Genomic DNA, 415,353 nt, shown 5'->3' on the forward strand with positions numbered 1-415,353 from the left:
TGATCAAAACGCTACTATTTAGTGCCTGATCCCAAATAGTTCCCATATTCCATTGGGATTTTTTTACATTCCTGAACAACCAAGCTTATAACTTAAGTAAAAAAATATTCGGAACTTAGTCATAGTCATACTTTATTGATCCCAAGGGGAAATTGGTTTTCATTACAGTTGCACCATAAATAATAAATAGGAATAGAACCATAAATAGTTAAATAGTAATATGTAAATTATGCCAGTAAATTATGAAGTAAGTCCAGGACCAGCCTATCAGCACAGGGTGTCTGACCCTCAAGGGAGGAGTTGTAAAGTTTGATGGCCACAGGCAGGAATGACTTCCTATGACGCTCTGTGCTGCATCTCGGTGGAATGAGTCTCTGGCTGAATGTACTCCTGTGCCCACCCAGTACATTATGTAGTGGTTGGGAGACATTGACCAAGATGGCATGCAACTTAGACAGCATCCTCTTTTCAGACACCACAGTGAGAGAGTCCAGTTCCATCCCCACAACATCACTGGCCTTTTGAATAAGTTTGTTGATTCTGTTCGTGTCTGCCACCCTCAGCCTGCTGCCCCAACACACAACAGCAAACATGATAGCACTGACCACCACAGACTCGTAGAACATCCTCAGCATCGTCCGGCAGATGTTAAAGGACCTCAGTCTCCTCAGGAAATAGAGATGGCTCTGACCCTTCTTGTAGACAGCCTTCGTGTTCTTTGACCAGTCCAGTTTATCATCAATACGTATCCCCAGGTATTTGTAATCCTCCACCATGTCCACACCGACCCCCTGGATGAAAACAGGGGTCACCGGTACCTTAGCTCTCCTCAGGTCTATCACCAGCTCCTTAGTCTTTTTCACATCAAGCTGCAGATAATTCTGCTCACACCATGTGACAAAGTTTCCTACAGTAGCCCTGTACTCGACCTCATCTCCGTTGCTGATACATCCAACTATGGCAGAGTCATCCGAAAACTTCTGAAGATGACAAGACTCTGTGCAGTAGTTGAAGTCCAAGGTGTAAATGGTGAAGAGAAAGGGAGACAAGACAGTTCCCTGTGGAGCCCCAGTGCTGCTGATCACTCTGTCGGACACACAGTGTTGCAAGCACACGTACTGTGGTCTGCCAGTCAGGTAATCAAGAATCCATGATACCAGGGAAGCATCCACCTGCATCACTGTCAGCTTCTCCCCCAGCAGAGCAGGGCGAATGGTGTTGAACGCACTGGAGAAGTCAAAAAACATGACCCTGACAGTGCTCGCTGGCTTGTCCAGGTGGGCGTAGACACGGTTCAGCAGGTAGATGATGGCATCCTCAACTCCTAGTCGGGGCTGGTAGGCGAACTGGAGGGGATCTAAATGTGGGCTAACCATTGGCCGGAGCAGCTCCAGACCAAGTCTTTTCAGGGTCTTCATGATGTGGGAGGTCAATGCCACCGGTCTGTAGTCATTGAGGCCGCTGGGGCGTGGCGTCTTCGGCACAGGGACGAGGCAGGACGTTTTGCACAGTACAGGAACCCTCCGGAGCCTCAGGCTCAGGTTGAATACATGGTGAAGTACTCCACATAGCTTAGCATTATTCAAGCAAGAAATAAAACTGAGAATTCTAGAAATGCATTAAGGTTTGTGTTTTGAATTTGTTAAAACTATACAATGACAGGATCAGTGTTGTAATACCAGAACAGAAATATCATGCTTAATGTTTTGGAACAAAGTATTATTTTGCTGACAAATTTTCCAACTTTGCATTGCCATTACCAACCAAGATGAAAGAAAGCAAAGTCCAGCAAAAACAAACTTTGCTTAGTTCCACCCACTGAGAAGTGATAAAGTTTCGGACAATTCTTTAGAACAATTGATTATTTTTTCCGTTTCTTTGGAATTTTAATTTAAAAGCAAGGTGCAATAGGCAATTACAGCAACAGCTGAAGTTTCCAGGTTCGAGCCTAGGAATTGAGACAGGTGTACATGAGCGCTTGGTAAAATGGATTCAGGCACGAGTGGCCACGCATAACATGGGTTGTGTACGCTGTACAAGATCCCTCAATAGCTTTCAAGCACATTGGGATGTTGTTCTTTGTTAAAAGGCTATGTAATCCAAGCTACTGCAATATTCAGACCTGACACATCCATTTATTTTCCCACTAAAAGAGCAAAGGAATCTACTGTTAAGAGTGCATAGAATGTAGAACAGGTCCTTCACTCACAAAGTTTCATCAAAGTTTCATCAAACCGACTCCAAAATCAGTATAACACTTCTTTCCTACATAGCCCTCAATTTTTTCTTTCATCCATGTGCCTATCGAAGAGTCTCTTAAATGTCCCCAATGCATCTGCCTCTACCACCACCTCCTGTAGTGTTTTCCATGCACTCACCACTCTCTATGTAAAAGTCCTTCCCCTGACATCCCTCTGTACTTACCTCCAATCATTATAAAATTATGCCCTCTCATATAAACCATTTCCACCTGGGAAAAAAGTCACTGGCTGTCCACTCTGTCTATGCTTCTCATCATCTCACACATCTCTATTAAGTCACCTCTCATCCTCCTTTGCTCCAAACAGGAAAGTCCCTAGCTTGCTTAATAAGATTTCTCATAAGATATGCTCTCTAATCTGGGCAACATCCTGGTAAATTTCCTTTGCACCCCCTCTAAAGTATCCACATTCTTCCTATAATGAGGTGATAAGAACTGAACACAATACTCCAAGGGTGGACTGATCAGTGATTATAAAATTTTATAGGCATCCGTTAGTCTCGTGAGACCATGGATTTGCGCCTTGGAAGGTTTCCAGGGCGCAGGCCTGGGCAAGGTTGTATGGAAGACTGACAGCTGCAAGTCTCCCTTCTCCACACTACCGATGTTGTCCAAGAGAAGGGCATTAGGACCTATGTAGCTTGGCACCAGTGTCGTCGCAGAGCAATGTGTGGTTAAGTGCCTTGCTCAAGGACACGACACGCTGCCTCAGCCAAGGCTCGAACTAGCGACCTCCAGATCACTAGACGAATGCCTTGACCACTTGGCCACGTGCCAACACTATAGTGCTTATAGAACTGCAACATTATCTCGTTTCTCTTGAACTCAATCCCCAACCGATGAATGCCAACACACCACACACCTGCTTAACCAACCTATCAATTTGTGCAGTAACTTAGAGGGATATATAGACATGGACCCCATGATCCCTTTGTTCTCTCGCACTGCTAAGAAACCTGCCATTAGCCCTGTACTCTGCTTTCAAGAAGCTTTTATAGAAATAGTGATGTTGACTTTTTCCCTTGAGGATGCATGAGTTCATTTTGAAATTTAAATGATGTTACAAAGTTTTCGACTTAAATAAGTTTGAGTAATTATATTTAATCAATATATGAGAGACTGAAGTTACAAAAGCATTTTGATGACATGCATAACTATCCTGTTACCTGGACCCGCACAAGTGAATGGAAGCCAATCTTTGTATTGAGACCATGGTGCAGACTCCATAGATTGTACCATCCATTGTAAATGACCTGCATTCGTTATCCAAATGACAATTGCTTCCATTGTAGTGAAGGTCAGTATGAAATGATGGCAAGAGACGCCATCCATATCAATTAATCTGCTGTTTACTCCTGTAAATCAAAGGGATAGTTATAATATTTACAAACAAAACTCTGGTCAGTTTTCACATGGAAAGACAATATTAGCAAAATATGACATTCCTCCAGCCTTTTAACTCTCTGCCAAAATCCTCCATTCCTCCGACATTGGTCAACATGTAGGCCCCTTTTCTCAGACAATTGATAATTTTTCTTAAGATTTGTCCCCCACCCCCACCCCAACAATAATATTGACAGAGGAAATAGCAGCAAATCCCTACAATATTACTATAAACAGGTATTCTAAAGAACAAACTATATTTAACTAGAATTCTTTGGAAAAATAACTACTAGGGAAGATAAAATAAAGTCAGTAATAAAGTCTATTTGAATTTCTAAAATGCATTTCATCAGTTTTCAGAGTTGGACTGTGCCCAATCAGTGAATGGGATTCATTAGAAAGGGTGAATAAAAATAAGGTGGGGCAAGTTGAGCGGTTATTGTGTGAGTGGGCTAGTGTTGGATTGGTTTTGGCTTATCAGATTGGCGGGATCAGGCTTGGATGAGGTAAGTATCTGGTAAGTTTCTTCTTCTTTACTCTTCATTCCTCATCTGGTAGGGCACTGTTAGTGCAGTGAGAATGGCACTGGGGCTTTGTTTTGTTCTCTGTGTGAGATGTGGGAATTCCAGGAGAGCTCCAGGCTCCCAGATATCCACATCTGCACCAGGAGTACCAAGCTGCAGCTCTTCAGAGAACATGTTAAGGAAATGGAACTGCAGCTCAATGACCTTTGACTCATACGGAAGACTGAGGAAGTGATAGATAGGAGCCACAGGGGGGTAATTACCCCAAGGCTGCAGGAGGCAGGAAACCGGCTGACCGTCAGGAGAAAAGGGTAAAGGACGGCCAGTACAGAGTACTTCTGTGGTCGTTACCCTTAATAATAAGCGTACCACTACAGATAGCATTGAGGGGAACGGCCTGCCAGGGGAGTCACAGTGACTGAGTCTCTGGCATTGTGGCTCAGAAGAGAAGAGAGGTGAAGAGGTGTTAGGGTATTTCATAGTTAGAGACGAGATTCTGTGGATGCAATAGAAACACCCAAATGGTATGTTGCCTCCTAGGTTCCAGGATCAGCGATGTCTCGGATTAGGTTCACGGCATTCTAAAGGGGGAAGGTGAGCAGCCAGAAGTCTCAGCACATAATAGGCACCAATGACATTGGTAGGAAAGGTGAGGAGGTCCTGAAGAGAGATTTTAGGGAGCTAGGTAAAAAGCTGAAAAGCAGAAACACCAGGGTAGTAACCTCTGTATTGCTGCCAGGGCCACGCACCAGTGAGGGTAAGAATAGGATGATTTGGCAGATGAGTGTGTGGCTGAGGAACTGGTGCAGGGAGCAGGGGTTCAGATTTCTGGATCATTGGGATGTTTTCTGGGGAAGGTATGACCTGTACAAAAAGGGACAGGTTACACCTGAACCTGGGGGGGACCAATATCCTTGCAGGCAAGTTTGCTGGAGCTGCACAGGAGGGTTCGAACAAATTTGGCAGTGTGATGGACACGAGCGTGATAGGGCTGAGGATGGGGTAGTGAGACTGCGAGCAAGGAGAGGCTGATGAAAGGGCAGAAGTATAGTCAACAGGATGAGTTGCAATGTAAGAGGGGGAGAAAGTCAAAAAAAGGGTGATGAATACAGGACTGAAGGTGTTATATTTGAATGCACACAGTATACATAATAAGGTAGATGAACTTGTAGCACAGTTACAGACTGGCATGCATGAGGTTGTGGACATCACTGAATCGTAGCTGAAAGACTAAACGTCCAAGGATACACATTGTATCAAAAGGACAGGCAGGTAGGCAGAGGGGGTGGGGCAGCTCTGTTGGTAAAAAAAAATGAAATCAAATCATTAGAAAGAAGTGACGTAGGAGTGGAAAGTGTAAAATTGTTGATGGTAGAGCTGATAAACTGAAAGGATGAAAAGACCGTGATGGGAGTTATATACAGACCTCTGAACAGTAGCAAAGGTGTGGTCTCCAAAATACAAATGGAGAAAGAAAATGCATGTTAAAAGAGCAATGTTACGATAGTCATGGGGGATTGGGGGAAATCAAGTTAATAGAATATAGAACATAGAAATTTACAGCACATTACAGGCCCTTCGGCCCACAATGTTGTTCCGGCCATGTAACCTACGCTAGGAACTGCCCAGAATTTCCCTAGTGCATAGCCCTCTATTTTTCTAAGCTCCATGTACCTCTCTGAGAGACTCTTAAAAGACCCTATTGTATCAGTTTCCACCACCGCTGCTGGCAGTGCATTCCACACACTCACCACTCTCCATGTGAAAAACTTACCCCTGACATCCCTTCGGTACCTATTTCCAAGCACCTTAAAACTATGCCCCCTTGTGTTAGCCATTTCAGCCCTGGGAAAAAAGCCTCTGGCTATCCACATGATCAATGTTCCTTATCATCTTAAACACCTCTATCAGGTCACCTCTCATCCTCCGTCGCTCCAAGGAGAAAAGGCAAAGTGCACTCAAACTATTCTCATAAGATACTCCCTCCAATCCAGGCAACATCCTTGTAAATCTCCTCTGCACTCTCTCTATAGTATCCACTTCCTTCCTGTAGTGAGGTGACCAGAAATGAACACAGTACTCCAAAGTCTTATATAGCTGTAACATTATCTCACAGCTCTTGAACTCAATCCCATGGTTGATGAATGCCAACACACCATATGCCTTAACAACACTGTCAACCTGCGCAGCAGCTTTGAGTGTCCCATTGACACAGACCCCAAGATCTCTCTGATCCTCCACACTGCCAAGAGTCTCACCATTTATATTATATTCTGTCTTCAAATTGGACCCACCAAAATAAACGACTTCACGCTTATCTGGGTTGAAGTCCATCTGCCACTTCTCAGACCAGTTCTACATCCTGTCCATGTCCCACTATAACCTCTGACAACCCTCCAGATATCCACAGCACCCCCAACCTTTGTGTTAACAGCAAACTTACTCACCCAGCCTTCTACTTCTTCATCCAGGTCATTTATAAAATCACAAAGAAGAGGGGTCCCAGAACAGATCCCTGCAGAATACCACTGGTCACCGACCTGCATGTAGAATATGAACCATCTACAACCACCCTTTGCCTTCTGTGGCCAAGCCAATTCGGGATCCACAAAGCAAGGTCTTCTTGTTTCCCATGCCTGCTTACCTTCTGAAGGAGCCTTGCATGGGGAACCTTATAAGTTGGTGCTGGATCCCAAGAGGGGGAATTTATAGAATGCCTTCAAGATGTTTTTCCTCATGGTTGAATCCTCTAGGGGATCAGCTATTCTGGATTGAGTGTTGTGCAATGAACTGGAATTGATTAGATAACTAAAGGTAAAGGAACCTTCCAGGGCCAGTGATCATAATATGATAGCATTCACCCTGCAATTTGAAAAGGAGAAGCAAATGTCAGATGTATCACTATTACAGAGGAGTAAAGGAAATTACAGAGGCATGAGAGAGAGGAGCTGACCAAAATTGATTGGAAGGGGACACTAGCAGGGATGATGGCTGGAATTTGTGGGAGCTATTTGGAAGGCACAGGATAGATACATCCCAAAAAAGTAGTAGTATTCTAAAGCAGGATGACGCAACCATGATTGACAAGAGAAGTCAAAGACAACCTAAAAGCAAAAGAGAGGGCATATAATAGAGAAAGAATTAGTACAAAGTCAGAGGATTGGGAAGCTTTGAAAAACCAATAGGAGGCAATTAAATAAGTCATAAAGAAGAAAAAAATAGAATGTGAAAGATCAAAGATGTACCAGTAAGTAGGTTAACTAGTCATTGTAAATTATTCTATGATTAGGATAGGGTTGAAATTGATATGTGAATTTACAGGTTGAGTCAGTGGTGAGGATAAATGCAATGTTAGCATTTATTTCGAAAGGACTAGAATATAACAGCAAGAATGTAATGTTGAGGCTTTATAAGGCACTAGTGAAGCCTCACTTGGAGTATTATGAGCAGCTTTGGGCCTCTTATTCAAGAAGGGATGTATTGACATTGGAGAGGGTTCAAAGGAGGTTCATGAAGATTTTTCCAGGATTGAAAGGCTTCTTGTATGAAGAGCATTGGATGGTTTGGGCCTGTACTCACTGGAATCGAGAAGAATAAGTGGGGATCTCATTGATACTTATCGAATGTTGAAAGGACATGATAGAATGTTGTGGTGACCAAGTCATTGGGTACATTTAAGGCAGAGATTGATAGATTCTTGATTGGTCAGGGCATGAAGGGATATGGGGAGAAGGCAGGAGATTGAGGTTGAGCGGAAAGTGACGGGCCGTAGTAGGGAGGAGCAGCGGACTCGATGGGCCGAGTGGCTTGGTTTTGCTCGTATATCTTCTAGTCTTATGGTTTCCTTATAACATGTTGATCCACAAGACAGCAGCACATGGGACAATAAGTAATGTAGTTACAGAAAAAGAGGACAGAAGAGTTAGTAAGATGATATGAGAATTCCTTTGCAGCCTCACCTATGTACATGTAATTTGAAGTTTTCTAAAAATCAAAGCTAAGTGTTGTGTATTTAATATTTCAATAATTTTTGAGAAATCTTGTATTTATATATTGCTTGTTTAAGCATTCCTATTATAATTGTTTATGGGTTATATGTAAAAATACGTTAATTGCATACGTCATCATGCTACAACTTGATACATGTGCACATCGCTTAAAGCAAACATGAAGTTAGAGCCACATTTCAGACTCCTGTGTCTTTCTTTAAGATTAATATAACACGCTGTAGAGTTTTGTTTCTTCTTCTTTAAGGAATTATATACTTGGAAATGATGTAGCAAGAGTTCACTGATTTTTTTCTTGGAATGAAAGGATTGCCTCATGAATAAAGGTGGAGCAGAAGAACGCTAGAAATGAAAGACAATCAAAATGAAACACATCAGGTTCCAAAGATGCTTGACAAGGTAGATGCTGTGAAAATGTTTCCTCTCTGAGCAAGTTTACAATCAGGGTCCGATGGCACAAGGTATGATGTCATACCAACAAATGGTCACACAGCATAGAAACAGTCCCCTTGACCTACTGAGTCTGTACTGAGCATCGGGTACTAACTGTGTTATTCTCATCATATTCCAGTCAACACTGACCAAATTCTCCTAACTACCTAAACATTAGAGGAAATTCAATCAATTAACCTACCAACCTTCAAACCTTTTTAGGATGTCACAGGGAGGATGTGTGAACTCCACATGGACAGCACTGCAGGCCAGGATTGAACATGGCTCACTAGAGATGAGAAGCAGGGGCTCCACAGGCTATGCCACTCTGCTGCCCTCCACCACTTGAGGCTGAGATTAGGTGGCCCTCTCGAGGAGACTTACTCTTTGCAAATTCTGTACCTCACAGGGATGTGGATGTTGAAGAACAACATATATACGAGACTGAGTTAGATAGATTACTCAGCTAATGAGGGGAAATGGAGATCAGACAGGAGAGAAGAGTTGAGACTAAAGTGTACATCAGTCATGATCTCATTGAAAGGTAGTGAAGGCTCGAGTGGATGTGTGGTCTACTCCAGCATCCGATTTTTATGTTCAAAAATGACGCACCAGGATAGAAAAATCTCAGAACAGATGTTGCAAAAAACCCCAAGATCTGACTTCTAGATAAAGTGAGACAAAAACTTCTTAATCTCTCTTTACACTCTGACTAGAAAAGTTGGGCAATAAGTATTAAATCACTAATACAGATTGCAATCTACTCCAAATAACAGGGAACAGAATCGAGGTGCAATGACAGCAATTGTAAAAGGAGAGTCAAACACTCTTCAGGAAATATTATTACAATGTCACTGTCTTGCTGGCTGCCTCCTCTCCCATGCAGTTTGGTTACAAAAAAAAAGAGAATGTATCTTTGTACTTTATTAATACATCAATACTTCAAATCAATGTATTGAAATTTGTTGTTTTGTGACATGGCAATACATAAAAACTATAAATTAGAAGACATATTTTTAAAAAATAAATTAAGTAAATAGCGCAAAAAGAAAACAAAAACAATTGAAGTAGTGAAACAAGAGAAAATTTGCAGATGTTGGAAATCCAAGCAACACCCACAAGATGCCCCAACACACACCATTCAAAGTCCTAAACAGTCTTTCCAGGTGATGCAACACTTCACCTGTGAGCCTGTTGGGGTTGTCTACTGTATCTGGTACTTCTGTATATTGGTGAGACCCGATGCCGATTGGGAGGCTGCTTTGCCGGGCACTTCCCAGTGGCCACTCACTACTTCCCATTCCCATGAGGCCAAACTCAGGCTGGAGGAGCAATATGTTATATTCCATTTGGGTAGCCTCCAATGTGATGGCATGAACATCCATTTCTCAAACTTCCGGTAATTGCCACCTTCACTATTCTTATTCTTGTTTCCCTCTCTTACCTCATCTCCTTACCCGCCCTTCATCTCCCTCTGATGCTTCTCACCCTTTCCTTTATTCCATGGTTATCTACTCTCTCCTATCAGATTCTCCCTTCTCCAGCCCTTTACCTCTTTCACTAATCAGCTTCCCAGCTCTTTACTTCACCCCACCTGATTTCACTTATCACCTACCACCTTGTACTTCTTCCTCCTCTCCCCTCACTTTCTTACTCTAAATTCTCATCTTTTTTCCAGTACTGATGAAGGGTCTCAGCCCAAAATATCGACAGTTTACTCTTTTTCATAGATGCTGCCTGGCCTACTAAGTTCCTCCAGCATTTTGTGTGTGTAGCTTGAGGTCGTGTACGTGGGTTCATTGTCCTTCAGAAATCTGATATTAGAAGGGAAGAAGCTGTTCCTGAAGCATTGAGTGTGTCTTCAGGCTCCTGTACCTCCTGCTTGACGGTAGCAATGAGAAGAGGGCACGAGCTGGGTGATGACAGTCCTTAATGATTGATGCTGCTTTTTTTAAAGCATTGCCTTTTGAAGATGTCCTCAGAGCTGAAGAGGCTAGTGCTCTGATGGAACTGGCTAAGTTTGCATCTTGCTACAGCTTGTTCTGATCCTGTGCAGTGTCCCCTCCGTATCAGGTGGTGATGCAACCAGTTAGAATGCTCTCCATGGCACATCTGTAGAAATTTGTTAGCGTCTTTGGTGACATACCAAGTTCCCTCAAACTCCTAATGAAGTACATCTGCTGTTGTGCTTTCTTTATAATTGCATCAATATGTTGGGCCCAGGATAGATCTAATTCTCACCCTTTCCACTGCTGATCCCTTGATGAGGACTGGTGTATGTTCCCTCGACCTCCCCTTCCTCAAGTCCACATTCAATCCCTTGGTCTTACTGATGAGTGCAAGGTTGCTGTTACAACACCACTCAACCAGGTGATTTATCTCACTCCTGCACAGTTCCTCACCACTATCTGAAATTCTGCCAACAGTAGTTGTGTCATCAGCAAATTTACAGATGGCATTTGAGCTATGCCTAGCCACACAGTTGTGGGTGTGGAGAAAGTAGAGCAATGGGCTAAGCACACATCCTTGAGGTGTGCCAGGGTTGATTGTCAGGAGGAGGAGATGTTATTTCCAGTCTGCACAGACTTTGTTTGCTGGTGAGAAAGTCAGGGATCCAGATGTAGGGTGAGGTACAGCGGCCCACGTTTTAAGACCATAAGATACAGAAGCAGAATTAGGCTATTTGGCCTATCCAGTCAACTCTGTCATTTCATCATGGCTGATCCAATTTTCCTCTCAGCCCCAATCTCCTGCCTTCTCACTGTATCCCTTCATGCCCTGACCAATCCATAATCTATCAACCTCTGCCTTAAATGTACATGAAGACTTGACCTCCACAGATGTCTGAGGCAAAGAATTCCACAGATTCACCACTCTCTGAGAAATTCCTTCTCATCTCTATTCTAAAAGGACACCTCTCTATTCTGAGGCTGTGTCCTCTGGTCTTAGACTCTCCGACCACAGGAAACATCCTATTTTGGAAACATTTTGGAGCTCTTTGATTAGAACTAAGGATACTGTATTATTGTGTTGAATGCTGAGCTATAATCCATAAGCAACAGCCTGATATAAGTATTACTATTGTCCAGGTGATCGAAGGCTGAGTGGAAAAGCCAGTGAAACTGCATCCACTGTAGACCTATTGTGGCAATAGGCAAATTGCAATGGGTCCAGGTCCTTGCTTAGGCAGGAGTTGATTCTGGCCTTGACCAACCTCTCAAATCATTTTATCACAGTAGATGTGAGTGCCATTGGGTAATAGTTGTTGAGGCAGATCACCCTGCTCTTCTTGGGCACTGAAAAGATTGTCACCCTTTTGAAGCAGGTGGGAAACTCCAACTGCAGCAGTGAGAGATTGAAGATGTCTTTAAACACTCCCGCCAACTGGTTAGCATGGGTTATCAGTGCCATACCAGGTGCACTGCCAGGGCTTGATGCCTTGTTAGGGTTCACCCTCTCGAAAGTTGTCGTGAAATCAGCCTCTGAGACAAAGATCACAGGCTGCAGAGATTTGCACAGGTCTAGTTTTATTATTCCTTTCAAAGCATGCATAAAGGCTTTGTACTCATCTGGAAGTGAAGCACAACAGCCATTCATAATGTTAGGTTTTGCCTTGTAGGAAGTTCTGGCCTGCAAACCCTGCCAGAGGTTACATGCATCCGATTCAGTCTCTAAAGTCAATCAGAATTATCCTTATGCTCTTAAAACAGCCATCTGCAGGTTGTACCTGGACCTCTTGTATAGATCTGTATCAGCAATCCTGAATACCACAGATGTAGCCCTCAGAAGATTACAAATCTCCTAGTTCATCCACTGCTTCTAGTTTGGGTATGTCCAGTATGTTCTCGAAGGTACACATTCATCCACACAGACCTTGATGAATTCAGTGACATCTGTGGTGTATTCACTCAGATCCGAAGATGAATCCCAGAATATCGTCCAGTCTATTAACTCACAGCAGTTCTGTAAGTGCTCCTCCAACTCCCTTGACCATACGTTCTTTGTCTTCAACACTGGTGCTGCAGTCTTTAATCTCTGGTTGTACACCAGGAGTAGAAGTACAGCCAGGTGATCAGACTTTTCAAAGTGGGGGCATGGTAATTGTTCTTGATGGTGGTATAACAGTGGTCAAGTGTGTTCGCACCTCTGGTTCCACAGGTGATATGTTGATGGTAGTTGCTCTGGTCTGGTTGAAATCCCCTGTAATAATTGGGAAGGGTCCAGGATGCATTGTTTAACGATTGCTGATCACAGTGCTCAGCTCTTCCAGTGCCTGCCTGACATTGGCCTGAGGAAGAATGAATACTGCTGCCAGGATGATGGTGGAAAATTCCCTTGGCAGATAAAATGGATGACACATTACTGCTTGGAGTTCTAGATCAGGTGAGCAGGATTGAGGCAGAATTGCCATGTCTGTGCACCACAATGAGTTAATTGTGAAACATATTCCACCTCTTCCACCTTCAAAAGTGGCACCTATCCTATCTTTTTGGTCAATGGTGAAGCCTTCGGGCTGCAGTGCACCATTGTAAATAGCAGAGGTGAGCCATGTTTCTATTAAGCAAAGTACAAAGCAGTCCCTGTTGTCCATCTGACACTGCAATCTTGCTCTGAGGTCTTCAGTTTTGTTTTCCAGAGTCTGTACATTCGCCAGCAGGATAGACAGGAGTAGTCTAAGGCTACAGCATTTCAATTGTACCTGTAGACCAGTGCATTGTTCCCACTTCCGTTTTCTTAAAGGGGAACTGCTCTCGTGAGTCTGCTGACTGGAATCAATCGAGAAAGATCAATATATTTTTTAAATGTCTTAATATGATGTTGCTTCCTGTGGTACCCATGGCTGTGACTATGAATTTCAATGGTAGTAGACCTATAGTAGTAATCATCTATTCTGTGGTGTGCTGGGAAAATGGCATCAACATGGGTGATGCCAACAGGCTCAATCTGATTAGAAAAGATTGGGTCTGTTATAGGAGTCAAACTGGACACACTGAAGGCTATGGTAGAACAAGGACCCTACGGAAAATCCTGGCAATTCTGGACAATGTTTCTCACCCTCTGTATGCCACCTTGGCTGAACAGAGGAGCACTTTCAGTAATAGACCAAGACAACTGCGCTGCTCCAAAGAGCGCTATGAGGTCATTCTTACCCTTGGCCACTGGGCTGTATAATGAATTAACCTATAGTCGAGGAAGGGATGACCCACTCCTGTTAGACTGTTATTAACTTCTGTTTGCCAGAGCTCTGTTTAAGCTCTGTTTACTACAGCCTGCTATCGTGGAAAATTTAAGAAGAATATACATTTTAACAACATTAATTCGACCTATCAGAGACATAGACAGGGGTGACCACTGTACTAGACTCTGTTTTGTAAGGTTTAAAAGATTAGTGAAATTTTCTCCAAAAAGACGCTTATAATTCCTTGTTACTGTAATGCCAAGGTAAGTAAATTGATTATCTACTACTATAAAAGGGAGGTTATGAAATTCTAATATTTGTGCTTCTCTGTTTATTGGAAAGAGTTCACATTACCACCATCACTTCTTATTTGGAGGGTGCGAATGTGCATAATGTGCATACGGTATAATATTATGATCATTCTTGCACTGCCATCTTATCAGTGTGAACTTGTAAATCTTGTAATCATTGACTTGAAAATCTTATACATCTTATTTTTAAGATAACTTACTTTTTATTCTTTTTTACTTCTCTTTTAATATTTGTGTATCTGTGCACTTGTAATGCTACCCTGACACTGTAATTTCCTTTGGAATCAATGAAGTATTTATCTATCTATCTAAACAGAAATATTTGATGTTTGCCATTGGAGATGTTCGCAAAGCGTCACCAGTTTTTGGCACCATCTTAAAAAATGCCCTCGAAAGGGGAAGTTGATGTTGATTGTAAATGATATTCGTGATTTGTCTGTAGGGTTGTTCGCTGCGCCTGAAGGTTAGGTTGCAAATGTTTCATTATCGGTGCGTGTTGTTTCTATCCAGTGCTCGTGCTTAGACTTATACTAGTCCAGCTTGTTCTGATTGGTTGGCTGTCGAGCTGGCCCGTAGTCTCTACTAGGATCTCCAGGGATACTGGCCAGTGGAGATCTCTCAACTATCCAGCTCACCAAGACCCAGCAGAGACTAATGGACAGTGCAACAGCCAACCAATCAGAACGAGTTGGACCAGTATAAACACAAACACTCAGCAGAAACAATGTCTTGTTACGTACTGATGATGTCATCTTGACTGGTGATGAAACATTTGTGACCTAACCTCCAGGCTCGGCAAACAGCCCTACAAGCAAACAACCCAATTTGAGCTTGTAATCTTCTCTTTCATATCGATATACATGACTTTCTATTCAGGTGCTGAACCGAATGTAAGAGGAAAAAAAATTATAATGATGTACCATTGGCAGTTTGTCAATTGCATTACTTCTTCAACAATTTTTAAGGACTAGTTTTCATTATATAATGAGATCAACACCACATCAAATTTAAGTCAATGACATTTGAATAGCATTCACATTATTTTGATTTTCACACCATTACCTGGGTACATGAAAATAAGAAGTTGAATATGTTACTAAGAATCTACAAGAGAAAAAGGTTTCCATCTTTGGGGTACTAGTGACCTCTTGGACAATAAAAACAATACCACTCTTTACATTCATTCTCACCTTTCCCATCTCTGTAACCCCGTTATATATCTGCCCTCCTTCAATTTTAGCCTTCTGTTCATGAATTCAAACACTCAGCTTTGAGCGGAATATAATACTTTCATCTGCCTTTGCCCTTTGCTCTGGAATTCCCACTCTGAACTTCGCCATTTTTATCTCTCTATCCACCTCAGCAAACACCTTAAATCAATGGTTTCACTCATTTCAGGATCATTTGTCCACATATTTCGTTTGGTGGCCCATGTTAAATTTTGATTTAAAATACTCACCTTGAAACTTCTTGTGATATTTTGCTACATTTAAGGCGTTAAACATTTTTTTACAAGTCATATTACAAATAGAGCAGACACTTCTTGATGTGAAGATGCATTGGTTATTAAAGGCAATAAATACAGGAAGGAGGCAGAAGAATGAAAATTATAGTCCAGTTAGTCTGACCTCAGTAGTGGGATGATTTTCGAGTCCATTATTAAGGATGAGGTTTCAGGGTACTTGGAGGCACATGATAAAATAGGCCAAAGTCAGCATGGTTTCCTTAAGGGAAAATCTTGCCTGACAAATCTATTGAAAATTTTTGAGGAAATAACAAGCAGGATAGACACAGAACAATTGGTGGAGCTTGTGAACTTGGATATTCAGAGGCCTTTGACAAAGTGCACATATGAGGTTGCTTAACAAGGTAAACCCATGGTAATACAGGAAAGATACTAGCATGGATAGAGTATTGGCTGATTGGCAGGAGACAAAGAGTGGGAACAAAGGGCATCTAGTCTGATTGACTGTTCAAAGGAACTCGGGAGTCTTATGCAAGATTCCCTAAAGGTTTTTTGTAGATTGAGTCAGTGGTAAGGAAGGCAAATGCAATGTTAGCATTTATTTCGATAGGACTAAACTATAAAAGCAAGCATATAATATCGAGGCTTTATAAGGGAATGGTGAGGCCACACTTGGAGTATTGTAAGCAGTTTTGGGCTCCTTATTTAAGAGGGGTTGTGCTGACATTGGAGAGGATTTGGAGGACATTTGATTCTGGAAATGAAAGGCTTGTTGTATCTGGCCCTTTACTCGCTGGAATTTAGAAGAATGAGGGAGGATCCCATTGAAACCTATTGAATGTTGAAAGGACTAGATTGTGGAGATGTTTCCTATGGTGAGAGAGTCTATGACCAGAGGATGTAGCCTTAGAATAGAGGGATGTCCATTTAGAATGCAGATGAGAAGGAATTTCTTCAGCTAAAGGGTGGTGAATCAGTGGAATTTGTGCCATAGGCAGCTGTGGAGGGCAGGTCATTGGATATTTTAAGGTGGACATTCTTGATCAGTCAGGGTGTGAAAGGTTATGGGGAGAAGGGAGGAAAATGGTGTTGAGAGGGAAATGGATCAGCCATGATGATATGGTGGATTAGACTCAATGGGCCAAATGGCCTAATTCTGCTTCTATTTCCTATGATCTCAATTAAGTAGTGATGGCAATTACAAACACAATGTAAAATCAAGATGATAGCATTGAATTTCTGCAAGACATTAGGAACAAGCCTTGCCACCTTCAAGGATATCTTCAAAAGGTGGTATGTCAAGAAGGCAGCATTAATTGTTAAAGACCCTCACAAGCTGCAACATGCTCTCTTCTCATTATTACCATCAGGGAGGAGGTTCAGGGGCCTAAAGTCCCACACTCAACGTTTTTGGAACAACTTCTTCAACTTTGCCATCATTTTTCTGAATGGTCCATGAACACTACCTCACTATTCCTCTTTTGCACTATTTCTTCTTTAATTGTAACTTATAGTCATTTTTTGTCTTGTAAGGTACTGCTACCACAAAACTAATTTCATGACATAATGTCAGTATTACTAAACCTGATTCTGAGTCAGGTAAGAATTATTATTTCATCTTTTTCACTCTATCATAGAAAAAAATTAGAAATAACAATTGTTGCAGTACAAGTTTTTAACTGCATTAAAACATGGATTTTGTGTCTGGTATTCAAAACATTGAACTTCCTTATGAACATCAGAATAATAACAGCAGAAAATGTTGTAAATATTCTGCAGTTTAGGTGAAAGAACCAGAAATAACATTGCACTCAAAGATCTTGCATCCAAATAGAGGAGTGCTGTAAAGAACAAAGATAACATTTATGATAGTGTGGGAAGCAGGAGATTAAATGACATGAAGGACGATGGTACAGGACAAAAAGGGGCGGGGAGCTATGTAGTAAGGAGAATGAAATATAGGAATAGAGGAGGAGTATATGAAAGCACTTCTTTGGTAGAATTTTCTAGGATTTCAAGGGTGAGGTTGAACGTGACAGACAACTGAAATCAAGTGCTTGGAAGCTACGGTTGACAGTTGCAGATGACTGAATACCTCTAGGATTTTCAGTTTTCCTGTGATGTCTTCATTCCTACATAATTTCTCATTGTGTAAAATCCTGCAGAAGGTTCTTTCAGAGTACCTCCAAACAGTTAAGCTAGGTTATGCCAATGTCATATTACCCTTCAGACAGAAAGGAGAAACATCTGCAATCTCAGTGGATGTGTTGCAAAAGACTAAGGTTTTGGTAACCTCCTTCACTAATTAGGTGATGCTACTGGCAAATAACATTATAATTGCATATTAATATTTCAATATGCAAAAGGACATCCAGGTGTATTTGTTCCACAGTAAAATTAAATGAATGTTTCTGCATGGTCTGGATGATATGAGCACTTTATTTATGAACAATATTACACCCTGTAAAATCTGTACATTGTCTTGTACAACTCTGGAATTTATAATGGCATTATTACTTCCTTCTTAAGATGTCAGATGTCTTAGCCTCAGAAGATAAGATATTATTCAACAGAATAACCAGCATTTGTTTTTGGCACTAAGCATAAATATTTATTTATTTACCAGTGTGTCTGGTGTGGTAATTTCCACAGGTCAGAATATTACTTCCGACATTTAATTATGATAGCATAATGACATCACTCTTAAAAAGGCAGATACCTTGTTTATTGCAGATACAGAAATTTGTATGGATGATGCTCTAATCATGCATCACTACCTTCACAAATGCATCTTTATTCAAACCTTATCAAGCAGATAATGGAGTTCACTTTATGATCTTTAAATATTAGAGGTCATGAGGAAATGCATAACTTGCAATAGTGTTTAAAGGGACTTCATTAGGGTTGATCTCTAGCACAAGAAGCCAACATTGCAAGATTATAACTAACTTTTAATAAAAAATATTATGGTAACATTAAAGGACGAATATTCTTTTACTTTAGATAATGTCTAGTCTCTTGGTCGAGAATCTATTTTCATTCTCATGAGATTCAGATGTCACTCACATGACTGTCATTTAACACTTTTTCCATCCTTGTGCTTTGCTTTCCTTCCACACCTCAAAGACAAGATGGTTAATAGGTTAATTGGCTTGCTGAGCTGGGTAGTGAGAGAATCAGAGGGGAGTCAATGGATACCTGATAAAGTCGACGTTTCGGGCCGAGACCCTTCATCAGGACTAACTGAAAGAAGAGATGCTAAAAGATTTGAAAGTGGGAGGGGGAGGGGAAGATCCGAAATGATAGGAGAAGACAGGAGGGGGAGGGATGGAGCCAAGAGCTGGACAGTTGATTGGCAAAAGGGATACAAGGCTGGAGAAGGGAGCGGATCATGGGATGGGAGGCCTAGGGAGAAAGAAAGGGGGAGGGGAGCGCTAGAGGTTGGGCTAGGAGTTACAGTGAGAGGGACAGAGGGAGAAAAGAGAGGGAGAGAGAAAAGAAGGGGAAATAAACAAACAAATAAATAAATAAGGGATGGGGTACAAAGGGAAGGTGGGGCATTAACGGAAGTTAGGTAAGTCAATGTTCATGCCATCAGGTTGGAGGCTGCCCAGATGGAATATAAGGTGCTGTTCCTCCAACCTGAGTGTGGCTTCATCTCGACAGTAGAGGAGGCCATGGATAGACATATTAGAATGGGAATAGGATGTGGAATTAAAATGTGTGGCCACTGGAGATCCTGCTTTCTCTGGCGGACAGAGCGTAGGTGTTTAGCGATACGGTCTCCCAGCCTGCGTCGGGTCTCGCCATTATATAGAAGACCATATCGGGAGCACCGGACACAGTATATCACCCCAGCCGACTCACAGGTGAAGTGTTGCCTCACCTGGACGGACTGTCTGGGGCCCTGAATGGTGGTGAGGGAGGAAGTATAAGGGCATGTGTAGCACTTGTTCCGCTTACAAGGATAAATTGATAACTGCACCAAAAAATACAGCCAGAGGAAATAAGTGGGTTAAGCAGCATGCATGGAGGCAAAGGGATGGGTTGACGTTTTGTGAAACGGGGCAAATTTTGGAGTGTGTTACCAGACAGAGTTTGTAACAAAGACTGTTCCACATTGGCAATGAAAAGACAGGAATAATTAGGACCTAAGTGAGTGCCAATAGCTACACCTTTGATTTGTAGGAAATGAGAGGAGTCAAAAAGCAATTTGTTCAGGGTAGGAACAAGTTCTTCCAGGCAGATGACAGAGTTAGTGGAGGGGTACTGGTTGGAACTTTGTTGGAGAAGGAACTGGAGAGCTCTGAGACCTTTTGATGGGGATGGGAGGTGTATAAAGACCGGACACTCAGTGAAGATGAGGTAGTGGGGATCAGGAAATTGGAAATTGTCAAAATTGTGGATGGGATGTAATATGTCCTTGATGTACATGGGAAGGGACTGGCTAAATAGGATTGAGTCAAGGTATGAGGAGATATGATCAGCAAGACAAAAATGGGCAGAAACAATAGGTTTAATGGAATAGTCCTGCTTGTAGGTCATAGGTATAAGCGAGAAGTGGGAAGTACATAGCTGGGGCACTATTAGCCTGGAGGCTGTGAAGGAGAGATCTGCTGATGTGATGAAATCTATGACAGTATTGGAAACGATAGCTTGGTGTTTGTTGATGGGGTCATAGTCCAGGGTTAGGTATGACGAGGTATCCGAGAGCTGATGTCTGGCTTTTCAAGGTAGAGACTATTCTGCCAGACTACAATGGCACCACTCTTGTCTAGTTAAGTAAGCAGAGTGTTGCACATTCAAACAGGGTATTTTTGGAGTGGGTGAGAGGAATGGAGGGGCTGAGGCAGTTTATACTGCAATGATAATGTCAACAATCTTTGTGTGCATCTCCACACATCTGAAATTCAGTAAATTTTACTAATAGGTTCAACATCCTAATTTTAAACAATTGCTTTTTGGGTGGGGCTAAAAGCTCAAAATGCTAAAAGCTGACCTTTGCTCCTCGAAACTGATAATCTATCTGACTTGCAATCATTGTTGGATATTATTCATTAATCCATTATTGCAAATACACCACCTGAACTTAGAAATAGTAATGCATCCATTTATTAGAAAATGCTTTATTCAAATTTGCAGTTGAATAGAACAGAGGTGCAGTTTATTTTGTTTTTAAATTGCATATTACTTCTAATTGTGAGAATAAGATATTTTTGATTTAATATGATTTATAAGGCATTCATGGAAATGTCTGCAGCTATTTTGAATAAAACTAGACCATTTAAAAAAATCACAAAATGTCATAGCACTTAGAAGAGGTTTACAATTAACTGAGATTTAAATGTCTGTTGCTGACTAACCTGCAATGCATTTCTGTTGTTTACAGTATCTTACATGGTAGCATTCAGGGACTTCACCTTCCTTTAATGTGGTTCATTCAATTTCACTATAAACAGATGGATGTAAAATGCACAGCTTCCTTTGTCCTACAATAGAGGCAAAAGCACAACATTGATTGAACATTAAATCAAAAATTCATGTTAAATTTGTGTAACAAATCAGACTGGGTCTCAAAATTCACTTTTTAAAACTTAGCCTCCAAAGACTATAATATGCTTGCATCAACACACTGCATTCTGGATTTCCATTAGTTTTTAAAGGATAAATACCCAATTATGCTTAACTTTATATTTTATCCAGTTTGTAGTTTATGTAAAGAAATAATAAAGGCTGCAGTAATTTACAGAGGAAATTAGAATAAATTCATAATAAGACTAGCAGGTTTAAAGGAAGAATGGCAAAATCTTCTAAGGAATGTAATAAAGTATAAAAATGAAAAATAAAAGCACAAATAGAAAACCAGTGATTGTTGTCAGTGACAGAATGTATATAAACTGTTACAAAGCATGAAGGAAAAAAATCAGGAATCAATAGACACATATTTGAATAGAAGGGTTTGATGTCATACCCTTGGTGAGAGTGACCTTATAATAAAGGACACAATTAATGACATAAAAATGAATGCTTTATTTGCAAATTTTTTGCTTCAGTTAAAAAGTTAAACATGGAGCTTGGTAATATAGCCACTGGAACCATGCGTTCAGAAACAGAGTATTTTTAAAAACAGCTTTTCAAATAGTAATGCAGATAAAAAATATTTCTAGAGTCACCCTACATTCACCCTTTTGACAGATTATGATGATCTTGAATTAAATATTTTCTGACCTCATTATTCAATAGATTGAAAGCATGGAGTCCTATTTATTTTAATAATGTGCAATGAGTTTTTTTGGCAAATGTATTCATTGTTCCTTTTCTGTTGCATTAATTTATAAATGTAAAAACAGCCTAATATTTATGAAAATTGGCTAAAGGACAGTAGCTGGCTGTTATAAACTTAAAAGCAAGTCTGTTTCATGAGACTAAGAAAAACTGGAATTGTATTTTTTTTAAGCTTAGAAGGATGAATAGAGATGAACAAAATTCTCAAGGGACTCAATGCAGTAAAATTGCTTTCCTGATTAAGATGTCCAGCTCCACGGTACTGTTTCCAAGTAAGTGGGACACAGATGAGGAGAAATTTCTTCACTCATTGTAGGCTGTCATGGTGCTCATTCAGAATAGATTTTTAGATTTCATTAGGTGTTTGGGCAGATTTGATTTGTCACCTTAAACTCTCAAACTTCTACAGATGTATGGTGGAGAGCATTCTGACTGGCTGCATTACTATCTGGAATGAGGGGGCCACAGCACAGGTTCATAAGAAGCTACAGAAAACTGTTAAATTATTCAGTTCCATCATGGGTACTAGTCTCTGTAATATCCAAGACATCTTCAGGAGTAGTGCCTCAGAAAGGTAGCATCCATTATTGAGGACCCACATCACTCAGGACGTGCCCTCTGCTCATTGTTACTGTCAGGAAGGAAGTACTAAAGCCTGAAGACACACATCAGCAATTCAGAAATTGCTTCTTCCCTCCTGCTATCCAAATTCTGAATGGATGTTGAACTGAACCCCTGAACACTACCTCACATTTTTCCCTCTGTTTTTGCACTATTTTAAATTTATTGTTACTTATTTTTTATATATTTATCATGTGTTACATTTACTGCTGCTGCTAAGTTAACAAATTTCTCGACATATGCCAGTGATATTAAACCTGATTCTGATTAACGGAATCAAAGAATATGGGGATAGAGGCTGGAATAAAGCACTGAGATCTGCCATGACCTTAATGAATGGCAGTCATGGCTCGGAAAGGCTGCATGGCTGCCTCCTGCTACTATTTCTTATATTCATAAATTAGTGCACACAACATAACCCACAGAGTTAATGAGAAATAAAACACCATTACCTTTAAGATCTTTAATTAACAGAGAAATGTTGACCAGGAGACAGGCAGAACAACACCTTGGAACATTACATGAAACCCAAGTCCACTTTGGTTAAATGACAATTTAAAATATTTCAAGATTGTTTAATGTCATTTCTTCTACACACGTGCAAAGAAAAATAAAATGATGGTTATTTTAGATCTGATGCAGCTCAAAAACAGGAAAAATAAAAGAACACAATAATAATTAAAAACACAATGAATATAAACATGCAAGATAGCTTTTATAAATAGATTGATATGTCCGTAAATTGATTATATGTCCGAGGCAGTACATAAGGTAACTAACAGGAAATAAAGTAGTTAGTGGGTGGAGGTGTTGTTCAGCCTTACTGCTTCAGGAAAGTAACTGTTTTGAGTCTGGTGGTCCTGGTGTGGATGCTAAGTAGCCTCCAACAGCCCATGAGCAGGGTGGGTGGGATCCTTCGTGATTGTACTGGACCTTTTCCAGCACCTTGCAGTATACATGTCCTTGACTCCAGGCAGACTATTGGCGGTGAGGCATTAGGCAGTTTTGACTACCTGTTGTAGAGCCTTCCCGTCCACTTTAGTACAGTTTTCACCAAGCAGTGATGCAGCTTTTATTATACTTTTTAAATAAACTTGCGTTTAAGTCAGAGCAGATACACGAAAATTAAAATGTATAGAGTTTTGAAAATCTGTTCCTGAAATTACAAACAATCCAGCTGACATTTTGTATAACTTTGTTGAAATATTTATTTTTGGTAACTACTAAACTGCAATGGTTGAGGGAAGCAATAACAAATATTCAACAAACTCACCTATTTACATTAATTCGTATCAATCATTTCCCCCCAAATACAAGAAAAACATGCTACCATAATATATATTCTAAAATTCACGGTCCATCTAAACATGGTGCTATTCTGCCACCTACTGTTAAATTATCTTACTCTAACCAATCACCATTGAGTTCCAACAAGAAAACTCCAAATGAAATTTGACACATTCAAAATATACTGTGTACAGTACTAACCAAATTTCATTGAAAGTTCTTATTCATTTGCCAAGGAAATTTGAAACATTTCAGAACATGGTAGTGTAGTGTTCAGCGCAATGCTATTATAGCTCAGGGCTGTTAGTTCAATTCCGGCACTGTCCGTAAGGAGGTTGTACATTCTTCCTGTGAGCTGCACGAGTTTCCTTTGATTTGCTCCTACAGTCCAACGACATAACACTTAGTAGGTTAATTGGTTATTGTGAAAAACTGTCCTGTGAGTAGGCTACTGTTAAAATAGGTGGGTTGCTGGGCATTGTGGGTCGTTGGGGCCGTTCCTTGCTAAATAGGAAAAATAAAAATAAATTAAAATATATCCTGAATGACAATGTAAAGGAGAAATGAGTGTGCAGATTATTAGTACCCAGAACATAATTTAACTGAGAGATCAAGTTTCAGAGGTATTGTATTTATGCATAAGCTTGGCAAGAATCATGTTGCATAATTTGCTGCATTGGGAACCATTCACCATTTTCTGAGAGTTCCAAACTTTTCTTAAAATTTGAATTCTCAGTGAATCTAAAATTCCCTAGTATTAATTCTTACTACGCTTAAAATGTTAAAAACTTCTATAAATCTTTGAGTTATAGTTTGCCACTTGATTCAAATTGTCACTAAATACAGAAATGCCCCCAATGACCATCATTTTAAATGATTCCACCCTTCATCACCAGCACACCATAATTATAGTTCGTATCATCTACAAAGTGTACTCCTGCAACTCATCCAAACTACAACTTCCCAAGAACATTTGCCACAAATCCATAAACTTTGGAGTAAAACTTTTGTAAATCATACAGATTCAAATAGTCGTGAAATCCAAATTAACAGATTAACCGTGTAACTTTTCACATTCACCATAAATAGACGGCAGTTTCAACAAATAATAGTTCTCTCCTTCCTCCTATTCCACCACCGGCACACCAGACTCTCAGTGTGCTCCACTTTGAAACTCCAACAAAAATACATAGGTAATCAACTCTATGAAACATCTTCCATGCTTGATGTGTTCTCAGAAACAATACTGGAGTTGCTATTGAGAACAATATTTATTCCCCAGGCTGATTCATTTAGATTCAACTCCAGTCCTCAGTGACATCCTCAGGTGTGAAATGCAGAAACCATTTTTAAAACCTTGCCATTTAAATGTAACACTTCAACATAATCACATCCAGTAGACTGTGGGATTTAACTAAGTCATAGATTTATTAGAATCTCAAAGGTGTTGGAGCCTTTGGAGAGAACTCAGCTGAAAAACCTATTCCTCAGACTTATGCTTGATGACTGCACATATCTAGTTGGAGCTTGTGGCTTAAGTTCTCTACTGCAGTTAAGTATTGTTTCTTAATAATTTTAAAAGTTTCATATTCAGTCCTGTATTATATCCTGGATTCATCTGGGTTTTACTAAAGAGCATTTTCCCAGGGCTGAAATGGCTAGCACGAGAGGGCTCAGTTTTAAAGTGCTTGGAAGTAGATACAGAGGAGATGTCAGGGGTAAGTTGTTTATTTTTTTTTAAAACACAGAGTGGTGAGAGCATGGAATGGGCTGCTGGCAATGGTGATGGAGGCCGAAACGATAGGGCCTTTTAGGAGACTCCTGGATAGGTACATGGAGCTTAGAAAAATAGAGGGCCATGGGTAACCCGAGGTAACTTCTAAGGACAGGACATGTTTGGCACAGCTTTGTGGGCTGAAGGGCCTGTATTGTGCTGTACGTTTTCTATGTTTCTATATTATGCAGAACTTTGAGAGTTTCAATTTAAACAACCTATTTTAGGACATCTGTTTCTGGATAGGCTCATAAAACAAGTAAACTTGGTGTCAGGTCCTAATAGTTGTTTCATACTTGTACAAATATTCTTCCACATTAGATTTCACTATTATAGCTGACCAAATGCACTTTGTAAGTGTTGCCGAACCTTTTCCAGTAGGTCTGCTTCCAGTATTGAAAATCTTCATCAGTGCCCGCCAAATTTTCATCCCATAAATGTTCATTTTCTTCAGCACCACAAATGTCAGTATATGCATTAACCTTCAATCCTCACAATTTAAGTACATTTTCTGTGCTATTTCAGTTGAAGATGAAAAAATAATGAGTAATATCTTCCACAGTCCTTTATCCTGCTTATTGTTCTTTGAGAAAACTTTGTTAGATTTCAGTTACTTTGATTGCTTTAACATGGCTTCCTTCTCGTCTGCTCTTTTGGAGTTTGTTATGCAGAAACTTTCCGGGGAATTTTTTTCATATTTAGAACTTAAACTTCTTTTTAAAATTTTTAATTGGGGAAGGGCAAATTATGAGGCTATAAGGCTAGAACTTGCGGGTGTGAATTGGGATGATGTTTTTGCAGGGAAATGTACTCTGGACATGTGGTCAATATTTAGAGATCTCTTACAGGATGTTAGGGATAAATTTGTCCTGGTGAGGAAGATAAAGAATGGTAGGGTGAAGGAACCATGGGTGACAAGTGAGGTGGAAAATCTAGTCAGGTGGAAGAAGGCAGCATACATGAGGTTTAGGAAGCAAGGAATAGACGGGTCTATTGAGGAATATAGGGTAGCAGGAAAGGAGCTTAAGAAGGGGGCATGAGAAGGCCTTGGCGAGAAGAGTAAAGGAAAACCCCAAAGCATTCTTCAATTATGTGAAGAACAAAAGGACGACAGGAGTGAAGGTAGGACCAATTAGAGATAAAGGTGGGAAGATGTGCCTGGAGACTGTGGAATTGAGCGAGGTCCTCAATGAATACTTCTCTTTGGTACTCACCAATGAGAGGGAACTTGATGACTGTGAGGACAATATGAGTGAGGTTGATGTTCTGGAGCATGTGGATATTAAGGGAGAGGAGGTGTTGGAGTTGTTAAAATACATTAGAACAGATAAGTCCCCGGGGCCTGACGGAATATTCCCCAGGTTGCTCCACGAGGCGAGAGAAGAGATTGCTGAGCCTCTGGCTAGGATCTTTATGTCCTCGTTGTCTACGAGGATGGTACCAGAGGATTGGAGGGAGGCAAATGTTGTCCCCTTGTTCAAAAAAGGTAGTAGGTATAGTCTGGGTAATTATAGACCAGTAAGCCTTACGTCTGTGGTGGGAAAGCTGTTGGAAAAGATTCTTAGAGATAGGATCTATGGGCATTTAGAGAATCATGGTCTGATCAGGGACAGTCAGCATGGCTTTGTGAAGGGCAGATCGTGTCTGACAAGCCTGACAGAGTTCTTTGAGGTGGTGACCAGGCATATAGATGAGGGTAGTGCAGTGGATGTGATCTATATGGATTTTAGGAAGGTATTTGACAAGGTTCCATGCTTAGGCTTATTCAGAAAGTCAGAAGGCATGGGATCCAGGGAAGTTTGGCCAGGTGGATTCAGAATTGGCTTGCCTGCAGAAGGCAGAGGGTCGTGGTGGAGGGAGTACATTCAGATTGGAGGGTTGTGACTAGTGGTGTCCCACAAGGATCGGTTCTGGGACCTCTACTTTTCGTGATTTTTAATTAACGACCTGGATGTGGGGGTGGAAGGGTGGGTTGGCAAGTTTGCAGATGACACAAAGATTGGTGGTGTTGTAGATAGTGTAGAGGATTATCAAAGATTGCAGAGAGACATTGATAGGTTGCAGAAGTGGGCTGAGAAGTGGCAGATGGAGTTCAACCCGGAAAGTGTGAGGTGGTACACTTTGGAAGGACAAACTCCAAGGCAGAGTACAAAGTAAATGGCAGGATATTTGGTAGTGTGGAGGAGCAGAGGGATCTGGGTGTGCATGTCCATAGATCCCTGAAAGTTGCATCACAGGTAGATAGGGTAGTTAAGAAAGCTTAAGGGGTGTTAGCTTTCATAAGTCGAGGGATAGAGTTTAAGAGTCGCGAGGTAATGATGCAGCTCTCTAAAACTCTGGTTAGGCCGCACTTGGCGGACTGTGTCCAGTTCTGGTCGCCTCACTATAGGAAGGATGTGGAAGCATTGGAAAGGGTACATAGGAGATTTACCAGGATGCTGCCTGGTTTAGAGAGCATGGATTATGATCAGAGATTAAGGGAGCTAGGGCTTTACTCTCTGGAGAGAAGGGGGATGAGAGGAGACATGATGGAGGTATACAAGATATTAAGAGGAATATATAGAGTGGATAGCCAGCGCCTCTTCCCCAGGGCACCACTACTCAATACAAGAGGACATAGTTTTAAGGTAAGGGGTGGGAAGTTCAAGGAGGATATTAGAGGAAGGTTTTTACTCAGAGAGTGCTTGGTGCATGGAATGCACTGCCTGAGTCCGTGGGAGAGGCAGATACACTAGTGAAATTTAAGAGACTACTGGACAGGTATATGGAAGAATTTAAGGGGGGGGGGTTATATGGGAGGCAGGGTTTGAGGGTCAGCACAACATTGTGGGCCAAAGGGCCTGTACTGTTCTATGTTCTCTCTAATCAGCAAAGTTCATTCACCTTCTGTAAACATTAATTTGCATAAAGTCAATGTGAACACATATTTAAAGTCCAACATTGAAAGAAAATTAATGAACCACATGGCATTTGCTCTGTTAAGGCTATATGGAAGTTAAATCCCAGTGTCCTTTGCATCTCATTCTCAGGGACACGGACGGACAGACGGACACACGGACACACACACATTTCCTTCAGCTTCAACAATTACTGGTATTGCATTGGAAGTAGTTGTGCTTAGTAAGCAATAGTCATTACAGATGAAAGGGATTTTCATTCCATTAGGAGAGTTAGGTTCATTCTAGACTCCCTGGAAACAAAAAAGTGCACTAACAATCTCAGCCAGTGTTCACTTTCACAATAATTTATAACAAATCTAATCAACACTCTTCAATGTGAATACTGATTATGAGTTAACAATTTTTTCTGACAATCTGGAAGGAGTTATGCTACAAGAAATACAACAGCATTACAAAATTTGCTTGAAGCACTATGGCTATGCTACATTTGACCAAAGATGATTTTATCTTGACAGCAAGAAAATAAATAGACATTTGTGATTTAAGATACTCAATAATTAGATTGAAACCTACAGATCTTGGACAGCAGTGATAATTAAGATAACTAGAAGACCACAAAAATCATCATTGGAACATTTATTGACAATCGGACATGTTATAAAATAGCAAAAAAACTCTGCATTGTTCACTTTATCATTTAGACTTCAAGGCAGGCAAAATTATATTTACATAAATATATCAAGGCATTAGGAAACCATATTTTACTTCAATCGCTGTTTTCAGTCTTGATCAGTTTCACGATTAATTGTATTATCTCATCATCTGAAAAGAAAAAGAGCAATACCATCAGAAGTTAATTCTTTTCAGTTATTTGCTTATCAATATACATACCTATTATTAAAAATATACATATTTATATTTCCCCAAACAGCAAGTCTGTGTACAGGTATTGGCTGGAATGTTTCTTACATTAAAACAGAGATAATACTTCAGATGTTCTTAATTGGCTTTAAAATGCTTTGAGATAATTCGTTATCATGAAAAGGAGCTATATGTATATATATTTTTTTAAATGGCCTCAAATTTCAATATTCATTTGAATAATTTTCCTATAATTTACTAAGGCTACCCTCAAGACTATAATAATAGATTATATTGAGCTTTACAAATGATCTATTGTGAGAACTATTAATTTATATTAGTGTTGTATACAATTTTGTAAATGTATATGAAAGCATTGATAGTTTATATGAAGTCATGTCATTATTGCCTTTGATGAAATATATAGCCCTACTCTTTTCTCCTACATCTTTCTCCCTTACAAAATGGGTATTCACATCCAGCAAGTGAAATTGGTGTACGTTTACGCAAAAGAGTTCACACTCACTGGGGATGATCACAAAATTCCAAAGCAAATTGCTAAAGTTATATCCAAATTGAGTTAGTCAATCAATACTGTGTTGCCATTTTTCATGCAGTACTAGCAACAAGCTGCAGATGATATTCTGACCTTAAAGTCAGGTAAAGAGAGGAGAGGGAGAGATGCGTTATCAATGCCTATATTCATATTCATCCAAAAGAGAGAAAACCCAGCAGAAATTGTTTCAATAAATACATGTTACCCATGGCACCTATTAAACGTTCAAAGACATGATATAAACTGTGTACAGCATAGAATAAGGAGAGTGAAATTACTTTCAATTGACATCTTAGGATCTTCAAGTTTCTCCAGCAGCACTGAATCAATTAAGGCTCGCAGCTCTTTAAAAATGATCCCTGTCCTTACGGGAGCCTGAAAAATAATTCATTGACATGTGAACCTTGCAATTTCAGTTTAAAATACACATCTTTATAAAGACTTGAATCTTGTCCCTGATCTTAATCGTGTCTTGAAAAAGCATTCAACCTTCACAAATATTTTCACATTTTATTCTCATTTTCTAAATTTAAAATATATTGAAGAACTTTTGACCTAATATACAAAACTTTGTGCATCATGTCGAATCAAGAGATATTCTAAAACCTATCAACAACTTACTAAAATTTAAAAACCAAAATTAAGACAAAAAAAATTCACCACCTTTTGTAATTACTATGCTAACTTTCAGTGCAATACTATAGATTACCTTACCAACTCACGCAACTTGTTGATATAGAAAATTAGAGGATCACCCGTTTTCAATGAATTTATAAGGATAAATACCCCCTTCTCTCTGTAAGGTCCAACAGTCTGGTAGATTTCCAACAGACCAAACCAAAATGCAGACAACAGCATTCAAGGCAAGTCTGGGAAATGATAATAGAGAAGAGAAGCACAAATCTCAAAGGACTGAACATACCTCAGAGCCCAGAGCAGTCCATCAAGTAAAAATGGAAAAAATACAAAACCATAGCCACACTGCCTTGGTCAGGCCACCTCTCTAAACGTATTCACCGGAAGAGTGGCAAGGAAGAAGTCCTGGCTTAAAAAAAGCATATCCCTGTCTGTATACACTTTATGAAGTGCCACTTAGAAGATGCTGTAAAGATGTGGAAGAAGGTCTTGTGGATGGATGAGACAAATGTGGAACATTTTGGCCTCAGCAGTAAGTGGTATGTGTGGTATGAATCTAATACTGCACATCAGCCAGGTATCACCACCCCTATTGTAAAGTATGGTGGAGGTAGCATTGGCAATGCTTCCCAGCAACAGGGACTGCTCCTGAAACAGCCAAGCCTTGGCCAGAAAGATTAAACTGATGAGGAAATTCATCTTTCAACGGGACAACGACCCAAAATACACTGCTAGAGCAACCACGGGTGGCTTCAAATGAAGAAAATAGATGTCCTTCTGTGACCCAAAGTCTTGACATTAACCCCATCGACTACTTCTGGCAAGACCTCAAGATTGCTGACCACTGCCACTCACCAACTAACCTGGCATAGCTTGAGCAATTTTGCAAGGAGGAATAAGCAAATCTTACTCCAACACATTGTGCAAAGCTAACTGAGACTATCGAAAAAGACTACTGGCTGTAATAGCTATGAGGAAGTTCAGTTAAGTACTGAGCAAAGGGGGATGAATACTTTTGAACTGCTGACATTTCAGTTTTTGAATTTTTAGTTTTTTATGTTTTACAATTTTCCCTGTTTTTGGGGCTTTTCTGTGAAAAAGAAGCATGTAATTCACAAATAAAAATTCTCTCAGTTCAATTGTTCAAAATCCCTAATTGTAATACACATTTATGTGAAAAAGAATTGGGGACTGAATATTTATACAAGACACTGTATATGAGCAAGATCCTCTCTTTAAAAACCTACGTTAGCAAGGTGGTAGGAATGGAATTATTATGGAGAAAATTCCAGAGTATTGGCCCATATGGGCACAGCCATCAAGATTCATTTGCAAGGATACCTAGGTCCCTTCAAACACCAAAACCTTTATTATCTCAGCATTTAAATAATAAGACTATAAGACACAGGAGCAGAGTTAGGCCATTCAGCTCATCGAGTCTGCTCTGACATTCCATCATGCCTGATTTATTATCCCTCTGAACCACATTCTCCAATCTTCACACCGTATGCTTTGATGCCTTGATTAATCAACAATCTATCAACCCCCACATTAAATATACTCAATGACTTAAACCTGCTTATCCATCTGTGGCAATGAATTCCACAGATTCACCACCCTCTGGCTAAAGGAATGTTTCCTCATCTCATCTGTCTATTCTGAGGGTGTGTCCCCTGGTCCTAGACTCCTCCACGGTAGGAAACATCATCTCCACACCCATTTTATACAAATATTCGATAGGTTATAATGAGATCCACTTTCATTTACTTAAACTCTAACAAGTACAGGCCCAGAGCTATCAAATGCTGCTCGTATGTCAATCTTTCCATTCCTGGGATCATTCTCGTGAACCTCCTCTGGACCCTCTCCAATGCCAGCACATCTTTTCTTAGATAAAGGGCATAAAACTGCTCACAATACTCCAAGTACGGCCTGACCAATGCCTCATAAAGCCTCAGCATTACATTCTTGCTGTTGTATTCTAGTCTTCTCGAAATGAATACTAACATTGCATTTGCCTTCCTTACCACTCACTCAACCTGCAAGTTAACCTTTAGGATATCACAAGTCCCTCTGACTTTTGAATTTTCTCCCCAGTTAGTCTTTATTCCTTATGCCAAGTGCATAACCATGCATTTCCCTACATTATATCTCATCTGCCACTTCTCTGCCTATTCCCCCAATCTGTCCAAGTCCTTCTGCACACACCCTGCTTCCTCCACACTACCTACCCCTCCACCACCTATCTTCGTATCATCCTGTCATCTCCTCAAAGAATTTCAACAGATTTGTCAGGCAAGATTTCCCCTTAAGGAAACCATGATGACTATGGTCCATTTTATTATGTGCTTCCAAGTTCCCTGAAACTTCATCCTTAATAATGGACCCCAATATCCTCCCAGCCACCAAGTCAGGCTAACTGGCCTATAGTTTCCTTTCTTCTGCCTCTCTCTCTTCCTGAAGAGCGGAGTGACACTTGCAATTTTCCAGTCCTCCAGAATTGAGTGATTCTTGAAAGATCGTTACTAATGCCTCCACAATCTCTTTCAGAACCCTGGGGTGTAGTCCATCTGGACCAGGTGACTTTACAGCTTCTCAAGCACCTTTTTTTTTAGTAATAGAAACAATACTCACTTCAGCCCCGACACTCTCGTATTTCTGGCATTCTGCTAGTGTCTTCCACAGTGAAGACTGACACAAAATACTAAGTTCCTCCGCTGTTTCTTTGTACTCCTGTGCTACTTCTCCAGTGTCATTTTCCAGCAGTCGATATCTACTCTTGTCTCTCTTTTACTCTTTATACTGTACATCTGAAAATACTTTTTCATATCATTGTCTAGCTTACCTTCATATTTCACCTTTTCTCTCTATCGCTTTAATTGCCTTTTGTTGGTTTTTAAAGCTTCCCAATACGCCACCTTCCCTTTAATTTTTGCTATATGCTCTGTCTTTTGCTTTTATGCTGTCTTTGACTTCCCCTGTCAGCCACGGTTACCTTATTTTTTCTTTAGAGTACTACTTCATCTTTAGGATGCATCTTTTCTGCACTTCTGAATTTCCCCCATAAACACCAGGCATTCCTGTTCTGTCGTCATCCCTGCTCGTGTCCCCTTCCAATCAACTTTGGCCAGCTCCTTTCTCGTGCCTCTCTAATTCCATTAACTCTACTGTAATACTGATGGGTCTGACTTTTTCTTCTCCAACTCAAACTACAGGGTAAGTTCTATCATATTATGATCAATGCCTCGTAAAGGTTCCTTTACCTTAATCTTCTGAATCCAATCTGGGTCATTACATAACAACCCAATCCAGAATTACTGTTCCCCTAGTTTGCTCAACTACAACCTGCTCTAAAAAGCCATCTTGTAGACATTCTACAAATTCTCTCCCTTGGGATCCAGCACCACCTAGATTTTCCCAATCTATCTGCATATTAGAAATCCCTAATGATTATTGCAACATTGCTCTTTTTACATGCCCTTTCCATTTCCCGTTGTAATATGTAGCCCCACATCCTTGCCACTGTTTGGAGGCCTGTATATAACTCGTGTCAGGGATTTTATACCCTTAATGTTTTTTTAACTCTACCCACAATGATACATCTTCTGATAATATGCCAGCTCTTTTCAAGGATTTGATTTCATTTTTCCATTAATAAAAGCATGCCTCCTCTTCTACCTGACTGTCCTTTTGATACAATGCATATCCTTGGATGTTAAGCCTCCCAACCATGATCTTTCAGCCATGGCTCAGATGCCCACATCATACCTGCTAATCTCTAACTGCGCCACAAGATCATCTACCTTATTCCGTATACTGTGTGCATACAAATTTAACACCTTCAGTCCTGTATTCATTACTCTTTTTGATTTTGGCCTCCTGTTACACTTTAATTCATCCCACTGACTGCAATTTTGCTCAATTATCTGCCTGTACTTACTCACAGCTTCACTACACAGCATCTAATTTGTACATCAACTGCCCCATCCACAACCCTATCACTCTGGTTCCTATCCCCCTGACAAATTAGTTTAAACCCTACTCAACAGCCCTAGCAAACCTGTCTGCAAGGATATTGGCCCTCTCCAGTTCAGGTGTAACCCATTTTTTTTGTACAGGTCATATCTTCCCCAGAAGTCATCCCAATGATCCAGAAATCTGAAATCCTGCTCCCCGCACCAATTCCTCAATCACACATTCATCTGCCAAATCATCCTTTTCTTACCCTCACTAGTACGTGGCACAGGCAGCAATCCAGACATTACTACCCTGGAGGTCCTACTTTTCAACTTTCTGCCTAACTCCCGGTATTCCCTTCTCAGGACCTCTTCTCCTTTCCTACCCATGTTGTTGGTACTTACACGTACCATGACTGCTGGCTGTTCACCCTCCCCCTTTAGTATGCTGTGGACCCAATCTGAGACATCCACAATCCTGGCACCTGGGATGCAACATACCATCCAGGTCTGCCTTTCATGTCCACAGAACCTGCTTTCTGCTCCTCTAGCTATGGAATCTCCTGTCACTACTGCACTCCTCTTCTCCCCCTTCCCCTTTGGAGCCACAGAGCCAGAGACCTGGTCCTGGGCTTTCCCCGGTAGGTCACCCACCCCAACCGTATCCAAAGCGGTATACTTATTATTGAGGGGAAAGCCCACACGGGTACTCCGCAGTAAGTTAAAGCATTGAAATCAGGGATGTACATGAGGGAATGCTGGCGGAATCCCTATATGAATGAAAAGGTAGAGGAGGTTACTATGACAAGAAAAAGGATATTTGAAAATAAGAAAGAAAATTTAATAGTCAAGGTTCTGCTAGACCAAATAGCACAGAAAGTGTTTGTACAAATATAAGGAGCAGTGTGGTAGAGGCAGCGGAGAAGAGCAATAAGACACTGCAAATAGTAAATGAATGGGTGAATTAAAATGTAGAAAAATAATTAAATATTTCTCACCTGGAAATGTATCCAGCCATCAACTGAAAGTAACCTTTCACGATGCATCACCTCAATCTCACCACCAAAAAGTAAGATTGGAAAAGGTGAAATCAGGGTGGTCTCTCGCACATAGATCTTGCTGTACTTCACCTTGTATGGAAAACAAAAGTGGAATGATCCATTGGAAAACAAGTTTGTCAACAAAACTCAACAATATACATATAGCTCCTCAACTATGACCATATACTTGACTACTGTATAAAATTATAAGACCATAAGACATAGGAGCAGAATTTGGCCATTCACCCCACTAAGTCTGCTCTGCCATTCTATCATGGCTGATCCCGGATCCCACTCAACCCCATACACCTGCCTCCTCGCCATATCCTTCGGTGCTCTGACCAATCAGGAAGCTATCAATTTTTGCTTTAAATATACCCACGGTCTTGGACTCCACAGCTGTCTGTGGCAGAGTATTCCACAGATTCGCTACTCTCTGGCTAAAAAAATCCTCCTTATCTCTGTTCTAAAAGGTCACCCCTCAATTTTGAGGCTGTGCCCTCTAGTTCTGGATGTCCCTACCATAGGAAGCATCCTCTCCGTCTCTACTTTATCTCGTCTTTTCAGCATTCAGTAGGTTTCAATGAGATCCCCCTGCATTCTTCTAAATTCCATCAAGTATACGTTAACCCCTTCATTCCCGGAATCATCCTTGTGACCTCCTCTGGACCAATTCCAATGACAACACATCCTTTCTGAGATATGGGGCCCAAAACTATCGACAATACTCCAAGTGCAGCCTGACTAGTGTCTGATAAAGGCTCAGCATTACCTCCTTGTTTCTATATTCTATTCCCCTTGTAATGAATGCCTATGTTGCATTTGCCTTCTTCACCACAGACTCAACCTATAAATTAATCTTCAGGTAGTCTTACACGAGGACTCCTACGTCCCTCTGCGCCTCTGATGGTTGAACTTTCTTCCTATTTACATAACAGCCTGCACTATTAATCCTTTTACCAAAATGTATTATCATACATTTCCCACCACTGTATTCCACCTCACTTTTTTTGCCCATTCTTCCAATTTGTCCAAGTCCTGCTGCAATCACATTTGTTCTACCCCTCCACCTATCTTCGTATCATCCACAAACCTTGCCCCAAAGCCATCAATTCCGTTATACAAATCATTAACAAACAATGTGAAGAGTAGTGGTCCCAATGCTGACCCCTGAGGAACACTACCAGCCACTGGCAGTCAACCAGAAAAAAAAATCCCTTTATTTCCATTCACTGCCTCCTGCCTGTCAGCCATTCCTCTATCCATGCCAGTATCTTCCCTGTAACACAATAGGATTTTATCTTGTTAAGCAGCCTCATGTGTGGCACCTTATCAAATGCCTTCTGAAAATCCAAGTAAATGACATCCACTGCCTCTCCTTTGTCCACCTTGCTAGTTACTTCCTCAAACTAACAGATTTGTCAGGCAAGATTTCCCTTTACAGAAACCGTGCTGATTGACTTATTTTATCGTTAATCTTCAAGCATCCTGAAACCTCATCCTTAATAACAGACTCCCCAACACCTACCCAACCACTGAGGTTATGCTAACTAGCCTATAATTTCCTTTCTTTTGCCTTCCTCCCTTCTTAAAGACTGCAGTGACATTTGCAATTTTTCAGTCCTCCTGAACCATGCCAGAATCAAGTGATTCTTGAAAGATCATTACTAATGCATCTATCTCTTCAGCAACTTTATGTAGTTATTCTGCTTACGAGTGATTTTTATATGCAGAATTGTATGAGACTCCATTTTGTACATAGCATTTATCAAAGAAAGGATATAGCATTTAAGTACAACATTGCCGGAAGTTACAGTACAGATTCATAACAGTGAGAGAACAATCTTCTGCGGGATTTCTTAGCTGAAGGTGCAGTTCAATTCACGTAGAAAGCAGTACCTTTAATAAATTAGAGAGGGAACATTAATTGGCCAGTTCCACAATAACCAAAAAGTGACTTGATCAGCTACTTTAAAAATTTCTGACATGCCAGCGCTGGAAGGAAAAGAAATCTTGTTCAGTCAAAGAAATCCAGGAAAAGAATGCAAGAGACAGAGATGGACCATGTGGAAGTCAGAGCATGTTGCAAACTGGCAGCAAAAGTAATGAAATTTAAATCCTGTATGTACGCAGGAAACAGAATCAATGTAGTTCAGAAAAAGAGTTGAGGGAGTGGAGCTTGAGTAGGACTAAAACAAATACTGTTCCACACATCCCACAGTGAGTGCCTAATGCTGCACCTTTTAGGTGACAGAAGTGAAGGAAGCTGAAAAAAAATTCAATGCGAAGGTGAGTTCAATCTGGCAAATGAGCTTATTGGAGTGGATTGGGTCACTAGTCAGATAACTAGATAGCCCCATAATATGGAGACAGCCCCTTCAGCCCAACTGGTCCATGTTAACCAAGATTCATAGTAGTCCAATTTGCCTGCATTTAGCCCACATTTTCGTATCTTATTCATGTTCCTGTCCAAGTATCTTTTTATGTTGTTAATGTAACTGCTTTAAACACTTCTTCTGGCAGCTCTTTCCATACATTGATCACCTTCTGGATAAAAAAATTGCAACATCCCCTCCACCACCGGGGTTCGTATTAAATCTCTTCCCTCTCTCCTTCAAGGAAGAGCAGATTTTGGATTGAGCTTTACAGGGACTATACACCTATAAGGAAGATGAACTAGTTAGTTCTAGGGAATTTGAAACAGTAGATGGCAGAGGACACCTTAAATGTCATGGACTTATGTGGATAGGATAAAGCTGAGATCTCTTATGATAAGACTGTTTGGGAATCAAAGAGATGAGCAGAAAGGATAGTGAAAATAAAGCAGGGGTTATAACTGCAGGAAAGCAATGAGGTCAGAGGAAAGTGAAGGGTGAGAAAGGCCCGGAGAGATATTGGAATTCAAGATTTTGTTCTGTCTTCTCCTCCAAGAGGACCACAACCTTGTTGTCGTTTGGAGGCTTGCGTGCCTCAATTACCTGGAGAGCAAAGTTGGCTGGAGTCAGGGCTTTATACTTCGGCTCTTGGTAGGGTCACCCATGCCAAACAGGTCAAAAGGTAGAGGCCAGACTAAGAGTGGTCCACCAGTCCTCCAGGTTCAGGGGTTCAGCTCATGGCTAACAACCGTGACTGGTAAAACCAAATTGTTATGGAAACAGCAATGAAGAATCCTTCGACATCTGAGTGTGATGGTATTCTTGAGTTTCCACCAGGAAGTAACAACCAGGCTACTGATATGATGAGGGAGCCCTGAACACCGCCAGAGATGGAGAACGTTCATTGCTGCCCTAAACACCAGTGACGTTATGGGCAGTAATAAAAAACCTCTTCAGGAAAGAAAACAGAAAAGTGAAAGAAAAGTTGTTGCAACTCTTCTTGCAGATGCATTGGAATATCATATTCTCCAACTTAATACAATTCATTCACTCTGTCCATTTCAGGACTATCCATCTTTGTTATATTTGTTTGCGACATTGGCTTATTTTATTTTTCTGCATTAGCACTGCCTGAACTAATATCTGCAACACATCAATATTTCTTCAACACCTTTTGCAACAGATTACACTTCTTTTCAGGTGACAAGAAAGTACCAAATACAAGCTGGACAAAATCTTTAAATAATCCTATAAAGATCACACCAAAATGAGTACAAAAACTATTGATCAGTTACCTTTTCCTGGTACAAAATCCAGCCATTGGTCTGAAGATCCCTGTTGATAGATGAAGGATGTGGTTGTGCTTTACCTTGTGCAGTTTCTATGGAACAAATCACCTTGTCAGCGATGTCTACTGATGGAGTATAAATAATCTTCCCAATATTGTCATAGAGTCCTGCTGTTAATACAGCTTTAAGAAGGGGCACTTCCTGATTTGATAAGCTCTGTTTATTGTATTCTGGCAAGGACCCTGAATTGCAGCTTTGATTCTTAGTTCTTCTGGATCTTGGTGACACAAAACCCACTGCCTCCATCAGCTTGATGAGTTCTTGTTTAACATCCTGCAAGGTTATTTTCCAGAAACATATCATGAACAACCATTCTGCTTGTGGGTTTTTTTTTACAATTATAATTTCATTATAAAAAATATGTAGAACTTTATCCTTTAAATACAAATTATTTTATGCTAAAAGCTCAACATAACTATCCATTCATTCTCTAAACTTCTTTTCATTATAAGAATATGTATAATATTAAACCTCTGGGAAGACATCAGCACAAAAATCTTGAACGAAAGGCACAAACTACAATATTAAAATAAAAGCATAAAATTACAGTGTTTATTAGAATCAAAGTACAGACCTCCATTGTTAGAAGCGCAGTCCTGCTCAAGAAGTGTTTCTTGCAATAAGCCATTTCAGCTCGATATCCATCACTCCGCACATTCTTCCATCTTAGCATTGAAACAAAACATCAAATTTAGATACAATGGAATCACTAATTGAAGTGTGCCTGATGCATATAACCATGTTTAAGAAATCCAGAAACATTTCTTTCAAGTTTAATTAATAACAGACAACACAATGACAAAGGTTGAGGCATACCCCAAATATGCATTGTAAATAGTCAGATGATCTGAATTAGACAATGACATGGCTGCTTTTGCAAGGTTTGCTTCATCTTTTCCATTCACTGGAGTAACAAAGGGAGATTTTTCAGTCATGGCAGCAGCAATGATTGCCTGTAAACAAATCATATGTTTAACTCAGTATTTGACATAAATTATAAACGTTTAGCAGAGATTTTCATCCCCCATGAGGCACAGTATCTTGAAAACTGCTAGCACTCCTTCACAGAGAGCATTATGTCTACTGTTTCCTGATGTGCACTGTTGCCACGTTAACTTGTACCTCTATCATGCATTTTAAAAATTAGCTCCTGAAGTCCAATGAGAAAATGCATGTCAACCTGAAAAATTCCAGAAGAGTTCACCAAAATCTTAAAACTAATGAAGTTTATTTTATGGGAGGATAAGAAAATAGAGAACTTTACATAAAAGTTTTAGTCAGAATTGTATATACACTTATCAATCAAACGTAGGGAGGACGTATAAGCAATTTTATGTTATTTGACATATCAGCCCAAGTCCAAGTACTGCCCGTTACCTAAAGAGCTGTGAATGGAAGGGAAAGAAACAATATACTTTTATGCTAGATGTTGCTCCAACCAATTCAAACTTCTCAGATTCTGACTGCATTTAATTTACTAGGTTTTCTTAATGCCAACCTCAGCACCAATCGGTGCTGATCAATAGTCATCAAGGATATTGGCGAGTACACACCACAAAATTTTCATGAGTTTCTTTTGCTTTCCTTGTGATTGAAAGTAAACTAGCAATTTGGTAACTAATCAAATGGGATTTATCGTTCTTTATTGTTTTCTAACATGAGAGCTATTTATTCACATGATTTAATAAATATAACTACCACCTTGCTGGTTAGTGGTGTGCCAACCTTTAAGCTCTGCAGTTGGGCTGTTAAACCTTTGTTGCATCCAGTGTATTCAGCAGATTACTGCAATCACATGAAGGGAATTAAATTGCCTTAAAAGAAGCTTTTGTGATAGCGGAAATTCTGAGCAGGTTTTGTTGGATTATTTACTCGCACTTCTGTAAATAGCTCATCCTTGTCTTATTTCTGCTATCATTAAGTGTTCATGGGACTTTCTCCATGATCATAATTGTTAACCAATACTACAGCTTTACATGTTTACATGATGCTGGGTCCTGCCATGCTCTTCTGCATTCAGCATGGAGCCTAGATTCAAATACTCATTTGGCAGAGGTTTAGGCATGGTGATGAGCATATAAGGGTAAATAAATCTAGTCTGAATTTAGGTTGCATTACTGATAAATCAGTTTGATTGCTCAGAAACAATACTAAGAGAAAGTGGCTTACAACAACTAAATGGATAATTAACCAAGTTAATGATTCCAGATTTAAAAGGTTCAGCAAATTACTTGTAGCTATTTTATTTTACCTTAGGACATAATGAGCAGAGATTTTTTAAATGCCAAACTACACAAATTGAAATCTTAATTTGTATTTCCACTTTACTTACCACAGGTTCTAAACAGCTAAAAATTGCTCCAAAAATTAACATTTTCCCAATTTTCACATTTACTGGAAGGGCAGCAAGATGTTGCCCTAATGGAGTCAATTCAGGTTTGTTGATTTCACAAGCTCCAATTTTCCTCAGCAAGTTTATAGCATTACTAATGACTTGGATTTGTGGTGGATCCAAAGCTCGGGCAAGAAAATCTTCCGGAGATCCATGATTGCATTTCTAAAATACAAAATAAATAAGAAAAATCATAGCACATAGGAAAACGATGTATGGGTATCAACCAATTTGACAACAAAAACAGTGTTAACTTCTACTGTCATGGAACTGTCCCTATGCAACTGAAGATATAAGCATTAACAAGAGCAGATGGAGCATGAGATGATTCTGTAAGAGACTAAGGTCAAAGGAAATTGAATAAATATATATTTTTTAAAACACGTGTGCAAGAGTTTTACATTTCCAGTTCTTTGAGATTGTAAGCTACACTGGGTCAACAAAAACCTCTTTATTAACAATAACTAACAAATATTTTACCAAAGTAGATGGCTGAAATAAAAACCTTAATGTACTGTTCATAGTTTTCTTTCACTGTTCCAAGCCATTTGAGTTTCAATGAACTCAGTCTGGATTGTTAAGATTAAGAAATTTACAGTAAATTATCTTGATAATAATCTGCCAAGGGAATAATGAATAATACAGCAAGGCAAATCTTCTTCTGATTGATTGCATTTTCTTGTCCCCAAATCAAAAGGCTGATTGAGCCAGAGAGTCTGCTCCTGCTTCACTCAGCCTGATGACTCTCTTCAGGGTTATCACTCCAGATGCGCAAAAAACGTCTTGGCAGAATATGGACACTGGAAGAGAAAGCTGCCCACTGACACAAAAGTCAGGCAACTCAGCTCCCAGAGACGTTGTGACAGGAATGATGATTGCAAGAATAGTTATAAGATACCAAATGATATTGATCAGTTGGTACAATAGATAGAACACCGGCAGATGGAACAATCCTGATAATTCTGAGGTGATACATTCTGTGAGGACTAATAAAAGGTAGAACATTCACAATGAATACTGGGCTCTAAGAAGCACAGAGGGACCTCAGTGTACAAATTCAAGGATCCCTAAATATGATAGCACAGGTAGACAAGGTGATGGAGAAGGCCAAGGGATACTTGCTTTCAATAAACAGCAAGAGTGTTATGAAACAACTTCAAATATCATGGGTTGGTGGACAATTAGAGTACTGTGTACAGTTCTGGTCACCCTACACAAAGGAACTGTCATGGTCTGGTCCATGAAGTCTGTATTCTGGTTCACGGTCCGGTCCATCGACCCTTGCTCCAGGTTTTCCTATCTACTCTGTTTCTGTCCTTGTTGAGCTAATTGAGGTAGCTGATGCTAGTTGGGGCTGGCTGCATAAATATCTCCAGAGACCAGTGCGTGGTTGCTGGATTGTTTTTGTCCTTACTCCTTGTATCCCTTCCCCTGCCTTCTGTTTCCTCGCCTGAAGCCTTGCCTTGTCTTGCCGGTAACTCTCGTCTCACCTGAAGTTCTGTCTCGTCTTGCTTTGCCAGAAGCCCTGCCTTGTATTGCCGGTAACTCTCACCTCACCTGAAGTTCTCGTCTTGCCTTGCTTTGCCAGTAGCCTTGCCTTGTCTTGCTGTCTGGTCCTGGAGCCACCCTGTACCTAGCTCCTTTCCTGTCCCTTGCCTCCGCCCAGGTAAGCCAGGCCGTCTTGCCGTTACCTGGGGTTGGTTCTGTCCCTTGCCTCTGCCCAGGTAAGCCAGGCCGTCTTGCCGTTACCTGGGGTTGGTTCTGTCCCTTGCCTCTGCCCAGGTAAGCCAGGCCGTCTTGCCGTTACCTGGGGTTGGTTCTGTCCCTTCCTGTCCCTTGCCTCTGTCGGGTGGTGATCCGCGCCCTGCCCAGGAGGAGCCTGCAAAGCCTCGCCTCTAGTCTCCAGCCTCCTGCCACGCCTCACCTCGTCTCTTGCCTAGCCTCGAGCCTGTAGACTCCAGCCTCGAGCCTCTTGCCAAGCCAAGTCTCTAGCCTCGAGCCTCTTGCCAAGCCAAGTCTCTAGCCTCGAGCCTCTTGCCAAGCCAAGTCTCTAGCCTCGAGCCTCTTGCCAAGCCAAGCCAAGCCAAGCCTCTAGCTTCTAGCCTGAAGACTCCAGCCTCCTCCTACCTGCCTGCCAAGCCTTGTCCTTGCCTAGTCTGGGGTCCGAGCCAGAGGCAAGACCCAGGTACTGGGTCCTTGTCCAGTCTCTGGCTCGGAGTCCAAGCCTGGGCTCCTAGCTCTCTTGTTCAGTCCTGTCCAGGTTCCTGGTTTTCCTGTCCATGTCCTTGCCATCGCCCTGTATCCTAGTCCTGTCCCTAGTACTTGAATGTCTGTGTCTTGCACTTGGGTCTGTTCCCAGCCATGCCCTTATGACAGGAACAATGTTAATGTCCTGAAGCGGGTACAGAGGAGATTCACTAGGATGCTGCCTGGGATTGAGTATTAGAGTTATGAGAAAATACTGGATAGACTAGCTTTGTTTTCATTGAAATAGTGAGCTGACAAAATCTAACAGAAGTATATACAACTGTGACAGATTAGATACGTTACATAGTAGGAGACTTTTCCCAATAACATAGATGTCAATAGCTGGAGGGCATAGGTTTAGGATAGGGGTAAGGGAAAGGGATGAGAGGTTCACAGGGAATCTGAGAAAGAATTTTTTCCTTGTAGGAGGTGGTCAGAATCTGGAACGTACTGCATTGAGTGGCTGGTGGAGTCAATACTCTCAAACTACTCTTATAATGAAGTATCTAGACACGTATATGAATTATCAAAGGCTTGGATAATGGATGGTAAATTGAATGAGTATTGATAGGAACTCAATAATCGCCTGGAAAAGATGAGCTGATGGGCCTATTTCTGTGTTGTATGACACTATCACTAGTAAGTATTCAGAAAGTCAGCATTCAATGAGCCAATCCCCCAAATCATATAATAGCAAGTACTACAATTAAGATGGTAACCACCTGCAAGTGGTTTGGATGTTCAGGCCCCAATGGATAATCCTGGCGATGCTGGACAATGTTTCACACTGTCTGCATGCCACCTTGGCTGAACAGAGGAGCATTTTCATAATAGACAAAGACAAATGCACTGCTCCAAAGAGCACTATAAGAGGTCATTCTTACCCTCGGCCATTAGTATAACGCGACAACCTGTAGCTGGGGAAGTGTTAGATTTATTTTTTTATTCTTTCTTTCCTCTCTTCTAATATTTGTATATCTGTGCACTTATAATGCTGCTGTGACACTAATTTCTTTTGAGATCAATAAAGTATCTATCTACTTTGATTAATTTAACTTTAAAAACTGTACCCCTGGGCTAGAATTGAGGCAGCACAGTGGCATGATTTGTACAGTTGCTGTCTCAATTCCAGTGATTCAGGTTCAGTCCTGGCCTCCTATGCTGTCTTTGGAGATATCTGCATGTTTTCTTTATGAGTGAATGGGGTTTCTCTGGATTTTCCAGTTTCCCTTTGAATCATATCAAATCAATTGCAAGAATGTAGTAAGCTCGCATGCTTTTTGTCTCAGCGGACCCATTTGGTCACTCCTGTACTATAAGTTGTTTAGTGTGTACTGCAGCTAACATGACTCAGTAAAAGTGTTTAATCCTACTACTCCATTGTTGTTCTTGCTCCGCATATACCCAACACCACTCACATTCCTAGTAGTACTGACACATCATTTAACACTGTTGCTTCCTCTATTACTTTAAACCATATTAATAATTAAATGAGAACACCATAATAAACACATCAGAATGTAGATTTGCACTAGAGAATAACATATTACATCAGCATATAATAGATTTAAATATTTTTTGGAAATAGTCATTGAATATATTAATATTCAATGACACACAACGATGCCCTAACGGGCAATCTTAGCATCATTTAAAGTCTGAAATTCGAAGTAAACATTACCATGATATGAAGGCAAAGCTCTTCCAAGGGTACTCGTAAAATTTCTGGGACAGAGTAATCTATGAAACTGTCATACCTAGATAAATAAAGCAAATTACATTATTTCTTTAAAATAAGGGCCCCATTTGAAAATAACCATTCATAATGGAAATATAATAGCAAAAATTACAAGGTTTCAAAGCAAACCTTTCTACACAATTCAAAGTTTTTTTTTAAAGCGTAAATAAGCACTCGCAAATGAGACTAGCTTAGGTGGGGCATCCTGGATGGCATGGACTAGGTGGGCTGAAGGGCCTGTTCCTGTGCGTTATAATTCTAAATAAGTGCCCATTGCCTTAAAAAAATGAAAAAATAAAATTTAAAAATATTTGCCAATTGACTAACACTAATTCTGTGCAACAAAACACATTTGTCAGACTTTAGAAAAGTTATACGAACAAGCAAACCCAAAACATTGTTTAAAATGCAATAAATTTATGGTTGACTTGGTCTTTGATCTACTAATTTAACAAAACTATAAACACATTCTTACGCATGCAACTGCTTCATTCTCAGCTAATATTGTGAGCCTGCCAGTTCCTGAATGAGGAGTTCAACCCAAGGGTCAACTTCCAAAATATGTGTACGAGGTGCTCTGGGAATACTTCACTGAATACAACACCCATAATGTAACAGTCTCACTCTATTAACTGGAATATTTTGAACATGAATAATGGCGATCAGTAATTGAATCTACAGGTCCTTCCAGGTTATAGCAGGACCTGTGGACTGTTGAACCTGGAAAACTTGGTGCTTTGAAAATAATATGTGACATGATAAGCAAATGAAGTACGTATTTCTATGCACAAGGATTTAATATATATTTAGAGTTAATGTACGTTATGGTTGCATTGAAGTGTTGCTGAACAAGTCACTAACAGTCTCAAAGACAAGCCTCCACTTCTAATATTGCATAACCCTCCAAGTAAAACCTCTTAAATACTCCAGTAAAAGGGAGATAGGGGGTTTGTTTATCACAGGTTTAATATGGGCTTCTTGTCATCTTCTGATCTATACCACTGGCCTTGTAATGCTTTTTCCCCTCCTTCCCAATAAATATTCTGCTGCTGTTTGCCCACTTGCTCTGTATCATTATTATAGAAGACAAGTTATTTTGCTAAAATATCACATTTCAAAAGATAGAATAGAAAACTCTCATTGAAGCAATTGCAGACAATAATGTCACTCTTTCAGATTTTCTGAGTATTCACCTTGCTTTTGTGTACAAACGAAAACAGAATCCCTCTCGGACACGACCAGCTCGACCCTGTCTCTGAAGTGCATTGGCTTTGCTGATAAATGTCTCCACCAATGAGCTCATTTGGCTACTTTCACGATACCTACAAACAACATAAACTAGATTATCATGTAGTCTACAAATTTACAAGATGTTGAAAAAAATCTGTGTTAGCAAATAATATTTCATTCAGATGAATGTTACAAAACAGATTTAATGACAAAAATTGTTAGTTATATGCAGTAGTATAGATTTATAATAGTAACTAAAATATTTTAAGTATCATTCAGTTACAAAATCAGAAAAACAGCTGCAATATATATATAGCAATTAAGATAATTCAGACTACATAATACATGCTAAACAAACCTGTTTTCTTTAGTCTTTCCAGCATCAATGACAAAGACAACATCAGGAATTGTGATTCCTGTTTCTGCAATATTTGTTGCCAAAACAATCTGAAAAATTACACAATTAAATAATTAGGTGCAAAGAATTCCAATCTTTCCTGCTTTAGGTTTTAATCGATACCACCATACCTCTCTCATTATTTGTGATGAAAAAATCTTAACTGGCCATGATAGCATATTATTTATTCCATACAATTTTACAATGCAGAAAAAAGATGACCCATAACTCTAATTGTATGCATCAATTCCATTCCTGCTTTATCATTCATCCCGGCTATGTTATATGTTACAGGTGGAAAAACGGTTATTTTTATTTCAACATATTACAAACTGATGAACAAAAATCAAAGCAAATAATATTTTGTAGACAATGATCAGCAAAAGAAACAGGGTTGCCTTTCATCCTTCTGGTTTCAATTGCCAATGAAGCCTTTAGAGTCATTGGATAACGATTGTGATTAATTAGTTCTATTCTGTGGAGTGACCATTGTCACACACAGGACTGAATCAGCTTTGCATAAGAAAATGTATCTGGAGCACTTATGAGAAAGCCTTAGGAAGAGGGCATTGCCGCTAATGAATATGGTGAGAATCGTGAATATAAAAAGTGTCAATGGGGAGCGGGGGAGGGAATTCTTGAGCAAGACAAATCACAATATTATAAAGTTTATTAGTAATGGAGAAGAGCAATGAAAAATCTAAAGTACAACTTCTACATTCAGAGAGCCACTTAATGAGAGGACAGGTGATCTACCCAAGATAGAATGGAACCAAGGATTGATAGAAATAAACTGTAATGGAACAATGACTGACCATTATGGAAAATGTACTTCAGTTCTGACTCCTTGCATTGAGAAGGACACCGAATGAGGAAACTAACAGAATACATGATACGTGCCAATTGATATTTTTTTCCCCCATACAAGAACCAGATCAAGTACATTGAGAGTGGAAAAGAAAAAAAAAGTAATAGGGAATATGAATGTAGAATAAAAACCAATATAAAAATGGAAACCAAAATTTTTCTCCCAGAATGGAAAAAATACAGCAGTGTGGGTCACATTAGAATTAAAGAAGATAATACTTGCTTCAAGATGGATGGCAAGGTACAGGTCGGCCTTCACTAATCCAGCACCATTGGGACCTGAGGAGTGCCGGATTATTGAAGGAACGGGATTACAGGTAGTCGGATTAGTGAAGGTCGACCGTATAAGCATTCTGTATGAGCTTTTACTCAAAAAAGATGCTGAGAAAATATCATTTGTGTGGAGATGATAAGGATGATGAATGGACTGGAAAGGCTGATAATGCCTCAGGGTGTGATATAACCTTAGGGTTGATTAACCTTCAAAATTAGGGTTTGATATAACTTTCCAATCATCACTAGATATAGGGGAGTGCCAAAGAATTGTAAAGCAGGAAACCTGACATCTCATTCAAGAAAGGATGCAATGACACTCCTGGAAATTACAGGGTGGTCAATTTAATAAGAACTATAGATAAAGTTTTAGAAACAATAATCAAGGGAAAAATTAACAAGTACTTGAAGAGGTTTGAATTAGTTAAGGTGAGGCAGCACAAATCTGTAAAAGCAGAATGTGTTAAATTGAATTTTAAAAAAATTATTTAGGCATACAGCATGGTAACACGACCTTCCGGCCCAATAAGCCTCTGCCACCCAATTACCCCCATGTGACCAATTAACCTACTAACCTGTATGTCTTTGGAATGTGGGAGGAAACCAGGGAAAACACACACAGTTGCAAGGAGATAATAATTCCTTACAGACAGAGGACGAATTCAACATGGATTGCTGGAGCTGTAATAGTGTTATGCTAACCATTACACTACCACACCACCCTGAACTTTAAGACTGGTAAACTAAATGAGACAGGACTCGAACCTGCATTCCTCTGATAACTCTGCATCACACACCGAAGTTTGATGCTCTATCCATCAGACCTTACAGTTTCATTCTTAACTGTATTTATTTTGATAATAGACAAAAAAGTTGCTGAAAGTAATATAGTGGATGTTGTCTTTGGTGGTTTTAAGAAAGCCTTTGATAACATACCATGTAAAGGATTGGTTAACAAAATTGAGGCTCACGTATTTTGAAGATGTGGTGAGCAATTAAAATTGTACCAATCATCCACAACAAAGTGCAAGTTAGCCCAATAGAATTAGCCCAACTGTTGCTGGATTAAAATAATTAAGAGTGGATATAGGCAAGTTTGCAGAATTTAGGAAGATAACTAACCATGCCATTTTTTCCAGTCTTATTCTTTATATATTTACAGATTATCAGATTTTACACAAGCATACTCCATCCTCCCCTCTTAATCAAACTTTTTCTTCTGCTCTGTGTAATCCAAACTGCTTCTAAACTTCTGACTTAATGCTTTCCTGACAATTTTATGTGCCTTATCTTTGAATATAATTCTATCCTAAATTTCCTTTGTAAGCCATAGCTGAGTCCTTTTCCCATTCAAAAAGTCATCTGGGAATGAATAATTGTTTTAATTCATGTAACATATTCGTGGACTTGATGTTAAGTTGGAGAATATGTAGAGCAAAAGAAGCTGGGAGTTGATTTCATAGATGTGAATAAGGTTTAGGTAGTGTCGACAAAGAAAACTCTTAAATCCTAAAAGCTGATGGTATGGGACTAAGGGACACAGATTTAAGATTCTGCACAAAAGAACTTACTTATGCAGAGATTAGCAATGAGATGGAACTCACTACCTACAAGTGGTGGAAGCAGAGATAATCAGTGATCTTAAAAGAGCATTGGAAAAATGCCAGTGCGAAATACATTTGCAAGGCAATAGGGATAAAACAAGGGAATAGAGCTGACTGGGTCATTTCACACAATGCGGGTTTGGAACTGATATCAGGGATGGCCTCTTTATGACATTGTGGTAAACATTTTTATTGAATCAGCCTACACAAGTGGAATATTGATGAGAATATTCTCCCGGGAGGGGGGAGAAGATGGTGGTGCGACGGCAGCGCGCACGGCCACTTCGGCGATGAATATCTGTTATCTGTCAAGTAGGGGACCGTGCACAATCCTGATTTGATGGCAACAGACGTGAGAGCACAGTGGAACATCAGGAAAACTTCTGAAAAGCCGCTTCGCTGCCACTGCTACTGTGTGGTAACCAGAATCTCCGGAGCTGAAAGCCCTGAAATCCTCGGCTTTGCGTGCTTCAGCAGCCGGGGAAAGATCGAAGATGCTCAGCAGAGGATGGCGCTCAGGAGGTGGTATTGGAGAGGCTGCTCGGAAGCTCGGAGTTTTCAGACGGATGGACTCAGGGTTGGCTGCTTCCAAGGTATTGGCAAGTTGACGGTGCCTGGAGGTTTATGGCAGGGAGTTTCTCCCTTTTGCTGCCGCTATCGGGGACTCGGGAGTCGATCGACTAGGGACTTTTGAGACTTTTTTTTTTACTGTGCCCATGGTCTGTTCTTTATCAAATTATGGTATTGCTTTGCACTGCTGTAACTATAGGTTATAATTATGTGGTTCTGTCAGTGTTAGTCCTTGGTCTGTCCTGTTTTCTGTGATATCACTCCGGAGAAACATTGTATCATTTCTTAATGTACGTATGTATTTCTAAATGACAATAAAAGAGGACTGAGTGTTCTCATAATCTAATCTAATCCTCAACATTTGAGGGTATTACTATTTCTTAATGATTTTTTCTATACCTAACTCCCAAGGCATGAGACGTATACAGTACATTGGGTTAATGTTTAATAGTAAGTGTTGAATTTTGCCTTTGCTTAAGTTGCAGTTGATTTATTTATTTATTTTTACAAAGAATCATCACATTCATAAGAAGTGAACATAGCCACTGATAACCTTCAAAGTATCTACGTACAGGTACATGTTATTACAATCTCCATTTCCACACATCATTTAAAAGATGAACAGAAACCAGTCTGATTGAGTGACTATTCCAATTACCTTCCGAACTCCGGGTGGTGGGACTGTGAAGGCTGCAGCTTGATCTTGTGATGAAAGGATAGAGTGCAAAGCAATCACTTTGTACCTACAAATTTAGCAACATAAAACTTAAATTACTTGTTGGTATCATCTAAAAATAAACAAAAATGAGATAAGCAAAAATAGCATCGTTTATTCAAGGGAAGGGAATGAATAAGGAAAGATAATGATAATCAATGATAACCCATCAAGTTCACCCTAAAAACCAACATCTGTTCATTTTCTCTAAAGACCACCCATTCTTCCAAATTCCACACAGCCTTGCCACACTAGAAATTATATACTACTCACACTCATTACTTGTATTCTGCCAAATTAAAATCACATAGCAACGCAAAATGCTTGGAGATACACGAAACTACAGATGCTGAAATCCAAAGCAAAGAACAAAATGTTGCACAGCAGGTGAGCAGCATCCTTGTGGAGGGGAGGGTTGCTGATAGGTTCTTGTGCATCATTTCTCCCAGCCCACTCCACAAATGCTGCTCACCCACGACTTCCTCCTGCAGTTTGCATTTTTTTTGCTTAAAATGCATGAAGCTTTGCAATAACTTGCAGTGAAGGAACATACAATAACTTGCAAAAAGGAATCTAGAAAATAACTGCAGGGTGTTGCATATCAACTGGAAAATTGAAAACCTAATTGTCAACAGAAATCAAAACCTTGAAAGACAACATGCAAAAAAGCATCCTTGGTTGTAAATCCAAAGCAAATACAGAAAGTGCTGGAAGGACTCTGAGTTATTTGACTCGTTGGGTACTTCCAGCATTTTCTATTTGTTTCTTTCTTCCCCATCACCTGCAGTTATTTTCTTCAAGATAATGAAGCCAACTTTATTAGCCTAGTGAAACCCAGAAGGTAATCTTAGAACCTAGAAACTGTATAATTAACTAGTTGATGTGATTAAGTACTTTTATAAAAATGCACAGATGTAGAGCAAGAAGGTTGGAAGTAGATAGTTAAGGTTGTGCTAATGCTTTTGGTAAAATAATCAGAACAAAAATTAGAACATCATGTTCAATTTCAGTCATAATGACAAAAAGAAAGCAACAAAAATCTGTAAAACTATATGTTGAATGCCCTTTCCAATGTTCTCAACAAATAATGCAGAAAGAACTCCAGCATAGTACTGAGGATGTACAGCAATATCACTTGATCAAACTTTCCTTTAAAATGAACAAAAATTGTCCTATAGCACTCGTTAAATAATAGAATGGAACTTCTCTCAAGAACCTGTAAAATACTGTAAGTTATTTTGCAAGGAATATTTTGAAAGATCCAAGGTGTGACTCATATACATGTGTATATTGGTAAATCTTCCCAGACTGTATGTCATTTCAACTAACATGTTGCCTGGAATGCTGGATTCTTAACCACCCCATTAGATGGAGAACTTCTTGAGGTAGGGTTCAACCCTCAGGCCTCTCCCACCATTACTGTGCCTGAATTTCTTTTGGCTCTACTGAAATCAGGATTTTAAATAAGGACTTCTACTGATGCTGTGACATTATTTGAGCGGCACCAGAACAAGAGAGTGAGTAATCTAGAGCAAATTAGGAGCTAAGGGGAATAGGAGAGTGACCCAGTGAGCTCTGGCATCCCTTTCTGTAACACACCCACTTTTCTTTCTTTTTTTTTCTCTCTCTCTCTCACTCACTCCAATTTCTCTTCTCTTAATTGTGGTCTGGTCTGCCCATCTGGAACAGCACAGCAGTGCAGCTAGTAGAGCCACTACCTCATAGTGCTAGAGATCTGGGTTCAGTCCTGTCCTTGGACGCTGTCTAGGTGGAGTTTGAACATCCCCTAGTTTCCTCTCATATTTTAAGGACTTGCTAGATTGGTAGGCTATTTGATCACTATAAATTGATTCTATTGTAGGTGACTGGCAATATCTAGGGTGAGCTGAAAAGACTGTGTGAGGAATTTTTAAAAATGTGATTAATGTAAATAAGCAGTTGATGGTCAGTGTGGTCTCTGTGACATGATAGGCTTGCTTCCATGCTGTATGTCTGATTCCTTTCTGTTCTCCCCTTGCAGCTTTTCAGCACACAATGCCCCTGGGGATCTACCCAGGGCCTGTGGTGCTTACCTATCCTACTTGTTGAAAAAGCACACAAGCATTCAAGTTTCAAGCTTTTCAAATCTGAACACAAAAATTTAAACTGAACTGTGTATATCCACAAAGTCAGCAGCTTTCAGTCAAGTGGGCGAAAAAAAAAGTATCAGCAAAGATGCTGTCAATTTTCTCTAAAATTAAAGTTCCTAAGAGAAAACTGCTGTAACCATTTGAAAGTGATATACTGGGATTTTACTGCATTTTTTTCTTAATCAACACATTACAATCATTACAGAAGCAGGATGCTAGAATCACTCAGCAAATTAAGCAGTATTAATGGGGAGAAAAACAAACTATATGTTTTTGGTCAAGGACCTTTCATTACAAATAGAAAACATAGAGTACGGGAGCATTTTACATTATAAGGAGGGGAAGTGAAGAGAAAGAAGGGACTTTTTGTGATAGGGTGCAGGGCAAAGATGTCAAGTAATACTTTAATTACTCCAATTAATAATGGCTGGTCACCTAACACATCCAATAAAGGCATATATTCCGATGGTCTGCCACTGCTAAAGAGAATTTATTTTAAATAGCAATTATCATGTTAAGCAACCAGATGAGACACAAGTAGACCTCAAGTGGCAGTGGGCTGGCAAACGCTTATATCCCTAACATATATATGCACAGACCAATGTGTTGTATATTGTGCCTGGCAACTATTATTATGGATATAAAGTCAGAAAACCATTTGCAAGGTGGGAATTTCATGAAGAGTCAGATTTTCTCGTCCTGTCTGAAGAAGGGCCTCGGCCCGAAACGTCGCCGGTTTTCTCTTTCCATAGATATTGCCTGATCTACTGAGTTCCTCCAGCATTTTGTGTGTTGCTTTGGATTTCAAGTATCTGCAGATTTTCTTGTATCATGGAAATAACCCCAGTTGGACATTTGAATAACAAGAAGCACAAACCATCTTTATGCAGTTCTAGCTAATAAAAACTTCTGTGACCAAAAAAATGGGTATTTCCCCAGATATTGAATACAAACAGACAATAGAAAAAAACTTTACCTTTTCCTATCTTGAAACATTTTGTCTGTAGTTAAAAGGTCAAAAAGATGTTGAATGTGAGCCAGACCGGGTAAGAATACTAATACCGCACCATCAATTGCTCTGTACTGGCTACTTCTTTCTGAAAAGGGAATATCAATCAGTTAACTTCAGTCTTGCATAGCAATTTCCCCCTGCTTTTCTTGCTTTCATTTTCAACATCCCCATTCGGTCAACATTCATCCCCCTTTTTTCATGGTGTGTCATGATACATCTTGTACACAAAGCTTTCACCTACGTAACCAAGCTCTTTCAAAACATCCCCACTGTCTCAATCTACTTGCCCAGAATCTTCCCTTTTGATAAATGCTAACTTCTTCCAGGTCAACATACAGAAGATCAAAAACACTTCACCTTCACAATATCCTTACTACCTAGCTAAGGATTTCTTCCCCTCCTTCAAAAGGAAACATCACCACTTTGATTTGAAAGACTTCAGACAACAACTTTGATCTTTTGAATAAAGCTGTGTGGTTATGGGATCCATCTCCCCACTAGACTACTCCAGATGCTTTCTTTCCTAGCCTTTCAATGAGTTGTGCAAAATTATGCAAGGTGTTCCAGAAAAGCTAGATGGACAATTCAGTAGTTTTCTGTATGTTTTGATAGTTTTATTTCTTGCTATAACCAAATAATTTATTGAGACACTTTAAAGAAAGTTCCATAATACTCCAGCTAAGATTTGTCACATGCAACCATGCTCTATGGTACATTTTATGTGCTTTTACATACAGTGGCAAGCAATTTATACCCACTTACTAGCATATTGTCTGCAAAATGAATTTAGCATAATTATCAAGTTTATGATGCTAGGTAAGCCCATACAACTGCTTCCAAATGTTCTTGCCACCGCAACAAAGGAATCATGAATTATTTGATCAACTCTATCTGCACTTAACAGTAACTTTCAACTCAGATTTTTGCAGTAGTTTGAGATTTTTATTGGAGTACCAAATATTAAAATGAATTAGAATGTGTCAGATGTAACCATAACATAAAATGAAAACATTTAAACCTGCACTTGTTTTTTGAACAAAACCAACAATGTTTCACTTCAGGTCAATGTTTTCAGAAATAAAACAAAATGCCGTGCTTGTTCGAGACAAATTGCACAAGAATTGCTTGACCAGTAACATAGATAATAGAAAACATCCAGGTTCAGCAGAAGTAGTTGTTATTTTAGAGGACACAAAATATTTTTTCACTTACCCAAGTGGCTAATCAGCTCCAAGATGAGATCCACATTTATTTTAGTTGGATGCATGCATTGAATAGCATGACGGGTACGAACACTGTACTGTTCAAGCTCAGGTGTCAAATTTTGGCTGGGTATGAGCCCTTTAACAAAATATTCCTGAAAAGGATATTAACAAGGACCAATTAAAAATGCACTGACATTTGAAGGGGAAAGAGAAAACATTTCAGTATTTACAGATACCAAAATTGAAAACTTCATAATTGTGATTTTACATTATATTGTATTTACTTTAAACATTATACACATACATGAACATTTTTCTTACGTCAAAACATCAGATAGCCATCTTAATCAAATAAACTAGTCCAGTTGTCCACCTTCTCGATTTGATTTCCATTTGATGCTCAAGCAATCAATGAAGTGGCTGGATCTGACTTAACTTTGCAGGCTTGTTTTCAACAATGCACATCATTGCAGCTTTCCTCATTCATTCAGTTTCAAAAACTGCCCGAACATACACTGGAGCGAAATTAAAGAATTCTAAACTTTCTAGTAACCAGTAAAAACTCAAGCTGACAGGTTATTAGTACCCTGCATTCTGAGCATCATCTTGACAAATATAGTTAACTTGCCCAAACTATTCATCTTCTACTACTGTGCATCCAGTAATGTTAAATCAATCATAAATACGACCTGCTTAATTACCCCTCAAAAACAGGAAGATCGTAGCTGATTATTTGTTTGCAAAGAAACTGATTTACACAGGTCAGTATCATCTTTCAAAGTTATTCATGTTTGAAAAGCGATTGTCAACCAGAACAAAAAAATTACTGATAATTTCTCCATTCTGTGGGAAGATTCACAAGATAAATGGCAAGGTACTATTTTCTCCAGTTAAAATCTAGAACAAGAAGATAGCCACATGGCTGAACAAAGTTCTGTTCTGCACTCATTTTCAGATTTCTATCAGCATTCAGCAAAATGAATAAAATATATAACTGACATGGAAATAATTCCCTATATGTAATCATCTTCAAGAAAGGAAACATGGTGAACTGCTATAACTGGAGAGTGGTTACCTTGCCATCCACCACTGTAAAAGTAATTGTCAGGGTCCACTTCAACCAAACCTATTCAAGGACTTATTCAACTTTATTCAAGTCCTCGACTCCAACAATTACTAAGGACTGTAGAGCATTTTCTTTAAGTTTCACTACCAACAGAAATGATCTCCTTGTATTTTCTCCATGACAGCATTTAACCATGATGCTTGTGTATTTAATATTTCAGTAATATTCAAGTGAAATTGTAAAGATTATTTGATTAAGCATTCTGTTGGTTAAATAATTCATTATGGGCTTTATATAAAAGTACGTAAATGGCATATGTCATCACGCCACAATGTAAGATGCGCGCATCTCACTAAAAGTAAAACAAAGAAAGTACAGTTATTCCTGACTCGAGTAAATTTTAGCAAAGACTACTGTCAAACAAAGTCATACCCAACATTCTTCTCGATCAATCTCACTACAATATTGCTCTTCACATCAAACAAAACTTCTCTGAGAATGGTTCTACTCCAGATTTAACCTGCCAGCAACTACAATCCAAAACCAAGATCTGCAGATCCTTAGCAGTCAGACTGCAGTAAGCAAACAATCAGCCCTGATGAAGGGTCTTGGACCAAATCATAACTGTTCATTTGCCTCTATAAATGCTGCCTGACCAGCTGAGTTCCTCCAGCATTGTGTGGGTGTCTGTGTGGGTCTGGTAAGCAAATGATGCTTGTGCTGTAAACACAGAGGGAGAATCCCAAAACATAATCAACTCATTCTTTGAGAGGAAGGGTATTACACTCAACATCTGCAAGATCAAGGTCCTCTACCAATCTCAAGAAAGAAAAAATCAGCAGATGCTGTAAAGCCAAGCAACACACACAAAATGCTGGAGGAACTCAGAGGCCAGGCAGCATCTATAGGAAAAAAACTACAGTCAATGTTTTGGGCTGAGACACTTCAGCAGAACTGGAGAAAAAAAGATGAGAAATAGATTTAAAAGGTGGGGGATGGGAGAGAGAAACAAGGTGATAGGTGAAATCAGGAGGGGTGAAGTAAAGAGCTGCGAAGTTGTCCAGTGAAAGAGTTACAGGGCTTCAGAAGGGGGAGTCCGATAGGAAAGCACAGAAGGCCATGGAAGAAAGGTGGCGGGGGGGGGTAAAAGGAGCACCAGAGGGAGGCAATGGGCAGACAAAGATAAGGTGAGAGAGGGAAAAGGGGATGGAGAATGGTGAAGGGTGGGGGACCATTACTGGAAATTCGAGAAATCAATGTTCATGCCATCAGGTTGGAGGCTACCCAGATGGAATAAAGGGTGGTGTTCCTCCAATGTGAGTGTGGCCTTATTGTGACAGTAGAGGAGGCCACAGATTGACATATTGGAATGGAATGGGAATTAAAATGGGTGGCCACTGAGAGATCCTGCTTCTTCCAGTGGACGGAGTGTAGGTGCTCGGCAAAAAGATTTCCCAATCTATGTTGGGTCTCACCGATATACAGGAGGCCACGCTGGGAGCACCAGACACAGTACATGACCCCAACAGACTCATAAGTGAAGTGCTGCCTCACCTGGAAGGACTGTTTTGGGCACTGAATGGCAGTGAGGGAGGTGATGTAGGGGCAGATGTAGCACTTGTTCCACTTGCAAGGATAAGAAGGATAAGTGCGAGGAGGGAGATCAGTGGGGAGGGACGAATGGGAAAGGGAGTCACGTAGAGAGCGATCCCTGCGGAAAGCAGAAAGTGAGCGGAGGTAGGGGAGAGGGGAAGGCAGATATTGATGATAAAATTCACATTCTTTCAATGTGCCAGCACCACCTTTGCCAATTGAGGAAGACTACTGAAGACCTGGCACAGAACTCATGATCCCTACCCTTGTTGGAAAAAAAGGTAGTAGGGATAGTCCGGGTAACTACAGACCAGTGAGTCTTATGTCTGTGGAGGGAAAGCTGTTAGAAAAGATTCTTAGAGATAGGATCTATGGGCATTTAGAGAATCATGGTCTGATCAGGGACAGTCAGCATGGCTTTGTGAAGGGCAGATCGTGTCTGACAAGCCTGATAGAGTTCTTTGAGGAGGTGACCAGGCATATAGATGAGGGTAGTGCAGTGGATGTGACCTACATAGATTTTAGTAAGGCATCTGACAAGGTTCCACATGGTAGGCTTATTCAGAAAGTCAGAAGGCACAGGATCCAGGGAAGTTTGGCCAGGTGGATTCAGAATTGGCTTGCCTGCAGAAGGCAGAGGGTCGTGGTGGAGGGAGTACATTCCGATTGGAGGGTTGTGACTAGTGGTGTCCCACAAGCATCGGTTCTGGGGCCTCTACTTTTCATGATTTTTATTAACGACCTGGATGTGGGGTAGAAGGGTGGGTTGGCAAGTTTGCAGACGATGTTTGTGGATAGTGTAGAGGATTGTCGAAGATTGCAGAGAGACATTGATAGGATGCAAAAGTGGGCTGAGAAGTGGCAGATGGAGTTCAACCTGGAGAAGTGTGAGGTGGTACACTTTGGAAGGACAAACTCCAAGGCAGAGTACAAAGTAAATGGCAGGATACTTGGTAGTGTGGAGGAGCAGAGGGATCTGGGGGTACATGTCCACAGATCCCTGAAAGTTGCCTCACAGGTAGATAGGGTAGTTAAGAAAGCTTATGGAGTGTTAGCTTTCATAAGTCAAGGGATAGAGTTTAAGAGTTGCGAGGTAATGATGCAGCTCTATAAAACTCTGGTTAGGCCACACTTGGAGGACTGTGTCCAGTTCTGGTCGCCTCACTATAGGAAGGATGTGGAAGCATTGGAAAGGGTACAGAGGAGATTTACCAGGATGCTCACACTCACAACACGCTGGAGAAACTCAGCAGATCGGGCAGCATCCGTGGAAATAAGCAGTCGACGTTCCGGGCCAGAACCCTTCATCAGGACTGTAGGGGGAAGGGGCAGAGGCTCTATAAAGAAGGTGGGGGGGAGGTCATTCAGGGCCCCAAACAGTACTTCTAAGTGAGGCAACACTTCACTTGTGAGTCTGTTGGGGTCATCTATTGCATCCGGTGCTCCCGGTGCGGCCTCCTCTACATCGGTGAAACCCGACGCAGATTGGGGGACCGCTTCGTTGAGCACCTCCGCTCCGTCCGCCGAAACATACAGGATCTCCCAGTAGCCACCCACTTCAACTCTGCTTCCCACTCCCATTCAGATATGTCCATACATGGCCTCCTCTACTGCCATGATGAGGCTAAACTCAGGTTGGAGGAGCAACACCTCATATACTGTCTCGGTAGTCTCCAGCCCCTTGGTATGAACATAGAATTCTCCAACTTCTGGTAATTCCCTCCCCCTCCTTTCCCCTATCCCTATGCCACTCTGCCCCTCCCCAGTTGCCTACCACCTCCCTCACGGTTCCGTCTCCTTCTACTACCCATTGTGTTTTCCCCTATTCTTTCTTCACCTTTCCTGCCTATCACCTCCCTGCTTCCCTCCCCCCCTTTATCTTTCCCCTTACTGGTTTTTCACCTGGAATCTACCAGCCTTCTCCTTCCCACCCTCCCCCCACCTTCTTTATAGGGCCTCTGCCTCTTCCCTCTTCAGTCCTGACGAAGGGTTCCAGCTCGAAACGTCGACTGCTTGTTTCCACGGATGCTGCCCGACCTGCTGAGTTCCTCCAGCGTGTTGTGAGTGTTGCTTTGACCCCAGCATCTGCAGATTATTTTGTGTTTACCAGGATGCTGCCTGGTTAGAGAGTATGCATTATGATCAGAGATTAAGGGAGCTAGGGCTTTACTCTTTGGAGAGAAGGAGGGTGAGAGGAGACATGATAGAGGTATACAAGATATTAACAGGAATAGATAGAGTGGACAGCCAGCGCCTCTTCCCCAGGGCACCACTGCTCAATACAAGAGGACATGGTTTTAAGGTAAGGGGTGGGAAGTTCAAGGGGGATATTAGAGGAAGGTTTTTTACTCAGAGAGTGGTTGGTACGTGGAATGCACTGCCTGAGTCAGTGGTGGAGGCAGATACACTAGTGAAGTTTAAGAGACCACTAGACAGGTATATGGAGGAATTTAAGGTGGGGGGTTATACGGGAGGTAGGGTTTAAGGGTCAGCACAACATTGTGGGCCAAAGGGCCTGTACTGTGCTGTACTATTCTATATACCCTTCTACATGTTTTTGAAACTTGGACTACAATTCCACAAGCACCACAAGCCAATAGCAGTCTCCCCTTCCTCACTATAACCCTCTGTACTGAGTCCCTACTTATTCTTAATGCTTCAGTTGGATGGGTCATTTTGTTCATATGCCTGGCTACCAAAACAGTCACTTTATTCCAAGCTTAATAGTGGAAGGAGATGGCTGGGGGTGGGGGGAACGTCAGAGAAAATGATTCAGAGCTTCTTTGAAAAAGTGCAACATTCGCACTGATACCTGTGAACCTTGATGTATTCTAGATTTTAATGTGATCCTTGTTGTCAAGCAGAAAGGGGATATTCTTTCAGGGGCTCGTAGCAGTCAGTTTTCTGGCACTGTAACGAGCTCTGAGAATCAGAGGGAAATGGTGTACTCAGACAGGGCAATAGTGATAGGAGCCTCAGTAGTGACAGAGGCAGACAAGAGACCATATGGCTCAGAAGAGTTGCCAGGATTGTGTATTTATCACTTGGGTGCCTGGGTCAAGGATGTCTCCAAGCAGTGCAGCAAATTCTTAAGGACAGTAAACAACTAGAGGTCATTGTACACATTAGTACGAACAACGCAAGTAGAACAAGGGATGAAGTCCTACAGAATGAGTATAGGGAGATAGGTAAAAAATTAAAATGCAGGGCCGGGAGTAGTGATCTCCTGATCACCCCAGTGCCACAGGCTAGTGAGCCAGGGAACAGGAAGATAGGCCAGGCCGAAGAACTGGCAGGTTCTTGGATCATTGGGATCTCTTTTGGGGTAGAGGTGACCTGTACAAGAGGGACAGTTGCATTTGAACTAGAGGGTACCAATATCCTAGCAGGGAAATTTGCTTTTGCCATCTGGGAGGGTTTAAACTATATTGCTAGGTTGTGGGACTTGACTGCTTCATTCTTACTAGCCTCTTCCATGCTGTATTATTCTAAGACTTTGTAAAAGGCAGAAGAAATTCACCATGTCAAAAACGACACACTTGTCTGTCCAATTAGCCTCTTCCTGTCTCATCTGAGGAAGTAGTAAAGAGTTCCAATGTTCACCACATTAACGTGTCAGAACGTGGACGCACAGTGCTGCCTAAGAAGAAGATAACTCTGTATCATTAACTATTTCAAGTTTTAGAATACAGCTTCGGGCGATAATGAACACCATATACTCCAACAGTTATAAGTAATTTAAGAATAACCTGATGCTGATATGTTCTTCCTCCTTTGTCAGTAACAGTCAAATTAATTTCTTCCTCCTCCTCAGAAAATGGCTGATAATATTCAGAATCCTTTTCCAAAACATAGCCAGTCGCTTCTATCACATCTTCCAAATGTAAAACCTGTATACAATTGTGGACGAAAATTTAAAGTTTATCTAAATTTAAAGAGCAGTAAATTTTCTTAAGGAGTCTACTGTTCTCAATATTTATTGCTTATTTAATTATTATTACAGGTCGACCTTCACTAATCCAACTACCTGTAATCCAGTTCCTTCGATAATCCGGCACTGATTATGCTTAATGTGATCCTTATGTAATTCGGCATTTTCACTAATCCGGCACTCTTCAGGTCCCAATGGTGCCGGATTAGTGAAGGCCGACCTGTATTTTTTTTCTTTCTTTTGTATTTGAAGTTTGTTGTGTTTTGTACATTGGTTGTTTATCATCCTGTTGAGTGCAGTCTTTTATGGATTCTATATTTCTTGGATTTACTATGTATGCCCACAAGAAAATGAATCCCAGGGGTATATATATAGTAAATTTATTATCAAAGAGTGTGTGTGTCTGTCTGTCTGTCTGTCTGTCTGTCTGTCTGTCTGTCTGTCTATATATATATATATGTGTGTGTGTGTGTGTGTGTGTGTGTGTGTGTATGTATATATATATATATATATATATATATACACACACACACATATATATATATATATATATATACACACACAAACACACTTTGATAATAAATTTACTATGAAATTCAAAATGAAATTTAAAACATAATTTAATATATAACAGTTTGTCAAGATAAAAAAATTCACATGGTAAAATAAAGCACCAAATATTCCTCATTCTTACCTGCACTGGATAAATTCTTCCAGGAATATTGATAACAGGGCAATGTCCAAAGTAATTAGCAAATTTATCACTATCGACAGTTGCACTCATCAAAATCAGGTTCAGATTTGAGCGTTTTTGCATTATCTCCTTCAAGATGATCAACAGGAAATCAGACTGAACGCTTCTCTCATGAACCTATAACATATAATAGGATCATCAGGAAATCTGTGGACAGCAGCTGTTTTTGTTTACCAAAAGCCAATTGTAGAAATACACATGACATGACAATACTTTGCAACAAAGCGTCCACAAAAAAAATCAATGAACAAAAATTATTAAATGGGAGTACAATACTTATACTATAGACAAAGTATTTGATTCTTTAAATTGTTAAATTGCTCTTTTATCTCAGGCAAAATGACATAGTTTCTTAAAACATTAAATACAATGGAAAACTCCAGTACAATTCCCCAAGAATTTGCAGATTTCCAATTATGGAAATATTTGGATTACAGTTACTGCTCGCTGGCAATATTTAACAGTGTTGCTCCTACACATCCAAAAATTTTAATGCTATATAAAGAAAAATTAAGAAACCAGATTTGCATTTGCAAATATTTCTTTGGGCTGTTTGCTTACTGAAGTTCAGTTGTCCAGACACATGAATTTTGGCTTGATTATGAATCATTCCTGCAATAAGAATCCCATGTACTTAACTCCCATTTTAATCTGATTAAGGCAATCTACGCATTTTGTCCTTTACAACATCTCAATAAAGACAGGTTACCAGAGGCTTCACCTTCACAATTTAATTGTTACATAATGTCAATTTTATGTAGATCCATTGCCAATTCAATGTGTAAACCATTTGGGTACTTATCAAATTCACCGCTTCTCACTTCTCAAATAAATATTTTAAAGCCTTGAGTAATTTTCATTTTCAGAGCCAAATATGGTACATGCCTATAAATCATAAGACCATAAGATACAGAACCAGAATTAGGCCATTTGGCCCATCAAGACTGTTCCACCATTTCATCGTGGCTGATTCATTTTCCCTCTCAGCCCCATCTCCTGCCTTCTTCCCATATCTCATCACGACCTGACCAATCAAGAATCTATCAACCTCTGCCTTAAACATACCCAAATGACTTGGGCTCCTGTCGCAACAAATTCCACAGATGCACCACTCTCTGGCTAAAAAGATTCCTCCACATCTCCGCTCTATAAAGATGCTCATCTGAGGCTGTGTCCTCTGGTCCAGGACTCTCCCACCATTGGAAACATCACCTCTCCATATCCACTCTAATGAGGCCTTTCAACATTCGACAGGTCTCAATTAGGTCACCACTCATTCTTCTGAACTCCAGTGAATACAGATTCAGACCTATCAAACAAGCCATTCAATCCTGGAATAATTTTTGTGAACTTCCTCTGAAACCTCTCCAGTGTCAGCACATTCTTTCTGAGATAAGGGGACCAAAACTGTTCACAATACTCTAAGTGAGGCCTCACCAGTGCCTTACACAGCCTCAACATTACATCCTTGCTTTTATATTATACTAACATTGCATTGGCCCTCCTCACAACTGACTCAACCTGCAAATTAACCTTTAGGGGATCCTGTACAAGGACTCCCAAGACCCTTTGCACCTCAGATGTGTGAATTTTCTCTCCATTTAGAAAACAGTCTACCCTTTCAGTTCTTCCGCATGACCATACACTTCCCAACACTGCATTCCATCTGGCACTTCTTTGCCCATTCTCCTAATCTGTCCAAGTCTTTCTGTAGCCTCTCTACTTCCTCAAAACTACCTGCCCCTCCACCTATCTTCATATTGTTTGCAAGCTCTGCAACAAAGTCTTCAATTCCATCATCCAAGTCATTGACATTTAACAGTCCCAACACAGACCCCTGTGAAATAACACTAGTCACCAGTGGCCAAACAGAAAAGGCTCCCTTTATTCCTACTCTTCGCCTCCTGCCAGTCAGCCACCACTTTAACCAGGTTTATATCTCACATGTAATAGCATGGGCTTTTAACTTGTTAAGCAGCCTCACGTGTGGCACCTTGCCAAAGACCTTCTGAAAATCCAAGCACACAACATCCACTGATTCTCTTGTTTATCCTGCTTGTTATTTCTTCAAAGAATTCCAACAGATTTCTCAGGCAAGATTTTCACTTCAGGAAACCATGCTGACTACGGTCTAATTTATCATGTGCCTCCAAGAACCCCGAAACCACATCCTTAACAATCGACTCCACCATTTTCCCAATCACTGTCAGGCAATCTGGCCTATAATTTTCTTTCTTCTGCCTCTCTCCCTTCTTGAAGAGTGGAATGACATTTGCAATTTTCCAGTCCCAGGGAACTATGCCAGAATCCAGTGATTCTTGAAAGATTATTACTAATGCCTCCACAATCTCTTCAGCCTCCTCTTTCAGAATCCCAGGGTGTATACCATCTGACGTAGGTGACATCTACCTTTGGATCTTTCAGTTTCCCAAGGCCCTTTGATCTAGTAATAACAATTTCACACACTTCTGACCCCTGATCTACATTATGCTGAACATTATTCAATGTTGCTGATGTTGTCATAAATATTCACTGTTCAGGGGCTGGGAGGGATCTTTTTGCCAAACTCAGTTTTCTATGGAGATCAAAAAGTTGTATTTGAGTAAGTTACACTTCCAACCAATATTCTTTGTTCAGCTTCTTATCATAAACAGGAGCCAGTCTTCACTTCAGTAATCAGTCTGAAGTTAAAAGGACAGTTTTGCAAACAGCACTGTCTATAGAGTACAAATTGCTGGCCCACAGCACAGGGGTGATTGCTCAAGAGATGCAGTATTAGACAATAAGGTTAGGTTAATTAGCTTGTATCAAACCAGCCAACACAGGCCAAGTTATTTAGTTCAAGAAAGCTTGCTGATCAGATTGATAATAGCACATCAAATAACTCATTTGTTAATAGTTGTAAGTTTGTGTACTCAAGAAGTCAGCATTGACAGCATTATTTATTGGTTTCTGCGAACTCAGTCTACAGAAGCTTTTAGAGCATTTGTGTGAAAAGGTATCTGAAAAAATATGTATGTGAAGTCATCCAAGTGGCAAAAACAGTATAAATGTGAGAGAGCAGTCAGGCACATTAAAAATGGTCTGGAAACAGCAAGAATGACAGAAAGAAAACTACCTTTGAGCTCTGTGAGGCAGACACTCATACAAAATTTAAGTAGTATCTAAACAAACACTTAACTCACCGAAGTGGGAAGGCTACAAACCAGGTGCCACTAATGCAATCAGTACACATAGGTACTTGACGGTCAGCATACAGTGGGCCAAAAAGGTCATTTCTAATCTGTATTGCACTACAATTCTTAATTACTTTGAAAACTAGTAAATCCCATGGAGCTGATGAACACCACTCTGAGTTTTGAAAGAAGTGGCTGTACAGACAGTGAATAATCTCGGTATTATTCAGCACCATTCTCTAAATTCTGAGAAAGTGGCCACAGATTGGTTAAGTATGAATGAAACCATGAATGAAAAAAAGGAATAAAGTGGTGGGAGATGGGAGAACACCTGCAGGAGGGATAATGCTTGAATCTATTACAAGGATGTACTGTTAAGGTATAGAAACAATTACTGAGCAAAGTCCACATGGATTTATCAAAGGAAAATCACATTGAACTAATGAATTAGAGCTTACTGAGGATGTTGACTATTAGAGTTATTAACAATCAATTGATGTGGTATAGGTAGATTTTCAGACTGTTAGTAGGTTCACACAGAACAATAATGAAGAAGAGAACACATGGAATTTGGGAGTAATATATTCCTGTGAATTGCATGTTGCCCCTAAACAGTTGGATATAGTACCTTGAGATTTATTTTCCTGCAGGCATTTACAGGAAAAAAAATACAATAGGATTTTATGAAAACATGGACAGACGAAGACTGATAAACACTAAAGTACAAAAGACAAACTGTGCAAATAAGAACAATACTGAGAATACAAGTTGTAAAGAGTCCTTGAAAGTGACCCTGGAGGTCATAAAATCAGTTTAGAGTAATGGTGAATGACGCTAGTTCCGTAGCCTGGTGGTGTGGGAATCAAGGCTTCTGTACTTCCTGCCTAATGGTAGCATGGGCATGGGCTGGATGGAGGGGGCATTAGATGATGGATATTTGATACTACTTTGTGGCAGTGCTTCATGTAAATATAATGAATTGCAGAAAGGGCTTTGCCTGTGATGGACTGGGTTATATCCACAACTTTCTGTAGCCTTTTCCGGTCCTGGGCATTGGTGTTTCCATACCAGGCTGTACTGCAAACAGCATAATCTCCACTATACATCTATAGAAGTTGGTCAAAGATTTTGGTAACATTATGGATCTACATCTAAGAAAGTAGAGGCACTGATGTGTCTTCCTTGTGATGACACTTACATGTTGGTTCCAGAAAGATCCTGATATATTGACATCAAGGAATCTCCACCTCTGTTCCTCCAATGAGGACTAGCTCATGGATTTCCAGCTTCTTCCTTCTGCAGTAGATAATCAGTTCTTTGGTTTGATGACATTGAGTAAGAGGTTATTGTTGTGGCACCACTCAACCAGATTTTCAATCTCCCTCTGAATAAGGGTCTCCAAAAGATTGGGAGGCTATGACTCATGGGGTATTGCAAATTATTTCATGTGATTTTCCCAAATTTGCTGATGGCGCAAAAGTGGGAATGTGACTGAATATAAAGAGAGTAAAGAGAATTTCAGCAAGCTGAATGAGTGGTCAACAACATGGTACACAACATGGAAAAATATGAAGTTATTCACTTCAGTAGCAAAAACAGAAATACTGAGTACTTTTTAATTAAAGAGAAATTAGGAAATGTTGATGTACAAAATGACCTTGGTATCCTTGTACACAAGCCATTGAATGTTTCCCTGCAAAACGTAATTAGGAAGGTCAATGGCATGTTGGTCTTTACTGCAAAAGGATTTCAATATATGACCAAAAATGTCTTTATACATCTGCTCAAGATCTTGGTGAAATTCCAGCTGTGGTATTATATACAAGTTTTGTCACCTTACCTAAATATGATTCACAATGAAACTCATTTTATTTAATATTTAAGTGTTCAAAAATGATAGTTCAGCACCTGGCTCACCCATCAATCTGAAATGTGAACGGGGTACAAACTGTGGACAAGGTGTGTGTCCAGTGATGGAGTTGTCATCACATATCCAATACAGTCCAGACTCCAGTAGTGAATCTTTGGAATTCTCTACCAAAGAATAACTTGGAGACTCTGACATTGATTCCAACTAAAATAGAGACCAGTAGAGCTTACGTGAATCACAGAATATGTCAGGAAAATTATGAGAAAGTAGAAGATCAGTCAATGTTTTGCTGAGTGGCTGAGCAAACTTGAAGGACCAGAAGGTCTATTCCTGCTACTATCTACGATGTTCTGTGATTTATCTGGACATGAAAATTTGCATCTAAGCTACATCAAAACATACCATAGTACACTTTTATAACCTAGGAACAAGTAAAAAGTTTCAATTGAATTTTTCTAACCTCATCCACAATTACATGGGTCACACTGGTAAGAAGTCCATCTTGTTGTAGTTTCCGCAGCAAGACACCTGTGGTGCAGTATAGAAGTCGACATGATTCTCCAACTTTTGTTTCCAGTCTGATTTGATAACCACAAAGAGAGTTCTACAAATTAAGATAAAGCATATTTTATAAATTGCTTCTTTGTAAGTGTTTGAAATTTATGAATCAACCTCAGAAACTATAAACTCTTTTGAATGCAATTAATTACCATTTCCTACAAAATAACAACCTTCTCTTGATATTCAATACCATTACTGAGTTCCCTCCTATAAAATTCTACTCATAATTTATAAGAACTAAACGAGACCAGTCACGTAAATACTGTGGCTGCAAGAATACATCTGAAGTTGATGACCTGTCTTACTCCTCAAAACTTATTTGCAATACAGAGAAATTAAGCCTGGATAAGTGGAACTCTGAACATTCACTTTCAGTACATTGGTGCTTGCGTGGATTTTCTACAAAATGAACTCACCCACATTATTTTTACAATACCACCCTTATCTGGGAATGAGAGGCAGGCACATGTAAATATTGCCACCAGCAGGTTTCCCTCTCCACTGTACTCTGAAGATCTCAGTTGCCTCTTCAGGATCTATAACTCATTTCAATAAACTGAACATCCACAAATAAAGGTTATAAAGCCATATCTCCCCACAATTATCTCAGAGTCTCAAACTTAATATGATGCCCCGTCATTTTGTCATTGTTCTGCTTTGACTCTTGTTTGATCAGCAATGCATTCACATCCATCTTTGATCTTCATAAATTAACATTTCAAAGGGAGCCTCATTTTCTCTGCTAATTTGAGATAATGCATTCTTCAACGAATAGTGCTGGGCCAACAAGATTAAGCCCTCTGAATTTAGAGTTTATGATATTTCCCATGTTTAACTCTTCTATTTTGCTTCTGATTGTTGATTTTATTTTGAAATTCTCTTGTTTCTAGGTACCTGTTTCACCACCAGTCCACATACTGCAGTTAGCTTACTTGTCAAGACTTAATATGAAAAATGTATGTGATGCCTAAAATCAACTTAAGAGTTAGAAACACTAAGAGTCACTTGGCCTATATATCCATATTGAGTCTACTAACCAGTACTGAAGGCCAATTAGATTAGATTTTTCATCCAGCTGTCATCCCAAACCAAACAATCTGAAAATTAATCATTAATTTATTGACCTTATTGTTAGTTCCTTCAGTGATGGCATAATCACAAAAGAAGGGCTTAAGGCTAGTTTTTAAAACGATGCCTCTATTCCTCTCCAAACTATATATCTTACTTTTCCTCCAGGGCCATCTTCACAACCAAGCTCCTCGCAAACTCTTGTTGCCAAACTCACTGCTGAAATCCTTCGAGGCTGAGTACAAACAATATTGCATTTAGGATTTGCACTTGACAGTAAATCTTCCAACAGGAACTGAGGTATTTGAGTGCTTTTTCCACTGCCAGTTTCACCTGCCACAACTACTACTCTATGTTTTCGCAGGGTTTCAATAATTTGCATTTTGTGTTGAAATACAGGTAGGAACTGTCTATCTTTTAAATGTTTTTGAAACTTGCTGGAACTCTGCAAATTTTTAAAAATAGTCTTCGCCGAATCTAAATTATCTGGCTTCTGTTTATCAAAAGATAAGCTTTGGAAGTCATCTTCAGTTATCAAATTCTCCCAGGAGTCTTCTGGATCCTCTGCTGTCATAGAAACACAAGTGGTTGGCTGCTGTTTTAATGTGTTTAACAGTCTGCTGATAAATTGTTCACGTGGCTTATTTTTTTCTATCCTTTTTTTCTCAGTTTTCTGCTTTTCAGCTTCACTCCATTCAATCCACACATCCCGATATGTAGGTGGAAGCAACTGATGTACAGCCTAAAATATTTAAATAAATATTGTTAAATTTGAAGCATAAATACATGCAAAAATTATCTTACTTAGGCATGAATGACATCCTCTGAAGTTCTTGACAATCAGTATATGATGTCATTTCCTTCGTGATTATTCAGTTAAAATTCTGAACTGCCATGCATAAATTCACAATGGACACATTAAAAATATAAGGGACTAGAAAGTTCCTTCACTTCTTTTCTAAAAAAAACAAATGTAATCTGATCAACACCACTCACTTGTTAATTATTAACTGTCGCAATGTTTAATTAAGAGCCATAATCTGTGAGCAGCGTTTAAATAAATAATTCTGAAGTTAGTTCAGTGAAAAGAATTGATGTGTTTACAGGAGGCAGTGACTATAAAATCTATAAATAAAGAAGTTAAGCAATTAAGTTGAAGTCTAACTGAAAAAAGCACAGGGAAGTGCATTCATGATTCACTATAGTCAGTTTAATTTTTGGATAAAGATTTTTCTCCTTAATACTCCTGATGATTGGTCATTGTAAATGCCTATTTTGTGCTGTTTCTCAATAAATAAAGCATAAATAAGTCATTGCTTTATCAAACATCCACGTACATCTTTCAAAATGTTATTACAGAAATCACAGGAGATAACATTTTGATTATCTCTGTTTTTACAACTTCATGTCTCAAAGGTGCCAATGCTATTGGTGCTGCAAGTTGTAATCCTTCTTAAAGCATAAAAATATGCTGCTTTCTGAATTAATTCAGTATCAGATACATAATTAATGCACATTTAATATTTGATCTTACCTGTCCTCTTACTAAATGCCAAAGAGCCAATGTAGATGCCAGATGTTGGGCTTGCATGCTATCTTCTGTGAGAATTGTGGGACATACTTCTAGTATCCCATCTTTCTGTCTGTTTACTCTTACACTGAATAAAAACAACACGTAACAGCAGGTTAATGCCAGAGCATTCTAATGTTAAACTTTTAGCTCATCACTGAAAAACATTTGCAAAGAATAATTCTGAGAAAGGATTTCAAAGGATATGACCACATTAATGGAATTAGCCAATAGATATACCAAGCAACAAACAGCAGGCTTGCATTTCCAACCAGGCTCATACTCCACAGAAACACTTCTGTTCTTTTTTCATCATGAAGCAACTTAGGCAGATTTTTCTAAAGATAACTCAGGCTAAACAGCTTGGTAAAGCAATGGCCTCTAATGGATTGAGGCCATTGATGGAATTTCAAATTAACAGTCCCACCATTTTACACTTAAACTTCAAAATTATACACAAATTATTTTCAAAATAGCAAATACTACAGCATCAAATTTGAGCACAGCTCAAATCTTATCTATATGTTTAATTATAAAATAGAAAACCTAATAAACACCTTCATCTTATCAAAAAAAGGCAGACCAAGCCCCACAAGGATTTATAAGCATCATTAAATAGAATTTAAATTAAAAACTAATACAATATTAATACTTGCATTTAGAGGCAATGTATTAACAGACATATCTGTTGTAAAATAGAGCTATTCATTATGATAATTGAACCCACATCAACAGGTCTGCCATCAATACAGATAAACTTGCACTTCAAAATTAAAAGAAATCAAATAAAGGCTTTATATCAGCAATACTATCAAGCAATGAAATTAACATAAATTCTACACTCTGGAAACTAATTTTCATCCCCAGATACAAGGAACATGCACAAAGAATACCAAAAACAACACTCGACACTAAGGAGACAGAGGATAAGGAATAACTGGAAAAAATTAAAGGTAAAGAAAACAAGGAAAACAGAGGGTAAAAGTTGTTTAAAATAAAAGCTGTAATTGCAACTAGATTGCAATAATTTCTTGAATAAATAAAGAAAACATGCATTGGATGAGTAAAACAGAAATTGTCTTTGAACAAACGTTATAATGATGGGTGGAGGTTTGGTAAGATTTTCTTGTATAATTTCTCACAAGTAGTACAACAAAACGCACAAACCTACACTTCCAGAATCTACCCACAGGGATTTTACGATAGTTCGGAGCTGGACCAGTGGGGATGTTTTTCCGACACCAGTCAATCAGAAACTGCTTGGGAGATTTACCAGTCCAACTTCGCGATGAGTAGTCAAAGTTCCGCACATCCTTTGGCTCATGTTTTGCTGTAACAATTAACAGGGCAAAATAATTTAAGAATCCCTATTATTTTCAAAATATGTTCTGAAATACAGTATTAAATTGGAGATATCACACTACTCGCATACTTACTTTCTTCTTTTACTTTCTGTGCAGATTCTTCTAGAAAATTTAAATTAAGGGCACCATCATGTGCTTCATCAAGAGGTTTGGTAGAGCTTTTGTCAGTCTTTTTAAAATCTGCCATCTTTATTGAAGGATCAAAAGCAGGATGTTTTTCCAACTCTTTAATCTCTACAATAAATTTTAAAAATAGACCATTTTATTGGAAATGCAAGAACAAGGTCAAACTACTGTGTGCTAATGTCAAAAATTCAGTTCTATTGATATACAGTACAGAAAAATTCAGCAAGAACAATTCAAAAGTTGCAAACTGTTTTGATATTATGGAATCATTTACAACCTACATTCACCATTTTTATGCCTTTCAAGTATTTACTTATAATTTAACAGTTTACTTTTTTTCAAACCAGCTTAATCCAATTTGTTGCTGGACTATTGACTTACACAAGGTTATTCTCCTCACTTTCCACAAAACCAGAAAATGGTCACAGGCTACAGGAAGTTATTGATCAGCTGGTAAAATGCAATTTAATCCTGATAAAAGCAAAGTGATGTGTTTGAGAGGCCAATCACTGTCGGTTAATAATGATTGTTAGCTTTGCTTTCCTCAATATTATCACAGTTAAACATAAGGATGATGTATTTTCTGACTTTGTATGAATAATGCTGTAGGATTTATGATGTTCATACAAATCAAGAAAACTAACTCCCAATAGGGAGAGCATCTCATTTAAAAAGTACACACATATACAAAGACATTACTTTCAAACAAAGTACATTTTGGAGAAGAATCATAGCAGGACTATTTTGATGGAGCATTTAGGATCTATTTGGGTTCACAGAGAATCTTCGACAAAATTATTTCATAAACCTTACCCTGCTGGAGATCCTTAATTCTTTCACCTGCTTCTCTTTGAGCATGTTTGTTATTATTTTGCTTAAATAACAGTGCCCGGTCTTTGGTATCAAGTAGTTTTGCTGTCAGCTCCAAGTAAAGAGTATTCTGTTTAATAATAGAAGCGAAAATCCATTAAAATGCTACCAAAGTCAGTGTCCTTAAATACTTAAAACACTTTATGCCAAGTATGTTTTGACTGAGTTCTGAAATTCTGGTAAGAAACAAAAAGTACCATCCAACCCTTCTAACTAATGAGTGTAACTTTTTTGTGTTTCATTTTTCAAGGTGGAATTGACTTATTGTCATATATACTGATGGACTATATAATAAATTGATCTATATGCACAGTGTGCAAGACAAAAGGCTCACTCAGAAAGCCAGGAGGTATGGGATCTAAGGAAACATAGCCATTTGGACTCAGAATTGGCTTGCCTACAGATGGTAGACGGTATTAGTAGATGGGACATCTTCTGCCTAGAGGTTGGTGACCAGGGATATGTTCTAGGTCCTCTGCTCTTTGTGATTTTTAGAAGTGATTTGGATGAGGAAGTGGATGGGAGATTAGTAAATTTGCAGATGACAGAAAAATGGGTGGCATTGCGTACAGTGCAGAAGGTTGTTGTACATTACAATGGGACACTGATAGGATGCAGAGCTAGGCTGAGAGGTGGCAGATGGAGTTCAAACCGGAAAACTGAAGGCAGAGTAAGGGTTAAGGGGAGGATTCCTAGCAGTGTGAAAGAACAGAGGGACCTTGGGGTCCATGCAAATTGATAGGATGGTTAAGAAGGAGATTGAAGTGTTGGCCTTCATTAGTCAGGGTATAGAGCTCAGAGCCACAAGGTAATGTTGAACAAGCTAGGGTTTTGCCTTTGGAGTGAAAGAGGAGGAGTGGCTTGATTGAGGTTTCAGGAACAGCTTCTTCCCCTCCACCATCAGATTTCTGAATGGTCAATGGACCTGAACACGTACTCAGTATTTTTTCCTCTCGTTTGCACTACCTATTTTTATACATGCTGTACTTATTGTAATTTATGGTTTTTATTACTATCTATCACAATGTATCACTGCCACAAACCAATGAATTTCATGACATATGCCAGTGATATTAAACCTAATTCTGATAAGCTGATAAGGCATAGATAGAGTGGGCAGCCTTTTGTCCAGGGCAGAAATGGCTAATACAAGTGGGCATAATTTTCAGGTAACTGGAGGTGGTAGTTTTTTTTTTAAGTGACTGGAGGAACATAGATGTTAAGAGGTTGTTTTTTTTTAAATACTACCTTTGCTCATTGTGGCCAAAAAGTTCTATCTTAGCTTCATCAGTCCACAGAACTTGTTTCCAAAATGCATCAGGCTTGTTTAGACTTTAACTGATGAAGTTAAAATAGAACTTTTTGGTCGCAATGAGCAAAGGTATGTTTGGAGAAAAGAGGGTGCAGAATTTCATGAAAAGAACACCTCTCCAACGGTTAAGCGCGGGGGTGGATCGATCATGCTTTGGGCTTGTGTTGCAGCCAGTGGCACGGGAATATTTACTGGTAGAGGGAAAAATGAATTCAATTAAATACCAGCAAATTTTGGAAGCAAACATCACACCGTCTGTAAAAAAGCCGAAGATGAAAAGAGGATGGCTTCTACAACAGGATAATGATCCTAAACACACCTCAAAATCCACAATGGACTACCTCAAGAGGCGCAAGCTGAAGGTTTTACCATGGCCCTCACAGTCCCCTGACCTGTGGATCTGTGAATCTGTGGATAGACCTCAACAGAGCAGTGCATGCAAGACGGCCCAAGAATCTCACAGAACTAGAAGCCTTTTGCAAGGAAGAATGGGTGAAAATCCCCCAAGCAAGAATTGAAAGACTCTTAGCAGGCTACAAAAAGCATTTGCAAGCTGTGATACTTGCCAAAGGGGGTGTTACTAAGTACTGCCATGCAGGGTGCCCAAACTTTTGCTTTGGGCCCTTTTCCTTTTTTGTTATTTTGAAACTGTGAAAGATGGAAATAAAAAAGTTTTCCTGCTTAAAATATTAAAGAAATGTGTCATCTTTAACATTATGCCTTTTGGAAATCAGTTCATCTTTTACTCGCTTAGCTATTCACAGTAACAGAAATTTTGACCGGGATGCCCAAACTTTTGCATGCCACTGTATATGACATATCGAAAATAATTTGCTTAGATGTATGAAAGTCTTGAGAATTCCAGCAAATGTTTGAGTCAAAAAATAGAAGGCACACTTATTAAAAAGAATTTTTACAAAAAAAGTGCTGGAAAGTGTGGAATTAATTTACTTAAGATTTTCTGAGATTTCAATTATTACATAGAAACACAGAAATTATAAACAATAGTATTATTGTAATACTAGCTTGCATGCAAATGTTTAACAATTTATAATTAAAGAAAAACAAGAACACGCCATCCACCTCCTTTGCATTTCATAATAACATCTGTGCTCAATGTCAGCAAAGCCAAGGAACTGATTGTGAACTTCAGCATGGGAAAGTTAGGCAAACACACACTAAATGAAGAATCTGCAATGCAAAGGTTGAGCAGCTAGCTACACATTCCTGGATGACAATGTCTCAAGGGTATCTACTCTGGGCTGAGCACATAGATGCAAGAATGAAAACAGTGCACCAGTGTCTCTGCTTTCTTAGAAGTTTAAGAAGATTTAGCATTACATTAAAGATGTCAAACTTCTATAGACATTGGAAAACATTCTGACCAGTTGTATCACAGCCAGGAACGGAAACTCAAACAACACACAGCAGAAATGTAAGAGACTACAGAGTAGTGGACTCAGCCAGTTCCATCATGGGTACAACTCTCCCCACCAATGACATTTACAAGAGGTGACATCTCAGAAAGACGACTACATCATTAATGACCCCCACCATGCCCTTTTCCGTGATGCTCCTGTTAGATATAGGACCCCAAGGACCTACACATCAAAGTTTAATAGCCTCTTCCCGTTTGGTTCTTGAAGCAACCTGAAACACCCCAACACTACCTTGGACTACATTCTTTTTTTGCTTCTTGAACTTGCACTAATGTTTTTATTGTTCAAGTTATGTATAATTTATATCATTTTAAGTTTATGTTAACTTATGTCTGTAATTTATTGTACAATGGTTGCAAAAAATTATTTTTATGCCACCTATACCTGAGCATGTATGCCTATGATAAAAAACTTGAACCTGAAATCATAATCCATGGATGGTATTTCATTTTCCAATGAACTACAGTACTATGTTACTTCTAAGTTATAAAGACACTAACAATTTTGGCACATTGTTCAAAATAATTTTCATACTCACTGGATCAAAGTGTTCTTCCTTTTCAGGTACTTTGTTATCCTGATCGATTTCTTCATCGTCACTCCCACTGCCTGCTGCTTCAGCGTATTGTAAAATCCAATCCTTCATGCTCACTCGGGAGCTTTGACTTTCCGCTGTCTATCATCAAAGCAATATATAGCAACTTAAAATTCTTCATCTTCAAATTGGGTATACAGTGAATTTCAGTTAATTGGGACAAGTTGGGACCAGTACATTTTGGCCCAATTAAGTGGTTGCCGCAAATAGTTATAAAAAGACAAACTACCATCTGATTACGTATTTAACTGAAATACAGAACAAATTAAAATACCATTACTACTACAGTAATATAAATCTGTTTTAGTTCCTAATAATTATCGAAGGAATTAAGTCGTTGTATGCTGCTGTGTTCTTTTGATTGACTGCAAATAATATTGGCATTTCATTATCTAGTGTAGATAATGGACTACTTTCATACAATCCTTTCGACAATTACATCCTCCAAATCCACATTTTCATTGCAACCTTCAAGATGATTGTTGATACCTTCAAATTCTTTATAGCTCCTAACTTGAAGTATTGTCTTACTCCTTATTTCTCACCATCTATCAGTGACAGAAATCACGGCTTTTTGAATACAAACACACGCAAATGATGCTGTTTAAAATCTGTTTGCTCCAAGCATGGTGTAGTGTCTAATGGCCACACAAGCACACACAACTGATGCTAGTTAGGAACCATTCGACAAGTTTGCCCCAGTGAAGTGGCAAAGCGTCCCAAATAAACGAAGGGAATCCCTCAAACACGAGAAAATCTGCAGATGCTGCAATTTCAAGCAACACACATAAAAGTTGCTGGTGAACGCAGCAGGCCAGGCAGCATCTCTGGACGAAGGGTCTCAGCCTAAAACGTGGACTCCTAGAGATGTTGCCTGACCTGCTGCGTTCACCAGCAACTTTTAAGTGTGTTGGTTGAAGGGAATTCCTGCTATTTTCTTGATTAGTTTTTGTTCTTTAAGAGTTGGCCCAAATAAGTGGCTACCCTGATTGATCGGAATCGACCATATTTAAACCAGAAGTTGATAAGATTTTCAATTAGTAAGGGCATCAAAGGTTACAGGGAGAAGGCAGAAGAATGGGGTTGAGATTAAAAACTACCATGATTGAGTGGAGGAGCAGACTCAATGGGCTGAATGGTCTAATTCTGCTCCGTAGGTTATGGTCTTATATAGACCTAATTTAGAATCCTAATTCTGTCCCTTACAAAAGGAATCAGTCACCTCTCTCTGCATAAATTGTTGAAATATAAGAGTACACCTAAAAGGAAAGGTTGAGCAGATGGGACTAATCTGTTGAAAACTAAAATTTGAAGCAAAGACTAAAATTACAAGTATGAAAAAATGCTAAAAGTAGAAACATACAAGCTATCAATTTGACTCCAAGATATCAACACAAGGAATTCATAAGATACAATTCATGGTGGGTTTGGAAACAATGGGGATCTTCCTACTGTAGGGAATAGTAGAGGAAAATAGTACAGAGCCACTTAATGAGAAACTGGCAGAATATTTGATAAAGGAGGAAAGGTAGAAGTCCAAGTACAACATAAACACTATCATGGAGTACAGTGTCATGGTACAGGAAGCAACAAGCGTAACTCATTTTTTTAAAATTTAGCCTCTTTTCTAGAAAAATGAAATAGAAAGAGGTTTAGTATTCTCACCTTTGGCTGAGGATTGTCACTGCACTTCTTTTTCTCAGATACTTCATGGTTTGTTGCACACTTTACAGGCATTTGAAATTTGGGCTTGCTCTTAATCTCTTCTTCCTGCAGTTTCTGACTGAATCCATCAGGTAACGACTCTTGTAAAAAGAAATATTATGTTGCTCTGAATTAACTTCTCTCCTAATTCAATTAAATCATTCCAATTTAAAATCACTTGAATAAAAACCCAATTCTTTGTGAAATCCACTAAATATATAGAGCTGACAAGGTTGCATGTGATTATAGTTAGGATGTGGGTAAACGTCTACAATACCTACATGCAAAGATCCTGAATTCTGTTGCCCCAAATGCAGACCCTTTTCTTTTTCATGTATAGTGGATTCCAGTTAATTGGGACACATTGGTCCAGTACATTTTGGCCCAATTAAGCAGCTGTCTCAATTAGCCAAAGTTTCATGGAAATTGTTAAAAAGGTATCAAAAAAAAGCAAACTTAACTGAGTAACAAATCATGTATGTAAGTGCAATACAGAACAAATGAACTATCAATACTACTGGTGGTTGTCTGTCATATCCCATGATGACAGGAAACTCGTGCAGGAGAGTTTTTAAAATGGAAAAGCTAAGGTCGTTCCACACTCTCGACCTTGGATGTCTGGGTCCAGCGGGATAAGTAAACATCACAACTGAGGTCTTCCCAGGGTGCAGTGGATGAATATGACTTCTGTGCCTTGTCATGCCCTTCGATCTCCATGTAGCATTGCAGAAACCCCTGCCTGGCTGTTGGATCTCACCGCAGATCTGATCTGCCAAAGCTAAGTTCGCATGCTAGGACACGCATGTCCCAATCTCACTGGTGTATGAGACCTGCTGGCTACGCTCACCTGGTTTACCTTGCCTGTCAAAATGCTGTACTGGTGTCTGGCCACTGTTGCATGTAAACAGCTACTTGGAGCCACAAGTGAGAGCTGAGTGTCCGGTGGGGACCAAAGATAACATTCAAGATGACTGTCAATACCTTCAAATTCTCTGTAATTCCTAACTTCTTGAAGTAATGAAATCATCTGATTTTCACTCCTCACGGTTTCTGGCATTTCCAAGACTGAATGCTTGAAACAGCGTTAAACAGAACAGATCTAAATTGTCTTACTGCTTATTTTCACCAATCATCAGTGACAAAACACACTGCTTTTTGAACACAAACATGCAACAAGCTGTTTGGTGTAAGCTTGGTGTAGTGTCTAACAACTACATGACGTGCACGCAAGTGACGCTAATTAGAAATTGCTTGGCAACAGTCTCCTGTCCCAATTAAGTGGCATATTTGTCCCAAATAAGCAGCTGCCCTGATTAACCAATGACCCAATTAACTGGAATCCACTGTACTATGTTTTGAACCTTCAGTAAAATTAACAGAATTCTAAACAATATTCCAAATATTGCCCAAGCAAGGATCTATATAACTGCAACAAGACTTTTCTACTCTTGTAAATCAATTGCTTTGTAAAAAGCCAATGACATTTATCTCTAAACTAATTGCTGCACCTGCAAGTTAGCTTTCCAGGACTCATGCATAGACCGCTAGATCCTTCTGAATAACATTTCTCAGACTCACACCATTAAAAAAAATTTCTTTTTCCCTGACCCAAATGAACTTGCATGTTCTCAAATTATATTCCAAATGACATTTTTCAGTCATCTGGAATATAATGAAAATAATGAATATGGAATATGTCCAATTTCCTTTATATCCTCATTGGACCATCCTGTAACATAAGTGAACATAAATAATATTCCCTTTCAAAGTCCTTGTTAAATATTATAAACAACACAAGTTTGAGATCTGTATTGAATACACTACTTAAAACTCAATAAAAATGTGAAATATGATTATACCTGACCACTTAAGACTGTGAAGAACTACCAGCAATTTCCAGCGATGGCACAGTATCCACTTATTTGATTTTTACTGCAAATAAATCCTTAGGAATTTAACTGTAAATTCTTATACAATTAACCTACCATTAGGAAGATTCAAACACAACCAATCCAAAGCAGAATGCAGGTCTCCACCATAAACAACAGTATTTTTCATAGCTTCTTCAATGTCTTGTGTCCGAAATGAAAACTCTTCCAAAGCCGTATATAAATCCTGAACAAATAAGATTCAGTTCAGAGGTCCACCTTAACACACAACTACTCTTTACATTTTCAACCAGCATTCAAATTAAAAACCTAATTAAATTTCAAGACTCAAAATATCTTCAAAGTTATAACCTTGAAAGAATGTTTACAGTGGTAACAGACAATGCCAATGAAAATGATTACGTAACAGCAACCCCCCCCCCCAATCCCGTCAAACACATCCTAACTTGGAACCATGCAGTTAATCTCAATATGCGGACTTGGGCAGTGTCAGAGTAGCTGTGAGTTTAAAGGGAGCAAGAAGTGTTCAAGCACTCCAGACTGTAACTCTATCCACAAATTCATACATGATCCTGATACCTGGTGTTCCAGAGTTCAACCCTGGCCTCAGCAGCATTCCTGGGCCAAATCTGGAAACCGGCGAGCAAGGAGAGACAGTGGGCAGATGGAATCAGTTGGAGAAGGGAAAAAGGGACCTGGTAGATTAAAGGTATGGGTGATAGAAAGATGGAATAAATTGGTGGCAGGGATGGAAAAAAGGGAAGTGAGAAAAGCTGGGTGGATCAGAATGAGAGAGAGAAAGGAAGATGGTATGAGGGCTATTTGAAATTGGAAAACACAATTTTCACAATAGGCTTCCAGGTGGAATATGATGTGTTGTTCTTCCAGTTTGCACTTGGCCTCACTCTGGCAGTGGAGAAGGATGGGGACGGATAGACAAGTGTGGCAATAGGAAGGGGAGCTGAAATGGCATCTGAGTAGGGGTTTGCTGATCATCTTCCAGCATCTGTAGCCTCTCGCGTCTCCACTTATCACTTTACAACCTTTTGCTCCCGACATTTGATTCTGTCTGCCCTCCCCCACACTTCCTGTCTCTGCTTATCCTTCTCACCCATCATCCACCAGCCGCCGTTTCTCAACATCGCCTCTCCCCCTCCAACATCAGGCTCCATCTGCTTATCATCCTTGTTCTCACCTGCTTCTACCCATCACCTGTCAGACAATGTGTCAGCCTACCACCTCCCCACTGTACTCTAAGTCCTGATGCAGGATATTGAATATGCTATTTTAATATAGTAGCATATTTTTCCAGTGAACCCATTGACTTGTTGGGTGTAGGAAACAGAGATCTGATATACTTAAAGGGAGCCTAGGGAAACAAAAGTGGGTGAGTTTCAAAGTGCAAGTTTCAGCTCATCTAATAAGCTTTCTCCAACTCTTAACCACCGCACATTTTTGGGCCACATTCCCAGTAATACAGTCCACCTCACAGATACAAGGATCCACTGATAGTTAGTTCACAGACAACTAATGAGCAGATTGAATGAAGAACCATTGAGATTTCTGAACAAGTGGATAGTACTTTATTGGAGCTCACTGAATCTGGTCAAGATGGCGCCAGTGAATAATGATTCTTTGGGCAATATCTTCCAGATTAGCGAATCATTTCAGTTTTTCTATGTCTTCTATTTATTCTTTTTAGCTTAATTTTGTTTTTTGAAACTGTTGGAGCCTTGGACTTACAGTCTGTAGTTTGATCAAGTGAGCAAGTGCTTTGGTGTCCCTGAGAAAATGCTAGGAGAGAAATGAGATCTTGAGCTACAAGGAGAAGCTCAGAAATGAGATGAGGGGACATGACTGACTATATTTCTCATCAATTAGAGCATTGAGGTAGACTGAAACATCGAGGGAAATGTGGAGGAGAGTAAGCGGTTTTCGGAGCTGGGTCCCAATGCTCTCTTGAAATTCTAAGATTTATGGATTGGTCTGTAGTTCATATTGGCCTCTTTCAGTTCAAATTTTTTTGTGCCCTCAGCCATTCTTTCTCGTTGTCGATTGGCAGGCTGGGGATTTGGGTGATCTGTTAGTCTTTATGCGAGGGAGGGGTTGGTGGTGTTTGGGGTTAGTGAGTTTTTCTTTTTATGCAGTGGGGATTGATGTCTTTCTTCAACCACTTCTATGGCTTTCTGAATTCTATGGCTATCTGGAGAAGGCAAATTTCAGAGTTGTATTCTGCATACATACTTTGATAATAAAATGAGTTTTTAAATCTTTTACTGTATCTTACTAACAATTCAAAAACAAATGGGTACTATTTTGCATGATATATTTACAAACCTTAAAATTATCTTGCAAGTTATTTTAAGAAAGCTGCTTGTGCCAAAATAGGCACTATTAAAATGAAACCTGCAATGTATTATAAAACCCAGACATCCCACCTCTCCCGGGAGTTCCTGGAGTCTCCCGCATATCAACAGCGGCTCCCTGATGCCCGCAAATTATATACAATATCCCGGAAATCGATTTTTTAAGAGAAGGAGAGGGGACAAAAAAAAAGAAAGAAAGAAAATGAATGAATCCTGCTTGAATTCTCTTTGTGCTAAGTAGACCTATCAGTTTTCTCTGTGGGCGGGCTTTACAGTCGACCTCTCTCTCTCTCTCCCATAGTCCATCCGTTCAGTTACTGCCATCTGTAATGACGCTGAAATGATTCGGACAACTGTCGGTGATGAAGTACAAAAGCGTGGCGAAGAAATTCCCAAGGCTGGCGGTGACAACCTGACTACTCCAGGCTGTCCTATATGGGCGGGGCACGTTGGCATCTTAAAGGGGATTAGAGCGGGGTTTAAATTGGAACAAAATTCCAAAATCGTCCGCTAAGACATCTTTAAAAACACGCTCGCAGCAAGCAAGTTCTTTGGGTTTTTTTTCCTGAAACACTTCCACATACAGGTACATCGAAGCCCGCGATGGGCTGGGTTTAAGTGCAACCGTTTTCAGAAGAAAAACCAACTTTAATAAATACCCGGCCCCCACCGAGGTCTCATCATTAGGACAGTGAACTGCTTACCTGTTCAACGCACTTTATATGCATTTTGAATTATACTTTATTAAATAATATGGTAATATATTGTTTTATGTGGTGTGCGTGATATATGTATTGTGGCTACACAGTGGTCCGGACAGAGGTTGTTTCATTTGTGGACAATCAGCCAGATGAGAATAAACTTGAACTTGAAGATACAGAACTTCTAAATCACTCATTTAAAATCCTCCATCTCGAAGTAAAAAAGTTCTGATCCCGACTATTGCTGGCTGGCTGGGTGTGGGTGTGTATAGGAGAAGGTAAGGGTCTTGTTTTGCTGTTGTTGTTTGTTGCTTGTGTTCTGTGTAGGCATGTCATGTTGGTGTCAGAATGTGTGACAACACTCATGGGCTGCCCCCAGCACACCCTGGAGTTGTGTTGGTTGTTTTTGCAAATGGCACATTTCACTGTATGTTTTGATGTACGCATGATAAATAAGTTAAACTGAATTTAAATCTGAATCATACTTGCAGCGTGTAAATTATGCCAAACAGCTAAATTATGTAAACAGTTATTTAACTTTGATACCATTTTAAGTTGATAATATTAATGAAATTCATGACTTCTATTTTGAGGTTATGCTTCTCCTGTGTAGGCTGAGGTTATTCTATTTGACATACAAGATCCAAGTGTCTTCCAGTAGAATGGAATGTTACCTGAGCACTTTGTTTTTGAGCTCCATACACAGATTTCTAGTTGCTCTTAAATAATACTATTGTCGGAAAACTAATCTGATATATAATATACAGATATGTATAAAATATATTATGTTTGAATATAATACTTTGTTACCTCTGTGAAAATATGAAGGAGGCTGGTAATGCTGACAATCACTTAGTCTTTTTCAGAGGTACAGTCGACGTTTCGGGCCGGGACACTTCGGCAGGACTAACTGAAAGAAGAGATAGTAAGAGATTTGAAAGTGGGAGGGGGAGGGGGAGATCCAAAATGATAGGAGAAGACAGGAGGGGAGGGGTGGATCTAAGAACTAGAGAAGGGAGAGGATCATGGAACGGGAAGCCTGAGGAGAAACAGAAGGAGGGAGGGGAGCCTGGAGGGTGGAGAGAAGGCAAGGGGTTATAGTGAGAGGGACAGAGGGAGAAAAAAGAGAGAAAAAAGGGGGGGAAATAAATAAGAGGTGGGGTATGAAGGGGAGGAGGGGCATTAACGGAAGTTAGAGAAGTCAATATTCAAGCCATCAGGTTGGAGGCTACCCAGACGGAATATAAGGTGTTGTTCCTCCAACCTGAGTGTGGCTTCGTCTTGACAGCAGAGGAGGCCGTGGATAGACTTATCAGAATGGGAATGGGATGTGGAATTAAAATGTGTGGCCACCGGGAGATCTTGCTTTCTCTGGTCAGAATTGGAATGGGACGTGAAAGCAAGATCTCCCAGTGGCCACGTATTTTAATTCCACGTCCCATTCCCATTCTGATAAGTCTATCCACGGCCTCCTCTGCTGTCAAGACGAAGCCACACTCATGTTGGAGGAACAACACCTTATATTCCGTCTGGGTAGCCTCCAATCTGATGGCATGAATATTGACTCCTCTAACTTCCGTTAATGCCCCTCCTCCCCTTCATACCCCATCCCTTATTTACTTAATATGTTTTATATTCCCCCCCTTTTTCCCTTCTCTCTCTTTTTTCTCCCTCTGTCCCTCTGACTATAACTCCTTGCCTTCTCTCCACCCTTGGGGCTCCCCTCCCCCCTTCTCTTTCTCCCCAGGCTTCCCATATCATGATCCTCTCCCTTCTCCAGCTCTTAGATCCACCCCTCCCCTCATGTCTTCTCCTATCATTTTGGATCTCCCCCTCCCACTTTCAAATCTCTTACTATCTCTTCTTTGTTAGTCCTGACAAAGGGTCCCGGCCTGAAACGTCAACTGTACCTCTTCCTATAGATGCTGCCTGGCCTGCTGCGTTCACCAGTATTTTTGTGTGTGTTAATAAATATGTGATTTTTTTTTCTTCCAAGTGCTTGATAGGAAAATTTCACAGTGATTTCCATGATCAGTAGCCCAAAATTCCGAAAAGATGCACCCAAAAGTATTCAGGAAGCAAAATCTTTGTTGTCCAGTGTAATTTGACCTGGAATAACTAGTTACTTTCTAAAGATTCCTAAAACCATTGAAATACCACTCAGCACAAGATCAAATATCATTACCTGTAGCTTCTTAGCTGTGAGTCTCCCAGATATGGTTCCTGATTTGCTGTGCTGTGTTTTGAATTGGTTGATCAATCCAATAACTTTTTTTTCCAAATCAGGTTTAATGACCACCTAAAAAGTTATAAATGATCTTTAAAAAGTTCCAATTAACACTGATAATGCATCATTACTTTCTTTCTTCCCAACATGGGTAATTAAATGCCAAATATTTAAATACCATTAACCACCACACATTGTATACTCTCACTGTTATGAATAAGAATACACAATGCAGTTACATGAAAGATCAAATAATGAAAGATCAAACAAATTAAAAAGAATTTGACTGAAAATAATATAAAATGTGCTTTTACTCCACTAGAAATTAATAATGTACAAGTGATTTTATCATGCTAAATTTTAAATCCAATTTTCATTTATTACAGAGTACATTCATTTCTTGTGGCAACTGCTAATAATAATTATATTGAAAAAGGATCTAGTGCTTTCTCGGTGTATTTGACAAATAAACTGCTCTTGGGCTTCCAGCTAGGTGCAGATATCGATTTTAACCAATGTTTCGATGACAAACTCTGCCATCTTGATCAGGGATGACGTCTAGTCTGGTGGTATTTATTCCCCCAACTGTCCGTCCCTCCTGATTGGTTAGTCCTCATCTAATCAGGTTTCCGCTGTCACACCTTGTTAACAATCACATTCCAGTTCTTATTTAAAGCAAGACCTTTGTCTTTGTTAACATTCTTTTCCTCTAGTTTTATTTCAAAGCTTTCTTCACCAGGAGGTCCCAAAAGCCTTTGACGTGGTACAATAGCTTTGTGCCGAAGTCACTCCTATGGCCATTGCAATATAGCAATTTAAACAAAGATGAAGGTCTCACTCTAAGAACTAGAATTTAATTATAGACATGGTGGGACAGCAGAAACCTGATCGGCTGAGGATTAACCAATCAGGAGGGACAGATTATGGGGGTATAAACACCACCGGACTAGACATGCCCAGGCATCATCCCTGATGAAGATGGCAGAGTTTGTCATCGAAACTTTTGTTAAAAATCGATACCTGAAACTGGCTGGAAGCCCAAGTTTATTTGTAATAATTATATTAGCATGCTTGTATCACAAGTGAGATATCACTGAAACACAGGAAATGAATAAATCACAACACCATGGATGTTTATACCATCATTTATGAATTTATGAATGCAAATTTTATCCATTCTGGAATGAATATAAGCTATTTACATTTTCCCACTTTAGAAGAATGTTCAAAGGAAACAGCATAGAAGCAGGGTTTATTCTGTAATTCTATTTCAGATCTAGAGGAATTTATTCTACTCAAGCAGTAAAAACATTTTTTGTCTTGCGAACATGTAATAAATGAGTAAAAAACAGCATGGTACTTCATTTCAGAAACTTGGTTCCGTCGAAGCACATCAAGAAGTATATTCCATGCAACCAAGGAAAACATTTCTACATTATTTTCAAAAATATTACTATTGTCACCTTAAGGATGGATCTGTCCAAATTTCCAGCAGCACTAAGTTCATTTAAGGAGGATGCACCAAAACTATATGTTTTCGGACCTAAGGAAAAGAAGATTAAAAATTAAGAGTCATTGAGTAATACACCATAGAAACAGGCTCTTTGGCCTATCCAGCCCGAGCCAAACTATTATTCTGCCCAGTCCCATTGGCCCGCACGCGGATCATTGCTCTCCATAGTGCTCCAATCCATGTACCTATCCAAAATGTCTCTTAAATGTTGAAATCAAACCCACATACACCACTTCTGGCAGCTTGTTCCACATTTTCACCATCCTCTGAGTGAAGAAGTTCCACCTCATGTTCCCCTTAAACATTTCACCTTTTACCCTTAACCCATGACCCCAGTGGAAAATGCCTGCTTGCATTAACTCTATCTATACCTCTCATAATTTTGTATACCTCTACCAAATCCCCCACTCATTCTCCTACTCTCTAAGTCCTAACCTATTATTTCCTTATAACACATATCCTAAAGTCCATGCAACATCCTTGTAAATTTCTCTGAACTCTTTCAATTTTATTGATATCCTTCCTGTAGGTAGGTGACCAGAACTGGGCACAATACTGCAAATTAACCCTCACCAACACTTTATACAACTTCAACAACCCAGCACCTGTACTCAATACTTTACTTTATGAAGTCCAATGTGCCGAAAGCTCTTTACAGCCCTATCGGCGGCATCATTTAAAAATAATTATGGATCCGCATCTTCAAATCCCTCTGTTCCACGGCACTCCTCAGTGTCCTACTCACAAATTCATGTCCTACCCTCAATGGTCCTCTCTAAGTGCAACACCTCGCACTTGTCTGCATTAAATTCCGTATGCCATTCTTCAGCCCATGTTTTCAGCTGGTCCAGGTCCCACTGTGAACTCTGATAGCCTTCCTTGCTGTCTACTACATGTCCAACCCTGGTGTCATCTGCAAATTTGCTGAACCAGTTTACTACATCATCTAGAACGAATTCACAAACAATAATAGATCCAACACCAAACCCTGCAGCACCCCACTAGTCACTACTAGTCTACTACCACTCTCTGGCTTCTCCCGTAAAGCAGATGTCTAATTTAATTTACTATCTCATCCTGAATGCTAAGCGACTGAACCTCCTTGACCAATCTCCATGTGGGACTTTGTCAAAGGCCTTGCTAAAGTCTATGTAGACAACATCGACTGCCTTGTCCTCATCAACTTTCCTAGTAACTTCCTTGAAAAATTCTATAAGGTTGGTTAGATATGACCTACCATGTACAAAGCCACATTGACCATCCCTAATCAGTCCCTGTCTATCTGAATACTTATAAATCTAGTCCCTTGGAATACCTTCCAATAATAACTTACCCACTATTAATCTCAGGCTCACCGGCATACAATTTTCCAGCTTATTTTTAGAACCTTTCTTAAATAGCTATCCTCCAATCCTCCAGCACTTCATCAACGACTAAATTTACTTAAAAATCTCTGCTAGGGCCGCTGCAATTTTTGCACTCACCTTCCACAAGGTCCGAAGGAACACTTTGTCACCCCTAGAGGATTTATCCACCCTAATTTTCCTCAAGGCAGCAAACACCCCCTCCATAATCTGTATACGGTCCATGACCTCGCTTCTATAGACTTTGTCTACTTCCTGAGTGTACGGGGTATCCAGGGAGGGGTAGCACCTCTGGTGGCAGATTAGTTGTGCTCCGCCCAGGGGTAGCTCATCCACCTGCCACCCAGCTCTCACCTGTGGCTCCAAGTAACTGTTTGCATGCAACAGCGGCCACACCACAGTACACCACTTCAATAGGTGGGCTAAACCAGGTAATGGTAGCCAGGAACCTCCAAACCCAGTGAGATAGGGATGTGCCTATCCCAGCATGCAAAGCCACTTCCAACGGACTAGGCGGATAAAATCAACTACAAGATCCAACGGCCAAGGTGGTGCTACAATGCTTCATAGAGAGCAAATGGCATGACTAGGCACAGAAGGCGTCATGGCTATCCACTGCAGCCAAGGTAATTTCCAGTCATGGTGATTTTTCGTATCCTTGGACCAAGATTTTTGAGGTCTGGAGAGTGGAACTACCCTAGTGCAATGGATTTTTCCACTATAAAGCTCCTCCCACACAGGTTACGTCATTTTTGGAAACGATGGACAGCCAACACATCTCCCGAGCAAAATACAGATACAAAAAAAAATCCATTTAAGATCTCTCCCATCTCTTTTGCCCTTCTGTATAGATGTCCAATATGATCTTCAAAAGGATCAATTTTATCCCTAGCTGTGCTTTTTCTCTTAAAGTATCTGTAGAACTCTTTGGAGTTCTCCTTCACCTTGATGCTCCAGTAACCACATGCCTTCTTTTCGCCCTCCTGATTTAATTCTTAAATTAAGTCTGCAAAGACTGGTCAGATGCCAAGTAAATAACTACTTAGGATGCACCATTGTAGAACGTTCTCCACTAACAGGTCAAAGGTGAAAAGTTAAAGATAGAAACATCTTCCATCAGTCAGCTGTGGGAACGCTCACTAAAGATTGGCTAATGTGCAGTCCTATTCTTTGCTTCTCAAATATGAGGGGTCCTGTGCTGTAAAGCTGGACAGCATTTAGTCTGCAACTTGTACATTATATTACAGAAATTCCTGACAATGACCACTGCAAACAGGGGATTATAACCCCACCTGCAGGGATTAGTTATCACAGCCAAACATCACCTAAATCTGGGTATGGAGTGGGGGATGACTATTATGAGAAATTTAATTACTTAGCACAACCATGTAAAAGTTTAGGTTAGAGGCTGAAGTATTTCATCATGGATGATTCACAACCTGACTCCAAAACCTTTCTGCCACCATGGCACAACTTAAAAGACAATTTAGTATTCTTCACTCTCCCGGATGAGTACAGCTCCAACATTCAACATATTATTAAGAAAACCACATTCACTGACATTATTAAAAGAGCTGCTAACTCACTAGCAACCTTGTAGTCTCTATTATCCAGAAGGATAAGGGGTAGAAGGCTTATGAGAACACCAAAAATGGCAAGTTTTCCTTCAAGTAGTACACCTTTCTCAATTTTGCATTGCATGCTATAAAGTTCCAACCCCCATAAAAAGATTCATCACAAGAGCTTGGTTAATTATCAAATTAACTACAGTAAGCTCTTATGGTGATACCAAGATGTTTCTCTTTCTAAGCTACTGCCCTCACTCAATCTTCGCGCCACCATAACCGGGACAGAGTTCCCCTCATCCTCACCTACCACCCATGGTGGTAGGTGTGTTTTCCCCAGTGGCAACTCATTTTAATTCTTCTTTCTATTCCCATTTCAACATGTCATTCCATGGCCTCCCCTGCTGCCACGATGAGGCCATCACAGGTTGGAGGAGCAACAACTCACATTCCATCTAGGTAGCTTCCAATATGACAAAAGAACATCGATTTCTCCAAATTCTGGCTATTTCTCCCATCTCCCAATTCTCTCTTTTTCTATTCCCCATTCTGGCTCCCTTCTCATCACTTCACCTCTCACCTGCCTATCACCTCCTTCTGTGACCCTCCTCTTTCCCTTTGTCTCATGGTCTACTCAAGTCTATCACATTTCCTCTTCAGCCCTTTACCTCGACTGCCTATCACCTCTCAGCTTCTCACTTCATCTCCCCTCCCCTAGCCACCCACACCCCCCTTTAACTGGTTTCACCTATCACTGCCAGCTTGTACTTCTCCTTGTCCCCACTTTCTTACACTAGCTTCTTCCCTCTTCCTTTCCAGACTGATGAAAGGTCCCAGCCTGAAACAGCGACTGGGTTCATTCCTCTCCCTATATCAGGGGTTCCCAACCTGGGGTCCACAGACCCCCTCAGATTACTAGCAGGAGTCCATGGCATAAAAAAGGGTAGGGAACCCCTGCCCTAGATGCTGCCTAACCTGCTGAGTCCTCCAGCATTTGGTGAGTGTTGCTCAGTATTTCCAACATTTGCAGAATCTCCTGTTCATATTTTACATCTTCATGCTGCTAACCATTGGTTTTCTCTACTCCTGGTGAGATCTCAAAACCCTATTTCATTGACTTTTTTGTAGGGGTTGTGTGCACATAGAGGATATGGGAAGGACATACATAGACAGCATTTTCAAGGTAATATAACTATTAACAAGGTTATGCTCATTAACCCAATCTAGCAGGCTGTGAATCAGAAAGAGCAGCATACTCCCTTGTGGTGGTGATTTGCAATACTTTCAAGGTAGTAGACCCAATTAATAGACTTTATGATGCTGTTGTCAAATACAGCCTACTTACCACCAACAGCAATTAAACTTCTTTAAACGGTTTGTCTGATTAATGGCTTATGATATTGATAGAGCACCATACTGCTCTCCCGTTGCAAGATTTCCTTACGTTTATATCCCAATCTCTCGGCCATAAAAATCATTCACCATTTGCTTCCTTCACAACGATCCTAGGTGAGGAGACAGCCTCACCAGTTACTTCACAGGAAGCCGGCGAAACGCCTGCTGCACTGGCAGGCATTTCCCACTCTTCAAGCTGAGCAAGATTTCCCGACTGGGCCTGTTCCATCATTAGCCCCGGGCACTTCAGCAACCAACGATCTCTAACGCGCTGTCCCAAGGACGGTGCCCGCTCCTTCGCTGTATGTACCGTACCTGCTTTAACTTTATTCTCCTTGGTAGCCGGCTTGGCGACAGTTGGCCGAGAGTTCTGGGTTTTCCCATTAGTAACTGGCTGAGCCGTCTCCGGCCGCTGGACCCGAGCAGCCGCCGACACCACCGCCTCATTTCGCCTCTTCTTCTTCCCCCCCATTCGCCGCCTTCCCTCCGTCAGCCGCGACCGCCGGCGCCCGCCCCGCACTCTCCGTGGCACCAACACCGAACAAAGCCTGCGGCCGCCGTACGCATGCGCAGGTGCCGACGTCACGGGTCCGGTCCGCTCCGCTCCGCAACACGCGCCGGACCGCAGCGTCCCCGGATTGATCACGCGCGGTGTCAATTATTTCCTACACCCCTGCCAATTAACGTGATGGACTAATGCCTTCTGGTCGCTGGATTGCAAGCTTGGAAATATGCCGGGTCACTGGAAAAGCCTTTGCTTCCAGAATGTGTACAACATAGTAATTATATTTAAAACGAGAAAACCTGCGGATGCTGATACTCCAAGCAACACGCACAAAATGCTGGAGGAACTCAGCAGGCCAGATAACATCTGTGGGAAAGAATATGGAAAAGTCGACGTTTCGGGCTGAGATTACATTTTAGAATATGGATGACATTCTGCCCTTACTAGTCTCAACCATACAGACCCAAGTAAACACACACTGAATATAACAGAATCACATAAAGATTATAGCATAATAAAATTACAGACCTTGCAACAATGGGATATTACAAGCAAAAATTTAATAATGCTAACAATTAAATAATAGAGCAACACACACAAAATGCTGGAGAAATTCAGCAGGCCAGGCAGCATCTAGGAAAAGACTACAGTTGACCTATTAGGGCAGAAACCCTTCGGTGGACCAGAGGACAAAAAAAGCTAGGGAGTAGATTTAAAAGGAAGGGGGAGGGAAAAGCGAAACACAAGGTGATAGGTGAAACCTGGAGGGGGAAGGATGGAGTAAAGAGCTGGGAAATTGATTGGTGAAAGAGACAGAAAGCCATGGAAGGAAAAAAAGGGGGATTACCAGATTTTCTCTTGTTTGTAATTAATTAAATACCAGACACACATTCTTTTATTTTTTTCCTTTAAAAGGAAATCACAAAAGTCTTTAGTGGCATGTAAATAATAAACAGCTTAGAGATGACATATGCTTAGAAAGGAATACAAGAATGGGGAATAAGGTACTTTAAATTGGGAAAAAAAACATTTTGAGAAGTTTGGGTGAATCAAGAAAGGTCAGAATGTAAAAGACATTGTGTTGATGAATGTAATAAACTTCTTGATGAAGTATTAGAGATGGCAGGAGAGAATGCAATGAGTGTACATTTGACAAATATCACATTAGAGATAGCTTAACAAAAAAGAGGCCGAGGCCTGAAGAAGGAATCTTCTCATTTCAATCTGTCTTTCCATTCCCATGTTGACATGTCTGTCCATGCTCTCCCCTACTTTCAAGATGATGCCAAACTCATATTCTGTCTTGGTAGCGTCCAACCTGATGGCATGAACATGAATTTCTCTGACTTGTGTAATTACTCCCCTGAATCCCTTTCTCTGTTCTATCTTTTTCCATTCCCCGTTCAGGTAACCCTCTCATCTCTTCTCACCAGTCCATTGCCTTCCTCTACTTCCCCTCCTGCTTTTTTTCATTCCATAATTCACTGTCCTCTCCTACTAGATCCCTTCTTCCAACTATAATTTCCCAACTGCATCCCACCCACCTTCCTCCTCCTCTGATCTTACATGTCACCTGCCAGCTGGTACTCCTTCCCATTCCTCCAAATTCCTATTCAGACTTTTAACCCCTTCCTTTTCAGTTCTTATGAAGGGTCTCAGCTAAAAACAACAACCCTTTACTCCTCTCTATAGATGCTATCTGACCTGCTGAGTTCCCCCAGCATGTTGTGTGTTGAAGTTGAGGCTTCAGATATGAAGATCATAGGCATTGTTGTTCTTCAGTGGTCAGTGCTTTTCAAAAATTATGTATTTCTATATATGAAGTAAACTAGCAGGTAGAATTTAATAGATTATTTCAGGTGGCAAAATTTAAGAAAGGGCAATTTGCAGGTATAACATGAGGCTTCAGTAATGGGTATAAAAGCAGGAAGGTTATGCCAAACCAGTATAAATCTCTGGTTTACAGATTGGATTTCCAACATCTGCAGATCTTCTTTTGTTCGTAAATCTTTGGTTAGATGGGGATCATAATGGATTCAATAGACCGAATGGTCTTCTGCGCCTTAACATGTACGGCTCTTTATTTCATTGAAAGATTTCAGCATCTGTACAACTGGCTTCGAGGAATAGTTTGGTCACTGAATTTTCAGCCGGAAGTCAGAATGCGCAGTTTATTTTGTTTCTTCTCAGCCACCATTCTGGCCTCAAAGGATTGTGGGACTTGTGGGTCTACCGGGAGAGATGGCGGATGCATTTGGGGATGATCTGTTCAGCGTGTTCGAGGAAGATTCGTCGAAAAAAAACAAAGGAGGGGATGGTGGTGGAGGGAACCCCAGGTAAGTAAGACTCGCTGCTGGTATTGATGTTGCCACAGGTGTTGCAGCGCGTGTGAAGTCAGTTGTAAACCTGGGTCGTGATTAGTAGTTGGATGACGGCAGCAGGGTCACCATGTGATTAAGGTTTCTGGTGGAATGTGGAGGAATAAACATGCTAGATGCTGCATTGCAATCGGTCTTTTATAGTGCATGCGTCCTATATGCTCACATGTTTTCTTTTCAATTGCATGTATAACAAGCGAGGGCGTTGAATAATGAGGGTGTGAGACAGTAACTAAGAAGGAAACCAGGGTTGTATATAGTGACCATGAGTTATCTATGGCAGGTTAGATTGAGGGGAATCTTACATAATTATGTTAATATATTAACAAGGAAAGCCCTGATGAAGATTTTTACATAGCTCTTAGCTGCAGACACGGTACCAGATTACTGGAGGAGAGCTTGTTTAAGAAAGGCAGTGAATATACGCCAGATTTCTAGAAACTGATGACCCCTGCATCCGTGGGAAGGACATTATTGCAGAAGAGTAAAGACAACAACGTGTGTTTTTGAAAAGGCAAGGACTAATTCGGGAAACTTAATGTGGTTGTGTGTGTGGGGTGGGGGTAAATCTTGGCTTACGAATTGCAAATTTGAGGAGGTAACTAAGGCAATCGATGAAGGCACAGCAGTCAGTGTTTCACTGTTAACTGCAGCTTGCATTTGACAACGCCCTGTGTGATTGGCTTCTTGAGAGTTAACCCACATGGAGTCCAGGGTGAGCTGGTTATTTGGATCCAACATTGTCTTGGTGATAGGAAGTAGAGAGTAATAGTTGAAGATTTTTTTTGGTCGGATGTCTGTGACTAGTGGTATATCATGAAGACTGCTGTTGTGACCTTCAATGTTTGTGTTTTATGTTAGCAGCTTGGTACTGAATGTAGGAAGAATAATTTGTAAGTCTGATAATCATCCATATATTGGCAGTCTTGTGTATAGCGAGAAAGGTTGTCTCAGTTTACAGCAGGATACAGATCAGTTAAAAAGCTTGGCTAAGAATTGGCAGATGTAATTTATACCTTGCAGGTGTGATGTGATGTAATTTCACAATAAACAATAGACAATAGGTGCAGGAGTAGGCCATTCGGCCCTTCGAGCCAGCAACACCATTCACTGTGATCATGGCTGATCATCCACAATCAGTACCCCGTTCCTGCCTTCTCCCCATATCCCTTGAATCCGCTATCTTTAAGAGCTCTATCTAACTCTTTCTTGAAAGCATCCAGGGAACTGGCCTCCACTGCCTTCTGGGGCAGAGCATTCCACAGATCCACAACTCTCTGGGTGAAAAAGTTTTTCCTCAACTCCGTTCTAAATGGCCTACCCCTTATTCTCAAATTGTGGCCTCTGGTTCTGGACTCCCCCAACATCGGAAACATGTTTCCTGCCTCTAGCATGTCCAATCCCTTAATAATCTTACATGTTTCAATCAGATCCCCTCTCATCCTTCTAAATTCCAGTGTATACAAGCCCAGTCGCTCCAATCTTTCAACATATGACAGTCCTGCCATCCCAGGAATTAACCTCGTGAACCTCTGCTGCACTCCCTCAATAACAAGAATGTCCTTCCTCAAATTTGGAGACCAAAACTGTATACAATACTCCAGGTGTGGTCTCACCAGGGCCCTGTACAGCTGCAGAAGGACCTCTTTGCTCCTATACTCAGTTCCCCTTGTTATGAAGGCCAGCGTGCCATTAGCTTTCTTCACTACCTGCTGTACCTGCATGCTTACTTTCGGTGACTAGATCTAGGACACCTAGATCTCGTTGTACTTCCCCTTTTCCTAACTTGACACCGTTCAAATAGTAATCTGCCTTCCTGTTCTTGCCACCAAAGTGGATAACCTCGCATTTATCCACATTAAACTGCATCTGCCATGCATCTGTCCACTCACCCAGCCTGTCCAAGTCACCCTGCATTATCTCAACATCCTCCTCACATTTCACACTGCCACCCAGCTTTGTGTCATTTGCAAATTTGCTAATGTTACTTTTAATCCCTTCATCTAAATCATTAATATAGATTGTAAATAGCTGCGATCCCAGCACCAAGCCTTGCGGTACCCCACTAGTCACCACCTGCCATTCTGAAAGGGACCCATTAATCCCTACTCTTTGTTTCCTGTCTGCCAGCCAATTTTCTATCCATGTCAGTACCCTATCCCAAATACCATGTGCTCTAATTTTGCCCACTAATCTCCTATGTGGGACCCTATCAAAGGCTTTCTGAAAGTCCAGGTACACTACATCCACTGGCTCTCCCTTGTCCATTTTCATAGTTACATCCTCAAAAAATTCCAGAAGATTAGTCAAGCCTGATTTCCCTTCGTAAATCCATGCTGACTTGCAGCGATTCTGTTACTGCTATCCAAATGTGCCACTATTTCATCCTTTATAATTTTATAATTGACTCCAGCATCTTCCCCACCACTGATGTCAGGCTAACTAGTCCCTGTTTTCTCTCTCCTCCTTTCTTAGGTACCCTCTAGTCCTCAGGAACTGATCCTGAATCTATAGAACATTGGAAAATAATTACCAATGCATCCACGATTTCTAGAGCCACCTCCTTAAGTACCCTGGGATGCAGACCATCAGGCCCTGGGGATTTATCAGCCTTCAGTCCCATCAGTCTATCCAACACCATTTTCTGCCTAATGTGAATCTCTTTCAGTTCATCTGTTACCCTAGGTCCTCCGGCCACTATCACATCTGGGAGATTATTTGTGTCTTCCCTAGTGAAGACAGATCCAAAGTACCTGTTCAACTCGTCTGCCATTTCCTTGTTCCCCATAATAAATTCACCTGTTTCTGTCTTCAAGGGCCCAACTTTGGTCTTAACTAATTTTTTCCTCTTCACATACCTAAAGAAGCTTTTACTATCCTCCTTTATATTCTTGGCTAGCTTGCCTTCATATCTCATCTTTTCACCCCGTATTGCCTTTTTAGTTATCCTCTGTTGCTCTTTAAAAGTTTCCCAATCCTCTGGCTTCCCACTCATCTTTGCTATGTTAAACTTCTTCTCTTCTATTTTTATACTGTCCTTGACTTCCCTTGTCAGCCACAGTTGCCCCTTACTCCCCTTAGAATCTTTCTTCCTCTTTGGAATGAACTGATCATGCACCTTCTGTATTATTCCCAGAAATACCTGACATTGTTGTTCGACTGTCATCCCTGCTAGGGTATCTTTCCAGTCAACTTTGGCCAGCTCCTCCCTCATCGCTCCATAGTCCCCTTTGTTCAACTGCAATACTGACACTTCCGATTTTCCCTTCTCCCTCTCAAATTGTAGATTAAAACTTATCATATTATGGTCACTACCTCCTACTGGCTCCTTTACCTCGAGTTCCCTTATCAAATCTGGCTCATTACACAACAGTGAATCTAGAATTGCCTTCCCCCTGGTAGGCTCCAGTGCAAGCTGCGCTAAGAATCCATCTCGGAAGCACTCCACAAACTTCCTTTCTTGGGATCCAGTACCAACCTGATTTTCCCAGTCTACCGGCATGTTAAAATCCCCCATAACAACTGTAGCACTACCTTTGCAACATGCCAACTCTTGATTCAACTTGCACCCTATATCCAGGCTACTGTTTGGTAGCCTGTAGATACTTTATACTTATACTCCTATTAGGGTCTTTTTGCCCTTACAATTTCTCAGTTCTATCCATACTGACTCTACATCTCCTGATTGTATATCGCCCCTTGCAAGGGACTGAATATCATTCCTCACCAACAGAGCCACCCCACCCTCTCTGCCCATCAGTCTGTCCTTTCGATAGGACGTATACCCTTGAATATTCATTTCCCAGGCCCTGTCCACTTGAAGCCATGTCTCTGTTATTCCCACATCATACTTGCCAATTTCCAACTGAGCCTCAAGCTCATCCACTTTATTTCTTATACTTCGTGCATTCATATACAATACTTTTAATCCATTACTCCCCTCACCTTTCACATCGATTCCTATTGCAGTTGGCCAGACTCTCCGATCCTTCCTGAGCTTTCTGCCCCGTTAAGTCTGTTGTCTTTCTTAACTTTCCTTATTCTCTCTTCCCCTTTAACTCCATTCTTATATTTCCAGTTCATCCCCTCCCCCCCACTACTTAGTTTAAACACACCCGTGTAGCAGTGGCAAACCTGCCTGCCAGAATGCTGGTCCCCCGTCTGTTAAGGTGCAACCCGTCCCTTTTGTACAATTCACCCTTACCCCAAAACAGATCCCAGTGGTCTAGAATCTAAGTCCCTGCTTCCTGCATCAGCTCCTCAGCCACACATTCAGATCCCCTATCTCTCTGCTCCTGCCCTCACCAGCACGAAGAACTGGAAGCAAACCGGAGATAACCACCCTGGAGGTCCTGCTTTTCTGCCTTTTTTCGAGTTCTCTGAAGTCACGCTGCAGAATTTCTTTCCTCCTCTTCTCGACGTCAGTTTGTGCTGATGTGCACCACCACTTCCAGCTGTTCTCCTTCACCCTTGAGGATGCCCTGCAATCGGTCCGTGACGTCCTAGATCCTGGCACCAGGGAGGCAACACACCATCCTTAAATCCCACCTGTTGCCGCAGAATCCCCTTTCAGTACCTCTCACTGTGGAGTCCCCTACTACCACGGCTCTGCCTGACGTCTGTCTCCTCGGCTTTGCTTTGGGAAGTGATGTAGGGGTAGCACATATCCAGTAAATGGTACGGCCTGAAGGAATGTCGATGTATAAAGCTTGGGGTCCAAATCAATAGAAAGTAGTGGCAAAGCTGGACAGGATGGTGAAGAAGGCATATGGCATTCTCGCCTATAGAATATAAGAGTAGTGACATTATATTGCAACTTTACAAAACATGAGTTAGGCCATTGTACAGATTTACAGATGTGTGTTTTACCTGGAGTGAAGGAGGCGGAGGGGTGATCTGTGAGAAGATTATGTTTATTAGAATGCTCAAATCTTTTTCCTCATGGTAGGGTTATCAAAGACAAGAGGGCTCAGGGTAATAAGATATAGCAGTTTTAAAGGTATGTGAAAGGTAAGTATGGTTTACAGTTATCTGGAACATGCTGCCAAAGGAGATGGTGGAATTGATATAGCTATTACCTTAGATGCACTTGCACAGATACTTAAATAGCCCAGGTCGCTATGTGACTAAACAGGTTAGTTCGCTGGGCAAAAAGATTGGCAAGGATGTGATGGGCTGAAAGACCCAGTTTTGTGCTTTGAAACTGACTTATAGAAGAATGTTCTATATTCTGTTAAGAGATGTCATATTTAGCCTTCATTCACGATTATCTTACAATCAAAATCCTATTTCATCCACTCCTGAGCCCTGATGAGGGGTCATGGCCTGAAACGTTGACTGTTTATTCATTTCCATAGATGCTGCTTTACCTGCTGAGTTCTTCCAGCAGTTTGTGTGTGTTTTTCTGGATTTCCAGTATCTGCAGAATCTTTTGTGTTCATACTTCATCCTATGCTTTGTCAACCTCCACATGAAAGGAAGGTGGTGTTGGTTTACTCACTTTTATAGTCATTAATTATAATTCCTTAATTGCCATCCGATTTTCAAGCTGAAAGCAGGATTGGATTGGTACAGTGTTGTGGCGTATAGTACTATCAATAGACCACTATGGAAAACAATGTCAGCTGACAAATTTGAGGCGAAAAAGTAAAAATTATTAAGAAAATCTATTTTCCACCTTCATGGCATTATGGACACCAAAATGTTTTACTTCAGTGATGCTGCCTGACCTGCTGAGTTCCTCCAGCATTTTGCGAGTGTGGCATGGATATCCAGCATCTGCAGGTTTTCTTTTGTTTGTTGTTACGGATACCAAACTTGATTACTGCATGCTCTAGTCATCTCCGCAGCTGGCCAGGTGTAACCAGACCTCTTAAAAAGCAGTTTTACTTCAGTGATCTGAAGGCAGATTTTCATTAACGTGGAATTATTAGTATATTCATGCAAAAATAGGATTATAGGTTTGTGCAGGAGTCAGATGTCTCGTTAGAGTATAGAGAAATTGAAATGTTTATGGATGGAAATGCAGTGTAAAATTATGTTATGGTGGTCTTGTGGTAGAAGTTGTGAAAATGAGTCTATTACCAAAATGATTTAGAGTCTAACCAAGAGAGAATGGTGGTGTGAACTTGGAGCTATAGAGAAATGATAAAAATTAAAGGCAAAAAGGCACAACAAAACCTTGTAGAAGTTCACACTAGATTTTGACAGCAAAAGAATTTTACAGAGATCAGTTAAAAAGGAAATGATAAAACTGATATTTGATTTACTCTGTATGTTTGTGGATGTGTAACATTTAGTAAACAAGGTCAGTGAGCAACAAGCACAGATAGTCATCTGGGAATATGATGTGACAAGAACACAAACGTGCTTCAAAAAGGAGCTGATGGAGCTTTGATTTTTCCTGTTTTCAAAGTGCTCACGAAAAACAGGTAAGTAAAGGTAACAATATTGATTAATGAGAATATTACAGTTCTGAATTGAATTGACTGAGTTGACAAACATGAGTAAAATTCTCTACATTATGTTTCCGTCTAAATGTACAATAATAAATAGAACAGTCAATGTAACATAGAAATATACTTAAATCAGCATTAGTTAATCAGTCTGATGGCCTGGTGGAAGAAGCTGTCCCGGAGCCTGTTGGTCCTGGCTTTTATGCTGCAGTACCACTTCCCAGATGGTAGCAGCTGGAATAGATGGTGGTTGGGGTGACTCGGTCCCCAAAGATCCTTTGGGCCCCTTTTTCACACCTGTCTTTGTAAATGTCCTGAATCATGGAAAGTTCACAACTACAGATGCGCTGGGTTGCCCACTCCACGCTCTGCAGAGTCCTGCGATTAAGAGAGGTATAGTTCCCATACCATGCAGTGATGCAGCCAATCAGGATGCTTTCAATTATGCCCCTGTAGATAGTTCTTATGATTTAAGGGCCCATACCAAACTTCCTCTGCCGTCTGGAAGTGAAAGAGGCTCTGTTGTGCCTTTTTCACCACACAGCTGGTGTGTACAGACCACGTGAGGTCCTCGGTGATGTGGATGCCAAGGAACTTAAAGCTGTTTACCCTTTTAACCCCAGATCCATTGATGTCAATAGGGGTTAGCCTGTCTCCATTCCTCTTGTAGTCCATAACCAACTCCTTTGTTTTTGCGACATTGAAGGAGAGGTTGTTTTCTTGACACCACTGTGTCAGAGAGATAACTTCTTCCCTGGAGGCCACCTCGTTATTGTTTGAGATTAGGTCAATATAGTATCGGCAAATTTAATTAGCAGATTGGAGCTGTGGGTAGCGACACAGTCATGGGTATATAGGGAGTAAAGAGGGGACTTAGTATGCAGACCTGAGGGGCTCCTGTGTTGAGAGTCAGAGGGTTGGAGGTGAGGGAGCCCACTCTTACCACCTGCCGGCGATCTGACAGGAAGTCCAGGATCCAACTGCACAAGGCAGGGTGAAGGCCGAGGTCTCTCAGCTTCTTGTTGAGCCTAGATGGAATTATGGTGTTGAATGCTGAACTGTAGTCCAAGAACAGCATTCTCACTTGAGCATCCTGAGGTAAAAGTGGGTGGCATAGACAGTTTGAAGATAAAATACGATTAAGCTAAGAAACGCTAGTAGGAATGTTACACTGCTGGGTAATTTATTTGTATCACCAATGAGAGGGGGATATAATGAAACAGGTTTCTTATAATAGGTGACTTTAGTTATTCCTAATGTAAACTCAGGTATCAATAATGTTAAAGACAAGCAGGTTGAAGCATTTGTAAAAGCATAACTTTTAGGGCAGTGTGTTTCTGGTCTGACAAGGAATGAGGCATTCAAGATCTGATTTTGGGTAATGAGATAGGTAAAGTGTAGCAAGTTTTAGATGGAGATCATTTGGAAGAAAGGGATCAAAACATTACCAGATTTAGGTTACGAGGAGCATTCCAAAGTAAAAAATAATTAATTGAGGTAAAGCAAATTTCATTGGGATAAAAGTAGGTTTGGCCCAGGTAAAATGTTGACAAGGGGGAAAAGTAGCAGAACTGTAGGCTAATTTGAGGAATACAGTGTCTTGAAAACGTATTCCCCTCCAAATAATTTTACATTTTATTGTCTCACTTTCTAAATTTTAAATATATTAAAGTAGGATTTTTTGAGCTAATCTACAACGCATTCTGCATCATGTCAAATCAAATAAAAAAAATTCCAAACCGTGTCAACAATTCACTGAAAATTAAAAACAAAAATTATGAGGCGAGCTTTCCTTGGGTGCAATACTGTATACTACCTTACCAATTCACCCAATTTGTGGATGTAGAAATTTAATGAATTCATAAGAACAAATATCGACCCCCCCCCCCGCCCTTTACGGTCCAACAGTATGGTAGATTTTCAATAGACCAAACCTAAATGAGGACAAAAGACAAGTCAGTGACACCAACCGTCATTGAGTGAGCTGCAGAGGTCTGTGACCACAACTGGAGATGAAATTCATGTCTCCGCAATCTCTTAAGGCCTTGCACAAAAGGGGTATTTATGGAAGAATGGTAAGGAAGAAGCCCTGGCTTAAAAAAAAGAAGTGTTGCTTAGAAGATACTGTAAAGATTTGGAAGAAGATCTTGTGGTCAGATGAAACTAAAGTGAACTTTTTGGCCTCAGCATTAAACGGTATGTGTGGTGTAAATCTAATACTACACATCAGCCAGGTAACACCATCCCTACTATAAAGTATAGTTTGGGTAGCATCATGCTATGGAGATGCTTTTCAGCAGCAGGGACTGGAAATCTGGCCAGGCTTGATGGGAAGATAAATGCTGCTAAATACAGAGAAATTCTGAATAAAAACCTGCCAATCTCCACCACCAGAAAGCTTAAACTGGGGAGGAAGTTCGTCTTTCTCAGGACAATGACCCAAAGAACACTGCCAGAGAGCAACCATGGAGTGGCTTCAAATGAAGAAAATTGATATCCTTGAGTAGCTCAGTCAGAGACCTGACCTTGACCTGATCCAAACATCTCTGGTAGGACCTCAAGATTGTTGTGCACTACCACTCCCCAACTAACCTGGCATAGCATGAGCAATTTTGCAATGGGTAAAATCTGTCTCCATTGCATTGTGCAAAGCTAATAGAGACTTATCCAAAAAGACTGCTTGATGTAATAGCTGCGATGATTCAACTAAGCATTGAGCAAAGGGGCTGAATAATTTTGAACTGCTGACATTTCAAGTTTTAAATTTTTAGTTTTTCATGCTTTACGGTTTTCCCTATTTTTTGGGCTCAGTTGTGAAAAAAGGAGCATGTGATTCACAAATAAAAATTTTCAGTTAAATTGAACAAAATCCCTGGCTGTAATACTCAAAAGCTCTGGGTGCTGAATACTTTTACAAAGTACTGTAGATGGTTCAGATACAATTGATGCACATTCTCATGTGGTGCAAAGGAAGTGCAAAGTCCAGAGTTCCTTGGATGACAAAATAATAGAGGATGATAAAGGAAAGAAAGTTGTTTGACAATAGTCTATGGCAATGTAATGATTGTAAATACCATTGAGACCCAGTTTGAGTACAAACGAATCAGAGGAAATTGAAAATCTAAAATAAGAGTCTCAGAAAAAGTTATCATATGAATGGAAATCCAGTGGTGCAGGATGGACATATATGTAGTATTTGAAGAAGAAGTGTGTAGAGGGATTGAAAGAATAGAATATAGAACAGTACAGAACAGCAGCATGTGCTTTGGTCCACAATGTCCATATCCTTCCATTTTCCTCACATTTTCCTCACGCCTTCCTAAACGTCTCTTTAAAGTACCTAATGTTTCTGCCTGTACCATCACACTAAGGAGTGCATTCCAGGCACCCACCACTTTCAGTGTGTGTGTAGAAAAAAACTTGCCCCTCACATCTTCGAAATTACTCTTTCTGACTGTAAATGCATGCCCTCTGGTATTGGACATTTCAATCCTGTTAAAAAGGTACTGTTGGTCTACTCTATCGATGCCATCCAAAAAATGTAGTTTACATCTTTTGTCTTCACTAGGGAGGAGGGTGCTTCCAAATAGCGAACAAGGAGACAGTTGAGATACTGGGCACATTAAAAATTGACAGCACAGAGCTGAACTCAGAATAGGTAAATAAGCAGGCCTAATTGGATTCTGAGAGTATTGCAGGTGCACTGACCATAATTTTCCAAAGCTCTTTGGATATGGAGTTGGTGGCAGAGGACTGAAGAGTTGCTAGTCCTTATTGAAATGGGGGAATAAGGATAAGCCAGTCAATTTAACCTTGGTGGAAGGAAAGCTTTCGGAGACATTGATCTGGGACAAAACCAATAGTCACCTGGTGGAAACTTGATTAAATAAGTCAAGACAGCATTGATTTAAGAGAAAGTTGTGACAGAATGAAATGATATTGTTACGGTTAATACAGTTAATGTACATGTGTACTTTGCTAAAGTGTTGCATAACAAGTTTAATAGCAAAATTGAAGGACTTCGACATTGATGTGAATATGAAGTTGACTGAGTGACAGTCAACAGAGGGTTGTATTGATTGGTGGTTGGAAGGAAGGTGATTAGTGATACTCCCCAGAGATCTATATCAGGGCCATTTTAGATCTAGAATAAATTTCAAAAATGCTAGAAAGAACATCTGTGGAAAGAGAAGCACTTGAGATATTAATTCTTCTTCTCTTTCCTTTGCTGCAATATAATAGTGAGATTTTCCATCATTTTTTGTTTATATTTCAGAATTTCTATCTTTGAAGCTTTGACTTTTCATTTCATAAACTGGACTTGGGGTTGCAAGGTACAATTTCTAAATTTGCAGGTGGCAGAAATGTTCAAAACATAAACATCAGGAGAAAAAAACAAGGAGCAGGAGTAGGTCACTTGCCCCCTCAAGCCTGACACCCCCCCCATTGAAAGTAATTGTGACCAGTCAGCCCCAAATCGCGTCTCTTGTATGCCATTTTCCTATTGTCTTAATTCCTTGACCTTTCCAAAGTTATCTACTTTCTCTTTAAATTTTCCTAATGATCTAGCCTTAATAACCCTTCGGAGTAGAAAGAATAGGACCCATCAAGTGTGACAGTGGGAAAGTTTGTATGGAACTGGAGGAAATAGCAAAGGTATTTAATGAATACTTTACTTCAGTATTCACTATGGAAAAGGATCTTGGTGATTGTAGTGATGACTTGCAACAGATTGAAAAGCTTGAGCATGTAGATATTAAGAAAGAGGATGTGCTGGAGCTTTTGGAAAGCATCAAGTTGGATAAGTCGCCGGGACCGGATGAGGTGTACCCCAGGCTACTGTGGTAGGCGAGGGAGGAGATTGCTGAGCCTCTGGCGATGATCTTTGCATCATCAATGAGGACAGGAGAGATTCCGGAGGACTGGAGGGTTGTGGATGTTGTTCCTTTATTCAAAAAAGGGAGTAGAGATAGCCCAGGAAATTATAGATCAGTGAGTCTTACCTCAGTGGTTGGTAAGTTGATGGAGGAGATCCTGAGAGGCAGGATTTATGAACATTTGGAGAGGTATAATATGATTAGGAATAGTCAGCATGGCTTTGTCAAGGGCAGGTCCTGCCTTACGAGCCTGATTGAATTTTTTGAGGATGTGACTAAACACATTGATGAAGGAAGAGCAGTAGATGTAGTGTATATGGATTTCAGCAAGGCATTTGAAAAGGTACCCCATACAAGGCTTATTGAGAAAGTAAGGAGGCATGGGATCCAAGGGGACTTTGCTTTGTGGATCCAGAACTGGCTTGCCCACAGAGGGCAAAGAGTGGTTGTAGACGGGTCATATTCTGCATGAAGGTCGGTGACCAGTGGTGTGCTTCAGGGATCTGTTCTGGGACCCTTGCTCTCTGTGATTTTTATAAGTGACCTGGATGAGGAAGTGGAGAGATGGGTGAGTAAGTTTACTGATGACACAAAGGTTGGAGGTGTTGTGGATAGTCTGGAGGGCTGTCAGAGGTTACAGCCGGATGTTGATAGGATGCAAAACTGGGCTGAGAAGTGGCAGATGGAGTTCAACCCAGATAAGTGTGAGGTGGTTTATTTTGGTAGGTCAACTATGATGGCAGAATATAGTATTAATGGTAAGACCCTTGGCAGTGTGGAGGATCAGAGGGATCTTGGGGTCCGAGTCCATAGGACGCTCAGAGCAGCTGAACAGGTTGACTCTGTGGTTAAGGCGCATGGTGTATTGGCCTTCATCAATCGTGGAATTGAACTTAGGAGCTGAGAGGTAATGTTGCAGCTACATAGGACCCTAGTCAGACCCCACTTGGAGTACTGTGCTCAGTTCTGGTCGCCTCACTACAGGAAGGGTGTGGAAACCATAGAAAGGGTGCAGAGGAGATTTACAAGGATGTTGCCTGGATTGGGGAGCATGCCTTATGAGAATAGATTGAGTGAACTTGGCCTTTTCTCCTTGGAGCGACGGAGGATGAGAGGTGACCTGACAGAAGTGTATAAGATGATGAGAGGCATTCAACATGTGGATAGTCAGAGGCTTTTTCCCACAGCTGAAATGGTTGCCACAAGAGGACACAGGTTTAAGGTGCTGGGGAGTAGGTACAGAGGAGATGTCAGGGCTAAGTTTTTTACTCAGAGATTGGTGAGTGCGTGGCATTGGCTGCTGGCAACGGTGGTGGAGGCGGATACGATAGGGTCTTTAAAGAGACTTTTGGATAGGTACATGGAGCTTAGAAAAGTAGAGGGCTATAGGTAAGCCTAGTAATTTTTTTTTTGGCATGCGCCTGCGTGCGTGCGAGTCTGTGCATGCATCTGTGATGATGTCTTTTTCATGGCTTTTTACAAGGCGCGGAACGAGAGAGAGAGAGAGACACTGGCGCGCCACTCTCCACACAGACATTTTCACAGCATTTTCCCCTTATTTTACGAGGTCGAGTTGTGATCTCGACACTCATCCCGGCACGGATGGAAAGTGTACTCGGGAGCGGACCCGACTGGTTTCGAACCCGGGAACCTCCGCTCCCGGGTCCGGCGCTGATGTCATTGCGCCACCAGCCGGCCCAAGCCTAGTAATTTCTAAGGTCGGGGCATGGTTTTGCACAACTTTGTGGGCCGAAGGGCCTGTATTGTGCTGTAGATTTTCTATGTTTTATAATGTCCAGAGATTCACAACCCCTGAAATGAAGCTGTTCCCATGCACCTCAGTTTTAAAATGACTGGTTGTGATATTCTAACAATGTTCATTCATTGGAGATTAGAATTGTACAGTGTGGCATCAAGCCCTTAAATCCGCTGTGTCTGTGCCTACCATCATGCCCATTTGTTGTAATGACAGCTCAGGTTGAAGTTCGATTGTCATTCAACCATTCACATAAATACTGCCAACCGAAACAGCGTTCCTCTGGGGCCAGGGTGCAAATCACAGTACCAACAGTCAAATACAGCACATATAATTACCATAGCAGTAAAAGATACAGTCACAGAAATATGTAGCCCACGTCCCTGAGTGTCATGGCGTCTGGATTGATGGTGCATGGGATGTTGTCCTGGAGCCAGGTTTCTGCGAGAACACGCAGCAGTCCTTATCACATGCTGGTGCAAACGAACGCAGTCCAGCTTGTCTTCCACTGAGGGAACAATGGAGGGTAGTACCAGTGGGAAGATGCTGCCCTCTCCAACCCAGCATGGCTACCCACTGCTACACCACTTCCGGCATCTCCTCCCCTGGGCAGCTAAAACAGGGACCCCCCGCTCCCCCCACCGCCGGCATCAGTTCCTGTCTACACTGTAACCAAGGCCACCCACGCAGCTCCCCCGCCGTTGGTCTGGCTAGATCCATATTCCACAATGCTCTGCTCATTCAGTTACCACATATGTTGCTCTTAAATGTTATTACTGTTCCTGCTTCCAACTCCTTCCCTGGCAGCTCATTCCAGTATGATTCCAAGTGAACTATGCTGGAACCAATCCCCTAGCAAATCACATAAATAAGGCAGAAAAAATAAATTAAAGTAATTGGTCGTAAAATATGCTAAATCATTAAAAAGTGGAGCGTATGGGTCAGAGCAGTGAGGGTATAATGAAAATCAGAACATATCAGGTATGTGGCAGAAAATAAACCCAGAGTTAGTCAGAGTTTAAGGGTGCTTACAAATAGAACATAGAACATGAACATAGAACAATAGTACAGCACAGTACAGGCCCTTCAGCCCACAATGTTGTGCCGACCCTCAAACCCCGCCTCCCATATAAGCCCCCACCTTAAGTTCCTCCATATACCTGTCTAGTAGTCTCTTAAACTTCACTAGTGTATCTGCCTCCACCACTGACTCAGGCAGTGCATTCCACGCACCACCACTCTCTGAGTAAAAAACCTTCCTCTAATATCCTCCTTGAACTTCCCACCCCTTACCTTAAAGCCATGTCCTCTTGTATTGAGCAGTGGTGCCCTGGGGAAGAGGCGCTGGCTATCCACTCTATCTATTCCTCTTGTTATCTTGTACACCTCTATCATGTCTCCTCTCATCCTCCTTCTCTCCAAAGAGTAAAGCCCGAGCTCCTTTAATCTCTGATCATAATCCGTACTCTCTAAACCAGGCAGCATTCAGATAACTAGGTAAATGAGATGACTATACAACTAATATAATATGAATATTAGAGAGATAGGGCTAGAATGCAGGTTCACGAGTAGTTAAGGGAGCTAACAATGTTGTTTATTCATAGATGAACTGAATACAAGAATAGGTTATGCTTCATATATACAGCATAGCGCATTGGTGAGACTGTTTTGAGTCAGTCCCTTATTTAAGGAAGGATGCTAATGTGAAAACAATCAGAGAAGGTTTACAAGGTGAACATCTGGAATGAGCAGGTTGTGTTAGGAGGAAAAGTTTGACAGGTTAAGTTTGTATCTGCTGGAGCTTAGAAGAATGAGAATGGACTTGATTGAAACATAGGCCCCTGGGATTCTTGATGGGGTGGATGTCGAGGAGGATGTTTCATCACGGTGGGAATCTAGAACTAGGGGCTACTGACCGGTTAAGTATAAGATGGAAGTGACATGACATTTTTTCTTCAATGGTGTACCATTGGAACTCTCTTCCTCAATGAACAGTGATATCAGAGGTTTGTTTATTTATTTATTAGTTATTGAGATACAGCACGGAGTAGACCCTTCTGCCCCATTGAGCCACCCCGCCCAGCAACCCCTGATTTAACCCTAGCCTAATCACAGGGCAATTTACAATGACTAATTAACCTACCAACCAGTATGTCTTTGGACTGTGGAAGGAAACTGGAGCACCCAGAGGAAACCCACGCTGTCACGGGGAGAACATACTTGCACCTTACAGGCAGCAGCGTGAATTGAACCAGGAGCGCTGGTACTGTATAACATTGTGCTAACCACTACACTACTATGCCACCCAGTTGGTAAGCAAGGTGTTGAAAGTTACCAGAGAAAGGGGAGAATGTGAAGATAGGGTTACATTTGGATGAGCCATGTTCTTAACAAATGAAAGAGCAGGTTCAAGGGACCTAATGGCATACTCCTCTTGATTTGTATTCATCTTCACTACTTACGGTACTAGAAAGTTACTGACCAGCTGCATAAATATTGCAGCTACCAGAACAGGAGAAAAGTCTGAATATTCTGCAACAAGAGTCTCCATTGGCTGGTTTAGAGCTGCTCTGACAGTGTTCAAGAAGCACAGAGCACTTACAAGAATTGATTGTTTCCCGACCCTTTGCCAAATGTTTATTCCCTGAACCACTGGCACATGGTATCATCTACGAAATGTGCTGCATTTACTCACCTGGGTTACTACCAGGTGGAGGTTCTTCTCCAGATTGCATGCCATTCTGACCTAGAAGAATAATGCCTGAAATTTTCTGTCGAGCATTATTGTGTAAGTACTGTGGAATGCAAAAGTTTGGGCACCCCTGGTCAAAATTTCTGTTACTGTGAATAGACAATAGACAATAGTTGCAGGAGTAGGCCATTCGGCCCTTCAAGCCAGCACCACCATTCACTGTGATCATGGCTGATCATCCACAATCAGTATCCAGTTCCTGCCTTATCCCCATAACCTTTGATTCCGCTATCTTTAAGAGCTCTATCCATCTCTTTCTTGAAAGCATCCAGAGACTTGGCCTTCACAGCCTTCTGGGGCAGAGCATTCCATATATCCACCACTCACTGGGTGAAAAAGTTTTTCCTCAACTCCGTTCTAAATGGCCTACCCCTTATTCTTAAACTGTGGCCTCTGGTTCTGGACTCACCCATCAACGGGAACATGCTTCCTGCCTGCAGCGTGTCCAATCCCTTAATAATCTTATATATTTCAATAAGATCTCCTCTCAGCCTTCTAAATTCCAGAGTATACAAGCCCAGTCGCTCTAATCTTTTGACATATGACAGTCCCGCCATCCCGGGAATTAACCTTGTGAACCTACGCTGCACTCCCTCAATAGCAAGAATGTCCTTCCTCAAATTTGGAGACCAAAACTGCACACAGTACTCCAGGTGTGGTCTCACCAGGGCCCTGTACAGCTGCAGAAGGACCTCTTTGCTCTTATACTCAGTTCCCCTTGTTATGAAGGCCAGCATGCCATTAGCTTTCTTCACTGCCTGCTGTACCTGCATGCTTGCTTTCAGTGACTGATATACAAGAACACCTAGCTAAGTGACCTGATTTCCAAAAGGCATAAAGTTAAAAGATGACACATTTCTTTAATATTTTAAGGAAGATTACTTTTCTTATTTTCAACTTTTACAGTTTCAAAATAACAAAAAAGGAAAAGGGACCAAAGCAAAAGTTTGGGCACCCTGTATGGTCAGTACTTAGTAACACCCCCTTTGGCAAGTATCACAGCTTGTAAACGCTTTCTGTAGCCAGCTAAGAGTCTTTCAATTCTTGTTTGGGGGATTTTCGCCCATTCTTCCTTGCAGAAGGCTTCTAGTTCTTTGAGATTCTTGGGCCGTCTTGCATGAACTGCTCTTTTGTGGTCTATCCACTGATTTTCAATGATATTTAGGTCGGGGGACTGTGAGGGCCATGGCAAAACCTTCAGCTTGCGCTTCTTGAGGTAGTCCATTGTGGATTTTGAGGTGTGTTTAGGATCATCATCCGGTTGTAGAAGCCATTCTCTTTTCATCTCCAGCTTTTTTACAGACGGTGTGATGTTTGCTTCCAGAATTCGCTGGTATTTAATTGAATTAATTCTTCCCTCTACCAGTGAAATGTTCCCTGTGCTTAACAGTTGGAGAGGTGTTCTCTTCATGAAATTCTACACCCTTTTTTCTCCAAACATCCCTTTGCTCATTGCGGTCAAGAAGTTCTATTTTAACTTCATCAGTCCACAGGACTTTTTTCCAAAATGCATCAGGCTTGTTTAAATGTTCCTTTGCAAACTTCTGACGCTGAATTTTGTGGTGAGAACGCAGGAAAGGTTTTCTTCTGACTCTTCCATGAAGGTCATATTTGTGCAGGTGACGCTGCACAGTAGAACTCACCACCACTCCAGAGTCTGCTAAATCTTCCTGAAGGTCTTTTGCAGTCAAACAGGGGTTTTGATTTGCCTTTCTAGCAATCCTACGAGCAGTTCTCTCGGAAAGTTTTCTTGGTCTTCCAGACCTCAACTTGACCTCCACTGTTCCTGTTAACTGCCATTTCTTAATTACATTACGAACTGAGGAAACGGCTAGCGGAAAACGCTTTGCTATCTTCTTGTAGCCTTCTCCTGCTTTGTGGGCATCAATTATTTTAATTTTCAGAGTGCTAGGCAGCTGCTTAGAGGAGCCCATGGCTGCTGATTGTTGGGACAAGGTTTGAGGAGTCAGGATATTTATAAAGCTTTGAAATTTGCATAACCTGGCCTTCCCTAACGATGATTGTGAACAAGCCATAGTCCTAACAAGCTAATTAAGGTCTGAGAGCTCAAATCTCTTGGGGTGCCCTAACTTTTGCATGGTGCTCCTTTCCTTTTTTTCCACTCTAAAATTGTACAGAACAAAAATAATACACTAATCTTGCTTAAAATGTTGAAAAGAATGTTTCATCTTGAACTTTATGACTTTTGGAGATCAGATCATCTTCTACTCACTTAACTATTCACAGTAACAGAAATTTTGACCAGGGGTGCCCAAACTTTTCATGCCACTGTATCTTCACTAGAACTGGAACTGTTCAAGAAGAAAATTCACCACCAACTTCATGGGAGACATGGAAATGGGCAATAAATGCTAGCTTTCTTAGTGATGCCAGTATCACTAAGAGGGAATTTTAAGCTATCAGTGTCCAATGTCAGTTTTCTTGTATCCAGAGATTAATGGAGGTTTTTTGTTTGTTTCTTCCAAGCTTGTCAGGTGCTAACATTCAGAATGGTTGCTCCCATCTGTACAGTAAGAAAATTATGTGGCCAATGCCGTAGGAATTCATTTATAATTCTCTCAAGATTAAAACAAGCTACTTTAAAAACTTATGTCTGTTTTAATTTGTGTTTTACAGGAAAGGCATTGATGGAACTCTTCAAGATGCAAGTACAATACCTTCAGTGAAGAATAAGCGTGAGCTCGATACAGATAATCCAGATGATGCAATATTTGGGAAGAAGCCTAAACTTGAAGCCATATCCACAGATGAAATTAAGTAATTTTAAAAATGAGTATTTTTAAAATGTAACTTCAAATATCTGCAGTTAAAACATTCAAGCTAAAATATTTTGAAAATTATACATAACATTTATTAAGTTAATCCACAAAAGTAAACCTTGATAATTATGTAATTAAATTGTTTTTCTTTGAAAACTGAAATTCAATGGCTTCAATCATTCTAATTTAGATGAGTCCTTTTTTGTTTACCCTATCCATAATTCTAGAAAATTTTAATTTGATTTCCCCTCAGTCTACATTCCACCAAATAATCCCCATCCTAAGTTTGGCATGACAATAACTGTCTAGCCTTGGCAGCATGGTCTAGCACCGTAACATTTCTTCATTTGGGCAGTGGCCAAAAATGTACATAATAATGCAGTAACAGCTAATATTTCATGCAATATTGTCGCGACCTCCTTGATCAGTAAAGACAAATATTCTGTTAGCTTGCTTGACCATCTTATTTCCTATCTTTAGACATAATATATAATACTGCAAGATCCCTCTGATTTCCATATACTTTCATTTATTGCACACTGCTTTGCTGTGCTGGCACTCTGCACACCTGTACGGATTGAATGAAAGTTGCCACATGTGTTCTCCTAACAAGAAATTGTACCTTGAAACTTTGTTCCTTACTATCACTCACTATGTCACTTTTGGTATCATCTTTTCATGGTTGTTTGTTACAGCTTCTTACTATCTAGGCAATACTGTACCAGATTACTGACGCAGCTGTGATGAGACAGGCAATTTGGGTGAAGGAAGGTCATGGGCTGGGCGATGCATGTTGCACTGTGTGTTTTTCTATTTTGTCTAATGGAGAAAATGTTTTGCAAAAACTTCTAGTTAGAAACTAGGTAAAAATAGCTTTCAGATAACTTATCATGTATTTCTCTGGCAAGAACCTTTCACTTCTAAAGTTTTGATTTCTAAGAGCGGAAATTGAGGTATCACTAACAAGCCTGTTCACGGGCATGAGATGAGGGAAATGGTTTGTCCAAGTTTGTTTAACCTTGTTTTGTTTAGTGAGAGTTTAGAATACAGGTAGAAGGGGAATCTCTCTACAGTACACGATAAATTCATTCAGTCCAGTTAAGTCTCTTTTGACAGACTTCCTTCAAAAGCAGAAAAATTGGTCATTCATTCCCAAAACTTATAAGTAGATATAATGAAATTATTAATGCTGTGTTGTAAATTTACTGTATATAACCAAGGATTTACTGATGATTGATTCATCATGGTACTGATATGTTTTATATGTTACAACAAGCACTGAGTGCTAATTGAATTTGATTATTTAGCCTTGCAGACTTGATGCCCAAGGTGAAAGTGGAACAAGTTGAAACAGTAGAGGGATGTACTCATGAGGTAAGTGCCTTACAGCAACATTTTTTTCCATCATTCTGAACTTTATGATGAAATATACTTTTTAAAAAAGTCATTATTAATGTCAAATCTCTGAAAATTGTATGGGTGGTTCTCTTATGTGCCTAATTAAAATTGACTTGCTGAATTGCAAGTTACACACATCATCTCTGTACAGCCTTCTTTGTAGCACTGTTGAGTCCAAACTGGATTGCATTACAGTAGATCATGGGAAAATTTGAATAGCTTTGCTCCTTTGTTTTCTACCTTAGTTAATAATACAGTTTATTTAAAAAGGTCTATGGGGATCTTTTTAATGACTGAAACATAAATAAGTGTTCAGCCTATTGAGTTTGTTTTGAACTTGCATTGAGAGAATAGATGCAAAAATGCTAGAGTAATATTAGGGGAATAGGGAGAGGGAAATTCATAGAAACATAGAAAACCTACAGCACAATACAGGCCCTTCAGCCCACAAAGCTGTGCCGAACATATCCTTACCTTAGAAATTACCTAGGGTTACCCATAGCCCTCTATTTTTCTAAGCTTGGTGTACCTACCAAGGAGTCTCTTAAAAGACCCTGTCATATCAATTTCCACCACCGTTGCCAGCAGCCCATTCCATGCACTCACCACTCTCTGCATAAAAAAACTTACCCCTGACATCTCCTCTGTACAAGCACCTTAAAACTGTGCCCTCTCCTGCTAGCCATTTCAGCCCTGGGAAAAAGCCTCTGACTATCCACACGATCAGTGTCTCTCATCATCTTATGCACAGAGATTCGTAGGATCTCTGCGGACAATGGAACAGTTCAGTGAAGTTGAGCAGTTTTTAGAGATGATTGTAATTGTTGATGCAGGTGACGTAGAAGATCTTTGGACTGTGACTTAAGGTGTAAGTAAACAACAGTGGTAGGGCAGAATCCTAGCAGATACCAAGGAAAGCACATGGTCAGTCAGTAGCACTTTAGATGGTGTTGTTTTTGAGACAACTGCACATCTGTCTATTATTCCTTTTTAAGTATTGGGTAGTGCACGAATTGTGTTTTTATTACTCAAGTAGTATTTTGGGTTGTGTTAAATTGGTAAGTAAATATCTGGATCAAACAAACTGGGCAGATGTCTTCATTCTGAGTCTCTTCATATTTTTTTTAAGGTGTATTGCTTATTATTTACTACATGTAAACTTTGAAGTAAGCCTAAATCATTCAAATTCTAAAAGAATTATTACTGTAATTTTTTTCAGGTGGCTATTCCAATGCACGATGAATATCAACAACTAAAACCTCGTGTCGGAAAAGCAGCAAAGGTACTGTTGGTTTGAACTTTCGAGATAGATAACTGTTTGCTGATTTTTGTGGAGCTGTTAAAGCTCCAGGCTGAAAGCTATCAGGCTAGAAAGCTTCTTGGACTTGACCAAATGAGCAGTGGCCAGTAGCTATTGTAATATATTGAAACAACACACATAAAAGTTGCTGCGTTCACCAGCAACTTTTATGTGTGTTGCTCGAATTTCCAGCATCTGCAGAATTCCTGTTGTTTTGGTAATATATTGAAAGATTATTTTGTACAAAATAGTCAGGCAATACTTTCAAATAGATCTCGGCACAGGTGATGTCGTTTTCAGCCTGCTCTTGTTTCTGTCTTACATGCTGACTTTATCTCTGTGAATCTTTCTTCTACCTGCTAAGCTTTATCCCTCCATTTTCAAAGAAAGGTCACTCATTAATCATTGAAGTCCATACCTCTTGGCAGTTTGGTCATTGCTGTGATCATTCACAATTCTTCCTTTCAGACTGTTATTCTCGAGCAATTGCTCATAACCCTTGTCTCAATCAATGTAGCTATGATACACCTCTTTGTTAAATGTCTTTTCAATTGATTACGTCTGTGGCCACTGTGTAGTAAATAAAAAGACATATACACTTGGTCTCAGTTCTGCATCATCTTTGGTAATTATAGAACCAAAGATCCTTATTTAATGGAAATATCAATGCTTGTACCATTAACTTGTCAAACAGAACAGTTACATTTTTAGCTCTTAACTTGGGCTTTTAAGCTTCTCTTAATATTTCGTGCTTTAGAATTTTACACCCATTAATAAGCTAAAGTTCATTCTAACAAAATCCACTATGCTGCTACTATTCTGTCTTGTGATTAAGCTACACATATTTAACTTACAGTAAAATTGTTTACCTTTGTCTTCAGTATATTAACTAGCCTTGCAGTAGAGGTCAAAGTAGGACATGTTTGATGAAATCATCCAATAAACCTAAAAAAATGTGTGAATAGACTTGAAAATAATCTAGATTTGAGTTTAAATTTGGGTTGTTAACTATTTCAAAAACTAATGAGAAACCTGGTATTTCAGTGACTAATTGGAAATAGCTCTTCCACCTATATCACCTCTTAACTTATCACATTCTTAACTTTCACTTCACTCCCACCTCCCTCACCAACCTACATTCCCCCTCACCTGGACTCCCCATTTTCTACCAGCTTGTGTTTCTCCCCTACCTTTTTATTCTGGCCCTTTCTATCCCTTTCTAGTCCAAGCAAATGATCTTGGCCTAACACATCAACATTTTCCTCCATAATTGCTGTTGAGTTCCTCCAGCATTTCCTCCAGTATATGTTGCTCTGGAATTTTGTCCTGAATGGCATTGACTTTGTAATGGTTTTCCTGCCCTGAAAGGCACTGAGCATAGTGTTCCAGTGCCTTGTCAACTCTGATTGCAATATTTGGTATTGGCCACAGGATGGTGGTATGCTAGTGCATTTCCTTCAGGGTAACAGTCATTACGCAAAACAATGACTGTTGTACAATTGAATCATTATGGAATAAGTTCTTTTCCTTAATATTTTGTTCATCTTATTTTCAATAAATATGTCAATTTCTATGCATTTTTGACATTGCAGGGACCAAAGTAGATGTCACATTCTATTGTCATTTGTCATTTCACCAGCTTAACTTAAATCCCACTATCAGTTGCCATTGATTATTTTGTTGGATTCTGTCCTATTTACTACTTACACATTCTGATATATAAACATAATGAATGAATATATTGCTTTGAAGTGCTACATCTGGTATGATTATCCCACTGCCTTCTGCAAAGCCTGCATTTTCTCTTGACTGGTGCAATAGTCTTGGCAGTTAAAGTGCATGTATTGTATATTAATATATAACATTTTGAAACTCTGATTTTCTCTGCACTTTTTCATGCATACATAGTTTGATTTTTATTTATTCCAGCTGCTTTTTATTGACTTGTTTCTCTTTAGTCATTTACATTAACCTACTTGATTACGAGAGATGTAGATTGAGTGATTGCAGTCAATTATAGTGCACTGTACCTCTTCTGTGATTTTGCAACTGGGTCTGCAGAAGAGACACAGTTATAAAATCAGTTATGCAGCACAGAAATAGGCTTTTCAGTACAACTCATTCATGTTGACCAAGGTGCCTACTTGAGCGAGTCCCACATGCCTATGTTTGGCCCATATCCCTTTAAATTTTTCATACCTCTAAATCTTTCCTGTCCATGTATCTGTCCAAATCGCTTTTCAGTGTTGTAATTGTACCTCACTTTGCCAATTCCTCTAGCAGTTTGTTTTGTATATCCACCACATTATGGAGAAAACTGCCATTCTGCTCCTCTTTAAATCTTTCTTCTTTCACCTTTAACTGGTGCCCAAAATGCTTAACTTTGCTTTCTCAGTTGATTTGGATCTTGTAATGTTAGACAGCCTTCTTCACTGTCCAGTGCACCACCAATTTTACTCATGCCACCTTGTGTTCTCAGCCAAAATTGTGCTAATTGTTTATCACATTTATTTAAATTCATATTTTTAAATGTATTTTTGCATTTCACTTTTCACATTTGCTTGTTTGAAATGATGGGGTTGGTGATTATTCTGTAAGTCCCTGTAATTGCCACATGCAACTTAATTTCAGATTTTTGTTAGCTACTGTCATATTATCCCCAGTGCCCAGAGACCACGGTTTTTTTAATTATGTAATTAGTAATTGAACATGATTTAATTGAAACTTGATTAAATAAGAATTTATCTGGAGTTTTCACTTTGGACGATCATCAGCGTTCTCGGAAAATTGAATTGGTTTTGAAGTTTTCCCTTCCAAATGTTTGTTATTCATCTGCACATTCCTGAATGCAAAGTTTGCAATGGCTGAGTGCCATTGGGCCATGATTTATAAATGTAACCAAAGAAAATTGATTTAAAAGGATATTATTTACTTCAGGATGGTTGTAATGTATATTGCTTAACACAAGTAGAACTAATTTATGCTCCTTTGTTCATAATTTGAAATTAAATAATAAAAATTAATTATATACGATCTCTCTACGCTATTTGTTAGAATGTTGGCAGGTAGTAGTTAGCTGCATAGTATCAAAAAATGCTTTAAATTCAGAACTTCCTACAGGGCCTGCAGAAAGTTCCATGTTCTTTGGCATAGCCACTTTTCTGGGCAGGCAGATATCAAGTGCAATGTTTCTTCAAAACAAGACAAAAGATTTTGAAAGCTTAATTCATTCCAGATGTGTTTTGTGGTTGAGGTTGAATGATCTGTTGCATAAGTCTGGCAGATTTGGAATTTTGGTTAATGAAATCTTATTGCAAACAGGGCTCAAGAAAAAAAAACAATTTTTTTTGGAATCTTGCTGATTTGGTCTTACTTGCCCATAGTACAGAGCAGGCAGGATGGCAGATTTGACAGTGGAATGCTCCTCCTGTAGGATGTCATGGAACCTGATGGTCTCCCTGATAACTACACCTGCGGGAAGTGCAGCCAACTCCAGCTCCTGAAAGACTGCATTAAAGAGCTGGAGTTGAATGAACTAAGGATCATTCAGGAGGCAAAGCAATTGATAGATAAGACTTTTGAGCAGGTGGTTACACCCAGAATGCAGAATTCAGGGAGTAGATAGGTGAACACCGAGAGAGGTAAAGGGAGAAAGAAGTCAGTGCAGGGTCCCCCTGTGGCCATTCTCCTTAGCAACAGGTATACTGCTGAGGGGATGACCTATCTGGGCAAGGCATCAGCAGCCAGACCAGTAGCACTGTGGTTGGCTCTGAGCCTCAGAAGGGTAGGGTGAAGTCAGGCAGAGCAATAGTCATAGGCAACTCAATAGTTAGGGGGACAGATAGGAGATTCTGCGGCAGCAAAAGAGACACCAGGATAATGTGTTGCCTCCCAGGTGTTAGGGTCCATGATGTCTGAGCGGTTGCAGAATATTCTTGACGGGAAGGTGAGCAGCCATAGGTCCTGGTGTATGTTGGTAACAGTGACGTAGGCAGGAGAGGGGCAGAGGTCCTGTGCAGTAACTTTTAGGGAGTTAGGAAGGAGGCTGAAGAACAGGACCCCAAGGTGGTCATCTCCAGATTACTCCCGATGCAATAAGCTAGGGAAGGTCAGAACAGGAAGATAGCGTAGATGAATGAGTGGCTGAGGAGATGATGCAGGGGTGGGTTTCAAGTTCTTGGATCATTGGAACCTTTTCTGGGGAAGTGGTGACAAGTGGGACTGGTTGCACCTGAACTGGAGGGGACCCAATATCCTGGGAAGGGGGTTGCTAATTTATTGAGGAGGGTTTAAACTAAATTTGCAGGGGGGTGGGAGCCAAAGTGAAGGGGCAGAGGATGGGGTGGTTGGCACACAAGTAGAGACAGCTTGTAGGGGGCTTGTGAGGAAGGATAAGCAGATGGTAGAGCAAAGATGCACTCAACCAGATGATTTGAGAGGTGTCTATTTTAATGCGAGGAGTATCATAAATAAGGCAGGTGAACTTAGAGTATGGATCAATACGTGGAACTATGACGTTGTGGCCATTACAGAGACTTGGATGTCTCAGGGGCAGGAATGGCTGCTGAGTGTGCCAGGCTTTAGATGTTTCAAAAAGGACAGGGAGGGGGAAAAAGAGGTGGGGTAGTGGCACTGCTAATCAGGGATAGTGTCACGGCTGCAGAAAAGGAGAAAGTCATGGAGGGATTGTCCACTGAGTCAGTGTGGGAAGAAGTCAGAAACAGGATCAGGGACAATAACTCTACTGGGGGATAGTAACAGAGGCATCAAGGAGCAGATAAGAAGGCAGATTCTGGAACGGTGTAACAATAATAGGGTTGTTGTGATGTATGATTTTAACTTTCCTAGTTTTGATTGGCATCTCCTTAGAGCAAGTGGTTTGGATGGGGCAGAGTTTAAGTGTGTTCAGGAAGCTTTCCTGACGCAATATGTAGATAAGTCAACTAGAGGAGAGACTGTACTTGATCTGGTATTGGGAAATGAACCTGGTCAGGTGTCACATCTCTAGGTGGGAGAGCATTTTGGAAGTAGTGATCACAACTCTTATCTCCTTTACCATAGCACTGGAGAGGAATAGGAGCAGACATTTTGGGAAAGCATTTAATTGGGGTTGAGGAAATATGATGCTATTAGGCAGGCACTTGGGAACATAAATTGGGGGCAGATGTTCTCGGGGAAATGCATGGCAGAAATGTGGCAAATGTTTAGGGAACATTTGCATGGCATTCTGCAGAGATATGTTCCATTGAGGCAGGGAAAGGATGGTAGGGTAAAAGAACCATGGTGTACAAAGGATGTAGAAAATCTACTTAAGAAGAAAAGAAAAGCTTACGTAAGGTTCAAGGAACTAGGTACTGTTAGAGCTCTAGAAAATTACAAGATTGCCAGGAAGCAGCTTAAGAATGAAATTAGGAGAGTTGGAAGGGTCATGAGAAAGCCTAGGCGAGCAGGATTAAGGAAAACCCAAGGCATTCTACAAGTATGTGAAAAGTAAGAGGATGAGCCGTGTGAGAATAGGACCAATTAGATGTGATAGTGGAAATGTGTGCATGTACTTGTAGGAGGCAGTGAAGGTACTTAATGAATACTTTGCTTCAATATTCACCAGGGAAAAGGACCCGGGCATTTGTGCAGATGAATTACAGTGGACTGAAATGCTTGAGCATATAGACATTGAGAAGGGATATGCTGGAGCTTTTGAAAAGCATTAAGTTAGATAAGTCGCAGGCTGAGGGTCCAGATAAGATATACCCCAGACTACTCTGGGAAGCGAGGGAGGAGATTGCTGAGCTTCTGGTGATGACCTTTACATCATCAATAGGGACGGGAAAAATACCAGAGGATTGGAGGGTTGCAAATGTTGTTACCTTGTTCAAGAAAGGGAGTAGAGATAACCCAGGAAATTATAGACCAATGAGTCTTACTTCAGGAGTAGGCAGGTTGTTGGAGAAGATCCCGAGAGGCAGGATTTATGAGCATTTGGAGAGACATAATCTGATTAGGGATAGTCAGCATGGCTTTGTCAAGGGTAGGTCATGCCTTACGAACGTGATTGAATTCTTTGAGGATGTAACAAAACACATTGATAAATAGATAGATATACTTTATTGATCCAGAGGGAAATTGGGTTTCGTTACAGCCGCACCAATCAAGAATAGAGCGTAAATATAGCAATACAAAAACCACAAACAATCAAACAACAAAACGCAAACAATGCCAGATGGAAAATAAGTCCAGGACCAAGGTAGAGTAGTGGAGGTAGTGTAGGCATTTGCTAAGGTTCCCCATGTAAGGCTCATTCAGAAAGTAAGGAGGCATGGAATCCAAGGAGACCTTGCTTTGTAGATCCAGAATTGGCGTGCCCACAGGTGGTCGTAGGTGGTTCGTATTCTACATGGATGTCGATGACCAGTGGTGTTCCACAGGGTTCTGTTCTGGGACCCCTCCTCTTTGTAATTTTTATAAATGACATGGATGAAGAAGTAGAAGAATGGGTTAGTAAGTTTGCTGATGACACAAAAGTTGGGGGTGTTGTGGATAGTCTGGAGGGTTGTCAGAGGTTACAACGAGTCATCGATAGGATCCAGAACTGGTCTGAGAAGTGGCAGATGGAGTTCAACCCACATAAGTGTGAAGTGGTTCATTTGATAGGTCAAATTTGAAGACAGAATATAATATTAATGCTAAGACTTTTGGCAGTGTGGAGGATCTGAGAGATCTTGGGGTCCGTGTCCATAGGACACTCAAAGCTGCTGTGCAGGTTGACAGTGTTGTTAAGGCATATGGTGTGTTGGCCTTCATGAACCATGGGATTAAGTTCAAGAGCTGTGAGGTAATGTTGCAGCTATATAAAACCTTAGTTAAACCCCACTTGGAGTACTGTGTTCAGTTCAGGTCACCTCACTACAGGAAGGATGTGGATACTATAGAGAGAGTGCAGAGGAGATTTACAAGGATGTTGCCTGGATTGGAGAGAATGCATTATGGGAATAGGTTGAGTGAATTTGGCCTTTTTTCCTTGAAGTGACGGAGGATGAGAGGTGACCTGATAGAGGTGTATAAGGTGGTGACAGGCATTGATCGTGTGGATAGCCAGAAGCTTTTTCCCAGGGCTGAAATGGCTAACACGAAGGGGCATAGTTTTAAGGTGCTTGGAAGTAGGTACAGGGTGGGGGGGGTGTGGTGTCAGAGGGAAGTTTTTCACACAGTGAGTGGTGGATGCATGGAATCCACTGCCAGCGACAGTAGTCAAGGCGGATACAATAGAGTCTTTTAAGAGACTCTTAGATGAGTACATGGAACTTAGAAAAATAGAGGGCTATGCAGTAGGGAAATGCTAGGCAGTTTCGTACGTTACGTGGTCAGCACAACATTGTGGGCCAAAGGGCCTGTAATGGATGTTCGATTGTGTTCATTTTGCCCCTTGCTCCTGCATGTGATCGTTCTTGAATATCCAAAAACCATTTGAATAGAAAATTTCAAAAGTTCAAAACCTCTTGGTGAACATATTTATTCTAGTGTCTGGCTTCGCTGGCTAACCACTCAAAGTTTTACCTTTTTGTCAGCTCCATCAAATAGCTGTGCAACTTTTGCCAAAAATTAATCACTTGAAATACATGAAAAGTCAGCCAGAACTAAGTGATTATGATTACTTTCTTCAATTACAGGAATACCCTTTTATCCTGGATGCTTTTCAAAGAGAAGCCATTGCTTGTATTGACAACAACCAATCTGTATTGGTGTCTGCACATACATCTGCTGGCAAAACAGTTTGCGCTGAGTAAGTTCTCATCAAGCTACTTACCTGAACCTTTATGTTTATCAAGGGAGTAATTTTGATTGTTTTCTAATCTTTTTCTTTCAATAAATAGTCTCAAGAACTGCATGTGAATGTTTAAATGCCTTGTCATTAAAATAAAAATAATTTATCTTAAAAGGAATTTGAAATAAAAGTATAATACATTATGAATTTAAGCAGGCAGGTGGTGTAGTGACATCAGCACCAGACTTTGAGGCAAATGGTCCTGAGTCTGAATCCAGCCAGCTCCTTGCACGCTGTCCATCCTTGCTGCTTTGAGCATTGAGCTAGCATCTCGGCCTTGTAAAAAAAAACAAATGCTACAGAAAGCGCAAAAATTCTGCTCAATGCGCCACAACAACAATATTATGAAGTACACTTTGGCAATCTCATGCAAAATGAAGATGTGTCGTCAGAACATGTGCCTTTATAATCAGTCATTTTGTTCAGATTTCTAGCATTTGAAAATTTTTCATTCTCTGAAACATCTATGGATTTATTTCTGTTAATGCATCTAGTATGCAAAACAGCAGGGATGCTTTAAAAATAATCTCAGCTAAAAATTTTCTCATCCTATAGGTATGCAATAGCTCTTGCTTTACGTGATAAGCAAAGAGTTATCTTTACCAGTCCGATCAAGGCATTGAGCAATCAGAAGTATCGTGAAATGTATGAGGAATTCCAGGATGTGGGATTAATGACTGGTGATGTCACGATCAATCCAACAGCCTCTTGCTTAGTTATGACAACTGAGGTAAATTTCATCTATGTATTGACATTTATCCCTATTCCCTCGGGGTCTGAGGAAGACTAAACATTGTGCAGTCATCTGTGGATACGTGTGTGGCTTCGGTTGCCAAAGGCCGAAGCGCACACGCGGTTGCAGGTTGGACATGGAGTGGCGGTTGTTAGAACAGGTGCATACACAGCTTTGTGGCGTCGGCCTTGTGCTGCTGCGAGGTGCTGATTTCGATCATCCTCAAAGTCAGATACAGCTTTTCTGGTCAGGGCACGCCACGCAGCCCTGTCGGCTGCGGACTCCTCAAGTTGTCGAGGCTGGTGGTCTGCCCATTTGATGTAGGATTTCAGATTGTCTTTGAATCTTTTTTTGGGGCGGCCCTGATTGCGACTGCCATGCCTAAGCTCACCGTAGAGCAGCTGCCTGGGGATTCATGTTTCACCTGTGCGGATTACATGGCCAGTCCAGCGTAGACATTTATCCCTATTCTTCTATCAAATAATTTAGAAACATAATGGCCAAGAATTGGGGCTCACCAGCAAAAGAACTGTTCATTTTATTTATACCTACCTGAAGATTTTTAATGAGTTTTTTCCATGATTACCTCGGTTAGTTAGACTGCTATTTCAGCTATTTACGTTGTGGATCTGGGATATAAGACCATGAGATATAGGGGCAGAATTAGGCCATTTGGCCCATTGTCTTCTCTGTTATTTAATCTTGGCTGGTCCATTTTCCCTCTCAGCCCCAATCTCCTGCCTTCTCCCCATATCCGTTCACACTCTCACTAATCAAGGATCTATCGATCTCTGCCTTAAATATACCCAGTGACTTGGCTTCCACAGCCATCTGTGGTAACGAATTCCATAGATTCACCACTCTCTGGCTAAAAAAATTCCTCTTCATCTCTGTTCTAATTGGATTTCCCTCTATTCTGAGGCTGTATCCTTTTGTCTTAGACTCCCCTCCGTAGGAAACCTCTGCAAACCCACTCTATCGAGGACTTTCGGTATTTGATAGGTTTCAGTGAGGTCACTCCTTATTCTTCTAAATTCCAGTGAGCAGAAGCCCAGAGCCATGAAACACTCATCATATGACAAGTATTTCAATCCCGAAATCATTTTCATGAGCCTCCTTTGAACCTTCTCCAATGTTATCACATCCTTTCTTGGATAAGGGGCCCAGAACTACTCACAATACACCAGTGCTTATAAATCCTCAACACTGCATCCTTGCTTTTATATTCTACTCCTTTCAAAATGAATGCTAACATCACATTTGCCTTCCTCGCCACTGACTCAACCTGCATATTCATGACAACTAAATCAAAAATAGAAAATGCCGAGATGCACAGCAGGGCAAGCAGTATTTATATCAAGGGAAATAGAAATGGTGTTCCGGGGTTAAGATTCTTCGTGAAAACTAGGAAAGGAGGAGAAGAAGGTGGTAGTCTCACGTTTCAAAGAAGATGGATGGAGGAAGATGGATAGGACAAAGGCCACATTAATGATTGAATGAGGATGGTGTTGCATTTGGGGTAAGTTGTCAGGTCAGATGTGTTAATTAGAGCAATTGGAGGCCAATGACACTTTCAGCAAATGTATTCAGACAAGCTCGGTGCATCAAGCTTACTAATGTTCTCGAATAGTTCCAGTCTTTTTTCTTTAATGTTTTTTGGGCAGATTTTAAGGAGTATGCTGTATCGAGGATCAGAGGTTATGAGAGAAGTAGCCTGGGTAATTTTCGATGAAATCCATTATATGAGAGATGCAGGTAAGAAAACACTTGATTATGAATCCAAGATAGCAGTTTGTAGTGTCATTGGGAAAGTACTAAACAAGGGTTTAAATAATTGACCAACACTGTATCCATGTGTACCTTCTGCCAATTCTGTATACACAGGTGCTGATATGATAGTAACATTGAAAGACTAGAATCTTCAGTTGCAATCAGACATCCTCATTTCAAAATTGACATCAGAAGTTCAGTAATTTTCCAAAAAGGAACAAAAATGTTTGTAGAGTTTTTAATAGAAGAAACATGCATCTTTGTTGATGAAGTCATAACAGATTTAGTTTTTTACCTACGTATGCTGAGATTAGTGCCAAAGTAGCTGCAAGATTGGATCTTGGTGCTTCATTTAATGAAAAAGTGGTCATCTTGAATTACGGTATTTGTTATGTTACATCAGATGCAACGATAGTTGGTTTTGTCTGGTTGCAAAGTGAAAATTTTTGAAATGGCACTATATTTCCAATAGACCATGTCTTATTTTCTTGTTGTTTACTTATTTTGTTACATCATGTTGCCGAGCACCATATAATAGTTTTCACAGAAATATAAAAAGTTCATTTTATTCTGTTTTACTTTCAGAACGAGGTGTTGTATGGGAGGAAACAATTATACTTCTCCCGGACAATGTTCATTACGTGTTCCTTTCTGCAACTATTCCCAATGCACGCCAGTTTGCTGAGTGGATTTGCCATCTTCACAAACAGGTAATTGAGTATAATTTTATATACTTTGATAAGTAAATAGTAAACAAGAATCTGGAGTTGACTTGCATAATTTGTATTATTTAAACTACTGTCATAATTCGGCCCCATTTTGAGAGTTCTATTAGATGTTCTTTGGTGTATTCTAATTAGTTGGAAAGGAAGAGGCCAAGGGTAAGGAGAATATATGCTGCATCTTGGAATGTGGCAAATGATGCAGAGAACCATTAATGTTTGATACCAGGTAATCAATGATTTGGATGCAAGAATAGACGCTAGAAGGTTGTACAGAAGACAGTATTTTATATCGATAGCAGTTAGAGTTTAATTAGGGGTATGGATTAAGTGAAAGAAGTATTATCCAAAACAACGGGCCTGGTCATTCTAGGATGAAATTCAAAAGAACTTCATGAGAGACTGTAAGTATTTTGGTTAGTTTGCACATTTCAAGATTACATTTTTGAAGAACATTAAGAGATGCAATTGAAAGCCAGCCAAAGGGATTAATGACATGGATCAGCAATGGTCCCAACATAGGTGAAGGTTTTTCTTTAGATGTGCAGTCAGCAACAGTAATTGGCTGTTCATTTCCTTAGTGGACATATAATCATTGATGCAACATCCTGTAGCTTTCACATATTTACTAGCACACACACTGTGAGGAGAATTGTTGATGCATTAGGAATGGTTCTGAATTGAAGCAGTTTGAATTTAGCATAAAAAGTCATTAAGGTGCTTTGTTTGCTATATTTTAGTGAGTACAATCAAAATACGAGGTACTTTTCCCTAAAATTGTATCTTTAGTTATTTTTTTAAGGGAGACAGCACTGAATACTGCCCACAGTGGCAGTTAATTCATAGTCATAGTCATACTTTATTGATCCCGGGGGAAATTGGTTTTCGTTACAGTTGCACCATGAATAATTAAATAGTAATAAAACCATAAATAGTTAAATAGTAATATGTAAATTATGCCAGGAAATAAGTCCAGGACCAGCCTATTGGCTCAGGGTGTCTGACCCTCCAAGAGAGGAGTTGTAAAGTTTGATGGCCACAGGCAGGAATGACTTCCTATGATGCTCTGTGTTGCATCTCGGTGGAATGAGTCTCTGGCTGAATGTACTCCTGTGCCCAACCAGTATATTATGTAGTGGATGGGAGACATTGTCCAAGATGGCATGCAACTTGGACAGCATCCTCTTTTCAGACACCAGCGTCAGAGAGGTCAATTCCATTGACCTACAGTATAATTAATTCGCTTCATTGCTTAATTTAAAACCCATGCATTCTAGTAGAACAAATCAAAAAAAAGAGTGCTTATAACAGATTATTTCAACGGAGATTGAGGAGATCAGTGTTCTACTTGAAAACTGGATTAGCACATGGATCTTTTACATTGAATGTAACTCATTTGACTTGAGTGATTGGAATGTCTCTCCATTTTCTTCATTCTTTCCCAGGTCTTTCAACTATTTCTACTTCACTAATTTGTGCAGTTCTGGAAGCAAAATTAATATAGCTTCTATAATGTTATTATTTAGCAATATAAGTACGTGCTATAATAAGAAATAGCTACTTTCTTGTAACTTTGTATTCAGTTTCTTGATTATAATTTATTTCAGCCTTGTCATGTGATCTACACAGACTACAGACCAACACCTCTACAACACTATATTTTTCCAGCCGGTGGTGATGGATTGCACTTAGTTGTTGATGAAAATGTAAGTGAAGCTCATCAGTAAGAAGCACTACATTTCTTTAATAAAATGTATTCATGATTAATGTGCTTAAAATGAGAAGTAAATGAGCTGGCAGCAAAGAGTTGTGGAGAGCTTATGAAAAATTGGAGCTGTAGGGTGGAACAGGGGTCGTCTTCTTGACCCTGAGCAGGCAGCCGTTTGTTTCTAGAAAAATTAGCATACTGCTTGGTACAGAGAAAAACTATGCTGTTACAGGTACAGCCCTTTGAATGTGGTATTACAATGAACCCAATTCACGCTTTTCAGATGTGAGTAAAAGATCCCACTACTGTTTTGAAGAAGAGCTTGGGAATTATCACTCAGGAATTTATTTATCACTGAAGTCTGTATCACAAAAGCAGATTACTTGGTCATAATCACATAGCTGCTTTTGGGTTTGCTGAGTGCAGATTGCTGCTATGCTACAGCTAATCAGATGAAAATTTTGCAGTCATGTGTATTCATAATTGGTGGATGTTTTAAGTGAGGAGAGTAGTGGCTGTGAAATCCCCATTTTTGAAGACAGAGTGCAGAATGAGAGTATGAGAGTGCTGTAAACTAGATTGAAGCTTTAACTGCCTTCAACCAAGAGTACTAGATAAATGATTCATCCAGAGTCCTGCCAAAGACTGGGCTTCATTAGGGGTCATTCATGAGACAACGCTGTTTACTGTGTTCTAAAAAAACAGGAAATACCCAAGCTTGCTTGATGTAGCAAAGACTGTAATTCCTAGCAGCTCCTAATTTGGTGTTGAAAGTTTAACCTTCAAAACCGGATATGGTTTTGGTCAAATACTTCTTGCCAGGAATGTGGGAAAAGTCCGCAATGTTGTAAATTCAAACTAGTCTTTGGGTTGTCTGTAGCATGGAAATTCCTGTTTCAAAGGCCACCTTACTCATTTTCTAGTATTTGCAATTTAGGAAAAGAATAAACCTGTGTATGTTTTTGCTGGGTGTTGAAACTGGAACAGATTAATTTTTGTTCGTTGGTTTTGATCTGAGGGTTATTTTGAGGATGCATTTCAAAATATTATTTGTACTATCATAAATATGTAAAGATCACCAATCTTCCCATCAGTTCTACAGACAGTTGTCATGTTATTAACGTGAATTGTAAAATAATCTTTTGGATTCTATCTTTACACATTAGGGGGATTTTCGAGAAGATAACTTCAATACAGCTATGCAGGTGCTGAGAGATGCTGGTGATCTTGCAAAAGTTGATTCAAAGGGGCGGAAAGGAGGAACTAAAGGTACAGAGAAGGAACCTAGAATGTCTTACTTTGCCTGTAGCTAAATTCAATATAGTCTTTTCACTGGTTTAGAAAAGGGAAGCAAATGCAACATTTCAAAGCCAGTACCATTTTGGTTAGAGTCTAAGTGCTAAAGAAATTACAATGTATGTATAAAAGGGTATACACCCTTTAAGTTATAAAGGTACACTGCATGATCAGTGTCCCCTGAGTCGGCACCGATCATTAAGCACCCATTTGCATTATTCTTACTTTATTCATCCCATATTCCCATTAACTCCTCCCAGATTCTGCCATTCACATATACCCTAGGGCAGTTTCGAGTGGCAAATAAACTCATCAAATGACGTCTTTTGGATGTGGGAGGAAACTGGTGCATCTAGAGGAAACCTGTTGTGTATTTAATATTTCAGTAGTATTGAGTAATATTATAACTATTATGTTTGAGTAAACATTTTTGTTGTGCTTACAAAAAAGTATTCAAAATGGTTTCTAACTGAAGAAGAACTTCCACTGAAGAGATAAGTTGTAAAAGCTGTTTCAATGGAAACAGCAGGCAGTGACACAATTGAGCTGCAGTCTGAAATGAAAGTAAGCATGAACAAAATAGTAATATCTTAACAGAAACTGGCCTGGCCAAACAAATCGTGTTACTATTGTGGCAGGGGCTCACATACAGCAAATCAATGCAGATTTAAAGGTGCAACTTGCAGAAAATGTAACAAAGTAGGACACATACAAAGAGTATGTCAGGCAGACAAAAATAAATGGACCGCACAGGGAAGGGAAAAAGATTAAAAAGTGAAGTTGCAGTTTCAAAAAGTGCCCTAATCTGGCTTCTGTTGATGAAAAATCTGATAATGATGAGTGTGATACAGGACTGGGTAGTCTTGAGATTTACAATGTGAAAACTAACAGGAGACAAGCAATATGGCTTACTCCAGAGTGAATAGCAAATTAATTAAAATGGAATTGGACGTTGGCTCAGCTGTTTCATTCGTTCCACAAAATGAGTTTGAATGGCATTTCAACAATATTGAACTAAAGCCCACAGATATCCAGTAAGCATTTATACTGCAGAAAAGGTGACTTCTGTGGGAATGACATTTGAAACAGCGAAATACAACAACCATCAAGTGACATTTGTCTTGCATGTGGTAAAACCAGGAGAGTCAGTATCGTGGGCTGTGATTGGCTGAGATGACTATAACTTGATGGGAGATCCATCCACATGCCACATTCCCTGTAATAGAGTCAACTGAAAGCGAATTTTAAAAAGTGCAGGCTGGTGGGGTGGAAATGTGCCTCTACCAAAGGAGGTGTACGTTACTTCTTCCCAATGCTAGCCTACAAGTCACTCCTGGGCAAGGTGTAGACCTGCTAAGCCCACCAATCACGATCACATAAAGCCATGAGAGCAGCTGGTGCATTTCACAAGTCCTGGTTATGCCACCAGTGACACCGGGCAGACAGTCTCTGAAGAGTATTGATAATGTCTAGGGTCACCCATCTTGTAAAGACTCTGCTCAGAAGAAGGCCATGGCAAACCATGGCCAAGAAAAAGTTGCCAAGAATAATAATGGGCAAAAACTATAATTGCCTGCGTCAATTGACACGACACATAACGATGATGACTGGATGATGCCACAACTGCCCCCATACTGCACACCATGAGTGGTTGCCTAACAGGGCAAACAGGTGTTGGTGCCAACCTCTGGTTGGAAAGCATATTGGATCGAGGAAGGACCATGCTGTTCAGAGGAAGCATAAAATTGACAAAAGCAGTGGCCCAACTACAGTAGTTTCTGTAGGCAACGTATCTGAGAAAGCTTCTGATATGTTAATCAAGCAGTTACTTGTGAAATATGGTTTGGCTTTAAGCTGGAAGAGAGTTCAAGGAACTTCAGGAAACTTCAAGCATTCGGCTTTTGTGAGTATAAAGAACCAGAATCTACCCTGAGTGCATTAATGTAATTGCATGAACTTAAAATGGGAGTCAACAAGCTGTTTGTAAAATTAGATGCAAAGACCAAAGCCCAGCTGGTTGAATGGAAGGCCAAAAAGAAAGGAGTCAGTGGAGATACAAAAACAGAGGATTTGTCAGATGATGATGTGGTTGAGGAAACCAAGAGTAGTGATCGGATTAAAGGGAGCAGTAGAAGGATTAATAAAAGAATACTCTAGTGAATTAAATACACCTTTCAAAGATCATTTGCACGCAATAGAAGAAAAAGGAAGGAGAAGAAAGGTGTCCAGAGCTGTCAAAACGACTTCCTGCCGTCTCAGAGTCAACTCCTTCAACCACCAGAGAGGATGCCCCACAACCTGAAATTGTTTTCACGGCCATGAGTCTCACCTGCTGAGCAGAGTGACCTCCCTTGTCAGGAATGAGTAAGAAATCATTCACAGTGATTAAATCTTTAGGCCTGAATGGGATAATCTAAATTTTACTATGTTGTGAATATCTGTATGTAGTAGTTGTATTATATAGAATACAGTGTATATAGTTGAGATACATTCTCTGTTGAGTTGGAGTTTCTGGCTAACCGGGGAGGAGTATTATGTATTAGTATTTCAGTAGTATTTGTGTATTATTGTAAATATATTTGATTAAGCATTCTTGTTCATTTATTATGGGTTATATGTAAAAATAAGTGAATTGCATACTTCATGACGCTACCACATGATTCATGCGTACCTTGCTAAAATAAAGGCTAAACTATGATTCGCATCTCTTGCGTTCCTGGCTTTTTCTTGCCATTGGATTTATTTTTTGGAGTTACAAAACATAACAAAAAGCATACAGTCACAGGAAGCACATACAGACCCCACATAGCACTGGATATCACGATTGAACTTTGATCACCAGAGCTGCAGTGCAGCAATTTTACTGACTGTCCCATTAGCCACTAAAACAGAATAACTGATAGGTAAGAGATTGGTTAAGAATATAATAAAGGCAAGTGTGAAAATGGCCAGGTTTCATTGGAATAGTAAAACAAATTAATATTACAATATGAGGGAGAAATATGTTTCTTGCTGAGGGTCTCGGCCCAAAACAGAGACTCTTTATTTATTTATATAGGTGCTGCCTGACCTGCTGAGTTCCTACAGCATTTTGTGCTTGTTTATGAGTAAGACATTCCACATAAGTGTTATATACAAGTCCAGCAAAAACATAATTAATTCCGTATGGTAAAGTCATGGGAATTTTCAGCTGGAGTTCAGTGTGCTGTCTAGACTTCCTTACTAATGGAAGGGCAAACTGGTCTTTGAATGGCTGTAACACACATAAAAGTTGCTGGTGAACGCAGCAGGCCAGGCAGCATCTCTAGGAAGAGGTACAGTTGACATTTCGGGCCGAGACCCTTCGTCAGGACTAACTGAAAGAAGAAATAGTAAGAGATTTGAAAGTGGGAGAGGGAGGGGGAGATCCGAGATGAGGGGGAAGGATGGAGCCAAGAGCTGGACAGTTGATTGGCAAAAGGGATATGAGAGGATCATGGGACAGGAGGTCTAGGGAGAAAGAAAAGGGGGAGGGGGGAAAACCCAGAGGATGGGCAAGGGGTATAGTGAGAGGGACAGAGGGAGAAAAGGGAGAGAGAGAAAAAGAATGTGTATATAAATAAATAACGGATGGACTACGAGGGGGAGGTGGGGCATTAACAGAAGTTTGAGAAGTCAATGTTCATGCCATCAAGTTGGAGGCTACCCAGATGGAATATAAGGTGTTGTTCCTCCAACCTGAGTGTGGCTTCATCTTTACAGTAGAGGAGGCCGTGGATAGACCAGAATGGGAATGGGACGTGGAATTAAAATGTGTGGCCACTGGGAGATCCTGCTTTCTCTGATGGACAGAGCGTAGGTCTTCAGCGAAACAATCTCCCAGTCTGCGTCGGGTCTCGCCAATATATAGAAGGCCACATCAGGAGCACCTCATCCTGGAATGAAAAGCCTCATCCTGAGAGCAGATGCGGCGGAGACGGAGGGATTGTGAGAAGGGGATGGCATTTTTGCAAGAGACAGGGTGAGAAGAGGAATAGTCCAGATAGCTGTGAGAGTCAGTAGGCTTATAGTAGACATCAGTAGATAAGCTGTCTCCAGAGAGCTTATCTACTGATGTCTACTATAAGCCACTCTGGAGACAGCTTATCTACTGATGTCTACTATAAGCCTACTGACTCTCACAGCTATCTGGACTATTCCTCTTCTCACCCTGTCTCTTGCAAAAATGCCATCCCCTTCTCACAATCCCTCCGTCTCCGCCGCATCTGCTCTCAGGATGAGGCTTTTCATTCCAGAACAAGGAAGATGTCCTTTTTTAAAGAAAGGGGCTTCCCTTCCTCCACCATCAACTCTGCTCTCAAACGCATCTCCCCCATTTCACGCACATCTGCTCTCACTCCATCCTCCCGCCACCCCACTAGGAATAGGGTTCCCCTTGTCCTCACCTACCACCCCACCAGCCTCCGGGTCCAACATTTTATTCTCCGTAACTTCCACCACCTCCAACGGAATCCCACCACTAAGCACATCTTTCCCTCTCCCCCCCCCCCGCTTTCCGCAGGGATTGCTCCCTACGCGACTCACTTGTCCATTCGCATCCCTCCCCACCAATCTCCCTCCTGGCACTTATCCTTGTAAGCAGGACAAGTGCTACACATGCCCTTACACTTCCTCCCTCACCACCATTCAGGGGCCCAGACAGTCCTTCCAGGTGAGGCGACACGTCACCTGTGAGTCGGCTGGGGTGGTATACTGCGTCCGGTGCTCCCGATGTGGCCTTCTATATATTGGCGAGACCCGACGCAGACTGGGAGATCGTTTCGCTGAACACCTACGCTCTGTCTGCCAGAGAAAGCAGGATCTCCCAGTGGCCACGCATTTTAATTCCACGTCCCATTCCCATTTTGATATTTCTATCCACGGCCTCCTCTACTGTAAAGATGAAGCCACACTCAGATTGGAGGAACAACACCTTCAGATTGGAGGAACAACACCTTATATTCCGTCTGGGTAGCCTCCAAAGCCTCCAACCTGATGGCATGAACATTGACTTCTCAAACTTCCACTAATGCCCCACCTCCCCCTCGTACCCCATCCGTTATTTATTTATATACAGCCATTCTTTTTCTCTCTCTCCTTTTTCTCCCTTTGTCCCTCTCACTATACCCCTTGCCCATTCTCTGGGATTTTTCCCCCCTCCCCCTTTTCTTTTTCCCCCCTTCCCCTTTTCTTTTTCCCTAGGCCTCCTGTCCCATGATCCTCTCATATCCCTTTTGCCAATCACCTGTCCAGCTCTTGGCTATCATTTCGGATCTCCCCTCCCCCTCCCCCTTTCAAATCTCTTACTATCTCTTCTTTCAGTTAGTCCTGACGAAAGGTCTCGGCCCAAAACATCGACTGTACCTCTTCCTAGAGATGCTGCCTGGCCTGCTGCGTTCACCAGCAACTTTTATGTGTGTGGCTTGAAATTTCAGCATCTGCAGATATCCTCGTGTTTGCGCTTTGAACGGCTGTAATTGGAATTCACTAGACTGATTTTTAGAGGGCTATCTTGTGAAGAGGTTTGGAGTTACGAGTTTGTATTCTCAGTAGCATTCAGTTATTTGGAGCCTTGAAAAAGGAAGACATTTGGAGGTTGTTTCCTGCAGATAGAGAGGTTTCTGAATGAAGGGATAACCATTCAGCACACGGATAAGTTCCTGCACATGGAGTTGGGAATCTTTTGAATTCTTCAGTGTATAATGAAGAATGAGATAAATAGATTATTAAGCAATATATTTAATGTGGAAAAGTGAGTTATTGGAGCAGTACAGTTTTAGTTTTACTGAACACTAGAGCAGATTCTAGGGGCTAAATAAGATGTTTATATTCTGATTGCTTTCGTTCCTGATTCAATCATCGTTGTGCAATTCTCAGAAGGTTTCAATGTCATTACAAGATTAAGGAATTGGAACTAATATATGTAATAACATCTTTATTCTATAATGAATTAATTGCAGGAAGTCTTTGAACAGACGTCATTGCTTTCTTCCCAGTGTTAGAACTAGAATACAACTGATGTTAATTATTGGTGTGGGCTATTTAGCAGATTGAACAAGCTCTCTAACTTCCGTTGATGGTTTGTATCTTAGTGCTTTGCTTTTTCAGTTTTTACCTCGATAATTTTTGAGATTTATTTTGAGCATTCAGTTAAATTTGTGCTCAGTTAAAACATAACTACATTGAGGTTTGTATATTGTCTCCGTTGCATATAATCACGTCTACATTTTTCAGAGAATCTCTATAAAGTGTTATGTAGCTAGATACTTGTTGTATTCTTCCTCTGACATCTTTCCCTTTTCGGGTTACTTCTACCAGAGCTGGGCCTCTGGAATCTTGACCCACCAGCTCATATTCACAACCCAGAAGCAGATGATGTAGTTGAATCTGAGGCTTTCATTGCTGTCCTGCTAGGGGTCGGGGCCAGGGTTCACTACCCGTGTCTATTCTCGTTCTGGTTTTGAAGATTAAAGATCTGTAAAGATCAGCTTTATTTGTCATATGTACATTAAAATATGCAGTGAAATGCATTGTTTTGAGTTATGTCAGTGGGGATTGTGATGAGGGCAACCTGCAAGTGTTGCCACTCTTCTGGTGCTAGCAGAAGCATGCACACACTAACTGAATTGAACTGACTTAATTACATAAAACATCCTTCATAAACATGAGTAAAAATCTTGATGTTATGTCTCCATCTAAATGTGCAATTTATAGTAATTTATAATAGTATGTACAACAGGATAGTCAATATAACACAGAAATACAGTTGTGTCAGCATGAGTTAAAAAGTCTGATGGTCTGGTGAAGAAGCCGTCCCAGAGCCTGTTAGCCTTGGCTTTTTTGCTGCGGTACCATTTCCTGGATGGTGGCATCTGGAACAATCTGTGGTTGGGGTGACTCAGGTCCCCAGTGATCCTTGGACCCTTTTTACACAGCTGTCTTTGTAAATGTCCTGAATAGTGTGAAGTTCACATCTACAGATGCACTGAGCTGTCCGCACCACTCTCTGCAGAGTCCTGCAATTGAGGGAAGTACAGTTCCCATACCAGGCAGAGATGCAGCCAGTTAGGATGCTCTCAGTTGTGTCCCTTTACTTTATTGTTGCCACACATTTGATACTAGAACGTACAATCATCACAGCGATATTTGATTCTGCGCTTCGTGCTCCCTGGAGTACAAATCAATAGTAAATAGTAAAAATTTAAATTATAAATCATAAATAGAAAAGGGAAAGTAAGGTAGTGCAAAAAACCGAGAGGCAGGTCCGGATATTTGGAGGGTACAGCCCAGATCCGGGTCAGGATCCGTTCAGCAGTCTTATCACAGTTGGAAAGAAGCTGTTCCCAAATCTGGCCGTACGAGTCTTCAAGCTCCTGAGCCTTCTCCCGGAGGGAAGAGGGACGAAAAGTATGTTGGCTGGGTGGGTCATGTCCTTGATTATCCTGGCAGCACTGCTCCGACAGTGTGCAGTGTAAAGTGAGTCCAAGGACGGAAGATTGGTTTGTGTGATGTGCTGCGCCGTGTTCATGATCTTCTGCAGCTTCTTCCGGTCTTGGACAGGACAACTTCCATACCAGGTTGTGATACACCCTGGAAGAATGCTTTTTACGGTGCATCTATAAAAATTCGTGAGGGTTTTAGGAGACAGGCTAAATTTCTTCAGCTTTCTCAGGAAGTAAAGGCGCTGGTGAGCCTTCTTGGTTGGTCCAAGTCAGGTCATTTGTGATATTGACCCTGAGGAACTTAAAACCTTTGACCTGTTCCACTTGCGCACCACCGATGTAAATTGGGTCGTGCGGTCTGCTACCCCTTCTGAAGTCAACAACCAATTCCTTCGTCTTGCTGACGTTGAAGGATAGATTATTGTTTTTGCACCATGCCACCAGGTTCTTAATTTTCTCTCTGTACTCAAACTCATCATTACCCGAGATACGGCCTACAATTGTGATGTCATCAGCAAACTTATATATTGAGTTTGAAGGAAACTTGGCTACACAATCATGGGTGTATAGTGAGTACAGCCGGGGGCTGAGTACACAGCCTTGTGGGGCACCGGTGCTCAGAGTGATTGTAGAGGAGAGCTTGTCCCCTATTTTTACAGCCTGGGTCCTGTCTGTGAGGAATTTGAAGATCCAGCTGCAGATCTGAGTGCTAAGGCCCAGGTTCCGGAGCTTAGGAATCAGCTTATTTGGAATGATGGTATTAAAGGCAGAGCTGTAGTCAATGAAAAGGAGCGTTACATATGCATCTTTATTCTCCAGGTGTTCTAAGGAGGAACGTAGGGTGAGAGAGATGGCATCTGCCGTTGACCTGTTGCTCCGGTAGGCAAATTGCAAAGCGTCGAGGTTGACCGGTAGGCTGTGGTTGATGTGTGCCATAACCAATCGCTCGAAGCACTTCATAGCTATTGATGTCAGAGCCACAGGTCGATAGTCGTTCAGGCATGCCACTTTGCTCTTCTTCGGCACCCTGTAGAAAGTTCTTAGGATTTGGGGGCCCATACCAAACTTCTTCAGCATCTGAGGTGAAAGAGGCGCTGTTGTGCCTTTTTCACCACACAGCTGGTATGTACAAACCACGTGAGATTCTTGGTAATGTTTATGCCAAGGAACTTAAAGCTGTTAACCCTCTCAACCCCAGGTCCATTGATGGCAATAAGCTGTCTCCGTTCTTCCTGTAACCCTAACTGTACATCCTTAGAACGTGGGAGGAAATTAGGGCACCAGGCGGAAATCCACATGATCACAGGGAGAACATACAGGTAGCGATGGGAATCGAACCCTGATCGGTAATTGCTGGTGCTGTAAAGCGACTATGCTAACCACTATGCTACAATGCTGCTCCTTCCCCTCTCATTACAGTTGCATTTCCCTGCATTGTTGCCTTCTGCTACCAACTAGGCCTGTGTTTGTTATGCTTTTGTAACTTGCTGTTCTTATCTGCAGGGCCCTCAAATGTATTCAAGATTGTAAAGATGATCATGGAAAGGAACTTTCAGCCTGTTATCATCTTTAGCTTTAGCAAGAAGGACTGTGAAGCATATGCTCTGCAGATGACCAAACTTGACTTCAATACTGGTAAGAATTTATACAACCAAGTACTTTAAATTTTGCTACAATGCTAAATATCTCTATGCTTAAAAATATCTTACAAGTTTTTTTCTATGACCTTATCATTAATTAGAAAAATTGTTAGTAAGCAGTGTTCAAAATATCTTGTTTCTTTCATCCAAATCAATAATATTGATGTTTATTACATCAATATAGCAGCATCCATAGCAAAGTGTAAGCATTTTTGTAACTATAATAATGTATTTAGGAAAGTTGAGATAATATATTGTGCCTTCAACTGGTGTTTTAAATGGATAGAAATTTATGTGAATATAGTTTAATTAACTTCAGTTGAAATTTGGATTTTGAACACATTTCATTGCCAAGATATGCCTTCAGTAGGGTGTCAGTCTTATCTGATTTCTGATTCCTTATTTCAGATTTGTAGAGTTTCTCAGAGTTTTGGATTAATATAATCCTACAACTTTTACTTTGCTTTGCTAGTGATATCTGAGTGAATGTTCTTAGTTTTTTTAAGACAAGTTTTATCTAATCTATTTAATCTATCTGTCTATCTATCCAAGTGACCTTAATGAATGTGATAGTTTTGTAGGCTCCTATCCACAATATTTAAGTGAATTAATCAACAAAGAACTTGAACCTAGCCTCCAAATGTCCATACAAACAGGCATGATTTATTTACTATAGTTCTGTTTTGGTGTTATTAGTGACCTTGGGTTCTGTTTTAATGCAACATTTGTTTTCCATTTATACTTCACTTTAAATTAGCTGTACTCCATTGGGAACTCTTTGGAGTTGAGGTGCATTATTTCTGTGAGGGAAAATTATTGGGGATTACTTGATGCTATTCTGCACTGATTAGGTCTGTTGTGGACTGTAGATTAAGGCAGTAGCTTGCCTTCATGTAGCAGCTGTAGGTTGGAGAAATAAATTGTGATTAAGGCCTAATGTTGGATTATTACCTCATTGCCCTTTTTCAATTAATGGACTCACATACATTTGTGGTAAATAAATTTTTTTCTCTTTATACTGAGGCCACATGCTGCATTCCTCAGTGGAATTAACTTTCACTTTGTCAAGCGATGCACATGGTGAGGTTCATGTCCCTTGTGCCACTCAATAGGTGGATTCATATTTCATTTGGGGAGCAACTCATGGATCACTGGAAAAACCATAAGACCATAAGACAAAGGAGCAGAAGTCGGCCATTCGGCCTATCGAGTCTGCTCCACCATTTTATCATGAGCTGATCCATTCTCCCATTTAGTCCCACTCTCCCACCTTCTCACCATAACCTTTGATGCCCTGGCTACTCAGATACCTATCAATCTCTGCCTTAAATACACCCAATGACTTGGCCTCCACTGCTGCCCGTAGCAACAAATTCCATAGATCGATAACAAATCGATAACAAGGACCCTTTTCAGTTACTGCAGTTGGATTTGTCTTCTTTCTTGAGGAAAGGTGTGTGAAGATCAAGATCTCAGACCCAATGTAAAACTCATGGCCCAACGGGTAACCAGCGAGCCTGGTCCTTCGGTATTATTTTGCAAACACTAATCCAAGTTTAGTCATTCACCTGCATTGGAGAAATAGTTATAGTTAATTTAATGCAGTATGTCAAATTAATTTTCCACTTGTTTGTAGATCATAAATGTTGGTTTGGAAACATGGCTGAAAGTGTCAATCTTTTACTGTCAATATTATTTGCTTCTTGTTACATCAGCTTGTTAATGCGGTATAAATGTGCAAAAAGAAATTTTATTAAGGTTTTCATTTTCTCGCAATTCAATTTCATATTAGATTGTTACTGACCGAAATGGTTGAATGTCCCATTAAAATTTTTGAATGGCTCAGTAGTGACAGATACTCTAAAGCCCAAGGTATTATCTTTCCATTATTGAATTACCTTTCTAAAAATTTACTTAAATAATGTATTGCCAACTGTATTTCACAATTCTTTTTACCAATCTGTAGCAGTCTGCATTGCATTTTACTAAATCAAAGTTCAAAGTAAAAATTATTATCAGAGTACATACAAGTCACCACATACAACCCTGAGATTCTTTTTCTGTGGGCATACTTAGCAAATGTATAGAAGAGTAACTGTAAACGGTATATATAAGCTGTAAATAAACTGTGGAAATGCAGATAATAAATAACAATATATAGCGAGCATGAAATAACGAGATAAGAGTCCTTAAATAAGTGTAACTATCAACTTTTGTTAAAGATCTTGATGGTTGAGGGGTAGTAATTGTTCCCGAACTTGGTGGTGTGAACCCTGAGGCGTCTGTATCTTCTATCTGATGTCAGCAGCGAGAAAAGAACATGGGTGGCGAGGATCTATGATGGTGGATGCTGCTTCTCTATGGCATCCTTTCATCTACATATGCTCAATGGTTGGGAGGGTTTTACCCATGATGTACTGGGCCAAACCCAGTACCTTTTGTAGGATTTTCTGCTCAAAGGCATTGGTGTTCCTGTACCAGGCCATACTGCAGCTAGTCAGCACAATTTCCACCACACATTTAAGGAAGTTTGCCAAGGTTTTTGATGACATTCCGAATCTCCACAGTCTCCTGAAGAAGTAGAGGTGCTGTTGTGCTTTCTTTGCAATTATACTTATATGATGAGTCCAAGACAGGTCCTCTGAGATAGTGATCTTTAGGAATTTAAAGTTACTGACTCTCTCCACTTCTGATCCTCTGATGAGTACTGGCTCATGGACCTTCAGTTTCCCTCTCCTGATGTTTACTTTTAGTTCCTTGGTCTTACTGACAATGAGTGAGGGGTTGTTGTTATTATACCACTCAGCCAAATTTTCAGTCTCCTTCCTATATGCTGATTCATCACCACCTTTGATATGGCTCACAACAGTGGTATCATCAGCAACCTTATATATGGTGTTGGAGCTGTAGTTAGCCACAAAGTCACAGGTGTAAAGTGAGTAGAGCAGGGGACTAAGTACATATCCCTGTGCCGATGGATATTGTGGAAGAGATGTTTTTGCCAATCCAAACTGACTGGGGTCTACAAGTGAGGAAATCGAGGATCCAATTGCACAAGGTGGTATTTAGGCCCAGGTCTTGGAGTTTACTGATTAGTTTTGAGGGGATGATGGTGTTAAAATCCGAACTGTAATCGATAAAAAAAAATCCTGATGTATGCATCTTTGCTGACCAGATGTTCCAGTGTTGTGTGAAGAGCCAATGAGATGACATCTGCTGTAGACCTGTTGTTTCAGTAGGCAATTGGAGTGGATCCACGTTGCCGCTCAGACGAGCTGATAAATTTCAACACCAGCCTCTGAAAACACCATCACTATGGATGTAAATGCCACTGGGTGATGGTCATGTAGACAGTTTACCACACTCTTCTTGGACACCGGTACAACTGAGGCCTGCTCGAAGCAGGTGGGTACCACACACTGCCAGAGCAAGAGGTTGAAGATATCCATGAATACACCAGCCAATTGGTCAGGACAGGTCTTCAGTATTCGATCAGGTACTCCATCCAGACCGGATGCTTTCCTTGGATTCATTCTCTTGAAAGCAGACCACACGCCATCTCCAGATATTCCGACCAAAGGATCCATCGGGAGACTTGGGGGTGCACGATGATTCCTCCCTGTTCTGGTAATCAAAATGAACATAGAAGGCATTGAGTTCATCTGGAAGCGAAGCTCTGCTCTCCCCTGTTGCAAGATTTAGCAAACCCTGCCACAGCTGTCGAGCATCCCTAGTTGATTCCGGTCTAGTCCAAGTTCTCCACTTGGTCCGAGAGCTGTCTTTCCAGAGATCATACCTGCACCTCTTGGAGCATTCTTGATCTCCAGACTTGAATGCCTCTGATCTGGCTCTCAGCAGATTCTGGATTTCATTGAACGATTTTGTGGGGGCACACTCATCTGCAGCTGTTTTAATAAAATCTGTAACGACCCTGATGTAGTCAATCAGGTCCTCGGGTGAGTTCTTGAAAGCGGCCCAGTCCACTGACTCAAGGCAATCCTGTAAGTGTTCCCTCTGCTACCCATGACAACCTCTTAGTGTTAAATCAGTTAACAGGAAGCTTTTACAAAGCTATTGACAAGTTCTACAAAGGATGCACATTTGAATTATATTAAAGCAACAGCTATATTCATTTCACAAATAGGAAAATTAACATTGAAAAATTACTTTTAATAGTTGTGGTTTTATGTGCTTAAAACATTTTATTTGCTGTGTAAAGATTTGGTGCATTTAGTCTAAGGATGTATGTTTCCCCCTCAGATGATGAGAAGAAGCTGGTTGAAGAGGTATTTAACAATGCTATTGACTGCTTGTCCAATGAAGATAAAAAACTTCCTCAGGTAAATATTTACAGATCTGGTACATTGTCGAAATCAGAGTAACTCCCTTCTAAATGTTATTGAAGTGGCATCCCAAGGGAAATAGAAAATGTGCTTGCCTGGTTCTTGATTATAGTAATATTAGGAAGCTGCTTTTGCAAGAAGAGGTCAACATTAAGTGATGCTGCTCAAATCTGCTGAATGTCTGATTCATGTCAGATTTGTCAATCGGACTGTGAATAGTCAACATTGCCGGTAGAATCTCAAGTTTTGGTTAATGCTGGAATATTTACTGTGTCAAAATTTCCTTTTGTTAGTACATCGAACAGGTCATTGATTATCCATATCCATTTATGCCCTCCTCGACCGATGTTTTGTGTTGTTCCATGTTCTGATCATTTGACGCTGAAGCTGACTCCAGTATGACACTACTCATGCACCTTTTCTTCCTTTACATTTGTTTTATGTCACCTACTCAAAGTTCAATTATTATCGAGGCATGTATAAATTATACAACCTTGAGATTCGTCTCCTAACAGGCAGCCACAAAGCAAGAAATCTGAAAGAACCCAATTTTAAAAAAAGATCAACGCCCAATGCACAGGGAAAGAGGGGGAGAAAACAGAAATCCTGCAAACAATAAAAGCAAGCAACAGCATTCCAAACCAAACTGAGTCCATGGATCCGAATACCAGAGCAGCTGGAGTAGGCCCATAGTCTTGGTCTCAGTTCATCATATAGCAGGGCAAATTGCCGCGAAGCTCACACTCGCGAAGCGCAAAGCAACTGGACCAGTCTTGTGGCCTCAAATGTCATAGAGCAGAACCGACTCAATCCTCGCCTTCGGCCCTGACACCCAGCCTTTCCAGTCTATCTTGCCCGTCGTTTAAATTGTCCAAGCACTGGGTCAACCCCTGCACTCGGACCCTGGCCCCACCGCAGCTACAGTGGCATGCAAAAGTTTGGGCACCCTGGTCAAAATTTTTGTGATTGTGGGGCTCAGCTAACAGAGGTCTTAATGGACATCTTTAATATCCCTATGAACTAGTCATAGTCATACTTTTTTGATCCCGGGGGAAATTGGTTTTCGTTACAGTTGCACCATAAGTAATAAATAGTAATAGAACCATAAATAGTTAAATAGTAATATGTAAATTATGCCAGTAAATTATGAAATAAGTCCAGGACCAGCCTATCGGCTCAGGGTGTCTGATTCTCCAAAGGAGGAGTTGTAAAGTTTGATGGCCACAGGCAGGAATGACTTCCTATGACGCTCTGTGCTGCATCTCGGAGGAATGAGTCTCTGGCTGAATGTACTCCTGTACCCACCCAGTACATTATGTAGTGGTTGGGAGACATTGACCAAGATGGCATGCAACTTGGACAGCATCCTCTTTTCAGACACCGCCGTGAGAGAGTCCAGTTCCATCCCCACAACATCACTGGCCTTACAAATGAGTTTGTTGATTCTGTTGGTGTCTGCTACGCTCAGCCTGCTGCCCCAGCACACAACAGCAAACATGATAGCACTGACCACCACAGCCTCGTAGAACATCCTCAGCATTGTCAGGCAGATGTTAAAGGATCTCAGTCTCCTCAGGAAATAGAGATGACTCTGACCCTTCTTGTAGACAGCCTCAGTGTTCTTTGACCAGTCCAGTTTATTGTCAATTTGTATCCCCAGGTATTTGTAATCCTCCACCATGTCCACATTGACCCCCTGGATGGAATCAGGGCTCACCAGTGCCTTAGCTCTCCTCAGGTCTACCACCAGCTCCTTATTCTTTTTCACATGAAGCTGCAGATATTCTGCTCACACCATGTGACAAAGTTTCCTCCTCTGTCTGTGCAGGCTTCAGAGCAGCCACCATCATTCTGATGCCTAAGGGAGTGACGGTAACTAGCCTAAACAATTACCGTCTAGTGGCACTGACTTGAACAAACATTATTCACTTTGAGCAGCTGGTAATAGATCCTATAAAATCCAACCTTCCAGCTACATTGGACCCTTTCCAGTTAGCCTGCTGCTCAAACCAGTCTACAGATGATGCCTTAGCCTCAGCCCTCCACTCTGTTCTGTCCCACCTGGAAAATGAAGTCTCATATATCAGGATGTTATTTATCGATTTCAGCTCAGCATTTAGCACGATCATCCCTCAGAGCCTAGTGGTTAAACTGTCCTCATTGGGACATAACACCCCTTTCTGTAACTGATTCTTGGACTCCTTGACAGAAAGGTGCCAGTTATCCTTGAGTTGGCAGCAACACCTCATGCTCCATCACGCTGAGCACTGGAGCCTCCCAGGGCTGTGTCCCCAGCCCACTGCTGTTCACACTGCAGACTCACGACTACACTGCCAGATCCAGCTCAAACCACATCATCAAGTTCACTGATGATACAACAGTGGTTGGTCTCATCAGAAACCATGATGAGTTAGCATACAGAGAGGAGATTGAGAGGCTTGTCAAATGGTGTGAGAACAACAACTTGAGTCTTAATGTGGACAAGACAGAAGAGATGATTGTGAACTTCAGGAAGGTGCAGATCGACCTCTCTCTATTGCATTCCAATGGTTCTGCTGTGGAGAACGTGAAGAGTACAAAGTTCTTTGGTATGCACATAAGGGGTGATCTAACCTGGACCTACAGCACCTCCTCAATAGTCAAGATGGTCTGCACTTTCTAAGGAAATTGAGGCAAATAAGGATCCCTGCCCCCATTCTAATGACTTTCTATAGGTGCACCAACAAGAGTGTCCTTTCTGGCTGCATCATTGTGCGGTATGGAATTTGCAGGGCATTGGACAGCAAGACGCTACAGAGGATAGTAAAAACCGCAGAGATGATCACTGCGGTCTTCTCCCTATTTGCAACTTCTGCAGGGAATGCTGTAGATGGAAGGCCGGAAGCATTGTGGAGGACCCCTACCACCCATCCCACAATATCTTTGACCCACTACCATCAGGAATGAGGTACAAGAGCATCAGGTCTAGGACTGCCACACCGCGTAACAGCTTTTTCCCTCGGGCTATGAGACCAACAGTGAGCTATTTACTGTCTCCTGTTTAGAGCTGTGCACTACATGCATCTTGAATTGTATTTTATTAACTTATGGTAATACTTTGTTTTACGTGTTGTGTGTGATATGTTTTGTGGGTACACCATGGTCTGGAGGAATATTGCTTCCTTTGGTTGTGTACATGTACAGCCCACTGACAATGAACAAAAGTGTTATCGGCTGTCAGTGGAAGGCACTTGATCATAAAGGCTTGGAGCACATATGACAATTGTACACTAGCAAAGATTTTGTGAATTGACTTGTTCTTGTACCTAACATCAGAGCTTTACCTTGTAATTTATATTTAATGTTTTTAATGGAACTGAATGTAGAAATTCTGAGTACTGTTGGATGCTTGTTGCCAATTGCATTTCACTTGAAGAGTCATTGCAAGGGTTGAGCAGATAAAAGACTTCAAAATGTGAAATGATATTAGTATTGTCTTGAGGATATGGGAGCAAAAGGAAGAAGGAAACGGTTTTCTCGATTTCAAATTAGCATCATTTATTGCTGTCCTAACATAATCCGTTGCAGTGCTGTTGTTGATCTGTCATTGTTTATTTAACTAGGTTGAACATGTTTTGCCTCTTTTAAAAAGGGGAATTGGAATTCACCATGGAGGATTACTTCCGATACTGAAAGAAACCATTGAGATTCTTTTCTCTGAAGGACTTCTGAAGGTATTTCTCTGAAATGCAGTTGATTTAAGATGCATTTGTATGGCATGTAGGCCAATATATTAGGTGAAAATAAAACATTAAGTGAACAGGACTTTAGTAGGAATTGTACATGCAGAAGAGGTCTGAATGAACTCAGGTTTATGTTGAGGCAGGATTAGGATTTGGACATGTGACTGAACAGTGATGAATTTTAAAGATCCTGGTGAAGAATATTTGTTGGATTTGATAAATACAATAAATGAGATTTGCTCAGAGTATCAGAATTTGAGTTCAGCTTTACCTGAATGATAATTGTTAATGGATTGAAATAACTGCCTAGAAAGCAGAGTTTTTGATCAAAAGGGAACCATTTTAAAACTTTTTCAATGTTTAGGTGGAGGGTTTTCTCACTCGGCTGCAAATGAGTGAGAAAACAACTGAGTAATAAACCAACCTGTTAAAAGGACTCGCAGCTAATATTAGGACTATGCCATTAACATTTTATCCACACATACTAATCATGGATTTCTGTCCTCGAAAGAGAAGGTTCTGGGTCAATTGAAATTTTCATAACTATGTTTAATAGATAGGTATATAAAGTAATATGAAGCAAAGACTGGTGAGTAGAGTTCTGATGTAAATCAGCCTTACTACAATGGAGCTATCAAACAGATTCAAAAGGCTAGGTAGCAGAATTAGTACCACATCCACATAATTCTATTTATGTTTAGTAAATGTTTGTTCGAGTTTAATGAAGTACTTCAGAAAGCAGAGTTTGCCTATTTACCTAAATCTGATGCAGTTAAAACAACATGAGCTATAACTTCAAAAACAATCTTTGGAATTATGTTGGCAAGATGAACATCATCCCCTCAGGGTGAATCAGTTTGTGTGGTGAAGATGTCTTTATTTTAAATTAGTTTGTCATTATTAAGGATTGATAGGATCTACTGAGAACTCTTAACTCCCATTTAACATAATTTATGCTTGTCTTCCAATGTATGTATTTGAATCTTTTTTTTCTTTCATAGGCGTTGTTTGCTACAGAGACCTTTGCTATGGGTATCAACATGCCAGCAAGGACAGTTCTGTTTACAAGTGCACGCAAATTTGATGGGAAAGATTTCCGCTGGGTACAGACAGTTTTTACTTTGCTTGTATATACTGAGAAGCCTATATCTTTTAGAGTCATCCTTTCTAGTAAAGGATCAAATGATCAATTTCTGTTTTTGAATTGTTGGGTGATGCATAAAAGAGTCATGAGAGTAAGATGTATTCCTTGCTGCAATTTGCCCCTTTCAGACTAAATGGAATAAAACTCATTGTCTGATTTGTGCAAGTTATAAATTTTATAAATGGAACTCTTATTCCATTTGATAAATTAACTTTTAATGGTTTTGTGGTTCACATGAGTTGTGCGGAATAGATAAAACTTTTATTTATTGAAAATCCCCTCAGTCTCATCTTCCTGTAACTTATTCTCCATTATGTGCCCTGCAACTCCATAATTGTACTTCCACCCACCTGTACATGCAATTTACAGCAGCCATTTAACATTCCAGTGCATCTTTAAAATGTGGGAGGAAGCATGTGCACAACATGGGAACCCAGTTGCTCCTGGAGAGGACAAACCATCTCCACACACAGCACTGAACTGCAGTCGTTGGAACTCTGAGGCAGTGACACTAGTCAGCCAACGTGCTCTGTTTTTGTTTTTGTCAAATTATGTTTGTTCAAATGTTTACCCATCTTTCAGCAGTAGTTTCCTTTGAAAATCAGTGTCCAATAATTACTTTCTTTTTCAAATTTCAGATTTCTTCAGGAGAATATATTCAGATGTCTGGTCGAGCTGGTAGGCGTGGCATGGATGAAAGAGGGATTGTTATTCTCATGGTAGATGAAAAGATGAGTCCAACAGTAGGAAAACAGCTTTTAAAGGTAACAAATTATGCTTACTTATATTTTTGAATTAATGTAATGGTTTGGGTTAATATTTGTAAAGACTTTATTTAATATTTGAATTATTGTCTAATTCTTCATTGAAGGAGTGATGTACGGTAAGTTCTTTTTTTCCCTATTAGGTTTTTTAAGGTCTTCTCACTTTAAGGTGTAAATTGTGCGGTGAATGCACAAATGTGGGAAAATAAGCCTTCAAACGGCTGTGGTTTTATTTGAAACATGTTATGGCTGTCATGACAAAAATAAATTATTTATTGTAAAGTTATAATAATCAATATCTTTATTAAAGTAAAAGGAAAAATTATTTTTTTTTACAGTGACTTACAGATGAAATAAAGTAATGCAATCAACTAAAGATTTTCAGGGGAAGTAGACTTATACTCTGCCTTCATTTGGTTGGTTTTCCATGACAGTGCCGTTTTCCCGCACGTATCTGTATCCCTTGATTTCCTTCATATCATTTGGTTTCTGTTTCGGATGAATAGTGGCTGAACCTCCATAGCCCTCCAGGATAGGGAGTTCTCTGCATGAGGAAAAATCTCATCTCAGTCCTTAATGGCTTACTATTTATTCGTGAGATTGTGATCCCTGGTTCTAGTCTCCTCTCCAAGAGAAATACCCTCCCTACAAAAAGCCTGTTGAGCAGTGAATAAATTTTGTAAGTTTTGATGAGATCTCATTCTTCTGAACACAAGAGAATGCAGGCCATATCTATTCAGTCTCTCCTTTTATAACAAACTTGTAATTCCTGGAACTAGTCTAATGAATCTTAGCTACTCTCTTGCTGTGCTGAATATATATTTTTGTTAAATAAAATGACTAAGCTATACACAATTTCCTCATCGTGATCTCACCAAGAAATCATGACAGTTGTAATTCCTGAATTTATTTGACTTAATTGCCTGCTGTATTTGCATTAAGCGTTCAGAGACTTGTAGCCACTAAATTTTCAGTAGATTAAATGCAGAGAATAAAATCAGGACCTATACATAGCCTTCACTGATTTGACCAAAACTTTTGACTTCATTAATTGTGAAGCCTTATGGAAGGTGCTGTCTGCCTTTTTTCATCAACCAAAGGCTGCCATTATTTTCTGTAATAACATGGAAATGGGTCAGTTTATTATCCAAACTGAAGTTAAGTATGTTAATGTTATTTCCTCATCTCTCTCCATCTAATGGATGATTATTTTCTTACTGTTCAATTTCTCTGCCCGTAGACAAGGCATTAATGATTGCCATTAATTATGCCATCTACACACATACTGAATACTGTATTCAATCTAGACTGGATTTTTTTTAATGTAAACTTGCCAAAATCTAGGATTCTTTTGTAACACTGGAAAAAAAAAACATATGTCTGCATTAGGCCTTGAATGTTGTTCACTTCTCTAACCCCAGTAACCAAATGCACTTTGTTTCTTTGGGGAGATTACTTTGACAATTCTTCAGTAAATGGGACTGATGGAGTGACATTAAAGTCGAGATTAGCAATGCCCTTGTCATCCCTACGCTCTCCTAAGGATACGAAACATGGGTGAACTACCACATCTGTAGTGACTGAAGTAATGTTCTCACATTTATCCATAGAAGATTCTTCCCATTAAGTGGGAAGATTGCCATGTTAATGCTACATGCATGATTTTGTTACCAAAATTTTCCATTGATTTAATGACAAACAGAGTTCTGACTAAAGCCAATCTCAATCTTGTTTATGCACCAGCTGGTCTCAATTGTATGTGCAAATGCTGAATTCTCATTTCATCAAACAAGCCTACTGTCAGCTTACCCTGACTGGTAGAAATGCCACAAAGTCGTATTCTTCTAAAAAAAAGGAAGTTTAACCATCACAGTCTTGAGGGTAGCAGGCTATCAATGGGCCTCAATGGCATATCCTTCATCAGGGAGTGGTCCACTTTGATGAATAACAATGTGCAATCAGAGAAAAAGAGGATGGGAAGAAGCCTGGGGCATTTGGCAATTGACCTGAAAGGAAGCATCTGTACCATCCACGCATTGTTTTATTGCAGGATTGAACATCTGGCTTATCTCTGGATTTGTAAGTAAATGTATGATGGAGATCATCCTTGAGCTGGTGGAAAATACTTTATGCACACACACCTGACATATAATATTCTGTTTAATCTTGCACACCTGAACATTTGAAGGACTGTGTAGTCTGAAGGACAAAACATAAGATGGTCTTTCATTTAGACAGATTTATATACAATTTGTGTTCTATTTCTATTATACCCATGAGTTAGATTCTGAAACTTCAACTGAATTTTGCAATTTTGCCTTCTGCAAAAACAGGAATATTTATTCAAGTAGTTTCAGCAATTAACTGTTTTCTAATTTGTGAGCCAACAATAGCATTAAACTAACTAACTCTTTAGTTCACTTGTGCATATTAACTATAAAGTTAATTGGAGCATGAGAACAGTTTGCATATTTGTACTGACAAAGCAATTATTTGTTTTTGCCTTCTTCTCCCAGGGACAGTCTTTAACGGTTCACACTGATTTCTTGGAATAAACTTTTCATGAAATAGTCTGGAAGTCTTTGGAATTTTTTTGACATTATATATAAGCTATCCACTATGCTTATTATTGTTGGTCTCTAGAGCGAGCAGCTCATATTTTGGCTTTGAAATCAAAAATTGTCATGATTGTATCGCTAAAGAACAATTTGGAAAATAGAACAGCTTGTATGCATGCCAAAACTTGATCCCTACTGTATTATATAATAGCTTTTTTGGTGAACTGCATGGAACCTATGCAAAAGTCATCTGTAGGTTTTCATTGTGTTAAATTTGCACTGTACCTGATTTGAAGTACAGCCTAAAGCTGGTATTAATTCTAAGTATCCCTAGAATGTATGCATTTAAAGATCTTTACCTTTATAGCAACCTTTTTAAAATTGCTGCAGTACACTGAATCTTTATTTCCTTGCTCTGATAACAATTTGAGAGCTAAAGATACAGTCTTTGGAGATGGTCTCCAGGCATGTTTATAAAATGATTCCTTTAAACTTCCACCTGGATAATGACCACACCTCCTCCAGGCCAGACCAGTGTCATGTAGAGAGTCCACATTTTCCTCAGAAGATCTAATGTACACAGCATCCATCATTTACACCCCAGCTTTAGATAACCTACTTGTACCTCCTCCACAAGGGCCACAGGCGGGACTGCCTGCCACTTTAATGTTTCTTCCTGCTCTTGTCTCATGGATCATATTTCTCTCTTCCTTAACCATGTGCTTTCTCCTTCTTCAGACACTTCTTATTTGCATCAGTGACATCGTTGCCCTGTGCCGGTTTGACTGTTGTTTATATCTTGGACCTAACAATTCATCTTCACAAACTGAGAATTTAAAAAACTACACATGTTGCAGTAAAAATTGGATTATTTTTTCAGGCATTGCATCATAATTATAATCCTCTAAATCCTGACAGTTTGTACTGAATTTGTTACTCCTAATCCATTGTTCCAACACTCATAATTGGGAATTACACACAGTGTCCCTGTCCACAGTTCAACCAGTGTACAGTTTTGTTATGAACTATACTTATATTATTCTTAAACTCAGAACCTATGGAAAATCGAATAAATGGAGAAACTAAAAATCCATAATAAAAATAGAAAATGCTGAATTCTCAATTTGTCAGATAGCATCTGTGGAAGGAGGAATAGAGTTAAAGATTTGGGTTTGTTACCTTTGTCATAACACCTTGGATGTACAAACCATACACCGCCTGAGGATCTTTCTTCCTCAGAGGGGTCCAACTATGTTCTTCTCCACCACACTTATTCACTTGACTCAACTCATTCTCACAGTCTTCCACTCCACCAGCTTCTGTGTAGGGATCAGCCTGTATCGATTTCAACAGAAGTCTTCCACAAGAGAAAATTTGCCCTCCCGTCTTTCAGCATTTTATAAGGGACTATTTAGGATTCCCTGGTTTGCACTTCCATTTCCACCAACCATTCCTTTTTCATGGCACTTCCCCGTGCAACCTAAGAAGAGATCATATTTACTCTGTAACCTCTGCCCATCCAACCATCCAGACTTGTTTTTCAATTGTGGGTTGCATATAGTCATGAAGTAGTTTCATCTACATTTGAGAAACCAAATATCCATTGTTTAACTTTTTTTTTGTAAAGCATTCATTCTACGAGGTAGGAGTTGAAGCTAAGCTGTAAGATAGCACATTTCTAAAGATAGCTTCAAATGTGAAGGTGACAACCCTAATTTAAAAGTAAAAACCTATCTCTTTGTGGGTTAACGTAATTAAATAAAAAATCCCTGATAAGTTGAAGTAGAATATTCTTTCAGATGTTTGTACTGATTTTTATTTGTAAATCTGAATTGGGAGAATATAAGTAATCTTTCATCACTTTCTTGTTTGAACAGTTTAATTTTTTATTTTGCAGGGTTCAGCTGATCCTCTAAACAGTGCTTTTCATCTGACCTACAACATGGTTTTGAATTTGCTTCGTGTTGAAGAAATCAATCCTGAATACATGTTGGAAAAGTCCTTCTACCAATTCCAGAACTACAAGGCAATCCCTGGAGTGGTGGAAAGTGAGGGCATCATTATTTTAATTCTTTGCTTATATTATTGAATTATTAATTTCTTTTGCAAAAGGGTAAAGCATATATTTTAGTGTTGCACAACCTCTTCTTTTTGTGTCCAGTTGACATTTTTTAACACTATTTAAAGGCCACTCATGACCAGAATGCCTTGGGCTTCCTGAGAAGTCTTTGCTAGTGTCATAATAACTAAATTCTGAGGCTGGGTGCTACCGTTTGCCAGCAGTTGCACTGGCAATTCTAGATGCTTGTAAATCTGGTACAGATTCAGTGATACCATTCATTTCAATGCATGGTATTGACTCTGAACAAGGGAAATCTCAGGCCACGTCACAAAAAATCTCAACGAGTTTCAATGATAATAAACCTGATTCAGATTTTGATTCTAGATTTATACGTTTGAATTAATTTAAGAAAAGTACTTTTGTACATTTTGTTTTCTATTGTGTGAATTAGTTTGAATTTTCTTTTTTTTCTTTAATATTATGATTCTTTTTATGTTTGGTTATTTTTGAATTTTAATCTCAGCAAAATTCAAAGGTTCTGACAACTACTTATGTTTGGGGTTGATAGTTTCCCACTAATTAGAATCTGCCAATAAAAGGAGCCTTGCCTAGAGTGTTAGAATTAATTTTATGCAAACGGCACTGCCAACCTGTGGCAATCCTTCTGAGACCTTCCCTTCCATGCACTGCTCCTGGTAAGGGTAAGGATTGACGGCGCATTGTTTAATGAGGTGAGATGCACAAAACTTAAGGCATTAATCTATGTGTTGTGCATCATACAAAGATTTACAGTTACAGTTCTGCTTTATTTCAACAGATTTGCTCATTTCTAATAATCAAAATAACATTCAAACTTCTGGATCACATCCACAAAATAAGCTGTTAATATCTCCTCATGGTAGAACCTGCCCATGGTGCAATCACATAGAATCATAGAATTGTACGGCACAGAAACGGGGCCCTCTCAGCCCACTTTGTCCGTGCCGATTGTGATGTCTTTGTGCACTGTCTGTTTACCTACGAATGTTTGTACACATCACATGGCCACAGAAATAGCTGTATGGCTCCCTTATTACTCCTGCTCAATCTTGACTTTTCCCATCCTAGCTATACATTAGGGCTAGTCATGGTGCCATCAGATTTATTGAAGATTTCTGTCAGATTAATTAGTCTGATCAAAATATTATTCCATCGATCAGCACCCAGACCATAGCCCTCCATACCCCTACCATCCATGTACCTTTCCAAACTTCTCTTTAACATCGAAATCAAAATTTCATCCACCACTTCCACTGGTGGCTTGTTCCACACACTCACCACACTCTGAGTGAAGAAGTTTCCTCTCATGTTCCCCTTAAACATTTCACCTTTCACCCTTAACCCATGACCTCTAGTTACAGTCTCACCCAACCTCAATGGGAAAAGCCTCGCATCTTTCCTGTAGTTAGGTGACCAAAACTGCACAGAATACTCCAGATTAGGCCTCACCAATATCTTATACAACTTCAACATTAACTCCCAATTCCTGTACTCAGTACTTTGACCTATGCAGGCCAAAGTGCCAAAATCTTTTGTAATGACCCTATCTACCTGTGATGCCACTTTCAATGAATTATGAACCTGTATTCCCTGATCCCTTTGCCCTACCGCTGACTGTGTAAGACCTACCCCGCTTGGTTCTCCCCAAGTGCAACACCTCACACTTGTCTACATTAAATTCCATCTGCCATTTTTCCAGCTGGTTCAGATCCTGCTGCCAGCTTTGCTAGTCTTCCTTGCTGTCTACTACACCCCAATCTAGGTGACATCCACACATTTGCTATCATCCAGATCATTGATATAGATGACAAATGGCAACAGACCCAGCACCAATCACTGGCAATCCAAACGTCAGAGGCCTCCAGCCAGAGGCAACCATTTACTACCTCAACACACTCTAAATGCTGGAGGAATTCAGCAGGCCAGGCAGCATCTATGGAAAAAAGTACAATCGATGTTTCAGGCAGAAACCTTTTGGAAAGACTGGAGGAATAAAAAGCTGAGTAGATTTAAAAGCTGGGGGGAGGGGAGAGGGAAACACTAGGTGATAGGTGAAACCTACAGGGGGAGAAATGAAGCAAAGAGCTGGGAAGGTAATTGATGAAAGAGACAGAAGGGCATGGAAGAAAGAAAAAGATGTTGCCTGGCCTGCTGAGTTCCTCCAGCATTTTGTGTGTGTTGCACGGATTATCGACATCTGCAGATTTTCCATTGTTTGTCATTTAATACCTCAATTTGAATGCTGAGCGACTGAACCTTCTTGACCAACCTCCTACGTGGGACCTTGTCAAATGCTTTGCTGAGGTCCACGTAGACAACAGCCACTGCTTTAGCTTTATCAGCTCCGCCGGTGACATCCTGTTAAAAACTCTATAAGATTGGTTAGACGCAGAAAGCCATGCTGACTATGTCTATTCAATTCCTGTTTATATCCCTATTCAGTCCCTGGCTATCTAAATACTCATATATCCAGTCTCTTAAAATACCTTCCAATAACTTACCCCACTACTGATGCCTGGCTCACTGGCCTATAATTTCCTGGTTTATTCTATATGCCTTTCTTAAATAATGGAATAACATTAGTTATCCTCCAATCCTCTGGTTCCTCAGCTGTCGCTAAGGATGATTTAAATATCTCTGCTAGGGCCCCTATAGTTTCTGCATTTGCATCCCACGGGTCTGAGGGAACACCTTGTCAGGCGCTGGGGATTTGTCCGCCCTGATTTGACTCACTCCTATAGATTCTGTGTCTGTCTCCTAAGTAAATACAGATGCAAAAAATCCATTTGAGATATTCCCCATTTCTTTTGGTTCCATGCATAGACTACCATTGTGATTTTTCCAGAGGATCAATTTTGTCCCTTGCATTCCGTTTTGTTCTTACCCTGTAGAAGCCCTTGGTATTCTCCTTCTCCTTGTCTGCTAGGACAACCTCATGCCTTGTTTTAGCCCTCCTGATCTCTTTCTTAAGTGTTCTCTTGTATTTCTTATACTCCTCAAGTACCTCATTTGTTCCTACCTACCTGTACCTGCTATGTACCTTTCTTTTTCTTATCCGGGGCTACACTCTCTTAAAAAAGCAGGACATTGAGGTCCTGGTGAAGAAAACCACATGAGGCAACTTAGTGACCACTAGAAGCAAATTTATTTTATTTAAAAAGTTTTACATAGATTTATTTGGATGATCACTTTCAAAATTCTTTGCACAATGTTTTTTTACACAAAAGTTACGTTTGAGTGTCACACATGCGACTACTTAATAAGCTAAGAACCCATAGTATGACAGGAAAGATACCAGCATGGATAGAGCATTGGCTGATTGGCAGGAGGGAAAGAGTGGTAATAAATGGAGCCTTTTCTGGTTGGCTGCCGGTGACTAGTGGTGTTCCACGTGTATGTGCTGGGACCGCTTCTTTTTACATTACATTATATGTCGGTGATTTGGACGATGGAACATGGCTTTGTGGCCCTGTTTGTGAACGATATGAAAATAGGTGGAAAGGGGAGGATTGCTGAGGAAGCAGAGAGGCTATAGAAGGACTTAGATTAGGAGAATGAGCAGAGAGGTGGCAGATGCAATATAGTGCTCATGCATTTCGGTAGAAGAAATAAAAGCATAGACTATTTTCTAAATGGAGAGAAAATTTTTTAAAAACTGAGGTGCAGAGGGGCTTGGGAGTACTCATGCAGGATTCCCAAAAGGTTAATTTATAGGTTGAGTCTGTAGTGAGGAAGGCAAATGCAATGTTAGCATTCATTTCAAAAGGACTAGAATATAAAAGCAAGGATGTAACGTTGAGGCTTTATAAGGCACTGGTGTGAGGCATCACTTGGAGTATTGTGAGCTGTTTTGAGTTTCTTATCTAAGAGTAGATATGCTGACATTGGAGGGGGTTCAAAGGAGGTTGACAAAAATGATTCCTGGATTGGAAGGTTTATCATATGAGGAGCATTTGATGGCTTGGGGCCTGTACTCACTGGAATTCAGAAGACTTTGAGGGGGGGGAGCTCATTGAAATGTATTGAATGTTGAAAGGCCTCGATAGAGTGGATGTGGAGAAGATGTTTCCTATGGTGGGCAAGTCTAAGACCAGAGGATACAGCCTTAGAGGGATGTCCATTTGGAATGGAAATGAAGAGGAATTTCTTCACCCAGAGAGTGATGGATCTGTGGAATTTGTTACTCCAGGCAGCTGTGGAAGCCAAGTCATTTGGGTATATTTAAGGCAGAGGTTGATAGATTCTTGATTAATGAGTGCATGAAGGGATATGGGAAGAAGGCAGGACATTGGGGCTGAGAGGGAAGTGGAACAATCACAATGAAATGGTAGAGCAGACTCGATGGGCCAGATGGCCTAATTCTGCCCCTATATATTATGGTCTTAATGGAATGTGGAGTGAACTACTTGAAGAGGTTGGGGCAAGTGCAATAAGACTGTTGGACAGGTATCTGGATTGCATTTGTTTAAAAGGTTATGAGCCAGACACTCAAATGGTACTAACGTGGGTGTGGCATCTTGGTTGTTATAGACCAGTTGAGCCAAAGGGCAGATGTAATATTTTGTTCTTATAGTAATCATAATACAAATTGCTGCTAAAAGAGATGCTTAAGATCTTATCTATTAAGGTTTAGGGTGTGTAAGAAATTTACTGAAACTTAACAGTCTCATAATGTTGTGCATTTTTGTAAAAAGCTAGTAAAGCATTATTTAAGTGAATAATTTATTTCATGCATCATCGTTCTGTTTCTGGACAAATCATGTCAAGCTAATATCTGAATTGGAGCCCTAGGGACCATGAACAATAGCTCATAATATAATACTACCCAGGGAGCATAATGTAATCATTGGAGATAAATTATGAAATAATAGAAAACAGAAAGCCAGTACATTCTAATTATGCTCATAGCATATGCGGAAAATAAAAATACTCAAAATTGATTTCAATATTGAATTGCTTTCAGTTATTAATGCAAGTTGTCAATATGAGAAAAATGGCATTTTCCTGATCTACTTGAGGGGTAGTGAAGTGCATTCTTTATCCCAGCAGCTTGCTTTTAGGCAGAGCATTACCTCTTCCCATTTAAAATCTCAAAATAATTTAATTCTATTACATTATGTTTATTATTTTAAACTCAGTCTTCCTACTAAGTTACTGCCTTACTTGTTTGACCTTTTTTGCCTTAAGAGATACAAGTAGTCATCTCTTGAATCGCAGCAGTCTATCTTTGTTATTTTTAACAGTTTGATAAAGTTGAGTGACTTACTAGGCATTTCTGAAGACTAGAGAATGTCAGCCAATGTTGCACAGCTATCTGCTGATGTAAGTTTGTTGATTGGCTTTAGCCTCCATCTTCATGTCAAGAGAATGAATTATTAATAATTTTGTTATCTAGTTTATGGAATCCTTTGGGTTCAAATGCGGTAACGTAATTGTTGATTTAACCATAAGTGTTAACATAGTTTTTAGACATTTTATGCTGCCAGCAAAAATCCCAGCCAGATTCTTGTAATGTTTGCTCTGAAGACATTTACATTCTGTATATACTACAGATTATTACACATATGAACACTATTGGAAGAAAGTTTGAGAATATGTTTGTTTGGCAAGGGTTAGCTTACATCAAGATCATAATGCAAAGGTGTTTGGAAAGTAAAAAAGCTACATCCATATTCATGGATTTCATGTAATCACTGAGGTTAGCTGGATACATTTTTGATATTACATACTGTGGTTTGTGAGCAAATGTTTTAGTCAGGAGAATTCCATGCCACTCTAGGCTTGTCCAAAAGGAGAATCTTGTTGTCACTTGAGACATATCCATGCAATTTCCTATCACAGATCAAAGCTCGGCACACACTGGAATCTTTGTGTTTGTTCAAGATTTGTTAGCTTAAATTTTAAGGTAATAGAATTGGAATTGGTTTAATAATGTGTGAGATACATTGATAGGCTTTCATTTGCTTGCCATGCAGACAAATCATTCCATTAATAGCATGGTGAGGATCTTGCTAAGAACACGGGATGCTGCTTTTAAATCTGGGGATCTACAGGCCTATGGGCAGGCAAGAAGAGCCCTGAAAAGCGGCATCAGAGAGGCCAAGCGCAGATGTAAACAGCGTATAGAGGAGCACTTTACCAATAACAACTCCAGATGTATGTGGCAGGGGATAAAGACTATTACTGGCTACAAGGGCAGCTATACAGTCACAAACTCCTCAGATAGGACACTGCCAGACACTCTGAACCAGTTCTTTTCTCGCTTTGACAGTCAGAATGGAGAAGTTGGCATCCAGTCAGCACTAACAGAGGAGGATGACCCTATACAATTACATCAACTCCAGGTCAGATCCGCCCTGCGTGGAGTCAATGCGAGGAAAGCAGCTGGCCCAGATGGAGTCACCAGAAGGATTCTTAAGGACTGCGCAGATCAACTAGCGGGAGTATTTACTACCACCTTCAACCTCTCGCTACTACAGTCTGTAGTCCCCACCTGCCTTACGTCAGCCACAATAATACCCATACCAAAGAAAAGTACAGTGAACTGCCTTAATGACTATCGCCCAGTTGCTCTAACTCCTATCATCATGAAATGTTTTGAGAGACTCATACTGTCTTATATTAAGTCTGCCATACCTGCTGACCTTGATAAGTACCAGTTTGCGTATCGTGCAAACAGATTGACAGAGGATGCAGTCATCACAGCTCTCCACACAGCCCTTACAAACCTGGATCAGGATAACACCTATGTAAGAATGCTGTTTGTGGACTACAGCTCAGCTTTTAATACAGTCATCCCCTACAAACTGGTGCGGAAATTGAGCAACCTGGGCCTTGACAGTTCACTGTGCTCATGGATACTGGATTTTCTGAGTAACAGACCCCAAAGTGTCAGGATGGGAGAACACACATCATCTACTCTCATCCTGAACACCGGTACACCACAGGGGTGTGTTCTCAGCCCCATCCTCTATTCTCTTTTCACCCATGACTGCTCTACCGTTCACTCCACCAACACCATTGTCAAATTTGCTGACGATACCACCCTAATAGATACCATATCAGACTGTGATGAGACAGCCTATAGGGAGGAGGTACAGCATTTGACAGAATGGTGTTGTCATAATAACCTGGACTTGAACATCACAAAAACCAAGGAGCTGATAGTAGACTTCAGGAAATCAAAGCGCGTCGAGCACTATGCTCTGCACGTATACGGGAAAGAAGTGGAGAGAGTAGAGAGTTTCAGGTTCCTCGGCGTCCACATCTCGGCTGACCTCACCTGGACTGTCCATATCTCTTATCAGGTGGGGAAGGCCCAACAGAGGCTCTACTTCCTAAGGAAGCTAAAGCACGCTCTCCTCCCTCATCATCCGCTGATCAATTTCTATCAGACAACTATAGAGAGCCTCCTGACGTATTGCTGTGCAGTGTGGTTTGCCAGCTGCACAGAACAGAACAGGAAGGACTTGCAGCAGGTGGTGAGGGTAGCAGAGCGGGTTATTGGCACAACATTACCCTCCCTCAGAGACATTTATACTGGCAGACTTCAAAAGAAGGCTACTTGCATTTCAAAGGATCCCACTCATCCTGGACATCACCTGTTTTCCCCTCTACCTTCTGGGAAGAGATACAGAGCATTAAGGACGAAAACAAAGAGACTTCTTAACAGCTTCTACCCACAAGCAGTGAAATGTATAACACCCCCTTCCCTTCTCCTGCCCCCCTCCTAAGACAGCGGCAGCTAAATGCATCACACTTCCAGGAATGGCAGGTGTGCAATAGTCCTCCCCCCCCCATCCATATATTATTAATTTTGGACTGCACTCCTGAGGTTTTAGAGTTTATTTTATGTATATATTCTTTGTCATGCTGCAAAACGTTGAGCTGCTAAACTGTGTTTCATTGCTCCACAACAATGACAATAAAGATATTCTAAATTTAATTCTAAATCTAAAATTTCTAATAAGTAATTGAAATAATAAAAATGAAAAGCAGAGTACAGGAAGTAGTGTTACAGTTACAGAAAGGAGCAGTGTAGATAGAAAATGTGCAAGGGCCGTGATGAAGTAGTTTGGGAGATCGAGTTATCTTTTAGCGTATGTGAGATCTGTTCAAGAATCTAATAACAGCAGAATAGAAGCTGTTATTGAATCTGGTGTATGTGTTCTTAAGCTTTTGTATCTTCTGCCCAGTGGGATGAGGCAGAAAAGAGAATAACTCGGATCTGAGTGGTCCTTGATTATATTGGCTGCTTTTGTGGTGCAGCAGAAAGTGTAGATGATGTAAGTAATGGGGAGGTTGGTTTGCTTGATGGACTAGTTTGCATTCACAATTCTCTGCAATTTTTATGACTTTGGGAAGAGCATTTACCATGCCAAGCTGTGATTCATCCGAATAAAATGCTTTCTGTGGTGTATTTGCAGAAATTGGTGAGGGTCATTGGAAACATGACAAATTTCCTTAGACTTCTGAAGAAGGAAGGACATTATTTTGCTTTCTTGGTTGTAGCACCCATGTGGCTGGACCAGGACAAGTTGGTGATATTTACTACTGGGACTCTGAAGCTCTCAGCTATCTCCACCTCAACATAATTGACACATCAATGATGGACTGAGTTTATACTATGTGAGCTCTCATGTTCTGGGGCTAGCTGGTTCTATATATTGCAGGTGGAAAGCAATCCAACCAGCCATCAATGAGACTTGCAAATATGATTAGGGCTCAGCTGCAGGTGAACTGCTAATGAGTTCCTTAATGGATATAGTGGAACTGGTTGAACAAGTGTTTAAAAAGTTTCCCACTGGTTGCTCCTTGTTGGTAGTGGAGTATTAACCTTTTGACTTGAGCAAAAGCTCTACACCCAATGATTTCCAGAGTTAGGTATGTAAATAGTTCTATAAGTTTTCTGATTTGGATTTTCTCTGTGGCCCATTTTGAAATTATTAAGCTTACAATAGATGTGACCTATGCTGACTGGAAGAGAGGTTGTGTTACTGGCAGTGGTATTGGGCTGGGAACCTGATATGAACTCTTACCCTTCTTGCTGCTGCACGCTGATGTGCTGGAAACTAAGTGATTGGGAGACTGGCATTGAATCCCTGCTTCACTGTTGCAACACGTTGCTGTGTTTGGAACTTTTCTTGAATCTACAGCTCAATGTGGTGAAGCTGTCTGTGAAACCTAACGTTGTGCAGGTGAGTGGATCAGCTACTATATTTGAGCATGTTAGCACAGAGAAATTTCTGGGACTTAGTCAGGTAGGGATGGGGGAAGCAGGGTGCTATGCAGCCAAACAAAGAAAGGAGAGATGGTGCTTTGGAAAGTGTGGGGAGAGAGTTAAGGATGTAGAAGTATATAGATTATACTTATACTTTATTGTCACCAAACAATTGATACTAGAATGTACAATCATCACAGCGATATTTGATTCTGCGCTTCCCACTCCCTGGATTACAAATATTAAATATTAAAAATATTAAAACATAGTAAAAATTAGTAAATATTAATTTTAAAATTATAAATCATAAATAGAAAATACATTTGTAAAAAAATGGAAAGTAAGGTAGTGCAAAAAAAAAACGAGAGGCAGGTCCAGATATTAGGAGGGTACAGCCCAGATCCGGGTCGGGATCCGTTAAGCAGTCTTATCACAGTTGGAAAGAAGCTGTTCCCGAATCTGGGCGTACGAGTCTTCAAGCTCCTGAGCCTTCTCCCGGAGGGAAGTGGGACGAAAAGTGTGTTGGGCTGGGTGGGTCATATCCTTGATTATCGTGGCAGCACTGCTCCGACAGTGTGCGGTGTAAAGTGAGTCCAAGGACGGAAGATTGGTTTGTGTGATGTGCTGTGCCGTGTTCACGATCTTCTGCAGCTTCTTTCGGTCTTGGACAGGACAACTTCCATACCAGGTTGTGATGCACCCTAGAAGAATGCTTTCTACGGTACATATATAAAAATTAGTGAGGGTTTTAGGGGACAGGCTAAATTTCTTCAGTTTTCTCAGGCGCTGGTGGGCCTTCTTGGCAGTGAACTGTGTGCTGCCAGTCCCCAGTGATGGCATGGGTTCACTCTGCTGGCCAGAGTGTAGCCCTGATTTGCATATCTCAGCACTCACTAGGTTGCCACACCATTCAGTCATTGCACCCAAGACTAGCCCTCACAAACAGCCTCTCCACATCATGACATTGGGTGATTCACAACTGGATGAAGCCACTGTACAGGAGACATGTTCCTAACAAAGCAATGTGTTTTAAAGTAAGTTATGGTACACACCTAGATGTGCTCAGAATAGAGTATCAGGTGCAATGTCATAAACCAGCATTGGGCAGCTTAGTACCAGGTAACGTAACAGTGTTTTACAGCTCATCATAACTTTTGTGTGTGCAGGTGGTTGTGATAATTCTGCTGGTGTGTACTTTTCCCGAGGGCATTAAGGTATGATATGTATGTTGAGTAGGAGTATTCAATAAATGCTGCTAGAATTTTAGGGTATTCACTGACACAGCTTTCTACATAATTTCTTTGAAGTAGCCTGTTTGGGATAAGTGTTTGGGGAAATGCAAGAAGATGAAAATTTGATGCTCACAGGTCCCTGTGGTTTGAATTATTTGATATAATGGTTGAGTTTATTTTGCCATTTTTTAATACTTGGATGTTTTGATTCAAAGTAATTATATTTGTGGAGTCAGCTGTAATTTTGGCCTTGGTATGTATTTGAAGAATCACTTTTGCTGGTATACTATTTGCTAATGTAACTCAGAACATTAGCAATGGTCTGGGAAGTGAAAATGTTCACTTTCATGCAATAATTTTAATCTGATGTGTCTTTGGTGTGGCAGAATAATAGGAATTTAGGCAAGCTTCATTTGATTTTCAGGAGTGCATTTCTGACAGTGGGGGATTAGATAGTCATTCTTGCTGATGGTGTAAAATTGTGAATTACAGATAAATTCCATCTGTTTTCAATTGTGATAGATTGAATAAAAGAAAAAGGACTAAAGTCTTGAAAATTTTCTAACACATTTTAAACTCTTAGAGAAGGCCATATTTATATAGTGTACACGACAGAATATGTTTCAATTATGGACATTAAGCAGTTTGAAGTGTTACCAGTTTTAATAACAAATGTTAGTCAGTTTGAAGCAGGATGATATTCTTGTAAAATAATGATGTGCAACCCTGGAAGGCTGTACTGCTATACTTTGTTTGCTATAACCTTAAAGGTTGCATTGAATTTTAAGAAAGAAGGCCTTTGCTTCTCCCCAACTTAGTACAGATTAAATTAGATTCATTTATTAATCACATGTACATCAAAACACATCATTTGCATGAACAATTGATGCAACCTGAGCATGCCTGCAATGTTCACTGGAACAGCATGCAGCTAACATACAACAAGAAACAACAGCAGAACGAACCCCTTTTCTACACCCCGCACTGATGCACACAGATGGCTTCCAACCTCAGGACAGACTGCCTCTAGGCCTCTGACTTCCAGACCCACGGACCCATAATTGCACTGTCTCCCTTCACCCATGTTTTGGAGTTTCCACGGACAAGAATGTTAACAATTGTACTTTTTCAATTGCTTGGATATTGGGCATGGGCTTTTATAGCATGTCTTATCTTGCTCCTTCAAGCAGAAGTTAGGGGTGTCATGGACTAATTCACCACTCAGCTGTAAGAGTGAAGCTGTAAAAATATTTTTGTAACTTCACCCTACAGAACAGAAAAGGATGTTTAATTTTTGCATTAACAATTTTTATACTATTGATATACTATAGCTGCTGTATGAAAGTTTTATCTTTGTTTCCCAAATCTTTAAAAATAGGCTCACCCTCACTCTCCCAACTTCCAAGTATCAGATGGCTAAGTGGAATTATGATGCCACATGATACCAACCATTTTATGGCAGAATAAATGTATTCATTTAATTGTTTTATGATTAATGCTTAATGTATCAATGTATTGTATTTGTATAAAATGTATTGTATTTGTATATGATATTTTTACAGAGGTCAAGGTACTGGAAGGGCAGTATAATGAAATTGAAATTCCCAATGAAGAAAATGTTGTTGCTTACTACAAAATACGGCAGCAGCTGGCTAAACTGGGTAAAGAAATTGAAGAGTATTTACACAAACCAAAGTACTGCTTACCTTTTCTCCAGCCAGGCAGGCTTGTTAAGGTATTAAAACCTCATTACTAATTTCATGTAATTTCAGTGCACTGATACAATCCACATCATTGAACTAAGAACCAGATTTGAGTAAGACTTGGAATCCAAAAACAGCTTGTGGGATCCTGGGCTTTTTAAACAGAGATTCCGGGTACAAGCAGAGGTGACTGTGATGTGGTGCACTCTTGTAAAATATTGGTTTAGCAATAACTTGAATATTGTGTTGAGTTTCCTATACTTCAGAAAAGATACAAATGTTTCAAAAAACATTGTGTTTGAGATTTACTAATGGACTTAAACTGTGTAAAAGCATTGAAGAAATTGAAGAATAATAGTTGATATGGGATCCAAAAATTTTATTTAAAATCAAGGTGAAAGATGAGTAGAAGAGAAAGAAGAAACTGTTTACGTTGGCAGAAGGATCATGATTAAAGAAACATAAAATGAAGGCAGTTGGCAAAAGAACCACAAGTGATATGAGGAAAATCATTATACAGGAAGAGGTTGAGGTCTGGAATACTTTGCCAGAGATAGGAGTCAAGGCAGATTCAATTGAAGCATTCAGAAGTGAACTGAACAAGTATCTTAAAGGAAAGAATTTACAGGCCTATTAGGAAGAAAGTAGGGGAGTGAGACTTGGCAGATTGCTCTTATGTAGAACTGTACAGACTCAAAGCTGAATAATACTTCATGCTCTAACCGTTCACTGATTCGATAACTCCTGAACTAGCAGTTTCTAATTAAATTACTCCCATTAGGTAGGTGCTATGTAGCTTGATCCAGGGTTCAGTTTGTTCAAAGAAGGCACTACAATTTTTCTATGTCAGGTTTTTGTATATCTTGAAGGATCATGGAGGTGCAGGAGCTTCTTATCACCCATTGTCCTGGTGATGTGGTTCTTGTTTTAGGAAATGTCATAGATGCCTCAGTGAATTACCATAGTGCATCCTGTAGACATTCCACTTTGCAGTAATTTTGTGTCAGCATGGAGTCATTAAAACTATTAATATTGTGTACAGGATGTAATTGGACAGCTTGACCTCATCCTCATAAATGTTTACAGTGCTCACCTGCGTTTGAATATTGCTACAATGTTTCTCTCTTTTGTAAACAATACTTAATTAAATTGAACTGAAATACAAAAATTAAAATATTATGCAGAAAAGATATTCCATGATGTTTAATGTAAAAGAGTAGCCTTTTTAAAATAAAAACTTCGTAACAGTGCTTTTGCTCATGATATTTCTCAAATAAAAATATTTCTACAGATGTAGAATTAGTAGTAATTGTGTGTTTTTCAATTTTGTTTGTAAATTCCTTTGCTTTTGATTTTATAGGTGTCTTAAGATATTTGGAATCATGGTTTTGATTAAATGAATGTACTTTTTGTCTTCCAGGTGAAAAATGAAGATGATGATTTTGGTTGGGGAGTTGTCATAAATTTCAATAAAAAGTCTAACGTTAAGGTAAATAATTTGCATTGATGTTAGTGTATAAGATCGTATTTTATGAAACAGATGTGTGGTTGTTAAGAACCCTGACTATCTGAGTTTGTGTAGGTACAAATCTGAAAAACATGTTAATTCATTATAGGCAAATGTATGTGATTATCAGTAATTATTTTTTGGCACTTAAAGCCAAGTACCACAAAGTTGAGATCATATGTTTGGTGATTGTCACCTTTTCACTCACTGGGGCCTTGTTTCCTGGGTTCACAGGAAAATTTATTACAATACTATGTAATAACTTAAAAAATGAGTTTAGGGTCTGGAAAGCTGCCTATCCGGTGTCACCAAAGTCTGGCATGTACTGAACTTATCAAACTTTTATGGTATATATGCTTTGATTTGACCAGTGAGCATCTGTTCAATAGTTGCTTTTTAATTGGGTTCAATTTAATACATATAAAGGCCACCCAGAAGGATTCCCTCATATGTTTGTTTAAATTTGGCCACATCCAGCTGAAAGATTTGCCAGATCAGTTTTTACATCTTTTGCTGTGGGCTTTCTTTCTCCTACAATGATTGATTGTCTGCTATTGTGCATGAAATGGGGGAAAAAACAAACCACCTTTGTACTTGGATATTGCACATCAGCACAACTTGTACAACAGACACACTCTGGGAAAATTGTACTTAATTGTTTAATTCAGCATTTTCTAACAATGATGAAGGAAGTATTTAGCATGCTGGCCTTTATCAGAAATGACATCGAATTTAGGAGTGCATTATGTTGCAGTTATGAGTTATTGGTGAGGCCACACTAGGTTGTAGGAAAGACATTGTCAAGATAGAGAGGGTACAGAAGAGATTACGATAGTGCTGCCTGGACTAAAGATCTTGAGCTATAGGGAGGGGTTGGGCATGCTGGATCTTTATTCCTTAGAATGTGGGTGAATGAGGGATGACCTCATAGAAGTTTGTTATAAATCATGAGGGGTATGTATGAGCAGGGTGATGATAGTCTTTCCCCTGAGGTTGGGGAGTCTTAAACTAGAGTGAACAGGTACAAGATAAGAAAGAAGAGATTTAAAAGAGACGTGAGAGGTAACCTCTTTACACAGTTACTGAGTACCTGACGTGAGTTGCCAGAGGCAGTGGTTGAGGCAGATACAATGGCAACATTTAAGAAGCACTTGGATAGGCACATAGAGAGGAGGAACTTTGAGGGTTATGGACTGAACTCAAACAACTGGAACTAGCAGGAGGTTGCTGTGGTTGGAATGGACCATTTGGGCTGAAAGGACTGTTTCTGTGCTGTATTATTCTGTGACTTTATGACTAATTGTGAAGCCCGTACTTGACTTATTCAGTGATTTCCTGGCAGGCTGTCCATCCAGATATGCCAACTCGTTTAGTATCCTGCATACAAATCACTTCTGTCCTTAATGGTCTTTTGTTTTGTTCCTGCACCAAATTTATGATCTTATGACTGAATCCAGTCATAAGACCATAAGATTTAGGAGCAGACTTTGGCTCATCGACACTGCTTCATCATTTCATCATGGCTGATTAATTTTCCTCTTTTGCCTTTTGCCCCGTAACCCTTCATACCCTGACTAATCAAGAATCTATCAACCTCTTTTAAATATACCCGAACATGTTCTCACTGCTCCTAGTCTTCGTCATCTACCTCAGTCCTGCACACAGGCTTCACTCACTTGTAGTTCCCTCTCGGTATCTCCATTCTTCTGAATGTGTTTCCTTGTGCATTTTACCTTTCACTTTTTAGTGGCAGTAACTGAGTCCCTGCTTTGGAATTGAGTCCACCCAATCACGTCTGTACCTTTTTTAAAAAAAAAATGGAAGAGGGGACTCTGCACCGGTTTACGAGTTCACAAAAAAAACAGAGGCTTCAGACTTTTACTCCTGACTATCCCCTGGCGGATGTACAGCCTCTGGAAAATAAAATTGAAGATCTCAACAAGATTGAAGGCAAGGCAATGGATGTTGTCTACATGGACTTCGGCAAGGCATTTGACAATGTCCTGCATGGGAAGTTGGTCAAGAAGGTTCAGCCACCTGAATGAATTGACTTTATTTCTTATATCCTTCACATACTGTACATGAGGAGTAAAAATCTTCATGTTGCATCTCCATGTAAATGCTCAATGTGCAATAAATAGAATAGTCAATGTAACATAGAGTACGCTCAAATCAGTGTGAGTTAATCAGTCTGATGACCTGGTGAAAGAAGCTGACCTGGAGCCTGTTGGTCCTGGCTTTTATGCTGTGGTACCATTTCCTGGATGGTAGCAGCTGGAATAGATTGTGGTTGGGGTGACTCGAGTCCCCAATGATCCTACAGGCCCTTTCTGCACACCTGTCTTTGTACACGTCCTGAATCATAGGAAGTTCACAACTACAGATACACTGGGCTGTCTGCACCACTCTCTGCAGAATCCTGCAATTGAGGGAGGTTCAGTTCCCATACCAGCCAGTGATACGGCCAGTCAGGATGCTCTCAATAGTGCCCCTGTAGAAAGTTCTTAGGATTTGGGGACCCATACCAAACTTCCTCAACCGTCTGAGGTGAAAGAGGCGCTGTTGTGCCTTTTTCACACACAGCTGGTGTGTACGGACCATGTGAGGTCCTCGGTGATGTGGATGCCGAGGAACTTAAAACTGTTTACTCTCTCAACCCCAGATCCATTGATGTCAATAGGGGTTAGCCTGTCTCCATTCCTCCTATAATCCACAAGCAGCTCCTTTATTTTTGCGACATTGAGGGCGAGGTTGTTTTCTTGACACCACTGTGTCAGAGAGATGACTTCTTGCCTGTAGACCACCTTGTAATTCTTTGAGATAAGGCCGATCAATGTAGTGTCGTCGGCAAATTAAATTAGCAGATTGGAGCTGTGGTTGGCAACACAGTCATGGGTATACAGGGAGTAAAGAGGGGACTTAGTACACAGCCCTGAGGAGCTCCTGTGTTGAGAGTCAGAGGGGTGGTGGTGAGGGAGCCCACTCTTACCATCTGCCGGCAATCTGACAGGAAGTCCAGGATCCAGCTGCACAAGGTAGGGTCAAGGCCCAGGTCACTGAGCTTCTCGTCAAGACTGGATGGAATTATGGTGTTGAATGCTGAACTCTAGCCCAAGAACAGCATTCTCACACAAGCATCCTTCTTCTCCAGATGTGTAAGGACGATATGTAGAGCAGTGACTTAATGTGTCGTATATCATTCAAGTTGAGGTAGTAAATTGGTTTAGACATTGGCTTTGTGGGAGAAGCTAGAGAATGGTAGTAGATGGCTGTCTGTCTGTCTGGAGGCCTGTGGCTAGTGGAGTGTCACAGGGATTGGTGCTGGGTCCATTGTTGTTTGTCATCTATATCAGTGATCTGGATGATAATGTGATTAATTGGATCAGCAAAGTTGCAGGTGACACCAAGATTCGGGGTGTAGTGGAAAACTATCACAGCTTGCAGCAGGATTTGGATCAGCTGGAAAAATGGGCTAAAAAGTGACAGATGGAATGAATGCAGAAGCATGAGGTGTTGCATTTCGGTCAGACCAACCAGAGCAGGTCTTGTACAGTGAATGGTAAGGCACTGAGGAGTACGGTCGAACAAAGGGATCGGGAAATACACGTCCACAATTCATTGCAAGTGACATCTCAGTAGATAGGTTGTACGGGATATTATGTTGAAGTTGTATATTACATTAGTGAAGCCTAATTTGGAGTGATGTGTGCAGTTTTGGTCACCTATCTGCGGGAAAGATGTAAGTTTGGTTGAAAGAGTACAGAGAAAATTTACAAGAATGTTGCTGGGACTAGAGGACCTGAGTTATGAGGAAAAATTGAATAGGTAAGGACCTTACTCCTTAGAACATAGAAGATTGAGGGGAGATTTGATAGAGGCGAAACAAAATTATGAGTGGTATAAATAGGGTAAATGCAAGCAGGTTGTTTCCACAAAGGTTGGGTTGAACTACAACTAGAGGTCATGGGTTAAGGGTGAAATGTAAAATGCTTAAGGGGAACATGAGGGGAAATTCTTCACTCAGAGGGTCGTGAGAGTGTGGAATGAGCTGCCAGCACAACTGGTGCACGCAAGGCCGAATTTCAATGTGCCTGTGGAAAGCGGCCAGTGAGTGAGTGGGCCCGTGAAGGAGTGGAGCGTTAAGGCTTCAACGAGAAGAGGCGGAGGACAAGCTTGCTCGCAGTTGGTCTTTGCAATGTCTCCTGAGATGGTGATGTGCCACTCATGTGAGATGTGGCATTCTTGGGGGAATGCCCCTCTCCCGCAGAGTCACATCTGCCAGAAATGCATACTGCTGGGCGATCTGGAAGACCGTGTAAGGAATCTGGAGCAGCAGCTGGATGACCTTCGACTCATAAGGAGAATGAGGCAGTCATAGATAGGAGCTACAGGGAGGTAGTCACACCTAGGCTGTCGGAAGCAGGTCGTTGGGTGACAGTCAGAGGGGGGAAAGCGAAGGTGAGCAGACAAGTAGTGCAGAGCACCCCTGTAGCCATTCCCCTGAATAATAAGTTTACTGTCCTGGATACTGTTGGCGGGGACGACCGACCAGGTGTGAGCCACGGTAGCAGGGCCTCCGGCACTGATTCTGTGGTGCAGAAGGGTGGGACGGAGAAGAGGAGAGCTGTCGTCATTGGAGACTCTATAGTCAGGGGACCAGACAGGAGTTTTTGTGGATGTGAGAAGGACACCCGCATGGTTTGTTGCCTCCCGGGTGCCAGGGTCCGGGATGTCTCTGACCAGGTGCACGACATCCTGGTATGAGAGGGAAAGCAAACCAGATGTCGTGATACATGTTGGGATCAACGACATAGGCAGGAAGAGGGATGAGGTCCTGAAGTGAGTTTTGGGAACTAGGCAGAAGGCTGAAGAACAGGACCTCAAGGGTGGCGTTCTCAGGATTGCTGCCAGTGCTACGTGACAGAGATGGTAAGAATTGGAGGAGATGGCAGTTGAATGCATGCCTGAGGAGTTGGTGCAGAGAGCAGGGTTTTAGATTTTTGGACCATTGGGATCTCTTCTGGGGAAGGTGGGACCGGTACAGATTGGATGGGTTGCACCTGAACTCGAGGGGGAGCAATATCCTTGCAGGTAGGTTTGCTAGCATGGTTCGGGAGGGTTTAAACTAATTTGCAAGGGGGATGGGACCTGGAGCGATAGAGCAGTGAAGGAAGTGCATGGAGTAAAGCCAGATCTAACATACAGAGAGGCTTTGAGGAAAGAGAAGCAGAATAAATGGTGTAAAGACAGTAAGGTAGAAGGGCTGAAGTGTGTGTACCTCAATGCAAGAAGCATTAGGAACAAAGGTGATGAACTGAGAGCTTGGATACATACATGGAATTATTATGTAGTGGCCATTACAGAGACTTGGCTGGTACCAGGGCAGGACTGAATTCTCAATATTCCTGGATTTCAGTGCTTTAAAAGGGATAGAGGGGGGGAAAAGGGGAGGAGGGGTGGCATTACTGGTCAGGGATACTATTACAGCTACAGAAAGGGTGGGTAATGTAGCAGGGTCCTCTTTTGAGTCAGTCTGGGTGGAAGTCAGGAACAGGAAGGGAGCAGTTACTCTATTGGGGGTACTCTATAGGCCCCCTGGTAGCAGCAGAGATACAGAGGAGCAGATTGGGAGGCAGATTTTGGAAAGGTGCAAAAATAACAGGGTTGTTATCATGGGTGACTTTAACTTCCCTAATATTGATTGGCACCTGATTAGTTCCAAGGGTTTAGATGGGGCAGAGTTTGTTAAGTGTGTCCAGGACAGATTCCTGTCACAGTATGTGGACAGGCCGATTAGGGGGAATGCCATACTAGATCTAGTACTAGGTAATGAACCAGGTCAGATCAAAGATCTCTCAGTGGGTGAGCATCTGGGGGACAGTGACCACCGCTCCCTGGCCTGTAGCATTATCATGGAAAAGAATAGAATCAGAGAGGACAGGAAAATTTTTAATTGGGGAAGGGCAAATTATGAGGCTATAAGGCTAGAGCTTGCGGGTGTGAATTGGGATGATGTTTTTGCAGGGAAATGTACTATGGACATGTGGTCGATGTTTAGAGATCTCTTGCAGGATGTTAGGGATAAATTTGTCCCAGTGAGGAAGATAAAGAATGGTAGGGTGAAGGAACCATGGGTGACAAGTGAGGTGGAAAATCTAGTCAGGTGGAAGAAGGCAGCATAAATGAGGTTTAGGAAGCAGGGATCAGACGGGTCTATTGAGGATGTGACGAGAATACACATAAATTAAGATGTTTGCTGGCCTGGGCTAGCACCAGTGGCATCAGCAGTTGGTCTGCCACCTGTCCTCAGGGGAGGGAGAGATAAGGAACACAATGAAGCAGCATTTGGAGATGTTAATGAAGGAGCCATCAGTCTGGGTATTGTCAAGATCGGCTCCCCCTTTGAACCCTGAACTGTTTGAAGTGATGGACAGGCGATCTGGAGAAGTGTAATGAAGGGACGGAAGAGAGAGCTGTCCAGAGCGGCTCCCCCTTTGAACCCTGAACTGTTTGAAGTGATGGACAGGCGATACCCCAGCAGGGGGATAAAAAGGGACAGGTTCGCTAAGGCAGGACACACGACACCACGAGGTAATGAGACCCTGGAAGCGGTGCGCCTCTCACAAGTCGGTGGGAAGCTCTTGGACGACTGATCGCGGGATCAGCCTTAGACGCACAGGGTGGAAAGGTACGATCAGCAGGAACCCGGTGTGTGTCCGCCCTTGCTTGGGTGCCGGGTTCACTGCAGAGGATCGACCGCATCTGGAGGAGGGGTCACAGTCGGTGACCTCAGGTGACATCACAAAGGACTCGCCCGAAAGCTGCTTGTGAGCAATATCGCAGGTCTGTGTGTGGAAGCCGTTTTGAATGATCATTTGTTCTCATTCTCTCTCTCCTTCCCCCCACATTGTCCATCGCCATGGCAACGATTACTGCGAACTGAACTAAATTGAACTGGACTTTGTGTCACTTTGAAATTGGTCATTTACCCCTAGACAACGATAGAGATTGATTGATCCTGTTATCTTAATTCTGTGCACGTGTGTTTATCATTGCTGAACTGTTGCATTTATTATCCTTTCGATTACTATGTTGCCTGTTTCTTTAAGAAAACTTTCTTAGATCTAGTAATCCAGACTCCAACTGAGTGATCCATGTCTGCTGGTTTGGCAACCCAGTTACGGGGTACGTAACAAGGAATATAGGGAAGCAAGAAAGGAGCTTAAGAAGGGGCTGAGTAGACCAAGAAGGGGGCATGAGAAGGCCTTGGCAAGTAGGGTAAAGGAAAACCCCAAGGCATTCTTCAATTATGTGAAGAAAAAAAGGATGACAGGAGTGAAGGTAGGACCGATTAGAGATAAAGGTGGGAAGATGTGCCTGGAGGCTATGGAAGTGAGCGAGGTCCTCAATTAATACTTCTCCTCGGTATTCACCAATGAGAGGGAACTTGATGATGGTGAGGACAATTTGAGTGAGGTTGATGTTCTGGAGCATGTTGATATTAAGGGAGAGGAGGTGTTGGAGTTGTTAAAATACATTAGGATGGATAAGTCCCCAGGGGCTGATGGAATATTCCCCAGGCTGCTCCACGAGGCGAGAGAAGAGATTGCTGAGCCTCTGGCTAGGATCTTTATGTCCTCGTTGTCCACGGGAATGGTACCAGAGGATTGGAGGGAGGAGAATGTTGTCTCCTTGTTCAAAAAAGGTAGCAGGGATAGTCCAGGTAATTATAGACCAGTGAGCCTTATGTCTGTGGTGGGAAAGCTGTTGGAAAAGATTCTTAGAGATCGGATCTCTGGGCATTTAGAGAATCATGGTCTGATCAGGGACAGTCAGCATGGCTTTGTGAAGGGCAGATCATGTCTAACAAGCCTGATAGAGTTCTTTGAGGAGGTGACCAGGCATATAGATGAGGGTAGTGCAGTGGATGTGATCTGCATGGATTTTAGTAAGGCATTTGACAAGGTTCCACACGGTAGGCTTATTCAGAAAGTCAGAAGGCATGGGATCCAGGGAAGTTTGGCCAGGGTGATTCAGAATTGGCTTGCCTGCAGAAGGCAGAGGGTCGTGGTGGAGGGAGTATATTCAGATTGGAGGATTGTGACTAGTGGTGTCCCACAAGGATCTGTTCTGGGACCTCTACTTTTCATGATTTTTATTAACGACCTGGATGTGGGGGTGGAAGGGTGGGTTGGTAAGTTTGCAGACGACACAAAGGTTGGTGGTGTTGTAGATAGTGTAGAGGATTGTCAAAGATTGCAGAGAGACATTGATAGGATGCAGAAGTGGGCTGAGAAGTGGCAGATGGAGTTCAACCCGGAGAAGTGTGAGGTGATACACTTTGGAAGGACAAACTCCAAGGCAGAGTACAAAGTAAATGGCAGGATGCTTGGTAGTGTGGAGGAGCAGAGGGATCTGGGGGTACATGTCCACAGATCCCTGAAAGTTGCCTCACAGGTGGATAGGGTAGTTAAGAAAGCTTATGGGGTGTTAGCTTTCATAAGTCGAGGGATAGAGTTTAAGAGTCGCGATGTAATGATGCAGCTCTATAAAACTCTGGTTAGGCCACACTTGGAGTACTGTGTCCAGTTCTGGTCGCCTCATTATAGGAAGGATGTGGAGCATTGGAAAGGGTACAGAGGAGGTTTATCAGGATGCTGCCTGGTTTAGAGAGTATGGATTATGATCAGAGATTAAGGGAGCTAGCTCTTTGGAGAGAAGGAGGATGAGAGGAGACATGATAGAGGTGTGCAAGATAATAAGAGGAATAGATAGAGTGGATAGTCAGCACCTCTTCCCCAGGGCACCACTGCTCAATACAAGAGGACATGGCTTTAAGGTAAGGAGTAGGAAGTGCAAGGGGATTGTTAGAGGCTGGTTTTTTACTCAGAGAGTGGTTGGTGCGTGGAATGCACTGCCTGAATCAGTGGTGGAGGCAGGTACACTAGTGAAGTTTAAGAGACTACTAGACAGGTATATGGAGGAATTTAAGGTGGGGGCTTATATGGGAGGCAGGGTTTGAGGATCAGCACAACATTGTGGGCCGAAGGGCCTGTACTGTGCTGTACTTTTCTATGTTTTATGTTAAAAGCAGTTTGTATAGGTACATGGATGGTGGGGGTATGGAGAGCTATGGTCCCAGTGCAAGTTCAATGGGAGTAGGCAGTTTAAATGTATCATTACAGACTAGATGGGCCAAAGGGCCTGTTTCTGTGCTGTACTATTCTAGGACTATGACTCTAAGATTGCTGTATCAGAGGGACATTTTGCTTCATGGAAACATAGCTCACACCCGCTATTTCTGACGCAGTGCTGATGGCATCTTCACTTTCCGCAAAGATAAGACAACTCAATCTCCTCAAGGCAGAGGAGGTGGAGTATGCTTTATGATTGACTCATCATGGTTCACAAATGTAACAGTTCTGTTTCAGTCCTGCTCATTTGAGCTGGGACATCAAGCAGTCAAAAGTCGTTCATTTTATCTACTGAGGGAGTTTTTCTGGTTGTGGTGTGCATTCCACTCAGCGTAACGTCAGGCAGGTATGTATCAGCAGGCATGAAACTGTGCACCCTGATACCTTCCCTATCAGTGCAGGAGAATTGGAAAGGGTGAGCTCCGTCATAGCCTCCCCAGCATCCAGAACCCATTCAAAAGGCGATGCCTCAAAATGGCGACATCCATCATTCAGGACCATCATCAGAGGTGCTAAAAGAACCTGAAGACGCACGCTCAACAATTCAGGAACAACTTCTTTCCCTCCACCATCAGGTTTCAGGTTTCTGAATGGACAATGAACCCATGAGCACTTCTTCAGTATTTTTTCCCTTTTTGCACTGCTTATTTAATTTGTGTGTGTGTGTGTATATACATACACAAACGTTTGTGTCTATATATATATATATATAGCAATTTATAGTTTTATTACTTTGTATTGCAATGTACTGTTGCTGCAAAAGAACAAATATTAAAATCTGATTCTGATTTCTGTCTTTCCTTTAAGGACTTCTGAAAGTCCATATATTTTACCAAGCTTTTTTGCTTCCCTCTTAATAACTTTTTTATTTCAGTATATTTTTTTTTACCATAAGCATCCATTGAGCAAGGTAAATTTTAGCAGACTGAGCTCCAATGCTGAGCTTATAGAATTTTGTGAGGGAGCAGAAACTTGGGCTAATTATTTAACTCTTACAATATCATAACTTCAGCAAATTTTGCCCTGGAGCATGGGAGGCTCAGGTAGTCTGCTGCTGCTCTTAGTGAGACTGATAATGTAGGATTTTCAAGTAGGTTATTTATTTTGAAATATTCAGAAAACTTTCTAAGAATTCTAGAAAAAGTATGATTTTATATTTTTAAAGTCCATGAGTGTGAAGTCAAGTGTTTTTGTGAAAGATTTTGAACTTTGAAAACACTGAACTCTTGGCCTGTCCTCTTAAATCTTAGAGTATAACTTCTCTGAATGTCATTTTCTTTGCTAATTCTGTGACAAGGTTAGTTGGTCAACCCACTTAGTGTGTTTTCTTTTAAAAATCACCATCTGGTTCTAACACTATGACGGTCTGGCCACAAGCAGTTCTCTTTCTCCACTTGGTTTCACTGTAAAAGAAGGCTTTTGTTAAAATCAAGGAGCTTTCTGCTCTACTGACTTAAACACAAAATAATCTGCAGATGCTGGGGTCAAAGCAGCACTCACAACACGCTGGAGGAACTCAGCAGGTCAGGCAGCATCCAGGGAAGCGATCAGTCCAAAGGGTTCCGGCGCGAAACGTCGACTGATCGTTTCCACGGATGCTGCCCGACCTGCTGAGTTCCTCCAGCGTGTTGTGAGTGTAGCTCTACTGACTTGCTGTTTCCTCCAAATATACCCACAGTATTTCACAACTTGGTTGTGACACATGAAAGGAGCCTTAATCCAAGACATGGGCAGAATCAGTATCTAAATTTATTAAAGGATATTGGTAATCTTTAAATACTTTTCATTAATTGTACAAAAAGTGTTATTGTGAACTGAGCTAAGACCTCATGATTCAGGAAAACTGAGCCACCAGTTGACTGTGTCTGGTGGATGGTTTTTTTTTAATATAATTTTTATTGAGTTTTCAAAAAGAATACATGAAAGATAATATCTACCCTCCCCCCTCCCCTTAACCCTCCCCCCCCCCATATAAAGTCCTACCTAAAAAAGAAAAGAAGAAAAAAAAAGAAGAGCCGTCTGGGTATTGGTAGGTTTCTACATGCTCCATGGAATTCAAAATAAATTTGGTATACTTATTCGTTACTTTCCCCAAGGGACCAAGATCTTTATCGGAGCACTTAAATATGTCATCCTATCTTTTGTAAATAAGGGCGCCAAATATTCTAAAATGTTACATATTTATCTCTTAAATTATAAGTAATTTTTTCGAGTGGGATAGAACTAGCCATTTCATTATTCCAACGATTCATACTTAAATACGAATCAGATTTCCAAGTAACTGCTATAATCTTCTTAGCTACTGCCAACGCAATTTTTATAAATTCTTTCTGATATTTATTCAATTTAAGTTTCAACTTTATCCCTTCAATATCACCTAATAGAAATAATACAGGGTTATGTGGAAGTTGAGTTCCAGTAATTTGTTCCAATAAGACTCTTAAATTTATCCAAAAGGGTTGAACTTTAAAACAAGACCAAGTAGAGTGTAAGAAAGTACCAATTTCTTGATTACACCGAAAGCATTTATCGGATAGATTTGAATTTAATCTATTTATTTTTTGTGGTGTAATATATAATTGGTGTAAAAAATTATATTGTACTAATCTAAGTCGAACATTTATTGTATTTGTCATACTGTCAAGACAGAGTCTTGACCAATTTGTTTCATCAATATTAATATTCAGATCTGTTTCCCATTTTTGTTTTGACTTATGGGTTCCTTGTTTAATTGTCTGTTTTTGAATCAAATTATACATACAAGAAATAAATTTTTAAATTTTCCCTTTTTGAATTAAAGTTTCAATTTCATTAGGTTTTGGCAAAAACATTGTTTGACCCAGCTTACCCTTTAAGTAAGCCCTTAATTGAAGGTAACAAAAGAAAGTGTTATTTGATATTTTATATTTATCCTTTAGTTGTTCAAATGACATCAATATACCTCGTTCATAACAATCTCCTATAAATTTAATCCCTTTTTGGTACCAATTATATAAAAGTTGATTGTCCATTGTAAAAGGAATAAGTCTGTTTTGGAACAAAGGTCTCCTTGCTAATAAAGATTTCTGTATTTCATTATCAACATTTATCTTATTCCATAGATCAATCAAATGTATTAATATAGGAGATTCTTTCTTTTCCCGTATCCATTTAGATTCCCATTTATATATAAAATCTTCAGGTCTATTTTCTCCTATCTTGTCTAATTCTATTTTAATCCATGCTGGTTTTCGATCATCGAAGAAAGATGCAATAAATCTAAGTTGATTTGCTTTATAATAATTCTTAAGGTTTGGAAGTTGTAACCCTTCTAACTCAAATTTACATGTCAATTTTTCCAATGATATTCTTGACGCTTTACCTTTCCAAAGAAATTTTCTCACACATTTATTTAACTCTTGAAAAAATTTCTGTGGCAATTGTATTGGTAATGTTTGAAACAAATACTGTAATCTCGGAAATATATTCATTTTTACAACATTGACTCTACCTACTAATGTTATTGGTAGTATCATCCATTTGTCAAGATCTTCTTGAATTTTTTTCAATAGTGGTAAATAATTAAATTTATATAAATTCTTTACATCATTATCAAGTCTTATACCTAAATACTTTATACCATTTACCGGCCATCTAAATTGGATTGCTAACCGACATTGACTATAGGCTCCTTTAGTAAGAGGTAAAATTTCACTTTTATCCCAATTTATTTTATAACCTGATACCTTCCCATATTCATCCAATCTAGAAGATAATTTATGTAACGAATGTTGTGGGTTTGTTAAGTAAATCAAAACATCATCGGCAAAAAGATTAATTTTATATTCCTCCTGATTAACTCTAAAACCCATAATATCTGGATCAATTCTGATTAGTTCTGCTAATGGCTCTATCACCAGTACAAATAAAGCAGGTGATAATGGACAACCTTGTCTAGTTGACCTTTTTAACTGGAATGGTGTTGAAATCTGAGAGTTTGTCACTACTTTAGCCTTAGGGTTAGAATTTAAAATTTTAATCCAATTTATAAAAGATGTTCCGAACCCATATTTTTCTAATACTTTAAATAAAAAATCCCATTCTAATCTATCAAATGCTTTTTCTGCATCCAAGGCTACTACTATACTCTTCTCGTCCCTTTTTTGTGCCAAATGAATTATACTGAGTAGCCGAGTTACATTATCTGCCAATTGTCTATTTTTAATAAATCCTGTTTGATCCATATGTATTAATTTTGGTAAGTATTTAGATAATCTATTCGATAAAATTTTTGCTATTATTTTATAATCAGTATTCAATAAAGAAATAGGCCTGTATGATGTTGGTTTCATGGGGTCTCTGTCTTTTTTTGGCAATACTATTACAATCGCTGTTGAAAAAGATTCTGGGAGTTTGTGTTTTTTCTGCTTGACGTATTAACTCCATAAAGAGAGGAAATAATAAATCTTTAAACTTTTTATAAAATTCAGGTGGAAAACCATCTTCTCCTGGAGATTTATTACTTTGAAGTGATCCTAAAGCTGCTTCAACTTCTTTTAAAGTAAAAGGCATATCTAATCCCTTCTGTTCTTCCGAGTTCAATTTTGGAAGAGTTACTTGTGATAAAAACCTTTCTATCTCATTAACATCATTTTGTGATTCTGATTGATATAATTCAGAATAGAAACTTTTAAAAGTTTCATTTATTTCAAGAGGTTTATAAGATATTTTATTTGCACTTGTTCTAATTGCATTTATTGTTTTGGAAGCTTGTTCTGTTTTCAACTGCCAGGCAAGAATTTTATGTGCTCTCTCACCTAACTCATAATACCTTTGCTTAGTTCTTATAATTGCTTCTTCCATTCTGTATGTCTGAAGCGTATTATATTGTAACTTATTGACAAGTTGCCTTCGTTTTTCTTCCGACATATATCTTTGAGATTCTTTTTCTAATTTTGTAATCTCTTTTTCCAATTGATCTAGTTCTGCCATATATTCTTTCTTAATCCCTTCTGTATAACGTATAACTTATTATCTGGCCCCTCAGATATGCTTTCATCGCATCCCATAATATAAATTTATTATCCACTGAATGAAAATTTGTATCCAAAAAAAATTGGATCTGCTTTTTCATAAAATCACAAAAATCTTGACGTTTTAATAATGTTGAATTAAATCTCCATCTATAAGCCACTTCTTCCTTTTCAGTCATTATTATTGTCATTAATAAAGGAGAATGATCTGACAATATTCTTGCTTTATATTCCATATTTTTCACTCTGTGTTGAATATGCATTGATAATAGGAAAAAATCTATCCTTGAATAAGTTTTATGTCTATGAGAATAGAACGAATAGTCTCTTTCTTTAGGATTGATTCTTCTCCATATATCAATCAAATTTAAATCTTTCATCAATGATAAAGTTAGATTTACTACCTTCGATTTTATAACAGCCTTAGTTGATCTATCTAAGATTGGGTCTAAGCAAAAATTAAAGTCTCCTCCAATTAATATTTTTTCATGTGCATCCACCAAATTCAAAAAAGCTTCTTGTATGAATTTTGCATCGTTTTCATTTGGTGCATAAATATTCATAAATGTCCATAATTCAGAGAAAAGTTGACAATGTATAATCATGTATCTCCCCGCAGAATCGGTTATTACATTTTGTATTCTAATTGGTAACTTTTTATTGATCAAAATTGCTACTCCCCTCGCTTTTGAATTAAATGAAGCCGCAACAACACTATCCACCCAATCTCTCTTTAGTTTCTGATGTTCTGTTTCTGTTAAATGTGTTTCCTGTAAAAAGACTAAATCTATCTTCATTTTCTTAATATGTGTTAAGATTCTTTTTCTTTTCACTGGTCCATTAAGCCCATTAACATTAAAACTCAAAAAATTCAATAAATTAGTCATTATTCTTAACAAAGTTACTCCAATCTAAAACATTACTTATCTTCTCAACTCTCATAGTTCATTGGGGAATCTCTTTGAACTTCACCATGTTGCTATGTGTTCCCCTCCCAACCCTCCAGGCAAAAAGAAAGAAAAAGATAGAAAAGATACAGAAAAAAAAACAAAATACCCCCCCACTAATGTTGTGAATGAAAAGATACACAACACTACCCTCCTCCATTTTGCGGGTCGTGGCTAAAGCCACGCTTGCACACATGATTAATGTAGCAATTGGTCAGTGCTTCTTCCAGCTCCCCTGCAACAAAAAAAAATTTGTATATATATATAAAAACAAACAAAATTAATGTTACTATTCCCAACTAGTATTCTTCAAATTTTAATCTTTCTTCCCCCCCATATAATTAATAATATATTTATATATTCATCCACCCAAAAATCCAACAAGTCCATTCTTGACCCAGTCTTCATCTTCAATCTATCTCGCTCCCCTGGATTTGTTCTTGTATCTGGTGAATATTCAGAGAATCTTGCACAAACTGCTCCGCTTTCCGGTTGTCATCAAAAAATCTTTTTTCTCCACCAGGCAAAAAAATCTTCAAGGTTGCAGGATAACGCAATATAAGTTGATAACCGTGATCCCATAGGATTTTTTTTCACTGGATTAAATTTCTTCCTTCTCTTCAAAAGTTCATAACTTATATCAGGGTAGAAAAAAACTTTGTACCCTTGAATCATCAATGGCCCTTTTCTATTCTTGGCAGCTTGGGCAGCTGCCTGTAGAATCCTTTCCTTGTCTTGAAATCTTAAGAATTTTATTAAGATCGATCATGGATATTGGTCATCTTGTGGTTTTGGTCTTAGAGCTCTATGTGCCCGCTCAATTTCAATTGATCGAATCTCCTCTTTCATTTGCAAAACTTCCGGGATCCATGTTTGAAAAAATTCTATTGGATTTTCTCCCTCCATACCTTCTTTAAGACCAACAATTTTGATATTATTACGTCTACTGAAATTTTCCAACATGTCCACTTTCTCCAAGAGTCAATTTCTTTCTGAGTTCCAGACAAGCAGATCATTTTCTGATTTTTCCACTCTATCATTCATATGTCCCATTGCTCTTTCCATCTTCTGAAGCTTCTTATCCATTTTATCCTGTCTTTTCATAGCTTTATTATAGCACATCTTCATATCTCTAAGCTCTGCTCTTACTTTTCTTAGTTCAGCCGCTAGTTGCAATAAAGCATCTTTTATGTCTCCATCATCTCCTTTACTTCCAATCTCTTCCAGTTCTTCCTCCTCCTCTTCATCTGTGTTCTCTGCAGAATCCATTTCTGACTCTGAGTCACTTTCAGTTGCAGTGGCTGTCGGTTCTTGTAGTTTGAGTTGTGTCGATTTGCGCATGCGCATTTCCGGCATCTTCTTCCGAGAGACCGCTACCGCCGCCATTGCTCCCTGTTCTACGCCGGAGATAGAATGCATCTCCTCCGAAGGAGATCCAACCTGAGTCCGAGGCTCCATCGTTGCAGTAGGCCCTTTTTCCTTCCCATCTCACGGCGGCTTCGCAACAACGGACTTCTTCTGTTGCGGTTTACGAGGCATATCGTAAAGTAGTCTTGCAAAGTTTATAAATAGTTTTCGGAAAGTATTTATTAACTTTGTTTTGTTTAACCGGTACTTTGCTGATTTTTTTACGGGAGAGCTGGATTTACACGTCTCAATCCCACGTCATCACGTGACACCCCCCCCCCCCCCCCCGGTAGATGGTTTGTCACTGGATTACATGCAGATTTGAGTAAGGGGGAGAGCTGGCCAAATGTTATAATTTATTTTTAGGGGGAATTAAGTACAAAAGATCAAGCTTATACTTATGGTACTGTGCAAAAATATGAGGCACATGTATATAGTTAGGGTGCCTAAGATTTTTGCACAGTACTGTATTTGTTAACATGGAGAGGAGAGCGAGTTTGTAAATCTGGTAGAAGCGAAGGATGCTGAGGGTGGATGGCTGTGGGACAAGTAGCAGAGGAAGAGTGCCAGGGATTGGTGGTGACATGAGTGTAAATGCACCATCCCTGCAACACCAGGCAAGGTGATTTGATTCCAAGGAATTGGTTTATTGATCACTATAGAATACCTCTAGTGCTTTCTGCTCCCTTCCTTCTCCCTTCCCCTTTTCCCAACCATGATTCCCTCTTCTTGCCCTTTCCCACTGTCAGTCCACAAAAGACACCCATATCAGAATCAGGTCAAATGTCATCACTGACATGTCATGAAATTTGTAACACACACAAAATGCTAGAGGAACTCAGCAGGCCAGGTAGCATGTGCAAAAGTCTGACTATGTATATGTGCCTAAGAATTTTGCACAGTACTGTATATTGGGTTTTAGGTGGGAGCACATTTCTGTATTATATTCTCCTTGGTGGTATATTAATGCATGGAAGCAGTTCAGACAAGATTTACTTAGACTAATACTGGAAGTGGGCAGTGATTTTATGATGGTTCTCTATCTAAAATCAGTAGAGGGAAACTTGGTTGAACAGACAAGATCTTGAAAGGTCTTCATTGGTGGGCATTTCCTGTTGTGGAATCAATGGGAGCAAGGGATCACTGTTTATGGCAGAGATGAGGCAAAGCTTTTATTTTCTCTTAAATGGTTGTGAGTTCTTGGAAGACTCTTCCTCCAAGGGCAGTGGAAGTAAAGTCTATAAATACCTTTAAGTTGAGGTAGATAGTTAGAAGGTAAACAAAGGACTGAAACAGGGCTGAGGTTAGATGGGAATGTTTTTTATTTTGAGATACAACACAGTAACATGCCCTTCTGGCCTAATGAGCCCACAGCGACCAATACACCCATCTGACTAATTAACCTTCTAACCCATATACCTTTGGAATGTGGGAAGAAATGGCAGGATCTGGAGAAAACCCACACAGTAACATGGAGAATGTGCAGAGTCCTTACAGAGAGGTGGGAATTGAACCTTGTGCTGTTATGGCAATGCACCAACCGTTACACTACTGTGCCCCCAAAAGTAGAGTCGAGATTACATACAGTCAGATCCATTTTGAAATTATTAAATTATAGCAGGGCTGAGGAATGAAGTGACAAATTCCTGCTCCTAGTTTGTTTGTTCATATGCAATATCTGTCTATATCAATGAATTACATGGCAAAAATATTGAAAGCCATCATAGATTTCTAATCTTTCCAAGTAAAAGATTAACTGCATTTTGCCAAACCACTCATCTTGAGCTGCAAAGATTGAATTTTATTGGGTTGCAATAGTTACATATTTTAATTCAAATTTTTAGTTGTTATTAAACGCAGAACGGGTTCCTTAGGATCTCCAGTAGAAGTGCTCCAAATTGAATTATTTTCATTTAAGTTTCAAAAATTGTGTGATTTACTTAATAATAGTCATATAATTTCACAAGCCAATATGTTGGTTCTAAAATTTGTTTTTAAGAAAAAAGATTGTCTTGTCAGATGTTTAATTTATTTTAGATGTCTATGATAGAAAATATATACAAACAAAACATAATAATTTATGTATTTTTAACTTTATTTTCACAGCCTAATACTGGGGAGCTTGATCCGTTGTATGTGGTAGAAGCTTTATTGCACTGCAGCAAGGACAGCGTGAAGCTCGCAGCTTCAGAAGCAGCTAAGCCAGCAAAAGCAGGAGAAAAAGGAGAGATGCAAGTGTGTGGATTGCAGTTAATTTCAAAATTTAGTCTCTATAACATACAGTAGTACTGAAAAAACTCCGGACCTCTGTAAGGTCTTTGTCAACTCATCAGCAAAAAGATGATTATGATGTATAAATACCCAAAATGTTTCCCAATGAGGTCAAAATATAAATTCTGAATGATGTAGGTATTTTTAAAGACACACATGAGAAAAAGGTTTGGAAGATATTAAGCTTCCTAAGTGCACACTAGCTTTGTGGGCAGAAGGCAGAGGAATGAAGTTGAGAAGGAAATGGATCAGCTATGATCAAATAGCAGAGCAGACTCGATGGGCCAAATAGCCTAATTCTGCTGCAGTGTTTTATGGTCATTTTCATTTTTAATGTCTTATTCTTCCTTCAAAGACTTAAATTGACAGTGAATGTGAAATAATATGCTTACATTCATAAGTACACTATTGTGACATAATTTATGTTTATTAATCATTTTGGCAGTGAATAATGTATAATTCCAGAATATTGATTGAATCTGAACTTGTTTTTAATTTAAAGGGCAGATTTTAATCAGCTTAATCTTGTCCTAAAGAGATTGTTATAATAGTCATTGCTGCTCAGTGAAGGATCCTCCATTTTCAAATGTTGCATAAGTGGCTTGCACTCTATTTTAACCTTGGGAGTGAAATTATTCACTGATTCCATGGTGACTGGATTCATTCATGAATGATCTATGCACTAGGACACAAAATCAAGACTGTCTCAAAAAATAATTATTCCTACATCCTGCTGAATCTATGCAGAAACAGCTTTCTGAACCTGGTTAATTGGGCCATCGGTTAATCGGGCAGCTGTCTATTTGAGACAACTCCTAAAAGAACAAGTATTAATCTAGAAGGTAGCAAGGATTCCTTTTGTTTATTTATTACACTATGCCTCTAAATTGGGACAGAAGAATGTTGCCAAACAGTTTCTTACGTCAGTAATGTGCACCTGTGTGACTGTTAGACACTACTCTGTACTTTGAGTGACCAGTTTGTAAATAGTGTCAGTTGTGTATGTTTGTATTCAAAAAGCAGTGATTTTTGTCACCGATAATTGGTGAGAAATAAGCAATAAGACAATTCAGAACTGTTTTGCTCACTGTGGCTTCAAGCATTGAGGCTTGCAGATGCCAGAAACAGCTGGAAGTGAAAATGAAATTTCACAACTTCAACAAATTAGGAACCACAAAGAATCTGAAGGTATCATCAGTCATCTTGAATGTTACGATGAAGATTTGAAAATTTGGAGGGTGCAATCATGGAAAGAATTTTATAAAAGCAGTCCATTATCTGCTCTAGGTGTCTGTGCTAATTTTGTTCATTTACAGTCAATCACTAGTACATGGCAGCATATTGCTGATAACTATTAGGAACTAATACATTGTTTTATGGTGATGGTTGTCTGTCATATGCAATGATGACAGGAAGTTTTTAAAGTGGAAAAGCCATTGGTTGGGACAGTTCCACTTTCTTTACCTCAGAAGTCTAGGTCCAGTGGTCTGAGTAGTCATCACAGTCGGGGTATTCCTTGGTTGCATTGGATAACCATGACTTCTGTGCCTCGTCATACCCTTTGATCTCCATGGAGTGTTGTAAAACAGCTTTCCTGGCCACTAGATCTCATCACCTAGTCCGTGGGAGCTGACTTTGCATGCTAGGCCAATCAGACCCCTATCTCACAAGGGTATGAGGCCTTCTGGCTACTCTCACCTGTCAAAACTGCGTACCGGGATGTGGCTGCTGTCACATTCAAGCAGCTACTTGGAGCCACAGGTGAGAGCTCAGTGTCCAGTGGGGACCAAAGATGAGTGATTTAAACATGACAAGCTCCTTCACCAGAGGCGCTACCCCTCCACGGACACTCCATGTACACCCAACTGTTTTATAGTACTGCAACACACATAAAAGTTGCTGGTGAACGCTGCAGGCCAGGCAGCATCTCTAGGAAGAGGTACAGTCGTCGTTTCGGGCCGAGACCCTTCATCAGGACTAACTGAAAGAAGAGCTAGTAAGAGATTTGAAAGTGGAAGGGGGAGGGGAGATCCGAAATGATAGGAGAAGACAGGAGGGGGAAGAATTTCTCTCTCTCCTTTTTCTCCCTCTGTTCCTCTCACTATACTTCTTGCCTGTCCTCTGGGTTTCCCCCCTCCCCCTTTCTTTCTCCCTCATATCCCTTTTGCCAATCAACTGACCAGCTCTTAGCTCCATCCCTCCCCCTCCTGTCTTCTCCTATCATTTTGGATCTCCCCCTCCCCCTCCCACTTTCAAATCCCAGTGTGGCCTCCTGTACATCAGTGAGACCCAACGTAGATTGGGAGACCACTTTACCGAGCATCTACACTCTCTCCACCAGAACAAGCGGGATCTCCCAGTGGTCACCCATTTTAATTATGTTTCCCATTCCCCTTCCGATACATCCATCCATGGCCTCCTCCACTGTCATGAGGCCACACTTAGGTTGGAGGAACAACACCCTGTATTCCGTTTAGGTAGCCTCCAACCTGATGGCATGAACATCTATTTCTCAAACTTACAGTAATGCCCACCCCCCACACCCATTCTCCATTTCCCATCCCCTTTTCACTCTCTCTCTCTCTCTCTCTCTCTCTCTCTCTCAGCTCATCTCACTAATCAACTTCCCAGCTCTTTACTTCATCCCTCCCCCGACCTTTTAAATCTACTCCTTGGCATTTTTTCTCCAGTCCTGCTGAAGGGCTTCAGCCAGAAACGTTGACTGTACTTTTTTCCATAGATGCTGCCTGCCTGCTGAGTTCTTCCAGCATTTTGTATATGTTGCTTGGATTTCCAGCATCTGCAGATTTTTTTTCTTGTTTGTCACATCAAGAGCTTATCTGTATTATCAGTATGGAATTGTTTGCTCTTTCCTTATTAGGTCTTGTCCCCGTGACTATGTTCACAGACTTGAGTTAACTCTCTCAGACTTGATTCACTAATTCTGGGTCAGTTGTCACCTGTTTTTAGCTTCATATAAATATATGGCCACATTGTTTTACCTACTTCTTAATTGGATTAGATTTCATTCATATTATTAATGTATCTGAAGCAGTTGAAATATGAGTGATCAATTAATCCATGGAACAGTGTGCGGACAGTGAGGAACATTTTGTAACTACTGATTAGATCGGATTTTTACTGAGAGATGAAGCAATTGTCTTTGCCTTATTTTGGCATAGTGTTGGATAATCCCAGCACGATGCAGCTACAATGATCTACTGTGAGTTTCTGTGCAGATTGAACAAGATTTAAATTCGATGTGTTTTTTATTCAACAGGTTGTTCCTATCTTGCTTCACTTGATAACTGCAATCAGTAGTGTACGCCTATATATTCCAAAAGACCTGAGACCACTGGACAACAGGCAAAGTGTTTTGAAATCAATACAGGTAAATTACTTCATTTGTGAGTATAGATTCTAATTTTAGGCCTAGCCCCAGTTATATCACATTCATATTAGCCATATTCAAATTTCGTGATTGCAGTGGCAAAAATGGAGGAAAGAAAATCATTTGATTGAAATGTATTTTAATTTATTCTTTTTAAGATTGCTGCAGAACAGCTTGCATGTGGTTTACTTTTATTATTCCTTGTATATTAGGAAGTACAGAAGAGATTTCCTGATGGTGTACCTTTGTTGGATCCAGTCGATGATATGGGAATCAAGGATCAGGGACTGAAGAAAGTAATCCAGAAAATTGAGGCTTTTGAACACAGAATGTATTCACATTCCATGCACAATGACTCAAATTTGGAAACTGTCTATGGACTTTGTGAAAGGAAAGCACAGGTAATGAATGCAGCTTGATTACAGCTTTTTAAGATTTTTTAAAAATATGCATGTATGAAAGTGTTGTGGAACATATTGCATTACCAAGGGGTGTTGGCACTTTAATGCATATTAAGGATGTGTTAAGATCCTTTATGTCTATCTGTTTCCTTCGGCAATGGTATTATTTCCAAAGTTGATTTTATTCAGACTCTCTAATGGTAAGTGTAATTACAATGTCAGTTGATAAACGTGTTGTTTCATATCTTACAAATTCAGAAAAAAAATCAAGATAAAAGAGTTGCCGAAAATTAGAAATGGCAACACAAATTGTTTGGCTTGCTGAAAAAATGATCACTATTCACCAGTTGGTGAAAAGTTGAAATGTGAAAGGTAAGCAAGAGTTAATATTCCACAAGTTGATGAAGAGTTATCATTGTAACTCCAGTTCAATGTTCCCGTCTCTGTATAGATTGCAGCAGATATCAAAGCAGCAAAACGAGAATTAAAGAAAGCTCGAACAGTTTTGCAGATGGATGAATTGAAATGCCGTAAACGTGTGATCAGACGATTAGGTTTTGCTACTTCGTCCGATGTCATTGAAATGAAAGGACGAGTTGCTTGTGAAATAAGCAGGTAAGGGTTACTAAACTGGCAGTCTCAATTAATACTATCCATATTCTCTGAAAATGTTAGAATATCAATAATTTCCTGATAATTCATAAACATTTTAAAAATCAGTTGCAAATGTACATTGTAAAGCTTCTGTAGAGACCTGGATGTTTATTATTTCCTTATGATGTATTCAGAATGAGCTTTGATACCAGTGCCCAGCAATTTGATTTTATTACAACACTGCAGTTGATGCCTGAATCAAGTTCTTGCTATGTTCCACAGGCAGTTTTTAAAGCCTGATATATGTTTCAATATTTAACATTATGCAACCATAACTAAGTTCATTGTTTAATTGAGTTGATAATCTACTTAATGAATTGATAATGAATATGCATTGTTGCATTCGGCATTGAAACTGGAACTTGGAGAGATTGCACTGAAATAACTTAAGGCTAAGGGCGTTATAGTCCTTGAAGTTGTCTTTGGCATAATGTAATGTTGCCTGGTATCAATCAGTTTAAATCAACAAATCATCCTAGTGACTCATTTTTCAAAAAAAATCTTAGGACATTAAACTCTCCAAGGTTTTCTACAAGCTTCTGCTTTTGTAGACTTCTTTAAGAACCGGAGGGAACTTGATTTAGACAGTTAATTTTGGTTTTGCTGTATCTGTAAACTTACAATGCTGCACCCTTCCATTGTCTTAACTTTGGTTTCAGTGCATCTCCATTTAAAATTAATTCATGCAGCTATTTTTTAAAATTGCTATTAAACAAATCAAAGTTCAAAGTAAAACTTATTATCTAAGGACATGCACATCACCACACACAGTCCTAAGGTTCTTTTTCTGCGGGCAATCTTTGCAAATCTATAAAACAGTAATTGAAAGCAGGATCTGTAAACTGTAAACAAATGGTGCAAATGCAGATAATAAATAACGAGAATGGAATAACAAGAGTCCTTCAGTGAGTGTTGCTATCCCCTTTTGTTGAAGAACCTGATGTTTTGTTTTTTAGTGCAGATGAGCTTCTTCTGACTGAAATGATGTTTAATGGCATCTTTAATGATTTGACTGCTGAGCAGGCAACAGCTTTACTTAGCTGTTTTGTGTTTCAGGAGAAGGTAAGTACTCTTCAAAGAAAGTTACGTAATAAATTCATTTTTCCTGATGACATAGGATGAAAATTAAGAACTATATAAGACCATAAGATACAGGAGCAGAAGTAGGCCATTTGACCCATTGAGTCTGCTTTGCCATTTCATCATGGCTGATCTATTTTTCCCCTCATTCCAACCTCCTGCCTTCCCCCCGTATCCCTTAATGCCCTAACCCTGAGGTGTATTCCAGTTCATTACACAACACCCCGTCCAGAATTGCTTTTTCCCAAGTTGGCTCAACCATAAGCTGCTCTAAAAAGCCATCTCATAGGCATTCTACAAATTCCTTGATGATCCAATATCAACCTGACTTTCCCAATTTACCTGAATAGTGAAATTCCCCATTGTAATTTGTACCCCACATGCTGGCTACTGTTCGTAGGTCTGTATATGACTCTCATCAGGAACTTTTTACTCTTACAGTTTCTTAACTCTACCCACATGTATTCTACATCTTCTGATAATATATCATTTCTTTTTAAGGATTTGTTTTCAGTTTTTTAACCAACAGAGCCACCCTACCCCCTCTGCCCACCTGCCTTTCCTTGCGATAAGATGTGTATCTTTGGATGTTAAGCTCCCAAATGTGATTTTTTTTTTTCAGCCATGATTCAATGATGCCCAGAATGTCATACCTGCAAATTTCTTACTGCGCTACAAGATCATCTATCTTATTTTGTATACTGTGTGTATTCAAATATAGCACCTTCATCACCCTTTTCAATAATGCCTCCAGTTAGCAGTAGTTAAAATTCTTATCCCTTTCTAAACTACTTGTGTTTTTTTTTATTCTGGAGAGTTCTATAACCTCTCCTTCACTCTCCTTCCCATTTACTTTATCCTTACTTTTCCAAGTTGTTGAACTCTTTCCCCACCCCCACAAAGCCCTACCCACAACCCTAATTATGTGATTTGCCAGGACCCTGGTCCCAGCATGCTTCGCATAGAGCCCAGCCCAACTGAGCAGCTCCCTCTTTACCCAGTACTGCGTAAATGTCCCATGAATTCAAACCTACTTCTCTGATTAAACACCAATCTTTGAGCCACATATTTAGTTCTCCGATTTTATTAACCCTTTGTCATTTTGGACATGGCTCAGCTAACAATCCAGAGATTATTAACTTTTTGGTTCTTTGTTTTAATTTGGTCCCTAGCTGTTCAAGTTTCCTGAGCAGAACCTCTTTCCTCCTTCTTCCAACATCATTGTTACCCACATGGACCACGTCAACTGGATCTTTCCCCTCTTTCCAAATTCCTCTGTAGGTCCGATGAGATGACCTGAACTCGTGTATCAGGCAGGTAGCACAACTTTCAGGACCCTTGATCCTTGCAACAGAGAATTGTGTCTATTCCCCTGACTATACTATCCCCAATTACAATTACATTCCTCTTTTCTCACCCCTCTTAAATGCCTCCCTGAGCCACAGTGCCACAGTTTGGTTGCTCATGCTTCCTACAGTGCCTCTCATCCTCACAGGGAGCAGCAGTCTTTGAAATGTCGGGCAAGCTCAAGGGATAAGGCTCCTCCAACACTACCTCTTGGTTTCCCCTACCTGCCTCACTCACAGTTACACCCTGTTGTCCCTCGCCACAGAATGAATTTAAAGTAGTTAATCTAATGGGCCTGATGGCCTCCTGAAACACGTGTCCAGGTAATTTTTCCCCTCCCTGATGCATCGCAGTGTTTGAAGTTCAGATTCAAGGTCATCACTTTGAGCCTGATTTCCTCAAGCAGCCAGTGCTTGTGGCAGGTGTGATCACCAGGATCCACAATGGGAACCACCAACTTCATTATGCAACTGCAACACATTACCTGATCCTGCATCCCTATTTAATTTATTGTAGATAGTTTGTTTATTTAATTATACAAAACTAATTTTTTTTAAAAACCCTTGCCTGTTCTTACCTGCTACCCACCTGTGCCTTCTCACCGAACCCTGTCGAGCCAAAGCCTCTTGACATTATCAGGCCATGGTGTCAAAGTTGGGGATGCCCAGATTCACTCTTTCTTGTCTGAGGCTCTTGAAGTGTTTGAGAAAGACAATGAGGAAAAGTTGAATGCAGTTAATTTAAAAAAAAACAAAGAGATTAGAGTTGTACTGCCCTTGCATAGGTGTTGTAACATCAGTTAGACCGTCAGCCAAACTTCATTCAAAAATGATTTGAGAATCAAGCTATAGCATCCAAGCCCCTTGGTTTTATTGCAGACTCAGTGGCATGACATAGTGAAGAAAGAGTGAAAAAGCAATGCTTCTGCTGGGGAAACAACAGGATGGCTTTGAACAAAAATTTCTTTTGCTCCTAACATAAACCACTGACCTTCTGCCAGCCGATGTGCCTTCCGACTTTCTACCTCCTGACTGCTCAGAAAGTGAACTAATACAGATGTGAAACTGCTCCTTAAAATAAAAGCTGAATGTACTTAGGCACATAAAAAAACATAAGTGAATTGCCTGAAAGGCAGTACAAGAGTAAAGAAATCTTCCAAACATTGCTGGGAAGATGAACAGGTAAAGCTGCAAAATGCTTAGTTGAGAAATTATAAAGCAAGGATGTGATGCTAATCTAAGTAATTAAATTGACTGTTCCTATTGTTCTGTTGAATTTTAAGAGGCTTTACTTTGGGAAGAAAGTTAAGACTGTGTAGGATGCAATGGTGAATCATCAAATTCATCTTAAGAACTGGAAGTTCTATTTGTGGGGAAAGACTAGGGAAGCAAATTTCACTGTCAATTACTTTTTTTAAAACAATGTTAAGTACATTTAAGGGAAAAACAGTATCTCTTCACTGACCACCTGGGCCTATGACTCACATAACGGGCTGTTGTCATCCTTTTTGCATGTCATATTCATAACAGGACATGTAGCTTCCATTTTAGTGATTCAGCATACAATCTTTTAAAGAAATATTTGAGGATTCAAAGATTCATTTATTATCGAGGTATACAATTCTGAAATACTTCAATTCTCTGGGTAGCTATGAAACCAAGAAAGAAAAGATCATCAACCCCCAAATCCTACCACCCCAATACCACAAAAAAGAAACAAACAAAAAAAACGGAATAGGCATATCAACCCTCAGGTCCCTCCTCCAGCACAAAAACTGGGCAAAATGAATCCGGCACATTGACCCCCAGATTTCCTCCTCTCACACAAAAAAAGGAAAACGGATCAGGCACATTGACCCTGAAATCCCTCTTCCTGCACAAAAAAAAACAAACAAAATGGAAACCTAAGAAGATTGAGCGAAAAAAGCACAGAATTTAAGAACTATAAGACTTTTAAAAAAGAGTCCAAAGTCGAAATCCAAAACGCAGAAAAACCTGGGGAACACTCTACGGGCCCAGCGGAAGACTTTTCACTGATCAAAAGACAGGCAGCCAGCGCTCGTCCCTCCACACTCGCTTCAGTGCTTCAGTCTACCTCGTTACTTTAATGGGTGATCAATGAGAGCTTTAATGAGTGGAATGGAGCCCAACATCAGATTGCACCCCGTCCTGCAGCCTGCCCACCGAAAGGGGGCACTTAAATAAAAGTTGTGTGTTTAAGGTCTGTTAGTGAACACTTCCTCAGTGGAGTATTTTTTGTTTTCCTCCTGTGTATCATTATGTGTATCATTAATGGTGCTTTCATATGTATTGAAAACTAGATTTGAATCCTCAGCTAAGAGGGCAGCACTTATTAATCATTATTTTGATTAAGTTGATTAAGAATTGTATTCATATAAGAGAATTGCAGATACCTGGCACTTGTTTCATTTCCACATGCCACGACACTTGAAAATCGGGCCGAGGTATAGAGAAATTTCTATAAGTTCAACTCCCAATAACTTTCAGAAAAGTGGAAACAAATATTTTTGAATTGTAATACTTAGCAATTTTTAATAACTTTAACTCTTTTTCATTTTCAGTCCTACCTGAAACAGTTTAATTCAACCCTTCACAACTTTACCCTGACCAAAAATGGCCTAGAGGCTTTCATGCCCCAATGAAACTTGCCACAACATATTTTGTCTAAGGATGCTGTCTAAGTTGCATGCCATCTTGGTCAATGTCTCCCATCCACTACATAATGTACTGGGTGGGCACAGGAGTACATTCAGCCAGAGACTCATTCCACTGAGATGCAACACAGAGCGTCATAGGAAGTCATTCCTGCTTATGGCCATCAAACTTTACAACTCCTCCCTTGGAGGGACAGACACCCTGAGCCAATAGGCTGATCTTGGACTTATTTCATAATTTACTGGCATAATTTACATATTACTATTTAACTATTTATGGTTCTATTACTATTTATTATTTATGGTGCAACTGTAACGAAAACCAATTTCCCCCGGGATCCATAAAGTATGACTATGTTTTCATTTATATTTTTTTTAACCTCACTATGTTGTCTTTTTAGAAGGCTAAAATTTTAAAAGCAAACAACAGGAATTCTGCAGATGCTGGAAATTCAAGCAACACACATCAAAGTTGCTGGTGAACGCAGCAGGCCAAATTTTAAAAGCATTTGTTCTGTGGTGATCTTTCATTCACAGTATATTTCTCAATCTGAGCATCAAAATCTCTTTTTACCCTCTACTTGAGATGTGTCCAAAAAAACTAGAAATATCAATGTTATGTGATCTGTGAAGCTCTGTTTTATGCAATTAAATCAATAAAGGCTCTAAACTGTGACATTCCTAATCCACTATGTCATTAGTTCTGTGAATTATTCATTGAGTTATAGTAGTTATTCAATAATAATGTAATTTGGATTGTTGTTTTCTAATTTATAGGCAAATGAAATGCCTAAACTGACAGAACAACTTGCAGGTCCTTTACGCCAGATGCAGGTAAGGCCTTTCTTAGTCTAAGCTCAAAATAGTTCAGGTGCTAGAAAGGTAAACTAGAAAATGGAGATTGCTAGAAAACTGAGTGGACAGGGCAGGATCTTTGGATTGAGGAGTGGAGTTAATAGATGGATAATCTTTCACCAGAATTAGGAAAAATTAGAAAAAAAGACAAATTTAAGTTGTGGAGGCAAGAGAAAAAGAGGAAGCAAAATAGGTCTATATTAGGTGACCCCCACTCCCTGCTATTGCTATTACTATTACTAAAGCAATAGTATCTTCCCGGTTGGTTCTTGTTTTCAGCTATTTCTCTTACATAAAAAGCCTAAATTTAATCTTGTTTCTATATCTTTTAATCTGGATCCCACACTGGAAACCAACACCATTTAAGTATAAGCAGACTTCCAGAAGAGCTGCCTGCTGTTATTTCTTGGTTAATTCTGCTGGATTGCAGTTGTTTTGACTCTTATTTAAATTGTTGCTGCTCGTCCTGCATTGCAGCAATGACTGCATGTCAAAAGTTTAAAAAGAACAAAATGCAGGAAGTATTTAGCAGACCAGACAGCATCTGCAGCAAAAGAAGCAAAGTATCATTTCAGATTGATGACCTTGCATTATTTATTTATTTATTATATTATCTCTTTCCTGATTTGAATCACCTTAGATTTATTTCCTTTCCAATGTAATCATACTTTGTAAACACTGATGCAGATATTAATGCATTCCATTACTTTCTATTTATCCTGAAACTCAGTATAGAGTTTTTCAAAGCCCTAACTCACATTTGCCAAATTTCTTTTTTTGACTATTATATTTGTAGACTCTATAATTTTCTATTTTTATCAATTTCATTTTCTTTCCTGTACTCTTTCATCATATTTGTCATATTCACATCCCCAGATCTTCCAATTTTAGTTATTTTATCTTTATAGCATTTTGAAACTTGAAGAAATCACTCTTTAAATATACATTAAACTCTAAGTGTCTTTTACTAAAAAGAGAAACTGAAGCACCTTCAATAACTCCAAAAGACTGAGGTTGGGTAAAATACTAAAATATTCGCTGTACAATACGATCTACATGGTGAGTGTCTGCCCCCAGACTGAGGGGGAGGGGCAAGGCAAAACTCCTTTATACAGGAATCTGTGGGAGGAGCCACGGGGGCAGTCAGCAGAGGAGCGTGTCCAGACAGTTAACCCAGTTACAACATATATATGGTTTACCACAGAAACATTGTTCATCTGAGTACTCTACACCATTTTATTTTTCCATCTCGTTTCACTCTCAATCTTACCTTTGAAAATAACTGTCAAGAAAATAAAAGCTAAACAGTTATTTAAGTTCTAGATAAGGGTATGTTATTGTCACTAATCATCAAGTTTTGCAACATTTAAGCTTGTTCAGGTTTAATTGTCATTCAGCCATACATGAATACCCATGAATACAGCCAAACGAAACAGCATTAATCTGGGGCCAAGGTGCAAAACACAGTATCACCAGTCACACACAGCACTGGGCACATACAAGATATCAGTAAAATATAATCATACAAAAAAATACAGTCTAGGACCCTGAATCCATTAATATTGCAGCAGCCTGTAGTCAACACAACACAAGTTACTTAATTGTTTTACACAAACCTGGATCAAACAGCAACTGTCTAATGTGCAAAGAAACCTACCATTTGAGGTTTCACCAGCATATTTAGCAATGTGAATGACAAGAAAGACCAAAGCTTCTTTATAAATAATTTATCCAATGTTAAGCCATTTGTATTTTCCTAATGATAACATTTTCTCATGTCTGACTTCAGGAATGTGCCAGGAGAATAGCCAAAGTGTCAGCAGAAGCCAAACTGGAGGTTGATGAAGAAATGTATCTGGACTCCTTCCGTCCCCATTTAATGGATGTTGTATTTACATGGGCAAATGGATCTACTTTTGCTCAAATATGCAAAATGACAGAGGTCTTTGAAGGTAATATTAGTATACTGTCATGTATTTTCATATTCCTTTGAATTTTAAATTCAACAATAAAATTGTACTTTGCAATGTTTTTCTACTACATTTGACTTAAAAATTGTAACTTACAAAGATTCAAAAACATTGGTGTACATAAACACCAATGCCCTTCCATTCTGTTCCCCAGAAAAGCCTTGTAAATAGTACATCCATCACAGATAAAGCCCTCCTCACCATTGAGGACATATGCAAGGAGCACTCTCGTAGCACAGCCGCATCCATCATCAAGCAACCCCACCAACCAGGCCATACTCTCTTCTCAGTGCTGCCATCAGGAAGGAGGTACAGGAGCCTTGGCTATCACACTACCAGGTTCAGGAGCTGTAATTACCTCGCAACCATCAGGCTGAATAACTTCTTTCACCCCAGCACTAAACTGATTCCACAACCTATGGACACACTTTCAAGGACTCTACAATTCATGTTCTCATATACTTATTAAAGTTCAAAGTAAATTTATTATCAAAGTACATGTATGTCACTATATACAACCCTGAGATTCATTTTCATTTATTTATTTATTTTTTTCCTTTTTAATATTTGCACAACTTGTCTTTTGTCATTGGTTGTTTGTCCGTCTTGTTTTTGTCTACAGTTCTTCATTGATTCTGTTATGTTTCTTTGTATTTATTGTGAATGCCTGCAAGAAAATGAATTTCAGAGTAGTATATGCTGACATATAATATGAACTTCGATAATAAATTTTGTTTGAACTTTGAATTTTACTAACGCTGCAACAGTGTCATCTTAGCACATTACTTTTCAAATAGGAAGCAAAAATGTTTTAATGTAACTGCCATTGAAAGTCTGCACCTTTTCTCAGCTTTCCGATCTTTATTAACTGTCTCTTTTCTTGTAGCCTCACAGTTGATAACAGGCTGAGCGTTTCCAGGATTATTTTTATTTACAATTTCTAGTTTCAACGGTATAATGATTTCCCTGGATTGTCCTGCCAAAACACACCTATACTTCCGCCTTTGCTGCACTTGATATGATTCCCTGATTTTAGCCTCCCCAGTATTCTGACTAAAGGTCCAGTCTGATTTGTAATCTCTCCTCATGCACAAAAAAATTGACTTATTTATTTGAACATCTGTCTAGTTATTGTACTGAAATTCTAATTTTGAGAGGGCATTTTGATTAATTTTCTACATACTGTTGATTGACCAGTGCCTTTATACAATCACCTCTCGCACATCTGTGGATTCCATCCTGAAAAGCATAAGCTTCTTTGACTTTTCTCTAACACGAACCCCAGAGGCAAGCAATTTGCCTCTCAAATCCTTGCATAGCCTCTAGTGCCTGCATTTTCTCATTTGTATCACAACTATCAGTTGAATATAGTTCTCAACATATGGTCTGACCAAAGAACTGAATAGTTAGCCACAGTTTCCTGTCAATTGGACTGCTTTGGCTGCAGTTCAATATTGGTTTTTGTTGATTGCTACTCTGCCTCTAGGACATACAGTTCTTTTCAAGAGCCATAAAATCTGGTGTACAAGTTGCTTCCCTCATGAATTTTTAAAAGCTTCAGGGAGAAACCTTTCCTTAAAAAAAAATCCTCAGCATCTTTTCATGAACATTTCTGTAGTTCATTGGAGTTAGAGCTGTACAATTTGCAGACACTGTATTGTTAGGGAAAACTTGCTTTCCCGATCATAAACTTTTAAAGTCTGAAAAGCATGATATTTACTTTTGGTGTCAAAGCAAAGGGATAGAAAAGTCAGTCTAACAGCAGTTGGGTCAGTGATGTTTATTTCTAATATCAAGCATGTCAACTGAATGCAACTCCAGCTTATGTCATAGGCCACAGCTTGTGTAATTTACCAATGTATACACTGGAGCACGAGTTGTATTATTGTATAAGTTGCACCTTTCATTGCACTCTTCAAAAATCCCTAGAAAATAGGCTATTACAGCCTGTACATTTTAATGGCTGCCGTTGTTGTTTCTATTGATCTTCCACATTTGGTATCATTGGCAAATATAACATGTTTTATTAAATTTGAGTTTAGATAATTGATATAAATTAATATAAATGAGGAACTTCTTTAGCCAGAGAGTGGTGAATCTATGGAATTTGTTAGCTATGGAGCTCAAGTCTTTGGGTATATCTAAGGCAGAGGTTGATAGATTCCTCATTAGTCAGGGCATGAAGGGATGTGGGGAGAAGGCAAGAGATTGGGGCTGAGAGGGAAATTGATCAGCCATGATGAAATAGCAGAGCAGATCTGATGGATCAAATGGCCTAATTCTGCTCCTATATCTTATGGTCTTATGGTACGAATGCTAAATAATTGATCTTCATCTAGGTCTTGCATACCTCAATTGCATCCTCCACCAACCCAGTATTCTTCCAGAGTGTGAGGCAGTAATTAGAATTGAGTGATCAGATGCTAGCTGGATGTTAGACCAAGCACTAGAGTCAGAAATTTACAGGCAATTTGTCTTGCAGTTGAATAATGCCTTTGACATGGTCAGCATCTAAAGACTCTTCATTAGAGATGTTATGTTGAAAGTGATATTTCATTCACTAGTGTTTAAATGTTTGGATTAATATTACATAGTCAGTGACAATCTTAGACCATATAATATATGGTTAATGTTTAGTTTAGAAATGAAATCTGAACTGTGTGAAAGTGCAGCATGGCTCTGATTTTGGAATCCGCAACAGCTTTGCTTGTGTTGTGTTGTGTTCCTGCCCTGCTATGGTAATTCTTTCCAGATGGGCTTGGAGCTTGTTGGAACCTTTGGGATTCATGGATCCATTTGCAGTTGTGGAGTCCTGCTCTTCCAGGAGTCCCAGCACAATTACAAATCAGCAGAAGGTGACAGTTGTCGTTCATAAATTTTGAAAAATTCTAATGAATTGGGCAGTTAATACTGAATGTAAATCAGTAACATTACTTGTCATGTTTTCAAGTCCTGAACAAATAGTTGTGTTTTTTTTTTCTCAAGAGAATGGATATATTTATAAATCAGTTGGAGTCCAAATTGGTGGTTTGTGTTTTATGGGCTACACTGACTTTAGTAACCATCAAAATTATGTACTCAGCAAAGCACATTGCTCCAAAATACATTGAACTGGTCAGTGTTTAGCCATTGCTGTGAGCTTGCACATGTGTCAATCACCCTGCCTTTATTTTAAAAAAAAGATTAAAAATTGTGATAAAACTAACAATTTTTAAGCTTGTTAAGTGTAACTGTTTGTCTTCAGTAGAATATGTATTTTTGTACCAATCAAAATTAGGTTTATTATCTGTGACATGTTGTTTTGTAGCAGCAGCCATTTAAACAAAAACACTGTTACAATAATAAATAAATAGCATGGAAGAGGAACAGCAAGATAGTGTTTATGGTTTCATGGACCGTTCAGAAACTGATGGCAAAGGGAAAGAAGTTGTTCCGAAAACCTTGAGTGAGATTCTTCAGGCTCCTGTACTTCCTCCATGGTGATAGTAATAAGAAGAGGGCATGTCCCTGGTGGTGAGGGTCCTTAATGATGGGTTCCTTCCTTGAGGCACCACATTTTTAGTATCTCCTCAATGGTAGGAGGTTTGTACCCATTAAGTTTTATTCATTGTTTTGCACTTGCCTTTCAGTCTATAAATTAACCAACCCTAATGATCTTTTAACTTTATCCTTCTAGGACAAGAAGCTAGGGCTTAAAGAAGCTAATATATATTGATTGTTCCCTTAAGAAAATGTAATGAAAGCAACTTTAATTATTAATTCATAATAAATGCCATCCTGCATTGGCCAAGATTTATGGTCAGCAACAAAGGTACAGTCATCACTGACCTTGAACTGATCCCAGAGGTTAGCAAGTATGATGTTAAACCTGTTTAAAATTTTGAAGAGGAGAATACAGTTACTTTTCAGAGAGCAAAATAAAGATTGCGGCCTAATTATGGAACTTGAAATATCAGCATGTAAAAATGGTTCATTCTTTTAAAAACCTGTGCAATTTGAAAATAATTGCCCATGAGTGAATTACAGTTGGACCCCACTCAGTGCTACTAACAGGAAAAATATTTTTACTAAAAATCACTGGGAGACAAAATCTTTTTACCAGCTAGAAGTATCTTACCAAAAGCAGTCATGTTGTTCACATTTGGTCTGCCAGTAAGAATGCATTTTCTAATGTTCCCTCTGAGAGCTAATTCATTTAGTGTTCTCATTTCTAGGAAGTCATTCTGAGTAGTAAGTTAAGTACCAGTGTAAATCTCATATAGGCAAAATCTGTTTTATCCGATTCAACAAGATATTACATTTTAAACAATGTTTAAGCTGCATTGCATTTCAAGAAATTGAAGTTCATGCTTATTTATTACCATGCTGTTTATTACCCATGTTTACCTTGTGGTATAGACGGCAACAATGCTTCCTGTGAAGATGCAGCCAGTCACTAACAACAACTTTGGATTTTCATGTTCAGTTCGACTATCCATGGCATTTTTCAAGATTGGATAGGCCATTTGCAAACTATTTGACTGGGCCCAGGCTTTGCACCGTCATTTGCACCTGTTGCCAGCTTGTAATATGTATCACTGACGTTGCATTTGTCAGTTTGCTACTTCTAAACATCACTATCCCAGTGCACCCCAGAATGCTTTCTCTTCTTTCCACTGTAAACTTCAAACCATCAAAACTTAATTCTGCATATCTGAAGCACCTTCAATTACTCCAAAAGACTGAGGTTTGGTAAAAATACTGAAAGGCTTTTATTCGCTGTACAATACGACCTCCACAGTGAGTGTCTGCCCCCGGACTGAGGGGGAGGGGCAAGGCGAACACCTTTATACAGGACTGTGGGAGGAGCCACAGGGGCAGACAGCAGAGGGGTGTGTCCAGACAGGTAACCGAGTTATAACATGTATACATGGTTTACCACAATATCCTAACTCCCAAACTCCAATAATGGAAATATCTCAACATCCTGTTATGCCTCCTTAGAATCTAAAATATTTCAGTAAGGTCACCATTCATTCTTCTAAATTCCAACAAATATAAATCTTAACTTTATTTAGCTGTTATAATATGACAGCCCTCTTATCCCCAAGAATTAACCTGGTGAATCTCTTAAGGGGAACAAACTGTACCCCATGAACAGTCTCACCGACCAACATCCTGTACAACTTAATTATTTTTAAATTCAAACCCCCCTGCACAGAAGCCCAATAATTCATTTCCTTTTATTACTTGCTGTACATGCAGGCCAATCTTTTGTGTTTCATGCATAAGAATGACTAGATCCATCAGCACTCCACAGCTTTTGCATAATAGTCTGCCTTTTGATTCCTATTGCTGCAAGCCCTGTTTTGAAATCTCTCTCTGCTCTTGCTGTTCCTCAGCTTTGCAATGAGGGATACTCTGGAAATTATAATCACTTCAGCAAACTTTTAAGGCTTTTTAAGGTAATAGCGCCTTAAATTCTGAAATTCCTTCCCTAAACTCCAGAGATTCTGCAGATGCTGGAAATCCAGGCTGAGCACCTTCACTCTGTTCATAACAAGAAGGATTTCCTGGTGGCCCACCATTTTAATTCCACCGCCCATTCCTTTGTCGGTCCATGACCACTTCTATTGCCGTGATTAGTCCACTCTTAGGTTGGAGGAGTACCATCTCTTATTCCATATGGGTAGCCTCCAACCTGACAAAGTGAGCATCATTTTCTCTAACTTCTGGTAATTTTCTTCTCTTCTGCTCATTTGCCTGTCATCTCCCGTGGTCCACTCTCCTCTCCTATTAGATTCTTCCTTCAGCCCTTTACCTTTCCGCCTATCACCTTCCAGCTTCTCACTTCATTCCCCCCCACCCCCAACCTGCCTTCACCTATCACCTAGCTTGTACTCCTTCCCCTCCCCCAGCTTATTTTGGCTACTTTCCTCTTCCTTTCCAGTCCTGATGAAGGGTCTTGGCCTGAAACGTCAACTTTTTGTTCCTTTCCAGTTAAGTTCCTTCAGCATTTTATTTCGTTCTCTCTAAACTCTTCTTCCTTTAAGACATTCCTTAAAGTTTATGTCATTTACAAAGTCATCCAACTTAACTGTCTAAATTCTGGACATAATTGTTAACATAGTTCTCAGTAGGCTACTTTAAATTCTCCTCCTTGACCTCATTTCTACCAATCACAATCGACAGTTCTTGCAGAATGACAAACATTAAGATGTTTTTTACTCTCTTCTCATCAAGTTCCATCTCCAGTGATATCAGAAACAAGAGGGTGCAGGTGTAATGTGAGAGAAAGGAGTTTTAAAGGAGATCTGAGGGGGAAATATTTCACACAGACTGGTTGACATCTGGAATTCACTGCCAGAGAGACTGTTGAAATCAGATTCTATCACACAGGTTTGAGACAATTAGACAGGTATTCGAATAAGCAAGGCATTGAGAGATGGAGACCTAGTGTGGACAAATAGGATATCATGTTGATGCTTTATAAAGAACTAGTGAGGCCTCACTTGGAGTATTGTCAGCAGTTTTGGGCCCCTTATCTAAGAAAGGATGTGCTGACATTGGAGAGGGTTTAAAGGAGATTCACAGAAATGATTCCAGGATTGAAAGGCTTGTCAGATGAAGAGCAAACAACAGGAATTCTGCAGATGCTGGAAATTCAAGCAACACACATCAAAGTTGCTGATGAATGCAGCAGGCCAGGAAGCATCTGTAGGAAGAGGTACAGTCGACGTTTCAGGCTGAGACCCTTCGTCAGGACTAACTGAAGGAAGACTCAAAGGTGAAGTGTCAAAGTGTGAGTCGGCTGGGGTGATATACTGCATCCGGTGCTCCCGATGTGGCCTTCTATATATTGGTGAGACCCGACGCAGACTGGGAGATCGCTTTGCTGAACACCTATGCTCTGTCCGCCAGAGAAAGCAGGATCTCCCAGTTGACACACATTTTAATTCCACATCCCATTCCCATTCTGACATGTCTATCCACGGCCTCCTCTACTGTAAAGATGAAGCCACACTCAGGTTGGAGGAACAACAACTTATATTCCGTCTGGGTAGCCTCCAACCTGATGGCATGAACATTGACTTCTCTAACTTCCGCTAATGCCCCACCTCCCCCTCATACCCCATCGTTATTTATTTTTATACACACATTCTTTCTCTCTCTCTCTCCTTTTTCTCCCTCTGACTATACCCCTTGCTCATCCTCTGGGTTCCCCCCCCCCCCCCGTCTTTCTCCCTGGGCCTCCTGTCGCATGATCCTCTCATATCCCCTTTGCCAATCAACTGTCCAGCTCTTGACTCCATCCCTCCCCCTCCTGTCTTCTCCTATCATTTTGGATCTCCCCCTCCCCTTCCCACTTTCAAATCTCTTACTAACTCTTCCTTCAGTTAGTCCTGACAAAGGGTCTCGGCCTGAAACGTCAACTGTACCTCTTCCTAGAGATGCTGCCTGGCCTGCTGTGTTCACCAGCAACTTTGATGTGTGTCACATGAAGAGTGTTTGATGGCTCTGGGCCTGTACTCACTGGAATTCAGAAGAATGATGGGTGACTTCATTGAAACCTATTGAATGTTGAAGGGCCTCAATAGGGTGGGTGTGGAGAGGATGTTTCCTATGGTGGTGTAGTCTATGACTAGAGGATACAGCCTGAAAATAGAGGAGCATCCTTTTAGAAAGGAGATGAAGAACTTCTTTAGCCAGAGAATGGTGAATCTGTGGACTTCGTTGCCACAGGAGGCTGCAGATGCCCAATTTTTACAAGTCTTAGTGCCATTGCTATTACAAAGGAAAAAGTGCTAGGCAGACTCAAAGTTCTTAAGGTGGATAAGTCACCTAGACCAGATGGACTACATCCCAGAGTCCTGAAAGTGACTGCCGAAGATATAACAGATGCATTGGTCATGATCTTTCAAGAATCTTGATTCTGGCATGGTCCCAAAGGATTGGAAAATTGCAAATGTCACTCCACTCCTTAAGAAGGGAGGAAGACAAAAGAGAAGAAATTATAGGCCTGTTAGCCTAACCTCAGTGGTTGGGGAAAGTGTTGCAGTCTATTAAGGATGAGGTTTCAGGGTACTTGGAGACAATGATAAAATAAGTCAAAGTCAGCATGGTTTCTGTAAAGGGATATCTTGCCTGACAAATCTGTTAGAGTTGTTCAAGGAAGTAATAAGCAGGGTGGACAAAGAAGAGGCCTTGGATAAGGTGTCATTTACTTCGATAAGGTGCCACACATGAGCTGCTTAACAAGATAAGATCCTATGGCATTACAGGAAAGATACTGACATGGATAGCAGAATAGCTGGCAGGCAGGAGGCAGCAAGTAGGAATAGAAGGGGCCTTTTCTGGTTGACTGCCGGTGACTAGTGGGGTTCTTCAGGGGTCGGTAGTGGGACTGCTACTTTTCACATTGTTTATTAATGATTTAGATAATGGAATAGATGGCTTTGTGGCAAAGTTTGCAGATGGTACGAAGATAGGTGGAGGGGTAGGTAGTGTTGAAGAATTACAGCGCTTACAGCAGGACTTAGACAAATTGGAAGAATGGGCAAAAAAGTGGCAGATAGAATTTGGTGCTGGGAAATGTATGATAATGAATTTTGGTGAAAGGAACAATAGATAATAATCTAAATGGGGAGAGGGTTCAAACATCAGAGGTGCAGAGGGACCGAATTCATTGTGCATGCCTCCCAGAAGGTTAATTTACAGGTTGGGTCAATGGTAAAGAAGGCAGATGCGATGTTGGCATTTATTTCAAGGGGAATAGAATATAAAAGCAAGGAGATAATTATAAGACACTAGTCAGGCTGCACTTGGAGTATTGTCGATAGTTTTAGGCCCCATATCTCAGAAAGGATGTGTTGTCATTGGAGAGAGTCCAGAGGAGGTCACGAGGATGGTCTGGGAATGAAGGGGTTAACATATGAGGAGCGTTTGGCACCTCTGGGCCTGTGTTCACTGGAATTTAGAAGAATGTGGGGGGATCTCATTGAAACCTACCAAATGCTGAAAGGACTAAATAAGGTGGATGTGGAGAGGATGTTTCGTCTGGTTGGGTACCCAGAACTAGAGGGCACAGCCACAGAATTGAGGGGCGACCTTTTAGAACGGAGGTAAGGAGGAATTTTTTTAGCCAGAGATTGGTGAATCTGTGGAATGCTCTGCCACAGACTGCAGTAGAGGAAAGTCTGCGGGTGTATTTAAGGCATAAGTTGATAGATTACTGATCAGTCAAGGCATCAAAGGATATGACAAAAAGTCAGGTGTTTGGGTTTGGTTGGGATCTGGGATCAGCTATGATGGAATGGCAGAGCAGACTCGATGGGCTGAATGGCCTATTTGGCTCCTATGCCTTATGATCTTGTATATATTTAAGGCAAAGGTTGATAGATTCTTGATTAGTCAAGGCATAAAGGGATTTGGGGAGAAGGCAGGAGATTGAGGGTGAAAAGAAAAATGGATCAGCCTTGATGAAATGGCAGAACAGATTTAATTGTCCAAGTGGCCTAAATTTGCTCCTATGACTTATGGACTCGTATAGATGGGCAGAAAGGTCAGCATACATGTAGTGGGTCAAAGTGCCCTTTTCTGTGTTGCACGACTCTGTGGCTTGTCATGTCTTCAAGTTAACTATAATTTTTTTCCCTCGTGTTCAAATAATTTCACAGCTGTTTCTTGCAAGCTTTCCAGCTTCTAGTCCACCAGCATCAACTTTCTATTTGTTCTATAATGGATAGCTGGCTGCTACTTACCTCTTGGAACTGCCTCCTTCAGCATCTCAAATGACCCATATTGCTGCCTGACCTCAGAACTTGCATCATAGAGTTACCTAAGTATTGAGAGTTATGTACAATCATGAGTGCTTGAGTTCTTTTGCAGCCTAAGACCCAAAAGGTAAATACACAATTGACATTATTGGGTAACTCTCAAGGACAAACTTGTCATCAGAACATCCTTTCAGTCACAAATTTTGAAAGACTTTTGTTTTAAAGATTAAACTGATAATTCATTTGCACATTGTAGGAGTTGACAAAGTGCGCCATAAACAAAAACGATTTTTGGGCTTTCCTATTTATTAGCTACACAGCAGTTTATGATACTGAAAATCAAATTCTGCAGCCTGTTATTGGATTTCTTGTGCGTGATTTAGTACTTTTTAATCGAAATTAGCAAATTTTGTTGTTGTCATAGAGAAAGATGTGCAAAATTGTTTATTTTGGAGCACTGAACTAATTTGGGTGTTTTGGAGATTGCTGTGTTGTATCTTCCTGTAATTTTAATAGTTAAATTTATATTTGCTGCAAAGATTCTCTTGTCAACTAACATTAAATTTTAAACAGGAAGTATAATTCGTTGTATGAGGCGACTGGAAGAACTCCTTCGACAGATGTGTCAAGCAGCAAAGGCCATTGGAAACACAGAGCTAGAAAACAAATTTGCAGAAGGTTTGTGTATAAATAACTATTACAGTAAGGAGAGATCAGTCATGTTTGTTATTCTGCAGTCATACATTAACAGACTACAGAGCGTTAGGAAGGAAGTTGAGAAGCAGGACCTCAAAGGTAGAAATCTCGGGATTACTGCCTGTGCCACATGACAGTTAGTATAGGAATAGAATGAGGTGGAGGATGAATGCGTGGCTGAGGGATTGGAGTAGGGGGCAGGGATACCGATTTCTGGATCATTGGGACAGGTGTAACCTGTGCAAAAAGAATGGGTTGCATTTGAATCCCAGGAGGACCAATATCCTGGTGGGGACGTTTGCTAAGGCTGTTGGGGAGAGTTGAAACTAGAATTGCTGGGGGGTGGGAACTGAACTGAAGTGACGGAGGAAAGGGAGGTTGGCTCACAAATAGAGAAAGCTTGGAGACAGTGCGAAAGGGAGGATAGACAGGTGATAGAGAAGGGGCAAGTTTGAGATGTGTCTATTTTAATGCGAGGAGTATTATGAATAAAGCGGATGAGCTTTGAGTGTGGATCAGCACTTGGAGCTATGATGTTGTGGCCATTACAAAAACTTGGATGGTCCAGCGGCAGAAATGGCTATTTCAAGTGCCAGGCTTTGGATGTTTCAGAAAGGACAGGGAAGGAGGCAAAAGAGGTGGGGGTGTGGCACTGTTGATCGGAGATAGTGTCACGGCTGCAGAAAAGGAGGAATTCATGGAGGGGTTGTCTACAGAGTCTCTTTGGGTGGAAGTTAGGAATAGGAAGGGGCCAATAACTCTACTGGGTGTTTTTTTATAGACCACCCAATAGTAACAGAGACATCAAGGAGCAGAAAGGGAGACAGATTCTGGAAAGGAGCAATAATAACAGGGTTGTTGTGGTGGGAGATTTTAATTTCCCAAATATTGATTGGCATCTCCCTAGAGTGAGGGGTTTAGATGGGGTGGAGTTTGTTAGATGTGTTCAGGAAGGTTTCTTGACACAATATGTAGATAAGCCTACAAGAGGAGAGGCTGTACTTGATCTGGTATTGGGAAATGAACCTGGTCAGGTGTCAGGTCTGTCAGTGGGAGAGCATTTTGGAGATGGTGATCATAATTCTATCTCCTTTACCATAGCATTGAAGAGGGAAAGGAACAGACAAGTTAGGGAAATGTTTAATTGGAGAAAGGGGAAATATGAGGCTATCAGGCAGGAACTTGGAGGCATAAATTGGAAACAGATGTTCTCAGGGAAACATTCGGAAGAAATGTGGCAGGGGATATTTGTTCAGGGGATATTTGCGTGGGGTTCTGCATGGGTACATTCCAATGAGGCAGGGAAAGGATGGTAGGGTATAGGAACCGTGGTGTACAAAGGCTGTTGTAAATGTAGTCAAGAAGAAAAGAAAAGCTTACGAAAGGTTCAAAAAAACTAGGTAATGATAGAAATCTAGAAGATTATAAGGCTAGCAGGAAGGAGCTTAAGAATGAAATTAGGAGAGCCAGAAAAGACCATGAGAAGGCTTTGGCAGACAGGATTAAGGAAAACCCCAAGGCATTCTACAAGTATGTGAAGAGAAAGAGGATAAGATGCAAGAGAATAGGACCAATCAAGTGTGAGAGTGGAAATGTGTGTATGAAACCAGAAGAGATAGCAGAGGTACTTAATGAATACTTTGCTTCAGTATTCACTATGGAAAAGGATCTTGGCGATTGTAGGGATGACTTGCAGCGGACTGAAAAGCTTGAGCAGGTAGATATTAAGGAAGAGTATGTGCAGGAGCTTTTGGAAAGCGTCAAGTTGGATAAGTCACTGGGACCGGACGGGATGTACCCCAGGCGACTGTGGGAAGCAAGGGAGAAGATTGCTGAGCCTCTGGCGATGATCTTTGCATCATCAATGAGGACAGGAGAGGTTCCGGAGGATTGGAGGGTTGCGGACATGGTAACCTTATTCAAGAAAGGGAGTAGGGATAGCCCAGGAAATTATGGACCAGTGTCCCTTAATTCAGTGGATTGCCAGTTGATGGAGAAGATCCTAAGAGGCAGGATTTATGAACATTTGGAGAGGTATAATATGATTAGGAATAGTCAGCATGGCTTTGTCAAAGGCAGGTCGTGCCTTACGAGCATGATTGAATTTTTTTGAGGATGTGACTAAACACATTGATGAAAGTAGAGCCGTTGATGTAGTGTATATGAATTTCAGCAAGGCATTTGGTAAGGTACCCCATGCAAGGCTTATTGAGAAAGTAAGGAGGCATGGGATCAAAGGGGACATTGCTTTGTGGATCCAGAACTAACTTGCCCACAGAAGACAGAGAGTGGTTGTAGCCGGTCATATTCTGCATGGAGGTCGGTGACCAGTGGTGTGCCTCAGGGATCTGTTCAGCAACCCCTACTCTTTGTGATTTTTATAAATGACCTGGACGAGGAAGTGGAGGGATGGGTTAGTAAATTTGCTGATGACACAAAGGTTGGAGGTGTTGTGGATAGTGTGGAGGGCTATCAGCAGTTACAGTGGGACATTGATAGGATGCAAAACTGGGCTGAGAAGTGGCAGATTGAGTTCAACCTAGGTAAGTGTGAGGTAGCTCATTTTGGTAGGTCAAATATGATGGCAGAATATAGCATTAATAGTAAGACTCTTGGCAGTGTGGAGGATCAGAGGGATCTTGGGGTCCGAGTCCATAGGACACTCAAAGCTGATACGCAGGTTGACTCTGTGGTTAAGAAGGCATATAGTGCATTGGCCTTCATTAATCGTGGGATTGAATTTAGGAGCTGAGAGGTAATGTTGCAGCTATGTAGGACCCTGGTCAGACCTCACTTGGAGTACTGTGCTCAATTCTTGTCGCCTCACTTCAGGAAGGACGTGGAAACCATAGAAAGTATGCAGAGGAGATTTATAAGGATGTTGCCTGGATTGGGGAGCGTGCCTTATAAGAATAGGTTGAGTGAGCTTGGCCTTTTCTCCTTGGAGCAACGGAGGATGAGAGGTGACCTGATAGAGGTGTACAAAATAATGAGAGGCATTGAGCATGTGAATAGTCAGAGGCTTTTTCCCAGGGCTGAAATGGCTAGCACGAGAAGGCACGGTTTTCTGGTGCTTGGAAGTAGGTATAGAGGAGATGTTGAGGGCAAGTTTTTTTACGTAGAGAGTGGTTGGTGAGTGCATGGAATGGGCTGCTGGCAACAGTAGTGGAGGTGGAAACAATGAGGTCTTTTAAGAGACTCCTGGACAGGGACATGGAGCTTAGAAAAATAGAGGGCTATGGGTAAGCCGGGGTATTTCTAAGGTAAGGACATATTCAGCACAGTTTTGTGGGCTGAAGGGCCTGTATCGTGCTGCAGGTTTTCTATGTTTCTATAGTAATTTCATTTGCACTGGTAAATGACTCGGCGTGTTTTTGACCACTGTATATATTTACCTTCCATGTAAAAGTGGTATACCCTCAAAGGAAATAAGGTTATCTCCTCTCCCCAGGTTTGTCTATAATATAGCTTAAGGTATATTTGGACATTAGGCAGATTGAGTGAGGGTGAGGAAAATTCATAAACTTCAAAATGAAACCCTAGCTCTCAGAAATCTGTCCATGACTGAAGGAAATTTGGAAATGATAGGTAAGTGAGGGATGGAGCATCTAAAATGCTTACTTCAGGTAAATTAGAGAAATGATTTTTCTAAATCCCAGTTTGTTTAAGTATAGGAGGAGTTCATGCAGTAGTATGAGTTTTCTTCTTGCTCTGAATTAACGTAGCTTGTTTTGAGATTGAGGTCTTGATTGATCATTAGTTAATAAATGCTTCAAACTTGAGCTGTGGTGATCTGTAGCTTAGACTTGTTCAACCTTTGAAGGTTGTTTCTCATAATTACTGGATTGCATTGCTAGAGCCTGCAGGACAGCAAAAATGGCATCTTTCCAATTGCCTTGCCCAACTTGTTAGTTAACTGTAATACAACTTTGATTGGACACAATGAATATTAACAACTCTTAATCCTACAAAATTTGGGTACTTTGTCACAAAGACAGTAAGATCAAGGTTCCAGAATTAATTCTTTTTGGACTGGAATCTTTTGCATTTATAATACCCTGTCTTGTTACCTCAGAATTCTTGATCTGAAGAATAAAATAAACCAGTGATCTACAACTAGATTACAACTGAATGAAATGTGGTGGAAAGATGTTCAAAATCAGAATCAGGTTTACTTTCACTGATGTACGGGTTGTTAAGAAATTTTTTTTTGCAGCAGTACAGCGCAAAACATAATTACTATTAGTTACAATAATAAGTAAATAGTGAAAAAGGAATAGTGCGATAGTGTTCGTAGGTTTGTAGAGCCATGCACTAAGATTGAGTGGCCTGACACTTATTAGATAGGGTGCAGAAAGAAATTTAAATGTCATGTATTGCTTCTTGCTTAACATATCCACGGAGCCATAAGATCATGTTGGAGCTGTCAGGAAGAGAGATGCTCCTTTACAGGGAGGGTTTTTTTCTCTATTGCTTTATCTTGCAAATTTCTGCTGGCTGGTAGAGGGTGCAAAGAATGCAGAAAGGAACACACAAAAAGGACAGCTGTTAGAGCACAGTAATTCTTCTCACTTAATTACTTATGTATTAATTCTTTAATTTTTTTTCAGGCATATCCAAGATCAAAAGAGATATTGTATTTGCTGCAAGTCTTTACTTATAATTTTTTTTAAAAAAGGCACTGTCAATAACACTTACATTTGGGCTGAGACAGACATTAAATCACAACGTTTGCAAGGACCCACGAAAAGACCAGTCTTGAATAAACAGTCAACAACTGAGCATTGTCAGAATTTTGAAAGATGTTTTATTTTCCATTGAATTTATATATAGTGTGGTCCTCAAGGACCGAAAAGCAAACTTCAGTATTGAAACTGCACATGGGAAAACATTGCTGTTATTTTAATAAACATTTTTACATCTTGAACTACTGTGTGACAATTTATTTCAATGATAAAAGCTTTTTATAAGGAAAGGCACAGTATTAATTAAAATACCTGTATTCATAAACAAAATGTAAATTGTTATATAGGTGTATGTTTATAACATGGGGTGGATTCCAAGAGTATATAGCAGGTGTCTATTCATAAAGATAGTTATCTACTTAAGTGACTAGGTGTTTTACTCTGGAAATATGCTTTAAGTTTCATAACACGTACATTCATTGACACCTGCAACAATTCTTTACTGTTGATTATTCCTGGCATAATGGTTTCCTTGTGTTTCATGCAAAGCTGCGTGTGAACTTTCCTCATCTTTTGGTAAAATGCTGCGGTGTTTCTTTTTGAAAAAATCTGACACAAACAGCACCTAGTTGAAAAAATATATAGTATTAGATCACAAACGAGAAAATCTGGAGATGCTATTAATTCAAGCAACACACACAAAATGCTGGAGGAACTCAGCAGGTCAGGTGCCATCTACGGGAAACGTTCCAGCCTGAGACCCTTCAGCAGGACAGGAGAAAGAAAGAGTAGATTTAAAAGGTGAGGGAGAAACACAAGGTGATGCATAGAATTAATTATTATTTTCATCTCTCCTAAACTACATTCAAACATACAGTCAGAGTCACTGAAATAGGTTCATTCAGCCCAACACATCTCCATGCTAACCAAGAAGCTATTTGCCTGCATTTAGCCCACATCCCTGTGAATTTTTCACTATCAGAACTGGCCATGTATGTTTAGTGAAATATATGTGGTATGAAAACTGCAGAAGATACATAGGCAGAAGCAGAGAAGTGGAAAATGGGATTCAGAACGTGTGTGAGGTAGTACATTTGGAGAAGGAAGAACAAGGAAATAATGGAATGAAAAGCAGTTCATAAAGTGTAGTGTGAAGTAGGAGGGCTTTGTGGGTGAACACAGATCTTTAGATTTAGCAGGATGTAGAAAATGTTAAGGTAGCATATGGAATGCGTGTCCTTTTTGATGTTGGTATGTAAGTTACAACAGAACAATATGACACGGTTAGTTAAAAGGGATTTAAGGAGTTCTTTTAAATGTTTGACAAAGTGTGAGGTAATGCATTTTGGGAAGATGGATTCCTTGTAAGACACAGGAAATGGCTGGGTCCTTTAGGAGCACTGATGTGCAGAGAGGTCTTGGGATGCCAGTCCATAGCAGGTGGAAAGGGTAGTGCATAAGGTACACCTGGCTTCATTGGCTGAAGGATTGGGAATTCACTTAGCTGTATAAAATTGGTTAGGCCAGACTTTTTTGTGTATTGTTCTGGTTGCTACATTGTAAGAAGGATGTGGTAGCAACAGAGGCAGAGGAGATTCACCAGGATGGTGCCTGCAAGTTATAAAGAGAGATTGGAAAGGCTGGAATGAAGGTGACCTTACTTCAGTTCATTAAATTACGGACAGGATAGATGGTCAATTTTTTCCATGGGAATTGAGTCCAGAAATAGCACAAATTTTAGGTGAGAGGAAAAAGAAACAGGGGGGCACAGGTTAAAAGTGAAACTAAAGTTTAAAGGAGATTTCAGGATTAAGATTTTCCACACACTTAAAAATTTACATATTATTTAACTATTTATGATTTTATATTGCTATATTTATACTCTGTCCTTGGTGCAACTGTAACGAAACCAAATTTCCCTCGGAATCAATAAAGTATGACTATAACATTGACAAAGTGTGGTTATCTAGAGGAGGATACAATTACAACATTTAAAAGGTTTTTGATAGGAAAACTGTAGAAACATAGAGGTTTAATACAGGGATTAACATAGACATTGCAACCAGCATGGACGGGGTGGACAGTAAGACCCCATTTCTGTGCTGCGATTCTAGCATTCAATGTTTACACAAAATGCCAACATTTGTAATTTCTCCTTGAACTGAATGGCTTGTCAAGACAATTTAGCTGGAGATTGTTAGGACTAGAAGCTGATGAAGGACTAAGCAGGTGGGGATTGGCAGGCTTCCATCCCGGAAGGACACTCGTGAACCAGATTATAACAATCTGGTTTTGTTACCAAGGCCATCTCATTCTTAATTCTAAAGTTGTTCTAAGTAAATGAATTTTCAATCAGAGGTGGGGTTTAGGTGTGTGAAGTTGAGAAGTGTACGTGGGGTGAATATTTCCCCCAGCAGAGAGACCATGAGGCGTAAAAACAATATTCAGAGTCATAGAGCACCACAGCACAGTAACAGACCCTTCAACCCAACTAATCTGCACCAAACTATTTTTCTGCCTAGTCCCATCAACCCATCCCTGGACCATAGCCCTCCATGCCCCTCCCATCCATGTACATGTCCAAACCTCTCCTAAATGCTGTAATTGAACCAGTTTGCACCACCTGGAAAGACCAGGAAGATGGTAGGGATCTAAGGTACACTGTTTGAAAAAGGATGATGGAGGCAATTATCCTCATCGCATGAATCTGAGCACTGGCCAGTAGAGATACTAACTGCTGAGAAATAGCACAAGGGGCCAAATGACCATCTCCTGCACCATAAATTTCTACCACTCAGTGTGTTTAGATTTTGAATTACGTTATTTAAAACAGAATTCAGGAATAAACCATCACAGAGAAGTCTATGAACTGACAGAATACACAGTCCCTGGACATATTCACTGTACTGTTCAAAAGAAAGATAAATCAATTAAACAATTGGCTGGCCCTGCAAGTATCCAGCTTGCTGACAGTAACACTACCCACCTCCACTGGTCCAGATGCAAAGGACATCGTACTGGCCTTCTGTGTCCAGGGGCAACCTCCCCCAAATACCCAGATGGCCTTTGACAGACGAAGCAGTAAAGCAGTTTTAAGTTCCTAAATTTCTCTAATATTCACAAGCAATTCTGAACATGGTCAGATCAAATCATTAGAATGCTAAAGCACTGGCTGAGAACCACCACTGGAAAGAACGGAGTCCCTACCCTAATGCAGCTCCAGTTCTAGTATCAATCTCTGCCCGTGGTCCACAATAACAGGTGGGGATAACTCAGTCACCAAGTCCAATGCTTACAGTCAGTCCCATATCCATGATTTGCTTACTATGGATGGGGATCCATCAATATCTTCTTTTCAGATATTGCCAAACGTTTTGAACATTTTCAGCATTTTTATTATTTCTGAATTTCCAGAAAATTATGTATATTTACTTTAATGGTAAACCATTTTATTGAAGACAATGCAATAAAGGAGGAACTTGTTTCTACTTACAACTAGTATTGCTGCAATCGCTCCCTCTATGAGTCCAGTTAACACATCACTCCAGTGATGTTTATAATCAGACACACGTGAAAATCCCACATAAACTGAAGCTGCGATTAAACCAAACTGAAGTGTTGGACGCAGCAGTCTGGACCAGTCACCCACCATCCGTGCCTGCAGGTAAAGCTGATGAAAAAAAGTAAACTTTGGTTAAATCTAGAATATGTTTTACTAAGTTATTAACATGAGTTTTTTTAGTAACTAAAACAAACCCTCTCACTGATTGATCATTATACTTTAATCGATCTGGTCTGGAATGTCCACCTCTACTTAATAATTTACTTTGCACTACTATTCTCAAACTCAAAGGTCTTGTTCTCACTTATGGTGAAAACCCTTTGAGGAAAGTTCTTTTATTTCAACGTCCAAGGCAAGCTGTATTTAGGATTAAAATATGAAAAATAATTATATAATACTGTAAACAACAGGAATTCTGCAGATGCTGGAAATTCAAGCAACACACATCAAAGTTGCTGGTGAATGCAGCAGGCCAGGCAGCATCTGTAGGAAGAGGTGCAGTCGACGTTTCGGGCCGAGACCCTTCGTCAGGACTAACTGAAGAAAGAGTTAGTAAGAGATTTGAAAGTTGGAAGGGGAGGGGGAGATCCAAAATGATAGGAGAAGACAGGAGGGGGAGGGATGGAGCCAAGAGCTGGACAGGTGACTAGTAAAGGGGATATGAGAGGATCATGGGACAGGAGGTCCCGGAAGAAAGACAAGGGGGGGGGGGAACCCAGAGGATAGGTAAGGGGTATATTCAGAGGGACAGAGGGAGAAAAAGGAGAGTGAGAGAAAGAATGTGTGTATAAAAATAAGTAACAGATGGGGTACGAGGGGGAGGTGGGGCATTAGCGGAAGTTAGAGAAGTCGATGTTCATGCCATCAGGTTGGAGGCGACCCAGGAATATAGAAACATAGAAAATAGGTGCAGGAGTAGGCCATTCGGCCCTTCAAGCCTGCACCGCCATTTATTATGATCATGGCTGATCATCCAACTCAGAACCCAGCCTTCCCTCCATATCCCCTGACCCCTGTAGCCACATGGGCCATATCTAACTCCCTCTTAAACATAGCCAATGAACTGGCCTCAACAGTTTGCTGTGGCAGAGAATTCCACAGATTCACCACTCTCTGTGTGAAGAAGTTTTTCCTAATCTCGGTCCTAAAAGGCTTCCCCTCTATCCTCAAACTGTGACCCCTCGTTCTGGACTTCCCCAACATCGGGAACAATCTTCCCGCATCTAGCCTGTCCAATCCCTTTAGGATCTTATACGTTTCAATCAGATCCCCCCTCAATCTTCTAAATTCCAACGAGTACAAGCCCAGTTCATCCAGTCTTTCTTCATATGAAAGACCTGCCATCCCAGGAATCAATCTGGTGAACCTTCTTTGTACTCCCTCTATGGCAAAGATGTCTTTCCTCAGATTAGGGGACCAAAACTGCACACAATACTCCAGGTGTGGTCTCACCAAGGCCTTGTACAACTGCTGGACCCGGAGGCTGGTGGGACCCGGAGGCTGGTGGGGTGTTAGGTGAGGACCAGGGGAACCCTATTCCTTGGGGGGGGGGGCTTCCCTTCCTCCACTATCAACTCTGCTCTTAAACGCATCTCCCCCATTTCACGTACATCTGCTCTCACTCCATCCTCCCGCCACCCCACTAGGAATAGGGTTCCCCTGGTCCTCACCTACCACCCCACCAGCCTCCAGGTCCAACATATTATTATCCGTAACTTCCGCCACCTCCAACGGGATCCCACCACTAAGCACATCTTTCCCTCCCCCCCCCCGCCTTCTGCAGGGATCACTCCCTACGCGACTCCCTTGTCCATTCGTTCCCGCCCCATCCCTCCCCACTGATCTCCCTCCTGGCACTTATCCGTGTAAGCGGAACAAGTGCTACACATGCCCTTACACTTCCTCCCTCACCACCATTCAGGGCCCCAAACAGTCCTTCCAGGTGAGGCAACACTTCACCTGTGAGTCGGCTGGGGTGATATACTGCGTCCGGTGCTCCCGATGTGGCCTTTTATATATTGGCGAGACCTGACGCAGACTGGGAGACCGCTTTGCTGAACGCCTACGCTCTGTCCGCCAGAGAAAGCAGGATCTCCCAGTGGCCACACATTTTAACTCCACATCCCATTCCCATTCTGACATGTCTATCCACGGCCTCCTCTACTGTAAAGATGAAGCCACACTCAGGTTGGAGGAACAACACCTTATATTCCGTCTGGGTAGCCTCCAACCTGATGGCATGAACATCGACTGCTCTAATTTCTGCTAATGCCCCACCTCCACCTCGTACCCCATCTGTGACTTATTTTTATACACACATTCTTTCTCTCACTCTCCTTTTTCTCCCTCTGTCCCTCTGAATATACCCTTTACCCATCCTCTGGGTTCCCCCCCCCTTTGTCTTTCTTCCGGGACCTCCTGTCCCATGATCCTCTCGTATCCCTTTTGCCAATCACCTGTCCAGCTCTTGGCTCCATCCCTCCCCCTCCTGTCTTCTCCTATCATTTTGGATCTCCCCCTCCCCCTCCAACTTTCAAATCTCTTACTCACTCTTCCTTCAGTTAGTCCTGACGAAGGGTCGGCCCGAAACATCAACGGCACCTCTTCCTAGAGATGCTGCCTGGCCTGCTGCGTTCACCAGCAACTTTGATCTGTGTTGCTTATATAATACTGTAACTGGCTTTTCATTAAATGAATTAAATCTTTGTGACTGGTTTCAGGATTATGCACATTATTAAAATAAATATTACCATTACAGAGAATCTTGTGTATTGTTATGGTGTGATAAATCTCACCTTTCTATAACCTATAGCTGTGCAAAAATTAATGACACAGGTCTGGGTATTATGAGCCACTACTAAGGGGCTGCGATGGCTGGGTCTCGAGGAGGAACCAAGATCCTTTTAGAATCAAGAGAGATTTTATCTTCTCTATATTATATTTCTAATTTCACCACAAAGGCCTTTAACTATTAAGCACATCCTTGATACTTACACAGGTCTATAAATTGAACTCTACTTCATTAAGGAAAGCTTAAATAACAGTGGACTAGTGAATAGCATCTTGCTCCTGTTCACTCTGCCTTAAAATGTATTCCCTTCTTCCCTGAAGACTTGTACAGAAAGATGATTTCACAGGTACCAGCCAACAAACCAGAGTGAAACTCAGGTTCACACATGCACCGTGAAAGGAAATCAGTCGGGAGCCACAGGTTGCAGCTCTAAATATCCCATCCAATTCACCTTGTATGTGGTATTCCACTAGAAAATGTCATGGTATTTGTGCTTCAAAATAACCTTCAGCACACTGTTAAACCAAGAAGGGAAGTCCGCTCTCCATTCATTTGGAGAAGTGTGAATGTTCTTCCTTTAATCGGCTTTTAGCACATTTGGCACACAAAATACAGAATAAACCAAATCGAAATTTCTTTTTTTTTAAAACAGTAAATGGTTTACTTCAAATGAAAGGCAAGGAAGAGAAAACTAAAGTTCCGGGATTGATCTGAATTAAGAAAATTTTATTCCCTTTAATGTATTGCTTTTATGTGTTTTGAGGGCTTTTTCCTGGTTTTTGGCTTATTAATGATAGAAAGTTAAACAGAAGTCACTCCCTTTGCCACTTCTACTGCATTATAGTAAAAATGAAAGGAGCCTCGATTAGAGGATATAAGCAACATTCCAGAAATGGTTGTAGAACAAGATTGGAAGGTGTTAAGAATGTTTTTGGGGTTAGTAGGTATAGCAAATAAATTCAGCAAATGATCAGTTTTCTGATGTGAATATGAAATGTGGATTAAATCTAAAATGCAGCTCTGAACAATGGTTCCACAGAACCATGAACCACAGTTAATTGGAAGACCAGACAATACTGATTAAATTTGTTATCTGGACGTCTATCATGTAGGTGTGAAGAGGGAGGTGTGCAATTCAAAAGAAACTTTGTAACTGTGGAATTGTCATTGGATCTGTAGCATATAAAATGTTGTGCAGTGTTGGGTCAGGCTAGCCTTTGAGTCTCAATATGATGCCTGCTTCATAACAACCTGTACTTCTCTCCGGTGACTTTCTTCATGTGACAACAGAAGGAACTTGGAGAAATTACATTCACCAGAACAATGTTACTGAGCAAACTATTGGAGCAGTAGCTGACAAGCCCATGCCCTGATGGACTTCACCTGATGGTCTTAAAAGAAGTGGTTGCTTAGATGGTTGATGACTTGGTTTCAATTTCCAAAATTCCTTGGTCTAGGGAAAGATTTCATTAGATTGAGAGGTGTCCTAGTTCATGCACGAAGCAAATATCAGAACGTAGCTTCAGCGAGTTCTCGGGAAAGCCAGCAGAATGTTATCGTTTTATTGCTACGGAAATTGTATACACAAGTAGGGACAATGCACCCTAGTGCATCAGTATGTTCGTGAGCAACAACTGCAGTATTTTGTACAATGTTGGCCCAAGCTCCCAAACTTGGGCCTCTAAACCTCCTTCTGCAACCGGGTCCTTGACTTCCTCACCAGGAGACCACAGTCTGTGAGGATGGGAAGTAACATCTCCTGCTCGCTGACAATCAATACTGGTGCACCAGTATTGCAACAACAGCCTTGTACTCAACATCAGTAAGACAAAGGAATTGATTGTGGATTTCAAGAAGGTGAAGTCGAGGGAACACACCACATTCCTCATCAAGGGGTCAGCAGTGGAAAGGGTAAGCAGTTTCAAGTTCCTAGGTGTCAACATCTCTGAAGATCTATCCTGGGCCCAACGTATTGATGCAATTACAAAGAATGCATGACAGTGGCTATATTTCATTAGGAACTTGAGGAGACTTGGTATGTCACGAAAGATACTCACAAATGCAGAGAGTATTCTAACCGTTTGCATCACTGCCTGGTACAGAGGGGCCACTGCACAGGATCGGAAAAAGCTGCAGAAAGTTGTAGTCTCAGTCAGCTCCATCATGGGTGCCAGCCTCCCCAGCAGCGAGGCCACCTTCAAGAGATGTCTCAAAAAGATGGCATCTATCATTAAAGATCCCCATCAGCCAGGACGTGCTTTCGTCTCACTGCTACGATCAAGGAGGAGGTACAGGAGCCTGAAGACACACATTCAATGTTTCAGGAACAGCTTCTTCCCCTCCACCATCAGATTTCTGAATGGACAATGAACCCATGAACACTATCTCACTATTTTTTCCTCTATTTTTGACCTACTTATTTACTTTTTATGTATATATATTTATTATTGTAATTGATAGTTTTTATTATGTATTGCAATGTACTGTTGTTGCAAGACATCAAGTTTCACGACATAAGACAAAGGACCAGAAGTAGGCCATTCGGCCCATCGAGTCTGCTCCGCCATTTTATCATGAGCTGATCCATTTTATCCTATTTAGTCCCACTGCCCCGCCTTCTCACCATAACCTTTGATGCCCTGGCTACTCAGATACCTATCAATCTCTGCCTTAAATACACCCAATGACTTGGCCTCCACTGCTGCCCGTGGCAACAAATTCCATAGATTCACCACCCTCTGACTAAAAAAATTTTTTCGCATTTCTGTTTTGACATGCCAGTGATATTAAACCTGATTTTGATTCTGATTCTAATTCTTTTAATCGAGGTAGCTTACATTATCTGGAGTGGCCAGGTTACCTTATGAGAAATGGTTGGATGGGCTAGGCTTGCACCTGCTAGAGTTTAAAAGAGCGAGAAGTGAGCTGTTTGGAACACACAAGATCCCAAAGAGTCCAAACAGGAAGAGGGCTGGGAAGAACAAAGATGAGGCAATTTTCTTCTCTCAACGGATGCATTGTTTGAAATCCTACCCTAAAAAGATAGCGGAAGCAGAGTTGCTGAATATGTTTAAGGCAAAGCCAGATAAATGTTTGCTTATCAAGGGGGTGAAATGGGGAGACAGGAAAACAGAGGTAAGGTTACAATGAGGTCAGTCACAATTTTATTAAATGGCAGAGCAGACTGAGTAGCCTATCCCTTGCTCATAATTCATGTTTGCATATTCAAATAACTGCTACAAGGGAGTAAGATTACAGTATCTTGAATTATAATTTGCATTTTTGAAAGTAATTCTTGGAAGTTTAACTTAATTTAATAATGTACTTAAACATAGCAATTTCCTTTCAACAAATTCATCTTAGCAAGTCAATGCTGTCTCAAAGTGCAATCCCGTTTTTACACTAATTTTCTCTGTAACCATTCTTTCTATATGAATTACCGAGGAGAATTTTACATTGAAACTACGACCACTTTGCCCTCAGGCTCAGCAGCAAAATTCAGCTGGATGACACCAACTGACATTCTGAGCAGGAACCACCAGGGGGCGATAGTTGAATCAATACAGTGTAAAAAGTCACTCCTTCACCAAGTACAGCTGGACAAAGTACCTCTGGACAAACTGCAAGAACTAAATGCTGTCATTGTTGAACTAGGGCCAAACAATATTGTTTTTAACATTGCAAAAATGAAATACAATTTTAAAATATTTGGAAAATTCAACTTAGCGTGCAACTTCCCGAGGTTAGTGGAAAGCTCCATAAGAACAGCAAACATCTGGGTACTTACAAATTCTCTAAATATAATAAAATGTCAGAGTGCTGACCAACAAACTATTGAGTAATAATGAGAGAGGCTAGGCACAGTCCCTGATTGAAAACCTGGGGAAGAATACTGCAGTGAATGCACGCTGTCACATAAGGTTGAATGTAGTTGTGGAGGCAGACTAGGCAGAAGCAATTAACTGATTAGTAGATGACACCAGGATTTGAATTTAGGGGTACACAGAAACTCTTGAGCATGGAATCGGAATTAAGCTTAATACCACTGACGTACATCATGAAATTTGTTGTTTTGCAGCACAGCAGCAGAACAGGGCAATACATAAAAATATTATGAATTACAAACCAAGTAACAAATTACCTATTTAATTGAAATACAGAACAAATTAGACCACAATCAATAGCACTGCAGTACAATAAATCTGTGTATTATTTCCCGATAGTTATCGACGGTAGAGTTCATTCAGGGTATTCAATGAACAAGACCAGCGCAGGGACCCAGTGCAGATAATGGACTGCCATCATACAGTGCTGTTGGTATAGGGGTACAGATAAACTGTTTAGTATGTTGTAGTTGTGAAATCATTTCATTTTCATTCCTGGCCGTTTCTGTCACTTCCAAGCCTCAATGCTTGAAACCATAGTGAGAAAAAAAGTTCTGAAATGTCTTACTGCGTATTTCTCACCAGCAATCAGTGACAAAAATCACTGCTTTTTGAACAGAAACAGAAGCAACTGACGCTATTTAAAGATTTCACTCTAAGCACGGTGCAGTGTCTAACAGCTACACAATTGCACACGACTGATGCTAGTTAGAAACTTTTTGGCAACAGTCTCATGTCCCAATTAAGCAGCACTTTATTCCAAATAAGCAAGGGAATCCTGCCAATTTTCTTGATCAGTTTTCCTTCTTTACGAGTTGTCCTGAAGAAGCAGCTGTCCCGATTAACCAATGGCCCAATTAACTGGAAACCACTCTCTGCCATTTCATCATCGTAGATCTATTTCCCTTTCAACCCATTCTCCTGCCTTCTCCCCATAATGGTTCATGCCCTGACTGATCAAGAATCTATCAACCTCCTCCTTAAATACACCCAGTGAACTGGCCACCACACGCGGCTGTGGCAACAAAATCCACAGATTCACCACCCTCTGGCTAAAGGAATTCCTCACCTCCATTCTAAATGGAGGACTCTCTATTCTGAAGCTGTGCCCTCTGGTCTCAGACTCCCCCACCATAGGAAACGTCCTCTCCACATACACACTATCTGGACCTTTCAACAATCAATAGTTTTCAATGAGACTTCCCCCTCCACCTCATTCTAAAAGCACAGAGTAATCAATTGCTCCTGAAACGACAAGCCCTTCATTCCCAGAATCATTCTCGTGAACTTCCTCTAAACCCTCTCCAATGCCAGCACTTTCTTTCTTAAATTAAGGGCCCAAAACTGCTCACGATACTCCAAGTGAGGTCTCACCAGTGCCTTATAAACCCTCAGCATCACATCCTTACTCTTATATTCTAGTCCTCTCAAAATGAATGCTAACATTTCATTTACCCTCCTCATGGCCGACTCAACCTGCAAATTAACCTTTAAGGAATCCTGCAAGTGGACTCCCAAATCCTTTTGCACCTAGGACTTTCTCCACATTAGAAATATAGTCTACGCTTTTATCCCTTCTACCAAACTGCATGACCATACACTTCCTGACACTGTATTCCCTCTGCCACTCCTTTGCCCAGTCTCCTAATCTGTCTAAACCCTTCTGCTGCTTCCATTTCCTCAACCCTACCTGCCCCTCCACCTACCTTCATATTGTCCACAAACTTGGCCACAAAGCCATCAACACCATCATCCAAATCATTGACATAAAAAGAAGCGGTTCCAAACCCAATCCCACTACTCACTGGCAGCCAACCAGTAAAGGCCTCCTTTGTTCCTACTCTTTGTCTCCTGCCAATCAGCCAATGCTCTACCCATGCTAGAATCTTTCCTGTCATACCATGGGCTCTTATCGTGTTAAGCAGCCTCATGTGCAGCAGCTTACCAAAGGCCTTCTGAAAATCCGAGTACACAACATCGACCCATTCTCCTTTGTCTATCCTCCTTGTTATTTTCTTAGTGTCAACAGATTTGTCAGGCAAGATTTTCCATTGAGAAAACCATGCTGACTATTTTATCAGATAGATTAAATAAACAGTGCAAAAAGAGAGCAAAAATAGCGAGGTAGTGTACATAGATTGGTTCATTGTTCATTCAGAAATCTGATAGCAAAGGGGAAGAAGCTGTTCCTAAAACATTGTATGTTTTCATAGGACAGCGGAACTGGATGGTAGTGTTTGAGCATGTAAGGTTGGATATTATGGTATTATTACAGCTGTGAGGCTAACACTGGAGTAAGTCTGCCTTGTGGTAACTTTAACACCAAGAGTGTGAGATAATGGCAGAGGCAGATAGACAACTGCACCAAAGTCAATTGAAAAAGACTTCCTTAAAGAGTTTCAAGGTTATAATAATTTCCATCAGCTTGCTTGCAAACCAGATGCAGATTTCTCAATGCACTGCATATGTTTCAGATTAATTGGGTAGAGTTCCAAAACCCAAATATTGTGCTCCAAAGCTGTTTCTAGCTCTCATTCTATCAAATTGTGCTGGCTTGTCAAAGAAGACACGAAAATCATGGTTTAGTTATCCAGTTTCAAACAAAAATAGCTGAGACTTGCCCTTAGGAAAATCCACGTTATCAGATCAATGGAATTGAACTGAATTGGGCACAAGAAATTCATTCTGAATGTTGCTGTTAACCGTATAAAGTTTTGAAATTAAACAATTAAGTATTTGCCATATAAATGGTCTATAAAAGATAAATTTCTCTTAATAGCATCTTAATGTGCTTTTTGTTTAGTTCTAATCAACTCCCCCTTCTATGGAATCTTTTTGAAAATTCAGGGCAGCTCACGCAAACTAACATTCAGCTTCAATTATACTTGCACGGAACACATAATGACATGCAGCTATTAAAACCTCACCAACAAACTTTACAAGTTTTAAATTCTAACATTTTGGTGGGGGAGGGGTGGCATTTCAACTTTTTTTTTCAAAACTACAGGTCCAAAGAAATATACATTTTTGAGTCCAAATATAGTAATTTATATTCATGCTACACAATCCTGAAAATTCAGGAATATGCTAAGCAGTACTTTCCTTAATTCACACTGCTTCCTGTTCAACTATTCATGAAAACCATGCTTTACGTTACTGGGAGAAAGTTGTTTAGAGATAGAGAGTATAGCCTACAAACCGGACCCACTTGGACATAATTTTCAATGCTTAAAGTACACATATTAACTTTTGAGGACGTTTTGAATCATGTCCATCAGAAATTTGACCAGTTGCAATTCTCCTAGCTCAGGGTGTTATTTGCACATGTGACATCATCAGACAGAGCAACACTCATTTCTTAATGTCTTATATTGCAGACATCCCACCTTGCTCCTGAGTCCTGGCCCAAGACAATCATGGGTAGTAATCTGCCTCAACACTATTTTCCTGCCGTTTGTGTATATCTCTTGATTCCTTGAATATTCAGAAATCCATTACTCTGTTTAGAATGAACTTCGGGACAAAGCTTCCACAGACTGAAGGTTTAACACCTTCTCAATGAAATAAAAGTGCTTGGTTAGGGGCAAAATGCAATAATTTGGAAATGTTGCTAGTATGGCACCAGCAAGGTCAAAGGGTTTCAAGATTAATGACTTCAGGAGAACTCATTTCACTGACACCCCTCTTTACACTGGTACCACAGCAGTGGAAACTGAGAGCAGTTCCAACCAACTCTTGGGAGTGCACATCTCCAACAACCTCTCACGGTCCCAGAACACATCCTACACAGCCAGGAAAGCTCACCAACACCTCTACTTTCTGAGGAGGCTAAAGAGAGCTGGACTATACACATCTATACTCATATCCTCCTACAGGTGCTCCACAGTGAGCATCCTAATATACTCAAGCAACACACATCAAAGTTGCTGGTGAACGCAGCAGGCCAGGCAGCATCTGTAGGAAGAGGTGCAGTCGACGTTTCAGGCCGAGACCCTGAAACGTCGACTGCACCTCTTCCTACAGATGCTGCCTGGCCTGCTGCGTTCACCAGCAACTTTGATGTGTGTTGCTTGAATTTCCAGCATCTGCAGAATTCCTGTTGTTTGCATCCTAATATACTGCATCACTGTACAGAGACAGCACAGTGGCAGACAGAAAGACTCTACACCAGGTAGTCATATCTGCCCAATACCTCCGTGGCACCAGCCTTCCCACCATCAACATACATAGAGAAAGATGACGGAACAGGGTCAGCAACATCATGAAGGATTTCATCCACCTTGCCTAAGGACTGTTTGTCCCAATCCCATCAGGGAGGAGACTATATAGCAACCAGGCCAGGAGCACAGACTCAAAAACTTTCCCTAAGCAGTAAGGCTAATCAACATCTCTACCTACTAACCCACCCTTCCACACTTCTCAACCACGACTACTTTATCATTTCAAGTCAGAGTCACCCGATGTACAGACACTTCAGTGCGTAGCGTCATTCTGGCATGATTTGGTAGTGAGGGAAGGGGCTTGGGGGAGTTGGAGGTTTGGGGTTTGGTGTTCTCGTTGCTCCTTGGCAGTATTTGTTAATTTTTTTTCTCGTGTGGGGGGCTTGATTGTTTTGCCACTTGCAAGATTTGGGATTTTTTGCGCGCGGGAGATCGATGTTTTTCTTTGAATGACTTCCATGGTTGTTTTTGTTTCATGGCTGTCTGGAGAAGATGAATCTCAGAGTTGTATACTGCATTCATACTTTGATAATAAATGAACCTTTGAACCTTTATGGACATAACAATCAATCTATGTAAGCTATCTTATGTATTTATATTTATTGTATTTTTATTATTTTGTTCTTTATATTCCTGTGCTGCAGTGGATCTGGAGTAACAATTATTTTGCTCTTCTTTATACTTGTGTACTGGAAATGACGGCAGTGTGGTGTTAAGATACAGAAACAAGATTGCTAATTTATGGATCAAATGTAGACACTGATATAGCAAGCAAATGCCTGAAGCACAGGAAGTAGGCACAAGAATAAGATAAACAGTCAATGCAAAACAGCACTGTCAGCACAGAGCTAACTGGAGAAAGACCAGCAGAACTGGAAGGCAGAATGGCCCCTCACGCCTGCTCTTCTACTCAGTAAGATCACTGTTCATCCTAACTTGGCCACAGTTCCACATCCTTGCACATTCTCATAACCCTCAATTCCCCTAGAAACCAAAAATCTGTCTTCTTGCCCTTCAGTGTTTACTACAACTCAGTCTCCTCAGTCCCATGGGGCAGAAAACAAATAATTCACATCCCCAAGAGAGGAAATGTATCTCACCTCTGCCTTAGATGGGCACCCCCTTAATCTGAAACTATGCCCCAACCAGACATTCATCCTCCTGGCAGCCACCCGGCTAAGCCCCCTCAGAATGTGAAGTTTCAGTGAGCTCACCTCTCCTTCTTCCAACTGCAAAGAGTACAAGCATAATCTTTCCTTGTGAAACAGCCGCTTCATCCAGAGAATTATCTGAGTGAAATGACCCCACTGCAAATACACCACTGCTTGAATGAGATCACAACTAAACATAGTCCCCTCTACAAACGTCATGGCGTCTTCTGTTTTTCAATGAACGAATGACACCTGTTAAACTCACCTCAACATGTCTCTTACAGTCTTAACCCACCATGGGCAATAGAAAAGTCACTGTTGCAAACAGTGCAGCGAGCAACACTGTCATTATTTTTGAGGTCGACTGTAAAGCCTGCCCACAGAGAAAACTAATAGGTCTACATAGCAGGGGTCCACAACCGTTTTTGCACCGCAGACAGGTTTAATACTGACAATATTCTTGCGGACCGGCCGATGGGGGGTGGGGGTGTTAATCACAACCGGAATATAGGTGATAAGTCAATCACATCATAACATTTTAAGTAACTTTTGGATATTAAACACACAGTGCATATTTTCCCCGTATGAACATATAAAATCATTGCAACACACCAATATCGCTGAATCAGTGGGAGCCCTGGGCTTGTTTCCCTGCAACAAGACGGTCCTATCGAGGGGCGATGGGAGACAGCAATACTCGAAGGAGGTTCCTTATGTCCAGTCTATTCCACAATTTAGTTTTCATTGCATTCATTGCAGAAAACCCTGCTTCACAGAAATATGTTGGAAATGGAAGCAACGTTTTCAGTGCTTTCGTGGCTATCTCAGGATATTCAGCCTTGACATTAATCCAGAATGCCGGCAGAGATGTTATGTCAAACATACCTTTCAGCCCGCTGTCATTTGCAAGGTCAAGGAGTTGATCTTCTTCCCGCGCTGACATGGATGATTCACCAGGGACATTCACTAATGGGTCACGGACCCATTCCTTTGCTCGTCTCGGGTCACTAATGACCTCGCGTGTGTTAAAATTCAACAGTGCATGACAGGTAATGAGGAAAGGTGCAGCTGACTCATATTGTTTCATATCGCCAAATCACATTCTTTCCTCATGGACCGGTGGTTGGGACCACTCTTAGCATGAAGAGAGACCAATCAGGATGCTCGCTCTCCCTCTCCCTCTAAACAAAAATCTATTTCCGGGATATTGTATATAATTTCCGGGCGTCAGGGAGCCAATACTGAAATGCGGGAGACTCCCGGAACTTCCGGGAAAGGTGGGATGTCTGTATACTGTATTGTGGCAAAATGTCCAACCTACTCACAGCAATCATCAAATGGAGTTTAGTGAAGGACCGTTACCAGGATGTCGCTTTTGATTTGGTTTCTGACTGTGCCGGCTTGACCAAACTACTCATTACGATGCTGGAGACTGTTCATGGCAGCAGACAATTTACGGAAAATGGGATGTTGGTCTAAGAAAGAGCATCTGAGTACAAGAATAAAGATGTTTTTCTACAATTACATAGGGGCTGGAGAACCAAGTACAGTTTGGTCTTTTTTCCTCAGAGAAACTTGTTCTAAAGGAAGTGCAAGGAAAATTCATCAGACAGGTTCCTGCAATAGTAGGCTCGTCATATGAGGAGAGACTAAGAAGGCTAGGTGTCTCCTCAAGATTTTAGATAGATGAAAGATGAATTCGTTGAAATGCTCTACATTCCTAGAGAGATAATTAACAGGGTGGATATCAGGAGGCTACTTCCCTAGCTGAGGTCATGAAAGTATGGGATTACCATGCAGACTCTAGTGAGGAATTTCTTCATTGAAAGGGTCCAGTGTAGGTAGGCTCCTGAGTCCTGGCCCAAGACAATCATGGGTAGTAATCTGCCTCAACACTATTTTCCTGCTGTTTGTGTATATCTCTTGATACCTTAAATATTCAGAAATCCATTACTCTGTTTAGAATGAACTTCGGGACAAAGCTTCCACAGACTGAAGGTTTAACACCTTCTCAATGAAATAAAAGTGCTTGGTTAGGGGCAAAATGCAATAATTTGGAAATGTTGCTAGTATGGCACCAGCAAGGTCAAAGGGTTTCAAGATTAATGACTTCAGGAGAACTCATTTCACTGACACCCCTCTTTACACTGGTACCACAGCAGTGGAAACTGAGAGCAGTTCCAACCAACTCTTGGGAGTGCACATCTCCAACAACCTCTCACGGTCCCAGAACACATCCTACACAGCCAGGAAAGCTCACCAACACCTCTACTTTCTGAGGAGGCTAAAGAGAGCTGGACTATACACATCTATACTCATATCCTCCTACAGGTGCTCCACAGTGAGCATCCTAATATACTCAAGCAACACACATCAAAGTTGCTGGTGAACGCAGCAGGCCAGGCAGCATCTGTAGGAAGAGGTGCAGTCGACGTTTCAGGCCGAGACCCTGAAACGTCGACTGCACCTCTTCCTACAGATGCTGCCTGGCCTGCTGCGTTCACCAGCAACTTTGATGTGTGTTGCTTGAATTTCCAGCATCTGCAGAATTCCTGTTGTTTGCATCCTAATATACTGCATCACTGTACAGAGACAGCACAGTGGCAGACAGAAAGACTCTACACCAGGTAGTCATATCTGCCCAATACCTCCGTGGCACCAGCCTTCCCACCATCAACATACATAGAGAAAGATGACGGAACAGGGTCAGCAACATCATGAAGGATTTCATCCACCTTGCCTAAGGACTGTTTGTCCCAATCCCATCAGGGAGGAGACTATATAGCAACCAGGCCAGGAGCACAGACTCAAAAACTTTCCCTAAGCAGTAAGGCTAATCAACATCTCTACCTACTAACCCACCCTTCCACACTTCTCAACCACGACTACTTTATCATTTCAAGTCAGAGTCACCCGATGTACAGACACTTCAGTGCGTAGCGTCATTCTGGCATGATTTGGTAGTGAGGGAAGGGGCTTGGGGGAGTTGGAGGTTTGGGGTTTGGTGTTCTCGTTGCTCCTTGGCAGTATTTGTTAATTTTTTTTCTCGTGTGGGGGGCTTGATTGTTTTGCCACTTGCAAGATTTGGGATTTTTTGCGCGCGGGAGATCGATGTTTTTCTTTGAATGACTTCCATGGTTGTTTTTGTTTCATGGCTGTCTGGAGAAGATGAATCTCAGAGTTGTATACTGCATTCATACTTTGATAATAAATGAACCTTTGAACCTTTATGGATATAACAATCAAACTATGTAAGCTATGTTACATATTTATATTTATTGTATTTTTATTATTTTGTTCTTTATATTCCTGTGCTGCAGTGGATCTGGAGTAACAATTATCTTGCTCTTCTTTATACTTGTGTACTGGAAATGACGGCAGTGTGGTGTTAAGATACAGAAACAAGATTGCTAATTTATGGATCAAATGTAGACACTGATATAGCAAGCAAATGCCTGAAGCACAGGAAGTAGGCACAAGAATATAATAAAACAGTCAATGCAAAACAGCACTGTCAGCACAGAGCTAACTGGAGAAAGACCAGCAGAACTGGAAGGCAGAGTGGCCCCTCACGCCTGCTCTTCTACTCAGTAAGATCACTGTTCATCCTAACTGGGCCACAGTTCCACATCCTTGCACATTCTCATAACCCTCAATTCCCCTAGAAACCAAAAATCTGTCTTCTTGCCCTTCAGTGTTTACTACAACTCAGTCTCCTCAGTCCCATGGGGCAGAAAACAAATAATTCACATCCCCAAGAGAGGAAATGTATCTCACCTCTGCCTTAGATGGGCACCCCCTTAATCTGAAACTATGCCCCAACCAGACATTCATCCTCCTGGCAGCCACTCTGCTAAGCCCCCTCAGAATGTGAAGTTTCAGTGAGGTCACCTCTCCTTCTTCCAACTGCAAAGAGTACAAGCATAATCTTTCCTTGTGAAACAGCCGCTTCATCCAGAGAATTATCTGAGTGAAATGACCCCACTGCAAATACATCTCTGCTTGAATGAGATCACAACTAAACATAGTTCCTTCTACAAACGTCATGGCGTCTTCTGTTTTTTCCACTCTTATTACTTCTATCCAGAGAGGAGGAGAAAGGCAACACCAAAATTCCATACATTCATCATACAGTTTTATTAATAGAATGCATTGTCGCAGAAAACAGAGAAAGAGAATGATAACATAATATGGAGGTCTGGTTTAGTAGATAAATATATATGGTTACAAATGAGATTGAGAAATGACAGAGTTGGCTGGTAAAATAAATTCTATGTGTGTTTTTATATTTAGATTCTGGCAATGCCAAAGGGATATGGAATAGAAGAATCACGTTTGTTCTGATTGAACTCAGTGAAGGCAGTGACAGTGCGTAAAGCAATTTCATGGCAAAAGAGTTACAATGATGTCGTGATTATCAGAGCAGCATATCAGTAGAAAGAATCATCTGTCCAGACAAGGCATTAAATTGGTGCAAAAAAGGAACTGTTAGAAGAACTCAGTAGGTCTCTGAAGGCAAAGGGATGGTTGATGTTTCAGGTCAAGATCCTGTATCAGGACTGAGAGTGTAGGGGGAAGGTTGCCAGTATGTGAGGAGTTAAAGAGGTGGCAGGTGATAGGGTGAGGATGGTGGGGTTGATGCAACCAGGTGGGGCAGGAGACAAGTAAGGTGAACCAAAGGATAAATGTGGGTGGTGGGCAGATGAAACCAGGTAGGGATGTTAATGAGTCAAGGTGAAACAGTGGGGGCTGGGATCGAAAAGTAGAGAGTGAAGCTGGGTGAACCAGTGAGAGTTGGGGGGGGGGGGAATTGCATGTGGTGTGGGTTACCTGAAATTGGAAAATTTAGTGCGTTGTAAACTACCCAAGTAATAAAAGTTATTGTTCTTCTAATTTGCATTTGACCTTATTGTGACAGAGGAGGTAGAGTGAGGACAGGCAGGTCATTATGGGGAGTCGAAATGGCTTGCAGCCTGAAGTTCACAGTGGTGCTGGGGAGGGGCACAGGCTCGCTGAAACAAACACATAGTTTATGCTTGGTCGCAACTGAGACCATTTCATCAGCACCAAATACAACAGACCATGCTGGAAGAGGTCTATCGATCTGCCAGTGAGGAAACAAAGGGGTGTTTAGACCATGGAGCGGGGGGTGGGGGGGAAGCTATATAGAGTAGGAGCATAAACCAATTATCTGTCGATTACAGGATACAGTAACAAAATAACAGACTATCTTGTTCCGGTATCACTTCTGTAAGTGTTGCTTTTCTCCCTCAGCTTGAAGCCATTGTTTTTAAAAAGTAAGTGACGGAAAGCAGCATGCATAATCAGGGATCCCACTGCACAAGTCATGCTCTCTTCTTGCTGCTGCCATCAGGAAGGTGGTACAGGAGTCTTGAGACTCACACCACCAGGTTCAGGGACAGTAATTAACCCTCAATCATCAGATACTTGAACTTGAAGGAATAACTTCACTCACCCCACCACTGAACTGTTCCCACAACCCATGAACTCATTTTCAAGGACTCTTCGTCTCAGGTTCTTGATATTGTTTGCTTATTTATTATTTTTTTTCCTTTGTATTTGCACAGTTTGTTGTCTTTTGCACAATTAGTTGTTTGTCTGTCCTGCTGAGTCTAAAACGGTTCTTTGATTTACTGAATATGCCCGCAAGGAAACAAATCTCAGGAACTGCTGGAGGAGCTGAACAGGTCATGCAGCGTCTAGGGTACTACCTGGTGACATATATATACTTCGATAATAAATTTACTTTGAACTTCAATCAGAATTCTAGACAAAGTTTGACACAAGAGGCTGCACATGCAGGAAATCTAGAGCAACACACAAGGGCTAGAGGAATTCAATAGGTTGGGCAGCATCTATGGAGGGAAATGATCAGTCAAGATTTCAAGTTGAGACACTTCATTTGGGGTCTTGATCTAAAACACCAACTGTCCATTTCCCTCCCTAGATGCTGCAGTTTGTGTGTTGCCACTAAGTGTGTTTGTTCTCCAGTTCAGGTTGACCTTGTTTACTCTGATGGCGGTGAATATGTGGAATATACTAACCAAAGGTGTCATGAAAGCAGATGGGTGAATGGTCAATTGGATTACGCCAATACGATTTATTGCAATCATGCAGGTAGGCAATTTCTTCCAGTCTCTACTTTCCTATAAAAATTGATTCTAAACTCAGGAGTATTTGGAGAGTATACAAGGTTTCTCCTCACCTGGTTTAAAAGCAAAGTTGTGTAATTATTATTGCAAACAAACTCATGTCTCTTAATTATAAATAATTAACTGGAGAGACACAGCTACAGAAAGTGCAGACATTAACGTGAGTCACTGGTTCATGATACCAAAGGTACATCATTCAATGAATAGTTTTCTTGCCATGATCTGCTTGTACTACTTGTTATTTTTAATTACTGACTGTCTGGGCATTGCTGGGAAGGCCAGCATTTGCTGCGTGCCCCCAGCTGTCTTTGTGGTGTGAAGATCTTCCCACAGTGCTGTGCTTGAGTGCTTGAGGAGTTCCTGGATTTAGCCTCAGCAGAAATGAAAGAACAGCAATGTAATCCCTAGTTAAGACAGTGCGGGATTTGGAGAGGATCCTGCAGGTGGTCCTGTCCCATGTGATTGCTGCTCTTGCCGCTGGGACAGTAGATTGATGGCAGATGCTGCTGGAGTAACCCAACCAAATAAGTGCAATGCATTCTAAATACTGCAGCCACTGTGCACCGACAGTGGATGAAATGAATGCTGAGGGTGATGGGCTGCTTTGTCTTGGACTGTGTAAGATTCTTGAGAGTTGTTGCAACTCCACGCTCAAACAAGTGGAGAGAACACCATCATGCTCCTTTGACGTGCCTTGTAGATGATGGACAAGCTGTGGGATTCAGCGTAGTACACCCAGCATCTGATTAGCAGCAGTAGCCACACTGTTCAGTAGTCACAGATCCAGTTGAGCTCCTGCTATAATATAATGAGCAAGTCCATTTTTGTTTCCCCCTTGGGTTAACCAAGACAACTACTTTTTTTAATTCTGAAAATCATTATTATACATATAATTGTAAGCAGCAGTCGTCGTAATTGAAGTGGGATTAGGCTGTCATGATAAACTACGGCAGATGTGGTTACATTCCAAATTTATCCTGCGTTCCTTTGATCCTTGCATTCCCATGATGCTGTAAGTGACACAACAAACATGATTTTCAAGAAATGTCCACTACTCTATTTAAAAAGTACACTTTGGTGTAGTTCAAGTTTCCTGATATAGAATAGCTACAAACTGCTGTTATTGAAACAGGGTAGAACTTTCACAATAAGACTCACAGTAATGGATAATGATCTAGCACATGAAGCGATCTCAACAGTTCTAATTTCAGTTTGCTTCGTTCCTCTAGCAGAGTGAGGCACAGGCTCCCTAAGGGAAGTGGGTCGGGGCAATGACAGCTTGTGCTCCGTGGAGACTGGACTTCGGGTGTCCTTTACAGCTTCCACCTCGTGGCCTGAGTCTAGGGCTGTGAAGGCAGCCAAGTCAACAGGACCTGATGAGAGCAAGGTTCACGGTCAGGTTCCGTGAACTGGGGTTCGCTTTACTATGGGTTGGAAGAAAACTCCATTCAGTAGTAACTTCTACAGTAAGCAGTGAAGAAATGAGACTCTGTAGTTAGCAAATGGTTTGAATACAAAGGGGGAGACACACTCTTTTAGAGACACATATCTGGGAACTTCAGTACATTACTCACAATTCACTCATGGCTCTGTTCTAATGAAAGACTATTGAAACATTAACACTTGAAGCTCCTGGGTAAGCTGCTGAATTATCCCACCATTTCATGTTTTTAAGTAACTGTCCACAACCAATGCAACAATGACGATGGTTTAGAAGATGTGGCCCTCAGTATGGTGTGATAGGTTGTGTAAGTTCCAGCTCATGAATTGGTTTGAATCAGGCAGCTGGGCCTGAGGGAGGGAGATCCACAATGGCTCCGGTGTTGATAGGACCAACCGGAGAGGTTACAGATCTCAGAAACAGTGGGGGAGTTCTTGGAATTTGAAACAACGTCAAGGGAGCGCAGACAGGCAGAAACCAGGAGGAAAATTCTTATTAATCCTTTTTTCAAAATATGGTAGTGGATTTTCCCAAAGGCAATCAGCTATGACCCCTCAGGAATGAGAAGCTGTCATTAGTTCCTCTGATTGAACCCGGCCTCTCATTAGTCTTTCAAAATTATGATGGTGTAATGAAGTTTGTTTGCACACACCTTAACTGCCTAAAAAAAAAATCACCTTAGTTGTCTAAAAACAGATACTACAAGTCACAAATTAAAAAGAAACAGGAAATGATGGAAATACTCAGCAGGCCAGGCTGCATCTGTGGGGGGAGATCAGGTCACACCATCTTTGTAAAACAGGCTCCAATTCCAACATGGGTTCTTCAACCTGAAACACAGACTGCATTTCTTTCCTCGACACCTGACCTGGTGAGTATTGCCAGCACTTCCTGTCTTCATTCTAGATTTCCAGCATCAGATCTCTTTTCTACTACAAATCCCATCCCCAAACCTGAAATTTTCTGCACTGGCTCTGATGCCCGAGAGACAATGGCAGAGGTTTTGATTTGTTTAAGCATTCTTTGTGGTGATTTGTCATGCTGAGATCATAGAGGAAAAGAAACTGCAAATTGCCTTCTTATAGCACTGAACAGGCAACTAGCATATTGCCACCTCCTTACTGTAAAAAGTATCAGCTGACTAAAAATATTTGCTGTTTGAGGCTTTTTCTGATAATGTTGCTGCAGCTTACTCCTCTGAATAAGCAATGTCATTTAGCTACTTAACATTTGGATGCAGGGTTTGACTCAAGTAATTAGCTTTAACAGCAGAACTCAGGCTTGAATAAATCTAATTACTGTCATCTTCCTCAATGCTCTTTTTTTCCCTGCAGAAAATGGAACTCTGGTGTCTGAAGGAGTTGATTTCCTTCTGGCCAACATTCAGCAATGTTGATTAGTTACATCTGTCTCTTCCAAATACTTGAGAAGTTGCAGAGGTTAGTCAAATGCTATTTGTTATTGAAAGCTGAATTGCTGTCAGAATATATACTTTTTAAATCCACTAGAAAGCGAACTTCCCCATTACATTCTTTCTGTGCCTCTAATGGGGCAGGGATGAATGTTAGTGGCAGAATTTAAAACACACCTTCGTTAAGTCTTTGTACAACTTGATTATTACTTCTACCAAGCTGTTAAGTCGTTTACATGCTAACATCAGCGATTTCTATTAGCTGAACTGACACAGGAATTTATACCACAAAGAAGTTTATGTAGACTAAATTTTTAATTTATATAAGGTATTACCTACTGAGCCTGTTCAGCATCAGTTCAGTGGCCACTCATCTGAATGTTATTTGTTTTCAAACTGAACTCTGCTTGGATCTTAGACATTAAGAGCTGCTTGCTGTAGGTTGTTGTCTAAGCTCTGTTAGCATTCTTGTCTGTCTCAGTTTCAGATGAGTAGGTAAAGGAGAAAGAAATCACAGGGCTCATCTGTTGGAGGAGTAAATGACTGGGTGTTGCCTTGATTCCCTCAAAAATCAACTAGTCTCTAGGGAATAACTCCTACAAAGTTACTAAAAAGGTAGAAGAGGTGAAGAGTTAATTTATTTCCAAGATTGCTAGACAGAGCAATTTTCTCTTATTTTCCAAATTTGTAATCATCTGTCCCACTTGCAAAAAGAATACTGCCTTGTGCTGGCGTATAGACATACTAGTGTTGAAATTTATACCACTGCGAAATTAAAATTGTCTGGTGGGTGAATCAGGTATGATTTATCAATGGCTTTGCAATTTAATGTTACAAAAATTTAGATGGTGAACTGCTTAATCAAAATGATGCAATTTGACAATCTGTAAAATTACAAAGAATAAAATCATTGACAATATGTGTAATATGTAAACACCAGATATTATGTCTACATATTCTTACCCAAGATAAATACCGCAGTACAGAAGCCTGACTAACATTGGCTGCTGTATAATTAAGTTAATACTGCGGAATTTAAAAGAAGACACCGACAAAATGACTGGTGTGTCCATAGTTGACTGCCAATCAAACCCACTTAGTTCCATAATGTCTGGCTCAGTTGCAACATCAGAACTGGCTCTTGCTAAATTCTAACCCCACCCCCCACCTGAAATGGTCAAGCTACCCCTTCAGTCCAACAGATGATAGGGATAATCATCAGATGCCTTGAATAAATACAGCGTATGGCTTAAACGCTTGGTAACTGACTCTATCATGGCTCACACACAAAAGTTTGGGCACTTGGGTAAACTGCCAGAGTGACTGGTGACTATGTAACTAAATCCAAACAGAGGACTTGCCCCAAGCACCACTGGGGGATAACTGTAAAATAAAAAATAGGATGCCATCTAATATTTCAAAATGTCAGGTGGTGAACTGGTTAATCAAAATGAACCAATTTAACAATCTGAAAAATTACTATGACATATAAATCAACTACAGCAGTAGCACTCAGTTGGGGGGGGGAGAGGGGGGAGAGGGGGAGAGGGGGGAGAGGGGGAGAGGGGGAGAGGGGTGGAGGGTGAAGGGGAGGTAGGAAGGGGAAGTGGGAGAAGGAGAATCGCCATGGTGATCTGTTGTTATTTCTTTCACCAATCAGCTTCCCAGTTCTTTACTTCCCCTCTCCCACTTTCACCTATCACCTTGTACTTCTTCCTTCCCTCCCCCTCCTTCTTGTTCTGACTCATTTTTTTTTCCCAGTCTTGATGAAGGGTCTCAGCCCAAGACGTAGACTGTTTACTCTTTTGCTTCTTGGCCTGCTGAGTTCCTCCAGTATTTTGTGTGTGTGTTGCTTGGACTTCCAGCATCTGCAGATTTTCTCATGTTTATAACATTCTGCCCTTCCATCTAGCCCACCAAAATTGGTAATCTCACACTTCTCCATGCTGAAGGGCATCTGCTGTGTATTTGTCCAACTCAACCTGCCTATGCCACATTGAAACTCCACTGCATCCTCCTCATGCTGTAGACTTCCACACAGCTTTATGCTGTCCACAGACTTGGATAGATTACACTTAATCCCTCATCTGAATGATTAATAGATATTATGAGCAGTTGTCAGGAAAGCTGCTAGAATTGATCGTCACTGGGACATAGGGATTGGATAAAAGATTAACCTGCATGGATTTGCTAAAAGTAAATTGTTGTTAATTATTAGTTGATTTGATTGAAGAACACAGGGATTATGAGGTTCATATTGAGTGCACCTGACTTAATGACATGCAACATAAAAGCTATTCAGTTAAACTAAAGCCACTAAACAAAAGAGACATTTAGCATGGATTTGAAGTTGGCTTTAGGACAGGGAATAGACTGGATTTCTCATGCAATAAAAAAGCTGAGAAATGCCGGACTGAATAACCACTTGTGTTGTAACTATTCTACGACCCAAAAAGGCCATGTTTTAATTCAAGATTCAATGGATTTTGTCACCCGATGGCTCAATTGGAAATAAGCTGATTTGGGTGGGTGACAGATTTCTCACTGCACATTTCATAAGACCATAAGACAAAGGAGCAGAAGTAGGCCATTCAGCCCATCGAGTCTGTTCCACCATTTTATCATGAGCTGATCCATTCTCCTATTTAGTCCCACTCCCCTGCCTTCTCACCATATCCTTTGATGCCCTGGCTACTCAGATACCTATCAATCTCTGCCTTAAATACACCCAATGACTTGGCCTCCACTGCTGCCCGTGGCAACAAATTCCTTAGATTCACCACCCTCTGACTAAAAAAATTTCTTCGCATTTCTGTTCTGAATGGGCGCCCTTCAATCCTTAAGTCATGCCCTCTCGTACTAGACTCCCCAGTGAAGCATTAAAGGAAGAGTCGTACACATTGAGCTAAAGGAGGAAGCATTGATGTAAAATGGTCAATGGCAACAAGGAGAAAAACTTAGTAAAAATAACTACGTCAATAGTGACACACACTATGGAAATGAATAAACAGTCGACGTTTCAAGCTGAGACCATTCAAGACTGAAGAAGTGTCTCAACCCCAAACAGCAACCATTAAATCATTTCCATAGATGCTGTCTGACGTGCTGAGTTCCTCCCGCGTTTTGTGTGTGTTACTCTGGGTTTTCGTAATCTCCACCATCAAGGAGTGTTTATATCAGGGAGTATTTTGCCATAGTGAAGAGCAAGAGGATAAGATGAGAGAGAATAGGACCAATCAAGTGTGACAGTGGAAATGTGTGTCAAAAACCAGAAGAGATAGCAGAGGTACTTAATGAATACTTTGCTTCAGTATTCATTACAGAAAAGAATCTTGGCGAATGTAGGGATGACTTGCAGTGGACTGAAAAGCTTGAGCAGATAGATATTAAGGAAGAGGATGTGCAGGAGCTTTTGGAAAGCATCAAGTTGAATAAGTCACCAGGAATAGGCAGGATGTACCCCAGGCTACTGTGGGAAGCAAGGAAGGAGATTGCTAAGCCTCTTGTGATGATCAATGAGGACGGGAGAGGTTCCAGAGGATTGGAGGGTTGTGGATGTGGTAACCTTATTCAAGAAAGGGAGTAGGGATAGCCCAGGAAATTATAGACCAGTGAGCCTTAATTCAGTGGTTGGCCAGTTGATGGAGAAGATCCTGAGAGGCAGGATTTATGAACATTTGGAGAGGCATAATATGGTCAGGAAAAGTCAGCATGGCTTTGTCAAAAGCAGGTCATGCCTTACGAGCCTGAATGAATTTTTTGAGGATATGATTAAACACATTGATGAAGGTAGAGCTGTAGATGTAGTGTATATGGATTTCAGCAAGGCATTTGATAAGGTACCACATGTAAGGCTTATTGAGAAAGTAAGGAGGCATGGGATCCAAGGGGACATTGCTTTGTGGAACCAGAACTGGCTTGCCCACAGAAGACAGGGAGTGGTTGTAGACGGGTCATATTCTGCATGGAGGTCGGTGACCAGTGGTGTGCCTCAGGGATCTGTTCTGCCTCTTGGATAGGTATATGGAGCTTAGAAAAATAGAGGGCTATGGGTAAGTCTAGGTAGTGCTAGGGTAAGGACATGTTTGGCACAGCTTTGTGGGCCAAATGGCCTATATTATGCTGTAGGTTTTCTATGTTTCTATGTTCTACGTTTCTATAGTGTGTGCCTACTTGGGTGACCACTGCATCTAAGGGAAATATTTCAGTCAGTGTCACACTGCAAATGAACAGCTGCTCCTGAGGGCTTCCAACATTTTCTGCTTTAATTTCAGATTTCCAGCAACTGCAGATCTTTTAAACTTTCAATTCTTGGTGATAACTGCACTCTATATTCACCAACTTCCTTCAGATCTCATTGCCCTAAACTTCTAATTTTCTTAGAAAAAAGTGGTTGAACAGCTGCATCAATTCTTCTCAAAAGAGCTTCCTGCACCCCGTTCCTTGGACATACATTACAAGGTACATGAGCTGGAGACATGTTAAATGTTTATCAGAAACTCCTGGGTCAATCAAAACTCCACCAGCAAACACGACCACAAACCAATGGAATTAAACTTATGAAGAGCTGTAACAATCAAATTATTTCTTCATGTCCTGCAATTTCTAACAGAATTGATAATTTACCTTCCCAATACTAAACTTGGTACCAGCTGATTCAGTTTGTGTTTCTATCAACAACTCCCATTTTTATAAAGCTAAAATTCCCCTTTGCCCCATCCCCAGGTCTAATGCCATGCTTGGCAAATTCCTCCATCTCACCCATCTTACTCGCGAACATTAGAAAAACATAGATTGGACTGGCAACCCATTTTTCTCAGCTTTAAGCTACAAGCTCTCCCTGTTACAATTCTTTTTTGTTTATTTCATTAGATTTGCTTTGCGTAGCAATTGCCAGAATTTATTTATTTATTTTAAACTATCTGGTTGAGCACCATCCTTCAAGTTATTTCTCCCCTATGGCCCCCACACTAGTGAAGTGAAGGCGTGTTCCATTCTCCTGCTGTAAATGAGAAAAGTGGAATTCATTCCCACTTGTGCTTCCCCCTTGTAAAATGATTATAATTTTCAAACTGGTTCCTTTTACCACTCCTACCATTCACACTGATGTACTTGGACAGTGATCTTCACCTGATATACCATTTCCAAACAGCAACTTAAATTTTACATTGGAGCATGTGTTGAGTGAGCATAATTTTATCCTAATATTACACATGCATCTTTCTCTCAGATTTTTTAGTGGTTCCAGTGCAGCAGAATATCAAGTAATATCATAGTGCTCGGGTGTGCTAGTAACTTCCCTTCTCTTTCATTTGTGGTAGTGGAAGTAAACGTTTTGCAGATCCAACAACAACATTGTAAAACCATTACTAGCACTGGCATTTCGATTTATTACTGCAAAACTACTGAGGTGCCACTGAAGTTTTTCAGCTATCTAAATGGAAAAAGGTCAAGAAGTTATTTTAGACATTGATTGTTTGATCAGAAGTCAAATCAAAGCTTGAAAAATACAAGGTAGAAAATTAGCTTAATATGGAGGTCACATATCTTGTGGCGAATTCAAATGTTTAAAATTCCTCTGTTGCCCAGAGAGGGCTGTCCACCCCTTCCTGCAATGTTTGTGGATTTTGGAAGAAGTTTCCGTGTCCACAATGTGCAATTCAAACCTTAGGCAAGCTAAAAATGTCAAAGATTATGAAAATACATCCAAATGAGTAGACATCCAGCTTAATCTATCACACAGACCTTACTTGAAATGACAGATTCCTCTCTCAGCAATTCTGTTTCGTCCCCCTTGACACTTTTCATGTTCTATCACAGCTCCAAACAAAACCCTCGCTAGCATTGGCATTCAGCTGCCAAATTACTCATCGCCCCAACTCTCAATCATAAACCTGAAGTGCATTGCTGATGAAGCAAATAGCTGAGCCATAGGCTGTGTAATGCATAGCAAACGGGCAGCCATGAAAATAGCAAAATACTCACTGCGAGGAACATCATGCAGTACATGGAGAAGGAAGAATGGCCAGAGAAAAAGGACAGCCTGGAGGGACAAGAAAATACAATGTCATTACTGTCTTCAGACAAAAAACACGGGACCTTTTGAGCACATCCACTCACTTCATAAAACCAGACATTGCTACAATACCTGAAAATATAAGAGGATTTTCCTTTTAAATGTCAACACTATCAATTTAAAGTGCCAATCACAAGGTGATTGACTGTTATCATTACACTTTTTTTTCTGCCCTCATTAGAGCCTTTGGGCAGGATCATACAAATCTCTGGATTTCCACAGGTGCCTGGGAATTGCAGAACTTCAGGACACATGGAGAAACTTGGTAGGCCATTCCTACCACTTTATTCCACTGCTGACAACTGATCAGAACCGCAATAATTCCAGTTGAGACTGCAAGACTGTATATTGGGAGACACAGGGCAAAGTTAATAGTTTCAAAAAGTAATGCAAACAAAATAGTTAAAACTCAGATATCATTTAAAATTAACTATTGTTTATTTACAAACAAAAGAAAATCTGCAGACGCTGAAAATCCGAGCAACACACACAAAGTGCTGGAGGAACTCAGCAGGCCAGGCAGCATCTATGGAAAAGAGTAAACAGTCAACGTTTCGGGCCGAGACCCTTCAGCAGGACTGAAGAAAAAAAGCTAGGGAGTAGATTTTAAAGGGCCGGGGGAGGAGAGAGTGAAACACAAGATGATAGGTGAAACCTGGAGGGGGAGAGATGAGGTGAAGAGCTGGGAAGTTGATTGGTAAAAGAGATAGAAGGCCATGGAAGAAAGAAATGGGGGGAGGAGCACCAGAGGAAGGCAATGGGTGGGCAAGGAGGCAAGGAGATAAGGTGAGAGAGGGAAAAGGGGATGGGAAATGGTGAAGGCAGGCGGGGGGAGCATTACCAGAAGTTTGAGAAATCGATGTTCATGCCGTCAGGTTGGAGGCTACCCAAACGAAATAAAAGGTGTTGTTCCTCCAACCTAGGTGTGGCTTCATCACAACAGTGGAGGAGGCCATGGATGGACATATCGGAATGCGAATGGGAAGTGGAATTAAAATGAGTGACCACTAGGAGTTCCCACTTCTTCTGGTGGACATAGGTGCTCGACAAAGCAGTCTCCCAATCTACATCAGGTCTCACCGATACACAGGAGGCCACACCGGGAGCGCTGAACACAGTGTATGACCCCAACAGACTCACGGATGAAATGTCACCTCACCTGGAAGGACTGTTTTGGTCCCTGAATGGTAGTGAGGGAGGAGGCGTAGGGACAGATGTAGCACTTATTCTGCTTGCAAGGATAAGTGCCAGGAGGAAGATCAGTGGGAAGGAATGAATGGACAAGGGAGTCGTGTCGGGAGTGATCCCGGCAGAAAGCAGAAAGTGGGGAGGAGGGAAAGATGTGCTCAGTGGTTGGACCCCATTGGAGGTGGCGGAAGTTTCAGAGGATTATGTGCTGGACACATAGGCTGGTGGGGTGGTAGGTAAGGACAAGAGGAACCCTATCCCTGGTACGGTGACAGGAGGATGGGGTAAGAGCAGACATGTGTGAAATGGAAGAGATGCGGTTGACAGCAGCGTTATTTAATTACCTTCCGCAGTTTCAGAAGGGCTGAGTCAATTTTTTAAAAAACAAACTTCCAGACTTCATAGAAACAGAAACACCAGCTGTTGGGGACCACATTTCAAGTAGAACTTTTATGCAATGCCTGAGGACATTTCCAGTGCATGCCTTGTGCTGCCCAACTTCAGTGGGTGGTAATCAGCAAGTAGAACCTCCACATCCAAGCAAATAGGAGGGGGTCGGACTGCCATCTATCATTCAAGGCAGCTTCCCCACTAGAACAATTTAACTAGCTCATTTGAACACTGCTACCACCCAAATCAATCATTTAAAGCATGATAAATAACTTACAATAGCTGGCAGGTTCATCCCAGTACAGGTTTTAAGTGAGAGCTCCACAGTGCATCCTTTTACCCTCAACATATTCCTCCGACTGAAATTCATTCTGATAAGTAACCTTTTCAATGGGAGCCCACTGGAAGAAATACAAACCCAGAAGCAAGGTAGAAGTCTGTATATGTGTCGTGGGAAAGTGAGGGATTGATCTCTGAGGTTCTGATTTCAAGGCTTCTGTTCATTGGAAGTCTTAGCAGGATTCTGAGGTAAGGCTCCATGACAGACAAGAAAGGAAGTTACTAGTAGGTATAACTCCTGCTTTTCCAGGCCAGGCAAAAGTTGTTCTTGCTTTCCTTGATCTGACAAGCTTGTCATGCTAGTAGAGATCCAGCTAAGGAAGAGTTAAACTCATAAAAGATTAAATAGGACCCACATCCTACTTCATTAAAAAGTTAACTAACTTCCTTGAAACATGCTAGCTGCCTGATCACCCCTTTACTTAAGACTCCATTGTTGGCATTAAAACAAGAAGTGGAAAATTTGGATCAAGTTTGAGACTTTTTGAACCCCTTATCTGTTCCCAGTCATCTGGATTGTGGATTGCAGTTACTTCCATTTTTGATGAAGTTTGAATCCTTAATAGATTACAGGCACTAAAACAAAGGAACGATATCCCTGAATATTGAGAGTGAAATTTTGTGCATTACATTGGGCAACAGAGCAAAACTCGAGCCCACAGGAAGATGTTGACCCTTCTCCCAAAAACCATCCCAGGGACGACTGTTTGCCAGGAGCCTTAAAGCAACTCACACCATTTGTTATTTTTCTTTTTTCGATACAGCACCAGTTACAGGCCCTTCTGGTCCAAGAGCTAAAGCCACCCAATTACACCCGTGACCGATTAACCTATTACGCCTCACGTCTCTGAGATGTGGAATGAAGCTGGAGCAACTGGAGGAACCCCACACGGTCATGGGGAGAACATACGAACTCCACGTGGGCAGTGGCAGGAATTGAACCCTAGTCACTAGCACGGTAATCGTGTTACACTGCGCTGCAGTGCCACCCCTATCCTATCCTATGAGATCTTTGGCAAGGGCTGAAACGGCATTACAGGCAGGAAATTCATATTCTGATCCTGCCTCCATACATCTTCAGAAACAAGCCTTCGTTATACTCGTATCGATTTTTCCCTGTACATTCCTGGCTGACCTCTCGCATCGCACCTGGAGGTCATCTAAAACTCTACTGCCTCAGTCCTAACTCACACCATCCTATTCATCAACAACCCTATCCGTAATGCTGGACGATAATTACATTAATCCCTCTGCAACCTCAGTCCTTCCTAATTCTAATTATCTACAGCCACGCAAGCCCTATTCAACTCTTCTCTGGGAGACAGTCAGTATCAGTGACTGGAGCCAAAGGATTTAGGCCTCTCAGATAGCCTTCCCTGATACTATAAAAACCTCCAACATCTCTTCCTTCCTTTAAATTGGGAGATGAGCTGGTTTTGTCACAGCAAGGAAATTCAAAACCAAGGCTAGAAAAAACTTCTTCCCAGAGGAGATAGAAATCCAGTTTCAAAACACATGGGGGTAAAATTATTTTTTACATTGTCAAGAGCAGAACAGTGCATTCCATTGAGTGAAGCTCATTAAAATACTTCTTTGTTCCAATCTCTCAGTTACAGTATTTTTTAAATGTTACTACAGGCTCTGGGTGCTATGAGCGAAAGTCGTAATAGATATTCTGCATACACTTACATATTTTCATAAATCTTTGCTTCCAACACACAGCTTTAGTAAGCTGAGATACAAACTGGAAACATAGGTGCAGTCTGTGTTTAACGGTGATTTGTTTCCAATAGCTGTGCACGCTGGGAGGTTAAATCAAAATGTCCGTACTACAAGGTATTTACATTGGATTGCTATTAAGAGTAGCATTAGCGCCAGGTTTCATGAAACTGAGTGTCTGATCACTTTGAAGAAAGGCAAATTAGGAATGGTATTCAAAGGGAGCTGCTATGGTATCTGTTGGTGGGTAGCACACAGTCTGCTTTCTATTCGTCCAATTTCTCATCTCCACTTCTGCAACTATACAGGCATCTTCTCAAAGGCAGAAGTTAGCCAGAGAACATAGAACTTTCAATTCATTTGCCATTAGTCAGTCTCACCAAGCCATTGGCCATGAGGTGGAATTAAGAGGACCAAAGAAAATCATTATTAGTCCATTGAAATGTTAACAATAACATTCTCCCTCGTGTGCTAGTCATTATTTCCATTGAACCAATGCCCATTCTGCAGTCAGAATATATACTGCACAGTTTTATTTTCTAAAATATATTCTCGTATTTGGCAAAGATAGATAAAAGCTCCAGTCTGCTCAGGGTTTGACTTCAGAACATAAGCATGCAACTAACAACTCATCAAAAGAACGCAGATGAGTTGGCAAGTCTTAGTTGAAAGGGAATGTAGCTCTAAGGCACAATTATAAAAAGGCAAGCAGGGACTGCTGTTGTAGCTGACTTCTGCAATCTGGTGTGGGTAAAGGATTAAAGTACCATTAGTCATAGCAAATTTTAAAGTCAAGCTCCATAAATCAGGTAACACAAATGTCTAAAACTCATAACTTCAAGAATTCTACCTAAAACAAAGATCTAGTTTTCTTCTAGCTCTTGTGGGGAAATAATTTAATAGAATAAAAACTCAATTAATAGAAGTAATGACTGGTAGACGAGGTGGAATATTTCATGTCAGTAATTTAGCATTGATTTTCTTGGTCTTTTAACTTTCATTTTCTCCTCCACATTACTGTCACCACTGTGGTGTAACTCACTGACGAACTATGAATTGAAAGCTCTGTGGCTTTTCTTGGCAACTTCCTCCTTTGAGAAGATGCTTGCGAAATCACTGAATCACTGGAACGGAGATGTGAAGGGACATAAGGAAAGCAGATCAGGTATAGTCTGCTACCACCCCAACAGACACTGTAACAGCATCCTTTGAATACCATTCTCAGTGTGCCTTTCTTTCTAAAATTACTAGACACTTCAATTTTCATGAAATCCAACACCAGTGTTATTCCTAATAAGACAGAGGAGCAGAATTGTGCTATTCCTCCCATCGAATCTACTCCCCATTGAGTCATTGTGGCCGATTTATCATCCCTCTCCTGTTGTCTCCAGCTAACCACTGAAGCCCCTACTAATCAAGAACCTATCAACCTCCACTTTAAAAATACCCAGTGATTTGCTTCCACAGCCATCTGTGGCAATGAATTCCACATACTCACCACCCTCTGGCTAAAGATTTCTTTTCCTCAACTCTGTTCTAAAAGGACATCCTTCTATTCTGAGGCTTTGCTCCTGGACTCACCCACCATAAGAAACATCCTCTTCACTCTATCCAGGCCTCTCAATAGCTTTTAAGAAGACCTGTCCCTCATTCTTCTAAACTCCAGCAAGTACAAGCCCAGAGCCATCAAATGCTCATCATGTTAGCCCTTGCATTCCTGGGATAATTCTCATGAACCTCATCTTGACCCACTCTAATGCCAGCATATCCTTTCAGGGCTAAATTCTTGCTTTTATATTAGTCAGAGTCATACTTTATTGATCCCGGGGGAAATTGGTTTTCGTTACAGTTGCACCATAAATAATTAAATAGTAATAAAACCATAAATAATTAAATAGTAAAATGTAAATTATGCCAGGAAATAAGTCCAGGACCAGCCTATTGGCTTAGGGTGTCTGACCCTCCAAGGGAGGAGTTGTAAAGTTTGATGGCCACAGGCAGGAATGACTTCCTATAACGCTCTGTGTTGCATCTCGGTGGAATGAGTCTCTGGCTGAATGTAATCCTGTGCCCAACTAGTACATTATGTAGTGGATGGGAGACATTGTCTAAGATGGCATGCAACTTGGACAGAATCCTCGTTTCAGACACCATCGTCAGAGAGTCCAGTTCCATTCCCACAACATCACTGGCCTTACGAATGAGTTTGTTGATTCTGTTGGTGTCTGCTACCCTCAGCCTGCTACCCCAGCACACAACAGCAAACATGATCGCACTGGCCACCACAGACTCGTAGAACATCCTCAGCATCGTCCGACAGATGGTAAAGGACCTCAGTCTCCTCAGGAAATAGAAACAGCTCTGACCCTTCTTGTAGACAGCCTCAGTGTTCTTTGACCAGTCCAGTTTATTGTCAACTCATATCCCCAGGTATTTGTAATCCTCCACCATGTCCACACTGACCCCCTGGATGGAAACAGAGGTCACCGGTGCCTTAGCTCTCCTCAGGTCTACCACCAGCTCCTTAGTCTTTTTCACATCAAGCTGCAGATAATTCTACTCACACCATGTGACAAAGTTTCCTACCGTAGCCCTGTACTCAGCCTCATCTCCCTTGCTGATGCATCCAACTATGGCAGAGTCATCCGAAAACTTCTGAAGATGACAAGACTCTGTGCAGTAGTTGAAGTCCGAGATGTAAATAGTGGAAGAGAAAGGGAGACAAGACAGTTCCCTGTGGAGCCCCAGTGCTGCTGATCACTCTGTCGGACACACAGTGTTGCAAGCGCACGTACTGTGGTCTGCCAGTCAGGTAATCAAGAATCCATGACACCAGGGAAGCATCCACCTGCATCGCTGTCAGCTTCTCCCCCAGCAGAGCAGGGAGGATGGTGTTGAACACACTGGAGAAGTCAAAAAACATGACCCTCACAGTGCTCGCTGGCTTGTCCAGGTGGGCGTAGACACGGTTCAGCAGGTAGACGATGGCATCCTCAACTCCTAGTCAGGGCTGGTAGGCGAACTGGAGGGGATCTAAGTGTGGCCTAACCATTGGCCGGAGCAGCTCCAGAATAAGTCTCTCTAGGGTAATCCCCTTCAGATTACTGCTAACATTGCATTTGCCTTCCTTACCACCAACTCAACTCACAGGTTGAGTTTTTGGGAATCCTGTATGAGGACTCCCAAGTCCCTTTGTACCTCTGATTTATGAAACGGCACCCCAGACAGAAAATAGTCTACACATTTATTCCATCTACCAAAGTGCATCACCATACACTTCCCTACACTGTATTCCATCAGCCACTTCTTTGCCCATTCTCCTAATCGCTGCTCTCTTGAAGAAGGGAAGGAGGCAGAAGAAAGGAAATTATAGGCCAGTTAGCCTGATTCCAGAGGTTCAAATGATGTTGGAGTCTATTATTAAGGATGAGATTTCAGGGTATTTGGAGGCACATAATAAAATAGGCCAAAATCAGCATGGTTTTCTAAAAGGTATTTTAGTTGGGATTTAGTTCTGTTGGGATTTTTTTTTTGAGGAATTAATAGGATAGACAAAGAAGTCAGTGGATGTTATTTATTTGGATTTTCAGGTCTTTGACATGGTGCCACACATGAGGCTGCTTTAACAAAATAAGAGAGCATGGTATTTCCAGAAAGGTACGAGCATGGATAGAGGATTGACTGACTGACTGGAGGCGAAGAGTGGGAATAAAGGAGGCCTTTCTGGTTGGGAACCAGTAACTACGAGTCAGTGTTGGGATTACTTCTTTTCACATTGTATGTCAAATGCCTTGGATGAAGGAACTGATGGGTTTGTGGGTTTGTGAATCACGCAGGATTCCCTAAGGGTTAACTTGCAGGTTGAAAGTTCAATGTAAATTGATTGAGAACCTGAGAGCAAGATTGCTGTATTGAAAGGGAAATGAGAAATTGTGTTCTGTGTTCTTACTGAGTTTGAGTCGGTAGTAAAGGCGGCAAATGCAATGTTAGCATTCATTCTGAGAGGGCTAGAATATGAAAACATGCATGTAATGCTGAGGCTTTATGAGGCATTGGTCAGACTGCACAGAGTATTGTGAACAGTTTTGGGCCCTTGCTCTAAGAAAAGATGTGCTGGCATTGGAGAGGGTCCAGAGGAGGTTCACGAGAATGATTCCAGGAATGAAAAGGTTAATATATGAGGAGCATTTGATCACTCTGGGCCTTTTCTCAATAGAGTTCAGAACAATGAGGAGGGCTCTTGTTTCAATCTATCAAATATTGAAAGGCCTGGTTAAAGTGGACGTGGAGAGGATGTTTCCTATAGAGGGGGAGTCCAAGATCAGAGGGCACAGTGTCAGAATAGAGAGGCATCCATTTAGAACGGAGATGAGGAAAAATTTCTTTAGCCAGAGTGTGCTCCAGACTGTTGCGTAGAACAAGTCATTGGGTATATTTAAGGCAGAGGTTGATAGGTTCTTGATTAATCAGGTTGCCAAAGGTTATGGAAAGAAGGCTGGAGAATGGGGTTGAGAGGGATAACCAATCAGCCATGATGGAATGGCAGAGCAGACTCAATGAGCTAAGCGGCTAATTCTGCTCCTAGGTCTTATCATCTAATCTCTTAGATCCTTCTGCAGACTCCCCGCTTCCTCAGCACTATCTGCCCCTCCATCTGTCTTTGCATTGTCCACAAACTTGGTCACAATGCCATCTGTCCTGTCATCCAAATCACTGAGATATAACATGAAAAGAAGCAGTCTCAACGCTAACACCCAAAGAACATCACTAGTCACTGGCAGCCAACCAGATAAAGCTCCCTTTATTCCCACTCTGTTTCCTGCCATCAGCCAATCCTTGATCCATGCAGGTACTGTAACACCATGGGCTCTATCTTGTTTAGTAGTCTCATAAGTGGTACCTCATCAAATGCCTTCTGAAAATCCAAGTGAACAATATTCATTGACAGTCCTTTGTCTGTCCTGCCTGTTATTTACTTCAAGGATTCTAACATCTTACCAACCACTGGTCAGGTTAACTGGCCCATAATTTCCTACCTTTTGCCTCCCTCGCTTCTTAGAGTGTGGAAAGACATTTGCAATTTTCTAGTCCTCTGGAACCATTCCAGAATCTAGTGATTATTGAAAGATCACTATTAATGCCTCCACGATCTCTTCAGCTACCTCTTTCAGAACTCTGGGATGTGGTCCATCTCGTCCAGGTGACTTATCTGCCTGCAGATCTTTCAGGTTCCCAAGTATCTTCTCTTTAGTAATAGAGACTACACTCACTTCTGCCCCGACACTCTTGACTTTCTTGTATCTGTGTTGTTTTCTACAGTGAAGACTGACACAAAATACTTATTGAGTTTATCCATTTTTTGTCCCCTATTACTACCTCTCCAGTGTAATTTTCCTTATTGCTTTTTTCAGTAGACTACTGTAGGTTTTTAAAAACTTCCCAATCAATCCTCGCTTACCACTAATTTTTGCTTTTATGCTGTCTTTAACTTTCCTTGTCCGACATAGTTGCCTCATCCTCCCTTTAAAATACTTCTTCTTTCAGATGAATCTATCCCTTGCCTTCCAAATTGCTCCCAGAAATTCCAGCTACTGTTGTTCTACCATCCCTGATAGTTTTCCCTTCCAATCAATTTCGACCAGGTCCTCTCTCATGCTTCTGTAGTTCCTTTTACTCTGCTTTAATACTGATACATCTTATTTTAGCTTCTCCTTTTCAAACAGTAGGGTGAATTCTATCATATTAAGATCACTGACACCTAAAGGTTCCATTACCTTCTCTCTAAACAAATCTGGTTCATTACATAGCACCCAATCCAGAATTGCCCTTCCCCTTGTGGGCTCAACCATAAGCTACTCTAAAAAGCCATCCTGAAGGGATTCTACAAATTCCTTTACTTGGGATCTAGCACCACCTGATTTTCCCAAACTACCTAAATATCGAAATCCCCCATGAATATCGTAACATTGCCCTTTTATATGCCTTTTCTATCTCCCTTTGTAATTTGTTCTCTGCATCCTGCCTACTGTTCGGAGCCCACGTATAATTCAGATAACTATCCAATGTAAATACCTCGTAATGTTGACATTATGAATTTTGTCTTCCAGCACATAATTAATGGAAGGAAATCACTATGAAATATAAAAACTACACCTATATTTTCAGTTTCTTCCTCAGTTAGCCAAAGACGTGTGCTGGGAGCAAGGATTTATATTTTTAAAAAAACTATGTAATAGCAAGCACAATCTTGGTAAAAATTCTCACCCGTAGCACCTAGAATCTGCAGTAACATTTTATAAAATGTAAGTAGGAAGCTGGAACCGATGACAGTATTTGAATCAGCTTCAATCAAAGGAATGCAGTATCCAGCTCTTGATATTTAAAATAAAATTAACTCAATGTGTTTTGAAGTTGGATTCCTATCTCATCTTTTTGCTAGGACTGCTTTGAAAATTTCTGATTTTTAAGTCTTCTGCTATGGCCTTTTTTAAATTGCATTTGATCAGGTTCTTTCTGCCTTACAGTGTTTCATACTACATATGCACAAAATAGAAACGTGGCTGTTGGTTTCAACTATTAATGCTTTTCTTTCAAAGAAGTATTGCTAACTGGAAACACAGTAATGCATCACAGTCAATGCTATTTATTACAATAAGAACGTGTCCACTAATATTCTACTAAACTCTTCAGAAATGAAAACCCAAACTGAGCTGGCAGCAATCATACCCAGTTCTGTAGACTTCGAATACGTGGTTTAACCTGCATCTGGTGCCTCAAAAGTCTTGGACTGGCAGTTCATGCCCTATCACTACAAAATCTTCCAAACCAATAACAGGATAAACCAGCCATCAACATTGTTCTCTTCTAGGTCAACAAAAGGTTTTAATTATAGTTATGCACGCATTACTCTCAGACAGCTGACTCCCAAGGTATGCTCTAGTTCTACCACAGCACAAGACACCCAGGAGGCTTTAAAAGAATGCTTCCAGGATATTCTCAAAGTCTTCTTGGTATAGTCTTCACTGATCCATGGAAATTTCTAGCTAGTAATCAAACGAATTCAGAAGAGCATCAGAGATGGAATTCAGAATTTGTTCTTCACTCAATGGGCCTGGGCCCTTCACACAGGGCCCTGGTGTGATTGGTAAAAGCACAGCATCACCTGGTAAGCTCTCAGCCAACCAGGGCTGAGCTTGCAGGCCTTCCTGGCCACCTTCTCTTCCTGCTTCACACCCCCCCCCCAATCTATATCATTGACCACCTCCAAGCTGGAGTGGAAACAAGTTGTCCTCGACCCCAAAGGATTGCTTGAGAAGAAAGGAAAATGTTTACTATTTTCTTTTCTCTCATTAAAAAAAAATGCTATGGAGTCATGTCATCCTGAATTCCTAACAAAACAAATACGTTGTAATGGAAAATTAATGTTCCCTTGTAACAGAGAACTAGGAGCTTTTACCGTAATGACTACTTAACAAAGACAACTATTAGCTTTGTAGGCAGTGGACCAGTCTGTTGTAAACACACTGACCAGCCTTTCCTTTCACTGATGACATTGCTCATTTTGGCCATGTTTTTTGAAAGGCAAAACAAAATTTCGGGCTTGGGATATTTTTTAAAAATTGCCATGATGTGTCTTCATATGGCTTCAACGAAGTCAAACAGAAGATCTAGGGATATGGTTGAAGATGGTTTAAAAACATCCCGTGCTCCTGCTTGATTTGTGTAAAATGAGTTTCAAGTTTGAAAGAACTTCCCCCACCCCCATGGAAAAGGATTATCATCAATTCAATGTGCGCATACACGTCATCATAAATGCTAGGGCTAAGACTACTGAGATTTTCATCCAAAGAGTTTAACACCAGCATTATAGAGAATATTAACCAAGCAGAAGAAATCAGTTGTAACATTGGGAATATGCATTGCAGACTCTCATCTAATCACAAAGAAATCTAACTGCCTTACTCCTCTGTTGCGGCAGACAAACCTGGAAAACATCAAGTAATTTAGACAGATTCAAACTCTTTCCATTGTGCTGGTGACTTCATTCTGGCTCAATGAGTTCCAATTCCACCAGTTTGACAAGCTAACTTTGTAGAGAACAGACGTTGTAATGACATCAAATTCCCTAAACCCCATAGTAAAAAAAAAACAGCTGTTGCTGGATTACAATGTTCAGAAATAGGTTTGGGAAGGTTGTATTTTAAACTGCTTTTACTCACAAGCTTGAATCATTCCCTCTTGTAGCTCAAGTGTGGGAAAGTTGCACATTCATTGTTGGCTCTTCAAATATGTGATCATTGCTCATCACCGATGTCTGCTGGTGCATGTTTCCCATAGTATTTGTGGAAATGAATTAGGAATGGCAATTTCCCTATGCAATCTCTCCTTTCTCAGAGACAATTACTGGGGTTAGCACTTGGAACTAAAGGTTATATTCCTATCCCATTCAGCTCATGATCTCCCAGCTGCGTCAGACATGGATCCTTAAGATATGCTGGCCCACTCTATATTCTCCAAGATCTAATCCTTACCCAGTTTCCTTCTCCCCAATCCTCAGCTGCTCCTAATACATTCTGCCCCACCACAAATCTCAGAAGCTGAACCTCACACTCACTCATCTGCCAATATACCTCATAAAACACAATCTCATGTCTTTCTCTCATTCTCTCCAAGATTTTTTAGATTATCTTAAACACCAATCCAAAATGCCCTTCAAAGCAATTTCCAACTCAATCACCTGATCTGTGTGATGCAGTCCCAACTCCAGCTCCACAATCTGTCATTATAATCTCTGCTTCAACACACAGCCTCAGTCACAATACTTGTTGAACCAGAACTTGCTGACCCACTAATTGTCTACTTGTCCCATTTTCAGGCACACCTGCCCAGCAAACCCTAACCCTCAAGCTGCCTATTTCACAATGTGCCTTGCCTTTACAAAAGACATGCTCAGGTCTGTCACTCCAACCCAACACCCAACCACAAGCCTCCTTTCCTACTATATTTCAATGTTATCAGTCCAACTAACTCCTCCTCCTCCACATCCGAACCCACTTCCTCCATATTCGGTCGATCGCAGCTTTGCAGTCCAAGGCTCCCCACACGTCCACTGGTGGTTCACTCAATCCCTAGACCTGCTTCTTGCCTCAATACATACAAGACCCTTTCATCAACCACAGAAAGCAAGCTTCTTACGTTGTTAAAGGTATTAATTTACACTGCAATCATCCAGCAAATTGCAATGACTGCAATTCATGCCACCTCTATTCAATGGAGTAAATTACTGATGATTTTGTTTAGCATCTTAACAACGGCATCTGCTGTGGCCCTACCCTGAGCCATTATTTGGATGCCACAGTTGTTAGAACATATTAAGGACTTGGGGTGTATAGCGAAACATTGCCTTCAGCAACTAACCAGCCACCAATGTTCAGATCTGAATATAGACTGTACATTCCACTTGAAATGCAGCCCTGGACAATAACTTCCTGAGAGCTGCGAACCATAGTTAATTGGTATTTGTAGAGTGGGTGCGAGGAAGAGGGCGTGAAAGTTAAATGTACTTCAAAAGAAGCATCATAGATATATTGTAAATATAGAATTGTCCTTTGATCTTTAGCATATAAAAAATAATGTAATGTTGGGTCGAACAGGCCTCTTCCAAAAGGGTCTGCTGTGTTTCATTTTGTCGAATAACAAGACTACTTTATGCCTACCAGCTGCGTCTCTCCGGTGACTTTAACAGGCTACTTTAAATTACCTCCAGTATAAGTGAGTGGGAGGGGGTCGTGGCATGGGGGTGTCTCTGAACGTAGCTGTGAGAGGGGGAGCTAGATCTGCAGTTTACAGGAAATAGATGGGGAGGGAAAATTAAATTGTGCTAATGGACTCTGAGAACCAATTCAGATCTAAAAGGATGTCCTTTATGTTTAACAAAATATAAGACATATTAATGCACAAAGAAAGTGATTCAATCCAAAAGATGAATGCACATATGACGAGAAAAATTTGAGGATGAAAGAGACATCCAGTAATGTGATAACTTTCCTCACTATAAATCTACCCCACTCTGTCACAATTGTAGCTCAGAGCAACTCATAGCCAGCTACACTGGGGAAGAGTAAACTGTTGTACAGACATGTCAACTGTTTCTGTCCCTCCTCAGAAGCTACCTGATTTGCTGAGCTCCTCCAGCATGTTGTATGCATTGCAGTAATCTATTGCCTTCTTTTTTACATTGTATGGTGCATCATGCCAACTGGCAAAATGCCTCATTGCCAGAATCACCAATGAGTACCAAGATCTTGCCTGGCTGGCAGTGAAAGGGGTGCTCTAGTCAGATCGTTCCCGTCAGGTTGAATACTAGCCTGCACCCACCCTGCCTTCCAGGTGACTTCATTGAAGATGACTGTACGGTGGCTCCAGGGTACGGGCTCACAAGAGGCTTCAGAGGGTTTCAGACACAGCTAGCTCCTTTTTTGGGCACAATCTCCCCTTCCATCAAGGACATCTTCAAGAGGCGATACCCACAAGAAGATGCTATCCATCATTAGGGACCCTCATCATCCAGGACATGTCCCCTTTCTCATTACTACCACTGGGGAGGTACAGAAGTCTGAAACACCACATTCAGTGATTCAGGAACAGCCTTCTTCCACTTTGCCATCATTTCTGAATGGTCCATGCACCTGTTGTAACTACTTTGTTGCACCTTTTTGATTTGTATTATTTATTCCTGTAATTATATGTCCTGTAATTGTATGTCCTTGCTCTGTACTGCTGCTGCAAAACAACAAAACTTCATGTCATATAAATCACCGATGATAAACCTGACTGATTCTGATTCTGAGGAGGGTGCTGTCACCATCTCTACTGCAGATTGCGGATTTGCTAAGAAGGTGTGGAGAAGCACGCAAGGGTCCTTGTCACATTTCATCTGAGCAGCTAAGTAACGATAGACTCTCTGATCTATGGCCTACTTCTAAGAGCACACAGAGAGACGGACATCTCATGCAGCTGGAAGATCAGCAACTCGGTGAAGGCTTCTCTTCGGTCTGCCTGAAACTTGCTGGTCTTCCAGCAGAGAGAAACGGGTGCAAGGGAATGCTGCTAGCTAACACTTTCCATACAACAGGAGTGCATGGTGAAGGATGCACAAAAGCTTGGTGCTGCGAATGCTAAGGCTCCATGGGGACGGGCCATGGGGTCTTTTCACTACTGGATATCGAGAGGTTAAGTCTGATGGGAAAGCCACTCAAGCAACAGAAGCTGTATTGTCCTAGGAAGCACAAGATGCAACAATGTTATGTCAAATGACACACAAAAAAGTAAGGAGCATTGCACGGTGTTTATCCTTCAGTATTTTCAAATTATCAGTAAAGCTTATTTAGAACTTTTAAAAAAATGCATCAAAATAAAATTCTATGGGACCTTGTACGATTCAGTTAACTCAACTTACCGTGCTTCATTGGCCAACTCTTTCTCACCCAGGCACGTAAACTCAGTTATGTACCCCATAGTGCAGTTGAATTTTGCCCAGTCGGGTTTGCAAACATAGAGGAAGTGAGGCCGAAGACGCCCAATTGAATATTTGGCTATGTCGGTCAGAGACTGGCTTGCAGCAGCCCCAAACAAAAATGTCCCAACTGCCTTATATACAGTGGCTAAATAGGAGTTTCCAATAAAGGAGTCCGAATGTAATTGGTTCCAATGAACAGAGCATATCTCCCCTATGATTATCTGCAACAGAAGAAAGGTCAGGTGTCAATTCTACACTAGAAATAACAGGCATGATATTCCTAAAGCAATCCACAAGAAGCTCAGTACAGATGCTTGCAGGGAAAAAAAGCAGCGTCAACAAAAATAATTTTATAAGGTCATTTGTTTACAATTTTAAGCATCGTATTTTTTGACTATGGGTCAAGTCTTACTAAAGATCAGACAATTTTGATGAGTGGTGCTCATGCGTACAACTTCCCTTCATTAATCAATCATGATTTTAATCTGTAATTTATACTTGCAGCACTGAAAGTACTTAACCCATATGATCTTAGATTAATGCAGTAACCCATAAACAGATTTATTTATCACATGTACAGTACATTGAAACATACAGTGCAATGCATCGTTTGCATAAACAGGCAACACAACCTAAGGATATACTTGGAACATGCATCCCGGCACTTAACATAGTACGTCTACAATGCTTAGCAACAACAAAAGCAAAACAAGCCCCTTACCTCCCTCCCACCCACCCAAGCAGTCCTCTAACTCCAGGATCGCCCATCTCTAGCCCTCCAATGGACTCATGGACTCGCAGATATTGGGCCTTTAACTTCCCCAGTGGACTTGCAGACCCAAGACTTCAGCCATTAGGCCTCGACTTCCGACCTACCTTCAGGCTTCAATCTTCGGTATTGTACCCAGAATTCGTCAATGACATCGAAAGATGAAGGGTCCTTAATGAAGCTGCTGGTCATAACACCAAATTACCCTCATATCTCATCCTCAAGACAAAACAAGAAATCTCAAGGCTATGTCAGTGATAGGAAACCTGATTCTGATTCACTGTTAAAATCAAGGCTGCATATTATTAAATCCCATTGAATCTTGCCTCCCTATGCCATCGACTTCTGGTCCACCAGCTCCAGAGAAGTATTCCCAGAACAAAACAGCCTGCAACCAGTTTTGAAAACAAGAGTTTTCAAGCCTCTACTGGTAGCTACAGAAGCAAATTTCTAGAAGCTACCAAAAGCCCGTATCAACAACTTAACAACTTCAGTCAGTATATATATCCATTAAGCAAATGACAGATATAACATTTTGTTTTAGATTATGAAGACACGCAGTCTTTTTTTATCCTGACGAAGGGTCTCGGCCTGAAACGTCGACTGCGCCTCTTCCTATAGATGCTGCTTGGCCTGCTGCGTTCACCAGCAACTTTGATGTATGTTGCAGTCTTTTTTTATTGTCATTTAGTAATGCATGCATTAAGAAATGATACAATATTTCCTCCGGTGTGATATCACAAAACACAGGACAGACCGAGACTGAAAAAAACTTACAAAACCACATAATTATAACATATAGTTACAACAGTGCAACAATACCACAACTTGATGCAGAAGTCCATGAGCACAGTAAAAGTTCAAAGTCTCTCAAACATCCCAAATCTCACGCAGACGGGAGAAGGAAGAAAAACTCTCCCTGCCATACCCGGCCACTGTCCGACTCTGAGTCATCCAAAAACTTCGAGCTCTGATCAGCTCTCCGACACCGAGTACTGAGCGCCATTTCTATCTGAACGATTGGACCTCTATCTCGGTCGCCAACAGCAGGCAAGGCCGGGGATTTTGAGACCTTCCCTCTGAAAAATTCCCGACTGCGCAGTAACGACAGCAGCGAACAAGCGTTTCAGAAATTTTTCCAGATGTTCCTCTGTGCTTTCACGTCCATCTCCATCAAATCAGAATTGCCCACGGCCCCTATTTAACAGATACGATATCATTTTTCACCGGAGGTCTGCGCACGCACGGCGTGCTGCTTCTCTCTCCTCCCGCCGTTTACAACAGAAAGACAAAGCACATCATGAATCCCAAGAGACCAGAATATGGTACGGGGGTGGGGTTGAGGGGAGAGTACAGCAGGCTATCTAATTGTTTTAATGAGCTCTGTATTTAGCTTTGACTGCAAGGAAGAGGAACAATGTTGTGCCATATTAATTATTCTAATAGCACCTAATCTCTTCTGCATGCTTCTGGTCCATATCCTTCCATTCTCTGCATATTCATGTGCCTATCTAAGAAAATCTTAAATGACTCTGTCCTATCTACCTCCACCACCAGCCTTGACAACACATTTCCAGCACCAACCGCTCATTGTAAAAAAAACTTGCCCTCACATCTCCTTCGAACTTTCACAATCAAGTTAGTAAGAAGTGACCTGCCCTATACAAATTCATGGTTGACTGTCCATAATTAGACCATGCTTTTTGCAAATCTGTAAGAATCTGTAGCCCAATCTATAAGAATCTTCTCCAATATCTTTCCTACTATTGACACTAGACTCACCAGTCTATGATTTCCAGGCGGGAGGAGAAGATGGCATTGCGACGCAAAGCACGCAGCCCTCCGGTGAAATGATATCGTATCTGTTAAATAGGGGCCGTGGACAATTCTGATTTGATGAAGACAGGCGTGAGAAGCACAGGAACATCTGGAGAAATTTCTGAAATACTTGGTTTCGCTGCCGTTGTTACTGTGCGATCAAGAATCTCCAGAGGAAAGGCCCCAAAATCCCCGGCTTTGCCTGCTGCTGGCGACCGAGGCTGAGGTCGAAGCATTCGGATAGAGATGGTGCTCGGTACTCGGTGTTGGAGGGCTGATCAGAGCTCGAAGTTTTCGGACGTCTCAGAGTCGGACTGTGGTCGGGCATGGCAGGGAGAGTTTTCTTCCTTCTCCCGTGTGCGTGAGATGTGGGACTTTCGAGAGACTTTGAACGTTTTTACTGTGCCATGGACTGTTCTTCAACAAGTTATGGTATTGTTGCACTGTTGTAACTATATGCTATAATTATGTGGTTTTGTTAGTTTTTCAGTTTTGGTCTGCCTTGTGTTTCTGTGATATCACACCGGAGGAATATTGTATCATTTCTTAATGCATGCATTACTAAATGACAATAAAAGAGGACTGCACACTTATCACAGGTTCCCTTGCCTTGCTGTCCTTGTGCTTTCTACTTACTGGAATGGAGATGTCCTAAATACCAGCTGGCGTTTAGCAACCTGCATATGTCAGATGTGGACTTGCCCAATAACTCTCTCAAGCTCCTGTCTGATATTCTTGCAATCTGCCCTCCCTAAATGTAATCATTTCCTACTATTCTTTTCTTTACTCATAGCTATTTAAAAATAAGGAGTTGTGGTCACTGTTTCAGAGATGTTCCCCCAGTGAAAGGTTGGTCACCTGGCCAGGTTCATTTCCTAATACAAGTTCTGGTGTCTAGCTGGATTAACCACATACTTTCCTGGATGCACCTAACCAATTCTACTCTGCCTCACCCTCTTGCATTAAAGAGGTCCCACACTATATTGTGGAAATTATAGTCAACCACACTAATAAACCTATTGTTTTTGCACCTTTCCCCAATCTGCCTGCTTATCTGTTACTCAATGTCTAGGTGGTTATTGGGGGTTCTAGAGTATAATCCAACCAGAGTAATTGCACCGTTTTTATTTTCAAGTCCTACTCATGTAGATTCAGTGAATCAGCCTCTGTTCTGTCCTTTCTGATTGCAGCTGCTTCCCCTCTTTTGCACAAAAAAGAACAAATTGTGCAAATGGCAAAAAAAAGAGCAAAATACCCAGAATATAAAACACGAAACCACGAAGTAATTGGAACAGTCTAGGTATGTTCATTTTGGTTCAGTCCTGTCTAGAGCTGTGTCAATTGTTGTCTGCTGGCTGCAGAGCCTATCCGCCCTGATCAAAACTGCATAAAATAGCAATAAAAAAAGGGCACCATCAGAAATCATAAACATGTCATGACATGACTACAGAGTCCAATCCACAAACCTCGCCGATTAAACCGTGTCTAAGACCAAAGACTCTGGCGCCATCCATGAGCAAAAGGGAGAGAGGGACTGGTCAGACACCGGCACCTTCTTCCAGAAGCAGTGACTGAGAGAGAGAGAGAGAGAGAGACAGGTCAAACACAGGCGGGCAACGCTCAACACCTGCTCGCCTTCCACTCTTGAACTCGGTGATTTCAATTTTACTTGACACCTCAGTCGGCAAGATTGGAGAGAAACGGAGTTGATCTCAGGCCCGCGCCCTGTCTCCAGGCTTCTTGGCCTCCAAGCTGTACACTTCACACGAAACCTCACTGTACTTCCCTTGGAGACAGCAAAGTACTAAACTGTTCAATCAGACTGAAAGTACACCACCAAAATGTAAATCACTGCTTCCAGTAGCAGCAGAACCATACTTGAAAGAAGTAGTTGTTTCGTGAGCTGTCTGGAGGACGTTGCCTTTGGTTGTGCTGTTCGCTGGCGCCATCTTCAATGTCAATATCTACCAGGTATTGTGGCACAGGATAGCAGCGTGGTACAAGAGAACAGTGAGGCAACAGACACCAGAAGCCTCACAGTCTGAGTTTATAAATGAGTAGGCAAGTGAAGATTATGACTGAAGCACATCTGGGAACATTACCAGGGGAACTTAACGACTTGAGCGGGGTGCAACCACCAAAGAGTAAGTGTTGTCTTCCCTGCTGTGCCTCAGGTACTGGGCACTTCCGCAGCTGGCCTACAGCAGGTCATGGCGTACAACTGAAGAATATAAAGCCTAACATTACATGTTTTGAACCATCTTCCTAGTCAGCAAACAGTGAGGCAATCTTAATTAAAGAGCTAAATAACCATTTGCAAACAACTATTGCAGCAGATTATGAAACAGAACTTGATAAAACTGGACACTTAAAAATATGAAAACCTGACATAATGTAGAACTAATGATCTTATTTGGCAGTTCTAGGAAACTAGTGTAACAAGATACATATATATAACCTTTACAATGGATGTAGTTCATTATCATAAAAATACAAAGCTGTCATTATCACTCATGGCAACCTTACTGTAATTGCTTGACAAAATCATTGAGGTAGAGAGCCTATGAAAAAGTATTCAACTCCCCACAACTATTTTCACATTTTACTGTCTCATTTTTTAATTTAAAATATACTTAAGTAGGAATTTTTGAGCTACAAAATATTGTGCATCATGTCAAATCAAAAGAAAAATTCCAAATCCTATGAAAAATTTACTAAAAATTAAAAACCAGCCTTGAGGCTGAGAAGTATTCATCCCTACGCTATCTTTCCTCAGGTGCAACATACTGCATTACCTTACTAACTCACCCAATTTGTTGATGCAAAAAGTTAGAGGATCACCAGTGTTCAATGAACTTCTAAGAATAAATATCCTCTCTTTCTCCAAGGTCCAATAGTATGGTAGATTTTCAACAGACCAAACCAAAATGAAGACAAAAGAGCATTCAAAACAGGGAAATAATAATAGAGAAGCACAAATCTGGGGAATAGTACAAAACCATCTTCAAGGCACTGAACATACCTTGGAGCTCAGTGCAGTGATTCTTAAAAAGGTGAAAAAAAATATGAAACCACAGCCACACAGCCTTGGACAGGCCACCACTCTGAACCTAGTCGCTGCAGAATAATGGCACTTGTACGAGAGGCTACTGAAGAGAGGCTTCATGGCACCACAATCTGTAAGGCCTTGCACAAAAAGGGTACTTATGGAAGAGTGGCAAGGAAGAAGCCCTGGCTAAAATGAATAGTGTCAGTTAGATGATGTTGTAAAGATGTAGAAGGTCATGTAATCAGATGAGACTAAAGTGAAACTTTTTGGCCTGAACACTAAGCAGCACACATGGTATGAATCGAATACTGCGCATCAGTAGCATCACCATCCCTATTGGTGGAGGTAGCATCATGCTATGTGGATACCTTTCAGCAGCAGAGGCTGGAAATCTGCTTAAGGTTGAGGGGAAGATGACTGGCAGACCACAGTACGTGTGCTTGCAATACTGTGTGTCCGACAGAGTGATCAGCAGCACTGGGGCTCCACAGGGGACTGTCTTGTCTCCCTTTCTCTTCACCATTTACACCTCAGATTTCAACTACTGCACAGAGTCTTGTCACCTTCAGCAGATTTCTGATGACTCTGCCATAGTTGGATGCATCAGCAAGGGAGATGAGGCTGAGTACAGGGCTACGGTAGGAAACTTTGTCACATGGTGTGAGCAGAATTATCTGCAGCTTAATGTGAAAAAGACTAAGGAGCTGGTGGTAGACCTGAGGACGAACTAAGGTACTGGTGACCCCTGTTTCCATCCAGGGGGTCAGTGTGGACATGGTGGAGGATTACAAATACCTGGGGATACAAATTGACAATAAACTGGACTGGTCAAAGAACACAGAGGCTGTCTACAAGAAGGGTCAGAGCCATCTCTATTTCCTGAGGAGACTGAGGTCCTTTAACATCTGCTGGATGACGCTGAGGATGTTCTACGAGTCTGTGGTGGCCAGTGCGATCATGTTTGCTATTGTGTGCTGGGGCAGCAGGCTGAGGGTAGCAGACATCAACAGAATGGATGGAACTGGACTCTCTGACGGTGGTGTCTGAAAAGAGGATGCTGTCCAAGTTGCATGCCATCTTGGACAATGTCTCCCATCCACTACATAACGTACTGGGTGTGCAAAGGAGTACATTCAGCCAGAGACTCATTCCACCGAGATGCAACACAGAGCGTTATAGGAAGTCATTCCTGCCTGTGGCCATCAAACTTTACAACTCCTCCCTTGGAGGGTCAGACACCCTTAGCCAATAGGCTGGTCCTGGACTTATTTCCTGGCATAATTTACATATTACTATTTAATTATTTATGGTGCAACTGTAACAACAACCAATTTCCCCTGGGAAAGTATGACTATGACTATGACTAATGCTGCTACACACAAATAGATCCTGGATAAAAACTTGCTAGGTTGAGCAGGGCAACACCCCAAAGCACACTGCCAGAGCAACCTTGAAATGAAGAAAATTTATGTCCTTGAATGGCCCAGTTAGAGTCCTGACATTAACCCAACTGAACATCTGGGTTAACGTCAGGACTCTAACTGGATCATTTCTAAATTTAGAATTTAGAAGATTTAGAAGATTGAGGGGGGATCTTATTGAAATGTATAAAATCCTAAAGGGATTGGACAGGCTAGATGCAGGAAGATTGTTCCCGATGTTGGGGAAGTCCAGAACGAGGAGTCACAGTCTGAGGATAAAGGGGAAGCCTTTTAGTACCGAGATTAGGAAAAATTTCTTCACACAGGGAGTGGTGAATCTGTGGAATTCTCTGCCACAGGAAACAGTTGAGGCCAGTTCATTGGCTATATTTAAGAGGGAGTTAGATATGGCCCTTGTGGCTAAAGGGATCGGGGGTATGGAGGGAAGGCCGGTACAGTGTTCTGAGTTGGATGATCAGCCATGATCATACTGAATGGCGGTGCAGGCTCGAAGGGCCGAGTGGCCTACTCCTGCACCTATTTTCTATGTTTCTATCTCTGGCAAGATCTCAAGACTGCTGTCCATCACCACTCCCCAAATAGCCCAGCATAGCATGAACAATTCTGCAAGGGGAAATGGGCAAATCTTGCTCCATCACATTGTACAAAGCTAATAGAAAGAGTTATCCAAAAAGACTACTGGTTGTAATAGCTGTGAGAGGTGGTTCAACTAAGTATTGAGCAAAGGGGGATGAATACTTTTGAACTGCTGACATTTCAGTTATTGGATTTTTAGTTTCTCATGCTTTACAAATTACCCTGTTTTTTTTTTGCTCTACTGTAAAAAAAAAGGAACATGTGATTCACAAATAAAAATTCTCAGTTAAATTGATCAATATCCCTGGTTGTAATACTCATTTATGTGAAGAAAGGGTTGTGGGCTGAATACTTTTACAAAGCCGTGTAGGAATAAACAACTTTTTTTTGTAGCTAACCTGCTTAGAAAGGAAGTAGAATATAGCAAGTAACACATAATTCCACTTTTTATAACACTTTGATCCACCAGTTGAATATCACCATCTTTCTCATCTGTCAGGAAAATCTAGTACATTTATTTAAGGAGGCCTTTTCCGGTTGGTTGTCGGTGACTAGTGGTATTCCACAGTGGTCAGTGCTGGGACCACTTCTTTTCACATTATATGTCAATGACCTAGATGACATAATAGATGGCTTTGTGGCCAAGTTTGCAGACAAAGCAAAGAGAGGTGGAGGAGCAGGTAGTGCAGATGAAGCACAGAGTCAGCAGAGGGCTTAGACAGATTACGAGAATAGGCAAAGAGCTGGCAGATGAATATAGTGTACAGAAGTACACTGTATGGTCATGCACCTTGGTAGAAGGAATAAAAGTATAGACTATTTTCTAAATGGGGAACAAATTCAAAAATCACAGGTGCAAATGAACTTGGGAGAGCCCTCATGCAAAATTCCCTAAAGTTTAACTTGCAGGTGAGGTCAGTGGTGAGGAAGGTAAATGCAATGTTAGCATTCATTTTGAGAGAACTAGAATATACTGTAAAAGCAAAGATGGAACACTGAGGCTTTATAAGAAATTGGTCAGACTGCATTTGGCAGTACTATGAACAGTTTTGGGCACTTTTCTAAGAAAGGATGTGCTGGCATTGGAGAGGCTTATGAGAATGAATGGATAAGTGTATGAGGAGCATTTGATGACTCTGGGCTTGTATTCACTAGAGTTGAGAAGAATGGGGGGTGGGGGGATCTCACTGAAACCTATCGAATACTGAAAGACCTAGAGAGAGTGGACGTGAAGAGGATGTTTCCTATAGTGTCTCCTACAGTCAGAATACAAGGATGTCCCTTTACAACAGAAATGAGGAGGAGTTTAGTCAGCCAGAGGGTGGTGAATCTGTGTAATTCATTGCCACAGGAGGCTGTGGAAGCCAAGTCAGTGGGAATATTTAAAGCAGAGGTTGACAGGTTCTTGATTAGTAACGGTGTCAGAAGTTATGGGGTAAGACTGGAGAACAGGGCTGAGGGGGATAATAAATCACCCATGATGGGACAGTGCAGCAGATCCAATGAGTCAAATAGCCTCAATCTGCCCTTATGTCTTGTACTCTTAATTCATATTCAGAATGAAACCTGACTGACAAAGAAGGGCAAATATAACAGCACAAGTTGCCACTCAGCAATGTACAGTTAACTAGGCAATGACTAGGAAGTAGCCGAATTGTAACCCCTAATCCACTAACACAAGTGTTAAAGGAGGGTCAAACAAGTCTTACTTTTCCTTGAGTGATATATTCTTGCAATTATTAAACAGCATTATTGGCAATACCAAATGAAAGCAACAATTGTGTGGAATAAAAATGAGTTGACTTACTACCAGTAGAACAAGTGGAGTAAAAGTGCCACCTAATAATTGGTAGGATATGGTGTCTTCTTTGTATGGGTACTTGATGGTTTCATCATTACAGTAAAATCCACGTCTGAATGGAGAGCCCAGCGATGTAAGAATTGCAAAAGGCAATCCAGCTAGTAAAGCAATAAGAAACCAATCTGTCAGTTCAATAAGAAACGATACGAGCTACTCCATGATTGGCGTCCAAACGTTACCTGATGATAATGTACCATAACAGACACCAGACCACAAGTTTAAGGCAATAGAAAATTTACGGGTATTTGTTGTGGCAACTGATGGCAAACAAATATATTGACTGGTGAAGTCACGCACATGGACTGCTTTGGGCAGACTGCAACAGAGGTCAGGAAAAGTACCAGTGTTGTCTGCTGCCATGTGTATCCTATCAACCAGGTGACTGGCAGCCGTCAGAGTGCCAGCCATTCACTTCAGAACTAAGAGAGACAAAAATTATTTCTAGAAAAAAAAATGATGGCTTTATAAGCAGCAGCTGGAAGGCAAAACAACATAGAATCAGATAAAAAAGACGAGTGATTAGCTGGACAATTCTCACACAACATTAATGAACATATAGTCTCTTATCATTTTAATAGACAGCCTTAGACATGAATTTTATGTTTATTAGAGCTGTAATTTCTAGGTTCAACCAATGAATGGTTACTAAAAATGACAAGAGCATTGTAATTAAATGTTTTATTTCTACATAATTTTCCCCAATAATCTGTACTGAGCAACCAGTTCCACAATTCACACCCTCCACAGTCAAACAGATCCTGATACCTCTATGGGTGGATGATCACTTAGACAAACTAAAAAAGGAAAACAAAAAACTAGAAGGAGATGAGATATTTACTTCAAACTTTCTGCATAATCACTGAAAGAGTTGAACTGCACACGCACGTGACGAGAGCTGTATAACTCATTTTCTTCTACCTTAGGCCACGAACTTATCAATCACCCCTGCTGTGGACCACTTTCTGGAGGTTCAAGACGCTGACTTCTACAAAGAAGGAATCCATATGCTCCACGACTGCTGAACTAAGTGTGTAAATGTAGGAGGGGACTACGTTGAAAAATAAATGTGCTAGGTTTTCTAAAACTGGCTCCTTCTACCTTAGGCCACGAACTTATCAATCACCCCTCGTATACAAAATGGATATCTATCAAAATAACACATTGAATAAGGAGCCTTCCCTGATGTGAACACAAGATGAAATTCAAGAAACTAACTTCTATTTATAGATAACAGCATCATGATAATATGATGATAATCCAGACGATAACAACATCATCATGATAGTATGCTACACGTGCATCAGAATACTATGTAAATTGTTCCTGAAACATTTATAATCTGCATTACATAAACACTAAAAGACTACAATTTGATTAGCTCAAGTGATGACTTTTAAGTAATTCCTAAATTAAATAATTGCTGCAAAACAATCAACAGAACAATGATAAAGAGAATAAGAAATGTTTAGAATTACAGGTGCCCCCCCCCCACCTGTATTATGGACAATCAGAAAACAGAAATTTGCTGTTACAGAATTCATAAATCATTTCCCAGAAATTTGAAATAGGGAATAAAAATTGCTCTACAAAAGTTACATGAAAAAGTTAACAAATAAACACAAAATTGTTTCATTTTCTTTACATTTATGTAATGGCAGCAGATGGAGCTTCACATTATGGAAAATCAAGATATGGACTATTTTCTAGGAAATACAAACACCACCCCCCCCCCACCCCCGTGATGCAAGGGTTGTTTGTATCCCTAAAAGGGTTGAGAATATTCTGAAATCTTTCTTCACAGAAACTGAAGCTATATAAAGATTTTACTATTGCAGCTCTGTCCCACTACTTCAGAATCTTCAGGAATCTGAGAGTTAGAGTCATACAGTATGGAAACAAGCTCTTTGGCCCAACTCGTCTATGCTGACCAAAATGTATATTTCAGCTTGTCTCATTTGCCTGCATTTACTTGATTATCCGGATTTTTTTTTTCTTATCCATGCACCTGTCCAAATGCCTTTCAAATATTATTGCACCTGACTTTACCACATCCTTTAGCAGCTTGTTTCATATAACAACCACCCTTTGTGTGAAAAAAAAGCTGCTCAGCCCCTTTTAAATCTTTCTCCTCTCTCTTTAAAGACTATACCTTCTAGTTGTAGTCTCTCCTTTCCTGGGAAAAAGACCATGCACCTTATCTATGCCTCTCATGACTTTACATATCTCTATACAGTCACTACACAGTCTCCTACATTCCAGGTGTAAGAACTGCAGCCTATTGAACCTATCCTTTTAACTCAAGCTGTCCAGTCCAAGGAACTACCCCGATCTTTTCTGCTCCCTTTTCAGCTTAATAGCAAAGTTCCTATAGATTAGTGAGCAGAATTGAACACAATACTTCAAGTCTGGTCTCACCAGTGAGTTATACAGTTGTAACATGATATCCCAATTCCTGAAGGGTCTCAGCCCAAAACATCGACTGCTGTTCCTTTCCACGGATCCTGCCTGACCTGCAGAGTTCCTCCAGCCTTTTGTGTGTGTTCCTGTACTCGGTGCTCTGACCGATGAGCGCAAGTGGAGCAAATGTCTTCTTCACCACCCATGTTGCCACTTTCAGAAAACTACATACCTGTGCCCCTCAAGGTACTTGTTCTACAACACTTTCCAGTTCCTAACATCTACTGTGCCCCGATTTAATGACAAAATTGTCATCTCTTGCTTGTCTGATTTACATTCTATCTGTCATTCTTCAGCCTTCAGGAAGTGTCTTTCTGTTTCTATGCTGTATTACAATATGATTCTGATGACCCTGTTGTTTGTCTTACTGACATTTCTGATGAGGAAAGAAACATAAACATGGATTAGTATTTCTTAAACAAGTTTAAGAGAACTCATGTCTTTTCTTGGAGTCAATTCCCTTGACAAGTAGCACATTTGATTCACGGATTGTTACACACCAGCCCCATATCTCTTCTACATTGTGTTGGTGGGCACAACGTTTACCTGGACTAAAAATATATTACCTGTATGGAATACCTTTCAATGTTGGTTGCTAGACCTCTTCAGATACAAAATAATCAAAGTATCAGATTGTATTTTTCAAGCACATAGGGCTCTGGAAATTGCATGTGTTTGGGATTATCCATAATTTTTTGACAAAGACTTATTTTTTAATGATTTTACAGAACATCAATTAGTACTACACATAGAAACTGTGTTTTGTAAGTTCGAACAGTTTAAGTGAAACCAAAGTGATAATTACACTAATTACATCATAAGGCCCAAGGATTAGTCACCTGCATTCCAGCAAACACCCTGCCTCATAAAGCCTAAGGAGTGGACCCAACTACATTCATGGAAACACCCTTCCATTCTAAGCTCATTCTCTGAAAGGTTTGTCACAAATTTGACATTTCATAACAATGTCAAAATAACAGCACTTACTATAAAATTAAACCAAATGCTTAAGGGTTTTTGGCAAGTAACAAAAAATTTGTAGTAGGGAGTAGGGAGTGAAATGTAATAGAATGATATAAGCAACACACATCAAAGTTGCTGGTAAACGCAGCATCTCTAGGAAGAGGTGCCGCCTGGCCTGCTGCGTTTACCAGCAACTTTGATGTGTGTTGCTTGAATTTCCAGCATCTGCAGAATTCCTGTTGTTTGCGTTAGAATGATATAACTTTATTGCATTCTAAACAAGATATTCAAGATATGCAGATGCAAGGAAAGGAGTGGGTTGATGACACTCCAGCCAAGCCCATTTCTGTCTTCAGCAACAATAAAGGAATTCAACAGGTTGGGCACCAGCTGTTAGGGAGGAATTGTTAACAGTTTACCCTTTTGCAGAGTTTAGACCTGAAGCATTTACAATACAGTACCTTTACCCCCGCAGATATTGTTCAACCCACTGAGTTCTTCCGCCAGATTGCTTTTGCTCCAGATTCCAGTATCTGCGTCTCTTGTGTTTCCATTTCTGTCCTCACAGGCGATGGCATTTGACCTTGGCCCAGAATATCCCAGGCACCTTTCCAGAGCAGCTGCACATTACGAAACAAACTAGTCAGACTAGAAACCTAACCTAAAACCATCCACTGTTATGACAACGGTGACAGTAAAAGCAAAACTTTTGAGGTGGATATGCTTAATATCCTACATTATGGCAACCAGAAGTGCACACAATATTCAATTTTTGTGGCCTTTCCAGTGTTTCCTGCTTTTATACTCTATACCCTTGCTAATGAAGACAAGCATCTGTCATTTTGGGAAATTTGTACACCAACAGGCCTGCATTACCCAACATTCCCCAAGGCCCTATTTTGGCCCTGAGAATGAACACAGCCGTATCTTTTAAAAAATGTTAAGATTAGTCTGTCCCTGTGCTTGGCTACCATTTAGACAAAATCTAGTATCAGTCAAATACAGAAAGCTATTCTGTTTGACTTGAAGGACTAAGGTTTGGGTTAAAGCCAACAAAGATGTGAGTTAGATCAGGTTAAGAAACCCAATACATCAACCACAGACTGTACTTGAAATGTGAAAATCTAGAAGATGCAGAGCTGTTAGTAATTCAGAAGACTGATGCCACTTTGCGAATGTAGGGAGAATAAAACAGAATTAGACTACTGAAATATTAATATAAATGAGTGGTTGATAGCTGGTGTGGAAACTGTGAGCTGAAGGACCCATGTCTGTGCTGCATCTTTCTAGGATGCTATGCTCAGTTCACATCGGAGACACAAGGTTCAGCAGATGCTGGAATCTGGAGCAACAATCACAGAAAATCTCAGTGGGTTGAGCAACTTTTGTGAGAAGATAGGTATTTGTGTCATGGTGCAGGGTTTTGACCTGAAATGTTGATAGGTGGCTCTAATGTCCACCATTGTGAAAAGCTTTGAAAAGCTTGTCATGGCTGGTCATGGTCATGAAGCATTGCTGCAGGAAAGCAGCATCCATCATCAAGGACCCCATCATTCGATGCTCTCTTCTTACTGCTGTCATCAGGAAGAAGGTACAGGAGCTTCAGGACCCTCACCACCAGGTTCAGGAACAGTTATTACCCTTCAACCATCAGGGTCTTGAACCAGAGGAGATAACTTCACTCACAGTGCCTATAAAAAGTATTCACTCCGCACCCCCCCCAGAAGTTTCCATGTTTTATTGTTTTACAACATTAAATCACAGTGGATCTAATTTGGCTTTTTTGGCATTTATCAACAGAAAAAGACTCTTTTGTGTCAAAGTGAAAATAGATCTCTGCAAAGTGATCTAAATTAATTACAAATATAAAACACAAAATAATTGATTGCATAAGTATTCACCCCCTTCAAGTCAGTATTTACTAGATGCATGTGTGGATAGGTTTCTATCAGCTTTGCACATCTGGACATGGCAATCTTTCCCCATTCTTTACAAAGCTGCTCAAGCTCTGTCAGATTGTATGGGGATCGTGAGTGAACAGCCCTTTTCAATTCCTGCCATAAATTCTCAATTGGATTGAGGTCTGGACTCTGACTTGGCCACTCCAGAACACTAACTTGGCAACACACACAAAATGCTGGAGGGACTCAGCAGGCCAGACAGCATTTATGGAAAAGAGTACAGTCGACGTTTCGGGCCAAGCCCCTCCATCAGAACTGGAGAAAAAAAAGATGAGAAGTCTGAGTAAGAAGGTGGGGTGAGGGGAGGAAGAGATCCAAGATGATCGGTGAAACTGGGAGTCAGAGGGGAAGTGTGAAGTAAAGAGCTGGAAAGTTGATTGGTGAAAGAGATAGAGGGCTGGAGAAGGGGGAATCTGACAGAAGAGGAGAGAAGGCCATGGAAGAAAGGAAAGGGGAAGGAGCACCAGAGGGAGATGACGGACAGTTAAGGAAATAAGGTGAGAGAAGAAAATGGGAATGGTGAAGGGTGGGGGAAGATTCCAGAAATTCAAGAAATCAATGTTTATGCCATCAGGTTGCAGGTTACCCAAATGGAATACGAAGTGTTGCTCCTCCAACCCGAGAGTGGCAACAGTAGAGGAGGCCATGGACTGACATGCCGGAATGGGAATGGGAAATGGAATTAAAATGGGTGGACTCTTGAGAAATCCTGCTTTTTCTGGCAGATGGAGCATAGATGCTCAGTGAAGCAGTCTCCCAATCTATGTTAGGTCTCACTAATTTACAGAAGGCCACACGGGGAGCACCGGATACAGTAGATGACCTCAAAAGACTCACAGGTGAATTCTGTCTGGGTAGCCTCCAACCTGATGATATGAACATCGATTTCTTGAACTTCTGGTAATGCCCAAGGCCCCCTAACATTCCCCATTCCCATTTCCCTCTCTACCTGCCTATCATCTCCCTCTGGTGCTTCTCCCCTTTCCTTTCTTCCATGGCTTTCTGTCCTCTCCTATCAAATTTCCCCTTCTCCACTCCTATCAAATTTCCCCTTCTCCACTCCTGTATCTCTTTCACCAATCAAATTCCCAGCTCTTTACATCACCCCTCTGCCCCTCCCAGTTTCACCTACCATCTTGTGTTTCTTTCTCCCCTCCCCCCACAACCTTCTCACTCTGACTCCTCATCTTTTCTCCTCCATTTCTGCTGAAGGGTCCCGGCCAGTAATGTCGACTGTTCTCTTTTCCATAGATGCTGGCTGCCTTCCTAAGTTCCTCAGACACTTTGTGTGTATTGCTTGGATTTCCAGCATCTACAGATTTTCTCTTGTTTGTGACAGGACATTAACTTTGTTGTTTTTGAGCCGTTCCTGTGTAGCTTTAGCTTTATGCTTGGGGTCATTGCCTTGCTGGTAAACAAATCTTCTCCCAAGTCACAGTTCTCTTGCAGACTGCATCAGATTTTCCAACAGGATTTCCCTATATTTTGCTACATTCATTTTACTCTCTACCTTCACAAGCCTTCCAGGGCCTACTGCATTGAAGCATCCCCACAGCACGACACAGTCACCACCATGCTTCATGAAAGGAACGGTGTGTTTTTGATGATGTGTGGTGTTTAGCTTATGCCAAACATAACATTTAGTCCTATAGCTAATAAACTCAGCTTTAGTTTTATCAGACCATAGAACCTTCTTCCAGCTAACTTTGGAGTCTCCCACATGCCTATTAACAAACTCTAACTGAGATTTCATGAGAGCTTTTTTTTCCCTAACAGTGGCTTTCTCTTTGCCACTTTCCCTTAAGTCTGTAACTGGTGAAGCACCCAGGCAACAGTTGTTGCCTGTTGTTGTATGCGCATTCTCTCCCATCTTAGTCTCTGAAGCTTCTATTTCCTCCAGAGTTACATAGAACATAGAATAGTACAGCACAGTACAGGCCCTTCGGCCCACAATGTTGTGCCGACCCTTAAACCCTGCCTCTCATATAACCCCCCACCTTAAATTCCTCCATATACCTGTCTAGTAGTCTCTTAAACTTCACTAGTGTATCTGCCTCCACCACTGACTCAGGCAGTGCATTCCACGCACGAACCACTCTCTGAGTGAAAAACCTTCCTCTAATATCCCCCTTGAACTTCCCATCCCTTACCTTAAAGCCATGTCCTCTTGTATTGAACAGTGGTTCCTTTGGTCATAGGTCTCTTGGTGGCCTCCCTCACTAGTCCCCTTCTTGCACAGTCACTCAGTTTTTGAGGATGGTCTGCTCTAGGCAGATTTACAGTTGTGTCATATTCTTTCCATTTCTTGATGACTGGCTTAACTGTACTCCAAGGGATATTCAGTGACCTGGAAATTGCCTTGTATCCATCTCATAACTGGTATTTTTCAATAACCTTTTTGCAGAGTTGCTTGAGTGTTCTTTTGTCTTCATGGTATAGTTTTTGCCAGGATACTGACTCACTAGCAGTTAGACCTTCCAGATACAGATAGAATCAATTGAAACACCTTATCTGCAAATAGGTCTCCAAAACCAGATCTCAATTTAACTAATTATGTGACTTACAAAACCAATTGGCTTCACCGGTGATAAATAGGTGATTATACGAAAGGGGATAACGACTTATGCAATCAATTATTTTGTGCTTTTTATTTGTAATTAATTTAGATCACTTTGTAGAGATCTGTTTTCACTTTAACACGAGTCTTTTTCTATTGATCAGTGTCAAAAAAAGCCAAATTAAATCAATCTACTGTGACTCAATGTTGAAAAACAATAAAACATGAAAACTACCGAGGGTGAATACTTTTTATAGGCACTTGCCCCATCATTGAATTGTTCACACAACCTATGGATTTACTTTCAAGGACTCTACATCTCATGTTCTTTATTGCTTATTTATTGCTTATTGATTGTTAATTGCTTATTTAATTGTTATTACTTTTTTCTTTCTGTATTTGCAGTTTGTTGTCTTTTGCTCATTGGCTGTTTGTCCATCCATTTGGATGCAGTATTTCATCGATTCTTTTTGTGTTTCTTGTATTTACTGTGATTGCCCGCAGGAAAGTGAATCTCACAGTTGTATATGGTGACATATAAGTACATTGATAATCAATTTACTTTGAACTTTATTTCGAAAAACCCACTGCATTCACCTACAGCTGAGCCAAGTCTATGACAGATAGACTTGTCTCTACACTAAACTCTGGAGCATTTGGACAATAAAGACACCAAGTTTACAACACAGAATGTACAGCAGTATAGCACGGGACAGGCCATTCCATCCAAGATTTCATGCTGATCTTGATGGCAATTTATACTAAATGTCCTTCCCCCGTGTGTTATCCATATCCCTTCCTATCCATGTGTCTATCTAAACTCCATCAAACTGCCTGCTTCCACTACTAAGCAGATAATACTCTGCATTAGCAAAATGCCTCTCAGGTCACTTTTATACTACCCACCAACCTTAAAAGCATGACCTCCAGTGTTTGGCATTTCTCCCATGGAAAAAAGATTCTGACTGTCTACCCTATCTATGCCTCTCATTATTGTACAAATACCAAATCTCCCTCAGCCTTAAACACTCTAAAGAGAAGAACTCAAGTTTGTCTAACCTGTCCTTATAGCTTATATTCCCTAATACAAGCAGCATTCTGGTAAACCTCTTCTGCACCATATCCACAGTCTCCACATCCTCCTAATAGTGGGGCAACCGGAACTGCACACAATACTCAATAGTCACAAAAGGTACTACGGATGCTAGAAATCTACAGCAATACACACAATGTGCTGGAGGAGCTCAGCAGGTCAGGCAGCATCTATGGATGGGAATAAACAGTTGAATTTTTAGGCCAAGGCACTTCATCCCAGTCCCAATGAAGGGTCTCGGCCTGAAATGTCAACTGTTAATTCCCATCCATAGATACGACCTGACCTACTGGGCTCCTCCAGCACATTGCATTTACACAATACCCCGAGTGTGTTCCAACCAAAGTTTTATATAACTGCAACCTAACTTCCTTATTCTTATACGCAACACCCCTACCAATGAAGCCAAGAATTCCAAACGTCTTCTTTACCAAGTTATCCACTTGTGTAGTCACTTTCAATGAACTACAGACCGGGATCCCAAGATCTTTCTGCATCTCAATGCTATGAAGGAGCTTACCACATGTACACTGTGTATTTTCTTGGATCATTTGATTTCTCAAAGGGCAGCACCTCAATAAAGTGAGCACAGGAGTGGAACTCAGTGTATCTTCTGCAACTGATGTAGCCCATCCACTTCCAGATTCAATGTGCTGTCCATTCAGAGACGCCGTTCTGCACACCACTGTTATATTACGCGTGGTTATTTGAGCTACTATTACCTTCCCATCAGCTTGAACCAGCCTGGTCATTCTCCTCTAACCTCTTTCATTAACAAAGCACTTTGTCCCACAGAACTGCAGCTCACTGGATTTTTCTTTTGTTTTTCCACACCATCGTCTGTAAATTCTAGATCTGTTGTGCGTGAAGATCCCAGGAAATCAGCAACTTCTGAGATACTCAAACCAACTTGCCTGGCACAAACAATCTTTCCATGTTCAAAGTCACTTTGGTCACATTTCTTTCCCATTCTGATGTTTGGTCTCAACAATAAGTGAACCTCTGGACTATGTCTGCATGCTTTTATGCACTGAGTTGCTGCCACATGATTGGCTGATTGGATATTTTCTCTAGCAAGTCCACAATAGACATGTGGAGGGTGTTTAAAGCAATTGCACAGTGTAGAGGAAAGGTTAGGAGGAAGGATGGGGATGGAAAGATAGGAGAACCTTGGATGTCCAGAGAGGTGATGAATTTGGTCAAGGAAAAAATGGAAAAGTATGTAAAACTTCAGAAGTTAGGATCAAAAAAAGCACATGAGGAGTATAAAGAAGCCAGAAAAGGTCTAAGGAAGGAAATTAGGAAAGCCGGGGGGGGTGGGGAGGCATGAAAAGTCCTTGGCGAATAGGATTAAGGTGAATCCCAAGGCATTCTATACGTACATCAAGAGCAAGAGGATAACTAGGGAGAGGGTGGGACAACTCAAAGGTAAAGAGGAAACATTTGCATGGATCCAAAGAATGTGAATCAGGTACTTAATGAGTACTTTGCTTCAGCATTTATCAAGGAAAAGGATATTGAGGACCAGAAGATCAGCGCTTAGAGTATAAATATGTTAGGGTGCTTAGAGGTCAAGGAGGGGGAAGTGTTAGGCCTCATAATGAGTATTAAGGTGGATAAGTCCCCAAGTTATTGAAGGAGGTAAGATATGAGATTGCTGGGGCCTTGACAAGTTCCTTCACGTCCCCTCTAGTCACAAGTGAGGCCCCAGAGGACTGATGAGTGGCTAATGTTGTACCTCTATTTAAGAAGGGAACAAGGGAAAATTCTTGGAACAGAATAATGGTGAGTCTCAGGTCAGTTGTAGGCCAATTGCTGGAGAAGAGTTTTAGGGATAGGATATATGAGCATTTGGAAACCCATGGTCTAATAAAGGAGAGCCAGTATGGCTTTGTGCGGGGCAGGTCATGTCTTACCAACTTGAATTTTGACAAGATGACGAGACAGATTGATAATGGTAGGGCAGACAATGTTGCCAACATTGAATTTAGTAAGGTGTCTGACACAGTCTCTCATGAGAGGCTAGTCAGGAAGGTTAAAGTGCATGTGGTCTGCGGCAAATTGTCTGTTTGTATTCAGAACTGGCTTGCGCATAGAAGACAGAGGGCAGTGGTTGAAGGGACTTATTCAAACTGAAGATCTGTAATTAGTGGTGTTCCGCAGGGACCTGTGCTGGGACCTCTGCTGTTTGTGACGTATATAAATGACTTGGACGAAAATGTAGATGGGTGGATTTAATAAGTTTGAGGATGATACCAAGACTGGCAGAGATGAAGATAATGTAGAACCGGCAAAGAATACAGCACGATACAGATCAGATGCAGATAGAGGCAGAGAAATGGCAGATGGAGTTTAACCCAGACAAATGTGAGGGACTGGACATTGGTGGGGCAAATGCAAGGAGACAGTTCACTGTTAAGGGCAGGATCCATAACACTGTTGATGAACAGAGAGATCTGGGGATCCAAATTCACAGCTCCTTGAAAGTGGCTGCACAGGTCGATAAGGTGGTTAAGAAGGCTTATGGAATGCTTGCTTTCATTAGTCAAGGCACTGAGTTCAAAAGTCAAGAGGTTGTGTTACAACTTTATAAAACTTTTCTCAGACCACATCTAGGGTATTGCATACAGTTCTGGTCACCCCATTATAGGAAGGATGTTGGTCTTTAGAGATGGTGCAGAAGAGGTTTACCAGGATGCTGCCTAATCTAGAGGACACGTGCTATCATGAGAGGCTGGATAAACTTGGCTTGTTTTCTCTGGAGCAGTGAAGGCCAAGGAGAGATCTGATAGAGGTTCATAAGATTATGAGACGCATAGATAGAGTAGACAGGGAGTATTTGGCTACCAGGGTTGAAGTGTCTAATACCAGAGGGCATGCATTGAAGGTGAGAGGGGGTAGGTTCAAGGGAGTTGTGAGGGATAAGTTTTTTACTCAGAGGGTCATGGATACCTGGAGTGCCCTGTCTGGTGTCTGGTAGAGGCAAATACATGAGAGGCTTTGAAGAGACCTTTGGATGGACATATGGATGTTAGGAAGATGGAGGAATATGGGCATGGTGTAGACAGGTGAGATTAGTGTTTGGGTGTTTTCGATTTGCTCTTTAGCTGGTTAGGCACAACATTATGAGCTGAGGGGCCTGTTCCTGAGCTCTATGTTCCATGCTCTGTTTGATTCAATGAGCAGGTGTACAGGTGTACCTAATAAAATGCCCACTGAGTGCACATTTCTCTGCATTCTTTGATAGCTCTTTACTATGTCTAGAACTGAACCAATCTTGGTACTACCCAAGATTGCTAATTAATTACTTGTTTCAATTCAGTGATCCTTAGTCACAAAAGAAAAAGGTTTATTTTTCAAATCCAGACCTCTAAAAATATCAAGGGATACTTGGGGTTAGAAAGGAAGGGAAAAGAATGTTATGACAAGTAGCAAGTGTTCAACTCTGGAGGAAATCCGGAAGAGTACTGTTGGTGCAAGGGTGAAATTAAGAAGCATACTTGGAAGTAGAAAGGGTATAAGAAATGGTGATATTTTAATTAAAAAAAGCAAACTTAAATTGTTTTATAAATATGATAAGGTATAGAGATTAATAAAGGAATATGTAGTTCCCACCTGAAGCCAAAACAACAGCCAATGTGTAGGTAGAAAACACGTGTGTTGTCCTAAATGAAGAGATGCCAAGAACTTGTTATTATATATGAGGAGTAGCGTCGAAGTCAAAAACAGACACCAACAAAGAAAGGATCAGCAGATTTAAAAACGAATACATCACCGGTTTTGTAACATTACTTTATGTGCCCCAGATTTTTAATTAGTCCTGACCTGCTGAGTTCCTCCAGCAGCTTTCGTTTTGCTCATGGAATCAAAGTAGTTAGAAAAAGAAACAAGATAAAGTATCTCAATAAATGGCCAAACATAATCAAAGCACTGAATGTCCTACTCTTGTTCACAAGTTATCTCAAGCATATTACATTTATTTGTAAATAAAGTTACAATAATGTTGAAACTGTTATTAAAGGCTTTGCTGATTGGGATAAAAGCCTAGTAAGTTACACAAGCAGAGGAAAATTATGACAAATCCTTCCTGCTCTTCAGGCATTGTGATACTGGTGTAACAATATGGAGCAAAGATGGTTTTCAGTTAGAAAGCGCTCTATACTGTATACAGTAAATAGGCTATATACTGTAATTCTGAATGTACAAGTCAATACACAGAACTGATCAAGCAGAACTACGTCTTTGCAGTTGTGATTAGAGTCACAGAGGAGTACAGCACAGAAGCAGGCCCTTCGGCCCATCTAGTCCATGCTGAAACCATTTAAACTGCCTACTCCCACTGACCTGCACCTGAACCTCCATAACCCTACTATCCACGTGTCTATCCAAACTTAAAGTGTTGAAATTGAGCTCGCACGCACCACCTGTGCTGGCAGCTCATTCCACACTCTCACGACCCTCTGAGTGAAGAAGTTTCCCCTCATGTTTCCCTCAAGTTTCTCACCATTCAACCCTAACTCATGACCTCTGGTTGTGGTCCCACCCAACCTCAGTGGAAAAAGCCTGCTTGCATTTACCCTATCTATATCCTTCATTATCTTGCATACCTCTATCAAATCTCCTCTCAATCATCTACTTTCTAAAGAACACAGTCCCAGCCTATTCAATCTTTCCTTATAACTCAAGTCCTCCAGATCCGGCAACATTCTCGCAAATTTTCTCTGCACTCCATCAACCTTGTTTACATCTTCCTTGTAGGAAGGTGACCAAAACTGCACACTACTCCAAATTAGACCTCACCAACATCTTACACAACTTCCACATAACATCTCATCTTCAGTACTCAAATACATTGATTTATGAAGGCCAATGTCCCAAAAGCTTTCTTTGTGACTCTATCTACCTGTATATTACTGTAATTCTGTGTATTATTGGCTCATTTTAGTTAGTGTGACATCTATCACAGATACCATGCAGGAAATTTACAGAAATTTTGTAAAAAATTAACAATTTGTACTTGTATTTTGCTTCAGGTCATCAAAATATTTGCTGGTCACATTCCAATTGCAACAGGTCCTGCAAAGCCTTTTCTTTACAAATCCTACCCTGGTCTTCAGGTCTTTCAATGACCTTTTTTATCTGTAATCTTCTTATGTCTACACCTTTCTGAGATCTGTATTCCTGGTGACCCGCCTCCCAGAATACCATCATTCCATCATTAGCAGGGTACATGTACGTAGTTCCCTGAAAGTGGTGACATAGGTAGACAGAGTGGTAAAAGGTGGTGTATGGCACCCTGCTTTCATCAGATAAGGAAGGCACTAAGTACAGGAGTTGGGACATCATGTTACACCTGTACAAGACAGTGGCGAGGCCACGCCTTCAATCTTGTGTGCAGTTCTGGTTGCCATTCTATAGGAAGGGTGTGATTATGCTAGAGAATGAGGGTGCAGAGAAGACTTAAACCTCCCTGTAAGCCTCTTACTCATCATCTTAAAAGCCTGATCTTTGACAATTCTGTCGTGGAAAAAAAATTCCTGCTATCTATCCTGTTTATGCCTCTTAAGTTTTGTATTCCTCTATCAGATCCCTTCGCAGCCTACTCTGCTCCAAAGAAAACAATCCCAGTTTATGTGATCTCTCCTCATTATCGTAATTTTCCAACACTGCCAACATTCTGTGAATTTCCTCTCCACCCTGTCTACGGCAATCACATCCTTTTTAAGTGCAGCAACCAAATGTGCACACAATCCTCCGGCTGTAGCCTATCTAGTGTTTTATGAAGTTGTACCAAGACCTCCTGCTATGCTCCAGTGAATGAAGAAAAACTTTCCATTTGCCCTCTACAAAACTGGCTGTCACTTCCGGGGACCACTCAACCTATGGACTCACTTTCAAGGACTCTTCATTCGTGTTCTTGACATTTATTGTTTATTTATTTATTATTATTATTATTTTTCATTTTCCTCTTTCTGTCTGTATTTGAACAATTTGCTATCTTTCACACATTGGTTGTTTGTCCATCCTGTTGGTTCTGGTCTTTCATTGATTCTATTGTGCTTCTCGTATCTACTGTGAACGCTGGCAAGAAAATGAATCTCAGAGTTGTATATAGTGACACAGATGTACTTTGATAAATTAACTTTGAACTTATGCACCAAGATCCCTATACACACAACAAAATAGGAGCAGGAGAAGGTTACCCCTTCATGACTTCCCCACCATTTTATATGATCATTACTGATCAATTGTGGCCCCAGTTCTTCTGGCCATTTCTTCATTCCCTGAATGCCGAAAGCTATCAAATATTTATCCATTTCCACTTTAAATATTTCTAATTATCCAGCTACTACCATCCACCAGGACACACAATCCCTGAGATTCATCACACCGTGCAAAAATAAATTTCTATCTACTTCAGTTTTATATGACAGGCCTCTTACCTTGCAGTTAAGTTCTCTTGTTCGAATCGCTCACTAAGGAAAACAAACTAATATCTACCCATATATAAGATAATTATATAAGATAATCTCTCCTATCTCTAAATTGCAAAGAATACAAAACCCAAACTGCCTAGGCTTTCTTGATAGGAAATCCCAGTAGTTAAGTTGGTGATTCTCCTTTGGACTGCCTTCAATGCCAACAAATCCTTTCAGTATTACAAGTCTGACCTCACTAATACCCTCTATAATTATAACAAAACCTTCCTATAATTTAAACTGCTACCCTTTGCAATAAAGGTCAATATGCCATTAGCCTTCTTAACTAATTGTTGGATCTGCCTGACCTGTGTGATTCATGCACTGGAACATCAAAATCTCTCAGTACAGTCGGTCCTCTGTATCCACTGTATCTGCATCGTGGATTCAACCAACTGCGGATTGAAAATATTCGAAAAAAGATTCCAGAAAGTTCCAAAAAGCAAAACTTGGATTTGCCGCGCCAAGCACTACGCTGAATCCACGCGAATGAAGTGATGTGTAGGCATACCCTGCTGTAGCCTCCCGCCATTTCACAGATCCTCAGTCCCTCTCCAGCACTCGTTGTTTGAGCATTGTTCACCTCGCGTCTTGTGCGTTCGCTACTTGTGTTGTGAGCGAGAGGAAGGAGTTTAAGGCTAGTAAGGGATGGCTGGCTAGCTATGTAAAGCGCTACAGCCTTTAAGAACTTAAAGATCGCAGGAGAATCGGCATCAGCGTTCCCAGAAGAGCTACGATGGTTGTGTCTGTACTGAACATGTACAGACTTCTTCTGTCATTATTCCCTAAGCAATACAGTATAATAACTATGTACATAGCATTTACATTGTATTAGGTATTATAAGTAATCTAGAGATGATTTAAAGTATATGGGAGGATGTGCATAGGTTATATGCAAATACTACGCCATTTTATATAAGGGACTTCAGCACCTGCGGATTTTGGTATCCGTGGGGGTTCCTGGAACCAATTCCCTGCAGATACCAAGGGACGACTGTACTGTACTCATTTGCATTCCCTCTATATTTAAATAGTAATCTACCTTTTATTTTCTATCAGACAATGGGGTGACCCGTTGGGGCACCCTTTGAGAGAAGGGTAGTGCAGTCTGATGTGGCCAGAATGAACGTTAAGGGTTTCCTGAATGCTATTGGTATCGCTTTGCTTTGGAAACTGAAGTAGAAAACCTCAGTTTATTAAAGAATGACGCGTAGCAAAGCAAATATACTACTACTACTACATTGACTCAAGCCTAGGGGGCTGGTGTTGGGCACGATGACGGACTCTCCACTTCTCCCTCTCCCTCATCAGTGTGTTCAGTTCATCTACATTAGCCGCGCCGCTGTCTTCTAGGAGTGTGTTGACCATAGTCTTGGGAGGGCGCCCAGGGTTCATCCTCCCGTACTTGGGCTCCCATATGATGACTAGGCAGGCAGGTAGCTCGGGGTGGCGTAGACAGTGCCCTGCTAGTTTCAGTCTTCTCGCCTCGATTTTAGTGGTGAGCATCGATAGGTCGTCATAGAGCTCAACGTTCGTCATGTGCTGTTGCCAACTCACATCAAGAGCCATACAGAGCATTCGTGTATAGCAACCATCTAGAGACTTCCGCATCGTCTTGGTGAGTGTCCACGTCTCGCATCCGTACATGAGAATGGACTCCATGACTGCTATGAAAATCCTCTTTTTAAGCCCTCGGGTCAGGTTCGACTTCCAGATTTCCTTCATGTCGTTCATAGCCCTCCACGCCAGCGCCTTCTGTATCTTTATGTCCTTCTCCGAACTCATCATTCTTGACCCGAGGTACCTGTAGTCAAAGACTTTCTTAATGGTATCATTCTCTATAGTCTTGAGAGTACCTTTGTCGCAGTTAAACACCATGTACTCTGTCTTTTTAGCGTTTAGGTGAAGTCCAACTTTATTGCACTCAATTTCCACTTTTAAAAGCAAATATAGCTGCTCCTCATTTAACGAAGGACACTTTTGATGGCATCATTTCTGGTTTATCTGTCACCCTTGTGCCTCTCGTTGTCATTCTGGAGACATGCTGCCCTTTCATCCCCCATCTCATCATCTCTTCTGCTGTTTGTTGTTTGTCTCTGATTCTGGAGACGTGCATGCCTCACCTCCTATCTTTTTTTGTCCTGACTCTTTGATCCTGGAATCGTGTGGCCCTGGCCTCATCCGATTCTTGTTCTCTCCCTCTCCTTGCCACTTCCCGATGACGTTTGGCATCTTCTCTTGACCATAATGTCCCCCTTCCCTTTCCACGTGGCATAATTAGGCTGACCATTTTTTTTAACCCTAATTCTGGATAGAAGATGCGAAGCAGTAATACCAAAGGATGCTGATTATTCTTGATGATGTGGTTGGCGCTCTCCTAAATGGATGTGATATGGTCACCGATGTCCTTTGACTGCAGCAAAGGGTTTTATGGGTGTCTCGAAGTACGTCATTACAATAAGATTTAATTATCTCTTATTGATGGGTGGCAGTTAGATCTGTCCCAATCCTGCACATGCTGATGGTGATTTGCAGAATGTGACTCCTCAAAATAGAGCTGCCCTGCCTTTTGCTCCGGTAGGTGTCGCTGCTGAAGCTGGCCGGGCGCATGCGTCGGGCTGTCGCGTCCCGATTTCCATGATGGTGGATCGACTCTCAGGTTAAAAGGGAGCCTGTTGATTTTTGCGAATGATCAATTTTATACAAGTATATAACCCTGAATTTTGCCTGCATGCTGTAAATTAGCACATTTTAATTCAATTTAGCCAAAAAAAGTGCCGCTGTAGTGCACCGTTTGCGCTAATTGGAGGTGACAAACAGACAGACAGAGCATGAGAGTTTTAGTAGTATATAGATTAACAAAGTGCTCAATCTCACACTTGCTCATATCATATCCTTTTGCCCACTCCCTTAATCTATCTATATCGTGTTGCAGAATCACTGTATCACAATTGCAACATGCCCTCCCACCTAGTTCTATATCATCAGCAAATTTGGAGCCCTTGGCCGATGTTCATTGCTCCAGTCAGTAGTATAAACAGTGAACAACTGCTGGCCAAGCTTTGATCCCTGTGGTACTCCATCTGTTACTTCTTTCCTGTCTGAAAAGGACACATTTATTCAACTGTTTTGTAAGCAGTTTTGGGCCCCGTATATGAGAAAGGATGTGCTGATGTTAGAGAAAGTCCAGAGGAGGTCTGTGAAAATGATCAGGAAATGAGACGTTTAAAGTATGAGGAATGTCTGATGACTGTGGGCCTGTATTTGTTGGACTTTAGAAGAATGAAGGCAGATCTCATTGAAATCTGTCAACTATTGAACGGCCTTGAAAGCATGAACACATACTGAACGTTTCCTATAGTGGGGAAGTATAAGACCAGAGGGCATAGGATGTCACTTTAGAATAGAGCTGATGAATTTCTTTAGCCTGAGCGTGACGAATCTGTGGAATTCATTGCTACAGATGGCGCTGAAGGCCAAGTCATTGGCAATATTTAAAGCGGAAGTTGACAGGTTCTTGATTTGTAAGGGCATCAAAGTTTATGGGGAACTTGGTTGACAGGAATAATAAATCAGCCATGAAGGAATGGCAGGAGTAGGATCAATGGGCTGAAAGGCCGAATTCTGCTCCTGTATTTTATCATCAGATGGCCTATGCCACAGTCAGTTTTCATTCCTTTCTAACACACTTCCCCTGATACCACGGGCTTCTAGTTCATACACCATGACAAATTCCCTTTCAGAAGTCTAAGCACACTAATCAACAGTAAAAGAAGAAAAAAAAATCCTAATATGTAGCTAAGGCCTAGGCCCATCAAATAATCAATAACAATTTGTCCACAAATCAGGACAAAGTAAACATTTCCACTGTTCAATGACAATGTAATGTTGATCAGAACAATCCTGATGTTTTATTGGCTGGGTGTCTCACTAAGCAAGCGAAAGTAACGCAAATGGGCAAAGTCTCAAGATCAATTGCTGCTCTGTTCCAAATCAGTTAGTATCAGGCACCAAGGCAATAAAATATCTCTGAATAAACAGGAAAAAGTTCTTGCCTTGCTTTTAGAAATTTCTATAAATCTACCCAAAATATTTGCACACAAACTTTAAACTGCCTCACCAATGCACACAATGTTACTGAATTACAAAACAAGATGTTCCTGTATTATAACCCAAGATCAGGAAAAAATAAGAACAGAAGAATTGACTTTATATCTGAAATTAGCACATTACAGTACTGTATATTCTTGAATCAAAAGGAATTTACAACACAAATGGTGGCATTCAAATACCGCCCCTGTGCTGCCCAACACTGGGTTAACCCCCTGCCCCAGCTCTTGTTCGGTAGTCTTAAGGCACTCCGATATTTTTAATTTGATAAAATATACCAGGTACTTCATATCAATCAAAATAGGTTCATCAAAAGCTGTCCTTCTAGAGGCAAATACGAATTCATAAAAGGATGAAGCAATAAATTTACAGAAACATATAGAACTCATTAAAATGTATCTCAAAATTTCCTAACTTTCACTTTCAATACGAATAGAACATGGAGGGGATAAGATCGAATTCTTTCTGTCCAGCCTGACTGTGGAGCCTTTTTGGTGACTTCCAGACTCTAGAACAATAATGAAAAGTCTCGGCACAACTGATCAGCCTTTGTAAATGTCAAATGAAGATCGAAGAGAAGTTGAGAAGAATGGCCGCCAGCCTGCATCACTAACTCAGAGAGTGAGCAAGTGAGTCTGCTCAGTGTTTCCATTTCTGCTTCGTTTGACACGGCCAGTGGAAGATACCCACAGCCTTGCAGCAGCCAGAAAATCCATCCTACCAGAATCCCAAATACACATTCATATGTCAGTCTTCATAACTTGGAGAAAATCTGTAGATTATTAACTGACTATTAATAAAATTATTGTATTGCAATATGCATCTAAGGATCTACCAGAAACTTAGCTAATAGAATGCCGTTTCTTTGCCCAGTTTTATTTTACTGAAAAAGACACTTTTCCGGTACATCGTCTTTCTCCTTCTTAGACCTCGGCTTTTTCCAAGGAGACTGCAGGGACAACAGCAGGAAGAAAGAAGCAATCAGACACAATGGCTCAGTCAGCTTGTTGGTGAATTTGATGGACCAACTAGTCCGTTTCCTCTCATGTTCAGAAGATGTATGAGTTAGTTAGGGTCAAGAAGTTGTGGGCATGCAATATTGGCACTGGATGCTAGTGGGCTGCTCCCTGCACATCCTTGGACTCACTTGATTATTGATGCAAACAACACATTTCACTGTATGTTGAGGGACATTATACTAAATTCCATATAGATAACATCCACTGCATTACCCTCATCAAGCACATTTGTTCCCACCTCAAAATACTCAGTCGAGTTTGTAAGGCATGACCTGCTCCACACAAGCCATGTTGACGGTCCCAAAGCAGGCCATGCCTTTCCAAATGCATATAAATCCTATCCCTAAGTAGCCCCTCAAACAGCCTCCCTGCCATTAATGTGAGGCTCACTGGCCTATACTTACCTACATTTTCCCTCTTTCCTTTCTTAAACAAAGAAACAACATTTGCTACTCTCCACTCCTCCAGGACCTTGTCTATTGCTGGTGAGGATGCAAAGATCCTTGTCAAAGCTCCAGCAATCTCCCCATGTACTTCTTTCAATATTCTGGGACATATGCCATTTGGCCTTGGGGACGTATGCTCCTTCATGTTTCTCAGAAAACTCAGCATGAACTCCTTTATTTTAAAAAGTCCCAGCACATTAGCATGCCCCACTCTGTTTTAACTGGCCTCCAAATCCTTCTCCTCGGTAACTTTTCTATTCTCTATCAACATTTGAATAGATCCAATATCAAAAATTTACCTGAATCCTTCTAACTGATAATGCTTGAATGATCATGATTCTTAAAATAGCGTTCAGCTTGCAAAATGACTGATTATTGAAGTCGGGTAACAGTATTTTAAATATTTGCAAACGAAGGGGAATAAAATAATTTGGAAGTTCTCCTTGCAGAGGGTTGAATATCTAGAATTATCCACCACTGAGGGATGTTGTAGCTAGATCATTGGCCATATTTAAAAAAGTAGAAAGTTGAAAGATTAGGAGATTGGGGGCTATGGAGAACTGGAAATGTGTGCAGACAAGAGCTTGGAGAGATCAACCATGATCATAATGAATAACTAGGCAGGCTTGAGAGGTCAAGTGGCTTACTCCAGCTCCTATGTACTCAAATTTTCACTGGTGCACAAATTGTTACTGTGACATGCATCAATGAAAATAAAACCATAAAGCAATGAAAAAATAGATTAGGTTATATTTTGTAGTGGAAATTAGTTTACTTATTTATTCAAGCTTCAAAGTAGCAAAACAGAAATTTTCGGGAAACAAGCCAAGTTGTTTCACATTCTCCCTTCACATCTTTAATCTCTACAAAGATAATGACTACTTTGATATGAAGAAAACTGATTAGATCTGATGGAAAGCTGCAATTAACCAGTAGGACTTCAAACAGATGCAAAGCACGTTTAAGGAGTGTTTTAGGGTAATACAATCTGCAATCACACTACAGCAATAAAGCAACCATTCACAGATGACTTAATTTTGCTACGCTGAATCTTAGCCATAATACTGAGGAGTTTCTGAACACAAAGATTCTCAAATGTAAGTTTCCAAATTTTGCAAGAAACCCATTCCACTGGGAACAGAAAAGCCATTATCTTCTACTCCCACACCTCTAAAATAATACTTTATATATCAAAATAAAATGTATCCATAATAAATATTTATTTACAAGAATAAACCATGCAATGCATTTTCATTCTTACATTTACAGTCAATGCATTAAATAGTGTTTTATTACATTACTTAAAACCAATAGGACAGTGCAGGACGTGTGGTCCTTCCCAAAAGAGCCTTTACAGTGGCTGCACCAAGCTTTAGTGAAATCCTCAACAAAATGCCCCTGCAGCCTCAAATATGCCGGTCAGCAACATTCCTTTATGGGCCTCCAAAATAATATTGTAGTCATCAAACATGGCAAGACCTTCTTGAACAATTACTAAAATTAGGTACTATAGTTTTTTTTAGTGTCAAATAGACCACACCATCAATAACCTGTACAAAACAGGACGTGTCTTTATGGAATGCAAACTGCAAGTGTCTTTGGTGATCACCCGATAGCAATCTGCAGTGAACTGCATTTGCTCATTGGAAAGAAAAGAGCATCTCTCAGAGCACTGAGTATTCAACCAACTCAGCTTATAATTCCTACTTCAGAAATCAGCTTTAGTACTCTAAAAGAAACCAGTGATACTGCTCCAGGAAATAGCTCTGGAAGTTTGGAATAAGCCAAGATCAATAGTCATAGCACGGATGGGGACACTCTTTTTAGAAGGTTCTGGATTCAGGTCCCACCCTAGAGGAAGTCCAAGCTGAAAAAAATCTAGCATGGTTGGAAGTGTCATTGCTCAGATGAGATATGAATGTGAACAGCAAAAACAGGCATAATATTTCAAAGAGTGGTAGAGGAGTTAACTGCAATGTCCCATCACTCAACCAACATCACAATGATTTCACTATTAACCAAATGCTGATTGTGGGAACTTACTGTGAGGAAAGTGGTTAATGTGTACACGTTAAAAGTACATTTCACATCAAATACACACCAAAGTACTTCACTGCCATAAAGGCATATAATAATAATCCAAGTAATTCTCTTTTTTTCAGAAAAGTTCATGTCATCTTCAAAGTGTTAATAAAAATCACCAGTTGTACTGTGAGCACCACTCGTATCAGGACTGTGGAAGCTATCTGAATGTCAGCTCATACCTTTGATGCCCTTCGCTGTATCCAGCTCCATTCTCAGACACCTTGGTGATGTGTAGCAGTTTGACAGAGCTGCATCCTGTAGCCTGGACTGCATACACCCTTAAATATTCAATTTAATTACAGTGATTGCATCCTTCTGCAACCATTGACTTATTTAATGCAAGTTTTCTACAACTGCAGTTACTGCTGATGTACAATCAGAAAACAGGAGCAGTACCTTTCTGTCAGTCCTGGCCAAATCTACAGGTTTAAAATGCTCTCACACCACTGTACATTCTGGCATAAAATGGGTAAAAATAAAACGGGGGCAGGGACAAGATTGGCAAATTGGGTCATTGCAGGCAGAAATCAATTGCAGGCAGAAATCAATTGCAGGCAGAAATCAAGCGGCTTAAGTGTTAGCAGTTGCAGACCAGAGACCTCCCACAGTTAATGCCAATAAAGAATAAATAGTAGTCAGAGGCATGCAACTGTAAGTCATACAGAAATCTATTTGTAAAACAAGCATTCTATTTTAATTAAGTCATTAGTAAGTCCATGCCCTTCCAAACCACCATATCGCATTTACACATACCTGAAAGGTTTATAGCTCAAAGGGAGAAATCTCAAACATAACCCACAACTCACCATCTCCAATATTCTAATGTTGGCTGTGTGGTACTTTTGCTTATTTAGTAAAAACTGACCATCTGAAATTCAATCTTTGTAGAAATTTATTTAAAACTTTAAAATTAAAATTTTATATGCTTCTATTTTTCTAATAGAAAACAATTAAATGAAACAGTATTTAACACTTTAATTTTAAAAGCTTTTTTTTCCTAGTTTTAGAAATAGTAAAGCAAGTTTCACAATAATTAAACCAGTAACCACAAGTCAACACCAGAGTTTAACCTCTCCCATTTCCTCCATTCTACTAAGATTTTTGGGGTCAACCACAATTGTTCCACAGATTGTCTGAGCTACTTACAGCTGACATGGGCAGAGTAAACCCCACTGAATACAGGACAGTGGAAGTGACGGTACTGTTCCTGAATGGATAACTGATGCTTTCATCATCACAGTAAAACCCTCTTTGATAAGGTTTTATTTTGGCCACATTTAGAACACCCAGTGGCATACCAGCTGTAAGGAGGGAAAAGAAAATTTTAAGTGCACTTTAAACTGAAAACTTTACAACAGATCACATTCATGAACCCAATTTGCAAATAAAAAGAAGTTCACATACATAAGAGTTTCTGCAGGTGCTGGAAATACACATACAAAATGCGAGAGGAACTCAGCAGGTCAGACAGCACCTATGAAATCTAATAAACAGTCAACATTTTGGGCTGAGACCCTTCTTCAGGACTATCCAGATACTTCCTATAAGAGTCCATATGTTAATTTTTATTCTATTGCAACATACATTCACAGAGCATGAGCATGAGTACCAGGAGAGCAATTTCCATCCTTCAACTGGCAGGCCTTTTCAGTTTCAATGGTGAAGAGTTAACCACACTGACAAGATCATGCAGACTCTAGACAGGGTAAGGACACACCAGATTTCCTTTCCGAAAGGTCATTGGTAATTTAAGCACAGGATGATCCTCCTTACATTTTCCATCATCACCATCCACCCAAACACACAGCGCTGACGATAAGCTCCAAAGCAATGCTTCGGCACGTATTAATCAGTATCAAGTAGTTTGCTAAATGGCAAGGACCAATTCTAATATGTTGCAAAATAACTGGTATTGCTTTCTGAGATCAGGATGTATTTACCCCCAAAAAGTAAACTTGAATGGGTTGTTGCAGGATTTGAGGCTCTCTGAAATGCTTAAGGTTTAAAAGTTACATAGTCTCAGGGATCTCTCCAAGGCTAGTTATTTCTTCCATCAATTATCGTCAGTAAAAATAGATCAGTCGCGTTGATATACTTTTCAGCTGCATGACTATTTATAGCGTTCTCTATTCACCTACAAGATGCCTGCTTAGTTAGTAACTGATTACAAAATGCACATTTTACAAGACTTTCTTGATTAAGATACACAATACTTGCCAAAAAAATTCACAAGGGACTTCACATGTTAATTAATTTCTTTCATACTCTCCCAGTAACACATAATACAAAACCAAGTGTAAGTTTGTACCTAAAAGTCTCCGCTAATGTTATTCTAAATTGCTCAAAGCACGCATGCTCATGAACTAAGATAGGGAGATCTCATTATACTCCCCCTTCTCCAGTCCTGTACCACTTTCATCAATCAACTTCCCAGCTCTTTACTTCATCACTCCCCCTCCCGGTTTCACCTATCACCTTGTGTTTCTCCACCCCCCCCCCCCCACCCGCCTTTTAAATCTACTCCTCACCTTTTTCTCTCCAGTCCTGCTGAAGGGTTTCGGCTCAGAACATCGACTGTATTCTTTTCCATCAATTTCCATCTGTATTCTGGAGTTCCTCCAGCAGTCTGTGTGTGTTGTTTGGATTTCCAGCATCCGCAGATTTTTTCTCATTTGTGTAGGGAGATGCTGTAAGTTTTTTACCCCGTGCAGTAGGAAAGCATTTCCTCTTCACAAAAATATGTCATTTAAATCAGGGGCTCCTGATTGGGAACATAGACTCCTCAGTTAATGGTAGGAGTCTATGGCATTAAAATGGTTGGGAACCCCTGTGTTAGATTGACTTCCGAGGACTCTGCAATCATAGTACTCAATATAAATTAATAATTTTTTCTTTTTTTGTACTTGCAAAATTGTTGTTGACACATGGGGTGTTTATCCATCTCTGGTGTATGCAGTTCTTCCATAGAACTCTTTTATGTTTCTATTATGAGTGTCCACATGTAAACAAATCCCAGAATAGTGTACAGTATGGTGACATATATGTACTTTGATAATAAATTTACTTTGAGCTTTGTAACAATGATAGTTCAAGTTGCAATGGCACAACCGATAATCATTTAAACATCCATGATACCAGTCTTTAAGATTCCCAGTTGCTTCCTTCAGTTTTAACATCATTTAGTAATTATATCTAATTTTTGTTCAAAATTTATGTGGCCAAAGGCTGACCACATAACAACAGGAAGCAAACTTCATGGTGCATGTTTACATAAAAACTATCATAGTTTGGTTTCACAAACACTGCTACAGCATTCATTGAACCGTGTAGGGGGAACAGTTTTATCTGGTAGAGACACAAGACAAACAAGTACAAAGATATACAACTATTTGGCTAAAGTCTGAGGAAAAATCATTCCCGTTTTAAAACATGAATCAACAGATTTCCGAAAACACAACAGAGTTTGCAGATGCTGGGAATCTTGATTTCTATCATTTTCCACCACACCTCATATTCCATCTGGCTAGCATGCAACCTGATGGCATGAGCCACAATTTCTCTAAATTCCGATAATTTCTCCCCCCCTCCCTCTTCTCTGTTTTTCTATTCCACATTCTGGTTCCCCCCTCACCCCTTCTCTTTACCTCTTCCTCCTCCTTCCCTTTCTTACTCTCCTCTCCCATCATATTTCTTCTTCTCCAACCCTTTACATCCTCCACCTATCACCTCCCAGCTTTTTTCTTCATTCCCTCTCTCCCAATCACCCACCTTCTCACTCAGTTGGTCTCACCTATCACCTGCCAGCTTGTTCTCCTTCTTCAACCCACACCTTCTTATTTTGGATTCTGCCTCCTTCCTTTCCAGTCCTGATCAAGGACCCTGGCCTGAAAAATCAACTGTTTATTCCCTTCCATAGATGCTGCCTGATTTGCTGAGTTCCTCCAGCATTTTGCGCAGATTTCCTCAAATTTGGTGTGTGTAGTGAAACTGATAATTCAGAGTTGCTTTAGATCTCACAGCAGCAACTAAGTATTTAAATACACTTAATTAAATTTGGAATGCAAGGTCAAAATGCCCATAATGGAGTGTTGTAAAGAAGTCTTTTGGGAAGAAAGTTAGAGCAATACACACAAAATGCAAGATGAACTCAGCAGGTCAGGCAATATCTCTGGAAGAAAATGAAGCGTTGACATCTCAGGCAGGGACTCTTCATCAGGATCTAACCGGAATGCTGATTTTTCATTTTCCTCCTTAAATGCTGCCAGACCTGCTGAGTTCTTCCAGTATTTTGTGTGTTGTTCAAGATTTCTGGCTCCTGCAGAATCTGTTTGGTCTCAGGAAGGAAGTTTATTCCCTTTAACCAGTGTTGAATTTAGATAAAGGGCAATCCACGGGTATTATTCTCCAAATGGCTTAGCATGCCATTCAATCTTGGGACAATTAAGGATAGGCAAAAAAATCTGGCAATATTCGTGCAAAGAAATCTGCGAAAGCCACGTTGTATGATCCTGTAGAGTTCCAGCTCTGCTATCTTCACCTCCTGCTAACATCATTTGTGCATCATATATTTCTTCATTTTACTGTTGACCTAGAAAAACATATTTCCCATTTCCAAGAAATTTTGTTCATCTTGGCATCAACTCTACACAATGAGTACAGCACGTCCCCAGACCTTGGACTACATTAGCAGTTCCAAATGCAAATTCTGCTGTCTATCTTTTTCTTTATTTACTTTTTCTCAATCCTTAAAAGAGAGAAAAAGTTTGTGATCAAGGATCAGGCTGGTGAGAAGGCAATCTGGAGTTGGGGCCAGGTAATGCATGCTTCGGATGGTGAACTCCAGATCCTCAGATATCTTCCGAGTTATACCAAAGATGACCTCATACACATGTAAAGGTTAACTTCTTCGTGAATGGCCTGTGCTACTGTTGGATAAGGGCACTGTCAAAATCATATGTATGGGTACTTTCACACACAAATCATGGGCAAGCAGGACACAGATATTGTATGTTATACCGGGTTAATAGAAGTGGGTGCTCACTGACAGGCAAGGATAGTGAGTCATGTGGCCAATTTCCATGTTCTATGATTCAGGAAAAGTTACAATAGGAACTACATATTTAACAATCTGGATTTTGATTACATTCATTTATGTATTGCATAGTATTATATAAAAAGAGTTCTAAGTTTCCAACATTTACGTGTAAACTATAACAAAAGGCTTTTAATGACCATGTGGGAAAAAGAAAATCAGACCCTTTCCAGTCAACACCCAATATTTACATGCAAACGGTACGCTGGAAAACATTCAGGAGTCAGGGTTTCGGCAGACTTCACTTCATGAAACACAAGAGAATTGAGATTAATTATACTGCTTGCAGACTCATCTCCGTTTCTGATTATAGGTTGCATGGAATAAAGCATTACATTGCAGACCTAATAGTCATGCCCTGCCAATTTATTCAATGGCACCACACAGATTACTGATGTTACTTTTAATGCCAATATTTTAGCTCACAACCTTTTAGGGAAGTTCTAAATTTAAAGGAAATAATTAAAGTTCTTAAGTTTTGCAAAAACACAGTATAACAGATAGTCAATAAATACACTGTTCTTACAGAGATCAAAATTTTGTGTGCATGTTTACATACTACTAGTCCGTAAGACCATAAGACATAGGAGCAGAATTAGGCCATTCAGCCCATCAAGTCTGTGCCACTATTCCATCATGGCTGGTTCCGGATCCCACTCAACCCCATACACCTGCCTTGTCACCATATCCTTTGATGCCCTGACCAATCAGGGAACAATCAGCTTCCGTGTTAAATATATGCACAGACTTGATCTCCACCACAGTTTCTGCAGATTCACTACTCTCTGGCTAAAAAAATTCCTCCTTACCACTGTTCTAAAGGGTTGCCCCTTAATTTTGAGGCTGTGTCACTAAGACAATGCTATTTTCAATTATGGAGTATTAAGATTTCTTTCCTTTTTCAGAGATGTAATATTTGCTTTTTGGTTTGTCACAAAAATTATGTATAATTTATGTTAATTTAAGCTATTGTATTTGTCATGTTTGTAATGTATTATGATACAATTACAAAAAGCTAATTTATACATGGGCGTTTATGCACATAACGACCTATGGAGAGGAGGCAGAAGAGCTCGAGGCCTGGAGCCAGGCAAATTACCTCTTCCTTAATGTCAATAAGACAAAGGAGATGGTTATCGACTTCAGGAAAACTCACATCCCTCTCTACATCAGCACCACAGCAGAGGAAACTGAGAGCAGTTTCAAACTCCTAGGAGTACACATCTCACACAACTTCTCATGGTCCCAGAACATATCCTACACTGTCAGGAAAGCTCACCAGTGCCACTACTTTCTGAGGAGTACTATGCACGTTCATACTCACGTCATTCTACAGATGAACAACAGAGAGCTTCTTAACAAGTTGCATCACTGCATGGTACGGAAACTGTACTGTGGCAAACAGGAAGGCATGTGCAGTGGGTAGTCAAAATTGCCCAATGCATCACCGGCACCTGCATAACCAATTTCCACCAGGATCAATAAAGTATGACTATGACTATACACACCATCAAGGAAACATATACAGAAAACTGCCAGAAAGGTCCAGTTACATCAGGAAGGATTCCACCTACCCTGCTCATGGACTGCTGGTCTCACTTCCATCAGGGAGGAAGCTACATGGCATCCACACGAGGACCACCAGACTCAAATTCAGTTACTTTGGATGAGAAAGCATATAATGGATAATACTGAAAACAGTTGTGCATCTTACAACTCTATCAAATTTATGTTCTAGTCACTTCAACAGAAATTAAAAATTGGGTTATCATTATACTCCTCAATCCCAGAGCAAAAACTACCCCTCATGACAAACTGTGAAGCAATACTTCTTCATTTTAATTCTAGTAGTCTATCTGTAGTTTAATCATCAAATGGTTCTTTACCAAGTATTTTTGGAAGGGGAAGCAGATAATAGTCATAGTCACACTTTATTGACCCCGAGGGAAATTGATAATATCTCTCTATCCCTTTACTCAGCATTGTGCTCCATCCTTAACATTGCAAAAGATGGCTTACACTTCAGAATTTATCAATGATTCAGGGACATCTTGATTCCAGTAAACAGTGGAAAATGTGTACTGTACTGTCATCCTTAATGCTAACGAATGCCCCAAGACAAGCAAAAGTAATTGAAAATCTGGAGTTTATATCATGTCCCTGTTAGCTAATTTTCTTTTTTTTTAATTTTATTTTTATTTGGATAAGGAATTCACAAATATCATGTACTTTTTTCGCACATATAACCTTTTCCATTTTTTTATATGTATAAAACTATAATTATTTATACATTCTTAAGTACACATTGAGATGATATAAAAGGAAATTAGACACTTAAATAGATAATTATGTACTGTGGTAATTCTAATCTATTAGGCTAAGTAATGGTATTAGTTGTTAAGAAAAATAGTAATAATAGTTTCCATATAACTCTTCTGGACCATTTCCACTGGTCCAAAATGTTGTATGTAAGCCTATGTAACAACCATTGTAGGTGTTTATATCCTAATTTGTTCATGCTTGCTCCTGCCTGCAGACATAATTATCCAATCCCTTTGTACTTATTTACTTAATTTTTTCATTTATCCCTTTCCCAAATCTTTCCCTTTACTTGTGTTTATTCTCTATTTCTGTTAGCTAATTTTCAATTATTTCAATCAAGAAGGGCGTAAACTGGGCTGCAATTCCACTACCACCAAATTTACCCTCCCTCTCACACTTTTCTTCAGAGCCTCCAAATCAACGACTTGTTTTCTCTTTTCAGTTACTTATGATTTTGCAGTGATTTTTAGTCTGTTATGATACTATTACTCTATTCTAACATTTTAGTTTTGTTTTTGATTTCCACCTGCTTCAAAAGTGCCCAAGAAGAGCAGGGGGAGCTGCCTCAATGACTATCACCCAGTTGCACTCACATCTACGGTGATGAAGTGCTTTGAGAGGCTGGTCAAGGCCAGAATCAACTCCTGCCTAAGCAAGGACCTAAAGCTACTGCAATTTGCCTATTGCCACAATAGGTCTGGAGCAGATACCATCCCACTGGCTCACCACTCGGGCTTGGATCACCTGGGCAAGAGCAATACCTACCTCAGGCTGCTATTTATTGACTACAGCTCAGTGTCCAACACAATCATACCCTCAGTTCTAATCAACAAGCTCCAAAACCTGGGCTTGTACCTTCCTCTGCAACTGGATCCTCGACTTCCTCACCAGGAGGCCACCATCAGTGCAGTTTGGAAATAATATCTCCTCCTTGCTGCCTATCAACATAGGTGCACTCAAGAATGCATGCGTATCTAACTGTTCTACTCTCACTACACCCATGACTGTGTGGCTAGCCACAACTCCAGCGCCAACTATAAATTTGCTGATGACACAACTATTGTTGGCAAGATTTCAGATGGTGAGGAGGGGGTGTACAGCAGTGATATAAGATCAGTTGTTTGAGTGGTATTGCAACAACAACCTTGCACTCAACGTCAAGAAGGCCAAGGAATTGGATTTGGAGTTCAGGAAAAGGAAAGTCAGGGAAACACACAACAGTCCTCATCAAGCAGTGGAAAGGGTGAGCAGTTTCTAGTTTCTAAGTGTCAACATCTCTGAAGCTCTACCCTGGGTCCAACATACTGATGCAATTACGAAGAAGGCATGACAGCAATTATATTTCATTAGAGGAGAACTGGTATGTCACCAAAGACTTCCACAAATTTCTACAGATGTACCATGGAGAGCGTTCTAACTGGTTGCATCAGCATCTGGTAAGGGGAGGGGGCTACAGCACAGGATCGAAATAAGCTGCAAAAAGTTGTAAACTCAGCCAGTTCCATCATGAGCACTGGCCTTCCCAGCATCGAGGACACTTTCAAAAGGTGATCCTTCAAAAAGGCAGTATCTGTCATCACCCAGGACAAGCCCTCTTCTCATTGCTACCATCGAGGAGGAGGTACAGAAGCCTGAAAACACACACTCAACATTTCGACAACAGTTTCTTCTCCTCGGCCATCAGACTTCTGAATGGACACAGAACCCATGGAACCTACCTCACAATTTTCTTCTGCTCTCTTTCTGCACTGCTTTCTTAATTTTTTAAAATATATATATATATATCCTATTGTTATTTAGTTTTTAAATTATGTACTGCCACAAGTTAAGAGATATCACAGCATATCTCACAACAGTCTGTAAGAAGTTTGCATGTACATTCCCCCTGTGAACAAATGGGTTTCCTCCGGGTGTTTCAGTTTCCCCCCATAGTCCAGAGACATACCGGTTGGTAGGCTAATTGGTCATTGTAAATTGTCCCGTGATTAGGCTAGGGTTAGATTGGGGTTTACTGGGCGGCGCAGCTCGAAGGGGGCAGAGGGGTCTATTCCGCATTGTATCTCAATAAATAAATATATCAATGTTATTAAAACTAATCATGATTCTGATTCTTGCCCTAAAATAACCCTATTGGAAGTGGAACAAACAAAAAGGAACCTAAACTGAGAACAACATTATGTGAAAAATGAGTTTCTCCCTATGGTTCTCCCTATTACATCAATCACTTTCGTTTTTTCATTTATGGTTGTGCCTAGATTGAGGTGAATTGTATTTGTTATTTCCCATACTTTACATTTAGAATGTAATAAACAATAACTATAAATGAGCTTAACTCCATTTTTGTGCAGATCAAGTATACACCAACTTCCTGAATACATCTCTAAAAAAAAAATTACTTCCCTTAATTGTAGAAGTACATTCCCATAGTTTTGTTCTGGACCCTTTACAGTGTAAAAGTACCTTATTTATTCCATTAACCTTTTGCCTGCTCGCATTTGGTCATGCATCTCCCTTAGGCTAATTTGCCTTTTCTTTCCAACACTAGCTACTAATAGAAGTTTTCTCCTTACTGAACATCATTGCATTGCAATAAAATTGATTCCAGATGGGATATTTCAGCCACTTTGACTGATTGGTAACCAACTTATGTCTAATTATCTTATAAAGGAGACATAGCTGGCAGTTTGTGCTCACCTGGAACCGATTTGTTGACACGAGCGGTAAAACTAAACTGTTGAGTGCATGCGATGGTGAATACACTGGAGATTTTTACTTAGTGTATTGGATGTAGCAACAAGATCCTCCCATAGAATGAAGTTGAATTTCTCCACACTGAGCAGCTTATTGTTCAGAAAACATGGCTAAAGATTTCCTTAATGAATAACAAACTGATATACTTTTGAAATGAAATATTGATGTCCTGATGATGAACTTTTTTAAATATGACTCTTCCTGGCAATTTGGAGAAATTAATTTCTCAAAGTCCCTTCGTTATAAGAAAAAATTTGAAATTAATTTCCATGCCAGCTGCAGCATTCTGGAAGGGAAGTATTCTGTTCTCATGAACTGATTTCTTTAATGTCAAACACCACAGGATGGAAGATTTTTTTTTGGCTGTGGTGGCAGTGGGAACACTGAACTGATCGTAGACTACTTCTACAGGGACCTTAATCAGATACTAAAGGTTAAAGTTTTTCATTAAACCACACATACAATTTTCTCTAACTCTAAACTGCTACCCAAAATAATAACGAGACAACAAAACGTCTTTAATACTGCTTAATTAGTAAGATGCACAGAAACTTAATGACAAATCATTTTTCATTTGGATTGAGTGGTTAAACTATTTGGCTTGACCAGCATTACAAGCCGTTGTCAGACTGCAGCCGATGGTGCTAACACTGGCTAAATGAATGATTGGCAAAAATGTCAACAAAAACAGGTCACTTTGTACATCTCCATATATAAAGGAAATGAATGTTGATCTTATTCCAAGTTACAAGATATTCAGTGTTGCTCAATGGAGAGAATCATTCATAAATATGAAATATTAAAAGATAACTACAAATAAGTTGGAAAGTTAAGTGTGGTTGGTTACAGCATAACAGGACTTCTGTTACTGCTAGGTGGTGATTGCACGCATTAAAAAAAATGTAGATTTTTCTCGCTGCATTAAGAATTCCACGTAAGCACCTGAACAAACACTTTGGAGTTAATTACTGCCGTGACCTGAACCTTCGACTCTACTTCAACAACTTTTGAGGTTCAACATCTGGTTTTGGAGTTTGATTGGTTCGAGGCAGCTTAGCTCAAACTGTCTCTGCAATCTAATCGGGAACGAATTTAGTCAACCTGTCAGGATGTGCAAAGACAAACTTCTTATTCCCTTATTAAAATCACCTGCAAGTTTTAAACAGACATAACCCAACAACAGAACCACGCTGTCACACATTATTATAGTATAAACATCACTCCAGTTAACCACAAAATAAAGTTGCCTCGGTTTCGCATGTGTTAAAATAGTGAAGTGTGGGAGCGTACGAGTCATTCTTTACTCAGGCAGCAACTTAGCATTGACACGCTCTGTGCCAACCTACATCAGGGTTGGTCCCAGCACTACATGGCACCCTAAACACGAGGAATTCTGCAGATGCTGGAAATTCAAGCAACACACATCAAGGATGAAGGGTCTCAGCCCGAAACGTCGACTGTACCTCCTCCTAGAGATGCTGCCTGGCCTGCTGCGTTCACCAGCAACTTAGATGTGTGCTACATGGAACCCTAATGCTAATGGAAAGTCCTAAATCACTTTAAGAATCCAATTGTGAAATGTGTCAGCAGACAATGCTTGTTTAGTATTCCTCAGCGTCACATGTAGCTGCCAAATGCAGACAAGCTTTAAGAGTCAAGGAGCAAATATGTCCTTACAGCTCAAAAGGAGTCACACTTTGCTATCTGCTGTCCTTCTACTGGGAACTTGCCTCGGGACTGTTGCCTGTGGACAGTTCCCACCACTTTAACAAGTTTCTACCAGACAATAGTGAACAATCTAAAGTGTTACAATGCTGGTAACATTTATAATTCTCGCATTAGCAATTTATTTTTATTTTGAAATGAAGCATTTAGTGGTTTTCCTGCTTCTGCAGTCTGACACTGATCTATAATGTTGGTCAGGCCTAATGGTTAAAACCACTCGATCCCAGTGTAAATCAAATGCCATTGTATTTCTTTGCACCTTAAAAATTAAGCAGAATTTAAAACTTGTTTTTTGGTTTTGCTTGTTTGGGTAACAGGTTAGAATTACAGAACGTTATTTGGTTTAATAAAAAAATTGCAAGCTTTAATATCTGATTGCAGGCTGCTTTTTGACCTGCTATTGTTCATACAACCACTTTCACAAACACCACTGATCTTCAGAAAGCTAAAAATAAAGTAAGAGTACTTCTTTCTTCTCTTCCTCCCTTGCCTCTTAACACTCATGTGCTTCTTGCTTTTTCTTGATCTGATGAAAGGTGGGGACTGATTTGAAATGTCACTCTTTCTGTCCTCAGATGCTGCCTGATCTGCTATGTATACTCTAGCAGTTTTTGTTTTATCAGATTTCCAGCATCTGAATTGTTTTATATTTGCACCGCAACACTATGGTCCATCACTCTTTCATCACTGAATTCACTTCAAAGTAATCTGTAGTTATAAAATAGTACAGCACAGTACAGGCCCTTCGGCCCACAATGCTGTGCTGACCCTCAAACCCTGCCTCCCATATAACCCCCCACCTTAAATTCCTCCATATACCTGTCCAGTAGTCTCTTAAACTTCACTAGTGTATCTGCCTCCACCACTGACTCAGGCAGTGCATTCCACGCACCAACCACTCTCTGAGTAACAAAACCTTCCTCTAATATCCCCCTTCAACTTCCCACCCCTTACCTTAAAGCCATGTCCTCATGTATTGTGTAGTGGTGCCCTGGGGAAGAGGCGCTGGCTATCCACTCTATCTATTCCTCTTAATATCTTGTACACCTCTATCATGTCTCCTCTCATCCTCCTTCTCTCCAAAGAGTAAAGCCCTAGCTCCCTTAATCTCTGATCATAATGCATACTCTCTAAACCAGGCAGCATCCTGGTAAATCTCCTCTGTATCCTTTCCAAAGCTTCCACATCCTTCCTATAGTGAGGCGACCAGAACTGGACACAGTACTCCAAGTGTGGCCTAACCAGAGTTTTATAGAGCTGCATCATTACCTCGCGACTCTTAAACTCCACCCCTCGACTTATGAAAGCAAACACCCCGTAAGCTTTCTTAACTATCCTATCTACCTATGAGGCAACTTTCAGGGATCTGTGGACATGTACCCCCAGGTCCCTCTGCTCCTCCACACTACCAAGTATTCTGCCATTTACTTTGTACTCTGCCGTGGAGTTTGTCCTTCCAAAGTGTACCACCTCACACTTCTCCGGGTTGAACTCCATCTGCTACTTCTCAGCCCACTTCTGCAACCTATCAATGTCTCTCTGCAATCTTTGATAATCCTCTACACTATCTACAACACCACCAACCTTTGTGTCGTCTGCAAACTTGCCAACCTACCCTTCTACCCCCACATCCGGGTTGTTAATAAAAATCACGAAAAGTAGAGGTTCCAGAACAGATCCTTGTGGGACACCACCAGTCACAATCCTCCAATCTGAATGTACTCCCTCCACCACGACCCTTTGCCTTCTGCAGGCAAGCCAATTCTGAAACCACCTGGCCAAACTTCCTGGATCCCATGCCTTCTGACTTTCTGAATAAGCCTACCATGTGGAACCTTGTCAAATGCTTTACTAAAATCCATATAGATCACATCCACTGCACTACCTTTATCTATATGCCTGGTCACCTCCTCAAAGAACTCTATCAGGCTTGTCAGACACGAACTGCCCTTCACAAAGCCATGCTGACTGTCCCTGATCAGACCATGATACTCTAAATGCCTATAGATCCTACCTCTAAGAATCTTTTCCAACAGCTTTCCCACCACAGACGTAAGACTCACTGGTCTATAATTACCCAGACTATCCCTACTACCTTCTTTGAACAAGGAGACAACATTCACCTCCCTCCAATCCTCTGGTACCATTCCCGTGGACAACAAGGACATAGAGATTCTAGCCAGAGGCTCAGCAATCTCTTCCCTTGCCTCGTGGGGCAGCCTGGGGAATATTCCGTCAGGCCCCGGAGACTTATCCGTCCTAATGTATTTTAACAACTCCAACACCTCCTCTCCCTTAATATCAACATGCTCCAGAACATCAACCTCACTCATATTGTCCTCACCATCATCAAGTTCCCTCTCATTGGTGAATACCAAAGAGAAGTATTCATTGAGGACCTCGCTCACTTCCACAGCCTCCAGGCACATCTTCCCACCTTTATCTCTAATCAGTCCTACCTTCACTCCTGTCATCCTTTTGTTCTTCACATAATTGAAGAATGCCTTGGGGTTTTCCTTTACCCTACTTGCCAAGGCCTTCTCATGCCCCCTTCTTGGTCTTCAAATACCCAACAAAACTAATCCCTCTGCCTACACAATGTCCATATTCTCCAATGTCTTGCACATTCAAGTGCCTATGTAAGAGCCCCTTCAATGCTTCTGTCCTAGTTGTCTGTGGGCCACCACCAACCTGGTCGCACATTTCAGGCACCCACCACTCTGTGTAAAAAACCTTGCCCTACACATCTCCTTTGAACTTACACACTCTCACCTGGCGTGCACACCAACACTATCAATGGTCCTCCCATTAAAAGTGTGCTGTCCCTTTACATATGATCGCCTTAAATGCAACACTTCACATTATTCTGTTTTCCTTCTTCACCTCCTAACGTGGTCTCTGGTGATCTTAACTCATTGTCTATCACACTCCCCTCCCCCAGGAGAATCTGGAAAGAGGGGGAAACTTCTGCATTTCAATCTCAGTACAAAAACATCTTATTGAGTTTCACAGGATGAAAGTAATTTCACAAATTCCTTTAATGAGCTTTTCTCTTTCTTCATTACACTCAAAAAAAAGACTACAATCAAAATCATAAAATCTTTATCTATACCCTTTGTAGAATTTGGCATGAGTGACAATTGCACTAGTCCTTTATTGTTGTGAAGGTCCATGGGCTTGCCCACAATCAATCCCTCATACACGGAGCACATCTACTGAAGGCTGTTCTATCGCCTCTAAAGCTCTTCCTATAATCAGCGCCTTGCCCCCTTCATCAACAATCCCTCTTTGTGATAACAACATTCATGTATACAAGGTTGTGGTTAGCATGCACAGTAATTCAACTCAGCCCTACGTTTTTCAACCATTGCATATGACTTGTATCACACGTTCAGAAAGATATCCAACACCTGATTGTCAAGCCCTTCCCGTGGTTAAATACCGGAAAGATCAAAGCCAGAACACATCGAGGGTTAGCTGGCTAGTCTGTAGAAAATCAATACTGTAGTAACAACAGCATGTCCTAAACTCCATTACTGTACCTGCACTTCGCTGCATGGAAGTCAGGAAAGAGGTGGAGAGCAGATTCATGCGTATTCACTCTCTCGCTCTGCCCTTGTCTAACCATTGTATGTGAGCACTCAGCTTTATCTAGTGCATCCAGCAAAGCCTCATTCCTTCTGTTGGATTCTTGCTTCTTAAATTTTAAGTATTCTTCACACCTGCCTATCACCTGTCCCTGGGTTCTCTAGGCCACTCTCCTCTCTTATCAGCTTTCTTGCTCTCCAGCCCTTTATCCTTCCTACCGACCTGGTTTCACCTATCACCTTCTGGCTATCTTCCTTCCCCTTTCCCCTTCCTTTCCAGTCCTGAAGTAAGGTCTCAGCATGACATTTTAACTGTTCCATTTCCACAGATGCTGCCTGACCTTCTGAGTTCCTACAGCAGTTCTGTCTGTGGTCTTTAAGCTTCTTTCTTCCTCTTGACAGGATGTTTCACACCTCTTATCAACTATGGGACCTTCACCCTACCATCCTTTCCCTGCCTCAATGGGACAAACCTATCCAGAACCCCCAGCAAGTGCTTCCTAAGTAATCTCGATTTCTGTTGTGCATTTTCCTGAGTACATCTGTTCCTCACATACTCCCCAATTCCTGACTAATAGCAGCTATAGTAAAGGTCTGGGAGTTGTAGTCACTGTCTCCGAAATGCTCTCCTACTGAGAGGTCAGACACCTGATCTGCTTCATTGCCTCGCACCAAATCCAACTTAACCTCTCCTCTAGTCAGTCTGTCTACATATTGTGTCAGGAATTCGTCCCGGACATCCCTAACAGATTCCATCCCATCCAGACCTTTTGCACGAAGAGGTGCTAATCAATATTAGGGAAGTTGAGTCCCCCATGACAACGACCCTGTCATTTTTGTACCTTTCCAAAATCTACCTTCCAATCTGTTCCTTGCTGTCCCTGTTGCTACTGTGGAGTCTATAAAACACTCCCAATAGAGGAATTGCTCCCTTCCTATTTTTGGCCCACAATGACGCAGTAGTCACTTCCTCCATGTCATTGTTTGTTGCAGCTGTGATATTATCCCTGATGAGTGGTCCATGACACCACTCACACCACCTCTTTTATCTCCTTCCCTGTTCCTTTTGAAACATCTAAACCCCAGAACATCCAGCAGCCATAACTGCCCTTGTGACAGCCAAGTGTCCGTAATGACCACAATGTCATAGTTTCATGTACTTACTTATGCTCTAAGTTCATCACCCTTGTTACTGATACTGCTTGCATTAAAATAGGCACACTTCAACCCATCGCACTGACTACAATTTTTCTTTATCAACTGCCTATCCTTCTTCACAGACTCCACACATTGCACCTACATGTACACCAACTGTCCCATCCCCTGACCTATTGGACTGGATACCAAACCCCTGCCCAAGCAACTCCAGCTCATGAATGTGCAGGAAATAGAAGGATATGGACATTTTGTAGGCAGAAAGGATTAGTTTAATTGCCATTTGATAATAATAAATTGGCATCATGGGCCAAAGAGCCATTTCTTATGCTGTACTGTTCTATGTCTAGGAGAATGTTTGTGCCATTTTTGATTATTTATACAATTGAAACATGTGGCAATGAAGAATGGGAATTTGAATGAGTCAGATAATGATCATTGGACTTAGAACCCTACAGGATGTGAGTGTATACATTTGAAAATAATAAAACCGTGGTATGGAAAGCAGCTATACAATGACTATTATTACCATTTTTCTTAACAACTAACTTCATTACTTAGCCTAATAGGTTAGATTTACCACAGTACATAATTATCTATTTAAATGTTTATTTTCCTTTTATATCATCTCAATGTGTACTTAAGAATGTATAAATAATTGTAGTTTTATACATATAAAAAAATGGAAAAGGTTATATGTGTGAAAAAAGTACATGATAATTGTGAATTCCTTATCCAAATAAAAATAAAATTTAAAAGAAAGTTTTAAAGTTCAGAGGAAATCCTCAGAATGCAAGTGAATATTTACTTAGCATGGCATAGAAGCAGTCCATTGAGTCCATAACACCTCCCAACAGAGCAATCCAAACACCTCCTCCCTTCACTTTTTCTGTGACCATCAGTTGGTCCTTTTATTCTCCTGGTACTTGCATATACTCAGGGGCAATTTCCTGCAGGCAAATAACCTCCAAGTACACCTTTGGGATGCAGGGGGGGGGGGGGGAAAAGCAACAGGCAGGATTGAGGAGCCACAAGGCTCTACAAAGACAGGCTCTACCAAATCACAAGATTCAATCGTAATTTTTTAAAGAATTTTATTTTTATTTTATTTAGAGATGCAGCACAGAATGGGCCCTTCCACCTCAACACCCCTAGCCTAATTGTAGGACAATTTACAATAACTAATACAATAACTGGTCTGTCTTTGGACTGTGGGAGGAAACCAGAGCACCCAGAGGAAATCCACACATTCACAGGGAGAACGTACAAACTCCTTACAGAAGGTCTTAGAACTGAACTCCGAACTCCTACTGTATGCTATGCTACTGTGGGCACCTTGAAGGAAGTGGTTCCACATACGTGAGAAACCCTGAATATAGGATAATTCAATAATTCAGTCCTGTAAAAACATACTTACAATACAAGGACTGGTGCAGGAAAAACAAATCACTTTTGGCAAATGCACAGCACATGTTCTGATGTGGATTGTATGATCAAAACAAAAATGGACACGGAGAAATATTATGCAGATCAACAGGTTCATACATGGGTTAGGCTTGTCACCTGGAAAAAATAATGCCAGAGTCGTTCTTTGTCCAAGTTTGTTCATTCTGTACAGAACTTTTAAGATTAGGATCTTGGAAAAAAAGTTTCCATTGCAAGATTATGCTTTCTCATAAAATAGAAGTGTCTGATTTCATCTGCATGTTTATTCTAATCTAAATCATATTTAAAATGTATACCTCTCTTGAATCAGTTAAAGAGTTTAGCATTATTTTATTATATTGAAATTCACATTGGTAAAGGTGTTTGGAATAGATGAGATGACTGGAAACAAACTCATTCGTAAGGCCAGTGATGTTGTGAGGATGGAACTGGACTCTCTGACGGTGGTGTCTGAAAAGAGAATGCTGTCTAAGTTGCATGCCATCTTGGACAATGTCTCCCATCCACTACATAATGTACTGGTTAGGCACAGGAGTACATTCAGCCAGAGACTCATTCCACCGAGATACACAAAGCGTCATAGGAAGTCATTCCTGCCTGTGGCCATCAAACTTTACAACTCCTTCCTTGGAGGGTCAGACACCCTGAGCCAATAGGCTGGTCCTGGACTTATTTCCTGGCATAATTTACATATTACTATTTAATTATTTATGGTTTCATTACTATTTAATTATTTATGGTGCAACTGTAACAAAAACCAATTTCCCCTGGGATCAATAAAGTATGACTATGACTTAAAATTATTTTTTTCTCTTTTAAATTAGTTCCAAACTGGGATCAATAAGAAACATGATTGAAATGATACACTTCCAGTAGTCAGAAATTTGTCTGACATACAGGAAGACACTTGTGTTGATTAGATGATAATCAAAGATCTTCAGATCCTTTGTCAATGGCCTTCTCTGCAATCAAGCCAGGAATGGGGCAGCCTAATGACATCTCTAGTCTTGGGCTTCATTCACAATGGAGTAGCCCATTACAGCTACAAAGAAATAATGTTGGAGTAACTCAGCAAGTTTAGCAGCACCTTCAGAGGGCAATGGACGTTTGACATTTTGGGTCACGACCTTCATCTAGACTAAAAGATAGAGAAAAGGTAGCCAGGGTAAGAATGACAGGGTCCAGTTTCCAGCATCTAAGTCTCTTGCATCTCCATAGCTGTAGAAAGACCCAGTAAGTACTGGTTCAGTCGGTCAAATGGTGGGTAACATTTGTGACATTAAAAATAGTGAAATCATCATCAGCAAGTTGCGAAACCTTCAGCCAACCCACACCACTTTCTCCCAATCACAATCATCAATACCATAATTGCATAAAAACAAATGCTGTTTTAAGTAATCTACAGATCAGGCAGTACGTGGGAACAGGAACAGAGTGAATGTTTCACATCAAAAACCTCTCACCAGAAATGGTATCTCCACACTAAAACATTAACTGTTTCTCTTTCTACAGATACTAGCTGGCTTACTGATTGATCCTCGCTTTTTCTGTTTTACATCAGATTTCCAGCACCAACTGTCTTTTGATTTATCAACCACAAATATACAATTCCAGCATCCTTGATTTAACTGAATTACCTGTATAAAATCAAGAGGGGCTTAAATAGGATAAATGCACTCAGCACTTTCCCCAGGGTTGGGGAATCAAAAACTAGACACCATAGGTTTATGGTCAGAGGAGAAGGCTTAATAGGTACACGAGTGGCAACATATTTATTTATTACACATGGGGCCAACAGGTCTGTTTGAGGCAGGCACAACAACAACTTGTAAAAGACATTTGGATAGGTACATGGATAGGAAAGGTTTGGAAGGTTATGAGCCAAATGCTGGCAAATGGGACTAGTTTGGATCAGTTGGGCTAAAGGGCCTGTTTCTATGCTGAATGACCCTGCGAATTAGCCACAGCAAAAAAGCAGCCAAAAGATCAAGCTAAGCCCATGTACTCATAGTACTTCCTGACCCTTCAGCACTTCTTAAATATTCAAGCCATACTCTACAACGAGTAGTCAAAACTGCTCAATGCATCACTAGTATCAGCCTAGCCGCTGTCAAGGACACACCCACCTGAATATACAGAAAGGTGCTAGAAAAGGGTCAGTAATATTATGAAGGATCACACCCACCCTGCTCATGGACTGATTGTCCCACTCCCATCAGGGAGGAAACTACATAGCATCTTTGCCAAAACCACCACTCAAAAACAGTTACTTTCCCCAAGTAGTAAGGCTGATCAACATCTCCAACCCACGAACTCCACCACTACTTTATTATTTCCTGTAAAGCCTAGCATCACTTTATGGATACTCTATAAACTACCTTATGTACTTCTATTTATGGTGTGTTTTTATTATTGTCTTTATTTTTTTAAGCTGAATCTGACCCTGAATGACAACTATTTTGTTCTCATAGAAACACAGAAAATCTACAGCACAATACAGGCCCTTCTGCCCACAAAGTTGTGCCGAACATGTCCTTACCTTAGAAATTACTAGGCTTATCCATAGTCCTCTATTTTTCTAAGCTCCATGCACCTATCTAAACGTCTCTTAGAAGACCCTATCGTATCCGCCTCCACCACCGTTGCCAGCAACCCATTCCACGCACTCACCACTCTGAGTAGAAAACTTACCCCTGACATCTCCTCTGTACCTACTCCCCAGCACCTTACACCTGTGTCCTCTTGTGGCAACCATTTCAGCCCTGGGAAAAAGCCTCTGACTATCCACACGATCTCCTTCCACTTGTGTACAGGAAATGACAAACAATCATGAATCTGGGATAACAATGATTAGCTTATGACTTGCTTGGAAGGGTGGTTCTGCAACTACTCAGAAGGTTAAAAACATTCGGCACAGAGAAGCTTTCTTCGTTACTCCTCTCATTTTGAAACTTGATATTTATTCCCACTTACATCTGTGCACTGTGCTTACGTCATGGACCATCTACAAAGTCCACCAAAGAGACTCACAAAGCATCCCCAACTCTTCTTTCCCTATCACAAAATGCAGTAAGAGTCAAGTTATGAGGATTTATCCATCAGAAGGCTCACAGAATGAAATACTAATGTTGGGAAGTTGCATAGAAGAGGGAGAACTAAATTTCAATCCTTAAGTCAAATCTGTATTTTGCAGGCAATTTGATAATGCTCAGATATCTGAGAACAGTTGATTCTACTTTATGCAAAAAGCAAATTTCAATCACATTTTGATTTTAGCAGTTCTTCTGGTTACTTCATCTGAAAATTATTTGCATTATTCATACTTTATCCTGGAACACCATGCTTCATCTCTTTGTCACACTAAAACAAAATCTCCCCAGAGAATACTATATCCTTTGAATACTCTCCAGACTTCTTAAAATCTTTACATTATTACAATGGTTTTCAAAAAAAAACAATGGAATACTGTACTCTGGGTTTGTTTTACAGTGATTTGTTTAATAATTTTGTTTTGTATGATCCAGCACAATATTTTTTATAACTGTGATGGGAAACCTTTGGCAATCCGTACCCTTCATGTTCACCAGCATCTGTTCTACAATACATATTCATTAAGAACAAAATTGCCAACCAGCCTCCTCTAATTACTCCTAAGTATACATCCTTGAGCTGTTTACATTCTTGTTTAGATTGCTATTTGATCTGGTCTTTCTTGTAAAAGATTTTACTTCTCCACTTTGTGCACTAGGTACCAGCTCTTCTTTTTCCACTAGCCCTTTTCCTGTGTTCTTTTTATTATTTAAGTCATCCTTCACTTCAGAATGGAAAACCAACTGAAGTGAAAAATGCAAAGTGGAGGGAGGGGAAGTCAATGGCTGGCAAGTGTTATAATTTGTTTTTGAAATAAATTCAGGGATCAATTTGTCTATTAAAGTATTATGAATAGTTTATTTGGGTGATCATTCCTAATAGTGCATTTCCATGAATGATCTGCAGAGAAAACACAGGTCTTGGTACGAACCATCTTGCTGAGTTCTTTCCAGCAGAGTCTGGATTATTTGGAAACTGTTATTAATTACCTAGGGAAGGGGAGCTCTCCTCTATCAATTTCCTGACAGTTTATTCTACCTTGCAGGTCCCAATGCTTCCTGCTGTTTACACAGATCATGAAAGTGCCCACTTCTACAGCCAAGTCTGCTTGAGTCTGGCCATCTGCTCCAAACTAACTTGCTGCATTTAATTCTCCCCAGCCCACCCCCATGTTCAGAGACAAGACCTCTCCTCTCACTAAAAGGCCAAACTTTCACCACCCCATTTATTAATGACTAAGACAACAGTGAACTGTGTGAACCTGTATTGCTCATGAAATTCTAGATTAAGCTTTATCTGTTCAAAGCAGCACTTGGAAAAGCCACAGAGCAGCAGAAAGCTGCTGTCTGAGCCGGTGGGAAGAAGCTGATAGCGCTCATGATGATGATACTGGGGCAGCATGTGTTATAACTGGCAGTACACGCCATCCTGATCAACAACGTAAACTTAAAACCCATCATGTAAACATTAATAGCTCTGCTCTCACAAGCATGATTTGGTCTCTCCAACTCTAAGAAGGAAGCAAACACAAATACTTTAACACTTTATGAAAATATCAGCCCTGGAGGCTTTACATCAGGAAGATCTTCTTTTGAAATTGGAACTTAAATGGTTTAATTCCAACAAAGCCAGAAAACCAGAGAAGCTGACCTCTATTATTACTGTTATTCAAATGGCATAATAAATATTACTAGAATATGTAAAAGCATATAACTTATACACGATTCTAGTAATATTTATTGTGCCATTTGGATCGGTATTTAAGGATAAGAAGTGATCACGAATGTTGGTTGGCCAGGTAACAGGTGCAAGCTAAAATAGATTAGATGTTCAGTATGTGGTGTCACTGTATGTATACATCTGCTGCCCCACAAAGCAAACTGAGCTCAACTTCTACAATGGGAGAAGTTAACCAGAAACCATAAGGATGGAGAAAATGCAAAGGGATTTACCTCAAAGTAAAACAAACTTCAAAATACAGCAAGCTCACAGGAGCAGTTTCACAACAGCATTGAAGGGATCATGGGTGAGGATAATACCCCTTATGGTAGAAATGGTGAGCAATCTCAGAGCTACCAATCGTGCAAGAAAATAATGCGAGGTGCCTCCACAAAAAGAACTGGAGGAGTGTTCCGCTTCAGATCTGACTGATAATGAAAACAATATGGTTCATATTCTCTTCCATATACACCCCTGAGATTCATTTCTTTGTGGGTATTCACAGTAAATACAAGAAACACAATAGAATCAATGAAAGACCACACCCAACAGGAGGGACAAACAATGTGCAAGACAACAAACTATGAAAATACAAAAAGGGAAAAATAAAAATAATAATAAATAAATAAGCAATAATTTTCTAGAACATGGGATGAAGAATCCTTGAAAGTGAGTCCATAGGTGTGGGAACAGGTCAGAGATGGGCCAAGTGAAGTTATCCCCTCTGGTTCAAGAGCCTGATGGTTGAGAGGTCATAACTGTTCCTGAACCTGGTGGTGTGGACCCTGAGGCTCAGGACCCATTTGTTCTTTTAATGTTCTTCCACAAAGTCCCATCATCCATTTTCTATTCCTGCCCTAACACATCGCACCAGGTGATAATCCGCAGATTTTGAGGTCCAGCTTTTTGGCCTCCTTCCTAACTCCCTCTCCTCAGTACACAGGACCTCTTCTCCCTTTCTACCAATGTCATTAGGGCAGATGTACACCATGATTTCCAGCTGCTTACCATCACCAGTTTCACATCCCCCCCGCCCCCCAAGAATGTTCTGTAGACACTCTGAGACAATTGCAGTACACAGAAACACATCATCTCTATCGCAACTACAGCATTTCCTGCCTGACTTTACCTCTCCCTGTTGAGCTGCTGAACCAGCCACAGTGCCACAGACCTGGCTGCTTCTGCTGTGGTGCCCTGTTAGGTAATTTCCTCCCCACCACCAAGCAGCATCTAAAGGGGAAAAGGACCACTAAGTGTGTTTACTCAGACTGATTACTATTCACTGCAATGTTAAATCTTCCTTTTTCCTCCTTGAATATTTATTTATCCATGTCCACTGTATTAAAAATGTTTCTAATTCCAATCCCCTCACTTATTTTCCCTTCTCCAATCTCTCCACAGGAAGACCCTTAGCCCATTTTAAGATATACGGTACATATTTCATCTTAACAGGCTTGGCATCTTTTCTGAAGCTTAGTGCCCCGAAAGAGAATAATATTCAATAACGTGGGATCCAACCAGTGATGTATAAAGTTTAATATAACTCCCCTGCTTTTAAACTCTATGCCTCTATTTATAAAACTCGGGATCCTGGATGCTTAAAATAGAAATTACTTTATTGACTTGTCCTGCCACCCTCAAAGATTTGTGTTGATCAACCACAGATATCCATTCCTATGCACCCTTTGATATTGGATCATTTAGTTGACACAGCCCTTTCACCAGTCAGTCCATGTTCTCCTGAAATCTCTCGTAATAATAATATCTTCCAACTTTGTCATCTGCAATTTTAATCATTAACCAAGATCATTAGTCTGGATTTTAAAAAGACAATATTCCCATTAGCAAACCCAGGAAATAATCACTGAATATTTCAGACTATTCATTACTGCAGCTTCTGCTTGCATTGTCAATGCTATATATGCCATTTTATCATTAATCTCAGGGACTTTGATTTTCTAAGGTTATTACGGAATGTAGCTCTGAAGTCAACTCAATGAGAAAATATTATAAAATGTGTACGGGTAGAATTGAGGATGCGTGACAGGCAGCACAAAAGCATAGAGGTCAGTGCAAACCTTTACAGTGCAACGATCATCGTTTGGGTCAAGTTCCCACTGCTGCCTGTAAGGAGTTTGTACATTAACACCATGATCACAGGCATTCATTATATGTGCTCTTATTTCCTTCTGCACTCCAAAGATGTACAGTTAACGTTAGTGGGTTGTGGGCATGTAATGTTGGCACCAAAAACATGGAGAGACTTGCAGACTGCCCCCAGCACAGTTCTCAGACCGTGTTGGTCATTAATGCAGTTCACGTAGGTTTTGATGTACGTGTGACAAATGAAGCTAATCTTTGATTCAAAAACAATATCGGTGATTCAGAAGTATTTAATCACAACCCTGTGGTTGTTACCAACCAACTCTATAAACGTTAATAAGAACCCAAGTTATAAGGCAGAGTCAGTAATAATTACAGCTGAATGGAATGAAATGTAAATCTGAATGTTATTGTTGTTATGAAGTATGGATTTCAATTGAAAAGCAAAGCTCCATGCCATTTTCATCTGCAAAACATTTCATTCAATTCACCTGTAATTACTAACTCTGTCTTTTTTTCATGGCCTTCCATTATCCATTGCACTGCAATTTCCATAGGTTGCAATAACATTCCAAACATTGCTGCTCTGATCTCCTCATCGTTTAATGATTCCAATGGCGGCCATAACTTCAGCTGCAAGACATTAACGATCTGGCATGCTCTTTCTCCTCTTCACCTTTCTACCTTTAAAATACAGTAATCACTTTAAAACCCAACTCCTTAACCAAGGTCTTGGTTTAAGGGTATGTGTCCTTGATGAGGTTGTCATTTAACTTTACATGAGAACATACCTGTTAAGCAACACGTGACTTTTTGCTACATACAAGGGGTGACTGATAAATTTGTGGCCTAAGGTAGAAGGAGTCAATTTTAGAAAACCTAGCACATCTATTTTTCAACATAGTCCCCTCCTACATGTACACACTTAGTCCAGCGGTCGTGGAGCATACGGATCCCTTCTTTGTAAAAGTGACCCACAGCAGGGGTGATTGATAAGTTTGTGGCCTAAGGTAGAAGGAGATGAGTTATACGGGTCTTGTTACATGCACATGCAGTTCAACTCTTTCAGTGATTATGCAGAAAGCTTGAAGTTAATAACTCATCTTCTTCTACCTTAGGCCATGAAGTTATCAATCACCGCTGCTGTGGACCACCTCTGGAGGTCCAAGATGCCGACTTCTACAAAGAAGGGATCCGTATGTTCCAAACGTAGGAAAAATAAATGTGCTAGTTTTTCTAAAATTGACTCCTTCTACTTTAGGCCATGAACTTATCAATCACCCCTCGTATATCCAAGTAACCGATGTCATTGTTGTAGATGCTCCTTCTAAAAGGCAAATTCAATCAACAATTGTAGACTTCAGTGTTTTACATTTTAAAATCAATATTTCAAGTGATTTAAATGTGTGACTCCAGTGGCTCAGTTGGTACACTACAATTGCTGAGTCAGGATCAAATCACAACTTTGATTCTTGGTCTTGGCTTATTTATCAACTTTGAATCAATGAAGCATGCAATTGAAGGGAATGGTGTCATGAGCAACAGAAAAAACAAGTTCACTGATTGTCATCCAGCAACCTCCACCTGAAAGGGAACATTAGGTTCCCACTGAGGATCAGCTCACACTCCCCCAAAATCTCCCTTTGCTCCAATTTCTAACCTACCACTCGAAAAATGATTGAGAGGGGAAGCACACCTGTAAAGTCATGCACTTACAACCAACATTTATTTAAGGGAGAATGGGAAGATAACTAGAAATCCTTAAAAATATACTTAGCAATGTATTTCCTTTTTAAAAGAAAAAAACATCCACAAGAAGATGACAGGAAGGTTTTTAATCACTCCACGTTGGAAATGCCCCTTTTACATGATCCTTGCTGTTCTCCAAAGTTTGCCCAACGTCAAGAAATCTAAATCCTTTGATAGTGTTGGGTCTGAGATCGCTGGGGAAAAAAATGTATCGAACAGCAATAATAGCCTTTCCTCCTAGCAGTGCAGGATAAAAATGCATTCATTAGCATTAATACAAGAGATTCTGCAGATGCAGAAAATCCAATGCAACACACACAAAACGCTGGTGGAACTCAGCAAGCATTTCTGTTATAAATCAGATAGGAGTGGGATCTTGCTATGTGAAAAATAGTACGAATACGTATTCCAATTCAGTAGAGCAGCAACAGGTAAAACAGAATGCAACTTACACTATTTATGCAAAGGATTTTATGCAACCACAAATACACAATGACCTAACATGTAATTATTACATTTAAGGATACTGATAATACTTTAAGCAAATATTTTTGCAAGATTAGTAATTTAGCATGTTGGGGAGATGAGGGAAAGTGTTATTGTAGCAGATCAAACCAGCCCTAAAATTGGAAAATGGTCTGGATCTTCCAGTGACAAGGAGCTGATTAAACATGAGAACAAGTTATGATTTCAACTAGTTCAGTAATTCCCTATTAAATTCCTTAATTCAGATCACAAATACTGCACAGCCATAATTTAACGGAAAAATGATTAGATTAAGTTGTATCAAAATGCAAACTAACATCACTGTTTATATTTGCATTCCTCACTTTATCTCTAAATGCTAGATGATTATTACTTTCCACGGACTACGTCCTGAAATTGGCTGTTATAAATAAAACAGTGTTATCTCTATTCCTTTGGTTTGGGTTCAGAGAGCAGAGTCTGAAGAGTTGCAAACAGAACTGAATACAGTGGATTACGGTTAATTTGGCCATTGGTCAATCACAGCAGCTACTTATTTGGGGCAACTCTTAAAGAGCAAAAACTAATTGAGAAAATTGCCAGGATTTCCTTTGTTTATTTGGAACACTATGCCACTTAATTTATGGAGGTGACTGTTAGCGAACAGGTTCTAACTAGTGCCAGTCATGCACACTTGTGTGGCCTTTGGATGCTACACCATGCTTAGAGCAGTTTTTAAATAGTGTCAGTTGTGGTGTGTTTGTGTTAAAAAAAACCTGAGTTTTGTCACTGATAGTTGGCCAGAAGCAAGTAGTAAGACAATTAAGAGCTGTTTTGCTCACTGTGGTTTCAAGCATTGAGGTTTGGAGATGGGGGAGTGAAAATGAAACCATTTCACTACTTCAGCAAGTTAGAAACTACAAAGAATTTGAAGGTATCAACAATCATCAAGTGAGGCTATACTTAGAAAGAGTACTGTATAAAGCTTTGGTCACAAGAAAGATGTGGAAAAAGTGCAGAGAAGATTTCAGAGCGTTTCCAGGAGTAGAGGGCCTTAGTTACAGGCAGAGGGCTGGCTAGGTGATTTTTTTTTTTTACGTATCGGAATGCAGGAAAGTGAGGGGCAACCTTTAAGAAATATTTAAGATTATGAGCGAATTAGATAACATGATTGAAAACAGTCTTTTCTGCAAGGTAGGGTAGCCCAAGACAAGGGGAGATAGATTTAGGGTGAAGGGGAAAAGATTTAAAAGAAGCCTAGGGTCAAAGTTGCAGAAGGTGAAAATTACAGAGAACTCACTGAGTTGCAGATATACCAGACTGCAACAATATGAAGATGGTTGTGTCTCTCTGTGTCTACACACACCTATCTCTATGCTGTAATAAACTGGAAGTTTCCTAAATTTGTGACAATTGTTCGCCAGTGAATGTGCACTTTTTAAAAATTAATTTTTATGCCAAGAATGAGTTGAACTAAATTGAAAACCTCCTTAATTGCAATTTTTGAACCATGCAATGCCAAATAATTTTCATTTTTGATTGGAATCCGAGAAAATTTATGGTGCATCATAAGGCGCAAGGACAGTCAAGCTGGAATTAGATTTATTATCTCGAATTTATCAGAAACCATAATCACAAATAACCTCCAAAGTTGCCAACACTGACTTTCCAAACTTCTATACAATTCTTTCAAGTTGCAAATTTTTAGTATTAGGAAGATCTATGTGTCAGTATTTCTTACAGTGTTGCTAAAGATCTAATTATTCAAACAATATTGATAAAACAAGTATAAACCCACTGCAGTTCTGACCAAATCTTAATTCTTTAAAAATAAAACTGACATGTTCGGTTTTGCAGTTCTGCTTCCAGACAGCAAACCATTAAGAGATATTTGCAAACTTGCCCCAGCCACACTATATAGGCCAGCATTCCTAAAAAGATCGCACTTCATACATCACAGTTATCCTAAGTGAAGTACCGACAAATTAAATGACCATCAGGAGAGGATTTGTAGCTGCATGATATGGGAACTGGTGGACCTCATTGTGGTTCGTGATGTACCAATGTTTAAACAGTGACAAAATTTTATAGAGGCAATCTGTTTTGAAAGACAGATTCAAAAGATAATTAGCTTTTGTGGGAAATGATTTAACACGGTGCACACAGATTAAGTCAATGAAGCATGCAAAATATTGCTTTAATTATATTTCTTTACCTTCACTCTGTATACATAACAGGTACGAATAAAAGGTGCAACAAACATACGAATGAGGTTAAGTGGGAAAATGTACCAAGCCATGATCAAATGGCACAGCAGACACGACGGACCAATTCTACTCTTCTGTCTTATGGTCTTGATCTACACGCTCAGCATACTTTTCAAGTCTCTGAAAAAATTGCCAATCAGATTCCCTTTAAATCTTTGGTTTCACATCTATGCTCTCCAGTTTTAGACTCCCCTTCGCCGGAAAAAGACTGACCACTAACTCATCTATGCCCCTCAATTTGATACTACATTGACTAAAGACTACATCAACTAGAATCAGAAACTACAATTAATGCAACAGGGTGCCTCTGGAGTAAACATTAGTCCAATCTTCAAGGAAACAGCCGCATTTAAGATTTTTTTTCTAAAAGCCCGATCAACACAATGGCCTGGGTAGATGAGCAAGGGAATCAATAATAATAAGTATGAATCAACTGTTGTGATTGAACGTTGTTCATATTGTGGAGAACAACTGTTCTTGTACCAGTGGAAATACTGGACCAAATCAAGTATTCTGATTAGAAGACTGGCCATTTTTTTTTAAAGGACAAGTCCAATCTCCCTATGGTAAAAGTATGTTCCATACAGTTTTCTTGGGAGATGTAATGGATTATGTTCATGCAGAAATAGAATAACCATGGCCTGAATTGGGAGCTAATCGCATAGGAACAATGTTTGCTGAAACACTGAAGACGCCACAATGGTTTTGTAGCCTCTGCAGCATTGATTTATCACAGCACTCGACAACAGAAGACAAGTATAATATTAGTAGGAGCGAATTATGAACAAGTCATTTATATAAACTGCTGCTCCATAGGGCTCAACATAAGTAATCCAGGTCACTAAATTCATCTCCAATTTAGAAGCAATTTTGATTATAACATACGAGCTCCAGTAGTTTTACAGTGGCCAATAAGGACAACTGATGCGTTTTAAAATCCATCTGAGGAAATGCTCAAGAGTGAATCCTATCAAATTGAAAGCAGCAAACTTCTTTGCTATCGTCCGATACCATCTTCTGCCAGAAAATACAGACAGTACCAGGAAGCCGAAAGAAAAGCCGCACCAGGCAACAATTTATGGGTAGCCGAGGACTGACACTGAGTGACTGACCGCAGGGATCGTCTGGATCACATTAATAGACCGGTTCCCTTTGTGACGGAGATGCGGGTTGCAATTCGCTGAGATTCCCACATGAAAATTATATAGATTTCCTCTTGACCAATACCAATTAGTGTTAAAAATTGAGATTTTGATCTTCCAGACAAATCGAGTCCTAGAAAAAGCGTGTACTGTTTTGTGTTTACCCTTCGATTACGATCGGAACACCTCACGCAAACCGCATTCATCCCTTCTGTCATCGCATTCATTGAGGAGCAATAAAAATCATTAGTAACCGAGGGATCAAGGAAAAAACGGCAGTTAATAACACAGAGCAACGTGGAAACAACAGGCGTTCGCCGTTCATTATTACTTTAAATAGAATGTCAGCCGCTCCTAAACGGAAAAACTAAACAGAACGTTGAAAGCTCGGCAGCCAGTATATTTCAATAAATTCACATATATACTCACCCAATATGACGCATATTACATCCAAACAAACAAAGGGGACTCTGTATCTGTCAAACATCTTGCTCTCTCGATGTGATAGTTGACTATCGCTCCTCTCTTCAAATATTATTGAAGTTGGCTTCGTTTTGTCTGCAGGATGAAGTCGCTTTGCTGCGCGTGTTCAACGAGGAAAGGAGGATAGAGTGCCCGAGTTTAAAAGGACGACTAAAACCAATACAAGTTACGGGAGAGGAGGAGGCTGAAGGCTAATGGCTGACGTAGGCTCAATTTCACAGTTGAAGGAGGAAAACGTAAGCCCGCATTGCTAATGGGACTGTACTCTGAACGTTTACATATCACCGGCAGGCACGGGCAACGGGGGGGGGGGGGAGAAAACAAATCCTCCACTCTCGCCCTCTCCCCAACAGGCTTTCGAACGAGGTGTTCGGCGTGACTGTGACGTTAGGACCCCGCTCCCCATCACAATGAGAGCCCAAGGCGGGGCTCCAAACGTCCCGCACTCACGCCCGACGTCTGGTCAGGCTGCAGGAGCACCGCCCATCCACACACGTCAGGCATCACGTCCAGCTGCCAGAAACAGGGAAGGAGTGCAGTTGGCAAGAGAGAAAAATCTGCGTCGTAGATTGGTGGCATTAGAAAACCACTTAACACTCAACGCTTTAAAATACGGAATTAATATAGTCCAAAATCCAGATCAAACCGTTCTTCCTGGACCACAGGCTGTCCACCCGTAGAGGACAAATCAAAAGCTGCGCTATGAGCTATCTAATAGTTCGTGCATGATATTTCAGGATAGACCCAATGACATGAGTTGTGAAACCAGTGCTGCATTTTTGCCATACATTCCAGGAAGTCCTCAAATCAAACAAGGGAGAGTCTATCCACTGCTTTGACATTCGATGGTACTTACAAAGTATGATGGAGTCACAGTAGCAAACTAGTATTCCAGACGTGAAAATTAAAATCCCATAAAGGCAGCTGCGGTAACCATAAAACTACTTACTAGACAGTTGTTAGCATACGTCTGGGTCATTCAAGCGCTTCAATGAAGACCTTGCCTGGTCTAGTCTAAATGAAACCTACCAATGTCCAGCAACAGAACTAACTTCACTGCCCCTTTAAACTGTAGCTACAGTACTCGAGTGCATTGAAAAGGTATTCAGCCCCCAACTAGTTTCATATTTTACTCTCATTTTCTAAATTTAATATATTGAAGTAGATTTTTGAGCTAATCTACAAAGCAGTGCAGCATGTCAAAATCAAAAGAAAAATTCAAAAACCTGTCAATAATTTACCTAAAATCAAAAGGCAAAACTGTGTGGCTAAAAGGAATTCATCCCATTTGTAATTAAACGCCAATTTTCCTCAGGTGTAATACACTGTATTACATTACTAACTCATCCAATTTGATGTAGAAAATTGGAGGATCATCTGTTTTCAAAGAATTCATAAGAATAATCCCTCTAAGGTCCAACAGTACGGCAGATTTTCAATAGACCAAACCAAAATGAAGACAAAAGAGCAACCAAGACAAGTCAGGGAAATGCTAATAGAGAAACACAAATCTGGGGAAGGGTACAATACCATCACAAAGACACTAATCAAACTTATCTTGAGCTCAGTGCAGTGCATCGTGAATAAGTGGGAAAAAATGAAACCACAGCCACGCTGGCTAGGTCAGGCCACCCCTCTAAACTTAGTTGCCGCAGAAGAATGGCACTTGTAAGAGAGGCTACTGTGACGTCTAGTCACTGAGGGAGCTGCAGAAGTCATGGTTGCAACTAGAGATGAAGTTCATGTCTCCAGAATTTCTAGCCTTGCACAAATAAAAAAAAGTATTTATTGAAGAGTGGCAAGGAAGAAGCCCTGGCTTAAAAAAAAACATGTGCTTGCGCATCAAGACTTTACAAAGTGTCACTTAGAAGATACTGTAAAAAAAAATGTGGAAGGTCTTGTGGTCAGATGACACCGAAATGTAACTTTTTGGCCTCAACACTAAGTGGCACACATGGTATAAATCTAATACTGCGCATCAGCCAGGTAACACCATCCCTAATGTAAAGGATGATGGAGCATCCCCATCCTGCTATAGGGATGCTTTTCAACAGCAGGGACTGGAATTCTGGTCAGGATTGATGGGAAGATGAATGCTGATAAAAACAGAGAGATCCTGGATAAAAAAAAACCTGCTATCCTCTGCCAGAAAGCTTAAACCAGGGAGGAAGTTAATCTTTTAGCAGGATAATGACCCAAAGCACACTGCCAGAGCAACTACTGAGTGGCTTCAAATTTAGAAAATTGATGTTCTTTTAGCGACCCAGTCAGAGTCCTGACCTTAAACCTAATTGAAGATCTCCGGTAAGACCTCAAGATTGCTGTCCACCACTACTCCCCACCTAACCTGGCACAACTTGAGCAATTTTGTGAGGAGTAGTGGGCAAATCCTGCCTCCATCATGTTGTGTAAAGCTAATAGAGATTTATCCAAAAAGACTACTAACTGTAATCACTGCAAGAGGTGTTTCAAGTAAGTCCTGCGCAAAAGGGGGTGGAATACTTTTGAACTGTTGACGTTTCAGTTTTTGTATTTTGTTTTTCATGCTTTACAATTCTTTCTTTTCTGTGAAAACAGGAGCATGTGATTCACAAATTAAAATTCTCAATTAAATTGATCAAAATCCCTGGTTGTAATATTCATTTATGTGAACAATGGGTTGGGGGCTAAATACTTTTACAAGGCACTGTATATTAATGCAGTGTATGGGCAAAATTGGACAGAGCAGCTAATTTAGGTAAGAGAAATTCACTCCTAGCCCAAATAAATTCAGTAAGCTCAACTACAGATGTCTAAAATGGTTTGGCTATCCCACAGATTAATCAAACCTGAAAATCAAATCAAGAGAACCTTGTATTACCAGACTCCATCACAATCCCTGGGTGTAGACTGGCCTTTTAGTAAAACATAGCTGTCAGACTGGTCTGTAGCATAGTGAATGAACTAATTTAAGAGGAATAATTCTATTTAGCCTGGGGATTGCTCTTGGCAGAAGTGACATGGATACAAATTGCAGCCCTCATCACCAAGAACGCCGCCCGATCCTGTTGTGTGGCACTACTAAAATGCTAAATTGGAGAGCCTCTATAGATAACAGCAGCCAAAGCCAGACATCTGTGAGGTGCTGTGGACCAGTGGGAATACCGACTCCAACAGCCACTTTCTGTGGCTTTTAGGGATGGGTAATAAAGGCTGACTTTTCCCAGCTATAAATATATCACAATAACTAAAGAAATAATATTACCACCAAATAATTTATCAATTTCTTCTTGGTCACTTAACAAGTGATTGAGTTAAACTAACTACATAAATAACATGACCATGGGAGCAGTTAAGGGAGAAAATAAGAACTGACACGTATTTCAAACAGATAGTGTTGTAGGACTTTCCGATGTTTCAATTTTCATCCATGTGTGTGCAAAAACAGTAGCCAACACATAGCTGACTCCTCACTATGATAAATGAGCACAAACTGAAAAAGCACATGGAATGAAAGTCATTGCATCAATTGGTAGAAGACAGCACAGCATAGTATGCTTATAATTTCAGACCAAAATCATAAATTTATTAGACTGGCTGGTTATTTTAATTCAGTACTGCCATTGAAAGGAAGTGCCAACAAAATATAGTGCAGAGCGAATGGAATAACTGCATTCCCAAACCTGCATGAAGAGGATGGAAAAGACAACATGAGAATGTGCAACACTAAGTGGGGGGATGAGAGAATGTGAGAATACTATTAATTTAAAAGCTAGGCCAATAATAAGATTCTGTTCCACATGTGCAAAACAGCAAGCAGTCAGAAATGGTTAATAATAAAATAAAATTCCAAGCATTCATAAGAAACAGATGAGATACAACACACTCATACTGGAACAGCAATCATACTAAAATAAAGACTTCTGAGAAATAATAAAAGTTTAGTACAAATTAAATTCCAAAAAATGTTTTGTTAGAAGAAATTCTAGTTACAGAAATTAAACTATTTGGCAAAGAGTCAATAGACAAAATTGGGGCTGTACCAGAAAACTGGTATTCATGGCAAAACGGATGCATTATCTATAGACCTACTGATGTTATTTCATTATTACAGTAAATATTGATACCAAGTAAACAAGAATAAAAATAATCCAGTGAAGTGGTCAACATGAATACAGATAAATGTAAATTATCTAAATTTTACCTCTCAAAAAAAATCACAAATGAACATTAGTGTCCAGGAAATGAAGTATAGCTATTATTCACAACTGCCTTCATTTATCTCTGGATTTTTAAATAAATATTCTAAAGTACCACCAGTCTGGATTTTCCATAGTTATAAAATCAAACCAAAATATTTATCAATTAATCCCATAGATTTTTTTCTAATAGTTAATTAAGTACAACTAGATCCATAAAATTTTGTGAAGGACATACAGAAGGTGCAAGGAATAATATTTTTTCTTCAGTTAAGAGCAAGTATCTGTCAATTTCACACTGCAAACTAAAGATTAACAATTCAGTAATTCATCCTTTTGCAGTAAGGAAAATTTTACAGCACCATATCAAAATATATCAAAGCTTTCAAAGCAAGTAACATTTTAGAAACAGTCACATGCTCAATACAGATGCTTGCATAGAGTTAAGGTCCTACGTGCTTCAAAAATCATGAATTATCAGTTATCTTTCGTGATGCCAATCTTAAGAATGGAATTTTGGCATTGGTTCTAGGAAAATTTCCCGCTTTTCTCCAAATAAGTCTATACAATCTCATGTACCTATTTAAAAAAGGCAGTTTTTTGCCATTAACTTGCACTGTTTTGAGAGATAATGCATGCTCATAGAGCACAGGGTGTTGATCAATGCTCGGCAAGCTTTCATCTGCTCATCAGGACTTGGCTGTAAAATCTTCCACTAATACTGTGATAATGATTTGCAGGCTTTCATCACACATTTCCTTGATACTGTCTGCTGCACAACAGTACTGAAAAAAATCAGTTAAATAAATTGTGTAGTCAAGCATATCATGGAAAAAGTCTACTTGTTCTTGAAAGCCAGAATCAAAGCAAGATCTTGCTCAAACACAAGAAAAATAGTCTCTTAAAAGCCTTAGATGGTGTACAAATGTACAGATATTCAAGCACTGAATTTGATTGCTGTAGAATAGGATAAACTATCTGACACATTGCAATTTTTTTTTGAATGCACTGCTTTAACTTCATTAGTTTTAGAACCAATATAGAAAATAACTAGCATAGAAATGCAATAAAACATTTCAAACAAAGCAATTGCAATGGAACAGGCAGAATACTGGAAATACCCAGTAGCTTAGGATGTTATGCTTTAATCAGGTATGGGCTAGATTTTATGACAAAAAAAAAGACAGAATAAGGAGGGGATGGGAAGATATGAGGGCAGGGTAGGGAAAAAAGACAAATTTAAAGTTTCTGATAGGGTGTAAGGCAATGATTAAATGAGGAGAAAGAACACTGGCAGTAAAAGATCAATCTGGATAGAGTTAAGTTCAATAGTAAATTTAAATATATAGCAATGAAAGTTGAATCATCACAGAAAGGGGAAAAATGACAAATGCTAGCGATGCTGATTACTTAATATTGACTCAATGTATAACAGATCTAGTCAGAACACAAAATAGCATATTTAAAATGTACATTGACCTTCACTGAATTAGCATTTAAGATGGAGGACAACAAAGTCTGATTTATTATTGATCTAGCACAACAATTACTTGCAATATTTTAAAGGGGAGATGTATTAGCTGATTGTTAACATAATTAATCATATCATAAAAAAGCAAGACATTAGTTGTTCGATCATGGATTAAAGATGAGATGTATTGTAGTATCCAATTTTATACATTTATTTTATATATTCTCAAAGAATGAAAGCAATCTACATTCCACTCATCTCTTTATTGAGGTAATCAAGTATTGCAATGTTATTTTCCCATTAACATTTGGAAAATATTATGTTAAAGTTTTATTGACTGGATTCACTGCATTTAATTTTACTGACACAACGAAGTGTAATGGATTTACAATCAACAAACTCGAGTGCACTGCACCAGGTGACAGAAATAGTTGATAAGATGACAAAAAGCTTTGAACTTAACTGTTCTCTTTTACATATTTAGTATCTGCAATCAGAACTTCTGATATTACAAAACAGTTTACCAGTGAATGATATTAAATTGTTCCAGTAATTCCATTGTCTGAGTTCCACCAAAGTAATAACTGTCCTCTTTTCAGAGTTAGGAAAAAGTGATTAAACAACTGCAAAATTTCTTGATCTGGAAACACACCCTTTGTATTTTCTCCAGCCACATGTCAGTGTGATTGAGCTGTTCCTGGGCCTGCCACTAAGGAGTCAAACCAATATTTTCAGCCAGATAAAGTGGGAAGAATTTTTGTGGTAGAAAAAAAAATGAGGACACTAACACTTCCCCTAACCCACATATTCAAAATGATATTCTGTTCAAATAAATTGCACATGGGTTTGGTTTATCTGTACATTACAGATTGCTGCTAGAATCTATTCACTCTTGTGCAATAAGACTATTGTCAAAGAAATACTCCCCATGTTTATGCAGGATAGCAGGTAGTGAGCACATACCCAGAATACAGCAGTTAAAAATTCTTATCCAGTGATGTGGAGGAAATGTCCACAATCCTGTCCCAGAATTGTACTGATGTCCCATTACAAAGTAATTACCATTTCTTGGAAAAGACAATATCGATTCTGTATCATAACCAAACGCTTGAATTACTGCAAGCTTTGTATTTTAGTTTGCTCCACCAATTTGCCAGTTTGAAAACAAAATTCAGCTTTAATACCAGTCATATCATAAAGAGTCAAGTGCAAAAGTATCAGTAAGTTTAAGAATTGGCTTATTTAGTTTTTCCTGAACATTGCCTCTTAAAATTTTAAACTTTTATTCTCTGTTTGGCATCAGAAGTTGAGGAAGCTTCTTTACAAGATGTCAAGATTTATCTCTATCAGGTTACAAATTCATACGTTATGCTGAAGGATTATTCAAATAATTGAAACAATTCAGTAAAAGTATAGAACTTGAAAGTAGATGTTTGCATTTACATTAGTCCTGTTAACTTATTTAGCCAAAAAAAGTGGGAAAAATCTCGTACAGGAAAGATGAGAACATACAGCAGGGGTTTCCTACCTTTTTTTTAATGCCATGGAGCCTTACCAGTAACAGAGGGGTCCATGGAGCCCAGGCTGGGAACCACTTACGTACAGGGTCTCCACTAACACTAACCCACAAGTAGAAAATTATAGTCAATTTAAAAAAAAATGCATATGGGTTTGGGTATCAGTAAATTCAAGACAGTGACTGGAATATAATCACCCTCATACTTCAATCAGACTAATTTAAACCAACAGTCCAAATATATGCAATCCATTCCATCAAGTGCACCATTTCATAATATTTCAAAATACACCTAAGTGCCACATGCAGTGACAAAGGACTGTTCTAGCCCAGTGGAATATTTGAAAGACATTTTGGCATCTGTTGACCACCCAAATGTATTTCATTGTGGAAGGGCAAAATAAGCTTTTAAAAAACCAACACCAAGTGCTGTTGAAGCGATGTGTAGTTAATAACTGTGCCTTGTGTTCTATTTAGATCATTTGGCTAAAAATATTCTGTTGTTTTGACAGGATTAAGGACATAATACAAGTTAATTTACTGATGGTAACTATGCTAATCCAGTAAAGACATATCACAACATCCAGGCAAAGTAATTGCAACTGGTCAACTTTTGGATGGGCTATAAAAATGGGAAATATGTCTCCGGTTACAAATAATGATCAAATCAATTGTCCATCTGTCAGCATAATCAAGAAAAGTACATCCAGTTTTCAATTCTTCACTAAGATCAGCAATAATTCAATTAATGAGGCACCTTAAAATTTAGTACCTTGTTTGACTAGTATTATATCAAGAACTGTGCAATCAGATTAGCCGCACCAAGTACTATCAGGAAACTATGGAAAATCATCGACGGCCAACTCAGCTGTCCTTTGCGATGAAGTGATATCATATGAATAAGAGATGGATAAACAAATACAAAGGCAAGACCACACGTTGCTCCTGAATACCTGCATTAAAGGGTACAGAATGAATCACAAAGATATTATATTTTTCTTGTACTTCTGGGGATGAAAGTAGTTAATTAATTTCTTTCCAATAGATAATATTTCTTTTTTCTAAACATACACTTATGCTTTACAGGGTGCAACTTTCCTTCAGCAGGCTCCAAGTCAAAACAACTAAAAATTTACTTCTCATATTTTGACAAACAATTGCACAAAGCTTCTCGATTGAGACTCTGAGGACCCCAGGTACTCACGTTAAATTGACTGCTTCTCCTGCCACGTTCTATACACCATGCTTTCCACCTTGAGGAGGTACCTGTTGATCCCATCCCAATCTCTTTCACAACTCCTGGATTCTTCCTTCACCGCCTGCAACGGACCTGTCCAATACTTTATCCCCCACCAGATTATTGCTTCCCATTCTCATTCTGATATGTCAGTCCATGGCCTCCATGGCTGCAATGAGACTACACTTGGGTTCGAGGACCAACACCTTATATTCCACCTAAATAGCCTCCAATCTCATGGAATAAACATTGATTTCTCGAACTTCCAGTAACTGCCCCCACTTCACCATTCCCTCTCTCACTTTAGCTCCTTACCTGCCCATCACCTCCCTCTGTTGCTCCTCCCCTTCCCTTTCTTCCATGATCTTTTGTCCTCTCCTATCAGATTCCCCCTTGTCCAGCTCTTTATCTTTCACCAATCAACTTCCCAGCTCTTTACTTCACCTCTCGCCCTCTCACAGTTTCACCCATCACCCACCGCCTTGCGCTACTTCTTCCCTTCCCTCCACCTTCTTGCTCTGACTTCTCATCTTTTCCCCCCAGTCCTGATGAAGGGTCTCGGCCCGAAACGTCAACTGTTTACTCTTTTCCATACATGATGCCTGGCCTGCTGAGTTTCTCCAGCATTTGGTATGTGTTACTTCAACTTCCAGTAACTGCAAATTTTCTCGTGATTGCATTAAGGCTTTTTACGTTATCGATGCTAAACTTTCTGACTCACATTTATAAATTTGTGCAATTGTATTGTAAAATTTTAGATTGATAACTAAAAATACTTGATAATACAATCAAAATGATTGAAAATAAATTTGCCCATGCTATATGCAACCATAATAGATCTTTGAATCATTAACTACAGTAGAGATGAATATGTATAGAATTAGATTTTCACTTGAATTTTGATAGTTGAGATCTCCTCTTGGTTTATATTTCAATTTTTATGAATGATATTCAAGCTGGCACAAAATAAGTATGGAGACGGAAAACTAACAGCATTAAAGCTTTCTATAATGTGTCAAAAATGTAAATATTTAGTTGAGAGACAAGGAAGCCCATCAGAAAGTACTCAACATAAAACAAAACTTATTTCTTCCAACTTAAAACATCTAACAAATACAATTAAACCAAAGCTTGAAATGGCATGCTACTGGACTCTTAAGTGAAAAAATATTGCTAAAATACAATTTAAATTAAAGCAAATGTCCATTACCTGATAATGCTGCCTATATTGGGATAAAACCTTGCCACCAAGACTCCACTACAAAGAACCACGACATTTAGAACAAACACGTGACCAAAGCTGGAAAGAGAAACAATTAATAAAATAACTGAAAACAATATAGTAAGAAGCTGAAAGGGCTTTATATTGATAGAGTGCTGGTTAGATAGAACAACTGGTAATGGGACTTAAGTTTAGACATTCTGCATACGTATACTCGAATAGCACCACCTAGTGAATCTCTCCGGGAGAACCCCACATATCATTAGAAATAGCAGCCTTTTGACAACAGCGGCTGAGGGGGCAAAGAAACTATCCGACAACACTCTTCACCTTGAACTAATGGACTTACTAATGCCACACACAACAAAAAGCTTTCACTGCACCTCTTAAATTCAGAGTTCAGCAGTTGCAAAATACATGCTTTTCATCCACAGCTATCACTGTCTGTTTATTTCCTTCCCTTTCTTCATTCAAATATACCTACTGAATGCTGAAAGGTCAGATCGGGTGGATGTGCAGAGGTTGTTGCCTGTGGTGGGAGTATCCAGAACTAAAGAGCACAGCCTCAAAATTCAGGGATGACCCTTCAGAACAGAGGAAAGGAGGAATTTATTTAGCTAGAGAGTAGTAAATCTGCAGAATGCTCTACTACAGACTGCAGTGAAGGCCAAGTCCATGGGTATACTTAAGGTGGAAGTTAATTATTTCCTGATTAGTCAGGACATCAAAGGATATGGCGAGAAGGCAGGTGCATGTATGGGGTTGAGTGGGATCTGGGATCAGCCATTATGGAATGGTGGAACAGACTAAATAGGCTGAATGGCCTGATTCTGCTCCTATGTCTTATGATCTTACATCTGGTGAAAAAAAGTACTAAACAGATTCAAACCTGGGATACGCTTTACCAAACAACTGTCCCAATATCTGTACTCTTGTCAGATAGCCCAACAATGGATAAACAGTGGTCATCTGAAACAGCAGGAAAACTCGGGAAACGAAGGCTGTGGTATCACTGCTCGGCAGATTGTCCAAGAAGTTCTGGAAAAGATTAAGAAAAAGGATTCAGAAATAGGCCATGATGCTAACAGGAAGCCAAGAAGACGCAGTGAGACTGAATATCAACTGAAAATCCATACTTCGTACTAAACAGCAGAATCCTATTAAAACAGTGGACTGGATCATCCTGCATCCCATCCGAGCCAACTCATCCCACATACAGAGGACCAGACTGATGATTCTCCATAATCAAAGGACTCCAGACTCATGCAGGCATCAGATTCCCACAAATTATCCTTATATTCATTATAGTTTGCTACTACCACCACCACAGGCCTTAGGAATAATTTTCTTGAATGTTAGACATGCAAAAATGCTTAGATTTAAATACCCAAGGAAAAGGCATACTGAAGTCATGGCAAATAATTAAAGGCATTAAAATCAGATGAAACAGAACTTCCATGTTTTCTAGGAACAGAACTCCACTAATCCAAACATCCAGAAAAGCAGAGGTCATGCATATTATCTCTAACCTCAAATGCTAATGTTCAAATGTAGAAGTCAGAAAAGAGCCAAAATCAATAGCTCTGTATTTCTACATGAGCTTTTGAGGTTGGAAACAATATAGGTAATTCCACATTACTAGGTGGGATGGGTTATGTTCCTAGGAAACAGGTAGAGTAACAATTTCCTGTAATGTAAAGCCACATTATGCCAAGAAACACCAATTGAGAAACAATTATGGCTACCATCAAGTACCGTTGCTTTATGCACTGTAACAGCCAGGATCTCCTGGTACACAGCCATTTTAATTCCATTTCCCATTACCACACTGACAAGTCTGTCCATGGCCCCTCTGCACAAAACTAGATGCAGATTAGAAGCAGCTCACATTTGAACTTTGTAGTCACCAACTCAGCAGCACGAACATCGATTTCTCTAACTTTAGGTAACCACTCCCTCTGTCCCTCCCTTCAGTCCCTTATCCCAATGATCATTACCCTTTCTCCCTTGCCCTCTTGATCTTTCCTTCATCCATATCTCTTTCCCTCCAATTCCTCCCAAAACCCTATACTTGCTATACCATGCTCCACTCTTCTATTAGATTCCATCTTCTACAGCCCTTTGTCACCTCCACCCATCAGCTCCTAGCTTCATACAGCATTCCAATCTTGTTCCCTCACCTCTCTATCATTCCTCTCCCTCACCTGATCCACCCATCTTCTGCTAGTCCTTGCTCCACCCACTTCCCTCACCTTTTATACTGGCCATTTCCCTCTTTCTTTCCAGTCCTGAAGGGTTTCAACCCAGAATGTCTACTGTCCAATATCCTGCATAGATGCTGCTTGACCCAATGAATTCATCCAGCATTTTGTGTGTTGCTCAAACTTTGCTGTTGCATTTTGGATCTTTACAATTTCAAGATTCTGCCACTAACTGAAGTTAAACCAGTCTAGTCACAAACATTCCACCAAGCATTAGTTACTCCACTTCAGTCTTTCCCAAGGCTTTAACATAGACAATAATAGCTTCTTCTTCCAACTAAAATGCTTGACATGATCTGACAATAGGCAAAAAGTTGTTCAGGAGAGTTAACCTGCTGGGGTGTTAGTCTTGTCAGAAGTTATTTTCCCATTTCACACTGGCAAATTCAAGTAAAGATTGCAATGATGGAGACGGATGTGAAAGCACAGAGGAACATCTGGAAAAATTTCTGAAATGCCAGTTCACTGCTGTTGTTACTGCGTGATTGGGAATCTTTCGGAGGGAAGGCCTCAAAATCCCCGGCTTTGCCTGCTGTTGGCGACCGAGATGGAGGTCAAATCGTTCGGATAGAGATGGCGCTCAGTACTCGGTGTCGGCGAGCTGATCAGAGCTCGAAGTTTTCAGATGACTCAGAGTCGGACCGTAATCAGACATGGCAGGAAGAGTTTTTCTTCCTTCTCCTGTCTGCGTGAGATGTGGGACATTTGAGAGACTTTGAACTTTTTACTGTGCTCATGGACTTCTTCATCAAGTTATGGCATTGTTGCACTGTTGTAACTATATGTTATAATTATGTGGTTTTGTTCAGTTTTTTTCAGTCTTGGTCTGTCCTGTGTTTTGTGATATCACACTGGAGGAAATATTGTATCATTTCTTAATGCATGCATTCCTAAATGACAATAAGAGGACTGCGTGTCTTCATAATCTAATTTCAAAACTTCATTCTCAATTTGCTAATGATGATGTATCATTCGACAGCTATAAAAGAAGATCTTTCATACAAACACAAATTCAACAATAGCAGTTAAATTACATACCGGCTCAATACAGTCTTTGGATAATTCTGGTGAGGGAAATGAAGCAAATGTCATAACTGCAACATACAAGTAGGTCAATCCCACAAGCAGATAGGCAATAGAAAGATCTCGAATCTAAAGAGAAAATAAGTTATAAACCAGCCTTACATTTGCCAAGAAAATAAATCATCCAGCCATTTTCAAGAAAATCAAAGCAAATTTGCAAATACAAATACTGTAATGGGCACTGTTCTATTTGTTTTGTTTGAACAACCTCAATCAACTTCATCACTCTACATCCCTTAGAATTTGCCCTCGAAGTATGAGCAAAGCCAGCTTACCATTTTAGAAGATAATTTCATGGAAGAGACACACTAAAATTTCCAAATTTTAATCAAATTCCCCAATGGTATTGAATCTTAAGTTTCAAATGGGTTGACTTTATATAAAAAACACCAATAAAAATCTCCAATATTTCTGGCTTATACCCTAACTTTTTGAAAAAACATATACCTGATAGTATTTCACTTATAAGTAGCCCCATGAAGTATCAGACATATACAGCCATGTAAAATTCCATGTGGCTGCTCGGACATAAAAGTATGGTGCCACTAAGCTAATGCAAGATTACACAACTCTGCCATTCCCCTCCTGTAGAATAATTGGCACAACATAAATATAACATCTTTGCCATAGAGGGAGTACAAAGAAGGTTCACCAGATTGATTCCTGGGATGGCAGGACTTTCATATGAAGAAAGACTGGATGAATTGGGCTTGTACTCGTCGGAATTTAGAAGATTGAGGGGGGATCTGATTGAAACGTATAAGATCCTAAAGGGATTGGACAGGCTAGATGCTGGAAGATTGTTCCCGATGTTGGGGAAGTCCAGAACGAGGGGTCACAGTTTGAGGATAGAGGGGAAGCCTTTTAGGACCGAGATTAGGAAAAACTTCTTCACACAGAGAGTGGTGAATCTGTGGAATTCTCTGCCACAGGAAACTGTTGAGGCCAGTTCATTGGCTATGTTTAAGAGGGAGTTAGATATGGCCCTTGTGGCTACAGGGGTCAGGGGGTATGGAGGGAAGGCTGGGGCGGGGTTCTGAGTTGGATGATCAGCCATGATCATAATAAATAGCGGTGCAGGCTCGAACGGCCGAATGGCCTACTCCTGCACCTATCTTCTATGTTTCTATAACCATGTCTAAACACAATGGGTGAATAGTAGTATGCAGGTCACAGAAGGTCCAATATTAAGAAAAAGTGCATGGAGATTGACAAGAATGGAAACCTATCGAAGGAAAAGGGAAGAAAAAAATGACAGAGTAAACAGGTACTAAGAAAAGATTTAACTTAATTTTCTTTTATTAAAATATATGAACATGGAATTCACATTCATACAACAGAAGTATCTTTAGCAACCATACTCTGCAGACTATAGACTACAATTCTATGGCAACAAAGAGAAGCAAAATGTATGTTAAAAGACTGGTAAAGCTAATTATGCAACACTGTACCATTATCTTTTGTTAAAAACTCATCCCTATAAAAATAAACACACAATTATGCCTACATTATACAAGCTAATCAGCTCCAAGGTGGAGATCTCAAAAACAGCATGAAGAAGGGCTACGAAAGAAGTTCAAACAATTTTGATACAGAAGAGCCATTGAGTCCATGCTAGCTCCCACCAGAACAACAAAATTGTCACCATTTTTATCATTCTACACAGTGCACATTCTACACATTTGAAGACTTTGAAAGTAAACCATTCACTGTAAATTGTACTAGTGCATCTTCTAGTTTTCTGCAAGGATCAAAATAAAAAACTTGGTGGAATTATTAAAATCTTCTTTGAAACGTGAACTATGGGCCCTGTGTTAAATTGGTGAGCTTTTGTAAAAACTGCAGTGGAATTGATTGACAGGCTCTTCTCCCAAAGGTGAACATGGAAAACTGAAAACCTTGGTCATCTATTCCTTTACATGAGCCAAATGGAGATGACTGAAAAAAAACTTAAAGGGTTCTACTATCTCTCTTTGGTCATGGACAATCCAAAAGATGAAGTATAGCAACCCGCTTTTCTCCATATCAGAACGGAATCTGCATAGCTAAATAGCCAATTTAAATGTTACAATAAATAATGTGCATCAGATCTGTGGCTGAACGTTTCTATAACTTACATTATTTTCTTGGTATCTGTTGTTCTTTAAAAGGGTGATGGCACAGTTATGAATGAAGAAAGCAAGTGCAAGAACTCCAGTCAGATGAGGAAAAGATAATCGAAATTCTGAAAAACACAAAGCCTCAATTTATTGACTACCAACAAATAACATCCGTATCATTCCTTTAAGGGTGTCAAATGTTTTAAAAATTAATGAAGTACATCTAAAGTGTAGGTGCAGGGTACACAGAAAGTACCATTAAGAACATGGTATTTTAATTATGTGTCTGAGAAATTCACTGGGACACATGGTGCAACTCATCTTCGCTCGTTAGAAATATTGTCATGGGATTCTTCACCTCAACCTGAGAAAGTAGACATGACATGGGTTTAAGCCTCTGAAATAGGGAACTTTACACTGCATCACCACACACCAATTCACTGGAGCAACTGCTGAAACAAAGAAAAGGAAGGTTTGTCAAAAGGGAAACTAATAATTGATTCCATGGACAAAGAATGAAAGAGACAAGAATGTGACAAGCACAATAACCTTATGCACCATGACAAATTTGCCTTTTTTATAAAAAAAAAGCATGCATAGATGACCTGAAATATCAAGCTTCCCTTCCAGGTGCTGCTGAAATGGCTGGGGGTAAGGAAGAAAAGTTTCCAAGAGGAAAAGAATGTGAATTTTGAAGATGCATTTAAAATCATGCTTAAGTGCCAAGTTCCTATTTGTGGAGTGAGATTAAATGGATAGCTCTTTCAACAAAGGGCAGAGGTACCATGGTCCTGATGGTTATCTTATATGCATCATGTTCAGTATTCCATCTGTTCCTACAAATAGGGCAGGTTACCATTGATAATACTGAACAGACTCAAAGAAACTAAATTAGTCTTCACCATATCCATATTATGCCACAAGACCATAAGATATTAGAGCAGAATTGGGCCATTTCATCATGGCTGATTTATTAATCCTCACAACCCGTATCTTGCCTTCATGTAACTTTTGACACACTTACTAATCAAAGCCCATCAACTTCCGCTTTAAATACATCCCATGATTTGGCCTCCACAGCCATCTATGGCAATGAATTCCAGATTCACCACCCTCTAGCTAAAAAAAAATCCTCATTTCAGTTGTAAATGAACACCCTTGTAATTACAGATTAGAAATGACAAATAATAAGAATGCTGAATTATACATCTGGATGAGTCCCAACAAATTGTAGACACGCTGAAATTATATGAAGCAATGGGCCAAACCATGCTGGGCATTGCTTTTGGAGCTGCTGGCACATTGCTGAAATACATAGAAGACTGCTGCCAGAGTACAGAAGTGCCAGAAAAAAAAAATACTAAATCAAACCCTGCATAGGGTCAGGAATCCTGCTCGCTTGAATTACAATTTGCAAATCAAAGATGGTGGGTTTTTTTTTGAATACTTAATATGGAAAATTGAGAGTAAGCCACTCAGCGTGCTCTGACATACGATATGATCATGACTGATCCTGTCTCAATACCGTATTTCAGCTCTCTTGCCATACTCTTGAATGCCTGTGCATTCAGAAATTCTGACATACATGAGGGTGCAACGGTAACATAACAGTTAGAACGACACTATTGCAGCTCAGGGCATCGGAGTTCAACCCCGGCATCCTCTGCAAGGAGTCTCTGTACATCTTCCCTGTAGAATGCGTGGGTTTTCTCCGGGTGTTCCTGTTTCCTCCCACAGTCCAAGGACTGACCAGATAGTAGGTTAATTAGTCATTGTGAATTGCCCCGTGAATAGGGTAGTGTTAAACCCGGGTTGTCAGGGGTTGCTGGGCAGTGTAGCTTGAAGGGTCTATTCTATCTCTAAATAAATAAATTAACTTGGCCTCCACAACATTCTGTGGTAGACTAATCCACTTGCACACCCTCATCTCAGTACCAAATGTTTTGCCCAAATCCCAAGATCCCAAGTGAGTGAGTATGTGCCTACGAGAACATACTGTACGTAACCAAAGCAAAAGTAGTGGATGAACCAAGAGGTTCATAGTCTGCTGAGGGCTAGCTCTGTAACGTTTAAGTTGGGCAATCCAGGTATGTACAAGAAAACCAGGTGCAACGTGCGGAGTGCTAACTCAAGAACAAAGGTACAATTTCGAACAAGGTTAGAGGCAGAATCAGATGTACATCAACCCTGGCACGGTTTGCAGATCATTACTTCTTACAAAGCAAAACCCAACATCATGAATGGCAGTTGATGCTTCACTCCCAGATGAGCTCATTGCCTCTTATGCACAATTTGAAAGGGAGAATAAATCTACAGCTATGAGGATCCCAACAGCACACGGTGACCCTTTGATCTGTCTTGGAGGCCAACATAAGGCTGTCTTTCAAGAAGGTAAACCCTCGCAAGACAGGACCCGATGGAGTACCTAGCAGGGCCCTGAAAACCTGTGCCAACCAACTGGCGGAAGTGTTCAAAGACATTTTCAACCTCTCATTGCTGCAGTCAGAAGTTCCCACCTGCTTCAAAAGGGCAACAATTACACCAGTACCCAAGAGTGTTGGGTAAGCTGCCTTAATGACTATTGTCAGAAGCACTCACAACTACAGTGATGAAGTGCTTATAGAGATTGGTTATGGCTAGAATTAACTCCTGTCTCAGCAAAAACCTGGATCCACTGCAATTTGCCTGTCACCACAATAGGTCAACTTCCTAACGGGAAGACCACAATCTACACTGATTGGAAATAACACCACCACTTCACTGACAGTCAACACTGGCGCAGCTCAGGGGTGCGAGCATAGCCCACTGTTTTATTCTCTCTCCACCCATGATAGTGTGCCTAGGCACAGCTCAAATGGCATCTAAATTTACTGATGTTGCAACTATTGTTGGCAGCATTTCAGATGGTGACGAGAGGACATACCGGAGTGAGATTCATCAGTTAGCTGAGTAGTGTCTCTCAGCAACAACCTTGCACTCAACATCAGGAAAACCAAAGAATTGTTTGTGGACTTCAGCGAGGGCAAAACAGGGGAACACACAGCAGTCCCGATCGAGGGATTAGGAGTACAAAGGGTGAGTAATTTCAAGTTCCTGGGTGTCAATATCTGAGGATCTATCCTGGACCCAACATATTGATGCAGTCACAAAAAAGGCATAACATTTCATTAGGTGTTTGAGGAGAATTGGTATGTCACCAAATACACTCTCAAATTTCTACAGATATACTGTGGAGAGGATTTTAACTGACTGCACCATCAGAATCAATTTTATTATCAACGGCATGTGTCATAAAATTTGTTAACTTAGCAGCAGTTCAATGCAATACATAATATAGAAGAAAAAGAACAAAATAAATCAATTACAGTATACATATTAATTAGTATTATTTTAATAGATTAAAAATAGTGCAAAAAATAGAAATATACATTAATGTCCATGGGTTCAATATCCATTTAGGAATCAAGTGGCAGAGGGGAAGAAGCTGTTCCTGAATCGCTGAGTGTGTGCCTTCAGGTTTCTGTATCTCCTACCTGATGGTCACAGTGAGAAAAGGGCATGCCAGTCAAAAGTGCAGCTGGGGGTCCTTAATAATGGACGCTGCCTTTCTGAGACACCCCTCCTTGAAGATGTCCTGGGTACTTTGTAGTCTCGTACCCAAGATGGAGACGACTAAATTTAAAACCCTCTGTAGCTTCTTTCGTTCTTGTGCCGTCCCGCCCATACCAGACAGTGTTGCAGCCTGTCAGAATACTCTCCACGGTACATCTATAGAAGTTTTTGAGTGTATCTGTTGACATACCAAATCTCTTCAAACTCCTAATGAAATATAGTCGCCTTCTTTATAACTACATTGATTATGTTGGGACCAGGTTAGGTCCTCAGAGATCCTAACATCCAAGAACTTGAAACTGCTCACTCTCTCCTTTTGATCCCTCTATGAGGATTGGTATATGTTCCTTCGTCTTAACCTTCTTGAAGTCCACAATCAGCTCTTTTGTATTACTGACGTTGAGTGTCAGGTTGTTGCTGCGACACCACTCCACTAGTTGATTATCTGGCATGGGGGGGTGGGGGAGCCTATTGCAATGGATCGAAGTAAACCGCAGAGAGTTGTGAACTCAGTCAGTTCCATCATGGGCACTAGCATCCGTAGTATATACAAGACATCTTCAGTAGCATGCCTGAAAAAGGTGGCATCCATCATTATGTATTCCAGGGACAAGGCAGAACAGGCGGGTCTGGGTCACCTAGTCACCACTGAGACATCTAAATTTTGCTGACCATCTCCTGGTGTAGGAAGGTTAGGTCATTTGCCCTTTCAAATGCAGGACGACACATTGCCATCCCTGCCTTGCAGCATGTTACGTAAATGGTTTTACCTACACAGCAAACCATTATGTGACTTATTGGGTAATATTTATAACTCCCCATTTGAGGAGATGTGATTTAGTAAGTCACACATTATAGCTTCCCACAAGACCAATTATGCAAGTCAAATAGTGCGCTCTGGGGGGGCAGCCCGCAAATGTCGCCATGTTTCTGACACCAACATAACATCCCCACAGCTTATAAATCCTTACTGACTCGCAAGTCTTTGGAATGTGGAAGGAAATTGGAACACCTGGAGGAAACCCACATGCACACGGGGAGAATGTAGCAACTTCTTACAGATAACAGTGGGAAATGAACCCTTGAACATTGGCACTACACTGACATGCCTCACCATACAATGTGACAATTAAGTCAATAGGGCAAAACACTGAAGAATATTTTTTGAGTCAGAGTAATAAACAGGCCTTTAACTGGTCTACATCAACCATCCCAGCTGGTCCCACTTACCCACATTTGGCCATATCCCTCTTTTCCTAACCATATACTGTACCTGTTCAAATGCCTTTTAAAAGTATTATTAATATAACCACTTCCACTTCCTCAGGCAGCTCACTGCATATATGGATGACCTTGCCTCTCCTGTTAGATCTCTCCCCTCTACCTTAAACCTATGCCTTCTGCTTCTCGATTCCCCAACCTTGGAAAGATTGTATGCATTCATCCTACCTAGGTACACTGATGCTGGAATTTGGAGCAAAAGAAAAATCTGCTGGACAAACTCAGTGAGGGGTTGGAGAAATCACTGATGTTTCAGGTCATGACCCTGCATCAGGGCCAGAAACATATGGATATATATAAAAAAAACTTTTTAAAATTATTCTCTTATCATTGGGAGGAAAGCATATAGTATTTTCTGAAAAAATACATTTTCTTCTACTTTGAACATAACTGAACATGCTCTTCTATAAGCAACTTGTAACAAAACTTGAAATACCCGATTACTGAAGAACATTACCTGCTACAAAATTGTTTGTAGATTCAAACCAATGGAATTCTAAGTGAAATCCTTGTTGTACTGCCTTCACTGTTACCAAAATAATTAAATACGCAACTGAAATTGTACCTGCAAATACAAAACAAGATTTCTATAACTAGGCATTTAAAAGTACTTCAATTTCCAAGGTACAGTCAGAGGTTTCAATGAGTAATTGCACAACCCACTAGAGTTCATTCCAATGTTGCCAGTGTGATTCTTAATCTTTGGAATTCAGATTACCAAAAACTATTTTTTAGATATATACTGCAATAAGCTTGAAAACAGTAGGCAACAGAAACATTCCATTCCATTTGGAGATATTAAGCAAAAGTAATATTGGTTTATGGGCTCACACCTGGTGATAGGAGGGAAATATTAGAGAGCCTGGATATGCCACATCCTTTCTACATGACAAAGAAGAGAAACTACAAATACTTTGTTTTTTTTTTGGCGTGTGCCTGCGTGTGTGCAAGTATGTGCGTCTGTGTGTACGTGCATGCGCTCCTGTGTCCGTGATGATGTCTTTTTCATGGCTTTTACAAGGCACGGAATGAGAGAGAGAGAGAGACAGACTGTGTGGCGAGCCACTCCTCACACAGACATTTTGGCAGTATGTTTCCCTTTATTTTACGAGGTCGAGTTGTGATCTCGACACTCAAACCGGCAAGGATGGAAAGCGTACTCGGGAGCGGACCCGACTGGTTTCGAACCCGGGAACCTCCGCTCCCGGGTCCGGCGCTGATGTCATTGCGCCACCAGCCAGCCCTACAAATACTTTGTAATCATACAGAACATTTCATTATATTATTTCTCAGGTTTCCAAACTGAGAACAAGTAAAAGAGTAATCACTTGGGTAGTACTGCTGAATTAACGATCATATTCAGGGACTCGTGTTCTCAGTATTTATGACTTAATATTTTATTTCTTTTCTTTTCGTATTTGCACAATTTATCTTTTGTACATTGGTTGTTTGTCTGCTTTTGTGTGCAGATTTTCATTTATTCTGTTGTGTTTCTTTGTATTTACTGTGAATGTCCACAAGAAAATGAATCTCTGCATAGTATATGGTGACATACATGTACTTTGAACTCTCAATATATTCACCACTCTGCGTTAAAAGGTTGCCTCAGAGGTACTTTTTGGATCTTTCCCTTCTCATCCAAATCTATGCCCTCCCCAACTTTGGACTTGTGGAAAAGACTGTTAACATCCACCTTCTCCATGTCTCTCAATTTTAATAGCCTCTATAAGGTTGCGCATGATTCTCATACATTCCAAAGAATTAAAGGCCGAGCTTAGCCAACACCTATAACTCGGGCCTCCTAGTCCTGACATCTTTTCCATTCTCTTTCCAACAAACCACACACTTCCTATAAAAGGGTGACCAAAAATGTATAGAGTACCCCACGTGTGGCCTTGCCAACAGCTTAAACTGCAATATACAAGTCTCAACTCCTATATTCAGTTCCCAACAGAAAGCCACCAGTGCACTAAATGCCTTTTTCACCACCCTGGTTACCACTAGTTACTTGCAATGCTGCCTTCAACACAAGCTCTGCATTTGTCCTCCTAGGTCCCTCTGTTTCATTACCCTCTATTGCCCTGATGGACTGAAGGGATAAATAAATGGGGGAAAAACAGAGGACAATGATTAACTTATAATCAATCACCTTGTAAGTGACTTAGCTTACTGTTTTGGACAAGTTTGGACAAGTCAGAAAGAAGCTTTACCCAGCCCCGGTGATATATTAGTCATTATTCTCTAAAGATAGGCAAAGGCTCAAATAAGGAACTATCTGATCTTGCAGAAGCAGCTCAAGGTACAGCTAAAAATATGGAAGGGATGAGGTAACGGCTACAATGTTCGGGAGAAAAGGGGAAGGGTCCGAATGAGGAACTGGTGGGCCAGCTTTGGCTTAAAATAATTATAACTAACCGACCAATGATTATCTTACATCTAATTGTATTTTAGCATGCGATTGAAATGATTCTAATATTGTCTAAACTTGTAATCGTAAGATCTCCTGCTACCTGATCAATGTTATAAATTGTGGAGAATTGTGTAATTCGGGGGCAGTGTCTGGACTGACTCTTTTGGGAGATCAGTCTGTAACTTTCCCCATAGCATGCTATGAGTAGAGAATAAAGTTTTGAAAAGAATTACGTGTGTCAGTGTACTTGTGGTACAATCGCTATTGCATCGGGTCTGATCGAGTACGACAGCCCTATCATTCAGAGTACAAGTTCTACACTTGACAAACAAGAGAAAATCTGCAGATGCTGGAAATCTGAGATTAGTCTGGGAGGTTAGAAGCACCAAAGGGAGGCGATAAGCGAGCAAGGAGATAACACGAAAAGCTGGAAAAGGGGATGGGAAATGGTGAAGTGGGGGGGGGGGAGATTTCGATTTCCCAAATTTCCAGTAATTCCTCCCCTCCATTTCCCATCCCCTTTTCATGTTATCTCCTTGTCCACCCATCGCCTCCCTCTGGTACTCTATCTCCCCTTCCTTTTTTCTTTCTTCCAAGGACTTCTCACTCTTTTACCAATCAACTTCCAAGCCCTTTGCTTCATCCCTCCCCCGCCGTTTCATCTATCGCCTGGTGTTTCTCTCTCCCCTCCCCCCATCTTTCAAATCTACTCCTCAGCTTTTTTTCTCCAGGCCAAAATCCTTCGGCAGGACTGAAGCTTCGACTGTTCTTCAATGCTGCCTGGCCTGCTGAGTTCCTCCAGCATTTAGTGTGTGTTGCTTGAAGTCTTGTTTGACTTTCCAAAATACATCATCTCATACTTACTTATATTAAAATCCATTTGCCACTCCTCAGACAACTTCCCTAACTAACCAAGATCCCCCATAATCTATAATCTATAATAATCTTCTTCACTATCAATAACATCTCTTAATTGTGTCAGTCACAAACTTACTGATCAAACCTTCTGAATTTGCATCTCAATCATTTATGTCAGTAACAAGTAACAAGGTTACACTGACTCCTGTGACACACCAGTAGATCATTCCGAGAAAAAAACCTTCAACCACCACCCTCTGCATTCTACCTGAGCCAATTTTGAAACCACCAGACGAGCTCTCCGTGAATTCCATGGGACCCAACCTCCCAGATGAATCCGATATAACTGTGCACAAAGTTAACAAATTTCCAACTCAGATATTGGCATCACAAAATTAGAAGCAAATCAAATAAATAAATAGAATGCAACAGTGGTTTAACACAGGAACACAACCTTATTTTAAGCTTTTTTTTAAAAAAAATCTATATTTTAAAAGCCTCCACAAACTGAAGAAAAAATTCAGACAATTGCAAAGCAAGTCAAAACAAATCAAAATTAAGATCTAAAATCAGCTGTTTATTGGCTTGCCTTCTCCATGGAAAAGATTCTCAACATTCAGCAGGACTAACCCCTATTTCAACAACTTTGATTATGTTCAAATAAATTAACGCCGTAGTCACAAAAAGATTTCCAAATTGGATTCACTTAGTAATTCTTTCATGAAAAAAAATGCAATCAACTTTCTTGATACTCAACCAGATCCAAAAGGCGCATCACAATGTTAATTGAATACTTACCCAGATTATTGAACCTTGCAAAAAATGAGGCAGATTTGAAAGAAAGAAGGGGAAATAAGAGGAAAATGAGGTAGAAAGGGACTGTATTTGTTTTGCTCCACCACTTCTGAAATTCGTGTAAGGCTGTGTTATTGCTTATGATGAAGGACATGTCAGTGGAATTCTTTTCATGACCTCCAGGTGGGTCTGGACAAACAACTGAAATGTAAAACAAAATAATAGAACGAGTTCTGTAAAACAATTGTTACACAATCAAAAATACCAGAATATCCTGATAAGCAAATTGTGCTTCAGTTAGCAAACTACATTGATTATGCATTATAGTTTTAAGAATTAGATTTCTCATTACAAACAAGTTGAGACTTTGCATTTGTTTTATTAGGATTGTGTATTAAAAAAAAACTCGATCACATTTGTCCTCAAACTCTCATCTGGGGACAAATGATTAGTATTTAGTTTGAATTATTCTAGCAACTGAAAGAAAAAGTAGAAGTTGCATACCCTTTATAATAAGGAACACTGTACTATTGTATTTCAAATTACTAATTAGCTTCTTGCAAAGCAGTGATATGTTCTTTTAAACTTTTTCCTAAAAGCTGTAGGTTACTTAAGTACAAGCTCAAACTCCCATTCACCATTCCAATGCTTAAATGCAAGACATTAAAAGGATAAAAATTTAAGTATTTCCTGTATTTTAAATAATTTGGCATCCACCTAGAAACTAATGTATTTGCCCACCTCTGCCGCTGTAAGTACTCAAGTGCATTTTTGTAATCCATATTTTGAACATGAGCCCAGTAAATAAGTGTATAATTTTAAATATTTTTCTCCCAATTCACCATAAAATATACTGCATATAGGAAAAATAATTTTAGGTGATGTCTTGCTTAAATCTCGCAAGTAATCAAAAGAAATAAAAATTTTGAAAAAGCTTAATTTTGAACTATGACAACACTATATATTACATAACTACAAGCACCAAGGCACAATCAGCTGTGTGAAGCATTAAAATAAATGTCATTAAATTAAGGACATGATTACAATTTATCTCATGACTTAATTAATGTATTATAACAGGAAAGTTGTATCCAAATTCTATACATTACACCTTGTCAACAAAAAAATCCTACCTTTAGGAGTTCCATTTGTACTCAAAACATGATTCACTTCTGACACATTATGAACATAATCTGAAAAAAAAAGATAAATCGTGAAGTATGGCAGATGAGACCACGATTTTTATATACAATTTAACATACATCTTGGACTAGCACACATCAGCTTTTGGATAGCTTACAATCTTAAACATGATCAAATTGTATTCTCAAACTACAGAAGAACTGATTAAATAGTATTTTATTATAAATCACAAAATCAATTGAGATCAAAGTATTCTGTAAAAGTCGGACTGAAATTTGGATTTTAATTTAAATAAAACTGAATCTGTTCCTGCATTAGTCATTGTAAAGTTTACATTTTGAAATTAATAGATCTAGACTGCATTGATCAAAATCCTATTTGAAAATAAGACGTTTCATTTTTACTTACTGAAAATAAATATTCCTGTGTTGTACAGGAAATTGGACATAAGGACCCAGTAAACAATCATGGCTCCAAACAGGGAAATTAGAGAGAAAAGAAGACTGGACCACTGGCCAAATGAACCAAAATAATATTTACAGACATCAGGAAATTCCCAGCTTGATGTATCGATAGGAACTTTGGGAAAGAAAACAATATCATTTTAGGAAAGGCTCAATCCTTAATGCAATAAAACAGGACTTATAAAAAACAGCTAATAAACTTCAGTTCAATAGCAAGCACCCATGTCCTCCCACCCCATCCCCATTGGCCTCCTGGATAACGACACTGCTAGGATCAGCACTGGACTGCATAAACCGCACAAGGTGAAGACTGAATTTCTACTTGGTCTCAGCTAGCTGCAACAAATATGCTATAGGTTGCTTGGCTATCCATGGACAAAATATATTTTATTCCACTAGGAAGGAAATTACAAGGATGCTGACTGGACTAGACGGCATAGGTTACAGGAAGAGGTTGGCTGTACTGGACCTTAATTTCCTGGAATGCAGTAGAATGAGGGGCTAGCCTTTTAAAGTTTATAAAATCATGAGTGGTATGGATATGGAGGATGGTCAGAGTCATTCCCCGGGATTGGGGAGTCCAAATTAGAGGGCACAGAAACAACACAGGAAGGGAAAGATTTAAAAGAGACCGAACAGTATCTTCTTTACTTAGTAGGTAGTGAGTTCCTCGAATAAGCTACCAAAGAAAGTGGTTAAGGTGGGCACAATTGCAACATTTAAGGGGCACTTGGATAGCTATATGGAGGGTCATGGGCTGAATGTGGTGTTGAAAACCACAGTTTTGAATCATAATTTTTTTAAAAAAATACAAGATATGTACTTTTTAATAAACTCATGAATTTTTCACACTCACTGGCTGAAAGTGGGATAGCAGCTAAACTAATATTTATTACCTTTCTCATTTTTCAGTGGCTAAGTATTAACACATTATCCATGTGATGTAATTGTTATAATTATGTAGCCTACTAACTTGTTTAATCTTATCCAAGGAATTTCCCTCATCTCAACTATAAAGGTGACAGGTTTTTTGGAAGCAGCATCTTTACTCTATTTTTTAATTTGCCTAGTGCTCATGTTTGTTTGTACTCTAAAATAAACTGTGATCTTACAAGTAACACTCGTCATTCCTGACTCCTGTAAGAACCCCAGAATCAGAAATTTGGCGCCCAATATGGGGTGACTACTTGAAGAAAGGAACCGGACTAAGCTTGCACCTGGGAGGCAAGACATTCCTCTGTTCCTTAATTGCCCAAGTATAATTATCTTTAGCACATTGTTTAAAGGGTGTTTATGAGTGAGCGGAGTCAGGGTTATACAACCTGTGTGGAACAACAGACAATAGGTGCAGGAGCAGGCCATTCGGTCCTTCGAGCCAGCACCGCCATTCATTGTGATCATGGCTGATCATCCACAATCAGTATCCAATTCCTGCCCTATCCCCATAACCTTTGATTCCGCTATCTTTAAGAGCTCTATCCATCTCTTTTTTGAAAGCATCCAGAGACTTGGCCTCCACAGCCTTCTGGGGCAAAGCATTCCATATATTCACCACTCTCTGGGTGAAAGTTTTTCCTCAACTCCGTTCTAAATGGCCTACCCCTAATTCTTAAACTGTGGCCTCTGGTTCTGGACTCACCCATCAGCGGGAACATGCTTCCTGCCTGCAGCGTGTCCAATCCCTTAATAATCTTATATGTTTCAATAAGATCTCCTCTCAGCCTTCTAAATTCCAGAGTATACAAGCCCAGTCGCTCCAATCTTTCGACATATGACAGTCCTGTCATCCCAGGAATTAACCTTGTGAACCTACGCTGCACTCCCTCAATAGCAAGAATGTCCTTCCTCAAATTTGGAGACCAGAACTGCACACAGTACTCCAGGTGTGGTCTCACCAGGGCCCTGTACAGCTGCAGAAGGACCTCTTTGCTCTTATACTCAATTCCCCTTGCTATGAAGGCCAGCATGCCATTAGCTTTCATCACTGCCTGTTGTACTTGCCTGCTTGCTTTCAGTGACTGATGTACAAGATCACCTAGATCTCGTTGTGCTTCTGCTTTTCCTAACTTGACTCCATTTAGATAATAATCTGCCTTCCCATTCTTATCACCAAAGTGGATAACCTCACATTTATCCACATTAAAAAGCATCTGTCATGCATCTGCCGCTCACCCAGCCTGTCCAAGTCACCCTGCATTCTCATAACATCCTCCTCACATTTCACACTACCACCCAGCTTTGTGTCATCAGCAAATTTGCTAATGTTACTTTTAATTCCCTCATCTAAATCATTAATATATATTGTAAACAGCTGCGGTCCCAGCACTGAGCCCTGCGGTACTCCACTGGTCACAGCCTGCCATTCCGAAAGGGACCCATTAATCGCTACTCTTTGAACCAGTATGAATTATCGAAAACCTAAAGTCTGATATTATAGTCACAACAGGGTGTGTGTTTTGTGAGACAAAAGGCCAAAAGTTCTAAGATATCGGGCTGATGTTCGTTTGATTGTAACCCACTATTATAGTCACAATGAGGTTTGAGAGTTTTGTAAGATTTTTGATGTCTAAAAATGAAGAGTACTCCTTAAGATTGAAACTAGTACAATGGCCAAAGCTTTGAATCAGACCGGCAGGTTTCCTGAAAAGTTAACTGAAATCTTAAGCACTTAAGTGATGTATATAAACTTGATACTATTTGTAAAGAAATAACAGAAGAAATGTGCTATTGATGCCAAGTCCAGAGAGGACTGGCTTATAAGTGATATGTGGGAAGATCAAAAAGATGCAGTCGGGAACTAAAATGAGAGCTTGGACGCCGTCAACCTGAATGGGGCTGTGAAGTCATGAGCATATTTAGTTACAAATCCAAATTGATACTTTGAAACCCGAACGCACTGATTTAGCAAAAAAAAACACGTAACATGCTCAAAGAGCAATATGAAAAAGGTAATAAATCAGCAAAAAAAAACAGATCTCTGAATTAACAGCAAAGTTTGACTGTGGTCAACAGCTGTGTTCAGAGCTGCAAAGTAAAACGAAGCAAATCTCCATTGCATCAGGCACTTTCCAAGGGTGGTCTGGCCAACCCAGTGGGCGGTGTTAACAGTGATGTCAATCATGTTGAAAGGCAACCCACACTGACTAGTCCCCAAAAACAGCAACACCTTGGGAACTCCAAGGAACTGCAAAATGGTATTGAGTCAGAGACCTCTAGTGGCTTAAATGATTATGACAGAAATTGGTCATCATTACTTAATTGGTAATTGGTCTGGCAGCCCCAGTAAAAACTAAGAAAGTGAAAACACACGTGACTGTTGATGGAGCGTATAAAAGAAAACAGGAGGATGTTTCTCATCACCAACCAAATCCAGAAAAAAATTGACAAATGATCAAGGAGGGAGGAGGGAGGCAAAGCCAGACACACACCCACTTCCACATGACAGCATTCAAATTTTAGTTACCATGCAAACAAATTAGTTGACGTAGTGAGCTGAAGGGAGTACAGGAGGGGATAAACAGAATTTACCAGTTGGTTGGGAAGCAATGAAGGCATGGTTGGAGGGACAAGCCCCAAACCAGATGGGAAAAAAAGTGGTCGATTGTAAACAATAGCCTTCACAGGATGTTTTTAAATATGAAGCCCAGCAGCGGGCAATGGGGACTAACAGGAAGTATACTGGTCAGCCAGTTAGGCCAAAGGGCCTGTTCCCATGCTGTATTACTCTGCAATTCATTATGTTGTTTAGTGACTGCAAAACAAAAAAAAATACATAACTATTAAACAAGAATAAACTTGAATTTCTTTGCTTTACCTAAAAACAAGACTTACAAATGTGAAATGGCCATAAGAATCTAGGGCAAGTTAGCAAACTGGATCCAAAACAGGCTTAGTAACAGAAGGCAAAAAGCGACGAAGGAGGGTTGTTTTTGTGATAGGAAACCTGTGATCAGTGATTTACTGCAGAGGTCTGTTCCAGAACCCTTACGGTTTTTTTCCCGCCACATGTGCAATAACTATTTGGATGTCAGTGTGGTAGGTATGATAAGTATGTTCAAAGATGACTGAAAATAGTGATGTTTTTGATAGTTTGGAGGGTCTTGCACTAGAAAATTGCATTCATTATTTAGTATCATGAGAACAATGGAATTTAATCCTGATAACTAAAAGAAAATGCTTTTTAGTATGACTTGGAAGGCCAAGACATTTATAATAAATGGTTGAACCCTGGAAGTACTGAGAAACGCAAGGATTCTGCTGTACATGTCCAAGACACGCCGAAGGCAGTAGTAGAGGCACACAAGCTGATTAAGGCATATAAATCAACTTTCTGTACCTTCTGCAACAACAGGTATGTTCTGGTGTAAAATATTGTTCGGCCACAGCTGGACTACCAGGAGCAGCTTGGCTCAAGGTCGACAGCAAGGATGTAATTGCCCTGAAGGTGGTACTGTAAAATGATGCCAAGAATGCAACACCACAGATACAAGAGATGATGTTGAATTTGTTTTCATTAGATCAGAAGGGGTTGAGGGCTGACTGATCGATGTACAATTGTGAGGGGCAAAGATAAAGGTTAGTAGTGAGAAACTTACCTCCTTTGCAGGAGTGTCAAAAACCAGAGATCACAGATTTTTAGGGCTAGTGGTACAAAGTTTAGAGGATTTCAAGGAAGAGCTTTTTCACTTTGAATGTGATTAGAATCTACAATGAACTGTAAGCAGGGGAGGAATGCAGAGACTCTTACGATACGAGTTTCTTGGGACAATAATTGGAATTCCCAAGGCATACAGGTGAATGACCAAATGCTGGAAAATAGAATTGGCAGTAATGGGTTGGGACAGATGCTGTGGGCTGGAGGACCTACTTCTATGCTACATGACTATGACCCTATAAGACAGTTAGGCCTTAGAGATAATACTATGCAGAACTCCTACAGTAACAACCCAGGGGAAGTAAAGTTGTTGGCCAACAAGCCAACACTTCTTGTACACTTGATGACCAAAGAGTTAATAAGGATTCTTGAAGCCACATGTGATCAAATACAAATTCAAAATCAAAGTCAGGCACTTTCAGCTGACTTCTGGGATTCAGCTTTTTGGTCAATATTTGGATAAGGTCTGGAATCCTGGCAAAACCAAACTGCACAAGGGTGAATAGGTATGGACAAGTACTACTTGACAGCACAGTTATGAGAGGCTGATTAACTGGTTCTTAGCTACATTCAATTTGCCCTCCGTATGTTGTTTGGGACAACATCAGGCTGATTCAAGGAAAGACATACAATTCTTGGTTACAGAAGCAAATAGCCTCACCCGATAATGTTTAGCAGTGAAATGTTAATTCATGTTCACTTATGTACTCTTAGTAGCAGAGTGAGTAAACAGAACAATGAAAGACCCTCCCCCCAAATCAGAACTCATTTTTCCATTTATTTTTGCTTGTTTACTTGTTGAATAATTCCATGTAAAAGATTAAGTAACTGCAAAATTAAAAGATTTGCTCCAAACAGCCTGTCAAAACATTAACCTACCAATCACAAGGAAATTACAAAGTACCAAAATGGCTGTTCACATCCAGGAGTTGCAAAACTATGTCCAAGGCCAGAAGTAAGGCTGATATAATTGGCTGATCTAAAATTGTCAAACGCATAATTGCAGCTTTCCTTTATCTAAAACTATCCTGTTCTTGCAAATCAAAAAAAATCCATATAAACATTCCTTAAACAATGAACAATATAAAACTTAAAATGAAAAATAGAAACTAGTTACTGATTACTGAAACACAAATTCATTGTGTGTGTTGCTCAGATTTCCAGCATTTGCAGATTCTCTCGCTTGCGATTTGAAAAAGAGGTGTTTTCACAAATGTACTGAAAAGTGTACTTTCATCTCACATGTAAGGCAATTCGCATTGTTAACAATTAGTTTAAATGACTACTCCAAACCCTTGTCATCTCAGAGGGACAGAATCATGAATGCCCTGTGAATAACAGATTATCACTAATCTTTCTTTGAGCCCAATAAACATATGCACATTTTGATTCTAAAAGCATGAAGCATTAAAATTCTAAAAGCATAAACATTTTGATTCTAAAAGCATTAACAGGCATTAATGCCCATGTCTAAACATATTACAACAGTTTAATACTTAGAAGGAAATAATATTAGCCAGAAAACTACTGCCATTGAAAGTTCAAAATCTTGCTGTGACCTTAAGGTGAAGCTGTGTAAAAGACTGCTCTTGATTAGAATAGCATAAAGTAGGAGTAACAAATGTTCTGGAAACTGATCACTGTAGTTATACAGAAAATGATCAATTCTTCCATATGATTTAATTCAAGTTGGGACCTTGGTCTGACCTTAAGTTTATGCAAATAGGGGAAAAAATTATCCACATATCAAGTAGATAATTTTCCCAAACATACAAAAAAATGACAAGGGCAGTTTTGTATCATTTTGTGGCCAACTCTATACACAGATTTCCACGCAGCTGCAAGACATACCTGTCATCATTATATTCCACCAACAACAGCTGCTCTCTACATAATACATATACCTGCACCTCAGTGCAAATACTTCTTATTGCATTAATACAAGATTATTGCAAAACTTAAAGATACACACCTGTCTGTCGGGATTTCACGACTCGATAACAACAGTATAGCATCAGAATGCTCATTGCAATGATCAAAATAATTCCAAAAGTGAATCCTGCCTGAATGGGAAAAGAAAACACAATATTCATTTTCTGAAGCAACACACAGAAAAATGCAAGAGGATTTCAGCAAGTCAGGCTAAAACATTGACTATTTATTTCCCTCAATAGATGCTGTCTGACTCGCTGAGTTCCAGTTGTAGAACCTCTTGTGGTTATTACCTTTCTGAAGACGTCAGAGCATTAATGAATGGCTTGTGGAGTTGCAATGTTTTAATTGTTCAAGCACAATATTGATGAAAAATATAAAATGCACAAGGATCTTCTAACCTCTTTCAATGCCCATGGAAGGCTCAATATGGATGTGCCCATCATGGTATTCCAAATAGAAAATCTGAAAAGAAATCAAATTGGATTCTTTTTAATCCTCTTAGGAATTTGGTTAACTTTTTTTCAGCCATTAAGGCACACTTATCTGATGCCTTCAAAAGATGGAGCTTATGTAGTGATCAACATTACCTTTAAAGATGTGCTTGTGTAGTAAAGTGGAGTGGCAAATGGAACAATTGCCTGCAGCTCCAGTGACCGAGCTTACCCTAAAGTGATGTCTGCGTGGAGTATGTAGATTCTGTGACAGTTTGCTCCCACATTCCAGGTATGATGATTGGCAGTAAATGGCTACTGTAAATTACCCCTAATGTCAGTGAGGAGAATCAGGTGGCAGGAGTCAATAAGCTTATGAAATAGAAAGAAGGCTGTCAAAAATATGTTTGATGGAATTACTCCGGGAGACACCGTAGACTCAATGGGCTAAATAGCCTCCTAAGAAATAGTGCAATCACAATTCTGATCCTTTGGTTGAAATTTTAGTCTTAAATATTTCACATGGCAGCAATTAAGCTCAAGATTCTTACAAAGTAAAATTTATACATACATAGTGACTATGCTGGGATTCTTTCCAAAGCCATCTATGCTACTTTCAAATTGCAGAGCACTTCCTAAAGGACTGTAAACATAAATTTCCTCTTCAGCTGGAATGACATGATGAGGTGGCACCTGTAAAATACTTAAATATTAGCAACTTATAAAGAAAGAAAATTCAATTCCTTTTGTAAATTTCAATGCTCATGACCCAAAATGTTCTGTACTGATCAACCCTCACCACAGAAATGCAGAACCAATTGGAGGCTGATGTGGATGCTCATGTATGAGCACTATTAGTGACAGAAGAACAGCAAAGGTGTTATTTTATAGCTGGGGTTTATTTCATGCTCCTTTGGCTTGCATGCCTTTGCCCCACTCTACATTACATTTCCCTCCGCAATCTGTCAGATGTATTCACTTCTAATTTTACCAGCCTTCTCAGAATTCCCCAAACAATATCTAATTTCTATCGAACATATCCTAAACCCATAGTCAACTAAAATCTATGTATATACAATGTGCTAATGGGATGAGGAAGTCAATTTCTTTTCTTATTGCCTTCTCAGAGATTTGTGAAATCAAGCCACAGAAAATAAGCAGTCATCTGCTTGGAATGACTCACCCACTGACTAGATAATTCATCAAATCATGAGTGGAGATAAGGTTTTTTTTTAAATCTCCAACTAAATGAATGAAGATGGAGCCAAAAAGAAATTCAGGCATATAAATTTTGTCCAAGCTTCTTTGTAATGAAAAGTTAATACTTTTACTAATAAATAAATATATATATAGTTTTTGTAATTTTTTAATCTATTCAATATACATATATACTTACTGTAATTGATTTACTTTTTCCCCTTTCTATATTATGTATTGCATTGAACTGTTGCTGCTGCTGTTAACAAATTTCACGATACACATCCATGATTTAAAAAAAACCTGATTCTGATTCTATGTTTCATAAACATGAGAAAATGCAATACCAATGTTTTGTGTGTAGCAGTCAACTTGCTGTAATACTGAATACGGCTGTTCATTGCTGAAGCTTTGGCTGTAATCTGTTCTTCAGGTGGTGTGTTGCCATACAGGTTGTTGCGTGGTACATAGAAAGGTCTACAAATAAGACAATTTCTTTTATATTTGTTCTTGTGTACATGTAATAAAGTGCAATATTTTACAATTCCTCAACACAAAAGTCATACGTAAGAATGTCAATTTTCTTCATTAATACTAGCCAAACTCTGGAGAACATTAACACTCATTGTCCTTCAAACTAAGAGAAATGGTACAGAATCAATTGATGCTAGCAATGACATACAAGACTCCATTAAATATTCAGTCATTACACATTCATTTCAGAATAGGAAGAGATGTAGTTATTAACTTCCCTTGTCAAAGGATCAGAATGCACAATAAAATGTAACTTGGAGTGGCTATACAAGTGCAAAATGCATTGCATGGTGTAACACTAAGTTGCAAAACCCAGCAAGACCCATGGCCTTTGGCAAGTTAACCGATTTAAATCTAATCCTTAGAACTGAAGAGAGTATCATGCTTCAACAATAAGAATTATGAATGGTTAGAATGCCTCAGAAAATCACTAAAGAAACCATTTGTTTGATAACAGTTTTTTGTGTTTTTCACAGTCGAAGCATTAGTTGAGAGAATGATAAATGTGCTCAGCAGGTGAAAACCTGGTCAATAATTTTCCTAGTTAATTGTTTTTGTATTAATCAGGTGAGATGACTGGGCATGAAGAGGATCATCTCAACATTGGCATCTAGAATAAATACAGCACTCTCTGCCAAACCCCAGTGTGAATAATCAATATTTTGTTTAGTCCCACAGAGAAAACAAAACAATAATTCTGATAGTAATACTTCTTGTAACCATTCAACATTGTCTCTTCCCAAAAGCAGAATGAAAAAGGCTCTCTCTATAACTCTTCACTAGCCCACTCTAAAAGCTTAATTGTGCATTTAAAAGCAAAATAAAATAGGAGATCCTAATATTTGCATTTTCTTTTACAAATAAAATTACATTTGTGCACTGAATTTTTGTTTCTCACTCACATACGAGATAGCCATTTGGCCAATAATGAAGACTTCCTTAAGTCTTACCTTCTTGAATTTAATTCTGGTTTCTCTTCATGTTCAAAATCAGGTGACAACAAAGGCTCAAAATCATCTGCCATATTTTAGTTTATTTGGAGCTTGGAGGCCCAAGTACAATGTTTTTCTGTTGGTATCTGTTCTTGCAGTTGTTTGGAGTCCTGTATCATTCAGATAGACATAAATAATTTGTGGGAAAAAAGGCATTTAAAGAAAGCAGTGAAACCAAACCATATCAAATCCTCATCACCAACTCATTGCACTTTGAGTAAAAGTGCATTTTTAGGACAACAGACAACCCATTCATATTTGCGATGGTGGGGGGAGGGGGTTGTATTCCTAGAAAATGGATATACCCTGGATTAATATGGGAAGTGAGAGAAGAGATTGCTGCACCTTTGGCAATGATTTTTGCGATCCCAATAGCCACATAAGTAGTATCAGAAAATTGGAAGGTGGCAAATGTTATCTTTGTTCAGGAAAGGCAATAGGGACAATTAGGGAATTATTGTCCAGCAAATCTTACACACATCAGTGGTGGGCAAACTAATGGAGGGAAATCTTGGAGATGGGATTTATGAGCATTTGGAGACCAGAAGTCTGATTAGCGTGGCTTCAAGAGGGGCAGGTCGTGCCTCACAAGCCTGGAGAACATTCTGACTGGTTGCATCAAGCCTGGGATGGAGGCTCCAATGCACAGTATCACAACAGGCTGCAGAGTGCGATGACTCAGCCAGCTCCATTCTTAAAGACGGCAACAAAACAAATAGACAGAGTATTTGATAACATATTTGATCACAATTTAGAGATAAATAAAAGTTTTAAAATGTAAAACATTAATAGTCTAAGTCAGCAGAGAGAACACCAGAAACAGACCAGACACTAGAGTTTACGAAGGGATTTCAATAAGAAAGGCATTGGAGTAGACTATCAGAAACAGTGAAAGCTTGTATAAGCAGCCCCAGATTCCATTCCTAAGAACTGACCACAAGGTGATTTCTCTGCAAATCAGGATAACCTGTTTTTCTTTAAAAAAAACAATAACTGATACTGGACTGTCCTTCAGAAATAATCAGATTTATTGTACTAACTGAACTGACGTGAAATTCGTTGCTTTGCAGCAGCAGTACAGTGTAAAGACAAATTACACAAGTAAATAAATTGTGCAAAACTAAAAGGAACAAGGTAGGGTTCATGGACTATTTAGAAACCTGATGGCAGAGGGGGAAAAAACTGCATCATTGAGTGTACCTCCTCCCTGATGGCAGCAGCAAGAAGAGGGCATGCTGAAAGTCCTAGGTGACGGATACCACCTTCTTGAGGCACTGCCTCTTGAAGACGTCCTTGGTGGTAAGGAAAGCTGTGATGGAGTTGGCTGAGACAAGACACTCCGCAGCCTCTTGTGATCCTGTGCATTGGAGTATCCACATCAGCCTTGATACAACCAGGCAGAATTTTCTCCACAGTTCATCAGACATTTACTGAGTCTTTAGTGACACACCAAGCTGCCTCAAACTCTGAATGAAGTAGAGCCATAGAGATGCCTTCTTTGTGACTGCATTGTGTTGGGCCCAAGACAAAATGTTGATGCCCAGGCACATGAAACAGCTTACTCTTTCTGCTGCCAGTCCCTCAATGAGGAATGCTGTGTCTTCTCCCAACTTTCCCTGCCTGAAGTACACAATCATTTCCTTGGTCTTGCTGACTGAGTGCAAGCTTATTGCAACACTACTTAACCAGCCAACCTCTCTACCTCTCTTCAATGCATCATTGTCATTATACCACTGTCAAAATTACAGATAGACTGAGCTGTGATTAGTCACATAGTCATGAATGGAGTAGAGCAGTGAGTAAGCCACAATCCTTGAGGTGTCCCCATGTTAATTGTCAGCAAGATGTTATCACTGATCTGCACTGACTGATCTCCCAATCAGGAAGTATAATCCAGTTGCAGAGGGAGGTAAGAGGTCCAGGCTTTGAAGCTTGTTGATTAGCACTGAAGGGATGATGGTGTTAAACACTTGCTTTTATTATTTTTATTTCACTGAATATTCATAACACTAACTAAACAAGTGAATATATACTGTATTCAGTTATTAATAAATACCATGTAACTTTATTACTAGCTTGAGAATGTTTTGCAAATATACAGTAGAACTTGTATGAAGTTGAATTTCCCTAGGTCAGGTCATTCATGACAAAAAAAGCCATTTGGAACACTTCTAGCCACTTTGTACCTGCATCCACTGCTATAAATCACCATTCTGTGGATTGAAGATGGACATTAGTGGCTGATGATCAGCAATGAGGGTAAACTCTCTCCCATACAAGTATTGGTTGAAACATTTTACACCCCAAACAAGATTCAAGGCCTCCCTTCAATCTGTACGCAATTGTTCTCTGTCGTGGAAAGAGAACGTGATGCAAAAGCTATGGGGCGTTTACTTCCATCATCCAAAACATGTGATATGACCGCACTTATACCGTAAGGCTTGTCACAGGCAAGCTTCGCTGATGACGTGGATCATATTGTGTGAGTACCACCTCCTTTGCCCTTTGGAAAGACACCTCAGACTGCTTTGTCCATTGCCATTTCTTCCTGATCTGTAGTAATGAATTCAGGGGGTGCAGCACAGTAGTCAGTTTTGGCAGGAACCTATTATAGTAATCGCCAATCCTAAGGAGGACTGCAACTGTTACATATGCTTTGGCCTTGGGGTATCTCGCACTGCTTAAATTTTCTCAGTACACTTGTGTAATGCTTGGGCATCAACGGTGTGACCAGAGTCAGTGATGCTTGGTTTAAAGACTTCACACCTCGCATTATGCTCCAAGCCCATAATCTTCTAATATTTTTAAGTACTGTTTTGAGATCTTGGACATGTTCCTTGTCATCTTTACTGGTAACAATGATGTCATCCAGGTAACACTGAGTGCCTGGGCAGCCTTCCTGCACCTGGCCCATTGCTTTCTGCCAGGGTGTAGGTACGGATACTACTCCAACAGTAAGTCTATTATAGCAATAAAGCCTTTTGTGGCTGTTTCTGGTGAGAAACACTTTGGAATCTTCTTCCATCTCCATCTGTAGGTAGGCCTCAGCTAAGTCCACTTTGCTGAAGTGTTTCTCTCCAGAAAAGGTTGCAAAGATATCCTCCGTTCTGGGCAGAGAGTATTGATCCGGTTTCAATACTGGGTCGATGGCGACCTTAAAATCGTCACAGATCCTGACAGAACCATCCTTCTTGGAAACTGAAAACATTGGCATTGACCATGGGCTCCACTCAACCTTGGAAATAATTTCTTCAGCCTCCTTGTTACCTAGCTCACTGGCCATTTTATCACAGATGGTACAAGGAGCCAGACAGGCTTTGTAAATCTGTGGCATGTCCATTTAATACTATTTAACCCTTGACAAGTTAGTTTTTCATATGCCAACATTGAACAATGCTATAGCATAATCCAGCAAGTTTCTTAATTCGTTTTCAGTTAACTCTATTGCAGGGCATGTTACATGCAATGGTGGATGGATGCAAGTGGTCATTCCCACAGGAGTTATCTTTTTCCAGTGCCACTTCCTAGTTGGATATCTACAGTCTTCAGCTTTGTACCTTTGAAATGCTTTTCAAACTCGTTTTGTGGAATGACTGAAACAGCTGAACCAGTGTCTAATTCCATTTTAATTAATTTGCCTTTCGCTTCTGGAGTAAGCCATATTGCTTGTCTATTGTTAGCTTTCATATTGTAAATCTGAAGGCTACCCAATCCTGTGTCACCCTCATTATCAAATTCTTCATCAACAACATGCAGATTAGTACTCTTTTTGAAACTGCAACTTGAATTTTTATCTTTTTCTCTTCCTCTGCAGTCCATTTAATATTGTCTGTCTGGGATGCTTTTCGTATGTGTCCTACTTTGTTGCAATTTCTGCAAGTTTTGTCTTTAAAGCTACATTGGTCTGGTGTATGACAGCCCCATTACAACAGTACCACATTGTTTAGATGTTGCAATTTTGTTCACGCTCACTTTCATTCCTGACTTGTGTCTCTGGCTGCCGTTTCCATTGATGCAACGATTTCAACTGCTCTTTTAAAATGCAAGTTATGGTTCAGCTCGGCGCTGTTTTTGAATGCCTTCTTTAAGTTTCCATAAACTAATAATCTCTCAGTGCATCATTAAACCCATCACTGAACTGTCAATACTTGGACAATTACTTCAATTCAGCCACATGAGCTGAAATTATCTCCCCTTCCTTTTAATTCTGCTATATGTAGTTACTATTACTAGAGAGAAGACTCTTGGGAAACTGAAAGGTCTGAAGGAAGCCGAGTCACCTGGACCACGTGATGTACACACCAGGGTTCTGTAAGAGGTGGCTGAAGATATCATGGAGACATTAGTAATAATCTTGTCAGAATCACTAGATTTTGGAATGGTTTCTGAAGACTGGAATATTGCAAATGTCACTACAAGAAGGGAGAAAAGCAGAAGAAAGGAAACTATAGGTCAGTTAGTCTAACCTCTGGTTGGGAAGACATTGGAGGTGATTATTAAGGATGAGGTCTCTGGGTACTTGGAGGCACATGATAAAATAGCTGCAGTCAGCATGGTTTCCTCAAGTGAAAATCTTGCCTGACAAATCTGTTGGAATACTTTAGAGAAATAATAAGCAGGATAAACTAAGGAGAATCAGTTGATGTTGTGCATTTGGATTTTCAGATGGCCTCTGACAAAGTGGCACATGAGGCTACTTAAACGAGGCCCATAGTATTACAGGAAAGATTCTACCATGGTTAAAGCAGTGGTTGATTGGCAGGAGGCAAAGAGTGGGAATAAAGGGAGCCTTTTCCGGTTGGCTATTTATGTTAAACGTCAATGATTTGGATGATGGAATTGATGGCTTTGTTGCAAAGTTTGATGATATGCAGGTAGGTGGAGGGGCAGATAGTAGAGGAAGTTTGAGGAAGTAGAGGTTACAGAAGAACTTAGATTCGGAGAATAGGTAAAGAAATGGCAGCTGGAATAGTGTTGGGAAGTGTATGGTCATGCACTTTGATAGAAGAATTGAAAAGGTTAACTATTTTCTAAGTGGAGGAAAAAATACAAAAACTGAGGCGTAAAGGGACTTGGGAGCCCTTGTGCAGGATTCCCTAAAGGTTAACTTGCAGGCCGAGTCTGTGGTGAAAGAGGCAATTGCAATGTTAGCATTCATTTCAAGAGGACTAGAATACAAAAGCAAGGATATAATGTTGAGACTTTATAAGGCACTGGTGAGGCCTCAATTGGAGCATTGAGAGCAGTTTTGGGCCCCTTATCTTAGAAAGGGTATGCTGAAACTGGAGACGGTTCAAAGGAGGTTCACAAAAATGACTCTGGGATAAAATGCAAACAACAGGAATTCTGCAGATGCTGGAAATTCAAGCAACACACATCAAAGTTGCTGGTGAACGCAGCAGGCCAAGCAGCATCTGTAGGAAGAGGTGCAGTCGACGTTTCAGGCCGAGACCCTTCGTCAGGACTAACTGAAGGAAGAGTGAGTAAGGGATTAGAAAGTTGGAGGGGGAGGGGGAGATCCAAAATGATAGAAGACAGGAGGGGGAGGGATAGAGCCAAGAGCTGGACAGGTGATAGGCAAAAGGGGATACGAGAGGATCATGGGACAGGAGGTCCGGGAAGAAAGACAAGGGGGGGGGGACCCAGAAGATGGGCAAGAGGTATATTCAGAGGGACAGAGGGAGAAAAAGGAGAGTGAGAGAAAGAATGTGTGCATAAAAATGAGTAACAGATGGGGTACGAGGGGGAGGTGGGGCATTAGCAGAAGTTAGAGAAGTCGATGTTCATGCCATCAGGTTGGAGGCTACCCAGACGGAATATAAGGTGTTGTTCCTCCAACCTGAGTGTGGCTTCATCTTTACAGTAGAGGAGGCCGTGGATAGACATGTCAGAATGGGAATGGGATGTGGAATTAAAATGTGTGGCCACTGGGAGATCCTGCTTTCTCTGGCAGACAGAGCGTAGATGTTCAGCAAAGCGGTCTCCCAGTCTGCGTTGAGTCTCGCCAATATATAAAAGGCCACATCGGGAGCACCGGACGCAGTATATCACCCCAGTCGACTCACAGGTGAAGTGTTGCCTCACCTGGAAGGACTGTTTGGGGCCCTGAATGTTGGTAAGGGAGGAAGTGTAAGGGCATGTGTAGCACTTGTTCTGCTTACACGGATAAGTGCCAGGAGGGAGATCAGTGGGGAGGGATGGGGGGGATGAATGGACAAGGGAGTTGTGTAGGGAGCGATCCCTGCAGAAAGCAGAGAGAGGGGGGGAGGGAAAGATGTGCTTAGTGGTGCGATCCTGTTGGAGGCGGCGGAAGTTACGGAGAATAATATGTTGGACCCGGAGGCTGGTGGGGTGGTAGGTGAGGACCAAGGGAACCCTATTCCTAGTGGGGTGGCGGGAGGATGGAGTGAGAGCAGATGTACGTGAAATGGGGGAGATGCGTTTAAGAGCAGAGTTGATAGTGGAGGAAGGGAAGCCCCTTTCTTTAAAAAAGGAAGACATCTCCCTCGTCCTGGAATGAAAAGCCTCATCCTGAGCGCAGATGTGGCGGAGACGGAGGAATTGCGAGAAGGGGATGGCATTTTTGCAAGAGACAGGGTGAGAAGAGGAATAGTCCAGATAGCTGTGAGAGTCAGTAGGCTTATAGTAGACATCAGTGGATAAGCTGTCTCCAGAGACAGAGACAGAAAGATCTAGAAAGGGGAGGGAGGTGTTGGAAATGGACCAGGTAAACTTGAGGGCAGGGTGAAAGTTGGAGGCAAAGTTAATAAAGTCAACGAGTTCTGCATGCGTGCAGGAAGCAGCGCCAATGCAGTCGTCGATGTAGTGAAGGAAAAGTGGGGGACAGATACCAGAATAGGCATGGAACATAGATTGTTCCACAAACCCAACAAAAAGGCAGGCATAGCTAGGACCCATACGGGTGCCCATAGCTACTCCTTTAGTTTGGAGGAAGTGGGAGGAGCCAAAGGAGAAATTATTAAGAGTGAGGACTAATTCTGCTAGACGGAGCAGGGTGGTGGTAGAGGAGAACTGATTAGGTCTGGAATCCAAAAAGAAGCGTAGAGCTTTGAGACCTTCCTGATGGGGGATGGAAGTATATAAGGACTGGACATCCATGGTGAAAATAAAGCGGTGGGGGCCAGGGAACTTAAAATCATCGAAAAGTTTAAGAGCGTGAGAAGTGTCATGAACATAGGTCAGAAGGGATTGAACAAGGGGTGATAAAACAGTGTCGAGGTATGCAGAAATGAGTTCGGTGGGGCAGGAGCAAGCTGAAACAATGGGTCTAACAATGAATAAAATGGCTTGTCGTATGAAGAGCACCTGATGGCTCTGGGCCTCTAGTCACTAGAATTCAGAAGAACGAGGGGCAACCTCATTGAAACCTATCAAATGTTGAAAGGCCTTCAGAGTGGATGTGCAGAGGATGTTTCCTATGGTGAGAGAGTCTAAGACCAATGGACACAGAATAGAGGGACGTCCTTTTAGAATGGAGATGAGGAGGAATTTCTTTAGCCAGAAAGTGATGAATCACTGGAATTCTTTGCCACACACAGCTGTGGAGGCCAAGTCTGTATGTATATTTAAGGCAAAGGTTGATAGGTTTTTGATTGGTCAGGGCATGAAGGGATATGGCAGGAGATTGGGCCTGAGAGGAACATTGAATCAGTCATAATGAAATGGTGGAACAGACTCAATCAGCCAAATGACCTAACTCTGCACCTACATCTTACGTTCACAATATCTGCAAAACTCATTTCAGTTGGTTTGGTTGGAGCAGTTAAACTTCTAAGCAAATTGTATGCATTTCCACATACTGCACTCAGCCAGACTGGCACTCGCTTTTCATTGGCCATTTCATGTGCTTCAAAATATTCTCAATTCATTCAGTGTAATCAACCAGTTATCCGTTTTGCAACTGAATGCATCTGTTGTTGTCATCATTTTCAGCTGGTACTCACTGTTTATGAAACCATGAACTTGGACTGTTTTCAGCCTCTTTTTTTTTAAAAACTTGATTGCTTCTCCCTCTCCCCTTCTGAAAGAAAAAAAACATGCTTCACTTCAACAGGTCGGTAGCCCTCTCAGGTTCATTTTAAAATTTCCTCGTCACCACTCCTGGTTTCTAACCCCTGAAACTAATTGGGAAAAAAACCCTGGAGCCCCAAAGATATTTATTTTTACTTCAGTGAGGTGTGCACATATGATGTGGTGGCATAACAACGTATGCCATTCCACACACTTCCTACATATAATTCATAATGAATTATATAAACAAAGAATGCTTAATCAAACATTTGTAATATTACTAAAAAATTACATATCCTCCAAATATCTACCATATCAAGGCCCCTTAGATCTTACTTGTTTGAATTAGGTCACCGCACATTCTTCCAAACTCCTAGGAATACAAACCCAAATCATCGCGCCTCTTGATCGGACAACCCTCTCATCCCAGTAATTAGTCTGATGAACGTCTCTTGGATTGCCTCCAATTTCACCATATCCTTCACTCTAAGGAAACCAAAACTAATGCACAATATTCCAGGTACAGCCTCACAACACACTAAACTGTAACAAAACTTCTTAAGTTCCAAACTTTTGCAATAACGTCAACATGCCTATTAACTTCCTGTGATACAAACACAATGGTCCTTAGGTCCCTCTGCACTTCAGTCTAACAGACTTTCTCCAAAACCTTGGGCTCTTAATCCTACATACTCGCCTTTCATACGGCACTTTCGAAATGCCTTTGACATCTAATCACACTGCATCTACAAGTTCCCCTCAAGTCACACTGTCCCATCCTCAGAGAATCCAGGCAAATTTGTCAAAGAAGCTTTATCTTTCATAAAACAATTTTGACTAAATTTGACTATATTCAGCTTTCTAAAATGATAAGTTATGTCTTATTTGATTATGGATTATGGCATCTTGCCAGTGATGCCATAATCTGCAGAACTAAATCTGCAATTCCACATATTCTGCCTTTTTTTTAAAGATTATGTATTAATAATTTAAAACAAAACAACAAAGATAACTAAGACCTACAACTTTAATTGCTTCATGTCAGTGATAGGAAAGAGGTTGAAATACACAAATTTGTTAAAAAGTATTTAGTGACATTAACAAATGAATTGGAGTGGGGTCAATGACATAATGCAGCTCATCTCTCACCAGGCAAAATCCATTTAATATACAGTGTGCACAGAGAGAGGAGAGAACAAAGGTGAAATGATTACTTAAACTAACAAAACCAGGATAACTTCAGAAAATGCAATTTTTAGGTCAACACTGTACGTAAAACCAATCTCTAATTTAAAACTCTATGGTAAATCACAGTGACAAGGGACTTACCCAACACCTAACTACTACAACTCTGCACACTATATAGAAAATAGGAAAACACCCAGTAGTAAAGCTACGATCAGCACAAATTTGTAAAGCAAAGGACAAACCTTGTTATAACCTTTGAAATACTAGAGAAAATAGAACTAGTTCAGAAGGTTCAATATATTGACCTTCAAGGAATATTGTTTACAAAGCTGAGAATATGGCATACAATTTTAATTAGCTCTGCACAGTCTGAACACACTATGGAAAGAAACTAATTGCACAAGAGTAAAAAGAAGATTCGCTAGGATATTACATTTCAGTTATGTGAAAGTCTGGATTGTTTTGTGTTTTTTTGTGGGTTTGTTGGGAGTGGAGGCTGGGAGAAGCGAGAAGTGAAGAATACAGAATTACGAGAGGCATAGAAAAAGGCAAATGGTTAGAATTTTCTACCCCAGAAGAGGTGTCTAAAGTCAGTGGCAAAGCATTAAAGGGTTATATGGGATCTGAACAAAAATTTTAACAGTGATTACCATCTGAAACATACTCCCCAAGGGGATGGGGGATGCAGAGACTCACTCCATTTGGTACCAAATGATCCTTTGAATTGTGAAGGCATTGAAGGCTGTGGAACAGCTTCTGGTAAATGGGATGGATATTTTACAGTGGGCTGAAAGACCCATTTCTCTGCCATTTGAATCTCAAGATCTGTCCAGATCATAAAGAATACAACCTAGCCTTAGCCAGCACTTTGCAAGTCACAAATCTTCAAATGCACATTCAAATATGATGGATGTCTCTGCCTCTGCTACTTTTCAGGCCAAGATGCTATCAAAACCTTTGTCTTCACTTTCACTTTTACCCTTTGATCAATGACATTAATTCCATACAATAAAGTTTTGGGACACCTTTTAAGGAAAAAGTATTTCATCTGAAAGTGGTATTTAATAACAAAAGAATTCTAAATTAATTTTGATTCAATAAAAACATTGCCAAATACCTTCTGATATAAAAAGTGTGTTGCAAGTCCGGGACAATAATCACATCCCCATTTAAAATCATCTTCAACCCCCACCTTCCCAATAAAACCAAACCTCGCCTATCCACTGTTTGCTCACATATTAACATGCTCCAGAAAAGATATCCTGCAAATCTTTTCTGAACCGTATCCAGTGCAATCACACTTTTTCTGCAAAATGTTGACTAGAACAATACAGAATCATTAACTGTGCTACCGGCATGCTACACAATTTCAGCATTATCTCTTTGCTGTTATATTCTGTGCCTCAGCTAATAACGAAAAACATCCCATGTGCATTTCTGAACAATTTAGTAAACCTCCCCTCTAACTTCAAAGTCCTCTGTACAGGTATCCCATATTCTTCTGTACCTCACTATCCTCTGATTGGTACTCCCACACTTAGTTGTAACTTCCTAAATCCATTACCTAATTTTTCTGGATTAAAATTCCATTTGCCACTTCTCTATCCAACTGACAATACTATTCATTTCTTCCTACAATATAACACTGTCCTCCTCATTCTCAATCATTTGGCCAATTTTTGTATCATCTTCAAACTTGTTGAACAGGAGGAAGATAAAAGTCCAAATCATCAACATATAGTACATAAGAATTAGGAGCAGGAGTAGGCCATCTGGCCCGTCGAGCCTGCTCAGCCATTCAATAAGATCATGGTTGATCTGGCCGTGGACTCATCTCCACCTACCTGCCTTTTCCCCCCATAACCCCAATTCCCCTACTATGCAAAAATCTATCCTACCTTGTCTTAAATATATTTACTGAGGTAGCCTCCACTGAGATCTCCTGTCATTCAGCACTCATACAGTACCACATCCCAAAGAAGCCTGCAAGAATAATCATCAACCAGTGCCCTTTGGTTGCAAATGAGTTTGTCATCATTGGATCTTGTTAAAAAATTAATAAAATCCATTAAAAGTGTAAAAGTTAAAAGTGCGAGGTAGCAGTAAAGAAGGGAAAAAGGAATTGTTTTCCCCTTTCTCCCAAGTCCAGCTTTAATAAAGTTTACTATTATGTGTTTTTCCATTAAATTAATTTTTCTCCAATCTTCAGATTACAAGACTTAGGAGCAATATTCGGCCATTCAGCCCATCAAGTCTGCTCTGTCATTCTATCATGGCTGATTTATTATCCCTTTCAACGCTATTCTCTTATCTTCTCTCTGTCAGAGGCATTCAAAAACATTAAACTTTGACAGTGCAAGCTGGGGTGGAGATTTGCCAGATGTCAAAACTTTCAGGAACAGGGCTTCCAGTAAGCAATAGTCAATCAAACCATACTTAAGAAATCCAGAGTGCTTTGGACACAAGGCAGCTAAGGCCTATACTTCATCTAGCCCCATACTTCATGTTTGTATGCACTGAACATAGAAGTTAAAAGTCAACTCAGTCCTGTGCAGATGCTACTAGCGCACAATTCAAACATAACATGTAATATTGAGCCAGTACACAACCCCCAACATATTTTCTTCTTTGTTTTGTTTACAATGATGCTCTTACATGTACAGAAAGCAGGAGGGGGCCACTTAGCTCCGCATGCTTGCACCATCATTCAACAAGATCATGGTTACTGTATAACCTCATGACTGTTTTCTTGCATGAAACCTATATCCCTCAATTCCTTCAGCTGCTACCAATTGCTGCGTAATAAAAACACACGAAAATGTGAAAAATCCCATGACTTGTTAAAATGCAGATAATTATTTCAAAGAGAAGTTTTTAAAAAAATGCAAGCCACACCACCATCTCTTTTCACCACCCTGCCTTTTGCAATCAGCAAACTTACATATTCCTGAACAGCTCTATTAGAAACAATGTTTATTTAAACCTATGATCAAATTGCACAAAAGCTTCAAAATATTAGTTACAATTGCAACTTACACCAAAACCAACTACAGGTTTCTGTTAGTTCTAGAGGTAAGAGAACAAAGAACAATAGTGATAGGATAGACACCGAGATTAAATGACACAAGTGAGGTTGGCACTGACCAAGAGTTGGAGATTTGTTAATTAGTGCAATTTTTCTTTTGTTTCTTTCTCTTTTCAAACATCAGCCACCAAAAGTTACTGAATCTTAGAAAATTGCCTTTGTTAGGAATCGAAGTATAAAAACAATGTACTGTAATTACAGTAATTTAATAATATGTTTGGAGAGCATGAAAGGGTCATGCCAGACCTCCTCCTCTCTGAATTTAAGTTAAAAAGGGAGTCTTTTTGGTTGCATGGAGACCATGGCTGTTTAGATGACAATCTTCTCACTGCCATCTAGTTACAGGATGAATCAAAGTTATGAGTAAAAGAGGGCAAAAATAACATACCAGATTTGGATATAGTTGTTAATTTCAAACAAAAGAAAATTTGCCCTTGCCCTGCAAATCAGGACAGTATCTGTAGAGGGAGAAAAACTTGTTACAAGTGCATTACAATGAATGGCACTGACATAAGCAAGAAAAGCTGTTTGTCTGAAGTTGTTTCAATGGAGTCCCGAAGACTATTTCTCAGGGTTTCAATGGAGTCCCAAAGACTATTTCTCAGGGTTACATTGAATTTCGTTAAAACAGTGAAGATCAGTGCAGAAGTGGGATGGAAAATTTAGTGATATGCAGCAGGAAACTCAGAAAACCTTCACATACTGAATAGAGGTATCACGCACAACATGCTGGAGGGACTCAGCAGGTCGGGCAGCATCCATGGAAACAAACAGTCAACGTTTCGGGCGGAGACCCTTCCTCAGGACTGAAGGGAGAGGGGGCAGGGGCCCTGTAAAGAAGGTGGGGGGAGGGTGGGAAGGAGAAGGCTGGTAGGCAATGTTATCATCCATTCAGTATAATTGCTACCTGATCAATCTTGGTCTCCACATTATCATATACATTTCCTTTATTCTCCATCCACCTCACTCTCTATAACTTAAAGCACACGTATTTCCCACCTTCTTTATGCAGATGCAGGAAAGTTGACTCGTTATCTCTGCAGGTACAACTTCAGACAAACAGCTTTTCTTGCTTATGTCAGTGCCATTCATTGTAATGCACTTGTAACAAGTTTTTCTCTCTTTACAGATACTGTCCCGATTTGCAGGGCAAGGGCAAATTTTCTTTTGTTTGAAATTAACAACTATATCCAAATCTGGTATGTTATTTTTGTTCTTTTTTTCTCTTAACTTCTTTGATTCATCCTGTAACTAGATGGCAGTTGAGAGGATTGTGTCATCTAAACAGCCATAGCCTCCACGCTACCAAAAAGACTTCCTTTTTAACTTAAATTCAGCGAGGAGATGGTATGAAGGTTCTAGCATTTTGTTTTGATTCGGACTCAGAACCAGCACTGACACACCACGTGTAAAGCTTCTCTTGCTCTCCAACTATTCGGTACTTGCTTTAATTATTTCCACAACTCTCCTATTTCTGCAAGTTAAAGCACGTTTTGATTTCTAGCTTGCTCTGACATAAGATCTTCAACCTGAACAGTACAGGTGATTTACTGACATTTCCAGATCTTTGTTTTCTTTATCACCAATAATGAAAATGCTTGATTTATTCGTCCTTTGGAAATTCCAGAAGGTGTGGAATTTCACATCTTTCCCGTACTCGGTTTCTTTTTAAAAAATCTGCTCTGAATGAGGAAGTGACAACCTTCTCTTGAATGAAAAAGTGCCTTATACGGAACAACGATTCTCAAACTCGAGGTTGACTTACTGTCCCCTGCCCCTTCACCCCCCCCCGACACACGCACATTTTCTTCTTGTTTTTAAAGAAAATGCAGCATATTCCATCCTCCATAAACAATCTAGTCCAAAACAGCCTTTACACCAGGGTCAACTTCACCAACCAGAGCCGAGGCTACTATTTCCCCACCTCCCCGGACAGGACTCCCAAGGAAACGCGACGGCGCACCACCATACAACACCCACCGTAAACCCACCCAACCCTTCGCCTCTCAGGCAATGTGCGCAGGCGCGGCTGTCACCCGGCGCACCCGGCACCCCCCCCATCCACTCTCACCGAAAGACTACGACTGCTTCAGAAGACTCCGGTGCTCAGCTGGGAGCGCCCTTCCCGAGTCCCCGCACCTCAGTTGCCGCGCTGCTGACTGCGCCGGTCTCGCCTACCGTCTCAGGCCGGGACTCGGTGCCTTCGCGCACCAAGTCGGGCTACCCACCGCAGCCTTGTGATCACGTGCGCACCTTACGCTCACGCGCATGACGTGCTGCACGAATCGATTGAGCTCCGGGTGCAATGCATTGTCCATGCTTCAGCAAAATTATAGTCTCTGCATATTTAAGAAATGTTTCATATTAGATGGGTCAGCAGTGTATATTTGAAACAGAACGCAAGAACTAAAATGCCTGTATGTTCGATACTTGGAGTCACAATGCTGTACATTAACTTTAGTTTGGTGCAATAACAGATTCTCATTCATGCGATTATCGTTAGAAGGATTGAATATAATATATGAGCGGTGATGAAAACGGTACATGTGCCAGGGCAAGGTGGCGAGCATTTTTGAGAGCGCGTGTCCAAATTGGCGATAATCTGAAAAAAAATCTCTTGCGTGCCATGGTGATTTTGGAGTGCAGATTATCATTAATTCATGAGTTAGTAACAACAATTAAAGACTTTATTCATTGGGTGGCGGGATGGAGATACGTCTCTGCCAAAGGAGGTGTAAGGCGCTCCTTCCCTCCGCTAGCCTGCAGGTCACCCTTAGACAAGGTGTAGCACCTGCTTAGCCACCGGTCAGGGTCACGGACACGGAGCAGGTGGTGGACAGCTGGCTCAGATCACACAAGTCCAAGTTACGCGACCACTGACGCCAGGCAGTGGGGTCACCTGTCTAGTAAATAAATGAACCATTTTAGAAAACCTGCTTAAAAGATTCAAGATCGTTTACTGTAATTCCTCAGCACGCAAGTGTTAGAGGAGAACGAAATGATTGTTACTCCGTAGTCGAGGCAGCATAAAAAAGCACAATAAGCAAAAAAAAAGTTTATATATGTAATGTACACCTAACTCTATGTGGCCAAATATAGATTAGCTCATATACGTAGATTTTATGTATACTTGTAAATTCTACATACAAACGTACAACTATATGTATGAAAATTATTAATATTAATCTTTTTTAAAAGATAGTTGAAAATAACAATTTCTAAAATAGTATTTTTATTGTATCTCATAAAACATAAGAAATATGAATGTGAAATTACAAGCTTTGGTCCATATTCATTAAAAAATCAAGGAAAGGAAAATAAATATTTAACTCAGTGATACTTTTGTTGCTACACTAATGATGGCAAGTATTTTATATCAGACTTATATTTGGTTGTTCAGAAAGCTGAGCATGTAGCAGCTGCCTTATCAGTGAGTTTGCTCCTATAATTGGATTAGACAAATTTTATCACTGAATACAAGGACTCACATAAATATGTAGATGAAAATACTGTTAATGTTGCCATTGCAAGATTTTTAGACAATTAAAATTTTCAGGAATGAAATTTAAAAGTTTCAGAACCTCAGTGTCTAGATTACATCCTCAGACTGTGTTGGTCATTGACGCTAACAGCATATTTCACTATTTGTTTTGATGTACATGTGACAAATAAAGTTAACTGTTGATCTTTAAAACATATTTTAAACATCTTTAAAACATAATAGGCGGGAGGAGAGAGAAGCAGCGCGCTGCGCGTGCGCAACGCTCCGGTGAAAAATGATATCGTATCTGTTAAATAGTATCTGTTAAATAGGGGCCGTGGACAATTCTGATTTGATGGAGATGGACGTGAAAGCACAGACGAACATCTGGAAAAATTTCTGAAATGCTCGTTCGCTGCTGTTGTTACTGTGCGGTTGGGAATCTTTCAGAGGGAAGGCCTCAAAATCCCCGGCCTTGCATGCTGTTGACAACCGAGATGGAGGTCGAATCATTCGGATAGAGATGGCGCTCAGTACTCGGTGTCGGAGAGCTGATCAGAGCTCAAAGTTTTCGGATGACTCAGAGTCGGACCGTGGTCGGGTATGGCAGGGAGAGTTTTTCTTCCTTCTCCCGTCTGTGTGAGATGTGGGACATTTGGAAGACTTTGAACTTTTACTGTGCTCATGGACTTCTTCATCAAGTTATGGTATTGTTGCACTGTTGTAACTATATGTTATAATTATGTAGTTTTGTTAGTTTTTTCAGTCTTGGTCTGTCCTGTGTTTTGTGATATCACTCCGGAGGAAATATTGTATCATTTCTTAATGCATGCATTACTAAATGACAATAAAAGAGGACTGCGTGTCTTCATAATCTAAAAAAAATTGATCCTGTCATTAATCAATCTCTTTCAATATGTTTTAGTTCAGCTTTTAAGTTGACAATATTTGCCTCCAAATTAAGCTGCTGTGTAAATCAATCCATTGCATTTCAGAATTAACCAAATCAATCCACAGCAACATTTACAAATTTAGTTTGATCTGTCACACTGTCTGCACACTTTATGAATTTGGCAAACAACAGGAATTCTGCAGATGCTGGAAATTCAAGCAACACACATCAAAGTTGCTGGTGAACGCAGCAGGCCAGGCAGCATCTCTAGGAAGAGGTGCAGTCGACGTTTCAGGCCGAGACCCTTTGTCAGGACTAACTGAAGGAAGAGTGAGTAAGGGATTTGAAAGTTGGAGGGGGAGGAGGAGATCCAAAATGATAGGAGAAGACAGGAGGGGGAGGGATGGAGCCATGAGCTGGACAGGTGATATGCAAAAGGGATACGAGAGGATCATGGGACAGGAGGTCTGGGAAGAAAGACAAGGGGGGGGGGACCCAGAGGATGGGCAAGGGGTATATTCAGAGGGACAGAGGGAGAAAAAGGAGAGTGAGAGAAAGAATGTGTGTATAAAAATAAGTGACAGATGGGGTACGAGGGGGAGGTGGGGCATTAGCGGAAGTTAGAGAAGTCAATGTTCATGCCATCAGGTTGGAGGCTACCCAGACGGAATATAAGGTGTTGTTCCTCCAACCTGAGTGTGGCTTCATCTTTACAGTAGAGGAGGTCGTGGATAGACATGTCAGAATGGGAATGGGATGTGGAATTAAAATGTGTGGCCACTGGGAGATCCTGCTTTCTCTGGCGGACAGAGCGTAGATGTTCAGCAAAGCGGTCTCCCAGTCTGCGTCGGGTCTCGCCAATATATAAAAGGCCACATCGGGAGCACCGGACGCAGTATATCACCCCAGCCGACTCACAGGTGAAGTGTTGCCTCACCTAGAAGGACTGTTTGGGGCTCTGAATGGTGGTAAGGGAGGAAGTGTAAGGACATGTGTAGCACTTGTTCCGCTTACATGGATAAGTGCCAGGAGGGAGATCAGTGGGGAGGGATGGTGGGGACGAATGGACAAGGGAGTTGCGTGGAGAGCAATCCCTGTGGAATGCAGAGAGAGGTGGGGAGGGAAAGATGTGCTTAGTGGTGGGATCCCGTTGGAGATGGCAGAAGTTACGGAGAATAATATGTTGGACCCGGAGGCTGGTGGGGTGGTAGGTGAGGACCAGGGGAACCCTATTCTTAGTGGGGTGGCGGGAGGATGGAGTGAGAGCAGATGTACATGAAATGGAGGAGATGCGTTTAAGAGCAGAGTCGATAGTGGAGGAAGGGAAGCCCCTTTCTTTAAAAAAGGAAGACATCTCCCTCGTCCTGGAATGAAAAGCCTCATCCTGAGAGCAGATGCGGCGGAGACGGAGGAATTGTGAGAAGGGGATGGCATTTTTGCAAGAGACAGGTTGAGAAGAGGAATAGTCCAGGTAGCTGTGAGAGTCGGTAGGCTTATAGTAGACATCAGTGGATAAGCTGTCTCCAGAGACAGAGACAGAAAGATCTAGAAAGGGGAGGGAGGTGTTGGAAATGGACCAGGTAAACTTGAGGGCAGGGTGAAAGTTGGAGGCAAAGTTAATGAAGTCAACGAGTTCTGCATGCGTGCAGGAAGCAGCGCCAATGCAGTCATCGATGTAGCGAAGGAAAAGTGGGGGACAGATACCAGAATAGGCACAGAACATAGATTGTTCCACAAAGCCAACAAAAAGGTAGGCATAGCTAGGACCCATACAGGTGCCCATAGCTACACCTTTAGTTTGGAGGAAGTGGGAGGAGCCAAAGGAGAAATTATTAAGAGTAAGGACTAATTCAGCTAGCCGGAGCAGAGTGGTGGTAGAGGGGAACTGATTAGGTCTGGAATCCAAAAAGAAGCGTAGAGCTTTGAGACCTTCCTGATGGGGGATGGAAGTATATAGGGACTGGACATCCATGGTGAAAATAAAGCGGTGGGGGCCAGGGAACTTAAAATCATCGAAAAGTATAAGAGCGTGAGAAGTGTCACGAACATAGGTCGGAAGGGATTGAACAAGGGGGGATAAAACCGTGTCGAGGTATGCAGAAACGAGTTCGGTGGGGCAGGAGCAAGCTGACTATGAATTTGGCTGTTTCTTCAAATGACCTGAACTTAGTGAATCTTTAAAAAAATGTTCAGTAATTGAACCAGTGATGCTCAAAAATTGCATTGGGTGGCTCTGAATTATCTGCCTTTTCAGAAATTTGAATATTTGTCATTTTTTTTAGGTTTGGGAAATATTTCAGTATCATGTTTAAATATTTCCAGTTTGGTTTTAAAGGCTTTTACATTATAAAACATAACATGAAGTGTTTTGCCTGATCCCTCCAATCTTGTGCCCAAGTCATTTAAATTGACAAGAAATCTGCAAAAAAAAAATTCTACAAATCCACGTAATGTCATAAATTCTTGACAAGAATTTTTTTCATTTGTTGGGAAAAACAGAAAAGTTATCCAAATACTCAACAAATTGTTTCAGGACTGAACCTCTACTAAGCCAATGAACATATTTGTACATAAATACTCCTGTTTACACCGAATTCACCTCGCTTAGTAAATTCTGAAATTGCTTTTTTTTATTCAAAGTACACCCAGAAATATCATTAATTATCTTGGTTACAATTTTCATCTCTTATTCAAGTTCTCTCCCCAGCATCCAGGACATGTCAGAATCAGAATCAGGTTTATTATCACCGGCATGTGACGTGAATTTGTTAATTTAGCAGCAGCAGTTGAATGCAATACATAATATCGCAGAGACAGAGAAAAAAATAATAATTAATAAAATAAAACATAATAGATATACAAGTAAATCAATTACATGTATTGAATAGATTTTTTAAAATGTGCAAAAACAGAAATACTGTATATTAAAAAAAGGTGAGGTAGTGTCCCAAACCTTCAATGTCCATTTAGGAATTGGATGGCAGAGGGGAAGAAGCTGTTCCTGAATCGCTGAGTGTGTGCCTTCAGGCTTCTGTACCTCCTACCTGATGGTAACAATGAGAAAAGGGCATGCCCTGGGTGTTGGAGGTCCTTAATAATGGATGCTGCCTTTCTGAGACACCGCGCCTTGAAGATATCCGGGGTACTTTGTAGGCTCGTGCCCAAGATGAAGCTGACTAGATTTACAACCTTCTGCAGCTTCTTTCAGTTCTGTGCGGTAGCCCCTGCATACCAGACAGTGATGCAGCCTGTCAGAATGCTCTCCACAGTAAACTATAGAAGTTTTTGAGTGTATTTGTTGACATGCCAAATCTCTTCAACCTCCTAATAATGTATAGCCGCTGTCTTGTCTTCTTTACAACTACATCCATATGTTGAGACCAGGTTAGATCCTCAGAGATCTTGTCACCCAGGAACTTGAAACTGCTCATTCTCTCTACTTCTGATCCTTTTATGAGGATTGGTATGTGCTCCTTTGTCTTACCCTTCCTGAAGTCCACAATCAGCTCTTTCATCTTACTGACATTGAGTACCAGGTTGTTGCTGTGGCACCATTCCTCTAAGTTGGCATAGCTCACTCCTGTACGCCCTCTTGTCACCACCTGAAATTCTACCAATAATGGTTGTATCGTCAGCAAATTTATGGATGGTATTTGAGCTATGCCTAGCCAAAGTCATGTGTATATAGAGAGTAGAGCAGTGGGCTAAGCACACACCCCTGAGGTATGCCAGTGCTGATCATCAGCAAGGAGGATATGTTATCACCAATCCGCACAGACTGTAGTCTTCCTGTTAGGAAGTCGAGGATCCAATTGCAGGGGGAGGCACAGAGGCCCAGGTTCTGCAACTTCTCAATTAGGATTGTGGGAATGATGGTATTAAATGCTGAGCTATAGTCGATGAACAGCATCCTGACGTAGGTGTTTGAGGAGTGATGCCTCAGAAAGACTGCACCCATCATTAAGGACCCCCATCACCCAGGACATGCCCTTTTCTCATTGCTACCATCAGGGTGGAGGTACAGGAGCCAGAAGGCACACACTCAATGATTCAGGAACAGCTTCTTCCACTGTGGCATCTGATTCTGAATGGACATTGAACCCATGAATTGAATCGAATTGAATTGATGTTATTACTTACATCCTTCATATACATGAGGAGTAAAAATCTTTACGCTACATCTCCATATAAATGTGCAATGTGCATTTTATGCTGCAGTCCAATTTAACGGATGGTAGCAACTGGAACAGTTTGTGATTGGAGTGACTTGGGTCTCCAATAATCCTTCAGACCCTTTTTACACACCTGTCTTTGTAATTGTCCTGAATATTGGGAAGTTCACATCTGCAGATGTGCTGGGTTGTCCACACCACTCTCTGCAGGGTCCTGCGATTGAGGGAAGTACAGTTCTCATACCAGGCATTGATGCAGCCAGTTAGGATGCTCTCAATTGTGCCCCTGTAGAAAGTCCTTAGGATTTAGGGGCCCATACCAAACTCCTTCAACCTTCTGAGGTGAAAGAGATATTGTTATGTCTTTTTCACCGCACGGCTGTATGTACAGACCATATGAAATCCTTAGTGATGTGTATGCCGAGGAACTTAAAGCTGTTCACCCTCTCAACCCCAGATCCATTAATGTTGATAGGGGTTAGCCTGTCTCCTCTTCTCCACTTCTCCTGAGGTCCACAACCAGCTCTTTTGTTTATATATATATATTTCGTGCTATAATTCACAGTTCTTATTATGTTTTACTGCTGCCGCATAACAACAAATTTCATGACATATGCCTGTGAAATTAAACTTGATTCTTACTCCTTCAGGCCAGCTTTTGCACACAGAGCCTCCTCGTCTACTATAAACATTGAAAAGCTATCAGTGGATGCCTAACGTATTTTGCAAACATATTGGCATAATCTACCTCTTCAATCCTACTGGATGCATCATTAATTATCACAGAAACTGTTTTTGAAAGGTCAACTAGGCTATTCTTTTATTACTGTCTTACATATTTGAAGCCCTCTGGTATGTTTGTTACATCCCTGAAACACAGGGAAAATTAATCACAACAGTGACGGGGTGTTTCCTCATTCAGAGTCTTTACTAAAATGAGGAAAAACCCGTGCTTTCTCCTGGGTATGTGGGTGGAGACAAAAGCAATCGACCAGGCCAACAGATCAAGCCTACTCTGTAGATCACTGATAATACGATTAGAACTTTAGCAATACTTTAAACAATAATTAATACTTAACAATAATTAATAATAATAATTAACAATAATTAATACTTTTAACAATAAAGAATGAACTAAACAATGAAATGAATTAAATACCTTTTAGCATTTTAGCCCCTTTTAACATATGTTTTTACTGTTTTTAAACAATTTTAAATACCTTCTAAATTGTTGCTCATGACCATATGATCCTTTTAATCTTATCACAGCATTGAGTTTACTGCCTTTTTAAACTTAACAGATCTTTAGTGTATTATCCTTTAACTTGTCACATGTTCAGGTAATATTACCAAGTTAATCAGTTCCTTGCATATTTCATCATCCCTAGAAAACTGAGCAATATTAATGTTCTCATCAAGACATATTTACATGAATGAAATTACATGGAAGAAATTTACATGAATTAATATATTTTGTTAGTTGTTCTGCTATGTTTGCATCCATCATTATTCCATCTTTTTCTGCCCAATAACAAATCCTTAACTCAATGAATTTTTTTCTGGAAAACTGTTGAAAAGGAAAGGAGCACACTCTAGTCTTGATTCTTTAACATTCCCTATCACAGAGTGATTTGCCACGCTGACCAATAATCTTTGAAACTTCAAAACTATCAGCAATTGAGTTGGAACTGTCTGAAATAAACATCAAGATATTTGCATATTGTTGAGAAATGTGTTCTTTTTGTTCTTGCTCACTTTCTGTTTATTTGTTTATCTATTTATTGATTGAGATACAATGCGGAGTAGATGCTTCTGGCCCTTCAAGCTGCACTGCTCAGCAACTCCCGATTTAACCCTAGCCTATTCGCAGGACAATTTACAATGACCAACTAACCTACCAGCCGGTATGTCTTTGGACTGTGGGAGGAAACCAGAGCACTGGGAGGAAGCCCACGTAGTCATGGGGACAATATGCAAATTCCTTACAGACAGCGGCGGGTATTGAACCTGATTGCTACTACTGTAAAGTGCTGTGCTAACCACTGCCATACCGTGCTACTCCATTTATGAAATTGTTCACACCCATTTTTGGAATGTAACATGCATAATGCTTTGTCACCCTAAGTAATCATGCCACATTCTTTACTCCACCACTCTTGAAAATCTCTGTTCTTTCTCCCACCATTTAAGTATTTTTGTTTCTTCGCTGGCGTATCTGACATTCTGATCAAGCTGAAAAGGATAAAAACAATTTTAAAATATCTCACCAAGAAAAATAAATAAATTTGTTTTACTGATATAGATACGTTTGTTACAAAAAAGTTAGGGAAACGCTCAACTACACACAGTATTTTTACCATTAATATCCAGTGTTCACTCACAAGCAACAAAAGAAAAAAATAAGCAGAGAAAAGCCCATGGCAACTGCCCCAACTGTTTACTACCAATGTGTACTCTTTTTTCAACATTTTTGATTGAGACTCTTCATCTGATATGTTAGCATCCAGGAATTTAATGCTGCTGACTCTTTCCAAATGTAACCATATAACAATTACAGCGCAGAAACAGGCCATCTCGGCCCTTCTAGTCCGTGCCGAATGTAGACTGATGAAAGCTTGCCATCCTTCTTTAGTCTTGCTGATGTTAAGTGAAATGTTGTTACTGTGGCACCACTCACCCAGGTGTCCAATCTCATTCTAGTAAACTAACTCATTGCCACCTGTGAAGAGTTTTACACTGTGTTCATTTCTTTGTATATATTTTATTTTTAATTATGGATGAAGTTTAGTTTTAAAAGAAAATGTTGGAAAGCTTGAGCACAGTCAGTGCCAAGAGAATATTATGTACTTGTGTGTTGTGCAATGAACCAGATGTAGCGGTGTGCTACACACAGCGCTAGAATAACCACACGGAGTCGGTGAGTTAGAGTTGCGATGAAAGAGATTTATTCAAACTTCGCGGCCTGCTTTAAAGCCTTCCCATTCCCGCCCTTCCCGGGGCGGGATTGCTGTGGGGAATGCATATTCCCAGACTCCTTCCGCACGCGGGATTTTCCCCCTGCTGGTGAAGTTGGCCTGGTGCCCTTTTTGGGGCCGGCCCTCTGCCTGCGCACGCTGTTGTGAGCCGGTTCGTGTGTGCCAGAAAGTGGGTTGCCACACAGATTTAATTAGGACACTTAACAGTAAAGGAATCCTTAGGAGGCAGTAATCATAATGTGATTGAATTCACCCTGCAGTCTGATAGGGAGAAGCTAAAGTCAGATGTATCAGTATTATAGTGGAGTAAAGGGAATTACAGAGGCATGAGAGAGGAGCTGGCCAAAGCTAATTGGAAGGGGACACTAACAGGGATGATGGCAGAACAACAATGGCTAGAGTTTCTGGGAGCAATTCAAAAAGCGCAGGATAGATACATCCCCAAGAAGAGGAAGTATGATGCGACTGTGGCTGACAAAGGAAATCAAAGACAACATAAAAACAAGAGAGCGGGCATATAATGTAGTAAAATATAGTGGGAAGTTAGAGGATCGGGAATCTTTTAAAAACCAACATAAGGCAACTGAAAAGGTTGGAGAGAAGGAAGGAAAAGGTGAAATATGGAGATAGCTAGCCAATAGTATAAAAGAGGATGCAGAAAGCTTTTTTCAGACATTGCAGTATAAAGAGTTAAAGGTGAGAGTGGATATCAGACTGCTGGAAAATGTCACTGGAGAGTTAGTAATTGGGGGCAAAGAAGTGGCAGATGAACTTAAGTATTTGGCACATTCTTCAATGTACAAGACACAAGCAGTATACCAGAAATTTGAGAGTGTAAGGCGTCAGAAGTGAGTATAGTTTTTATTACTAAGGAGAAGATTCATAGACATAGAACATAGAACAGTACAGCACAGGGACGGACTATTCGGCTCACAAAGTGTACTGAACCAGCAGATCAAAAACATCCAAACACAACTCCCTCTTGCCTGCACAATATCCATATCCCTACATCTTCTTTACGTACATGTGCCTATCCAAAGGTCTCTTAAAAGTCTCTAATGTATCTACCACCATACCAGGCAGAGTATACCAGGCATCCCCCACTCACGTCCCCCTTGAACCTCCCCCCTCTCACCTTCAATGCATGCCTACTGATATTAGACATTTCAACACTTGGAAACAGATGTTCCCTGTCTACTCTATTTATGCCTCTCATAACCTTATAGATCTCTACCAGATTTCCCCTCAGCCTCCAGCACACTGGAGGTAACAACCCAAGTTTATCCAGCCTCTCATGACAGAATATGCCCTCTAAACCAGGCAACATCCTGATAATCCTCTTCTGCACCCACTCCAAAGCGTCAAGATCCTTCCTATAGTGGGGCAACCAGAACCGTATTCATACTCCAGAAGTGGTCTAACCAGAGTTTTATAAAGTTCCAACGTAACCTCTTGATTTTTGAACTCAGTGCCTTGACTAACTAAAGCAAGGATCCCATAAGCCTTCTTAACCACCTTATCAATCTGTGCAGCCACTTTTAAGGAGCTATGAACTTGGACCAAGATCTATGAACTAAAATCTCTCTGTTCAGCATCACTGTTGAGCATCTTGCCCTATCAGTGCTCTGTCTCCTTGCATTTGACCTACCAAGGTGCAAAATCTCACATTAATCTGAGTTAAATCCATCTGCCATTTCTCTGCCCATATCTGCAAATGACCTATATTGCACTGTGTTCTTGGCTAGTTTTCTACACTATCCACAGCTTCACCCATTTTGGTATCATCTGCAAACTTACTAACCCACCCACTTACACTTCTTCCTCCTTGACCTCTAAATACACTAATGTATTTTTACACTCAGCACTGATCTCCTGGTCCTCCCTATCCTTTTCCTCAGTAAATACTGAAGCAAAGTACTGATTAAGTACCTCACTCATATTCTCCACATTCAAGTAAATGTTCCCCTCCCCCTGCCTTTATCTTTGGTTGGTCCCTGATGTCATGTGAACAAAGTCATGGAGAGATGCAGCTGGTAGATATGAAGTAGTCTCTTTATTTGTCAAAATGAGACACAGAGGCATCATATTGAGACCCTTCGGAGGAAGAGGCCAGTTCAATCCAATGTTACATTATTTTTTATATGCTAAAGATCAAACGTCAATTCTAAATTTGCAATGTATCTACAATGCTTTCTTTGAATTACATATAACTTTCACACCTGCTTCTTCACACCCACTTCTTCACACCCACACTACAGACACTCAAAATGAATGTTTATCAGTATTGTCTGGTTTTTCAATTAACTGCTGTTCACAGCTCTAGCAACCTATTGTCCAGAGCTGCATCTTAAATTTAATCTACAGTTCACGTTCAAGTCTAAAGATTGGTTGCAGAAGTTAATATTTTGCTATACACCCTAACTCCAGAATACGCCCTAACAGCCCCTCCTCTTGTTCCTCTGGAAAAAATAAATTTGTTCCAGGAAAGGCCAACCTTAAGGAGGATCTACCTGAATAGAGCAGCAGAAATGCCCTGCTTTGGAACCCTTCCTAATTACTCTATGTGCATCTACATCTACGCTATCATACTTGGCGCAGGTCTGGCCCGTCCCCCACTCCTACAGCTCGGAAATCACCCGGGCTGTCTTCAGATTCGTCTGGGGATCCAAGATGGAGCGGGTGAGACGGACCGTCATGCACAAGTCCCTGGACAACGGGGGCAAGAACGTCCCCAATGTCGCCCTCACCCTGATGGCCAGCTTCGTATGTGGCTGCATCAGGTTGTGTGTAGAACCCAGGTATGCGGGCACCAAGTACCACTATGTGCCCAGGTTCTACCTGTCGCCCTGGCTACGAAGGATGGGTCTGGCCCCACTCCCGCGCAACGCCCCAGTCAGCTGGTCGTTGCCGGCATACCTGTCCTACGTAGCAAAGTTCTTCCAGGAGAATGCCTTTGACCACAGGGCCATCAGGCAGTGGTCGGCACGTAATGTCCTGCAGGCACTGCAGGAGAAGGACGTGATAGATACAGTGGGGTGGTTCCCTGAGCAGACCATCCAGTTCATCTGGCAAAATGCCTCATCGCCAGATCTCACCAACAGGCACCAAGACCTCGCCTGGCTGGCGGTGAGAGGGGCCCTCCCAGTCAGAGCCCTCCTGTATGCCCGAAACGTCGTCTCCGCACCCCACTACCCACGGGAGGACTGCAGTGAGGAGGAGTCTGTGACCCGCCTCTTTGCACACTGTCAGTTCGCAAAGAGGGTGTGGAGGAGGATGGACGGGCTAGTGTCACGTTTTATCCCCAGCAGCTGCGTAACAGAGGACTCTCTGATCTACGGGCTGTTCCTGGGGACGCACACGGAGACCAACATCTGGTGCTGCTGGCAGATCATCAACTCGGTGAAAGACTCTCTTTGGTCGGCCCGAAACTTGATGATCTACCAGCACATGGAGATGTCCGTGGCAGAATGCTGCAGACTGGTACATTCTCGGCTGCAGGAGTACGTGCTGAGGGACGCACTGAAACTCGGTGCAGCCACCGCAAGGGCCCGGTGGGGAAGGACCACAATATAGGTTTCTCCACCCGTGGGAGTGGGAGGGGTCGGTGGGCGGGGAGTATACCCCTCAACAATGATATGGTAAGCTGAACTACTGGAGTGCCACATGGGTGGCTATAAATACGGATATGTACTGACTATAATGGAAACGTATGTAAAGGATGAAAAGTTATTGAAGGGTTTATTGTATATATTTATTTTTGAATAAAGTATATTTTGAAATAAAAAAAACATCCCTAATGGCTACCTACAAGAGAGATCTGCTCTACCTAAGCAGAGAGATTGTTCCAGAGAGATTGACCAACAGTCTTTAAAATACAGCTTCATCATTTGTATACCTGTTGCCTCTTTCCCTGCTGGTTGATTGCAATTTAATCACATTCTTTATCTTCAATCCTTCTGTCTCTGACAGCTAAAGCTCTGCAGTGGCTACCAGTGATTACTCTCTTTCCAGGGGTAAATGTATCAGGCTCACGGATCCTCCCATCTATGTACAGTAAGGAGTTGGGGTGATCTATATTTGAATGACTGCAAGGATCTCTTCCCAGTGGTACCCCCTTTTGGACTGTCCAGTCGATTGCTGGCCTGAACGCTGAAAGGGCCCAGCTCATTTGTATTCACTCCACGTTCAGACTGGGGTGACTGCCTTCAGATGCTGTTTGCAATTTCTTCTCTTTCTCAGTTTGCCTTGCAATTGTGAAACCTGATGTTTCTGCTGTAACTTGAATCCCTTACCATGTATTCTTCTCAATATTTGTTCTATTCTACACTGTACAACTAATCATCTGCCTTCAGCAACCAGCCTTCATTACAGAGTACCATCACCATTATACTTTAACATGCTATTCATGGCTTCCTGTCGCGTTCCCTCGATGACCTCTGCCTTCACGTTTGCTGTGGGTCTGTTTCCATCAGCTGTGGTCAGGTCTGATGCAGCCGGCTGGTGTTCATCACTTGGATTCTCTGGAATGACACTGTTACTGGGTACACTTGATCTCCCGCTCAGCCTGACAAGAAGGCCAGTCATATGCATTAACCTGAGTCCAGTGCTCCCACTGGCTATCTCACCGGCTACCTCACCGAGTCTGCACACAGACACAAGTGTCATTTGTCAAAAGTACCATCTGTGGTCCTATCTATCTCGGAGCAAACCCTGCCTTTTCAGGTAGCACCCTCACCATGACTTGGCCACCCAGCTGTGGGAGGACTATCTTCTTTCCCTCTGATCAGCAACGTGCTGCTGTTGTTTTGCTCGGTCCTTCAACACTTTACCCAGGTTACAATGTCCTTCACATCTCTATGTAATCTTACTAAATTAGCAGTTGTAGTCTCTTCTTGTTCTTCCACTGCCCTCCTCACACTGATGTCTGCCCGCTTGTTCCCTTTCTGGTGAGCCTTTACTTTAGTCTCTGCTACCCCCCTAGGTAGCTGCACTACTTCTAACAGCTCCTGACTGTGCTTGGCTCCTTCCCTTGGGACCTGCTGACATGATTCCCGCTCGTCGCCCTGTCTCTCCTCCCTGTCTGGGGCTGCTGTCTCTCTGTGGGCCATTTTATCTGCTCTGTGGATCACACATGTTCTCTGTCCCTGTTTTGTCCATGTTATTTCTCCTTTTCCTATGATAGTACCTGCCTTACTCGGTGTGCCTATGCCCAGGATAGTGCCTTCATTGTTTGGGCACACCCAAAACTCTACAGGAAGCTGCACTCCTTCAATCTCAAGTACCTGGGGCTGACTTCTCTCCGCCCTCATTATTTCACCTCCTGCACTGTTAATGTAAATCAGCAAAGGTAGATCAGTTATTGGTACTGACAACCCTGTGTCCACTAACATTTCCCCCTAATAAACCTCTTGTGTTCATCCATTGATGACCACCACTGGCAACAGAGGCTGTCGTCGGGTATTTGTCTGACCTCACCAGCTCTATAATCTGGTCAGCAGCCAAATCAGAAAGAGGGGGTGCTGCTGTGGATTCTGCCTGCTTTGGTGAGTGATTTTCACACCTTCCTCTGTTTTTAGGACACTGCCTCCAACCATGGCTCGAGAAGCCACAGATGGAACAAATCATCTCCTTTCCCCTCCCCCATCTATTCCAGCATTTCCTTGCTAGATTCCCCAGCTGTTGGCGCACAAAGCAAGTTCTCTGTGACACCGCAGAGGCTACATTCACTACAGCCACTTCACAATTTCTCTTCCTCCTCCTCTGGTCTATCTCAGTAGCCATGGTACTATCGTGGAGTAGGTCAATTGCACCACTATACCCAATTCTAAAACTTCCTGGTGGGGCTGAGTTTAGGCCTTCCTTCAGCATTTTCAGGAAGACTGGGTCGTCCCTCCCTAGATTATCCAACCCTGAAAACTCTTCAAATGCTCAGTATATGGATTCTGCATAATCCATGGCTGGCTCATCAACTCTCTCAATCACTGATATTACCAGTTACTCTCACCTCCCCCCCCCCCCCCCACCGCCCGCAGTCACTATCTCACTTCTCCCTTCTCCTTTAAAGAAGCGATATCTCTCTTCATTGCTGGCATTCCCTGTAGTTACCCATATACCATCCTGCACTCCCAGGACCATATTCCATATTCCTTGAGCACTTCGCTTTTACCAGCATGTATATAACTTTGGGGTACAACTGGTGAATTTCAACATGTGAATTCTGAATTTCCACATGTGACTTCAAGTGAAGTCAACTCTGACAAAATGCTCTTTTCCCCCCCGGGGGTGAAGGGCTAGGAATGGCCGTAATCAAGGTCAAGGGGTGGCGCGGGTCATTGGGGTTTGCAACCTGACGTTGCCTGACCTTATTGGATGTGATCCTAACTGATATATCTGGATCAAACCTCTCCCTAAAATATCTCCACATTAATCCCCACACTTCGCAAAATACAAATGACAGATACAAGTTAAACAATGCACACTTAAAACCGCAGAGTATGTACTCTGTGTTCTGCCACTTATGTGTGTTTGAACTCATAATGCCTGTTGTATTCCTTTGCATCTAACTGTCACAACAAGGTTAAAGCCATACTGCTAAAACACACACATATGCACACGCACACTTGCAAATGCATCTGCCAAAATACAGTTCCTGGAGCGAGTATACATGTCCCCAATGGTGTACTGAACCTTCAATAACCACCCTTCGCAACTGGTGGCCCTGCCTCACCAAATTAACACAAAGTTTAGTCTCTTACATAAACACACATGCACACCTCGCCCCACTACCTTTATATCTACCATTTCAGCTGTCTGCTGTGTTTGCGATACCTTGCAATCCCATAGTCACCGACACAAACAGGTACAAGTGCAAGTGCTCATTTTAAAAATACTCACTCACTCAGACTGCTGAGATCACATAGTCATAGTCATAGTCATATTTTATTGATCCCGGGGGAAATTGGTTTTCATTACAGTTGCACCATAAATAATAAATACTAATAAAACCATAAGTAGTTAAATAGTAATATGTAAATTATGCCAGGAAATAAGTCCAGGACCAGCCTATTGGCTCAGGGTGTCTGACCCTCCAAGGGCGGAGTTGTAAACTTTGATGGCCACAGGCAGGAATGACTTCCTATGACGCTCTGTGTTGCATCTCGGTGGAATGAGTCTCTGGCTGAATGTACTCCTGTGCCCACCCAGTACATTATGTAGTGGATGGGAGACATTGTCCAAGATGGCACGCAACTTGGACAGCATCCTCTTTTCAGACACCACCGTGAGAGAGTAAAGTTCCATACCCACAACATCACTGGCCTTACGAATGAGTTTGTTGATTCTGTTGGTGTCTGCTACCCTCAGCCTACTGCCCCAGCACACAACAGCAAACATGATAGCACTGGCCACCACAGACTCGTAGAACATCACTGGTCACACATTGGGTCACAAAGCCATCCTGGACAAAGCCCCAGCATGTTGTAATGTGAACAAATTCACCTGAGAGAAGCAGCTGGTAGAAGCAAAGTCTTTATTTGACAAAATGACATTTCTGTTTTTTTCACTTAACTGCTGTTCACAGCTCTGGAAACCTATTCCCAGAGCTGCCATTAGAGTCCCACCCTCTCCCTAGTTATCTCCTTGCTCTTGATGTATGTAGAACGCCTTGGGATTCTCCTTAATCCTACTCGCCAAGGACTTTCATGGCACCTCCTGGCTTTCCTAATTTCTTTCTTCAGTTCCTTTCTAGCTTCTTTATATTCCTCATGTAATCCTAACTTCCACAGCTTTACATATTTTTTCCTTTTTCTTGACTAAATTCATCACCTCTCTGGACATCCAAGGTTCTCTTGTCTTTCCATCCCTGTCCGTCTTTCTAATGGGAATGTACCTTTCTGTTACTCTGTGCAATTAATCTTTAAACCCCCTCCTCATGTCTGATGTGGACTTATCAGACGAAGTGCGTTCTCAATTAATTCTCCTTAGTTCCTGCCTCTTGCCCTCCTCCTCTATCTTTTTTAAAACTTCAAAAACCTGATACATTATGAATTGAATTGAATCGAATTGACTTTATTTCTTACATCCTTCATATACATGAGGAGTAAAAATCTTTACGTTACGTCTCCATCTAAATGTGCAATGTGCAATTATAGTAATTTATAATAAATAGAACAGTCAATGTAACATAGAGTACACTCAAATCAGTGTGAGTTAATCAGTCTGATGTCTGGGTGGAAGAAGCTGTCCCAGAGCCTGTTGGTCCTGGCTTTTATGCTGCGGTACCGTTTCCTGGATGGTAATGGCTGGAATAGATTGTGGTTAGGGTGACTCGGGACCCCAGTGATCCTATGGGCCCTTTTTACGCACCTGTCCTTGTAAATGTCCTGAATCATGGGAAGTTCACAACTACAGATGCGCTGGGCTGTCCACACGACTCTCTGCAGAGTCCTGCAATCAAGGGAGGTACAGTTCCCATACCAGGCAGTGATGCAGCCAGTCAGGATGCTCTCAGTTTTGCCCTTGTATAAAGTTCTTAGGATTTGGGGGCCCATACCAAACTTCTTCAACCATCTGAGGTGAAAGAGGTGCTGATGTGCCTTTTTCACCACACAGCTGGTGTGTACAGACCACGTGAGGTCCTCGGTGATGTGGATGCCGACGAACTTAAAGCTATGTATCTCAATCCCAGATCCATTGATGTCAATAGGAGTTAGCCCACTTCCATTCCTCCTGTAATCCACAACCAGCTCCTTTGTTTTTGCGACATTGAGGGAAGGCTGTTTTCCAGACACCACTGTGTCAGAGAGATGACTTCTTCCCTGTAGGCCTCCTCGTTATTGTTTGAGATAAGGTCAATCAATGTAGTGTCGTCGGCAAATTTAATTAGCAGATTAGAGCTGTGGGTGGTGATACAGTCATGGCTATACAGGGAGTAAAGGAGGGGACTCAGTACGCAGCCCTGAGGGGCTCCTGTATTGAGAGTCAGAGGGTTGGAGGTGAGGGAGCCCACTCTTACCACCTGCTGGCAATCTGACAGGAAGTCCAGGATCCAGATGCACAGGGCAGGGTCAAGGCCAAGGTCTCTGAGCTTCTTGTCGAGCCTGGATGGAACTGTGGTGTTGAATGCTGAACTGTAGTCCAAGAACAGCATTCTCACATAAGCATCCTTCTTCTCCAGATGTGTAAGGACAGTTGTAGAGCAGTGGCTATTGTGTCGTCTATCAATCGGTTGTGTCGGCAGGCGAATTGTAGGGGGTCCGGTTTGGGTGGTAGCGAACTGCAGATGTAATCCTTAACCAGCCTCTCAAAGAATTTGCTTATTATTGAGGTGAGTGTGACAGGACGCCAGTCGTTCAGGCGTGTTACCTTGGCCATTTTTGGGACAGGGACAATGACGGATAATTTGAAGCAGAAGGGCACTCTACTCTGGGAGAGGGAGAGATTAAAAATGTCAGTAAACACGCCTGCCAGATGTGCTGTGCACATCCTGAGTACTCGTCCTGGGATGCCGTCTGGTCCCACAGCCTTGCGACTGTCCGCCCATTGGAAACATCTGTATACCTCAGCCTCAGAGATGACCAGGTTGCAGGTTGTAGCGGTGGCTTCCCTTGGAGGCTCAGAGTTAACAACATCGAATGGAGCATAAAAGCGATTGAGCTGCACTGGGAGAGAGGCCACGATGTTGGCGGCACCACAACGTTTGCCTTTGAAGTCTGCGATGGTATGCAGCCCTCGCCACAAGTCACGTGTGCTATTCGTTGTGAATCTTGATTCAAACTTGTCCCCATATTGTTGTTCCACAGCCTTGATAGCTTTGCGTGGATCATAGCTGCTTTTCTTGAACTCTAGCTGATCATCCATTCCTGCCCCTCTCTCAACCAAATTTCAGTAATGGCCATAACGTCGTAGTTCCATGTATTTTATTGCTTAAAATACATACACTTCATAAGATCCAACCCATTATACCTCAGCCTCCCTCAGATCCCATCATCAGCTCCTGGGTACTCAGAGGCTCCATCTTCCTCTCACCCCAACCCTCCCCTCTCCACTGACACCCCCAGCCTCCCCCCTCCCCCCTCTGATCCCAGCTCTCATCCGTGCCGGGTCTTTACCATCCCCTCCGACCTTCAACTGTCGGAAGCAGAACGCTCTGTCCTCAGTAAGGGCCTCACCTTTGTCCCCCTTCGCCCACACCTCAGCAAGTTCCATGTTCGCCATGATGCGGAACTCTTCTTCCACCGTCTCCGTCTCCGAGCCTACTTCTTCGGCAAGGACTCTTCCACCCCCACCGATGACCCCTTCTCTCGACTTCAACCCTCCTCTTCTTCATGGACACCCCGATCTGGTCTTCTGCCTGCTCTGGATCTCTTTATTGCTACCTGCCGATGGGACATCAACCGTCTCAACTTCACCGCACCTTGTTCCCATTCCAACCTCACTCCTTCCGAACGCTCTGCTCTCCACTCCCTCCGCACTAATCCTAACCTTACTATTAAACCCGCCAATAAGCGGGGTGCTGTTGTAGTCTGGCATACTGACCTCTACCCTGCCGAGGCGCAGCGACAACTCGCGGATACCTCCTCTTATTTACCCCTTGATCGACCCCACTAAGGAGCACCAGGCCATTGTCACCCACACCATCACCGACTTTATCCGCTCAGAGGATCTCCCATCCACTGCTACCAACCTTATAGTTCCCACACCTCGCACTTCCCGTTTCTACCTCCTACCCAAGATCCACAAACCTGCCTGTCCTGGCAAACCTATTGTCTCAGCTTGCTCCTGCCCCACCGAACTCGTTTCTGCATACCTCGACATGGTTTTATTCCCCCTTGTTCAATCCCTTCCTACCTACGTTTGTGACACTTCTCACGCTCTTAAACTTTTCGATGATTTTAAGTTCCCTGGCCCCCACCGTTTTATTTTCACCATGGATATCCAGTCCCTATATACTTCCATCCCCAATCAGGAAGGTCTCAAAGCTCTCCGCTTCTTTTTGGGTTCCGGACCTAATCAGTTCCCCTCTACCACCACTCTGCTCCATCTAGCGGAATTAGTCCTTACTCTTAATAATTTCTCCTTTGGCTCCTCCCACTTCCTCCAAACTAAAGGTGTAGCTATGGGCACTCGTATGGGTCCTAGCTATGCCTTCCTTTTTGTTGGCTTTGTGGAACAATCTATGTTCCGTACCTATTCTGGTATCTGTCCCCCACTTTTCCTTCGCTACATCGATGACTGCATTGGCACTGCTCCCTGCACGCATGCAGAACTCGTTGACTTTATTAACTTTACCTGCCCTCAAGTTTACCTGGTCCATTTCCGACACCTCCCTCCCCTTTCTAGATCTTTCTGTTTCTATCTCCGGAGACAGCTTATCCACTGATGTCTACTATAAGCCTACTGACTCTCACAGCTATCTGGACTATTCCTCTTCTCACCCTGTCTCTTGCAAAAACGCCATCTCCTTCTCGCAATGCCTCTGTCTCCGCCGCATCTGCTCTCAGGATGAGGCTTTTCATTCCAGGACGAGGGAGATGTCTTCCTTTTTTAAAGAAAGGGGCTTCCCTTCCTCCACCATCAACTCTGCTCTCAAACGCATCTCCCCCATTTCATGCACATCTGCTCTCACTCCATCCTCCCGCCACCCCACTAGGAATAGGGTTCCCCTAGTCCTCACTTGCCACCCCACCAGCCTCCGGGTCCAACATATTATTCTCCGTAACTTCCGCCACTTCCAACGAGATCCCACCACTAAACACATCTTTCCCTCCCCCCCCGCTTTCCGCAGGGATCGCTCCCTACGCGACTCCCTTGACCATTCGTTCCCCCCATCCCTCCCCACCGATCTCCCTCCTGGCACTTATCCTTGTAAGCGGAACAAGTGCTACACATGCCCTTACATTTCCTCCCTTACCACCATTCAGGGCCCCAGACAGTCCTTCCAGGTGAGGCGACACTTCACCTGTGAGTCGGCTGGGGTGATATACTGTGTACGGTGCTCCCGATGTGGCCTTCTATACATTGGCAAGACTCAACGCAGACTGGGAGACCGCTTTGCTGAATACCTACGCTCTATCCGCCAGAGAAAGCAGGATCTCCCAGTGGCCACACATTTTAATTCCACATCCCATTCCCATTCTGACATGTCTGTCCACGGCCTCCTCTACTGTAAAGATGAAGCCACACTCAGGTTGGAGGAACAACACCTTATATTCTGTCTGGGTAGCCTCCAACCTGATGGCATGAACATTGACTTCTCTAACTTCCGCTAATGCCCCACCTCCCCCTCGTACCCCATCCGTTATTTATTTTTATACACACATTCTTTCTCTCACTCTCCTTTTTCTCCCTCTGTCCCGCTGACTATACCCCTTGCCCATCCTCTCGGTTTCTCCCCCCCCCCATCTTTCTCCCTGGGCCTCCTGTCCCATGATCCTCTCATATCCCCTTTGCCAATCACCTGTCCAGCTCTTGGCTCCATCCCTCCCCCTCCTGTCTTCTCCTATCATTTTGGATCTCCCCCTCCCCCTCCCACTTTCAAATCTCTTACTAACTCTTCCTTCAGTTAGTCCTGACGAAGGGTCTCGGCCTGAAACGTCGACTGCGCCTCTTCCTATAGATGTTGCCTGGCCTGCTGCGTTCACCAGCAACTTTGATGTGTGTTGCTTGAATTTCCAGCATCTGCAGAATTCCTGTTCTGTACCCCATCATACCTGTTATTTTGACTTTGCCTTTCACTAGTTCTCTAACCTCTACCTTCCTGCCCAATCCTTCCCTCACTGACCTGGTGTTCTGGTTCCCAAACCCTGCAAAACCAGTTTAACCAGAGGAGGAGGAGAAGATGGCGGCGCGATGCAGCGCTCGCAGCTGTTCCGAATGAATATCGTATGTGTTAACTAGGGGGCCATGCACAATCCTGATTTGACGGAGACAGCCATGAGAAGCACGGAGGAACATCTGGAGTAACTTCTGAAATGCCCGCTTCGCTGCCGCTGCTACTGTGCGATCGAGAATCTCCGGAGACGAAGGCCCCAAATCCTTGGCTTTGCCTATTGCCTGTTGCTGGGGCCGGGGTCGAAGCGCTCGGCAGAGATGGTGCTCGGTGCTCGGTGTCAGAGAGCTGGTCAGAGGCTCAGAGTTTTTGGACGGACTCGGAGTCGGACTGTGGTCAGATGCTTCCAGGATGCTGCATCAGCAAGTTGGCGGCGCTAGAGGTTTACTGTCTGCGTGAGATGATGGGACTTTCAAGAGACTTTGAGACTTTTACCGTGCCATGGTCTGTTCTTATCAAATTACGGTATTGCTTTGCATTGTTATAACTATATGTTATAATTATGTGGTTTTTATTAGTTTTTAAGTTGGTTTGTCATGTGTTTTCGTGATATCATTCTGGAAAAACATTGTATCATTTCTAAATGACAATAAAAGAGGACTGCGTGTCCTCATAATCTAAAAAAAATCTGAAGTCTCCCAAGTAGCATTAGCAAACCTCCCTTGGGAAGCTGAGAGGTCTAAAGGTAGATAAATCACCTGGAGCAGATGGACTACAACGCCAGGACTCTGAAAGAGGTAGGTGAAGAGATTGTGGAGACATTAGCAGTGATCTTGCAAGAATCACTAGATTCTGGAATGGTTCCAGAGGACTGGAAAATTGCAAATGCCAGTCCACTCTTTAAGAAGGGAAGGAAGCAGAAAAAAAGGAAGTTATAGGCCAATTATCCTGATTTCAGTGGTTGGGAAGATGATGGAGTGTCCATTATTAAGGATGAGATTTCAGGATACTTGGAGGCACGTGATGAAATAAGCCAAAGTCAGCATGGTTTCCTTAAGAAGAAATCTTGCCTGACAAACCTGTTGGAATTCTGTGAGGAAATAACAGGCAGGATAGACAGGGGAGAGTCAGTGGATGCTATTTATTTGGATTTTCAGAAGGACTTTGCACGGTACTGCACATGAGACTGCTGAACAAGATAAAAGCCCATGGTATTACAGGAAAGGTATTAGCATGGAGAGAAGATTGTCTGACTGGCTAGAGGTAAAGAGTGGGAGTAAAGGGGGCCTTTTCTAATTAGCCGTTGGCGACTAGTGATGCGCTGCATGGATTGATGCTGGGACTGCCTCTTCACATTGGATGCCAATGATGTGAGTAAAGGAATTGATGGCTTTGTGGCCAAGTTTGAGGATGATATGAAGATAAGTGGAGGGGCAGGTAGTGTTGAGGAAACAAGAAGTCTGCAGGAGTACTTAGATTGGGGGAATGGGCAAAGAAGTGACAGGTGGGATATAATGTAGGGAAGTGCAGGGTCGTGCACTTGGCATGAGGAATACAGCTAACTGGGAAGAAAATTCAAACATCTGAGGTGCAGAGAAACTTGGGAGTCCTTGTGCAGAATTCTCTAAAGGCTAACTTGCAGGTTGAGTTGTTAGTAAGGAAGGCAAATGTAATGTCAACATTAATTTCAACAGGACTAGAATAGAAAAGCAAAGATGTAATGCCAAGGCTTTATAAGGCATTGGTCAGACTACACTCGGAATGTCGTGAGCGCTTTTCGGCCCACTTATCTAAGAAAAGATGTGCTGACATTGGAGAGGGTCCAGAAGAGGTTCACGAGAATTATACCTCATAGTGGGTCAATGCCACTTACATTTCCTCCTTTAGCATAGTATTCATGAAATGTTTGAAAGCTGGTGCAGAACTCAGCCCTTCAATGGCAACAGGATGTTAGTGCTGATCACTCTGAAGGAGGCAATCATCAGAGAAAAACACCAGTGTGACTTCGGTGGACCTGATCCTGGGCGCCTTGCTCTCAAAGACTAAATTGATCCAGGACCAGACCGAGCAGTCTGGTGTCAAGCAGATGAACTGCTGCGGTGTACCTTGAGCAGGATTGCTGAAAATGACACACAGTCAGGCATTTTTATCATTCCCATCTGGGGTTTGGAGATGCCATTCAATTTACTGTCGGCTCTGCCAGGTTGGCAATCCACATTGATAATGCAGCTGAAGTCATCAGCCAGAATGACCCTGTAGGCCATATCTCGTTGAAACTGTCAATTCAGAAAGGCCCAGACAGAGCAGATGTGGAGAAGTTGTTTCCTATAATGGGGGAATCTAAGACCAGAGGACACAGCCTCAGAATTCGATGTTGTCTCATTGGAGCAGAGATGAAGAGGAATTTCTTTAGCCAGAGTGTGATGAATCTGTGGAATTCATTGCCACACACGGCTGTTGGAGCCAAGTCACAGGGTATATTTAAAGTGGAGATTATTATATTCTTAATTACTAAGGATTTCAAAGGTTACAGGGAGAAGACAAGAGAAAGGGTTTGAGAGGATTCATAAATCAGCCATGATCAGCAGTAGAGAGCATCCTATCAAGCTGCATCACTGCATGGTTGGGAAAATGTACTGCACCAGACAGGAAGGCTCTACAGTGAGTAGTCAAATCTGCCCAACTTACCACTGGCACCAGCCTACATGCCATCATGGACACATTCAGAAAAGTGCTGGAAAAGGGCCAGTAACATCATGAAGGATCCCAAGCACTCTACTCATCGTCTGTCTGTCCCACCCCCATCAGGGAGGAAGCTGCGTAGCATCCATGCCAGGACCATGGATTCAAAAAGTTACTTTCCCCAGCAGAAAGGCCAATCGACACCACCACACACTAACCCAGCCCTCCATGTCCTCTCTGAGTCATCTTATGTACAGACACATCTGTGCCTAGCATCACTTGATAGACAAACAATCAATTTATGTTTATAAGCTATCTTAAATATTTATTGTGTTTTTTGTGCTGTATTGGATCTGGCGAAACAATTATTTTCGTCCCCCCCATCCCTCCCCACTGATCTCCCTCCTGGCACTTATCCGTGTAAGCGGAACAAGTGCTACACATGCCCTTACACTTCCTCCCTTACCACCATTCAGGGCCCCAAACAGTCCTTCCAGGTGAGGCATCACTTCACCTGTGAGTCGACTGGGGTGATATACTGCGTCCGGTGCTCCCGATGTGGCCTTTTATATATTGGTGAGACCCGACGCAGACTGGGAGACCGCTTTGCTGAACATCTACGCTCTGTCCGCCAGAGAAAGCAGGATCTCCCAGTGGCCACACATTTTAATTCCACATCCCATTCCCATTCTGACATGTCTATCCACGGCCTCCTCTACTGTAAAGATGAAGCCACACTCAGGTTGGAGGAACAACACCTTATATTCCGTATGGGTAGCCTCCAACCTGATGGCATGAACATTGACTTCTCTAACTTCCGCTAGGCCCCACCTCCACACATTCTTTCTCTCACTCTCCTTTTTCTCCCTCTGTCCCTCTGAATATACCTCTTGCCCATCCTCTGGGTCACCCCCCCCCCCGTCTTTCTTCCCGGACCTCCTGTCCCATGATCCTCTCGTATCCCCTTCTGCCTATCACCTGTCCAGCTCTCGGCTCCATCCCTCCCCCTCCTGTCTTCTCCTATCATTTTGCATCTCCCCCTCCCCCTCCAGCTTTCAAATCCCTTACTCACTCTTCCTTCAGTTAGTCCTGACGAAGGGTCTCGGCCTGAAACGTCGACTGCGCCTCTTCCTATAGATGCTGCCTGGCCTGCTGCGTTCACCAGCAACTTTGATGTGTGTTGCTTGAATTTCCAGCATCTGCAGAATTCCTGTTGATTTTGTTCTCCTTTACACTTGTGTACTGCAAATGACATTAAATAATCTTGAGTCTTGAATGGAATGGTCAAGTGCACTCAATGGCCTGATTCTTCTCCTATGTTCTTATGATGGTGGAAGAGATACTGGAGGACAGCTAGATGATTGTGCTGCAGGGCAAGGGTGTGCACATTAATTAAATGGAGCAGAGTGGTTTGTGCATCTGCCACAAGGGGGCACCCATCAGCCACCTCTTTGATGTCGTGATGTGAAAGGTTCCTTCTTGCCACAGAATACCAAATTTTCTCAATCATTATTCCTGGACCATATCAATGACCCATGGGACTACAATCGTAAGTGCTACTGTTAGTAATGCATCATTTTCACACTGTACAAAAAGATTGATGCAATTTTGTAGATACATTGTCAGTTAATTGTTCTGCCTCAACATGCCCAATGCTTGTGTGAACTGTAGGACTTGCTCTGGGCTAAGGTGCAGACTCTGATCTCCCTCAGGTTGTGGATTTCCATGGGGTGAAGTTGGTGATTTTGCTGAGGGAAGACCAGACTAGTTCTCTATCATTGCTCTCACCCCTTTCTGCTTTTGGTCGTTGTTAGTCTCCCATTGCTGTCCTGTGTTTGGCACTGGGCGATGCACGGCTCCCCTGTCTCCCAGAGCTGAGGTGCATGAATGGGGTGGATACTCTATCAATCACGATTCATCATGCAACAATGGAAAGATTGTGCAAGAATTCATTAAATCAAGTTCTGACTTAAAGTTGTGGGGTAACGCCCCATCCAAGAAACTTATTGGATATGGGTGGTTGATTGTCAGCGCAGACTCTAGTGGTCAAAGGATCTGTTCCATGTTGTATCTCCCTATGACTCTATGACACAGCTTAAGTCCCAGAAAGAAATGTAAAACTACAATCAGGAAAACTACAATTAACAAGGATTCATCCAAGGTTCTTAAAAGAACCAGCTAGTAAAATGAATGATGTATTGATTTTAACTTTGCAAACTTCACTCAATTCAACTGAAGTTCATTAGGGTGGAATATGGTAAAAATAATTTCTTTATTTTAAAAGGGAGAACAGAAAGTAGGACATCACAGCTGTCTGACTTCTGGACCAAACACCTCTTTCCTGTTCCTTCCCTGGTGGTGTGTCACACTCATGAACTCAATTCCACCTCACTCGGTTTTCCATTATTGTCTCTTTGACATTTATGTTTGTGCACCACAGAAGACTACTCAACAATCATTGCACCATTCTACTGCTTTGCACTTGTCACTGTATTTATTATTGTATTTATTACATCTCTTCCTCATTGACAATCAACACAGGCTTACATTAAGGATATGTGCTTAGCCCACTGCTCTGCTCTCTATATTCATGACAGCTCAAACGCCATCTGTAAATTTGACAACATCACCACTATAGCTGGTGGAATCTCACTTGGCACTGAGGAGGCATACAGGAGTGAGACAATCTGCTGTCTGAGTTGCATCACCAACCTCACAGTCAGCAAGACCATGGGATTCACTGTGGACTTCAGAAAGGGAAGGTCAGGAGAACACACACCAGTTCTCAGTGAGGGGTCAGTGGTGGAAAGGGTGATCTGCTGGCATCAGCATTTTGGCGTGTCAATCCTGGGCCCAACACATTAATGTAATCATGAAGAAGGCACACCAGTGGCTCTACTTCGTTAGGAGTTTGAGGAAATTCTGAATGTCAGCAAAGGCTCTAATACATTTTTATAGATCCATAGTGAGGAATATCCTGGAAGATTCTAACATGCTCTTATAAAACTATTGATTGGTTCCCTTGCAAGATAAGTTGGACTCTTGAACTTACAGCCTACCTCATTATGACCCTGCATCCGATTGACTACATGCATTGCCTTTCCCTTGTAAGTACAATACTTTATTCTGCACTCTGTTATGGTTTTACCTTGTAGAACTACAATGCACTTAAGCTCCATGCTCCAAGAGCCTGTCCTGCAATTCCTAAACACACACACACACACACACACACACACACACACACACACACACATACACACACACACACACACACACACACACACACACACACACATACACACACACACACTCTTACCGCCTCACCTTGGTGCCTTGGGTTGATTCTGCCTGCAGTGTGGAATGAGCAGAATTGAATATGGCACACTGGCTCAACGTGACATGGATGCATAGCGTTACTATCTCTGGGGAGATATATTTCTGTAGGATTCATCCTGTGATTATGTTAAATGTACGATCTCCCAGTGACCACATAAGTTTCTCCCCTGGATACTCCAATTTCCTTAGATATCATGTTGGTTATTGAGTTTAATGGCTGTTGTAAACTATTCCTTGTTTAGATTACTTGTGGGACAACCAAGCAAACATCAGTGAATAGGTCAAAGAAAAATATCTGGGTAAATGGCATCAATAGTATTGCTCTGACTGCTAGTAATAGACCCAGTGGATGGAATGGCTAGTTTACATTCAGTAGCCACTTTATTATGTACATCTGCTTATTAATGCAAATATCTAAACAGCCAATCATGCGGGAGCAATTCAATGCATAAAAGCATGCAGACATGGTCAAGAGGTTCAGTTGTTCTTCAGATCAAACATCAGATTGGGGAAGAACAGTGATCTAAGTGACTTTGACTGTGGAATAATTGTTTGTGCCAGATGGAGAGGTTTGAATTTCTCAGAAACTGCTGATCTCCTGGGATTTTCACATACAACGTTCTCTGAAATTAACTTGGTCAGAAGGAGCAACCTCATTGTTATAGGACTGTTTGAAAACATGGACTGGACCATATTCAAGGAGGCGGCTACCTACGTCCATCACATTAAAATCAATGCATATGTGAAATCTGTGACTGACTACATAGAGAAATGCATTGAGGATGTCACTGTTATTAAACACATCACTGAGAGGGCAAATCAGAAGCCATGGCTGAAAGAAGAGGCCCAGGCGTGGCTGAGAGATCAGGATACCAGACATCCCACCTCTCCCGGAAGTTCCGGGAGTCTCCCGCAAATTATATACAACGTCCCGGAAGTTGATTTTTTTGAGAGCGAGCGTGAGAGAGAGCGACCATGAGAGAGAGAGCGAGAGAGCGCGCATGCATGAGAGAAAGAGCAAGAAAGCAAGCGCGAGAGAGAGTGAGAGCGAGAAAGCAAGCGCGAGAGAGTGACCACGAGCAAGAGAGCGTGCGCGCGCGCAATAGAAAGGGAGCGAGAGCAAGAGTGAGAGAGTTCCAAAAAAAGTCAGAGTGGTAGAGTGTTCCAAAAAAAATATAAAACGTACGTCACCCCAGACTACACTAAAGTGTACCCCTGCCTAATAGGGGTCAAAATAATGACAGTGTTGCTCGCTGCACTGTTTGCAACAGTGACTTTTCTATTGCCCAGGGTGGGTTAAGACTGTACAAGACATGTTGAGGTGAGTTTAACAGGTGTCATTCGTTCATTAGCATAGCTAATGTTATTTAAACTAGCTGGCTAGCTGCTAAGGAGCTACTCTATTGCAGACATCCCACCTCTCCCGGGAGTCTCCCGCAAATTGATGATGCTACCTCCCTGAAATGAGTTTTTGCAGGGTGGGATGTCTGGGATGCTGCTTTCAGATCAGTGGATAACACACCTCTCAGATTAGTAAAGAGTTGTGCTTTACTGCATCATCAGGAAGGTAAAACAAGATTGTTCACAGAGAATATTCAGCTTTTTCTGTGATACCAGGAACATGATGTGCAAGTAGTAGGGCATGAAGTCCATAACAGACTACAAATCCACACTGCGCATCAGCAACAGAGACACTACCCTTCCTGTTAGGCTGGATGTCTTTTATACTCAGACTGACACACAGAACAATGCACCAGCGAGGAAGGCCCCCATTCTCCCCTCCCAAGGAACAGTTACTCTGTCTGGCCACAGGATGTAAGAAAGACCCTAGCCAGGGTCAACCCATGTAAAACTGCAGGGCATAACTGGTCTGGTGCTGAGAGACTGCAGCACAGTTAACTGAGGTTCCAACAAACATCTTCATATCTCTCTGGAGTAATTCACTGAGCCCTCAGACTTCAAGGTGACCACCATCATTCTGGTGCTCAACCTGCCTCGACAATTACCATCCAGTGGCACTGACCTCAAAAATAATGAAGTGCTTTGAGCGGCTGGTAATGGATCACATTAAATCCCATCTTCCTGCTACATTGGACCCTTTCCAGTTTGCATATCGCTGTAATTGGTCCACCGATGATGCCATAACCTCTGCACACCACTCCATCCTGAACGCGTGGAAAATGGTGCCACATACACCAGGGTGCAGTTTATTGATTTCATCTCAGCATTTAATATGATCATCCCTCAGAAGCTGGTGGGTAAACTGTCCTTGCTGGGTCTCAACACCTCTCGCCAACTAGATCCTGGACTTCTTGACAGAATGACCACAGTCAGCCCATGGTTCTGGGAGCACCAAGATTCTGGGAGTGCATATAACGGATGCTCTACCTAGTCCCTCAAGGCCACCTCTTTGGTCAAAAAAAGCACAACAGCATCTCCACTTCTTGCGGTGAGTGCGGGTCCCCCCTTATATTTGAAAAATATTTACTGGATCACCATCAAGAGTCTCCTGACCAGCTGCATCGTCAACTAATATGGGAACTGCAGGGCATCTGACCACAAGTCCCTACAAAGGAACGCGAGGACTGCTGAGGGGATCACTGGGATCGCTCTTCCATCCATAAAGTAGCTATCAGGAGGCAGCAGATGCAGGGCCCTTAGCATTGGCAGTGATCCCTGCCATCTCTTTGACCCTCTTCCATCAGACAGGAGGTACATAGCATTGGGACAAGGACCGTTAGGATGGGAAACAGGCCATAAGTCTACTGAACTGCCACCAGCAAGGTTTCATCATGTATGTAGCACCAATGGTGTTATACTGTTTACTTCTAAAATTGGATCGTACATACACCTCATTATTTGTTATTTATTTGTGGTAATATTAGTTTATGTGTTATGTGTGCGAGTTATATGTACCGTGTTGTGTACCTTGGTCTGTTTCATTTGGGCTGTTTATATGTGTGCGGTTGAATGACAATAAACTGAACATGAACTCTAAAACTTACAGAGAATGATGGGAGAAACCGAGAACATCCAATGAGTGGTGGTTCTGAGGGCAAAAATGCCGTGTTAATAAGAGAAGCTGGAGGAGAATGACGAGGCTGCTTCAAACTGACAGGAAAGTGACAGTAACTCGAATAAGGAAGTGGTGTGCAGAAGGGCATTGCTGAATGCTCAGCATGTGGAACCTTGAAGTAGAGGGGTGGCAGCAGCAGACTACGAACATACAGGAACAGCAGGGCTCTCACAGCTAACGGTTTAAAAAGTTTGTCTGTTTGCCGAGGTTAGTGGGTGAGAAGACACATTTTTCCTGTTTCATTCGTGTAGAATTAGATAGCATGCCTGCAGGGTTAGTGCTTTGTTCAGGGTGTCAGATGTGGGATCCTGGGAGACTTCCAGCCTCCCTGATGGCCACATCTGCGCCAGGTGCACCGAGTTGCAGCTCCTCAGAGACCGTGTTAGGGATCCGGAGCTGCAGCTTGATGACCTACTGCTTATCAGGGAAAGTGAAGAGGTGATAGACAGGAGCTACAGGGAGGTAGTCATCCCTAGGCTACAGGGGTCAGAACACTGGGTCACTGTCAAGAGAGGGAAGGGAAATGCCCGGATAGTGGAGAGCACACCTGTGGCTGTCCCCCTCAGCAACAAATATCTTGTTCTGGATGCTGTTGAGGGGGATGACCTGATGGGGGATGCCCACGGGGACCGGGTCTCTGGCACTGAGCCTGGCGCTGTTGTGCAGGAGAGAGGGAGGGAGAAGAGAAATGCGGTAGTCATGGGGGATTCCATAGTCAGGGGAACAGACAGGAGGTTCTGTGAGCCTGACAGAGATACCCGCATGGTGTGTTGCCTCCTAGGTGCCAGGGTACGGATGTCTCGGATCGGGTCCTGAATATTCTAAAGGGGGAGGGTGAGCAGCCAGTTGTCTTGGTACATGTTGGTACCAATGACATAGATAGGACAAAGGAGGAGGTCCTGAAGAGAGATTTCCAGGAGTTAGGAAGGAAGCTGAGAAGCAGGACCTCCAGGGTAGTAATCTTGGGATTGCTACCTGTGCCACGTGCTAGCGAGGGCAAGAGTAGTCGGATCAGGCAGATGAATGCCTGGCTGAGAGACTGGTGTAGGGGGCAGGGCTTCAGATTCTTGGATAATTGGGATCTCTTCTGGGGAAAGTATGACCTGTTCAAAAAGGACAGGTTACACCTGAACCCGAAGGGGACCAATATCCTGGCAGGAAAGTTTAATAGAGCTGTTAGGGAGGGTTTAAACTAATTTGGCAGGGGGATGGGAACCAGAATGATAGAGCGGAGGAAGGGGAAAACAGAAATAGATCTAAGATAGTGAGCAGTAAAGATGTCAGGAAAGACAGGCAGGTGATGGGGCAAATGTGTAGCCATTGGGATGAGTTGCAGTGCAATAAAGTTGCAGTGAAATCAAAGCAAAAAGTATCAAATACTGGTCTTAAGGTGTTGTACTTAAATGCATGCAGCATAAGCAATAAGGTGGATGATCTTGTTGTACGGCTACAGATTGGCAGGTATGATATTGTGGCCATCACTGAGACCTGGCTAAAGGATGCTTGTCTCTGGGAGCTGAACGTCCAAGGATACACGGTGTATCGGAAGGATAGGAAGGTAGGCAGAGGGGGAGGCGTGGCTTTATTGGTAAGAAATGATATTAAATCATTAGAAAGAGGTGATATAGGATCGGAAGGTGCAGAATCTTTATGGGTTGAGCTAAGGAATAGCAGGGGTAAAAGGACCCTGATGGCAGTTATTTATAGGCCTCCAAACAGCTGCAGGGATGTGGACTACAAATTACAACTGGAAATAGAAAAGGCTTGTCAGAAGGGCAGTGTTATGATCATTGTGGGGGATTTTAACATGCGAGTAGATTGGAAAAATCAGGTCAGCACTGGATCTCAAGAGAGAGAATTTGTAGAATGTCTGCGAGATGGCTTTTTAGAACAGCTTGTTGTTGAGCCCACTAGGGGATTGGCTGTACTGGAATGGGTATTGTGTAATAAACTGGAGGTGATTGGAGAGATTGAGGTGAAGGAACCCTTAGGAGGCAGTGATCATAACATGATTGAGTTCACTGTGAAATTAGAAAAAGAGAAGCCGAAATCTGATGTGTCGGTGTTTCAGTGGAGTAAAGGAAACTACAGTGGCATGAGAGAGGAATTGGCCAAAGTTGACTGGAAAGAGACACTGGCGGGAAAGACAGCAGAGCAGCAGTGGCTGGAATTTATGCGAGAAATGAGGAATGTGCAAGACAGGTATATTCCAAAAAAGAAGAAATTTTCGAGTGGAAAAAGGATGCAACCGTGGTTGACAAGAGAAGTCAAAGCCAAAGTTAAAGCTAAGGAGAGGGCATACAACGAAGCAAAAATTAGTGGGAAGACAGAGGATTGGGAAGTCTTTAAAACCTTACAAAAGGAAACCAAGAAGGTCATTAAGAGAGAAAAGATTAACTATGAAAGGAAAATGGCAAATAATATCGAAGAGGATACTAAGAGCTTTTTCAAGTATATAAAGAGTAAAAGACAGGTGAGAGTAGATACAGGACCGATAGAAAATGATACTGGAGAAACTGTAATGGGAGATGAGGAGATGGCAGAGGAACTGAACAAGTGTTTTGCATCACTCTTCACTGAGGAAGACAGCAGGATACCGGATAATCAAGGGTGGCAGGGAAGAGAAGTGTGCGCAGTCACAATTACGACAGAGAAAGTACTCAGGAAGCTGAATAGGCTAAAGGTCGATAAATCTCCTGGACCAGATGGAATGCACCCTCGTGTTCTGAAGGAAGTAGCTGTGGAGATTGCGGAGGCATTAGCGATGATCTTTCAAAAGTCGATAGATTCTGGCATGGTTCCGGAGAACTGGAAGATTGCAAATGTCACTCCGCTATTTAAGAAGGGGGCAAGGAAGCAAAAAGGAAATTATAGACCTGTTAGCTTGACGTCGGTGGTTGGGAAGTTGTTGGAGTCTATTGTCAAGGATGAGGTTACAGAGTACCTGGAGGCATATGACAAGATAGGCAGAACTCAGCATGGATTCCTTAAATGAAAATCCTGCCTGACAAACCTATTACAATTTTTTGAGGAAATTACCAGTCGGCTAGACAAGGGAGATGCAGTGGATGTTGTATATTTGGATTTTCAGAAGGCCTTTGACAAGGTGCCACAGATGAGGCTGCTTCACAAGATAAGAGCCCATGGAATTACAGGAAAGTTACATATGTGGATAGAGCGTTGGCTGATTGGCAGGAAACAGAGAGTGGGAATAAAGGGATCCTATTCTGGTTGGCTGCCGGTTACCAGTGGTGATCCACAGGGATCAGTGTTGGGGCCGCTTCTTTTTACATTGTACATCAACAATTTGGATTATGGAATAGAGGGCTTTGTGGCTAAGTTTGCTGACGATACGAAGATAGGTGGAGGGGCCGGTAGTGCTGAGGAAACGGAGAGTCTGCAGAGAGACTTGGATAGATTGGAAGAATGGGCAGAGAAGTGGCAAATGAAGTACAATGTTGGAAAGTGTATGGTTATGCACTTTGGCAGAAAAAATAAACGGGCAGACTATTATTTAAATGGGGAAAGAATTCAAAGTTCTGAGATGCAACGGGACTTGGGAGTCCTCGTACAAGATTCCCTTAAAGTTAACCTCCAGGTTGAGTCGGTAGTGAAGAAGGCGAATGCAATGTTGGCATTCATTTCTAGAGGAGTAGAGTATAGGAGCAGGGATGTGATGTTGAGGCTCTATAAGGCGCTGGTGAGCCCTCACTTGGAGTACTGTGGGCAGTTTTGGTCTCCTTATTTAAGAAAGGATGTGCTGACGTTGGAGAGGGTACAGAGAAGATTCACTAGAATGATTCCAGGAATGAAAGGGTTAACATATGAGGAATGTTTGTCCACTCTTGGACTGTATTCCTTGGAGTTTAGAAGAATGAGGGGAGACCTGATAGAAACATTTCGAATGTTAAAAGGCATGGACAGAGTGGATGTGGCAAAGTTGTTTCCCATGATGGAGGAGTCTAGTACGAGAGGGCATGACTTCAGGATTGAAGGGCGCCCTTTCAGAACAGAAATGCGAAAAAAAATTTTTAGTCAGAGGGTGGTGAATCTATGGAATTTGTTGCCACGGGCAGCAGTGGAGGCCAAGTCATTGGGTGTCTTTAAGGCAGAGATTGATAGGTATCTGAGTAGCCAGGGCATCAAAGGTTATGGTGAGAAGGCGGGGCAGTGGGACTAAATAGGATAAAATGGATCAGCTCATGATAAAATGGCGGAGCAGACTCGATGGGCCGAATGGCCTACTTCTGCTCCTTTGTCTTATGGTCTTATAGTCTTATACACAGGAGGTACCTAAAAAGTGACCGCTGAGTGTATGTGCCATAAACAAATTAAATACGAGAAAAAATTGACAAGCACAAACCACATAACCAGTTTCTTACAGACCAATAATTACAGCTCGGGGCGTAGTGGATTTCAGAGTTCAATTCTGTCACCGTTCTGTAAGGAGTCTGCACATCCTCCCTGTGGAATGCATGTGTTTTCCCCGACACTCCAGTTTCCTCCCACAGTCCAAGAACGTACCATGTAAGTTAATTGGTCACTGTAAATTGTCCCGTGATTACGTTTGTTGTGCATTTAATATTTCAGTTATATTTGAGTAACTGTTGAGTAACTATATATATATATATATATATACACACACACACAAACACACACACACACACACACACACACACGCATACGCACACACACACGCACACATACACACATTGGTTGATTTCATCATTCTTGTTTGTTTAAATAAATAATTACAGGTTATATGTAAAAATACATTAATTGCACATGTCATCATGCTTCTACACGATACGTACATGCCTTGCTTAACGTTAATTCAAAGTTACACCCATATCCTGAACTCCCGTGTTACCCTTTGAATTAGTATACTATTTTGAAGATTCAAAACACAACGAGGTTCAGGTTAATCGGGTTTGTAGGGTTGCTGGGGTGGCCTGGCTTGAAGCTACTCTGTGCTGTATCGCCAAATAAATAAATAATAAACCAATGACAAATAAATAAATAAATTGGACTAGAAATATTAATTTAGCCAGCCGGCGGTGTAGTGGCATCTGCACAGGACCAAGGCGAATGGTCCCGGGTTCGAATCTGGCCGGCTCCTTGCATGCTTTCCATCTGTGCCAGGTTGACCATCGAGCCATTAACTCAGCCTCATAAAAACAGACAAAAAAAACCTAAAGAAATGGCAAGGTTGCCTCCTGATGTGCCACCGGGTGCAGAAAGGAGCGACAAACAAACAAGAAATTATTCTGGTTCTTGAGACCTTTGTAGCCAAGCAGCTCCCCAGATTAGGGAAGCCATGACTCATGGGAATGTTGGCCAAACTGCTCTTAGATTTGAATCTACATCAAAACAAGGTGGAGCAGACGTTTAGTCTGAGTTTACTGGTTAGGGATATTGTGGAAGAATAGGTGTCATGAACAAATGTACACTTATTCATGAGCAGAATGAATATTCAACACAAATGTAAATGAGAAACAACAGAGAGATAGACTCAATGGAGCCTGAGTTTCCTACTATTGCCAAACTCTTTATCCTTGAAAATCACCAGCAGTGGCTCTCAATTGTTTAAATTTCTTAAAATCCACAGTGAGGAAAAACTAACCCCTATCAGCAAACTGAGGCAGTGCTAACTCTGCCTTGGTGTATCAACACAATATATATTGATACACCCTTTCATTGTTAGAACCTGGCAGAATCACATATATGTGGTTGTTCTGTTGTTTTTAAAAGTTTACACTGATGAATGTAATAACCATAAATGTAATAGTTGTCACTGTTTCTTCCTTTTTATATATTCCTTTTACGAGTAATGTCAATAAAAAGATAATCGAGAGACCTTCCGCTTATGGACATTAAGGGAGTCAATGAAGTGAGGTAATCTTTCAAACAACTATAGGGGGTGTCTCCCCAGGGGACCACATGAGTGGCAGTGATGCTATGTTGGGGGAAGCGTTAACACCACTGAATGTATTGACCAAATGACACAAAGAATGTAAAGGGTTTTGCACTTTTTATTAATTTATGCATAGGCTTTTCATAATAAATAAAATTTGATTTTGAAATAACAAAGAATCAGAATTAGATTCTGACATATAATGTTTTGCCACAGCAGTACAGTACAAAGACAAAAATTCTTATAAATCACAAAAATAAATAGTGAAAAAGGAATATTGAGGTATTGATCATGGATTTATGGACTGTTCACAAGTGATGGCAGAGGGGAAGAACCTGTTTCTGAATCGTTGAGTGTGGGTCTTCAGGCTCCTGCACCTCACTCTCAATGGTGGTGAAGAGAAGAGAGCATGATCTGGACAGTGATAGGTGCTACCTTCTTGACAGCAAAGGTACTGAGTGATTACTGGTATTCAGCAGGTGAAAAAATCTAAACAGCAACCAGTCAAGCCAGTGAGAACCACCATAGCCACTGAAGGGGTACTGTGAATCTACAGTCAAGTGACCAGCGATAGCACTAGCATCACCTGAGGCAGGAGTCCAACTTTCATGAACGTCAGAGAATCATGGAGCCCAGGAACCTAGCGAAGGTGCCCATGACCAGCCCCAATTTTAATGGATTGCGTTTGGGATTCCGACAGATACAGTATTACCTTACTAATTGTACATGTGAATATGTGAATAAAATTGCATTTGAACCAGGATCAGACGTGTCCATTTGTTTGTCTCAAAGGTATAAAGCATCTGGGTAAAACACAGTTACTGCTTGAAGCCCTGCTCTGAGGAACCCCCAACATCCAGGCCATGTCTCTTTATGCTGCTGCCATCAGGCAGGAGGTACAGGAGCCTTAGATCCCACACCACCAGGTTCAGGAACAGTTGTTTCTCTTCAACTATCAAGAACCAGAGTGGATAACTTCACTTACTACAGCACTGAACTGTTCATGGAACACAACCAATGGACTCACTTTCAAGGACTCTACAACGTAAGTATTAGTATTGTCCAGGTGATCCACGGCCACGTGAAGAGCCAATGAAATCACACCTCCTGTAGACCTATTACAGCAATAAGCATACTGCAGTGGGTCCAGGTCCTTGCTTAGGCAGGAGTTGATTCTAACCATAACCAACCTCTCAAAGCACTTCTTCATTGTAGATATGAGTGCTACTGTATGATAGCCATTAAGGGACCTCATCCTGCTCTTCTTGGGCGCTGGTATGATTGTTGCCCATTTGAAGCAGGGGGAAGCTTCCAACTGTAGCAATAGTATTGTAAATGTCTTTTAATACACTTGCCAGTTGGTTGGCACAGGTTTTCAAATCACTACCAGGTATACCATTGGGGCCTATCGCCATATACCATGGAGAGCATTCTAACTGGTTGCATCACCATCTGGTATGGAAGGGGGACTGTACAAGATCGGAAAAAACTGCAAAATCTTGTGAATTAAGGCATCTCCATCATTGGTGCTAGCTTCCCCAGCATCGACGCCTCAGAAAAGCAGCATCCATCATTAAGGAACCCCATCACCCAGGACATGCCCTCTTCTCTTTGCCACCATTAAGGAGGAGGTACAAGAGCCTGAAGCCACACATTCAACATTTTAGGAACAGCTTCTTCCCCTCCACCATCAGAATTCTGAATGGACAATCTGCACCACCTCTTTATTTTTTTTCTTTTTTTGCTCTCTTTTTGTATTACTTACTTAAATTCACTTGTTAAATATATACTTGCTGTAATTTAGTTTTTTATTACTATGTATTACAATGTATTGCTGCTGCATAACAACAAATCTGCTTCTGTAATAATTTGAGAGTTTTTGATGTCATACCAAATCTCCTCTAACTCCTCATGAAATATAGCTGCTGTTGTGCTTTCTTTGTAATTGCATCAATATGTTGGGCCCAGGATAGATCTTCAGAGATGTTGACACCCAGGAACTTGAAACTGCTCACCCTTTCCATGGCTGATCCTCGATTAGGACTGGTGTGTGTTCCCTTGACTTCCTCTTCCTGAAGTCCACAATCAATTCCTTTGTCGTACTGACATTGAGTAATCCAGCACTTGTAGACATTGTGTACCCGCATCACCCTCCAACCTTCATCCAACTTCACCCAAACCCCCTCTCCCACCACCTGGCTCCATCAGTCCCTTTTATTCCCATATCTACTTCCACCTCTCACTCACCTGGCTCTGTTTTCCAATTCCACTCCTTACCCTCCGTGACTTGGTTCCTTCTGCTCATCAACTCTCATCCCATGTCTCCAAGTTCACTGATGGAGTCACGTGCTTCATCCGGAAGTGCATTCAATAGTTCCGTGCGAGTCGCACTTACAGTGCGACATCGAGCTTACATCGCGGGCGATCAACTAGAGCTCAAGAAAAGCATCTATAATCTGGGCAAACTATCAAGGCTGCGAAACAACAATATCGGGACAAGATTGAATCAAGATTCACAACGAGCAGCACACGTGACTTGTGGCGAGCGCTGCATACCATCTCAGACTTCAAAGGCAAATGTTGTGGTGCCGCCAACATCGCGGCCTCTCTCCCAGTGCAGCTCAATCGCTTTTATGCTCAATTCGATGTTGCTAACTCTGAGCCTCCGAGGAAGGCCACCGCTACAACCTGCAACCTGGTCATCTCTGAGACTGAGGTATGCAGATATTTCCAATGAGTGGACAGTCGCAAGGCTGCAGGACCGGACGGCATCTCAGAGCGAGTACTCAGGATGTGCACAGAACAACAGGCAGGTGTGTTTACAGACATTTTTAATCTCTCCCTCTCCAGTGTAGAGTGCCCTTCTGCTTCAAATTACCCACCATCGTCCCTGTACCAAAAAAGACTAAGGTAACACGCCTGAACGACTGGCGTCCTGTCACACTCACCTCAATAATAAGCAAATGCTTTGAGAGGCTGGTCAAGGTCTACATCTGCAGCTTGCTACCACCCACACTGGACCCCATACAATTCGCCTACTGACACAACCGATCAACAGATGACGCAATAGCCACTGCTCTACGTACTGTACTTACACATCTGGAGAAGAAGGATGCTGTTCTTGGACTGCAGTTCAGCATTCAACATCATAATTCCATCCAGGCTCGACAAGAAGCTCAGAGACCTTGACCTTGACTCTGCCTTGTGCAGCTGGATCCTGGATTTCATGTCAGATTGCCAGCAGATGTAAGAGTGGGCTCCCTCATCTCCACCCCTCTGACTCTCAATACAGGAGCCCCTCAGGGCTGCGTACTAAGTCCCCTCTTTACACCCTGTATACCCCTGACTGTATCACCACCCACAGCTCCAATCTGCTAATTGAATTTGCTGACGACACGACATTGATTTGCTTTATCTCAAACAATAATGAGGTGGCCTACAGGGAAGAAGTCATCTTTATGACACAGTGGTGTCAAGACAACAACCTCTCCCTCAATGTTGCAAAAACCAAGGAGCTGGTTGTGGATTACAGGAGGAATGGAGGTGGGCTAACCCCTATTGACATCAATGGATCTGGGGTTGAGAGGGTAAACAGCTTCAGGTTCCTCGGCACCCACATCACCGAGGATCTCACATGGACTGTACACACCAGACGTGAGGTGAAAAAGGCACAAAAGTGCCTCTTTCACCTCAGACGGTTGAGGAAGTTTGGTATGGGCCCCTAAATCATAAGAACGTTCCACAGGGACACAATTGAGAGCATCCTGACTGGCCGTATCACTGCCTGGTATGGGAACTCACCTCCTTTAATTGCAGGACTCTGCAGAGAGTGGTGTGGACAACCCAGCACATCTGTAGTTGTGAACTTCCCATGATTCAGGACATTTACAAGGACAGGTGTGTAAAAAGGGCCCATAGGATCATTGGGGACCCAAGTCATCCCAACCACAATCTATTCCCGCTGCTACCATCCGGGAAATGGTACTGCAGTATAAAAGTTAGGACCAATAGGCTCCAGGACAGCTTCTTCCACCAGGCCATCAGACTGATTAACTCATGTTGATTTGAGTGTACTCTATATTACATTGACTGTTCTGTTTATTATAAATTACTATGATTGCACATTGCACATTTAGATGGAGATGTAACGTAAAGATTTTTACTCCCCATGTATGTGAAGGATGTAAGAAATAAAGCCAATTCAATTCAATTCCGCCTGGCATCTTTTGGCCTCTGTCTCACCCTCTGTTTGTCCACTTCACGCAAGCAAACATCGCTCTCCATTCTCAGTCTTGAAGCAGGGTCTCAGCTTCATTTCACCCCCACGGATCTGATGCACTATCAATAACTCCAAAAAATTGGAAGTAGAGTAAATACTGAAAAGCTTTTATTAGCAGTAAAATGTGACCTCCAACATGCTGTATCTGCCCCGGACTGAGAGGAGGAGCAATGGCGCAGTCGCCTTTATTCAGGGATCTGTGGGAGGAGCCACAGGAGCAGTCAGCAGAGGGGCGTGTCCAGACAGGTAACCCAGTTAAAACATATATATATATGCTTTACCACAGGATCTGCTCAGCTTGCTGAGCTCCACCAGCAGCTTATTTTTTGTTCCAGATTCCAGCATCTGCAGTCTCAAATATGTCAAGCACTTGCCTAGAAAATGGAGACCTTTTAATTTTTAAAATAAACTTTATTCATAATAAAAATATATACAAAGAATAAACAGTGCAGAACACTTTACATTCTTAGTAATATCTCGTGAATACATTCATTAGTGCTACCACTATTTTTGAAACATCATAACAACATTGCCACCCATCTACCATCTGACCCCCAGGGGAGATACAGTGTTAGCAAGAAGGTATGGCCCTCTCTTTACCAACTAGAGTCACAGAGTCATAGAGAGGTTTTGCACAGAAACAAGTCCCTTGGCCCATCTAGTCGATGCTGAAACCATTTAAACTACCGAGTCCCATCTGCCCGCACTGGGACCATAGCTAGCTGTTACCAGGTTCGGACATGGCCCAAGTGCGGAGTGAGAGACACTGAAGCAGATCGCTAGTTCACAGACTTTAATGCGAACAGTGTTAAAGGGAAAATAAAACAATAAACGCTCGGCCAAACAGGGCCATTAACTAAAACTCTCAAAGG

The 415,353-nt window shown here is 40.8% G+C and overlaps 4 protein-coding genes across 11 annotated transcripts; 1 reads left to right on the forward strand and 3 right to left on the reverse strand.

Moving 5' to 3' along the window:
- Positions 1-6,944: 6,944 nt before the first annotated feature.
- dhx29 (DEAH (Asp-Glu-Ala-His) box polypeptide 29) lies at positions 6,945-92,140 on the reverse strand. 2 transcript variants are annotated; one of them, XM_063042926.1, is made up of 29 exons: positions 91,915-92,140; positions 87,226-87,305; positions 85,721-85,834; positions 80,565-80,694; positions 78,541-78,680; positions 76,819-76,956; positions 73,473-73,599; positions 72,606-72,767; positions 72,337-72,499; positions 71,134-71,257; positions 69,757-70,341; positions 68,431-68,574; positions 62,865-63,041; positions 61,989-62,129; positions 55,588-55,732; positions 54,340-54,460; positions 51,178-51,262; positions 47,167-47,255; positions 46,772-46,900; positions 45,522-45,597; positions 41,534-41,758; positions 40,018-40,154; positions 39,776-39,866; positions 39,148-39,474; positions 35,436-35,567; positions 30,124-30,220; positions 22,920-29,250; positions 20,925-21,050; positions 6,945-7,029 (listed from the first exon to the last, which is right to left on the reverse strand). In XM_063042926.1, exons 1-27 carry the CDS (start codon positions 92,069-92,071, stop codon positions 29,195-29,197), a joined length of 4,092 nt encoding a protein of 1,363 aa, XP_062898996.1. In that variant the 5' UTR covers positions 92,072-92,140; the 3' UTR covers positions 6,945-7,029; positions 20,925-21,050; positions 22,920-29,194. The 2 variants fall into 2 exon arrangements, with proteins under 2 accessions (XP_062898996.1, XP_062898997.1); XM_063042927.1 differs by lacking the exons at positions 6,945-7,029; positions 20,925-21,050; positions 22,920-29,250; positions 30,124-30,220 and having other exon boundaries at positions 35,435-35,567; positions 39,148-39,233.
- A 2,192-nt stretch (positions 92,141-94,332) lies between these two features.
- Positions 94,333-213,648, forward strand: mtrex (Mtr4 exosome RNA helicase). The gene is made up of 27 exons (XM_063042929.1): positions 94,333-94,440; positions 112,960-113,100; positions 114,410-114,476; positions 115,720-115,782; positions 123,468-123,580; positions 124,178-124,352; positions 126,020-126,110; positions 126,711-126,835; positions 128,455-128,553; positions 129,722-129,824; positions 138,815-138,946; positions 143,212-143,291; positions 146,897-147,007; positions 148,018-148,119; positions 148,799-148,924; positions 153,380-153,530; positions 165,598-165,770; positions 167,159-167,227; positions 185,912-186,040; positions 189,357-189,467; positions 189,680-189,868; positions 190,320-190,483; positions 191,479-191,584; positions 196,401-196,457; positions 198,268-198,430; positions 208,777-208,881; positions 213,510-213,648. Exons 1-27 carry the CDS (start codon positions 94,346-94,348, stop codon positions 213,560-213,562), a joined length of 3,093 nt encoding a protein of 1,030 aa, XP_062898999.1. The 5' UTR covers positions 94,333-94,345; the 3' UTR covers positions 213,563-213,648.
- Positions 213,628-323,664, reverse strand: plpp1a (phospholipid phosphatase 1a). Of its 3 annotated transcripts, none has more exons than XM_063042930.1 (6): positions 323,175-323,664; positions 293,279-293,433; positions 259,388-259,668; positions 244,203-244,260; positions 217,078-217,254; positions 213,628-214,209 (listed from the first exon to the last, which is right to left on the reverse strand). In XM_063042930.1, the coding sequence occupies exons 1-6, from the start codon at positions 323,230-323,232 to the stop codon at positions 214,084-214,086; spliced, it is 855 nt and encodes a 284-aa protein (XP_062899000.1). In that variant the 5' UTR covers positions 323,233-323,664; the 3' UTR covers positions 213,628-214,083. The 3 variants fall into 3 exon arrangements, with proteins under 3 accessions (XP_062899000.1, XP_062899002.1, XP_062899001.1); XM_063042931.1 differs by lacking the exon at positions 293,279-293,433 and adding an exon at positions 268,909-269,060 and having other exon boundaries at positions 213,675-214,209; positions 323,175-323,659; XM_063042932.1 differs by lacking the exons at positions 293,279-293,433; positions 323,175-323,664 and adding an exon at positions 263,501-263,563 and having other exon boundaries at positions 213,670-214,209.
- Positions 323,665-326,771: 3,107 nt separating this feature from the next.
- slc38a9 (solute carrier family 38 member 9) lies at positions 326,772-373,170 on the reverse strand. 5 transcript variants are annotated; one of them, XM_063042935.1, is made up of 17 exons: positions 372,977-373,149; positions 366,566-366,642; positions 358,560-358,711; positions 357,423-357,552; positions 356,450-356,571; positions 355,846-355,909; positions 355,485-355,575; positions 348,803-348,973; positions 348,385-348,444; positions 347,255-347,452; positions 343,646-343,753; positions 338,314-338,420; positions 336,152-336,265; positions 333,742-333,890; positions 332,841-332,930; positions 331,166-331,346; positions 326,772-326,890 (listed from the first exon to the last, which is right to left on the reverse strand). In XM_063042935.1, exons 3-16 carry the CDS (start codon positions 358,631-358,633, stop codon positions 331,181-331,183), a joined length of 1,644 nt encoding a protein of 547 aa, XP_062899005.1. In that variant the 5' UTR covers positions 358,634-358,711; positions 366,566-366,642; positions 372,977-373,149; the 3' UTR covers positions 326,772-326,890; positions 331,166-331,180. The 5 variants fall into 5 exon arrangements, with proteins under 5 accessions (XP_062899005.1, XP_062899008.1, XP_062899004.1 ...); XM_063042938.1 differs by lacking the exon at positions 326,772-326,890 and having other exon boundaries at positions 328,495-331,346; positions 373,045-373,170; XM_063042934.1 differs by lacking the exon at positions 326,772-326,890 and having other exon boundaries at positions 328,495-331,346.
- Between the last annotated feature and the right edge of the window lie 42,183 nt (positions 373,171-415,353).

This window comes from Mobula hypostoma, chromosome 3, assembly GCF_963921235.1.
Source record: "Mobula hypostoma chromosome 3, sMobHyp1.1, whole genome shotgun sequence".
Classification (NCBI taxonomy): Eukaryota; Metazoa; Chordata; class Chondrichthyes; order Myliobatiformes; family Myliobatidae; genus Mobula; species Mobula hypostoma.

What these genes read in the sequence shown, in the direction of transcription:
- plpp1a (XM_063042930.1), bottom strand. Translation starts at nt 323,232, where the DNA reads ATGTTTGACAGATACAGAGTCCCCTTTGTTTGTTTGGATGTAATATGC. An exon ending in GAGTTGGCCAATGAAGCACG is followed by an intron (nt 244,261 to 259,387) that starts GTAAGTTGAGTT and finishes TTGTCCCTCCAG; the next exon opens with GCTGTCCTTTTTCTCTGGCC. An exon ending in CGATTGCAGCAATACTAGTT is followed by an intron (nt 214,210 to 217,077) that starts GTAAGTAGAAAC and finishes TTTTTCAACTAG; the next exon opens with GTGCTGTTTGTGTCAGATTT.
- slc38a9 (XM_063042935.1), bottom strand. Translation starts at nt 358,633, where the DNA reads ATGGCAGATGATTTTGAGCCTTTGTTGTCACCTGATTTTGAACATGAA. An exon ending in TACAAATGGAACTCCTAAAG is followed by an intron (nt 347,453 to 348,384) that starts GTAGGATTTTTT and finishes TTTACATTTCAG; the next exon opens with TTGTTTGTCCAGACCCACCT. An exon ending in ACAGATACCAAGAAAATAAT is followed by an intron (nt 336,266 to 338,313) that starts GTAAGTTATAGA and finishes TTTTCTCTTTAG; the next exon opens with ATTCGAGATCTTTCTATTGC.
- dhx29 (XM_063042926.1), bottom strand. Translation starts at nt 92,071, where the DNA reads ATGGGGGGGAAGAAGAAGAGGCGAAATGAGGCGGTGGTGTCGGCGGCT. An exon ending in GAAGAACATATCAGCATCAG is followed by an intron (nt 55,733 to 61,988) that starts GTTATTCTTAAA and finishes TATCCTTTTCAG; the next exon opens with GAATATTTTGTTAAAGGGCT. An exon ending in ATGGCTGGATACATTTCCAG is followed by an intron (nt 30,221 to 35,435) that starts GTGAGAAATATT and finishes ATTATTTTTCAG; the next exon opens with GCTCCCGTAAGGACAGGGAT.
- mtrex (XM_063042929.1), top strand. Translation starts at nt 94,346, where the DNA reads ATGGCGGATGCATTTGGGGATGATCTGTTCAGCGTGTTCGAGGAAGAT. An exon ending in ATGGGAAAGATTTCCGCTGG is followed by an intron (nt 148,120 to 148,798) that starts GTACAGACAGTT and finishes TTCAAATTTCAG; the next exon opens with ATTTCTTCAGGAGAATATAT. An exon ending in AATCCCTGGAGTGGTGGAAA is followed by an intron (nt 153,531 to 165,597) that starts GTGAGGGCATCA and finishes ATATTTTTACAG; the next exon opens with AGGTCAAGGTACTGGAAGGG.